Raw genomic sequence first — 576,716 nt, forward strand, 5'->3', positions numbered from 1 at the left:
CTTATCCTATTAATTTGAGAGAGGATGGCTCCAGCTCCAACATCAAAGGCATTCACCTCAACCAAAAATGCAATCTCCAGATTGGGGTGGCAGAACTGAAGCAAACTGCAAGGCAATCTTCAAAGGCTCAAATGCTCTGGAAACATTTTTTAGCCCCTGAGTCAGATCAGCTTCTTTGTGAGTCAAGGCAGCCAGAGGAAATGTCAAAGTCACACTTCTCCAGATTTGCGTACAGACAATTTTCTCATAACTTCTTGTCTACCGAAAACACTTGTTCCCAATGATTGAAATAGAAAAGGGATTATACTATTATACTAATAAAATTCTAATAGTTTATAAATTAAAAATTAGGTAAAACCAATGCTTTCCACAATATATTTTTTACTTCATAAAATACTACATAATATACATTAAAATTGATATATTACAATATCCACATCTATTAACATAAGGTGTAAACCCTACTAATCTAAGTACTAACACAATTGTAGCTCTTATAAATAGTAGCAATATAAAAAGGTATATGTAAATTTCTCAGGGATCCCAATTGACGTCATACCACTTCCAGCCAACTTGCAATGTTTTAGATGTTCCAAATATTATTAAAATACTCATCATGGAGAGCTGCATCCTCCTGTGGATATGTTTCTCTCTAGTCCAAATTGAGGTGAGCAAGGGACACATGCTGCTGCAGCATTCCAAACTATTAGCTGGATAACACTCACCTTGATGTTCCAGACCCTGGCAGGATGGTTTATTAGCCACAGGTGGAAGTGGGACAAGTTTGCATGATTTTATATTATTTTTTTATTTGCAGTTTCTTATATGGTGCAGCATATTCTGTTGCACTTTACAATTGTAAACATTAATAGAACAAAACTGGGTAATAACAGACAGATATATAGGTAGGAAGGCCCTACTCGCAAGCTTACAATTTACAATGACACTTATTCACCTTAAGCTGAATTATAGAAACTAGTTCTGGTTCTTGGATGTTAGCGGAGTAGGTCTATCAGCAACTACAGGTAGGGTAGAAAAATGCAACACTGGTGTAAACATACTGTTAGATCTGCTGGAAATATTTTACTATTAGGATATGAGATAAGCACCTGAAAGTGTTTCTCCAATCTGGACATTGGTTTCTTTAGAAGGTAAGTGAATAGTGAGTCTGTTTTCTAGAACCCTTTAAACCCACTGTATAAAAACAGGGGTCCAGTTCCAGGTGTATGTTCCTTCGATTAGGCACTATAAACATGTCCTGATTAGCTTAACCAATATTGACACTATTTTAAAAAAGAAATGGTATCACTAAATAGCATTATGTATTACAAAATCATACACATAAATAGTAAGATTTTCATAATCTTTTTTTAGCAAAATATATATAGCTAGGAAGTGATCTAAAAAGGGTAATCAACAGAATATGTATACTGTCTGGATATCTTTTTAAGAGAAATGTGGCTTACTATGAAGCAATCCTATGGGCCTTTAAAGAGGTTAATAAATAATACATATGAATATTAAAAAAACAATGAACAAATGTAGGGAGAAAAAGAGAGGAGTAACAAGGTAAAAAGGTGATACACTCAACCAAAATATACAGTCTGCAATAAGTATATTTTCAATATTTTTTCTGTAAATGGTCATAAAGGATGCAATCATTCAGGAAGCATTCAGATGAACTCTAGATCAATATTGGTATTAAGTACATCAAATTTTAGACCTCTCATGTTTAATATACGGGATTCTTCACACAATCACCCCTCTATGGCTGGTATTTTGATCTGCCCTAAACCTTCAGCTTTCAAGCAGGTGGGATTACTACCATTAGAAAGGTATTATATTGCGCACTGAGTTATGCATGATATTGTTGGCAAATGTTACTTATTTTGGAGAGCAGCTGCACCTGCAGGTAACCATCCTATTAAATGTGCAAATAATACAGGTAATGTGCTATGCTCTTCCTCGGTATTTTCTGTTGTGATCTTATGCTTTGGGTAAATTGAATGGTAATTGCAGTGAACCTCTAAACCCCTAGATACTCACAATAGTATACTACAACACTGGTCAAGCTATTTATTTATTTTTTATCAATAAAAATCAAACAGTTGTGGGCTGTGCCCAAATCACGCATACATAAGTAAATATAAAATTTATAAAATGTTATGCTTCATCCGCTACAATAAATACAGTTATCCAAGTTCAATAATGTCAATCCCTAGCATTTCTTAACTCTACTAGTAGTATAGTACAGTTTGTAGATAAAAAAGGGGAGTGCAGTTGTTATGAAACTTCCACATGAGGTAAACATTTGTGTGATCATAAGTCAAATTCTGAGCGGCATCCCACTGATGGTTATTACAGGAAGGTCCGTGCACTTGTGCAGTGTAGTGGGGGCCCAGATATCATATGAGTAGCTGAAGCTCTTTAGCATATCAGTAATGCAGGGGCTGACATAGATGTCTTTCTGGATTTCATGCAATCCTAGGGTCTGCCTTGTTGTAGGCATCCCTAGGGCCTGGTTCTCACGGAGGTGCCGCTGTCGTCTTGTGTGGGGATGTGGCCAGTTTGGACTTGTTAGAGCTGGGCACAAGGTATCATCTACACTATGGAGACTCACCTGTTATTCCTTACGCCATCTGCTGCTTCATCCCAGGACCTAGTCTCACTTCACTCCATGTTGCTTTCCTCTGCTGTGGGTCTCTTCAGGGTACAGCCAGTCATGTAACCACAGCAGCACTGGCGTATGGGTCTGGCTATATGCTGTTTTGTCATTTTGGTAATTGTTGTAGTATGAAATTGTCCCAATGCATTTCAACCAGCTTGTAGTCTTCTTCTGGGGAATTTTTGGAGGGCGAAAGAGCTTCCGCACAGGATGTGAACAATTACAGGTATTTATATAGGATAAACCAACATAGCAATAGAATTAATTGTTGAACATTACAAAAATAGTTACATGTGTTGGTGGTGCTCCCCAGAAGCAAAGATACATCAAATACAGACATTTGTTTCTCTGCAGGAGGGCAGAGAAAAGAGAGTGATTCCTTAGTGGGGGCACTCTTATCATTAATCACTTAATTATAAATGAATTAATTAAAACATAATTTTTAACAGTTTCTGTTAAGAGCAGATTGCAGCTATAATCCTTAATTCAAATAATAATTAATCTATGGCTCATCTGAAAGCTTTGATGCGCCCATAATCATAACTGGTTCAAATAAGTAGACCAGACTCTTCTGGGGAATGTATTGCTTTTAGTTTCCCTTGGCCCTTATTTATGTTGACCATTCTTCCTGTTCTGTGGTTGTTGTGTGAGTCACCTTTGCCTATCCTCATTGGTTCTTGATTATGTCAGCCACCCTCTTTTGTGTTATACATTTGCATTCTGTAACCCTTGTGGCATTTTTATTTGCATATGTAATATTGCAGGTCATACATAGTCATTGTGTAGAAAAAATATTCGTAGTTTTACTTCTGAAGAGAGTTGATTTATAATACTGCCAATTCTGTAGAATTATCCCTCTTACTTATTAGGGTTGTATTATCTTTATTAATTACAAGGGTTGCATAGCATCCTGACCTTGGGATAGGTGAACTTGATGTCTAAGTAATAATCTGTAAAACCTTCCAGCACTAATTACCTATTCTGTTCTCAATATCCGTGTATGGTATATAGATGTCATTTGATCACGCATTGATTCTTACTTTACCTTTCTATTAATCATTATACATGTCATTGCTGATATCTCTGATGGGATATGATTATCACATGTAGATGGATGGAATGGGGGCAGTTTGAGGAAAGATATATAACTATTCTGTTGAGACCTTATTGGAATATGTTGTATGTGATATGCTACAAGATAATATTTCAGATTATTGGTAGAGTGTGTTTTGAATTTAATTGGTATCTAAATAGTCGATTTTTCATGGTGTTTCATATGTGATCAAATGATTGTGTTTCAGATGTGACCACATGATTATACTCATAATTCTCATGATCAGTAGTTGTGTTAGGTTGTGGCCTAGGAATGGCCATTACTCACCTCGGCACCAGCTTCCCCTGATCTCTAGAGCAGTCAGATGCCAGGTGTGGTGGCGAGTGACATGCTGAGGATTATACCTGGGTTCTGCTAGGACATCCATGTGCTACCATTCTCCTGTGTCAGTGCTGAGTCTAAAGCCACAGTGTGTGTACTTAGTACATCATCCAAGTACCCACTCATTATACCATCTCCTGTGCCACCATTGCAACTGAAACCACTAAGTGTGTTCTCTGTTCATCACTTCAGTACAATCCTTCAATATCTTTCTCCTGTGCTTGCCCTGTGGGAGTGTTCTTCCATTTTTTTCCACATGTGCTGGTTACCTGACCAAAGGGCTGCAGCTTGCCTACTGTGTGCAGTTTAAGCCCAAATCCCACTTAGAGGGATCACTGGTAAGCACCTCCCAGTAGGTTAGACTCCACACCTTTGGTCAGGTCTCGCCAACATCTGGACTGGTGGATGACAAAGTCACTAATCCAGGCCCCTCACCTCCTGTTCCCTCCTCAACCTGGGTCCACATCTTCTAATCCCGTGGTGGAGAATCATCTTAGTCAGAGTGTGACAAGTTTTTTCAGTGTTGAGTGGTTCAATGTAATGTCTACATGTTCAGGGATATCTGCTTTTGCATCATCTGTATTCACTTTTGTATTCAAAATAATTACTGTAAATTTTTCTTGATAGTTTCCGGACACAGTCAGCCAAAAAATGAATTGACAATATTTCTTTATTGCTCCATGAACCTCATTTTCAAAGTGTTTAATACGACCAACGTACTGAAGGTTACAAGAGCATTGTCGCATACAGATTATTAAAGTAATATTGCAATTAATACATTATTCAATTTTATATTCTTGTTTATAAATGTCTTAGGATACATTTAGCTCTATTGCAAATGCAAGTACAGGTGGTAGATCTAGACATATTCCATCTAACACATATTAAATATATTACCAGTGATAGTTAATTAGAGATTTATACTTCTACAGTATTTCCTCACTGTCTAAAGAAAGAGGGCGCTAACAAAGTATTAAGATCCCTTGCTTTATTAAATACCACTTGTGGATTTTTATTTAGTTATTTACTAAGATATGGTCCAAAATATGGAGGGGTAGTTTTTCTTATCTTTAGAAAAATCATCTGCATCATTATAATACTTGGAAATAAAATATAGATTCTTATGATTATTCTCATTAAAGGATGATTTCAATATTGTTCAATATTATGGTCTTAATTAGATTTCTAGTTATTTCCAGTGGTTCTTATAAAACCTCTCTCTTTTTAAAAGCTATTAGAAGGCCTTTGGCCAGTTTTTAAAAAAACAGAGGTATTTGTACAGATCCTCTGTATCTAGTGCAGTAGCTCTTTGGGGCTACCCCTCATCCAGCCTTTACTGGTATTGCTATTAAAGAAATTCTAACACTACTAAACAAAATGGAAAAAATTCTCTGCATTTGGCATGTGAATGTGCTTTCTCCTAATTTAGGGATTCTGAATTCAGTGGAAAAATCAGATTTTATCTATCATGTCAAATTTATTAGATACACAAAAAAGCAAAAGTGATAATAGCTCTGCCTGAAAAAAGTTAGATACATTAAGTGAAAATTTTAATTAATCTCCATAGAATTGAACTATTCTTATTGCATTAATTTATAAAATACTGATAAAATTACAGGAATGCTTAAAAACTGCAGAAACTACTTCAGAAACTCCTAATTAGCTGTAATGTAGTTGTTAATAAAATATAAAATGTAAAGTCACTTTGCTTTTGAGAAATAGAATGCTGATGATTTCTGTTTATACAGTGTCTCATTTGTCTTTAGAAATAGGAACCACCAGTAGTTCCCCATCATTGAAAGGTCCCATTGTCATTGATAGTGATGTTCCATTGTCAAAATGTCTTGGTGAAAATGTACAGCCTGTTCTTCACTTACACTACCCTAGATGGGAATTTAAATTTTAATTTTAAGTGACATTCTACAATCCCTATTCTTGTATTTGTCCAATAGTTTATACACAATGGACACATATTTGGCCTCTTTTCTGTTCCCTATAAATCTATGCACAGCAACCTTGAAGGAGGACCAAGCAGTAAACTCAATTTGTCAATTTAGCTTTAAATATTTCATTTGTAAGCAGTTTCCTTATTTAGGGGCTAACACATATGTCTTATTTTCACTTTGCTTAACTTTGGAAATGTTTCCTTCAGATAACTGAAATCTTGGCCTTCTTTATCAAGAGATTTCAATAAATTTTTCATTTGTCCCAACTTAATATGAAGCAGAGTTTAAATTATTTTTTGAGGCTCAACCAATGGAGTGTACCTGATGTTTTTCTCACTAGGGGGTCTATTCATCAGCACTAAAATAATGTTTTTAAGGACATTTTCCTTAATGACCATTATTTTAGCGTTCATTAACACACTTAACGCAGGAGATATCATTGATATTTCCTGGTTAAGTCTGCCTGCATTAATTTCCACACTCCCCATACATTAATATGGGGATATGGAAATTATGCTATTCATCAAATTTCAAAAATTATGTATTTTTGGAATTTGATAGAGTTACTATCTGCCACTGTGAGGTGGCATATAGCAAGTTACAATTACCTGTGTCAGCATGGGCAGATCCTCCTCCTCTCCCTCCAGCGCTCCCTGGTCTCTCTGGCTCTGGTGGCTGTTCTGACACGAGTTCTCCAGGCAGAACACAGTAAATTTAAAAAAAAAAACATTTATTTTTCTAAAATTTACTGTGTTCTGCCTGGAGAACACAGTGTTAGAAGAGCAGATGGAGTCAGAGTCGGATGCAGTGGGCAGGTAAGTCAGGGACAGGGGGAAGGTGTGCAGATGGGGTTTGGGTGGAAACACAGAATTACTGCAGCTGTAGACAGTGCTGCGAATGTGCTGCTTTTATGGATTTAACAGCGCATGTGCAGCACTGATGACATCTGTGGTAAGGCAGGACTAGGCAGGGGAAAATATTTCCTGAAAAGCTGTCATTGTAAAAATGACAGCTTTTCAAAATAGAAAGTTATGGAGAGGAGGAATGATGAATTCCTTCACTAATTAGGTAGAAACCCATGTGAGTTCTAAACCTAATTACCTCCAGCAAAATTTTAGTTGTGATGAATATGACCCGAGGAATGTACATTTCTCTCTCTGGCCACTTTTCTCCAGAGACACTGAAATATTTGCTCTTTGATGGTTTAATGTACACAAACATTGTTTAAGACACAAAATTATTAAAAATATATGGTAGAAAATTACCTTCAGTCTAAGTGTATAAGATGTATACAAAATATAGGAAAGAAGAAAAACAACCAGACTGCGCAAGTTGATAGATGTCAATAATATGCATGATTGATATACAAAGACAGGGTTCTCTTACTCAAACAACATTTATTGCAACAAACTTCCAAATCTGCAGTGGATAGATAAAATATACAAAAACATTAATAAAGTTAGAAATATATTTAATAAGTTGAGCTGTAATAAAATATAAACAAGCTTAGATTTCCAATCTGTATATTTTAGCCAAGTTACAGTTCAAAGTGGTATCAGGAAATGTAGCCTCCAATTCAGCACAATATCCCTCTAATAACTATGCTGTTACTTGGCTGAAACAAATGCTCACTGAGAGAGACTGCTGTGGTAAGTCTCCTTATAGTTTGTTTGCAGCTCAATGGTGCGGATGCAGGTGGAGTGCGGTAATGTCACAGCAGCAGTAGGGAACTGTTAAGGACATCTGTCCCCCGATGTACATGGGGACATCAGTGTTCTCTCCTGTAATGTGCCACCTGAGTTATCTAAAGATTGGTGCTGTTTTAATCAAATAGTGAAGGTGGGCACTCACTGTAGCTTGCAGTAAAGTAAGTGATGAAAGTTCCATCCACAACAGAAGTTAAAAGCTTGGGCATGCTGGAAAGAAAATAGAGCTCAAAGTGCAGCTCCAACTGCAATTAACTCTTTGGTCGACTAGTTTCATTCCTCACTCAGAGCTTTTTCAAGTCTTTTTTACAAATATATACTTGTTGAAGAGCCTGGATTTCTTAGCTATTATGTAAAATAGATCAGCTGTTTCCCCTTCTTTGATCTGTATATGAAACATAACTGCATTCATTGTTTACACTTAGGTCCCTCCCTAAGATATCTTATTATGATATGCAGATATTAAAAAATATGGAAAAATCTGATATCCAAAATGTTCCTGGTCCCAAGCATTTAGGATTTGGGAGACACAACCTGTATAGTGATTTTTAGTGTCCATGCTTTCCCATTAACACAGAAAAAAGCAGTATTTTGTGAATCCACCTTGCAAACCTAACAGCAGTGCAACTACTTATAAGTCCTAATAAAGATTCCATCCAACAACACAGCCATATTTTCATAAGTTTCTGTCATTTCCACTACATAGGCCAGTGGCACTGAAGGGAGTTTGTTCCCATTATGGATTAACAATGCTTCCAGACTACTCTTTTAGGGGAATGTAATCAGCATCCTGGCGCTCAAAATGCCATTAGTCAGAATCCCAGCACCAGAATCCTGGCTCCAGAATCCAGATGGATGCAATCCCGATGATGAGTATTAATGTTAGGTTTAGGGGCTAAGCTTAGGTGCTAGAGGGTGAGTTATGGTTAGGCTTTGGGAGGGGAGGGTTAGGTTCAGGCTGTGGGGAGGAAGTTGGGGTTAGGCTGTGCGAGGGGAGGGTTAGGCTGTGAGAAAGGTGGGTTTGGGTTAGGGGAAGGGTTAGAATACATACCTGCATTTGTCAGGATTTCCACCATGGGATTGCGCTGCCAGGATTCTGACCTTGGCATTATCAGCACCAGGAAAACATACCCAACCCCTAATAAACAGTCATCACTCATAGTATTCTGCTGAACACCAAATTCAATAATTAAACTGTTAACATCAATACACACCCATTGAATTTTTATTTTCAAAAAATGTGGCCAAAGAAAAGTTTATTTTTCTAAAACTTGAAACTGGTGTACCTTAAGCCATGAGGTTCCACTGTTGCAGCCTAGATTCCAAAAGTTCAGCTTGTTGTTTGGACAGTTAAAAGTCAGGACCCAAATCATTTAATTTTTCCTGTAGTATGATGTGAGGTGAATTGTCTTAAAGTTTTGGGTGATACTCTGCTATAATTTCTGTATCTTCTGACTCACTTTCCTCTGATGTCCCTGATTCACTGGTTTACACACGAGGTACAGGAACAGGCAGCCATTCTCCAGGAGGCACAGGTTTTAGCACTGAAGACACTACTTGATATTTGATAGTGTGCTTAGTTCTACTGGAATGCCAAGCAGTACTAGTTACTGTAGACAAAAATAACAGTCACTATAGTAGTCCTTAGGCTTATGCCATACCATTAGGACAACAAATGGCATACTGTATGGAAATTTCCTTTCATCAATTCTGTCACATTAGTTGCATAGGTTGAAGGAAATATGAAGGAAATATGGGTTGCTTAGATTTTATCCTGGTCACCAAGAGCACAGTCAAAGTACATTTTGTAAGCCTTCTTCATCAATGTGCTAATAGGCTTTTTTTACTTTTTGGTACAAACTTACACAACTAAAGTAATCAGAATGGTTTACACACCCACAAATTTTACTGGCTACCATTACTTTGTATGTGCTTGCAAACAGAGCAAAAATGTACTCACAAAAATACAAAATAACAAACACCAGAAATATTAATACCACCAATTTTAAATGGAGAAATGAAAAAAAATAAAAATACTGCCACTTGTACTGGACACTGACAGTGATGTGAGGGCCACAAGTCTTCTTATGGTGATCAGCCAGAGTGTTGGTACACAGAGAAAAATGATCCATCAAAAAGCAACCCACTGTGAGAACACGCCTGGTTACTGATGGTCATGCTATAGGGAGATGTTATGCTCATTCTTCATGAAGCTTTGATGGTGTTAACTTGCGAAGACTGATGAGTGTCATCCAAATAAATTTATAAATGTATATACGCACAGACAGTACATGCACAGGCATGTTTTTAATACACACTGTGATGTAAAATGGTAATTCAGCTCAGTAGAGTCGTCAATGGTGCAGTATCTAGGTGCACAATAATGGTTCACACACATCTTTGCAGGTTAAACAAACACAATGGAGCTTTACAGTCAGCATTCAGGAACTAAAACATCAAAAGCCTAGCCCCCATTCAAGGCACTAGCACACTGCTTAACCCCTAACAGGCAGATAGTCTACAAATATAACACATTCTTTTTTGGTCCTCCCTGCCTCTTGCATGTCTGGACACTGGTATCCTAGCTCACTGAGCTCTATGGCTGCCACAGTCCCACTTGGACTGTCTCCTCTGGCAGCCTGACAGGTCTGCCTCATCAGCCCCAGCTTGATTTTGTACACAAGGCAGCCCTTAATTGTGGTCACGCTTTCTTTTTTTTCCCTGTGTGGGCATATCCCGTCAGCCCCACAGAGAATTCATGGCTCATTATCACAATCTATCTTCATGTCACAGCACTTAACTTTGATGTCATGCACCTGGGGGTAAATTTACTAAATGTCAATTTCATTTGATTTCAAATCAATCTAGATTTTGTGTTTCTGTGGCTAAATCACACATTTACTAACACTTAAAAAAATAAATAAAAAATTGTATGTTAGTAAATGTGTGATTTAGCCCCAGAAACACAACTCTAATTTAGATCAATTGGAAATTGATTGAAATCGACCTTTAGTAAATATACCCCATGGAATTTCCTTGACTTGTATTTTATATTTTTTTAATTAATATGTACAAGTTGCAGAAAAAAGGAGTGAAATGCATAAAATGAATATTTTTATTCCCTCATGAATAGGTATATACATAAAAAATACTGTGATTAGTAGAGACAATGTACAGATCTGCCAAGCTATATTGTTGCTCATGGCATGGCGTGAGTTGTGCCATGGACTTGTGGCGTGGCATGCAGGCCTCTGAGTCGCGCCATGGACTTGTGGAATACCATGGTATTCTTCAACGAAGGATATGCTATGGCATGTAATACAGTGCTTAACCGCTGGGTGGCGAGTGCTCCACTGTACTGAATGCCTTGTACAGAATGCCATACTGTTAAACTTACTGTACACTAAATTGATGGATATCACATTCACAGCATTTGCATGTACGCACGACCCATACTGTATTTTTAATGTCACATAATATACATATACAGTATATAGTACCGTACCGTACATAACATCTTATAACAGGATGCAAATCACTGCACATACTGTACTGTACATACGGTATGGTGCAGTAACTGAATAGTACAGAAGTTGCCGGAGTTGTTGTCACGGTATAACCGATACTGTAGATTAATGAGATGCACGCACAGCTTTCACTGATATGGGATGCATTACAGTATGACAATTATTTATTTATTTTTATTAAAAAACAGCAGCGGAAGGAGTGCACAAGGATGAGGCCACTCTCTGTGGTTCACTGTAGCTGTCGTGTGGGCTAGTGGTTAGGTGATCACTTTGGTATAATTATGGTCCCGGGTTCGATCCCTGGAAAAGAATATACCATACCGTATATTTATTTTTATTGTCACTGTCTGCTCTGGACTCTATAGTGAAACTACTTTAGTAGTGTTGTACTGTACTGTAATACTGTAGTGTTGTTGTTTAAAAGGCTGCTTAAAAGTAAGACATTACAAACAGATTGTGTGTTTCAATAGTGCAAAACTTTCATCAATGTCTGTGCTGTGGTGGCTGTCTGCTTCGAGTGGTTGCAATGGGATTTCATGCACATGCCCAGTGGAGGGTTTACAATGGGATCTGTAGTGCCAAGAGAGGGCTCTGTATTTCAATGAATAGTGATTTCATACTGTAACTGCAGAAACTGCTAGTGAATCTACTGTCTAGAATGTGAGACAGGGCTCTGCATCACAAACTTTGCGCCCAAAACGCAAAACGCAAACATGCGACAACGCATATGCAGTCTCAGCCTTGTGCACTATGGCTACGTCCCTTGGACTGTGTCTGAGAGTGGTTTCCGTCTGTGAGAGAGCACTCTGTGTTCAAAGCTGACTGTGTTTTAAGCACAAAATAGCGTTGCATCGCAAACTTATGACATTGGTGATGCTGCTCCAACCTTGCACACTAAGTACGTTAGTAGTGGGATCTGTATGAGAGAGAGCTCTCTGTATTACATGGTTGGCGCTATGGTGGCTGTCAGCCATCTGCGATGGATTAGAAATGGAGGGGGGTACAATGGGATCTGTGGCGCCAAGCCATACGCCATGTAGCGCTATGCTATCACTGAGCATGTGCAGTTGGCTGTATTACTGCAGTCGGTACAGTATTGTATGCTGTTGCATTTCCATCTCTGGTGGGTGCATGCCCAGTAGGAGGGTTGCGATGGGATTTCTGGCGCATGCCCAGTGGGCCGAGAGTCATACACAGTGCATCAGGTCCCTTCCCCCAAAGCAAGCAAAGAGCCTCACATTACCATAATAAAGGAAGCTTTGTTAATCCATTTACTGTAAGCAGTCAGCTCTGCCCTAGTGTCCTGAAAAATGCTATGAATTTTCACCATTGCCAAGGACACCATCCCCCGTCTGCTAGGACAACTAGTGTGCCACTTGATGGTCATAATAAATCACTATAATGTCCATGTTCCTGTCAGCACCGGCATTGATGCAAGTTTGCGTTCTTAGGTACAGTTCTGTATGTACAATAATAAAAATCCTATTTTCGCTGTTTGACTCCCGAAGCACTGGGCAGACATGCACTCCACATGTACTGTATTGAATACTGAATATTTTAAGTGAAGATTTTAAAAATAAATTAAAAAAACACACTGTATTTTCAAGGTCTCGAACCCACGGAACAAGAAGAGGGGAGAAGCAGTGAGACTAGGCATTAGACCGCTAGGCCACATGCTTCACCCATTACTAGAGTTCTGTAGTTTGTAAAGTCTAATGTCTAAGTCTGGGACAGTGCCAACAGTATTTACATTTGCGCAAACACAGTATGATTTCAACCGCACAGTCAGTGGATAATACAGAGCTTAATGATTTCAAACTGGATTAGACATTCTTCTACCGCTTTATTATGCCGTACATTCCTGATTCCATGTGGAAAACGCTGTAATACTGTATAGTGTACTGAATCACCGCTTCTGTCAAACAATCATCGGGCGGTGATACAGAACATACCGTATGGTACATTGGAAATCACACGCATGCGCTATGTAGTTTAGGAAAAGTGACACTTGGTGGCCAAAATGTTGTATTGCACGTAATGACTTTTTTCACTACTAAACTTTCTTTGTGGCGCGACTCATGGCGTGGTGTGTGGTGCGCCATGCGTGGCGTGAGAGATAGAGCTGTGATGCCACGTTATAGCTGGGCACATTAGTACATTAGTTCCACCACTGCTCTGGTAAATAAATATGCTACATGTACTTAGTACCTTTATGAGCATTACTGATTGAGTCCATAAATGGACATTCAAAATTCTCTTTATTTTTCCTCCCAAAAACTGAGAAAATGGGGAATGAAGACATTATAGTCTATATCCATAATCCACCAAGATATGTTCTCTATATGAACAACGTTACCTTCAAACTGGTATGCCATTCCCCATTTTTCCTTGGTAATGAGGACATAATAGTGATAGATATATTTTTTTATTTACAGCTTATTCTCATTTGTTAGGTATAATAATAATAAAGTGCAGCTAATCACCTGCAAATGAAAAATATTTATCTCTTCAGAGGACAAGCTGACATATTGTCCTATATCACTGCACCTCGTCTGCCCAGAACAGATTTCTGCGGTTTAAATTTGCGCTCTAAAACTGAGACTATTTGGAAATGTATATTGAAGGGTATATAAAGGTAGACCTCTAAAAAAAGAGAATAGTTTTACATTCAGCATCTACAGTATGTCTCTGTAAGAAACATTGATAGGTACCAAATATAAAGTGTAATCACTGTTTTATCTACAGACTTGGAGGAAAATTATAGAATGATCTTAAATCAGGTAGTTGATAAATACAGAACCACTATCAAGTTAGAAGAATTTCCAAAAGATTTAATGGTGATCTAGTATCAAATCACTTGTTTGGGTTAGTCCCATCATAACACCATACAAATACTTTTTGTAAAAGTAAGTTTAGAGGATTGTTTGTATTGGCGTAATGAGGTCCTCTGGGTTTAATAAACATAATACATTAGAGATGAGCACACACCCTTGTGTGTACATCTCTAATATAAAAACCACTAAAATCATGTACTTGTTTTTTTCTACAAAATAGCTAACATTTACAACATTAATTCCCAATGACTTTTGACCATTTCACAGCTCGTAATATTGTTTACACCATTATTGGCTAAAGGCTGTAGCAAAGATGCTGGCTAAACTAAGCGACAGAGCAGTGTTAGAGTCACATGGCAATTTAAAAGAATGTAGCACATCTATGAAACATAGTGGCACAGCAGTGGAAGACAGGATTGCACTTTAATAAACTATATAACCCTATATAATGTAATCAAGAACTAGTAGCTGAAAACTAAATGATCAATAGAAAGAAAATATAGTACTAACATACTACTCCAACCAGCAATTCAGAAAATCACGGCCTCAGACTAATGCAGAAAATTCAGAGTAACAGGCTAGTAAAAGAAATTGATAATTGATTATTAATTATCAATTAAAGTAAGCAAAAGAGCAGTGGCACAAACACATGGCTGAATTATAAGTATATATCACATTTATGAAACATAGTGGCATAGCAGTGGCAGACAGGATGGCAGTTTAATAAACTATATGAAAATATTTTAATAAAACAAGAATTAATAGCCTATAATGAAAAATCTTCTCTAGTGCCACTAGTTTAGATGCAGCTCATAGCAGTGAATTAGTTAAATAACAAAGTGTGATTATTTCAAAATATTTGTTTTAAAGGTGGACTACCTGTAGTCCCAATGTAGCCCATCTGTAAAGAATAAAATTAACTATTATTTTACTATTACCCACATAATCAAAGCCCAGGGGGTGCATTTCTCCTCAGGAGGGGAACCCCATTTAATTTTTGAGGTCCCCACTTTACTAGGTAATTTTCCATTACCAGACTATGCTCAGAGGTCCAAGGCTGGTTACTGATTTGGGTGATGGGATCCCACACATTTTTTTAATGAACCTTTTTTTATGCAGAGAACATAATGAGATGTGCAGTGCTTTCAGCCTGTCCACAAAGGTGGAGCTACTTCAGGTGTAATAGGAACTACGACATAGAAAGGGAGAGATTTATATGCAATCCAAAACATTATGAGGTTTTGCCTCATTCTGAGATCCGTATTTGGCCGGGGGAACACATGTCTTGGTTCAACTCAGAACCCCAAAGTCTGGGTGTGTTCTGTTTTCAGCAAAACTGAACTGCTCAACTTTGTAATAAATATGCTCTTGTTTGTATTATTTTATTTTCAGTAATACTAGCTATATTGATTAATTATGCATTGACAGTATTTTGAAAAATAAAATTTGATTTTAATTATTTTAAATTAGTGTGGTATTTGGATGAATTATATATGCATTGAATATATTGACAAATTAGTGTGTCAACATGAACCTGTTTTAGGCTTACACATATTCACCAACTTGAGAGTACTTGCTATTTCTGTGTATTTTTTAAAGTTGGCCATTATCTGTCTATGGCTAATACAGTATCAGTTAATAAGCAGAAATAAAGGACATAATAAGAAATAAATGCTGCATGCAACCTGTTTCCTAATGTGAGAAAGATTTTGTCTGTGTATCTTGTGGGAAAGTATTAAAGGATAATTAGGAGAAGTGTGTACTGTAGTATTAATGGTGTACTGATTGATGTGGCTATTACCCTTATGGATCACTTGACCTTATTCAATACTGGATAGATGTATAGAAAATTAGACCTGCGTACTAACTGGTTCTTAATCCTATGCATTATAAACAGATGTTTGGTCATAAGCACTGATGTGTAAATTAAATATCTAATTCTTAGAAGAAAAACAGTAGAAATGCGGGTAATGGTAATGTGGATAAGTCCACTCTATTAGGATAATGCCCACCTTGTCCTTTCACAAAACAATGGTGAATTAATTGAAAGTCAATGACATGTCACTATGTACAGTATGAGAAAACAATAGAGACTGCGGTGTCCCGTCAGTCTTGTATCAAAGTGGTGATGTGGGTCAACTATTTACCCAAGTTCTATTGCTTGTGCGTTGCCCAGGATGTCGTCTTAGGGTCCGGAGATTGCTTGCTTGAGCGTGCGTCAGGGATCTCTCTGGACTGCAGTGCTCTTCTCTAACACGATTAACAGGCAGTGTTCCTGCACCCAGGGACACACCTGCACCAGCATAATGAGAGAGCACCTGTGTTCATGGGAGGGGTCACCAGCAGTTGGGGGTCCTGGGAACTGAGGACATCCCGGGCAACGCAGGAGCAATAGGACTTGGGTAAATATTTGACCCACATCACAACTTTGACGCAAGACTGACGGGAAGCTACAGTCTCTATTGTTTTGACATGTCATTGACTTTCAATTAATTCACCATTGGTTCGCGTCAGGACAAGGTGGGCATTATCCTAATAGAGTGGACTTATGGTCAGTCATCCCTAATTGCAGCAGCCACCACAAAAAGTCCTCACCATTTACACAAGGAGCGCAGGTCCACCTTTAACCATAAATAAAGGACAGCTTGATAATGGGAGTACTTATTTTACTTGTTTTGGGTAGGCAGTGTCAGATATATTCACCTAATATAGTATACTTCCAGTCACTTTTGGATACTGGTTTCCCAGCTTATTCTATTGACATTGCAAGAACCTCATTCAATTCTTTATTTTATTTGAAAAAATCTAATCAATTTCTATAACGCCTCTGAAACAATAGAACTAAATATAATGTACAACATTTTATTCCATGGCTACGTTTAAACAGCATTCCTCTGTTCTCATGTTTGACCTTGTTTCTCTAAACTTTTCTTGAACTGATTCTTAAAATCCTTTCACACACGAATGGTTCATCTAATTAAATTCATGCTCCAGATTGTTAATGATTTTGTACCAACTGCTATTTCCAACTGTACTGTTGACTTAACACCAATATACAAAACTGCATTGTAATAAGCATCAATTGATATACTATAAAAATACATATAAATTAACCAATGCTTACTTATCTGTTTATAATTTTGGTGTTTTTGTGGCTGTGCAAGAGATGACAAAACAATGTTCTTCCAGATGAATATTTCTTAGTATACAATATTTTTGTGGGGGGTATAGTGTGTGATACTTTAATTATTTTGCTAATTCAAAATATGTGAATAAAATCCAAAAGTGCTAGCTTTTCATAGAATCTCAGAAATGAAAGTATTCACACAAGAGAGCAGAAATGCACTCCCTTCTCAGGTTACTGCATCAAGTGCATGTGAGACAATGCCTACCTATTGATTTTGTGAAATTCTGTGAGTTGCATCGGTACTAAGTGTCAACACTTTTCCTGTACCCCAGTTACTCATGTAACAATGTTATGCACAGTACCCACTGAGATTTTCCGTCAGTCAGCAATATCGGTCGGCACTGCAGAGAAGCACTCTGGAGACTATGGCCAAGTAAGTATATATGAGTGCAGGGTGTGTGGTTTTGTCGCTCCTGGACCCAGGGGCCCATGTGCCTTGCACACCCTGCACCCATTATAGATACACCCCTGTCCAGGAGTAATAATGTCAATAATAAATGGCTACTATTGTTTTTTTTACAGTGGGACTACAGGTGCCTGCATGCCTGCCCTTTGGCACTTGTGAAACTACAGCAGGACACAAACACTGTACATAGTATAAGTTTATTACACACAAAACACACACATATTTACTTACCTTGTCTCTGTTGGTTGGTCCTGTTCTCCAGTAATAGTCCCCAATAAGCCCTAAAAAAAAAAACCTCACCTATCTCTTGGGGCAAGTCGGCCTTCTTCTCCAGTAGAGTCCCAGCCAAACAAAATAATAGACCAAGTAATGCGAACCATGGATAGTGAAGAGATTCCACATACATCCTTTTCCCAGCAAATGTTGGACACCTCATGGGTAATTTCAGTTGCCAGGCCACCATCCAATCAAAAGCTGCTTTAAAGTAAGCAGCTGCTGATTTGCTTTGAGTGCATTGATTCCACAAATGGATGCAAGACCTCTAGAGAGATGTTGACCCATGCCATCTGGATAGCTTCCCACAGCTCCCTCATATTTGTAGGTGTGAATGGACCTCTTCACCACATCCCATATGTGCTCGATTGGATTCATGAGTGAAAATGGGGGCCACACCATTTGTCAGAACTCTCCAGAATGCTCTGTAAACAAGTTCTGGACAACTTGGGACTGAGGACATGGTGTATTATCCTCCAGGAATATTCCCTTATTGTGAAGGTACATATATGAAGTCTGTGTAGTGCAACAAATAATCATCAAGCAAAGCAATGTAGCAGGTACCAGTCAATGACAAGTTCTAATGGACCAGTGGACCCAATCCATGCCACGTTAACAAACCCCACACCATTATGTAACTGCCACCAGTCTGCACAGCACCTTGTTGACAACTGGGGTGCATGGCCTCATGGGGTTTGTGTCACACCCTAATCCTACCATCAGCCTGAAACAACTAGAACCATGACTCTAATTTGCCACATGTTGCCAGTTCTCCAGGGTCCATTTAGTGACATCAAGAGAACAGGTGTGGAGCTGTCTCTGGTGTCATAGTGTTAACAGGGCACTCTGGTGGGTCTTCTGCTCCCATAACCCATGGAAGTTACAGAATGCTGCAATGACAAGATGGATATCTGTCTGGTACCTCCTACATTGAATGTGGATGTGATTTGAGCCAGTATCACTGTCTGTTACAACAGACAATTCTGGGCAGATGCTTGTCCTGATCATTATGCATCCATGGTAAGCCACTACACTATCCACTGTAGGTGGTAAATCCTTCCATGAGTTATTTCTGGTACATACGTGACAACTTAGATTGAAGAATGTTTAATGGCCACACAACTTCAGAAATAGAATGTCCCATCTGTAGGGCACTCACACACTCACTATCATACCCCATTCAAACAATAATAATTGACATTACCTTGCCATGAGCAGCCTAGCCGATGATCTAACTATCAGAACATCGATTTCAATTTCAACCAGCTGTGTGTTCGCATGGTGTGTCTGTGTGCTGCCTTTATATATATATATATATATATATATATATACACACACACAGATCCGAATGACTGGCACTCCCAGAGAGTACCGTTATTTTGCCCCGGTGCCAACTCCCTTCGTAACATGTACAAATAGCAAAATTGTGGGGGGCACTCCAGGGTCTGGTATCAGCGATTAAATCATGAGCCGAACACGGCAGCCGTATTCCAATGTTTTGGGTCTTTAGTTACCCTTTTTCAAGGAGAAAGAAGATATAAAATGTGTTTACATACCTTTATACACCCAGTGTGTAACAGTGTCTCCCGTCCACTGGTGCACGAGACACCCACTTCCGGAAACATAAGCCGGAAGTGACCACAAAGCTGAAGCATCATCGTATCCCAGCAACGGGGATGCCTAAATCACGTGAAATCCCCACCATCATAATCAAACACAATAGAGCAGATCTGTGGGATAAAACCAGAATCATGAATAGAAATGTTCTAACATACTCAAACACATATATGCAGACAGCGTTAGCTACACTACTAATACTGGTAAGGAGCAATTAATGACCCTAATAGCATGTCACACTTATGACTCAAATATAAAATGTACAAACAGAAGTTCATGAAAATAAAGCACAATAATTGCAGTGCACTAAGTAGACAACTATACAGAAAATCTATATAATTTGTAATTTTATAAGCCCAAACTAGAAAGTGTTAATAGAACCCAACATCACTAGATCAGTTATAAAAATGCACTAAATGTTAAATGGTCTTTGAGGCCACAGGGTTTAACCATGTCTAGAGTAAATATCCATTGCGACTCTAGCTGAAGGAGTCTCTTGTGGCAATCTCCACCGTGGACACTTTCAGGAACATGATCAATGAGGATGTGTTTGAGGCTTGCAAGGTTATGTTTTGCTTCAAAAAATGTCTAGCCATGGGCTGATCAGACGTTTTTCCATTAATCACAGCCCTAATGGCTGACTGATGTAATGCCATGCGTTCATGAATTGAACGCATGGTCTTGCCTACATAACACAATCCACACGGAATTTAATGAGGTATATCACACACATGATGGTACAGGTGAGTGCATAGTTAATGGAATATTTGCGACCTGTACGAGGATGGAAAAAGAACTTATTACTGATTATGTGTCTGCAAGTAGTACATCCCACATACTGATAACAACCACCACTTTTTTTGGGAACAACTGTTTGAATTTTCAAGTGATCTGTGATGTCGGAATGTACCAGCCAATCTCGAAGATTGCGACCCCTTCGATAACAGTGTCTGATCCTTTTGTATTTAAAGCACTTTAGATCTTTATCTTGTTGTAGCAAGGGCCATATAGTATTAATGGATTTAGAAATCTGTAAGTTAGCACTATCGTATTTATGTACCCAAGTGATGGTCTCAGATCTAATGTCCTGTTTAGAATCAATAAGCGTTTTCCTTCTGGGAATCAAATCCACTTTTTGTTTTGCATCCCGAAGAATCTAATCTGAATAACCTTGTGCTTTAAATTTGTCCAACATAGCTGCCATATTAGTCTCACTTTCAATATCGGTACTTGTTATCCTTTTAACTTGCAACAACTGTGAGAAGGGTAAACCCTTTTTGAGAGCCGGTGGGTGATAGCTGTTTGCTAACAATAGAGTGTTGCGATCCGTAACCTTGTTGTAAATGGTGGTATAAATTTTATTATTCAAGATAGAAATTAAAACATCCAGGAATGGTATGGATTCCAAGCTCATAGACCAAGTAAATTTAATAGGACAGTCAAGGTTATTGATCTGGGTCATAATTTGGTTAAAATCTTCATAGTTGCCTTTCCACAATAATAGAATATCATCTACATAGCGTGAATAGAAGATAATTCTATCACTAACATTGTGATTAAAAAACAAGTCTTGCTCAATGTCAAACATATACGCATTAGCGTACGAGGGTGCAACGTTCGAACCCCGTACGCTGCAGGTAATATTGCCCATTGTAGTAGAAAAAATTTCTAGTCAGAGTCAACTCTAATAATTGAATAAACAGAATTAAATCTGGACCATTATATAGGGGATTCATTTCCAATAATTTCTTAGTGGCTAATAAGCCCTCCTTGTGGGGGCTGCTGGTGTACAGCTTGAGATATCCAAGGTAACAAGCCAAGTATTATCTGGTATATCACCTATATATTCCAATTTATTTAGAAGAGATGTAGTATCCTTCAGGTAGGTGTCCCGATGTTGGACACACGGTTGCATGTAATGGTCTAAATATTGCGAGACATTACTATATAAAGAATCTCGTGCGGATATAATAGGTCTACCTGGTGGTTTAACTGCATTTTTGTGAACTTTAGGTAGACTATACAATAAAGGCACTTTGGGAAAATTTATAGTCAAAAAAGAGAATACATCAGCATCTATCAAGTCATTGGTCAAAGCATCCTGTAATATGGTATCAAGTTCTTCTTTAAATTGTACAGCAGGATTACCAGATAATTTAGTATATACATCAGATACCAACAATTGTGACAATAATTCATCAGTATATCGATGTATATCCTGTACCACCAACCCTCCACCTTTGTCGGCGGGTCTAATCACAATATCTTTATACTTACTCAAATTTTTGAGTACTATCCATTTGTTCTTGTTAAGGTTATTAAATGTTTGATATTGATTTTGGTTTTGTTGTTCCATAACTTGAAAGTCAAGAACCCTCATAAAACCAATAATAGATGCGTTTTGCGCTTGCAGTTCAAAAATTTACTTCTTCTTGAAAGGGTTAGGTACTTGTGCAGGAATAAGGCTTTGGTCTTGATCTTGAAAAAATTCACATAACTTAACTTGTATGTGTAATCTGCATTGATCAACTTTCCAATCAAATACATTAAAATTATTTATAGGAACAAATTATAGTCCCTTATTAAGCACCGCAGACTCATCCGCAGTAAGTGTATGTTTGGAGAGATTGAATACTAGTGTTTCCTCTGAAACACTAGTATTCAGAGGAAATATAGAACCCAACATCACTGATCTAGTGATGTTGGGTTCTATGAACACTTTCTAGTTTGGGCTTATAAAATTACAAATTATATAGATTTTCTGTATAGTTGTCTACTTAGTGCACTGCAATTATTGTACTTTATTTTCATGAACTTCTGTTTGTACATTTTATATTTGAGTCATAAGTATGACATGCTATTAGGGTCATTAATTACTCCTTAACAGTATTAGTAGTGTAGCTAACACTGTCTGCATATATGTGTCTGAGTATATTAGAACATTTCTATTCATGATTCTGGTTTTATCCTGCAGATCTACTTTGTTGTGTTTTATTATGGTGGTGGGGATGTCACGTGATTTAGGCATCCCCATTGCTGGGATACGATGACGCTCCGGCTTTGTGGTCGCTTCCGGCTTATGCTTCCGGAAGTGGGTGTCTCGTGCACCGGTGGACGGGAGATGCTGTTACACACTAGGTGTATAAAGGTATGAAAATGCATTTTATATCTTCTTTCTCCTTGAAAAAGGGTAATTAAACACCCGAAACGTTGGACTACGGCTGCCGTGTTCGGCTCATGATTTAATCGCTGATACCAGACCCTGGAGTGCCCCCCTCAATTTTGCTATATATATATATATATATATATATATAAAATATATAATGAATACATATAAGTCGCTATTTAGCGCTGCAGGTGGCTTAAGAAAGAATTATTTTCCAGTCCAATTGTGTGGTCCCAAAGCACAAAAAGTTGTTTATCTAAAAAGGGGTAACACGATGTAAGAGTTAACAATTAGAATAAAAAGCAATGAAAATTGTACAGCTCGATACACATATGCATGCGCACTGGACCCAGTATACAGTCATCCATTCAGATGTCTGTGGTCACAAGAAGATGCCCCTACACTGAGGTCAGCACACAGCTTATATACCTTACAGGTTTCAGAGTTAAAGAGACAAATTGACAGGTTCTTATTGGTTCTTGCTTCTGGTAAATCTGGACATTGGTCTGTTCATACGGTGTCATCAGGGGTATGTCTCAATCCTCCAATGGTCACATTGTGTAGTTTCCCGCCGAACAACTGGTTGATACTGGCTACAACACTGCATACTAGTAATAACATTCTATACAATAACTCCCTGTCATCCATAACTAATGGACGCATGATGCGACTCTTTTGCCGATAGAAACGGATGTCTGCAAATAAACAGGGATTTAGTATGATACCAAACATGACATGTCCACTATATTCTGAACCTTAGATCTCATTTAAGTACATTTCACATCATAATTATTAGCTAAAAATAACTTTAATTACTCTGGTTATTAACTATAATGTGTAGGCACCATTCTATATGTATGTGTTCACATATGTGTATCTGTGTATTGAAATAGCAAATATGTATCGGTATGTATGTGACTATATACAGATGAGCATCCATGTGTAAGTATGTGCATACACATATGAGCGTCCGTGTGTATATATATATATATATATATATATATATAAAATCCAATGGTCCTGCACTCATGTCCAATGAAGCCAACAGCGGGGTGCAACCTCCCAAGACTTAGCAATAAAGTCCCAATATATCCAAGGAAGTCCTATATGTATAAGAACAGAGGGCACTCACCAATAGCCAGTAATGTATTTTATTCAGTAACTCACATGGGTGTATAGCCTTAATCGACGTTTCAATCCCGGAGGACCTTTGTCAAGATAATCATCACCTGCATTTAATCGCCAGTAGTGTCACCAACACACGTGTACTACTGGCGATTAAATGCAGGTGGTGATTATCTTGACAAAGGTCCTCCGGGATTGAATTGCACTGATGCAAAGTAGCATCCTAGTAACACATCATCAGACCATAGACGACTATATCATCAGATAATTGTACAGAGATCATATCCAATTGTTTGACTTTGACAAAATATACTGTATATATGTTGCTTGCAGGCAGCACTAGGTATGACTTAGGGAATAAACCACTGAGACTCTGCTGAGTATTTTATTGTTGTTTCAATGCTAAATGCATTTTCTTTTAATGTATCCTGAAGAAAATGCATTTAGCATTGAAACTCAGTGGAGTCTCAGTGTTTTTATTCCCTAAGTCGTACCGAGTGCAGCCTGCAAGCAACATATTTCCCCCCCGCTATTTTTGGGAGGTAATAGGAAGGCACCAGACACAGATGTATGAGTAACAGCATAGGAGTGACAGCTCCTGCAAATATATATATATATATATATATATATATATTTATTTATTTTTTTAAGGTAAACTGTTAAACTGTGCAGATGACTGAAGTATGTCATGCATTTATGATTTACGTAATTTTATGAGTTTATCTGTCCATTGGATTTTAAACTGTATCAAATTAAAATTGTAAGACCACAGTTAAAATATTTAAAATACTGTATTTATCAATTTACTGGCCAAGCATCAATTGAAGTTTTTCAGTGTAGGCAGCTAGGCAAATATTAAGACTTTTACATAAGACCTGCATTATAGACTGACAAAAATAATTGCATTGACAAATTCATTTTGTAAGCAAAACTCTATTTCAAACCTGGCATACTTGTAAATACCTATACTTCATTGTGCACCTCACATGCAGGAATATGTATCCTATGGTTTGAGGGTAATAACTGTATACATTTTGAGTGTTCATGTGTTTTTTTGTGGGGAATGGGGTGTTATTGGGCTCCAGCACCTACAGGTGACCAGCCAAAGCACATGGCACCTTTGGTACTATAGGCAGTTGGATACCAAAGTAATAATGTATAAATAGTGCAATCATTACAAGTGCTAGTAAGCACTGACAGCCTATTACTCTTCTTGCAGGCTGGCACTTTTAATTCTACCTTAGTATAAGTGCATACTTGCACTTGCAGTTTTGAAAGTGTGCACTACACTTATTGCCTCATAGTTAAATACTGAAAGGGTATAACTGCCAAAGGTTAGTAAAAATATCCCAATGTGTGCCTACATACCATGTGTAAGCTCATAAAACAACAAAATGCATTTAAAACAGTAATTAATGACTGCACTTAAATATGATTTTGCTAGGGTCACAATTAGGAAGGTCAGACTATGGAATAAAGAGGTTCTGGACACACGAGGGGAGATCAGCCAAACCCCAATAAGAAATTTGGGCCCCTCATGTTTGGGACATAGCTGAAGTAGTCATGATTTCACCATGTTTAGAGCCACAGTATAACTTACCTCTTCCCCCTTTTTGTAGCCCTGGAGGCCTGAATGATAAGCTCTGAGATTTGAGATATATTGGCATAAAAATAAACTTACTTAACCCTAAAGATGACATCAGCTTCTTTTAAAATCCATAAATTTTTTTTTAATTTAAATAGATTCCAACAATAATACTTAACATGGTTAAACAATTTAAGAGATTTGGAGCCATCAGACAACAGTTGACATTATAATAAAGAGCATCAGTGTCTTATTATGGAGCACGTTCTTTGGAAACTATCAACAGCCACCAGATGTAATTGACAACTGAATACAGACTTGTCATGTCTCTCTCTGACTTAATTGAGCATTAAAGGCTGGATATCTATAATAAATATATATATGCTTAAATTCAGTTGACACATGAACAAATTAAAGTATTTGTGTACTACTACATATTTTCTCATAGCACAGCATTCTGGCTTCACTGCCACCGCATGTCATTATGCGTTATGGTGTGGCATACTGTATGCTGCGAAAGATTACACACACAATGCAGTACAAAGTTTAATCACTGGAAAACTACAGTCACTCCTCCAGGTGCTTGAAATGATCACTTTGTGTCAAGACTAAACCATTAAAGACACTATATTCATTACAGGCCATCTGTACTGTATCCTGGGCCTGACTCACTGTGGTATGCAATATTGTGTATGCACGCAGTTCAACTGTGATACCCAGGTAAACGGTATCAGAGCAATTTCAAACAGTAATGTTCTCACTTGAATTTCTCCACCCAGCACAGGTTCTAAGGTGCGGTTCAGAGAGGTAAGGAAGGTGGGACTACATGAAAGGTATTCATTGAAAGCTGGTTTATTTGAAGAAGATGTTTGCCTGTAAGAATTAGCAACTGTATACTCTATTTTGTTAATATGCAGATTTCAACATTTTTCAATTACACTCTGTTAGTTTCAGAACAAAACATATACATGCATCAAAGATCAGTAGTGCAAATAAGATTCAGGGGTAAACCACTCACTCCGTATGAGCCAGTCACTTCCTCCAAAAGATGACTTTGGGTGATGATGTGGAGGCCTATCTCACCGCATTTGAAAGAACGGCCGAAAGGGAGAGTTGGCCCAAGGAGCAGTGGGCAAGTCTGGTGGCACCTTTTTTGTCTGGGGAGCCACAAAAGGCATATTTCGACTTATGCTTGGCTGATGCCAAGGACTATAAAAAACTAAAACAGGAGATCCTAACTCGCTTGGGAGTCACCACCTTTGTTCGTGCCCAACGGGTCCACCGCTGGGAGTTCCATATGGACAAGCCTCCACGTTCACAGATGCATGACCTCGTCCATCTGTCCTCAAAATGGCTACAGCCCGAGACGCTGACGGGACCACAGATCGTGGAAAGGGTCATGATGGACCGGTACCTGCGATCATTACCTGCAACTCTGCGCAAATGGGTGAGCCATGCAGACCCTAAGTCCGCGGACCAGTTGGTTGAGCTGGTGGAGAGGTACGTGGCAGCTGAGGAGCTGATGAGTATGCCCCACCGAGCCCCGATGGCGCACCGGCGAACTCCGAGAGACACTGGTAAGACTGTTCCAGGGGAGAAGGGTGCTGGGCGGTGGAATGTACCTAAGACTGAGGGTGTAGAACCTGGAGACAGGCCTTCCAGGCCGGGAAGGTTCTTACCCCATAAACGACTAGACATTAATATGACTCAGTGTTTACGATGTGGTGGCTTCGGCCATATTGCCGCTAATTGTGCACTTACAACTGAACCTATGCAATGTGATACTGCTCATGTCTACCGCAGGGGGTCTTTCTTTGCACAGATAGCCTGTACGGCTGACCGGCAGGCTGAGACTGATAAGCACATGTGTGTACTCTCTGTAGATGGCAACCGAGTAGAGGCACTGTTAGACTCTGGTAGCTTGGTGACACTTATAAAAGCTGAGCTGGTGAACTCCTTGAGGCATACAGGGAAAACTGTTGGTGTGACCTGCATACATGGGGATACTCGATATTATGTTATGGCCGAGGTGAACATCGAGACACCATGTGGCTCTGCTATAGTTTCTGTGGGTTTGGTGCATGGTCTGGTGTATGATGCAATATTGGGGAGAGACTTTGCTCACTTCTGGAAGTTGTGGGAAAGCCGTTTTGTTCCAGAGGTGAACAACTCCGATCCATTTGAGAAGGTTGTCGATGTAGTGGAGGAGGGAGTTTCTTCTGAGTCAAGTTATTCCCTTTTTCTACTATGGTTGGCGAACTAGAGAATGCGGAAGGTGACGGTGGCCCGCCAACTGATGTGCCTCCCATTGAGGTGGGATGTGTTGTTTGGCCAGGTGATTGTCTGCCTGATTTAGAGGTCAGAAGAGAGGTCTTTGCCATGGAGCAGTTGAATGACCCTACTTTGGTAAAAGCCAGGGAGAATGTAAAAGGATTTGATGGTAAACCCGTAGACCTTGATAGTCCTTTGTCCTATCCCCACATGGCAATGTGTCAGGATTTGTTATATCAGGTGACTAAGAAGGGGGAAGATGTTGTGGAACAACTAATAGTTCCCAAAGCCTACAGAAGAACAGTGTTGGATCTGGCCCATGGTCATATAACGGCAGGCCATCTAGGGGTAGAGAAAACCACTGAGCGAATAATGCAGAGGTTTTTCTGGCCCGGGCTTCATAAAGAGGTATATGACTTTTGCGCATCCTGCCCTGAGTGTCAGTATCATGCTCCCAGGCCACATTTTAGGCGTCCACTAGTTCCATTGCCTATCAAAGAGGTGCCATTTGAAAGAATAGCGATGGATTTGGTTGGACCCTTAATGAAGTCTGCCAGGGGACACCAGTATATTCTGGTCATAATGGATTACGCTACCAGGTACCCGGAAGCGATCCTGTTGCGCAATACGTCAACCAAGACCATTGCCAGAGAGCGAGTTCATGTCTTTAGCAGGCTGGGTATACCTAAGGAGATACTAACTGACCAGGGTACACCGTTTATGTCCAAAGTCATGAAAGAGTTATGCCGTCTGTTCAAAATCGAACAGTTAAGAACTTCGGTTTATCACCCCCAAACCGATGGGCTGGTCGAGAGGTTTAACAAGACGTTAAAACACATGCTTAGGAAAGTGGTTGACAAGGATGGTAGGGATTGGGACTACTTATTGCCGTATTTATTGTTGGCCATAAGAGAAGTTCCCCAGTCCTCCACCGGGTTTTCACCCTTCGACTTGTTGTATGGAAGACACCCAAGGGGGTTACTAGACATTGCCAAAGAGACATGGGAGGGGAAGTCTAGTCCTTACAAAACGGTGATTGAGTATGTTTCTCAAATGCAGGAGAGAATTGCTGCGGTAATGCCGATAGTGAGAGAGCACCTGGAACAGGCTCAACAGGCACAGCAGAGGGTATACAACCGCAATGCTCGGTTACGCAGCTTTGCTCCTGGGGACAGAGTGTTAGTATTGGTTCCCACTGTGGAAAATAAACTTTTGGCTAAATGGCAAGGGCCCTGTGAAATCTTAGAAAGAGTGGGGCAGGTCAATTACAAAGTTTACCAGCCGGGGAAAAGAAAGCCGGAACAGATATACCATATAAATCTGTTAAAGCCCTGGAAAGATAGAACGGTACTGTTGGCTGTCCGAGACCCTCCAGTAAGTCCAGGGCCCTTAGTTCCCGAAGTGACAGTGGCAAAAACCCTGTCGGCAATTCAACAACAAGAGGTCAAGGAGTTTCTGATTAGAAATAGGGTGCTGTTCTCTGATGTACCTGGGAAAACCTCGGTCATTAAACATGACATCATCACTGACCCAGGGGTTAAAGTTAATCTAAAGCCCTATAGGTTACCAGAAGCACAAAGAGAATCGGTGCCAAAAGAAATTAAAAATATGCTAGAGTTAGGGGTTATTGAAGAATCACATAGTGAATGGTCAAGTCCTATTGTGTTGATTCCAAAGCCCGACGGGAGTGTGCGTTTCTGCATTGACTTCCGAAAGTTGAACAGTGTTTCAAAATTTGATGCCTACCCGATGCCAAGAGTGGATGAACTGATTGAGAGACTAGGGATGGCAAGGTATTTAACCACTCTTGACCTAACCAAAGGCTATTGGCAAGTACCGTTAACCGAGAGCGCCAAACAAAAGACAGCTTTTTCAGCGCCAGAGGGCTTGTTTCCCTTCGGGCTACATGGGGCACCTGTTACCTTCCAAAGAATGATGGATAGGATTCTAAGGCCCCATAGACGGTATGCGGCTGCTTATCTGGATGATGTGGCCGTTCATAGTCCTGATTGGCAGTCTCACTTACCCAGGGTACAAGCAGTGTTGGACTCCATCTATAATGCAGGTTTGACAGCCAACCCAAAAAAGTGTTGTCTAGGCATGGAGGAAGTAAAATATCTGGGATACACCATTGCCAGAGGCCTGATAAAGCCTCAGCTCAATAAAGTTGATGCCATACAAAACTGGCCACGGCCTCTGAATAAGAAGCAGGTGAGAGCCTTCTTGGGAATTACGGAGTACTACAGGAGGTTTATACCCAACTTTGCCACCATGGCAGTCTCACTGACTGACCTGACCAAAGGTAAACAAAAAGTCATGGTAGAATGGAGTCCTGAGGCAGAGAAAGCTTTTCAGGAGTTGAAAGTAACGTTGTGTTCCCAACCAGTCCTGATGACTCCTAATTTTGAAAGGGAATTCATAGTACAAACCGATGCATCAGAAGTAGGTATAGGAGCGGTCCTGTCCCAGAACAAGGAGGGTGAGGAACACCCTATTTTCTATCTTAGCAGAAAGTTGAATGTACATGAGAGAAACTATGCCACAGTGGAGAAGGAGGCGTTGGCCATAAAGTGGGCGTTAGAGGCTCTCAGGTACTACTTGGTCGGAAGAAAGTTCAAATTGATCACTGATCATGCCCCTCTGAAGTGGATGTCTGAAAATAAGGACAGTAATGCGAGAATTACGAGATGGTTCTTGGCGTTACAAACTTTTAAATTTTCAGTGGAACACAGGCCAGGATGCCAGCTGGCCAATGCTGACGCGTTGTTACGCGTTCATTGTTTGGGGGCTTCAGTTGTTCTGGCCCACAGGTCGAAACAAAGGGGGGGATATGTGATAGGATCACTGGTAAGTGGTCTGTGGCAGGTACATTGGTCCAAGATTCCTGTCTTATGTGTTCTAAACCCCCAGGAGAAAGTCTGCACTGTAGCAGGCTTGAGTTTCGGCTTTTTGAAAAGCCGGTTTGGGACTTGGGGGTTGTGGGTGAGAGGAGAGGGAGGGCTCCACCCATGGCCACTCCAGGTTTTGGTTCTCGCAGCCTGGTAACAGGCTTGATTGGGTTCCCACCTGAGAGTGGCCAATATAAGCCTAGTGTGTTGAGGGCTGATTGTCTCACCTGGGAGAGCAAACAGGGAGTTTGCTCAGAGACACTTGGAAAACCTATCTGTGAGTACTGTGTTGTGCTTTGTTGCTGGTGAGGGCATTAGGCCCTAGCAGGTTCTGGTAGTGAGGGAACTACCTGTGAAGTTAGTGCCCCGACAGGGCTAGGATTTACGTTTATGTTTTCTTGGTGTTATTTCTGACATTGTACAATAAAGACTGGCGCCGACCAGCTTGTACTTGCATCCAGACTGGTGTGCTGCTTCCCTGCTGCTGTGTGTGTGTGTAAGGAAGAAGTCCTCTACCCAGAAGAGGGACCCCCTAACCTAACTGTGTCACAATATATATAAACAATCTATCCAAGCACATATAAACCTCTAATTGTTAATAAGACCTTTGAATAGAAGTCCAAGTCGAATAACATGAATCTGCCTATCATCACAACTCTGTACTAGCACTCTGATGAAATCTTGGTGACTAAACACATAATATGCCTCCTTTAATGTTTTGCTGTATAGTGTCAGCATTGATGTCAGTGTGGAGTTTCCTGCTCGATCAAAGCAGGAAGCTCCATGGGGCTTGCGGTTGCTGAGACCCAACCTTAGGGTCTCGTTGCAAGGCCCGATGGTCACCATGGTCTTGACTATCGCGACCATCAACCTGGTCGGTTGCTAAGCTGTGGGTGGTAACTGACAGCTTAGCTAGCAACCAGGAGGCCTCACAAAAAAAAAAAGAAATACCCGCCCTCATTCAGAGAGAGCGGCCACTTCTTGCGACTGCCTCTGAATGAGGGCCATTGTGTGTCGAATGGTTTTGTCCATATCTACCTGGTCTGGTGATCAGCTTTTGGTGTGACAAAACATCCTTTACAAGGCACTAATAAGTTTCTACCATCAACAATTAGAATTTTATATCAATTAAGGGCAAAATTCAGGTTCTCAAATTGAAGAATCTGGCACCTCACTAAACCAATTGTCAAAGGAAAAAAACAAGCATATAAAGTGCAGTATGTAACAGCTATATGTGGATGTATACAATGAACTAAAACTTATTTAAACCTTCAAAGTAGCAAAACTTAGAAACACCTATAAACATTAAAATTACATTTTAATAATAAAAAATCCTGAAATATTTGACTTAAGCAGATTTGCAATCCAAAATATGAAAGTCCACATAAATGCAAATATAGAAAGTGACATTAATGTGTCCACAATGAAATTTGACTATGGTTATTACCTTGTATGTGTATCATGTTAAAATGTATATATAACATTTTGTGGTCATGAATAGCAATAAGAGAAAATCCAACTGATATGTGCAAGTAGTGCAGAAACTTAAATGAATATATATATATATAGAGTCTTCTCTAAAATGATGGTATCTTCTCTCTCCTCTATTACAAGGTGTTCTTTTCACAGGAACAAGACTTGAACTGTGTTTATTGTCCTGGTACAGAGTCCGCATATATATAGCTGGTATGAAAAGGGACCAAAGCATGGTAATTTTAGTTGGGGAGATCGCAGGTTTCTGTGATTGCTAAATACATTTCATTTGGAAATTCATAATATATATCTAAGGACATCATTATATACAAGGAACAAAAACTTTAGGATGCTTGTTTGTTGTGAGAGAGAGATCATTTATGTGCCTATATTAAATTTCCAAGAGAACCTAATTTTCCAAATATATAATCCTGAGTTTTAATAAAATTTCTGAAAATACTACAATACATTTGGTTTTGTGTTCGGTTGCTTTAAAATTGCTAAAAACAGCTAAAATCATGTCACTTGGACCTGTTTACGTTATATCCACACCTGAGATTCAGATTTTAAATACGAGTTCTGAACTTACAGCAGACTTGAGCCAGGACTTCATTCTTCTCAGAAACCCAAAAGTGTTCTAAGCCAGGACACAGTTCAACTGGGAACCCCTAAGTTCAGGTGTGTTATTTTTTTAGGAAATCTGAACCACACATCTCTAATACATTGAGATACTCTCATTCATTGTTCATTGCATTTAGCACATGGTGAAAAGCGGATATCTAGCACATAACATTTTAAGTCTTTTAGTACTTTATGATAAATACCCAAAATATAAGATAACTAGTTTGGCCCAGGTGTAATTCTTTAATTTTTGTATACTATATCTCTTACTGCTATACTCATCTATTAGTTTGATCAGGCACTTTCATTTTCTGTTAATTTAAAAATAGCAAACAGTAGAAACTTGGTACTTAAAACCTGTGTCTTTTTCGACTACAGTACACCTATTACTTTTTTCCTTCCTACATGGGAAAATTAAAATTCTAAAATGATGGTGATTTATTGCAGTGGTATGTATGTATAATTAAATTATTAGAACACTAAGTCCATTATAAGACACATTAACAATATTTATAATTTTACTTTACTGTTAAAGTAAATATTTTCACCACCTATCGTGGTGCTTGAAAGTTTGTGAACACTTAAAAATTTCTGGTGAAATTTGTACTAAAACTACTTCAGATTATCACACAAGTTCTAAAAGTAGATAAAGAGACCCAAATCAAACAAATGAGACAAATAATTTAGACATGCTAATTTTTTAGGAAAATTATCCAATATCACATATCTGTGAGTGGCAAAAGTATGTGAACCTTATTTTAAAGGTGAAATTAGAGTCAGTTATTTTTACTCTATGGGATGACAATCAGTTGTGAGTTGACAACCTGACTTTTTAAAATAACAGTTTTTGTTTTCAAACATTGAAAATAAAAAAGTTCTAATAAAAAATATCATACACTGCTTATGGACAATATTTTAAGTAAAGTTGATACTTAGTGACACACACATTTGTTGCCACATCATTGGAAGAAAGGTGCACAGTATGTCTAAAACATTTAAAATCTAAGTATAGATAACACAGAAACAATATGTGCTAAAATCAATTTTCTGGAAGAGTAATAATTCTGCTATAGATTAAATTATTAAAAGGCCTCTTTAAATATGTTGGTTATTACATAGTGGCTCTTTAAACCCGAGGGAGCTTCGGCCTCTGCCCCAGAGATAAACTGTGGAAACACATTCTCCATACAAAAAAATATTTAATGAAAACAATTAGAGCTTGCAAGCATCTGCCAGAACCATCTGATCATTTATTGATTATACAGTTGTATGCACTTGCATTCAATATCATTAACAATTAGTCAATAGTAGATGAGGTGTGAGAAATACCTCCTCATAAGATTGTAAACACCCTGCACTATTTTTGCATAAGGTCCCTCAACTGTTTTGGTTTGGTTTTGGATTTCTTTAAAAAAAATTATTCAAAAAGCTAAAATCATGTAACTTTGAACTGTTTTTTTCCACTCTAAATAATATCAATAACTTTCATTCACAGTCAATTTTGACCAATTTGGCACCTGAAATCACAAGGGAGGGACTTACTCGCAATCAAAAACACATGAGATTTGGTTTTAGATGAAAGATCTAACTTGCGGGAAGACTCTAGCAGGGACACCATTTGGCTCAGTACCCCAAAGTTTGGGTGTGTTCAGTTTTCAGAAAAAACAAACTGCTCATCTATAATTTTTACATCTTATTTTTACATGTTATTTGATCCACATATGTAGTTGAATCCACTTTATCTTAAGAATGACATAAGGATTTTCTTTCATGAATAAGACAATGGTTTCACAATTTGAAAATGTAAATTACATATATATTGGGCAGAAGGATGATCACATGTTACAGTGACTCGTTCTAATGATCAGTATGTCTTTGTTTTCCTTATACAGTATCTATAGATTATACAGGACACTATTTTTGAATTTCTTTCACTTGAATGCATAGATGTGATTTTACTGCTATCTAGTTACTAAATTTGTTATTTACTTTTATATCAATTCTGTTTATATGAAATTGAAAGTGTAACCTTGATGCTAAAAATTCCCTGCCTGCATCATAATTATTATACTATAAGCTTTACACTGTGTTTCTTTATTTTCTACCAGATAATTGTTGAGTGTATAAAATATTTCAGGTAAAAAAACCTCTAATAAAACACAATTTATTAATTTAAGAAAATCCCATAAGCAAATATGCAAATATGTAAATACATGGGATTGTAGAGCTTGTTGCTTATACTTTTTAACTCTGATTTTTATTGTGCAATCATAAAAAATGAAAAATAATTTTAATGTGCAAACAGTTCACATCATGTAGCCTATAAGGTGTAAGTGGTTGTTATAAGTTACCGAGTAGCATATTTCTGCTATTTGCATTATATGGCATACTTTCTAAAGCTTTAAAGGAGGCCACCCAAAAATTTTAGTGGTGTTCATTAACTTAACATTATGATAAATTTGAAAGAGAATTAATGCAATCAAACAGGTCACCATTCTGCACAACTCTCTAATCCACTAACACTGGTTGTCTGAATGACACAGGTAGTGGTGTTCTCAATGGCCCTTTAAATTGGGAATTTAATGGATGACCTTCACTGACAACCCTCTGTGTGCTGATTTGGGCATGTCTTGGTAGCATTGAAAACAGCAGCACAAGACTGTGTGAGCTAACAAGTGTACCTACTAGATCAGGGAGACAATGCACTGATGATAAGTTAGAACTCTCCATCTAATAATATTTTAGTGAATTTTTATCAAAATTAAGTTTAAATTGTGGGTGTACTGTACCTGGAGGTATCTTAGAACAATTACTTTGTTAATTTAAGAGATGTATTATATCTCCAAGCAATTATGTTCTCCTTAGTTATATTTCCTTAATTATGTACTGATCATAGACCGATTTAATAACCTCATGCTGCATTTTTTTTGTTAATTTATAATCATGATACCCTGACTTTCTTGCAGTTTAGTTAAGAAAGTCAGATGTTTCCTTTGTGGTTTTACATGTTTGAAAGATCACTTTCTTTTAAAAGAAATGTGGGGATTAAGCTGCTAAATATTCCTATGACTCCGTTTTAACTCTATTTGAAAGTTAGCTTTGATTTAGTGATTATTGGTTACTTTAAAAATGTTAAGTTCTGCAACATTAATCTTCTTAAAAATGTTTTCCGATGATCTTGTTGCAAGATAATACCATTTTATTTCTAGATTCCAAAGTTGACACAGAGTTTTGTTTTTAACTACATTAAGCTGTGTTCTGCTGTATTAAGTTTATTTCTCTATTTACTCTATAAAGTGTACATATTTTGGTATTTTAAAAAGTTATACTGAAAAATTAAATCAAAATGATATTTATCCACAGAAACGCTGTGTATGGACCTCACATACTGTACCAATGTTATTTCATGATCAACCATATCAAACCAACCTGCTGTAGTGTTACATAAATCAATAGCAATGCACCATATATTACATTTTAAAATAACACAGTCTCACTCCATAGATTTTACAATCTACATAGAAATGGAAGCTAATGTAAATCAGAGCATGACCTTACAATTTTTCTTTCCTTTTTCTTATCTGCACATTGCAGTCAGCAAAGCAGAACAGCTCAAGAAATGCCCCAAAGACTGCCTATCCATAAATCTAGAGAGCATATCTATCCAGTGTTGTATATTGGGGAACATAAAAAGCCTAACATGCCAAGCAAACAAAGTACTCCAAAATCCCCACAGACTATACAGACCTCCGCATTTTCACTGCAAACTGGCTAAGTTTTCAGGATATCCTCAGAAATTTGGAGTATAGCAAGATGGATTATAAAGCCATGGCAATTCCAGTCTCCCTGGGACAGTTAGAGGGCATACTTGTGTTGCCTTTTCATAAAGTACTGTGCAAACATTTTAGGCAGGTGTGGAAAAATGCTGCAAAAGAAATATGGTTTCGAAAATAGATGAGTTAATAGTTTATTTTTAGCAATTAACAAAATGCAAAGTAAATGAACAGAAGATAAATCTAAATCAAATCAATATTTGGTGTGACCACCCTTTGCCTTTAAAACAGCATCAATTCTTCCAGGTACACTTGCACACAGTTTTTTAAGGAACTCAGCAGGGAGGTTGTTCATTTTGGAGAACTAACCACAGATCTGCTCTGTATGTAGGCTCGCTCAAATCCTTCAATTCATGTATTCGCAGACAGACTCGATGATGTTGAGGATCAGGGCTCTGCAGGGGCCATATCAATGCTTCCAAGATTCCTTGTTCTTCTTTACACTGAAGATAGTTCTTATTGACATTGGCTCAATGTTTGGAGTCATTGTCCTGCTGCAGAATAAATATGGAGCCAATCAAATATCTCCCTGATTGTATTGCATGATGGATAAGTACCTGCCTCTCAGCATTGAGGACCTCATTAATCCTGACCAAATCCCCAACTCCATTTGCTGAAATGCAGCCCCAAACTTGCAAGGACCCTCCACCAAGCTTCACGTTGCCTCCAGACATTCCTTATTGTACCACTGTCCAACACTTTGGAGAACAAACTGCCTTCTGTTACAGACAAATATTTAAAATTTTGAGTCTTCAGTCCAGAGTGCCTGCTGCCATGTTTCTGCACCCCAGTTACTATGTTTTTGTGCTTAGTTTGGTTAATTGACTTGGGCCTGATTCAAACCCACTCGCGAGCGGCTGTCCGCTCGCAAGTGGGTCGATGTTCTGCACTGAGCATGCGCACGATGGAGGGAGCTCCATCGTGCGCATGCGCCAGACGCAAAGAGCGAAGGTCTTTCCTTCGCTCGTTGTGTCTGATCAAAGGGGGCGTGCTGTTGATGTTGATTGACAGCACGCCCCCTTTGGTGGGCGTGCCGGGGGCGTGCCTCCCTGACGGGGGCGTTCCTTAGGGAACGCCTCCCGTCAGAAGCCGGCCCACTGACATCACTAGTGATGTCAGTGGGAGTGATTTTGGCTCTGATAGAGCCAAAATTACTCCGGGCCTTGCGGTTGAAATCCTCAACCGCAGGCTCCGGCTCGCAGTTTCGATGGTCGCGATGGTCAAGACCATCGCGGCCATCAAACTGCACACTCGTATAGGCTGTGGGTGGTGACCCACAGCTATACGAGCGTCCAGGAGGACGCTCCATAGTTATGGAGGCCGGCCCTCATTCAGGGCGTGCGCTCTGCTCAGAGCGTACAGCTCTGAATGAGGGCCCTTGTTTCCATGTCAAAGGCATGGTGTCTTGGAAAGAATTCTATAATGAAGACCAATTCTGGCCAGACTTCTCTGAACAGTAGATGAGTGTACCTGGATCCCACTGGTTTCTGCAAGTTCTGAGCCAATGGCTCAATCCTACAGAGATAAATATAACAACAGACCTTGTCTATTCTGTCTGACAGAGTAAAATATCACCCTACTGCAGTGGTTCTCATACTCAGTCCTGAGGCCCTCCAACAGTTCACATTTTCCAGGTCACCTAGCCAGGTGCACAGGTGTATTCTATACTCACTGATACATTTTAATAGATCCACAGTTGGAGTTAATGATTTCACTTGTGAATCTTTGTCAAGACTTGGAAAACATGCACAGTGTCTTGAGGACCAAGTTTGAGAAGCTGTGCCCTATGCCATATCTACAGAAAGGTGAGAGGTCGTTTGGGAATATAGTGGAGAAAAAAAAAGATGGTGGTCTAAGTCTGTGAATTGATTATTGTGGCTTTAATGACATAATGATCAATAAATCGGTATCCAGTTCCACTAATCTCTAAATTATGTGACAAAACATACATACATCTACAAAAAATTTGTCCTCAGAGTTGCATACAACCATATCAGAATTTATACATAGGATAAAGCAACCACAGATTCTAAAAGTCATTAGTAAAGGTCACTCAAACTAATGCAGATAATTATTTAATAATAAAAATGTGTATTTATTACAATTAATACAACAAAACAAAAAAATAATGTATCATGTAAAGTAATGAAAAAACATGTAGCAGCCTCAGTAGCATATAATTGAAGATCATGAGGATAAAGCAATCTTTAAAAGTGTTTTAAAATGTCCCAAACTGGAATCACTAAAATGTCAATAGATAATACTGAGCCCTTTTGTAAGCATCGTGCTTTTTTGTATAGCAATAGTTAAGGAGTAACTTTGTGTATCATCCGGCAATTCAGCACAGTAAGTAAGCTGTAAATAAAACAAGAAACAGTAGTTACAAAGTTACCTTCCAGGCAGGCACATCAAACCTGCATGTTAGTTCAATAATCCAATTGTAGGAGTACAAGGAGCCGTGAATGTGGATAGATGAGCTCCAGTACTCAACCCAACTAGCGGGGATCTTACAGGTAGGTAGTACGTTGGCCACTCCAGAGTTCTGTGTCCAGTGGGTAAGTATCAGGGAGCTCTGTGCTGGGTGGCTTGCCTTTAGCGCTCGACCCAACTAGCAGGGAAACTGTAGGTGGAAATAAGGTGGCTGCTCCAGAGTTCCATGGTAGACGGATAGATGTCAGAGAGCCCCTTGCTCCGTGATGATACAGAGGTAATGCTGCAAGTTGTAAGCAGATGCGTAAAGGGCTCAAAATAAATTTAGTGTCCTTTCTTGTTAGAGCAAGGAGGCTTCCAGCAGTGAGTCTGGGGACCAAATGAGATGCCAATTACTACAGAAAATTCATACAGGGATAAATTACCGCTCTCACCAAGAAGGATGCCAATCCACACAAGTAGTCTAAAGATGCTCATTTAGCCTTCCAACAACTCATGCAAGTGTTCATTTTAGCACCTAAACTAAATCAGCCAGATATTACTCATCCATTCTTGTTAGAGGCAGACACTTCAACTGTCAAAGTCGGTGTACCCCAATTCAGCCCATCAAAGTTGCATGTAAAACTACTTCATTGGGCACCATGCACCAAATCAATGGTCATGCTGGCATCCATAAGACTCAGGAAGACATCATCCAGGACTACTGGTGGCAGGGCCGCATCAGGTGAGGACTGTCGGCACTGGAGTGACAGGCCTTGTCATAGCAGTCACAGAAGGGGGCCCGCCTGCAATCCCAATATCGAACGCAGGGGGGTTTCAGTACCTAGAAACCCCCCTGGCCACCGATCCATCACTGCTGAAGTGTTTTTTTTGTGAGACAGAGATTCTTGAGTTCAAAACAGAGCCTGTCAGTGGAGGAAGCTGCCAACATGCGCGGCAGATCCTTGTAGCCACAGAGATTGCAGAATAGGGGAAGCTAATGCAGTGACACACAGCTCCTCCCAGGCAGTTTCCTGTTATCCTCCCAGGCAGTTTCCAGTGTGCAGTGGTGATTCCAGTGAATCACTGCACTCCAGTCCTCCTTCATCTGGACAGCTGCAGCCAGGGCACCTGCATCACCTTTATAACTGTGGCACATGTTGGGGGGAATCATCTGAACCAATAACTGGGGAGTATGTATTTGTGAGAATTGGAGAAATGGCATCACTCATGGGTACTTTCATGTAAGACTTCAAATGACAAACAGTGTCTGAGTCCAAAGTTTCAGTCCATGTGGACTTTTAGCAAGAATGACACAGACACTGTTTGTTGTTGAAGTCTTACATGAAAGCACCCATGAGTGAATTAATTCTGTCTGTCTGTCTTAAAAATCCCATTGCAAATCCTGCATTTGCCCCTGCAATCCTGCTGCCCGCCCACTTCGCCAACCTTCCACATTCCCGCCATACACCGAGCCCCTAAAAAGAGAGGAGCAGCACTGCATGGGGAGTAGGTCTAGGAGCAACAAAACCAAGGTAAGTGTGGGGATGGAGAGACAGAAGAGGAGCCTGGACTAGAGACACACCAGAAGGGTGCAGGCTGGATGATCAGAAGGGTGGCAGGGTGGGAAGACACAGAAGGGGTGCTGGCTGGGGAGACCCAAAAGGGTAGCTTGCTGGAACTAGCTAGACTACATAGTTGGAGTTGCACAAACAATGGAAGGGGGGCCCTGCCTGTTTTGGCAATCCCAGGCCCCACAATTTCTGATGGGAGCCCAGATTGGTGGCCTACTCTCCAGCAGGATATGAAGCTATTTGTGGCAGCCTGCACCAAATACATGAAACATTATACCACCAGACAGTCTCCAGCAGGACAATTATTAAATTTGTCCTTTCCAAATATTCACTGGACTCGCATATCAATCAATTTCATAACTGATCTAATCCTTTCTAATAAATATACTGTACCACCATTTGAGTTATATTAGATTGGTTCTCCAAAATGGCCAATCTTGTGCCCCACTCAGATGGCAAGCTTCCATCCCAGTTTCGGCAGAACTGTTTATTTGGAAAATCTTCCACCTCTGTGGGTGCCTTGTCAAAATTGTGTCTGACCATGGAGTCCAGTTTGTTGTAAAATATTGGCAATTCTTGTGCAAAGCCTAGCAAATAAACTTCAACTATTCATTTGTGTAACATCTGCAGTCAAATCTTCATAGGACAATAGGTGTGACCTGCTTCCATGGGCAGAATTCACACACAACCACACCCATGAGTCATCTGCTTCCACTCCATTTCTCAAAGTATATGGATTACATACATGGCTACCATCATTTACTCCCATATCAGCATTCTCTGTTATGAATTCCTAATAATATATACACCCTAGATGTCGCTATTTAGCGTTGTAAGTCGCACAAAAAATAATTGCTTTCCAGACTTTGATTGCGGTTCCAAAGCACAAAAAGAAATTATTCACCAAAAAGCATATAGTTACACGCTGTGATCTAAATCCAATTAGCGCCAAAAAAATTATACAATCACTAGGTACAGTCGAATACTGTGGATCCATGTGCTCTGGATCCAGATTTCCTGCATCAAAGGTGAAGCCTCCCTCAATAGCAAGAAAATGATGACTAACCAGCAGATTAAGTGTGCCTGTTTATGTACCCTTACAGAGATAGGCAATACAATAGAACAAGTTGGCATATTCCCATTGGTCTTCTTCCTGGTTCTTCTGTTATGATGCAGTTCATAGGTCAGTTTGGATTGCAATAGCTCAGCCTCCAAAAGCTCCTTGTGTCCATTTTCCCACCGAAGAACAAGTCTAAACTGGCTAATATTATTACATTTACAGAGTACATTTCAATGCCTATCTCTATATGATCCATAATTTGCAGATGCATGTTGCGATTTCCTCGTCGATGGAACCGGAAATCTGCAAATAAACAGTGGTTCAGAATGACACCAAACATGGTCTATCATGTACTAAACTCTTGATATCAAAATACCTGTATTTCACAATTGATTTGATAACATATAAAACCTTTAATATTAACCTTAATGCTAGGGAACTTTCTATGTAAGTGTGTAATATCTAAGTGTAAGGATATTAAGAAAAGATGCTAGTTAGCGCTGTGCATCTATGTGTTTGTGGAGTACACCATGGTACGTGTTTTGCAGGATTGTTCATATTATATGTTTTAGTAAATGTATGTATTTATATAATGAGGACTTTTAATAGTGTTTTATTGCATGGGAATCGCATGACGCTAAATAATAACATCACCATATGTACTGATATAGTGTGAGATTCGCTAAAATGGCACTGGGCAGCCATTCACAAAATGGTGTCTTGTTGCCATTCACAAAATGGCGTCGTGCAGATTTTGATTTTAAAAGATTCTGTTTCAGCCAATCATCCGGCTTCGACACTGTTCTGGCTTCAAAGTCATTCATCCAAAAAGTTGTTAAATATTGGTAGCAGGTAAATAACTCTCTTGTTAAAGCATCTCAACATTATAAATTTTTCATGAACAAGTAAGTTTGAGCCATCTCAAGTTTACAACCTAGAGACAGATGGATCTGATCTGCTCGTAGGCGGCTGCTCGTTCACTCTGAGCGATGTTCGCACAACTGTGCATGCATATGGGTCATAATGCGCATGCGCAAACCAGTTATTGCGGTCGGAAATCATGCGCTCACAAAACAGCGAGGGGATTCTAATGTGATTGACAGAATGTACCATTTGTGGGTGGTAACAGGGGAAGGTGCTTGTAAACGGGGGAGTGGAGATCCGAACGCAGGCATGCCAAAAGGTCAAAAGGGCATTTAATGGGAGTGCATAATTATTAAAAGAGCGTCATCGACCATGTCACTTGGTTGACTTTTAGCCTGAACTGCTTGCAGTGATAGCGGTACTAAAAACCTACCACAAGCACTGCGAGCAGTTCAGATGCCTTTCGATGTACCCGATTAATCTAATAAATACCGGAGATGACGTGTGTTGTGAACGGCAAAGGGGCATCTTTACAAAATAGTGAGTGCATTTTTCGTTCGCTCACTCAGACACAGAGGCATCAACAAACCGCAAAGAGCGTTCGCTCAATTTAAATAGCCAGACCCTTTTTTGGAACGACCGTCTGCAAATATTGTCCAGCTCTGAATCAGGCCCAGAGTCGGGCTGTTTACATGCAACCTTCGCATTATGTCTAAGAAATTTGCACCCTGGTACATCGGGCCATTCAGTATGTCTCAGATTATTAACACTGTCTTCTACAAGCTCCAGTTGCTTACTTATTTTAGGAGCCATAATTACTTTCATATCACCCTCCAGAAACCCTTGGTCCTTAAACACATTTACTCTACCAATCGGAGATCTCGAAATATTCATACCCATCATGGAGAGTAATATGAGGTCAAGAGCTCCTAGATTCCACACTGAGACATGGTCATCTTCAGTACCTCATAGACTGGAAAGGATATGACCCTGAAAAGATAGCTTGAGTCAATGCTTCCAATGTATGTGCCCTGGGAATGCCCCAAAATTCCACCTTTGGTGCCCTTCAAAGACACACAGCAACTATCCTGTGTCCATTCAACATCAAGATCAGTATCCCCATTACCAGGTCCGTTTGAGTCACCTCTCTGCCATTTGTGGCTGCCTGCCACATCCCTGACACTCTTAAATTGCCATGGCCCATAGGAGGGGTAATCTGTGTAATAGAAGTAATAGTAACAATAATATTAGGACAATTTGGTCATTATTTTTATGCTATAAAATTTATGTATAGATTAAGGAGCTGATAAAGAGTTTTACATTGCTTTTATCTAAATGTGTTATTAATTAGTGGCTTGCACCTTTCCTACCACAAAAAAAGTCACCTGCAGCAGTGTATGTATGTCCCAGGATATGTGGTCAAGAATATCTGCACTACTTAATTTGGGAGACTCTTTTGAGCACATCCTAACACCTCTCTTTTATATGGAAAGACTCTGTGAAATTGAATTGACTGTATTTCATTTACACTAAGCTAAGAGTTCTCTTCATGATTACCTTGGATCCATTATCATACCATCTGATACAGGGGTAGAAGACCCTGGTCCTCGCGAGCTACCACCAGTATACATTTGCCAGGTCTCCTTACAGAATTAACAGTGAAATAATAACCTCCACCTGTGGATCTTTTCAAATGTCTTAGTGAGTAATGAATACACCTGTGCACCAGCTAGGTAGTCTGGAAAACGTGAACTATTAGTACGTCTCAAGGACAGAGGTTGGCTACCCTTGGTCTACAGTAATATACAGTTTGTATTACATCAAAACAGAAAACTCTCTGGTATTAACAGATCCAATGACATTGTTTCAATTAATTCTGGGTTGCTATTTAGTATCTAATTTATGTTTAAGAAACTTAATTTATGCTTAACACTGTGGTTGTGAGAGAAGTTTTGGTATCTATTATCCCACTTGGTTCTGCAATTATTGAATGCATTATTTTTATGTATTTATTGGTATGGATTTTTTATGTAACCATCTCTGTATTATGACAGCACTCCATTCTGCTGTAATTTTTGTTTTTGCTTTTGTGAGGGTCAGCTCCTCATTGGTAGCAGCAGTTATTAAAAGACCTCAACCCATTTACCACTGTTTACACTCATTCTCTTCTGTCTAGCACCCCTTGTGTGTTGTTATTGGATTTCCAACATTTAAAAGATGCATACATAAATTATGGTTATCAAATAACTACATGTATGTGATAAGTTTTAATGCTCTTGAGATATGTGCAAATTAGAATTGTACATAAAGTGTGTAGGAGTAAAACACAAAACACTATTAACTGTATCATTGTGTTGTTGGAATGCCAGTTATTATCATCATCTTGTTCAAGGAAGTGTTAAGGTGCATTTAGTTCTGTAAACACACATATACATATATAATGGAGCATTGTGGGAGCTGCCATATAAGTGGTTTACTTTTCTTTGCTTAGATTAGTCATCTGATTCACTGCCTGGAATTTCAGCATTTTCTGCAAAATAACTTTCAATGGGAAAACCATTTAAAAATATTGGTGTCCTTATTTTGTTAAACATTAAAAAAAGTAATCTGTTTTGCCATCACATTGTAGGGATGTTTTGTGCATTAAGAATTATACATGAAAAGATTAATATGCAAAGAGCTTCTATCCGCTGTGCACAAATTTAAAAAGAAGTTCCTTACCAGGTTCTCCTTGCAAAAGCATTTTACTTTCTACTTCAATAATTCAGTTCTTTAGAGAGTCTATTAACTTGACTCAATTAAGCAATGATGTATGAGTGTGTATGTATAGTCCCTAAGCCTTCTCCCCAGCTGAGAACACACATCTATTCATTTTCTTGCCGCTTTTAATACTAATGTGTCTTACAGTGAAGACAATTTCAGCTGGTAAATTTATTTTAAAGTAATTTTAAGAAGAAAAACTGATTTTAGCTTAGCTTGTTCATTTGCATAAATTTGGCAGGGGTACAAGGTGAAAAAAAGAGCAATTTTCATTTCGCTCCAAATGAACAAAACAATCTAATACATACTGCTCACATAAAAGCCTTCCTATGGGGGCAAGGAAAGTGAGCAGTTTCCATAATTTTACTAAGACATGCAACTGTATTTCTGCCTGATTACTTACAAAATAACTACAGTATTCATATATTTAGCACAATTGCTCTATTTTATTTAAATAAACATTAGATGTGTGTATGTAGATCAAATGTTTTACATTTTTTGGACTCATGACTTGATGCTTCATTGCAAATCCTATTTTCATAATGATGTTTTAGATAGTGAAAATTCCAAGCTAGAATTATCGCTCTTTTTATAGTTTTTCTTTGTTATACAGCATTCAATTATTTATTTTTTAAAACCTCCACAAGCTGTTTAGAGCATTCCATTATTATAAGAAGGCACCACATCCCAAAAGTTAGAAGGGTCAGAGGAGAATTAGAGTGAGGTTCCATTAACACAACACATGATACGAGGATAAGCAAAACCACACTTGTTTTTAAGGAAGGTTTAGATAAAGTTTTTACCTACAATAACCATAAATACCACATAGGTACACATCACTGAGGCTTCCAATGGACCTTCACAGCTAATTTATCATATGTATAAAGGGATTGACGAGTAGATGGAGACACATGTAAAACATAGCTGAGTGATAAAGGAGCAAATAACCTCAGATTCTAAATATATGTGTATTTAGAGGGAAGAGCCTATAATCCAGTAAACTGTAAATCACAGCAGACAGGCAATATTATAATACTTTATGTAAGATTAGCCCCTACCCTGCAAACAGACAGTTGTAGCTTGAAAATGTTGACCTTGGCTTTTTTGTTGTTTTAATACAATTTTTATTGACAAATGAAAGAAGAATGTATCATATCCAACATATAGAGTAGGTTATTATGACACATATCAAAAGAGTAAAAAGAAAAAAAAATAGTAAGGCATACACAGCGGATAACCTTACAGTCATAAATCTAAATGTAGGTTAAACATCAGAAATAATTAAGTAATTAAGGTAACAAAACAACCACTCCTCCAAATATAACTAACCAGGACTAATATAATGGGCTTCCATAACTACTGAAAGAAGGCAACATATCTCAAAGGTTAATATTTGAAATTGCAGTCTGCCAATGAAATACAAGAAAATACAGTAATCATCATAGTAAGACATTAAGAGAAAAAGGAGGAAGCTCAATAATACAAGGGCAGTAACCTTGGCATAGTCCACAACTCCTGTCAAAAGTACACATGCGTTAGAGGAATATCAGAAAGTACCCCACATTTAACCCCCCCTCATCAAGAAGTGCCATATTATATAAAGTTGTCACCTGGAATCTGCCTTTTAGAGCTAGTTTTACCTCTGGTGAAAGTTTTCATGTGTAAGGCAACAAGGTGCAAAAAAGTCTTCAGCTAGTCCTTTATGCTAAGACATAGCAATCTAGTCCTTGGTGAACAAAATAGGTGACTAGAAAGTGCATGAACTTCAGGTTCAATCCACTGAGATAAAATTGATTTCTTGGTAGCGGACACAGCTTTAGTTAGAAAAGTTGTACTCCTTTAGAAAAGATAAAACATTATATTATTCATTCCAAAACACACAATCGAGACACATGTGAAAACCAAAATCTTAGTTGGCCTGAAGACTCTATTGGACCTGGTCCTAAAACTCATATATCCAAGGACATGACCAAGGACCATAATAAATATCTGCATCTGGAGAGCCACATTTATAACAAATAGAATCAGTGGCTTGCCCTGTTAGAAATTGTAATTTATGAATGTTGTAGGCTTTATATAAAACTGTGTTATTACCTCCAAATAGGAGGTGAATATGTATTGTTTATTCATCTGCACGTTAGCCTTCACAATGAAGGAAAGTTCAATATTCATGAAGTGGTCTTTTTACTTAGACAAGCTCCCTGAAAGGGCAAACAAATCTACAACAGGGCATGCAAAATTATAAATGTAAGATGAGGGAACAGGATCTAAAAGTCAGCAGTGTAATGCACCATCCAATTTGAATTGCTTATCGATCTCAACGATCGCAACATTTTGTGGAGATAACTCAACACTTGAAGATAAGGGAAAGTGCAATAATTAAGTCCAGGTACAGTATTTGCCTTGTAGTTGATTGAAAACAAACACATGGCAGTTTAAAATTATACATAGTGGCACTGCAATGGCAGATAGAATGGCAGTTTAATAAACTATTCATTACTATAGAATATTTTCATTAATCAACAACTAAATCAGAGACCCAAAGCTAGCACAGGTAATGGAGGTGGTCTATTTAGTGGAAACCAGGTAAAGCATTGAATGACTGATTACTAACTGTAATGTAATAGCTATCAAGAAAAACCAATAGGATACATTAAAAAACTATTAAAAACAAGCTTCCAAAGTCCTAATGAGATTATTAAAGTGGAAACTGAATCCAGAAGGCAAATTACAGGCCTTAGGACATACAGTAGAAGTGATTCAAGGCTGAGTAACAGTCTAGATGAAGTCAATAATTATAAATTATATGATATGCTGCTACTACTCTATCTGTTAATAAACTGCAGGAAAATTGGCCTGTAAGCCTGGATGAGAAGCTAGTGATGGACTAACATGCAAGAAACAAAAGAACATTAATGTTACAGTAAAGTACAGTTATATACTGAATGCTGCCTGTCAATAACCCACAATATTGACAAAGACCATAATGAAAAGTGGTACATGCTGTAATTGTCCTTAAGCCCTCTCACCACTCTTATGTTGTATATTAAAAAGTATATGCACAGACCAAAACAAACCAAACACTTGTGCAAAAAGACTGCCACATTTGTAGCTAAAGTGTTTGGTTTGTTTGGACCCCCACAAAGCAAGCTACCAATGGACTTAAAGTGGCTAACATTGTTTTTGATCATCATAACAGTTGAAAGATGTCAATATCATGCTCATCTTCCCTGATGTTACTATCATCATTACACAAAATGATCCAATCCCCACTGGAATCTGTCATTACAGAAGTGTCTCTACTTTGTTGTAAGTGATGTCAAGGGTCTTCCTCATCAAATTTGTAGTTTACTTTTATGAACATCAGTTTTTCCACATTTTTTGAAAATAGCCCCCTATGCTCTTCCTATGCTGATCTGACACAAGGTTCTTTTTCAGCATACAAACTGGAGGTAGAGTAGTTAGTTAAGTGGACAAAATCTTGTTTGTGCAAGAAGCTTCAAATTGCCTTTTTTTACTCCCAGTATTTAAAGGGGCTGTGTGACTTGCAAATTTTCACATGATCATTAAAATAATCCTCCACAATTCTATTGATCTACTGTATCAGATTAAGTAACAGTAGAAGTGTCAATACTTGTGAGCAATTCTTTTACGCCTGACCAGATGTCACATTGATTTACACTAGTGCACTGAATTACTCACCATCATCATCAGTGGGTCTCTGGGAAAAGATCAGTTTTTTTCCTGGTAGCAGCATTTGCAGAAAAACTCAAGCAGGAGTTCTTGTCGTGTCATGAGCCACTTGAACTGACAAGATGCTCTTGAAAAAAATTATTAGAGATAACCATGAGCAAATACCAGCAGCAAGTGTAGAAATAAGCTAAAGAACATGCTCCCACCCATTCAAAAAGACCACAATATAGCAAAGGCAATAAGCAATCTCATCAATGTGCACTAGAATATACTTTACAATATAAGGTTTAGTTGGTATATGTTCCAATCTCCTGAAGTTCCTCCCTCGTGGGGCACCAATGTAGTATCCACAAATAAAAAAGAGGAGATATATAGTGAAGTACAGTTTTAATTACGAAAACATAAACAGAAGTACATTAAAAGATCATGGGGGTATCCTCTAGTGGCTAAAAAAGAAAAAAATTATCAAGTGAAGGTGAGAACTGACAACAGACTGTTCTTATGAGCATATGTTGTAATATCAATGTATAGTTTCCAGATGCTGCACAGGTCTCCCTGGTCCAATCAACGGGTAAGGGATATTCGATTGCCACCTGGTATATCCCATACTGACATGTTTTGACTCCAATTCTGGGGTCTTTTTCAAGGTAAGATCCAAAGTGAGTAAACTTCCCTCCTGCCCAAGTCCCTTATAAACACCTATTATCCAAACACCATGGTGCCAGCATGCCTGGATCCCTAGACAGAGATGTACTACAAGTCCCATGATCCTCTTCCACACTGGGCCTCTCACAACATTTGCCTTCAAACAACTTCCATATGTAACATGGTAATGAGGATGTCCACTTCTCCCTTTGTGTTCCCATTTGCTGTCTTTCTTAGCCTTACGTCACTTCTGGTTAGTAACCATGGTGATTGGCACAAACAATTGCTCATCAGCTAGTAAAGGAGAATTTTGTAGCATGTATAGAATACCCAGTTTGTATGTAGGTATCCATAAAAGCATCCAAACATATTGATGCTCAGTCCTTTGTTAGCCCCATAAATCCTCTTAAAAAATATACATATAAACACATATTAGAAAGATAATCAGTGCTAAACCTGACTGGATGTAGAACTGTGATACTGAGGCCCTGATCTGAAACAACTGATTGTATATCTATAGCTTGTCTGATGTCCTATGGGTGGTAACAAAGAAGTGGAGTGTCAGATTTCAAAGGTTTTACTGATCAAAAAATATAAAAGACATGCAAGTAATAGAACATAGGTCACAATGTATAAACAGCAATATGAATACAATGTGAGTATATATGTCTGTGCTGGGATATGCACTGATAAGTAGGAGAAAACTATCTCCTAAGGGTCACACTGCACACTGTAATGGAGCTCTTTGTTGCAAAGGGGTGGATTTTAAAGTTAGTGAAGTGCTGAGAGTGGAGGATTGTGGTGTCCCGCTATTTACTCCAATGGATAGGTGGTGATGCAATCATGGACATAACAATCTCATCTATGATAGGCTCTGATATGTGGATCATGGCTTGGGATGTCTTCTTGGTCAGGGCAGAGGAGCACCACTAGGACTAGGGCACAGGGGCTCTGGACTGGGGCTGTACTGGCTAAAGCCCAGTGAGTAGGGATCCAGCCACATGTCACAATAGGATCAAGTTGATTCTCCGTAATGGAGGGGAGAGCAGGCTATGATCAGGAGCGGTTGCATCCAATGTTTCCCCTCCCCAGACAGGGGACTGTCAGGTCATCAGCTCCAGTGCAGGACGTGGTCTTTCATTAGACCTAGCACTCACTGGGCTTTAGCCAGTACAGCCCCAGTCTGGAGCCCCTGTACCCTAGTCCTAGTGGTGCTCCTCCACCCTGACCAAGAAATCATCCCAAGCCACCATCCACATATCAGAGCCTATCAAGGATGAGACTGTTATGCCAATGATTGCATCACCACCTATCCATTGGAGTAAATAGTGGTATGCCACTATCCTCCACTCTTAGCTCTTCACCGACTTTAAAATCCAACCATTTGCAACAAGGGACTCTTTACAGTGTACAGTGCGACACTTAGGGAATAATGTTTTCTCCTAGTTATCAGTACAAATCCCAGCACAGACATATGTACTCACATTGTATTCATATTGACGTTTATGCATTGTGACCTATGTTCTATTACTATTACTATGTTCATTGCATGTTTTTTTATCTTTTTTGATCAGTAAAACCTTTGAAATCTGAGATTCCAGTCCTTTCTTACCACCCATAGGACATCAGACAAGCAATATACAATCAGTTTTTTCAGATCAGGGCCTCAGTATCACAGTTCTATATCCAGTCAGGTTCAGCGCTGATTATCTATCTTTCAATTACTTGCCAAATGGGTGAACACCCCTTTATTCAGCAGCTTACCAGATACATTAGACAACCAGCCCAGTGCGCAGTGTCCACTTGATTTTTTTAAACACATGTTAGACATATCATAATGGACCTTTATATTGAAACACAATGAGGTATATAGTATGAAGGTGCAAAGGCAAAGTGCGATGGAAAAAGTGCAAAGTGCATGTTGAGAGGCTAAAGTGCATAACAATACAGTACAAAATGTAGGCACTATAAAAACCATTTGACCTTAAAGTCAAGGTTCAAACCACCTGGGTGTAGGGTGCCTAATTCAAATATATTTTTAATTTTGGCTTTAGCTAACTGGGTCACCAAATCTCTTCAGCGCCAATGACCCTCGACATTCTGTAGACCAATAAAACATATAATATCAGCTGTATTACTATTGTGATATTTTTTTAAATGGTTGGATAAGGCGTTAGTCTCCCACCCTTTTCTTACGTTTCTCAAGTGTTCCCCTAATCTGACTTTTAGGGCTCTTGAGGTTCTATCTATATTAAATAAATGACAGCTACACTCAATTGTGTAAATTATGCTTTTTGTGTTACGTGTAATTAATTATTTACTAGTAGCTTCTTGCCATTTATAGTTACCTCGATTATTTGACTTTGTCCATCCCCTTTGATGCCCCTACATCCTATATATGTCCCACACCTAAAAAAATCCTTTAGATTTAATACCCATTGTGTTATCTTTTTAGGTAAAGCACTTCTAGCTAGATGGGAGCCTATATTAGGGGCTTTCCTATATATGCACTTGGATATTCGAGGGAGGTGAGGACCAATAACAGGGACTTGAACCTAGGATCAAGCATAGTTGCCAAAATGTACTGATCCAATTGCAAGATGTTGAAAACATTTGGACCTGGCAAAGCAGAAAAATAATTTGATCTACTAGTCTAACATACTTAAACATACTTAATGGAATCACATTGTTTCTTCTCCTTATTTAGCATCTCTAGCTGCTTCTCCAGTAGTTTTATTAAGGGTAGGACCTGAATTCACTTAAATGGTTATGATATAGCTTGCATGAAGTAGAGAATATTCTACACTGTGCTGGACTAAGGTAACTTCCCCCCCCCCTTTCCTCATATATCATGGTTTGTAATGTAAACTTGGATGACTTGTTGTTGTTCCTCCAGTCAATGAAGCATATAAAAGATGTAATTCAAACTCATTACTATGGCAAATTCAACTGTTGCTGCAGTGCTGAAATCTTCTACAAGCAGTTGCTGAATTTTAAAAATGCCCGATTTTTTATAGGCCACAGACATCATTTCCTACATATACCTGTAATATTTTAAGAAATTCTAAACCACCAAGTTTATGTTGTGTGCAAAACATGTTACATGTTTAAAATCGCCCAGTTTTAGATAAGTGGATAGTCAGTACAATGATATTATGTCCCGGTACAGGTGAGGAATTACTGTTTTGGATTTTTCATGAACTTTCTGCAAATGATATAACAGGGAGGAGGTGCGTAGATGGTGAATTTCCCTATATCTACTTACTTTGACCACACAAATGGTACAAATTCCTTGACAAATATCTGGATTTTGGAAAAAAAATTATTCCACATCCCCGGGCATGACAATGTCCTTCTTCTTATCACTGATTTACTCTCAACTGGTGGCTGAATTCCTTTAATAAAATTCAGGAGAAGGATGTTGTTTGTGGAAACCTCTTCTTGTCCAACACATTCAATATCAACATCCTCATTAGTGTTAGATACACAAATACCCTCTTCATCCTATTTCACTTCCACAATAGCATACTCAAATTATGTCATCATAATTACTTTTACTACTACTACTACTACTACTACTCATCCTCAAATTTTCAGAGGGTTCAAAAATGGTAGAAGGAGACTTCTCTATGATTACAGTGCCAGAAATGTGAGACTCACAAAACACTCAGACACTCGTAGACTCTCCTCAGGTATCTGTGAAGTTTGTGTACACAATTTGTTCTTTAGCCTTGGTGCCCTTTTTGTACAAATGATTTGCCTGTTTTAAAGGTGACATATCTAGATGAAAGTGAAAAGGTGCTGCATTTGAGGTTACAGAGGATTCCGGCCTATATTTGGCCCCAGGTTTTGAAGAAGGCATTTTAGTGCATGAATCAACAGTAGCAGGACCATCTGCAATTTGGTGTATAGCATTTTGGCAATTTTACATTTTTACAGTAAATTTTGTCTTTATAGTTAGAGGTGAAGTTTTATTTATGATTGTGTATGTTACAAGTCGCCGTCATGACTTATCTCCCTCAAGCAGTTTACCTGGTCAGGATGGGTTTACTCAATGTTGCTAGGTGATCAGCACGCCTCAGGAAGTGATGTGTCATCCACAGTGCAGCATGATTGGTAGTTCCTCCTATTTGTACACACTGGACTTTTTCCATCTCGCTGACTATATTGTATCTGTGGATTCCCTCAGCTCAGCTGCATGGTCAGCATTCTGTGCCTCCTCATGGTGAAGATTCTGTTTCCCCGCAGTGCTGTCTCTGGTTCTCCAGCTTCTCCTTTGGCTTCCTAGCTGCATCAATACTACCATGTTGCCATTGGCTCTCAAAGCTGCAGCACCAATTACCAACTCTCTTCCATTGGCATTTGCAGCAATATTGGCACCTTAGCTGCACCAGTAGCTTCTTTACTGTCTCTGGCTCTCCAGCTTCTCCTAGGGCTTCCAAAATGCATCGATTCAACTGTGCTACCATCAGCTCTCAAATCCGCAGCATAAACTACCAGCTGTCTACCATTGGCTTTTGCAACACCATTGGAACCTTAGCCACACCAGCAGCTTCCATGCTGTCTCTGTCTCTCCAGCTTCTCCTATGGCTTCCTAGCTGCATTACTTCAACTGTGCTCTCAAAGCAACAACATCTACTAGCAGCTGTCTACCATAAGCTTTTGACACACCTTCAGCATGCAAGCTGCAACATCTACTGCCTACCATCAGGACATTTGCCACATCATTGGCTCTCAAAGCTTCAGCATCCACTACCATCTATCTACCAGTGGCTATAGCTGCACCATCAGCACACAAGTCAAACCATTGGCACACAAGCCACAGCATCAGCACATTTGCTGCTCCATCGGCTCTCAAAGCTGCAATACTCATAATTAGCTTTCTACCATCAGCTCTTGCTGCACCATTGCACATTTGCAACACCATTGGCACACAAGCCGCACCTCTCTTAAATACACTATCAGCTCTTCCTGTTTCAACGCATTCCCTCATCACAAGATTCCAACTGACAATCCTGTAAGCCTCTACTACTCTGAGCAGTAAGTCTAGATGGCTGCCTAAGTACCGGTAAGCTACTAACTCTAAGGGAACAATGGGTGGTTGATAGTGGCAGAAGACCTCATAGCCTGAGTTCTAGATAGCTTACTAGGAGTGATCAAGGTTCATCCACAGGGAAAAAGGTTGTCTTAATACCGGACTGTTTGATGTTAGGAATCCCAGAAGGTTACAATACCATGGGGACATGGTATCTTTTGGAATAAAAGGTTTTTTAAATTATAACCTTCTGTGTTGGAATTAATAAAATAAGATTGACATCCACATAAACAAAGTGTTGGAAGATGTTTCAAGAACCTATGATGTGCCTTTTATCCAAGGAGAAATCTGTGAGTGTAATGTTTAGTGGTTAACCCTGAACCATTGTCTGTGTGGGTGTGGAATATCAGGATAAATATACTTTTATATGTTCAATTACAAGCCTACAGCTGTGAGTTGGATGAGTGGGGGGCATCCCCAATGAAAAGTTATTTGTAGAATATAAAGGAGGACATTATATTATAGTTGTCTCATATTCCTCAAAATGTAGTGCCCCAAATATTATTGCTCCCTGCAGTGCCCCAGTAGTAATGCCCCCAGTAGTAGTTCTCCAATAGTGACCCCATATGATGCCCCCAGTAGTAAGGCCCCCTGTAGTTCCCCCTGTAGTAAGCCCCCCCATGCACACACACAAAAAAAGTACTTAACATAAAGTCCACTCCAGTGCCTGCTGCAGTCCGTTGCCGGCACCGGCTCCTCACAACTATTGGAGTGACATCATTACATCACTCCCATAGTGCACTGTGAGACCCGGAAGCCGGAGCTCAGGAGTGAGCTCCATCCTCCAGCTGCCGCTGGCACCAGGGGTGGAGAGAAGGAGCCGAGCGCCCGCTGGTAACACAATCTCAGCAGGCAGCCTGCAAATGGAGGGTGAATGGGGGTGCAATAGCTGGGCCGGCAGTCCCGCCAGGCTCCATAGCAACCGCACCCCCTGCACATTCCATAGTTAGGTAGACTCAGAAGTGCCCTCTAGTGGCCAGTGCCCCTTGTTACCTGCCTAAGCTTGCCTAGTGGTGGCACCGGCCCTGTATAAACTAATCGATTGGGGTTTTTTTGCAACAGGACAGGAGTAAAGCTACTGTAGGTGAACTTAACTGCCACCACACCAAGTGAACATACAATGGTATAAGGAAAGTAGGAGTTGAAATCTTTACCATGCAGTTTTAATATTAGATTGGAAATAATTTCTGTAACTCCAGCAAAGTTTTTTTTTTTAAATTCGGTGTGCAGCTGATGGGGACATGACAACACCCACTTTTTGTTTTCTTTTACACAACAGGAAAACAAACTCTCTCCTTTGCAATAATTGTGTTGGGGTGCAGATGTTGGGGATACCACCATACACAGTAGCTGCCACTGAAAAACACGCTATGCAAATTGTTACATTTGATTATAAAATACCTGCTATTTTTTTTTTACCCACCAGACAAAGAAAATAATTTATTTGCAATAACTATTAACAATTTACAACAATTGTTTTGAGGTGCAGATAATGGGGATACCACCACACACAGTAGCTGCAACTGAAAAAGACACCATGCTATGTTTTTATAATTATATATATACACACATATACATACAGACACACACAATACTGTGCAAAAGTTTTAGGCAGGTGTGGAAAAAATCCTTCAAAGTGAGGATGCTTTAAAATACAGTAGTTTAATTTTATCATTTAACAAAATGCAAAGTGAATGAATAGAAGAGAAATCTAGATCAAATCAGTATTTGGTATGACCACTCTTCAAAACAGCATCAATTCTTCTAGGTACACGTGCACACAATTTTTGAAAGAACTCGGCAGGGAGGTTGTTCAAAACATCTTGGAAAACTAACCACAGATCTTCTTTGGATGTAGGTTTACTCAAATCCTTCTGTCTTATCATGTAATCCCAGATATACTCAATGATGTTGAGATCAGGGCTCTGTGGGGGCCATCTCATCACTTCCAGGACTCCTTGTTCTTCTTTACACTGAAGATAGTCTAAATGACATTTTCTGTATATTTAAGGCCATTGTCCTGCTGCAGAATAAATTTGGAGCCAATTAGACACCTCCCTGATGGTATTGCATTATTGATTTAAAATAAAATTATAGAGAGTGGATAAAAGTGGGTTAATATGTTGGATAACAATTTGTAATAGTCTGTGCTCAAGCCATCTAGGCCAGGCATCTTCTGTGTGGGCAGTGATTTAATGATTGCTTGGACTCAAAATGTACTTGTTGGAGCAAGATATATGTTTACGTAGCCCAGCCTAATATGGGAAATCTAGATCAACCAGGGTAGTATACAATAATTCATAATAGTGGAAAAATATTTTATCTTGATCTAGGATAAGCACAGAGGAAGTGAATTGAATTTTAGTAATCTGTGTATGAGTTGTTTCATATTTAAGCAGTTTTCTGCATTTATTACCATATTTAAAATATTTAGGTTTAAATCCACGAGAGCCTGTTATGAACATAGATTGTCATATAGGACCTTAGTTTAATATTTTTGTCTAGATTCTGCAGTCATTCCGCTTCAAAATGTGAATATGCCACCTCAAAGTTATTTACTTCAAATTTGGAATCTATCTATAAGGGTTTTGTACTTGTGAGCCACGTACTGTAGGCTATAACATGGCCCCACATGACAGTCTTGGAGACACCCCAAAACAAATGAATGTACTAGGAATGTTTCAAATTATCATCTACATAATTTAAAAAACTGTACTCCAGTTGTGCTTTCAAATCCTTCAATAGAGGAGCATAATTTAAAAACCAGAACCAGATGGTGGACCAGAGAGTGGCATGATCAGAAATCATGATGTTATAAATATCAAAGTCTAGCTCTCTATGGAGAATAGTTTGAAATAGCGACCTATAATCAATCCTAGTGGAGATATTGGGGGGCTGGGAGTAAAAGTAATATTTCCAAGCAGTCAGGTGTTGGAATCTTCAATGACCAATTGCCTGTAATTACTATCAAAAAGGAAAGCAACAATGGTTCACCACCCCAGGTCCTACCATAATCTCCTGACCTGTCCAAGGACAAGGAGAATATGACATTATATTTGACTTCCAATAGGAGCTGGCATTAGTGCTTTTCAGAGCATACAGATTGATTTTAGTAAATTTATCTCCATAAATGAGTAGTTTTAGAATCAAGAAATTACCCTGTGATTTGATAGATTGTCTAGAACTGTGTAGTGAATAGTTATACTAAACAATAAAAGTACTCCTCAATTTTTTAGTTTAGTATGATTCTGCCTTAGATTCTTTAATCCAGTTACCCACAAACCATTTTGATCGCACTCCTGCAGCATTAACACATCTGGATGAAACTTTTTCATATTCTGATCTTTTTTCTATTTCTTGGTGTATTTAAACCCTAAACATTTCAGGAGATAAATTTGAGTGACCTCTTAATTTGGGTAGTTTCTAAGGGGTCTAAAATCAGTAGGTAGCAATTAACCAATCCCTTTTCTATGGAAATGGATTATGTAACCAGATAAATAACTGCACCTCAAGAAAGCCAGCACGGAATAAAACAGGTGGTCAACTTAACAATAAAGGTTCATCAGCTGACCTGTGTGAACCCAGAAAATGTTGGAATAGAGAAGCATTTTTCATCATGTTAATTTGGAAATTTTTGGAACCCAGAAGTGTAGCCCATAGGGCCACCAAGAAAAATTGAAGTAAATCAGAAATAAAAGTAGTAACAAAAATTACTAAAAATAAAAACAACTATAACAGCATAACAGTGTATCTATAGGAGGCAATACATTAAGAACTGTGGTTAAAAAATAACTGAGGTAGACAAAGAAACACAATCAAAACAATGAAAGACACAATCAGCATTTAGCAGAAAAAAAGGGAGATGAAAAGACATTATGCAAGCAGATGTAACAATTATTCCCTTCAGTATTAGACAAAGGAGATCCTTGTAGAGAGGAGAGTATGTAATTGGATGCTATTTTAGGTAAATCAAAGAAATAGGATTTGCCATTATGTAAGACTCACTACTTAGCCGGGTATGGTTAGGCAAAATGTACACTGTTCTCAAATAGCTCAAACTGAAGGAGAAATATTTTGAAAAAGAAGCTGCTTTGTCCATTGGTAGTCCCTGGTTTTTGTGGTAAGCATCCAGAAGTTTGACTTTTTCCACAATGTAGAGGACTCTCCTCATGACTTGTCTCAATTTGCATTGGTCAAATTGTTTGTCCAGTGCCACCCTATGAAACCATTTAATGAGTAAAGGAAGAGATTCAGCAGCTAGGCCCAGTTTATAGGTGAGCCTGGTGTATGTCATAAGACAGTATAATCAAGCAGCAGAGGAGATAAAACATATCCTAAAGAAACACTGGATGGTTCTACTCCAGGACCAAGAAATAAACAAAATACTGGGAGCACAACCTGACATACAGTAATGTACAGAATGGCAGCAGACCTGAAAATGAAATTAATAAAACAATCACATCTATCTGACAGATCAGGTACAACAATTACTTGTAGCAAACAAACAGGGGGATTCCACTATTATTGGAGATGTCGATTGTGCAATTCAATGAAGAAGGAGATCATAAAGAGAATAATATAATTTACATATTTCAACACAGATACAATTCATATTATATGGAAATAAAATGGAATGGAAATAAAATAGAAACATTTAATTTTTCTAGAACTATTTGAATTAGTTCATAAAAGAAAAAAAAATGACAATACAAACTAGTGGGTCCTTTTAGTCTTTATATCTAAAAAATATTTTTCAAAGAATAACAATTCAGTTTCATAAAACACACATTCATAAATACTATGTATCTCAGGTATCAGTGTTTCCCAAACTCTTTCCTCTGGGACAAACACTAGAAACTCATTGCATCATAACTTCAGTCTTCTATTTTTTAACAAATTTATATGAAATCTATCAAATTAAATTAAACCTTGACATCAATATATGATCAAAGAGTGAACAGTGGTAATGAAAATTATTTGTAAAAAATGCATAAAGTATATAAAACCACAAATAATACTGTACCTAATTAAACCATTTTATGGTAGATGGTAAACCATAAATTAATGAGCATATAAATATATGACTGTATACGGCTTGGTTGTATAAACAGAAAATATTTATTGCTGTATTCAATATAAAAAATGGGTGAAATAAGATCAACTCTGTAATCAAAAAATCAAAATTTAGAAGTAAACACTGACTGCATAGCTGAGAGCAACATTAGTATATGGCTGCATATGTCCTGGAGGTCTGAGTGCACCTGCCTGGGTATACAGTATATAGCCAACATCTTGGACATTGGAGATCATGCTACAGAAGAAGTTGTGGGTTATTCCATGACAAAACACATTTAGCACCCCACTGGCATTGACTATCGCACCAATGGAACCTCACTTGGACTTTCCAGATGGGCACTTTTCACTCAATTCAAGCCATATTTACCACCCATTACGACATAATGTGCAGAATCTTCTGAATACCATCAGGACATGACCATCTACCTCAAGGCTAGTAATTATTTGCAAGCTGGATATCTAACATCTTGGATCATATTATTGAGGCCAATGACTGTTACTATACACTGCTGATTGCCACTTAAATTGAGACTTTTTAATAGACTTTTATTCCCTTTTTATTATATTTTTTTTAAAGTTTTTATTGATTACAGAGTTGATCTTATTTTACCCATTTTTTATATGGAATACAGCAATAAATAATTACTGTTACAACCAAGCCATATATAGTCATATATTTATATGCTCATTGTATGTTCAATTTATGGTTTACCATCTACCATACTGTATAGTGGGTAAAATTAGGTGAAGTATTTGTGGTTTGATGAATGAGGCCACCAGATATACTTTATGCATTTTTTACTTATCATTTTCATTAGCATTGTTCACTCTTTTATCGTACATTTTATTCTGCATTAGGAGCCTGACACCCTCCATTTGAACTAGCTGCTTATTGAAAGCATCCATCTGATCCCTGCTTTTATAGTGTATACCTTGACATCTCTTTGATATAACATTCTGATATCATTAGATACCTATGCACACACAAATAAATAGGGCTAAATGTAATAGGATGAGAGTTTAGAAAATGTGGGAGTTTTGCAGTAAACTGTCACATTGGTCGATTTTTATCTTCAAAATAGGAAAACATCTGGATGAGATTTAAAATCGTGAGAGTTTTGTGAGTCTGAAACACATGCGAGTTTGCTCTGTTCCTTTGTTCTTGGACTCTACTACATTGGCAGAGTTTAAAAAGTGTTAGAAAACTCTCACATTTTCTAAACTCTCACCCTATTACATTGGACCATAGAGTGATAAGTGAATCCAGGTAGAAAAATTAAAACCATTTTACTGTAAACCATTCTACTCTCAGCCTCTTAAAAAATTGACAGTAAATCACAACAAGCAGACAGGCACACATGTCAAAGAGATTTATTTGAACCCATCAATTTTTACAATCTATAGTTCCATTGTGAATACAGAAGGATGTATAACTTAAGCAAATTACAGAATCACCAATGCTGAGTAATTGTGTTGAAATCTAAAGTCACAATCTAAAAGACAATTTCATAAAACGTCGAGGGACATTGTGAGCATGGGACTTTTTCAGGATATTTATTTCAAAATCTGCAACTTTCAAGAACATTGTATTAAATAAATTACAAATTGAGATTTTAACTTAACAGTTTAATCCCCCAAAAATATTGTGTCTTGTATAATCTAAAACAGGGGTTCTTAAAGTTAACCATGAAAAAGGTTACTTCACTGGTGATGTTTTGAGGAAGCAGATGGGATAATTACTGACCCAGCAAAATAGAGTAACTCAACATGAGGACTAGAGATGAGGACCCATTATCTAAAAGGAGTTGCTTTATTTTGAATAACCTAACAAGTTGTATGTATTGTACTTCTAAATTGCAAACATCCAAACAGTGTTTCAATCAACCAGATAATCTAGTGATATTTCTTACCAATAATCTCTGGCTTGGTCATCAAAAATAATAGTAGCCAGAAAATTGTGTCAATTTTTATCTTTTGAAAATTACAGTAACTGAGTGTTTCTTGTTTAAAACATTTTTCTGGATATAGAGGCCAAAGTGTTATCCAGAATCTTCTCTTTTTTCACTTGTTTATTTGCTATTCTTTTGTATGGTGGTCAAGAAAGATCAATCCACTCTGATATTTTGTGGTGTACAGTATATTAAAAGAAAAATCCAAGTGTGGACCAAGTAAGGGAAGATTGACATCTGCCTCCATACTCATATTTGTGACTGTGTTACAGTAATGACCCCACAGATGGAGCAGAGTGGTATACTAGCACAACTGTAGTCATCTTTGGCAAAATTTCAAGTTCATTTGCATTTCCATATAACAAAGTTAGCCTAAAAATTCAAATTGCCTTGTGCACTTGCCTATTGAATAATATATTTGCAGTAAAATAGTTAATTAAAAAAACACATAATTTACAAATAATAATAGCTGGAGTTCAGAAATAAAAATATGATAAAATATTGGAAGTATGAACAATACAAAAATCTTCACTTTTTAATATGCTAAAACTGCAGGTTAACAAATTGAATGTACAGTAGCTATGAAAACATACAGGATTGAATAAGACAACTCTTGAGTTAGGTATCTTTTGACTGCTCTCTAGTCTTTATTAATTGTAAATAGATTTGATTCATACAATAATTACAAGTAACCTTTCTGACAATGTATTCTTTCTCACAATGTTTCTTCAAATATAATCATTGGATGATACTTTTGTGTAACAAGAAATATTCTATAATTAAACATACTTGTTTCAATTTAATGCTGCATAATAAGTAGAAGACCAGCATGAAAATTAAGTTTAACATTTAGAAACTTACTCACATTCTTCATATATAAAATAGGATTCTTGATATGTTAATGGGATCAAATACAGCTTCAAAACACTAATTAAAGCAAAACAAGTATATACTTCTCAATTCCAGTTATTGATTGGATAATCAGAGTACAAGAAATTGGAGCAAATGTTAGTGTAAACCTTTTTTTCTGAAATCATTTATTAATGAGCAGTGCAATACATCCAGGTTAAATCAAACAAAATAAATCACTGCACATTTGTTAGATACACAAGGTCAAATAGAAACCAACACTGCTTCCCCAAACCCAAGTCTTAAATCTGGCTACCACAAAGACCAGTCAGACATTATAAATGTGGTAAAAGTGGATGTTCTACTTGTGAACATACCATGAGAAAAACATTGGATTTTAGGTCTAGTTAATCTGTCTAATTACATGTGGTTGCGCCTGCAATATGTGGGCCGCATGATAAAACTGCTACATATATGGTTCCTCGAACATAAAAGATATTGGAATAAGAAACTAAAAACCCATCCCCTAGCCAAACATGTATACTGTCAGAGAGATAATTTTGATCTAATCAAACTGACAGTGATAGAGTGGATCAGTCCTACAACTAGAGGTAAAGATAGGTATGGATTGCTTTGCAAGCGCAAAGCCTACTGGATCTTCTGCCTACAGACCTTTATGCCACAAGGTCTGTATGATACGGTAGAACTGAATATGTTCTAAAATTAAGGAACAATATTTATTATATGTGTTCTTTATATATTTTTTGCATATGACTCTCTGCATAAGTTTAACTACCATCCGACCTTTTTATTAGCTGTATTGTTAGGGCTACCTTTTATAAAGGTATCATTTATCTGATGTATGGTGGGCTAGTTATAATAATTCTGGGATATATTGTGGTTAAAATGATATAAAATCTATAGTTCTGGAACTTTATATTAAACATCTTTTTTGATTTACTACATATTAGATATGTATATGCCATATATGTATTTTTTTCTGATAAATATAAAGGATCTTATATGTCTCTTCATCGTTGTAGCCAAGATCTCTATATGGACATCTTTTTTTCTCATCTTAGCCAATATTATTATGTGTATGCATATCTGTATAAGGGTAAAGATTAAGATTGTGGACGCTAAAAAGCATTATTAGAATATATATATATATATATATATATATACACACACACACACATATATATATATATATATATATAATTATAATACTAATGAGCCATTGTGTGTTTTAAGTGTATTATATAGATTTAAATATTAGTCTGATACTCAAATAATAGTGTATTTTATAAAAAAATTGTATTTTTAAAAATTATTACTGGGTCTAGATCTGAGAGAGATTTTTTTATATATTAACTGTGAAAAGAGATCCAATCCACAATTGGTTAATATTATTGGACTCTAGAGCACCCCCATTATTTACTCCTCCATTCCTCTCTCTCTCTCTCTCTCTCTCTCTATATATATATATATATATATATATATATACACACACACACCTTATTGATTCTATCTGTATATTAATGTGATGTTTAGACTAGTAATTATTTTCATGTCTGTGATGTGTCACTATGAAAGCCACTATGGGCAACTCAGAATTCCAACAGACATACATGTAAAAAACATCAAACTGAGAAATAAAATCATCTAAGTGGATAAGTGCTGGCAGCTTTAATTATATTCAGCTTACAGCCCTACATAAAAGAATGAGTGCAGGTCACAGGCATCAATATCTCCCAAGGAAGCTGCTGATTTTTTATAAAGGTGGAGAAACGCATAGAGATGACTTGACTGGTCAATTACTGACAGTATTTCCCCGGACTTCATACCATGCACATGGGCAACTTGGAGCAGCAGAGATGGCAAGACACATACTGCTCACAGGCTTGTATGCGCATGTACATTCACAGGCAGTGCAGCACGACACAAGAGGCTGTGTCAGTAGCAGGCACACAGCCTAATGCTGCATACACACGTAAAGATTTTCTGTCCAACCATCCAACTAGTTGATTGGTTGGAATGAAAATCTTGTAATGTATGGGAGTAACTGATGATCAGCAATTTGTTCCTAAATGCCAGAAAACAGATGAAAATCGCCGTCAGACAAGTTTGTTAAATGTTTGATCTAAACAATTTGTTCAAACAGCAGTTTTTGTCAATTTTCCGGCATTTGGGAGCAAATTAGAGATTGTCATTTGCTTTCATACCTTATCAGATTTTGATTCCAACCAACTAGTTGGATGGTTGGACAGAAAATCTTTATGCGTGTATGCAGCATTAGGCTGTGTGCCTGCTACTGACACAGCTTCTTGTGTCATGCTGCACTGCCTGTGAATGTACATGTGCACACAAGCCTGTGAGCGGTATGTGTCTTGCCATCTCTGCTGCTCCAAGTTGCCCATGTGCATGGTAATAACTGGTCTCCGATATAAAGATCATCAATATGGATCTGTTTTTACATTCCGGGACATATACTAGATTTGTTCATTCTCATTTTACCCATAGCAACATGAATTATTTCTAGTCTTAAATTTTTAATTTTTTACTTCTCACATATCAGACCTGATGCCTCCTTGGACATATACCTATTTGCAGAGATAATTTATTGTGTTTTTGCATCTGTGCATGCTCCAGAGCTGAGCATATTCAAGTACAGGCAATGTAAAATTGTACGCATTCCAATTGCATCTACTCTTGCAACTGTTAAGTGGCGGTAATGGATCAGTCTGTCAGTTTTCAAGCATATTATTTGCACTAAGTATAGGGAGCCGACCAACTGCAAAATTCAGACAACTCTGCAACTATTTGGTTGTTAATTAAAAAAATTTGCAGAGCCTTCTAGACAGCTGCTCATTTTGACTTTATTTTTGTACTAGCTATACATATTTGAGCATTGTTAAATATTTTTATTAAAACCTGTAATGTTAATTATTATGAAAAATGCAATAATTGTTTGTCAGATTGGATACTAATACAACTAGTTATTTGTTGATCTAGATACATAGATGCACCAACAATGATGGGGTCAAGTCAATTAAAAATTGGTATCTTTTTGGCAACTTCCACAGTTAGAGACATCTGTCAAACTATTTTGCATTTGTGGTTATGTCAGGTCTAACAAAACTATTAAGTGAGTGTCAGTTCTGGGGCTATGAGCTTCATTCCAACCATGGTACTTTTGGAATGTATTGCATACGTACTGGTGTTTATTCATGTTTTGGGTGCTCCAGTTTCCTCCTGTGGCCCAAAAACACCCTGGTAGATAATACTAGTCAACAAGGTTTTGGTAACATGGATGAAAACTGTATTTTCTGTTAACTTTTATGTGCTGAATCAAAATATGACATGACATGGTCTATCATTTTTTAGATACAGTACAAGCAATGCTATATTTGCAAACATGTGAGAATGCTTAAAAAATTACATTGTTCACTGGAATCAAATTATGTCCCCTTCTACTGAATGTTGAATTTATTTATAAAAATGAGCACTATTTTCCGGTTTACATGTGGAGAGATAGCGATTGCAAACAATTGTTAAAAACCTTATTATGCAGAAACACATACTGTAAAATTTCTGACCCTCCCACATCTGTGTTAAGAAGCTATCAGGAGGGTATTAATCAATAACATTTGTCTACATTTTAACCAAATACAACACCCCTTTTTTTTCTTTCAGGAGATAGTTTTATTTATAAGCTGCAGTGGCAGGGTATCTAGTTTGAGTGCAATGGTTGTTTTGTGAAATATTTTAACCACTTGCCTGGCATGGTCACATCAGACTGGGCATCCCCTGGCATGGTCGCCTCTGAAGCAACCAGTTGGAAATGCCCATTAGGCTGCTATGGGAAGTTAATCATCCTGTAGCTGCTTATGTCAGAGGGACCAGCTGGTTCCTCTACACACTCAGCTCCCCATCCTGTATGTCCCAATCACTGCTGGCCACAGTGATCGGGAAATGGTGGCATCCCCCTCCTGGCATGGCTGCACATGCAGCCAAGACTTCCTTTGAAGCAGCAGCCATGGATCTTTTAGCTGTGGCTACTGCTGTGTCCCAAACACTGTGGCCAGCAGTGATCAGTAGCCAGCATCACCCCCTTCATTAGAAGCAGTAGCCACAGCTCCTGCTGTGTCCACTGGCAGAGCGGGACACCCTCCTGCTGTGGCTGCTAGGCAACAGTGATCACACTAGAAGCAGTAACCGTGGCTCCTGATAGCCATGGCTGCTGTTGGGTACCTAGGCTAATCTGTGTGAGTATTTCCCTATGTAACCTTGCACCTTTTAATGTGAGTAGCATTAAAATGTGCAAATATACAGAAACCTTCACAGATCAGCGAGATCCATGAAGGCTACTGTCTGTGTGTTTTTTTAAAAAATGACGTGGATGCCCTCCCCAAAATCATATCTGGCATGGGCTCTGTACAGGCTGTCCTGGTTCTAAAAATACATGGTTCAAAATGCGTATGGACCCCTGTATTTTAAGTACCAGCATAGGGATTTTCTGATCAAGTACTGGTTGTGGAAATACAGGGGACAAAACGAGTAGGGGTCCCATTTAATTTCTATATCCAGCACTGAATTTTTTCTAGTGGTGGGGTAAAGTCACAGCCAGGGAAACCCTTTCTCAGGGTTACCCAGACAAAGCATTACCCCTGACTGCTAGTAAGCCTAGGCTGGGGGATCCCTGGGGAGGTTACTTGAGGTGAACCTTGTGGTTACATCATTGGATACAATGTTGCAGTTGTGGAGATTTCACAACATTGAAGACTATGGAGGAGACAGCTGACCATGCACAGCCAATCAGTGGGCAGTTCTGAAGGAGGCACCCTCTGATTAGCTAGAAGCTCTTGCAATGACTGGGCACATGTGGGCCCCAATCATTCGCGCAGAGGAAGGGTATTTTTTTTTTACCCCCTGGATGCCTATATGGACCGTAGAGGACACAATCAATACATTGGAGAGGCGAGTATGGATTTTTTTTTCAGGTACCTGTGGATGGTACTTGGAGAAGGGGACTTGACTGGCTACATGAATACTAGGTGAGTAGTGAGTGTGAAGGTGTTTGTGTCTGTATGTTTAAATAAATTTGTACTGTCACAGTGTGTGTCTCTTGTTTTTTTTATATTTCTTTTGCAGTAGAACTATAGGTACCTGCATGCCTTTAATGCCCCATAGGCTGGTACTTGTGGTTCGCCAATTACCAGTTGTGGTAGAGGCTTGCTGGAACCTGTAGTTCTATTGCAATAGACAATATTTACATTATTTTTTACATTATGTTTACACAGGATGTAGTGAGGGAGAAGGATATTGAAACCCAATGGGATTATTGTGGTGACTGAATGGGAAGATTGTAGGCACTGAATGAGATGTGTGAGCCACATTACTGCTCAGACCTTCATTGCATAGACTGCATGTGTGTATTCCAATGAATGCATAATTCTGTGAATTAGCAGCTCCAGAATTTTGTGAGTGACAGCAATCGCAATCTGTGAGAGTGCTGGATCTGCAGTTAACCACATGGTGTCATGGCATACTGTACCATATTTGTATTACACAAGGAACATTTCCTTTAAGGCATCAGCCTTAATTATCATAATTTCATTGGCTTTCGAGTTTGAGTGGCAGAAATTCAATAGGTTTTGTGAAGTGTCAGATCATATCTAAAAGACTTAATGTGACATGTGAAACTGTGAGGATTTTTGACTATGGAATTTCATTGCTTTTTAAAATGTATTAACTATCAGGGTTTGGAGGAGCAAACTGGGCCACCTGCAGGAGAGAAGGGCAAAAAAATGGTACCCTAGATCAGGTGGAAGAGGGACCAGCACACAGGAGGTGGTTTGGGAGGTGCAGAGTGAGAGATGGCTGCAGGGGTAGGCTGTAGGCATGTGGGGTAATGGCAGCAGTGGAAGTTAAGAGCAGTGGCAGCAGCGGGGCAGTGCACATTAGCAGATGACAGAGGGCTCACCAGTACTGGACATGCACCTGAGAAAATAAAATCAATAAGTCACAGATGCATGGATGCATCAGTCAGATCCATCTATGCATTTATGTTAAAAATTACATGTGTAAAAAAAAAAAACAAGTGTCCACCCAAATTACAACCAGCCCCGGGTTTTTCACGGCCAATCCTAGTTTCTAAAAAATACAGTGGAAAAAAAGCATTGGTGTCCCCCTGTATCTAGCACAACCAGCACCGGGCTAGTCTGAACTGCCCTGGTTGCCAAAATATAAGAGACAAATGACATAGGGGTCCCCTGTATTTTCTGCAAACCAGCACTGGGCTCTGATCTAGTCCTGGTTCTGGAAATACAGGTGGAAAAAATGAGTAGGATCCACCTATATTATCCAGAACCAGCACCAGACTTTTTCTAGTGGGGGGCTAATTCCACAATCAGAGGAGCCCTTTCACCCAGCCCCCCAGCCGGAGCATTAACCCTGACCACTAGTCAGCCAAGGGTGGAGATTCCTGGGGAGCTGGTGATCCACCAATAAAGAGGTCTCCCTTTCCAGGCCTAGGATGATAGCAAGAGGCTATCCTCAGCACCCCTGGGTGGTGGGTGCCAGGTTGATTGTTTGTAGTAACCCCCTAAACCATTTTCAGCCCTGGGCTTTTCACGGCCAGTCATTGTTGTGCTTACATACAGGGGACAAACAACATAGGGGCCACATGCATTTAGGCACAACCAGCCTTGGGCTAGTCAGAACCTGCTCTGGTTGTCACAATATGGGGGACAAATGATGTTGTGGTCCCCAATTCTTTGCGCAACCAGCACTAGGCTCTGATCCAGTCCTGGTTGTGGAAATACAGAAGGAAGAAATTATTAGGGTCCCCCTGTATTATCCAGAACCAGTACCTGACTATCTAGTGGGGGGGTTAATGCCACAGCCAGGAAAGCCCTTTCACTGGCCCTCCCAGCCAAAGCACAAACCATGACCACTAGTCATCCCAGGCTGGGAATCCCTGGGGAGCTGGGGACCCCTCAATAAAGGGGTTCCCCCTTCAGGGCACCCCAGGCCAAGGATGATAGCATGGAGCTTGCCCAGGCATGCCTGGGTGGTGGGTGCCGGGTTTATTGTGTATAGAGCAGTATTGTCCTTTGCAGGTGAACTACAGGTCCCAGTAGGTTTCCCCTACATGATGGTACTTGGAGAACCACAAGTACCAGCATGCAGGGTATAAGGGCCCACTGGTACCTGTAGTCCACCTATAAAGAAAATATTAAAATAAACATAATACACTTTAATACTGTAATATTTTATTTTACTGCATCTTCACCTGGAGGATATTGGCCTTTACGCTCTTTTGCATAGTCACCGCCACGCCAGGGCTTTGGCATCTTTACTGGTGGGTGCCAACCCACCAGGGCTTTGGTGCCTTTGCCTGGTGTGCGCCAACCCACCAAGGCTTCATCATCCATGCCTGGTGGGTGCCAACCCACTAGGGCTTCGGCATCCTTGCCTAGTGGGCAGCAGCCTGTGTCAGCTCTTTTTCATGGCCGTGGCCCACTAGGACTTCTGGCGTCTTTGCCTATCGGGCACCAACTCGGCAGGACTTCATCATATTTGCATGGTAGGCACCAAACCCGCAAGGGCTTCGGCACCTTTTCCTAGTGGGTGGCAGCCTGTGTCAGCTCTTTTTCATGGCCACTGCCCACTAGGAATTCTGGCATCTTTGCATGGTGGGCACAAACCCACCAGGGCTTTGTTGTCTTTGCCTGGTAGGTGCCAACCTGCCAGGGATTCCTTGTCATTGCCTGGTGTGCACCACCCTGCAGGGCTTTGGCATCTTCCCCTAGTGGGCAGCAGCCTGTGTCAGCTCTTTTGCAAGGCCACTGCCCAGTAGGACTTCTAACATCTTCACCAGGGAGGTGGCAGCCAATTAGCTCTGTTACATGGTTGATATCTACCCAGGGCTTCTGTTCTTTTGCATGGTCGCTGCCCACTAGGACTTACGGCAACTTCCTTCTTTCTGAGCTCTTCCTTTCTCCATCCTACCCATCGGAATGCCATGCCATCTCCTTGCACTGGCTTATATAAGCTAGCTGAGGGGGCAGGGAGATGATGTTGTGAGCCGTTATTGGCTTGCAGTAGCCATCTTTGAATTTGGGTGCCACTGCCTTACTCAGAGAATGGCTTGCAGGGGACTGGATCCTATTGGATTCAGGCATGCCATTGCCGCTGTCTGGTCCCACAGGCCACACCATCACCCGCTCCACCACCACCACCTGTTCTGCTGCCTGCTGCCATGTTTCCGCTTATACCCACTACCATTGCTGGGTTGTTCCACAGCTAACCCCTGCAAAAGGCAGCCATCTTGGTCCACCCAGGTGAAGCCACAGTGAGTACACTTGCTGTAGGCTACTACTGAGGCTGCACAGCAAACTGAATGTTCCTATCTCTATAATGGCACAATTGTGGGGTAATAGTTTAAAAACTCTAACTTTCTCCGTTACCTGAACACCAAAAGTCCCTACCCTGGAACAATAGCTACCTGATAAAACAAACCTAAATTATCCCCCTACCTTGAGTAATGCCTTCCCAAAAATCCCCCAGACAGAACAACAGAAAAGTGGTCCTAACTGAGAGTGTCAGAAAAAACTGACCGTTGGAAATTTAGATTACTCCCAAATCCTCATTATTTATTTTTTTGACCTGATATTTGGCATGCAGCAACGAGCAACAATTCTAAATGCCCCTGCCAAATTTCAGCTCAGTATTTAGCTTTTGAGGTGTAGTCCCTTAAACACTATGACCCCCCTCTGTATTTCTCTATGGAGATTTCCTTTTTTTTTTTCAGACTTAATATAAGGGCACGAATGTGCCTTTATAATATATATATATATATATATATATATATATATATATATCAAGAAAGAAGAGAAAGGGTGCTCTAATGTACAAAATGTAAAATATATTACAATACAAAATGTGTAAATATCACAAACTGAATAATTAAAAAATCAACAATTAATGCAGCAATGAAGCTACTTCAATTATCAGTCCTAGATGTTGACACAAAGGATAAAACTCCCTTTCGTTTCACAGAGAGTATATTTATTGAGTCCTTTGTTGGTCTTTAAATGGTTTTGTAGAGGTCATAAATCCTGTTTTCCGGGTTTAGCAATGATTCCTTGTGATGTTGCTGAAAAATATCCTTCCACCAAAAATACACCCAAACAGGCCAAAATGCCACTATTATTATTTGAATAAAACACTTCAATCTCAATAAAAAAGAACAATATTTATTCAATAAAATCAGTGAATCTGATGAGCTTACATCAAACACTAGTCAAAATACGATGGAGACCCAACGCATTTCGTCCCCACATGGGACTTCATCAGGGGTATATCTTACAAAACATAAATGGGTGCATATAAGTGAAGGGTAACAGCACAGAAATCAGCCTAATAATCATCTTAATTTCTTACAGTTTGCATATTGACACATACAGAGACAATGATTATACATACCATCAAATGACTGTATTATCAGTCCTATTAATAGTCAGGAAAATGAGAACACTGATTAAACGATCCTAAGATCTGTTTGTGGAGAATAAACTGGAGTAGACGCACTTTATATAGTGGATGGATATATACTCCCAGGTAAGGATTGCTCAGAAGCAATAATCCTCTAGAAAAACACATAATATCAGCTGTTAATATTAACACTAGCATCCAAAACCTATAGCATGATAATATGTAAATGTGTAAATAACCAAGAGGATAGTCTCTCGGTATATACATAAATAAAATAGTGACTCATTAGCAAACATGCGTAAACTTCCAGATAACTAGTTACTCTGGTTTCTCCATGAATTCACCTAAAGTGCATTCAGCATGGTAATTCTAACATTCATTTAAATGTAAATAATCAAACAAATAGTCCTATAACATCCTTATCTATAATCAATGCTACCTCATTCTATTAATACAATTTATAAATATTATTCAATTTTAGAAACAGGTAATGACAAAATCTAATGTGTAAAGATATAAAAGAACATATATCTGACTAACTTTAACATGGAATTGGAAGAGTGTCATGATGATTACACTTACTATCTTTCCAACATGGAAAAATTAGCTATTAAGGAATTGAAAAGTTGGTATGACATCATAACCCTCAAGAAATATCTTGAGGTTAGACGCATACCAAGAAGTTTACGTCTATCAAAAATTCCCACTATAGGGACTCAGGATGAATCTTTTTTGACTAATTTGTATCGAATACTTGATGAAAGTACAGCTAAATTATTGGAGCTTATCATATCTGAAAAGAAAAAAGAGTTGGTAAAGATCGAGGAAGATATGAATAAATTGGACAAATTTGTCGGTAGGTTTGAGAATAATGAAGAATTTAAAAATGAGGTCAATAATGTACAATTTTAATTGGATCGGTTGGAAAATGACATTATATTAACTAAACAAAGAAAATTCCTTAGGGATAAAAGAGATTATGAGAGTGGCAGATCACATAATTGGACGGTTTCTGATAATATGAATGTACCCATTTGACCAAAAAGCTCTAATAGAAATCCTAATTGGGAACCTATCCAACAGAGACAGTCGAGGTATCGACATAGATCTGAATGGCAACAAATTAAAATGAGACCAACGAGGGATTCATCCAATCAATCTCCTTGCTACAGGAATGATTTTGATAGATATCCAGTACAGGCTAATAGATTTGACCCACTTAGATCCCCGTCCCCTAATGAACATCGTCCACATTTTTTAGGCGGAAAGAAGGGAGTAAAATTCCCAAATACACAGAGGAGAGAAGAACTTTTTGTGAGGTTGGATTCCCCTCAAGGGGTCAAAAGGGGATTGAGATTAGGAGGAGAGGAAAGAGAGGAGGGAGGAAACTCCCCCCAAAAAAGACGGGCAGGCTTTCATCAGCAAGAGAATGCCCAAATAGCATCATCAACATTTCCCAGAAGAAACTTTCTTCCCCATAGATTTCATTACTAGAAAAGGGGCTCAAATTTGCACCTGATTTACATGTTAACAAATTTAACTTATTCATAGATCTGAACAAGTTTGTTCGTAACTTGACTGTCCAAAGACATTTTTTGAAAAATCCTGTTCCTAAATTAGATTTTAGGCCTCTAAACAAACCATTGGTATCTCTACCATCTAAGTTTTATCCTGTAGAATCTAGAGGTAGTTATTTGGATATCTTACGAAAATGTGAAAGAAGATTTTAGGAAAGTTAGAACGCAAAGTTGGAAATTTAATGGTAATTTAAACCCCCATGAACAAAAAGCTATGAAACAGTTTAAGACTGATGATAGTTTAGTAATTAAGAGTGCTGACAAGGGGGGGCAGTTGTTTTACAGGACCGTGAAATGTATGTAAACGTATAACATATTGAATGATAATACAACCTATGAGAGATTGGACGCTAATCCTACCGACCATTTTCAGGAGGATATTTTTAAATTGCTGTATGATGCTAAGAAAAAAGGGTTGATTTGTACGGAAGAATTTAAATATATGTACATTGAAAATATGAGGGTATCACTATTTTACCATATCCCTAAGGTTCATAAAAATAAGGAAACTCCCCCAGGGTGTCCTATAATTTCAGGGGTTCAGTCTCTGACCTGTAATTTGTCACATTATTTAGAATTAAAACTTCAGCCTTATGTAAAGAATTTGAAATCCTATCTTAAAGATTCTACCTCACTTTTAAAACTATTGAAGGTTTCAAATGGTCACCTGCATATACATGGCTTACAATAGATGTACAGGCCCTCTATTCCTCTATCCCTCATTCTAAGGGGTTAGAGGCAGTGAATGAAGTACTATCTTGTTCTTCGGATATGGCTGTAGCAGAAAAAGAGTTTATCCTAGAAGGAATCAAATTTGTGTTAGAGCACTATTTTTTTGTTTTTAAAAAATAGTTTTTTGTACAAAGACAAGGTACCGCCATGGGCACAAAAGTGGCACATTCATATGCGAATATATTAATGGGTCTAGGGGAGGAGCAATTCATTTATAATTCCAATTTTGAAAAAAACAATATTGTATTATTCCGTCGATATATAGATGACCTTATATTTATTTGGAATGGTGATCAAGCAAGTATTGAGCAGTTTATTAAATACATCAATGAGAATGATTTCAATCTTGTATTTACATTTAAACAAAATAATAAATGTATTGAATTTTTGGATATAACGTTGGAAGGTGAGGTGGATTAGTACTAAAACTAACTTTAAGGATGTAGACGCAAATAGCTATATATCAGCCTCTAGTTGTCATTATCCAGCTTGGATTAAAAATGTACCGTTTGCTCAGTTTTTGAGATTGAGAAAAAATTACACTAATATGGATCAATTTTTACTTCAATCACAAATGCTAAAAGATAGATTAATTGAGAGAGGCTATAAACTAAATGAAATTGAAGCAGCATGTATTAAAGCCTTGAATTTGGATAGAAATGATCTTCTGAAAGATAAGATCAAAAATGCAGATGATAGATTTTCTAAACATAGACTGTTTATCACACAATTTAATAGGGAAAACAAAGCAATAAGGAATATACTGGCCAGACATTGGAATATTTTACTGAAGGACCCAATCTTGGGCCCATTCTTGTCGACAAAACCTCAGTTGGTTTTCAAAAAGGCAATAAATATGAAAAACATCTTGGCACCAAGTAAACTTAGGTCTATAAATAATCGATCAATCACCCAATTAAATAAAGGTTTTTTGGCACCTAAAACAGGTTGTTTCCCTTGTAAAAAGTGTATCTGCTGTAAATTTATGGATAGACTACCTTTCCATTGGACAGATGACAATGGCAAAAAATATACAATTAAGGATAAAATTACTTGTGATATAGAATTTGTAGTTTATAAAATCACATGTGGCTGTGGAAAAAATGTAGGAAAAACTTAAAGGTGTCTTAAAATCCGTAAACAAGAACATCTAAGGAATATTCGAAATAAAGTACATACTCACAGCCTGCCTAGACACTTTCAAGAAATACATGGGTCTGATACCAGGGATTTTCTGTTTACAGCTTTGGAACACATTAAACTAGACCCTATGGGGAGTAATAGGGAATTGGCATAATCCAGAAGAGAATCCTTTTGGATCTACTCATTAGATACCCTTCACCCTAAAGGTCTTAATGAGAAAATAGATATAGTGTCCTTTTTGACAATTTGATGGGGGTCACCATTACTTCTATATTAGAGTTCCTTAGGTCTTTGTTCTCTTTGTTTCTATCAGTTCATACTATTCCTTCTGTAAAATTTTGAGTAAATGTATATGAATCTTGTATGCTTATTTGTAAAAGTTATGGTCCTAAATGGGGAGTTTCTATCCATTATCTCTCTCAGGGTATTATGGTTATGTATTTTAGTATATCATTCATAAGAATTCAGAATAAGGGTTATATTTTTGATATACACATCAGTTAGGATCTATACATCAGTCAGGTTCTACATAAGGGGCTTTTTTCATTTGATTTTTACATCTCTCATCAGTGACATTAAACTATTAAGTTAATATTTATTATCCCCACAGCCAGGCTCATCAGGCCGCTGACTGGTTGCTGTATACTGCATCCCACTAGTTGGTACGTAAGTTGTAGTTGCATAGCAACTGACTGCTGCGAACTGGGTTCTGACTGCTGGTTGTGTATGCTGACTGGCTGCAGTGCACTGCATTCCAATAGTTGAAACGCAAGCTGTAGTTGCATAGCAACAGAAGTCTTCCTTCACTTCCGTCTAACCTATTGGAGGGCAGATGTTACTCCTGAGCATTGCGGTTCACGAGGTTGAACGCATGACGCCAACAACTAATACTAGCGGAGATCACCCGGATCTGTTTGCCATTGGCCAGTTTATGGGCGGAGGCTGTTTAGCCTAAGGCTTATTGCTCACATTGATGAGCTTGTTTTTACGCTCAGCTACTTGGGGCGTTTGTTTACTTCTGGTATGCGTTCCAAGTGTTGGAATGCGGAAATAATATTGACATTGTGCATAGCTGTATATTGTTGAGGATTACCTTCCTCAGGTGATTTCAGTTCACCAATTTAACAATTATCCTCTAAAATAAAGGTTTTTTAAAATATTTCATAGCTTGCTCACATATGGCATTTAGAATAAGATTAATTTAGAAGTTTAGTGATAAAAATCAATTTATGATTAATGCATTTTATGCACTGGTTTAAGATTTTTGCTAATAAGGGCTCAAGGCTGAATAGTCAGGCATTAATACTGACATTGTGCACAGATGCATTTTGTTCAAAATTACCTTCTTCAGGTGATTATAGTTCACCATTTTAACAATTATCCTCTATAATAAGGTCTTCTTTGAAATATTTTTTAGTTTGTTCACATATGGCATTTAGAATAAATATATTTAGAAGCATAGCGATTAAAAATATTTTATGCTTAGTGCATTTTATGCACTGGTTTAATATTTTTTACAAATAAGGGCTAATCATGACATCACTTCCCAGAAAGGGGTTTATAAGGCTGAACAGTCAGGCATTAAGTCACTTTTGCAGCAGACTGAAACACTTGTCAGCAGTATTTTGCAGGAGTGGAACGTGAATTGAACCTATACTATTATGCTATCTCACTGAGACTTCCCATTTAGGACTTGACTTAAAAAAGATAGACAATGCTGTTTATGTATTATTTATACTATCAATGTTAGCATTATACTAAAGATCATGCTGCATGTTAACCATGTTAAAGTTAGTCAGATATAGGTTTTTTTACATCTTTACACATTAGATTTTGTCATTATCTGTTTCTAAAATTGAATAATATTTATAAATTGTATTAATAGAATGAGGTAGAATTAATTATAGAAAAGGATGTTATAGGACTATTTGTTTGATTATTTACATTTAAATGAATGTTAGAATTACCATGCTGAATGCACTTTAGGTGAATTCGTGGAGAAACCAAAGTAACTAGTTATCTGGAAGTTTAAGCATGTTTGCTATTGAGTCACTATTTTATTTAAGTATATACCGAGAGACTATCCTCTTGGTTATTTACACATTTACATATTATCATGCTATAGGTTTTGGATGCTAGTATTAATATTAACAGCTGATATTATGTGTTTTTCTAGAGGATTATTGCTTCTGAGCAATCCTTACCTGGGAGTATATATCCATCCACTATATAAAGTGCGTCTACTCCAGTTTATTCTCCGCAAACAGATCTTAGGATCGTTTAATCAGTGTTCACATTTTCCTGACTATTAATAGGACTGATAATACAGTCATTTGATGGTATGTATAATCATTGTCTCTGTATGTGTCAATATGCAAACTATAAGCAATAAAGATGATTATTAGGCTGATTTCTGTGCTGTTACCCTTCACTTATATGCAACCATTTATGTTTTATAATATGTACCCCTGATGAAGTCCGATGTGGGGACGAAACACGTTTGGTCTCCATCGTATTTTGACTAGTGTTTGATGTAAGCTCATCAGATTCACTGATTTTATTGAATAAATATTGTTCTTTTTATTGAGATTGAAGTGTTTTATTCAAATAATAATAGTGGCCTTTTGGCCTGTTTGGGTGCATTTTTCGTGGAAGGATATTTTTCAGCAACATCACAAGGAATCATTGCTAAACCCTGAAAACAGGATTTATGACCTCTACAAAACCATTTAAAGACCAACAAAGGACTCAATAAATGTACTCTCTGTGAAACGAAAGGGAGATTCATCCTTTGTGTCGACATCTAGGACTGATCTTTGAAGTAGCTTCTTTGCTGCATTAATTTTTGATTTTTTAATTACTCAGTTTGTGTTATTTACACATTTTGTATTTTAATATATTTTACATTTTGTACATTAGAGCACCCTCTATCTTCTTTCTTGGTTTCCATTTCCCTTCATATCTGTCTAACAGAGATATTAGATGAAAGGTGAAGCCATCCACTCTATTAGATTTAAGTGTTGGTTACATATCAGTATCATCAATAATTTTAGCGCAAATAATAGGGTATCTTTGTATATATATATATATATATATATATATATATATGTAAAATATATGTGTGTATGTTTATATACAGTTTTATTAACAATTTCACTGGCTTGGTCACATATACTGCGATGGGAGCCAGAAGTGCTTCATCTGGCAGATGTGCTTCATCTGGTATGGTTGCATTACACGCCAGCCCGCTATGTCCCCTTGCTTAAGCAGAGGCTTTTTCCAGATGCTTATTAACTGATTTTCCTGGGTGTGGTCCTGTCTCTTTAAGGCAGGACCCAGTTTCATGTTTAAAATGTATGCAAGCTTGAGCCCAAGATGGCAGATCAAGTTCATTTATCTGAGAAGCAGTGTAGGGACTGGCCAGATGGGAATGACCGTGAAGCGCTGGCCAGCTTAACAAATTATTGCAATATTTTGGAACCAACATTCCCTATGTTCAAAGGAGTTGCAGATTGAAAAGCATGTGAGTGCCGAGTTTGTATGATATTTTTTATATATATAATATATGTGTGTATGTTTATATACTGTTTTATTAACAATTTCTCTGGCTTGGTCACATGTACTGCGATGGGAGCCAGAAGTGCTTCATCAGGCAGATGTGCTTCATCTGGCAAGGTTGAATTACATGCCAGCCCGCTATATCCCCCGGCTTTAGCAGAGGAGATTCTGCACAAGAACAGATCTCCTCTGTCTCCCCAGACACCCTGCAGTGATTCAGTGGTCTGTGACTGCCGGCATTACTGCCAGTATTGTGCCCTAGAATTCCATGTGAATTGTGCTCTGGAGTGCATGCACCAATAGTAAAAGTGCTTGTAGGGAACATAGAGGTGGGGCTAGATCAGGGAGGGAATGGGGGTGGTAACTTTTGGACCTGGGAAGTAGGGAGGGCTAATGCAGGTCAGTAAAAAAAAATTGGGCCTGGGATGGTGGGGTTATCTAAAAAAAATGTTTTAACATATACATAGTGACATATGGGAAGGAAAGGAGGCCTTAATTGAGCACACAATTTCCCTGTGGTCGAGGGTGGGTGTAGTGCCACAGGTACCTAATATACCTAGGGGGTGGGGTTTTTATTGCTGTGGATCTTTTTATGCTGTGGTAGCTTTATTTGATAGGGTTGGAACATTATATTACATTGGGGCCTATGGACAGGGGAGTAGGGTGTTGGATGCAAAACATCCCCAAAGTATACTTTTTTAAAATAAAATATTTAAATATATTTAAAAAAATACTTTTTAAAATTCAATAAATTTAAAAAATGGGTTTGATGAATAGAATTTGTTAGTTAAGTGGTTAAAGTGGAGTGAAAATGTTACACATGGATAAATTATCCAAATAGTATTTGATTTAATTGTGGACAATTGACAGTGAAGTCACAATGCTGGTCAATTACACAGAAGTAAATGCCAGCTTATTATGTTTTCAGCTGCCATGTGGGTGATCAAGATAAAAGCTGGGCACCACATATGTTCTGTATAATGTGCTATTTAAGTCTGATGTAATTGAGAAAAGAATGGTATGGCTTTTGCAGTTACAATAGTCTGTAGAGAATCAACCTGTCTTTAAGAAGATTGTTACTTTTGCCTAATAAATACATCTAATTGGGAGGAATACATAATTTCAGAAGAGGAGAAAGGGTCACCTAAGTCTGCTGCTGGACTCTCTACATCTTGAGATCACAGTTATAGCCCCAAGCATGACAAAAAAACGCACTATATTTAACAAAGTAAGCCAAAAAACACAGGGTCTGATTCAGAGGTGGACGTTAATCCTGTCACGACTGTGAATTTGTACACAGTGGTTTGTGAAAATATGCAAATGCTTCACAGAGATGCCCACTGCCTGCATCTAAAATCCCTCACTAGCATACTCTAAGTATCATCATTTCAAAATCGGTCTAAACATTTAATATCTGTAAAACCCTATGTTTGCTCAGAATGTCCATTCAAGGGAGCTATTTTGACTGTGTACAAAGACACAGTAGCATGCAAAAATGCACCCCCAAAAAGGTCAAAATACAGCTGCATTTTGCTCACCACCCCTAGTTACCTCGACAAACACTTGCTGTCAATCACTGTATGTACAAATTCTCATCAAGGTTGCTATCTGTAATCACCTCTGAATCAGGCCTTTAGTTAGGGATTTAAAAATTTCAAAGTGACAGTCAAAAATATTAGGATCCACGTTGTTCTTGATCCTATGATATGCAAGGTACCCTTTATGTCTGCAATTAAGTAAATAGATTGATGAACTAGGGTTTCAGCATAACCCTGAAATATTTTTATGCTATTCATTGATTCATATGGACAGCATACATGGTGTAATGGTTAGCATTACTGCCACATTGCACTGCGGTAAAATATACTGGTTATTAGAAATAAGTGAATAATAATAATAATAATAATAATAATAATAATAATAATAATAATAATAATAATTAATAATAATGGTGAATGGAGTTGAAAAGCCATGTTATTACATAATGGGACAAACCAACTGTTGGTATTCGTGGCTCATTTAGTAGCTATGAAAGAAACTTACAGTCCATGTGAAGTTTGTTAAATGCCATCAATTTAGTTAGCAAATCTGTGGTGATTTGAAAGTTATTGCTTTCTTGCTTAAACTGCAAGATTATTTCATTAATAAAGTAAATTAAAAAGCAGAAAATTATCAAATTCTGATAGCTGAATTACCGAATAACTATGAAAGTTAGTATGCCATTTGACATCTATACTTATAATAAAGTTGTTATGGTTGTGTTTGTAAATAGAATTTTTTTTTGAGAAATGTACTCCATGGGACTGTGTATGAATGAACTATGGAAACAAAAACAAAAGTTTCTGAATTTTTGTCTGTTTGTTCCTGCATCACACAAAAACTGGGATTAATTTGGATTGTGTTTTCCATATTGTATATCTAAAGCTGGGCATCCACTATACAATTTTCTGTCAGATATCTGTCCAATCTGGCTGGTTGGAATGAAAACCTGGTAATGTATGGGAGCAAATGACAGTGGATCATATGGTTTTAAATACCGAAAAAAGGACCAAAAAATTGATCAAATATGTTAAATTTGTGTGTTTTAACTTTTAACCAATTTGTTTGAACAACCATTTTTGGCTATTTTCTAGTGTTTGTGAGCAAATGGATGATTGTCATTTGCTCCCATACATTACCCGGTTTTCATTCCAACAGCCAGATTGGACAGATATATGACAGAAAAATGTATAGTGGATGCCCAGCTTTAGTCACCTAGAATGGAATCTATTATCTCAAAGTGACATCAGGGAGAGGATCAATAAAGGAAATAACAGACACTTGACACATGGTGTGTGCAGTGTGCAGGCTCCTGAAGCCAAAATTACTAGCTGTATAGAAATATATTTTTTTTGGGACTGTTTATGATCTAAGGAGACAATTTTTTTTTTCAAATTTGCAGTCTCCTCATGTCCAATATGACTATATGTATAATTATATATATATATATATATATATATATATATATATATATACACAATATATATATAGTAGGAAAAAAGAGCGGCACTCACCAGGCTTGTAAAAAAATTAGTCCATTTTTAATTCAAGTAATGTACCATACTCAACGTTTCGGTCACAGTTTATGACCTTCTTCAGGAGAACCAGCATCAAATAGCAAAGTTCAACAGCAATAGCACAAGATACAGGAATATAGCTTACCTGGTCACAACTACCCCTTACTTAGTGCTGCTAATCATAGATGCACAGAAACACATGCAGACATCAAACTGGAAGCCTCAATATGTCACTTCCGGTCACGGATGCAGTAAAAGGTAATTAACCCAAGTGATCACCAAACAAAATACAGACACCACAAAAAGTCGGGTGCCCAAGCAGCTCATCCATCAACAAGGCACGCACCACCAAATAAACACAGCAGCTCCCCTATCAAAAAGAACATGATTGACCACAGACGAGCATCCAGTACACTGCACAATAATTCCACTCCGTCGCGTACGTCACCATGGCAACCTGTAAACACAGGCTAGGGATCCACTTGGCCAATCACAGCAAGGGGGGCGGTAACAACATTATGTGGGTGCGGCTAACGAAAGGTAGTGACGGGCAAACTAATATCATCGTCTAAACAATCATGATATTCGGGCACCATACCACTCGTGGATGGGATATCCAAACATAATATCATTAAAAAATAAATATAACATCAGGATGATGCTCATAAACTTAGAGACAGGATATACTACAAGAAATGGGGCTATCAATAAATAGTAATGAGATAGCATTAGCCGTAAAAAATACACCACTTAACAATCGGGTGCCACTATAGCTCCTCCATCTACAGAGTACGCATCACAAAGTAAATGCAGCAATTCCCCTATCCAGGGGTATGCAATCGACCACACAATCAGATGTCCGGTCAACTACACAATACATCTACCCCATCCCAGGCCTCACCGTAGCAACCTGTAAACATAGGCTTAGGAGTCGCTCAACCAATAACAACAAAGGGGGCAGTAACAATAGTATATTAGTACAACTAGCGGGCAAGGATGATGAACAAATGTATCTAAAGTTAATCATTTATTGCCTATACAACCATTATATAAGGCGATACAAAAATCCTATGACAAGCACCTATATAGATGATGTCAAAAGATTGTCATCAAAAAGACGCTTGTAGACTAAAGATAGGATATGCTGCAAATGGAGCTGTCAAAAAAGTGATGAGGATACAGAGTTAGCTCTATAAGATGCACTACTTAGCAACACTAATTAAGGTTGGCAGATTGTGTCACAGTAACACATTGCAAATAGGTACAATCAAAGAACACAACATATATAAAAGTATAAATGTATCAATAGAACATAATTTATTCAAAACAATACACTTTATTCAAAAAAATATAAAAGAAAACCAAGCACTTAAATACTGAGGGTTGACTACCAAAAAAGAGGGAATTATCCTACAATGAATATAAATGGTGGCAAAAGATCACACATAATCTATCGCAAGAATACATTGAAAGGATTATTTTCATTCAAACCCTTAGGTTTGAGAGTCTCTAATCGAAAAATCCATTTGGCTTCCAGTTTCCTTAAGAGGAGAGAGCGATCCCCTCCCCTCACTGGTGGAGGTATCCAATCCATAATACGGCATTTCAAAGTCGATACTTGATGCTGTAAAGCTAAAAAATGTCCTGCAACTGGTTTATCAGTGGATCCAGAGTTTAGTGCTGATCTTATAGCACTTCGATGGTTTGCCATTTGTTCCCTAAAAGGATGGGTCGCCAGCCCAACATAGGCTAATCCACAAGGGCAATTCAATAAATATATGACATGGTCCATTAGGCAGTGTAATTTGTATCTGATTTTTATGGGTCTGCCACTTTGTGGGTGAGGAAAAGATGATCCAGGTATAAGGGACCTGCAGGTCGTATATCTAGCACAACGAAAGCAACCTGGTTTTTGAGTATGTAACCACGTATGTTCAGCAACAGCAGAAGATTGTATCGGACACATCAGAATATCTTTTAGGTTTCTGCCTCATCTAAAGGCCATCATAGGAGGCCTTTGTGAGCCCAGACCCAATGTCGGGTCAGAATTAATGATTGGCCAATGTTTTTTCAAGGATTTAGATATTATGGACAATTTCTGATCAAATTGTGATACATAAATCGTTCATTCTTGTGCTTTACGTTTATTTTTAGTTGAAAAATAACTTCTCGCCCTGGTGAGGCAGCCCTCAATAATGGACTTAGGATAGCCCCTAGCGCGGAACCTCTCTTTCACTTCATGAATTTGTTCTTCAGCTTTGTAAGGTTTGGAATTATTCTGAAGCATTCTCAAAAACTGAGATATTGGCAGACTTTCTTTCAACCTTGGTGGATGGTTGCTGGTGGCATAAAGTAAAGAATTTCTGTCAGTATTTTAGCGGAAAAGGGTAGTTTCCAGAGTGGATCCATTAAACAAAATAGTTAGATCCAAAAAGTTAAGCAATGTTGGACTACACGTGAAAGTAAATTTCACTGTAGAGTCCAAATTATTCAAGGTAGTCACCATCTCAGTAAGTGTTGTCTCAGTGTCATTCCAAATTTGAAAAACATCGTCAATGAAACATTTGTAATATAGTATTTTGTGACCAAAGACAGGTAGAACATAAGTTGATTCGAAATCATGCATGAAAATGTTGGCATATGCCGGCGCCAAGTTAGACCCCATGGCCGTCCTGGCCAGTTGTACATAGTAATCACCATTGTATGTAAAATGATTAATCTTCAGAACAAATGTCAATAACTGTAAAACAAATTCAATGGGTATCTTGATCTTCCTTCTATCAATCAAGAATTTCTTTACAGATAAAATACCAAGATCATGTGATATAATAGTGTACAACGATGACACATCCAAGGATACCAACAAAATCTTGCTGGGTAAATCACTCAAAGTAGCTAGTTTGTCTATAAAATCACCAGTGTCCCTTAGGTAACTAGGAATCAATGTAACCACATCTTGCAAAATACTATCCACAAACATAGCAAGTGGCTGTAAGAGTGACCCCCTGGCAGAGATAATAGGTCTACCAGGGGGATCCTTCAGTGTCTTGTGGATTTTAGGAAGTGTATAGATGTAAGGGCATAACGGATGATCAACTTTCAAAAATTCATACAACCGATCATCTAATCAACCATGTTGAAGTGCTTGTTCAAGAATTACGTCAATTTCCCTTTTGAAGGCTGGAATGGGATTATATACACTTTTCTTATAAATCAAAATATCAGACAAATGTCTTTTAATCTCATTGTCATAGTCACATAAGTTTTGTATCACAATTGCCCCACCTTTGTCGGCAGGGCAAATTACAATATTCTGGTTATCCCTAAGGGATGACAGTGCCAGTCTTTGCTCTGTATTCAAATTATCATAATATTTTACAGGTGCAGAAGATTTTAAATCAAATTGTGTCATACGCTGAAATGTACATACACTAGGATTAGTGGATTGGGGATCAAAGAGACCAGGTCTCCGTAATGTTGTGTGGCCAATCGCCGATTCCCCATCTTGTTCACCAAAAAATTCACGCAAGCAAATTTTTCACATAAATTTGTAATGATTGACTGACCCTTGGAACTCGTCATGAGTATAGGACGGCACAAATGACAAACCTAATGATAAAAGGGACATTTCAGCTGCACTTAGCTTATGGTCGGAAAGATTAAAGATTGAAGTCACATCTATCGAAGATCTAAAAGATCTTCTGATGTGTCCGATACAACCTTCTGCTGTTGCTGAACATACGTGGTTACATACTCAAAAACCAGGTTGCTTTCGTTGTGCTGGATGTATGACCTGCAGGTCCCTTATACCTGGATCATCTTTTCCTCACCCACACAGTGGCAGACCCATAAAAATCAGATACAAATTACACTGCCTAATGGACCATGTCATATATTTATTGAATTGCCCTTGTGGATTAGCCTATGTTGAGCTGACGACCCGTCCTATTAGGGAACGAATGGCAAACCATCGAAGTGCTATAAGATCAGCACTCAACTCTGGATCCACTGATAAACCAGTTGCAGGACATTTTTTAGCTTTACAGCATCAAGTATCGACTTTGAAATGCCGTATTATAGATTGGATACCTCCACCAGTGAGGGGAGGGGATCGCTCTCTCCTCTTAAGGAAACTGGAAGCCAAATGGATTTTTCGATTAGAGACTCTCAAACCTAAGGGTTTAAATGAAAATAACCCTTTCAATGTATTCTTGCGATAGATTATGTGTGATCTTTTGCCACCATTTATATTCATTGAGGGATAATTCCCTCTTTTTTCATAGTCAACCCTCAGTATTTAAGTGCTTGGATTTTTTTATATTTTTTTGAACAAAGTGTATTGTTTTGAATAAATTGTGTTCTATTGATACATTTATACTTTTATATATGTTGTGTTCTTTGATTGTACCTATTTGCAATGTGTTACTGTGACACAATCTGCCGACCTTAATTAATGTTGCTAAGTAGAGCATCTTATAGAGCTAACACTGTATCCTGATCACTTTTTTGACAGCTCCATTTGCAGCATATCCTATCTTTAGTCTACCAGCATCCTTTTGATGACAATCTTTTGACATCATCTATATAGGTGCTTGTCATAGGATTTTTGTATCGCCTTATATAATGGTTGTATAGACAATAAACAATTAACTTTAATTATATACTAATTTGTTCGTCATCCTTGCCCGCTAGTTGTACTAATATACTATTGTTACTGCCCCCTTTGTTGTTATTGGTTGAGCGACTCCTAAGCCTATGTTTACAGGTTGCTATGGTGAGGCCTGGGATGGGGTAGATGTATTGTGTAGTTGACCGGATGTCTGATTGTGTGGTCAATTGCATTCCCCTGGATAGGGGAATTTGCTGCATTTACTTTGTGATGCGTACTCTGTGGATGGAGGAGCTATAGTGGCACCCGACTGTTAAGTGGTGTATTTTTTACGGCTAATGCTATCTCATTACTATTTATTGATAGCCCCATTTCTTGTAGTATATCCTGTTTCTAAGTATATGAGCATCCTCCCGATGTTATATTTATTTTTTAATGATATTATGTTTGGATGTCCCATCCACGAGTGGTATAGTGCCCGAATATCATGATTGTTTAGACGATGATATTAGTTTGCCCGTCACTACCTTTCGTTAGCCACACCCACATAATGTTGTTACTGCCCCCCTTGCTGTGATTGGCCAAGCGGATCCCTAGCCTGTGTTTACAGATTGCCATGGTGACGTACGCGACGGAGTGGAATTATTGTGCAGTGTACTGCATGCAGGTCTGTGGTCGATCACGTTCTTTTTGATAGGGGAGCTGCTGTGTTTATATGGTGGTGCGTGCCTTGTTGATGGATGAGCTGCTTGGGCACCCGACTTTTTGTGGTGTCTGTATTTTGTTTAGTGATCACTTGGGTTAATTACCTTTTACAGCATCCGTGACCGGAAGTGACATATTGAGGCTTCCAGTTTGATGTCTGCATGTGTTTCTGTGCATCTATGATTGGCAGCACTACTTAAGGGGTAGTTGTGTCCAGGTAAGCTATATTCCTGTATCTTGTGCTATTGCTATTGAACTTTATTTGATGCTGGTTCTCCTGAAGAAGGTCATAAACTGTGACCGAAACGTTGAGTATGGTACATTACTTGAATTAAAAATGGACTAATTTTTTTACAAGCCTGGTGAGTGCCCCTCTTTTTTTCCTACTTTGTATTACCAGTGAATTTCCGGTCAGGTCTCCGGTGGTGTGGTGGACACTCCAGCATTATTTCTATAGAGTCTGATGTGAGTGCAGCCTTTTCTTGGATATCCAATATATCACACCCCAAATGCAAACAGTTATATATGTATCTTGAGTCATGAAGTTGCAGCATACATGTCAATTCAGTAGATTGCACACAAATACTATAAATCATAGTCACTGCTCATGTTCTTGCAACCTTTCATGGTTACTGTAGATTAAATGGTTGTTCATGAGTTAGTAGCCCTAAACATATTTTTGTGTTACTCCCAGAAGATAAAACTGCATATATTGTTTACGAAGACATTTTCTGATCAATATCTACAATATAAAATATACATCTCAATATTAGATACCTTTGTAAAATGAGTTCTGCTAAGATATAACAGACATACATGCGAGCGAAACTTTGTGCAAATGCTAGTTGAGGGTACATTTCATGCATTCACATCTAGGCTTTTTTCCAAAGAATTTGGGAGCTGTGAGTGATGAGCAGGGACAACAATTGCATCAAAATATTTGCACAATGGAGCAACAGTATCAAAGGAGATGAGATCCAAGGATGATTGGTAATTATTGCTGGTTTTTGATAAGGGATGACCAAACTACTGTACTTTTAAGTGCAAAAATAACAAAGTAAAATATTTTCCAAATGTATTCACCCATGTTTGTGAGGGTTTTGTATTACTCATATGTGTATCTTAAAAACGTTTTTGTTGTCAAATGTAACTATTTTTTCAGCATTAACCATGCTTTAAGCCATTCAGTTAATTTACATTTGGACAATAATGACACTTTTTAAAACACAGTATACAAGAATATAAATAAAAATGTGACATGTTATAAACTCATTACTGCCAAGTTTGCTTTCAGAATGTACAAATTAGTCAAAATTATAATATTTAATTCATGTTGTCAAAAAAAAAATTGTTGACTAGTGTAATACTGTATCTGACAAAACTGACCCATGAGCATATGTCTGTTTGTGTGGTAAAGATGTAGGACTGTATTCTCCACTGGCACAGGAGCTGATGTAAGTAGATATTTCAAAGTGTTAATATATTGTTACTCTAGGAATGAACATTAATAATAATAATAATAATAATAATAATAATAATAATAAGATGAAGAAGAATTGGAATAATAAGAATCTTTTTCAAATTAATAACTTTTCCTACATACAGTAGATCTATGACAAGGAGAAATGTATCAAACTTTCTTAAAGAAACAACTGATAGATTTTCCCTTAGAAACCAATCAGATTCTAACTATTGTGAGAGATGGCGCTGGTGAGCAGTCAATTCTGTGTAGGACAGGAGAGATCCACCCACACAGTAAAGAAATAGTAAGTTTTGTCACACCTATGGGATTCCCATTGCACAGAGCCTAGGTGTGGCTGGAGCAGTCAGACACTCCATGGGGACTGCAGTCAGAGTGAAACAGGCTGGGTGGCCAGGATCAGACCTGAAGGATACAGGGAGATCCCGAAAACCTCTGACATGAACCTTGTGGAGCTGTGGCAGCCAGCTAAGCCAGGCCGGAGCCTGTGTTACCCTTCAGTAAGCAGAAATTGTGAGTGTGCCAGAAGCCCAGTCCAGATCTTCATGTGGCAGAGGGGAGCTACCAAGATTTGGACAGTTCATGTGAGAAAGACTTTGTATTTACAGATTAGCTGTGTTCTGGTAGTAAGGGTTCAAAAAGTGAGTTAGCGGCCCCGATTAGGCTAGTTGTTTGTTATTTTTGTTTCCTGATTAGGCTGACATTAAAGTACCATCTTCACCTATTTTACCAGGAAAAGCTGCATGGGCCCTCATTTGAGCACTAAACACTGCACCACTGAGACCCAGCTACCGAGCCAAATACCCTAAGTCATCACAAAATCATTTTTCTAGTATATTCTTTTAAATGATAGTTAGAATCTGATTGGGTGCTCTGCTTGTACTCTTTAGCAGGTTTGAAACATGTCCACCTTATTTTTAAAATGATGATTACTATCCAGTAAGAATACTTGATAAACTAAATGTAATTTCTAGGAGTGTAATGGGTTTCCAGTTTGGGAACCCCACAAGCAGGCCCCAAAACAGGAGGCTACATGGTGGACTCTTGTATGAGGTTCCAGGAAGGGGGGTATACCTTCTGCCAATATTGACAGACCAGGTGGCTATAGGAATATTTTATTAAGTACTGTGCAAGACCAGAGTAGCAATAAAAACCAAAGTGAAACTTCATTAACCCCCTGGTTACCTCTATAGTGTAGTAGACTGGTGGAAAACAACAGTGCACATGTGCAAGGATTGATGACATGACTTTTCTCCCTATATCTGCCTAGGAGCAAACAGCATCATATCAGGCCACCCATCAAAATTGCTCAGTTGGTGTGTAGTTTTGATATACCAATACTACTATAGGTCTACATAGCCTAGGTTAGTTATTCATTCTGTAGTGTTATTGAAATATTTGTCTCTCATGTTTTTCATTTCCAGTCTGCCTATTCTCTTTGTACAGGTAACAACAGCCATTAAAAAAATGAATCTGCTAAATGATCCATTACTGTTTGCATTGGAACACTGCTGTATATCAGTTTCCTTTTCTTCCACTCAATTGTGAGACATAATACAATATAAGTCAAAAACAAGTTATGCAAGTATCTAAATAAAATACAGAATGATACTTAATAACAAAATTTGGAAGCACAACTAATTCTTCCCCAGAAAATAGATGGAGTAAATGTAAATGGAGGGCACTAGCCAACATGGGCTTGTGCAAGTACATTGATTCACTAGTGTCTAAATTAGTATTACTATTACATGTACCTTTTCACAATGTCGCTGGAGGTGTACATGCAAAATAATATTATTGAAATATTAAATAACTAGTTAAAAAATGAGAACACACATGATTGTGTCATACAATGCCCCATTGTCTTTAACACTTGTTTGTGTTACCTACCACTGAGAAATGCCTTTAGCTATTTTGATGGACACTAAAACCAGTGTACTTTCCAAGCGCATGTCAACAAGTTGATTAATTGCAGTACTGCCCTTTTAGAGTTCATTGACATTGAAGCATTGGATGGTTTCATGTTTTGACATATTTGAGCTACCACAGAATAGGCTAACAAGAATGCACAGAGACCTGACATTCTCTTTCAGGGGAGTCTATCAAGATGGAAGCTGCAACGACTAGGAAGTAGAAAGGTCAAAATATACAATGATAGAACATGGGGACAGACTTGTCAGTTCCTCTCTCATAAAATTCTTGTCCATCCCAGCACCGCTAGTCTGTGAAACCATACTCTTTCAAAGCCTCTCACCATCAAGTAGCAGATCTGCATTTGTGCAGACTGAGATATGAAATTATCTTGATTCACATGGCAAAATATATTAAAATCAGACTTTGTTTTGTGCTTTATAATAGATTTAAACTTTCCAATGCTTTATAAGAAAAATACAATATTCATTGCTGAGCCTAAGATTCTCCACACCAAAATATGTTTTACATACATATATGTAGCATGCTTCTGGCTTCAGTTAAAATACAGTATGTGATTTATAATTTAAAATATATTTTATTGATTACGGACAGTAAACCAAACTTTCAAAATATGAATATATTAACAGAAAAGTTGAGTATATTATTTTATCTGTGATCTGTATACTTTTTATTAGATTACTACTTCAATAAAACAAATATATGTGTCAAAAGGAGTTTTATCAACACAGTTAAACATATATTATGACAAATCATATAGGGCTCTAATTATAAAATAAAAAAGAGGCGACATTGTTTTTCCGATATCTCTGCTTCTCATGTCATATCAAAAAAACAATTTTCCCAAATTTTGTTATTAGTACAGGGACAGACCAAGCAGCAATGGTCTGTCCTGGAGACTGAGAAAGAGACTTCTTTAGCTTTTTCAAAAGTTGTCATTTAGAGCTTTGTGGATAACACTTGTGCAGAGAAGCAAAGAGGTGAGATTCTCTCAAGCCAGCAGCTGCACACTCCTCCTCCTCTGGCTCCTACTACTGAAGAATACACTACCACAGTAAATGCTGTGTGTATATATATATATAAAAGTTATGGAGAAATAGCTGCAAATTAAGAATGCTTTCATAAATAGAAGTGTTAATAGTTTACTTTTATCAATTAACAAAATACAAAGTGAATGAACAGAAGAGAAATCTAAATCAAATCAATATTTTGTGTGACCACCCTTTGCCTTCAAAACAGCATCAGTTTTTCTAGGCACGCTTGCACAAAGTTTTTCAAGGAACTAGACAGGGAGGTTGTTTCAAACATCTTGGATAACTAACCACAGATCTTCTGTGGATGTAGGCTTGCTCAAATCCTTTTGTCTAATCACGTAATCCAGACAGACTTGATATTGTTGAGATCAGGGCTCTGTTGAGACCATATCATCACTTCAAGGACTCCTTGTTCTTCTTTATGCTGAAGACAGTTCTTAATAACATTGGTTGTACTGTATGTTTGAGGTCATTGTTTTTCTGCAGATTAAATTTGGAGTCAATCAGATGCCTCTCTGATGGTATTGCTTGAGGGATAAATACCTGCCTGTATTTCTCAGCATTGAGGACACCATTAATCCTGACCAAATAACCAACTCCTTTTGCTGAAATGCAGCCCCAAACTTGTAAGGAACCTCCAACATGCTTCACTGTTCCCTGCAGACACTCAATATTGTACCACTCTCCAGCTCTTTGGTAAACAAATGGCATTCTGTTACAACCAAATATTTAAAATATTGACTCATTAGTCCAGAGCACCTGCTGCCAATTTTCTGAAACTCAATTTCTATGTTTTTATGCATAGTTGAGACACTTGGCCTTGTTTCCATACCAAAAGTATGGGTTTTTGGCTGCAATGCTTCCATGAAGATCATTTGTGGCCAGACTTCTCCTGACAAAAGATGGGTGTATCTGGGTCCCACTGGTTTCTGCCAGTTATGAGCTAATGGCACTTCTGACATCTTACAATTTCAAAGGGAAGTTAGTAAGTGTCTATTACCTGATGCACTAAGTTTCCTTGGCAGACCACTGTGTCTATGGTCCTCAAAGTTGCCCGTTTCTTTGTGCTTCTTCAAAAGAGCTTGAACAGCACATCTTACAGCACATCTTGAAACCTCAGTTTGCTTTAAAATATTTTCACACCAAATTATGATTTGATTTAGATTTCTCTTCTGTTCTACTTTTGAAAGAATTCTTTCTTTGTAGCATTTTTCCACACCTGCCTAAAACTTTTTCACAGTACTGTTCTCTACACACAGTACCTTATGACAACATGTAAAACGTTTTTTTGAGATTTTTGCAAGTTTAACTGTAAATCACATGTACATAAGTATTCATAGCCTTTGCTCAATAATTTGTTGATGCACCTTTGGCAGCAATTACAGCCTGAAGTCTTTTTGAATATGATGCCACAAGCTTGGCACACCTGTCTTTGGGCAGTTTCACCCATTCCTCTTTGCAGCACCTCTCAAGCTCCATCAGGTTGGATGGGAAGTGTCGGTTCACAGCCATTTTCAGATCTCTCCAGAGATGTTCAATAGGATTCAAGTCTGGGCTCATGTGCCTAGGGTCATTGTTCTGTTAAAAGAAGAACCATCATCCCAGTCTGAGTTCAAGAGTGCTCTGGAGCAGGTTTTTATCCAGGATATCTTTGTACATTCCTGCATTCATCTTTCCCTCTATCCTGACTAGTCTCCCAGTTCCTGCTACTGAAAATTATCCACACATCATGATGCTGCCACCACCATGCTTCACTGTAGGGATGGTATTGGCCTGGTGATGAAAGGTGCCTGGTTTCCTCCAAAAATATTGCCTGGCATTCACGCCAAAGAGTTCAATCTTTGTCTAATCAGACCAGAGAATTTTGTCATGTATGGGCCCTTATATAGACAGGTGTATGCCTTTCAAAATCATGTCCAATCAACTGAATTTACTACAGGTAGACTCCAATTCAGCTGTAGGAACATCTCAAGGATGATCAGTGGAAAAAGGATGCACCTGAGCTCAATTTTGAGTTTCATGGCAAAGGCTGTGAATACTTATATACGTGTGATTTCTTAGTTTTATTTAGTTAAATCTGTAAAAATGTCAAAAAAAACTTTTTACATGTTGTCAATATGGGGTATTGTGTGTAGAATTTTGAGGACAAAAATAAATTTATTCCATTTTGGAATAAGGCTGTAACATAACAAAATGTGGAAAAAGTGAAGCGCTGTGAATACTTTCCGGATGCACTATATATATATATATATATATATATATATATATATATATAGTCAGGATATGTCCACACTCTCGTTATATGATTTTTTTTTTTAGATCTTTTTATTTGTCAAAATATAACACAAAAATACAAAACAGAAACAGACATGTACATCCTGAATCATCAAAAAAACAGGGAAAAAAAAGAATCAAATGTTACAGTTTTCAAACCATATTTCTATGTTATACATTTTTGTCCCTCTTTCCTTCCAATTATTGAACATGTAAAGACAGATGTGATACAATAAACTTAAAACATAAAATAGTAATGATTATTGTTATTGTAAGATACCAGAGTATTGGTTATATGAGCCTAAAAACTCCAATTATCGTGAAAACTGTATCAAATATAACTTTGAATCCTATAAGCATATTCAAAAAACTAATAAATGGGCTACAAAAACTTGTCAGAGACATAAATGGACAAAAACTAAAAACAAGAAGGATTAAAGGGGAAAAAAGTAGAAAATGAAGGGAAGCAAGCCGTGAGAAGGGAGAGATAAAAAATAACCAAATATAGAAGTAAAGGGGAAGGGAGAGGGGCAACAGAAAAGAATAAAATCAATAAATAAATATATATATATATTTTTGTATTAGAATTACACCAGAATAGAGCATAAATGTTTAAGATAGACCAGGAGGGGTCGCATTGTTAAACCTCTACCACGGGGACCAAATTTTGTGAAACTTGTCTACATTATTATTATGAAGACTAGTGATATACTCCATTTTGGACACAAACCATACACGATTGAGGAGCGCCTGTTGAGTTGGAGGGGAAGGGATTTTCCAGGTCCTAGCAATCTGATATTTGGCTGCACAGGAAATATACATAATAATTTTTTTTGTCAGATTTGGATAGCTGGCAGACCAGGGCACATAGGAGCAATGAAGCCAGGGAAAGGGAGGGGCATAGTGGGACTATAGTGGACATAAGTGATTGGACAAGCAACCAGAAAGGAATGATATTAGGGCATGTCCACCAAATATGGAGGAAGGAGCCTATTTGACCTCAGTTTCACCAACACATATTGGAGGTAGCGGGATATATTTGGTTAAGACGTTCCGGCACAAGATACCATTGAATGTACACTTTATACGAGTTCTCCTTAATGGACACACTGATGGAACATTTTGATATATTGGGGCAGATGGCCTCCCAAGTTTCTTCTCCCAGAGAGATACCCAGGTCCAGTTCCCAAGACAGTTCATGGGCGCCAGAGGAGAATGTTCCTGGATCAGGATAGTGTGATAGATACGAGAGATGAGGCCTTTATCAGCAGGACTGTAAATACAAAGACGTTCAATCGCTGTGACATTGCATTGAGAATGTGAGGGTGGAAGGGATGAGGTAACAAAGTTACGGAGTTGGAGATACTGATAAAAACAGGTATGTGGGAGTGAATGTTTCTCGCAGATGTCAGTGAACATTTGCAGAGCAAAATTACCTATGATGTGATGGAAACGGGTAATGCCGATCTTTGACCAAGTATTAGCCATATAGGGTGAGTTGCCAGGGGGAAAAGAGGGATGATTCCACAGGGGGGTTTGAGGTGAGTGGTAGGTAGACTGAGCAAATTTAGACGAGAGAGAGTCCCAGGTAGACAAAGTAAGAATGACTGAGGGGACTGAGAGAGCTGAGGGGGGCCTATGTTTACATAGAAGCCAGGGGATATCAGAAATGGATGTGACTTTGCAGAGATCAGATTCCAGGTTGACCCATCGTTTGGTACCTTTGAGGGACTGCCAAGCTACCAGTTGGCTTAGCCTGGAGGCTTGATAATATTTAGATAGTGATGGAAGACCAAGACATCCAGTTACTGATCTTTTGAATAGTATCTCCCAACGAAGGCGAGGTCTTCTGTTGTTCCAAATGAACTTACCATTGAGTGTTTGAATAGAAGAGAGAACACGGGGGGGGGTACAGGGACAGGAAGGGTCTGAAAAATATATAATAGTTTGGGAAGGACATTCATTTTTATTGCATTTATGCGTCCTATCCTGGAGATAAAAAGAGTATGCCAATGATAATCTCGTTACATGATGTAAAGCTTGCTGGGGTGACAACCCATAAAAAACCACCAGGTCCTTTATATAGACAAATTGACAAAGATCCATGGGACCGAAACGTTGTTCCTGTTTATACAATACTTTCTACTGTTGGAATAAAGGAATTTTTGAAGACTGGGGAGTGCACCCCTTTTTTCCTTTAATATATATATATATATATATATATATATGTGTATATATGTGTATATTGTGATATAGTCAGGATAGGGGTCCTTCTCCTGGGGTAGATGGACACCTCCTTACACACAGCAGCCAGGAAACAGCACACCAGTCAAAGGTTTTCATGCTAGCTGGTCAGAACCAGTTTTTGATGTGCAATATAAAGCACTAAATAAACAAAACATTAAAAAAAATCCTAGCCCATCTGGGCACTAACTAGGCAGGTTATTCCCTCTCTACAAGTGGCATGGCCTACTGCCTTTCAACAAACACAGCACTTTCAAATATCACAGTGTCTCTGAACAAAACTCAGTGTCTGATCCCCCCAGGGTATTTAAGACACTCAACCAAAACCTAACACAGCTTATCAAAGCCACTTCCAGGTGCAACTACTAATCAGCCTGCTCTCAGACTGAAAGGCCCAACACTTGGAATGGCCTGTGGATGGAGCCCTCCCTTCTCTTCTCACATCCACACCCCTAGGACCTATTATCTAGCTTTTACCAAAAGCCGACTCTTCTGGTTTATTTGGCAAAACAGACTTTTCCTGGGGTTTTTAAAACATATGATAGATATCTGGGACACACATATTGCCATCTCAGACTTCACCAGCGCTTCTATCACATATCCCCCCTTTGTTTCAACCTGTGGGGCAGAACAACTGCAGCCCCCAAACAATTAACATGTGACATAGCACCTGCATTGGCCAGCTGGCTTCTGGCTTGTGTTTGACTGTAAACTTAAAGTTCTGCAGTGCCAAGAAACACCTTGTTATTTTTCCCATTGCTCACTTTGTTCTCTGACATCCATTTCAAAGGGGCATGGTCAGTGATCAGCCTGAACTTCTTTCCCATCAAGTATTACCTGAGAGTTTCTAATGCCCACTTAATGGCCAACACTTCTTTTTCGACTGTAGCATAGTTTCTCTCATGTACATTCAACTTCCTGCTTAAGTAACAAATAGGGTGTTTTTCAACTTCTTTACTCTAGGACAGGATTGCTCCTATGCCTACATGTGATGCATCAGTTTGCACAGCAAACTCCCTGTTAAAATCAGTGGTCATCAGAACTGGTTTGGTACACAATGCAATATTTAACCCCTGAAAAGCCTTCTCTGCTTCAGGATTCCATTTAACCATGACTTCCTGTTTGCCTTTGGAAAGGTTAGTCAGTGGGACAGCAACAGTGGCAAAATTGGGTATAAATCTCCTATAATACCCAGTAATCCCTAAGAAGGCTCTCACCTGCTTCTTATTCAGGGGTCGTGGCCAGTTTTGTATTGCCTTAATTTTATTAAAAACTGTGGCTTTATCAAACCTCCGCCAATGGTGTACCTGAGATATTTTACTTCTTCCATCCATAGGGAACATCCTTTTGAGTTGGCTGTCAATCCTGCCCTATAGATGGAGTCTAACAGTGCTTGCACTCTGGGCAAGTGAGACTGCCATTCAGGACTATGAATGACCACACCATCTAGATAAGCAGCAGCATACTGTCTATGGGGCCTTAGAATTCTATCCACCATCTATTGAAAGGTAGCCGGTGCCCAGTGTAACCTAAAGGGATACATCATTGTTTTGGAACAACACTTCTGGTACAGAAAAGGCTGTCTTTTCTTTGGCATTCTCAGTTAACAGCACTTGCCAATGCACTTTGGTTAAGTCTAGAGTGGTTAAATACCTGGCTGTTCCTAGTTTTTCAATTAGTTCATCCTCCCTAGGCATAGGGTAGGCATCGTACTTTAATGGATTGTTAAATTTTTGGAAATCGTTGCAGAAATGCACACTCCCATTAGGCTTTGGAATAAGCACAATGGGACTTGAGCACTCACTATGCGATTCTTCAATTACACCCAATTCCAACATTTTTTAAATTTCTTTAGATACAGATTCTCTTTGGGCCTCTGGTAACCTATAGCGTTTTAGGTTAATCTTAACCCCTGGTCAGTGATTATGTCATGTTTAATGACTGTGGTTTTGCCTGGTTTATCTGAACACAAAACTCTATTTCTGTAAGAAATTCCTTAACTTCCTGCTGTTGAAATGCCAACAGGGTTTTAGATACTGTCACTTTGGGAACCAATGGCCCTGGGTTTACTGGAAGGGCTGACAGAGCTGCTCTGCCTTCCAGGGTTTTATAAGATTTACATGGTATATCTGTTCTGGCTTTCTTTTCCCAGGAGCAAAGAGGTGTAACTGAACATTGCGGTTGTACACCCTCTGCTGTGCCTGTTGGGCCTGTTCCAAGTGCTCTCTCACTATTGGTCCCACAGCAGCAACTCTTTCCTGCCTTTGGGAAACATGCTCAATAACAGTCTTATACGGACTATCAAGGGCCCATGAATTTACCATCAATCACTTTTACATTTTCCCTGGCTTTTACCAGAGTGGGGTCATTTAACTGCTCCACGGCAAAGACTTCTTTTCTGACTTCAAGATCAGGCATACAACCAACTGGCTCAATAACACTTCCCATCTCAGTAGGAGGCACATCACTTGGTGAGCCACCATCATACTCAGACTCTGAAGAAACTTCCTCTACTACTGCATCAGTAACCATCTCAAATGGGTGGGGGTTATTTACTTTTACAACAAATTGGCTTTCCCACAACTTCCAGAAGTGAGCAAAGTCTCTCCCCAATATTGCATCATACATCAGGCCATGCACAAAACCCACCGAGAGTATCACAGAACCACAATGTGTTTGTATGTTCACCTCTGCAGTAACAAAATAGCGAGTATCCCCATGTATGCCGGTCACACCAACAGTTTTCCCCTTATGCTTCAAAGGGTTCACCAGTTCAGATTTCACAAATGTAACCAGGCTACCAGAATCTAATAGAGCCTTTACTTGCTTGCCTTCTGCAGTAACTATGCACATTTGCTTATCTGTTACAGCCTGTTGGTCAGCAGTACAGGCTGGCTGTGCAAAGAAAGACATTCTGCGATTGACATAAGCAGTATCACATTGCATAGGTTCAGAGGTAAGTGAACAAGTAGCAGAAATATGGCCCAAATCACCACATCAGAAACATTGGATCTTACTATTATCAAGTCTATTACAGGGTAGGAACCTTCCTGGCCTGACTGGCCTATCTCCAGGTTCCAAACCCTCAGTCTTAAGTACATTCCACCACCCAGCACCCTTCTCCCCTGGAACAGTTTTACCAGGGATCACGGGAGATCTCCGTTGCGGAATTGGGGCTTGGTGGGGCCCACTCAACAGTTCCTCAGCCACCACATACCTCTCCACCAGTCCAACCAATTAATCTGCTGTGTTAGGATCTGTATGGCTCATCCACTTGTGCAGAGTTGCAAGTAGAGACCACAGATATCGATCCATAATGACCCTTTCCCTTTATTATGTGGTTTCTGTGGATGACAGATCTGAGCATTTACATGGCTGGAGCGCACTAAGCTGGCCAGTGGAACACAAGCTTGCAGTTCCTATAGTGATGGCTGGAGGGTGAACCGGAAGTTTGGCAGTGACTGCATCCGGTGGGAGGTGCGTGCGCACGTAGTGTTTGGCGATGGAAGATGGCTACTGGTGGGGTATATATTGGTGGGGTAAGTGATGGTTTTGTTTGTATGTATTCTGTCGTGGTGACCCCGAAAACGTTTGATATTATGCACCGTTTTTTGTCTCATGCTGACTCAGAGTGCCAGTTATTGATTCCTATATATATATATATATATATATATATATAAACAGAATTGGAAGTAACCCTTCAGCGACAAGTATGCTCAGTGAAATAGATATTAGCTTGTGAATAATAAAAACAACAACAAACAAATCTGGATATAAAGTGTTTCGTGCAATCACTGTAAATTCATGATGTGCAATAAATAATTAGTCAGGTAAACAAAGCAATAAGTATAGATAGTAAAAAAGTGTCTGTGCGTTATCAATAAAAAAATAATTAATTATGTAGACAGTTAAGATTCTGTGCAAAATACAGCCATATAAACTGAGATCACTTGGGAAAAAAGTGCCAATGCAATGAGATAAAAATCAAGAAAATTTATTTTTAAAACAAAGAGTAAAATTTGCCCATATTACAAGAAACAACATACAAGTAAAAAATGCAACATAAATAATTTAAAAGAGAAAAAAGAGAAAATAGGTTGTAAACAATAGCAGCTTATCTGAGTGCGTAGAAAAGTTAATTCTCTCAGAAGTTCATGAGACAGGTAGCAGTCACTATGACTTAATCAAGGGGATAGTGTATAGGTGTAATGGTCAGATATTTATACCCCATTAGGAGTTCAACCAAGGTCAGGTATCCGCATCACTTCCTGTATACAGGAGCGCACCTTTAAAAGACCATTTATCAGTACAGCTATAGCCTTTTAGTACTTCTTCAGCTATATCTAGTTTGTAGCAGTAATTAGTGTTTAAATATTGTGCTTGCGCGTAGTTTAAAACTTTTCCTTAAAGTCGTCAATAGGGCTACTTCCGCCCTTCTCGGCGTTACTTCCGCCCTCACTAAAGTACATCATATCCGGCATGTCCTCTCCATGTGGGTCCAAGGCGCGCGGCAACTCTGTCACGTGCCCACCGTATTTCATAGCGTTGTGCGTCAACTCCGTTTTCTGGACACGTGTTCCGTCATGGCGTACAGGCTTCTCAGCTGATCGCATTGTAGGGCATCACTTCCGCCCTTCCTCCGCGTTCTCCTGTATTGTTATTCTGCCCTTCTGCTTTATAAGGCTAGACTTCCGCCCTTCTCCTATGCATCGTGTGAATTATTTGCCCACACTTTAAAACGGGCGTACATTCGTGATTTCTTCAAATTAATCTAGACTCCAAAAATAAAAGGACAATATTAGAATATGGTCCTAACGTGGATGTTATATTAAAATCATCCCCTTGTTAATGTTATGTTAGCATTCAAATTATCATATAGTACAAGTAATAGTTTTTGAAACCAAGCATATATTGTTAAAAATATATAATAAATAGTAAAAAATACAATCATTCATATTGCATTAATGCATATATTGGGAATGTTTATGAATTGTGTGTAGCTGGACTAATATTGTAAAATAAACTAACTAATATAAATATTCAGTCTCTATAGGGAGTTTCCAATGGCGGTTTTGCGTTATTTCCTTTTTGTTTCTGGAATGTAGTGGATTCTTTTAGTTCTTCATTTTTCTGAGAGGGATCACTGGGTTTTGAAAGTTCTTAAGTTTTTTGGTAGTCATCATTTGGGGCATCACTGGGATTTCTTTATTATTTCTTCTTTATGTTTTGGACAATGTTCAGGAAGTATTCATATTTACAACACCTGGGATTCCCAGGATGTCTCCATTTCTGGTACTAATCAGGCCCCACCATATGGATTTCTCAGTCTTAATCTGGGGGTATGGTTGTAAACCTTAGCATATCTTCTTATGCCTCCTCTTCAGGATATGCTCATAGATACTTTCTATGTGTGTGTTATGGTTCCCTTCTTAGGCAATAACTTGGTTTTATTTCCATTACCAGGATGAATTTGCAGCACCAGATATTCCCAAGGGGTAGCCCTCCTTGGTACTGATCTGGCCCAATCATGCTTTGCTTCCAAGATCAGACGAGATTGGGCTCACACATGATGGTATGGCAGCAAATAGATTCATTCAACACAAATTATGCCAGATTTTCTACTAAACCTGATCTTCCCCCAAAAGAGATAATTCTTTGGGGTACTTGTCAGGCCCATCTACATGATAGATGGTGTATTAGTAGACAGGAGTTGAACACCTCACAGAAAAGGAGCTATTTCGTAATAGTCATTAAAACCTTTTGGTGATAGTGTATCCAGTTCGAATATCCAGAACATTTCCCTTCTTGATAATAAGTTGCCCAGGTCTCCCCCTCTTTCTCCTAAGGTTACATGTTCAATTTCTTTATATGAAATATCATCCGGATTAGAGTTATGTACTGTCGAAAAATGCTTAGATACAGCATGCCCCTCTACCTTGTTTTTAATATTCTGAATGTGCTCCTGTATTCTTAACTTGAGCGGTCGCTTGGTTTTTCCAATATATTTAAGTCCACAAGTACATTCCAGCAAATAAATAACCGACATAGAATTGCAATTGAGAAAACATTTGATGGTATACTCTTTGGATGCATCTGAATTCATGAAGGTTTTCCTTTTGGGGTGGAGGAACTTGCAGATATTGCAGTGTCCGCACTTATAACTTCCAGTACACTTCAAGGTGTTCTTATTACGTTGATCTTTTTCCTTTAACATGCTTGGTGCTAATAGATCTTTCAGATTCTGAGATTTTCTAAAGATTATTTGTGGTTTTGGTGGAAGAATCTTCTTTAGAACTGGATCCATGAGCAATATACTCCAATGTTTATTGAAAGATTTTCTGATTATGTTCTCATGGCCACTATATGTAGTAATAAAAGGTACTATCTCATTCTCCTGTTGTTTTTCTGTCTTATACTTCAATAAATTGCTTCTTTCCAGGTGTTGGGTTTTCTGTATCGCTGTTGCTATTGCTGTTTCTGGATATTCCTTCTCTCTGAATCTATTAGCATATACTTCCATTTGTTCATTGCAGATTGTGGCGTCACTGCAATTATGTTTTATCCTATAGAACTGGAAGTAGGGGATGTTATTCTTCCATTTATCCAGATGACAGCTTTTGTAATGCAAGTAACTATTAGCATCCACTCCTTTTATGAAATTTTTTGTACAAATCTTATCACCTGTTGCTGTAAGAATCAAGTCTAAAAACTATATACTAGAGTCATTAAAATCAGACGTAAACTTCAAATTCATATTATTTGAAATGTGTGATAAAAAATGGTTAAAAACTTCTTCTGGTCCTTCCAAATCATTAAAATATCATCGATGTACCTTTTATAAAAGATGATATGCTCCTTGAAGGGGTTATTATTATATACATAATCCTTCTCCCAACATCCCATGAACAAATTGGCGAAACTAGGGGCAAATGTCGTGCCCATCGCCGTTCCGCATATTTGACGATAAAACTGACTTAAAAATTTAAAATAATTATGAGTGAGTATAAAAGACATAAGATCACATAAAAATTCTTTGTGAGGAACTTCAATCTCTGTATCCATCTCTGGGAACATTCTAGCTGCGTTGATACCTTTGGAGTGTTCTATACATGTATATAAGGATTGGACATAGATGGTTATCCAATTAAAAGTCTGTTTCCAATGTATACCCTCTATTTGTTGTAGTACACTTGTGTGCTTGAGATAGGATTCCAATTTTGTAACATATTTTTGTAAAAAAACGTCCACATATTTGGAGAGATTCGAGGTAAGAGATTCAATGCCCGCTATGATGGGCCTACCTGGAGGTTCCATGATAGATTTATGAATCTTAGGTAGGAAATAAAAAATCGGGGTCGTGGGGTTTGATTTCATTAAAAATTGGAATTCTTCTTTCGTTAGAATATTTCTTTGTAGACCATACAATAATATAGTTCTCAATTCCTCTGTATAGTCTTCAGTTGGATCTTTTGATAATTTTTCCTAGGAAATTCTATCATCAAGGAGTCTGTGAGCTTCCTTCAGATAATACACATGGTCCATGATTACCAAACCCCCCCCTTTGTCAGCTGGTTTTATAACTACCTCCTTGTTCTTTTTCAAGTTTTTAAGGGCTTCCTTTTCTCTATTGCTTAGATTTTTTTTTTTATTGTATCATGATTCACATCATTGCTGCATAGATCCTTTTTGATCATATCATAAAAATATTGAGGTGATTCCCTTTTGATTCTAACGGATAGTATGTAGATTTTCCTTTCAAACCAGATTTTGAGGTAGAAGCAACATAGTTTTTTAAAGGTGCTGATTCCTTCTTTAAAAAATGTTGTTTAAGTGTCAAGTTTCTCAAAAATTTATTTAAGTCAATAAACGTCTCAAATTTGTTCAGGCTTTTTGTTGGTGCAAAGTTTAGTCCCTTGCTCAGTAATGTTACTTCGGAGTTACTTAATGTATGTTGAGATATATTGAAAATACCTTTTGTCTTTGGATCTATTGCCGGTTTCTCCTTTTCAAGTTTCTTCCTCCTGCCACCCCGTTTTCCTCTTCGTCTCTTTGTCTCCTTTTTAGTGGAGATGCTGTACTTATAGTTTCTCTGAATATCTGTTTCCTGTGATTGGTATGATCTTGTGCTGGGGATAAAAAAAGTTTGTTATCACTATTAGAGTCTAGATGTTGTAGTGTTGAAAATCTATTTTTGGACTTGAATGCTGTAGGGCCGGTATATGTATATAGGTCTTTATTCTTTCTATAACTGAATCTCCTCACAGGTGCTGGTCTCCAGCTGGGTCCTGCCCCAGTATCATATCTATTAGTATTCTTTTCTTGTTTCTGGAACCTACTCCAATTTTTCACCTTATTGGATTCGTAATCTTTTTTATCTCTGATAAATTTATTTTCCTTGCTCTTCATGACAGATTCTTCAACTTTTTCAATCTTTCTCAGTAGAACTTTTTCATTTTCTCTAAATTCTTCCTTTTCTTTAAATTCTTCCATCTGGGGTTCCATTTTGATGATGTCTTCCTCCAGATTAGAACGTATAGCCTTTTTCTCTTCTATTATTAATTTGATAAGTTCAATTGAACATTCATGTAGAATATTATCCCATTTCTTTAAAAAGTCTGAATTGTCAAGACCAAAAGTGGGATTCTTATTAAGTCTCAATCCTCTAGGGATTCTATTAACGGAGATATAATGTTCGAGACCCCCTATGTCCCTCCATGCTTTCACTTCTTTTGTCAACATTTTCTCCATTTCCCAAAACATATTGTCAATGTTTTCTGTGGGGACATTGTCATGGGTGGGTAAATTTTCATTAAATACCCTCTGGCATAGGTCACTTCTTTTGTTCATTCGATCTCTATTCTTAAACATATTTTGCAAGTACAGGCTGCTGATAACCCAATTTAGCACAAAGAGAAAATATAGAAAAAATGGATGGGTACAGTGCCAATCTTAGCAAATCTATGGATTTATGAAACAAAGAGATTAACTATCAGCTGTTTTTAACTGGCACCTCAGCCCGTAAATAATATGGGCGTCAGCTGTGGGTAAATAGGACAATACTAGTGCAAGTATTTAAGAAACAAATAAACAGAATTGGAATTAACCCTTCAGCGACAAGTATGCTCAGTGAAATAAATATTAGCTTGTGAATAATAAAAACAACAACAACCAAATCTTGATATAAAGTGTCTCGTGCAATCACTGTAAATTCATGACATGCAATAAATAATTAGTCAGGTAAACAAAGCAATAAGTATAGATAGTAAAAAAGTGCCTGAGTGTTATCAATAAATAAATAATTAATTATGTTGACAGTTAAGATTCTGTGCAAAATACAGCCCTATAAACTGAGATCACTTGGGAAAAAAGTGCCAATGCAATGAGATAAAAATCAAGAAAATGTATTTTTAAAACAAAGAGTAAAATTTGCCCATATTATATGAACCAACATAGAAGTAAAAAATGCAACATAAATAATTTAAAAGAGAAAAAAGAGAAAATAGGTTGTAAACAATAGCAGCTTATCTGAGTGCGTAGAAAAGTTAATTCTCTCAGAAGTTCATGAGACAGGTAGCAGTCACTCCCAACACGTTTCGTACTATGACTTCATCAAGGGGATAGTGTATAGGTGTAATGGTCAGATATTTATACCCCATTAGGAGTTCAACCAAGTTGCAGATACCTGACCTTGGTTGAACTCCTAATGGGGTATAAATATAATAGTATGAGTGAGACACACTCAGTGCTCCGCTGTACTCACTCTCCTCTTGTCTGTCCCGCCGCTCCAGCGGCTTTCAAATGCTGATGGCTCCGGTAGTGTCGAATTGGTGACAACACACAGTGACACCGTCCCTCTCAATGGAAGCTCTGTCCGCAGCCCTCCAAGTGTCTCTCTCCCTGGTGGCTGCGCGGGTCACATGGGGTAACAGCTGCTCCATGACTTTGTGTAAACACTCCCCGACCTGTGTTAATAGGTGCCACCCACTTTGTGTGTACTTTTTGCTTTTGTTGGAAGTTTGGCAATACTTCCTGTGGGTGTGCTGCGATTTACACAAGGAGGGAAGATTACAACACACCTGCACTGGCAATTGGGTTATATCTTTTGACCTGTGAAAATTATGAATGTTTCAGATGGCCTTGCACATCAAAAATAGAGCCAACCTGAACTTTTTGTTTCCGAGTGAATTTGAGCCGTATCTCAGGTTTTCCCACCAGGATAGGATTTTAAATTGATGCTAAATTTCATTTTCCCAGCATTGGATCACGCATATTTTGGATCTGATATAAGTTCCTCCCATGGTAATTTGAGCGCAATTTCACTCAGGACCACTGGAGAGTTGAATGTTTGATAGGAGTGAAGAGTCCCACATGTCCCTTAATGTAGTAATGGCCAAGCTAGTTTTTGATGTAGACAAGTTAACAAACCTTAGTCTTTATATTTTATAGTTCATGAACATTTATATTTAATATAATATTACTGATACTAGTGTACTAATACTTGTCGTCAGAATCACTCTGGTGTTAGCCTGAGTAAGTAACTTACTTAATTGAGCACTGTAGCATGTAGTTCCATTAACCCGTGGTGCAGAATTGCATACTAGTTTTTGTCACTGCAGTGCAGCATTAACCATTGTGCTGCATTAACTTTTTTAAAAACACCCATTTTTTGTGTGTGCTGTGATACAGTGTTTAAAAATATTAACAGTCAGTAGGTCAGGGGCCATCACCTTCATTAATATTATCTGTGCTGTGCCTTGCAGTTGCTGGGCAGTTAATGCTTTTATTAAGAAATAACTGCAGTGTGTCGGTATGGCTCATAATGATCAATTAATAGAACAGTGGGAGCAGCAACCAATTACTAGCGCTGCAGCTGCTGCCACAATTCATGACAATACTAGTCCTTGAACATCACCTACCAGAGCTGGTGCTCAAGGGCATAGAAGGTTTAAGTCAGGGAACCTGAATTTAAAATAATATTTACAATGTTAAAGAAAAAAACATCACTTCTAATAAAGGGAAAGTTTACTGCAGAAAAACATAAAATTGGCAACATGATTGATGGTTATGCAACTGATGTCAATCAGGCATCTTCTTCTGCCTCACATTATGTTTTAAGACCTTTTCACTCAGGGGTATATTTACTAAAATGAGAGTTTTTAGAAGTGGAAATGTTGCTTAAAGTAAAGGATCAAATTCTAGCTATATAGAATCTGATATGTTGGCTATGTGCTACATCTTCGTTTCTAAAAACTCACACTTTAGTAAATATACCCCTTAGAGTCTAGAAGAGATATACAAAATGAAAACAGGAAAATTAGTGTTTTAATAAAGCACTATGGCATATGAGCAGACATTGTGTTCAGAAATGTCACAAATACCTTAGGTGAGTCTGAAGGTGACCACGAGTGCTATGTGTGAGCTTGATCTATCTGATACAGGACATGTAAAAAAAGTATATTTCCACCATTTCTGCACCCTCTGCCAATGTGGGGATGAGCAGCACAAGTAAAGATGCTAATAAAGAAATTGCCGATGCTACTAAGGAAGGGCAACAGGATAAGGGGAATATTGATGTAGTTGACGCTGTTAATGAAGATGTTGTTTGTGTAAATGAGGCACAAGTGGAAGCAGTTCTTTCCCATGATAAGAAGAAGGTGTTCATGAAAATTCTCTATTATTGATGTTTTTTACTTAAGAGTCATGAACACCCTTGAGCCTGTTAAACTCTTGCAAGGGAGTGCATTTCTTTTTTGGGAGTTCTATGCAAGAGTATAGTTGTAGGGTTACTTTTTCCCTATTCTCTCATATTTAGTACTTGGGTGTTATTAGTTTTAGGATTGTGTGTGTTTGGGATCCAGGTTTACCATAGTTCCAATAAGTATATAGGCTGGGGGGCTCTTGCTTTTGTTTTCACTGTTTGCTTAATTGTACTTTTATGTACTGGGGTGCCAATACTATCTGTTCTAAGTGTATCTCTATGGGAGGTGTTTTGCTGGTATGCTATTACAATGCAACTTATCCATCCTGCAGGCCACGCTGCCTTTAAATGTGACTGAGGTGTGCACATGGAGTGGACCATCTGTGATGCAGGTCACTACAGCATGAACACTTGTTACCGATTTCCCTGTCTACAATCAACCTATATGACAAGAAGCCACTGACCGGTCACAATTCCAAGGAGAGACAGCTTTTTTCCAACAGGCATCCTTACCAAAAAAAGGGATTTGAATGTATAACAGCTCAGTTCTCCTGATGAATAAACCCCTGACCAAAAGAGCTTTTCCTGGTCAGTACATTACAAATTCCCAGAGATCTATTGGAATACCCAGCACATAAAGGATTTGGACTGGATATCTTACATCAAGTGATTTTATATTAACTAAGGTACTGTACAGTATTACCAGCCATATAGATCAATGATTAATGGGCTCTATTATTAAATACCTATCATTATTCTCACTGATCTAGTTCAATTAAGATGCAACCGTAAATTGATTTACTATGTCCACCTATTGAGACTTTAAGCTCCAATATCTGCAGTTACTGTAACTACAATATTAAGAAATAGATAAAATGATTTCACATTGTATAATTTAGACATTTATGTTTATATACCCAATGGTTTTTGTAGTTTAAAATTTAAAAAATGTGTATTATAAATGTTATGTCTACATTTGAGATATTTAAATTGATATTCTAAAAGGAGAACTTTTTGCACTCATGCTTTTACATTTTATTTATTGCATCCATGGGTATACGCAGTATTATGACACTGAAGTGATACTGAAGGTGTACATTTATATCACCAATTTTAGACTAATTATTAATCAATAATTTTATATATATATATATATATATATATATATATATATATATATATTATATGGCATTTATTTAATTATAGGCACATACTATGAGGCTTTGCTTTGTCATAGAATGTATGACCCTCACAGGCACTTGCCATATCCCTTTGAGTAAAAAACAGTTTTCATCTGCCCATGCATTTTCTTCTAACTCACACATACAAAATATTTGAACCATCACCTAGGGTTAACCACAACCACAGGTGAGAGGCTGGGGTTAGATCTCAAGCAAAGAGAGACACAGACACTCGCACTGCTACAGGCAGACCAGCATAAAGATGGAGCTCAGACACACAATCCCATACATACAGAGTTCATGAATTAACCCACAGGAACACACTGTCTCTCTGCTACATCGAAACCAGCACTATGGGTCTGACTACACGAGGAGTGATGGCTAAGTATCAAACAATAGAAACATAATGATCTAGCATAGTTAAATATTTGAAACTGGTAGCTTTGAGGGTGATGGCTAATTATGTTGCATTGTAATGTGTTTGTGGTGGATCGCATACCATAAGGTTGTGATGCTTTGATTTGTGTAATCATGTGTTAGTCTATATGTGTAAGTCTGTAGTGATTGGTATTAGTCACAGTAGAAGCTGTGAATATTTCATAGACATGTAGGGGTAATAGGCTCTTAAGTACTATACAATGTTTGATCATTTATACCTTCTAAAATACTTTAAAATGGAATCGGTTTAAATATATTGTAGTTTTTTTAAACAAAATGTCCATGGCCATGTGTTTTTCCCTTTAATTATAAGGCCTTGAGCAATGCATGTGGATAAATAAGGGTTGTGAATTACTTGCTACATTACAATAGTATTGTGAAGTTTGTATAATGTGATACTAGGGATAGATGCGATTGTAACGTTTAAACAGGTTTTTTAATGATGGGAGATGATTTGATAACCGTGTGGAATGGAGTCCACAGTTTGATAAAATGGCTGCCATGTGGCCAATACAAAGGAATCCATGCTGTTACTGCCCTCCCCCTTTACAATTTTCATATGTCTCTCTATATATCTGCACACACACACATCCCACCTTAAATGTTATTATAGATGAATGTGTCACAACATTTATTAATATAGTGTTTTCCATAGTTCAGAAATAATTCTTATGCCCTATAACATACATCATCATAGCACAACATACACATACACATCTCCCACCATGTTTCTAGCAACTATCTTGAATTCTCTTTGTTCTCTTTTCCTACTAGACTCTCACACCTTCGTGCATAGCTCACACATATATATATATATATATATATATATATATATTTATATATTTATATATATATATATTACACAAACACACCATCCGACAGAGGTGCATCACTCATGGGCAGTAATTCCAAACACTGCTAGTGAATCGACAGTTAACATTTCAGTTTAATCCAACTGTCTTCAGAATACAAAATATAATGCAAAAAACATACCTATTTAAACCACATCACCAACACCATGTGTGCAATTAACAGCAGCGTGTCCACCATTCCCAGTCTCTGCATCCAGCTGGTCTTGATGACAACATCTGATTCTCATAGACGGTGCACACCACGTGATTCATCTTTCACCCGTCACCAAGCAACAGTAAACAAAACAAAACATTTACCACAGGTTTATACAATCACAAGTAACATTACAGAATAACTGAGAATAGACATATAAATACATGAGTTAATGGACACTGAGTAAACAATACAATATATGATCTCCGGCTATTACTAAAAAATATATATACCATTACAGCTATCTGTAGTTCCATCAATAACAATAATTAGATAATAGACAACAAATCACAAGAATTCATTAAAAAATAACCATAAATATTAACTTTATCCCTTAAACCAAATATATAACAATAAAGAATTTAAATACTTGCATTATTCCAATAATGCTCAATTGAACCATGATATCTTCACAAGCCAATCTCCTCAACAGCGCTTTATACAATGAAATTTAATTTTTAACAGTAAAATTTAATACTCTAACTTTACCCAGAAAATCTTAAGGGTCATCACGATCCTCTTACATAATTATCACAGACCCATCCAAAGAGAACTCTGGTCTGAACTGAACTATAAGCAGACAACAGCTAATATTGCAGACAGTGATCTATATTTTAGCATAAGCCTATACATGAGAGATATTCATTAAGCCCCTTAGGTTGTATAACATCTAATTTAGTAATCCACTGTACTTCTCTTTTTAATAACAATTTGTCATGATTCCCCCCTCTTGATAACAGAGGAATGTGATCAATCATTCTATATTTAATGACATTAAGGTGTGACTCTGTTCTTGAAAGTGCCTAGCTACAGGTAGATCACTTATTCCATTATGAAGCATGCCCTTTATGGCAGATCGATGTATGCCATTCTTTCTTTAAATTTTCGTTTTGTCTTTCTTACATAGGAAAGCCCACAGGGACAGATAATTTGATAAATTATAAATGTGCTATTGCACATAAGATGATACTGTATAGATAATTTTTTCCCAGTATATGGGTGAAAAAAGGTATTGACCGGTATCATACATTTACAAGTGATGCAGGTGCATCTTAAACAACCAAGTTGTTTCACAGAAAGGAAATGTGATGGAGCTGTCTCATCCTTGAAGCTATAGTTAGTTTTCACTAACATATCCCTTAAATTCTTCCCCCTACTATAACAAGACATTGAAATTGTATTATTTAATCCAAGATGCAGGTCTGTTGAAATTAAGGGCCATAATTTCCTCGAGGTTTCATTTATGATGGGTGAATAAGTATTATAATGTGTAATCCATGGAAGTCATTGACCAGTCTGATCTTAGTTTTTTTAGTAGCAAATCCTCCTGGTTCATTAAAAGTACCATTCGTTTAGTCAAATTAAGCTGATGTTTATTATAGCCTCTAGAAGCAAATTTTTACACCATCTAATCAATTTGTGCAGAGGCTCTCTCTTTATTACTATTAATTTTAAGTACCCTTAGCATTTGTGAATAAGGTAAACCTGCTTTAAGTTTTTTTGGATGGCAACTCTGGTATTTTAATAGTGTATTCCTATCAGTAGGTTTTCTAATTAATGTTGTGATTAGTTTATTTCCTTCCATAATCGGTCTAACATAAAGGAAGTCAATTGACTCCTGGCTTATCATGTATGTGAATTTCACAGGGTTTGGTGTTAAATTATGCGCCACAATGAATCTAGTAAATTTATCTTTAGTTTTTTTCTATAGAATAAATAAGTCGACTATGAAACGTTTGTAAAAAAAACAAAAAAAAAAAACAGTATCAGATCTAATATCACTATCCTGAAAAATATCTCCTCGATCATAAACATATAGGAATTGGCATAAGCCGGAGATACCGATGAGCCCATGGCGCAGCCAGTTATTTGTTGGTAATACACATTATCAAACATACTTTTTTTTTGTCAAAATCACCTCAAGAAGCAATATGTAAATATTCATCTGACTAGAATTAAACAGTTGGCTTTCATGCAACAATTGGCGAACAGCCCCAATGCCATCTTGATACATCGGCAGTAATAAACAACACATTATCAGGTAGAATTTCAAAATTTTTTAGCTTATTCAAAAATGCAGTGCTATCAAGCAAGAAATTACTATTCTTCTGTACCAATGGTTGTAAAATCAAATCGAGCCAAATAGATGAAGGCTGGAACAGGGAGCCCCTCGCCGATATAATGGGTCAGCCTGGGGGAGGAAAAATACCCTTATGAACTTTTGGAAGGGTGTAGATCACAGGGGTGATTGGAAATTCAGGGATCAATATATTTAACAATCATCAATGACCGATAAATCTCTAGCAAGCAATAATAGTTCCGACAGTTATTTCTTAAAGGACATTGTGGGGTCACCACTCAATTTTCGATATACTTTTTGGTCACCAAGTTGTGTTAAGATCTCCTGGACATATTCACAAGTGTCCTGTAGGACGAATGATCCGCCCTTGTTGGCAGGTCGTATCGTAATATTAGAATTTTTTGATAGAAAACGTAAAGCTTGTCTCTCTAATTTAGATAAATTAGGATGCACCGATGGACTAGACTTAATGGCAGATGACACATTATGCTCCAAAGTGCGTATATACATTTTAATTGAAGGATTATATGATATGAGGTCAAAGTTAGGCTTCTCCTAGAGTTTTTTCAAATTAATTGGAATAATAGCACTTACAGTGGGATTTACACATTTTGAAGGTTTTTTACAGAAAAAATCTTTTATTCTTAATTGTCTTTGTAATTGAAAATTTTCAATTTCCCACTCAAACTCATGTAGAGGATTGCTGGGGATAAATGAAAGGCCTTTCTTTAGAAGACTAGATTCGCTATTAGATATAGTGTGTGAAGAAAGGTTAAATATTACTTCCTCTGTAGCAATGGGAGCTTTGTGCCATGTCTGGCCCCTTTGGTTCTGTCCACCATGTCTCGTGTGTAGGCTGGTGTGTTTTTTTTTGTATGAGTAGTAACCCCTAAAGGGCCAGAGGGTTGTCGTCTTGAGATTGTCTTAGGAATGTCAGTGTCACTAGCAGTGCTGTGAAGTTCCTGGGTGGAATCAGTGTCAAAAGCTGCATTCTGTAGTTTGTCTTCTAAAAAAGGATTTTCCTCTATCATAATTTTGCTGGCCCCTCGATAGCCAGCAATATACCTGATGTTTCTCATAATCAAGTTCAACCTTCCGTAATTTTTCTTTTTTAAAATTAATGAGTTCCCTCTTATACAAACTTAGTTGATTGGATAATTTATAAATCCAATCAAGGTCTTTGTCAGATTACAGGGTAGCCAGATGTACAGATTCAAAACATTTAATTTTTTTCAACAATAGATAACAATTCTCTCTTAGACTGTTCAAGAACCAGCAAAATAAGATCATAAGAACATCAATTCAAAATCACTATCCACTTCTTGAAAAACATTTGGTCATTACGACTGATAGTTGGACAATTCCTTATTCTAAATCCCCGTGGGATTTTCTTTGTCTTGAAATAGTCACTTAGTGATAAACCATGAAGTTTAAAGTCATTCTCTTTCTTTTTTATATGCAATAAATCGCAGTAGATAACATCATGACTAAGCCTGATCATCCAAGGCCTCTTTATATAGAATATTACCTGTCTCAGATTCAGAGAATGTGAAAGCATCCCCAATTGGGAAGTTAGTTAAATTAAATACCCCTTCTGTTAGATCAATTTGTGATTCAGCCATTACCAACACAGGGCCTAATTCAGACCCGGTTGCAAGCGCTGAGCGCTCGCAACCGGGTGGATGGTGGCCCACAGCGCATGCACATGACGGAGCTGGCTCCGTCGTGTGCATGCTCGAGACCCGGCTAGCAATGGGCACTCCGTTGCTCTGGGTCTCGCACCAAAGGGGGTGAGCTGTCGATGTTGAGTGACAGCTCACCCCTTTGGTGGGTGGGCCGGGGGGTGGCTGCCCAAATGAAGATTCCCATGAGAATGCCTGCCATTTGGGGGCAGACCCACTGACATCACAAGTGATGTTAGTGGAGAGCTTCCGGCTCTGTTAGAGCCGAAAGCTCTCTGGGGATTGCGATGGGCGAGACCCTACCACAAGGGTCTCGTTGCAAGCTCGATGGTTCACTATGGCCTTGACCATCGCGACCATCATCCTGGCCACTCGCAATAGCTGTGGGTGGTCACCCACAGCTATGCGAGCGGCCAAGAGGCCACTCCAAAAAAAAAAACTCGGCCCTGATTCAGAGAAAGTGCTCTGTTACAGCGAGTGGCTCTGAATCAGGCCCACAGTTCTATATGCACAGTTCTTGTATAAAACCCACGTTGAAAAAGAAAAAAAATATATAACAATAAAGCAAATATGTGTCACCAGTGTAAATAACCCCAAAAAAAATTTAGCACACAAAAAAGAATGTGTAGGAAATGAAGACTTTAAACATCCATAAGTTACCCCATCCAAAAAGGATACACATGAGATGTGGTGGACAGAACCAAAGGGGCCAGACGTGGAACAAATCCCCCATTGCCAGAGAGGAAGTAATATTTAACCTTTCTTCACACACTATATCTAATAGCGAAACTAGTCTTCTAAAGAAAGGCCTTTCATTTATCCCCACCAATCCTCTACATGAGTTTGAGTGGGAGATTGAACATTTTCCATTTCAAAGACAATTAACAATGAATGAATTTTCTGTAAAAAACCTTCAAAATGTGTAAATCCCACTGTAAGTGCTATTATTCCAACTAATTTGAAAAAACTCTAGGAGAAGTCTAACTTTGACCTCATATCATATAATCCTTCAATTAAAACGTATATGCGCACTTTGGAGCATAATGTGTCATCTGCCATTAAGTCTAGTCCATCGGTGCATCCTGATTTATCTAAATAAGAGAGACAAGCTTTACGTTCTCTATCAAAAAATTCTAATATTACAATATGACCTGCTGACAAGGGCGGATCATTCGTCCTACAGGACACTTGTGAATATTTCCAGGAGATCTTAACACAACTTGGTGACCAAAAAATATTTTGAAAATTGAGTGGTGACCCCACAATGTCCTTTAAGAAATAACTGTGGGAACTATTATTGCTTGCTAGAGATTTATCGGTCATTGATGATTAATTGTTAAATATATTGATCCCTGAATTTCCAATCTCCCCTGTGATCTACACCCTTCCAAAAGTTCATAAGGGTATTTTTCCTCCCCCAGGCTGACCCATTATATCGGCGAGGGGCTCCCTGTTCCAGCCTTCATCTATTTGGCTCGATTCAATTTTACAAACATTGGTACAGAAGCATACTAATTTCTTGCTTGATAGCACTGCATGTTTGAATAAGCTAAAAAATTTTGAAATTCTGCCTTATAATGTGTTGTTTATTACAGCGGATGTATCAAGCTTGCATACCATCATACCACATGCAGATGGCATTGGGGCTGTTCGCCAATTGTTGCATGAAAGCCAACTGTTTAATTCTAGTCAGATGAATATTTACATATTGCTTCTTGAGGTGATTTTGACAAAAAAAAAGTATGTTTGATAATGTGTATTACCAACAAATAACTGGCTGCGCCATGGGCTCATCGGTATCTCCGGCTTATGCCAATTCCTATATGTTTATGATCGAGGAGATATTTTTCAGGATAGTGATATTAGATCTGATACTCTTTTTTTTTTTACACATGTTTCATAGTCAACTTATTTATTCCATGGCAAAGAACTAAAGATAAATTTACTAGCTTCATTGAGGTGCATAATTTAACACCAAACCCTGTGAAATTCACATACATGATAAGCCAGGAGTCAATAGACTTCCTTGATGTTAGACCGATTAGGGAAGGAAATAAACTTATCACAACATTATTTAGAAAACCTGCTGATAGGAATACACTATTAAAATACCAGAGTTGCCATCCAAAAAAACTTAAAGCGGGTTTATCTTATTCACAAATGCTAAAGGTACTTAGAATTAATAATAATAAAGAGAGAGCCTCTGATCAAATTGATGAGATAGCATGAAAGGTACTATTAATGAACCGGGAGGATTTGCTTCAAAAAAAATCTAGGATCAGACATGTGAATTGACTTTCATGGGTTACACAATATAATACTTATTCACCCATCATAAACGAAACCTCATGTAAATTATGGCCCTTAATTTCAACAGACCCTGATCTTGGATTAAATAATACAAATTCAATGTCTAGTTATAGTAGGGGGAATAATTTAAGGGATATGTTAGTGAAAACTAACTATAGCTCCAAGGACACGACAGCTCCATCACATTTCCTTTCTGTGAAACAACTTGGTTGTTTTAGATGCACCTGCATCACTTGTAAATGTATGATACCGGGGAATACTTTTTTTCACCCACATACTGGGAAAAAATTCTCTATACAGTATCATCTTACGTGCAATAGCACAGCTGTAGTTTATCAAATTATCTATCCCTGTGGTCTTTCCTATGTAGGAAAGACAAAATTAAAATGTAAAGAAAGAATGGCGGTACCTCAATCTGCCATAAAGGCTGCGCTTCATAATGGAACAAGTGATCAACCTGTAGCTTGGCACTTTCAAGAACAAAGTCACACCTTAGTGCCGTAAAAATATAGAATGATTGATCATGTTGTTCCGTTATGAAGAGGGGGGGGAATCATGACAAATTGTTATTAAAATGAGAAGCACAGTGGATTACTAAATTAGATGTTATACAACCTAAGGGGCTTAATGAATATCTCTCATTTATAGGCTTATGTTAATATATAGATCACTGTCTGCAATATTAGCGGTTCTCTGCTTATAGTTTGATCAGTTCAGAATGGAGTTCCCTTTGGATGGGTCTGTGATAATTATGTAAGAGGATCATGATGACCCTTAAGATTTTCTGGGTAAAGTGAGAGTATTAAATTTTACTGTTAAAAATTAAATTTCATTGTACAAATCGCTGTTGAGTAGATTGGCTTATTGTTATATATTTAGTTTAAGGGAGAAAGCTAATATTATGGCCATTTTGGAAAGCATTCTCTCCCTCTGTTAGCAGTAAAACATTTTTTTACTGCTGACAGAGGGAGACATACACTTCATTGGACTGAATAGAGTTTTACCATTTGCTTGGCACTGGGTCTCATCATTTTTACATACTGGGAGTATATGATGCATCTTCACATTTAAATTGCTGTTAAGGAATCTGGCTTTTAAAAGCCTTTCTAGGAATTTCTCCCTATCAAGGGACAGAAAATAAGCTTATACTACTGAGTGTTCTAACCAGTTCCATATCATCAAGTGTTTGTTTAGACCAGTTCCATTTTTGAGTTTACCCCTGATGAAGTCCTGTAGGTGGACGAAATGCGTAGGGTCATTGCTTTGAAAAACCTGCACCTACCACATAAGAAGTCCACCTAAGAGCTCACACCTGTAAAGGTGTAGGTAGCAGATAACAACATCTATCCTACTGTACTGGGGCAGGTTTACTAAAAGTTGATTTATGTATTTATTTGTATTGTAAATTGTTTATATTTTTACCTCTGATATACCAAGAATAAAATATTCAGGTATAAGAATAATGGGCTACCATAGGGCTTTTATTTTATGAACAATATCCAAAACATAAACTTATGGTGATTTGAAGACTAACTAGAGGGTTGTGTTTGACCAACAGCTAATATTGCAATAAATCCCCCTCAGTGGTGGAAATTTATTCTGTTCAATTAATACTCAAAGTTGTAGCACACCAAAGGTACCCCTTCTCTTCCATTTCTATTTTTAGGTCCTCTACTAGCAGAGGTCCACCTAATTGGTGCAGCTGAACCAGTGTACGTGCGATATAAGGGTTCATTTTGTGTATATATATATATATATATATATATATACACACACACACACTAAGTGTTTTCAAACACCTTGTAAAAGAGTTATTTAGATGGTTGCCTGCACACAATTATTCATGCACAATCTCCATAAGTGTGGTACTCCATACTCGCAAAGGAAATAACACTGTAGGCAAGGCTTTGTGGTTTCAACATTTCAATGCCTGTATTTATGGCATTTTTCATCAGGACATACACAGATATAACAAACATCTTACCTAATATACAGTCACCAAGTGATTATACTGCCTTGACGGAGCGGGACCTCACACCTGGCCGTCGGTGCACAATAGTGACATCAATGCATCACAACATGATATCCCATCACCATAGTAACAAAATGAACAAGCAAGGTCATCACCATGGTAACAAAATGTACTCATACTGATAATAGAAGGTAAGATCTTTGTTATATCTGCATATGTCCTTAAGAAAATGTCATAAAAACAGGCATTTAAATGTTGAACCACAAAGCTTTGCCTACAGTGTGATTTCCTTTGCCAGCTTGGAGTGCTGCACTTATGGGGATGATTATATATATATATATATATATATATATATACATATATATATATATATATACATATATATATATATATATATATATAGCTATTGTAGTGAATTTTTCACTAAATGTCAGCAGCAATCCATGCAATCCACAATTGCAAAGAAATCAAACCAAAAGATTTCCATAAATTAAAGTTTTGTGTAATAATGTGAAATTACACAGGGAAAGGTATTGAACACATTCAAAAAGGGAGGTGCAAAAAGGCATGGAAAGCCAAGACACCAGCTGAAATCTATCAGTAATTAGAAAGCAATCCTGCCCCTTGTCAGTGCAAATTAATATAAGTCCCAACTGATGGCCTATAAAAATTTGTCTCATTATCAAGGTGTTACACAAGAAACATCTCATGAAGGGTAAAATCAAAGAGTTCTCTCAAGACCTTAACAATCTTATTGTTATATAACCAATGCCATCAGTATGTTTTGCGAGGATTTCTAAACTTCTGAATTTTCCAGTGAGCATTGTTGGGACCATAGTCCGGAAGTGGAAAGAACATCATTTCATCATGGTGCTCTTTGCAAGATTTGTGACAGAGGAATAAAAATAATTATCAGAAGAGTTGTCCAAGAGCCAAGGACCACTTGCAGAGAGCTTCAGAAAAACCTGGAATTAGCAGGTACAAAACATTAAAAAAACAATAAGTAATGCACTAATCCGCCATGGCCTGTTTGCATGCTCACCATGCAAGACACCATTGCTGAAGAAAAAGCATTATAAAGCTCATATAAAGTTTGCTGCACAACATTTACACAAGTCTGTGAAATACTGGGAGAATATAACCTGGTCCGATGAGACCAAAATTAAGCTTTTTGGATGCCATAAAACAGACCATGTTTGGAGGAGATATGGCACTGCATATAACCCAAAAACACCATACTAACATTGAAGTTTGGAGGCGGGAACATCATGGTGTGTGGCTATTTTTCAGCATACGGTACTAGCATACTTCATTTGATTGAAGGAAGAATGAATGAAAAAATGTAGAGAGATTTTCTTGATAAAAATCTGCTTCCATCTACCAGGATGCTGAAGATTAAACAAGGGTGGACATTTCAGCAAGACAATGATCCCAAACACACAGCCAAAGACACTCTCAATTGGTTTTACACAAAGAAAATAAAGCTGCTAGAATGGCCCAGCCAATCATCTGACTTGAATCAAATTTAAATTCTATGGAAAGAACTAAAGTTCATAGAAGAGGCCCACTTAACCTTCAATATTTGAAGACTTTGTGTGGAAGAATGGGCCAAAATCACACCTGAGCAATGCATGTGGCTAGTTTCTCCATACAGGAGGCATCTTGAAGCTGTCATTACTAACAAAGGCTTTTATATGAAGTATTCAATAAATGTCAGTAAGCGTGTTCAATACTTTTTCCCTGTCTCATTTCACATTTTTACACATAACTTAATTTATGGACATCTATGATTTGATTTCTTTGCATGTGTAGATTGCATGGGTTGTTGCTGACATTTGGTGAAAATTTAATTACAATAGCCTCATTACAAATATATTTACTGAGAAAAATGTTGATGTGTTCGATACTTATTTTACCCACTTTATATATATCTAAATATGGATGACACTTCCAGTCTAATACAACTTAAATAAACTGCAGTAAATCAAGCATTGTTGTAAATTAGTGTTTATATTCTGTATTATCATTGAACAATTTCCCACATTCAACTGAGTAAATATCGCACTACAATTTAATGTAAGAAAATATATTTGATTTTGTAAGTGTTCATAGATTTGTGAACATTTGTTTATTCAAGGCTTTTTGTAGTTACAGCTTGTTTGTTAAATGCATATGTTTCCAATAAGAGCCTCTTTTTAACTGTAAACAGATGTAACTCCCACTCTAAGTAGCAATCACCTGACATAAGCATACATGGATACAACAATGACAAGCAAGAGGTTACCATGACTCAGGAAGCCAGTTGAAAGCTTGACCAGATGCATTGTTTTACCTGTAATCTATTGTGTAGTGACTAGCTTATCTAAACTGTACTGTGTGTTTCTAAGGTTACTCCTATATTGTTTGCTGTGTATAATTGTACCACACTGACTGTTGCAGTCAATGCATTCAGAACTAAAGCCTTGCGTTGGTACCAGCCACACATGCACATTTTAACTCTAAGGCCCTCATTCAGAGCCGCTCGCTAGCGGCAGTACGCTCGTTCCGAGCGATGTTCGCACATCAGCGCATGCGTACGGTTTTTAGTACGCATGCGCGCACCAGTCAGTGCGGCCGAAAATCGTTTGTACGCTATATAGCGAGTGCCTGCTATTTTGAGTGACAGAATGAGGCGTATGTGGGTGGTAACAGGGGAAGGTGCTTGAAAACGGGGGAGTGGAATTCGAACGCAGGCGTGCTTAAAGGTCAAAACGGGTGTTTTAAGGGAGTGCATAATTAATACAGCAGCGTCATTGACCATGTCACTTGGTTTTTTAAAACTCAGAACTGCTCGCAAAATAGCGGTTGAAAAAACCAACCACAAGAATAGCGAGCAGTTCATACGCTGTACGATGTACTCGATTAATCTAATAAATAGCGGACATGACGTATGGTGCGAGCGGCCATGGGGCGTTTTTATCAAATAAACGAGCGTATGTTTTGCTCGCTCGTTCAGACTTAGAGGTGTGAACAGACTGCAATGTGCGAATGGATAATTTGAATAGCCACCCCTTGTTTTTGAACGAATGACCGCAAATAGCGAACGGCTCTGAATGAGGGCCTAAGTTAGCTAATCAGACTACACATTTATTTTAAATATATATATATATATAATATATATAATATATATATCTATATATATATATATATATATATATATATATATAGCAGAAAGAGATTGATGGCACTCCGAAATGAATAAAAATAAAGCAGAACACTTCAATGTGGTAATCCACGTTTCAGAGGTTCTCCCTCTTTTATCAAGACATTGTCTTGATAAAAGAGGAAGAACCTCTGAAACGTTGATTACTACATTGGAGCGGTCTGCTTTATTTTTATTGATTTCGGAGTGCCATCCATCTCTTTATGCCATTTAAGTATTACAATCCTAGGATTATTACAGGAGGGGCACCTGAACTGTTGTATATTTGGTTGATTTGAGAGCCGGGCATCTAAAGTTTTATATATATATATATATATATATATATATATAATGTGTTTTGATAGGTTTCATCTCCGCTCGGTTAAATATATGTTCCCATGTAGTATCCGTGCTATTTGTTGTTCTTTGACCTATACTTTAACTCACATTAGTATTTTATTTATCATTATAGATTTTTTTATGTTAACACATGTTTCATATTTCTAGCCTGTACAAACTGGTGGCATAGAGATCATAAGGTGTCTCCTTAGTGACTATTTAGACATTTAAGTACATATGCATTTGTGGGATTATTGTTCTAATGATATATGTGTCTCATGCCATTGTACACTATTATCTGATCTCTGCCCCTATGTCCTTGTGTTATTCTATTGTCTTGGTTATGGTTGCTATTTACTGTCTGTTTCCACAAACTATTTGTTTTTGTATATGAGCCTTGGTCGGACAGTCGCGGGTCACGTGACACTACACATGTTTTTGTTTGGTCACGTGTTAGTTTTGATGATGCGCTGTGGGTTCCCGGGCCGTTCATACTACTGAGAGGCTTTCCCTGGGGTTAGCAGTGTCTCGCGTAGTGTTGACGTGGTCACGTGTCCCGCACATTGCCGCGCCATGTGACTTCCGGCTCTATGGTGGTGGGTTTGGCCATTTCACATGGTGTTTCCCTATGTAAGGTAAGCTTGTTTGTAATTGTGTTTATGCCTTGACGAAAGATGCAATAAAGCATCTGAAACATTGCAAGTTATTCAACTTCTCTCAAGACTTGTCTTTTGAAATCCGCGGAGTGCTGCCTGGGTCTGTTGTAAATATATTATATATATATATATATATATATATATATAAATAAAAGTCCAAAGACAGGCACTCTCCAAAATATTCATGTCTATTTGATGTATCAATATAAATTTATTTATGGAAATAGCAATCCACCAAGTGTATCCGTAATGATTTAAAACACTGACATTTCATAAGTTTGATCAGCATATAATTTCTCAAGTATATACGTGTCTTTGGTTGCCTAAATGGCCATTAGCCAAACAACAATTATGGTGGCTGTATCCTTATGGCAGAAAAATGATGTCCAGACCAATACAATCCAGCATTTCAAATGCTTCAAGCAAACCACTCTTATTATCAGTCACTATATTGATGGGATATCTCCATCGTTAGTTCAGTCACTCAAATGCCTCTGTGACAGTCTAAGCAAGGGGTCTTCAAACTTGGCCCTCCAGCTGCTGTGGAACTACACATCCCAGCATGCACTGCCACCTTTTTGATATAACAGCATGCTAAAACTATGTGCAGTGCATGCTGGGATGTGTAGTTCCACAGCATCTGGAGGGCCAAGTTTGAAGACCCCTGGTCTAAGCAATCAACTGTTATGCTTGCTGTTCCAGCAGTGTAAATAGGAATGGCCCACTTAACATCCATCAGACACATAAATGATACTTATGCCATCGTGAAATATATATATATATATATATAGTAACATGGGGTATAGAAATGAGGACTGCAGGCAGGCAAGTGGGACTCCAGGATGGCAAGTACTTGGTAAAGCAGTGTCTTATTAATGGCAGCAAAAACTGCAACTTAGCAATTGTGAGCATGGGCCTGGATATAAACAGGCACATAACAGGAAATAAGCAAAGAAGCATAAAAGTAAATTTCCCAGCTCTCCTTGTGCTTAACAGTAAACAGGAACCTAATGCTATCCACCACCCCCAGCCTAGCGCCTAGCCAGCTTATCCAGGCATTAGGAGCAAGTAGCAATAGATGTGTGAGAGTTTTAAAACCTTCCTGTGCTGCTGACTTCCTGCTTACTGTGGGCAATGTGGAAAACATGGAATTCTATATTTCCTGTTTGAGCTGTGCAGCCCAGAAAAAAACAGAAATTCAAACCTCTATTTTAGGAGCAGAATGTGCTGATCTTGTTTTCCTCTTCCTTGGAGGGAGCTGATCCCACCAAAATATTGGCAATTAAGATGAGAGATGACCCCTCTCACCAAACATTCCCCTTTCAATTTTTTCCATGCTTGGGGACAAGCATATATGCCTTGGTAATGTCCAACACAATTATTCATCTTACTTCCTTTAGAGAAGACATCCTTGTTTCTATTTTGACAACCAAGTTGATACTTCATGTCACCCTTCTCTGGCATATATCCTTTATTTTCCCTGAATGTGACATGCTCTTACACAGGGACAAATAGTCTGCTTCCTGCAGATGCTGGGTTTTACTTTTCCCCATATCCCTCCAGGAGCCAGTGCGACATCCGAGTTGTCTAGTGAGAAGTATAGGGACTGGACTTTCTTCTTGCTAAACACCTTGTTGCTATGCCACAGGAATGCAATATGGTTGCTGCTTTACGCCCACTTTTCAGGTCTATTTATTTTGTGCTCTGTTAAGGCAGTGTGCCCAGGCAGGGAAGAAAACACATCCTGATTATTGCAAACTAAGGCTTCCGCTTCAGTTTGCTAATTTGCTGACAAGGTGTCCACCAGCGGAACTGTAGGGCCAGGTGATCTAGAGCAGCCCTAGAAACCTGAGGGATGACAGTTTAAAGCACTTCCATGGCAAAATCTGTATTGGGAATTACATCTCTGTAAAAAAATTTGTATGGCCATAACCGGGCAAATTGTTGCAGATTTCTTTCCTCAGTCATCAATTGTGCAGAGGTTTCCTCTCCAAAGAGGACTGGCCATGCTGTTCAACTCTTCTCCCTTTTCCAAGGTAGAGCCTTGGAGACTTTACATTGGCATTGTCTGTGTGGTTCTTTTAAGAGCTCAACAAAAACAGGGAAATTGTGTCCCAATTTGATAGGGGAGCTTAGGATCAACTGCGGCAATCACCTCATAAGCGCTGCACTTTATGGTGAGACTCACTCACACCCAGAATAAGTTTTCTATGGACCCATGAATGCAGAGTACTTCAACTAATCATGGCACCTGGGCTGGACAACCTTTGAGATCAGGGTTAGCTCACTCCCTGAGTCTATAATAGCTGGGAGTTCTTGGCCATTCAGTAACAAAGTTTCCCATTTTAAAGGGGGTCTGGAATCCAAGGTTACCATTGTGCAAAAAGCAGGGTACATAGCACACATACTAGCAACCCCACAATCCATAGGCTCTGTCTTTATGGGACAGTCCTGCCTTACATGACCTGACTCTCCACACTCATAACAAATGACCCTGGCATCTCCAGTGGTGTTTCTTTGAGGCAGGGTGACAGTCGGGGTCACAGGAGAATGGAGGTCCATCTTAATGGGTTGCTCATTTCCTGGTTTCTTTTCTGCCATTTTTGAAATATTTCCTGTGGTTTCATACTGCTCCAACACTGTAATTAATTCCTCTAAATTCTGAGGCTCAGCGTGTATGAATTTGATTATTACTATTATATCACCATAGAGACAGATTAACAGATCAAAAGCCCAACCTGAGAAAGCCAACATTGGGAGAAACACTTTGTTACATGCCCCCACATGTCCACCAAAAAGGCCATGAGCAAAACCCAGAAGTGAAGGGCAAGATCACCAGTGCACAAACGAGGGAATACTCCCCAGAAATACAACCAGCAGTAAGCATTACTTACACAGAGGTGCCAGTCATCCACTACGGAACTCACATAGCTGAGGAAATGGCCACATAGAACATTTAACAAGAACAGCGTCAATGTGACTGCCATGGCTCACAACAGGTACCCATCTGTCCTTAGTGGCTAACAGACATCAATTTATGCAGACTATAAAACAGACTTTTATACATATACTGTATGCATTTAAGACCTGATTCAGCAGTGTATGCAACAGCAATGATGGACACAGTTGAGCGATTGTTCGCCATTGCACATGCATACAAGCTACACTGCACGTGTGCAGCAATCACATTGCAATTATGGATGCACAAAGTAATACAGTGCAAAGTGAGTAACAGGCTGTCAGCATTTGGGGGTGGAAATAGGGGAGAGGTCAGAAAAACACAGGCGTGCCTGTCTGTTTCAATGCTTCTTCATGGGCATGCATAAATTAGCCACTGCAATAGCATACATAGCTTGAGTACCCACCACATGTGATTAGTCTTACAGTTTATGCGACTGGTCAGATCTGCTGTAAATGCTGCATGACAGCCTGATGTGTGTCGATGGTGCCGATGTAAATGCAGAAAAACGAGGGTGGACAGAAAGCAGCAGTGGGCATCCCTATGCTGGCTGTGCATTGGCAAGCATTAGCACATTTTTGCAGCTGCGATCACAACAGAATACACTACTGAATCAGGCCCTTAGATCGGAAAGACTATACTAAATATAGATAGCACTGAACAGAGACACAGACGGCATGCATCATTATACTCATAATGTGCATTGAGCTACAATTGCTGTGATTTTACTCACTCATTTATTTGTGATCTGCTTTCCATTTAGGTTTGCTAATTTAAACATTTTTAAATACATAAATGTCTGATTTTATTACCATGATTTATAGATTAATTATTGATCCCAACTTCAAAAAACACATTACTTACATGCACAGGATTTCTAATAATACTTCTTACGCATTTTATTAACAAGTTAGAGGGTATTCTTGTATATACAAATACAGGCAGCATGTAATTAAATATACTCCATAGGAGCAGTGCAGGTGCATATACTTTTTGTGCACATGTTTTACATTTCTGGATATATCATAGATTACAAATCAGAATACATTAGTTTTATCCATCTCAATGAGAATTCAATTTCTCTAATTTGTCATGTAATGTTACCAATACAAGTATAGGGGTTTATGTACTATGCCTTGGAGAGAGATACAGTGGATGGAGATAAAGTACCAACCAATCAGATCTTGTCATTTAACAGGCTGTTTTTGAAAAATGACAGTTGGGATCTTATTAGTTGGTATTTTATCTCCATCCACTTTATCACTCTCCAAGGCTCAGTAGATAGACCCCATAGTCATTAAACAGTATACTAATTGCTTTGTAGGGTTTTACCACACACAAAATACACCGTATGGAATTAAGGCCCTGATTCAGAGCCGGACGCTCTGACAGAGCGCTCGGTCTGAATCAGGGCTGTCCTTCTGAATTTTTATAGCGGCCTCCTGGCTGCTCGTATAGCTGTGGGTGACCACCCACAGCTATAGCAAGTGCCCAGGAAGATGGTCTCGATGGTCAAGACCATCACGACCATCAGGCTTGCGACGAGACCCTAGTGGTAGGTTGTCATTGCCGCAAGCCCTGGAGTGCTTTTGGCTCTATCAGAGCCGAAAGCACTCCCACTGACATCACTTGTGAGGTCAGTGGGGCCGGCCCCAGATGGTAGGTGTTCCCATGGGAATGCCTCCATCAGGGCAGCCATGCCCCTGTCACACCCACCAAAGGGGGCGTGCTGTCACTCACCATCAACAGCACACCCCCTTTGTAGCGAGACCCATAGCGACGGCTTGCCTGTCACTATCCGAGTCTCGTGCATGCGCTCAACGGAGCCGCCTCCATCATGCACATGTGCACTGGGCCAACATCAACCTGCTTGTGAGCGCTCAGTACTCACGAGCAGATCAGAATTAGGCCCTAAATTCCTTATGATTTGCCAGAAAAATAGTCTCAAGCGACTTTATGGAAATGTATCTGTACTCCTTTTTCCTTGAGAGCAAGGGAAAGAAAGGAAAAGTGGTGATGTTTCACATTGCAACCAATCATATTATGTCCATCAATCTCTAAGATGCAATATAGGAATGATAACTAGAATTTGATTAATTGCTATTGGTAACACCACCATTTTTCATAGCTTTAGTAAATCTACTCCCTAGAGCGGGGGCAGCCAGTCTTTTGCAACTAGTGATCTATTCTAACATTTGAAAATATTTTGTGATATAACAAGCAGGAATATTTGCACGGCACAGGCGCGTGTCTGGAAAAATGGGGCGTGGTGTTTTGCAAGGTTCATGGGGACTGTCCCACCAAAATTACAAATTGGCACCCACAAGAAGTATAAAACACAATGAAAAACCAAACACATTGTTCTAAAAAGAAAAAAAGGAAATACATTTTCCCCCACAGGAGAGAAAATAATCATGGTTTCCCCCAGAAAAAACACACAACATACAATAATTACTCCAGTGCACCCCATAGAAGACAAGTCTGACCTGACCTGTCTGAGGTGGAGATGTGCTAAGCCTTGGAGATTGATACAGTACCAGCCAATAAGCTCCTGTGATTTTACAGACTCTATCCACTTTATCTCTCTCCAAGGCTTATACATCTACCCAGTCCCGCTCTGCCCTCAGCCTCGGTGCAGACTCCAGAGCACAGTGCATCCAGGGCAGCAGGCAGCTGTGGTTTCCACAAGGCAAGCCAGCCTTGATCAGTCCAGGCTCCCAGCAGTGGCCGTCACACTCTGGCTCCTATGGGTTGGTGCTTTTGAGCCAGTTTTGTCCCCAGCCCCCTCTTAATCCAGGGTATGGAGGCTGTTGTATGTGACAGGCTCAGGCAATAAGAATTATCCTGATCCTCATTGGCTATTGCTGTCACAGTGACAGCCGACAGAAACAGTCGTGGCTTCAGCTAACCATGGATTTTAACAGCCATGGCTTCAGTTTGGCTGCTGCTGGATGTCAACCATGATGACCAGTTGAGTGTCTGCAGTTGACCATGATTGATTCTTTGGCCACCCCTGTCTTAGAGAGTTGTGCTGGAAAATTAGTTCATATTGCATTACCTAATAAACTGTAATATACACCACTGGAACTCACAGTCAGACATTGCTATCAATAGATTTGCCATCTAGTAATTGAAATTGCTGCACCTATCAGCAAAAGGCAGGTGCTGCCTAATGTACAGTATAATTGAAAAGGTCATGCATATGTGAATTTTCAAATTCCACTTTTAAAGAAAGATTCCATGAAAGTCACCAATAATCCAAATTTGGGCAGAATATATTATGTATACATCACCATGCCATGCTACCTATATTCTTATCACATAGCAATACAAATTGACTGGTATACTTACTATAATGATGCATATGCATGTCATCCAAAAAAACTGTGCACTTGAGTAAAAATGAATCAGTAGGTTCTCTGTAGTTTAAAATTTTATGACCAATATTAATTCACTCAAATATCAACTTAATATTCAACATTTTGGGAATTAACTTGAGGTATTTCCTTTATCAAATTAATGTAATACAATAATTGGGACCCAGAAATGTGTTGTGTTCAGTAACTGCTAATGTTTAAATTAAAGACGCTCTTCATTACCTACACCCTGGGACGGCATATCAAGGAATGGTAAATTCTAACGCACATCAGTAATGATATTTTAAAGTGACAAATAGAATAGATTTGCTGGTTCCTTATTACTCCATGCAGCTGTTTATTCCAGGCTCTTGAGAGGGGAATCACAGTTTAGAAAAATGTATGTTTTACTGCAGCTTCAAAAACAAACACAATATGAACCATTGCCAGCATAGTTATAAAACAAAATATGTAGAAATGTAATGCACACCTTAGAATAGATACAACTCAGTTATAATACAAATCATACAGTGCTGAATCCAAATGGGATTCATGGGTGTTCCAAGCTCACAGCAGCAAGTAGTACAGTATTGAAAAATGTGAAACAAATATGAAACAAAAATACATTAATATTCAATTCATAGATTGTAATGTATTCAAAATATAAGGTTACAAAAATAGAGATAAATACAAATACTTCAGGACTCTTACCCTTTCCTTGGTTAATTTTCCTTGTTAAAAAATTCAAATATATGTTTCAACTTATTTTGTATGATGCAACAAATGTAATATCACAAAACCTGTCACCATAAGGTGTAATTTTTTTTTTTTAGTTTTTACCAGCTTATGTGTGTCTTCTTTTATTAGAGTAAACATAACCTTTTATCTAGGTAATACATCAATACAAATAACAAAATATATAAACACTAATTGTTTCATAAATTAAATTGTAAACAATTATGTGATTAATCGTAATGTAAAAGCCACAAAAAACACATGAACAAAAACATCATTTTAATTGTCTAAGTAGTATCACAAACATTTGCACAATAAATTGTACAGAATAAGCAATAATGGTAATTCAATGTAATTACTATCTTTGAAACAATTAATTGTAATTTGTAATTACATTTCACATTCATGGTCTTGATACACTTTCAATGTTTACTAGGTACTGCATTTCCATTCAGTTTTAATTACTAATCTGGTGGTTTCAACTTCTCTGAATTAGTAATGCTCAGTCTATAAGACAGTTATAACAATGCTTATCATGGAACAATTGTTATGAAATGCCCCAACAAATAGCAAATGCAGCCAGCTAAATTTGGAACTAAGAATATTCTAATGTTATTGTCACTTCTTTCAGAGGTGATTAACACATTTAATTTATTATCTTTAATAGCTGATCTCATTTCATGCATTAGCAGGCCATGCTGAGATAGCCGGTCAGTAATGGTTTTTAAGTGTCACCTGACAGTTGCTCTGTATTTTGTAAAAAGCACATTGGATGCAGAGGTGGTCACAAAATTGGGGCAAAATGCTTTACAAAAAAAAGTATGCAATAATATCATATTTATGCCCATATGCAGTGGTCAAGATTTATTCTGGTTGGTGACTTTAGCAAATGCTTACGGTTTACTCCAGACATATATCAAACATGCCCTACTTGCATTTGTGTTTAAATAATTTAATGTGCAAACACTATCACTATTATGCACAAATTATTCTATGAAATGTCACTTATAAAGGAGAAACAACTTCCTGTCTCATGTGTAGAAAAACATTAAACTGGCTCACATAGGCATAATCCAGTGTTTCCAAACTCCAGTCCTCAGGGACCACTAACAGTACATGCCTTATGAATCTTTTTTGTACATGTGGACCTTTTAAAATAGTGTCAGCCATTAATGAATACACCTGTCCATCAAATAGAAGATCTGGAAAACATGCACTGTTAGAGGTCCATGAGGTCTGGAGTTGGAAAACACTGGAATAATTTTTGACAAAGTGATAAAGAAAGCACCAATGCTTGTCAATAGAGCAGTCACAAGCAGCCAATCACAAACAATTGCTAACGGCTTCGACTGCCATCATCATCCACTATTTGCATTTCTCCTTTTCCAAGGCTTATATGCATATTTTTTCGGTCTTCATACATTATGTCCACAAAGTTCCAATCACACCATTACTGTATTTTGTCTACAGTACAACACCCCACTAAACCCATCCAGGTGCAGAAAAATGTTGCCACTTGACTGGTGTGGTCGCATGGGATGTGACCGCAACAAGCTGTGCTTCAGTTGACATGGTCGCATCCCATGCAACCGCACTACCCTGCTGACATCCCCTGACTTTTGAATAGGAGATCCATTCAGGACATTCATCAAAAAAGTAATGCAGGAGATATCACAGATATCTCTGTCTTACTTCTGTCTACTGATGTGGCCCGCTGTCCCTATACACTAGTATAGGGACAGAAATTCATCAAGCTCCGAAAATACAAAATTTCCTGAGCTAGACTTCAGATGGCATTTGCTCCTGCTCGCAGCACACACTCCACTCCTTTCCTAGAAGAAGGAGTCCTGGGTAGTGAAGAGGAATCATTTTGGATCCCTACGCCCCTGTCCGGTTCCTTCCGCTGAATGTCAGGGCTTTGGTACACCTGTGTGAACTCTAGTTCATGCAGGTGTACTAGTTTCACTGCTCCAAAAGGAGCAGTAAAAATATTTGGGAAGATTTTCGTATCAGCTGTCTCTGCGCTGCAATTCCTGAATTGCTCCGGCGCTTGCAGCAAGTTGGAATTTTAATTATCGGGAACTCCAATAATTAACTTAATTAATAGAGCCCCAGGAGAGACATAATTATTATAAACCTATGTTGATTTTTTTAACAATCTTTCTAATACACACAAAATAAAAGGATATTATCACAGCTCTTTCAGTGATTGTGTTAAAAATCATAAGCCAGATGTGAAAAGCTATCACCACATGAATCTGTATCATTATTTGAATTACTATATATTTTACTTAAGAAAAATATTGTAAGAGAAATAAAAATATAGTTAGTCTTTGCAGAAATGTAAAAAAATATTTTAATGGTAAAGTTAATCCCATACATGGTAGAGGGCAATGGGATAAAAGAAAATGTATGTATTTAGTTTAGCCCTAAAAACAATCCTCTTTTATCTGATGCACTCAATGGTGCTGATTACTGACAGGTTTTATTTTTTCTGAAAAACAGGATGTTCTTTCTACCTTCATTGGCATTGTACATATTTTAACTAGATATGTGCAGGTTCTGCTCCCAGAGGACCGAAAACGACCAAATTTAGGGTTTCAGAGTCAAACAAAGTCACAGTTTGGAATTGCTTTGTCGTACCGGAGTTGAAATGAGTCCCGGTTAAGGTCTTCCTGCGGTTTGGAACTTGGATTTTAATACCAAACTCAGGTATTGGATTGCATGTAACAGGTAAAAATTACATAATTTTAGCTGTTTTTTAATTAATTATTTAAAAAAATACATATCCAAAACACACAGATGAATGCGGATCCAAAACCAAAACACGGGGTTTGGCACACAATTCTATTTTAAACACTACTCCCTGGAACTTTTATCACCAGCTACTGCCTAGAGTCATAGCAAAATCAAAGATTTCATCCCATGCAGTATGGTGTTTGTATATTAACTAAGGAGTCAGTTGAGTACAAGGGTAAATTGTTATGCTTACCTAGTTCAACAGTAACTAGCACCTAAGGCTAAACATTACCTTCTAATGAGCTCTTGCTGCTGTAGAGATAATACACAAGATAATAAAAAAGCTTTATGAATGTGCTGACCCTTACAATACATTTTTAACTATTTTCTTTCCATTGTTTTTATTTATTAGGATATATACAGAATGAGTGGAGTAAAACAAGTATAAAAATACAGCAAACTGGTCAAGAATTATTTTTCTATTTGAAAGTATAATTATTTTCTTTACCAACTTCTAATAACATAATATTATATACTATCTTCTAAAAATATACTTTTGTTATTTTGGAGATGGCTCAGTGACATGGCTTTTTATCTACACGATGATGCTCTATTCATTTGGAAATGTTTTCTACAACCCAATATTGGAGAACAGATGCAAAACTTGGGGCTTCCAGGTTAAAAAAGATTTAAAAAAAGACAGTTTTCTACATCAAAGAGATTTACCCAATGTGTCTGAATGACCATTTATGTCCATTTTCCAGTTATTGGGTGTAATGGTCAATTGTCTTTTGCTCTCATATATAACCAGATTTTTTTTTGAACCAGCCAACTAGTTTGATGGTTTCACAGATAATCTTAAATTGTATGGCCAGATTTACCTTTATTCAGTGTTCATCCTTTAAAGATAATTGTTAGCACTTCCATTTGTGCAAAAATTGAATGGTGTGAACAATATCAGCTTTTTTATTTGTTTTATTCTGCATGGATAGGTGAAAACAAAAAGGACAATGACAATATATAATATAACCGAAGACGTTTGCTACTTTAGAACAACAAGCAGCAAGATAACATGTCTTAGTACCCAAAAATAAATGATGTCCTTGCTAAAAGTCTGAAGTCACTGAAAAGTTGGTTTAAACAGGAATCAATTAATGTTTGGAAAGTGCTGGTCATTCTTCTTTATTGTTGTACCAGAAGATAATTATCTCATCTATGCACACACAAACACATAAATTGCCAGCAAAGCAGTAGAATGTTGAACTTACAATGGCACCCTCCAATCAGATTTCCAGTATTTTCAGATATTTGCACAGCAGCTGAGAAGGATCTTAAGAACAAACACTGGGCCTGATTCAGAGCCGGACGCTCTGAACGAGCACCCGCTCTGAATCAGGGCATTTTTTTTGGTGCGTTCTCCTTGACGTTCGCATAGCTGTGGGTTACAACCCACAGCTTATGCAAGTGTCTATGATGATGGTCGTGATGGTCAAGACCACCGTGATCATCGGGCTTGCGACAAAACCCTGCAGTAGGGTCTCGCTGACGCAAGCCCTGGAGTGATTTTGGCTCTATCAGAGCCAAAATCACTCCCACTGACATCACTAGTGATGTCAGTGGCGCCGGACCCAGACGGTGGGCTTTCACATCAACAGCACGCCCCCTTTGGTGCGAGACCCCGAGCGACGGCTTCCCAGTCGCTCGCCGGGTCTCGCGCATGCGCACAATGGAGCAGCCTACGTCGTGCGCGTGCGCATTTGATGCGCAACGGAGAGATATCATCAGTGGAGGACAGTGGTCGCTGCGTGTGCGCCATCTCCTCCCCCTGCCTGCCCCAGTCGGCGCCAGCACACAGGAAGGATCCTCCTATTTAAAGGTAGGAATCATGGTTGTTTTTGTCTGCTGTTTATAGTGCAAATGAACATTACAATGTCTGCCTTGAGAAAAGGGTCTTGCATGGCCCGGAAACGTTGGCTGAGTAGCATGCAATAAAGTTTTTTCTACTATGATACAAGTCCGGGAGTGCCGCTGATCTTTTGTTTGGATATTGGATTTCTACAGAAGCCACCCTGGCATATACATATAGTAGTTTGAGTGCCGGTTCTTATTCAAAATATATATATATATATATATATATATATATATATATATATAAATACAAATACCAGCACTCACTGCACTTGTTGATATAATCTTGTGAAGGAACGCACTTTAAGCAATCATAATTTGCAACATTTTAGTGCCTTTAAAACAGCACTTTCGTTAGGCATGATACAGCAGTATATAAAAGTATAATCCAGCACTCACCATTTAAATATTACCTCATGCTGTCCCACATCCTGCACGCCATCGCCGGCCGGCACCGGAAGTGAAGGTCACGGGAAGGTGACATCAGTGGTCGGTACCCCCCGTTGCTGGGTAACCAGTGTAAACACCTTATAGTGAGGAAAACATAGACAATTGACAAACATCTAAAAACAAATGCATAAAGAAGAATCCAAAATTATTTGGAAAGAAATACTAGTATTAGTTTTTACAGTTTAAACTATATTTGTTAATCAATTTTTCATAATTAATTGAACTATAATCCATCTCTGAAAATAAGTTTTCAAGGGTAGTTTTGTCTTTTTACTGTATTTCAAACTCTGGGGAGACTCAACCCATTTTTTTAAGGAGGTATCAAGAGGACTCATCATATACACAGACACTTATCTATAATGGGTGCAGGGTGTGCAGGGAACATGGGCCCCTGGGTCCAGGGGGCCCTGCACCACACACCCTACACCCATAATCTTACTTACCTCTCCAGAGTCCCACATTGGCGCAATGGTCCGGCGCTGTAAAACAACTGAAAAATGACCACGGCGGCCATTTACCCATGATTTGCACATGCGCAGTACTGGAAAAATGGCTGTTGCGGACATTTTCCCGGTGCCCTGTGCATACACTATAGACTCCGGGCATGCTCTAGTGCCCAGAGTCTATAACTCCGGCGCTGGCCGCACACAGATCAGTGCGCTGCCGGCCGCCGTGTTGGAGACTGCATGCGGGCTCTCTCCTCTCTAGAAACGCCCCTGCACAGACAATTTTTTTAATGCCAAATTATGTTATGCAAGTTTTCGGCGCTATTAATACAGAAAGTCTTAATTGGAAAAACAATAGAACAGGAATAAACAGAATAACACAATATGCATGATTTAAGTTGGTAAAACAATAACACTTCATATCTTCTATCGTAAATGAAATTGCATATATAAAGTAACAGAAAAATGTAAAAAGTTACAGGACAAGCTTGAAAATTATTTAGACTCTGAATGGCCTGATATAGCATTCCAGGTCTCAGTGAGCAAGTCCTCTGTGCCAATATGGTCTTCCCCCCCCCCTTCTCTCCCTGAAATAACTTCATAGCCATTGCAATTTGAACTTTGTAAAACTATCTCCAGTTCCCCTGGTATGATTCATTGCATTTGCTACAATATATTAATGGTTCTATTTACTACAATCCGCATTTTGAATGCAGATTGTAGTGTGATATTACCGACTGAATTTGCATTGCAAATTCAGGCAACATCACAGGAATTTACTAAAAATCCCTTGCAGGGACAGAGCTTGCAATAATGCTCTGTCCCTGCAAAGCCCCTCCGCAGCCATATCATGGTATTTTCTCAAAGAATACTGTGATAAGTGCCAAAGCATGCCCCACGCCCTGCAGCTATGCCCTGCCTGCCATGATTGCGACCCCCTGTGACCTCCCTCCCCTAATTACACTTACCTCCCGTGATCGGTGCTCCGGTGATGTCCTCCGTGGCTCTAGTCAGTTGACATCCTATCCTGCACTGAGACCTGGTCAGGTGATGACCCCAGTGCAGGATGGGAGACCAGCTGACTGGAGGGAGGACATCACCGGAGCACCGATCACTGTCCCTGGACTCTGGGAAGTTTTTATTTTACTATTTTTTTTCTTTTTTTTTACAGTGTATCAGCATGTAGTCTATTTAGACAGCACATCTGATCACTGGGGCCAGGCTCTGCCTTGCCTGTTAGAGAGGAGCAGAAGTCCGGTAACTGGGGGAGACCCTGGATAACACCACCTCCAGGTGGCGTTATCACAGGGCTTTCCCCGGTATTTTTTCACAATTTATTTTTAGTAACTTTGGTTAGATCACATTTCCGATTACAATTATGGGAAATGCAATCTGCTTACTAGAAATAAGTGATAATTAGGGGTTGGAGTAGAATTTTACAAATTATACTCCAATTGCGCTTTAGTAACTTTAGGTGATACTAAAATAATGTGAAAAGGTTGTGAAAACACCCTTTTTCACTTATTTTAGCAAAAATAATGTTAATAAATAGAGCCCTAAATCATTCAATCCTTGATTATGCTTGAGCTGTATCTTTGGCTCCTTAATCACTGTTGTAGTGGTACTATTCATATAGGCATATAACAGAGTTCAACATCACATTATTACTAATTCCATATTTTTCACCTGTTTAAAGAATTATTTGCTATTTCCCCATGTGCCATAACTAGAAGATAATTGTCTGTCATACAGGTTTGATAATAAAAATGCCCAAATTGACATGAAAAATGTAATCCATATCAGTAGTACTAAAGCGATGTTCAAGGGTATAGAGGCTTTCAGTCAGAACATCTAAAATAAAAAAAATGGTGTGGCCTGGACACTGAAGGAAATAGACACGTGCCGCAGGAGCTACACTAAGACCCTATTTTAATGGGATTTTTTCAGATCCATACCTCTCCCTAACTGCTGAGCACTGACCTGTCCTATCTCCCCCTTGCTGGAGTGCATCCCTTGTGCCTGGAAGTTGCGGCCTCAATTACTGGGCTGGAGCCACCATGATATCCAATATCCACAGTGGGCACTGCGCTCTTGGTGGCTTTCACCGCTCGGTGTAGCAGTCCCTCTGCTGCTACAGGCAACTCTCCCCTGATGTTACCTGGGCCCTTCCAGGATCACTATTGACCACGGGGATTACCATGCACTCTGAGATTGCAACCTCCATTGCTGGGCTGGATACACTGTGCTCTTGGAGATAGGCAAAGGCACTGCTGCCGGATACCCAAAGTGGATCCCTTCTTTTGTGGTTTAAGATCCTCTCCTATGGGACCCAGACAGCTGGATTGGTGAGTATCCTTGAACCACCATATACACCTCCATCTTCTAGCCTGACAGGCCCATCACACATCCTGCAATAGTAACTACAGTAACAGCCCAGGTATCCTGCTTTCTTGGAGGCAGGTGTCCCATGAGACCAGGGGTCTTATAAATGATTGTCTTCACCTAAAACTGACCTTTCCTTTATAAATATCCTCCAGCCATATTATATTGCTTTAGATTAGTTTGGCTCTCACAGGATTCCAGCGAACCTTCCTCTGTGAAGATTTGCATGCTCTTTTTGTCCTCCCTAAAGCTCAGGATGCAGCCTACTACTTAATTTACCTATTGCAAAGGGGTCCTTCCTTATGCTGATTATCCTAAACTACTTTTATTGACCCTCTCACATTCATCATCGGTGTTTTCTACTACCACCTATCTACATTTACTAATCTGATCCCACCCACTTCAACAGTTTATTATGTTTAATCGCAAAAATAAAAGCCTGCTGCTGGTGAGTTGACAGATTAGTTTTGACCCAAAGATAAATGCAATTCCAATCCTGCATCTGCTAACTCCCTGCACTCCTCTGACACAGCCTCGGGACCTGCAGATGACAATTTGGTGGATTTTTTCTCTTCAGAAATTACCAAAATGATTCAGACAATGATACAAACTAAATTCCACTCTCTGATCTCTTCTCTTAAACCAGATTTCCTTGGGCAAGAGAACAGACTCCCTTGAGCACAAGGTTGATGAGGTTTGTCAGTTTCAAGACATTACCAATAAGGAAATATCAGAAATGTAATCAGAAATTTACACTCTTAAGAAACAGATGGTGGATGCTGAGAACAGGTCCTGACACAATAACATCCCCTTCAGAAACATTCCTGAATTAATTAACTCTGATGCGCTCTCTGAATATCTAGAGGGACTGTTCTCATAGTGCTTACCAGATTCTTCCATGGAATCCGTACAGCTAGATCATGCCCACAGAGCCTTGTGTGCCAAACCTCCATCTAATCAACCACCTCGAGATGTACTAGTCCACTTCCACTATTATGAAACCAAGGAAAAACTTCTCTCCTCAGCCCATTTCTCACCTACCATCTCATTTTGCGGGCATACTCTCCAGATGTTACAAGATTTGGCCCCCTCCACTCTGAAGAATTGTAGAGACCTCCTAGATGTCATGAAATCCCTCCGGAACCACAGAATCAAGTACAGATCAGGCTTCCCCTTTCATCTCTCTGTGACTCATGATGGCCATCCTTACAAAAATCAAGATGCCGGAAGAGGGACTTACTCTGCTCTTCACTTTTGGCATCTCATTTTGTTTCTATACAAGAAACAAAAAAAGTAATCCCCCAGCACTCAGAATGAAATCAGCAATAAGATTTGAAAAACTACATGGTGGTAGAAATTTCAGAGATCTCAGTTGCATATATTTGCAAAGATATGGCTAAGCCTCCGGGCCGCGTCATGGTGTCTCTGATACCGGAGGTCCCTATCACTTGGTCAGAGTCCGGGGTGCAGAACCCCCAAAGAGCCAGCGAAGGCCAGTCACCCCCGTGAAGCACACCAGTGAGAGACTAAAGTGTTAGTATGGGTTAATAAGAATAAAGGAAAAAATATTTTTTTTTTAATTAAATATATATATATATATATATATATATACACACACACATACAATAAGAGAAAGTAATCTAATAAATAATAAAATATTCATTTGAAAGTGTTAAAGTGCTAAATAGTGTTAAAGTGTGCCACACCAGAGCAGCTCAGCCATACCAACTCCAAGGGGCACTGCACCCCAGACTCCTCCCCAAAACTATATACAATTTGTGTCATATAATTGCCCAATATAAGGCCACATGATAATGGCACATACAAATATACCTGAATTGAGAGCTAGCTTACCTTGGAGTCACCCCTAAGTCCTCCTAATGGCACTCCAAGAACCAGCATGCAATCCAAACGCTGGTCCCATCTATGCCTCTCAATACAGCAAAACATGTTGGTAGCTGCTCAATCACTTCAGTAATATTATTATTTTATTTATTTATTTTTCTCTCTTATTGTGTGTGTATATATATATATATATATATATATATATACATTTAATTTTTTTATTTTATTTATTTATTGCATTTTAATTACACCTTTCACCTATGTATCAACCAATAACACATAGTTTTTGCTTTATTCTTATTAACCCATACTAACACTTTAGTCTCTCACTGGTGTGCTTCACTGGGGTGGCTGGCCTTTGCCTGCTCTTTGGGGGTTCTGCACTCCGGACTCTGACCAAGTGATAGGGACCTCCAGTATCAGAGACACCATGACGCGGCACGGAGGCTTAGCAATATCTTTGCAAATATATGCAACTGAGATCTCTGAAATTTCTACCACCTTTTTCAAATCTAATTGCTGATTTAATTCTGAGTGCTGGGGGATTACTTTTTTTTGTTTCTTGTATAGACTAACCCCTCCCTTACATGCACCTGAGTGATATTACTGAAGTGATTGAGCAGCTACCAACATGTATTTTTCTATTTAGATATTTTGGACATTTTTGAGGCGCACTCTGCATTACATTTCTTATCTATTTTGACAAGTCTTGCAGCCTCAAAAGGGTTTGTTTTTGCTATAGGATATTATTGATTATGTTTTTGTTTTAAATCTATTGAAATGTTTTTCAGTGGTGGGCCTTGTTCCCGGGAATTGGTTGAGACTGAACCATGCTGCACCTATTTGGTGTTATTTATGGAAAACTTGATCTATGCATTGTCCCTTCTTTCTCTCTCTGTGTTTAACATCATACAATTGCTCTTTACTCCATACATATTGCAAACTTCAGAATTTCTGTTTATTTGTTGTATTGCAATCCTCAAATCTGCCCCCTTCAAATATTTGACCTTTCTTTTTGTCTTTTTATTCTTGTTTTTAGCTTCTGACCCTGTAAATTCTTTTAGATATATTTTCTTTAATCTGTCTTTTCTTTTTCTTTATTCTTTCACCGATGTACTTGAATATGAGACTCTTATAGTCCTGCTTGGATACTAGTTGCTTGTGTTTCTCTAGGTCCCCCATGCTTAATCTACTTGTCACATTTTATTTTTTGGTGTTTTGCATCCTTTGTGCTACCACCCCACAAGCCCCAAGTGCATAAGATGTGCTGTTTCTATTGTACTAATGCTGCGCTCTGTAGAATGGATGCAGTTCCTTCTATTTCCTTCCTTGTCCCATACTAACAACTTTCTCTCTTTCCCAGCTTTCTTTCCCTACCTCCCTGTTGGCTTTGAGCGTTTGTTATGATTGCTATTCATACTTAAGAGCTTTCCTGATAAATATTCTATGTCTCTGAAGCTAATCTCTCTTAATGTAAATGGTCTCAACTCCCCCCACAAGTGAACCATGACCCTTCAATATCTTAATCGATAACAAATTTACATAGCACTATTGCAATAGACCTATTTTCTTATAAATCATCCAAATTTGACTAATAAAACATTCCCTCAAGCTTACTATGCTTCTAATGACCATAAATCTAAGGGAGTCGCAATCCTTTTACACTAGTCTTCTCCATTTTCAGTTGAATCCTCTTATATTGATCCTTTAGGTCATTATCTTTATCTCACAGGTTTTATTGGTAGTGCCCCAGTGATGACTGCTAATATATATGCTCCTAAATGTTTCTCAGGGTGCCTTCCTCTCCATGGTACTAAACTATCTGAGATTGCTAAAGGTAAGCTTATTAGAGGGGACTTCAATGCGATTCTATCTACCAGCATGGATCACACTGACCATGTTAAACTCTCTCCTACTCAGGTACATGAATCGATTAAACTCACTTCCTTATTGAAACTACATAATTTATATGATTCATGGAGGGTCTTGTACCAGTCAGCTTGTGAATACTCCTATAACTCCCTTTCACATAGTCTTCTCTAGAATCGATCTCTTTTTAGTTGTTCATACTTCCACCCCATCCTTTGATATTTAGAAATCTCTCCTGTGTCCTGGTCTGATCACTCAGTGGTCCTGCTGGATTTAGCTTTCCCCTCTGTTAGCCCTCATTGATTCAGATGGAGATTAGATGTCTTCCTTCTTTTGTGAGAGGAGGAAGGTGTCCAAATTCTACAAGCAATCTCTGTCTTTAACCAGCATAACATACCTGATCATACCTCACATGTGATAAACTGGGAGGCTCATAAGGCCTCACTCCGTGACCACTTTCTTAAAATTTTCTCTGTTCATAAAAAGCAGAGAGGGAAACAATATCAAGTTTAGAGGCTCAAATTATCTCTCTGATGGAAAAATGTCAACGATTTCCTAAAGACAAATTTTTCCGACAAATTTGATTATATAGGGGCAAACTAAACCAATTTCTGTCATCCAAAGCCACCCGGACCCTAAAATGATTACAGCAAAAAATGTATGAATGGGGAGATAAAGCTGATACCATTCTTGCATGAAAGCTCCAAGCCATGCAAACTAAAATTCTAAATATCAAAGATTCAACTGGTAGCTCTCACTATGATCTGAAATCCATAGCTAACTGCTTTAAGGACTTTTACTCTTGCTTTACAACCTTCAAAACCATGAACTGTCTCCTTCCTCCCTTTTGGATGCTACCTGCAAATATCTCTACTAATTTGCCTGGTCTTTCCTCCTCATAGCTATCTGCTGTTAATGAAGTAATTTACATTGAATAACTTGACAGCGCTGTGCAGTCCATGAAGTCTTCTTCTGCCCTTCATCTGGATGGCTTTCCTGCGGCGCTCTATTAGACGTTTATTTCTTCTTTATCACCCCTACTGCTGAACCTTTTTAACTCAATTTTTTCTGGCCGGAAGTTTTATGGGGCCACCACCAGGCTGGAAATAGTGGCCATACACAAAGAGGGTAGAAACCCTAGCTTGTGCTCTAGCTACAGACTGATCTCCCTTCTAAATCTGGATTTAAAAATATTTGCTAAAATTCTCGCCTCCTGCCTGGTGCTAGTTATCCCTTCCCTGGTTCATTTAAATCAAGTGGGTTTTATACGAGGTCACCAAGCCTCCGATAATACTCGTAAGATAATTGAACTTATCAATTTTGCTAAGTATAAATCACTCTCCACCCTGTTGGTGGCCTTAGATGTGGAGAAGGCCTTTGACAGAGTTGATTGGACCTTTTAAGATCTACTTTACATACTTTTAGTTTCTGAGGAAATTTTATGAATGGATTGGCCTCCCTATACTATAATCCATCTGGGATTCTAGCCAATGGGTTTGCTTCCTCCCCCTTTGATATCCAAAATGGTACTCAACAAGTGTGCCCCTTATCACCCCCCTCTTTGCTTTAATTATGAAGCCCTTGGCTGCTAGCCTCCAAAATAATCCTGCTGTTACAGGTATCCAAGTAGGACACACAAATCACTCTGTAGCCTTGTATGCTGGCAATGTTCTACTTACGTTGACTCATCCTTTATCTTCTCTCCCTGCTGTTTTTGATTAAATTCAAACATATGGCCATTTATCAAACTTTAAAATAAAGAATGACAAAATCTAAATTTTACCTTTACTTTTGGAACCTAAAACTACAGCTCAACTGCACAGCTCCTATGATTTTCACTGGTGCTCCCGTTCTTTGAAATACCTAGGTGTTCAACTCACTAATTCTTATGACAAATTATTTGCCGCCAATTTTCCACCTTTTTTAGATAAAATACACTGAGATCTTAACACATGGAGGGCACATTTTATTTCATGGATAGGACACGTTAACGCTATCAAAATAAATATACTCCCAAGATTTTTATATCTCTTTCAAATGCTCCCAGTTAGAGCTCCTTCCATTTTTTTAGCTTCCCTCCAGCAGTTAGTCTCTATATTCATCAGGGCGGGTCACAAGCCAAGAGTTCATTTTCACATTCTTTGCTATCATGTCAAAGTGGGAGGTTTGGGCTTACCTAATCTCCATAAATATTATGTAGTGGTTCATTAAACCAAACTGTCCTTGTGCATGTTGATGCACATACTAGAGGATGGGTAGACCTAGAAGCTCAAATACATAAATTTATTTCTACCTGTTTTGGATGGAACATAAGTATAGACATCATTATTATTGTATCCCTCCCACCCTTTGTTTCTCTCTGTCTATATGGGATTACTGCAAAATAACTTTTTTTTAAATTAAAAATCGACTCCCTATGATTCCCCTATGGAACAACAGGGGATTTTTGCCAGGTTTAAATCCTAGGACCTTTGCTCCCTGGATTTCCCATAATATTACATTTCTAAGGGATATCACCCCTCTTTGCCCGTTCCCTGAATTTTCTGATCTAAAAGACAGTTTTAACTTACAAACAAGGTGCATTCAACAGTTTCTTCAAATAAAACACCTTTTTTCTTCTGTGATTAGCTCTAACAGGGGTATTCAATATGGAGTGAAAAAGCTGTTTTTGTGAGGTTTTCGCTCGGATAATGTCATTTTCGCCAGTTTTACTTTTACACTGTATTCAATTTGAAAACTTTTCGCCGGTGCGAAAAGTATATTGCATTCGACCCTACAGAAAAGTATCACCAAGGAATGGGTGGTGAAAAAAAGTGCAGAATTGGGATTTTGGGGTGGAACATTTCGGAAACCACCCTGCAACCTTCACGTAGTCCCCCAAAAGGTAAACTGTGTCAATTTTTTTTTAAAAAAATACCTCAGAGGACCCCAAAAAAAAGCACTTTCATTTTGGGGGCACAAAAAAAAATTGGGGTTACAAAGTTAAAAACTAGCGAACTACAATCTAGGGGCTTCCCCAAGTATGCTCCAGGTGTTTTTTTCATTGCAGGTGTTTGCGGCAGGTGGTTAAAACTTCACTTTAGTAACTTTTAAATATGCTTACCCCCATTTTCAAGTACTCCAAATTTGCTGGGACTACTTATTTTCTGCAAAAAAAACTTCTAAATACTATTCTTCACCACCTTCCCAAATCCCCAAAATAACAGCTATTGAGCCCGTTTAAAGACCCCTAAAACCTTCAGCATTGCTAATCAGGGGTATCCAGAGTGATACCCCATGTCATAGCATCTTTTTGGGGGTGTTAGGGTAATTTCCCCAAAAATCAGCAAAGTTTTTGCTGATTTCACATTCGCCGGGTGCCGTTTTCGACGATTTCATATTAAATACGGGTATAATCAGGGGCACGCGTGATACTTTTTTGCCGGCAAAAGCTCTGATGTGCGGTGAAAACTTTGACGGTGAGGTTAACGTTTCATATTGAATACCCTTCTAAGTCTCATCCATCATAAACGCCTTTGGAATCCTTCTGTCTACTTATAGCTCCTTCTAGGGCTCTTATTTCCACCCTTTACAGTTTACAAATTGATTATAATCACCCTATAAAAGGCCTACAGATCATGAAATAGCCTGGGTACAGGATTTGGGGGAGTCTCTGGAACCTAAGGAATGGTCCAAAATTCAAGAGCTGATGGTGAAAGCTTTTATGTGTGTCAGAATCAAAGAAAATACTTATAAGAGAATATACAGATGGTATCTAGTTCCCCAACGTATTGAAGCTATTTTTCCTCAAGCCTCCAATACATGTTTAAAGGGCTGTGGAGAGGAGGGCACCAACCCAGAATTAAGGTTTTTTGGGCAAAAGTTCACCACCTGATTCTCTCTTTCACCATTATTTCTCTCCCCTCTTGTATGTCTTATTATTTACTACCGAGACCTATCCGTAATTGTGACAAACACACTCAAGCGCTCATACGGCATATCACTAGCACAGCTAATTGATTGCAGCTTCATTGAAGAAAACAGACACCCCTCCCACACTGTCTTGCCTAACTCTATCTGGCATGTTCACAGCTTGGAGTATATCACCAGTGAAATCCATGAATGCTCTAATATATTTTCTGAGGTCTGGTCCCCTTGGCTAACTTTTCATGAAACACATTCTTGAATTTGATTGGCCTCTTGATGGATGCTCTTTTTGCCAACCTCCCCTTCTTTATCCCCTTCCTTACCAGTCTACTAATGTTTCCAGATTTCCCTCCTATTGTGGATCCTTTCCCTTTTCTAGTGTTCACTGCTCTACCCTGACCTCTATAAAACTTATTGGGTATTATTTATCTTTTTAAGTGGTGGTCTATTCACCCAATGTTTACATTATGTGTATTTCTGATTTCACGTTATTTAGTACGAGCTTCTTATTATATGTCCACAGCTGTACTTTGTTTTGTGTACCCAAGAAAAATTTTATAACTCTTTTTCTAAAAAAAAAATAAAAAATCTAAAAAACAATATTTTACAGTGGTCAAGAAAAAAATACCTCTAACAAAGGGAATTTTAGTGCAGAGAAATATAAAATTGTCAACATGCTATTCGCAACATGCAGTGGCAAGGAAAGGCTCAGGCCTTGGGCTGTATTTATGATTCAGTTCCACCACAACCCTCTAAGAACTTGTCTCTGTAGAGCCAGTTTGTGTACATAGAGATAATTGCCAGTAATGTCAGCTGCAATTGGTAACTTGTTTTGTAGGGGCCCAAACAAACCAATCACTTCAGCCACAAGTGGCAGTCCCTGTCACTGAAGTGACTGGTTTGTTAAACTGTGCATGTCCTATTTAATATATACAATAGAAGGGTGGGTGGGAGGGCCCAAGGACAATTCCATCTTCCACCTCTTTTCTTTGCATTATGCACTTTTTGGGGCATTGCTGACTGTCTTTTGTGTAGATGACAAACATTACTGTTATAGTTTATTAAACCGCCATTCTGTCTGCAACTGCAGTGCCATTCTATTTCCTAGATGTGCCATGTTGGTAATTGAACTGCCACAGCCACTGAAATATTTTACATGTGGTTGATGAATGTCAAAAATGTCCAGATTTTTTTATGACCACATACAGCATCTCCTGCATGCCCCTTTATTTAAAAAAAAAAATGCAGAAACACCAAAGACCTCAACTGGGGCAAGGGCTGATGTGAATGAGTAAAATATTTGATTGTAAATGCCTCCCCCCTCCCTCATAAATTTTATTTGGAATCCAAACCTTAAATTAAATTTAATATGAATCAAATCTTTCCTTGCCTTCAGCTTCATACATACTCAAACTTCAACAGGCCTCTTGATTAATAAAAAACATTTAGACTTCCGGTGGGCGGGGCATCCAGAGTGGCCGCATTTTACTTGGGCTCCAGCCTTACATACTACAACTGACCCAAAACTGGGCTTCTTCACCCGACTTCACATTTCCAAAGTCGCTTATTGCAGTGCCACTATACTGGAGATTGGCTTGTTTCAGGTATTGGGTCTGGAGCTGACATCTATCCACCGGAGTCAAGCCTGAAAAGTTCAAGCGTATATGACCGCCCTCCACCATCTTGGGCGCGAAAAGTTCGGAGAAGACTCTCCTGCTGTGACAGCCATTCCTGCCTTCCCCGGAGTTACATCGCCGGGACTGCTAGCCTTCTTGACGAGCTACACCCGCATAGAATAATTAATGTGGCAGTGGAAAACTGGCCTGTGTTCGCGTATCATCTACCCCACATGCTGCTGGAGGTCCTAGCCTGGAGAGGATTACATACGGAGGCGCCGCTACCTGTAAACGCTCCCTTTGCTTAGCGGTGCATGTGCCCTGGGTGTGGGCTGTGTGTCCAGAGCCTCTCATCGGGTCATCGGCGGCGGTGAGCTGGAGATCTGCTCAACTCCCTCTGATACTGTGCCATACCCTGTGGGAGTTCTAGTAACCGCACGCCTATCCCCTTCACCGAAACTTACCTGCCAGCCGCGGACTGGAGATTTCTGGTGGGAGTTGGCGCGGTGTCCGGGAAGTGGAGGTGGAAGCTGCACTTGTCCGGTTCATTACCTAGATCTCACTGCGTGCCCGGCCGCCGATGGGGCCACCCTTCTGGGCACCTCTACTGCAAGTTGTGCTGCCTGGCGCCTCCACTACTGCTGCTGCTGTAAATAGCACATGAACCTCTGGCTCTGCAGCTCTCCACACGCTACCCACCGACTAGGAGACTCCTATCCGGATCACATCAGTCTCCCTGCTGTGTCTTCTCAACCTCCTCGTGTCTGCACCGGGCCGTGTTATCCACTGTTGGAAAGTATCACATACTTAACTAAACCTTTTCTGGCAACCTCAAACGGCTAGGCACGGGGTTGAGACTGCAGTTGGAACTGGTGCCTATTCTTCAGACACTGCCCGGCGATCCAGGTCCCCTCATTGGATACCAAAACCCCTGCGTTTCTCCCTTGTGTGTCAGTAATATATATATATTTTTTTTCTATGTACCCTATTTTTGGCTTTAACCCTTGTGTTTCTCCTTTGTCCCCCAGCCTTTGTCCTGCTATTTCCTCAACTATTATTCCCATATTTCTGTCTTTTTCTTCTTCAACAAGGTGCTCACTCTTTCACTCACAGACTGTGTACTTATAGTAGTGTGTACGAATAAGATTGTCAGAAACAGAGACACTTCAGGATAAAGGAGATAATGCCAATATATTCTGTATCTGGAGTCATCAGAGTTGTGTTTTAGTCTTCTCTCATTTACGGTAATTCACTATTGGATTGTATGCTAAGTTTGTATGTTTTACTAAGAGATTGCACTGTTAAAGTCCACTGCAGCATAACGTTATCCTCCATTGGTGGTCCACTAATATTACTATACAGCTTGTATTGAAGATTTCTGGAACTGTGCACCATTTCCATACATATTGTTCAGAATTTTCTTATGTGAAAATATCACCAAAGGTACTTTAACTAAACTGTATGTAATAATGTTTTTGATTCACTCTTTGTCTGTCATTGAGTTGGCAGAAGCCATTGCTCATGTCCTTTTATCCCACATTGATAATTGTTTGGAGAAACTAGATTTTAAACTAAATGCCTCTCTCTCCAAAATGGAATCTTCAGCAAATTTTTAACCATAATTGCTGATAGTTCGGGCAGTTTGGGAGTTCCGGCCACTCTCCCCCAGGAAGTTTGTGTTGAACTGGCTAAAATCCCTTCTTCCCTGACTGCCGAGGTTGATATTCCCCATTCTCAGCAAAACAAGGCTACCTTTAACCTCATAGAGCCCATGGGATCTCCTGGTGTGAAGTTATCTTCTGCCCTAGATGTAGAGGCTGACAGTCAATTTCCCCATATTGACAATGGTTTTTGCCTGGGTCCTGATGGTCAGGGAGTTGCAGATATTCCCTTGCTTGTAACGGTGAATTTCTTTGATAATTGGGATAACACCAACTTTTCCATGATTCGCTTTAAAACTAGCTGCTTCTCATTGCCTTCCCACGTTGGTCTTGTTCATGCATACCTTTTGATGCTTAACCCTCCGGTTACCCCAAGCCTCCCATTCTACATTTCATCATTATTTCTGAGCACCATTGGCTTTGTGACATGAATACTGTGTAAATACTTTATTCTATTGGTCTGCCTACTAGTAATCAATCTTAACACGGTTCCTCCAATGATCCTTTGATCTCAATGTATTGCTCTCTGCTCTACAAATTATCTCTATTGTACTTCATTTACATAAGTTGGTTTTGTCTGGCACTTAAGTACCTACTGACTGAAGAGCATACGTTCAATTATCTACTTTATTGTTTGTTAATATTATGTTTGGCTCTCTCTGGTATCCAACCCAGAGATGGCCCCATTTGTTTGGTTAGGAAAAGTAAGAAAACTGGATGGAGCATAGACATGTTGAAACTGCAATATTGACACTGTGGCTCTGGTTATTACCTAGGGTATAATTATTTAAACTATTTTTTTGTTTTCAGTTTTGCTTCTGTCTAGTATGGATACAACCCTATATATAATATATTATATTGATGGCATTTCATTTGTTTGTATTTTCAATCTTATATTCATGTCTGATATTTTATATGATTTGTACATTATAACTGTGTCAATATGTCGTGCTTCAATAAAATGATTATAAAAAAAAAATAAAAAACATTTACCTGATGTGCCATGTTGGAAGTTGAACTGCCACAGCCACTGAAATCATCGACATGCAGTTGCTGAATCCCAAAAAATGTCCAGAAATTTTTATGGCCACAGACAGCATCTCTTGCATGCCCCTTTAATTTGAGAAAATATTCTGAACCTCAAGTTGATTTTGTTTGCAAAATATGGAACAAGTTGTTCACCCATGCTCTCCCCTTCTTCCTCATAAATTTGCTTCAGAATGAAAAAAATTACCTGAAATTTACTACTTTCTTTCCTTGCCTTCATCTACATACATAGTCCTTCTCCATCAGGCCTCTTGAGTAATGAAAATATTTGTTTCCTGAAGTACAGTGTTGGAAGTTTAACTGTCACGTGTTTATGCCGCCCACCACTGCCACTTAGCTTAGTCACACAGTTAACTTAGTGCACCTTTTGGCCTAAACTAGATGAAAACAATGTGAGCTTCGAGGTGGTCAAAATTGAGTGGATATGAGTGGAAAACAATGTTATTGAGGTAAATAATAAATATATGTAGGAATAAAAAAAGCCCAAATTATGCAATTTTAGCAGCTTTCATACATTTAAAAAAAAATACAGATCCAGAACCAAAACGCATGAGAGAGGCAAAACTAAAACATTAAAGTTAATCTAGATCCAAAACTAAAACCAAAACATGGGGGTCGGCATAGTCTAATCCTCAAACTACAGTACACAGATCAGTGTAAAAATGTATGGGATATATAAAAGACTCAAGTTTGAACAGTTCAAAATCATTATTTACTTCACTTTAACAATATGCTGAATATAACAATAATAAATGCCCACAAGGTAAACAGATAAATACATGTGGTAATCACAGACTACTGTACTACTATTACATACCTCACAACAGTCCCACATTCAGCGGGACAGTTCCATATTTGTGGGACTGTCCAACTTTCTGGCCACAGTGTCCCGTGGTGGACAAACAGAGGTAGAACAGATGCTAGAGTAGGGAAAGTGCTGGACACCCCGCCACAGTTTCACAAGGAACCACCCCATGTTTCAGATGTTTTGCCCATTTTATTTGAAGCCCGTCCCCTTTACGGTGTCCCTCCTGATGAAACCTAAAAGTTGGGAGGTATGTTATTACTAAGTACAGTAGTCTTTTTTTTTTTTTTTTTTAAAGAGAAAGCTATAATTTAACACAGTGTTTCTCAACCCCAACCCTCAAGTTTTCCCAACAGGTCATGTTTTATTGGTTTCTTTATGTAGAAGCAGTTGCAATATTTACAGATTAGGGCAAAAAACAAACTCAATGTGTTACATAAATAGATGGACATTACTAATTACATGGATTAAAACATATTCATGCAGCTTCTAAGCAGGTTATTCTATTTTACAAAAAATATAACTATGAAAATGTAGAGGACATAAATAATAATTAGTTAAAAATATATAATCTCATACACAATCTAAAATATTAATACCTGTTGTAAACAAATATAAAAATAAAAAAAGCATGTAAAAACTCACTGTATAAAAAAGTAGGACTCTGTGTAATCTAGTCACTACTGCAGTTAGTTACTCTGGGTGGGATGTATCAAGCATAGCATTTTGAGGGAGATACATCCCACCACATGCATAGCCGCAATTATTAATGTGTAAATATAAATGCAAAGTACAGCTCTACAGATTAGAGCTGTCCATTTCAATATTATATCTTCCGATTTATGACCCAGGATTCTTACTGCATATGCAGCCTATGGCCACAGGTCAAACTGGGAGGAATCCTATTGGATCCTTTTATGGGAATTACTTAGAAAGAAGCCAATAGGATAGATTGCATTGATGGTGTTGCTCATCGGGTACAAGATACTGAAAGTTTTGCTTGAAATATATGAGGAATGTGGTCAAACCTCTGAAAATGGTAGTTTTCAGAGTTCGTAACACAGGGCCTGATTCAGAGATGGTTGCTCCTTTGGTCAGGCTGCGGGAGCTGAAGCTTCTTGTAGCCTAGATGGTGTCACGCAGGAGGCCAGGAATCTGTGTCCCCAATGCAGACCTTGGGCTCATGCCTCCTGGAAAATGGCAGCATATACCTCCATATCCCAGAATGGTGCCCAAACATGCACCCACTCCGCCCCACAAATCCTGCTGCATGTCAAACATGCTGTAGATTGGGGAGGTATGTGAGCAAAATGGCAGGACCCATTCTGTACATGCACAGAATGGGTCCTGCACAGACGCGGACCCCTAAACATCGGAGATGTACATTCATCTTCAGATAAACATACATCTCTGAATCAGGCCCACATTTTGCTGTTAGTAAATCCCTCCCTATAAATGTGGATACTAATAATGGGAATTTTGATATGTACAGCTTGTAAAATCCTTTATTTGATCAGTTTATAATGTTTAAAAACTGTTACTTTAATTATGCTAAAATCTGGATCCTGCAAATCAACCAAGATAATACTCCAATCTGTGAGCAGATCATTGATGTTAAATCATTAGAATGTAAACTCTCACGAGCAGGACCCTCTACCCTCTTGTGCTTCTCCTTACTTAAACTTTCATCTACTCCTTACTCCCCACTAGGGCATCTAAGACTTTTATCCTGCTGCCTATTTGAGTGTTATGAATTCTAATGCAGCAATACATATAAACCTTGTCCTGTATTGTACTCTAAGTCACTGGTTTCTTGTTCACTTATTTGTTACTTTGTAAGGCACTGTAGAAAACTTATGACACCATATAAATAAAGAATAATAATAATAATAATAATAATAATAATAATAATAATAATAATAATAATAATAATACTGCTATAGTGCTCACAGTTAACATGTCACCAGTCCTTTTGGTTATATTAGCAGCTGGGTAGCAATTCACTAGTCACAGATCCCATGCCGGAGTACCTTCTGCTGTGTCCATGTTGTTGCCACCAGAGTGCATACATCCCATTGCTGCTGCAAATAATAAGCCAATTGGCATTGCAGCTGAGAGCCAGTAAGAACTACTGTAAATCAGCAGATGGATAGCAATCCCTCGGCCACCAGTTGCAAAACAGTTGAAAGTCTCAATGCAGCTGCCAGAGTGCATTAGACATCCAACTACTTCACCAACTATTGAACCAAGTAGCACTGACAGTGAGCCAGTAAATCTAGATATCTCCATAGCATTGATTACCTCCTCACAGCTAGGATATTATTGCCAGTCCTTAACAACTGCACACCAGGATTCTAACAATATTTAAAGTTTGCTGTATTGAACAGTTTGCAAGTAGTAAATAGATAATCACTGATGGCCTATAAAAATGCAGCACCTAAATAGCGATATCCACAGGTATACAATTCCTTTATCATAGCACCCTATGATGTTCAGAGGAAATAATCACTGACCCAACAAAATAGAAAAATTCACCACTGATTAATAAAAGAAATTCACAAAACCTTACCTGTTGGTAGTACTTGAGGACTGGAATTGAGAACCACTCATTGAACAGATACACAGAAAACAGATATACATTGACCTAGTGGAGAAATATACTTTTGTTTTTCAATACTGCTCATTTTAAATCAGAAGCTTTTGCTCTGTGACAGATAACACATTCAGAGACAGAGAAGAAAAACCCAATGAGCATACTGTAAAATATATCAATATTAACTTACCAATGTAAAACTTAAACCACCTGGGTACTTTTTAAATGGTCTTAAATGAAACATTTTATGCAAGAAAATGTATCAAAGAGAAACCTTACTGACAGTCATTCAAGAAAAAAAAATAGTTTTGAGGATTTTTGGAAATACAGATAACACAAAAATGTCTTCTGCAAAATAAAAGTCTATGTGAATACTTTTCTTTATAAAATTGTCCCTATCATTTTAAGAAATAAGATGAATGTAATGAGACTTTCTTCGACTTGATAAAGTATTTCAAGCATATATGTTTTTGAGTGGATGACAACTAATCAATTATCCAGTAATTGACTAGAATGAGAATTTGATTAGCCAATCAATAATTTACTTCCTAGGCTGTCCATAAAACAATTCACTGTTAGTGCTTAATTGAATTTTGATATTGTTCATGTTAATTAAATTTCTCTTTAATGCAGGGCTCTGTAAAACCATAATTCTCTTTTCCTGTAACAAATTAATGTCTACTTAAAGGGAAAGATCTGCAACTTCATAACTAGACAAAGCTAATGGGTTGTACAGGATGTGATTAATTGCCCTGCATTAAAAAAAAATATTGAAACATAAATATTAAAGAGGAGTTTAATGGAACACATTGGAATTAAAAAGTATATTTTAATAAGACATTTGTTGGTTTAGCTTGAAACATGGCAATTTTACATAATGGCCCATACAAAGATTTTAGACTATTTCAAACAGGTACTGTATGCCACATACAAGTTTAAACAAATTAAGTGAGTTTAATACAAAGAAGATAATATTTACAGAAGCTTCTGTAAGTAATATGAAGCCATTTTATGGATGGTCCCTTCTGACTTAGCAATGTTTATAACCCAACATAAAGGCTGATGGTTGGAATATTAATTTATTTTTGAGAACCCATTGTAGCCCAGATCAATAACTAATGGCTAAATCCTTATCAACTGAGATTTGAACTAAAATTAAGACATTAATGACCCTGGAAAGCTTATATTCATTTTTTCTGGTCTTATTATAATTATTTAGGATGGTCTAGACCAATTTTCCCTAGTTAGTGCACAGGTGTATTCATTACTGGCTGACCCATTTTAAAATATTCACAGGTGGAGCTAATTATTTCACTTGTGATTTTGTGAGGAGACCTGGAAAACATGCACTGTTAGTGCTTCCTGAGGAATGAGTTTGGAAAACACTGGACTAGAATTCTCCCAATGTTGCTACCTCCAAATTAGCTCAACGGGGAGCATTACGATTCACTAGAATGTGCCATCTGTATAGGTACAGAACCTACTGTTAAGAACTATAAGGATTCAATATCAAGATAAGAATAGACTAGACATAGTTGTGTGTATTTGTAATGATTCTTTCTGGGTCATTTAAAAAAAAGTCTCACCCTCCAAACATATAGTCACGGATCTCATACACTCTTCTCAAAAAAGATGATGTAGATCTTACACGTCCATAAAAAAAATTACATTTCTCCACAAAGTTTAAAAACACATCAAACAAAGTCCAAACAAGATAAAAGTGCAAATATAAAGTCTTACTAACAGGTAGGTCCTATAGGTATCTCCTATCCCACTCACCCTGGTATGAGTGTCTTTTAAGATGCTCATACCAGGTTGCATAAAGATAACTTTTGAGGAACACTGACACCTTAGCCCAGGTGAGTTAATTTCCATAAGGGAGACTTTTGTGCATAACACCCTACTGTTGAGAGTAAGGAGTAAGGATTAAAAGATACCTTTTGATGAATGTGTCTCACCTGTATTAGGTGAGAGTATCTATACCCCACCTTTTAACAATATCTATAAGGAATTGGACTAAACTATAGACTGTATTTTCTGTTCTTCTTGTTTCCGAGAGGGATAAATCACATTACATGTATTCAAGGCACATTCAACCAGAGCTATCACAAATGTTTGGGCACACAGAGTGCAGATTTCAACTGAAGACTTAGGTAAAGCAGCAGTTTGGTCATCTAATCAGATTTTTTCAAAGCACTAGGCTTGTAATAGGAATTCTGGATACACACAATTTAAAAAAGATCCTACAAGTCAATGAACAATAAATGTGTCATACACAGTTTGGTCCAGTGGTGAAATTATTCATATGCCCCAACCCCCCATTTTAACTGCTGTGTTATGTCCCATTAGCCTAGGCTACCATAGTGTCTGAAAAATAATTACAGGAGTAAGCTTCTCTGCAGTCTACATGATCATATTTGCCAATAAACTGCTTTTATTCCACATTCATCCTAATAAAAACCATATAATAAAAGCTACTAAAACTACAAGAGAAATTTGGGTTATGTTTAGGCTTTCAAGCAAATACAAACAATTGTGAAATGCTACCCTAACTGTGAATTGTTATATGAACACTTACTCATGTCTGAATTTGGTATACGCAACCTACAGTAATAGACATAGTGAGCTATGGTTGTCGTTTCATGCATATTCTAATACAGGCTTTCAAGTACTTAAAAATGTTTTGCTGGACTTAATCACTCTCTTACCAAATTCATATGGGCGAGTAAAGGAACCGGTATTGCCACACTAAAATTCAACTGACGAAAAGGAGTGAAATTTCCCAAAAGCCTTGTGTGGTGACCTCAAAGGTGTCAGACATTAAGAAAAGTGTATCCTGTGGGGCACAACTTTAGAAACAAAAATGAAAAGGTTTACACTGTACTATTATGCCAATGTTATACTACAAAACATTTTATGTATTCTTATAATTTCAATAGATGGGGTTGCCCACACTGCTATTATAATGTTCCTTTGTTATAAGGAGATGCATCTAAGTGTGTCACTTGCAGTGTGATGCACTCCATAGTATTGCCACATTTAGGTAATAGTTTGATGGTGTGTTTTTACACATTAATAGGGTGTATCTAAACCATTATTTGCCCAGATTATTTATAAAACTTCAGTGTAAATATTTCTAAAGTTATCTAGATCTGTCCCTACCTGAACGATGATCAATAATTACATAACACAGCAAAATACTACAGGTAACTGTGGGCCTCATTCAGAGATGTACGCAAACCCAATGGTAAGAATGTCCATCTCTGAATCAGGCCTTGTATTAATTAATCCATTAATAGCAAATGTATGTCCATACATGTTGTCCATTTTTTGGTAGCAAATTGCTGATTGTCATTTGCTTTCAAACCTTACCAGATTTTCATTCCAACCAATCAACTACTTGGCTGGTTGGACAGATAATATTTAGATGTGTGGCCAGCTTTAAACCACAAACAAGTTGGAAACTTTCTAACCAGTAAAAATCAATTGAATTTTGGAACTGGCTTTAGGTTTTCAGACAGCTCTACAGTACACAAATGCTCAAATATGTAGCTCTTTCTTCTATTCTTGGGAATGTTATGTGTGTTACCTGGTGATGCCTATACTGAGCTATTAAAGATGTTTATATATGTGGTCATATCTTTAATTAATCTTGTAAGGGAATCCTTAATTCAAAGACCAGAATAGGTGGCAAACTAGCACCATTGTGCCAGTTACCACCACCATGGCTCATTACTGAAAACAGACCATGTGAGTTGATCTGTCAGCTGATCAAAACAATAGAAATGCTGAGTGTTATAGAGTGAACATAGTGCTAGTGCATAGTGCTCATGCAGGACCAAACAGTATACTACCTTGCTAACACTCCTACATGGGTCATAAAAATTAATTTTGACAAACTTTCAAGACAGGCATGGTATATGTGTTGTAATCAAAGAAAGTGAATTTCAGACTCAAAAAATAAGAAAGATTTGAGCTCTTCTTCGAAAGACATAAACAAAAAGTTGGCATTTTTTAATATAGAAACTATGCAAACGAACCCAGTAAATAATGCAAATAAAACTGGTACAATGTGTTAAGTTCAAACAAACAGAGAATTAGTTGGACTATGAAAATTCCATCTGGGAGATAATGTTTCTAATGCTAACATCTGAAGGAATTACAGTATACAATTTTAGTGGTCAATAGAAAAAACATACCTTTCATAAAGCATGTTAGCAAACAAATATGCAACAAAGAAAGATCTCAGGTTAGCCTTGGGTTTGATGGAAGTATATATTTACTATACTCCATGTTCAGCCAAGGAACAGCAATACAGGCTTTGCTGTGAATAATGTATGTTTTTCTGTATTCTCTTTGGAATTTGTCTTTGTGTTTGCTGTGCAAGCTAAATATTGTGTACTGCATGCTTACATCAACTTTCTGTAATAAAGGTATATAATGCTACAATTATTATGCTTGAGAGGTTCTAATCTTAAACCGTGTAGTACTGTATCTCTATTCAGATTGCCCTCTGGCTAGATATATGTCTACTTTGTTTTCTTTGGACATTTAAAATAACAAGACATATTAGATGTCTGTTTTACCGTTACAAAATAAAACTGTTTTTAAAACACATAAATTAAAGAAAAAAGCACTATCAAACTAAGTAATAACATGCTATGTCCAGATTATCCAAAAAAAGTACTACTTTGTACAATTTACTGCATACCTCAATTTATTATATGTTAAATTTTAATTACTTTGTTTCTTTATGAGATAGGATGATGTATAAGAAAATAATTACAAGCAGTTGTTGTGTTGGAGTGCTCTGCGTGTTCTCCTCTTAGCTGTCAGGACACCATGCTGTTGGAGCAGTGTCACCACCACCTCCCAACCAACTAGCTAGATATGCATCTTGTCTCCGCATCTTCAGTTCTGTCCTTCATTGTGGAAGATTACACTGCACAACAATGAAAATGTTTCCGATGTGAAAATAGTTACTTCTAATTGTTTTCAGCATGCAAAAATGAATATGATATTTAAAACTCTCAGTTAGCTCTGAGTTTCAAGATATAGCCCATTTCTGACAATGTAGGTGTAATTCCTAGTGAAGTGGGCAGAATGGAGAGAATCTTACCAGCAATCTGCGTTCCGCGCAGAGAGGATGGGGCCTAATAACCCAATTAAATGAATCAGTTATTTGTCCCCTCCCCTATTCAATATATGCGATTCATGGGATTATCCACACAAAATAACTGTGGTGCACTGAGTGACCAGCATAGTGAGCGATTCCACCAAGACATTTCAGCAATGGAACAAAGATATCATGGCAGGTGAATCACTACTGTTGGACAGTGACAAGAGATGCCACAAAGAGGAGTACAAGTGACAAGCAAAGAGAAAGCATGCCCATGAATAGGCCACTATATTAGATAATACTTTTGTATGCTGTATGTTTGTTTCGTATGCTGTATGTTTGTTTCATTTTGTGTTCTTATTTGTGATTGATTGAATTCAAACTGTTATTTATTTTCTATCAAGAAAATATCAGATTATTTAAAAATAGCTTTTCACTAGGACTATAATTAATGTACATACAGTATAGTGCAAGTAGTTTAGCTAAAAAAATTAGAGCTATTAAAAACATTCTGAAATCATTTTAGTTTTTCTTGACATCAAATTAGTAATGTATGACTATTTTTAGAATGGTAACAAATTAAAAGTATTAATTTGTTGTACAGTGTTATGTCCCTGTGTTTCTCTCTCCTGTGTGGAGAGGGTGAACTACACAAGAGCTCTGCAAGTAACACCACTGCTAGTTTCACTATTTACTCCACTGCCACCACTGTGTATTAGTACAACTGAATGCTCACTAAGTTAATTGTGTGTACTGACATATACCACTGCTACCAATAGCCACATCTACAACATAGGTACTGTCAACATGGTAGACATAAGGTGCCACTTTTTCATACTGTATGTTCTCACATAAATTTGCATCCTCTATTCTGTGGAACAAGGTTTATTACACATGATTTAATAAATATGTCTGCCTGACCAAAAGCAAGAGTCTTTCATATAATACAATACTACAGTATCTACACATGCACACACAAAATGCTTAATTCTGAACTGATCATTTAGACTTTTATATATAATGGACTTGTGTCCCCTTATGCATAAAGTGGCAAAACTAGGTGGGCAGGAAGCAGTCACATCTATATATATTTAATTTGTAGGTTGGTGTAACACTGGCACAATGATACCAAATGACAATGATGACTCAGCAGCAATAACTTGCCACTTATGATGATCCAAATAAAAGTAAATTAATTCCAGTCTTAATCAAGGAAGATGGAAACAGTGTGTAATGTGGTTAATTGGGTAGCAAAATGTTTTATTACACAACGAAGTGGTATGTAGTAAAAGAAGCTAAGGAGGTTGTATTCAAAACAATTGTTATTTATGTTTTTAAAACACTTCTTTGCTATATGATCACTCATGGACCAATCAATATAGCTGACCAATATTGATCATTGACATCCATAAATCATGCTGCTTGGTAAATCAAAGTTAAGGTATATTTAAACTGATGGTACTTTGGGGTATTTTTGACTTGGAATTAACCTCTTATTGCATTCATGTTTGTCTCCTTTTTGCCAAAGAGGTCTTTAATTTTTAATTAATTGGTGATAAAACTAAAAAGAACAAAATGGCACAGACTGTTTAGCTAAATGATGGGGCTGATTTTGAAGGAGCTAGTGACCTTTACACATATGAAATTATGTTAGTAGTATAGGGCTGCATTTAACAAGGGCAGAACATTAATGCAAGGAGGGTAAAAGCTTATATTAAAAATGTACACTATCTCCTTTGCACTAACACATGCATCAATTCATTAAAATGTTATTAACTATGGGTCAGAAGGGATAAAAGAAACAAATGATAATTCAAAAGAGTGTAGAGGCAAGAATGTAAATATTGCAACTTGCATTAGGATAAATAAAATTGTATGTGAAAGATGGACATCCATTGTCAAACTGCAAATTCCCCTAAATCAGTGAAAATTAGTCAACACAACCTCGCCAAGATACAAATGAAAACATGTTTCAGCATGTATTAATACATAAATTACCATATATTTGCTGATGTTTTCAGATAAAAAAAATATGGTATGTGCAAAACCTTGGGCATCCTGTCAATCACTATTTAAAGCTGGGTATACACCATAGGATGTGTGTACCCAGCAATGCAATAACACAAAATAACGATACATCACACTGGCCATACACACTGCACTGTATGATGGTGCCAAATATTGTTACATGCTGCATGTAGCTGCATTTATTGCATTGCTGTGCAGAACAACAGATGAGATGACCTTTGGAAATGATGGATAAGGCATACACACTGCACGATCCATTTGATATATTGTTCCAATGCTCAATAGAACAATATATTGTATGACAGACTATAGAGTGTGTACCCAGCTTTAGCAAAGTTAGTCAGTTAACCTACCACAGCTTACAATTATGTTGCACAGCTAAATAAGAGCCTTCTTATTCTGGCTTTAGAAATGTTTTCCAACTTTTTTTTCATAACTCTTGTAGCTCAGGAATGTGATTAGTTTATAGCCCTAACATTTTGTTCCAGTAAGTAAATAATCTTGCTTTCAAGTTATATTGGATTATTGGCTGAAATAGCCATTTTTTTTAGCCTAAATGTATTCACAGAATCTGGATCATTATCTGAAACTATTTGTTGATACTTAAGGAATCTATTAGTTTATCCAACTGGACAATAATTCACTGGGCATCACTTTCCCAAAACAGAACATAATCACCCCTATGCTTACTATTTGGCAAGGTGTATTGCCTTTCTTCTTTTTCTAAACATATATATCTTAATTTTGGCTTCAAGTGTAAATAGAACTTGGTTACAAAGTGTTTTGTTTTTTTCTTTATATTGTTTTGCATACTTCAGATGACTTTTGAAATGAAGTAATAGGATATCTTTCTTTTTGAACATTTTTACATTGATATTTTTATATAAACAATGCTGAATGGTGGATAGTTGAACCTTTCTACAAGTCATTTGTATTGTGTTCTAAGCAGATATTACATTTACTTTAACATTCCTTATTAAATTCAATTTCTTTGCAAAAATGAAATTCCAGGCTGGAAGCATGAACATTTCTTATTAATCTTTGCCTGATTTTTCCGAGTAATAATCAAATGTTCTTTATTTTTTAGTCTTTAGTCAGCTTCTTTCCTGTAAAACCTCAAGCAAAATGTAAAACATACAACCATTATTTACTCTGTATCCAAAAAGGAGGAATAGGCATTAATAGTGTGTAATACACATCATGTCTGATATGGAAAAAGCATTCACTATATAGTAAAGAATAAAGTGAATCATGACAACTCAATGGTTTCAAAGAATGGCTGAGCTAAAAGAAAGCAGTCATTGAAAGAGAAAATAGAAGACTCAGCACTGAATTCATCAGTGGTCCAGATTCAAATAATAAGAAAAATCAATATTACAAATATATTTTTTTTATTAAGAAACTACTTTGTGAAGATGGACATACAAGTCAAGAAAATTCAAATAAAATTCTGTAGGTAAACTATACAAAAAGATTCTCAAGAGCATTAAAAATTTGTAATTTATGAAGAAAATGATAAATGCCAGACAACTCTAATGAAGGCAAGCAAAAAAAAACTAACGTTGGAAATAAACATAATAGTATTTATAAAACAGAAATATGGAGATATTGTACTGCTGTGTACTGGCAAAACTTGCAGATTCAGAAAATAATAAAATAAAATGTTTCAAAGTGGCGGTTACAATAGTTATTCAAATAATCAGAAATAATTAAGCAGACTTGTGCTGGTACAGTCAGTATATGGATGAAAGAGCTTCATGGATAGAGCAGGGTTCTAGATATACAGGTCTAATCTACTCAAGAAGAAAGAACCATCATCTGGATCTTTATGAAAATACTGCCTGCCATTTTATCATAGGATTAGTTTTAATGGTAAAAACTACTTTGCTTATGCTATAATCAACTTTAAAGCCACCTTTTCCAAAGTATAAGGAGATAGTTTGCTGTAAATTTGACCAATTAAATCTGCAATGGAGGATATGTCTGAGTTTCTGCATGTTTGTGTCCACTAGTCTAGTGCCTTCTTTAATATATTTTGATGAACAAGTCTTTGCAAAATGCTTTGTTTATGACCAATATATTTCTTGTTTTCCCATTTTATTAGACAATATTATGGTTTAAAAATATTTTAATTACACTTAAATTAAAAATTAACAGAAAATGATTTTGTACATTTTTCTATTACAAATTAAAAACTCATGTTTTTGTATACACTATTCAACCACACAAAATCAAATCCAACCTTTGCTGCAGCTCCATCTATTTTTATTGGACTGAGCATACTGAAAACTCTATTGTCAAAGCACAGACTGCCGTGTCAAAAATCAATTCATACTACTCAAAGTTCAAATTTTATGACATCAGCCTTTTTATACAGCTCTTGGAGGAGGTTACAGACAAAGGACTAAGCACATCAAAGATGGACATTTCTTAACTTTACTTTTAATCAAAACAGTTAACCCTTTCAGTGCCGGAAGTATGAGTTAAGTTACTCACTAATGAGACTAGGCTAAGTTTCTCCATTAAACAATGAATAATTTGTCCAGGAATAAAAATGTTTCCCTTTACCCAAGTCAATCTTATTTTATTTTGCTTTTTGGCTTGACCAGGCTTACTTTTCATACTATATAAGAAATTATATTTTTAATTTCTAGGGAAAGAGTAGTAAAATCAAATATATTACAAACCTTAGTCAGATCCACAGTTATCTTATTACAGGGATTTTTTATACACACACACACACTATATATATATATATATATATATATATATATATATATATATATAATAAATTCCAGTAAGAATTATTGAGGATTTACAGGCAGAGAAAAAAAAAACTAAGGCATACTGCATTTTTTCTAACACTCAGTACAGTTATCACTGGAACACTTTAGAAGTCATATTCAGAATGCACACCATATTACATTAAATATGAATAACTCACTGATCCTGAAAATACACTTGCATTCTACAGGTAGACTAATCATTTAAATATGTGCGAATGATAGAGTAAAAATCCATTAATAAGCAGCTCTACTTATCTAGAAAAAAAAAGTACACTGATGCCAAGGATGATTAGTCAAGAAGAACATTTCAATAAAATACTGTGTTCATTCATTGGCTGCAAGTCTGTAGGAAAGATTTCATTACAGCACAAAAGAACATTACATGTATCATCTCATTGACATTTTAGGCAACTTGAGGCTCTAAAGAGGTTGCTAAACTAAAACAGCAAAGAATGCTTAGAGTTGTAGTTCAGTATAAAGCTGGAAGACAATAGATTTCATAACCTACTGTTTAAAATAAAGAATAATGGTATCATGAGGATCAAAATCAAACAAATGTGTAATAAATAAAATTAAAATGGCTACACATGGTACTTGAAGTCAATGCACATATCCTTAATTATGTTTTTAAAGCAACAGACCATTCTTTTCAATAAGAGAGAGAAATTTGTGGTCTTCACACCTTAACATGAAATTAAACAGTTACACACTCTAGATTCCATTTAGTAAATAATTGTTCTTCCAAGTGCTGCTTATGCTTCCAAGATGTATTATGATATGTTAGAAGAAAAATTAGATATTAAGTATGTGTGATTTTTATATACTGTACATACATGATATTATCTAATTTATTACCATATGTTGACTTATGATCTCCTTAGATCTTTTTACTTAGCTATACACAACAGATGTTCAAACTAAGCAAAAAAAGCTCCTTGACCCAAATAGAACTCCCATTATAAATGGTTAGGTTGCATGAAATATCTATAAGAACATGACATTTAAACACTTAAACATTACATTTCTAACACATTGTCAAAAAGTAAAAATGTTACTTATATGCATTTTAAACTTTAAATGCATTAGATTGTACATTTTTTATTCAATTTTTGTGTTTTATAAAGCGTTTATGTAGAAAAATTAAAAAATACAATTAAACGAAAATGAAGGGCTGGTGTAACCTGCAATAGCACAAATAACATGTTACATATCTCAATTATGTATAAAGAGATTGCTTAATAATTACAGTAATAAAGACTTCTGTTGTTATAAGAATTAAATAAATTATTTCCTACATTAAATTTAAATTCTAAATTTAAGCAGAGATGTGTACCAACTCCCGTATTTTGGTTTAGGTTCTAATTCATTGTTGGGTTTTGGTTTTGCCAAAACAGTCTTCTCGTGTTTTGACTTTGGATCTGTATTTTTTTAAAAATTGGTAGAAACAGCTAAAATCACATAATTTGGGCCTGTTTTTGTTCCTACAGTATTATTTACTTCAACAACAATAAAGGCCAAAGTCTGCAGCAAGTTGGCTGGCTAAATTAAGCAACAGAGCAGAGGTACAAATGCACAGCAGTTTAAAAGAATATAGGTCACCTATAAAACTTTGCCACACAGGAGTGGCAGACAGGTGGAAGTCAAAAAAACTATAAAAATGTTTGTTGTCTAAGAAAAAGACAGTCAGCAATGACCCAAACAGCACATAATGCAAAGAAAAGAGATGCAAGATGGAATTGTCCTTGGGCTCTCCCATTCACCCTAATGTTGTATATTAAATATGACATGCACAGTTTAACAAACCAATCACTTCAGTGATAGAGACTGACATTTGTTGTGGACGTTATTTCGGCCCCATAAAAAAATCTACCAATGGGCAGCTGACATGGTTGGCAATGATATCTATGTACAGACTGGCTCTAAAGGTGGAAGATTTCACCACCATTATCATCCTCACCCTCATCAGTGTGTACATCATCTTTACACAATATTAATTAGTATCTGCTGGAATCCACCATTATAGGTCCTCCTTGTAGAATTTGTAGTACATTTTGATGAACATCATGTTTTACACAAGTGAGGAAGTAGTCTCCTGCACCAATCACTGAGAAGGTTCTGAGCTGTGCTGAAAACTTTTTCTAAATACACATAAGAGGTTGGGCAGCTTAAGTAAAGCAAAGCCATTTTGTGCAAGGGTCTACAAATAGCCTTTTATTCCTGCCAGTAGTCAAATGGACTGTCTGACATGCCTAATTTTTTTAGACCCAAACGTATGTCAAAAATGTTTTTTTTACTCAATTGCATCACCCGTGGGTTTCTTAGGAAAGCAGAGTTTTTTCCTGTTAGCTGCAGTTGCCAGAGAAACTGAAAGAAGAGACATTGCCATGTCATGTGCCACTTGAACTGACAATTTGCTCATTAAGAACACTTTGCATCTCTTAAGATCTATGTTCATTGGAGAGAAAGACATGACTTAAATCTAGGATCAAGCATGGTCATCAAAATGTATTGATCTGATTTTAAGATGCTGGCAAACCTTGGATCCCAGCTGAAGTCTGATCTACTTAGCTGAATCACTTTGTTTTAGCTCCACCTTCAGTTTATAAAACTGATTTTTCAAAAGACTAATTAGAGGAATCAACTGAATCCAACTGACAGTTTTTGAACTCACTTCATAGGTGACAACTTTAAGAGGTTTTAGCACCTTGCACAACACAAAAAGTATTCTACACTGCACTGGAGTAAGATATATTATTCCTATGTCATTCCTCATTGTTTATCTTGGATGGCTTTTTGGTGTTTCTCCATCTGCTAAAGCAAATAAAGGATGAAGATCCACCTTGTTACTACTACTTGCTTCAGTTGGTGGCAGGGCAAGTTGAACTGTTCTTGCAGGTGCTGCAATCTTCTACATGCAGCTGCTAAATGCTGAAATTTACAGAAAATGTTTCAGGCCACAGTCAGCATCAACTGCATACCCCTGATATGTTAAAGAAAAATCTGCACCAACAAATTGACACTGGAGCAAAACAAGGGATGTGATTGAAATCACCTAGCTGTAAGGCTCTCAACATTTGTGGCATTCTCTGAAATCATAAATCTGGAGGACAGTCCAAGTGGGAAAAGCCATTTTGCAATGACTTCACTGAGTTTTTCTAAGAGGTTGACACTGGTACTGTATATGCCTCTTTATGGAGCTGGTGAGAGAGAGTAGCCAGCCTCTGAATGAGCTGAGATGCTGCTGCTAAGGACAATACACCCACCCAGTGGGCTGTCAGTCATGTTATCTTTAGTTTGCCCTGTTCTGCTTGCCCACAAATCTGTGGCTAAGTGAAAAGTGGTACAATGGCATTTTGGAGGCCAATAATTACTTTTTTTTTACATCCATGTACAGGTGGGGAATTGCTTTTCTAGTGAAGTGGAATCTAGATGTGATTTGGTAGCAGGACAAAGTACTTTTTTATCTGTCTAAAACCAACTGCATTAATTGTGGATATTGGATGCAGATCTAATACTAGCATAGCTGTTATGGTGTCAGTGATCCACTGTGCACCTGGGTGACAGTTGTCATACTTGCTTCCTATATCAAAGGATTGTTTAACAGTCAATTTTTTTAAACTACTACTAGTAGCAGTCTTCTTGGACACAGTAACATAGCCTAAACTTTTCATCACAAAAGTAATACTATTAGTAATTTGATGTTGATGTTCCTGCATTATACAAAAAACAATGATTGCCGACTACCTATCCAAAAAAATGAGCTCAGCAAGTTTTACCTAGGGGACTGTGTGTGGCTTTGCCCATTAAAGACAGTGTCACAAAACCTGTCCTGACTCTCACTCACTGTTTCACTAACAGTCACTAATTGTTACTATCTAAGCTAACTAGCCTACCCTCCTTCCCCTCCAGTGGTCCTCTGACAGATTATACCAAATCACTGCAGGAGGGACTTATATCAGATCCAAAACAAATGCCAGGAATATGACATTGCACCTCGTTTTTTAACCCAAAAGTGACACAAAGATCCGAGCATGTACTAATATTTCCTCATTTATGATAAGTTTGGGAAGGTTCGCTTTCCAAGAAGCCAAACCGACTCATTTATAATTGTAAGATTGTTGTCCTACAGTATAGAATAATGACTGAATATTATCAAAAAAAGTTTATTGTTCATTGTGTTTGGAAATGATATCCAATAAAGTCCAGTAGTTACTGACAGTTAATGACTAAAGATGATGTGTTCAAAAGTTGCAATTGTTTGAGAAGTTTAACCACACACATGCATACTTATACAGTATATACTGTACAGTATATACACATTACACCTCACTTACCAAAAATGAAGTGATCTATAACTTGGCATCTTATGAACTTTCAGCAAGAGAAATAAGTTTGCTAAATAAAGCATTATATTTTGTCCCCACAGTGGAATTTGATGACTTTCAATGGGAAATAGAGAAATACCAACTACAAAAACAACTCAAGTTGAAATAAATTTTCCACTAGAATAAGATGCCTCAAACAACTATTGTGACATTACCACCTAAACATTATAAATTCTAGAAAAAAAATCTACTTTTGAACATATGTCTTAAGTTGCATACACATGTAATGCTTTTTTTAATGATTGAACTACAACGAAGTCATTACCATTCAATCCTTCAAAAAATCATTCCATTTCTGAGTAATAACAATGAACGATAATCATTCATGCATGTTCCCATTTGTAGTTCATCATTCATTCCTGACTGACCAACTAAACTATTTTCATTAAGGGGAGGAACATTTTTCATTCATCATTGAAAAAATCATTCAAAAAATCGTTCATTACACTTCAAAAAATCATTCACTTTTTCAAAGGAAAAACTGAACGAAAATCGTTAATGAAGATTGTTCACTAACAAAATTGTTACGTGTGTATGAAGCTTAATAATGCTACAATTAAGACTTTTATGTGACTATAGCCAAAAATGTGCGTGATCATTTATAAAATGAAATAAAAAGACAATCCAACTTAACACCAAATGAACTAACTGCTTTCAAATCATAAGAGAATCACCAATTGGTAATTTGTCCAATTGATAAGGGAGGGGGAATCATGCTATAAGTCCTCCCTGATTAAAAATCTGAAATCTTACACCAATTGAGGGACCAGGTGGTGTATCGGAAATTACACAGTGATCCCACTGCCATTTTTCTCAAGGAATTGGAGGATTGATTATTGAATGCCAAAGATCATGTCATTATTAATGAGGAGTTCAGGCATTAATATTGGATCATCCTATTATGGCCCTCATGTACACTCTCCCTAAAGTACATAAGGGCCTCTGCCCACCTCCAGTTTGACCAATCAATGCGGGCCGGGGGACATTATTTCAGCAGTCAGCTATTTACATCAACACCCTGTTGCAACCATTAATACAGAAACACCCTAAAATATTGCTAGATACGACCATGTTTTTAAATAAATTTAAAACATTGGGTTCCATTCCCAAATGCTTGTATTTGGTTTGTGCTGATGTGAACAGTCTATATACTGTTATTCTGCATCATTTAGGACTGGCATCAGTAAGAAAACTTTTGCAGAATAGCCAATTATATGATTTGTCTAACATTGAATTTTACAGCTATTGGAACTTTTTTGACAATTTTTTTTATGTTCGATAGTTGTTATTATTTACAGAAGTCTGGCTGTGCTATGGGGTCCTCAGTGACCCAGCATATGCCAGTTCATTTATGTTTGATGTCAAAACTGATCTATTTTTTACTGACACCTCTTTTTCATCCAGGATTTTGTTTTACCCAAGATATATTGATGATTTATTTCTTATTTGGAATGGCTCTAAGGAATGGTTTATGAAATTAATCATGATACATAATGCTACTACTAGTCCTGTAAAACTTTCTGTAACCTTGAGCCAATAGCAGTTTGGTTTCCTTGATGTGAAAGTTAATGTAGAAGATGGCATTATGCATACATCAGTATTCTCTAAGGATACTGATAGTAATACACTTTTGTATAGGAATAGCTGTTGTCATATCAGTTTGAAGTAACTGTAGGATTACCATATTCACAGATGATATGGATCAGACACATTAATGATGACATCCAGACAGCAAGCCAACAGATAGAGGAGTAGATTAATTATTTTTTTGCTAAGAGCTACTCCCACACTAGTCTTAATATTACCAGAGATTGAGTGTTAGCAGTAGATCAGTCTAAATTGTTACAGAAACAAACCAGGGTTGATGCCAGGAATAGGTTTCCATGGGTGAACCATTTTAACAGCATGTCCAGTGCTATCAGTAAAACTGCAAACAAACACTGGCCGATGGTCAAGACTGATATGTCTTTGAATTTATCTAACACTGATCTTATGCCCTGTTTCTCAATGGCCAAGAGTCTAAGGGATCTGTTGGTGAAGGCAGATATTATGAGTAGATTAGTTCTCATCCCTAAAGTACTTCTGCCTTCCCATAAATGTGGATGCATCAGGTGTTCCTGTGTAACATGTAGATATCTCATCACTGGTGATACATTTACCCATCCACATTCTGGACAAGTCTATCATAACCGCCATTGTCTGGATTGTCAGATAGAAAGAAAACAGGGAAAAGGAACTCTTATACTATATGGTCAAAGACAGGACACAGAAGTGTGTCCCTAAAAAATAACCTTTATTACAAATGTCTAAAATATGTGATCTGACACATGAAATGTCCATTGAAAATCCAAAAATGTATATATAAATACAATACAATATACATAAAACAATACACACAATATCAAATACAAAAAAGATACTAAGTAAATAACACCGTGAGACTGGCAAAATATTGAGCAATGTATGTAGTATAGTTTGATTATTGTGATTAAACACTTAATCTTATCGCAATAGTACCTATAAATACATCATTCATAATGGATAGTGGGTAAAAAAGTATTCAGAAAAGTCTAGGCATAGGGTTGTTACACCTCATTCTACTGCTCCTCATCTATGCTAAAAGCTATCTATGAGGAGTGAGATTACCGAAGAACAAATTGCCTATGGAAACAACAGACTAACAGGGACGTTGCTCATATTTAATTTCTGCTGTTGAGTGTCATACATGAAGCATCGGACACACAATGAGAGGATTACTTTGATGAGATAGCCGCAGTTAATAGAAAATTTAAATAGTGTGGACAAGATGTCACATTAATTCATATTGTTGATACATAAAGTAATAGTGATCATAACCACTTATCGTACAGATAGCAGACTATTCATTCATTTCTGAAAAAACCTTCCATATTAGCTGTATTCTTAATACACAGAACTCATGAACATGTAAAATATCACAGAAAAAAATAGAAAGTAATAAAGAAAGCACTTGCGATAGAGATAATTAAGGTATAGAAATCACAGGTGCCGCATTCTGGAATTCAATATGTGTGACATTTAATTAAGTACCACTGTTGGCCTAAAATAAAGAGCTATAGACATCTGAACATTTTAAGCATGTAACATTGGATAAGGATATCCTGTTGGACGTATATAGTCTGTACTCCTTCATGCAACGACAGATACAATAAACGTATATATTAATATCATTATGAGTCACCTATAATAACAGGAGACAGTTCTAATTGCATATGGATATCCTGTTAGATGTATATAGTCTGTACTTTTTCATGTAACATCAGATATAATAAACACATATATTGATATCACTATGAATCGCCTATAATAACAGGAGATAGTTCTTAAAGTTCATATGCCTGACAGATAAAGCTATACCAGGAGTATCCAGAATGATAAATATGGCTACCTCATGTATTGCATACCATATAGAATGAAACCCCCTTTGATATTAAGGGGTATCATTAGTAAGTGTGTATAGATACAATAGTGTTCATAATATAGGACTGAGGCTATTACATGTTATAGAAAATGTGTGCTGTCGGCAATACAGTAATCTGTAAGGAAGATAATTAAACCGAATGCAATCTACTGACTATGTAATAATGATGCACAAGCAATGTAATCTCCTACTCACGCTCCACGCAAATTAGGAACATGTGAGAGGAGTAACGTAAAAACAATAGAAACAATATTATAAGTATTGGTGTCTCTGAGAATAGAGAAACACACAGTCACCCAATGTAGAAATACATGTATAAAATAATATAGGCTGCAATGTGCTAGATGTTCAAACTCAAGAGTAATAGATTAACTGGATATAAAGAAAATATTATCCCACTAGCTTACAAACTTGATAGGAGGATGCCGCGTGCTGCGCAGCCACCAGCATCCGTCTCTCCCAAAGCGCGTTTCGCCAATAGCTTGGTCACGGGGGTAACCACAGAAAGAGAATTCCTGTGTGATATAGTGCTGGGGAGAGGAACTGACCAATCGTTTAAGAGTTGGGTCCGGATTGACATGCCACTCAGCCTATCAGTGTGATTATACACTGATTCAGGCAAGAAGGACTGGAACATATTCCAAAATTAACCCTGTGTGTGCCTGCTGTTTATTGTATAGTCTTTAATTCAATAATAGCACCAGAGAAAGTCCTGTATTAGCTTTCAAATATGATAAGAGGAACATATACTTTAACCAGTTGCTAAAGATGGGTACAAACAATACTTCAATGATATTAATGAGAAGGTTCCTATCAATGAGGGATTTTTAGTCCGGTGATATCTGTTGGATGTATAAAGTAATTACTGTTTTCTCAAGAAAAATATAGCAGGGAAAAATTCTGGAGAATAACGTCTGAATAATAATATGAGATTATAATTAAATAATTTAAAAGTTATGAAATGAAATCATTTAAAAATTAAAATAAAAATAGAAGAAAGGAAATAAAAATTAAAAATAAATGAAATAAAATGAAAATTACTACAAACTTTCAATAAACGTATAAAAATATATCTATATAAATATATAAATACAAATAGTGTATAATGGTAATGTGCTATTATTGAGAATAATCGTAGAGGTGAGTGAAAATGAAAAAATGAAAATAAGACATGCATTACATAATATATATATATATATATATATATATATATATATATATATATATATATATATATGATTACTATGCAAGATATGTGTGTTCATAGCATACAGATCTTCTATTTGCTTCCTCCTTCTAAAAAGGAGAAGGTGGGGATTGCAGGTTTCTTGTATCCATTCATAATCTGATTTTTTTTGCTTTTTGTAAAAAAAATTACATAATGATTATTTTCTGGTGTGTTGAACTTCTGTCTTCTTGATGGTGGCAAGTGTGGTTCCTGATATCTTTGTTTAGTGATTCATTTATGTGCTTCTAATCCACTGAGTCTTTCTCTTCTGGGTAAGGGTGAAAAAGGTTCCTCATATCTTCATTTGGTATTTTTTCCTTATGGTGTTTTTTGGGGATTCTCTTTTTGATAAGAGGTTGAGGGTTCTTCTTCCCTTGATCCTTTGTATGCATTTTTACAATTGGAGTTATAATTATGTTCCTGTATGTTGCAAGATCTATAAGACGGAGTCTGTTGATGAGTTGGATTAGTTTTCCTTTGATAGTAATTGAACTCTGTATTATTATAGTTTGCACATTGGGTTTTCATTTTGGATATTAGTGGTCTGGTTTCTGGTCAAACTCGTAAATATTTCTGTTGGGTCTAGTTAGTCTAGATTTGGATGTTCTGGTCTTTCTTTTCTTTAATGACCCAAAATCAGTAGAAATCAATCTTTTGAGTTTGCCATGTTTTTTCTTAATCAGAAAATCAATGTTTCTAGCAGTCTTTCCTGTGATATCTTCAACGAGGATTTTGAAGATTGAAAGGTCCTTGAAGGGTTCAATTAGGGTTTTTAGACTTTCAATTCTCTCATTGGTTTACTTAAATTTTTCTCTCCATTCTTTAAGAATAATTTAATTAATGAGAAAGAACAGATGGCCAAAATACCATTCCATTCTATGAAAAATGTTTCTGAACCATCTTGAAGAGTGGGGGGCTTTTGTTCATCCTTGTTCTTTCATTTTTAACCTATGTCACCTCCATTTTATTTATTATTGGTTATATATATATATATATATATATATATATATATATATATGTATATATGTTGTAATTATACCTTTCTATATGTGTTATCTTAATGAACATTGTAATATAATTTTTACTGCTTAGTTGATCTAATATGTGCTTTTATCAGATTTAAAAACCCATCATATTTGGCAATTCATTTTTCTATCCAATATTGAACAGAATTCTCTCTAAATGGTTATTCAACCCACCATATATTAGCCTTGCCTGTAATAAACATATTTATATTGCGTGTAACACACTTTTTCTCCTGTATTTTAATTTACTAGTTTTTAAACCTTTGATTCATATTGTTAAGGAAGACTTTAAGTTTCTTTGAACTACAATTTGAATTTAAAGGAATTCACTTCCCAAGAATCCGGATAAAACAATTACCAAGTCTGTTGCATCATCCACATACACTAAAACTAAATTTCTCAGCAAACACTGAGTCCGTATGACCACTTCCAGTCATGAGGGGAGGTAGTCACTTCTGGCTCAGACCGCAACTTCCAGTTCCAACAGCAGGACTCGGTGCCAGCTTTGTTTTCATAGTGAATGTAGTTAATCCATTGGGCAAATTATGTTTTGAAGCCACTACATATAAATACTTATCCAGCTTCATGTGCCCCATACCTCTTATCTTTGTTTTCATCAACAAACCACACCGTGGACCTGCACTTCTGGTCCGGCAGCCAGAACTGGAAGTGCCTCCATTTTGATGATTGGCACATACTATTTAAGGAACAGTATGCTACCAGCCCTCTTTGCCTTGAAAAAGAGAATATATGTCTTGAAACATGTTGGCCCTGTCTGGAGTCTGGAGGATTACTTTTCATTTTCTGTGGCTATATAGTAGAGACCAGGTAGGACTGTTCTAGATTATACTGTATATTTATTTTTATGGGGACCGGTCCTGGTATTATATATATTTTTTGTTCACTCCATACTCTGTTTGATGTAGTCTCCCCCAGACAACACTATCTGTATGTAATGTTCCCCTATTGATTGCTATTATATTTTTTTCCTTTTTTTAAATATAGACCTATTGTACCAATTAAACCCTTTTCTCAAAAAGAAGGGTTAATATCATCATTTCTAATAATATAAAGAAACCTTTACAAGATCATCCACACTTTCTACATGAGTATCAGTATGAAGCACCATTGAATATGAAGCACCATTGAATATTCAAAAGAAACCAATATAATTGTAGAATACCTTCTATTTATGTATATGAGGTATGCGGTCTCCTCCACAAGAATATCATTGTATTGAAGAAATTCTTCTATACAAGCAGATGTCACTGACTAGTAACAAGACACTGCCAGAAAGATACTTTTCAAGGAGCTTCACCCTACTCTAATGAGTGAGTGTGGGTACGCTCCACTTATTCACTGTCTTTGTAGCACAGTCTTTGGTTACATATCCAAACAGTAATTGGTTCACACAGTGCAATTTTTTTCTTTGTTTTTATGCCCTAATGATTACACACAATATTTGTAAGGACATTAACTCTGCAAGTTTTAATACACTTTAAACATACCTACTCCATTGAAGCAAAGTATTAAAGAAAACTATTTTTTGTTTATATACACTTATCAATATTTAAAGAGATCCATGATAACAGCACGTTTCTCCCACACCATACTTTTATATTGCTGTTACTTCTGCATATATGTTTATGCAATTATCAGGCTGATCCACCAACTTCAGGCTGATAATTATACCTAGCTTTAGCCTACCCAAAAACCTGCTAGTCATGATTACTTGATCTCCCCCTCTTTCCCTAGGTGGTGAAGGTCACTATAAAGTTATTCTCTGGTGGTAAGGTGTTGGGGGTGGATGGACTCTCTATTGAGTTACTGTACCTGAGACACAGCTAGGATTTTTTCTTGTGATCAAAGTTTGCTGCCTCATCTGTGGCTGGATCTCTAACTTTCCCTATGGTAGTGGCTTTTATAGTTAATCTCCCTCAAGCCTGGTAAGGATATAGCTTGTCAAGACTAAAATTGTAGCTATACATTTGTGAACAGGAAATTGTTCACCTAATTAGACTGGTTTTATGCTAGTAAAGTTGACATCCATATTCCTATTGACAGCTTTGCTATGATGGAAGGTAAAATGTCCTGGTAGAGTATCTTGATATGGCAAAGGCATTTGACTTGGTTGAATGGGTGTTTTTGTGGGGTTGTGCTTTCCAGATTTAGGTTAGACAAGTAGTTTATGGCTTGGATAAGACTGCTCTATGCCTGTCCTTCTGCCAGGGCTTGTGTCAGTTGATTTATCACTGACTTCTTTATTAAATGTCACACAATAAGGCTTTCCACTATCTCTGTCCTTATTCACCATTGCCATAGAGTAGAGCCTCTGGCATGTACAATTAGTGCTTCTCCTACAGTCTCTGGGACTTTTGTGAGCAGAAAATTGCATTTAATACAGATGATATGTTGCGGTATCTATTTCAAAACTGAAGCTTCAAAGTAGTCTCTTTAAGCAATGGTGGATGTGTTCAACTCTTTCACAGGTGTAAAAATTAATTTGGATAATGTTGTGGTGTTTCTTGTCCCTACCTTGTCCAAATCACGCATGAATTATTTTCACTAATTGGTGTTCACAATTGAAGTATTTGACAATTCTGAGTATACATGTGGTGGATGCTCATGTTACCCTAAATGTGCATCCCCAAATTAAATACCTTAAGTATAATTCCCATTTTTTGTAACATCTGTTAATTACAAGTAGAGTAAACCTTGTTCAACCTAAGTTATTATGTTTTACAGCAGTTCACACATTATCTCCTTTTATCTCTTTTTTCCACAACAGCTTGATGTGACCTCATATTTTGGGGGTAATAAGCATCCTCATATTGGTTAATGGACACTTTGTAGGCCTTTGGGAAGAAGGAGGCTTTGCACGCACTGATATGACATATTTGACTGCACAACTTATGGACCTTAGTGACTAAATTAGGAAAGATTTAATATATAAGGTAAAGTATGAGTTAGTTTAGAATCAATCATGGAACATTATTTGGAAATGGTGAGGCTATAATGATTCTCTTATATTGGTGAGCCAGGGTCCTACTCTTTTAAGAGTAATTTTATACTAGGAAAGAGTGGTATAATCAGAGTTATTTTGTAGACCAAAGATTTGGTAGAGAAGCAGGTATAGGTAACAGGTACATAGAAGGAAGTGTTACTGGTGTGTTATTACTGGAAATTTGGACAAGTAAGTTTTGACCTCAGGACTAGACAAAAATACAATTACAGTGAACCTAGAATAATGAAAAGTTCCTTGAATACTCATTGTTCCTTGGTTTCCAAAATTTTAAAAGGAATCAAGGAGAAGGTTGTCACATTCAGACCACTTGAAAACAGTTTTGCTTTTTGAAATATTACCAGTGTCTACTGGACAAAGATACATTCTTGAATGAATGAGGATTTTTCTGGATGGAGCAAGTTAAATCTTGATGATTTAAAATGACCAGGTTTATGAAATAATGCAGATCACAGAAAGGCAATAAATTCTACAAATGGGCAGGTGAGTATGAATTTTATTACTATTGGCAAACAGTGCAAAAATGGAACATTCAAACCTGTAATACCCAACAATTACACTTCTACTGAGATGTGATGGGCCACACTGTTAGATTAGGCTTTTACACATGATGTGTTTTAAATAAAAACCACAAACATTTAAAAATGTTAACTAAAAGGGTACGTGCTTCTGAGGATACAATTTGGCTAACAACAACCATATACATGGTTATGGAAAGATTTAAGTATATTGATACAGCAATTATTCTTCTATAGCAGTGATGGTTATAGAAAAATAAAGGCAAGATTAGATAGAAAAACAATCACTTAAGTTCAGGGATCACATTGTGGTAAACAGAAGATCACAAGATAGTTGATACACAAATTATATTAACACATACAGGCAAATGCATCTTACTCCTACAGCTCCACCACAGGAGAAATTCAGTATTGTGCTTTGCTATGCATGTTTAAACAATGGACTTGTACAATGCAACTGTCCACAAGGGATATACAAACAACCTAGGCAATAATAATGAATTCATAAAGAAACCTTATTATAACAGACAGGTAGAAGACCCAACTAATGTAGATCCACATATTCAAACACATATGCAGCAAATAGACCAGATGAAAAAAATGCATTGCACTGGTGAGTACACAAAGGACAAGTATAAGAACTGACCCATACAGAATAACATGTATTGGGGCCTCTATAAAAATAGACACAGAAATGCCTAGAGTCTTTGTACAACTGCAAGGTACAAAAGGCAGAGATAGCATTTTGTACAACAGATGTCCCTACAGGAATTCTGGTTCAACTAGATTGAAGGTTAGGGGTCCAAAAGCATCTGATTCCAATATGTTATCTCATAGTGGATAACTCAGGGATACTCCATATAATGACTAGAATAAAAAAATGAATTTCTCAAAATAATATTTGATACAGGATTAATGTTGAAAATGATTTACAGCCAGACAGCCATCAGTGTGTAGTGTTCGGATTTGATCACCAAAAAGGGAGGAGGGGGTGAAAGCACATAGAATTGCAAGTCACTATGGAACTCATCAATGACCTCACATTTAATTTCCAAATGTAGTATTACTCTAGTTCTGATAATATCATTGGAACTCATGTAATGACACAAAATAGGTGGATCTCAGATTATGAACATTGTAAAATGTTGAGAGGCCAGAGAAACTCAAAGTTCTGTATGATAAAGCAACATGACCTAGGACCTCCCATACATGCAATTTATGACACTGCTAAAATTGGTTGTACACAAGTTGTCAGAGTTCTCTTACAATAGAGACTTTGAACCAATGGTGTACCAATACCAGAACTGTGGGCTCAAGTGAAAAATTACTGTGGGAGAATGGTTATAGTCCACGTGGACATATAAGGTCCAGATCCACCACCTCAAAGTCAATATAGTTTCCCCCCTAAAGCCATGTAATCAGTTGTAGAAGTGGTGTCTGATTTAGAGTCAAGAATGGTGGTCATAAAGGGACATTCCAAGTGCAATAACCCTCTATGGCCTGTTAAAAAGAAAGACAAATACCTGGAGACTCACCATTGATCTCAGGGTTATGAATAGGTACACCCCAAAAACCCAGACATAATAGCAAGGATAAATGGCAAAAGCCACTTCCACTCACTTCCTGAGAGATAGGTTACACCGAAGATCTATATAAGCAAAACTGGACACTCTTGTTTTGGCTGAGGAGGTGCACAGTTCTGTAAACTGCAAGGACATAAGTTTATAATTACAACTTTTTAGTAAAACCTATGTAATGTTTCTTGTTATTTTGCATTGCTTATATTGAACAGTTAGACTATACATGTCTGCAAACTGTATTTTATGTGTTGAAACTGAATATATATTTATGTAGTTATTTGTTGCAGTGTATACGTATGTACTGTGTAATCCCATTTTGATATAGTAAATATTATACAGAGAACTCTGTGGGCATTTTATGTTATTTCAAGTACACAATTTCATCAAGGGTGTCCATATTTATCGCTGACAATGGAGAACCTCTAAGAAAAGCAAAATGGGTACATAAATGAATGTCCAAATCCCTTTTTCCTCTACCAATAGTCAAGTGGGATAAAAAAGTTAATAGATCCATTTCTGTTCAAAATCAGGAGTACACTATTTAACTGTCTTTAATGGTATCTGGATGAAGGTTTGACTAACAAAAGGTAGACAATGTATAGGGGGACACCAAATTGTTTGCATGAAATAGGTCAACATGGACAATTGGTCGACTGACAAAGGGTTGATACACCAATGGTCAACACATTTTTCCCCCCAACATTTTTAAGGTTAGGCAATTTGGGGAGGGTTAGGCTTCAGGAGGAGACTGTTTGGGTGAGGCATTAGGGGGAGGGTTAGTCTATGGTTAGGTTTAGCGAATTTGGGGAGGGTTAGGGTTAGATTCCAAAGGGAGGGTTAGGCTGTAAGGGAGAGTGGTAGGATTAGGCTTAAAATACTATAAAAATCTGTTGACCATTTTTGTGTTGACAATGTATGTTGACATTTTGTACCTGTCAACCTATTGTGAGAAAAAAAATCTATGGAAATGGTATCTACAGTATATACTGTATGTTGCACAAACACACCATAGCAGCATGTGAATTAATAGAAGCCTTCACCAACAAAGCCCTTATACAAGTGTCTAAAATTATAAACATAGTCACAATGGCACTTATAGTGAGTCCTCCATATTAAAACACACAGAGATGATTTCTATACCAATTACCCAAAAATGGATATATTTCAAAAGTCTAAAGCTGCATACACACACACAATGATTTTGTAAATGAACAATTTTATTAAACGATTTTCGTTAATTTTTCAAGATAAAAATTTACGAAAATAGTTTACTAAAATCATTAATTTACTAAATGTAATGAATGATTTTTTTGAACTACAAATGATTTTTGCATATTCCCTTAATGAAAATCGTTGAGTTGGTCAGTCTGACTTAACTACAAACTACAAACGTGAACGGGCATGAAAGATAATAATTCATTGTTTTAACTTAGAAAGTGAATGATTTTTTCAACGATGAACGATAATTGATATTGTTTATCGATAATCGTTCAAAAAATCATTGTGCGTGTATGCACCTTTAATTTTCAGAGTAATAAATGGAAGTTTCCTCTTCTCCTTATAAGTAGCAATTCATTCTCCATAGTCCACAGATATCTTTTGTTCATGGTACTCTTAAAAAATAAGCAGAAGAGATTGCAAACAATAGTGCAAAATTGCTTTTCAAAATTTCTTAATATATTAATGAATTGCACTCAAAAAAGTAAAAAACGTCAAGCATATATCCACCACACTGTGGGTTACTCCTGACGTAAGGATGATTCAACAATATTTTCTGCTTGTTTAGATGATACTCTTAATAATAAGTAAAGATGTGCGCCAACCACTGTGTTTTGGTTTTGGATCTGGATCTCCCCTGGTTTTGGATCTGAACTGGTTTTGCCAAAACCTCACCTCCGTGTTTTGTTTTCGTGTTATGGTTTTGGATCTGGATTTTTTCTTAAAAAATATAAAACCCCCCAGCTAAAATCACATAAAATGGGTCTTTTTTGTTCCTACAATATTAATAACCTCAATAAGATCTATTTCCACTTGTTTCAAGTCAATTTGGACCACCTCACAGCTCACAATATTGATTTGCTCATCTAGTTTAGGCCCAAAATTTGCACAAGATAGCTGGCTGACTAATCTAAGCTGCAGCAGTGGGCGGCACAAACACATGGCTGTTCAGCTTCAAACATGGCCCACCAGGAAACACTTTTATTATTCAAAAGAGGCCAGAGGGAGTTGGAGTATGTATGTAGTTGAAGGTAGGGCAGGGATAGGAAGGGCTCATTGGTAGAAAATTGTATTTTGTTTTTTGATTGAAAAGAAAATTTATGAGGGAGAAGGGGAGGAGGCAATTCCAAAAAATGTGATACAGTACATTTACATCAGTCCTTGCCACAGAAGATTGCTTGAGCATGGCTGCTGCTGCTGGGAGTTGATTTTCTCATCCCAGAAGGGGACCAAGAAGACTGCTTTCCAAAAAAAAAATGAACAATTGACTCAAATAATGTTTTGCAAATCTTCTATAAAAGGCATTTCCCAACCTGTACAGGAACATAAAAAGAACAGTTAGTTAGTGGCCTCAAAGTGCCACTTAACCATCACAGATATGTGGACAAGTGTAAGATCTATGAATTAAGGGCAGGGGTAGCCAACTCTGCTCCTCGAGAGCTACCAAGAGTGCATGTTTTCCAGGTCTCCTCACAGAATCAAAACTATAATAATTAACTCCACCTGTGGATCCTACTAAACATTTTGGTGAGTAATGAATACACCTGTGCACCAGCTAGGTCATCTGGAAAAGTGAGCTCTTGAGAACAGAGGTTGGCTACCACTAATTTAAGGCCTTACGTTGTGTCTTTCTTGAGAATCCTGTGCCTACTTCTACAGGTAGGAGTGGATTTTCATCCCAGAAGGGGCCATGAAGAGTGCTTCCAGAAAACAATTTACTTAAATAATCATTTGCAAACCTTCTGTTCTGTAATGAAATTTCCCATCCTGTACAGGGACATTAAAAAATAAGAGTTAGTTACTGGCCTTCAAATTTCCATTGTTCTCACAGTCCACTTCTTAGATATGTGAATATGTTAAAGAATGTAGAATACCACAAATTGGGTGGACCACACATGGCTGATTGATCAACCATGGCAACTGAATTAGTGTCATATGGAAGAGGAGGCTGCAAGCTGGGTGTCATGTTATGAGTGGCCATATGGGGTATGTTGCTGTTAAGGGATCAGGCTGGTTATCAGTTGACACATTATTATTATAGTTGCTGTTTGAAGGGTGTTTACAAACAGACAGACTACCTACCAATCAGCTCAGGCATAGACACTTCATGAGGAACAGAACTCTGTTCTCTGGAGGGAAGCCAAATAGGTGGGAGCCCCTGTTCCAACATCTGAAGCTCTTATCTCTCCACATCATCTATTATAGATGAAAAAAATGTCATCAGGGACTCTAGCTCCTCTTTCTGTACCGTGCTCAGCCTTTTTGGACAGGAAGTCCAGGATGGATGGTTTGGAAGAAGAAGGCCTAGGAACAGATGGGGATGGTCATTATCAAGACCTGGTCCCCCCAGTGGGTGTAGTCTGGGAGGTATTGGTTGGCATGCAGGCAGTGGATTAACAAAGGCCTCCATGTTGTCTGTGCTTCCTATTCCGTTTTTCAGTTTGCGATTCAGGTAGGAATAAAGTTGGCTTCAGAACACAGTGACAGAATCACTGGATGTCTTATGCATTCAGGCCAAATATGACCCATGAATTCCCAGACAGATTCAGGACAGATGATTTCTTTGCTTGTAATAATCTTTGATAATTCCTGGCAAAGGTGGGTGTTATAGCCAGACATTTTGAAGGCTATATCTTTGAACTGCTTTATAGAAAACATGTGAATGAAACCATTCCACACTGCAGAACATAATGGAGAAATCCCTTGAAGTTCAGCACCTAGAGCATCATTTTTTCATGTTCTCTGAGGCCTCTCCTGACTTTTGTGTTTTTGAATAGAACAGTTTTAGAATTTAGAATGTCTACTCTTTATAGGTTTGTAAATAAATATAGGCTTTAGTTTTTTAGAACATATAACTTTATAAGCTGTTAGGATAACATTTCTGCTATGTTTAAGATTAAAAAAAAAAACTTTTTGTAAACCAATAACTTAAAAAAAAGTTTTCATTGCAATATTCATGCAGCCCCTTGACAGACAGCAGCACAGCACCCCTGCGCACCTACGCCAATGACAATGACAGCCAGATGTGGCTGACACACACACACAAAAAAAAAAAGACAATATATTTTTGTTTTTTTTCATCTCCAGAACTTGGGCCCAGAGCACAGTTTAATCACGACTGGAGTCGGGCAGCACTAGGTTGCAACTTGCATTGCTGACTGGATCTTGTGCAGTACTGCAGTTAAATTTAACACGCACACACAGTAAAATATAAATGGCACTTTGATTGATTTTTTTTTTTTTTTAGCACGACTAGAGTTGGGCAGCAGCACTACTTGCGTTGCTGGCTGGATCTTGTGCGGTACTGTGGTTAAGCCGAACATGTATGCAAACACACACAGAAAAATATAAAAGGAAAAGATTGATTTTATTTTTTTTAGCATGACTGCAGTCGGGCAGCAGCACTAAGTTGCAACTTGTGTTGCTAGCTGGGTCTTGTGCAGTACTGCGGTTAAGCCTAACATGCACACACACAGAAAAATATAAAATACACTTTAATTGATTTTTTTTCACTATATATTTTTTTAGTCCAGAACTTGGGCCCAAATGGACACAGCACCAGCCAAGAGGTAGCTGCACCAGCCCAGATGGACATAGCAAAGCACCAGCCAATAGTGGATCAGCAGCACCAGCCCAGGACACAGCAGATAGCATAGACAGCCCAGATGGACACAGCAGACAGCATTGTGACAGCAGCAGCCAAGAATGGATGTTCACCAGCCCAGGACACAGCAGACAGCAGCAGCACCTCTCCCAGCACTACACTACTCACCCTCCCTGTTCAGTCTCCACAGCCGTAGTGAAATGGCATCTGTCACATGGTCCCTTATATACTACATTGATAATAGAGATGAAAGTTTGCGAACTGCGAGATTTCTGAATCTATAGATTTGCCTTGGTTTAAGATCAGAGTCAGGCGGGAAAATCCAGCCTGCTTGGATCCGACTCGGATCTGCTAAATTCAGGTGGATTCGTATCTCAGAGATCCGAACCCGCTCATCTCTAATAAGTACAAGGAATCGCAAAACAATAGTGCAATAATGCCTTCAAAACCTTCACAAGTTTATGATATTGCACTCACATAAATAAAACCTCCTGGTATGATCTCACTTCTGGGATAACAACTGGGCAAATTATGATCTCACTAGGTGTGGAACAAGTGCCGGTTCCTTGTCTCATCCTTTCCGGATACTGCCAGTCAGTATTCCCCTCAGCAGTCCTCCAGTTTTCAGCATCACCTGTCTAATGCATTTCAGACCCTAGAGTCCTTCATCAGGCATGCCTCTATGGACTATGGAGAATTAATTGCTACTTATAAGGAGAAAAGGAAACTTCGAGTTATTACTCTGAAGAGAAAGACTTTTGAAATATATACAATTTTGGGTGATTGGTATAAAAGTCATCTCCATGTGTTTCTATATGTAGGACTCACAATAAGTGGCGTTTATATTTTTTAACTTTTTGTCAGAGGAAATGTAGAGATTGCCATATGGTAAAGAACATGTTAAAACTGTTTCTTAGCTTGCACTTTATTATACGTGGGAGCCAGACAACACTCTATAAGTGGCACACTTTACTTTCCACTGCTGTGGTTATATTATACATGCAAAAGAGACAGCATGGACATGGCATATCAACATTGAGTCTATCCATTCTTGGGACTCCCAACCTATCGCCGGAGCCTGTCAGCAGCTGTGCAGGTGAATTGCTATTGATGAAGTCCCCCTGTAGCTGCCTCTTGCCTGATGAACTACCACAGATAAGCACTATATGAACTTTTTAAAAAACTTTTTAGAATATCTTTATAAGTTTTTAACAGTTTTTTTACCGATTTCTTGTTTCACCGTGCATATCCTCCTGTGGTTTTAGCTACATTTAATTGATATAATTCCATTTTAAATGCTCTTAGGCTATTAATTTGGACATCTTTTAAATATTTATTAACACTTTCTGCACTTTATGTTACACACTATTTGCACTTATTGTGCTTATATGAATTGTACGGCCGACTCCTGGGAACAGAAGGTATATCTGCTGGCCTTCTCTGCATATCAGATTATTTGCATCTAAGATTATTTGTTTGTTTTGTTTTTATACTTATTAAATTGATAAATTGTATCTTTAAATATTTGCTGATTGTAGCGTTCACACAATTTATTAATTTGTTCTTGCACATTACTCTGTTCAATATATGTCGGTCGCTCTAGACCCAGTACCTTTGCACAATTCACACGAAAGAGGCTTTTCCAAAAGCCCTGTCACACTAGGTCCAGCTGACACCCTGCACTATTTGGGAGAACGTATTTCACAACGTTCATATACTAATCCTCTAATGAGTGGATAAATTGGCGCCAGTACCTCTTTTTATCTAAGAATTGCTATTACAGCCTGCATTATGAACACACTGTGACTGCTGCACATTGTGACCACTGCACATATACCTACATTAATTATAAATCTGCCCAGTACCCAGAGGAAATGCAGTACCCAGAGTGCAGTACCCAGAGGAAATGCACACAAGAGTGGGGAGAATATACAAAATCCACACAAATAGGGTTGTGGTGTGAATTGAACCTCAGACCTCCGTGTTGTGAGGCAGTAATGCTAACCGTTTTCTCAACGTAAAAAAATGCATTAAATTACCATATTGGTGGTGGAGAATGCAACAATGTACAATATGCATATTATTTGGTCTGTGTCTGGATGTAATACAGGATTGATGAGGAAAGGGTGTCTTTTATAACTGAAAGGTTTGCACACCCATTTACAAATATGCCTGGAAACAAAAGTAAAAACAATAACAAACCTTTCAGAATGCTCTGTCACTGCTGAAAATGATGGGTGGGATTATCAAAAGCGGTTTTGTTAGCTGTCAGTGATTCTGCAATCTACTGTACACTTGAGATAGCTGAATCATGTGGTAATGTGCAAGTTTGAAAGTGTGTATGTGTACTTTAGATGGTGCAAATTGTATTCTTATGTATATCAGATAATCTGCTGACCTACATAAGAAACATTTGCATTTACATTGAGTAAAGATAGTAGTGGTGCACTTTGGGGCAATCTTAGTGTGTGCTGACTAAGGGATGTGAACATATAATTATGAAAAACCTATATTTTGGTTCTCCCAGCAGGATCTGCACACCACATGGGGTAAGTAACAATTTTCCTTACCTACCTGCAACATAGTGTTCACCAAGTCCCTGATACTGTGACCATGTGTTGTATTTGAGGTGGAGAGGAGAGCAAGGAGTTGCGTATTACGGTCAAGTAACGCCATAAAGAACACCCATCCTACAGATAATACGAGGTTAACCCTTTAAGACTATATAAACTTTTGGGACCATTAACACGATTCTTTACATACAAGAAACTTATGCGTTTGTGGACATTGGACATTTAAGAACACCCAACCTACAGATTCAAAGTCGGGACGTTTTTTACCCATTTGGAACATTAGGAACATATAGGTTTTTCATAATTATATGGTGACATCCCTTAGTCAACACACACTAAGATTGCCCCAAAGCGCACCACTACTATCTCTACTCATTGTATTAATTAGAGGTTGGGATACCTCTACAAGTGGAGCAGCTAGGGACGACCTTGAGATAAGACCAAGAGTGCTGGATACCCATACCCTTATAATATTTGCATTTACATGACTATATTGCAATCTGCCTACAATAAGACATCACTTTGGAAGTCTATTCTATTTCTCAGGACATATACATTTCTGAATGACAAATGCATGCAGTTTTGTGGATGTGAAGTGCATAACAAAGTGTAAAATATGCAAGTGGCAACTGGCTGAGTACTCACCCTGCATCAGCCCCATATGTATTTAAAAAATATATAAGAATGCTTTTCAAATTAAAACAAGCCATAAAACACTGAACAAAAATAAAGCTACTGGTCCAATATGTGAATTGTTGTTTCAACATAACCAAAAGAGCTTCTCTAGCTGCAAAACTATAAATGTTCACCATATCTTTCCAGGTCTACTAGTGTATTAATCTGAGGTTAACTTTTCAGAAATTCTTTTTCAAATACAAACTGAAGTCTAGAACGTGCTGTAGTGCCTGCAGACTTGCTTGAGAAAGCATTAATATAGATGTAAAAATACTACCAAAAAACTAAAAGAAATAAAAATAAAGGTTTAATCTATATTTGATCATATACTCTGAGCAAAAACAGAGCTTATTTACCATTTACTATTAAATAAGAAAAAGATGACAACCCCCCCCAAGCACAATAAAAACTGTATATAGGAATAAATACAAAAATAGAAATAGTAGAGTTCAAAGGGAAAACACTATCTGCTGCATAATAGAAGGCTGTATCCTTCTGACAAAACTATTAAATAGAGTGTAGAATTGCAGCTGTGAGTTTGGACTCTAGGGTTAGTTTCATAAAACAAAAAAAACTATTTCAACCAAAACTGTGAATGTGAGCTTACAGAATAATACACTTTGGTTGTTTATTTTATTATTGTGAATCACAAAACAGATTTTCTAGCACCAGTATTATTTTGTATTATTAGCACAGTTATAAACCATAAAAAAGCCAAAACAAAAAGTATAAAAGTTATTAAAATTTAAATAAAATGATATTAAAAAAAAATTCAGTGCAAATACAGGTGTCGACAAAATAATTTAATGTACAATATTTACGTTACTGATACATGCATCTTCATATGCATGTATAAATGCACAAAATGGAAATGTTCATCTCATATACAGTATATTGGAGCAACTTGCTATATTTTATTAAATATGAGGGATAGATATAGACAGGTTTGCTGTGTGCAAATTTTGGAATCCACTTTTAGTGAAGGTGTATGCCATCCAATCTTCAATGCTAAAATATAGGTAATTAATCTCAAACAAATTACTTCACTCACCAGCTCAAAAATTAGGCATAGTCAACCAAGTAAGGATGCGCTACAGAGCTGCCCGGAGAGTGTACAAGAAGAGTACCTGCCATGGAATATGGTTGGGTCTGATATACTGGCTCTGCACAGTATGGAAGTATATGGATGTCTTGGCACCTAGGGCTTCACCCTAATCATCCACCACACTACCAGGATACTCACTACACAATGGGTCTAGGTGCTGTGTGTGTTAACCAAAATATGTATCCATCTATTAAGTTCCATTTTGTTAATTTCTCAACTTTACTCTTTCCTCTTGGACAATACTTCCTACTGGATTATCTAATATGACTTTTTGTAATTTTGTTTCTACAGGGGAACTCGCCAAAGACTGTATAGCTGTGACACTTCCCAAGGTGGTAGCCACGAGATACCCTGAGGTAGTTAACCAGGAAGCACCAAGGCATAGATACAGCTGAGTACCCAAAGTGTAGGAGTTTGGTAGCATTCTACAAGGTGCTCGGGTGCATTGCCACTTTTTCTACAGCACATAGCATGCAATGAGAATTATACATGTTAGCACTGTTTGTACTGTGTGTAACATGTAATAAAATACATGGACTGTTGGAACAGTGCATAGCATACGATGAATTACACAGATGTCTTGGCACTCTGGGAAGAACAACATGTTGTATGCAATGAGATACACAGAGTAGATGCAATAACACTGTAGTTCAAAACCAGACAGAGTGTATAAGAGTACACACATACACATCAGTAATGCAATGCAGATGGAACTGGCACAACAAAATACACTTGGATGGAGTCTAAAACCCCCAGCAGACTTCACCAGGGAAGCAACAGAGTACTTACAGATGTGTTCTCACACATCTTTGCTGCAGTCATGCCAAACATCCCCTCTCATCACCTGTGAGACTTTGCTAAGACCCGGCGTATTTTGTTTACGAAAAGGCATCTACAGTAGGACACACCAGGAAACTGTGTTGATTTATTTGATATGTTTCAATTCTATATCTGTGTGCAACTGTGTGTCTGAATCAACATTCAAAAAGTTGTGATGCAGCAGCTGCTGCTTTTTTCCATGCCAAGTTCCATTGTACTTAATATACAGACTTACAAGTTTTGCATAACAAACTAATAAGCACAGTCTTCTGGTGCCTCCTAATCACATCACATTGTGACTCAGATACATTTTCAGAAAAAAAAGATGCCCAACGTGAGCTGAGTTGCAAAAGACATTATGGCTCACTCATGTAGGCATGTTGCACTCCATGGCATATTGATGACAGATGTACAGTATGAGGACACATTTGTAGGTTGTAGGAGGATGCTGCCTGGAAATACCACTGATGGAAAAGCAGGTATGGATGTGCTTCTGTCCAGGAGACCAAACACTGGAGATGAAACAACACTAGAAGCAAACTGTACTGGAAATGATAGTTCTGAACATATACTCTGGAACTGTAGAAATGCAATAAACAGTTTTGTATAGTGGCTGGCTGATAAGAAATTTCCTGCATGAGCCATCAGTACTGGAGGTTATTTGTGAGGTTCTGGTTTTGTTGTGGGCACGGGGTGGTAAAAGGAGCAGACACTGAAGCAGATTTAAAAATAAATGTGGAGTTTTTAATGAGTGGCTTAACAGACATGAATGTGGAAAAACAAAAAGTCTGGGTATAGCATTAAAGTGCACTTGGGAAACTGTAGTGAAGCAATGGTAAAAAGTCCAGGAAGTGATAACAGAAGGTAGTCTAGTATTCTAGGGTTTGTGAGGCTGAAAAGAATTTCAGGCTGAAGTGAGTTGCAGGCTGAAGTGAATGGTAGGCTGAAATGAATTGAAGGCTGAGAAATAATGTCCAGGGGAACTGCAAGTGGAGGCAAGGTGCAGGGTAACAGTTGACACATGTACTCAGGCAAGGGAGAGGCAAAGGAGGAGGCAGGAGCCAGCAGTGCTGGAACAGGCAGGGTGAAGCAGGCTAGGTAATGATCACAACAGACAGGTGAATGAGCACAGGAACTCTCTCTCTCAGCTCTCGCTCAGAATCATGTTGCACTGGCAATGAGAGGAAGCTCGGCACTCCCTTAAATACCCAGTGCTGCACTGTGACAAGCCAGAGAGAGCATGTGACACACCAGGATAGGGCGACTAGGTGACATGAACGGAGGCAAGATGGTGGCGCCCATGCCAGAGCGGAACAGAAGCACCACCAGGCCTAACCAGACCAGAGTGGCAGTATGCCCACACAGCCAATGCACCCCGCCAGATACCAGTGCCACCACCAGGCGCCCCTTGCCATAGCATCCTCACATGTAATACCTGCCGGCCAGCATGCTGAGAAACCCTGGTCGTGACATTATTGATAGCAACTGAGAGAGGTGCTATGTAATCTCTAGCCTTAGGCTGAACCCAGCTCAGTTAAGGATTCTAATTGAGAAGTCCAGCAATTAGTAACCTGATGAGTGCTGAAGGCAGCCCAGTGATGTCTACAGGGACCCATACATCAGCAATAACAAATAATTGATGCAAAGATTCTGTTAATTTTTTCTCAAATTAAAAATTCCCTAAACCACCAATCTGCACCCATACATTAAAGATATTGCAGATGATAATGAGGAAAAAGATCTACCATATTGAAAGGTCCATCATTTTACTATTAACATTCTGTAAATCGGCTGATTGTTTACCACAACCAGGCAATCTACAGCGCAGGATGATCTATGAAATCAGACATGTTGGACAGCCTAATTGACAAATTTCTATCACTTTTAGGTCAGTATTTTGTTGCAAAGGAATTGGTATAAAATTGCAGATTAAGCATAACATAGCAGGGTATGAAGCATGGCGCAGGTAGTCATATCAAATCTTTGTCTTTTTAACCCTGATTAGTGACTGAGTCTCACACAGAAGCTTCATGAAAGGCCAGAATCCATATCCAGGGTACCCGTGCAATGTACTTATGATGCATTAGTTACGGAATAAGATACTTTTTTTAAAAAGTCTGTAAAGGTAAGCTTGCTTTGGCAAAGAGGCAAAGTCTGTGGCACACCAAATGGAGCTATTTAGCATGATTTGGGGCTAAGTGTTTGTGGACACACCTGTATGGCTTGCTCTTCTACTTTAGTGTCTCTCTGCCATATATAAACCTCCTTCCTCAGCTGCAGTCTCTGAATAAGATAATCCTTAGCTATTGGTTCCTCTACACTACTCACACCACTCCTTTGTCCTAACCCAGAGGTTCCCAAACATGGTCCTCAAGGCAGAAATGTATATTGCATAAATTACACTAGATACTTATTTCAAAAGATCAGGGAGAATTAGTAAATACAGATGGGTCCTGCTACATCTTTGCTGTGTACATGGCAAATCACACCATGCATGGCATGAGGCATGTGCCCACAAGCTGATATGGGCACTGCGTGTGCCCACGGCTCCATAGGATTGCATGATGCAATTGCAATGTATGCCATAGCATACCATAGCTAATGCAGTTAACCACATGGTGCTATGCGTGCTCACATTAGTAGTGAGATTGGCAAGGATGTAAGAGGACACATCTGTAGGTACTGTAACATGTGATACCTCCAGATGTCCAAAATGCCCCACAAGACTATGCACCATTCAGTGTTAAAGTTCACTATTATTTACCAATAAAAATTGCACATAGGTTGTCCATCCACTGAAATATACCAAATCCACCAGTATTTAGAATTACATTATGTTTAGGTGCTATAACTATATATTTGATGTGGCAAACAGCTTGCACCTACCTTGCATTGGAGCAAGTAATATATATTTATATATATATATATATATATACACACACACACAACACATATATTGTGGAATAACTCAAACCATACATTTGTCTGCAACTTAGAGGGACATAGATGACTTGCACCTCCATGTTCTTACTAAATTGCACTTGAATGCCCATTGAAGTGCAAGGTGTCGAAAGTGTTTCACATGGACAAAACAAATAGAAGTGCAAAATTATGTGCATAAGCAAGTTGAAAATAACTACAGAAGCAAAATTACAATATTCAAATACAGTTACATTCAACCGTAAACCAAGCCAAAAGACTGACATAGCACAAACGTCATTCTACTACTAAATATAATAGTAATTTAAATTAAATTTCCAGTTTTAAAACACAGAGCAAGTTCCTCAAGGGCCTGTAGCTGTCCACACAATAGCAAAAGTTTCATGGTCTAAACAAAAAAAAAATCTGTATCATTTATAGCTCTGCAGTTTCCATTTTTACTGTACTTTCCTTAAAATTAGCAAAGCAAAAAGGGCTCACTTAGTAATCCGTTAACTGGGTATTCCTACGGAGTACAGAGCAGATTGATTAAAAAAATACAATGCTATATTTAACATTATATGGATTTTGTGCACTGTGATATCCTGTAATTACAATTTTCTTTACCAATACAGTGTGTCAAAATCTTTAGCATTTACAAAAGGTTGAACTACACTCAACACTCAACAAAATCTATTGAATTTCTTTAATGCATGAAACTCTGGTGGAAATTACACTTAATCAGATGTGTGCAGTGATATGCTAATATGTTCATTACAGTAATTTAACTTTGAAACTCCTGTGAAGCGATGCAAGTTTGTGATACTTTATTGATGCGCCGAAGCATATTTTCAAAAGCATTACTGAAAGTGGTCAATTTTATTTAATGAGGTGCTTCAATCAGCTCTTATTCTTGAGATAATGTTTCTTTTTCTCTTTATTAAACATCTGAAGTTTTTTTGAATCAAATAACATCTATGTCGATTGATTTCATCAACATCAGGAAGCTATGAATAACGTGATGTTTCTAGAAACAAATACACAAACAGAAAAAAACACTGGGGCACTTGTCAAATTTCTTTATTTCTATAGATATGTAACAAATTTGCAAATCAGAGAATGGAGGACAGATATGCAAAAAATTTAATGGTTGCGGCTAAAGAAGAGAACATAAGTGTTTAAGAGTGTGGTTATTAAATCCTTACAAGACAGTGTTACAACACATGGATGGATAGTGGATGCTAGCCTGTATTTTGTGATAGATGACACCTAGTACTGAGGCATGGAGTTTAACATGCAAGTGGTATTCACCAGGGACCCCTGCAAGAAGGTTTGGACAGACACGTAGGTTGCCACCCTCAGACACGTGGTTCCCTAATAAAGGTGCTGGTGTACTCTGGATTGGAGTGGAGTACAATGAAGACATACAGCTTAGTCAACAAGCTTGCTTAGAACCACACAGGAAAGACAGTACCAGTTATCAGAAGTATGCAGGTCATGGAGGAAAGCCAAATTCAAAACCATATTACCAAGCGCACTAAAAGGGAGAAGATGGACACAGGTAACAAATAAAGCCAGGGTCAGGGCCGAGCAGTATTAATCACTGGAATGCTGGAGTATGGTTTGGGAGCCTATACTCTGGCACAGGAATGCACCCAGAGACTTCCTTATATAGAGAGAGGCTTGAATTAGGCACCTTGTGTCACATAACTTTACGGGGGAGGTTTGGCCCTTTAAATTTTACTGAGGTCATCATGCGCACACACAGGGGAGCCATGGCTGTCTGTGCCTTGCCACCAGACTCCCTGCCTGCTGCCCTGCTACTGACCAGCGCTATCGGACACGGTAAGTGCACGCCTGGTGTCCGGATGTTGTGACAGATGAATTATAGAAACAAGGATTAAGTGGTGTTATGAGGATGAGAAATGCTGGTTGTGTATTCTATAAATGTCCAAGACATCCAGGCCTAGGTGAAAAAGATCAAGTCTGTAATGAAGGTATCACATAAGGTGAGTTTTTTTCAACAAAAAAAATTAAAATATACATTATACACAAAAATGTTATATATATATATATATATATATATATATATATATATATAACTTATATGTTAAAAAGGTGCACAACAAGCAATATTAAAATACTTAGGGGGTATCCAATTAGCCATGATAATGATAAGTTTTCTCCAGTGAAAACTTTTCAGACCCATTGCATGAATTTGCTACTTATTGCATGTATGCACGCTCCTGTTTATCGTGCAATCCTATTACAATACCAGCACGATACCGTATATACTCGAGTATAAGCAGAGTTTTTCAGCACATTTTTTGTGCTGAAAAAGCACCCCCTCGGCTTATACTCGAGTCATGCCCGCATCTTACGCTGCAGAGTAGCGTACCATGCGGGCCGTGGTGCAGACTGTGTCACTGTGACACAGCCTGCACCGCGTGTGTAGCGCTGACCGGACAGAGTTCGGTCAGCACTACACACTGCTAAACACATAGCCGCCGGAGCCGGCAGCTATGTGTTTGGTGTAATCAGCAGCCACTGAGAGTCTGTCAGACTCTCAGCGGCTACTGCTGCTCCCACTGCGGGAGACATCTTCCGGCTCCCGCAGTGGATAATGGGAGAGACATCGTCATGACGACGTCTCTCCCATTATGCAAAGCGGCGGAGGAGCCTGTAGCAGCGTCGGGACCAGGAGCGGGGTTACAGGTAAGTGGTTTTTTTTTACATTTCTTTCTACTGGGGGGGCTACTACTGGGGGGTACTACCAGGGGGGGATATTGCTACTGGGAGCACTACCAGAGGGGGGGATTAATAATGGGGGAACTACCAGGGGGGGATGTTGCTACTGGGGGCACTACCAGGGAGGGGGGGAATACTGGGGGCACAACCAGGGGGATGTTGCTACTGGGGGCACTACCAGGGGGGTTAATACTGGGGGCACTACCAGGGGGGGATATTGCTACTGGGGGCACTACCAGGGGGGGATTAATACTGGGGGCACTACCAGGGGGGGATATTGCTACTGGGGGCACTACCAGGGGGGTATTACTACTGGGGGCACTACCAGGGGGGGATATTACTACTGGGGGCACTACGAGGGGGGGATATTACTACTGGGGGCACTACCAGGGGGGTATTACTACTGGGGGCTCTACCAGGGGGGGATATTGCTACTGGGGGCACTACCAGGGGGGTATTAATACTGTGGGCACTACCAGGGGGGGTATTGCTACTGGGGGCACTACCAGGGGGGTATTACTACTGGGGGCACTACCAGGGGGGGATATTACTAGTGGGGGCACTACGAGGGGGGGATATTTCTACTGGGGGCACTACCAGGGGGGGATATTACTACTGGGGGCTCTACCAGGGGGGGATTACTACTGGGGAGAGTACCAGAGGGGGGATTCCTACCAGTAGCTGCTGCATTTCCCACCCTAGGCTTATACTCAAGTCAATAAGTTTTCCCAGTTTTTTGTGGTAAAATTAGGTACCTCTGCTTATATTCGGGTCGACATACTCGAGTATATACGGTAATTCTTGCAGGAATGACAAGCGAAAAGTACAGGTGAAAATGGGGAAATCAGCATGTACCCCCCAAAAAAATAAACAAATATTGGTTAACAGTATGAAAGTAATTTATTGGCCCTTAGTCATAGGGTTTGGGGTTCCTAAATGGTTTCAAATGGCTGTTACATGTATTTTTCTATAAAAGTAAAACAAATATAGAAAAACTTTTTTTGGCCAAATTTAATGCTTTAGTTAAATTCTGGGTACACAAAATGGGGGTAAGACTATTTTTGACTCATTTTAGGGCACTTTTTAACAATGTTAAAAATACATCTGCTGCAATGCAATGTTTAAACAACTGCCCCATCCATACAGCCCCCAAAATATCAAACCAACTACTTTGAAACCATTTTCCTGCACTTTTTACTGTTTCACCCCAAAAATTACATGTCATTAGTGGCCTAAATAAGCAATTAAAAATATATATTTTTGTCTAATTAGTCATTAAGAGGGTGGTCCCAGTGGTTCAACTCCAAGTTTTGACATTTTAGGCCAAACATGGGGATTTTGCACAACTTTTCACCTACTCAAAGATGGTGAAAACTAATTTGCGATAATTGCTATGGAAAACTTCATACCTGCAAAAATCATGGCTAATTGGATGGCATGATAGCCATTTTTGGAGAACAGTTTTGTCGAAGCTGGTTTAGTGGCTGAGACAGAATCAGTGTAAAAATAGCTTGGAGCGATGCCATCTTCCGAATGGCAACCAGACTCAGTCTTAAAAATAAGAATCTGCACTACGCCATTTTGCAAATGGCCATCCAGCACCATTTTAAGTTACAACTCACGAGCTATGTACAGATGGCAATGTTTTTGGTAATCCTTTTAGAAGCCATGGCAAGCCCATTCTGGGGACAATCTTGCATAGAAAAATACTAAAGCAACTAGAAAAACAGCTTCCTGAGAAAAGTAATTAGAAAAGACAATACACCAGGAACCGTGGGTGTTTTTGCATGTAAATGGAGAGACCCCACATGTGCACAGGTGTAGCTGTGGCAATTGTAATATGGCCCAGACACTTGAGTTTCACTGAATGAACAATGGTAAGAAATCTGCTTGAAAAGAACTGACACAGGTATCCTACTTAGGCAGAAGAAAACTTTTAAACTCACTGTCAGGCAGGATGGCACCAGCAATCGGCGGGGGGTCTCCACACTGTTTGAGAGCGAAGCTCACTGCCCATAACACATTGCATTGCAGTTTAAAAATGTTAGTAAGGGATGATATAAATATATATATATATATATATATATATATATATATATATATATTAAATCCATCATAAATAGACTCACTTGCATAAACACAGCACATTACGCACAATTGCGCTGTTAGCATAACGCACATTAGCGAATGCATAATATCCTGCATGTGAACGCTGTTTATTAGCTTCATGCGTATGCATCTGCCACAAGTTAACTAGCATCTTTTCCCAAACCCATAATACTTACACACTGCACACTCACTTAAAAGGTGCCATAGCTTCAAAGTGTAATATTCAGGGTTTATTCATTTATTGCTAATGTTGTGAAAGAAAAGATGATTTGGTATCTAAGGTTTAGTACATGATAAGCGAACAGTGTTTGGTGTTTTACTGATCGACTCTTTCTCAACAGCTTTCTGGTATCATCGGTGAGAAGATCGCAACCTGCATTCTCAACTTATGAACAGTAGAGAGTTAAAACACTAAAATGTACTTTATAAAATTAACAGCTTAGATTTGCATGCGGGTGGAATAGAGGAGACAATAGGCTGTCAGAGGCTGACCTGTGTCCATTTGAATCAACCTGTTAAATATCCTGTAACAGATGCAGCTGCACTGGGAACCAATGAAACCATGCCAAACTTTTCTATTGTATTGCTTATCCCTGTAAGGGTATAAATGTGCTTACAGACTCCAATCTGGAGTCTTCGTGCTGATGCTGTTGATGGAGGTTTCTTATGGATGCCGGTAACTGGTCCCAGTGCGCGTGCATATGTATAACTGTACCTTGGGTCTGTATAATTTCTTTGCGCTAAATTGTCTTTAGATCACAGTGTGTAACCTACTGTTTTTATGTTAAATAATATACTTTGTGCTTTGGAAACACATTTTCAAGGTCTGAAGGCTTTTATTTTACTGTATGACTGCGTACGCAAATAGCATCAATTTTAGGCAGGTTTTAGAAGGTATAGGCAGGAGCGTATAGAGGTTTAAATTCAGTATCCTTAGTTTTCACAAATGAAAATGGGTTATCACTGCTACTTGGATACCCCGCAATGCAGCTGCAGTGGGTAAGGCACATTTGCAGATGGTGGGCAGCTACTTCAGCAACCAATTGGCCATGAGTAACTGGAGGAGCAAACATCAGACACCAATAAGCAATATAACACCAAATGAGCCAATTTGATGTGACCCACCATCCCAAAGATAAAGGACATGCAAGCTCACTACCCCTAGAAGCTGCAGAAAGAAAATAATACATGGTATTTAAGGGGAAAATGAAGACAGAAAATATGGAGATTAAAGAGGAGAAGGAAACTAAAAAAAGGAGGTAAGAAAAGCATAGTTAGTAGCTAAAAAGACAAACACAACTGAGGAAAAGTGTATAGAATATATTTATAGAGAAAGTCAAATGTACATGATAGCAAATTGCTGAATACAAGAGAGAGAGTGCAAGAAATAATGAATGAAAAAGAAAGAGAAAGTGAGAGGTAAAGCTAAAGACAGAAAGCCAAAGAGATAGTAGCCAAAGAGAGAAAGAAAGAGAAAGTGAAAGTGAGAAAGAGATATATAGTATGTAAATTGTATCTTATCTGTTCACTTCCAAATTTCACTTATGTCTGGCCTGGTGTATTTAAGAGCTTTAGTGGGCTGGTCTGAGTCTACATTTTGTTTAAATGGGCTGGTAAATCTCAAAAGACAACTCATGCTGGCTTTAAAAAATTATTTTGTGCCACAATTACTATTTACCATTATGCTGTTGAAGCCCCATTACTTAAGCATCCAACTCGACAAAAAAGGATAGCTGTTCTCATAAACAGTTTGGTATGAATCTCACTGTGTGACTAATGATAGCCGCTAAGGTTCAAGATGATTCACCAACAGCATCCACCATTCCTTGAACTAAAATTGTTCATTGATATTCAGATGCATTTTGAACATATATGTTAGTAGTGCAAGTTGCTAACCAATCCATGAGATAGAGAAGATGTGACACAGTAACACAATGAATCAACATGAAGGCTGGACAGGACAAACAAGCACAATTAGGAGGGTCAGGTAGAGGCCAGATTACTGGGCAAAAAGACATTCAGGCAATGGGACTTGGCATCCAGATATTCAGAAATGGAAGTCAGTAAATGCACAAAAGTTTCAAAGGAAAGGCAGTGATTAGAGGTCCAAGAAATGTAAAGGTTACATACAGCAAAGTAGAATACAATATCTCACAAGGAGCATTGCAGACCTACAGTAACTGGCAAAAAACTAACACCAACAAAGCAGGAGATGCAGTGTGTTTATTTTTGAGATGTACGGGCTCTGTTTTCAACAAATAGAATTCACCCAAACTTCCTCAAACCAAGTGAATCCGTGCAGCAGCTCAGGTGTTCCCAGATTGCTTAGGTCCAAAATTGAGGCAAAATGTCATCATCCCAGAGTCGGATGCTCATGGGTTTTGGATTCTATAATAGACCCTCCTGCGGTTAAATGGGTGACATTTCACATGACTCCAGTCTAGGGTAATGTATCCATTAGCAGCTGTGCTGTGTTCATCCTTTCCACCTCTAGTGGCTGCTTCTGTGAAGTGTCCACTCCAGGCCCTATGTCCAGTGGTTGCTGCTGTCTCCATCCACTCCCTGTGTCCAGTGTCTGCTGCTATGCTGTGTCTACTCCAGTCCCCTTAGTGTTAAACACTGTTAATATAGGCAGAGCTAGATTTACAGTATAGGCAGATAGCAAATTATTGTTTATTATTTTTTTATAGTGTATGAATTATATTATTTATTACTACTAGTCTAACTGTCACACCATGGTGCTGCACTGTGACTCTGCAGTCTATACCCCACTGTGATATAAGCAGTTGTAATATGTGTAAAAAAAACCAATAAGTTAAACCTGTGTGTGCCATTCCCCAGTGTTTGTTTGCTCACGTAAATATAATTGTTGTGACTGCACGCAGTGTCAGCTGAGCAATTAAAAAAGTAGAAAAAATATTTATTTTGATTGCTATTTGTACTACATTTGTGCACTCTTCCCCAGTGCATTTTGTTCACATACATATAAGCGCTGTGACTGCACACAGTGTCAGCTGTGCTGCAAATTTAAAAAAATAAATAAAACAAAAATTTCTACTATTGTTGTTTAGAATTTATGTATTCTTTGATATCTCAATAATAAAATGAATAATGAGAAAAGAGCAGAAGCAGCAAGCAAATGCTAGCACTGCAGCTTTTGCCACCAGTCTTGACAAGCCAGATACTAGTCCTTCAACATCATCTACTAAAGCATCTGAAAATCAAATATCAATATGTTACAGTGTTAAAAAAATGACCTCTAGTAAAGAGAAAGTTTATTGTAGCAAAATATAAAATTGCCAGCATGCCATTCACCACATGCAGTGGCAAGGAAGGCTCATGCCATGGCCTTTACTTATGAATGATGGTGTCAGAGGCATCTTCCTCTGTCTCTCATGATGAAGCTGCAAGCACTTCTTACTCATAGTGTAGAAGAGGTATCAAAAAAATGAAAACTGGAAAATCACTGCAAAAAACTAACACCACTATGCCAATAGAATAAACAGTGTGTTCAGAAATGTCACAAATCCCTGTGGAGAGTTTAAGTGTGTCCCCAAGTGACATTAGTAAGCTTGACCATTCTGAACTTGAAGAGAATCCTCCTACCTACATTTCTGAACCCTCTGCCAATTTGGGGGTAAGCAGCACAAGTCAAGAAGTTGTTGACCTAGACATTGAGGATGCTATGGTAGAAGTGCAACAAGATCAGGGGGGATATTTGTGTAGCTGACGCAGGTGCTAATGAGGATGTTGTTGATGAAAATGTTCTTTGTGTAAGTGAAGCACCAGTGGAAGCAGTTTTTGCCCATGATAAGAAGGCTATTGTCATGCTTGGGCATAAGACAAAAAAAATCAACCTCTTATGTGTGGAATTATTTTTATCCAAATCACTATGAAGAGTCTAAGAGAGTTCTTGAGTGCTATGTGTGAGTCTCCTTTCATTACTGTACTGTCAGACAATATGGGTATGAGAGCACAAGTCAAAAAGTTGCTAACCTAGACATTGAGAATGCTATGGTAAAACAAGTGCAACAGAATGAGGGGGGATATTTATGTAGTAGATGAAGGCGCTAATTAAGATGTTGTTTGTGTAAGTGAGGCACCAGTGGAAGCAGTTCTTCCATGATAAAAAGAAGGCAAAAACATCCACACCTTATATGTGTAATTATTTTCCAAATCCGGACAACAATAATCTTGCCATCTGTAGTATTTATAAATCTACAGAAATCAGGGGTAGGAAATTAAATCATCTAGGAACCTTCTCTCTGTTACATCATTTGCAGAACATGCAAGAAAAGTTTTTGCCATAATCAGAAAGTTATGCTAAAAAAGTAACAAGCAGTCCAGTGTCAGCTAGCTCCCTTCTCTCTGTTAGATCCAAGCACCTGGTGCAAACCAATCACTTCAGCCACAAGTGCCAAACTTGTTCAACTGTGCATGTGGGAGGACTCAAGGAAAATTCCATCTTGCTCCTCTTTTCTTTGCATAATGCACCATTTGGGGCATTGCTGACTGTCTTGCATAGATGACAAACATTTTTTTTTACAGATTAATAAACTGCCACCCTTTTTGCCACTGCAGTGCCATTCTGTTCCCTAATTGTGCCATGTTGTAAGTGGAATTATAAGAACAACTGATATCTTCTACATATATGTTTTTTGAATCCAGAAAATTTCCAGGAATGTTTCTGCACACAGACAGCATCTTTCCTGCATGATCCTTTAATTAAAAAAAAATATGAATCACTAAGTTGATTTTGTGGGTAAAACATGAGACAAGTTCACCCAGTTTTAAAAACCAATCAATCAATCAGCATTCATTGAGATTTTGGATGCTTGCTTTTTTAACAATCCTTTCCACTGATTTTTCATAGATTATAACTGTTCTCCCCTCCTCCTTATACATTTTGCTTTGGTATCTAAAACTTGAATTAAATTTACTACAAAGCAATCCTTCCTACCTTTTCCTACTTTCAACTACATTCATACTCCATCAAGCTTCTGATCTAGTTCTTAAATAATAAAAAACTAGAGAGATCTGGTAAGAACTTACCTTTGTTATCTCTTTTTCTGCGAGGTCTATAGGGTCCACAGGAAACCTTGGGGTATAGGTGATGGCAAAGACATCCAGGAATCACACAGTTAAATTTTTCTCCCAGGATGCCAGGGCCTCCCTCTATATCTTGCCCCTGGGCTGGAGGCTCTTTAGTTAGGTAGCAAGCCAAAGGCCGGAGGAGGATAAAAGAGAGAGAAGCAAGTCTGGCACACACTAGAATCACATTCTCACACAGAAGAAACAGAACACCGGTGACCAGAGTGAAGAACATCTGAAGCACAGGTGTGTCAGGGCGGGCACCCTGTGGACTCTATAGACCTCATAGAAAGAGAGATAACAAAGGTAAGTTCTAACCATATCTCTAGTTTTCTACCTCAGGGTCCATAGAAGTTTCACAGGAAACCTTAGGGATTCCAAAAGCAGTATCCTCAAGGATGGGGATGCTCCTGTGCAGAAAGGAGAATCCGCCACCCAAAGGAAGCATCCTGAGTGGCAAAGGTATCAAAGGCATAATACCTCATAATGGTCTGGACAGAAGACCGTGTGGCTGCCTTACAAAGCTACATAGCCGAGGCACCATGGCAAGCTGCCCACAAATGACCCAAAGACTGAGTAGAAGTAAAAGTGACTAAGGGCGGCACATGAAGGCCCTCCAGAGTGTAAGCCTCAGAGATAGTCATGCAAAGCCATCTAGCCAAAGTTTGTTTATTGGCTGGCCATCCTCTCTTGTGGAGACCATAAAGTACAAAGAAAGAGTCTGATTTCCAGAGGGAACTGGTATGATCCACATAAATCCTGAGGGCACACACCACATCCAATGAGGCCTCACCTGCCGAGAGGTCTGAGGAGTTAAAGGCTGGCACTATAATTTATTCATTAATGTGGAAACTACTGGATACGAAGCACCCCATGTGTAAAAGTGCGGATGTCAGGAAGAGGAGCAATCCTTCACTGGAACCACACTGAAAGGGAAGAAATATGGGCCTTCAGTGTAGCAAGGCAGAGGCCAAGGTCTGCTTGCAGGAAAGCCAACACTCTGGCTATCAAACACCTGGGGGTCATAAATTCTAGGATGACACCATTCAAAGTAGGTATGCCACACCCTGTGGTAAATCCTGGCAGAGGCAGGTTTTTTTGCTCTGGAAGGCCCCAGCTGTCCACTAGGAGCTGAAACACTTCTTGCTGAAGAGACAATTCCACGGGATGTGCTGAGGAAGTCCACTTCCCAATTCAGCACTCCTGGAATGAACACCACTGATATGGCTGGTAGATGGCCTTCCGTCCATGTTAGAATGTGGGACACCTCTGTCTTTGCCACCTGACTTTGAGTTCCTCTTGAAGGTTTAGGTAAGCCACCATTGTGGCATTGTATGACTGTACTTGCATGGGACTTCCATGAAGCAGCAGCCTGGCTTGCTGCAGGGCCCTGAAAACTGCCTGCAGTTCCAATATATTGAATGGAAGCGCAGATTCCTCTGTGGTCCACCTTCCCTGAAAGGAGTGTGGACCCATCACAGCACACCAACCCCAAAGACAGCCATCCCTCATCAGAAGGACCCATTCCGAGATCCAAAAGGAAAGCCCCTTGGCGTGATGGGCTGTCTGTAGCCACTAGGTCAGAGACAGGTGCACTTCCGGAGGGAGTACCATCATTTGAGAGTGTATATGAGGTGGTAATCCATCCCACTCGGAGAGGATTGATCTCTGCAGAGGCAGGGAATGCTACTGTGCATACTCCACTATGTCAAATTCAGACACCACAGAGCCCAGCAACTGCATCGCTAAGTGGACTGACACTCACCCACTGTGAAGGCATCTGCATACCCACATCTGCAAAGTGGAGATCTTTTCTGCTGTCAGATAATCCTTTGCTGTTGTGAATCCAACAGAGCTCCCAGATGGAGCATCCTTTGAGACATAATCAGTGAGGACTTCATCCAGTTGACCAAACACCTGTGTACCTGGAGCACAAATATCATTAGCTGCAGGTGGTGGTTAAGGACCTCTGGAGACCCTGCTAGCAGTAAGAGGTCATCCAGGTATGGTAACAGGCAGATCCCCTGCAGCTGCAAATGGGCTGCCATTACTGCCATGATCTTTGTAAACACCTGATGTGCAGTTGCAAGGCCAAATAGTAGAGCCTGAAACTGGAAATGTTGTTGTGACACAGCAAATCTGAGAAAACGTTGGCAAGTTGAAACAATTGGAATATGCAGGTATGCATCTTGGATATCCAGAGACACCATACAATCCCCAGGTTCCATAGCCAGTATGACTAAGCATAGGGTTTCCATCCTGAACCTGGATACCCTGAGAAACTTGTTCAGGGACCTGAGATTGAGAATAGGATGGCAAGAATGGTTTGGTTTCTGGACCAGAATGAGGCTGGAATAATACCCCGGTGCCCTTTGGGACATCAGAACCAGTAAAATGACTCAACAACATGGATTGTTGTACCTGTTGAATAGCCAAAGCCTTGTCTGCATTTTTTGGAAGTCATGTGCAAAGAATTGATGGGGAGGCCTTCTGTGGAAGGAGAGAGCACACCCCAGAGAGACCACTTCCCTCACCTAGAAATCTGTGGTAGTCTGACACCAGTACTGGGTGAACAGAAGAAGTTGGCCTTCCACCCTGGGGTCTCCCAGGAGTAGGCTTGTCCCATCAAGCGGAGGGCTTGTCATCAGGTTTGGCAGCCAGACGTCTGGTACTCCAAGGCTGCTTTTTAGGCCTGGCAGATTAATTGACTGTGGAGGCCTTGGAAAGGAATGAGTCTGAAAGGATGGAGTCTGAGCCAAAGGCAGACAAGCCAACTTGGCTACTGCAAAGGTATTCACAATCTTGTCCAAATCAGGGCCAAACAAGACTTTACCATCATAAGGCAAATATTTCAACCCATTCTTGGATTCTGCATCAGCCCTCCAAGAACGAAGCCATAGAGAGCGGCGAGCCGCAATAGAAATCCTGGCATTTAGTAAGCCAATATCCAATGCTGCCTCATTTATATAGGTAGCATAATATTTGAGGTTGCCCACAAGATTCATTTGTTCTCTGGTAGCATTTTGGGCTAAGTATGTTTCCAAGCTGTTACCCAACATTCCATGGCCTGAGCCACCCAGCAAATGGCCATAGCTGGTCTGTACACAGCCGCTGAAAGGGAATAAACAAACTTAAGGCAGACCTCTACCTTCCTACCTGTAATATCCTTCAGGGATCAAATGGAAGGCATAGGATGCATTGTGCTTCTTACCACGTGCATAACATGGGAATTCACCACCGGTGTAGTCTCATTCTTTGAATAAAAATATCTACAAAAGGATTAGCAGAGACTAGATGCTTATGCGGTTGATAACTTTTCCAGGCATTTTCCAAGCTACCGCCAAGTGATTCACCAGTTGGTCAGACAATGGGAATGTAGCCTCAGTCACCTTTTCTTCCAAGAAATATGCATGTCTAGACTTAGGAGCAGAAGGCTCATCCTCCTCAATGATCAGGGCTGCCTTTACAGCCTGTATTAGACCTGGAATATATATTTTTGAATTGAACCCTGCCTCCAAAGGAGGGGGCTTAGAATTAGACTCATCCAGAAATAGTCCATCATCAGATGACAAATCATCTTCATCCCATCCATTAGATTGCAATGACAGCAACAATCTTTTAGCTGGTCTGATGATGGGTGTATCAGTCTGCCGTACCTCAGTTGCCACCTGTAATATAGCAGGAACTGTATTAACCCACTGGGGGTGCAACACCTGTGTAGGTGCAGGTGGTTGCAGAAGATTTTGTGCTGGCAAAAAATGCTGCTGTTGATCACTGAGCTGTGGAAACACAGGAGCCAAATGCCCTGCAATGGCTGTTAGTGCTTTTGCAAAGCACTCCCACGGCGGCTCCTGCTGAGTGGCAGATGTCACAGAGGGACCCGGGGGAGTGTAACACTGCATAAATAACTCTTCAGAGTCTATGTCACCTGTCTCTAACACTACTTTCCATTTTTTACAGAGCAGCTTAATTAGGGCTAAATTAGTCAAATCACTCTCACTGCCAGACAGTGAAGATGATATCACTTAATAACTGAGACTGCATCACAGACTGTGTCAGAGACTGCATCTCAGCCTGTGACTTTTGCCACACCCACACAACATCTGTGCAATGGCTCAGAATAGCAGAATAGGTACAGGGATAGCAAAAATTATAATGACAGTTTTTAGAAAAGAAAACAGACAAACAGCGCTAGCATACAGTCGCAAACAAATTCAGAAAATAACAATACATGCACTTAATGGCATTTACTTAAGTCAAGTACTGAGACTTAGCATCTAGTTGTACAAAAGTGCTACATACACTGACAACCAAACAGGGGAGAGGTATGTAGGGGGACCCATAATCTGAACTGCCTTTCAAGATCAGTGACACAAGACCATGAGAATGACCATCACAGAACTCATGGGGAGGTGGAGCCAGAAGAAGGAAGCTGTCACAGCCATGCCAGACTGCAGTGGAAAGTTGCGCTGAGCAGAGAGGAGGAGCCGGCTGTTAAACAAGGAAGGCTGCCTCCCCTGGTGAGCATTTAACCCCTGGGATACTGGAGTGTTCCACAGAACTCCAGTCTCAAGTCCCAGGTGGCTTAGTGTGAACACAATACTCAATGCTTGGCCACACTTGCGGTCATCCCCAGTGTGTCCCCCAACACTGGAGGAAAACAACTGTGACTTGGCACACACCACCACAGTGTGTCACTTACCTGCACCCCATAGCATCCGGCTGCAGTCTAGGCATACTCCGGGGTCCCTGCTAGCCAAGACCCCAAAGGCCCACTGAGAGGCACGGATCAGTACTGGCATCTCAGCACCAGTGGGGTGATAATACGGAAGCATGAACTTCCACTGCACTGTTCGTACTGACCACACTTAGAAAAAACATCATATTTTCAGGGGCTGTAGTAACAGCAGCACTGCAATACAGTGACCCGACTCTGGTTGGGCACCAAACAAAATTGAGTAGCCTTCGGCCCAGGTACAGTGTATAGAAAGAGGCACCATTGCATCCAGGGAGAAAAATTTAATTGTGCGGTGCCCATCACCTATACCCCAAGGTTTCCTATGGACCTTCTATGGACCCTGAAGTAGAAAAAAACATTCTTAGTTCTTTCTATGGGGTCACATAGTTTATGAAACTGTCATCCTTTCTGCCACTACAGTGCCATTCTCTTTCCTGGTTGTACCATATTAGAAGTTGAACTGCCAAAGCCACAGAAATCTTTGACATGCAGATAATGAATGCAGAAAATGTCCAGAAATGATTTTGCCCTCAGACAGTATATCCTGCATGCACCTTTTGTTTTTTTTTTAAAATGAACCACTGAAGAGATTCACTGGGGCAAGTACTGATGTAAATGAGAAAATTGCATTGTAATTTCCTCAACTCCTTTCTCATAAATTTGCTTTGGAATCCAAAACTTAAATTAACTATGAATCAATCCTTCCTTCCCCTGCCTTCAAATACATACATACTCCATCTCCCTCAGGCCTCTGATCTAGTTTTTGATTAATGAAAAAATTATTGGGTTCATTCTATGGGGTCATATAGTTTATTAAACTTCCATCCTTCCTGCCACTGCAGTGCCAATCTATTTCCTAGACATGCAATGTTGGATGTTGAATTTCCCTGTTTTTGTGCCACCCACTGTTTAACCAGAAAATAAAACATTGTTTATAGCCAAGGCTTCTTTAGAAGGGTTGTCAAGAACTCAAGAAAATTAAATGTTGCACTGCAGAGCTAAAGCACTCTAAACCAGCCTCTCTTACATGAACAAATGACAAATAACAATTTAGGAGGCTGACCCGCTTCATACTACCCCACTCCTCCCTTTAAATTTGCATCAGAATTCAAAATTTTAATTCAATTTACATCAAATCAAGCATTCTTTCCTCTCCCTGCCTTCAACTACGTACATACGCCATCTTCCTTGGGTCACTGATCTAGCTCTTTATTAATGAAAACATTCTTTGGTTCTTTCTGTGGGGTCATATAGCTTATTAAACAGCCACCCTGTCTGCTATTGCAGTGCCATTCTATTTCCTAGATGCACCATGATGTAAGTTGAACTGCGACTTGTTAGTGCCGCACACTGCTGTCACTTAGCTAAGTAAGCTAGCTAGCTCGGTGCTACCTTTTGGCCTAAACTGAATTAAAACAATATAGTGAGCTGTGAGGTGGTCAAATTGGCTTGAAATTATTGTTATTGAGGTTAATAATACTGTAGGAACAAAAGCAGGTCCAAATTATGTGATTTTAGCAGTTTTTATAGTTAAAAAAAAATCAGATCCAAAACCAAAACCCGTGAGAGTGGTTTTACCAAAACCTAAAAGGTAATACTGATCCAAAATAAAAAAATGGGGGTCGGCAGACATCTCTAGTGTATTTAGAATTGTTTTCCCCAATCAACTGTTGAGATAGAGTCAAGTAAGCATCCACATGAAAACAGTGCTTGATTGATTAGCTGTGAAGCAATAGATCTGAGAGCTGATTAATCAGGGGAGGTGCTGCCTAAATAACTTCTTAGAACTGTTGAGCTAAAGAAACCAGGATGAAAAGCAGTTGCCTAGCAACACCAGAACACAGAAAAGGTAAACATAGGAAAAATGCAAAATGGGTGGAATACCTTACTCTTACTCACCAGGGTTTCCAAAAGGCAGCAGATATTTGCAGATAGAGGGACCCAGCAATCCTCCAAACACAATATACAAATAACAATTTTAGCAAATAGCGCCAAAAGAACTATTGTGTGTGTGTGTGTGTGTGTATGTGATACTAGTACTCAACAAAGAGGAAGCAATAGGTAGACTTAATGATGGTTTTACTATAAAAATGTAACAGGAGAATACATAAAAAGATCAATAACTCACCAAAGAATTACAAGGTAACTTTAAAATTATACACAAAACAAGATAATCAAACAGTGCTGCAGTAGGGATATTTGGACCTGCTGTTTGAGCAAAACATGCTACTTTGATTGTTGATATACCGTAGGTGAAAAAATGGTTCCAAAGTCAATATGAAATACAATAGCTGAGATATTTTGTTGTTTGCGGAAATCTGCTAGAGAGTGGTGTCCCACACCTCTAATCCACAGAGTGTTTATAGTGCTTTTGGCGTTATTTCCTAAAATTTTTATTTATATAGGAGAAAGGCAGATTAGAACAGCAAATCATAATACATCTGTTCCCTTGAGAGCTAAAAGTACTGATTGTGCCATGGTTTTGACCAAGCAGTGTTACTTCACATATGTGAACAAAATTTATGTGTGCACACTGCAGGAGGAGGACACAATTTTACACTTCCATGTTTGACCCGGTAGTGTTACAGCATCTGTGCACTGCCAGTGTGGGAAAAAGGCTGGAGGATACAACCCCATAGGTAGAAGCAGTGCTCTGGGATCTAATGCTGAGCACTCTACAGCAGAGGTTCCCAAACTCAGTCATCAGGGCACCCTAACATTCCAGGTTTTAAGGATAGCCATACTTGACCACAGGTTACATAATTAGTACCTCAGTCAATTGGATTTATCCACCTGTGCTCAACCAAGGATTTCTGTAAAACCTGAGCTGTTTGGGTGCCTTGAGAACCACGTTTGGGAACCTCTGCTCTATGATTCTGCACTCAGACTCCAAAGACTTTCATTTTTCTGACTTTGATAAATGAAGGTTCCCATTTCAGTAAGATCTCCTCTGTTACCTATGTAATTAATATTTTTTTTTTTTTTTTATTTATTTATTAACAGTTTCTTATACAGCGCAGCATATTCCGTTGTGCTTTACAATTGGAAACATTGATAGAACAAAACAGGGTAATAACAGACAGACATAGAGGTAAGAGGGCCCTGCTTGCAAGCTTACAATCTATAGGGAAATTGGCATTGATACACAAGGATAGGTGATATATATTGCAATTTGGTCCAGCCAGAATGCAGAGTTTCTTGATGGGCTGCATGATCCAGTCACACAGGAATGTCAGCAAAATGTCTGGAGTATGTGAAAGAAAGACAGTGTGTGAGGTTATGTGTGGACTGTGAGAGGGGATGTGATAAGACATGGAAGCTATGACGGTTATGTGGTCAGTTCTGGAATCTGATAAGCTTGTCTGAAGAGGTGAGTTTTCAGGGAACGCTTGAAGTATTGAAGAGTAGAGGTAAGTCTTATTGTGTGTGGTAAGGCATTCCATAGAGTGGGTGCAGCCCGAAGAAAGTCCAGTAACCGTAAATGGGAGCAAGTAATGCGCGTGGATGAGAGACGTAGATCTTGTGCTGAGCGGAGAGGTCGGGTTGGGAGATATTTTGAGATGAGTGAAGAGATGTATGTTGGTGTAATTCGGTTAATGGCCTTATGTGTAAATAACAGTATTTTGTATTGAATACGGTAGAGAACCGGCAACCAATGGAGGGACTGACAGAGCGGGGCAGCAGACGATGAACGTTTGGCAAGGAAGATAAGCCTTGCAGCTGCATTCATAATGGATTGTAATGGCAATAGCCTGTTTTTGGGAAGACCAGTAAGAAAACTAATGCAATAGTCAATGCGGGAAATAATGAGTGCATGGAATAGAGTTTTTGCAGTGTCTTGTGTGAGATACGGTCGAATTTTGTATATGTTTTTTAGATGTATGTAACATGATTTTGAGACAGATTAAATGTGGGGAGCAAAGGACAGTTCAAAATCAAGGATATTACTTCATGTGTACAAAAGTGAAAAATAGTATTTTTTTTTAGGAATTATGAATGGGCCTTATAGTGTCAAAAGTTACTGTAAGCAATCATGTGGTGCAATAAACTATAAGATAAACAAGTTATAAAAAAATACATAAGAGTGGGTATGTGAGTTTTGTATGAGATGGCTGCTTGTTATTGCCAATAAAAGTGTCACAAAGTGGGCATTCTTTAAAGGCACACAACAAGCAGATAATTCAAAGGACACTTATCACAGGAAGGCTTATTAAGACCTGTCACATCCTTTCTCAATACCCAATCCCTGAAATTTCTGCCCCTGGTATAACAAGGCAAAATGTCAGTGCCATGTAAATTCAGGACATTGTCAGATGTTACAACAGACCATTGTCAAATCAAATGGACATGGTCTGTTGTAACATCTGACAATGACCTGAATTTACACAACACTGACAATTTGCCATGTTATACCAAGGGCAGGAATGTCAGTGATTGGGTCATGAAAACGGATGTGACAAGTCTTAATAAGACTACATGTGATAATTTTTAGACTAAGAAGAGTGGTTGCTATAAGTGTCTTGATTGTTTACTGTGAAGTTTCCTGATGGTTGGCATTTCCTTTTGTTATCCCTATAGTGGGAACATATTTCTTATTAGACATGTAGTAAGTTGTACCACTAATTTCATCATGTATCTTATCCTTTGTCCTTGTGGCTTAGGTTATGTAGGAAAGACTGACTGTAGTCTGCGGGAATGTTTGGCAGTTCACTGCTCATTGAATAGAGCTGCAATTGAAATGGGGAAGAGTGACCAGCCAGTAGCACATAACTTTGCCAAGGCTGGTCACAATCTTTCTACCCTTAGGTATATGATTATTGATCATATCCCTGAATCTATTAGAGGAGGAGATAGATCTCAAACTTTTGAGATGTGAGACCCAGTGGATTTACTGTCTGGGTTCTTTGGTCCCAAAGGGGCTCAATGAGAATCTAGGTTTACACTGTTTGTTATAAAATTGCCAAGGTTCAATTATATTTGATATTTTGTTATTATTGTGATATTATATTGCATAGTATTGTTATTAAATTTCATACAATTGTTATTACATTTAAAACTTATGTGCATGTATTCTTTATACTTGCTGTTGTTTGGACTGTCCTTTATGTGCAGTATTGCATATTGTGATTGTTATTTGGGTTACTATGACAGTGGGCAGGGTTCAATGACATCATATTGATGTGCCAGGGTACTGTCCCGGGTGCTGTTGGTTGACACGTGGAGTTGGGAAGGGTATAAGGTGAGTGTTTGTACTGTATTTTGTTGCCCTGATGATGATGATGATGAAATAAACTCATTGAAACATTGGTACTTTACCTGCCAGTGTACTGCATTTATTTTCTGAGTGCCGCCGGTTTGTAGCAATATATATATATATATATCAACAAATATGAGAGAGGGCACTAATAGTAATTATAAAGCCTTAAGCTGGTCACACATCTAAAGATTATCTGTCCAACCAGCCAACTAGTTGATTTGTTGGAATGACAGTCTGGTAATGTATGAGATTAATGATGATCAGCAATTTGCTCCTAAATGCCAGAAAACAGATGAAAATGGTCAGACAAGTTTGTTAAATGTTTGATCTAAACAATTTGTTCAAACAACAATTTTTGTCCATTTTCTGGCATTTGGGAGCAAATTGCTGATTGTCATTTGCTTTCCTACCTTACCAGATTTTCATTCCAACCAATCAACTAGTTGGCTGGTTGGACAGATAATCTTTAAATGTGTGGCCAGCTTTACTCTAATTAAGCATATCACAATTTATTCAAGAGTAACATTCAGTACTTTTTGAAGAAAAGACTAAAAGATCTTTCAAGAGTTGGTAATAGGAATATATATCCTCGTTATCTTCTTTTGTAGTGGATCTATGAGTAACCTTCACATGACTACTCATTCTTGGAGAAGACTTTCTATATCAAAGAGTACTTTCAAACTGTAATGCTTGGAGAATCAATTATATTTGATATGTAGGCACATACGATACTTCTCTTCTTAACAAGATTTTCATTTTGGGTTTTAACTGTAAATAAACCCTCGCACCAGAAGACAGATAAATATACCATTAATAATACTAGTATATTTTTAATTAAAATATAAAATGTATAAATATAAGAAAGATTATTCTAGACATATGTCATACAACTGTTAAAATGATTTTACAGAACAGAACATCGTTTGTGGGTAGAAAACAAACTGATGCCCCAACTTACACTTCAGTAATTTTCATCATTGGGGACCCAAACAAATGTGCTGATTTTTATAATAACCCAACCCTTTCATCCTAATAAGGACTTCTTTAGGGGTAACTTTTTAACACAATAAAGATAAAAATTGGGTGTCAACAATCAGTGCAAGACAGTAGTTGTATATTCATTCTATACTGATTTTAACAGCATTCAATCACATTTAGAATAAATTCAATATAATAAAATAATATATTCTAAAATTACAATCCCATTCTAACATTTATACAGTTAGAATTCCAATTATGTACATTTTAGTTTCTTACCAGTCTATCACTTAATTCATTAACATTAATTTACCTCTATATCACAAATAGATACCAAAATATTAATTTAAGCCATAAGTGTACATACCACTTGAAATTGAGCAATATGGAATAAATGGAAAGAGTTTACTGAGATTCATACAATTTTTCTCTAAAATCAGTACCTAGAATTGTTAGAAGAAAATATTGCTTTTAATAGTATTGCTTTTAATTTATACTGTATACTCACAAATTTCCACCATATAAGTAGACTCAATTACCTCTGAGACTATATCGCTACCAGAACCTAAAAACATGTTAAAAAATATATATGTATAATACCTTCATAGGTAAATGAAAACATCCCTATTCTTATTAGTTTCAAATCTAGTAATTATGAGACAAATTTATATCTATCTAAGGGACCATCCATTAGTTTTCCCCTTGATAACCTTTCATATTTAATCCCCCTTACAGAATCCACACAATTTACTTTTATTTAAATAACACCATATTTGCTATCACAATAATCCAAAATGGCAAACACCATCCTAATTGTAATTATTATGGGGAAGCACACATGTCACTTACCTGGACCAAGAACTCAGTCCACCAACTCCATCAAGCAAGTTATTTATACTGCCTGAACCTGCCTTTTTATCCCCCATGTGGTGACATCACTTCCTCCAATATGTCTAATTGAAATCAATTAACCCCAAATCATTCACCAATTCTATAATTATACATACTGTATATCCAACCTTCTATATTCTCTTATGGACTTCCAAACATCCAATATTCTCCCCATATGTGGAATAACCAACATTAAAACTTAACCGGGACATCTCCGACCAATTACCCATGATGCCTCACCTGCGTTCCACTTAACCACTTGAGCGTGCATTCCATTTAAACAGTGCACAATATTTACAACCACTTTTCATGATAAGTCCTAGCACAGTGTGTTATTCTTTTTCAGAAAAGTATTGTGACAGTAAGTGGTAGCGCAGTCTATTAATAAAAAATATTGCAATACTAATTGGAAACACTGTGTAATACTCAACAAGTATTGTGACACTAAGTCATTGATACTGCAGTGTAATATATAAAAATGTTACAAATTGACATGAGTGCTGTGCCCCCAATTCATTTGTGTACGTTGATATGGAGAACAATCAGTTAAGAGTAGAGCAGGAACCACATACTAGTGCTGTAGCTGCTGACAGTGTCAACAAACATGTCGCTACTAGTCCGTCTATGTCATCTACTAAAGCCAATGCACAAGTTAATACAGGGCTTAAGTCAGTGCATCTACACTCAAAGAAGCAATCTTATACTTTGGTAAAAAAAAAACATAAAAAGGAATGTTTGCTTCAGAATCACTTTGTTTCAGCTCCTCTTTCAGTTTCTTAAGTTGCTTTTCCGACAGTCTAACTATGGGAATTACCTGACGCAAGCAGGCAGTATCTGAACTCACTTCACAGGACTTTTAACAACACAGAAAGTATTTTTAACTGCATTTGAGTAAGGTGCATTCCCCCTCCTCTTCCTATGTCATAGTTCGCTGTGTAGCTTTGAATGGCTTTTTGCTGTTCCTCCATCCGCTGAAGCAAGGAGTTCCACCTTGTAACTACCTCTTGCTTCAGCTGGTGGCAGGGCAAAGTCAACATTTCTTGCAGGTGCTGAAATCTTCTATAAGCATCTGCTAAATGGAGAAAATGTCCAGAATTTTTTTCAGGCCAAGTTGATTTGGTGAACAAAACAAGCTAGATTCTCAAACTGTCCCTGTTTTGACATTGCTCCCAACCCCAACTGGTTGCCCCAGAACCTTGGTGAATTGACATTATGTTATGAATAATGGTTCAGCTCAAGAAAATGCCTGCCTCCTTTGTATGTAGGTGACCACAAGTAAGAGCAGCAACACAGAGCATCTTCATTCCAGGATGTCTATAATAAAGTGCAAATACGTTGAATGTAATAATCAGTTGTGTATATTGGACACATTACATACATATTTACATGTTACATACAGTGCGTAAAGCAGACTAAGGTACCCTGAGGCACACCACCCATTGTTGACAAACAACTTCCAGGAAGCCTAGCAAGCAGCATTGATGTTGGGAGTTGTAGTTCAGCTGGAGAGCTATAGGCTGCTTTCCTCTGATGTAAATAGCAAGTCTTGGTCCCATTATCCCTAACAACCTCCTTGAGCACAAAGTAAATGTCTGTTAATTTACAGAGTGTACTATTTAGCAGCACCCCCACAAGCATGGCCACCACATTTCTATTAGATGTAAAAAAAAAAACCTCCTTTAGATCAAAGATGTATTTCATGAACTGAAGAACTTGATGCTACATTGATCTTCCCTCATGAATATTCTTAAGAATCAAAACATTAAAATAATAAATTAAAAACTAAATCAATCCTTCTGTCCTTTCCCTATCTTCAGTCAATTAACATATTCCAACTCCCTCGAGCCTCTGACCTAGTTCTTGAGTAATGACAACATTCTTGGTTTTTAAACTTCCTATGAGTTCATATAGTTTATTAAACTGCCATCTTTATCACTGAAGTGCCATGTTGGATGCTGAACTGCCACATGCTCGTGCTGCCCACTGCTGTAGCTTAGCTTAGACAGCCAGCTAGTTTGATGCAACCTTCTGGACTAAATTGAATTAAATCAATTTTGTGAACTGTGAGATGGTCAAAATTGACTGGCAATGACTGGAAATAAAAGTTGTTGAGATTAATAACACTGTAGTAGCAAAAACAAGGCCCAACTTATGTGAATTCAGCGGTTTTTATGATTTAAAAAAAATACAGATCCAAAACCTTGAAAGAGATACAGATCAATAATCAAAACATGGCATTACTAATATTTATATGCGTACATTTATTTGAAGTAATTTACAAAGTGCCCTTTTTTGCAGTAGTGTGTATAATGATTCACCAAAGCATTTCAGCATGGACTCCTTCTGTTTACACAGGAAATGCAGCCACAAACTACAGGTGTACCAAGGTGTACAGTAAATATATGAACAGAACAATGAAAAAGGTTTAGCCCCTACCACTTTAGAAGCACCTATTATAAATTAGTTCTTTGTAAAATTATGCTTTCACTTTTTTTTGCTAAACTTAGTTTTAAGAATGAGGGAGAAAGAAATGGGATAATATTTGTTGCTTATGTCAATTGTGTGTTAAACTTATTATTACAGTATGTTATCACTTGTAAACTGAATAATTGTGCATGGGACCCAGTAACCTTTACACTTAGTGTTTGATTGCTAGCTTTTAGGCTCCTATAGCAAGTGCTGTACTGTAATATAGAGATCCTCTTCCTGACTTGTTCTGAGTCTTCATTGCAAAAACAAACCCTGCTTTAGCAAGTTCCTAGCAACTTTCAGAAATATTATTTGTACACTGAAAGTTGCTAAAACATTTTACAGCCTGTCTCTATGCCCAACCTTTATTTGATTCTTTTAATGTAAACTTGCAAAAGGTGTGGGGGGGTTAGTCCTACCATATGGCTCTGCAACTTCTGTTCTTGTTTTTAGGCTGCAGGTTAATTTCAAAAAGTGTTAAAAAATCTTCCTTGGTCTCTCAATCATGCTTCTATCATCCCCAGCTTTTTTTTTCTTTTAAAAGTCATTTTTTTTTTAGAAATACAAACAAGCTAAGCCAGAGGTTCCCAAAGTCTGCCATTACAGTTCACATTTTAGGCATAGTTGCTGACTTTCTGGCTGCTCCTTCCGGGAGGGAGCAGCCAGATCGGCAGGGCAGCGGGGGGCATGATCAAAAAAGGGGGCATGTCCGGATGGGTGCCAGGCATTTGTAGGCATCATGGGGGTGGGGTTACATGATCACATCATTTTGGCCCCACCCCCGCTAACAATGCTGATAATACAGGCATTGTGAGGCAGGGGGCGGGGCCAAAATGACGCAAATAGCGTCACTGGCTGCCCTTGCAGCGGGGGTTAGGTGTAAATTGTGGGGGGATGTCGGGGGATTGGCTGCCGCCGAGAGGCTTGCCTGCCTTTCTGGGGGGGCGGGAGCTGCACCCAATTATCGGGAGGCTCCCGCCCAAATCGGGAGTGAAGGCAACCCTGGTTTTGGGGATATCCATGCTTGAGCACAGGTGACTTAATTAGTACCTAAATCCATTTGATTTAACTCAAGCTTGGATATTTCTAAAACGTGGACTGTAATGGCAGAATTTGGGAACCTCTGGGCTAAGCCTTGCTTATATAGAAAAACAAAATATACATAACCGTTACAGAATGGCTTCAGGCATAAAACTGCAGTATAATTGTTAGCAAGAATATACATTAATGCTGCACATTGAAGAATTATGTGATCATACAAAGTATTGCACATTTTAGCCAAACATACTATAGTTAATGGGCATAGTTAATTGTTGATTTTGATAGACAGAACACTCATGAATCTTGCTGTTAAGAGTCCATAGTCTCAAAAAACATAGCAGAGCTACTGTCTAAGAGGAGTTCAACCAAGGGCTATAGATATTCTAAAACTTTAGCATGGCCTTTTTTTCAGTGTACACAAAATTCTCATAAGCAGCAATAGCATTCAAAGAAACACAGTCTATAAAATTAGGTCCTAGTGGGCCCATCCAGGCTCTTCTAATACAAACTTTTGGTAGAACTACAGTTTTAAGCAAATGTCATTATCCTGACTAATCCTTCCCATTTTGTATAAGTTTCTCCTATGTTTTACCATTGCAATGTTTGTTGAAGATTGCGCTGTGACTGCACATCATTCCGAGATGATGCAGTGGTCTGCCTGCACTACACTTCACATCCAGCTGGCTATTAGGTCTGTCCACACTGTTCCTCCTCTGTGATTTAAGTGTGTTTACTCAGCATGCTTGCACTCAGGCTGCATGCCAGAGTTCCCTCCAAAACTCAGTATGGGTGCAACCATGTTGGTTTCAATCACCTGACTCTCCCCCACCACTCAGAGTGCTGCTCCCAGACTAGCTGATCACAGCATCCAATCCCTGAGGTAACATACCTATAAATTCTATTTCCTGACTGGCCCACATTGCCAGAACAATGTTGCTTCTGCTGAAGCTACAGCTCCATTCTGAGCTCCCAGGTACTCTGTATCTGAATGGTTTCAGTCCAGGTGATTCAAATTCCAAGTCTTCATTCCATCTGTGCTCCTGTCTGGGTTATCCACTAAGACTTGTTCCTATCTCCAATCATCAATCCCAGCCAATACCACCAACCATTGGTCCCAGCCAATTCCTCTACCCATCGGTCCCAGCCAATTCTTCCAACCATTGGTTCCAATCTGATCCAGTACTGCGATTCATTAACATCAGTTCCAATCTAATTGTCTCCAAACATCAATTCCAACTTTTCTGTCTCCAAACATCAGTTCCAATATAATCCTACCTTATCAGTCATGCCTTCCTAGGCTCCACTTCAGTTTCCCATGCTTGTTCAAACCAATTCCAATCCTCAGACATGACAGCAAAAATTGTTTGAGTTGATTGTTTAGCTAATTTTCATAAAGGATCCACAATAGGCATACACTGGTAACCGAAAGGGGGAAAAACACTTATGTAGGACACATACTTAAGCAGATCTTGGTACTCAGGGAGAGTTAAGAAAGGCCCCCCAACCTAAACACTAAACCATTTCTTAGTAATAAGAGAACACCCAATGCCAGGTATTTGGTAGGATAAATAATTAAGACTGCATCAGACCAAGAACCCCCCATACCTACACTAGGCTAGGCTATAATATAAACCATAGCTGCAAAATAAATATTATTATTGTAAGGTAGTAGTCATAGTGTCTTGGGAAGGGATGTAAATACATTATAGTCAGAACAAAAAATAAGAAAAAAGCATGATGTGCCATTTATAAAAATAATATTTCATAACAGTAGAACTTGTGAATCATGAGTCCAGATATTGATGGCCCAATACTCAGCAGTCCAGCCAAGCAATAGTCTTTATACTAGTATTAAATAAAAAAGCCTCTCCCATTAATTACAAATTACAAATCGAGAAGGAAACAGCAAAGCATATGGCAATTGTAAATCTCTCCAACATCTTTCACTGAGATTCTGAGCTCTGCTCTTCTGCACAGCCACACAAGTCAGGAAACACTGGTTTATGCATTCCAGGAGGCCTTTATTGCAAGCTAAAGGAAGGCTAACATCCCTGTCTTAGAAAATAACCAGTTTAGCAATAAAGTTGTGTGGTAGAGTTCCAGGAGACAAGACTTTGTGGAGACTTCATGAGCTATTTATAATGTGATGTGAAGAAAGTTCATAAGTATCAATTAGCCATTTCTCAAGAAATTGCTCAGGGTCTGTGCCCTCTGCTTTATCAGAAAGGTTAACTGCCCTTAAGTTTTTTCACTGGAGCAGTTCATCAAAATTCAGCACTTTCCTCTGGACCACAGTTTTCAAGGCCACTTTTCCCACCAGCTAAGCCTTCAAAAAAGAGCCAGAGCATCCTCTAGGGTGGAAATATGAGCCTCAGCTTTTACAACACACTCTTAAATGTTTTGCATGTCATGACAAAGAAGAGACCAGACAGCCTGCACCTCTCCACATATACCAACTACATCTAGCATTTGAAGTGACATCTGGATTTATTAGTGTAGAGTATGCCAAAAGAAGTAGCTTTACTGAACATCTCTGCAAGATTCAGATACATGTGAGAAATTAGAAAAAATATAAATTTTAGTAGCAGATGACTAATGGTTGGTCTTACCTATAAAGTTAGTGGGTTGGTAGATGCTAAAGGTCCTTCAGAACACACCAGGGTGTATGAAATTTCCAGCAGGGTAAATACTAGAGATGTGCGCCAACCCCCGTGTTTTGGTTTTGGATCTGGATCTCCCCTAGTTTCGGATCTGGATTGGTTTTGCCAAAACCTCACCTCCATGTTTTATTTTCGTGTTTTGGTTTTGGATCTGGAGTTTTTCTTAAAATATAAAAAAACAGCTAAAATCACTTAAAATGGGTCTTTTTTTGTTCCTACAGTATTAATAACCTCTATAACATTTATTTCCACTCATTTCCAGTAAATTTTGACCACCTCACAGCTCACAATATTGATTTGTTCATCTAGTTTACACCGAAAATTTGCACCAAGATAGCCGGCTGACTAAGCTAAGCTGCAGCAGTGGGCGGCACAAACACATGGCAGTTGAACTTCAAACATGGCACATCAGGAAACACTTATTTTTCAAGAGAGGCCAGAGGGAGTTGGAGTATGTATGTAGTTGAAGGTAGGGCATGGACAGGAAGGTTTGATTGGTAGTAAATTTAATTTTGTTTTTTGATTCCAAAGAAAATTTATGAGGGAGAAGAGGAGAGGAGGAGGCATTTACAAAAAAAATGTGATACAATACATTTACATCAGTCCTTGCCACAGGAGAATCCTTGAGCATGGCTGCTGCTGCTGGGTGTTGATTTTTTTTCATCCCAGAAGGGGACTAGGAAGCGTGCTATCCAAAAATAAACAATTGACTTAAATAATGCTTTGCAAATCTTCTATAAAAGGCATTTCTCAAACTGTACAGGGACATAAAACAAACATTGGCCCTCATTCAGAGCCACTCGCTAGCGGCAGTACGCTCGTCCCGAGCGATGTTCGCACATCTGCACATGCGTACGGTTTTTAGTACGCATGCGCGAACCAGTCAGTGCGGCCGAAAATCGTTGGTATGCAATATAGCGAGGGCCTGCTATATTGAGTGACAGAATGAGGCATATGTGGGTGGTAACAGGGGAAGGTGCTTGAAAACGGGGAGTGGAGATCCGAACGCAGGCGTGCTTAAAGGTCAAAATGGGCGTTTTTAGGGAGTGCATAATTAATACAGCAGCGTCATTGACCACGTCACTTGTTTTTTTTTAACTCAGAACTGCTCGCAAAATAGCGGTTGAAAACACCAACCACAAGAATAGCGAGCAGTTCATACGCTGTACGATGTACTCGATTAATCTAATAAATAGCGGACATGACGTATGGTGCGTGCGGCCAGGGGGCGTTTTAATCAAAAAAACGAGCGTATGTTTTGCTCGCTCGTTCAGACTTAGAGGTGTGAACAGACTGCAATGTGCGAACGGATCATTTGCATAGCCACCCCTTGTTTTTGAACGAACGAACGCAAATAGCGAACGGCTCTGAATGAGGGCCATAGTTAGTTAGTGGCCTTCAAACTGCTATTGTTCCCACTGTCCACTTAACCAAATGAGATATGTGAGCAAGCAGCACAGAGCAGCAAATGCAACATTTCAGACTTAAGGTTTAAGTCTTACATCATGTCTTTTTTGGGAATTCTTTCTTGAGCGCCATGCCTGCTTGCTGGGAGTTGATTTTTTTCATCCCAGAAGGGGACCAGGAAGTGTGCTTTCCAAAATTAAATAAACAATTGATTTGAATAATGCTTTGCAAACCTTCTGTTCTGTAACATAATTTCCAAACCTGTACAGGAACATTAAAAAAACAGAGTTAGTGGCCTTCAAATTGCCATTGTTCCCACTCGCCACTTCTTAGATATGTGATTATGTTAGAAATTAATGTAGGAGGCAAAAAACTACGGGGACCACACATGGCTGATTGATCAACCATGGCGACTGGATTAGTGTCATAAGGAAGAGGAGGCTGCAAACTGGGTGTCATGTTATGAGTTGGCCATATGGGGAATGTTGCTGTTAAGGGATCAGGTTGGTTATCAGTGGACACATTATTAATATAGTTGTTGTTATTTTGGGTTGCCATCTCCTGAAGGGTGTTTACAAACAGAGACTACCTACCTATCAACTCAGGCATAGACACTTCCTGAGGAAGAGAGCTATGTTCTCTGGAGGGAAGCCAAATAGATGGGAGCCCCTGTTCCAACATCTGAAGCTCTTATCTCTGGACAGATTCTGGGCAGATTAATCCTTTGCTTGTAATAATCTTTGGTAATTCCTGGCAAAGGTGGGTGTCATAGCCATACACTTTGAAGGCTATAACTTTAAACTGCTTTATAGAAAACATGTGAATGAAACCTTTCCACACTGCAGAACATGATGGAGAAATCCCTTGAAGTTCACCACCTAGAGCATATTTTTTCATGTTCTCTGAGGCCTCTCCTGACTTTTTTTTATGTTTTTGAATAGAACAGTTTTAGAATTTAGGATGTCTACTCTATAAAGGTTTGTAAATAAATATAGGGTTTAGTTTTTTAGAGCATATAACTTTATAAGCTGTTAGGATAACATTTCTGCTATGTTTAATATTAAAAAAACAACTTTTTGTAACCCAATAACTTAAAAAAAAGATTTCTTTGCAATATTCATGCAGCCCCTTGACAGACAGCAGCACAGCACCCCTTGCAGCTGCGCTGATGAAAGGTGTGGCTAACATGCACACAATAAAAATTGTTTATTTATTATTTGGGGCAGCAGGCCCTTGACAGACAGGAGCACAGCACCCCTGTGCACCCAAGCTGATGACAGTGACAGCCAGGTGTGTCTGACACACACACAAAAACTTTACAAAAAAATACAATATATATATTTTTTCTGCTCCAGAACATGGGCCCAGAGCACAGATTAATCATGACTGTAGTCGGGCAGCACTAGGGTGCAAGTTGCGTTGCTGGCTGGATACACACACACAGACAGTTAAAGATAACAAAAAGACAATTAATTTAATTGTTTATTATGCTCCAGAACTTGGGCCAAGAGCACAGATTGATCACGACTGGAGTCGGGCAGCACTAGGTTGTGTTGCCGACTTGCTACTGCTAGATCTTGTGCGGCTAAGCCTAACTTGCACAGACACACAGAAAATTATTAGAAAAAAAGACAATTGATTTTATTTTTCTATGCTCAAGCACTTGGGCCCAGAGCACAGATTGATCACGAGTGGAGTCGAACAGCACTAGGTTGCAACTTGCGTTTCTGCCTGGATCTTGTGTGGTACTGTGGTTAAGCCTAATGTATGCACACACAGAAAAATATAAAATACACTTTGATTGTTTTTTTTTTTAAGTATATAATTTTTTGAGCCCAGAACTTGGGCCCAGATGGACACAGCACCAGCCCAGATTATTCTGCAGTTCTGCACCAGCCCAGATGGACCCAGCATACATAAAAAACACCAGCCCAGAATGGATCAGCAGCACCAGCCCAGGACATATAAGACAGCACAATGACAGCACCAGCCCAGAATGGATTAGCATTCAACAGCCCAGGCCATAGCAGACAGCAACAGCACCTCTCCCAGCCCTCCACTACCCACCCTCCGTGTTCAGTCTCCACAGCCTGAGGGAAATGGCGTCCATCGCATGGTTCCTTATATACTACATTGATCATAGAGATGAAAGCTTGCAAACCATGAGATTTCAGACTCTATCGTTTTACCTCTGTTTCGAGATCTGAGTCAGGCGGGAAACGCCGAGCCTGCTTGGATCAGACTCAGTTCTGCTAAATTCGAGTGGGTTCAGATCTCTGGCCACCCACAGCTATAGTGAGTTGCCAGGTTGATGGTCGTGATGGTCAAGACCATCATGACCATCGGGCTTGCGACGAGACCCTTGTGGTAGAGTTTCATGGCAGCAAGCCCTAGAGAGCTTCTAGCTCTAATAGAGCTAGAAGCTCTCCCACTGACATCACTGTTAATTAATTTAAGGGTCTATGTTAAGGCCTTCAGGATGCAGAGTTTTCATGTCATATATCCATCTGCTCTCTTTATGGTTTATAACCTCTAATTTGTTGCCTCCCCTCCAGAGGTGTTCCAATTGCAACTTATTGTGGTACACAAGTATGAGACCTACAAGTGTAATAAAATCCAACCAAACAAGGAATATAGGATCAGAGGTACACTATCATGTGACATGATAATCTAATATATTTACTTGAATGCCCATGTTGGCTACAATATGTGGGACATACCACAAGAACCCTCAAGTTAAGGATTTATGAACACTGTCGGAACATCCAAAAGGGGTTTTTAGAACCACAGTGTTTCAGAGCATTTTAAGATAACTCACAGCTGCAACCCTAAAGGTCTAAAATTCACGGGGATTGACAAGGTTACTTACAACTGGAGGGGAGGCAACAAATTAGAGGTTATAAACCGTAAAGAGAGCAGATGGATATATGACCTGCAAATGCTGCATCCTGAAGGCCTTAACATAGACCCTTAAATTAGATGAATATTCATATGACCATGTCCACCATTATTGGACTACTGTATTCTTTATATCCCTACAAGTAAACTGTATGTGTAAAGCATTTATCCCTAATTGATATTGAACAGTCCCACTCTTCTGAAAAGAAGTTACTCAACTCTTTTATAGTTCCCTTTAATTTAATTCCAATTTTAATTAATTGATATATACTGTGACACACCTTGTAACCATTTATAGGAAATTCTTATGATTTTATCGATATTCAATTGATGTTTATGTACATCAAGTCATTTACAGATAAATAGTACTACCATCTGCTTATCGTTATTATATAACTATTATATTATATAACTATTATTGTTTTTTTACCAATTGCATTTCAAATGTTTTAAGCTATTATTTAATAATAAACATACAAGTTATTTATATTATATATATACCACCTACCCAAAATGGCTAGTGCCAGTTTTGATGATAGGTTAAGCAGATGGTTTATCCACTCTGAATAACTAACCATTGTGTGTAAAGACAAAAATCTAATCAAAAATGGCCACCGCCATGATTGAGGACATAGAAGCAAGTTAGCTATGTTGCCTCAGTCATGTGTGATCGGAGGGCGGCACTGTGAGCTGTGCTACCGTCTGTGTGGCCACAATGGCCTGACATGGAGTTCAGACACTAGGAGCCGTTCTGCATGATTTCCCCCTCACACCCGCGGCACGCACAACCCGGAAGTATTTACCCAGAAGTGCGGCACCGATACACATGGGGACTGATGATTAAGGAGGCTGCCTATATAAGATGGATTATACACTGTGAGCACCATTTGCCCTTGATAAAGTCTCTTGATGAGATGAAACACATTGGGACATTTATGCTATCATCCATGTACTTTGAATTTCTAATCCCTGTTTGAAGGGTATTTTCTGTTATTCTGTATCACCCGATTACTGTTTAAATAAACAGTCATTATATTATCTGACGCTCAGTCATTAATAAGCAATGTAGCCTCCCCATGCACACTCACACCCAGTGATTGCGGACACAGATTGGACCAGGACAAGCAGACTTCATGGTCAGGTAAGCAAACATTCCTCACCAAAAGTAATTGCATTTCTAGTGTCACATGTCACTCTGATACTATGTTCTTTATCTGAGGTGGAAAAAGCAGTGGAGGAGAAGGGGTCACGTTTACACGTATCCTGGTTATAGTTCATTCCTATGCAACATCCTGCCTACAATTTTTGCCTACTTGTAATCATTAAATTACTACAAGGTACTGTGATTTTGAACACCCTGCCGACAGTTTTCACCCATCTGGGATGCATGTTATCTGTTGATTATTGTGTCATATTCAGTTGGAGACACACACATTAAATACGACATTAGTGGAGTTTATGGCATACTAGATTTTTATATCTATAGGACTCCAGTCCCAAACACCCAGCCTCAAGTTATTGTCCACCAGTTTGTTACTAAGGTCAGACTGTGCTATACCTATGGGGAGAGACATATATTACTACAACATTCCTTATCTAAAGTACTCCAGTACTGAATACACAGCTTCAAGTTTTTGCTAACCAGTTTGTCATTAATACCTACAATTATTAAGCTAAATTGGACTATAGACATTTATGGTTATATACCTTGTTGGTACTTATACATCAGGTTCCATTACCACAGAGTGCTTTATCCAATTGTTTATAACTGTTTAGGAAGTGGGGATACTTACAGAGAGAGCAGCTAGTGGTCTAATAACATTTCATCATCTATGAGCGCCGACTGTTCTATTTGTTCTTTGATCCTATTCTGAACACCTCACAAAATTGTTTTTAGGCAGAAAGATTGCACCTAGGTAGCTGGATGACTATGCAAAGTGACACAAGTGGGCGGCACAAACACGTGGCCCATCTAGGAGTAGCACTGCAGTGGCAGACTGGATGGCAGTTTGAAAAACAAGGCCCCAAAGAGTACATAATGCAAAGAAAAAAAAGAGATGCAAGATGGAATTGTCCTTAGGCCCTCCCACCCACCCTTATGTTGAATAAACAGGACATGCACACTTTAACAAACCAATCATTTCAGTGCCAGGGTCTACCTCATGACTGTGGCTGAAATGATTGGTTTATTTGGGCCCCCACAAAACAAGCTGGCAAATAATCTGTCCAGGCACAAGCCTGATGAGGGGAATGGCGTTACTCAAGCTGGCAGTGTCTGAACTTACTTCACATGTGGCAAGTTCAAAGGGCTGGAGAACCTTGCACAACACAGAAATCATTCTCCACTGCACTTGAGTCAGGTGCATACTCCCTCCTTTGCCTATGTCATAGGTGAATGTATAGGCTTGAATGGCCTTTTGCTTCTCCTCCATCCTCTGAAGCATACAGAGGGTTGAGTATCACCGCATCACAATCTCTTGCTTCAGCTGATGGCAGGGCAGGTTCATGAGTGTTTGCTGGTGCTCCAGTCTTCAGCACAAAGTTGCTGAATGGTGAAAGTGGCCAGAAATTTTTGGGGCCACCCAAAGAGTCTCCTGCTGGCCCTGTTGTTTTTCAGAGAATTCTGCACCACCAAATTTATTGTGTGAGCAAAACATGGGACATGCTGGAATTTTCCCAGATGTAATGCCCACATAATATTGGTGGCGTTGTCAGATATCACAAATCCCCAGGAGAGTCTAAGTGGGGTAAGCCATTGGGCGATGACTTCCCTCAGTTTCTCTAAGAGGTTGTCGGCAGTGTGCCTCTTACTGAAAACGGTGATATACAGCGTACCCTGCCTTCGATTGAGCTGGTGTTTTTGAGATGCTGCTACTGGTGACGCTGCTGTTCTTGCTGCATAAGGCGATATATCTACCCAGTGGGCTGTCAGTCTTATATTCCTTAGTCTGCCCTGTTCCACTTGTCCACATGTCCATGATTAAGTGGACATTGGGTACTACCAAATTTTTTAGATCACATGTCTAACACCAACATAGCTGTCAAGGCCTCAGTTATCTGCTTTGCAACAGGTTGACTGCTGTCATACTTCATCCTCCTCGCTAAGGACGGTTGGATGGTCAATTGCTTAGTAAAAGAAGTAGTGGTGTTCCAAACTCCTCTCTGGGATGATGAACGACTCCCAGCAGCAACAGCAGCAGAAGCGGCAGCAGTAGGCGTAGCAATGCAGGATCCTCCGGAGGAATCCAGGTTTGGAGAATCAGTCATGCCAGTGACATGACCTGCAGGACTACTTACATTCCTGATTGAGGAGGAGACTGATGAGGAGGGAGTTGATGGTGTGGGTTACAACAGGACAAAGGGATTTAGGTGTCCCTGGACTGTTTATGCTCTGAGCCACAGTTTCTGAACTTGACAGTTACTTTTTATGAATGTTCTGCAGGTGACGTATAATTGAGGATGTTCCTAAGTGGTTAACATCCCTACCCCTACTTATTCCACCTTTACATACGGTACATATGGCAAGACAGTTGTCCGGATTTGGATAAAAAGATTTCCAGGCCAAAGAGGTGGAATGTTTGGTCTTCTGCCCAGGCATGGCTGTGATGGACTTTTCATCCCACGGACAACAACTGTCTACCCTGGTGCCTGATTTAAGCAAACCACATCATCATCAGAATCCTCCTTGCCAACTTCCTCCTCAGTGCCAGTTACACCAATATCCTCATCCTGTTGTACTTCAACAGTGACATCTTTAATTTGAATATCAGCAACTGGACTGTGGGTTCTCCTTCCAGCACTTGCAGAGGGCGTGCAAATGATAGAAGGAGACACCTCTTCTCATCCAGTGTTGGGAAGTTCTGGCATCGCAACCACTGCCAGACTTGGACTCTCCTTGGGGATTTGTGATATATTCTTAGAAGAATGCACAGTTCTTTGCTGTGCTTTTGCCAGCTTAACTCTTTATTTTTCTGGGAAGAAGAGGGCTTTTATCGTCATGTGAAGCTGAACCACTAGTCATGAACACAGGGAAGGACCTTAGCTTTCCTTGCCACTCTGTGTCGTCAATGGCATATTGGCAAGTTTATGTTTCTCTACAGATGATTTCAATTTATTTTTAAGGTCATTTTACTGAACTTTGGCTTTTTGGATTTGACATGCCCTCTACTATGACATTGGGCATCTGCCTTGGAAGACGATGTTGATGCCATGTCATCGTCTATGTCATAACTAGTGGCAGCAGCTTCAGCACTAGGAGTGTCATGGCCAGGGTTTCTCGGCATGGTAGTCACTGGGTTTTACCTGTGAGGTCGTTATGGCAGTGGGTCTCTGGCAGCAATGCTGGTGTTTGGCGAGGGGCATTGGCTGCGCATGGTTCTGTGTGGGCACATTGTCACTAGGCCTGGTGAGGTCTGCTGGTGTTTCCGTTCTGTTGGCATGGGCACCACCATCTTGCCTGCAGCCATGTGATTCCAGCTGTCCAATCCTGGTAGGTCATGTGCTCATTCCAGCCAGTCACAGCATGGCACTGAGTATTTAGGAAGGTCCAGAGCCTTCCTTCCTTGCTAGTGCAACATGTTTCTTAGCTGCGGCTGAGAGAGAAAGTACCTGTGCCTTACCTGCCTGCCTGTCTGTTAAGCTGCTATCCAGAACCTTGCCTGCTCCAACCTTCTGGATTTACCCTTCACCCTCCACATACCTTTCACCTGCCTGAGTTCCTGAACCTGCTGTTCCCCTCACCTTGCCTCCCTTCACTCCCAGCTGGACTGAATTACCTCAGCCTGCATTTGTTACAGCTCACCATACCTGCATTCAGTTACATCTCATCATACCAGCATTCTGTTTCAGCTCACCATATTTGTTTACTGGACTTTTCCTGCCTGTCATTATCTGGACATTTTCCCATTGTCCCCCACTACAGTTATCAAGTGCACTTTAGTGCTATACCTGGACTTTTCATTTGCCATTCCCACGTCTTCTAAGTCACCTATTAAAAACCCCATTTTTTCATTTAAGTCTGCTTCTGTGTCTACTCCTATCACCACAACAAATTCAGAACCTCACAAGGAGGAAGTGTTTCTTGATCTTTCCCTATTTTATCCTCCAATTTTTTGTACTCCATTATTTTAATTGTGTTAATCACCCCTGTAAAAATATTTTTGGGGGGCAGCAGCCCTCCTTGACAGACAGCAGCACAGGACCCCTGCGCAGCTACGCCTATGGCAGTGACAGTTACACTGATGACAGTGACAGGTGTTTTTTTTGTGTGACAGCAACACCGATGACAGTGACAGCGACAGAGATGACAGTGACAGGTGTATTTTTAAGACAGTGATAGCTATACCAATGACAGTGACAGGTGTTTTTTATGACAGTTGCAGCTACACCGATGACAGTGTCAGGTGGTTCTTTTTATGACAGTGACAGCTACACTGATGACAGTGTCAGGTGGTTCTTTTTACGACAGTGACAATGAGAGCTACACCGATGACAGTGACAGGTGTTTTTTTAGGACAGTGACAGGTTTTTTTTAAGACAGTGACAGCTACTCCGATGACAGCAACAGCTACACCGATGACAGTGACAATGATGACAGTGACAGGGTTTTTTTATGACAAATACAGTAACAGCTACACCGATGGCAGTGACAGGTGTTTTTTATGACAGTGACAGCTAAACTGATGACAGTGACTGTGACAGCTACACCAATGACAGTGACAGCTATGCTGATGACAGTGACAGCTACACTGATGATGGTGACAGCGGCAGCTATTCCAATTACCTTGACAGCGACAGCTACACTGATGACAGTGATAGTGACAGCTACACCGATGACAGTGACAGCTACACCAATGACAGTGACAGCTACACCAATGACAGTGACAGGTGTTTTTTTATGACACTGACAACGACAGCTATGCCGATGACAGTGACAGCGACAGCTACACTGATGACAGTGACAACTACACCGATGACAGAGACAGGTGTTTTTTTATGACAGTGCCAGCTACACCAATGACAGTGACAGTTACACTGATGGCAGTGACAGCAACAGTTACACTTTTGACAGTGACAGCTATACCGATGACAGTGACAGGTGTTTTTAATGATAGTGACAGCAACAGCTAAGTCAATGACATCGACAGCTATGTTGATGACAGTGACACCGATGACAGTGACAGCTACACCAATGACAGTGACAGCTACACCAAAGACAGTGACAGCTACACCAATGACAGTGACAGGTGTTTTTTTATGACAATGACAGCAACAGCTATGCTGATGACAGTGACCGCTACACCGCTGACAGTGACAGGTGTTTTTTATGACAGCAACAGCTACACCGACGACAGTGACAGCTACACCGATGATAGTGACAGGTGTGTTTTTTTTATTTTTTGGGGGGAAGCAGCCCTTGACAGACAGCAGCACAGCACTGGACAACAGTAGCCAGCTAGCACCTATAGTCAGTGTGCCCCTATGGTCAGCATCAGTCATCAGCAACCAAGATGCAAATCCCTGTTCCCTCCCTGTGCACACTCCACAGCTGGAATGAAAAATGGTGGTGATTGCGGGACCTTTTATAGAATCCAAAACCTGTGAGAATCTGACAGCGGGATGATGACATTTAGCCTCGATTTCAGATCCCGGCTCAGATCGGGGGGGCTCAGATTTTGGAAATCTGAACCCTCTCATCCCTACTTTATAGTACAGTACATTGTGATTTACTACTGTACTTCTCTTCCTAAGAATGTGTTGCTCCAAAGATTTTTTCTTGTACTGTATTGTTATTTAATTATCCTACAGTATGTACAGTCTTTCAGTTTACAGTATTTGTAATGGTATTAAGGGTTCCAGTAAAGATTTGTACAGTAGGGGTTTACTGTATTTGTTTCCAAACTGTATTGAGTCAAACGTACAGTACAGTGGTATTTTTTTGCACAATCCAGACACCACCATCAGGTTAACCAACACCAACACCATAAAGTTTGCCTCAGCACACCTCCCCCAGACAGTAAATACTCTCCAATTTGTCCCATGCTCACACCTTCATGTACTGAGTGGTTTTTGGGGTTTTTACTGTTCTTTACCCTCCTGTACAGTGCCTAGTTAAAACCCTTGTATATTTTAAAGTTTCTATCATGTCCCCCCTTTCCATTCTCTGCACCAAACTATATTGTACATGTTAAGATCTTTTCATCTTTCTGGGTACAGTAAGTTCTGTGATGTACTGTAGGTCATGCAACATTTGAGTTTTCCATTCTTTGTACAATTCATTCTGTAATGTAATGTACAGTATTTATATCCTTCAGGATATACGATCTCCAGAGCTGCACACAATATTCCAGATATGACTGACAATGACCTACTGTACAGTACATTCAGTACACCATACATTGGCATTATTATTTTTTTTGTTTACCTGTTACGGATTTAACCCTGGGTTAAAAAGCGTAAGGTGGACACAATATTGGATCATTCCCCTTCACTGGAAGGAGTAGGAAAGTTTCCCTATAAGTGGATGATTATACCTACATTGGAAACTTTGTAAGAAATATTGCCAATCTAAAACACGGTTACATTTTTAATTAAGAAATATTTTAATTCAACTAATGTTGTCCTTGGGCTTAATTTTTGGGTGTTTTTTGGTTCAAGGGAATCTTTCTTAGAGCCTCAACAAGGATTAAAGACAAGCTCAATTACAATTTGTATGTGAGGTTCTGGTTTTGTTGTGGACCCAGGGTGGTAATAGGAGCAGACACTGAAGCAGGTTTAAAAGTAAATGTGGAGTTATTAATGAGTGGCTTAACAGAGATGAATGTGGTAAAACAGAAAGTCCGGATATTGCACTAAAGTGCACCTGGGAGCTGTAGTGAGGCAAATAGGAGAAAGTCCAGTTAGTGACAGGCAATGGAAAATGTCCAGATAGTGACTGGTTAAATAGAAAATGTCCAGGTAGTGGCAGGCAAGGGGAACTGTCCAGGTGGTGCCTGATTAATGGAGAACGTAGACAGAGGAAGAAATATCCAGCAGACTGTCAGTGGAGGCAAGGTGCAGGATGAACTGCAGAACTCAGGTACTCAGGCAATCGGAAGGTAATGTAGGATGCAGGGTAGTCCAGCAAGGTTGTAGCACACAAGCAGGTAGCATTTCACAGGTAACATTACAAGTGACTCAACCTTACCTGCTCTGAATCAAACCAAATGAATGCCCTGTTACTGCCATGGCCGCAACATAAGGGATTATGTGGTCCATGCAGATGTAACCCAACACAGGGAAATTGACAGAAGCCACTTCTTAACAAAAAAGTCTGGCAACTACAGGTGCACGGGATGTGTCACCTGTAGTTATCTAGAAATTGGTGACACCTTTCATCGTCCCCATTCTGGGGAAAAATTTAAAATCAAAGCAGTGTTCACTTGCACCAGAAAATTTGTTATTTACTATATAAAATGTACATGTGGGCTTCCCTATATTGGGAAGACCTTTAGATCATTCAAGGAACACATAGCAATGCATCGTACATCTATAAGACAGGCCCTGGAGGGCAAAGAAAGTGACCAGCCTGTTGCTTGCCACTTTAAAAATTGGAACCACAATTTGTCAACCTTGAGATACAAAATGATACATACAGTACCATGGTCTTTCAGAGGTGGTGACAGAGGTCAAGAGTTGCTTCGTTTGGAAGCGAGATGGATTGCTAATTAAATACAGTAGTTCCATTTGGGCTTAATGAGCAATTGTTTTTTAACTGTTTTCTATAGTTATTATGGTTCATGTATATGTATTTGCATGACAGTGGGGCCTAATTGTCAACACTAAAATAATATTTTAAGGACATTTTCCTTAATTAATGTTATATTAGTATTAATGAGCACACTTAGCACAGGAGATATCACTGATATCTCTTTGCTAAGTCCCCCTGTGTTATTTTCCACACTCCCCATACATTAGTATGGGGATATGGAAATTATGGTATTCATCAAATTCCAAAAATTATGTATTTTTGGAATTTGATGGAGTTACTATTCGCCACTGTGAGGTGGTGTATAGTAGGTAACACTTACCTGTGTCAGCATGTGCAGGTTCTCCAGTGTCTTCCTCTGGCACTCTGGTCTGTCCTCTGGCTCCTGGGGCTTTGCAGACATGTGTTCTCCCAGCAGAACACAAAGTATAGAAAACAAAAAAAGTGTTTTTTTTTTCCTAAAGTGTACTGTGGGCTGCAGGGAGAACATGTGACTGCACAGCCACCAGAGCAGGAGGTGCTGCAGTGGGCAGGTAAGTGCGGGGATTGGGGGGAGATGAGCGGGGGGATGGGGTTTAGGGGGGACAAAAACTTACCGCTGCTGTAGGCAGTGCTGCTCATGTGCTGGCTTTATGAATGTAACAGCGCATGTGCAGAACTGATTCCAGCTGCGGTAAGTTAGTTTATATAGAGATAAATATCTATTTCCCGAAAAGCTGTCATAGCAAAAATGACAGCTTTTCAAAATAGATAGTTATGGGGAGGAGGAATGATGAATTTCACTGGTAATTAAGTAGAACTCCATGCGAGTTCTAAACCTAATTACCTACAGAGAGTTTAAAGGTATTATGAATGGGCCCCAGTGTCTATTATCCAACAGTAATTATACCAGGCCATAACTCTGTGAACAGCCAGATTATCTATATTGCACTGTATTAGTTTATACGCTTCTTTTTAGATATTTTACATGGCGCAATGGCAACACTCTGGGGTGGTGACCACGAGGTGAAAGAAAATTAGCGCAATGATGTCATCGGACGGGGACCCGACCTGGAAGCGAGCCGCAGTGAGCCAGGCACTCTTCACTGACGGTATTTAAGGTAGGATATTTTAGCTATTATCTGTATCCTGACGAAAGATTAAATTCTGTAATGTTGATTCCAATTGTTTTGGTGAACAGTTCCTTTCTGCAGCTGATTGCAAGTCCACTGAGTGCTGCCGATCCCTATATACATACATATATATATATATATATATATATATATATATATACATACACATATATATATATATATATATATATATATATATACATATACACACACACATACACACACCATCTATGTGTTTATTAAACACACACACATGGATTGATATACAATATATCAAACATTTATACTGTATATAATAATAGCATACACACTGTATACAGTATATGCCCACTGATGCATACAGTAAACATGCAGCATACACATACTAAAATACACATGTACACATTAACACATACATACACATGTTCTGTATATACACACTAACACATACATACCCACTAACACATACACCAAAACAATACACATACAAACTTTCTTTTCATGCAGCAGCAGCAGCTGTAGGTTCCTAATGGGGGCTAGCACCTTGCATCATTAGGCCCTGCCCCCTTATTGCATAATGCCACAATTCACAGGAATATGGAGTGGAGCTTGTCTTATTGGCTAGACATTTTTTTAATGCAGGAGCAATTTTGGCCAACATGTGTTCAACTCAACATTTCATTCTATAAATTCAGTGGTAACTTAATATATCCGCAACAATTCAAAAAGCATTTCTTTTTCTCTTGTACCCCAGCCAAGATAGATATACCTATTGTGTATACAATGGTGCTAGTCATTTATGGCCACATGATAGAATTAGCGGTGACAGGATTTAATGATGCTACAGAAGAATCAGTTTTGGAGTACTTAAGTTCAATACACCTAACATTTTCTAATTTACTATGCAGAAGTATCCACATGAAACTACCCTCAAATGACACCATATAGCCCAGGATAGGCATGCCACAGACTTTGCAACTTTTGCATGGACTGCGACCAGTCAGATATTTTGCACAAAAGATGCATCATATTCGCATATCTAATGCAACAAAAGTAGAATGCAAAGGTACCCTGAATGCTGATGCTTGCATTTCATGTAGCTGCTGTGTGTGACTCAAGGCCTGGTTGAGAAGCTTAATACCGAAAAAATGTAACTGCACTTAAACAGACTGGAAAAATAAAGTATTCATGTTATTTATATTAAATTGGATTGGGAACTCATGCTTTCTGCATACAGTACACATTTGAAAGCCATCATGCAATCACGATTATAGTAAATATATACTGTACTGTCGAAGGAACACAAAGAAAAGAGAAAATAATGTACTATTACCAAACAACCTAAAATGTATTTCCTGGTGAAATGAAGCATTGGGGAGCCTAAACTAAAATGTATGTCTGAATTCTGTAACAAAGTTATTATTTTGCTTCATCATAAAAGATGGCCTGTTGCCCATTAATTTAACAGCAAGAGGCTATAATGCTATATTTTTACATTCTGTGAACTTACACATATTGTTAAAGACAGAATGTACTTGGGCTCCTGTTCATATCCACTGACAACACACTGAGTGGCAAAATAAATATGATCAAGTACCCAAGTCGGCCATTTAAGAAAGATTACAGAGAGATGCATTATAGCATATCATATAATAATGCAGTGTCCTAAATGAACGGTTTTTGGAATCTCCTTATATTGAGATATACAATACATTTTTTGGAAACATCTTTTAGGGTCCCAGAAAATTGAAACATGATAGAGCATGGTTGAGCACCAATCTCTTACATTATTTTCATTCACTTTTTTCATGTCCCCTTAACTATGAAACTTTTTAATACAAACTCCCCAATGCTGAATATAACTAATACATTGTAATTCATTTACCTTGCCAGCATGTTTTAGATATAATTTTATTTGCTTGATGTTTTTCTATAAAAGTAAAATATGGAAAAAAAATTGTGCAATAAAACTAGTACTGCAGCTAAGAGAACTACACGTTGAGTATACACCCAAAAAAAGACTCAAAACAGCATAGAATTAAAAGAAATAGTGCAAGTCTCTAGAAGCGCTCTACACAGAACATCACCAATGAGCATTAACATGAAGCTTAGACAATAATCACCGTACATATATTAGCACCACTTGACAGTTTCTTCCACTTTAGTTTAAACTGTAGATAATTCATATAAGCCCCAGATATACAGTTTACAGCTTAAAGCATGACTCATCTACTTAAGAACTTGTGGCATAACCAGTATCAGAGGGGGTGACCCTATTGATAGACCTGAACATCCAGAGTGATAATTCTTCCCTTCCCTTAAACATCTGGGACTAGGGTCAACACGCCTGCTGATGTCTGCTGTTGTATTTGCCATTGGATATATATTACATGCTTTCAAATTGTAAGTACAACTTGTTATTAAAATGAAAGCTCTTAAAGGAAATCTGCACTATCTTTTTGTTTCTCTCTGTGTCCTCTCTGCCCAAATTGTCGGTCAGTGCATAAGGGAGGGTGGCACATTTTTTCCACAGAATTATACAAGTGGAAATGAGGAGTATTAAGTCATAAAAGAAGTTGGAACTGTATATCTGGGACTTATAGGAATTATCTACAATTTAAACTAAAGTGGAGCAAACTGTCAAGTGGTGCTAATATGTATATGATGATTATTGTCTAATCTTCATGTTAATGCACACTGGTGATGTTCTGTGTAGACATGATGTGTGTAGAGCACTTCTAGAGACTTGCACTATTTCTTATAATTTGAGGCTTTTCTTACTGAGTGCTACACTACATGCAATATTCCCATTCTTTTATTTTAGAAAGTAATAAACAAACCTTAGGCAAAATGACAACAGTCCAAGATGCCAGCTAAACACTCCCGGCTCATGTCCATTTCAAAATTGTGATAATTTAGAGGAAGGTTATCTGCAGAGTGAAAGGTCTATATTTTATAGGAAGTGCAGATGATGTCTCTTTAATTTTCAGCCATCAAGACCTCTAGAAGTGCTGGCATATAATAATTTTCTATCTCATTACTGCATCACAACTTAAATGCTTCAGAGGAATTACAGGCTACATGAAAAACGGTAATATATAGAACAATGCATTCTATAATCAGGAAACAAAATGAGAGTTATTACAATAAAGGTTATTACTGTCATGTTCTAACAAATAAGTTGACAAATAATTCCCCGTGGTATTAATGATGATGCATGCATTTGTTAAATCAATGACAAGGGGCAGCACATACACAGATGTAGAGTAAATAGCATGGTTAGTCTTCACTGTTACCATTAATTTACTTATTGGCTATACAAGATGAGTAAAAAAAAACCATAATTACATGCTTAAAATATATGAAACAATCATATATGAGGAGAGGAATCTAAATTCAACAAATCTTATATATGACCAAAATGGATGGAACATTGATTTAAAATAGAGATGTGCGCTGACCTCCATGTTTTGGTTTTGGATCTAGATTCATCTTCATGTTTTAGTTTTGCAAAACTAACCTCAAGCCTTTTGGTTATGGATATTTAAAAAAAAAAGATAAGTTTTCAAAAACAGCTAAAATCATGTAATTTTTGCAATCCAATACCCAAAATTCGGATATAAAATCTGAATTCCGAACAGCTGGAAGATCAGAAACGTGAATAAGATTTATCCTGATCTCCCCAGGAGATTAAAACCACGACTCTGTTCTTTCCGGATTCATGAAATTCAAGTGAATTTGGATTTCTGAAGAACCGCACATCTCTAATATAAAATGGTCTTATTTTTTTAAAAAACAGCTGTTTCCAATAGATACAACACAAACATTAGATGTAGCAGGAACATTGAAAGGGAGTAGATTCTGGACCACTTGAGAAAAACAGAAAAAAACTATGACACAAGAAAATAAAAGACAAAATATATATTAACTCTTTGTTGCAAAATAGAATTTAGTGGCCTATGTATTAATAATTGTGGCAGTGCTGCTATTATTAATAGTCAATAGCAAAGGACTGTTTCATTTTGAACAAAAAATTTCCTTTTACTGTATGTGTATTGTGACACAGTCAGATTAGGGGTCCCTCTCCTGGGTAGAGGACTCCTTCCTTACACACACACAGCAGCCGGGAAACAGTACGCCAGACTGGATTCGAGTACAAGCTGGTCGGCACCAGTCTTTATTGTGCAAAACAGAAATAACATAAAGAAAACAAACTTAAATCCTAGCCCTGTCGGGGCACCAACTTCACAAGTGGTTCCCTCACTACCAGAACCTGGCAGGGCCTAATGCCCTCACCAGCAACAAAGGCACAACACAACACTCACAGTTAGGTTTCCAAGTGTCTCTGAGCAAACTCCCTGTCTGCTCTCCCAGGTGAGACACTCAGCCCTAAACACACTAGGCTTATATTGGCCACTCTCAGGTGGAAACCCTAACAAGCCTGTTACCAGGCTGCGAGAACCAAAACCTGGAGTGGCCATGGGTGGAGCCCTCCCTCTCCTTTCACCCACAACCCCCAGGTCCCAAACCGGCTTTTCAAAAAGCCGAAACTCAAGCCTGCTACACTGCAGACTTTCTCCTGGGGGTTTAAAACACATAAGACAGGAATCTGGGACAAATGTACCTGCCACAGACCACTTTACCAGTGATCCTATCACAGTATGTACTAAATGCAAAATGCAGGGACTGCAGTTGTTATAACCGCTGTCTCTGTGAGTTAAAACTCAGCATGTGCACATTGTCAGTTGCCAAAGCCGGACAGAGGCTGCAGCAAAGAGATAATAAGATAAACGTTAGGCACCACATAAGTGTTGTACTCTGTGCTATGTAAGTCTGGTGAAATAAATAAATGGGAAAATTAATAGTATGACTTTTGTGGCTCCAATAGTCTGTGCCAATGGGATAGGCGAGTAACAGAGCCACATTACATTGTGAAGGACTAGCCCATCACAGAATGGTTTGTCCATGAAAAGCACCATATGAAGTAGGGGTGAGGGGTACGAATTTCTGAAATCCGAGCACCCCTGATCCGAATCGGGCTCGACTTTTCCCGCCTGACTCAGATCTGAAATCGAGGCAAAAACATCATCATCCCGCCTTCCGGGTCTCGCTGGTTTTGGATTCTATATAAGGTACCAGCTTCGGTGCCATTTTCTCACTCGGCTGTGGACAGTGAAGAGGGAGGGTGGGAGTTAGGGCTGGCTGGGCTGTGTAGTGTAGTGTTGTGCTGTGCTGTGTTGTGCTGTGCTGCTGTTGTCCATAGGGGCTGTGTCCACTCCTCCAAAGTCCATAGGGGCTGGCTGGACTGTGTTGTGCAGTCAGTTGTCCATAGGGGCTGTGTCCACTCCAAAGTCCTGTGCAGTGTCCCAGTCTTAAAAGGGTGCTGTAGTGTTGTCCAGGGGGTACTCTGTCTATCAGGGGTGCTCCCCCCAAGTGCAAAAAAATAAATAAATTCTGTGTTTGTGAATTGTGTGCGCAGTAGCCGCACGTGCATCAACAAAGTATTGCCAAGCGTGCGCCTGTGTCCCATAAGTAAAGGGCCATCTGGCTTGTCCAATAAAGGGTACTGTAACCCCCAAAGGGCACTCCAAACAAAATAAAAAAATATATTTGTGTGTGTGTTTGTGAATTGTGTGCACAGTAGCCGCATGTGCATCAACAAAGTAGTGCCAAGTGTGCGCCTGTGTCATAGGTAGAGGGCTGGCTGGCTTGACCATTAAAGAGTGCTGTAACCCCCAAAGTGCGCTCCAAAAAAAAGAAAAATATATATTATTTTGAGTTTGTGAATTGTGTGCACAGTAGCCACACGTGCATCAACAAAATAGCAACAAGCGTGCACCTGTGTCATAGGTAAAGGGCCAGCTGGCTTGACCATTAAAGGGTGCTGTAACCCCCAAAGTGCACTCCAAACAAAATAAAAAAATATTTTCTGTGTTTGTGAATTGTGTGCACTGTGGCTGCACGTGCATCAACAAAGGAGCAGCGCCAAGCGTGCGCCTGTGTCCCATAAGTAAAGGGCCGGCTGGCTCATTTCTTAAAGTGTGGTGTAACCCACAAAGTGCACTAGTCTCCAACAAAAATTAAAAAATTATTTTCTGTGTTTGTGTGCGCCTTAGCCACACGTATTTATCAATATAACATAAATGGAGGCCCAAACTTTCTCTGATAAAAATAAAATAGAGAAAGATCAAGAACCATTTCCTCCTAGTGCTGTTGCTGCTGCTGGGAGTTGTTCATCATCCCAGAGAGGAAGTAGCAACACCACTACTTTTAATAAACAATTGACCCTCCAACAGTCCTTAGCGAGGAGGATGAAGTAGGACAGCAGTCATCCTGAAGCAAAACGTATAACTGAGGCCTTGACTGCTATGTTGGTGTTAGACGTGCGTCCGGTATCCGCCATTAGTACAGTGGGATTTAGACAATTGATGGAGGTAGTGTGTCCCTGGTTCCAAATCCCATCTAGATTCCTCCAGCATCCTCAAAGCAGCAGTGACAAGCGTTCATCTATCTGTTAAAGGGTGGTGTAACCCCCAAAGTGCGCTCTAACCAAAATAAAATAATCTTTTTTTCTGTTTGTGTGTGAAATGTATGCGCAGTAGCTGCACCAGCATCCTCAAAGCAGCAGCGACAAGTGTGCGTTGGTTTGTTAAAGGGTGGTGTAACCTTCAAAGGGCGCTCCACAGAAAATAAAAAAATCTTCTTTTTTTCTGTCTTTGTGAATTGTGTACATTGTAGCTGCACATGCATCAACAATGGAGCAGCACCAGGCATGCGCCTGTGTCCCATAAGTCTTTTAAAGGGCGGTGTAACCCCCTTAAAGTGCTCCAAAAAATAAAAAAACATTTTTTTTTCTGTGTTTGTAACTTGTGTGCGATGTAGCCACACATGCATCAACACAGTAGCAGCAGCAAGCGTGCGCCTGTGTCATAAGTCAAGGGCCGGTTTGGACATCTGGTCCGGACTGAAGGACGTGCCAACAATTTCTGACAAGTCTACTGTCACTGCATATGATACTGTCCTCAAAGCAGCAGCGACAAGCATGCGTCTGTCTGTTAAAGGGTGGTGTAAACCCCAAAGTGCGCTCCAACCAAAATAAAATAATCTTTTTTTCTGTGTTTGTGTGTGAAATGTATGCGCAGTAGCTGCACCTGCATCCTCAAAGCAGCAGCGACAAGCATGCATCTGTCTGTTAAAGGGTGGTGTAACCCTCAAATTGCGCTCCACAAACAATAAAAAAATTATTATATTTTATTCTTTGTGAATTGTGTGGGCTGTAGCCGCACCTGCATCCTCAAAGCAGCAGCGACAAGCGTGCATCTGTCCATTAAAGGATTACATCCGTGACTGCATCCAAGTAGGCATGTCAGACAGTCCGTACATGTACTGGCAGGAAAAAGAAGCAATTTGGAGGCCGCTGTACAAACTGGCTCTATTTTACCTGAGTTACCCCCCTTCCAGTGTGTACTCCAAAAGAGTGTTTAGTGCATCCGGGAAGCTTGTCAGCGAAAGGCGTAGGAGGCTGCTTCCACAAAATGTGGAGAAGATGATGTTCATAAAAATGAATTATCAACTCTTCCAGGGAGACCAGCCTCCATAACGTACAGAGGGACCTGTGGTGGTGGATTCCAGTGGGGACGAATTTATACTCTGTGAGGATGTACACAACACTGAAGAGGGTGAGGAATCGGTGGATGAGGAGGATGAGGACGACATCTTGCCTCCGTAGAGCCAGTTTGTGCAGGGACAGATTAATAGCCAGCTTGTTTTGTGGGGGCCCAAACGAACCAATCATTTCAGCCACAGTCGTGTGGCAGACCCTGGCGCTGAAATGATTGGTTTGTTAAAGTGTGCATGTCCTGTTTATACAACATAAGGGTGGGTGGGAGGGCCCAAGGATAATTCCATCTTGCACCGCTTTTTTTTCTTTGCTTTATGTACTGTTTGCGGCCTAGTTTTTCAAACTGCCATCCTGTCTGCCACTGCAGTGTCACTCCTAGATGGACTATGTGTTTGTGCCGCCCAGTCATGTCGCTTAGCATAGTCATCCAGCTACCTCAGTGCAACCTTTTGGACATAAAAACACTATTGTGAGGTGCGAGGTGTTCAGAATAGACTGGAAATGAGTGGAAATTAAGGTTATTGAGGTTAATAATAGCATAGGAGCAGAAAAACCCACAAATTCTGTGATTTTTGCTGTTTTAAAAAAAAAAATACAGATCCAAAACACAAAACTCAGAACCCAAAACACGGAAGGGTGGTTTTTTGCAAAACCAATCCAGATCCAAAACACGAAGAAAGATCCAGATCCAAAACACAAAAAGGGGCCAGTGCTCACCCCTAATATGAAGTATACACCTTTAGTGGAACCCAAAGTGGTGCTTCTCCATCCATTACATATTAAGTTAGGCCTCATGAAATTTTTTGTAAAGGCTATGGTTTTGAGTATTTAAAATGTCAATTTCCAAAATTGAATTATGCCAAGTTGAAGGGAGGTAAATCTGTAGACCCTCAAATTAAACAAGTTTAAAAGACAAAACCTTTAAAAATAAACCTAACATTGCAGAATTAACTGCATTATTTTTTTTGATCTGTGGTTGGTTTTTAGGAATTAAAAAAGCAGAAAACTATAAAGAGCTGATAGCTAAATTACAGAATACTGTAAAGTACAAAATGTAGAGATGTGTTTTGGTTATAACTAGGGATGTGTGCTGACCCCAGTGTTTTGGGTTTATTTTTGGATCTATGTTTCTTTGTGTTTTGGATCTGGATTTGGTTTTTTCCAAAACTGCACCTTGTGTGTTTTGGTTCTGTATTTTTTTTTTCAAAAATTGGATCAAATCTGCTAAAATCACAATTTTTTTTGTTCCTACAGTATTATTAACCTCAATAATAATAATTTCCATTCATTTCCAGTTAATTTTGACAACCTCAGTTCTCACAATATTATTTTTATCCGGTTTAGGCCCAAAATTTGCACCAAGCTAGCTGGCTGACTAAGCTAAATGGCAGCAGTGGGCAGCACAAACATGTGGCAGTTCAACTACCAACATGGCACATCAGGAAACAAATGTTTTTATTATTGAAAAGGCCTGAGAAAGTTAAAGAATGTATGTAGTTGAAGGCAGAGAAAGGAAGGGTTGATTTGTAGTAAATGTAATAATTTTTTTGATTCCGAAGCAAATTTATGAGGGAGGAGGGGAGGAATTTCCAAAAAATACTTTACTCATTCACATCAGTCCTTGCTCCAGAAGAATCCTTGAGCACTATGCCTGCTGCTGCTGGGAGTGGATTTTCATCCCAGAAAGGGACCAAGAAGACTACTAGTAGTGCTTTCAAAAACAATTGACTGTTAAACAATCCTTTGAAAAGATCTTACTTCCCTAGAAAAGCATTTCCAAACCTGTACAGGGACATTAAAATAACTTAATCAGTGGCCTCCAAAATACCATTGTACCCACTGTCCACTTAGCCACAGATATGTGGACAAGCCAAACAGAGCAAATGTAAGACGTAAGATTTAAGTCTTATGTTGTGTCTTTTTTGAGAATCCTTGAGTGCTATGCCTGCTGCTCCTGGGAGTGGATTTTCATCCCGGAGGGGATGAAGACTTTGCATCTTTCTTAAAAACAGACACAGATCTGAAGAGATGGAAAGAGCTGTTGGTAAGCAAATTGTTGGCTCAAGTGGCATGTGATGCAGCATTGGCTTCTCATTCAGTTTCTCTAGCAGGTGCATCTGCCTAGAAAAAACTAAAAAGTTTCCAAAAAAAGCACTGTCTTGTGCCCAGGTGTGACAATGGGCATTTCCTTATCATGGGCAACAATTGTTTCATCCACTGTTGACTAATTTACACAAACAACATTATCATCAACAACTTCCTCATAATCAACTTCCTTATTAGTATCAGATACACAAATATCCTGCTCATCCTGGTGCACAGCCACAAAAGCATCCTTGATTTCTATGTCAGCATGTTAACTTGTGTTTACATCATGAGGCAGAACCACCATTCACAAAAAAGGACAAGGCCTTAGCCTTTCCTTGCCACTTCATTTGGTGAAACTGGCATGTTGACAATTTTATGTCTTTCTGCAGCTAACTTTCCCTTTGATTTACTATTATAAAATATTGTTTTTTGATTTTAGATGCCCTGATTTAAGTCATGTATGCCCTTGTGCATTGGCTTTAGTAGTTGATGTAGATGGACTAGTATTGTCATGATTGGTGGCACTTGCAGCAACTCCAGCATTAGTATGTGGTTCCTGCTCTCCTCTCAAGTGATCATTCTCCATATCAACAAACACGAATGAAATGGGGTACAGCACACACATCAATTTGTACCAATTTTAAATATTACACAGCAGTATCAACGACCTATAGTGTCACAAGATTTTTTATGAAGAAGAACACACTGAGCTACCACTTATTGTCACAAGATTAAATATTTATGAATAAGAATAACACACTGCTCTGCCACTTACAGTGATGTCATTATGTTTTATATAATATAACGCATGTTATTTGGCACTTTGTTTTGGTCTTGAAGTTGGCGTGTAGAACTACACATTTATTAACAAATTAGGAAAGAAGTGAAAAGTTGAATATTAGACTGCGCTATCACTTACAGTGTCAGACAATTAATTATTTATGAATAAGAATAACACTGTGCTATAACTAGTATCACAATACATGGATGATAAACTGCAGTCTAGCTGGCAGTGTTAAAAACAATAATAGTGCATCTAAGTTGCTAACGCACACACAAAAATACTATTTTTTGTGGTTTGATATTGATATTAATTTAATTTCAATTTTATTTTACATTGGAGAAGAGCACCCCTGAATGAGGCAGCAGCCCTTGATGAACAACACAGACTGCACACCTTTTTTATGGACAAAAAAGCACCCCTGCCGAGTGCGGACAGACCACCTGCAGTGGCGTCACAAGGGGGGTGTGGTGGGTGCAGGCCGCACCGGGTGTCACCCTCCAAGTGGGTGACACCAAAATCTGACTAATCCCTGCCCACTGCTCAGCAGATGACAGGCTGGAGAGGGCTCTCCCTGCAGTAGCTGCTGAGACAGTTTTTACTTCTGCCAGCTACCACTGCGCCTGTCACATTGAGACAGGCAGTGGCAGCCTACTATATGGTAAGTGCAGCTGTGCTCTTCATTGAGTCCCCTACATTTGGGGGGGGGTGGAGGAGTAGTGCTAGAGGCACGGGGCTGATTACCTACTGTAAACAGTGTAAAGACGATCAGCCTGACTGAAGCCGCTGGGGTGGATGGCAGCTGAGCTTCTGCTCCTCCTCTCTTCAGTGAGTCAGCTCGCTCCCTGTCTGACAGATCATCACTCTGGGAACAAACAGGGACAGTCTGCAAAACATTTGCCAGTTTACAAGTGTATTCAAATACTGATGATTACAATTGAATACTGACAAGTAGTTTGTACACTGTCCCTGCTTGTTCCCAGCATGACCCCCTGACCTCCCAGTCAGAGAGGATCAGAAGGAACTGGGAGAAAGCATACAGTTCAGCAACCAGCACAGTGAGTATGTACTAATGTACATGGTAGGTGTAATGGGAAGTAAATAATTCAGTGAGGTAATACTGTCTATGGTGGGGATGGTGTATTAATGTATGTGCGTGGGTATAATTATTGTGTTTCTGTGTGTATTCATATGATGTGTTATATGTGGGTCAACGATGCTCTCTGCATTATCTGGTGTTCACTGTGACTCTCTACATTATCTGGCGGTTACTACAACGATCTCTGCATTATCTGGCAGTTACTACGATGCTCTCTGAATTATCTGGCGGTTCCTATGAGACACTCTGTATTATCTGGCAGTTACTATGATGCTCTCTGCATTATCTGGCGCTTACTATGATGCTCTCTGTATTATCTGGCGGTTAATATGAGGTTCTCTGCATTATCTGGCAGTTACTACGACACACTGTATTATCTGGCAGTTACTATGATGCTCTCTGCATTATCTGGTGGTTGCTACGATGCTCTCTGCATTATCTGGCAGTTAATGTGAGGTTCTCTGTATTATCTGGTGCTCACTACGATGCTCTCTGTATTATCTGGCAGTTACTACGATGCTCTCTGCATTATCTGGTGGTTACTACGAAGCTCTCTGTATTATCCGGCGGTTACTACGATGCTCTCTGCCTTATCTGGCGGTTACTACGATGCTTAATGTATTATCTGGTGGTTACTATGATGCTCTCTGCATTATCTGGCAGCTAATGTGAGGTTCTCTGTATTATCTGGTGGTTACTATGATGCTCTCTGTATTATCTGGCTGTTACTATGATGCTCTCTGCATTATCTGGCGGTTACTATGATGCTCTCTGTATTATCTTGTGGTTACTACGATGCTCTGCATTATCTGGAAGTTACTGCGATGTTCTCTGTATTATCTGGTGGTTACTACGATGCTCTCTGCATTATCTGGCGCTTACTATGATGCTCTCTGTATTATCTGGCGGTTAATATGAGGTTCTCTGCATTATCTGGCAGTTACTACGACACACTGTATTATCTGGGGTTACTATGATGCTCTCTGCATTATCTGGTGGTTACTACGATGCTCTCTGCATTATCTGGCAGTTAATGTGAGGTTCTCTGTATTATCTGGTGGTTACTACGAAGCTCTCTTTATTACCCGGCGGTTACTATGATGCTCTCTGCCTTATCTGGCGGTTACTACGATGCTTAATGTATTATCTGGTGGTTACTATGATGCTTTCTGCATTATCTGGCAGCTAATGTGAGGTTCTCTCTATTATCTGGTGGTTACTATGATGCTCTCTGTATTATCTGGCTGTTACTATGATGCTCTCTGCATTATCTGGCGGTTACTACGATGCTCTATTATCTGGTGGTTACTACGATGCTCTCTGCATTATCTGGCAGTTAATGTGAGGTTCTCTGTATTATCTGGTGGTTACTATGATGCTCTCTGCATTATCTTGCAGTTAATGTGAGGTTCTTTGTATTATCTGGTGGTTACTATGATGCTCTCTGTATTATCTGGTGGTTACTATGACACTCTGCATTATCTGGCGGTTACTATGATGCTCTCTGTATTATCTGGTGGTTACTACGATGCTCTGCATTATCTGGAAGTTACTGCGATGTTCTCTGTATTATCTGGTGGTTACTATGATGCTCTCTGCATTATCTGGCGCTTAATATGATGCTCTCTGTATTATCTGGCGGTTATTATGAGGTTCTCTGCATTATCTGGCAGTTACTACGACACACTGTATTATCTGGCGGTTACTATGATGCTCTCTGCATTATCTGGTGGTTGCTACGATGCTCTATGCATTATCTGGCAGTTAATGTGAGGTTCTCTGTATTATCTGGTGGTCACTACGATGCTCTCTGTATTATCTGGTGGTTACTACGAAGCTCTCTTTATTACCCGGCGGTTACTATGATGCTCTCTGCCTTATCTGGCGGTTACTACGATGCTTAATGTATTATCTGGTGGTTACTATGATGCTTTCTGCATTATCTGGCAGCTAATGTGAGGTTCTCTGTATTATCTGGTGGTTACTATGATGCTCTCTGTATTATCTGGCTGTTACTATGATGCTCTCTGCATTATCTGGCGGTTACTACGATGCTCTATTATCTGGTGGTTACTACGATGCTCTCTGCATTATCTGGCAGTTAATGTGAGGTTCTCTGTATTATCTGGTGGTTACTATGATGCTCTCTGCATTATCTTGCAGTTAATGTGAGGTTCTTTGTATTATCTGGTGGTTACTATGATGCTCTCTGTATTATCTGGTGGTTACTATGACACTCTGCATTATCTGGCGGTTACTATGATGCTCTCTGTATTATCTGGTGGTTACTACGATGCTCTGCATTATCTGGAAGTTACTGCGATGTTCTCTGTATTATCTGGTGGTTACTATGATGCTCTCTGCATTATCTGGCGCTTAATATGATGCTCTCTGTATTATCTGGCGGTTATTATGAGGTTCTCTGCATTATCTGGCAGTTACTACGACACACTGTATTATCTGGCGGTTATTATGAGGTTCTCTGCATTATCTGGCAGTTACTACGACACACTGTATTATCTGGCGGTTACTATGATGCTCTCTGCATTATCTGGTGGTTGCTACGATGCTCTATGCATTATCTGGCAGTTAATGTGAGGTTCTCTGTATTATCTGGTGGTCACTACGATGCTCTCTGTATTATCTGGTGGTTACTACGAAGCTCTCTTTATTACCCGGCGGTTACTATGATGCTCTCTGCCTTATCTGGCGGTTACTACGATGCTTAATGTATTATCTGGTGGTTACTATGATGCTTTCTGCATTATCTGGCAGCTAATGTGAGGTTCTCTGTATTATCTGGTGGTTACTATGATGCTCTCTGTATTATCTGGCTGTTACTATGATGCTCTCTGCATTATCTGGCGGTTACTACGATGCTCTATTATCTGGTGGCTACTACGATGCTCTCTGCATTATCTGGCAGTTAATGTGAGGTTCTCTGTATTATCTGGTGGTTACTATGATGCTCTCTGCATTATCTTGCAGTTAATGTGAGGTTCTTTGTATTATCTGGTGGTTACTATGATGCTCTCTGTATTATCTGGTGGTTACTATGACACTCTGCATTATCTGGCGGTTACTATGATGCTCTCTGTATTATCTGGTGGTTACTACGATGCTCTGCATTATCTGGAAGTTACTGCGATGTTCTCTGTATTATCAGGTGGTTACTATGATGCTCTCTGCATTATCTGGCGCTTAATATGATGCTCTCTGTATTATCTGGCGGTTATTATGAGGTTCTCTGCATTATCTGGCAGTTACTACGACACACTGTATTATCTGGCGGTTACTATGATGCTCTCTGCATTATCTGGTGGTTGCTACGATGCTCTATGCATTATCTGGCAGTTAATGTGAGGTTCTCTGTATTATCTGGTGGTCACTACGATGCTCTCTGTATTATCCGGCAGTTACTACGACGCTCTCTGCATTATCTGGTGGTTACTACGATGCTCTCTGCATTATCTGGCAGTTAATGTGAGGTTCTCTGTATTATCTGGTTGTTACTACGAAGCTCTCTGTATTATCCGGCGGTTACTACGATGCTCACTGCCTTATCTGGCGGTTACTATGATGCTTAATGTATTATCTGATGGTTACTACGATGCTCTCTGCATTATCTGGCAGCTAATGTGAGGTTCTCTGTATTATCTGGTGGTTACTATGATCCTCTCTGTATTATCTGGCTGTTACTATGATGCTCTCTGCATTATCTGGTGGTTACTACGATGCTCTATTATCTGGTGGTTACTACGATGCTCTCTGCATTATCTGGCAGTTAATGTGAGGTTCTCTGTATTATCTGGTGGTTACTATGATGCTCTCTGCATTATCTTGCAGTTAATGTGAAGTTCTTTGTATTATCTGGTGGTTTCTACGATGCTCTCTGTATTATCTGGTGGTTACTATGACACTCTGCATTATCTGGCGGTTACTATGATGCTCTCTGTATTATCTGGTGGTTACTACGATGCTCTGCTTTATCTGGAAGTTACTGCGATGTTCTCTGTATTATCTGGTGGTTACTACGATGCTCTCTGTATTATCTGGCGGTTACTATGATGCTCTGTATTATCTGGCTATTACAACAATGTTGTCTGCATTATCTGGCTGTTACAATGACACACTGCATTTTCTTGCAGTTACTATGATGCTCTCGGCATTGTCTGGCACTTACTACGATTCTCTCTGTATTATCTGGCTGTTACTACGACACTCTGCATTATCTGGTGGTTACTATGATGCTCTCTGCATTATCTGGCAGTTAATGTGAGGATCTCTGTATTATCTGGTGGTTACTACGATGCTCTCTGTATTATCTTGTGGTTACTATGATGCTCTCTACATTATCTGGTGGTTACTACGATGCTCTCTGTATTATCTGGTGGTTACTACGATGCTCTCTGCATTATCTGGCAGTTAATGTGAAGTTCTCCATATTATCTGGTGGTTACTACGATGCTCTCTGTATTATCTGGCTGTTACCACAATGCTCTCAGCCTTATCTGGCGGTTACTACGATGCTCTCTGTATTATCTGGTGGTTACTATGAGGCTCTCTGTATTATCAGGCGGTTACTACGATGCTCTCTGCATTATCTGGCAGTTACTACAATGCTCTCTGTATTATCTGGCAGTTACTACGATGCTCTCTATATTATCTGGCAGTTACTACAATGCTCTCTATATTATCTGGCGGTTACTACGATGCTCTCTGTATTATCTGGCGGTTACTATGATGCTCTCTGCATTATCTGGCGGTTACTATGATGCTCTCTGCATTATCTGGCGGTTACTATGATGCTCTCTGCATTATCTGGCGGTAACTACGATGCTCTCTGTATTATCTGGTGGTTACTACGACACACTCTGCATTATGTGGCAGTTACCATGACACACTCTGCATTATCCGGTTGTAATTATGATGCTCTCTGCACTATCTGGCAGTTACCATGAACGCTCTCTGTATTATCTGCTGGTTACTATGGTGCTCTCTGTAATATCTGGTGGTTACTATGATGCTCTTTGCATTATCTGGCGGTTACCATAACGCTCCATCCATTATCTGGCAGACATTGTTACACTATGCAATACAAGAGGGGCATTATTTTTGGGGGTAATATTATAGGGGGCATTACTATTGCCACTGTGGACAGTATTAGGGTGCATTACTAATGGGGGCACTACTACAGGGAGCATTAGTTTTGATGGCACTACTACAGGGGGCATTACTACTGAAGCCATTACTACTAGGGGCACTACTAATGCATAACAACTGGGGGCATTGCTACTAGGTGCATTTCTACTGAGGGCATTACTACTGTGGTCACTAATATAGGGGGCACTACTATAAATGGCATTACAACTACCACTGGGTGCACTATTAGGGGGCATTACCACTGGGGACATTGTATAGGGGCATTGCATAAGGGGCACCTGTCCTGTGAGCACTACATACGGGGCACCACTACTGGGGGCATTGTGTAATGTGTCTGCTGGACTGGTATTTGGGGAGAGTTTGTAGAGCTGCGCATCAAATTTTTTTTTTTGTGGAGTGGGGGGGTGTCACCATGAGTTATAGCACCGGGTGACACCAACCCTAGTGACACCTCTGACCACCTGCAGACACTGTTACACTATATGCAATGCAATAGGGGGCATTACCATGAGTCACAATTATGTGGAAGATAAACTGCGACAATGTCACCATACAATAATAGCACAGCTAATTTGCTAACACACACAAAAAAAACACTTATCTTTTTTTAAACAGGAGAAGAGCACCCCTAATTGACAGAGCACCCCCCCTCTGGACAATAGAGCCAGCATCCCTTTATGGACTGCAGCCCTAGCCTGCTGGGCAGGACAAAAAACAGCAGCAGCCACAGCTAATTGACAGGACAAGTGACACAGCAGCTGCAGCACCCACTGAAGGTAGCCCCCCTATACTGCAGCCTAATCCCCTTTATGGACAACACAGCAGCATTCAGGCCAAGACCCTGACTGGACACACACATTGAGTGACTGACAGTGACTGACGATGTCTTCTAGCTTCTCTCTCTACAGTCAGAATTAAAATGGTGCAGATCACGGGGACCTTTATATAATCCAAAACACGCGAGAATCCAACAGCAGGAGAATGATGCGTTTGCCTTATTTTTGGATCTGAGTCAGGCGGGAAAACCTGAGCCTTGCTTGGTTCTCGCCTCGGATCTGGAAGTTTGGGTTGGTCCGGTTCTCAGAGAAACGGACCCTCTCATCTCTAGTTCCAATCATCATCGTTGGTTTCGGCGCAACCATCCCCAAGAGTATTGGTATGGATTCAGTTTGTGGCTTGGGATTCTTTAAAAATGTATAAACACAGCTAAAATTATTTTATTTGGACCTTTCTGTCCTTTTAGTAACATCAATAACATTCATTTCCAGTCAATTTTGACAACATCACAATACCTAAACTCATGACAGGACTTAAATGCACTCAAAAACATGCTAGATGCATTTTCTAAATCAAAGATATGAACTATGAGAAGACCAGAGACATGACTTCATACCACTTGGAACCCCAAAGTGATTCCAAATGATGACTCAATTTGACTCTGAACCCATAAGTTTGTTTATGTTCATATTTCAGTAAACTTAACTCACACAGCACTAACAAAAAGTTAAGATGCAATTTGTCATTAAATTTTAATTTCTTATGTTTGCATCTGGACTTTATTCTTGAAAGTTTGGGAGCTGTAAGTGATGAGCAGAGTAAATGATTCCATCAAGATAATCACACAATGAAGCAACTCTATAAAGGTGATGGGATCCAGCAATAATGGGTGATTATTGATGGTTTTTGTTAAGTGAGGACCACACTACTTATACCGTCAGCACAAAAAAATGAAGTATTATGTTTTCTGATTTTAGTCACCCACGTTTTGTGGGGATTTTTTATTATTTATATATATATATAAGTTTCATAAACACACTTTTTGTTATCAAATGTTACTTTTTCCATTATTATCCCTGATTTACACCACTGAGTTAGTTTACAATAGTAAAATAATCATTTTTATTAAAATCAAGAATTAAAATGTGTGTTCTGCATGCCCAATTAGTCAAAATTGTCCTATGTTCATGGTGTGGAAAAAAGTTTGAAATTGTTGACTAGTGTCATTACTGAATCAAATACCTGTATTGACCTATTTTTTTTAAAGGGGATGTCAAATATTTGTTTAAAAAAGCTCAATTAAACCCAGAAGAGTAAGGGGTGGTACACTCCAAGGTACTCTAAATAAGGGATGTTAGCCGACCCCCATGTTTTGGTCTTGGATCTGTATCTCCTCAGTGTTTTGGATCTGAATTTGTTTTTTGGAAAACAGGCCTTTGCGTGTTTTGGTTTTGGGTCTGTATTTTTTTCTAAAAAATAATAAAAACACCTAAAACTACATAATATTGGCCTGTTTTTGTTCCTACAATATTATTAACCTCAAGAACATTAATTTCCACTTGTTTCCTGTCAATTTTGACAATCTCACAATAGTGTTTCATCCGGTTTAGTCTCACAATTTGCACGAAGCTAGCTGGCTGACTAAGCTAAGTGGCAGCAGTGGGCGGCACAAACACATGGAAGTTTAACTTCAAATATGGCACATAACTAAACATATGTTTTCATTAATCAAGAGGCCTGAGGTAGATGGAGTATGTATGTAGTTGAAGGCAGGAAAAAGAAGGGTTGATTAATAGTAAATTAAATTTAAGTTTTAGATTCCAAGGCAAATTTATGAGGGAAGGAGGGAGGTGGGGAGTCATTTTAAAAGAATATTTGACTCATTCACATCAGTCCTTGCACCAGTTTGGCTCCTGTGGTGGTCCAGTATTTAAAAAAAAAATTAAAGGAGCATACAGGAGATGCTATCTATGGCGGCACACAAAATGGAAGCTCTGAACAGGAAAGGGGGCAGAGGCATTTTTAAAGTAAGGTTCTAAACATCGGTTATCATTGTGCTTCTGGCATTATGGATGGAAAGGTTGAGAGGGGAGTAGAGAAAACATATGCAGATACTATAACAAAATAGCCTTTCCATTTGGGGTTTGAGTTGCATTTGACCAAACATGGCTGTTATGATCATGGAAAACCAAGCACACCAGGTTGATATCTACAAATCAAGGTTGAAGAAAGGCATAGGAGTATTTTGCAAGTATATCTATTTGTGATTTTAGTTGAAATAAATACAGTATCAAACTATAAAAAGTAAGCATCAGAGCAGCAGCACAAAAGCACAGCAGTTTAAAAAAAATATATAGGACATCTATTAAACTTTTGCAACACAAATTAAAAATGTCAGGCAGCAATGCCCCAAATTGCACATGCAAAGAAAAGAAGTGTAAGATGGAATTTACCTTGGGCCCTTCAACCAACCCTTATGCTGTATATAGGACATGCACAGATTAACAAACCAATCACTTCAGCGACAGGGACTGCCAATTGTGGCTGAAGTGATTGTTTTGTTTGGGGCCACATAAAACAAGCCACCAACAGAAAGCTGACATTGTTGGTAATGACCTCTCCATGCAGAAACTGGCTTTACAGAGGTAAGATGTTGACACCATCATCATCCAATTCCTCACCCTCATCAGTGTGTACACCATCTTCACACAATATTAATTCATCCACGCTGGAATCGACCATTACAGCCCTAGGTGCCTCTGTAATTATTGGATGTAATTGGTGGTAAAGTTCTTCCTCGCAAAACTTGTAGTTCATTTTGATGACCATCAACTTTTCAACATTTTGAGGAAGTAGCCTCCTATGCAGATCATTGACAAGGTTCTGACTGTGCTAAAAACTCTTTCTGAGTACATACTGGAGGGTGGGCAGCTCAAGTAAAGAAAAGGCTGTTTGTGCAAGGGCCTCCAAATTGCCTTTTTATCCCAGCCAAATGGACTGTCTGACATGCCTATTTGGATGCTCATTAAAATAGTCTTCAACCATTCTTTGAAAGGTGACTGTATCGGATGAAGTTATGTTAGATGTCTCATTAATTATAAGTATTTGTTTTACACCTGACAAGATGTCAAAAATTGGTTGTGTTGACTCATCTGCATCACCAGTGGGTCTTTTTTTGAAAAAGTTTATTTTTTTCCTAGCAATCGCACTTGCTGGAGAAACTGAAAGAAGAGCCCTAGCTGCATCACATGAGGCTTGAGCTGACAATTTGCTTATCAACAGCTGTTTGCATCTCTTCAGATCTGTTTGTTGGGAAGAAATAGAATACATATGACTTAAACCTAGGATCGAGCATGATCGGCAAATGTATTGCTCCGATTGGAATATTATGTCAACCCTTGGATCCTGGTGAAGCGAATAAAGGACTTGATCTACAAGTCTGACATGCTTAGCAGAATTGCTTTTTTTCAGTTCCTCAAGTTTCTCAAGCTGCTTTTCCAACAGTCTAATGAGGGGAATTACCTGACTCAAGCTGGCAGTGCCTGAACTCACTTCACAGGTGACTACATCAAAAGGGTTTCAGTGCTCTGCACAACATGGAAAGTACTTTCCACTGAGTTAGAGTAAGGTATAGTCCCCTTTCCACTCCCTATGTTATACTTCATTGTGTAGCTTTGGATAGCTTTTTGCTGTTTCTCCATCCGCTCTAGCATATAAAGGGTGGAGTTCTAACTCGCAACTACCTCTTGCTTCAGCTGGTAACAGGGCAAAATCAACATTTTTATCAGATGCTGTAATCTTCTACATGCACCTGCTGAATTGTGAAAATTCCCAGAAATGTTTCGTGCCATGGAGAGCATCTCCTGCATGGTGCTGTCATTTTTTTTTATTTTGCACCACCAAGTAAAAAGTATGAGCAAATCATGGGATATGTTGGAATTCAACCATCTGTAATGCTCACAATATTTGTGGCATTGTCAGAAATCACAAATCTCGAGTCCAAGTGGGGTAAAGCCATTTTGCAAGAACTTCCCTGAGTTTTCCTAAGAGGTTGTCAGCAGTAAGCCTCTTAGTGAAACTGGTTACACACAGAGTAGCCTGCCTCTGAATATGCTGCCTTCAGCAGCACCAACAGCAGCAGCATCTAATAAAAACTTAGATGCTGCTGCTGTTGGTGCTGCTGAAGGCAATACACCCCACCAAGTGGGCTGCTACAGTCATGTAATCTTGCATTTGTCCTGTCCAACTTGTCCACATATCTGTAGGTGACGTAACAGGGAGGAGGTTCCTAGATGGTTAGGGTTCCTACCTCTACTCACTCTGGCATGACAATGGCTACAGATGGCTTTATAATTGTCCAGATTTGGATAGAAATGATTCCATGTATAAGAAGTGAATATTTTTGTTTTATGACCAGGCAGGAAAATGGGCTTTTCCTTATCATGGGCAACAACTGTTTCCACTGGGGCCTGATTTACACAAACAACATCCTTATTAATGTCAGCTACACAAATATCCTACTCATCCTGGTGTACTTCCACAGAGGCATCCTCAGTTTCAGCATGTTGACTTGTGCTGCCCATTCCCACATTTGCAGAAGATGCACAAGCTGTGGAAGGAGGCTCCTCTTCGAGTACAGTTTTGGAAAGGTCAGGCTCACACATGGCACCCACAGACACATTTAGACTCTCGTAGGGATTTCAGAGTGCACAGTTGGTTCCTGTGCCTTAACGGTTTTCATTATTTTGAAACATCTATAGTGAGAAGGGATTAAATCATTATAAGAGGTAGAACAACAGTCATAAATAAAGGCCAAGGCCTTAGCTTTTCCTTGCCACTTAATGTGATGAAAGGCATATTGCCATTTTTAGATCTTTTAGCTTTCCTCTTTTTTTTCTTTACCAATGTAAAAGAAAGGATCTTTCATTTTAGATGCCCTGACTTAAACCCTGTATGCCCATGGGCATTGGCTTTAGTAGATGACTTAGAAGGACTAGTATCTGGCAGCAGCTCCAGCACTAATATGTGGTGCCTGCTCTCCTCTCAACTGATCATTCTCCATATCAACAAACATGAATGAAGTGGGGAAAAGCACACACGTCAATTTGTACCAATTTTAAATATTACACTACAGTATCAATGACCTGCAGTGTCACAAGAATTTTTATGAGTAAAACACTGCACTACCACTTAGTGTCAAGATTTTTTATGAATAAGAACACACTGTACTACCACTTACAGTGTCACAAGATTTTTAATGAGTAAGACACTGCAATACCACTTAGTGTGTCTCAATATGTGGATGATGGTCTGCTTTCTGGCCAGCAGTGTCACCAAACAATAATAGCGTAGCTAGCACACACAAAAAAAAACAATAAAATTATATTTTTTGAGGAAAGCTAATTATTATTTATTTATTTTTTACACTGAGGAAGAGCACCCCTGGATGAGTCAGCAACGACTTAATGAACATTACACCACTCCTTTATGGACAACAAAGCACCCATGCAGAGTGCAGATGGACCTCCTGCAGAGTCTCAAATATGTGGATGATAAACTGCAGTCTGGCTGGCAGTGTCACGAACAATAATAGAATAGCTAGCACACACAAAAAAGAAAATAAAAATATTTAAATTTTCTTATTTTTTGTGGAATGATAATTAATAAGTTTAACTTTTATTTTTTTAACACTGGGGTAGAGCACCCCTGGAATGACAGTGCACCCCTTTATAAACTGCAGCCCTAGCCCCTTGATTGACAAGACAACAGTGACACAGCAGCAGCCCCCACTTTATGTACTGCAGCCCCAGCACAACAACACTGCACCGTTGAACAACTGAAAAGAACAGAACACGTCTGTTCTGTACACTCTCTACAGCCAGAGTGAAAATGGTGCTGATCCCCAGGACCTTTATAGAATCCAAAACCTATGAAAATCTGACAGTTGGATGATTAAGTTTTTCCTCATTTTGGATTCAGAGTTAGTTGGGAAATCTCGAGCCGTACTTGGATACTCTATGTTCAGGTGGGTCGGGTTCTCATCTCTACTCTAAATTAGTACTTTCAGCAGAATAAGAAATAAAATATCCACAAGGATGTTCTATTTCATGTAGCAATCATTAAAACATTATTTATTTTTAACCAGTGCTGTGAGGTGAGGTAAATGGCTGGGGAGGCATTGGTTAGTATGGGAGCCATATATACAGATACATATATGAACCAGAGGGTTCAAATGTGCATTATACAAAGGTGCATCATTTTGTAGTGCTGGAAATTTGGTGTGTTTTGATCAGAGATATGCAGAAAAGGTTGACATGGGAGGCAGTGCCTCACCTGCCATACACTTTTTACTCCAGAATTTTGACTAGAAAGATTAGAATAATAAAAAGAAGATATTTATAATATTTTCTTTCATTTTTTCTTATAATGTTTATATTCACAACTCTGGAGTATACCTAAGTATGACCAAAAAGGCTCTGTCTCACCTGACTATAAATTACTGTTTTTAATAATTGGTTCAAAATCTGAGACCAAAATAGCCACAAATGCAAAATATTATGTAAAATAAAAACTTCCACCACATTAATTTAGTAGAAAGATACAACACTGGGTCATTTTATGGATTTTACATCTGTATTTATTCAGTTTCCAATATATTTGATAGCTCTGATGCATTTTCTTTTATCTGTTTATATATAATTTGATTTAAAAGTCCAGCAGTTCAGGTGAATTTATTTTGGAATTTAATTATCAGGATGTCAAACATCTAAACACACACAATTTTCCTTTTTCAATCCCTAGTCTTATATTACAACATAACATCTCTATTAGTTCTAGCATTGAACATCCACCCATTGGTAACACCACCTCAACCCCAAATTACTTGTGTTAAATCCATGTCTGATCTCCTTGAGACTGAGAGCGGTCTCTTTTCCTAAAGCTGTTTAATCAGTGATTATGTAGCCCACCCTGATATCGAAAAGAAAAATTACAAGTGCACAACCTATCCTACCCTAAAGAGGTTACCTGGATGCGGTTGGTAGGTTCATAACATTGGCCGTGATTATGCTAAAAACCTCTATTTATTGTAAAATTTTATTGGAAAATATATTTATATATAATTGGTAATGTTGGAGTTGTGTACTTGTAATTTTTTTTTTTGTGTCGCAACAGTAGTCTCAACAGGTAGCACCTCCCATTATATATTCAGGGTGGGCAGTTTAGGGCCTCTTTTCCATCCACCCTTATATCTGCCAGCAGGAGTAAGAGCAGAAACTCTTCTAAAAAAGCATGTGGCATATCCCTTACTTACACATTACATGTTATATATATATATATATATATATATACACACACACATACTGTATGGTGTATGCAAACATTGCCCACATGTTCAACATTTAAAACACACCCTTGTCTCCAGCCCTACTATATCCCTAGTCATTGCTCCATCCACCCATTTGCCTCCAAACTTATTCAGTTGTCTGTGTAAATCTGCCTAACACCATCTTTCTTTCCATCCACTACCTTCTTGACACAAGCCGATCTGGCATTTTGTTTTTCCAATCTACTGAATACTGCCCTCACCATGGTTTCAATGACAGCCTTTCTCTATTCTGTTTTAGATGTATTGGATTTCCACTATCCATATGATTTACACTACAAACAGCAGAGGTACAGTAGAGAGTTTATTATACTAATCTTGCCATATCATCCCTTTAATTAGGGACACGTAATTTTCACATGTTCTGTGGCTGATAAAAACCTGGTAAAATGGAGACTTGAAGTCAGCTAGCCACAGAATCTTTGCAATTCATATGTTTCCCGAATTAAAGGGATGATATGGCAAGCCCAATTATATAGGTGTTATTTTACCAGAAACCTCCACAAGGAGGTTTGGCCAGAGGTTACCAAACTCTGTCCTCAAGGCACCCTAATGGTTCAGGTTTTAAGGATAATCAAGCTTGGACACAGGTGACTTAATTAGTACCTCATTATTTTGATATGACCATCTGTGCTTAACCATGGATATCCTTAAAACCTGTACTGTTGGGGTATCTTGAGGACAGAGTCTGGGAATATCTGGTTTTCAGCATCCAACACTGAGCAAAAGGGAAAATTAATAGTTAGCTCACAAGTCTACATACTATAGGTCAAATACATATAGGACAACACCGTACAAAGGGTTAATTCAAAGAGGAGTATAAAACATGCTCTGTAAACTAATAGCTTCCAGAGTGGTGTTTAAATAAAGAAGGGTTTTTGAATCTCTTACCCCCATGATGTCAGTGGTCACCTGACAGCTAGCACAAATCATGAGTGTGATTGAGTGTGTATGCCCATCCCTATAGGTAGCTGGAGATGTTACTGTCACATATTACTGAGAGAAGGAGAGTGAGGAGCAAGGGACAGCCACCAAAAGACCAGTTATGTAGAAGCTGGGTGCCACATGTGGTGTCCCGTGACATATCCTCACAGGCAAAAACGAAGGGTCATTTCTCTAGTATTTTCAAATGCAAATGTAAAATTTAAGGAGAACATTATTTACCATATCCTTCTCCAACTATTTTAGCCTCCAGGATATAACATTCTCTTGATTCACTGCCTACTTGTGTATTTCCTTCTTCTGTGTCTCAATATCTAACTTCAACTTATCTCCCAACCAAGGACTCCTCTCTCCTGACAACAGATCTCTCTCCTTTGTCCCTCAAGTCAGCTGTCTTGGTGACATCCTTTACTCTGTCTTCCCATTCTTCACCCACATGCAATGCCTCTCCAAATCCCATCATTTCCACCTCTGTAATATCTTGATCATACCCTATCATGAAAGCAAAAAGAACTATAATTCATACAATCATCAGGTCTTATAGCAGTGGTGTATGTATAATGGGTGCAGTGTGTGTGGGCCACATGGTCCCCCAGGTCCAGGGGGGCCCCACACCGCACACCCTGCACCCATATTATTTTAAACGTACCTGTCCGTGGTCCCGTGGCGAGTGTTAGCGCTGTTCAGAACACCGGAAAATGGCCACCGTGGCCATTTTTCCAGTGTTCTGCGCATTTGCAGTAGACTCTGGGTACACTCTAGTGCCTGGAGTCTACTAATGCTCCAGTAGCTGGCCAGCCATGTCAGTTGGCTGTCGGCCACCAGTTAGAGAGGAGGGGGCCCCACACAGGGAGTGCATACAGGTCCTCCTCCTCTTTTAAGATGCACCTGTCTTATAGAGTGCTGTAATCCACTTCTCTGGACTTCCAAACTTCAGTCTTGCCCTCTAAAATCTATTCTCAACTCTGCTGCACATTTTCTTTTCCACTCTTATTGCTTCACACTTCTTCCAGTTCTCCACTTGCTCCCCATCACCCCACAGAAACAAATGCAATCGCCAAAAATTGCCCATGTGTTCTAGCTCTAAATGATGTCTCAATTGGATTGAAAAAGCACAAATGTCTCAAAACATTGTCATAATAATTTATCTGTGGGGGGCAAGATTATTATATATTTGATCTGATTGTGTCATTGCTACATGAGTGTTCTGATTCCTGGAGAGAATCAACGGTATTAATGTAGAGCCAACTGATCACAGCCTTGAGGGCTGGAATGTATTGTTCTAGTCATGGCCAAGGGTTAAGTAATTGGTTGCAGCCGTTGGGCTGTCGATGCTGCCTTGGGGCTGGTTTGTTTTGACTAGTTGTGCCGAGGGCAAGAGGTGTGATGCAGCCTGTGGACTGTAGGAGCAGCCTTGAGGTCTGGTTGTGGCCTTTATAGTCATGGCATTTTTAATCATGGCCAAGAGACTGGTAATGTGAAGCAGCCTTGGGACTGCTGGAGCAGGCTTGGAGGCAGATTGTTGCCTTTATAGTTGTGGCCAAGGGGATGATAGTGTGAAGCAGCCTTTCGGATGTTGGAGCAGCCTTGGGGACTGATTGTGGCCTTTATAGTCGTGGCCAAGTGACTAATGGTGTGAAGCAGCCTTTGGGCTGTTGCAGCAGCCTTGAGGGCTGATGGTGACCTGAGGCCCCAGGACCATTGCAGCCTTTAGTCTGATGAGACACTGGAGAGGTATGCAACAAGAATGTTGGTGATGGTGTGCTTAATAGTGCACCTAAAATGCAGAGTTACTACCAGTGCTGCCGGAATAACACTGGCGATGGTGTGCTAATTTGCACACCTGGAATGCAGAGTGGCTACCAGTGTCACCGGGATGACACTGGCAATTGTGTGCTATATTGCGCACCTGGAATGCAGAGTTGCTACCATACCACTGGGATGACACTGGCAATGGTGTGCTAAATTGCGCACCTGGAAGGCAGAGTAGCTACCAGTGCCACCAGTAGGACACTAAGCTGTGACTGGTGCCACCGGGTTGACACAAGCCACTGCGTGGTGACAGATGCTTCTGGGGTAGGATGCATTCCGTGCTACCCAGATGGCACAAGCAGCATACAGTATGTGGATGAGATGCAGGTGGAGCCACCTGGATGGAATAAATGGCACACACTTTGCACAGCCAGACTTACTCAGGAACTTACACCAAAACACAAACACCTAGGTGCCTGATCTGAATATGGCGATATCGATCTTAGTGCCCAATCCATGCTGCAGCTTCTTAATAGAGGTACTTGCCACACCTCTTAACAGTAAAAACCACGAAAAAAGATTAATAAAAAACGCTGCTGATTGGAGACCTTCTGTCTTAATTATAATAAATACAGTTTAATATGACATACAAATAGCAATATATAAAACACAAAATTAAAACACAAGACAATTTGCATAAATAACAATGCATAGGTATAAATACTTCTGGAATATCAGGTTAATATCTGAGTATGTGGTTATATAAAGCAGCCGAGATAATAGCAAGCTGCCGACAACTCCACATATGTTGCTATGATGTGGAAGTGAACATATAAATACAATATATTAAATGAAACCGCTCCACACTTCACTAGACGTTTTTCTGGATTACATCCCAAAATGACACTTCAAGATTCCAAGTGTATTTTTATCCATACCATTTTATTAGGTCAAGGACCAATTGAATAACAATACTTTTTGATCCTTGATGGTTGGAGAGGACTTGATTATACATATATGTGAGTACACAATCTCAAATTTAATGCCCATTTAATAGTTGGGAAATTTCTCATAGAGAGAGAAAGATCCTCCCATTTCCCTTAATGTAATATATATATATATATATATATATATATATTCAGCAGGTACAAGTATTCTCCGCTATCCTTCACCCATTTTGTAAACAAAGATATTGGCAATAATCTTGTTAATGCCCAGGTGATGGTGTTCACAGAGTTATCTTGATGTCCTTACTCACAGTGAAGTTGATCCAACAGAGCACTCTGTTTTGGTGGATGATTGTGTGGAGCTGGAGCCTGTAACGTGTTTTCCTGCCTTGTGGTATACCTCAGCGGCTTCCTCAGACAGAATTACTTTTTTTCCCATTCTAAAAGTTCTTTTATAGCACCTTAATTGGATGCTAAATGATTAAACTGGAGCAGCTGTGTCCACTGTGTGGATTGTGGGCTTAAGCCCCGCCTCTTCCTGTTTTTGCATTCCACATGACATCACTTGTACATTACAGCAGCCATGTTATTATGCTACTTCCTGTTCTGTAATCCACAAGAGATCGTTTATGTTTTCCAGCGGCCATTTTGCTCAGCTGTTACTGTCTAAGGACACAGAGTCGTCTCCTTTTCATAATTGAGGTCTAGCTGGTGACATTTGTGCATTCCAACAGCTATATCCCAATATTAATACCACTCATTAATAACTTATCACATAAATAGAGACTGTTATTATATATCAGTCATCGCTAAGCCAAAAAAATGTATATCTATCTATCTAAAAGGAAGAGATTACTAGCTCAGATAGCCTGAATATGTAGCATTTAAAATAATAATCCACAGTAACATAAATTATTATTATTATTTTTTTTAATAAAAAATTGGATAGAAAATTGTTAGAGGGATACACAAGGAAAATAATATATAATAAGAGTTATGGTATGACATACCTTTGTTAACTCTTTTTCTTCGAGGTCCATGGGGTCCACAGCCATTATGCTGGGGTATGAATCCCGGTCAACAAACAGTTAACGCAAATGAGTTCTCTGCTCCCAGGATGCACCGGGGTTCCTCCCCATTAACCCCACCCCCTGCCTCAGGTAGCCAGTTCGTTACCAAGCTCAAGCTGGCAGAGACAAACAGGTATGAAAGAAAAGACCCATACTCATGAGTCCAGACTCTCAATAGATGAACTATGATAAAACCTCCCCCAGAACTACAGGTGCATCTGGGTGGGTGTCCTGTAGACCCCATGGACCTCAAAGAAAAAGAGTTAACAAAGGTATGTCATACCATAACTATTATTTTCTTCTTCGGGGTCCATGGGGTCCACAGCCATTACGATGGGGATATCCCAAAGCACTAACCTTATGGGCGGGGACGCTCCTGGCTCTTGGAAGAGAGGAGAATCCTACGCCTGAAGGAGGCATCCTGAGAGACAAAGGTGTCAAATGAATAAAATTTGACAAATGTATGGATGGAAGACCATGTGGCTGTTTTGCATAATTGCTCAGCAGAAGCACCCTGGCGGGCCACCCATGATGGACCTACCGTCCTAGTAGAATGTGCCGTCACTGAATCCGGCACCCGCATACCAGCCTGTGTATAAGCCAATGAAATTGCCATGCGAATCCACCTGGCCAGTGTCTGTTTACTGGCTGGCCAGCCACGCTTATGACAACCGTAAAGCACAAAAAGTGAATCGGACTTCCTCCATTTGCTTGTGCATTTAACATAAATTCTCAAAGCACGGACCACATCCTGGGAAGCCTCACCTTGTGAGAGACTTGTGCCCTGAAATGCTGGTACTACTATTTCTTCATTAATAAGAAATTTAGACACCACTTTCAGAAGGTAACCCTCCCTAGTACATAGTACTGCTCTATCCTGATGAAATACCAAGAATGGCTCCCATAAGGAAAGCGCAGCTAAATCCGACACTCTATGTGCAGATGCCGTAGCAAGGAGGAATACCGTCTTTGCTGTTAGCCAGTTGATGTCTATTGAATTTATAAGCTCGAACAGAGGAGCCTGTAAAACCTTCAGAACTAGAGTCAAGTCCCATAGAACAACCGGGGAAACTAAGGGAGGCTGAATCCTCAACACCCCCTGAAAAAAGTTCTTTATAACCGGTCTCAGATCAATTTTATGTTGATACCAGACTGAAAAGCTGACACCTTTACCCTTAAAGAGGCCAGGCAGAGCCCTTTTTCCAGACCACTATGAAGAAAATCAAGCACTCTGGATATCAGGAATTTCTGTGGATCATACCCTTTCATTTCACACCAATGAAAGAAAGTATGCCAAACCCTATAGTATATACAGGCTGAGGATGGTTTCTGTGCTTTCAACATCGTCCACATAAAAGACTCGGAAAAACCCTTCTTCCTCAAGACAGAGGCCTCAAGAGCCATGCCGACAGCGATAGCCGATGAAGATCCAGGTACCAGCAGGGACCCTGTAGCAACAGATCCGGTCTCAATGGCAGAGGCCATGGAGTGTCTATGGAGAGAGACCATAGATCTGTGAACCAGTGCCGTCTCAGTCATGCCAAAGCTATTAATATGACTGTGCTGCCCTCTTGTTTGATCTTTCTGACAACTCTGGGCAGAAGAGCAAACAGGGGAAACAGATATACCAGCTTGTAACGCCATTTTGCTGACAGTGCATCTACAAACTCGGCTCTCAGATCTCTTGTCCAGGATCCATACCTGGGAACCTTGTTGTTCCTTCTTGATGACATCAGATCTATTTCTGGTAGACCCCACCTGTCCACAAGGTTCCAAAAAACCTGGGGATGTAGGGCCCATTCTCCTGCATTTATCTCTTGCCGACTGAGAAAATCGGCCTCCTAATTCAGGATTACTGGAATGAACACAGCAGATATCGTGGGCAGATGAGTCTCTGCCCATACCAGGATCTTTGATACCTCTACCAAGGCAGCCCGACTCCTTATGCCCCCTTGAAGATTTAGGTAGACGACCGCGGTGCGATTGTCTGACTGTATCTGCACCGACCTGCCCTTTAAGATTTCCTAAGCCTGCACTAAAGCTTTGAATATAGCGCTTAGTTCCAGGATGTTTATCGGTAGCCAGCTTTCTGCCACTGACCACTTTACTTGGAAAGTGTGTGACCCCGTCATCACCCCCCCAACCTTGAAGACTGGCATTGGTTTTGAGTATGTCCAATCCAGCACCCAAAAGGGGCGACCCTGCCTGAGATGCTTTGTCTGCAACCACCAGGTCAGGGACAACCGTACCTCTGGAGAGAGATGCAGCAGCTGAGACCTGATCATGCGATGATCCTTGTTCCAGCAAGACAGAACTAATTGCTGCAATGGTCTGGAGTGGAATTGAGCATATTCCACCATCCTGAAGGTGGCCACCATCGACCCCAGGACCTGCATGGCTACTAGAACCGATATCTGCCTGTTGCGAAGCAACCTGCATATTTGTGATTGTAGGGTAAGGATCTTCTCCTCCGGCAGATATATTTTCTGCACCACGGAGTCCAATCTCACTCCCAAATGACACATCTGTTGTACCGGACAGGGTGACGACATTTGCCAGTTTATGATCCAGCCTTGACTGTACAGATATGATACTGTCAGCCTCAAATGACCCTGTACCTGCTGTGGGGACTGCCCCAGCAACAGGAGGTCATCCAAGTAAGGCAAAATCCTGACGCCTTGGCGTCTGAGGCATGCCATCATCACTGCCATCACCTTGGTGAATACCCAAGGAGCTGTGAACAGGCCAAACGGCAGGGCCTGGAACTGAAAATGTTCCTCCCCTACCGCAAAATGAAGAAATTTTTGATGAGCCTGTGTGATTGGGATGTGAAGGTAAGCATCCTGTATATCTAGGGATACCATATTGTCCCCCTGTTCCATTGCCAACACAATCGATCACAATATTTCCATCCTGAACCCGAGGGCTTGAACAAATTTGTTGAGCTCTCTCAGATTCAGAATAGGCCGATATGACCAATTCGGTTTCTGAACCAAGAACAGATTGGAGTAAAACCCTCTGGGAACTGATTCTCTCGCACTGTAATCACTACTTCTTATGCTAGCAAGGCAAGAATAGTCTTCTGAAGGGCCAAATCTTTTTCTGAACCCACCTGCAGGTTTACACAAAAGAACCTTTGCAGAGGAGTCCTCCAAAACGTCAGGGCGTACCCTCGGGAAACAACTCCTCAAACCCAGGCATCCTCCATCGTGAGGTGCCAGGGCTCTGAGAACCAAAGTAGTTGGCCCCCCACCCTGGGATCCCCCAGGGGGAGGCCCATCCCATCAGGCCACTGGTTTATACTGGACCCTAGATCCTGGACGTTTGTTCTGCCAGGGCTTCCTGGGTCCTGCCTTTTTTGGTGGAAATCTCGCTGAGGGCTGACCTTTGGCTTTGCCCTCTGGCCAAAACCCCCAAAAGAACGCCCTCCTCAATTTAGACGAGGTTGCTGATGGCAAACCTGCCGTCTTTGTGGCTACCATGAAGGATACAATATTGTCAAATTCTGGACCAAAGAGAACACCTCCTGTGAATGGAAGGAATTCTAGGGCCTTTTTGGACCCGGCATCTGCCTTCCAATCCTTCAACAAGAGGATACTATGTGCCACCATGGACTCTGCTGAAACTTTAGAGGAAAGGATCCCTGCATCCAAAGCGGCATCTCCCAAATACAAGGCCTCTTCTCTAATAAAGGAGATCATATCCAGTTGCTCCTTAGAGGCATCTGGTAAAGACTATGTTAGAGTCTTGGCCCACTCCTCAATAGCTCTTGCTACCCAGGCAGTGGCCATAGCTGGGTGGGTGGCCGTTCCAGCCAGCAAAAAATTTGATTTGATACATGTCTCCAGTCTCCTATCTGTGTTTTCCTTCTGCAAAACTGCTGAGATTAGCAGAGTGGTACGTTTAATCAGCTGTGCTACATGTGCATCAACTGACGGTGAATTCTCCCACTTGGCACAATCCTCTGCTAGAAAAGGATATAGAAGCCTCATTCTTTTAGAAGAATGTTTATCTTATCCAGACGAACCCAGGCTTCCTCCATAAGTTCTGACAAATGTTCAGACTTTGGGAATTCTGCCTTAACCACTTTCTGGCACTTAAACAGGGGGGCTTTCCTAGGCGGAAGATCCCCTATCTCGATATTTAACACTGATTTTACTGCCCTTATCAGAAAAGGGACATCGGCTACTGGGAAATGATCATCGCCCTCCTTTGAGCTAGACTCCTGTGAAGAGTCCTGTGCCTGTTCCTCCTCGGAGGAGGCACTGGAGTACTCACCCATATGAGGTGATATATGGCGCCTAGCTTTAGGCTGCTTTGGCTTGACAGCCTGAGGCTGGAAAACCCCCAAGGATGATGCCATAACCTTACCAGCACCAGGGTCCATCCAAGGTGGCCACATCATGGGCATAGGATGCATCTGCTGAGGCCAACCCCAAATGGGTGGTACCGGGGCAGCCAGCCATTCTGCCACCTGAGCCGTTACCTGAGAAAATGAAGCCCAAGGGGGCTCAGGGCCTGAAACAGGCAAACTTAATTGGTGTGGTGGCTGTCTGAAACAGTTCCCACAAAGCCCATTTTGTAGAAAGTCCTGTGGGGAAAATCCTGCCTTGCAGGCTACACAGGATATCTGCAACAGGGCTCCCACCACCAGACCCTCAGATTCCTTAGACATAACACTATGCCACTGGTTCTGAGTGTCTATGTGCTGCTTTCTACTCTCAACCCACACACCCGTAGCAAGGGAAGGGGAGAGACAGTGACAGTATACAGGAATTACAGTTCTTTCACAGAAGAAACAGTGGGCCTGATTCAGAGCTGCTCGTAAGCAGCTGATCGTTCGCTCTGAGTGATATTCACACAACTGCGCATGCGTATGGGTTGTAATACGCATGCGCGAACCAGTAATTGCAGTCGAAAATTTTGTGCTCGCAAAATAGCGAATGCCTGCTAATTTGAGTGACAGAATGAGGCGTTTGTGGGTGGTAACAGGGGAAGGTGCTTGAAAACGGGGAGTGGAGATCCGAACGCAGGCGTGCCAAATGGTCAAAACGGGCATTTTAAGGGTGTGCATAATGAACAAAGCAGCGTCATCGACCACGTCACTTGGTTGTCTTTTAGCCTGAACTGCTCGCATAATTGCGGTAGGAGAATGCTACCACAAGCACTGCGAGCAGTTCAGATGCCTTTTCGATGTACTCGATTAATCTAATAAACAGTGGATATGACATAGGATGCGAGCGGCCAGGGGGCGTTTATTAAAAAATAGCGAGCGCATGTTTCATTCGCTCGTTCAGACATAGAGGCATCAACAGACAGCAAAGAGTAATCGCTCTATTTAAATATCCGGACCCTTTTTCTGAACGTGCGAGCGCAAATAGTGTCCGGCTCTGAATCAGGCCCAGTATCCATAAACAACCATCACATGTCATGCATAAATACTCCATGAGCCATATAAGCTCTCACTACCACAATCAGCCTAAGCTTAGGTAGGATGGAGCCCTGTAAACACCTAAACCAGCAGTAGGCAAGGTATACAGGGAGACTGCCCAGCGTCCTGTAGGAGCAGCATTCAGAGAGCAACTGACATACACTCTGGCTGCCCTATATATGGAGGCTGGGAGGAGCAATCCACAATCACTGTGCCAGAGGACTGAACTAGCGTGTGGATTGGGGAATGGGACACCGGGGAAGTGTACCTCCCCTATGCTGCCTTGACCTGCCGGTAAACTGACCTGGCCGCTGCCACAAGCCCTGGCTGGTCAGGAACATCATATCCCGGCGGTCTAGGCTAGGAGACAAGCCGCATGCCTCCTGACTGCAGCGCGCCTCCAGCCAGTCTCACCACCGGAGGCCGGACCACCACGTGGTCCCGGCGTCAGCGGCCACTGCAACCACCTGCATGCCTGCCATCCCCTTGATCCGGTTGCGGTCCAGGGCCTGAGAGCCCCTGCCGAATCCCCTGCCATGGACCTGCCAAGGCTAGTGGTGTGGCGCCGGAGGAGGTAGTTGCCGCGCGTGGCAGGTGCGCCTCCTATCAGGCACAAGGCTGCTTCCAGGACAGCTCAGACCACCTGCTGAGATAGAGAGTAAACTCTCTCTCCATTTTTTGTTTTTTTTTGTTACTCGTCTGCAGGACTGCTCTATGTGGTGAACACACCAAACAGGAAGAACTGGCAACCTGAGGCAGGGGGTGGGGTATATGGGGAGGAACCCCGCTGCATCCTGGGAGCAGAGAACTCATTTTTCGTTAACTGTTTGGTGACTGAGATTCATACCCCAGGATAATGGCTGAGGACCCCATGGACCCCGAAGAAGAAATATATATATATATATATATATATATACACACACACATACACACACATATGTACATACATATATATATATATATATACACATAATGTATGAACGTGAAGAAAACAGCAGCACTCACGGGACTGGGTAAAATAAGACTCAGGTACACAAGAGGTGTAAGGGATTTGAGGACTTTGATCAAGAATACAGCAGTGATAAAAAGTACATACATTTATAGAACTGTGTAATGGTGGTGAAGTGCTGTCCACGCCCATCCTGCTGGTCGCCGTGTTAATGATGTCATCAGCGTGCGGCCGAGCTGTCACGATGCACGTGACCTGCGGTGTGTGATGCTGAAAATACTGACGTACATCCACCGGCGTCAACTGCAGGGCGGAGGGCGGAGTTATGTAAATGGTCACCAAGGAGACAGTGGGTAACAAACAAGATAAACAAGCGAATGCAACAATGTGATAGGTGCATCAAAATAAACAGGGTGCCAACTGATGTTGGAAATAAACCTGCATATATAGGTGAACATATACATGAGTGCTAAACAAACCATAAGTATAAAACATATAACATATAAACTGCAATGATCATCATATGGTGCAATTATGCACAACAATTATTTAAGCGAAAAAATTAAACAGCACTAATTGAGATGATACAGTGGATAACAAGATAAATCAGACCAATGAGCAAGCAATAAAATCTGGATCTACACCGTGTGGCATAGGGATAAAAGAAAATAAAATAGGGGCTATACAAAATGCTGGTATCACTGGACTAAGCAGGTGCGTCTGAAAAACCTTTCACATATAAATGGATATGTATAGACATGGGATGGAATGGTGAAACAATGCTGCAACACTGTAGAGGAAATCGCCTGTGATGAACTAAGGACCACACCATGTGGAGTGTGGAAAAGATCTAAATGACCGAAAGAGGTAAGAGTTGGAAAAAGTGCAAACTTATAAACGATTTACAAAACCTGGTATTCCAAGGGAGTCACCCACCCTAGTACTGACCAGGCCAGACACTGATTAGCTTCCAAGATCGGACGGGATCGGGCTTATCCAGTGTGAGTATGTTAATAAACCTAGAGAAAGTAACCAACGGCCTCTCCAACAATTATAACCTCTAAAGTAGGTAATAGATCACACACATTAAGTGGAACCCTGGTCCAAAGACAAAATAGGCGTAGAACAAATCAAATGTAGTGGTGGAGACAAGAAATGATGGCCAACTATATTAAGCTGTATGATGGTCAAAATAAATCAAGCACAGCATCATAGAAAAATAGTGATCAAGTAACTGGACATATATTGAGTCTAATAAAAAAATGGTGATCAAAACATGAAGATATATATGCAACCAATTGAACGCACAAGGAAAAATAGGGGACATAAGCATAGTTCAAAGAAAACAGGCAAACGATAATGTCTCATTAAGCCCCAAAGGTGCAACCGTATTCATGTTATGTATCCAACATGCTTCCAGTTGCAATAGGCGTTTATCTCTATCACCTCCTCTCTTAGTGGTCGGCACGTGATCGATAACCTTGTGTCTCAAAGTGGCTAACGGATGTTTGAATTCTTTAAAATGTCTAGCCACGGGCTGATCGTTGTCTTTTCCCTCAAGGGCTTGTCTAATGGCTGTGCGATGTTGCGCCATCCTGATCCTCATCATACACAATGTTTTGCCTATTTGATTGTTTAATCAATTTTTTCTACATTTTCCTGGCACATATTTATCTGCACATTGATTATAACATGACACAGACCAATACCAATAACCTCAGTAACCTTAGTACCCCTGCTGACGGCAGTGGATTCGATAATCTTCAACTTCCAATTGGTGATATTTTAAGCTTTAGTGAATCTGAGGCAGAACATTTATATTTCAAAGATTCTTTCTTACAGTCTGCAGGATCAGACTCAGTTGATGAATTGTATCACTCAATATTAAAACTTAAAAAGAAAGAGGTGGATTACTACTTTCATGGAGTCACGTTGTCAGACTACCACAGGGAAAGAAAAATACCCAGAGGGTTTCGCATTAAAAATATCCCTACAATTGGAAGAAACAATGTTGAGTTCTGCAGGAAATGGGTGGCAGTTCTAAACAAATGTTCCCTGGAACTGATACTTCTTGTCATTGAAGAATCAGGCAGGGAACTCAATGATATAAAGGACAAAATCAAGTCATTTGAAATTTCACATTTGTCATCCTTGTCCAGTGATACTTCAACGGATTGGATGACTAAATTGAATACACAGATCAATGACTATAAACGTGATCTAATTAAATATAAAAAAGAAAAATTAGCCAAAGTCAACCTTGATTATCAGGAACAACGCGTATATACATGGGTAACTGGCAGAGCTCTTCCAACTCGTCCTTACAAAACAAAAAAATTATTCAAACGTAGACCTATTGCTGACACTGATTATTCTAGTGCTGCAAATTCATCCCATAGTGAAACAGATTGTATTCCCACTCCAGCGTCTCAGAAACCCCATTTAGGGGTTTACAAAGAGGAGGAGGGCCCGCACGCGACGTGGAGGGCAGGGGAGGAGATCGAGGCAAAAGACCTTACAAAAAGAGAATATAATTGTTAATCTTTCCAGCAAAACCCTAACAGTTGCTGAGATGAGTCTTTTAAACAGAGGGCTATCTTTTGTGACCACATGTAAGTTTGACAGTTTCCTTTGGAAACAAGATTTGTGGTAATTTCACTGCAACCTGAAACTTAAAGAATTTTATGCAGCCAAAGACTCTGACACTTCGTCTTACTCTAAAGGTCCAGTTGAGAGTAAATCCACCTTTGAACCCCAATCAATTAACGCCTCTATCAAGAGCTTTATTAGGTTGGTAGCCCATCATGTCACTTTAGAGACCAAAAATAGTCCCAAAACATATTTAAACCTCAGCAAAGACGAATATAATGCTTTACACACATTAAGCAATGATAAGAATATTGTGATTCGTTCTGCAGATAAAGGCGGAGCAGTGGTTCTTCAAGATACCACCTCTTACAAAAATGAGATCTACAGACAATTAACTGATCAACAAGTCTACATGAGATTGGAAAGTGATCCTACCAATTTCTATAAACTAGAACTTGATCAAATTCTGGATGATGCCATTTCCAACAATTGGCTTGACAATAACTTGGGCCAGAATTTAAAAACTGCTAAACCCACTGTACCCTTGATCTACACTCTACCTAAAATACATAAATCCCTTATTTCCCCACCAGGACGACCAATTATTTCTTCCAGAGGATCTTTATTTAGTGTAGTATCTAAATTTTTGGACTTCTATGTACAGCCGTTGCTGACAAGTGAACTGACATTTTTGAAAGACACTAACTCTTTCATTGAAAAATTATTTCAGTTACAAGATCTACCAGCAAATCTTTTACTTTGTACTATTGATGTGGTGGCATTGTACACCAGCATCCCTCATTCTCAGGGATTGGAATATATGAAATCCTTTTTGGAGTCTAAACTTGAGTACACTAGACCTAATATTGAGCTTTTTATTCTACTCTTAGAGAAAACCCTCACCAGGAACTATTTTTTCTTTGGTAATGGTTTCTATCTACAGAAGAAGGGATGCGCTATGGGGTCCCATGTAGCACCTTCATTTGCTAATGTTTATATGTTCCAAATTGAACAAATGTTGTTCTTATCAAACCCGGAATTCAACAAACATCTTGTATATTTCATCAGATACATAGATGATATTTTTGTTATTTGGTCTGGGACCTCGTTACAATTTTCTACAGCAATGCGGCAAATTAATTTAATGCATGAACATATCAAATTTACTTATGAATGCAGCACACAGAATGTACATTATTTGGATGTCAACATCAGCTGGTCTGGCTCAGCTTTCATCACAAATGTATACACGAAACCAACAGACTGTAACACTCTGCTGCACGCTGAGAGTTATCATCCAGTACCACTTAAGAAAAGTTTACCTTACTCTCAATTCCTGCGTATCAGGCGAATCATGAGTGACACTAAGATGGCTGGCGATCAAATGGATTGCATGATGAAAAAGTTCTTGAATCGTGGCTACAATGAAGTGGAACTCCGTCAAGCCAAAACCAGAGCTCTCAAGAAATGCAATGACAGCCATAATGAATGACCATACAATAGGCTTCATAAACCACCTACCATGTTCATCTCCCAGTATAACACCTTGAGCAACTCTATCAATTCTACTGTCAAAAAACTGTGGCCGATAGTCAACACTGACAGTAACCTTAAACCATTATATTCTTCTAGAATTATGATGGGCTACTTGAGAGGTAAGAATTTGAAGGAATGGCTGGTACATAATGACATTTCTACTTCCGAAGACTCATTGGGTACCAATTTTCTATCTCGCAAGCCTGGCTGTTATAAATGCATCAGCTGTACCACATGCAGACACATGGAAACTGGCTCCCATGTTGTCCATCCGCATTCAGGGAGACGTATCCCTATCAGACATGTTCTGAACTGTATGAGCAAATTTATTATCTATATCAATTGGTGTCTGTGCGGCCTGGCCTATATAGGCAAAACATCGTGTACGATGAGGATCAGGATTTCGCAACATCGCACAGCCATTAGACAAGCCCTTGAGGGAAAAGACAATGATCAGCCCGTGGCTAGACATTTTAAAGAATTCAAACATCCGTTAGCCACTTTGAGACACAAGGTTATCGATCACGTGCCGACCACTAAGAGAGGAGGTGATAGAGATAAACGCCTATTGCAATTGGAAGCACATTGGATACATAACATGAAAATGGTTGCACCTTTGGGGCTTATTGAGACATTATCGTTTGCCTTTTTTATTTGAACTATGCTTATGTCCCCTATTTTTCCTTGTGCGTTCAATTGGTTGCATATATATCTTCATGTTTTGATCACCATTTTTTTATTAGACTCAATATATGTCCAGATACTTGATCACTATTTTTCTATGATGCTGTGCTTGATTTATTTTGACCATCATACAGCTTAATATCATTGGCCATCATTTCTTGTCTCCACCACTACATTTGATTTGTTCTACGCCTATTTTGTCTTTGGACCAGGGTTCCACTTAATGTGTGTGATCTATGACCTACTTTAGAGGTTATAATTGTTGGAGAGGCCGATGGTTACTTTCTCTAGGTTTACTAACATACTCACACTGGATAAGCCCGGTCAGTACTAGGGTGGGTGACTCCCTTGGAATACCAGGTTTTGTAAATCGTATATAAGTTTGGACTTTTTCCAATTCTTACCTCTTTCGGTCATTTAGATCTTTTCCACACTCCACGTGATGTGGTCCTTTGTTCATCACAGGCGATTTCCTCTACAGTGTTGCAGCATTGTTTCACCATTCCATCCCATGTCTATACATATCCATTTATATGTGAAAGGTTTTTCAGATGCACCTGCTTAGTCCTGTGATACCAGCATTTTGTATAGCCCCTATTTTCTTTTCTTTTATCCCTATGCCACACTGTGTAGATCCAGCTTTTATTGCTTGCTCATTGGTCTGATTAATCTTGTTATCCACTGTATCATCTCAATTAGTGCTGTTTAATTTTTTCGCTTAAATAATTGTTGTGCATAATTGCACCATATGATGATCATTGCAGTTTATATGTTATATGTTTTATACTTATGGTTTGTTTAGCACTCATGTATTTGTTCACCTATATATGCAGGTTTATTTCCAACATCAGTTGGCACCCTGTTTATTTTGATGCACCTATCACATTGTTGCATTCGCTTGTTTATCTTGTTTGTTACCCACTGTCTCCTTGGTGACCATTTACATAACTCCGCCCTCCGCCCTGCAGCTGACGCCGGTGGATGTACGTCAGTATTTTCAGCATCACACGCCGCAGGTCACGTGCATCGTGACAGCTCGGGCAACGCATGCTGATGATGTCATTAACACGGCGACCAGCTGGATGGGCGCGGACAGCACTTAACCACCATTACACAGTTCTATAAAGATATGTACTTTGTATCACTGCTGTATTCTTGATAAAAGTCCTCACTGACTGAAACGTCGAATCCCTTACACCTCTTGTGTACCTGAGTCATATTTTACCCAGTCCCGTGAGTGCCGCTGTTTTCTTCACGTTCATACATTAGGTTCCTCCACCTCAGATGGCACCTGGGCAAGTATTGATTGGTACCATGGAGTGCCGGCTCCAGTAACTTTATATATATACATATATATATACATAAAAGCACATGAGTATATAAGGTGTTCGTGTTTTGTATAGAGGGTGGTAAATTTTATAACTCAAAAAATCACACCAATAGAGAGCCAGAGATGAGGAGATAGAGAAGGATCATGATTTCACAGAGAGACAGAGATAAAGATAATAATAGATCGAGGTACTGTTCTGTACACTATTTAATTTGATTGAGTCATTGAGACCTCCTGGACTCAGAGTTTTAAGACTATAGATCTAGAAGGCCTCTCATCTACACAGTCAGTTGTATATATAGCCACCTCTCATAGTAATTTTAACCTGTTCAATAGCTTTGATTTTAATTTTACCTATACTGCCTTTCTGACAGTCTGTCATGTGTCTATACAGAAAATTTGTTCTAGAATTCATCAGTATGTTTCTTTTATGTTTCATGAACCTAATGTGTAATTTCCTGGTGGTGTGACTCACATATTGTAGGCCGCACCCACAGTCCAAAATTAAAGCTATTGAACAGGTTAAAATTACTATGAGAGGTGGCTATAGATACAACTGACTGTGTAGATGAGAGGCCTTCTAGATCTATAGTCTTAAAACTCTAACTCTTACCCACCCCCTAGTGCCCAACTCTAACATACTCTCCCGTAACCTAACCATAAGCCTCCACCTAGTGCCTAACTCTAACCCCTACCCTAACATAACCCACCTGTACCTCACCCTAACTCTAACTGTCCAGTCCCTGCAGAATGTTGAAATTTCACACATGCAGATACCATTGCCAATATGTTCAATGTTGAATTTTTTTCCATATAGCTGTAAATATGTACATTTTAGCAAAGCAGATGCCCCCTAATTTGAGATCATATAATAAAAAACTAAGGCCTGTATTCAATTAGGGAGGGAAAAGTCCATGCTTGACTTTTTGCTCCACATCGGAGATTTTCTTGGGATAAAGTATTGGGCGTGTATCTGCTCTATCCCCGTATTCAATTTAGAATGAGAGAAAATGGGACCCGGAGATTTGGGATCCACGAAAAAAATGGGAATTTTCTGAAAATAATTGTAGGACACCCCCTAAAGATGTCCAGACATGTTTTTGCCTGCAGAAGAAAGTCGGGGTTTTTAAATAGCCGCGGCAGGTGTTTTTTTCCCGACATTGAAGAAGTGATGCAGAAGAGCATTTACGGTTTTTTTTTTTTTTTTTTTAAGTGGTCCCATCAAATTTGGGGTACATGAAAATGGGTAATAGCATATTTTTAAATCCCTAAAGTAATTTTTTTTAAAATTCTGCAACAATGCACCTGCCGCTAATAGCCTATTCTAGAAAACACCTGCTGCATACTTACAGAATACCCCTGAACCTATTTCCCTATTTTTAAACACTGTTTCCTCTCTTCTTTTTTTTCACACCGAATTTTAATTAATTCTTTTGTGGTGTCCCTATTTTTTTTTTTTTTTACTTTTTTTGACAGTTTATTTTTGAATGACATTCCGAGGGGTGCAGGCTATTTTTTTTAGCCTGCACCCCTAAACCCCTTTTCTGCACTTTTTTTCGCTATGAAAAACATGGTGAAAAGTTATCCCTGTTTTTTTTCAAAGACTTTTCGAGCCTGCGAAAAGTCTTTGAAATTGAATACGGGGATAATTGAAATAGACGAAAATGACGCAGCCTAATTGAATACCCCCCTAAGATGATTTATTTTTTAGCAGATCTTTGTGCATAACAAGTGTGCTTTTGTAAATTTACCATTTAATTATGCCCCAGTGCCCCAATTTTCATGCATTGCACAGCTTACAAGCATTGAGCATAATTAAATTGAGTCACTTCTCATACATTCTGCATGCAATTATCAAAATGTACAGGCACTTTTACAGCACAACTCTTTTTTTATGCACTGAACAGGATTCGGTCACAGAATTAAAGTCTTGCACTACCTGGAAAAACGTTACACACATATGTTAATAAAAAAGAAGAAACAATTTATAGATAAGGCACAAAATTAGGCAGCATAGAATTTTTCAGAAACAAGTCACCCTAACTTGTCAAAATAGCATAAAAAAAATAATATGCCAAAAAAAGTCCTTGCGCCAAATATTCAATCCAGTAGATTATTCCATCTGTAGAGGAATCAGCAGTAATAGAATCTTCTTAAGTAGAATACTCCAACCAAGCACATATGAAATAAACAGATGGCAATATATTAGAGAATAAGATCAATTTATGTAAACTTCAAAGGGAGTAGGTCAAATATGAATGTCCTTTTAAATCCTTCCATGTAACATAAATTACAGGACCACCAATGTAACGTGCCCTCCTATTATAGAGAATGCTCACATGAATAATACCTATAGAGGTTAAGTGTTAGTCCCATCAAGGTTTCTTTAACCATCACATAGATAAAATAAAGAAACAAACAGCAAGATGCACACATTTATTCTTACTTGAGAAAAACTATAATGAATCTCATAAGTGTTTCTTTATCCTCCATTAAGAGCAATATCTCTAAGAGAAAAAAAGAAAACTTCACATGTAGTATTTTAAAACTACATTTAATAGACAAACAGTATTAAAACTGGAGGTAAAACCTCCATACTAGATAGATGGTATAAACAGGCACGATGGATAGACACAACAGACAGCGATGGGACCCGGGTATTCCACTGCTGCAAGTGTAAGCCAAAATCCAGTTATAAATCAGGTACCAGGTAGACCTCCAATGTCACTCCTCCTGACATGTTTCGACACCATCGGGTGTCTTTTTCAAAGTGGAGTGAAAAGTAAAATGTACAGTTTTATAAACCCGTGAACAAGAAGTCTAAATCCGGAAGTGAGCTACTTAATAATAAACAACTTTAAATACCCTGCAAGACAACTTACTATAATACTCGGACATAAGTCCCGCAGCACTATTATGCGGAGACTAAAAGCATTTAACTTACGATGCAAGTCCCTCCATAAACACGTGATCGGACCACACTGTCCGCCAAACCTGCTCAATAAAGATTGTTGACATCACGTGACAAGAAAGCACGTGATCGGACCAGCATCTATTAAGATGCTGAAGGATTGTCTCAGTCACTTGATTGGACAATATTGTCCATCTGAAAAACTACTAAATAAAGATTTATTGAAACTGCATAATAAAAAACACGTGATCGGACCAGCAACTATGTAGATGCTGAATGGTGACCATGGTAATATAAACGCAAATTAAAGGTATACATATTGGTGGACTATCCGAACCTCATTTACATAATAGATACTGAATATGTATAATCAGACCAGATTATCATGATTAAAAGTAATTCACTAACATAGAAAATGGACAATAAATATTTATACACATATAAAAGAACAGATAAACATAAATTTATAAATATTCAAAATATTCATCATAAAAATAAAATAAAAAATACTAAACAAAAAAATTCAATGAAAAACATAATCAAAGAAACCATTTAACTTCAAAATCATGATTCAAACCTGCGGCTACAAAGTATTCAATTTGTATATACATCTCATTTCTGTTTGGGCTAAACGTAAATCCCTATTGTTTGATCTCCTGTTCTCTTTAATAATGGAGATACCACAGAATCGTTGAATACTCTTGGTTGAACTATTATGTTGGCTTTTAAAATGAGCCGAGAAAGGATGATTTTCCAAACCTTTTGCAATATATCTTACATGTTCTGCCCATCGCTTTTTAATGCCATTTTGGTTTTACCTACATAAACTAAATTACAAGAACACTCAATAGCGTATATGGCATAACGTGTATGACACGTAATAAAATCAGTGATTTTATGGTTTCCGCCTTGTGTTTTAAATTCAGTAATTTTATATAAACCACTGGGACAAGCTTTATACAGCTTACAGTCACCACATCTATAGAAACCCTTATTCCTCGGGAGAAACCTTTTACCATCCATAGGTAAAGCACTAGATACCAAAGAATCCTTAATAGTCGGTGCTCGTCTATATATAAATTTAGGTTTGTTAGTGAGGATTTTCCCAAGGTTTTCATCTTATAAGAGAATATTCCAGTTCTTTTTAATAATACTTTCTATATTTTTGTATTGCCTATTAAAAGTAGTACAGAAGGACATGGTAAACTTGTTCTCTACCCGTTCCTTCTTCCTATCCCCTAAAAGGAGTCCCCTATCCATGACTGTAACCTCTTTCATCGTCTGATGTAAAGTATTCACCTTATAACCTTTTTGAATAAATTTGCCAGTCATTTCACTAGCTTGTTTATGGAAAATTTCTTTATCATAGCAATTATGGCGTAACCTCATAAGTTAGCCCTTCGGTACTCCATCTTACCATTGGAGCAGATGATTACTAGACCTCTCTATATATTGTCAGGTCCATAAATATTGGGAGATTGACAATATTCACCTCTATTCACCACCACAATGGTTTTGAAATGAAACAAACAAGATGTGCTTTAACTGCAGACTTTCAGATTTAATTTGAGGGTAATTACATCCAAATCGAGTGAACGGTGTAGGAATTACAACAGTTTCAATATGTGCCTCCCACTTTTTAAGGGACCAAAAGTAATGGGACTATCAACTCAAAAGCTATTTCATGGACAGGTGTGAGCTATTCCCTCATTATTTCATTATCAATTAAGCAGGTAAAAGGTCTGGAGTTGATTCTAGGTGTGACATTTGCATTTGGAATCAGTTGCTATCAACTCTCAATATGAGATCCAAAGAGCTATCACTATCAGTAAAGGAAGCCATCATTAGGCTGAAAAATCAAAACAAACCCATCAGAGAGATAGCAAAAACATTAGGTGTGACCAAATCAACTGTTTGGAACATTCTTAAAAAGAAAGAATGCACCAGAGAGCTCAGCAACACCAAAAGACCCGGAAGACCACGGAAAACAACTGTGGTGGATGACAAAATAATTATTTCCTTGGTAAAGAAAAACCCCTTCACAACAGTTGGCCAAATCAAGAACACTCTCCAGGAGGTAGGTGTATATGTGTCAAAGTCAACAATCAAAAGAAGACTTCACAAGAGTGAATATAGAGGGTTCACCACAAGATGCAAACCATTGGTGAGCCACAAAAACAGGAAGACCAGATTAGAGTTTGCCAAACAACATGTAAAAAAGCCATTACAGTTCTGGAACAACATCCTATGGACAGATAAGACAAAGATCAACTTGTACCAGAGCGATTGGAAGAGAAGAGATGGAAAGGAACTGCTCATGATCCTCGTCAGTGAAGCATGGTGGTGGTAGTGTCATGGCGTGGGCATGTATGGCTGCCAAAGGAACTGGTTCCCTTGTATTTATTGATGATGTGACTGCTGACAAAAGCAGCAGAATGAATTCTGAAGAGTTTTGGGCAATATTATATGCTCAGTCAAATACTTCATAACTCATTGGACGGAGCTTCACAGTGCAGATGGACAATGACCTGAAGCATACTGCATAAGCAAGCAAGGAGTTTTTTAAGGCTAAAAAGTGGAATGTTATGCAATGGCCAAGTCAATCCCCTGACCTGAATCCGATTTAGCATGCATTTCACTTGATGAAGACAAAACTGAAGGGAAAATGCCCCAAGAACAATCAGGAACTGAAGACATTGGCAGTAGAGGCCTGGCAGAGTATCACCAGGTATGAAACCCAGCATCTGGTGATGTCTATGCGTTCCAGACTTCAGGCTGTAATTGTCTGCAAAGGATTTGCAACAAAGTATTAACAAGTGAAAGTTAGATTTAGGATTGTTTAGTTTGTCCCATTACTTTTGGCCACTTAAAAAGTGGAAGCTACATATAGAAACCATTGTAATTTCTACACCATTCACCTGATTTGGATGTAATTACCCTCAAATTAAATCTGAAAGTCTGTAGTTAATGCACATCTTGTTTGTTTCATTTCAAAGCCATTGTGGTGGTGAATAGAGGCCAAAATATAAAAATTCTGTCAATGTCCCAATATTTATGGACCTGACTGTATGTGTTTGAATCTGTGGGTTTGCTGAAGTTATATGTAGTCAGCTGTCCATTTTTAATCTCAATCGTTAAATCCAAAAAATTCACAGCAACATCACTGATATTATAGCAGAGTTGGATATTCAAAATATTAGAATTGAGATACTCACAAAAACTCTCAAGGGCTGATCTTTCGCCCTTCCAAATAAAGAGTATATCATCTATATAATGCCACCAATGCACCAGGTTCGTGCTCCAGCCATGCCTCCAAACATGTAACTCCTCCCACCTTGACATGAAGAGATTGTTATAGCTGGGCGCGAACCTGGTGCGAACCTGGTGCCCACGTTTTGCATATAGAATTTACCATTAAAATTAAAGTAATTATTACTGAGAATAAATGTAATCCTGTCTACAAGGAATTCACATAACCCCTTGTCCAATCTATCCTTTCTAAAGTATGTCTAACTGCTTCTATACCATCAAGATGTGAAATGATGGTATAGAGCAAAGATACATCTGCAGTAATAAGGAACATATTCTCTTCCCATTTGATGGTTTCTAATTTATTCAAGATGTCTTTAGTATCTTTTAGATGTGACTTATCTTTAGATACCAAGGGTTGCAAATAATGATCTATGATAAGTTAGCTGTAATGGCATTGGTTCCAGCCACTATTGGGCATCCTGGTGGAGCATTTAGACTTTTATGAATCTTTGGGAGTAAGTATAGTACCGGAACTGAGAATTCCTCATTATTTAAAAATTCTGATACTTCTTTAGAAAATGTTCCTAAATTCAAATACTGATGAAACAAAGTTTTAAGCTAAGTACACTTACAGAAGGATCAATTTTGAGCTTTTTGTATGTGATATCATCATTAAGTTGCCTGTATCCTTCATAGAGATAATCAGATTTATGAAGAATAACCACTTCCCCCCCTTTATCTGCCTGCTTGATAATAATCTCTTGATTATCCTGTAAAGATTTTAAAGCAGATCTTTCTTCAACTGTAAGGTTATTTCTATACTTCTTTTTATTGGGATAATTTTTCACCTGTTCTATATCCTTCAGTACACTCTTATAGAATGCCTCTACAAAACATCCCTTGGCAAATGAGGGATTAAAAAGTGATTTCGTCTTAAATTTATCTATCGATATTTCTTCATTATTACTCTCATCCCCAAAAAACTTTTTGAGTGATAGCTTATGGACAAACTTTTGCAAATCAATAAACAAATCAAAAAAATGTATATTATTAGAAGGGGAGAATTTAAGACCATTCGATAGTACCATTTTCTCGATGTCATTCATAACATAACTACTAAGGTTATAGATTTTAATCATCCCAGTATCTGCCTTTCGATTTCCAATTTCTCCTGCTATAATATCATCCTTTTCTGACCCTATTAATTTATTCTTCTTTTTATTTGTATATATTTTGGGTTTAGGTTTCCCTGCCCTTTTACCTCTTTTAGTTTTATTTTTATGATGAATATTTTGAATATTTATATATTTTTTTTATATACAAATGTATATTTATGTTTATCTATTCTTTTATATGTGTGTATATTTAATGTCCATTTTCTATGTTAATGAATTACTTTTAATCATGATAATCTGGTCTGATTATAAATATTCAGTATCTATTATGTAAATGAGGTTTGGATATTCCACCGATATGTATACCTTTATTTGCGTTTATATTACCATGGTCACCATTCAGCATCTAGATAGTTGCTGGTTCGATCACGTGTTTTTTATTATGCGGTTTCAATAAATCTTTATTTAGTAGTTTTTCAGATGGACAATATTGTCCAATCAAGTGACTGAGACAATCCTTCAGCATCTTAATAGACGCTGGTCCAATCACGTGTTTTCTTGTCACGTGATGTCAACAATCTTTATTGAGCAGGTTTGGTAGACAGTGGGGTCCGATCACATATTTATGGAGGGACCTGCATCGTAAGTTAAGCACTTTTAGCATCCGCATAATAGTGCTGCGGGACTTATGTCCGAGTATTACAGTAAGTTGTCTTGCAAGGTATTTAAAGTTTTTTATTATTAAGCAGCTCACTTCCGGATTTAGACTTCCAGTTCACGGGTTTATAAACCTGAGCATTTTAGTTTTCACTCCACTTTGAAAAAGACACCCGACGGTGTCGAAACATGTCAGGAGGAGTGACATTGGAGGTCTACCTGGTACCTGATTTATAACTGGATTTTGGCTTACACTTGCAGCAGTGGAAAACCCGGGTCCCATCGCTGTCTGTTGTGTCTATCTATCATGCCTGTTTATACCATTTATCTGGCACGGAAGTTTTACCCTCATTTTTAATACTGTTTGTCTATTAAATGTAGTTTTAAAATACTACACCATGTGAAATTTTCTTTTTTTTTCTGAGAGATACTGCTCTTAATGGAGGATAAATAAACCCTTATGAGATTCATTACAGTTTTTCTCAAGTAAGAATCAATGTGAGCATCTTGCTGTTTGTTTCATTATTTTATCTATGTGATGGTTAAAGAAACCTTGATGGGATTAACACTTAACCTCTATAGGTATTTTTCATGTGAGCATTCTCTATAATAGGAGGGCAAGTTACATTGGTGGTCCTGTAATTTATTCTACACGGAAGTATTTAAAAGGACATTCATATTTGACCTACTCCCTTTGAAGTTTACATAAATTGATCTTTTTCTCTAATATATTGCCATCTGTTTATTTAATATGTGCTTGATTGGAGTATTCTACTTAAGAAGATTCTATTACTGCTGATTCCTCTACAGATGGAATAATCTACTGGATTGAATATTTTGCGCAAGGACTTTTTTGTCATATTATTGTTTTTATGTTACACACATGTGTAGCATATGCTTCAATATGTACTTAAGGGCATCAATGCAAACTTTATAGATGATATAGAGTAAATAGAAACAAATGCAAAGACTTACAAGGGCAAGGATATAATTTTTTTAACTATTATCCTGTCTCACTATTATTTTTTAAACAGATTTTATATACTATATTTTTGAACAAGAAAATAGTATGACAAATTACAAGTTTGCATTATAAAAGTAATTGTATTGGTATTGTATGATATTTATAAGGTTTTACATGTAGAATATGCAAATTTAAGAGAAGATTGAGTCTATCAGGAGAAGTAAGGGCATGTAGTAACTGGGATTTAAAACTTTATCCTGCAGGAAACAGATAACCATGCAGCGCCTGGCATAGGGTTGCAGCATTAATCATATGACTATTGAGAAAAATCAGTCTGACAGCTGCTCTCAATATGGATTTGAGTGATGTCAATAAGTTTAATTTATGGCTATGGAGCTAAGAAATATAGTTACTGAAGAAGTAGATGAGAAGTGTGTGGATTTATGGTTTAATCAGGGACATAATTTAATATAATCTACTTTTTATTTTAATTAATCACTTGCCTGGCATGGTCACATCTAATGCAACCAGTCAGAAATTCCCACTAATCAGATGCTGAAACATAATCTTCCAGCAGCCAGTATCAGAGAGACCTTCTGGTCTCTTTGCAACCACAACACCCCCACTACAATGTCCAGATCATTGCTGGCCATATTGATTGTTACCCAGTGGCAGCTCCCACCCAGCATGGCTGCAAAGGCAGCTGTGACTTCCATAGAGGCAGCAGCCACGGCTTCTAATATCTGCAGCTGTGGCTGTTTCCTGATCACTGTGGCCAGCAGTGAACAAGAAGTCAACATCTACCATCCTGGCATGGCTGCAGAGCAGCTGCAGCTCCTGAAAGCTGGCTGTGGTTGCTGCTGTGTCCAGCTGGAAGCACCGCCACCTCCCCCATCTGGCCACTGCTGCTCCCACAGCTATCCCCTCCAGGCTGAAGCAACCACACCTCCTTCTTCTTCACTGAAGGCCACAGGAATCAAGCAGTGCAGACACAGTATGTATATATATATATATATATATATATATTTTTTTTTTTTTTTAATATAGTATTTTATTTTTTACCAAAAATACACAGGACTGCTTAATCCCACTGGAAGGCCGATAATCTCAGGAATAATTTCCCGTACAGCAAATATATATGAATATGTAGAAGTGTTTTTAAATGAATATGATTAACCTCATACATCAAAGACACTACAGTGTTTTTACAGATTTTAGAAAATGTCGAGTTGAAAGATCATTATTTTTGGGTAACAATAGCTGTTCAATTTTTTTACACTTCCATAGAACACATGGAGGGGATAAAATCCTGTAGTGAATTATTGGCCATTAACCTAACATTTAATAATGATCAAAAAGATTTTATTGGTAACTTGATACAATTAATTTTATTTTTAACACAATTATTTTACATTTGTGGATAAATATTATGTACAAACATGTTGAACAGCCATGGGCACTGTATTTGGTTTTCCAATCTCCATATGGTAAACTGGGAGCATAAATACATTTATGGGGACAACCCTTATAAGGAAAATATTGTTCTATACAAGTACTACATAGAATGTGTGGTAATCATTTGGAGTGGATCTTTATACTTGTTTAAAGAATTAATTTTTTATCTAAGCCAAAATTAATAAAATTTATCATTTACATAAAAAATATACCAAAATCAGATATAATATGTAGATTAAGTATTGGTATTCGAAAACAATGTGATCAATACTTCAAATTATATTAAACCAGTAAACACATAATAGTGGATAAAAATAGTGGATATGCAAAACACTGAAAACTTAATATTCCATTTTCACAGTTTTGCAGAGTGAAGCGTAACTGTAACCAAAGGGAACTGTGTAAAAACCAGATAGACATATATGCAAATAGATTCTTAGAAAGAGGATATCCTGATTCCTTGGTCAAATAAACCATAAATAAAACTAACAACACAGATATAAAAATATTATTAGACTATAAAGTTAAATAAAAGAGGAATACAGATGATATCCACTTCAGCACTTCCTTTAATAATCATGATAAGGTAATATACAAAGTAATAAATAAACATTGGGGATTACTGAACAACTACCCTTTACTCACACAGATTTTACCTGAAAAACCTAAGGTTATATTTAGAAGAGCTTGCAATCTGCAGGACATATTAGTATTAGCGCCTAGTATGTTAACATCCATTCATCCAATCCAGAATGAGATATGGGGGAGCAAAGTTAAGGGTTCCCACAAATCTGGACACTGAAATGTATGTAACAATATAAGAATAGTTAAAGTCCCGGTGTGCTTTAAGCAGCCACAAGATCAAAAATACAAAAAGTTATCCCCACAACTTTGACACGTGGATCACACAAAAACTGGAAAGATAATGATATCTCACGGTGCTCTATAATGGTACCAAAGTTCCAGAGGTAATAACATAGGGCCTGATTCAGACCCACTCGCGAGCGGCTGTACGCTCGCAAGTGGGTCGATGGTCTGCACTGAGCATGCGCACGACGGAGGGAGTTCCGTCGTGCGCATGCGCCAGACACGACGAGCGAAGGACTTTCCTTCGCTCGTTGTGTCCGATCAAAGGGGGCGTGCTGTCAATGTTGATTGACAGCACGCCCCCTTTGGTGGGCGTGCCGGGGGCGTGCCTCCCTGACGGGGGCGTGCCCACGGGAACGCCTCCCGTCAGAAGCCGGCCCACTGACATCACTAGTGATGTCAGTGGGAGTGATTTTGGCTCTGATAGAGCCAAAATCACTCCGGAGCTTGCGGTTGAAAACCTCAACCGCAGGCTCCGGCTCGCAATTTCGATGGTCGCGATGGTCACGACCATCGCGGCCATCAAAATGCACGCTCGTATAGCCTGTGGGTGGTGACCCACAGCTATACGAGTGTCCAGGAGGACGCTCCATGAAAAAGGAGCCCGGCCCTCATGCAGAGCGTGCGCTCTGCTCAGAGCGTACGGCTCTGAATGAGGGCCATAGTCCTGTGACCAGAAATCCTTATCCTGCCATAATCTCTTTTTGTCAATAGACTGTGCATATTTTGGAGATGAAGGAAAATGTTATTCCAAAATTTTCTAACCCCACCGTAGTAGTGAAGCTGGTCCCTGCATCAAAGGACACCCATGGAATGTGAATCTCAAAGAGAAGTAGGAGAGAAGCAAAACATTCTATGGGGATAAAAAAGATATCACGGAGGCAATATCTGAATCAAATTTAGATCCCAGTATATAGAACCTAGTTGTTAATAAACCTACGGACTCTTATCTCTAACTGTCTCTCTGCTATCTCTTCCTGGATGTCCCAGCGATTTCTCAAACTTAATATGTCTAAGACTGAGCTGATAGTCTTCCCACCCTCCCACATAACATGTCCCACTATTTCTTTATTAATAGATGGCATTACTATATCATCTAGACCAGGGGTTCTCAACCACGGTCCTCAAGGCACACTAACAGTCCAGATTTTGAGGATAGCCATCCTGGAGCACAGGTGACATAATTAGTACTCAATTATTTTGATTTAACCATCTGTGCTCAAGCCTGGATATCACCAAAACCAGGACTGTTAGTGTGCCTTGAGGACCGAGGTTGGGAATCACTGATCTAGACCCAAAGTGCGATGTCTTGGAGTCATCCTGGACTCTTCCCTCTCCTTCAAACTACATATTCAGAACCTCTCGTAGTCCTGTCATTTCCATCTCAAGAATATTTCCAGGATCAGACCCTTTCTCACCCAGGATGCTACCAAAACCCTTGTACATTCACTGGTCATGTCCAGATTGGACTACTGTAACCGTCTCCTAGCTGGCCTCTCCAAATCCCATCTCTCTCCTCTCCAGTCTGTGCTCAATGCTGCTGCTCGGCTCATCTTCCTCTCCAAATGCTCTATACATCTGCCTCCCCTCTTTTGCAAGCCCTCCACTGGCTCCCTTTCCCTTTCAGAACCCAATTCAAGGCTCTCACACTCACTTACAAAGCCCTCACCCATTCCTCTCCAATTTACATCTCTGATCTCATCTCATCTCTGATCTCATCTCCCTTCACTCTTCTGTCCACCCTCTTCATTCACTTAATACATGCTGCCTTTCATGCCAATTGATTACTTCCTCCCACTCCCACCTCCAAGACTTTGCCCGTGCTGGTCCTCACCTTTGGAACTCCCTCCCTCTCCCTATCAGACTCTGCGCCTCTCTACCATCTTTCAAACAAGCTCTTAAGACCCACTACTTCATTAAAGCCTTCCAGCACTCATCCTAACTTGCTGCTACATCTTCCTTTCTCCCCGCCCACCCCATTCTGTGTCACTCCTGTTTGTTTTCCCCTCCCTTAAAGAATGTAATCTCTTTCAAGCAGGGCCCTCTACCCTCTTGTGCTTCTCCCTACTGTAATTTAATCTCTTACTAGCCACTTGGACAACTAACACTTGGCTGCTTATGCGGGCATTAATGTCACTAATATAGCAATGTTTATCCATGTCCTGCATTGTATTGTATTGTAAGTCAATGGTTACTTTTTTCTCTATGTACTTTGTAAGGCGCTGCGGAACACTTGTGGCACCATAAAAATAAATGATAATAATAATAATAATTATACTATAAAAGATCATTTTAGTCCCAGTGAATAAAGTCAAGAACTGTTTCAGTCCAAAAGAAATATGGGTCTTCCACAAAGATTTAGGAAAGATAGTATCATTGACAGGAAGAACACGGGTGATTCTCAGTATCTTAAAACAATCAGGCCTCATTATATATCTCCTGATGAGGGAAATATCATTGATAAATGGGACGTGGAAGAAAATATGAGAGAGGATTGGTTTAGAGCAGAGACTAGACAATCCCCCCAAAAAAGGAGGATAGGAAAGTATGAGGTGGATGCTGACTGGAGAAAAGGTAGTTATAGAGATCAAATTGATTTCACCAGTCCAGAAATAGTAAGACCCAATGTACTCACAAAAAAATAGATTCTTTCCATTAAGTAATGATAGGACTCCCTACTCCTCTCCTTTTTTAGGAATAATAGGTCACCAATGCAATATAAGGTAAAACATTGGAAATATAGAGGAAAGAGGTGGCATCCCTAAATTTAGAAAAAGGAAAAATAATAAACAAATAAAAGATGCCAGTAGAGTAATTAGGGAAAACTACATGAGTGAAGATCCTGTTATAAATGGGAAGGTAAAAATTTTCAATATCAGTTTTCATGACCTATCAAAAGATGAGACTTTTGGTTCTGGAAAGGGGTTTGAAATATGCCCCCACCACTAGCATTAATAAATTCTCTACATTTGTAGATGTACATAAATATGTTATGAAGCTCACCCTAAAAAAGTTTTTTCCTAGTAAAGAGGATGAGGAAGAAACCAACATTACTGATTTTTTTGCGAACACCCTATTTAAACCTAAATCGGTATTTTACCCAGCCCATATTAAAGGCAATTATTTGGACACTTTCTCCGCCCCTTGTTCAAGAAGACATAAGGAAATTAAATGTAGAGAAAGGCAGATCCAATATGACTAAGAAGAAGAGAGAAGCCCTAAAAACACTACAGTTCTATTCTGATCTAGTGAGGGGTGGTAGTGATGGACCGGACTTGGTATGAAACTGAAGTCAATAAACTATTGGGAGACAGAACCACATATCACAAATTAAGGTCAGATCCAACTGCAAATATTACAAATAAGTTGGCTGCCATGGTGGATACCTTTGGCAAACAAGGGATTCTTTAATTCCAATTAACAGAAATTTCTTACCAATTCAGACCCTATACCACCGGTTATTTACATACTACTAAAGGTACATAAGGATCCACTCCAACCCCCTGGGAGACCTATAGTCTCCGGAGTGGATTCAAAAACATCCAACCTTTTGGAGTATATTGATTATCACCTGCAGCCATTAATATGTACCAACAAATCACAGTTAAAGGATACTAGGGATATCCTAAACAAATTGTCTGTGATGACATGTGAACAAGATTTCAGGCTAATGACAGCAGATGTTAAATCGCTGTACACTATAATTGATCATCAGGCTGGTATTAAGGCTGTTAAAAAATTTCTCGCAACTAGTTCATCGGATAAGAAACAAGAATTTTTAATATGTGGTGTTGAATTTATTTTATGCAAAAATTATTTTAGATTCAAAGATGATTTTTATATACAAAAAGTCAGCACCACCATGGGCATCCGGGTTTACACCAAGTTATGCCAACATTTTTATGGGGCAATGGGAGACTTATACAGTTTGGACCAATGACCCATATGGTGCTAACCTGGTGTCCTGGTGGCATTATATTGATGATATTTTATAAATTTTGAGGGGAGACCGTGCACTTCTGACAGAATTTTGCACATATTTAAATAATAATTTTTTAAACATTGAATTAAGTTTTAATATTATCAATTTGGAGGTTAATTTTTTTTAGACATCACCATTTATCATGAGAATATGAAGGTCATGACTAAAACTTTCTGTAAACCAATGGATTCAAGAACATACATTGGAGCTGATAGTTTGCATCATCGAAATTGGCTATTGTCAATTCCAAATGGTCAACTAAAAAGGCTCAAACAAAACTGTACAGATGATAAAATCTTTAGAGAGCAGGCCATTTAAATTAAAAATAATTTTGTCATGTGGGTATGGTCATGAACCAGTTACCAAAGCCTTGGAAGAAATAGAAAATATAGAAAGACATAATCTATTAAATAATGCCCCAAAAGTTAAGAGACAGGATGATGGTTATCAATGGGGCTTTATCACTGGATATTGTGCCCAACAAAGGGCTATTGAGAAAATTTTAAACAAACACTGGTCCATTTTACAAAAAGATCCTGTCATTGGGGGTAAGATACCACATAGACCGAGAGTTATATATAAAAAGGCACCAAATTTGGCCAACAAATTAGTTAGAAGTGCCTTTCCCCGTAGTGGCCAAAATGGGTATATTAAATCTAAAGTTTTTTTTCCATTGTGGGCTGTGTTTGGGCTGTAAGGGGGTTCCCAACACCTATGACAGTGCAAAAATGATGGAGATCACCACCAATGAGAGGAAGTTATACATTGATGATGTTATCACATGTAACACTAAAAACATTTTCTATATGTTTGAATGTTCTTGCCGTCTTGTCTATATAGGCCGCACATCTAGACCTTTAAAAATTTGAATTGGTGAACACATGCGTAATATTAAAAGAGGTCTAGAAAGCCATGCACTTTGTCAACATTTTAAATTAAAACATAACTGCTCGTTAACTGGTATTAATAGATTTGCCGGATTATTTGCAGTTAAGGGAAATTGGAGGAGAAAAGATGTGGTCCGACAGCTTGCAAAAAAAGAAATGCAATGCATTTATGATTTTAACATCGTACATCCAGGCGGATTAAATAAAGATTTTGAGGTTAAATGGTTTTTATGATTTTATTATGTTATCTTGTTCTTTCTTACATTGTAAAATTGCACTTTAAAAATTTTAAGTATATATTTCTAATTCTATGTTTTGTTTTTTCTGGGAGATGAGCAATTTATAGGATCAACGTGCTGCTAACCACAGTAATACCCATACCTGAAGGTTTCTACCAAACACCCCCAATCGTTTATAAAATATAATCCATAAATTTTGATGTCCGGAGGGATCTGAAGTGCCCGTATACTTAAGAATACTTTTTTTTAGTATGACCGGAAGATCCCCATAACAACGAGGATGCTACACTATGTGTAAGACTGGGTGGTTGCTGTGACAATGAGGGTGCTGATGATGGGTCCTCTGACGCTGATTCCATGTGATCTAACACATGACCGGAAAGTTACTATGACAATGGGGATGCAAAAGGAAAGTCTCCATTACAATGATGCTCCCGGGTTCTATGAGGTCTTCAGTCATGTGATCAGGACTTAACTGTATTCAATTGTTGGATTAGCGCCATGCTGATTTATATTTAGACACTCATAGGAAGGTGGTGGTTACACATTTAGATAGATCATATGTGTCTAGTTAAGATATGATTTAGGGTGCCTTGTGATTGGCAGACCTTGCTATTTAAGAAAGGAAAGTACTGCTCACTATCCACTTTGTTACCCAGCCGTGACAAAGACCCCAGGATGGGGTGGAAATGCATTGGCTTTTTCTTATTACCGATGTCAGCAGACACATTAAGGAGTTTCCTATGTTGTCTCCCTACATGCTAATCCAGTAATTGTGTTTTTCTACCATATCCAGGAATATTGTGTATGTATGTCTGTATATTTGTTTGTATGTGTACATCATTTGATTAAAGGAGATTATGCTATGTTTTGCTTCACTCCTACTTCTCTGAGATTCACATTCCATGGGTGTCCTTTGATGCGGGGACCAGCTTCACTACTACAGTGGAGATAGAAAATATTGGAATAACATTTTCCTTCATCTCCAAAAAATGCAGTGTCTATTGACAATAAGAGATTATGGCAGGATAAGGATTCTTAGTCACAGGACTGTGTTAATACCTCTGGAACTTTGGTACCATAGAGCGCCATGAGATATCATCATCTTTCCTTTTACTGTAACGTATGTAAATATGCTCACCATGCTATATGAAACTTCACAAATTCTGATAACTTCTGAACTTTTCAAATCAAAGATTTGATTAACTGTAACACATGTTGGGTGATATACCTGTTAGCGTGTTCTTGTGGACAAAAATATGTTGGCAAGCCTAAACATCCACTGGAGATTAGCCTACAGAAACATACAGTATAAGAAGCATAAAAAAGATTTCCATGCTGTTCTTAGACACTTTAACTTTCCATCAAGCCAATCCAAATTGCTTTAAGTTTAAAGCAGTAAAATATGTTAGATTAGGCAAAAGGGGAGGATATCTAGAAAATAAATTATCTAGAAGGGAGATGTATTGGATACATGAACTAGATACTCTCATTTCCCAGGGACTAAATGAAAACTATGAAATTGCACCTTTCTATAATATGATTTTTTTTTTTATCTGTAGTGTGTGATTTTATTCCGGCTGTTGCAATTAATTTTTTTTATGTACATTTTTTAGTGCATAATTATTATTTTTTTAATTCAATTTGTATTGTGTATCTTTATGTAATTTAAGGTGTAATTATTGTTTAATTGTCAATTTTAGAGCTATTATATGTATTAGCACAAAATTTATAGGTAATATGTACCATGGGTCTAAATATACTTCCATGTTAATTTAATAGCACTTAGGCTAAGAAGACTCCTGTAATTGCATTTCTGGTCCTAGCAAAATGGTGTCTGCCATATGTTTACAAAGGACCATAGGAAAATGGCCACCACAACTTTCCAAGAGTTCAGTGTTCCAGAGCCCAACCATCGATTTAGCGTGGATCGTGATGGGCCCGAGGCTGAGTAAGGAGCTGGGGATAACCCAGTAAATATGCTTGCTCTATTTAAATTGTATATTTATAATGATAGTTATAATAAATAAAACTTGTATACATTTCATAACTCTTCTACAGTATATATTATGTCCCTATTGTAAAGTGTATTCTTGATATAAGCAAAAATGACATCCACTATTGACCTATATAGGACTACAAGAAACTGGCCACTGTATGTGTTTGGGAGTCCTGCAACCTAACAACTGATTTTATTTGAATTGTTGTGGGTTCTGGGTCTATTAGGTAATAGAGGAACAGCCAGCAAACATGCCCCTTATGTCCAAATTATGTATTTATAATGGCAATCTTGACATTAATACTCAGACATTTTGATCTTATTCCCATGAGCCTGTGTGTGGAACTGCTCATGTGCAGTTTACAAAATGGAAAAAACTGGTGACCTTCTTCCCAGCATTCCCAGCTATGCTCAGTAGATCAATTGGACACAATCTTTAATTGTTAGTTTTGACCTTCTTTCCATGAGACTTTGTGTAGAACTGCACATGTGCATTTTACAAAATGGGATAAAGCAGGTTTAGGTAGTAGATAAGGACAGGACACCAAACATTTATGCTTTCAACTGCCAGGATGCAACGGTCCTTTCCCCTTAAACCCCACCCCTGAGCTTGAGGAAAATCAGTTTGTTAACAAGCCCAAGGCAGGAGGAGGGGAGGCGACAAGGAAAACTGGTACACAGAATAATCACACACTCACATCAAGGAGCCGGGAAACTGGTGACCAGGAAACCCAACTCAGAGAAGCTAGGGGCTTCAGGGCGGGTACCCTGTGGACCCTATGGACTTTGAAGAAAGAGAGTAAACAAAGATAAGTTTTACCATAACTTGCATTTTCTTCTTTAGGGTCCATAGGGATCCACAGGGATACCATGGGGATGTCCCAAAGCAGTATTCAAGGGTGAGGATGCTCCTGAGCTGAGAGGAGTATCCTGCATCCAAATTAAGCATCCTAAGAGGCAAAGGTTTCAAAGGTACAAAACCTAAGAAAGCTGTGGACAGAAGACGATGTGGCTGCCTTACAAAGCAGTTCAGCTGAGGTGCCACAGCAAGCTGCCCAAAAGGGTCCTACAGAGCAAATGGAATGAGTAGAGATGGTAGTTGGCACAGGAATGCCCGCCTGTGTGTAAGCCTGTGAGATAGTCATGCAAAGACATCTGGCCAGAGTCTGTCTATTAACTGGCCAGCCCTTCTTGTGGAATCCATAGAGGACAAATAGGGAGTCCAATTTCCTGATGGAACTAGTATGGTCCACATAGTTTTCAGAGCATGGACCATATCCAAAGAGGCCTCACCTGCCGAGAGGTCTGGTAATTGAAAGGCCGGGACTACCATTTCCTCATTAATATGGAAATGAGAAACAACCTTGGGAAGGAAGTCAGGATGAGTTTGAAGAACAGCCCTGTCCTGATCAGAAATGGGGAGTGACAGAAAAGCACCCATAAATCCGACACCCTACGGGCAGATGCAAGAGCCAGAAGAAAGAGACTTTGCTGTGAGCCACTTGAGTTCCACAGATTCCAGGGGTTCAAACAGAGGGCCCTGAAGGGCCTGGAAAACCACTGACAAATCCCATAGGTCACCATCAGACCACTTGTTTACGCCCACACCAACTGTATTGTCGGCAGGCAGCTCTGTAGGCATCACCCTTAACTCTCATTCCTCCCCAGAACTTAGCCCATGTTGCTTAGTCCAGCACTCAGCATGGTGCCTTCACCCTCACAGAGGGTGGGAGGGGGTGGCCCCTAGTGTCCGGATTCCCAGACAGTTGGGATCCCTCCCTGTGCTTAATAGTAGGCATGGGTTGCATGAGTATTTTTCTTTGGTTTTCCCCCTTTTCTATTTATTGATATATTTTCCCCAAGCCCCCAGGAGCTGTAGGCATGACCCCTACCCCTTCCATAAGTAGGATCCCAGGGGAGCAGATCGAGACAGCCCCAGGCTGGGTGCCAGGAGCCTGGGGGAACCTCTCCCAACAGAGGCTCCACTTTCCTCTGGATCCATTTGGGCTGGGCCCCAAAATGAGCACATGGTTGAGGTGGAGGCTGGGGAACACAGCCCCACCACCTCTTCCTTTTGCAGCACCACCTGGTGGCAGCCTAAAAAAACTGCAACTCCTGGAAGTCCTGATGAGGTCAGAGAAGCACCCCTTGGGCTGGGACCCGCTTTCAAGCACCTGGTGAATATTTTGGGGTGCACCACTAACTGGGGGTGCACAGCAGTGGTGCCATGACATCCAAGAGAATTCCTTCTCTGGATATATAATGGTGTTATATATGCTGCATGCAGATAACCCAAAATCAGACTCACAACAGAGTGCTGCTACCAAGCATATGAGTAAAAACTGGGACTCCAGACATGAAAGGGTTCAAGATAGGCTAGTCAAGGTGTACCGCATCACACACCCAGTGCCGGGAAGTCCTTACTATGCAGAAGTTCCAGGGATTTCACGCTGCTGAGGGAGACTTGTCTGGCTGCAGTGTGAATGCTGTGATGGTAGGTACTGGTTTAATTTTTTGTTTACCATGCTTGTCATTGTGGGAATGTTTACCTGTTTTTTTCTCCAGTTTATTTTAAAGGTGGAAAACCATGGAACGGAATGGTGCATCTGGGGACATAGCAGACAGAGTAATGGATGACAGTGATGAAAACTATGTCCCTGACTCATCAGAGGCAGGCAATTTGGAGGATAGCAGCGGAGATGAGATATCTTGTCATGGGAGACAGATGCTGGCTGAGGATTCTTTGGTGGAAAATGATTTCCTACCTCATGGACTAAGTGCATTCACCTTGAAAAAACCCATGCTGTGTCAGTCCAGGTACATACAAAAAAAAGGGATGGTTCAAGAATGTAGACCAAAAAGAACTATAGTGCGAGAAGCCATTCTCGAAGATTGCAAGGCATGTGGAAGCTGTCCACTGCAATGAGCCTGAGGTGGCCCAGGCATTGAGCTATCTAAAGTGCTCAAGGGAGAAGCAGCTACAGGTTGAAATGCTTTGCAACCAGGGAAACTTTGCCCATAATGCCAGGGTCTTACATGAGGGCAGCAGTGTCCTTTTTCCGTGCAAGCAGCCAGGCAAAGCTGTGTTTTCCCAAGACTTCATGCATAGTGTCCATTGCTAGTGCCTTTTCCCCAGGCAACACCTGTGGAGACATGTAAAAAGGTGCCCGCTTAAGAAAGTTCTAGACAACCCCAAACCTGGCAGGACCAGGGTGCAATCACTCTCCACTTATGCCACTCCTGTTCCACTGGGTGTTGGCACTGGCCTCTGGAACATGCTGTGTGACATGATTCATTATGATATGTTACCAATAATCAAGGGCAACCCTTGCATCATGCAGTTCAGGCTCCATCTCTATAACCGGCTTGGATCGGATATCAGTTAGCATGAGTATATTCGGCAGAAGTTTTGATAGGTGGGGAGATTGCTGTTGCTAGCCATAAAGGTTACTCCACTGTGGAGCATAGAAGAGTTCATCTGCCCTGCAAACTTCCTGCATGTAATTTGTGCTGTAAGGAGCCTGACTGGCTATGATTAAATGACAAATACCTTCCAGGTACCCTTGTTAGCCTTGAAGGTGGGCCATAGTTTGCAAAAGATATCAAGCATGGTTGAAAGTCAGGCGCTTATGGAGGGGCATGTCCCCACTGTGGAGAGAGCTTGGAGCTTCAGAAAATTGTACAAGGCAAGGAGGAATGAGCTGAACCTGGAAGATAAAAAATTTAATGCTCCCCCCATCCTACCTTTCAGCGATGATGTGAAACAGATGCACCTGTATCTCAGTGACAGACAGTAGGAGTACCTGGAAGGATTGTCCACCCACCCGACCACAAAGCAGTGGTTGCTACTGGCCAAGTTAACCCTCACACAGCTGATCCTCTTCAACCGCAGGAGGGAAAGTGTGGTCTTTAAGATTCAGATTGCATCATTTGCATCTTTGCACACTGCTGACTTACAGGGTTATGTGGTGCTGGCCCTGTCAGTGCTGGAGAAGAGGCTATGTCAGTACTTCACCCGTACTGAGATTCCTTGGAAGACAGGCAGGAAAGTTCCTGTCCTCCTATCCCCATGCATGCAGAGGATGATGGAGTTCCTGACAGAGAAAAGGGCAGAGTGTGGTGTCAGTGTCAGTCCTGATAATGTCTACATGTTTGCAAGACCTGCTGCTTTGTCGCACCTCAGAGGATCTGTGCTCGGGAGTGTGGGGCCAAGCCACCAGAAGCACACTCCTCCACCAGGCTTCAGGAACATGGCCATCCTTTTGTGGGTCCTGAACATTAGTGACATGGAGATGGATCAGCTAGTTAAATTCCTTAGGCATGATATCTAGGTGCATCGTCAGTACTGCCACCTCCCTGAAGGATCTCTGCAACTGGCAAAAATTACCAAGCTCTTTGTGGCACTCCAGCAAAGCAGGTTGGCTGACTTTAATGGTCAAAAACTGGAAGAGATCTGCATCGATCCCAATGGTAGGTATCATGGGTCCATACCTGACTGGTAGTTTGATGGACTGGCACAGTCTAAGGGGCCTGGTGTTACTGGGGACCTCAGTTTATCTCTGTATTTCCGGAACTGCTCCAGCTAGTCAGCGATGACTCAGGATGAGCCAAGGAGGCAAGTCAGTGCAGTGCCCATGGAGGATGGAGATGCAAGTGCCATGGCAGTGGTGGAAAGACATGCCCCTCTGACTCCCAAAGGTGTGTTTAACTTTCAAATCTATTTGGGTGATGGAGGCAGTGATGGTGGTGGTGGTATCTGTTAGCTTTGTGGGTGGCTAATATTCTCTTTCCTGCATAGGGGACTGCAAGGGTTCCAAAAATAAACCTTGGAGCAGAACAAAAGTAGTAGCTGTTGAAACATCTAATCCCCTCCTGAAAAGTGCCCGGCAATAAAAAAAATGTGATGCCTGCCTCAGGGCTGTCACAAGCTCTGAAGGCTAGGAACTGGCTATCGGTCAAGTACTACATAGAGAACGTATTTCTGCTATCATGAGCAAGACTATAGCCTGAATAAAATCTCTGTTGGTCAAAATGAGGACTCCTCTTTCTTTGGTAGTGAACATAGCACAGGGTGTCCCCTTGGGGTAGGAATACATCTGCACCAGGTAATGTGATATTTATTCCCACCAGGTGCACCAGCCTGCTGTTCAAACTGCTGAAGTGATGGGAAAAAGGTGTCCCCGTGAGGGAGGTTCCAGCCATGGGTCCTGACAAGGTCACAAATACAAGTATGTGTGTGTGTGTGTTTAAGTAATTTCATTAGTGTTAAAGCCATTTACATGTTTTAAGTGAAAGCAGCATGTTTTGAAGAGGGATTAAGGGCTCGATTCAGACCCGGTCACTAGATGCGTTCGCTCGTTCACAGCATATGCAAATGCAGCTAAGTGACGGTATGGCAGGAGAACGCATGGCAAGGAATAAGCATGACCACTATGTCTGCCCGTGCGATTGCTTTGTGTATGCAGACACCCACCAGCCTGTCTTAAAATACCCATTTGCGCATGTCATCTCCAGGAAGTGTATGCAACCATTGGTACATTGGATACCAGTGGAAGCGAACGCAACACTTGAGATAGACTATAACCTACCTCAAGTACTCTGATCACATCAGTGTGAAATACAACCAGGTGATGTGTACTATGATGCTGTCTGTAAATTATGCATGCATCTGAAACAGCTTTATTTTGGTCAGGAACGCCAGCATTCTTATCTACAGTCCCCCATTTCTAGTGGCCAGGCCCTGTTACCACCTACAAACGGCTTCTCCTGTCATTCACTCTGGTGGGCTGTCTTTGCTCGGCGAGCGAACGCTTCTTGATTTTTCGCACTGGTTTGCATATGCACTTTGCGATGCATACGCATGTGCACAATGCAAACCATCGGAAGCTATGAGAGAACGCTTCTTATCGTCCAGGTCTGAATCGGGTCCTAAGTGTGGAAGCAAAGGATTGTACAAAAGAAAAAGCAAATGGCTTATAAAGTGAAGGAGATGATAGAACTACTTAAAGACAGTAGTTTCAAAAATAGAGTTACTAGTGGAAGGTAATAATACAAATATGGTCAAATAAAAAGATTAAGGTTTAGATAGATGGGTGACATTGCGTAAGAGACCATTGATATGACCAACACATCTAGATGTCTTACAAATGGAGAACATTATTGTGGAAAGGTATAATAAAGGTAGATATCAGAAGCGAAGATGACTTTGAAAAACAAGCCATCTAAGTATTTTACAGAGGGGAAAATACAGATAAATAATTGAAGTGGACCCACCACACTGCCCTGGGCAAATCCAACTGATGGAAGACATGAAGAGAAAGAAAATGCAAATTAAATGTTGAAAGAATGTTTGTTAGGTTAGGATTAAAGCCATGATAGAGAAGTTTCTATTAGATCAACAAGTTTGGATGAGAATTAAATGGTATACTACAGTAACACAGTAATATCCCTTGGGTTTAAGCATGGTTGCCAAGAGACATCTTGGGCCCCGATACAGCAGCTTCCTGGGGCCCCCATGGAGAGGGTGTGGCCACAGCATGTTTGTGATCTTTACAGATAACGTCCACTTGCTTTTTGGACACAGATAGCCAATCCCACTTGCTGGCTGGCAAAGATGACAGCACTTCCCACATATTGCTCACTTGTTTTTTGGACACATACTATTTTTACAAGTGCCAAGATATTGTCCCGGATGTGTTTTCTTTAGATTGTGTTCCCGGGCTGGGGTTAGGACTAGCTTTATTCAACTCTTATGGCCTCTGGTGGAGACTATGTCTAATGAAGTTCCTACACATTAAAGAGGATACAAGGTCAAAGTAAGTTATGGCTGAGTGAAGGAAATAGGGAGAGTCAATGCCAGCACAGGATGGTGCCGAGGTTGTAGTGTGGGTGCTGTTGTAGCTTAGGTAAAGTCAGATTTTTGGGTGCTGCTAGGTGCGGCCAGGAAGCCGTAAGGTGAGCAGTGGTAGTCCAGGTCACTGGGTGCGGCTGATTAGCAGAGAAGTGATTGGTGGTAGCACAGGCTACTTGGTGTGGCTAGTTAGCTGTGAGGTGAATGGTGGTAGCACAAGCTTCTTGGTGTGGCTGGTTAGCCAAGAGGTGAATGGTGATAGCGTGGAAGCTACTTGTCATGGCTAGGGAGCCGTAGATGATGGGTGGTAGCAAAGTAAGCAACTACTGATCACAGTGTGGAGGTTCTCTTAGACAAGCTAAGGGGACTTGTTGCACAGGCAACTAGCTGTGAGAAGTGGAGATCCTTTTATAGGGAGTGCTGTATGCTGTCTGGCTGGAAGAGAAGGAGAAGCATGTTCATTGGAGATCGCGTCACATGGGCAATCCAAGATGGCCACGCCCATGGACCGGAGACCCGTGGCAGATCCACGTGAGAGACACTGGGCCGGAGGGTGTTAACATGATGCAGAAGCTTCCGGGGAACAGAGGGAGAGATCGCCCGCAGGAACGGACTGGCGGGAAAGCAGAGAGCCGTGCCACAGCATCCTGAGAGGTAAGTGCCGGGGTCTGATTCTGGGGTCTCTATGGCGGGTTGTGACAGATATTAACCAATTTCTCTTTTGGACACACAAACATTTTTTGACAATGCACAGATACTGCACTTGCTGAAATGAGAGTGGACGCAGGGTCTCTGTCCATGCTCTTCACTGTTTTCCAGCAACTGCATGCCTTCCTTTTACACTGGGCAAGGGATCCACTCTGCCTTCCAATCTGAAGTCTTCAGGGAACTGTGATTAGGCCAATAAGTTGCGTTGATGTTAAAGTGCTGAGCAGCAGGGGGATTAAGCATGGAGAGAACACTGATGATGTATGTATAATATACATCTCTGTGAGAGTTGCTTGAAGAAAAACAAAAGAGTCCTGTGCCCTTCTTTACCTCCCTAGGCAGGGAGATAATCACATAATACGCACGCAGGCGGCACTCAAGATGACTTAAAGAAAGAAAGAAAAAGATAACTCTGCTGGAATATAAATCGACATTTCAAAGTTTAATGTTTTCATGTTTCAATGTTCAACACAACTTCATCAAGGTATCCTGGCATTATGGTATCCTGATGAAAATGTGTTAAACATTGAAAAGTCTATTTATATTCCAGCCAAGTCTTGGATCATTCTCAAGTGCCACCTGCGTGCATAATATATATATATATATATATATATATATATATATATATATACATATATACATATACACATACATATCTCCAAAGGCCAGCACTCACTTGTATACCACATATAATATATTAACTTGCCTTGCTGGCCTCGCCTGGTGCTGACAGCTCACCGATAATACAGACCAAAAATAGAGCAGGCGGCACTCACAGGACTCCAGAAAAACGTACTGAGACGGTCTTATTTACTCCAACGTTTCAATCTCCTTTATTGGAGATTTTCCTCAGGGATACAACAAGTACAAGACAAACACCTTTAAATAGGTACCTTAATACACCCAAGTAATTGATCTGTTGCAGCTGCCGGGGGAGGTGATCGTCATCCACACGCGTTGATATACAAGCCGCGTGTCCAACCTGCGTCGGATAGCGGTGACCATGGAAACCGCAAAGCCGACATCAGGGGATGACATCATCAGACAGCGAACGTCTCCGAAACACCCAACCCACATAGGCGGCAGCTGAGTTACCATGGTGACATAACCCCACACCAAAATTAAAAACAAAATTTCTGAAATTGTCCCCATTTAGGGACAGCGTGAAACCCTATTATAATATTCATCATAGCTATATAGCAATCAAATATCAAAACAGACTGAGAAAAACTGTCTTTAAACTGATTTGTAGATCAGCAATTATCACAAAGTCAAAATAGGATGCAATACTTATCATACAGGAAACTGAATATATACTAGCAGAAGTTCCAATCTTGGATCAAATCTTGAACCCAACTTTAAGAACATACAAACATCAATGAAATAACACAATACCAATAGAACACCAGCACCATGCAACAAGTGCAAAAGTTGTAAAAGCACCAATGTCCAAGCCATAGGGATCACAGCTCCCTCTTGTATGGAGATTCCCGGATCCCACGGGTAGGATATCTAATGTAGGAAAAACAAAACAAAGAGGGGTGCTCCATAGTGCATAAAAGTTTAAATAAAACTAAAAACAAATTGAGTATCCCAGTTAGAGATGTACTCGTATCATGTACAAAAACTCTGTGGGCTGATTACCACATGACAAATAAAGAATAACTCCCAGGCAATCACCAACCGTCATCCGATGAAACCTCCGGGACAAACACCCCATGCTGCAAGCCGCCAGAAGGAGCTGGAGCATGCCGATGCCACAGGAACCAAGGTTGCCGGACGTGAAGCCGAGTGGTGCAGTGTCGCATCACTAAGCCCACGCTCTAATGCATTTCGTAAGATGGCTTCATCAGAGGGCTGGCCTTAGTGATGCTTGGCTTCAGTGATGCTTGGCCTCAGTCTTAACATGGTGCTCAACCAATCAGCCCGTCTACTGGGTGGTCTTACAGACATAAACAAAACATGCCCATATGAGCAATTTCAGTGTATACAACACCATATGGTGAAATTAATGCATCAATATTCATAAGAAAGATGCCCAATAACGACCACCTGATCACAGTGCAAGCATTGGTTACCGACTATGTTTACATACTGTAAATATGTTTAAATAAATGTGTAGTATAACCGCATGTATAATATAGTCTTAATCCCTTACACCATAGGGAGTCCACCACTGAATATCAATACAATATGACAATCACATAACAGAGACAATAAAACACATTATTACAATCCATAAAAATTACTTCAAAATTACAATATTATTCTGATGCATTAATTTCAGGAAGAAATTAGAAAAAAAGAGGGATGAAGGAGAAACTACTTGACAATGATTTTAAACAAGGAGATAGTATTCCCTAATCAATGAAGGGAGTGATCTCATACCCTTCATTGAGACCCACTGGTGATAAGGTATTTAATGTTAAAATCCAACCCCTCTCCTATTTACAGGGATGAACTCAATCCCCTTAATTTGCATACCAGTGGGGATATATAATATATATATATATATATATATATATATATATATATATCTATATATATCTATCTATATATACATATATACACACACACATATACACACTCACACATATTATAGATATACCTATCTATCTATTATATATCCAATACAATAATGGATGGAAGCATTTATTTAGAAATTATTCATATAAAATTTATACATTTGCAGCTATGAGCAGCAAGTAGCACAACAGTGCCAAAGTAACTCACATTACAGAAGTCAGTGGCACGCACGGCTCTTCCATCAAACACACCACTCCGAGCCCCACGAGGTTTCCGACTGACAGACTGCCTGCGGCGCGCCTGTGCGCTGCAAGACTTACATACCCCACGTCCATTGTCAACCTGCCAGCCTGCCTGTTTTTGCCCCTGCCAGTCCCCACGCTCAGCCTGGTTTAGTGAGTCTCGCGAGATGATGAAGTCATCATCTGTGATACCATTAGTTCTGCAATGGCATGGTAGCTGGGAGTGAGTCACAGTGTCAATGACTGTGACACACACACTACACAGTTTGGTGACAGAGACCACCCTTCCATACCCACCGCGGTTTAGCAATTGCATTTAAAAAGAAAAAAAAGGTAAAAAAATGGCGACTGGTGTGCTGCTGCCCGGGCCCCCTTCCATGGCCAGGCTCGGGTAATCAGTACCTACCCCCCCCACCACCCTCTCGGCGCCCCTGGGTTTAAGAGAGAAAAGTAAAAACTTTCAAAAACACATACTTTAAGAAGGACATTCCAGTGGAATTCAAGGTACATACTGTAATCCCAACATAAGTGAATACAAACTTGACAATATCTCAGTGTATAAAGTATGCCATTGTTTCTCAAAACCAATATTCATGAAATGCTAGCAGTGCATGTTTTCAAGATCATCTAGCTTGATCACATACAGGACCAAGTTTGATAAACACTGCACATTAATGCACACAAGCAGTTCCGCAATTATTATATACACCTACACAAGTGATCATTTTCATGCAAATAGCAATGCCATCACACAAATCTTGTTTAATGCATGCAGCCATGCCCTACCCACCGCATGACATCACAGAGAAGGAGAAAACATGCATACATTCATTATGTAGCACAAGAGATACAAACTAGCAAAACTATGTTAACCCAGGAAACGGATTACTTCAAAAGGAAATTATATGTCATGTACATAGGATATTAAGCTATTTTCACACAATAGATTTTTTTCACATTTAAGGTAACATCTAATCTGTACAAAAAAGCTAATATTTTAAGATTTCTAACCATTAATGTTCGTTACTACTGTAGATAAGATAAATGGATGCATAAAATAAAATATGGGTTATTTTATCTTGTTGATCTGGTAAACTAATAGGAAAAAAGACATGAGTTATGAGTTGTAAACTGTTGACTGTGAAACTGGAGAAAATTAAACTGCATGCAATCCATTGTCTGCACAATGTCATGGATAGTTGAACAAACCACACTCTCATTTTATGATTCATTTTGTTAAAGTTGATGAAATCTTCGTAAAATCCTTACTTGTTTTATGAGCCTTTTGCAAAATGCTCACATAACTGAAACAAGCCTATTTTCAAGTCAGAATATAAGCCAAGACTTCACTGTACCATTTTAACTTATCACAGGGATATAATATAAAAAGATATTTAAACACAGAGGACACATTTGTAGCACTCATATGACAACAGGCATGTTATGATCCTTTTCAAAAGCAGCAGAAGAATGTGGCTGAGGACCAGAGAGGACTGTGGGGGTGAAAAGTAATAGAGCTAATGAAGCTCCCCCCTGCAGCCTCTTCCTTCATAGCAGGTAGGCACTCTGTGAAGCTTACTATTAACTCCTCCCTAGACCACCAGGGTTGCCAGGCACTAGGCCCATGGGGTTAATCAGACAATAGGCCTGTGAGCATATAGGCTGGCACAAGGCCCGGGCAACATAGGGGGCATTAGGCCAAATAAAAGTTACTGGCCCACCCCAAATAGCTGTGAGCGACCTTGGTATTAGAGCCAGGTCACTAAGTAAGCACCCCAGTTAGACAGGTCCATAAGCTTGTGCCCTGTATAGAGTGGTCTTGGGCATTAGACCCAGGCCACTAGCTGAGACTCCTCCATTAGGCAGGCCATAGGCCTGAGTCCACATTATAAAAAGGGAATTCTGGGCAGGAGGCCCAAGTCCCTACTGTGCCCTGCAGTAGGCAGACATAAAGCCATAGCCACCAGTAAGACCCTGGGCACTAGGCCCAGGGCACTGAGTTAGTTGTATGGGTCTGGGCAATAGGCCCAGATCACTGGGTTATTAAGTACGTTGTCCCTGTGTAAATGTGCAAGAGAGGTGTGAGTTGCTGTACGGAACTCACCCTCCAAATACCCAGTGGAGAGCTATCAGGCTCCCACCAAATTGTAGTGTTTCCCCAGTCATCTAGAAGAGGAGCTGGCCAGCTCTAATTAACCAAGTGGTGAACATTTAAAGGGACAGCACCATGTTTTCCTCTTGTGTGATTACCATCTGATTGTTGTTCTGTGCAGGGCAAAAGTTTAATAGTTTATTGTTATACATGCCACAATACACACACTGTAGGTTGAGGCCGATGTCATAGTATGTGTACTAGCATGACACAGGTTTAGGCCCTGCACGGCTGTCGTGTTTGATTATCTCCTTACAGGGACCTGTAGGCGAGTGAATAGATGAAGAACAAAAGTGGACATAGTGAGTAATATCTGTGCACACTGTCTCTCACTGTCTGCCTCTTTCTGTCCATCTTCCTTCTGGGTGGACAGCGGACCTTGCACCCCGGGGCAAGGTCGAGTCTTCACCTGGTGCGCGAGTACCTATAGGTGAAACTCGGGATCTGAGGCCAAAAGTGGCAGCGATGATCCTCACTTAAAACTCAAGTCTATTTGTGTAGTCCTTGGTCCGGTAGGGAGCATCGGTCAGCATCGAGGAAGGACCACCTACTAGGTAGTCATGTCCGTGTCCAGTTTGGAATTCCAGGACAGTCTGATCAACATACGACCTGAAGGTGAGAGGGTGCGACACCAGGTAAGCCACAAGGTTACACCTGCATGGCAGCAGGAACCGCATAGTACCCCTTTTACACATGGATAACCTTAAAACCTGCCCTGTTTTGGTGTCATAATGAATAATTGGCAGCATATTACCTAAAGTTACAATTATGCTGCCTAAAAACTAATATACAGGGGTGATTCAGTGGTGATGTGGTAGCAGTAGCAGCTGTGTGTTTAGGCACAGCTGTTACTGCATATTTATGGTAATATCATTGCCGATGGGCGGCGCATTGAGATTCCATCCAGCTGCAGCGCAAAACCACCAATGTACATACAAAAATGCACTATCGGGGCACAATGAGACATTGCAGCTACCAATGGTAAGCTCAGAATATCAGAGTGACCATGGCCCATCGGTAAACATTAGGGTGCATGGGCATTGCGTCTAGGACACATGCACAGAGATAAAACAGCTTTACGGCATCCACCCCACAGTATTCAATAAATATCTCAAGCCTATATTAGAGTGTTTTCAAACCACTCGTGCTACCTATTTATTTTCTGGTTCTTCCTCTACCCTCTGTAATGCATAGTGATGGAATTATGACATATGGATCACAGTGTTGAGAGCTCCCACATTCTCAACATTCTATGTCATTAGGTTAGTATAGTAATCAGTGATGTTCTCTCCTATAATAAATCCCTGTTCATAAAGTTACCAAAATTTGAAGTACAATTACATATATGTGACTGCTGTAATAGCACAGCATATTTTACCATTATGCATGGAATGCCTTGTTACCTGGAAAAACTTTAAATGGGCTGCCATTCCCAGCACATCTCTAAGGCATAATAGATGATCATGTTACTAGGTATCTTCCTCTTCCTCTACCGCATCACAACAAAAATTATGTAAGGCATTATTGGCCTACGGAAAATAAATTACATAGATTGGGCTTTACTATTCTCAATATATTTTTGCTTTTAAGGTTTGTTACTTGTGTTTGCTTGGGGTATTTAACTGAAAGGGTTAAAAGTAATGAGCCTGGTGGCATGGTAGTTTTGTTCCAAAAGGATGATTAGGGGAGGGACTGAAATTTAACATAGGACTGGGAAGTTAAGATCACTTCCCCTTTGTTTCTGTGCAGTTGGAGTCTTCACACATAGGTCAGGTGTAGCATTCCATATTGTAATTTTGCTGTTTTTTCTTCTATTCCATTTCTCCCTTCCTTTGTCTTCTCATGACAGACTCAGCCTTCTGCTGTCCCTGACCATTTTAATTGTTTTTATTTTATTGTTTGTTATTCCCCTCCCTTGCCCCCTTTTGTGTGCCCTTCCACCCAAGCACCTGCAGCACCATGCTCCATCCCATTTGGCTCCCCATGGCCCCCATGTCATCTTTGGGATGAAGCATTCATATTTCCCAGTACAGCCATGCCTCCCTTCTTCCCGGTGGCTGACACATCTCCTAGCGGGATTCTATGGGTCTTGTGCCCTCTTCTGTGGCTGTTGCCAGAATGTCGGGACCACTCTCATAGTATGTCCCTAGTAGTCCCTCTCCCGATGGTGTCAGTGTAGGTCCTTCTTTTGTCTACCATATCTGTCATTGCCCAGGTGACGCCGTGGGGGTGCCCACCACCCTGGTCCAGGCACTACTGCTCCTATCCATTTTTACTCCCCTGCAGGTTCCAGTGATCACTGTTGTGGCTATGTCCTGGCCTTCCTTAATGACCCATCCCATGCCGCCTCCTACTGCCTCCTTTTCCTGGAATGCTCTGGCCACCCTCCCATGGTGTTATCCATGTTTTCTGCCCATGCAGTGTTGCGCCACTCCCCAGCTCCTCAGTGGCTGGTAATGGGTCTCTCCGTTTCTCTGGCCCTAAAGTCTTTTGCTCCCAAGAGCTGCGACTTTACCCTTCATGACCCATTTCACTGCTGCACTGCTATGGGTCCCCACCCTCATTGGTACTGCCTATTCCCTCTGTCTACTCCCTTGGGTCTGTTGGCCCACCCTCCCCCTCTTAACATTCCCTGCCTTCCCATGAAAGCCCTGTGCCACATGTATCCACTTTGGCTTTTCCTAGTGCACTCTTATGGGGTTTTGGCCATGGTGTTCCACCCTCTTGGTTTGCCCCACAGCCCACTCCACCTGCCTCTCTATCTCATGTAGCCTCCCTGCCCTCTTTCATCAGTGGATCCCTTCCCTTTTGCTTTTTCCTTGCCTCAGGCTTCTCCTGTGGTTACTATTCCTTATGTGTGGTATCTTCTGAAGAGGACCATGGTGCTGTCGCAGGTTCCTCTTCAACTCCAATCCAGTCAGTGGTGGCCAGTCCATCCAATATGGATACTGCTTCATATGATTGTGAGAAGGATGTGGATGATAGGAAGTATGATGAGTGGTTTGAAGTTTCTTCATCCTGTAACTCCTTGAGTCATGCCCAGGTGAGCACATGAGCACATGAATGAACTTAAGTACAAATTCACATGATCCATGGTATTATCTCCCAGTCTAAGGGCACTGTATGGCACCTTTATGAAAAGAGATCCAAAGCAAGAGGGTCTTTGATCCATCAACTGTATAGTGAAGGACATCTATGATTGGATGTCATTCAACAGCACAAGAGTGTCACTGATGAGGAAGCCTGGTTGTCCCAGCCCCTTGAGCTAGATTCAGCATAAATGTTTTACCTTTAATATCTCTTGCTGCTCTGCTAGCTCCTCTTGTCATTTCCAGCACTTGTGCACATTATGTGAAGGTCCTCATCTGGAGCATTTGTGTGGTTGGGGGTCAGCTGTCACTGGGTGCAGCATCACAGAATCCTGAACTGTGGCTCAGTAAGGCTCCTTCACTTATATGACTTGACAATCTAGGGAGGTTGGTTTGATAGGTATCCACCTGCTGTGGATGCCCAAGTTTTGTCAAAAGATTTCTCCACTAGTTTCCCTTATGGTGGTTGTGCCTGATATGTGGATCTCCCAACCTGGTATTGTGTCGAAGAAGGCACCTGATAAATTCCACCTTAATCAACATTTGTTCATATGTCTGCCAATGATGCTAATGATCAGAGTCATTGCACGGTCATGTATCAGTCTTTAGAGGATGCCCTGCATTTGGTGTGTTCCAGTAGTTTATGCGTTGTTCTCACCAAGGTTGACACTGAGTTGGCCTTTTGGCTGAATCTCACATTCAGGTTTATTTAGAGTCTTGGGTTTTCATTTGACCAATGGCTACTTTTCTTAGCAGTGTGATGTGCTTTGTATTGTGCTTATTTTTACCACGTTGCTTCTTCTTTGTATTGGTGTACTCAGGCTGGTACTGATCACTTTGGCCTGGCTCATTACTATGATGAATTTTTAGTTGTTGGGCCAGGTGAGTTGGGGTCTGTTGGGATGTGTAGTTCTGTCACTGCTTTGTTTGATGCTCTTGGGGTGTTAGTTGGTCAAAATAAAACTGTGGGCATTGAAATTGACACTTTAGTAGGCTTGTGTTGGCTGTCTCTGCACAAGGTATAGGGACCATATTGCTTTGTGCCTAGGTCATGGGGCTTTGTACCGGTATTACCCAAGGGGAAGTTTTTTGCAAAAAGCACTAATATACTTCTACAGGAGTGATGCAGCAATTTCACTTCATCCATCTGTCTTAGGAGATCAAGGAAGATATTCTGCATTGGTTCCATTTCTTGTGGGAGTTTAATGGTAAATGGATCTGGTTGATGCCTACTGTCACTAGTCTTATCCTCCAGTTGCATATAGATGTGAGTGAGTTTCTGGGTTTAAGCACTTACCTGGGTGGGTTTTGGGGTCCTGGCACCCTGAAGGTCTTACTTATAATATTTAGCTACTAAAGTAGTTTCCAATCATGGTGGCTACTGAATATGGACTAGTCAGTTGCAGTACAAGGATGTCATTTATTTTGGTGTGACAACCTGGGTGTTGTCAATACCATTAACAACAAGCGGGCTATGTCCTCTGAGGTGCTGTTATTGCCTTGGTATCTTGTTCTTCATTACCTCAAGGTGAACATTCACTATTGTGCCAGTCATGTAGCAGGTGTTGATAATCAGCTAGCAGATGCTTTATTGACCAGTAATTAGGGACATTTTTTGAGCTGGTGACTACTGCTTGTTGTGTTGGTGAGGTCTATCCTTCTTAAGTCTGGCAGGTCATCAGGCCAGACAGCAGGGATTGGCTTAGAAGGCCACAGGTTATCTGCTCCTATTAGGCAGCTTGGCAAGACTGGACGAGTTTCTTAGAATTGCAGTGCTACAAAGGTAAGACCACTGACCATTCTGTGTCTGCTTACATTTGGGCAGGGAATGGTCAGGGTTGGCCTAGGAAATCTAAGGATGCTAGTCTGGTGGGTATAACAAACTTTGCTCATCTGTATGGATTGGAGGATCCTACAAGGGTTTTTCTGATGTCCAAGGTACTTAAAGGGTGAGACAGGGAAATTTCTGCTAGAGTGGACCAGTATAAGCCTATAGACTTAAGTTTGCTAGAGTCCCTCATTGTTATCGAAGGATCAGTTATTTCTTCTGATTATAAGGCTGCTTTATTTTAGGTTGCTTTTTCCTTGGTTTTCTTTGGTTCTTTCTGCATAGGTGAGTAGATTTTGGCTGCTCTAACCTAGTCTAATTCTGGTTTGCTTTTCCATAATGTTTTAGTCCATGTGTGGTCATTGCTCTCTAAGATTTGCCATTCTAAAATGAATCAAATGGGAAAGTGGCAAGTTATTTTACATATTGTACTCATTTTAATCCACTTGTTTTCCTGGTGTGTTTGGTGATGCAATTTGACACTTGCTTAGTTTGGTTAGTGCATGCTGAGGAGTTTCCAGCTGTGTTTAAGCATTGTCTGGCTGCCGAAGACTTGTGCAATTGGGTCTATGTTACACACTCCTTCAGCATTGGCATGTCTTCTTGCATAGCAGCTACTGGTTAATTGGGTGAGGTGCTTAAAGAGCTGGGTAAGTGGAAATCTTCTTGTTTTAAGGGCTATGTTTGTAGCTTGTTGTAATTAGACCATGTGTTTTATAGTATTTTGCTTGTGTGCAAAAGCCACTATGGTGGAAGTTTGTGACTCACATAATTTTTTTTCCTCCATGTTTCCTACCAATTTTCCCTCACTAGGGTTCCTGATTATTTGTTTTATTGGATGTTTTTCACCTTCAGATAGTTTGTTTTATTGCAAAAAAATTTCCAGTGATCCAATAGTAGAAATCAATAAAGCAGAAACTGCTTTTTTGATTTCTACTATTGGATTACTGGAAAAAAAAATTATACATTTTTTATGTCTGTTTTTTAATTGTGCTATTTATGCATCAACTTTTGATGCTTTTACCTGTTCTTTTTTTAATCTTTTTTTTTGTTATTAAAAAAACGTTTTGGGATTTGAATATTTTTTTGCTGCTTACTACACTACATTATGGAGTTACAGTCAGGTCCATAAATATTGGGACATTGACAGAATTTTCATATTTTGTCGTCTATTCACCACCACAATGGCTTTGAAATGAAACAAACAAGATGTGATTTAACTGCAGACTTTCAGATTTAATTTGAGGGTAATTACATCCAAATCGGGTGAACGGTGTAGGAATTACAACAGTTTCAATATGTGCCTCCCACTTTTTAAGGGGCCAAAAGTAATGGGACAAACTAAACAATCCTAAATCTAACTTTCACTTTTTAATACTTTGTTGCAAATCCTTTGCAGACAATTACAGCCTGAAGTCTGGAACGCATAGACATCACCAGACACTGGGTTTCATCCCTGGTGATGCTCTGCCAGGCCTCTACTGCAAATGTCTTCAGTTCCTGCTTGTTCTTGGGGCATTTTCCCTTCAGTTTTGTCTTCATCAAGTGAAATGCATGCTAAATCGGATTCAGGTCAGGGGATTGACTTGGCCATTGCATAACATTCCACTTTTTAGCCTTAAAAAACTCTTTGGTTGCTTTTGCAGTATGCTTTGGGTCATTGTCAATCTGCACTGTGAAGCACTGTCCAATGAGTTCTGAAGCATTTGACTGAATATGAGCATATAATATTGCCCAAAACACTTCAGAATTCATTGTGCTGCTTTTGTCAGCAGTCACATCATCAATAAATACAAGGGAACCAGTTCCATTGGCAGCCATACATGCCCATGCCATGACACTACCAACACCATGCTTCACTTATGAGGTGGTATGTTTTGGATCATGAGCAGTTCCTTTCCTTCTCTTCTCTTCCCATCACTCTGGTACAAGCTGATCTTTGTCTCATCTGTCCATAGGATGTTGTTCCAGAACTGTAATGGCTTTTTTAGATGTTGTTTGGCAAACTCTAATCTGGTCTTCCTGTTTTTGTGGCTCACCAATGGTTTGCATCTTGTGGTGATCCCTCTATATTCACTCTTGTGACGTCTTCTCTTGATTGTTGACTTTGACACATAAACATTTACCTCCTGGAGAGTGTTCTTGATTTGGCCAACTATTGTGAAGGGGTTTTTCTTCACCAGGGAAAAAATTCTTTTGTCATCCACCACAGTTGTTTTCCATGGTCTTCCGGGTCTTTTGGTGTCGCTGAGCTCTACGATGCATTCTTTCTTTTTAAGAATGTTCCCAACAGTTGATTTGGCCACACCTAATGTTTTTGCTATCTCTCTGATGGGTTTGTTTTGATTTTTCAGCCTAATGATGGCTTGCTTCACTGATAGTGACAGCTCTTTGGATCTCATATTGAGAGTTGACAGCAACTGATTCTAAATGCAAATGTCACACCTAGAATCAACTCCAGACCTTTTACCTGCTTAATTGATAATGAAATAATGAGGTAATAGCCCACACCTGTCCATGATATAGCTTTTGAGTCAATAGTCCCATTACTTTTGGCCCCTTAAAAAGTGGGAGGCACATATTGAAACTGTTGTAATTCCTACACCGTTCACCCGATTTGGATGTAATTACCCTCAAATTAAATCTGAAAGTCTGCAGTTAAAGCACATCTTGTTTGTTTCATTTCAAAACCATTGTGGTGGTGAATAGAGACCAAAATCTGAAAATTCTGTCAATGTCCCAATATTTATGGACCTGACTGTATATTATTAAGAATCCACATTGAAGGTATGAATTCTGTTGGAAAAGATACCTTGATAGGAGATCCATCATCTTGCTGCATGTGAGTTGGGGTATGAATCCATCCTTTCCAGATAAAAGAAACCTTTATATGCTTTAACAGCTGCAACATAGTGTGAGTTGGGGTATGCTAATTAGTATTTCAACTAACTAGGAAAATCCATACAGATTCAATTAATGTGTGATAGTCAGAAGGATAAAATATACCTTTATATATTTTCATTTATAAGAACAAGAAGTGAGTTGGGTATGCTAACCCTATAAAGATACCTTTCATGATATGTACCCGCCACATATGATGTGAGTGGGGTACACAATGATATTTCATATTTTGTGATAATACCTTCTTTGGTGGTCTCAGAAATTACTACATATTGGTCTTTTTTATTTTTTTCAGTGTCTGCCTTCATGACACAATCAAGCAATTTGTGGAATTAGAAGAAAAGTGTCTCCAGCTGATTCCATCTGCTATAAGAAAATATCCTCTGCAGTTAAGGGACGTATTTTTGTCACTTTATTTTAGCGCCGCATTCTTGTCTATTCCAATTCTCGATTCTATGTTTTAACCAATTTGTCTGATCGACCATTTTTGTCTGTTTTCCAGTGTTTGTGAGCAAATGGTCAATTGCCATTAGCTCCCATATATTACCAGATTTTATTTTCAGCCAGCCAGATTGGACAGTAATCTGACAGATAATTGTATAGTGTATGCCCAGCATTAGATATATTAATACAACATAGTGTGACCACATTAATATCTCCAGTCTGCCACTTTGCATGAAGTTCTTCTTAAGACTCCATAGGGCATACTGTACATTTCCCAGGCACAAAGGAAATATATGGTACCCAATGAATCTGGTAGATGTTTGAAGTGTCATGCCCAGGATGCCTCCTTTTTTCACAATTTCTGGCAGTGTGGCAAAATTAGAATTTTGGGACAAACCATGTATTTTAGAAGCTCTGTATTTACTTTACATCTAACTAAAGATTGTATTCCATGCCTTTTCTTACACTATGTGAGCTGGGACTTAGATTCTAGAAGTAAATCTATTGTTCCTTTACTTACTGTAATTCTTACCATAGTTAAAGAAACTTATACTCAACGAATGGACATCAAGATCTCCTCCCACTGTGGATAAGTATCAAATGTAAGCTTCTCCAAATTGTATTTTTTGAAAGACAGGCCGCATTGCCAGATATTGAAAGGGGTGTGATACACTTTTAGAAAAAGTGGGGCCTATATATTGGTGAGTAGGATAATGACACAGATTAAAAATTATTTGAAACCCCTAATTAGTTCTTATTTCAGCAATTGGATTCTATCACATGATCTTTCTTATATACCTGTTGTTGGACCATATTTCTAATTGGTATAACTCATTGTTACTATATGTGAGCATTTCTGCAGTCTTGTCTTCCCTATTTACCGCCTCCCCTCCCCCTCTTTCCTTCTGTGTTTCTTCACTTTTTTTGTAGATATTAAATTCTCAAAATTTGTTCTAATTTGTATTGCATTTTCATTCAATTTATTTTGAATGTAAAATGTTATATGGTATATTTTTGGAATGTACTTTCTATTGAAAATCTAATAAATTGTGTTTTTAAAAAAAAGCAGATTAAATGTAAAGTAATACAAATTAAATAGTTATTGTACAGTCATGAATTTGCATTGCTAGAAAAACTTTGCATAAATATTTTAAATTGAAAGAAAAAAAAACAATGGTTCTGGCAACATGGCAGGTATACCTTATGCAAGGCAAGCACTAAAACCTTTTCATCAACTCAGTGCTGTTATTTCTCATTGTAAAGTCTCTCTTATGGGATTTGATAGTTTGAATATGGACAGGCTAGTATAATTTAGAGACTTTTTCATTGAACACCTTCTGCACTGTGTTTGAACAATCTGACACATGCAGGTCTTTTGGTCAAGGGAAAAAGGTAAGAAATACTATGGGATTCTTGTCAGAAGGTTTCCCCTGGCAGGCAATCCAATAGGATCCCTCCGTGATGCCCATACAGCTCGAGCAGGACTCACACCACAAAGTATAGCTCTTATTGGCAGAGCTGTCTTTTGCCTAAAATCTTCATGCATTTGACATTAGTAAACACCAATAAGCATGCTATCAGTAGTGGGATGCATCTCATTCAAAATGCAATGCTTTATGTATCCTGATCTTTGAAAAGGACTCTTGCATTGGCCAAGTTGCAACCTTTCAGACGTACACAACAATCACAAAGAACTCTGTGTAAGTAACAATGGGATTCACTGTAATTGTGTTATTCACAAGTGTGTGGTACACCATTCAATTATTCACTTACAGCAAGACAGAAATCACAGGCTTTGAAGATTCTACAGAGGCTTGGAAATTAATGCTTCCAGATTGGCATTAAAAAGCTCATCTGACAATATATTACCATATCCATTAGGTTGGCTTTTGATAAGTCAACCTGCTCACTACAATCTAAGGTCTTCAGCCTCCAGTAGGTAAGAGAACTCTCAGTGGCATATCCAGAATGGGTCACTGAGTCAAGGGGCCCCACACAGCCAACACTGAATAAGCTTACTTTTATTCACTGCTGCAGAAATCCCCATGAAAATAAATAAAAATAGCTTTAGCCACTTTACCCAGAAATATGTACATGCACAGTAAAACACTGAAAGTCTTCCCTGCACAAGTGCCTCCACAAAGGGGGAGGGCCTGCATGGAAGGGGCACATGGGTCCCCTCATCTCATAAAATGTAGCTGAGTGCTCTATTATAAAACTTGAGTTCAAATTCTCCTAACCCCACAGCCATAATAACCAAAGCAATTTATGTGTCTAAACAATTATTTTATTAAAACTCTTTACTCATACTATTACAGTCACCATTTTAGAATATTGCTAAAGGACTTAATATGTCCTTTTGAATGCCAACTGGATTTGGTATAGTAATTATGAAAAAGATAATGTAGCAAGACTTAAAATATTTATCCTAGCGTCAGCCTGTCTGGGAGATTGCAAAGCCCACTGGGGCAAGGATGGCTATAAATTATAATAACCTCTATAAAATGCTTTATGCACTTCATAAGTAACTTATTTGTGAGAACTCCCCTTAAAACCGCATATTCAATAACCATTATAAATAGAAGGTTCTGGTTATCTTGTTTAATTTGGCTCTTACCTCATCGTTTATACTCTTTAGCATTGAATGCAACATAAAACTACAGATACATAAATTCCGATAATCGTTTAAAAATTATGGAACTTTTTTTTATAAGAAATAAGAACATCTGGAGCTTGGGTAGCATGTATAATGCATGGTCTAGTGAGGATTCTGCAAGAAACATAGAAATGGAGTTCTCAACAGTCACAATACACCAAGTACTCTTTACAGCAGCTTTCTTTATCTCATGAGATGAGAATTGTACAGCTGGACAGAAATCCAAATATGGAATTTACATCTTTGTAAGCTGCTAGAAACCACAGTAAAGCCCCTAATTAGTACATTCAGTATTGGAGCACCGTAAACTCCTGCACTCTGAATTTCTATTTTGGTTGGGAGCACAGTATTTTCCACAACTGTCATCATAACAGCAATTGTTTGACTAAAAATGTATGCTAACTACATTGTATTCATTATGGCCACACCGAACTATTGCTTGCATTCTGAATGACAGACATATCCAGTTGAGTCTTCACAAATGTGACAAGGACTGTAGCAAACACTCTTATATTAAAAGTTTGATTTTAAAAAATAGTTAAAAAAAAAATGTAAGATAGCATTGTCTAGATCTCCATAAACGATCATGGATAAATACATCTTCATAAACCAACTAATGTCTAAAGGGTATGTTGAGCGTGTGTCACCAAATAAAGTTAACCTAAGAATAAACATGTGGCGACATTAATTATCTGTTAGAAAAGCCAGCTAATTATTGAATTTACAGTATAAGGAACTGTATGGTCGCAGTAAACAGTGCAACTCCCCAGAAATGCAAATCACAACTATTGCATTGCAGGTTGTGACTGCCCACTGGATGCCCTAAACACAACAAGGAGGGAAACCAAGTCAGCATGATGGAGGTGAAGTGCAATTCCAGGACAGAAATGTGTGCCTACTGGCATCACATGTTTTTCCTAGCAGTCACTAGAAGGAGATGGAAAACTTGTAATGTTGGCCCTACCATATGTAGCCCATATGTGCACAGTTGGGCACTGCAGTGATGCCTGGCATCACATTGTATTATAATTATTCATTTATATGGTGCCACAAGGGACCTTCAGTGCCTTGCAATGTACAACAAACAGAAACATAATGAACAAAACCATGAAAAAGTGACTTGCAGTACAGAAAATTGCAGTACATGGTTTATAAACATTGCTGCATTGGCAGTCATAATACTCAAATAAGTATTAGGGTAGTAGAACCCAAGGGTCATGAGCTGTTGTAGGCAGTGGGAAGGAGATATAAAAATATATTAGGGCACCCACCTCTCTGCAGCTAAATAATGGCTGCCAGCTCTCCTAAGGGTCCTCCAACACCCTAAGTTTGAGTTTAGAAAATATAGTGAAGGATAGCGCCACAGTGCCTATCACAACCCAAGAGACACACAACCAGTTAAATAAATAAATAATTTATTATACTAGGTAAATAAATCAAAAAGTACCAGATGACACTAATAACAAAATGGACAATAAATTAACAACTTAATAGCATGTGTTATCTGCAAGCATAAATACTCTAAGAAACAGCCACAGATAGTAAATGAGAATCTCAAACAATCCACGATCTCATCCAGAATTTTGTATAAGGAGCACCATCTGTATGTTCCGGTCTTATACTCTTTTGTGCTGTTTCTTTAGTATCAGTCTGTTTTAAAGAGACAAAACTTGAAATGTAGCAAATGGTAATGTATCACTTCTACAAGTGTGTAATATGCAACTTAGACCAACTTGCAATATATCCTTAGTGGAACTCCAAATTACTTGTACAATAGTGAAAATTCAGCTGCTAATCAACAAACAACCCAACAAGTGCAGGTATAACATGAATGGACGACCAATATAGCTCATACCTCTATTGACTGTTTATTATAAAAACATGGACACTGAGGTCAGACTTAATAAGCCCTTCCATGGCCCATTTAAGTCTCTTACAACCAGGCGATGTGCGCAGATGGGCTGCTCACCTGGTGTGGGTCCTCTTTTGTGAAGTGCCGGGTCTCACCTCAGCACTTAGTGTAAGTGGGAGAATCACTGCTGGTTGTATAGTGGTTCTCCTGACAGGGCAGCAGGCTGCAGATGCTAGATCACAGCCATGATGGATGAATTACACTCAATGGAGGCTCTTCATCCGAGCAATCAACTCCGGAGCACCAGCAGCGGCAGAGAGTTCAGTCTCCCTTGTGTGAATACAAGTCTGGGATTATTCAGTTATACTCCGTACGAGCTTCAATGAGGATAATTTCAGGTCAGGGGTGCAGACTTTACCCCACGGACACCCTTAATGTGTTTCTTTCTCATTTGAGAATTTCTTCAGAAGAATGTCTGCTAGCAGGAAGATGTCATATATAAAAGGTGGTGCCTACCAATTAACTTAATTCATTAGTACAGACAGCACCTGCAATCTATTATGTCCCTGTTTGAGTTGCACTACACTATACACATATTATTTAAAAGGACTAAATTACACAGACTTGCTAAAATAATTTGTTCACCATACTGTGTGGCTTAAAAATGCCCTGTCCAGTTATATACCTAAATCTGTATATACAATTACAAATAAAGAAGCAATATACTACTTACAATAATACAATGTTATAAAAGAATGTCATCACATGACACTCACAGTGATGAGACATCTGTGCTTTTATTTTTGACTTGTATTATGCGGTCACTGTGCTACCTTATGTAATATGAATGCATATTTATATATACAACATACAATTGAGGATATGATCTGTATTATAATAGCTCATTTGTTTATAGTTGGTGTCATGGTGAAAGAAGCAAAGATGTATCATCACTGTGTATACAGTATGAATGTGTATATATATATATATATATATATATATATATATATATATATAGATCTATATAATAAGCTTGTCTGTTCATCCTTTATGCATGGTCAGAGTTTTCGACTTAGCTCCATCAAATCGGCATGGTGGTGTAGATTGACCAGGATTAGATATATGCCTAGGTTTGAACTTATTTGCTGCTGCAGAAATCACCATGAAAATAAATAAAATAGGTCTAGCTACTTTACCCAGAAATACGTACCCCCATTTATGCCAACCTCAACTCATCAAATTCATTGAAGATCTAAATAACAATGAATTTAACTTGAAATTCAACTATTAGTACAATAAGGACAACATCTCATTTCTGGACTTGAGGATATATTGTGACGATAACAACATGTTGGCTACAGAACTGTTTAATTAAAAAACTGCAACCAATAGTCTGTTACATCAATCAAGCTCTCACCCTCCCCCCACAATCTCAAGCATACTGAAAGGAGAGTTTCTAAGGCTCAAAAGGAATTGCCTGGATTCAAAAACATTTGATGATAAAATTCAGGAACTGACAGAACGACTTAAAGAAAGAGGCTATAACCATAGGTCCATCAAAAGAGCTGAAAAATTTTTACCTCGTTGAGGAGAGACACCTTAATTTTTCAAACGAGTGATTCAGATTAGATTAGTTTCATTGGGGACTTCTGTAGTGAATGGAGAGAGATCAGGAGGGCAATACAGAAACACTGGCCAATTCTGCTATCCAATCCAGATCTGGCCAGGAAATTGAAGACAAAGGTCTCCATGAGTTGTAGGAGATCTCAGAAATCTCTTTGTTCAAAGTCACTTCTGTAGAAATACTCGTAAACCATCAGTTACCAATGGTACATTTGCATGTGGCACATGCAAATATATGCATTATACAAGAGAGATTACTGACAAATATGGAACAACTATCCATATTAAGTATAACTTCAACTGTAAAACTACTAATATGGTATACTGCATCACTTGTCCCTACAAAAAAATATATGTAGGATTACGACCAGGATGCTAAAGCAGTGCATCCTGGAACATGCAGGAAACATACAGAATGCCCCCAAGAGATTTGGAAAACATTAAGAAAATAACTACAGTGGCCAGAATCTTCCATGCACATAGACAAGATACGGCCCACCAAATGAGAGTATTTGGTCTCAAGAAAGTTAAGGTAGGAATTAGAGGAGGCGATATTATGAAAATGCTTTTGATGAAAGAAAGCGAATGGATCTGTAGGTTGGGTGCCCTTGCAATAGGAGGTCTCAATGAGTTTAATTAATTTCTCAGTATTTTTTAGATAAATAGCTCACTAATATCAAATAGTCTTTAGAGATTGGGCTTTCCTTTGAAGATCCAACATATAAATAGATGTCAGTTTTATGGCATTTTTCTAATGGAACCTTCATGCGGGACTGCCTGTCATTCTCTTAGGAAATTATATGTCTCCCAATATTTTACATATACTCAAGACTTGATATTTACTGTACACACTCAAGTATAGTTTCCTTTTTTGAATTTATAGTAGTAAATACCTACACTCTTATTGCCATATGATTACCAATATGATTGATACTATACCAAGCGATACATTCATTAAACAGTAGAAGAATGTTTAATCATGTATATTTTTTCCTCTTTAAATTTTTCAATTTTTTTGGGATTATCTCCAGTATTATTCTAATTTTCTATTCTGATGATAATTTTCTTTGGGCACAGAATACTCTATTGAGGGAGTTAGTTCATAACTCACTAATATATTACTGTAGGATTTTTTCACACAAGGTACAAAAAAATGTTTCTTTTGCACCTTCAATTAACTTTTTCTGTCACTTGATTTGATTAGGCACTTTCACACTTACCAGACCAGTACGATGTACACCACACACTATTTATATCTAATCTTTTTTCTGCCAAGTTTTTGGCAGGAACTTTCTAATTATTAGAATTTCTTTCTCCCCTTTTTTATATACACACATACATTGCACTTCATATTTTTGCACTTCATACTAAGAAGCACTTGACACTATATGGGGACCGTGATTATCCATCTAACATCTGGAAAATATGAGATTATCACTACTGCCATCATTATTATTAATTATATTTTATTTAAATTATTGGTACTTATGTTTTTTGACACTGTATATATATGACCCCTGGTTTTAGGGAATATGTACCAATCTTAAGGGTGTAAGTAATGATTTTTAGGGATAATTTACTTTATTTAATCTATACATAAGGATTTCTTTATATATAATTCTCAATTTATACAACTTTAGTGTTGTAACACATTTGTATATACTTTTTATTTAAAAAATGAATTTCTGTCACGTATGAGATGACGTTTTCCATGTCATATTTTAGATGTCATCTTTATCATATTGGATCTATTAAATAAATTTTATAAATTTACCTGCTCTCTCCTAGGGTTTGAAGGAACCTTATTACTTAAATATACTTTGAGATTTATTCATGGTCTGATGACTGGCCAGTATGCAATTTAAAATCTTCTAAAAATATGGATAGTGGATTACAAACATTATTTTTTCAGACATTTGTCCATATTAGAATATACAAGGATTAATTGACAGGTTATTTAATTATTCATTTAATCAATTCATTAATTTACTAACCAATAGAAGTTACTATTAATCACAGAACTTAAAATAATGACCAGCCCCCTCTGACATTACTAAACAAATCAAAGGTGATCAGACATGATTGATGTGAGCTGTCACTCAGAGACAACCTCCATGGATTCGGTGTCGCAATAATTTACTTAAGACACGATAGGATTCATTGTACATCAATCAACTTAGGCTCCTTGCATCTGGTTATGAAGCCCTGTATGATGGCACTGCCCTCAGATGGCGTTAGGATCTCAGGTGATCAAGCCTGCCTGGTGAAACGCAGGTCCTGCTGTCTCTTTCCCCACTACCTATTACCTGCATGTGGAAACAGCGTTCACTTGGAGCAATAGGAGAACTCATTTGGCACACACTTTCAGGTATTCCATTCTGTGCAGAAAGCCCTCACACAGCAAATTTTGACTCTGCAATGTCCTTGTGATATCAGTGACCATCTAACACCTGTCATGTGAGTTTCACTGTCTTCACATTACTGTTGTTTCAATCAGCACAGCTACTGGCACCTCTTTCATCCTGTGTCCTCCTCTCTCTATAAGACACTGGAAAGCAGAAGGTATCAGAACATCTGTGTGCTGTACTATTCATAACACTTACTATTTTTATGCCCAAATTGCTGATTAAGATTATTGTCCTCATCCTCAAACTGTTTATTTGTATATATGAGAGATTACTTATATTTTGTATAGGAGATTTGATATAAACTAACCTGCTCTGGATACTTGGATACTATGTTTTAGGGCAGTTACTCTTCTCCTTGCAGTCTGCTATTATTTATATATCAATACCTAAGGAACTAAGGGGGTCATTCAGACCCACTCTCTAGCAAAGGTTGCTCGCGGGTTGATGTTACCCCAATGCACATGCACACAACGGAGGGAGCTCCGTCGTGCGCATGCGCGAGACCCGGACTGCGACAGCCAAGCTGTCACTCCGGGTCTCGCACCAAAGGGGGCATGCAGTTGATGGTGACTGACAGCACGCCCCCTTTGGTGGGCATGCCGGGGGCGTGGCTGCCAGACGAAGGTGTTTCCATGGGAACGCCTACCATCTGAAGCCGGCCCCACTGACATCAGTAATGAGGTCAGTGGGAGTGACTTTGGCTTTGATAGAGCCAAAATCACTCCTGGGCTTGCGGAAGCGAGACCCTACTGCAGGGTCTCGTCGCAAGCCCGATGATCGCTATGGTCTTTGACCATCGCGACCATCATCATGGATGCTCGCTATAGCTGTTGGTGGTAACCCACAGCTATGCGAGCGTCCATGAGGATGCTCCAAAAAAAGGTAGGAGAGCCCTGATTCAGAGTGAGCGCTCTGGTCAGAGTGTTCAGCTCTGAATCAGGCCCTAAGAGTTTATGCTATATATGATATGATTACATGGAATTGAGCTTTTTCATACAGATTTTATACTTCAGATTATTGTTAACAACTTGTTTGGAACCATATGTGTTTTGAAGAAAAGTCTCTCCATTATGACCAAGTGTTTACATAATATATAACGCTGAATGAAACTTTGACGATAATCAACTAAGATATAGCATAAAATGCATTTCTGTCACAATTATTGTATACAAATTGTAAAACTTTTTCAGTAATTAAGGTGCAATTGACATTTGGGTGGACTCACAATGCTTTATATTCCTTATGCTCTTCAATTTTAAATGAAACGATAAGAAAAGGTACATTTTAAAGTTTACCATATGTCCATACATCCTTGTTAATTAACACATATACCAAATAAATGCTCCCCAAAAAAGGAATTTCTTGTTTGTTTAGCCCTTGCTAAAGTATTTTTGTGTAGGTTTCAACTTTGTAAGGCCCACACACTGTTACACAATCTCTAAAAATGGGGCCACTTTTAAATTACACAGGTTCCGGGACTGGCTCCAGTGGAAATTAGCAGTCTGACAAATACCTGTGTAAAAGCTACAAAAGTATCCCTTTAACCTCAGTCTGAGGAAACTTGATGACTCATGCAAGTTTACATCAGTGGTTCTCAACCTCAGTCCTCAGGACCCCACATAGTTCATGTTTTGCAGGTCATCTAGCTGGTGCCAGGTGTATTCTTTACTCACTGACACATCTTAAAAGATGCACAGGTAGAGCTAATATCTCACTTGTGATTCTGCAAGGAGACCTAGAAAACATGCACTGTTTGGGGTCCTGGGGACTGAGTTTGAGAACCTGTGGTTTACACCTTCAGATAGTGTAAACTGCTTTAAGCCTCTGGAGGGTCCGGGAGCAGAATAAAGATCTGTCAATCTCTCTCTCTCTCGCAGCTCCCAGCTAGCTCCAAAAGCTGACACTCTGCGCATGCGCACTGTCAGCTTCCACATGAGAAGTATTTTACAAACATGAAAGACTACTACAGTTTGCCAGGGATATAACTTACCTACCATAACCACTGTCCCTGCATGTTCCCTATTGTACATAGCAGAGATAATATCATTAGAAATTTAAATATTCCCTGCAATATGGATGTATACAGTAATAATCATAGAAGTTCTGTGATTATTAATACATAGTTTAATTAGTTTACTTAACATTCTCAAGAAGTTTACTGATGTTCTGAAGCAGTTTAATTATGCTAAGCAAGGAGGCCCCATGTTCTGAACTTGAAACAGTCACATACTATTCTTTACTTGCTTCCTTTTTTATTTGTATTGCTATTATCTATTGATCAGGAATACATAGTAATAAAATTATAGACAAATTTAATTTTGTTTTACTAATTTAATTATTGAAGCAAATTAAAATTTGTTTTGCCTTTTTTTGTTACAGAACAATATAAATATTCTAATCTGCTATTAAAACCCCACAAAAGAAATGTAAAACATGTCTGTCCATTGATGAATAAACTATTATGATATGAAGGATTCATAAAAATTATGAATAGACCAATGTAAAAAGTAATCACTTTACTTACACTCCACTGTAATTTATCTATGCAACCATTAAGGACAAATTGTGGATTGGTTGCATACCTTTAACTTAGGGGCAAATCCAATTGGGCGCGAGGTAAAAAACCTCTCGCCCCTTGCACCCAATTTAGAAACACCATGGGTATGCATGCTCCCGAAACCCGCGGTATTCAATTGCAAAAATACTGGTTTCGGGGTAATCACATCTGAAAACCCAGCAGCATGTATTTTTTACTGGCAAAAAAAAAAGACACTTACCTTAATGGGGGTCTCCAGTATCCGCAGCTTTCCCCTCTCTCTTCTTACTGGAGAGGGTCCTGCTGGGAGTCCCAGGGGCTGCTGGGAGATGTAGTTCTCCCTGCGCCCATTCCGGGGGTCCACACTAGCTCTACGGGGGCACAGTGACAGTGGGACACACACACACTTATATACTCAACACTACTGCAGAAGAGCCGGCTCCCGAAGCAGGATGAAGAAGACAGCGCTGCTGGAGGTAAGCAATTAAGGACTAATTAAGCTAATTGGATACTTCCAATTGCTTAATTAGTCCTCAGCGGGGGCGACAAAGCCAGTGTCAGTGATTTAACCTAAACTCAACAATTTTGCAAAAAATCACGCTTGCTCAGGAGGTGCGTGGAAAAAAACCTCCTGTCACATGTTATTAAAAAACCACGCACCTAACAGAATAGCAAAAAACCTGCACCTGAAGGTAAAAGCTCGCAGGTGCGGGTTTTTTGCTAATCTCGCAGCCTATTGAATATACCCCTTACAGTATGTTTTTAAAGTATTTACTATTCACCATAAATGGCTACATTTAAATGTTACTGTTTAAACCATAATAAAATTATCTAGGAAATTGCACACTGAAAATAAGCCATGTACAAACCAAGATAACATATATTGTAGCTTTGATGACATAGAACTTTTTTCAAAAAATGGTACTATTTAAGTTGGTCTTCAGTTACCCTTATCTTCTGAAACAAATTATTTTCTAACCAACTGATCTAAATCTCTGAAGAAAGGAAGCTCTTAAGCTGCATACACACACAACGATTTTTTGACCGATAATCATTAGACGATATCGTTTAACGATAATCGTTTGTAAAAATTGTTCACTTTCTGAGTCAAATGATGAACGATTATCGTTCATGCGCGTTCACGTTTGTAGTTTGTAGTTCAGTCAGACTTGTCAACTGAACGATTTTCATTAAGGGGATATGAAAAAATCGTTTGTAGTTCATAAAAATCGTTCATTACACTTTAAAAAATCTGACAGATAATCTGACGGAAAATCGTTCATAAAATCGTTGGTAACAAAATCGTTGGTAACAAAATCGTTGTGTGTGTATGCAGCTTTAGAAATAGAATTTCACATTAAATATTCCCAGCAATGAGGACATATAGCCAGTGTTGGACTGGGGCATAAAGGGCCCACCAGGGAAATACAATCTCAGAGGCCCACCAAGAGGCATGGCCACTTGCTGGAAGGGGTGTGGCCACCCGACAAGAGAGGAGTCATTATAGGAGCGGCATTTTATAGTATATAAAGAAAAAAATCACCTTTCAAATAAGTCCAGTATCACTTATACTACTGTATTTAAAAGAACTACAGAGATAAAATGTGTATCAATCACCATAAAAAACTTTATTTATACTGATAAACGTATGCATGAATGGCTAGAAAAATATAAATAACAGAAAATGAAACAGCATATACCTCCATATAATGCAGCCATCCCATATGATGACCACAGAGAAACTATTATAATGACCACACAACCATAGCTCATAAAAGAAAACCATCCTATAAAACATTAATAATACACATTATATCACTGCCAACATGATATTCCTTTCAGTGATGGAAATTCCATTTTAAGGGTATTATGTTGCTGGGGTTTACTAGTGTAACCTTTTACACTAGTAAACCTCAAGATGCATATATTATCCACTGCTTGGCCATACGCAGCCATAGCACTGAGAGCGTGCTTAGCTGTTAGCAATTCATGAGTAAGGTCAGGCCTTGTGCAATTGTGTGCATGGGTCCGATGTTACTCGTGTTACCAATTGTTTCGCTATATTGCTAAGTATTACAGATATGAGACAAGGAAAAGTGGGCGTCCTTATGTGAGGCTGTGATCGCAATGCACATGATCAAAATAGTGATCCGTTGTAAATTAGGCCCACAGTACCCTCATTTCACATTATGCCACACAGTGCTTAGTGGGAATTACTGGGAATGTTGTAGATAACTTTATGACCTGGGTGCAGTTTAGTTGAGCCCCAGATGTGGGCCCCCTAAGCCTTTATCAATGGCACTCCCTGCACCCACTTTAGCTACGCCCATGTGTGTTTATTGGAATATTAACACCATAGGGCCGATTTAATTAGCCATTGGCAGCTCGTGTTGCACATTTTTTCCACACATTATGATATTTAGATTCTGCTCGCACCTCCATATGGTGCAGGCAGAATCTGCCTTCAGAAGTTAGGACGCCGCTTTCGTGGGTAACCTAATTGGCCCACATGTGTCTCGGACTAAACTACATGTGCCAGTACTACTTAACTGGAAATTTAGTAAACACAATAATATAATTTGTTGTCTCACGAGACTAAGGACCCACAAGCCTCACAGACAACCGGCAGTCATTACAACACCACCCCAGTCTGTGTAGTCCACACGCACCGGAATGCAAATACCGTGAAGAAGACAAGGAACAAGGGCCTAGTCTAGTCTCCAACAAGCCAGATGACTGTAACTGCACTCATGGAGTCCGGGTGAGAAATAATGTGGCTACCCTGAAAGCTTATCATAGATACTCCTGATTTAAAATATCATCAGGTAACAACAATGTGCAGCTGTTGCAAGATTCCGCCCGCTGCAACATCTCACCACTCCAATCACACTTTTATGTGACTTTATTTTTTGTCATCTATCAGATAGGGGCAGACATGCTGACATTCTGGCTGCCCCTTCCAGGAGGAGGGCAGCCAGATCGGCAAAATAGGGGGGCATGGCCAGGTGTTGTGGGCAGGGGGCATGGCCCGGCATTGTGAAGCAGGGGGCAGGGCCAAAATGACGCGATTTAGCATGAATCGCTTCACAGGCCACCCGCTTCCTGGGGATTCTCACTGATCGCAGGTTGGGACAGGAGGGGTCGGCAGTGTGCGGGAGACTTGCCTGCATTCCCGGGAGGCCGGGAGCAGCACCCGATTTTCGGAAGGCTCCCGACCAAATCGGGAGGGTAAGCAAGTATGGATAGGGGCAGCATGGTCAGTGTAATGGTTAGCATTACTGCCTCACAGCACTGGGTTTAAACAGGGGCATAGCGAGGGCGGTTCGAGTGGAGCATGAGCTCCAGGCACCCGCAGGTACAGAGGGAGCCGCAAAGGATGGTTGCAGTGCTCGGCCCCGGCACCTTCCCTACACGCTGCCCCTGCAGCTGTCATTCAAGTAATGTGGGCGTATTGTTATGATACCACCGCCATTTACAGAGATCCATCGAGGCAGAGTTTGGACGGGGGAGCCATCTGTCACAGTGAGGAGGCGGAGCTTGGACAGAGGGAGCAGCCGAATGTCACAATGAGATGAGTCGAGGAAGGACAGAGGGAGCAGCGCCTGTCACAGTGAGCTGAGGAGGACTGGGAGGCAGAGCTGGAAGAGAGGTAGCATCTGCTCTGGACCTTCATGATGAAAGCAGTGTGTACTACCTGCCCACCCATAGGAGTGACAGTGATGCATATAGGGCTTGGTGCGTGCATCCCAAATATAGATATAGATATAAGTGGACTTAGGACCTCATTCAGATCCGATCGCTTGCTGCAAGCAATCACTCTGAATGAGGGTGGACACATACTTTTTAAGTGCCACCTTCTGGTCGATCGCTAGGCTGTGGGTTACCACCCACAGCTCTAGCGACCGACCAGGGTGATGGTCGTGATGGTCATCACCATTGCGACCATCGGGGCTTATGACCAGAACCTAAGGTTGGGTCTGGGCTCTTGTAAGCCCAAGGGAACTTCCTGCTCTGTTTGAGCAGGAAGTTCCCCACTGACAAGCGTTCTGACTGGAATGCCTCCATTTGGCCAGGCATGCCCCCGGCCCGCCCAGTAAACGGGGCGAGCTGTCACTCAACATTGACAGCTCGCCCCGTCTGCAATAAGACCCCTAGCGACGGAGTGCCCTTCGCTAGCCGGGTCTCACGCATGCGCACGACGGAGCCGGCTCCGTCGTGCGCATGCTCTGTGGGGACCATCGACCCGGTTGCGAGCGCATCGGCGCTTGCGACCGGCTCTGAATGAGACCCTTAATCTGTTTGGAAAATGTATATGGGTGGGTAGAAGGGGTGAAATACAGTTCAATACATAATACAAAATGAGAGGGGAGGGGGTACTACATAAAACAAAATGGAGACAAGGGCAAAATGCTACATAATACAAAATGGGGAGGCACAGAGAATACTACAGAATGGTCCTTTCTACAACTTGGATCTGGCAACAACCATCCTTAGAACTTTTCTTTATTTTGCAATGTCCTATGGAAAGTGCATTTATCATAATATCATAACATATGGATGTCTCACTCATAACATGTAAATTATAATCTGATTAAACAATATTATGTTTGTTTATTATATAGCAGAAGAGGGTAGACTATAGTTTATTCTTACACCTCAAATTAGTCTAACATTCTAGCCATGCCCTCTTTGGTGAAATACAGTTCAAAGGAGGCGTGGGGGCTGTTACATAGGCATGCTCCGGATGCCTTGACTATATGCTACACCTCTGGGTTTAATCCCCTCCATGGCCCTAACTGGTGGAATTTGCATGTTGTCCCCTTGCTTGTGTGTGTGTCCTCCGATTTCCTCCTGCAATCCAAACAATTAACCCTAGTGTGCATGTACATGTGGTAGGGAATATAGATTTTAAGATCCACTGGGACAGGGACTGATGTGAAAGGCCAAATATTCTCTGTAAAGTGCTGTGGCATATGGGCCTGATTCAGCAAGGAATGCAAAGGAGAGAACGCATGCACTCTGCCAATGTCTCCACACTGCATATGCAGCGCGCAAATTAGCATTTGCAATGGGAACTGCGTCTGCAGAGTCTACGCAGACCATGAGCAGAGTGATTGACAGGAAGTGCCGTTTGTGGGTGGTGACGGGGAGGGTGGTCGGACGAATGCAGGTGTGCCAGTGCGTTGCAACACCGTAGCAGGGGCGCGCATAAATTATCCACTACAATACCATATGCAGCCTGAGGCCTGATAGCGTACGCTGAATTAGCAATTCCTGAGTGAGGTCTGACCTGCCTTAACTGTATGTTTGGGTCCGATGTTACTCGATGTTACTGATTGTTTTGCTATGTTGGCCAAGTATACGGATGTGAGTAAGGGGAAGTGGGTATCCTTATGTTGAGCTGTGATCACAATGTGATTGCAAACATTTACATATCCCCGATGATATTAGCAACTGCGCAGCGTGCGTATTAGCAGAATAGCGATCCTTGCTGAATCAGGCCCTATGTGTGCACTATATAAATAATAAATAGATATTATTGCTGACACATTGACTGTTTGCAATACCCTGTGCACAACTTAATAATACACCAATTGGTCCACTTGTATTTATAAGTAATACATCTATAAAATAAGATTGCATAATCAATTTTGTTGGTGGGGGCCCCCACAACCAAGTTGCCCCAGGGCCCACACAAGCCCTAACTAGGCCCTGTCTATGCTTGCTGACACAAACTATTACATTACTGTTTTGTTAATTCTTTTTATTTTATTATAATTTCGGGAGACACATTGAAAGTGCATGTCAGCAAGCATAGACAGAGAGTGATCAGAGGGCCTGATTCAGACCCGCTCGCGAGCGCACAGCACTCGCAAGCGGGTCGATGGTCCCCCACTGCGCATGCGCATGCCGGAGCCCGTTGGTCGTGATGGTCTTGACCATCGAGACCATTACCTGGTCGCTCGCATAAACAGCTATGCGAGCGGCCAGGAGGCCGTTTTTTTTAAAAAAAAGGGACACCCTGATTCAGAGCGAGCGCTCTCAAAGAGCGTCCGGCTCTGAATCAGGCCCAGAGTGTGATCTGATGTTACCTGTATGTGGCACTGGCTGCTTGCATTATTCATAACCAGCAAAGTACTGTAAATATAAAATCAAATATTTCCAGTAATTCCAATAATTACCTTATTGGCTCAGTTTAGTATGCCTTCCAGTCTGCTGAGCTTGGGTGTGACTGTGACTGTGGTCAGTGCTGTGTCCCAGGCTCCTGTGTCTGTGCTCCTCCCCCTGCTGATGTAATCACTTGAAGCAGTGTTCAGCTGCTGTCAATCACTAAAGGTTCAGCCCGCTTCTCCTCGCCCCTCCCCCTGATGTCACCACCACTGGCATCATGTAGCAGAGCCTTAGCAGCAGCAGCTAGTGGAAGGTAAGCCATCGAGAGATTCCCGCGGCCCGCCCCCTCCCTCTACCCTCCCCTCCTCCAGCCGCCACATCCAGAGACAGTAACAGCGGAGCTTAAGCTCCGCCCCCGTGATTCCGGATGAAGGAATCAGTGGTGTTAGAGGCAGGCCCCAGTTTACAATGCACCACCCACCGCCTGCTGCACATAGCCCGCCGAAGCACATCACCCGCGGGCCCTGACCACCCACCGATCACCGCCCATGCTGACAAAAAAAATAAACACAGTGCCGGTTACAGGGGTTAAGCCACGCCCTCCCGCAATAGTGGGCGTGGCTATAAATCACTGGGGCCCACCGGGGAATACCCTGAATTCCCGGCAGCCCAGTCCAAGCCTGCATATAGCTTTCACATCACCTAAGGTCTTCAGCAAAACAATGTTAATGGTTAACTATAACATACGATACTTTCTTTTGAAAAGTACAAATTAGAATGTCATGTATAATCTTTTTGAGACCTCAAACATTAAGTACATTTATTTAAAAATATTTGTACTAACTAAACAGAGAGCTTTTCTGACTCCTGGGTCCACCAGCAACTCTGAGTATTACCTCTGCAGGTGTTAGTGCTTATTATCATTAGGAGTAATTTGGCACAAGACATGCTATGTCTTGGGCTAAAAAAAAGTTGTTTTTTTTCTTTTGAGCTCTGTATAGGCTATTTATAAAGTAATTACCAGCAAAGTCTAATGGTGCGTACACACGTAGAGATTTAAATGATTGATTTGAACAATAGCTATATCGTTACAGTTATCGTTCAAATCGGTAATTTACATTGTCCCTACCAACTTACCATTTACCAGCGATGCACTGCCATGTATGAACGATAGCGATATCATCCATCGGCCGTGCATGCCGGTCAACTTGCTCGATGTCGAGTAGGTTTACTATAGAGACCTGTGATCATTGATCACCGGTCGCTATAGTCATTGGTAAGTATGTGGTGTGTTAGGTAATCAATATAGATCATCCAGCACACCAGGGAGGGTACATGATGATCAGTCAGCGATATTGTATCGCTTGCTGATGGCTACTTGTGTTTGCACCATTACAGTAATGTATATTTAACATGTTTGAGAGAGAAAAAAAACCTCATACTTAGTTTATAGTTTATCTGACTTGTCCTGTCTTTATCTGCTACAAATCTGTACTAACTAAAATAAAGACTGAAATACACTTACAATATATCAGCCCCATAATACTAATGTAATTTGATTTTATATGTGAGCTAAACTATAATAAAAGCACTTTATATTAAAAAAACAAGATATCAATATAAAACATACAACTTTACCGTCTCAGTCTTTCCTAGTTAGAAGCTGTCATGTTGATGTATTTTAAAAGTTGTTAAAAATGCTCTTTTACTGCATAAAATAAAGCATATACAATTTCATAATAAATGTAATTTTCTGCTTGTCTAATATCTTTCTTTTACATGAATTATGTAGCATCATTTAATAAGAGTTTAAATACAGTAGCAACATCATATCTGCTTACTAGCATAGCAGAATATATTAACTGAATCTTATGACTAGCATTGACGTCTGGACTTTCAAAGAGCTTGAAGCGACCCAATTCAGGTTAAGGGACATTTTGGAACACACTGGCATTCCTCTAAGAAAACTTAAGAAGCAGTAGACATTAACCGCCAAAATTGTAATTGTGTCTAGTACCTTTAAACAATAACATTGCATAATTTTTCTCAAATTGGATTGCATAAGTCAGTTTCTGTAAGTAAAAGACTAACATAGTTACTTACATATTATAATTATTACCACAGGCTTTTAGCTCTTGGGTTAAGTGCTCAAAGCTATTCAATTATATACCACAGTAATCCTTGAGGGTGCACTTAAAGCAGATTTCTGTTTGCACCCTCCTGAGTTGTGATCAGATAGCCTTGTTAAGTACACCATTGGGGCTTACCACAGTAAGTAATTGAATAGCTCCAGGCTCTTAACCTGGGAGCTAAAAGCCAGCAGTTTGTCCAATTGAATTCCCCCTTAGCCTTAATGCAAAATATGATTTCCTTCTTGTCAGGATCAATTAAGCTGTGGAACCATGTCATACAGTGCATTCACTGTTGAAGCACTGTAAATGTATACCATAGGGAAATGTAATTTCCTATTTTAAGTAACTCTATTGAAGCATTTTATACCTCCAAAATACGTGCCATGGTCCAATTTGTTACTCTTTCCTGCATTGTAGGCATGATTCAGAGGTAGACACTGCTGCACAGTGGCGTCACTGGTGTCCATGACACCCAGTGGTCCAAATAGAACCCCTGCACATGCGGAATGTGCATTTCCAAAGTAGGGGTGTAGACTTGCCCCCAGTTTTATGCCGGCTCCTCCTTAGTGACTGGGAGTTGTGCATTGCACAATTACATCACAGTGCAGTGCCCAGTCCTTTTGTCAAAATTTGAATATCAAGTTTTTTTTAACATCCATGTATAGGCAGGTAATTGCTTTTCTACCAAATTTTAATCTACATGGAATTTGGTAGCAAAAATACAGGACATTAACTGTCTAAAACCCACTAATTTAATGGTGGATATTGAATGTAGATCTAATACCAGCATAGTTCTTATGGCATTAGTGATCTGCTGTGCAACTGGGTGACAGCTGTCATACATGCTTCCTCTATCAAAGTATTGTTGAAAAGTAAATTATTTTTTAAGCTAATACTAACAGTAATCTTCTTGGTCCCCTCTAGGGATTGCTAGTGCTCAAGAATTCTTCTGATAAATCCTGGATAGAAGAGAACTCACTTAGCCTTATCAAGATGGATGCAGGACTAGTTCTGATCATGATTGAGGATATTGAAGAAGGTGTTGGTGGTGGAGATAGCAGGTGCTTGGATCTAGCAGAGAGAAGGGAGCTAGCTGGTGCTGTACTGCTAGTTACTTTAGTGGCATACATTTCTGATTTTGACAAAACATATATGTGCTGCAAATGATTTAACAGGAAGGAGGTTCCTAGTTGGTTTATGTTCCTACCTCTACTTACTGTAGCTTTAAAAACACTACACATGGCAAGCCAATTGTTGTCTGGATTTGAAAAATAATTCCACATATAAGAGGAGGATTTTTTGTCTTATGCCCAGCATGACAATGGTCTTATTATCATGGGCAAGAACTGCTTCCACTGGCGCCTCACTTATACAAAGATTATCCTCATCAACAGTGCTTGCATCAGCTGAACAAATATCCCCCCATCCTGTTTCACTTGTTTAACCATGGCATTCTAAATGTCTAGGTCAGCAACTTCCTGACTTGTGCTGCTCATCCACAGAAGAGAGTAACATGTAAAAAGACAACAAGAGGAAAGAGAGGAGGGGTCAAAAATCCATATCAAAAGAATCAACAAATTAAAAATTAACCATATTGGAAATTACTCATTAAATGAAGGAAAAATGTTTAATGTAAGCAGATATGAAATGAAAGATGAGGAATCCATAAAAAATATTACAAAAATAACTTAAATTTGCTCCCACAGCTGAGATTAACTATTGAAACATATATACACAAATTATGTATAAAGAAATTCTTCTTATCAAAAGAACATGATAAGAAAGTACAAAATGAACCTAATAAATTATTAACCCAATTTAAACCAAAATCAAGTTTTTTCAAAAACATATTAAAGGAAAAACTGTGTTGAGTGTTTTGAGACATTGATGGAAAAATATATTAGAAAAATAATATCAAGTAAAAGAAAAAATATAACTAAAAAAGAACAAGTGATTAAAACATAGAAAAAAAATGATCCGAAAATAATAAAACCCACTGATAAAGGGGATCTGTCATTATAATAAACAAAGATTGTTACATTATGAAAGTAAATAGACAATTAAGTGATAATTGTACATACAATAAATTGAGGAGTGACCCAACTGAAAATATTATTAAAAATGTAAAAGAACTGCCAGAAAAAGCATTGGAGAAAGGGGTTTTAATAGAAAATGAAATAGATTTTATAGATATCCTCAGGGCCGGCAATAGGCTGTGCTGTGCCCAGCGCCGTCCTGTGTTGCCGCCCCTTCCCTCCACCGCTCCCTCCCCCTGAGCTTAAATATGTATTATAGCACTGGGTGGGACAGGCTTGCCCATGCCGGGAGCAGCTACTGGATATCCCTAACCCCATGGTTCTGACTATGTATGTCCTACCCAAAGTGCATATGCACCCAACTAAGCCTCCAGGTAGGCCTATTATCTCAGGGACAAACAGTGTCATCTCGAACCTATCATCCATTGTAAGTCATTTTTACATCCTCTTGTAATCCAAAATGATTCATATCTTAAAGACACTGCAGATAACCTAAGAAAATAAAAAAAAGAATGGGATAAAGATTGTATACTAGTGAGTAAAATAATTGATTGGGATAAAGGCTATGAAGCAGTGTCCTTCTTTTTAAATAAGAGCAAGTACTCTCAGGAGTTAAAATATTTCTTAATAGAATCTATATCCTTAATTTTAAAAAATAACTTTTTATTTTAATGGATTAGGAACTGCAATGGGCACCAGCTCTGCCACTACCTATGCTAATCTATTTATGGCCTATTGGGAACATCTTCATATTAACCTGTTAAGGAAAGCAGGGGCAAACCTGGTGTGCTGGTTCTGTTTTATGTATTTTTTTTATTTGGAAAGGGGATGTACACCTTTTAGAATCTTTTCAAAATTTGAATATCAATGATTTTAATATTAAGTTTACATTTAATATTAGTCAGATTCATTTGTTATTTTTAGATCCAACAATACACTTTAAAGAAAACAAACTATGTACAAAGACTTTTAGAAAAGAAACCTATTCTAATTCACACATAGATGTCATGAGTGAACATCATAGTAGATGGTTAGACAACATCATATTGGGACAGTACAAACATATACAAAATAACTGTACAGAGAATATTATACTGGAAGATGAAATCAAGATACTAGAATCTTGTTTTAGTGCTAAGGATTACCCTAAAGCTGTTTTGGACAAAACAAAAGAAAAAATACATGAGACGGATAGAGGTCAGTTTCTAAATGAAAAGTATAAACAAATAATGATTCAAGATTTGAATGGGCCTTTACTAGTAGGACAATTACAGACAATTAGAGAAGCGTAGATGAAAAACTGGAGAGTTTTAAAAGAAGACTAAATATTAAACAGTTACCAAATAAATCTGTATTTATTTACAAAAAGGCCCAAAACTTGAAAAATCACTAAGTAAAGAGTGCATTAGTAGAAATGAAACCAACAAGTGACCACACAAAGCACAGAGGGTTTTCATAGGTGCAGTTCATGCCTAATGTGTAGATCAACAATTAATGTTAATAATCAAACAAAAAACACCCATTTACAGATAGGAACAAATCCAAAAAAACAAGATTAACTGTTTTGTAACATGTAATTTTAGAAATGTCATATACTTATAAGAATGTACATGTGGCCTATTCTATATAGGGAAGACATCCAGATATCTCCAAACTAGGATGTCTGAACACATCTAGAATATTAGAAAGGGACTAGCCACCCTTCCCCTGCCTGAGCATTTTAAAAATGGTCACAATGATGAAACTCATAAAAAGATTTATAAGGATAGACCAAATTAAAGAAAACTGGAGACATAAAAAGATCAGAAATTATCACGGCAAGAAATTAGGTGGATCTATATTTTAGAAACTTTAATCCCAAAATTATTAAATTCAGATTTCGAGTTACTTAGCACTTTATATGGTCTTGTGTTTAATAGACAACAGCACTTTAACATTCATATTATATATGTTTTTTTGATGTTTTATTCCCCGATTTTAAATGATTACTTTTTAACTTTAACATTTTATTATTCCTTTATTTTCTATGTCTTTAATAACTTTGGACCAAGTTGGAATTACAACCAAAACTCCACCTTCCTTTAGGTAGGGTTGGACTGCATGGGAATATAAAGTACAGTGCTAGAAATTAAGAAGGTCGAGTCATCTGCATGCATGTTAAATCACTCCCACTGTGTCCCATCAAGAAAGAATAATATGGAACACATATTCAACGTTACACACGGAACTTCAGGAGTCGCAATACGTCAAGTCTAGTTCTGGGTTTTAGAATGTGAAGGCACTTTCCGGCGAGACCCCTTCTGGTCTGGCAGTGAGGAACAGAGGGTGGGAATAGAAGGGTCAGATTTGAGGTTTCTATTTCCTGTCTAAGGCCAATAAATACTACCAATTTTTGACACATGGTATTCATGCTTGAAGAAGGATTTCCATACCCGAAATGCGTTGTATGGGATATTGAATTGGATTCAATAAGGACTCTTCTATTATCAGGCAACCCATGTGGTGTGATGCTAACTAATCTGTAATCTGGATACAAGGCAGTTTAAACCATCAGTTGCTCACACCACTGGCCAAATATGGTATGAGCCATCTGATTGTGTTGTTCATACTTTCTATTATTTTATTATGCATGTATTTTACCTATTTGTGCTTTTTACCAAATGTGTATCACAGTAATATATTAAAGTGTATTTCCCTTATTAATTGTACTGGATTTAACCCCTAATCATGGGGTACTTTTACTCAAGGGTTAAAAGTGCACATGCACTGAAACATCTTATTAATAACAGAGCGCAACTAATTGCTTACCAATTCCTTTTTATTAACCTTTTCTCAAGTAATCTGTTGTTACACTTGTTTAACAAAGGGTCCTAGACTGCACATCCTGAAAAATATATATATATATATATATATATATATAATGGGAGGTGCTACCTGTTGAGACTATTAATGTAGGCTGAGCTGTTTTGAGAGTATCCTGCACTCTGGATTTGAACCCTAGTATGTTAGAGACCTACCCTGCAGAGGTTACCTGCATATGGTGGGTAGGCCCATAACCTTGGCCATGATTATGCTAAAACCTCTATTGATTGCAACATTTTATTGCATAATGTATTTATATATAATTAGTAATTTGGAGTTTTGCACCTGTGATTTGTCTTTTTCTGTGGTTACACTTGTTTAAGTAAGCATAAGAAGTAGCATATGTTTTTTGATTAATTGAGCAATTTTTTTTATCTTCTACCAATTTTGATTGCTCATCCACACATTGTCTAAAGGTGCAGAAATGAAAGAAGGAGGCTCACACATAGCACTCATGCCACACACAGACTCTCCTCAGGGATTTATAATGTTTGTGAACATACAGTTTTTTCTACTGGCTTAGTGGTTATTTTCAGCACTGATTTTCCGATTTTAATTTTTTTACACCTCTTCTACACTCTGAGTGAGAAAGGCTTGCATTGTCATTAGAGGCAGAAGAAAATGCCTTACTGACAGCAGTTGCAGAACCACCACTCATAATCAAAAGCCAAAGGCATTAGACTTTCCTTGCCACTGCATATGGTGAATTGCATGCTAGCAATTATATATTTTTCTGCAATAAACTTTATCTATATTAGATGTGTATTTTCCTTTTTTCAGATGCCCTGATGCTTTAGTAGATGACATTGAAAGACTAGTACAGGAGTTGTCATGATGACCGATGGCAGCAGCTGCAGTGCTAGTATTTGGCTGCTTCTTCTGCCCTTCTCTCAAATTATCATTATCCATATCAATGAATACACAGACATAGTACAAACAATTGAAGAAAATATATATTTTTTATTTATCCTACTACTGTAAGTAGTCATTTTTAATTTGCAGCTCAGCTTACACTGCATAGAGTCAGTGCTTTTATATGTACAGTGCATTCAGATAGTATTCATAGCACGTCACTTTTTCCACATTTTGTTATGTTACAGCCTTATTCCAAAATGGATTAAATTAATTTTTCTCCTCAAACTTTTAGACACAATACCCCATAATGACAACATGTAAAAAGTTTTTGGAGATTTTTGCAAATTTAATTTAAAAAAAAAACTAAGAAATCACATGTACATAAGTATTCACAATCTTTGCTCAATACTTTGTTGATGCACCTTTGGCAGCAAGTACAGCATCAAGTATTTTTGAATATGATGCCACAAGCTTGGCACACCTATCTTTGGACAGTTTCACCCATTCCTCTATGCAGCATCTCTCAAGCTCCATCAGGTTGGATGGGAATCATAGATGAACAACCATTTTCAGATTTCTCCAGAGATGTTCAATCAGATTTATGTCTGGGATCTGGCTGGGCCACTCAAGGACATTCACAGAGTTGTCCTAAAGCCACTCCTTTGATATCTTGGCTGTGTGCTTAGGGTCATTGTCCTGCTGAAAGATGGACCATCGCCCCAGTCTGAGGTCAAGAGCGCTCTGGAGCAGGTTTTCATCCAGGATGTCTCTGTACAATGCTGCATTCATCTTTCCCTCTATCCTAAATAGTCTCCCAGTTCCTGCTGCTGAAAAACCTCCCCACAGCATGATGTTGCCACCACCATGCTTCACTATAGGGATGGTATTGGCCTGGTGATGAGCGGTGCCTGGTTTCCTACAAACATAATGCCTGGCATTCACACCAAAGAGTTCAAACTTTGTCTCATCAGACCAGAGAATTTTGTTTCTCATGGTCTGAGAGTCCTTCAGGTTCACTTTGGCAAACTCCAGATGGGCTGCCATGTGCTTTTTACTAAGGAGTGGCTTCAGTCTGGCCACTCTACCATACAGGCCTGATTGGTGGATTGCTGCAGAGATGTCCTTCTGGAAGGTTCTCCTCTCTCCACATAGGAATGTTGTAGCTCTGACAGAGTATACATCGGGTTCTTGGCCACCTCCCTGACTAGGGCCCTTCTCCCTGATGGCTCAGTTTAGATGGCCGGCCAACTCTATGAAGAGTACTGGTGGTTCCAAACTTCTTTCATTTATGGATGATAGCGGCCACTTGTCTCATTGGACCTTCAAAGCAGTAGATATATTTCTGTACCCTTCCCAAGATTTGTGCCTCGAGACAATCCTGTCTCGGAGGTCTACAGGCAATTCCTTTGACTTCATGCTTGGTTTGTGCTCTGACATGCACTGTCAAGTGTGGGACCTTATATAGACAGGTGCGTGCCATTCAAAATTATGTCCAATCAACTGAATTTACCACAAGTGGACTCCAATTAAGCTGTAGGAACAACTCAAGGATGATCAGTGGAAACAGAATGCACCTGAGCTCAATTTTAAGCTTCATGGCAGAGGCTGTGAATACTTATGTACATGTGATTTCTTTGAGATTTTTCCAAATTTAATAAAAAAAACAAACAAACTTATTACACATTGTCATTATGGGGTATTGCGTGTAGAATTTTGAGGAGAAAAATGAATTTATTCCATTGTGGAATAAGGCTGTAACATAACAGAATGTGGAAAAAGTGACACGCTGTGAATACTTTCCGGATGCACTGCATGTGAACAAACACCTTGGGGAACAGTGCACAGTCATAGTGCAAACAAACAATAGAAGAAAATATGTATTTTTTCATCCTTTTTTAATCGCAGCTCACACTGCATGCAGTCACAGGTGCTTATATCTATGTGAACACTTGCACACAGTTGTATAAACAAAGAAAAAAATATTTTTAATCTTATGAAATTGTAATCATTAATTTTTTTTTACTTTTTCCGCAAATGACAACTGCAGAATCACACTGCTTATATTGCCTTCAGAGTCACAGTGCAGCACCATTGTGTGACAGTTACACTAGTAATAATAAATCCTGCACTATAAAAAATAAAGCAATGATTTTATGTCTACCCGTACTGTAAATCTAGCTTGGCCACTATTAACATTAAAGGGACTGGAGTGGACACAGTACAGCAGCAGCACCTGCAGGTGGAGAGGATGGACACAGTACAGAGGACACAATACAGCAGCCACTGGACACAGGGAGTGGATGAGCACAGAAAAGCAGTAGTCACTAGAGGTGAAAAGGATGGGTACAGCACATTAACCACTGGACACAAGGAATAGATGGACACAGCAGGGGCTGATTGTTTGGTATTTACTAAAGGCTCCCATACATCAGCAATCTGAAAACCACAATTGAACAATTTAAAGATTTGTTGCTCAATTTTAGGATTTCCCAATATAGCTATCTATGCCCATACATTACAGATTTTTTTCAGGGATTTGCAGATCGATTACAGCAAAAACAGATCTGCCAATCTTGAATGGCCCATCAGTTTACTAGTAACAGTCTGCAAATTTGATGATCATCTCCATACACTAGCAATATACAGTCCCAATCCATATGTGAAATCCAACATGTTGGACAATCTGATTTTACAATTCCAATCACTTTTTGGTTGCAATCTGTGAAGCCCATACATTGCAGATTTATTTATACAATCATCTGCAAATCACAGAATTGCCACAATCGATTGTTGATGTATGGGGGCCTTAAGCCTCGGATGGAGATGAAGTGAATGGAGATAAAGTACCAAGCAATCAGCTTCTAACTGCCATGTGACAGGCTGTGTTTATAACATGACAGTTAGGCTCTGGTTGGCTGGTACTTTATCTCCATCCACTACACTGTGTCTCTCTCCAAGGTTTAGTAAATACACCCCTTTATCTCCATCCACTTTTTTTTTCTCCAAGGCTTATTACATATACCCCAAAGTACAAATAAATCAGCTGCTAACTGCCGCTTTACAGACTGTGTTTGAAAAATGACAGTTAGAAGCCAATTGGTTGGTACTTTATCTCTCTTCAAGGCTTAGTACATAGACCTCTAAGTCACTTAGTGTGGATTTACACTGTGTTAAAAATGACCCTATGTAACTATGACTATGAATAGATCACCAGTTAAATGTCTGACTGTGGAACATGAATTTTGGAGTTTGAGTCCCCTGAAGGATGAGACTTATTGGGTTTTAGTTTTGGTAAAACCACCCTCAAGTGTTTTGCATTGGATCTGGTTTTCTTTAAAAAAAATTATAAGAATTGGTCAATCATTTAATTTGGACCTGTTATTGTTTCTTTAGTATTATTAACATCAATAACATTAATTTACAATCAATTTTGACCACCTCACATCACCTAAAATCATGAGATACTCAGAACCCCAAAGTGATTATTAACTAGAGCTCCATTTGACCCTAAAGCTGCATACACACACAACAATTTTGTTACCAATGATTTTATGAATGATTTTCTGTCAGATTATGTCAGATTTTTTAAAGTGTAATGAACGATTTTTTTGAACTACAAACGATTTTCGCATATTCCCTTAATGAAAATCATTCAGTTGGTCAGTCTGACTGAACTACAAACGTGAACGCGCCCGAATGATAATCGTTCATCATTTTAGCTAAGAAAGTGAATGATTTTTTCAACGATTGAACGATAAACAATATCGTTAATGATAATCGTTCAAAAAATCATTGTGTGTATGCAGCTTAAGTTCGGATGTGTTCAGTTTTCAATTGCATTTTGTTTCAAGACTTTGACAATTGTCTGGCTTCAGCGATGATAGGTAGTCTTTTAAAACAGCTATTCATCAATCAAAGGAAGGTTTCCTTTATATTGACGAATAGCTGTACCTTTCCCATAGGTCCCAGGAAAATTAAAAAAGGGAGCAGCAGATCAAAATAGGATCTTGTTGTCTGTAAGGAACAGCATTTGTTATATTTAAACTGGACATTCAGGGTTACATAAAACCAGGTTTATATCTGTAAGCACTACTTTGAGCGTAGCACACCTACATGTAAGCATATAATAAACCATTATGTCAGATATCAAATGCACTAAAAGACTAACCCCATCCACCATAATTGCAATCCACTGCTTCAGGAAAAAAAGAAACACTTAGCCAATAAGAGTGGAGATCCTTATTTACAGAACTCAACTTATTGTGCGATCCTGCTATTTGACAGTGATCTGCCGGTCGGAAATGCAGATTGGTGGCCATCAATATTCTCTGGATCATTGAAATTAAACATGTTAAATTTCACTGATTTCCAAATCATAATAATCTTTTTATTGTAATCGGCAAATCAGTTAAATCCAACCTGTTAGTTTTAACCGATCCACCAACCTGGCATCTGGGGATCACATGATTGAGACAATAAATCAATCAGTCGCTGGTCTATGGGGGCCATTAGAAAAAGTAGTATGGATCAAAAATGAAATTGGTCTTTCACAGTAAAATATGGCATAGTACAATCACACAGTGCTACTAAGGGAAACTGTTGCATATTTTATACAAGTAGGTACATTTTGACCATTATTTAATTTATTTTGCAGACTTTTATAACAAGTATTTCTGTGTGAGAGCTTAAAAAATATCCATTAATGTTTTTATGATAGTTGTACACTAACCCCCATATTTTGGCAAAACCACCCTCAAATGATTTGTTTTTTTCTGTTTTGGTTTTCAGTTTCTTTAAAAATAGAAAAAACAACTGAAACACATAAATTGGACCTGGGTTTGTTCCTGTAGTTCTAACATCAACAACATTATTGTTCAGTCAATTTTGACCACATTAAAGCACATGAAATCATGAGGGATGGATTTAAATGCAATCCAAAATATGCAAGATTCATCTTTTAGATCCAAATTTCAAACTTAGCAAAAATAACCAGGTAGGGGATCTACTAGGAATCCCAAAGTGATTCAAGCTGGGATTATATTTGACTCAGAACCCCACAGTTCAGGTGTGTTCGGTTTTCCGTAAAACCAAACCACTCGTATCTAATTTTAAAGGTGCATTCACACACAACGATTTTTTGAATGATTATTGTTATAGATATCATTTATCGTTCAATCATTGTAAAAATCATTCATGCGCGTTCACGTTTGTAGTTCAGTCAGACTGACCAACTGAACGATTTTCATTAAGGGAATATGAAAAAATTGTTTGTAGTTCAAAAAAATAGTTCATTACACTTTAAAAAATCTGAGAGAAAATCGTTGGTAACAAAATCGTTGTGTGTGTATGCAGCTTTATTAATCACAGGTTTTTTTGCACCAATGTAGGTCTTCACTTGCTTACTTTTTCATTGGTATTGTTTTTATCTAGTGATCAGCAAAATACAGTAAAATATATAGACAAACTTAAATTACTTTTGCCAATTTAATTATTGGAGTAAAGGAAAATGTTTTTTGTCCTTTTTTGTTTCTGAACAAAATAATTGAATATGCTATAAAAACCCACAAAAGAGAAATGTAAGAATTGTCTGCCCATTGAGGACTAAACATTTTCTGAGATAAAATGATTCATAGAAAATAAGAAAAGTAAAATGCAAAACGGCATCACTTTGCTTACACTCCACTTAAAATTTCACTATGCAACCATCAAGGACCACTTATGAATCTGTTATACCCCTTTTCCACTGCAAGCAATAACCCGAATTTTTGAACATGAGCGCACGGCAACCCGGGTTATTTTGCTGTATGAAAGGGCAGGGTTGAAATAAACCTGGTCAGGTGACCCAGCATTTCAACCCTGGTCACGAGCAGGTTGAACGCAGATTCAATGTGTGAATGGGTAACCCAGGTCGATGCGACCAGGGGCCCGTTCTCTGCATAGGAAAAGCCAGCGCTTGGAGATTAGATCATCGCCAAGTGCTGGCTCATCATAGTGCCAGGTCTGGCCACATGTCTGACAGGGGTCTCAGCCGGGTTGCTCCTGGGATGTGCACGTGGACATCATCCTAGGTGCGTCCTGGCAAACTAATGGAAAAGAGGTATTACATACCCTTAACTTACAATATGTTTTTAAAGTATTTACTATTCACCATAAATGGATACATTTAAATCTTACTTTATAAACCATAATAAAATAAACAAGAAAATTATATGCTGAAAGCCAGGCACAAACCAAGATAGTAATGTTAGCATGGCTTCTGTATATTTTATCACAATACAATATTTAAGTTGGTCGCCAATTTTGCCTTATCTTCTGAAAGCAAAAATAATTTTTTAAACAATAGATCTCAGTCTCGGATGAAAGGAAGCTTTTATAACTAAAATTTTACATTACGGGGAATATGTATCAAAGCTTGATGTGAGATAAAATTGTGAAATATATATCACCAACCAATCAGCTCCAAACTATCATTTCTTAAACACAGCCTGCAAAATGTAAGTTAGTAGCTAATTAGTTGGTGATATATATTTCACATCACATCAAGCTTTGATACATATGCCCCTAAATATTCCCAGCAATGAGGACATATAGCTTTCACCTCACCTAAGGTCTTCAGTAAAATAATGTTTTTATTCTGGTTAATTATAACATACACTACTTTGTTTTGAAAGTACAATTTAGGATGTCATGTATAATTTTCTTGAGACCTCAAACATTAAGCACATTTACTTAAATAAGATTTTTACTGACCACACAACAGAGAGCTTTTTTGCCTCCTGCCTCCTCTGTCCACCAGCAACTCAGTATTACCTCTGTAGGTGGTTGTGCTTAGTTATAATTAGAAGTAATTTGACCCAAGACTTGCTGTGTCTTGGTCTAAAACAAATGTTTTTTTTTTCTTTCTGTGCTCTCTATAGTCTAGTCCTTATCTTCTAGAATTCTGCATTAATCAAAATAAATAGAAATACACTTGGAATATAGCAGTCCGACAATGCTAATGTAATTTGCATTTTATAAATAAACTATAATCAATAAACGCACTTTATTTAAAAAACTAGGTAATATGAATACAAAACAAAAATTTAACTGCAGTATTAAGGTGCATACACACGTAACGATTTTAGTAACCAACGATTTTCGTTAATGATTTTTGTTCAGATTTTCCCTTGCAAAACTCAACGAAAATATTTTCCAAAAATCGTTGGTTAATAAATTAATGAACGATTTTGTCAAAGATTTTCATGAACGATGAGCGATTTTTTAATCATGCATACAGTGAATGGACATCGTTCATCATTCAACGTTCATTCTGTACAACATGAACAATTTTCTGAACAAAAATCGCCATGTTGGACAGTCAGAATGAACGATGAACTACAAACTACAAAGGGAGCATGCTTGGACGATTATTGTTCATCTTTCACCCTAAAAAAATGAATGATTTTTTAAACGATTTAACGATAACGACATCATTGTAGTTAAATTGTTGAAAAAATCATTATGTGTGTATGCACCTTAAGTCTTTCCTGATTAGAAGCTGTCATGATGATGTTTTTTAAAGTACATAAACTATTCTTTTCATACTGAAAGCAAATACTATTTTATAATAAGGGCTCAATCCTATTAAGTGCGAGTTTTCAAAAGTGAGTTTGTTTCATGAAATTTGCCTACATCATGTTGTGCGCAGAGAGAAATGTTAAATCCAACTAAATATGGCAAATTGCAGTAGTTGTAGCGTGAGTGCGTGACTTTTCTACAAAATTTGATCTGGGAGAAGTGCATGAAAAAGTGGGGAAACCACCCGAACCCCAAAAAAGTGACAACTGAGATAGCAGAACCATAGAGAAGACTGTTAGTAGTCATAAAGAAAGTACTGGAGGTTTTCAAAGCTGGGTACACATTAGACATATTGTCCACATCGGCCAATGAATATGCATTATTTTGGACCATGCAAGCTACTGCAGGGTCATTCATTGCATCGATAGATCTACCGTACATGCTGCTCACTTTTGAGCACAAATGACCCCATGCATTTGGATGTGGCTGGTGATCAACATATCTTGGGCTTCTCTCACATCCCATCTGAAAATCTTCCACAATATCATTAAAGTGATCAGCAGCACACCTCCAAAAATTGGATGCCACTATAAAGGCTCCCATACATGGTGTGATATGCACCTTGCCATGTGACTTTCAAGCTGACGGGTGAGATATTGGGCAGTCCCCACACATGGAGAGATCCAGTGGTCGACCACCTGATATGCCGGAACCCCCCTCCCCCACCCACATAGCGCTACATGGGATCATACATCGCATCGCAAGATCAAGTGAACATACAGTAAGATCTAGAGGTGCGATGTTCGACTGCACGGGAGCGCGAACTGGCCAATATAATGCCAACACACGGTATGATGTATAGTACCAGCGATATCGTACCAATCTGTCAGATCGGCTTCTATATCGCACCGTGTATGGGGGCCTTAAGTTTTCTGAAAGTAACAGATTGTAAGATGGTTACATTTTACATTTATGGTGGAATTCAAATATCCACAAGACTTACCAGAGGTTTTTAACTCCTGGTTTAAGTGCACAAAGTTATTCAATTATATTCCGTGGTAAATCCAGGGTAAAGCACGCTATAAGGCATAGCTTCTAGGCTAACTGCTCTGAGGTAAGCAATTACTACATGCTGTAAGCTCACAGTGCACCCCAAGGATGCACTTGACACAGATATCTGTTTGCACCTTCCTGTAGTGTGAATAGATGTCCATGTTAAATGCAGCCTTGGGGCATACCAAGGTCATTAATTGAATAGCTCCAGGCTCTTAACCCAGGAGCTAAAAGCCAGCAGCATGTACCATGGCTAATTGAATTCCCCCTTAAATAAAGCACTTTCTACCTCCAAAAAGACATGTGCCATCTTCCCACTTGTTTAGCTATGCTGACATGCATGACAATGTAAAGCAAAGTAATTCAAACACGTATCAAAATCTTTCTTTCTGGTTTAGTTCAAATTTGGTAACATTTAATTGAATAGATTCTGAACATGCTACATTGTTCTTAAGGTGCATACACGCGTAACAATTTTTGTAACCAACGATTCATCGTTAACGATTTGCATTCAGATTTTACCTTGAAAAAGTGAACGATTATTAGTCAATTAATGAACGATTTTGTTAACGATTTTCTGAATGATGAACAAAATCGTTAAGATGTAAATGAAGTTGAAATAGAAAATCATTTGATTGGTCCATTTTTATTAAATGGGTGGGAGAGGCTATCCTCAAAGGATTAAAATGTGTCAGCCATTTTAAAACTCTGCATTTATGCTCTGTGGCTAGTTTGGTGTGGTTTATACTTGCTAAACATTGTTGCATAGCTATTTTGCTTTGCTATGTTTTTGGCTTGCCCAGGCCGGTGCAAGGTTTCCTGGTGCCCTAGGCAAAATTTCACCAGCCGCCCCTGCTCCCTCCAATTCATAATATGCCACGCATCAGTCTCCCCAGTTAAATAACATGCCTCACAGCAATGTCCCAAGTTCATAATATGCTATATAGAATATTACAAATATCAAAGTTCCAAAATGATAATGTACCTCGTAACATGGCTGCAAATTCATAACATGCCACACAGCTGGACTCAGCGGCGCCCTCCAGTGGCCGGTGCCCTTAGGCGGCTGCCTAAGGTTGCCTAATGGTAGTACTAGCCCTGGGCTTGCCCTTTAGCAAAGTACGTTATTGGTGCTTCTGTGATGGATCCCATAGATCACAGTATTCTGGTGGCTTATGCTGGAGTTGTCATGTTATCTGGCAGGAGGAGGGCTGAGAGGAGAAGGAAAATGCCTCATTCCTGTTGGGCAAAGGAGTGACTGTTGAGGAGGGAAACCATGTTGCATATGCCCCTCTTGATGGAAATATGAGAGAATAATCCTGAGGATTTCAAGAATTTCTTACGTATGGATGAGGAGACTTTCCAGGAATTGTTGAGGCTTGTTACCCCTGTTATTCAGAGGCAGGATACATCCATGCGGAGTGCCATATCTGCTGAGGAGAGGCTTGTCGCTATCTTTTGTTACCTGGCAGCAGGAAGATCCCTGGCAGATCTCAAATTTGGGTCGTTGATTTCCACCCAGGCTTTGGGGCAGATCATTCCGGAGACCTGTATGGCTATATGCAGGGCTTTGAATCCTAATTATTTTAATGTATTTGAAATGGTTTTTTTCAATGTAATTTGATTGTACTCTAAAATCACGATGTTTAAATGTTGTATATGTGGTATTTTTTTTTTTTTGTTGAATGTATTTATTACAAGGATCATATGTAAAGTTTTAAAATCTCTAATTGGCTTTGGGTAAAACTAAATTAGGCAGTGAAAATGTGTTTCCAGTGGATATATTTAGCCACTGATGTCATTTTCGCATGTTTCACCTATACCCATATACGATTATAAAGACTTTTTGCAGGTGCAAAAAGTCTTTTGACCAAAAAAGGGGATACATTTTCACCACTGTTTAGGTCCTTTTAAAAAGTGCAGATTTGGGGTTTAGGGGTGCAGATTTTTTAAAACTAGCCTGTAGCCTTTGCAATGTACTCTTAAAGAAATCTGTGTCAATTTATTTTTGAAAAGTCACTTAGGACTAGGGGTGTGCACCGGCCACTTTTCGTGTTTTGTGTTTTGGTTTTGGATCTGGATCTTTCTTCGTGTTTTGGATCTGGATTGGTTTTGCCAAAACCACCCTTCCGTGTTTTGGGTTCTGGGCTTTGTGTTTTGGATCTGTATTTTTTTTAAAAAAAGCATAAAAACAGCTAAAATCACAGAATTTGTAGGTTTTTCTGCTCCTATGCTATTATTAACCTCAATAACCTTAATTTTCACTCATTTTCAGTCTATTCTGAACACCTCACACCTCACAATAGTGTTTTTATGTCCAAAAGGTTGTACCGAGGTAGCTGGATGACTATGCAAGCGACACGAGTGGGCGGCACAAACACGTGACCCATCTAGGCGTGATACTGCAGTGGCAGACAGGATGGCAGTTTGAAAAACTAGGCCCCAAACTGTACATAATGCAAAGAAAAAAAAGAGGTGCAAGATGGAATTGTCCTTGGGCCCTCCCACCCACCCTTATGTTGTATAAACAGGACATGCACACTTTAACAAACCAATCATTTCAGCGCCAGGGTCTGCCACACAACTGTGGCTGAAATGATTGGTTCATTTGGGCCCCCACAAAACAAGCTGGCAATTAATCTGTCCCTGCACAAACTGGCTCTACGGAGGCAGATGTCATCCTCATCCTCCTCATCCACCGATTCCTCACCCTCTTCAGTGTGTACATCCTCATCCTCACAAAGAATTAACTCATCCCCACTTGAATCCACCACCACAGGTCCCTCTGTACGTTCTGGAGGCTGGTCTCCCTGGAAGAGCTAATAATTCATTTTGATGAACATCATCTTCTCCACATTCTGTGGAAGCAACCTCCTATGCCTTTCGCTGACAAGGTTCCCGGCTGCACTAAACACTCTTTCGGAGTACACACTGGAGGGGGGCAACTCAGGTAAAATAGAGCCAGTTTGTACAGGGGCCTCCAAGTTGCCTCTTTTTCCTGCCAGTACAGGTATGGACTGTCTGACATGCCTACTTGGATGCTGTCACCGATGTAATCCTCCACCATTCTGTCAATGGTGACAGTATCATATGCAGTGACAGTAGACATGTCAGAAATTGTTGCCAGGTCCTTCAGTCCGGACCAGATGTCCAAACTTGGTCCTGCCTGCCCTGCATCACCGCCAGCGGGTTGCTTAGGATACCTAAGTTTTTTCCTGGCAGCCCCAGTTGCGGGAGAAAATGAAGAAGGAGCTGTTGACGTGTCACGTTCCGCTTCAGCTGACAGTGTGTTCACCAGCAGGTCTTTGCACCTCTGCAGGCTTGTGTCGGCCAGAAAGAGAGACACCACATAGGCTTTAAACCTAGGATCGAGCACGGTGGCCAAAATGTAGTGGTCTGATTTCAACAGATTGACCTCCCTGGAATCCTGGCAAAGCGAATTAAGGGCTTCATCCACAAGTCGCACATGCCGAGCGGAATCGCTCCATCTTAGCTCCTCCTTCACTTTCTCCAGCTGCTTCTGCAAAAGCCTGATGAGGGGAATGACCTGACTCAAGCTGGCAGTGTTTGAACTGACTTCACGAGTGGCAAGTTCGAAGGGCTGGAGAACCTTGCACAACACGGAAATCATTCTCCACTGCGCTTGAGTCAGGTGCATACCCCCTCCTTTGCCTATGTCATAGGTGGATGTATAGGCTTGTATGGCCTTTTGCTGCTCCTCCATCCTCTGAAGCATATAGAGGGTTGAGTTCCACCGCGTCACAACCTCTTGCTTCAGGTGATGGCGGGGCAGGTTCAAGAGTGTTTGCTGGCTCTCCAGTCTTCGGCACGCAGTCGCTGAATGGCGAAAGTGGCCAGAAATTTTTCGGGCCACCCAAAGTGTCTCCTGCACGCCCGTCGCTTTTCAGAAAATTCTGCACCACCAAGTTTATTGTGTGAGCAAAACATGGGACGTGCTGGAATTTGCCCAGATGTAATGCCCGGACAATATTGGTGGCATTGTCAGATATCACAAATCCCCAGGAGAGTCTAAGTGGGGTAAGCCACTGGGCGATGATTTCCCTCAGTTTCTCTAAGAGGTTGTCGGTGGTGTGCCTCTTACTGAAACCGGTAATACACAGCGTAGCCTACCTTGGAACAAGCTGGCGTTTCTGAGATGCTGCTACTGGTGACACTGCTTCTGTTGCTGCGTAAGGTGATACATCTACCCAGTGGGCTGTCACAGTCATATAGTCCTTAGTCTGCCCTGTTCCACTTGTCCACATGTCCGTGGTTAAGTGGACATTGTGTACAACGGCATTTTTCAGGACACTGAGGACACTTTTTCTGACGTTTCTGTACAGTCTCGGTATCGCCTGCCTAGTTAAGTGGAATCTAGATGGGATTTGGAACTGGGGACACACTACCTCCATCAATTGTCTAAATCCCACTGCACTGATGGCGGATACCGGACGCATATCTAACACCAACATAGCAGTCAAGGCCTCAGTTAAACTTTTTGCTTCAGGATGACTGCTGTCGTACTTCATCCTCCTCGCTAAGGACTGTTGGAGTGTCAATTGTTTAGTAAAAGTAGTGGTGTTCCTACTTCCTCTCTGGGATGATGAATGACTCCCAGCAGCAGCAACAGCAGCAGCGGCAGCAGTAGGCGTAGCAATGCAGGATCCTCCGGAGGAATCCCGGATAGGAGAGTCAGTCATGCCAGTGACATGGCCTGCAGGACTACTTCCGATCCTGACTAAGGAGGAAATTGACAAGGAGGGAGTTGACGGTGTGGTTTGCAGGCGCTTGGATACAACAGGACAACAGGATTTAGGTGTCCCTGGACTGCTTACGGTCTTAGCCAAAGTTTCTGAACTTGACAGTAACTTTTTATGAACGTGCTGCAGGTGCCGTATAAGGGAGGATGTTCCTAGGTGGTTGACGTCCCTACCCCTACTTATTTCACCTTTACATATGGTACATATGGCAAGACAGTTGTTGTCCAGATTTGGATAGAAATATTGCCAGACCAAAGAGGTGGAATGTTTGGTCTTCTGCCCAGGCATGACCGTGATGGGCTTTTTCATCCCACAGACAACAACTGTCTCCCCCGGAGCCTGATTTAAACAAACCACATCACCATCAGAATCCACCTCGCCAACTTCCTCCTCAGCGCCAGGTATACCAGTATCCCAATCCTGTTGTACTTCAACAGTGACATCTTCAATTTGCATATCAGCAAGTGGACTGTGGGTGCTCCTTTCAGCACTTGCAGGGGGCATGCAAATGGTGGAAAGAGCCACCTCTTCCCATCCAGTGCTAGGAAGGTCAGGCATCGCAACCACCACCACACTTGGACTCTCCTTGGGGAATTGTGATATCTTCTTAGAAAGCACATTTCTTCGCTGTGCTTTTGCCAGCTTAACTCTTTTGATTTTTTTAGTGGGAGGAGGGCTTCCATCGTCATGTGAAGCTGAACCACTAGTCATGAACATACTAGGGATCGACCTTAGCCGTTCCTTGCCACTCCGTGTCGTAAATGGCATATTGGCAAGTTTACGTTTCTCTTCAGCTGATTTAAATGTTTTTTTCAAGGTCATTTTCCTGAACATTGTCATTTGGGATTGTATGTGCCCTCTATTATGACATTGGGCATCGGCCTTGGCAGACGACGTTGATGGCATGTTATCGTCTATGTCATGACTAGTGGCAGCAGCTTCAGCACTAGGAGGAAGTGGTTTTTGATCTTTCTCGATTTTATTTTTATCGGAGAAAGTTTGGTCCTCCATTTATGTTATATCGATTTGATATATACGTGCGGCTAAACACAGAAAATATTTTTTTATTTTTGCTGGAGAGTAGTGCACTTTGTGGGTTACACCAGCCTTTAAGAAATGAGCCAGCTGGCTCTTTACTTATGGGACACAGGCGCACGCTTGGCGCTGCTCCTTTGTTGATGCACGTGCGGCTACTGCGCACACAATTCACAAACACAGAAATTAATTTTTTTTTTGGTTTGGACTGGAGTGTACTTTGGGGGTTACAGCACCCTTTAACGGTCAAGCCAGCCGGCCCTTTACTTATGACACAGGCGCACGCTTGGCACTACTTTGTTGATGCACTTACGGCTACTGCGCACACAATTCACAAACACAGAAAATAATTTTTTTTTTGGTTTGGACTGGAGTGTACTTTGGGGGTTACAGCACCCTTTAACGGTCAAGCCAGAAAGCCCTTTACTTATGACACAGGCACTCGCTTGGCACAACTTTGTTGATGCATGTGCGGCTACTGCGCACACAATTCACAAACACAGAAAAAATTTTTTTTTTTGGTTTGGACTGGAGTGTACTTTGGGGGTTACAGCACCCTTTAATGGTCAAGCCAGCTGGCCCTTTACTTATTACACAGGCACACGCTTGGCACTACTTTGTTGATGCACGTGCGGCTACTGCGCACACAATTCACAAACACAGAAAATATTTTTTTTTTTGGTTTGGACTGGAGTGTACTTTGGGGGTTACAGCACCCTTTAACGGTCAAGTCAGCCGGCCCTTTACTTATGACACAGGCGCACGCTTGGCACTACTTTGTTGATGCACGTGCAGCTACTGCGCACACAATTCACAAACACAGAAAATAATTTTTTTTTGGGTTTGGACTGGAGTGTACTTTGGGGGTTACAGCACCCTTTAATGGTCAAGCCAGCCAGCCCTTTACTTATGACACAGGCACTCGCTTGGCACTACTTTGTTGATGCTTGTGCGGCTACTGCGCACACAATTCACAAACACAGAAAATATATATTTTTTTGGTTTGGACTGGAGTGTACTTTGGGGGTTACAGCACCCTTTAATGGTCAAGCCAGCCGGCCCTTTACTTATGACACAGGCGCACGCTTGGCACTACTTTGTTGATGCACTTGCGGCTACTGCACACACAATTCACAAACACAGAAAATAATAAAAAATTTTTGGTTTGGACTGGAGTGTACTTTGGGGGTTACAGCACCCTTTAACAGTCAAGCCAGCCGGCCCTTTACTTATGACACAGGCGCACGCTTGGCACTACTTCGTTGATGCACGTGCTGCTACTGCGCACACAATTCACAAACACAGAATATATATTATTTTTTTAGCACTTGGGGGGAGCACCCCTGATGGACAGAGCACCCCCTGGACAACACTACAGCACCCCTTTAGGACTGGGACACTGCACAGGACTTTGGAGTGGACACAGCCCCTATGGAGAACTGACTGCACAACACAGTCTAGCCAGCCCCTATGGACTTTGAAGTAGTGGACACAGCCCCTATTAACAACAGCAGCACAGCACAACACAGCCAGCCCCTATGGACTTTGAAGTAGTGGACAACAGCAGCACTACACTACACTACACTACACAGCCCAGCCAGCCCTAACTCCCACCCTCCCTCTTCACTGTCCACAGCCGAGTGAGAAAATGGCGCCGATGCGGGTACCTTATATAGGATCCAAAACCCGCGAGACTCGGAAGGCGGGATGATGACACTTTGCCTCGATTTCAGATCCGAGTCAGGTGGGAAAAGTCGAGCCTGACTCGGATCGGACTTGGATCGGGGGGGCTCGGGGGAGTTCGGATTTCAGAAATCCGAACCCGCTCACCCCTACTTAGGACATAATTTTTTGGTGTTTTTCTTTAAAAAATTGTAGGATAAACCCCTGAACTAGCAAAATGTGTCCCGGGGTAGGGGGGTCAAATTGTGCAACAGCTGTTTTGTAGAATGCAGATGGTAGCGGCAGGTGCAATATTGAAGATTTTTTATATAATCTATTATGGTTCCAAAATATGCTAGCACTCATTTTCATGTACCCCAAACTGTTACCCATATTTTTACAGCCAAAAAAATAGAGATATGCTATTCTTTATCCCTTCTTCACAGGTGCAGTGATGCACTTGGCGCTCCTATTTTCAAAACCTTGATTTCCTTCAGCAGGCAAAATAAAGGGGATACCCATAGTCATCCCCCATGTCAGTACATCTTTAGGGTGGTGGCAGGAACTTATCCCCAAAATTTTCCTCAAGTTTCGAAACCTACCTTTTTGCAGGATGCCGTCATCGCCGGATAGTAATTGCATACTGCGGTAAGCAGCTATCCACCCAATACTTTATCCCTGGAAAAACATGCGATGATGCCTCAAAGTCCCACCTTGGACATTTCATCAGCAAACTGAATATGGCTGAGCAGGCATACTGGCTTATTTGTGGCTAAAGCCTGACATAGTAGTGATGAAATGTTGTCCCTTGTCAATCTATGGGGACTACAATTACAGGTGTATTATTATGTGTGTTTAAATATAGTAGGATCTGGATGTGATTTAAACATATACTGTCACTTTGACTGGTTGATAATATATTGTTGATGGTTTTACTATGAAATGCTGCGGCTGTGTACCCGCTGGACTTCCTAACCATGACAGAAGGATGACCGATGAAGCTTCTGCAGCCTTAATTGTTCCACCTATCATTAACCTTTCCGCCCCCTAACTTGGTCTTAGAGATGTATTTACATAACCACCAAACCAAATGTGTAACCATAACCCCGCCACTCAACATCAAGCATTTGCCATTATTATGATCAAATTTGTGCAGGCACTTGCATCTCCCTGTGTATCTCCTTCCTAACCAGATTCAAGGGCTAGCAGTTTTCTAGGCAAACTATATAATTTAATTTTTCTATAAAAAAATATCTCATTGATTAGCCTCTTGTCTCTGTATATTCCATCCATTATACGTGTAAACTGGCTAAATCTGCAGAGGGTATTTTAATACGTGAACATTTTGTTTTATTCTTTCAGGAGCTCACCTGTGCATATATGTTATTGCAGTGTTTTGACAATTGCACATGAGGTGCATAGTCCCCTTGTATTGATATCTTAATACATATTAATATTTAAGATAATTAATATACTAACCTCTGATAATGCCATTATTCTCACTAAGCTCATATCCAGGTTGTTTAATTTAAAAAAAAAAATGAAAGGTGTTTTTCATGCTTGCAAGCTTTTTTTTAGCTTTGTTAAAACTTGGATTAATGTACGTTTTTCTATCATTACATTCACAGTTTCCAAATTCTGTAGTGGAATGGCAGTCTGTTGCTTTGGATTTTTGCTTTGGATTTTGAATCTAAATGGAATATTCCAAACTGCGGGGGAGCCATCGATGGGAAACATATTAGAATCACTCCACCCATCAAATCAGGCTCCTTATAATTTAATTATAAGGGGTTTTTCAGTATCGTCCTTATGGCTGTAGTTAACGCACATTTGGAGTTCCTATCTGTGGAAGTTGGAAAAAACGGACGGTCTTCTGAAGGGGGATCATTCCGAAATACAAAGTTTTACGACGGATGGTTAACAAGACTATTCATCTGCCCCCCCTAGGATCAGTGTGCTCATGGCCTTGGCTTTGTGTTTGTTGCTGATGAGGCCTTTGCGTTAAGTCAGCATGTGTTAAAGCCCTTTCAACAACAAACACTAAATCACGATAGACAAAACTTAAACTATCGCCTATCCCGGGCATGCAGATGCATTGAAAATGCATTTGGACTGCTATCTAACAGGTTTAGAGTATTCCATACTTCAATTAACCTCAGAATTGACAAAATTAACTTTATGGTTTTAGCCTCCTGCACATTACACAATTTACAAAGTTGAACAAGGCCATATTCGCTAAATAAATATGAAATTAATCATAATAATGTTCAGATGTTATTAAAATATACTAGAATTTTGGAAAATAAAAATTAAGATTTGTTTACCTGTTGTCACCTTGTATTACCATTTTACCTTATCAAAATAACTTACATTTGTACATTATACTACCTTCAGTTACGTACTCTTACCATTTTCACCTTGACATCCTCAGTATCAATAGTAGCTTGTATTACCTAGGTACCTTGTGTTACCTGGGTACCTTGGGTTACCAATGTACCCTGTGTTACCTGGGTACCCTGAGCTACCTGGATAACCTGTGTTACCTGGGTACCCTGTGTTACCTGGGTACCCGTGTTACCTGGATAACCTGTGTTACCTAGGGTACCTTGTGTTACCTGGGTACCCTGTGTTAACTGGAAAACCTGTGTTACCTGTGTTACCTGGGTACCCTGTGTTACCTGGGTACCCTATGTTACCTGTGTACCCTGTGTTACCTGGGTAAATTGTGTTACCTGGGTACCCTGTGTTATCTGGATAACCTGTGTTACCTGGGTACCTTGTGTTACCAGGGTACCCTGTGTTACCAGGGTACCCTGTGTTACCTGGGTACCCTGTGTTACCTGGATAACCTGTGTTACCTGGGTACCTTGTGTTACCAGGGTACCCTGTGTTACCTGGGTACCCTGTGTTACCTGATTACCCTGTGTTACCTGGATGACCTGTGTTACCTGGGTACCTTGTGTTACCTGGGTACCTTGTGTTACCTGAGTTCTATTACGTTACCCGGTTACCTTGTGTCACATAGTGTTACCAGTTGAACTTGTTGCCATTAATTACCTTATGTAACCTTTGTGCCTTTGATTTCCTTAGTTACCATTGTTTTTTCTTTTGTGAATATCGTTTAAATATTTTTAATTATTTTAAAATTACAAATGTTTTTTCTGAAATTTTAGAGTTTGTAAAAAAACGAGTCACACAATGGATTTATGTTTGTATTTTTAACAAATAACTAATGCAAAATAAAATGAATTCTGGACAGGATTCAATTAATATACAGAGAAACTGACTGCCCTTAACATACAGTCAGGTGCATAAATATTGAGACATTGACAGAATTTTCAGATTTTGGCCTCTATTCACCATGACAATGGCTTTGTAATGAAACAAACAAGATGTGCTTTAACTGCAAACTTTCGGATTTAATTTGAGGGTAATTACATCCAAATCAGGTGAACGGTGTAGGAATTACAACTGTTATATGCCTCCCACTTTTTAAGGGGCCAAAAGTAGTGGGACAAACTAAACAATCCTAAATCTAACTTTTTAATACTTTGTTGCTAATCCTTTGCAGGCAATTACATCCTGAAGTCTGGAACGCATAGACATCACCAGACGCAGGGTTTCATCCCTGGTAATGCTATGCCAGACCTCTACTGCAAATGTCTTCAGTTCCTGCTTGTTCTTGGGGCAATTTCCCTTCAGTTTTGTCTTCATCAAGTGAAATGCATGCTCAATTGGATTCAAGTCAGGGTATTGACTTGGCCATTGTATCCACTTTTCCACTTCCATTTTTCCATCATTCCACTTTTGAGCCTTAAAAAACTCTTTGGTTGCTTTTGCAGTATGCTTCGGGTCATTGTCCATCTGCACTGGGAAGTGCCGTCCAATGAGTTCTGAAGCATTTGACTGAATATGAGCATATAATATTGCCTGAAACACTTCAGAATTCATTCTGCTGCTTTTGTCAGCAGTCACATCATCAATAAATACAAGGGAACCAGTTCCATTGGCAGCCATACATGCCCACGCCATGACACTACCACCACCATGCTTCACTGATGAGGTGGTATGTTTTGGATCATGAGCAGTTCCTTTCCTTCTCCATACTCATCTCTTCCCATCACTCTGGTACAAGTTGATCTTTTTCTCATCTGTCCATAGGATGTTGGTCTCCTGTTTTTGTGGCTCACCAATGGTTTACATCTTCTGGTGAACCCTCTATATTCACTCTTGTGAAGTCTTCTCTTGATTGTTGACTTTGACACATATACACCTACCTCCTGGAGAGTGTTCTTGATTTGGCCAACTGTTGTGAAGGGGTTTTTCTTCACCAGGGAAATAATTCTTCTGTCATCCACCACAGTTGTTTTCCGTGGTCTTCCGGGTCTTTTGGTGTTGCTGAGCTCTCCGGTGCATTCTTTCTTTTTAAGAATGTTCCAAACAGTTGATTTGACCAAACCGAATGTTTTTGCTATCTCTCTGATGTGTTTATTTTGATTTTTCAGCCTAATGATGGCTTGCTTCACTGGTAGTGACAGCTCTTTGGATCTCATATTGAGAGTTGACAGCAACTGATTCCAAATGCAAATATCACACCTAGAATCAACTCCAGACCTTTTACCTGCTTAATTGATAATGAAATAATGATAGAATAGCCCACACCTGTCCATGAAATAGCTTTTGAGTTGATAGTCCCATTACTTTTGGGCCCTGAAAAAGTGGGAGGCACATATAGAAACCGTTGTAATTCCTACACCGTTCACCTGATTTGGATGTAATTACCCTCAAATTAAATCTGAAAGTATTTGCTGCTAAAGCACATCTTGTTTGTTTTATTTAAAAGCCATTGTGATGGTGAATAGAGGCCAAAATATGAAAATTCTGTAAATGTCCCAAAATTTATGCAACTGACTGTACATCCTACTCAGATTGGTAGAACCAGGCACATGAGAAATTGCACATGTATTGCGTGAACCCGAATGCAAACAGCAGACATAGAACTGTGAAGAAAAAAAAAATTCCTAAACAGTTTACGTTGAAACCACAACCAAATACATGAAATCACACATCCCAGAGCAGGGATAAATGAGGGTGAGAAACCATCTTTATGATATGATGATCTATTCAATAATCATCTTATAGAAAGAGCTGGATATAGAGGAAAGATAAATCCATCAAACGGCAAATTCAAAAAACTGATAATCAAAAAAATGTATAAATGTAAATAATCTTGATCTGGATGAAGTGCTGCCTGACTGTGCCAAACTGATTGCACAGTACTCGTGGATGGCCCAGGTAGGTTGGAAGGGGGAGCAGTAGAACCTGACGCATATTGAGGCAGATATTGAAATGGAGGATTTTGGGGATACGTCCGAAGGGGAGCAAAGGTTGGATATTCTTGGGGCCTTAGCTGTTGGCCTCTATATGGGCTTAGCATCATGTTTTTCTCAAGTTGATTGACCATCTGACGACACACCACCTCATATACCCACTTAAAGTACAGCTGGGCCTGGGGCTTCATTTTACGCATATCGTTACCAATATTTTGCCCGAACACTGCAAATTCATCAATGTTTTTATGCAATACCTTCTTTGCAAGTTTAACAAATTCATCCTCTTCCTCCGACCGAGAGGATTTTGCAGCTGCCTTTCCACTCAACCTCTTTTTCTTTGCCAGTGGCTCAGAGGCTTCCTTAGAAGGTGCTTGGGTGGAGGGTAGCACCACGCTGCTCTCCCCATGGTCGATGAACTCACTGGTCGGAGAGCCAACATCAACATCCGTAGCAAGGAACTAAGAAAAAAACGAATGAGAAAAAAAAAACATTTTTCGAAAAAATGCATTATCAAAATACATAAATGTAAATATAATGATATTTAAATTTAGTTGCCAGTGTTAAGAATTGGGAAAACTTATGACATGCTGACTCTCCGATTCCTCTGGAGGAACCTAAAAGTCCTCGTCCAGCGAACTCACTGATGGCATCTCCAGCTCTTTCTCCAAGATGAAGCTGAATAGATCATAATACCATAAAGATGGTTTCTGTACCTCATCTGTCCCTGCTCCAGAACGCATGGATTTCATGTATTTGTTGTGTTCCCTCATAAAACCTGTTCGGAAATTATTGACTGTTTGCTTCACAGAAGCTATGTCTGCCTTTGCATCTCGGGTTCTGACATACGTGAGCAAATTCTCATATGCCTGGTTCTTCTTTGTACGATCTGAGTAGGACTTTAGACGTATGTTCCACAGGCACTCATTCTCTCTGTATATTTCCAGGAATCCTGTCCAGAATTCTCTATCTGCTGCCATTGCTGTTTTTAAAAAATGAAAAAACATATTAATAGAGATAATGTGCTACATAAGAAATGTATAGCTAGATCATCATTGTACATAATAGCCATGTATTATTGCGTTAAGTAATGTTTTTTAAAATAAAACCACTATTTACTCATGCAATCCACCACATAAAATCATTTCAAGACTAATTAAAAAACTTTCATGGACTGCACCCATTAAAATATCCCCATAATGCACCATTTTAATATACTGTAAAATGATTTGTCATTATTATTATGGCCCACAGAGGTCAAATTATAGAATGTAGAAGATAGTGTGTGAGTTGAATTTAATTCAGATATATTGTACTAATTATTTCCGCATGCGCCAGTGCAGGCATTAAGACCAGGGGGAAGGAGTCGCACACAAATGCAGCTTTGTATTTGGAAGATCCGTTCTAGCTACTTATGGAAGTATATTCAATCTGGTGCATGAAGTCAGACCTTTTCACATGCGGGACTATTCGCATGTCATCGGATTTTTGGCAGGGGATAAAGCATCAGGCGCACGGCCTATTAACCCCATATTCACTTCCAAAAGCTGCGTAGTTGGGAACCGATGAAAATGTAAAAAGCTGTAATTTTTTTAGGAACTTAGGAGGTCATTCAGACCCGCTCTCGAGTGTAGGATGCTCGCAAGTGGGTCGATGTTCCCCCACTGCGCATGCGCACAATGGAGGGAGCTCCGTCATGCACATGCGCGAGACCCAGCAAGCGACGGGCTCTCCATCGCCCTGGGTCTCGCACAAAAGGGGGATCATGCTGTCGATGTTGATTGACAGAACGCACCCTTTGGCGGGTGTGCCGGGGGCGTGCCTGCCAGACGGAGGCGTTCCTATGGGATCGCCTACCATCTGAAGCCGGCCCCACTGACATCACTAGTGATGTCAGTGGGAGTCATTTTGGCTCTGATAGAGCCAAAATCACTCCAGGGCTTGCGGCAGCGAGACCCTACCGCAGGGTCTCCGTCGCAAGCCAGATGGTCAAGACCATCACGACCATCATCATGGACGCTCGCATATGCTGTGGGTGGTCACCCACAGCTATGCGAGCGGCCAGGAGGCTGCTCCATTTTCATGGAGGAGGGCATTGATTCAGAGCAAGCGCTCTGGTCAGAGAGTTCGGCTCTGAATCAGGCCCTTAGCTTGTAAACCCCCAAATATGTCCTGACATGGGGGATCACAATGGGTACTCCCATTTTTCCTTCCTGAAGGTAATTGGGGTTTTTAAATAGCCGCTGCAGGTTTTTTGATTGCAACAGGGAAGACGTTGTGAAGAATAGTACTTTTTGTATTAATGGAAAATAACTACTCCCATTTAATTTTGGACTATTTGCAAATGGGTGCTAGCATATTTTAGAGCCCCAAAAGTGATTTTCAAAATTTCAATGAAAATGCACCTGCACCTACCCGCATTCTTCAAAACACATGGCGCATACATAGGGATCCCCCCATTAGTCTATTTTGCTTGTTTAAAACCTTGTTTCCCCTACTTTTAATTTATCATCTCCAAAATTTAAAGTTTATTTTTTGGCATGTCCTAACAATTTTTTTTTTTTTTTTTACACAGAATACTTGAATGGGAGATAAAAAAGGCTGCAGGCTAATTTTTTAAAGCCTGCATCCCTAAAGCACAAATCTGCACTTTTTATCGTCATGTAAAAAATGGCGAAAACATGACAACATATTTTAACAAAGACTTTTCACCAATGCAAACAAACTTCAAAATGAATAGGTGGATAAACGCAAATGGCTGAAATTACGGATTCTGCAAAACATTAACATAAATAACAGCTTTTTGGAGCTTAATTGAATCTGGACCTTTCTTTTGTACAAAAACAAGTTTTAACTTTTTAAATAAAAATGCCCCTACACAGCAAAAAAACAACAACACCGGACTTTGAAAAACGCAGTGCTGTTTGTTATTAATAGAGGAGAAAAATGACATCGGGGTCCCCTGTATGAAGCACAACCAGCACCAGGCTTTTCAAAACCACTCCTGGTTGCCAAAATACAGGGGACAATTGGCATAGGGGTCCCCCGTAGTCATCGCAACCAGCACTGGGCTCTAAAACGGGCCCTTTTTCTGGAAATACAGGGGGAAAAAAGTGTAGGGTCCCCCTGTGTTTACCAGAACCAGCACTGGACTCTCTCTACCGGGGGCCGATGCCACAGCCAGGGGAGCCCTCTCACCTGGCCCCCCAGGTGCAACATCAGTCCTGACCACTAGTCAGATCGCCACAATCTGCCATGCTGCCAATGCAGTGCGGGGTAAACGCCAGACATGCATTCGCTGAAGTCTCCTCCTTCCTCCTGGTTAGCAGCATATTGTTGTAGTTCCAGTCTTGGTTGCTGCTGATCCTCTGCACTAATTACTGCCTGTGTGCACTATCAGGTGCACACTTATTGATTCTCCTGTCTGAATACAGCCCAGGTGCTCAATAATTTGTCATTAGGGAAACTTCCTCTGGTTGGCCCTGCTCCTGTTATATTCCAGCCAGCCCTTCTACTCCTTGCCGGTGATAGAGTTTCTCGTACTTCCGGTTGTTCCAGTCTCCTGTTTTCCAGTCGAGTTCCAGAGCCAGTCTACTATGTTTTTCAACTGCCGTTTGTCCCATCCATGCGGCGCAGTCTGCATTGCACCTGCTCTTGCTGCTTGTGTCACCTAGGTGGTACGGTGCACTTTCTCCACCTGAAGCGCCAGTCTGTGCCCAGCGCCAGTGTCAACCCGGCAACATTGGCCACTACTCAGTGGTCCAAGTGAACACTCTCAAGTGCACCATCATCCTGGTGACACTGGTAGCGACTCAGCGGTCCAAGTGTGCACTCCAGCGCATCATCACCAGTGTCATCCCAGTGATGCTGGTAGCGACTTAGCATCTTCAGTGCGCAATCCAGTGCACAATCACCAGTGTCATCCTAGTGGCACTGGTAGCTACTCAGCCTCCTCCTGCCAAGTCATTCTGCCCTCAAGGCAACAACCAGTCCAGAGGCTGCTACCGACCCAAAGGCCGCATCACAACTCATAGGCCTACAGGCCTCAACCAGCCCAGCAGCTGCAACAGGCCCCAGAGGCCACTTCACTACTTTCAGGATCTCAGGCCTCAATCAGCCCAGAGGCTGCTACCAGCCCAAAGGCCGCATTTCAACTCACAGGCCCACAGGCCTCAACCAGCCCAGAAGCTGCAACAGGCCCCAGAGGCCACTTCACAATTATATTGCTGCATCTTGCCAAGATACACCAGCCTTCAAGGCTGTGCAGGACTTTTTCCACTAGTGACTCTGAGCCCTTAATACAGCCCAAGCCAGAGATCCCTGGGGAGCTGGGGACCCCCACCAATAAAGGGGTCCTCCTCTCCAGGGCACCCCAAGCCCAGGCTGATAGTGTTGTGCAATTCTAAATAACAAATATTGTGTTTTGCTGTGGAACTTCAGGTCCCAGCTTGCCACCACCCCATGCTATTACTTGGAGAACCACAAGTATCTGCATGCGGGGCATTAGACTCCTGCTGCTACCTGTGGTTCCACAGCAAAACCAATATTAAAAAGAAATAACACACACACACCGTTGAAAATGATAATTTTATTATAACATACATATACACACACATGCATACACAAACTCACATATACCCTCCACCCCACCACATTGAATGGCATCCATAATGCCCCCCGCCCCCACATTGCATGACAGCCATATTCCCCCACACACCAAACACCACCGCCCCCGCATTGCATGGCACCCATATTACCCGCAAACCACCACCCCCACATTGCATGGCACTCATATTCCCCCAGCACAGCACCACCCCTGCATTGCATGACACCCATATTCCTCTGAACACCACCACCCCCACATTGCATGGCACCCATATTACCCTGCACACCACCACCCCCACATTGCATGGCACCCATATTCCCCTGCACACCACCACAGTCATATTGCATGGCACCCATATTCCCCCAAACACCACCACCCCCACATTGAATGGCACCCATATTCACCCACACACCACCACACCCGCATTGCTTGGCACCCATATTCCCCCGCACACCATCACCCCTGCATTGCATGGCAGACATATTCCCCCATATACTATCACCACCACATTGCATGGCAGACATATTCCCCTGCACACCACCACCCCTGCATTGCATGGCAGACTTTTTCCCCATACACTACCACCCCCACATTGCAGGGCAGACATATTCCACTGCATTCCACCACTCCCAAATTGAATGGCAAAGATATTCCCCCACACACCACCAACCCCACATTGCATGGCAGACACATTCCCCTGCGCACCACCACCCCCACATTGAATGGCAGACCTATTCCCCCATACACCACCAGCCCTACATTGATTGGCACCTATATTCCCCACGGACACACCCCAACCGCATTACATGACAGCCAAACCCACCCCCCATAGCATTTCAAGCCATCCATGTGTGTCTATAACATTGATGGTCAGTGAGGGACAGGGGTGCTTACCTTTTTATAAAGCTTGTCTGGGTGTCCACGTAGACATGTCGTCTGTAGTCTCTGCAAGTCCAGGAATGTCTGGAGTCCAGCGGGGAGTGTGGAGGGAGTGTTCATCGTTCGTTCTGTAAAACATGAATGATTTTCTGAACAAAATTCATAAAGTTGGATATTCAGAAAGGACAATGAAAACTAAAAAAATGAAAACTACAAACAACAAAAGGGAACATGATTTAATGATTTTCGTTCATCATTAAAGGTCAAAAGCTGAACAATTTTTTTGTTAACTATGTCGTTATCGGCAAATCGCTCAAAAAATTGTCCCATGTGTAAGCACCATTACTCTTTCCTGCATTATGGGTCTGATTGAAAAGTAGACTTTGCTGCGTCTGCTATTGCATTTGTTGTTGGGGTTGCCATAGCTAGTATCTGCCCTTCCCCTGGCGTAGAAGCCTGTGTCTGAATGTGCAAGGTCTGAGATACCCACTTTCAGCATCTTTGCATGCTGTTACACCGCTGGTGATTCTTTAGGTGCCACCATCTGTGCACCATCAACACTTGCACCAGCCCTATGGCAGGTGCAGTTTAATTTTCTAGCTTTGGCCCCCTATGCCTGCACCCATGAGACAGACTTTTTTTGCATTCATCTTAAGAGCAAGGGGTAAATTTACTAAAGTGAGAGTTTTTAGAAGAGAGTTTTAAAAGTGATGTTGCCCATAGCAACCAGATTCTACTTAACATTTAATTAGCACCTCCTAGAACATAATAGCTAGAATCAGATTGGTTGCTATGGGCAACATCACTTTTAAAACTCACTTCTAAAAACTCTCTCTTTAGTAAATTTACCCCCTAGTGTTGTTTAAATTGGAATATTTACATTCTGTGCTATGATTTTTTCCCCCTCTCTCTATTAATATGTTCTAAATGGGGATATGAGAAAATTAAAGAAGTTGGTAAATGGACAGAGCAAATGAAATCTTGTATATTTATTCTACACAGTCGAGTCACATCATTATGACCACCAGGTAAAATCCAGAGTAACCACTGTATTCAGCATGAACAGCAGCTAGATGGGCTGGGAGTGACTCAATAAGTTGCTGGTAGGTTGGCACAGGTATCTGGAGCCATGCTGGCTGTAGCATCCCACAGCTGATGGAGGGTGCATGGCGGAGTACCAACAGAGCAAACACTATGATCAAGATGGTCCCACAGATGCTCAATCTGGTTCAAGTCCAGGAAATTAGGGGGCCAGGGAAGTACTTGGAAGTCTTTGTCATGCTCGTCCAACCACTGTTGGACATTTCTAGCTGGGTGTCATCCGCCATAGGAAAGACAAACAGCATGTATGGGTGTGCGTGCTCTGCAAGGATGAATTCATAACCAAATCAGTTGAGGGTGCCTTCCACATGGATGAGTGGGCCCAGAGACTGCCATGAAAACATTCCCCAGACCATAATACTGCCACCACCAGCTTGTGTTCTTACAGCAATGGTTGCAGGGTATTTGTTCTCCAATGTTTCTCGCCTGGCACACCAATGTCCATCCATTTGATGAAGCAGAAAATGTGACTCATCTGAGAAGGCAACCCTTCGTCAATCAGTGGAGGTCCAATTCTGATACAGGCGTGAAAATGTAAGCCTTTTCCACTGATGCATCTTTGTTAGCATAGGTGCTGTGACCATCTGTTTGCTTCAGAGCCCCATACGCAGAAGGGTTTACTGAACTGTCATTTTAGACACACATCTGGTTGCTGCCATGTTCATTTTGATGGTGATCTGCTCCACTGTAGCCTGTCAGTCGGCCCTCATGAACCTTTGTAGCCAACATTCACCTCTCACATCAGTGGCTCCACGGTTTCCATGTCAGTTATTTGCAATGGTGCTATTTGTCCAGTCATGATACACCTTCACCGCAGCAGCACGTCAACAGTTCACAAACTGCGCTGTTTCAGAAATACTGGCACCCTTGGCCCAAAACCATTAATAAACTCTTTTACCTTTTACCAATGACAGCAATGACCAATGACAGCAACGAGTGATATGTGTGCAGATGGCCTATTGCACACCTTATATACTATTTAAGCCAGTGCATGGCACGTGATGTACTTCATGGGCTACGTGCTGCCAATGTCAAATGTAGGAGGTGGTCATAATAATATGGCTCAACTGTGTATTTATGTGTGATATATTGTACCTGTATTTGGTGATAGTTTGATAAGGTTTGAACAACCTGTATTCATTAGCACAAAATTTGTCTCCCAGTACTCTATATAGTTAGGTTATTAGGACTGGACTGTCACTGGTGGGAGCCTATGTAGTGCTCAACCTGGGAGGCATTCCACCACACAGTGTAGCAGCTGGGACACAGTCACTGATATTGCTTGATCATGTGTTCCTAAAACATCAGACCCCCACTAACATATGTCAAATCAGTTGAGCAATAAACCCCTATGATGGACCAATTTTTTTTCTAACACATAGAGATCTCTAACTCTTTCTCTAGCAGGCAGACATGCACCGTATATTGCAGTTGGATATATGGACCATCATTTACTTCCACCTGTATTTAAAAACACCCATTTCTCAGTATGTCATAGCAGGTTCTTGAACACACAACCTTATACATTGCAGAGAGACACCTGGAACATGGAGCTATTTGCTCCTGCATAGGAAACCTGGTATTTTGACTTTGATAATATTAAACTAGGTGTAATTTTCAGTATAAAACAATTGCAGTTAATCAGATGTGTGTGGCTGCAAGGGATTGGAAGTGTGGCTGAAGACTACAGATGAGTCCTCATATACTGTGGCAACAAACAGCCCCTTTCGGTCTTGCCAGGTCTTAGGGGACTCCGCCAAACCTATTTTCAAGTTAATTGCACAAATAAACAACTAAAAGCAACAAAACTTCTCTGCTAGATTACACTGATCAATTTGATGTGCAACTTTTGTATATCTGTGTGCGAATGAGTCTGAATCTGTATATGTATTTCTATGAGCAGCGCTCACTGCTTTTTCTCATGCTGAGTTACATTGTGCTTCATCTGCTACTTTGTTTGTGATTAAAACTAATTCCGTGTTGTTGATGCCACAGACCTCTGGTAAAGTTTTTGCTGTGTCTACAATGCAAATAATATGCAAAAAAGATGGTACGCTATACCTCTTGCAGTAGCTCAGTGTCATGCCAAGCATCTAGTGCCATATGGCGTATTAAGGCTAGGTAATGAGGATAGATATATATATATATATATTCTATCACTCACTCTCATTGTATATAATGGACGGTGTACCACTGAGGTTGTGGGTTCAATTCCCTCCATGGCCCTAACTATGTGGAATTTGTATATTGTCCCCATGCTTACATGGGTTTTCTCTAGGTTCTCCTGTTTCCTTTCAAACTCCAAAAATATACTGGTAGGTTAATTTGCTCGTCACAAAAATTTAACCCTATATTGTAAGCTCCATTGGGGCAGGGAGTGATATGAATGATTTAAATATTCTCTGTAAAATGCTGTGGAATACAGTATGTGTGTGCTATAGACATAACTGGTAATTATATATATATATATATTTATATATATATATATATATATATATATATATATATATATATATATATATATATATATATATATGAAACCCCCCGCCCCTGAAAATTCTGCATTTGTCCATGGTGAGAGACCTCCTATTTAATCGTGAAAGGTTGCAATATGTATCATATCGCTAACCATGATCAGTACATCTGAGGCATTACTACTGTAGTGCAACAAGTCTGTAGGCTGTTCTCAATACAAGGATATCTAGGTGACCAGAGTACACATGCTACATGATATAATACAATAATGCCAGGAATGAAATTCTGTGGCCCTATGCTGGACATTTCTGTATTAAAAAAATTTAATTAATAGGAATCAATACCAGGACAGCATCCATTATAGCGCAATTATTTAAATCAAACAATGCATTTTATTATCTCATGTTGACTATCAATAATTCAGTGGTGAATGTCTTATATATATATATATATATATATAAAATCCAAAATGGATCCGCACTCACGATATGTTTAAACCATCTCGCTGGGGTGACCAACCCATATAGGACTCAGGACCTTATTCAGAGGCGGCCGTATGGTCTACGACCGCATGGCCGCCTCGATGTTTTGCAAGTGCGCATGCGCACAAGGGAGCCGGCTCCCTCGTGCGCATTCGTGAGGTCGTAGCGGGTCTCTTTCCAAAGGGGGCGAGCTGTCGATGTTGATTGACAGCTCGCCACGTTTGGAAGGCGGGCCGGGAGGTGGCAGCCCAAACGGAGGTGTTCCCATGGGAATGCCTACCATTTGGGGGGGGCCCCACTGACATCACTAGTGATGTCAGTGGAGAGCTTCTGGCTCTGACAGAGCCAGAAGCTCTCCGGGGCTTACGACAAGTGAGACCCTACCCTAGGGTCTCGTTGTAAGCCCGGATGGTCACGATGGTCTCGGACTATTGTGACTATCACCCGAGCAGTCGTTAGAGCTGTGGGTGTTAACCCACAGCCTAACGACCGAAACAGAGGCGGGCGGTCAGGATCCAAGCGGCCGCCCAGTTTCTGAACGACCGCTTGCATCCTTCGACCGCCTCTGAATGAGGCCCTCAGTCCCATAAATCCAGATATATGTAGAGAAAAAACTCCAGGGTGCTCTCACCAGACTTCATAAAAAATGTTCTTTATTCAATCCATAGATTACATGGGAACAGCATAGTGTCACAACATAATGTCGACGTTTCGGACCTACAGCATGGACCTTTATCAAGACTCAAATGCAAATAACACACAGAGTATACATATACCCATCCTAATTAGCAAAACCACCCCCTAATCGACAAAACATGTAAACAGATCCCTTAAGGTACAATCAGCTGCCACCAATTACCTGAGCATTATGATAAAAAACCTAAGATTGTGATCCATCAGAGGAACCATGCCACCCTCACGCGTGCATTCCACAACCCTTCCTTTGCTTTGACAAGCAGAACAGGATGTTGCCAGGGTAACCAGCATATACCTCCTATCAGAGAAACCAAGAACCACGCTATATTCAAATACAAATAAGCGTTCACATAGCAAAAGGAACAGACTCGTACTTCCTGTCAGAAGAGACAGGAGTCACACTGTTCATAGATAAGCGTTCAACCGGTATATACTTCCTGCGCTGTGAAGCGCATAACAGCCGGTTGCCGTGACAACATATTCCACTTGCATACAGTCAGCAACCAAATACTTTCAATTAGTAAACCGCATTGCGGCGCATCATATCTCAACAAGTATTAGGAATCAATATGCAATAACAGATGATTGATCGCAGTCCGATATATTCAAAAAAATCTAAACAATTAACCTATATGAACAATCTGATAAATGATAAAGATTGTCTCAAGGTAGCTGTCCAACCTTAATATCTTTAGACATAACACACATATCAAAACATACATAAAAAATACAAAAAAATATATATATATTACAATCAAAAGCCATGGCCACAGACTCCACAGATAAATCACCCACATTAATGTCAGCAGATCAAGGAGTATATATATATATATATATATATATATATATATAAAACGCAAAGTGTCCACACTCATTTTATCCTGAATCCAATGCTGACCCAAACAAAGTAAATACCCTGTCAAAGACAATCTCCAAAAAATGAGGGTGCACTCACCAGTCTTCATAGAATGATCATTAAAATATTGTTCTTATTTACGTCATCATAAAAGTACAGCCATCAACGTTTCGGTCCAGTCCAAGGACCTTTGTCAAGATGCAAGTACATATAACACTATGTATTAAGAACCGCCAGCTGTGAATCATCCAGCAGCAGCCCCATTTATTTAACTATTTAATCACAAGTGCGGGACGCCGCACCAACATTCAATTACATCACAATACTGACTGTGAATTTTATGGTCTCCAGTTCCTGCTTCACCACTGAAGCACCATTGCTTCAACAGATCAATATTGACTGATTTTGCATTTTTTCTCTTTTTTTCTTGTTTTTATCAACCCCCTTATTTTTGCCTTCAGAGACTTAACATTGCCAATATACGGCATATGTCCCACAAATTGACTGTCATATTCAGTCAATGAACTACAATCCTTTAGTTTACTAGTTTCCACCTTTACCCAAATAAAGTTTTATAACAACGTATCGAGTTTCGAATATCAATAATTCACATACCTACAACTAAATGTACACTATCCAGTTATAGGTTCTGAGCGCATTATATTGATCTATGACGATAGATCAAGTATTTGCATTTAACATAGGAGGGCAGACACCCGTCCCAATAGTGCAGCTCACCTCTAACGATTTCTTCTAGAATCCAGTGCGCAATATCTTTTTACATTTCTACATATAACACTAGACACATATAAATACACACACTAATTACATGATTGAGCAATTACCTTGAACAAGTAACTCCCACCAAAGTCACCTGCATTGTATCTATCCATTTCTGCATATATAATCATACTTAGCAGTTAGAAAAAACAAAGTTTGATGATAAGTATTTAATGAGCATATATAGAGCATAAAAGGCATCTAATAATCGCTCACCATTCACTGTATACTCTGATCCAGCGCCAAACTCCAGCGCGCGTTCCAGCCATTACTCCTTCATCCTCGTGGAGCGCACACATCTTGGTTACCAGAAGCAGATATACTGCATAAATGGTGTATAATGTTTAAATAATCCATTGTGATATTAGGTAATACATGTAAAGAAATGAATAGTAGAAAGATGAAAAAATTAAAATGTGAAAAATGAAACAAAATGTAACCAACACGCAACCTATAGCTCTCCATTAATAAAAAATTAATTACTAATGAAAAAATGAAAAAATTATGAATACTGCTGGAGGTGCTCCTCTCATGGAAACATTACAGGAACATGCTCCAATGGGCTGCTTTGTTAAGTCCCTTTGGATAAATAGTGTCAAGTTTATGGGTCAATAGGGCCTCTCTCTGCAGTAGCAGTTTACCACGGTCTCCTCCTCTGCTTGGTGGTGGCACCCAATCGATAATTATACATTTGAGACTGGCTAATGGATGTTTCATTTCACAGAATTGTCGGGCGACCGGTTTATCAGAAGTCCCATTAATCAGAGCAGATCTAATTGTTGATCTGTGGTTTACCATTCGCTCGTGAAATGATCTTATGGTTTTGCCAATATAGTATAGTGAGCAATGACAAATGTGAGCATATACTACATATTCAGTAGTGCAGGTAACTCTATGGCGGATCGAGAATTTCCAACCTGTCTGCGGATGACAGAACGTCTGGCCAGTGAGCATGCTTCTACTGGTGGTGCATCTAGCACAATGATAACATCCTGGTTTAGGAGCACTAAGCCATGTCTTTGAAGATCTGTATAGCTATTGTAAGACATTTGTTGACAATTTTCACAGAATATCCACGAACAGGGCATGTAGTACTCCACAGACCTGGCTTAGTGCTTAGGGCGGTCACTGCGGCACTCTTTGCATTATATGGTGAGCACTGCAACACTCTCTGCATTATGTGGTGGTCACTGTGACACTATTATATGGTTAGCACTGCGACACTGCATTATATGCTGGATACTGCAACACTGCGTATTATAGTGTGCAATGCGACAATTCTTTGCATTATATGGTGGGTGCGCACTGTGGCATTCTCTGTATTATATGGCGGTCACTGTGGCACTCTGTAAATATTTGGTGGTCACTGCGGCACTCTGTTTTACATGGCAGTCATTGTGGCACTCTGTTTTACATGGTGGTTACTGCATTATATGGAGAACACTGTGACACTCTCTACATTATACGGTGGCCACTGTGACACTATTATATGGTTAGCACTGCGACACTGTATTATATGTTGGGCACTGCAGCACTGTCTTCATAATATAGTGAGCAATGCGACAATTCTCTGCATTATATGGTGGGCACTGTGACACTGCATCAGGGCCGGATTAATAGGGGGGTAACAGGGGTGATCATCCCTTGACCCCAACACCATAAGGGCCCCCACACCCATCAGGGTTAATGTGAACCAGAGGAGACAGAACCAGTTCTGCCTCCTCTGGCCAACCTAACCCCGGCGCTGCAGGGAGGCATTATTTGCCAGGCGCCCATTGAGATTGCAACCAGCAGGCACCTGGCTCCTTCCCTGCACTGGCAGCTGGAGCCAGACACTAGAGCTCAAAAACTCCTGCTTCTTGCTCATGAAGTGCACTATGGGAGAGATGCCATGACGTCTGTTCCATAGTGCAGAGGAGCAGCCGGGCAGACTGGACATGGACGGCAGTGGGAGCGGGGCTTAAGTTAAGTTTAGCTTTTTTTTTAGTGCAAGCTGCATTTCTACTGGGTGCATTACTTGTAGGGGGAATTACTACTGGGGGCATAACTCGGGGGGAGGCATTACTACTAGGGGCTTTACTCGGGGAGCATTACTATTGGGTGCACCACTTCTGGGGGCATTACTCAGGGGGCAATATTATTGGGGGCTCTACTCTTGGGGGCTTTACTACTTGAAGGTGGGACATTACTACTGGGGCTCTACTACAGGGGGAACTACTACTGCAGCCACTACCACAGGGGGCATGACTACTGGGGGCATTACTACTGGGGGCACAACTACAGGGGTTTTACTACTGGGGGTAGTTATACAGGGGGCATTACTATTGGGGACACTACCACAGGGGGCATGACTACTGGGGACATTACTACTGGGGGCACAACTACAGGGGTATTACTACTAGGGCATTACTATTGTGCACACACAGGGGGCATGACTACTGGGGGGCATTACTATTGAAGGCACAACTACAGGGGTATTACTATTGGGGGTAGTTATACAGGGGGCATTACTATTGGGGACACTTCCACAGGGGGCACTAATACTGGGGGCATGACTACTGGGGGCACTACTAATTGGAGTATTTCATAAGGGGAGCTGCATAAGGGGCACCACTACCTTGGGCTCTGCATATGGGGCACTACCACTGTGGTCACTGACACTTCTGGGGTCCCCATTGCGCATACCGTCATTCATCACATTTAATAGGGACCCCCACATTTTTGGCCCAGGGGCCTCCACAGACCTTAATCTGGCCCTGCTCTGCATTATATGGTGAGTACTGTGACACTCTGAATTACATATATGGTGGGAACTGTTACACTCTCTGCATTATATGGTGGGCATTGAGAGACTCTCTGCATTATATGATGGGCAATGCCCCACTCTACTATGTATATGGCAGGTACTGTGACACTATGCATTATATGGTGGACATTGCGACTTTCTGCATTATATAGTGGGCACTGTGGCACTCTATATTACAGATATGGTAGGCACTGCAACACTTTCTGTTTTATATAGTGAGTAAAGCGAAAACTCTCTGCATTATATGGTGGTGTAACAAGAATAACAATGGGTTTTTCCCATACCGTACATACATTTCAGACTTTACAATGCTGATAGCTGTGTCCAAGGTAGCCTAAAGGTGACCAGAGCTACAGCTTCTAAACCCTATGCCTTCTGGAGACTGGACATACTGTACAAATGAATACTTATCTGGTTTTAAACTACAGCATAACTATAATACCAGATTCAGCGCTATTGTTGTTATTTTTGCATTTTTAATTTGGCTCTGGACCTCAGAATTTTTTTTAAATTTCACTTATTCTCCTTTGCTAGCTAGCCACACCCCTGGCTGGCCACACCCCTTTAGCTTTGCACCACCTCCCATCAGTGGGCCCCTATTATTGCATTCCCCCTGTGGGTACTTCATGTCCCAGACACTGCATATAGATAAATGCTCTTCCTCTGTGATTTTAAGGACAGGAATGGCAGTAATGTTTCTCACCAATGAACTGGAAGCAGGAGCTGACTCCATTGCAGGTGCTACATAAAAGAACTCAGGGCCTGAGTCAGACCCGTTTGCTACTTTAGGCTACGTTCGCACGTAGCCTGCCGATGCTTGCAATCTGCACATGCATATAAGATGCATTGTGCATCTGTACACACCCTGTACACAGATGCTCCGCTAGAATGAGTGACAGGCCATGCCATTTGTGGATGATGAAAGGGGGTGGTCAATGGAAATGGGGGTGTGGTGGTGTGAACGCAGGCGTGTCTGTGCATCTGAATGCCATTTCAGGGGCATCCATAATTAAGACGCAGTGTCAACATATTCGTCACATGGCTGAAAAACACACTGCAGCACTCGCAGTGCTTGCGGTAGGGTATGGTCAGCCACAAGTGCTGAGTATGGGTCCAATGTTACTCGATGTTACTGATTGTTTAATACACTTACTAGAGATGGAGTGTGTTACTAAGTGAAAGTGGGCATCTTGTGACAGGCTGGTGGCATCTAAATACATACCTCGATAGCATGCCAAGACATAGTGGGCGTGCTAATGTCTTGCTAGAAATTACAGGATTTGCATACTTTGGCAGCTGATGGCTGCATGCGAATGCATCCTAGCAACCGAGTCTGAATCAGGCCCTCAGTTCAACAATAAATCACCTTTATGTTTTGCCCCACACTGAGGGCTTGATTCAGAGGTGGACGCCAACTAAACACAATGCTGATGTTGGCAGAGTTGAGTGATTATATGATACTGTGCGTTCATGAAAAGTCCAGAAAACCCCAAAGGCACATGCATTCAACTGAGTGTATGCAGAGACTAACTGTTGCATATGGGATTGCTTGCATTAAAACTGCCAGCAAAAGACCATGGGCATTCCTGGGAGATGACTGGGAGGTAGCCTGAAGTGTGTGCAAAAATAGTGAGTCTCAGGGGAGTGTTATGGGAGTGTCATGGGAATGTCAGTGAATGCGGCTGCGTATCAGTCACAGAACCACAGCCACAGAGGCCATACTGAATTTATATATACAGAGTTGAGAAGGAGCGCATTCCATAGGCTAATGCAAGGGTTGATGGTGCACAGATTGTGAATTGTTCAGAACCACCAGCAGAGTTGCACCATCCACAGACATTAAAAGTGTATTTCTAAGGGCTTGCACTATCAAGTGCTCGCTACTACACAAAGGGAAGGCTGAAACTAGCATTGGCATATTACCTCCACCGTGACTCGGCCCGAAGTTGCAGTAGCTGCTGCAAATGAGTGCATATCTGAATCAGGCCCTGAGTGTGATGCTCAGAATTAATGTTAACAATAAATTGATCAGAACTATTCAAAGGAGCATGTGGAATAAGACTATGAGACAAAGGTGGTCCAGATGCTTAGTTTCACTGTAAAAAGGCCAGATTTAGGCCCTCATTCAGAGCCGTACGCTCTGAGCAGAGCGCACGCTCTGAATGAGGGCCGTCCTCCATAACTATGGAGCGTCCTCCAGGATGCTCGTATAGCTGTGGGTCACCACCCACAGCCTATACGAGCGTGCAGTTTGATGGCCGCGATGATATTGACCATCGCGACCATCGAAACTGCGAGCCGGAGCCTGCGGTTGAGTTTTTCAACCGCAAGGCCCGGAGTGATTTTGGCTCTATCAGAGCCAAAATCACTCCCACTGACATCACTAGTGATGTCAGTGGGCCGGCTTCTGACGGTAGGCGTTCCCTTAGGAACGCCCCCGGCACGCCCCCCAAAGGGGGCATGCTGTCAATCAACATCAACAGCACGCCCCCTTTGATCAGACACAACGAGCGAAGGAAAGTCCTTCGCTCGTCGCGTCTGGCGCATGCGCACGACGGAGCTCCCTCCGTCGTGCGCATGCTCAGTGCAGAACATCGACCCACTTGCGAGCGGACAGCCGCTCGTGAGTGGGTCTGAATCAGGCCCTTAGTCCAGTTAGGGCAAATTTTAAAGTTAATCTGTTGCATGATGCACTGGCTGAGTGGCACAATTGGATTCTGTAGGGGCAGAATTAGTTTATGGGGTTTAGTTATAAAATAATGATAGAATTGACTTTCACAGTGATAGAAAATCAACTATCACTAATTTACAGTATACTGTAACAAAAAAACTTCACCGGTGTAGCTGAGTGTTACTCAGTTCGAAAGGGGATCTACTCAATAGCAGCAAGAATAGTCATTATTAGCCAGCCCCAGTCATTTCTGCATATACGTGACCTGGCTGAGGCCTCCAGTAGCCAATTTCATAAAAAAATAAATAATATAAATATTTTTGCTTTGCATAAGGATGCTAGGAAAGCCCCAGTGATGGCTACATCAAGCGTTGGGGCTTGTTAAATCTGAAATAGAGGAAATCACTGTGTCCAATGAAAACAGTTGTTATCACCAGATTTTGGGCTCTTATATATAAATGGATAGATAGCTCCCTACATCTCTAATGCTAACTTTAGCTAGAAAATATAAAATGTTAATATTTGCCAGAGTTGCATCGGGGATATTCATTCATACTCTGTACACATTCTGCAATGTCTTCATTTTGAATGGTAAAAGATGCAGAATTATGCATTCCAATTTGAAAAAATAAAATGATTCAGGTGGGTTAGAGATCTCCATTTTTGATCAATAACACCATGCACTTCTTTGTCATGTAATTTCAAGTAACACCCACCTTCAGAGTCTAATAGTTCGGGTAGGTTTGTTTAAACACAGCAGGTGTGCTTCCTTTTTCTTCCCTGGCAGAGAGGTGAAGGAACTCTGTGCCAGATTCAGAGCTGCTCGTAAGCGGCAGCTCGTTCGCTCCGAGCGATGTTTGCCCAACTGCGCATGCGTACGGATCGTTATACGCATGCGCGAACCAGTCAGTGCAGTCGAAATTCATGTGCTCGCAAAATAGCGAATGCCTGATAATTTGAGTGACAGGAGTAGGCGTATGTGGGTGGTAACGGGGGAAGGTGCTTGAAAACGGGGAGTGGAGATCTGAACGCAGGCGTGCTTAAAGGTCAAAACGGGCGTTTTATGGGTGTGCATAATTAACACAGCAGCGTCATTGACCACGTCACTGGGTTATTTTATAGCCAGAACTGCTCGCAAAATTGTGGTAGCAAAAACCAACCCCAAGAATAGCGAGCAGTTCATACCCTGGTCGATGTACTCGATTAATCTAATAAATAGCGGACATGACGTAGGATGCGAGCAGCCAGGGGGCATATTTTTTAAAAAAACGACCGCAAATTTTGTTCGCTCATTCAGACCTAGAGGCGTGAACAGACCGCAAAGAGCGAATGGTTGATTTGAATAGCCACCCCTATTTTTCTGGACAAGCTAGCGCTAATTGTGTCCGGCTCTGAATCAGGCCCTCTGACTGTAGATCCAATAATAAATTTTTTAGAAATAAAATAACATTTTATTAAACTGGAATGGTTCTTGTCAAGAAAGGGCTACTCCTTCACAAAATGTATTTTTGCAACAATGTCATCAATTCAACAATACATTTGCGAAAGGTTTCACAAACATAACTTAATTGAAATAATAATAATAATAATAATAATAATAATAATAATAATAATAATAAATATAATATAGCACTTTTCTCCTAAAGGACTCAAAGTGCTTTACATTTGCCTTTACTGCACAAAATACAAAACAAGCTTGACAAGGAACTAGTGAAATGATTGGGTGAACAGGTAAGTCATGAGTCTATTTTTGAAGGATTCCAGAGAGGAGGCTTCTCAAACTGTATGGGGAAGCGAGTTCCATAGAGTCAGAGCCACAAAACTGAAAGCTCAACCCCCAGATGAGTTCCGGGAGATTCTAGATACTGTTAATTAGGGGTGAGCAGGTTCGGATTTCTGAAATCCGAACCCCCCAGAGCCACCCCAATCCGAGGCCGATCCGAGTCAGGCTCGACTTTTCACGCCTGACTCGGATCTGAAATCGAGGCAAAACATCATCATCCCGCCTTCCGGGTCTCGCGGGTTTTGGATCCCATATAAGGTACCCGCGTCGGCGCAATTTTCTCACTCGGCTGTGGACAGTGAAGAGGGAGGGTGAGAGTTAGGGCTAGCTGGCTGGGCTGTGTAGTGTAGTGTAGTGTAGTGCAGTGTAGTGTTGTGCTGTGCTGTGCTGTGCTGTGCTGCTGTTGTCCATAGGGGCTGTATCCACTCCTTCAAAGTCCATAGGGGCTGGCTGGACTGTGTTTTGCAGTCAATTGTTCATAGGGGCTATGTCCACTCCAAAGTCCTGTGCAATGTCCCAGTCCTAAAGGGGTGCTGTAGTGTTGTACAGGGGGTGCTCTGTCCAAAAGGGGTGTTCCATCCAACAAAGTAGTGCCAAGAATGTGCCTGTATCATAAGCAAAGGGCCGGCTGGCTTGACCGTTAAAGGGTGCTGTAACCCCAAAAGTACACTCCAATCAAAATAAAAAAATATTTTCTGTGTTTGTGAATTGTGTGCACTGTGGCTGTACGTGCATCAACAAAGGAGCAGCGTCAAGCGTGCGCCTGTGTCCCATAAGTAAAGGGCCAGCTGGCTTGTCCGTTAAAGGGTGCTGTAACCCCCAAAGTACAATACAAGCAAAACAAAAAAATATTTCTGTGTGTGTGAATTGTGTGAGCAGTAGCCGCACGTGCATCAACAAATTAGAGCCTAGCGTGCGCCTGTGTCATAAGTAAAGGGCCAGCTGGCTTGACCGTTAAAGAGAACTGTAACCCCCAAAGTACACTATAAAACATAATAAAAAAATATTTTCTGTGTTTGTGAATTGTGTGCACTGTGGCTGCACGTGCATCAACAAAGGAGCAGCGCCAAGCATGCACCTTTGTCCCATAAGTAAAGGCTGGCTGACTTGTCCATTAAAGGGTGCTGTAACCCCCAAAGTACACTCCAAACAAAATAAAAAAATATTTTCTGTGTTTGTGAATTGTGTGCGCAGTAGCCGCTTGTGCATCAACAAAGTAGTGCCAAGCGTGCGCCTGTGTCATAAGTAAAGGGCCGCCTGACTTGACTGTTAAAGGGTGCTGTAACCCCCAAAGTACACACCAAACAAAATAAAAAATTTTTTTCTGTGTTTGTGAATTGTGTGCGCAGTAGACGCACATGCATCAACAAATGAGCAGCGCCAAGCGTGCGTCTGTGTCCCATAAGTAAAGGGTCAGCTGGCTTGTCCGCTAAAGGGTGCTGTAACCCCCAAAGTACTCTCCAAACAAAATAAAAAAATATTTTCTGTGTTTGTGACTTGTGTGCCCTGTAGCCGCACATGCATCAACAAAGTAGTGCCAAGCGTGCCCCTGTGTCATAAGTAAAGGGCCAGCTGGCTTGACCGTTAAAGGGTGCTGTAACCCCCAAAGTACACTCCAAACAAATGAAAAAAATATTTTCTGTGTTTGTGAATTGTGTGCACTGTGGCTGCACGTGCATCAACAAAGGAGCAGCGCCAAGCGTGCGCCTGTGTCCCATAAGTAATGGGCCGGCTGGCTTGACCGTTAAAGGGTGCTGTAACCCCCAAAGTACACTCCAAACAAAATAAAAAAATATTTTAAGTGTTTTTGAATTGTGTGCACTATGGCTGCAGGTTCATCAACAAAGGAGCAGCGCCAAGCATGCGCCTGTGTCCCATAAGTAAAGGTCCGGCTGGCTTGACCAATAAAGGGTGCTGTAACCCCTAAAGGGCACTCCAAACAAAATAATAAAATATTTTCTGTGTTTGTGAATTGTGTGCACTGTGGCTGCACGTGCATCAACAAATGATCAGCGCCAAGCATGCGCCTGTGTCCCATAAGTAAAGGGCCAGCTGGCTTGACCGTTAAAGGGTGCTGTAACCCCCAAAGTACACTACAAACAAAATTAAAAAATATTTTCTGTGTTTGTGAATTGTGTGCACTGTGGCTGCATGTGAATCAACAAAGGAGCAGCACCAAGCATGCGCCTGTGTCCCATAAGTAAAGGGCCAGCTGGCTTGTCCGTTAAAGGATGCTGTAACCCCCAAAGTACACTTCAAACAAAATTAAAAAATATTTTCTGTGTTTGTGAATTGTGTGCACTGTGGCTGCATGTGAATCAACAAAGGAGCAGCGCCAAGCGTGCGCCTGTGTCCCATAAGTAAATTGCCAGCTGGCTTGCCTATTAAAGGGTGCTGTAACCCCTAAAGTACACTCCAAAGAAAATAAAAAAATATTTTCTATGTTTGTGAATTGTGTGCGCAGTAGCCGCACATGCATCAACAAAGTAGTGCCAAGCGTGCGCCTGTGTCATAAGTAAAAGGCCAGAAAGCTTGTCCATTAAAGGGTGCTGTAACCCCCAAAGAACACTCCAAACAAAATAAAAAAATATTTTCTGTATTTGTGAATTGTGAGCGCAGTAGCTGCACGTGCATCAACAAATAAGGGCCAAGCGTGCGCCTGTGTCATAAGTAAAGGGCTGGCTGGCTAAACCATTAAAGGTGCTTTAACCCCCAAAGTACACTCCAAACAAAATAAAAAAATATTTTATGTGTTTGTGAATTGTGTGCGCAGTAGCTGTACATGCATCAACAAAGTAGTGCCAAGCGTGCAACTTTTTCATAAGTAAAGGGCTGGCTGGCAGGACTGTTAAAGGGTACTGTAACCCCCAAAGTACACTCCAAACAAAATAAAAAAATATTTTCTGTGTTTGTGAATTGTGTGCGCAGTAGCCGCACATGCATCAACAAAGGAGCAGCACCAAGCGTGCGCCTATGTCCCATAAGTAAAGGGTCAGCTGGCTTGTATGCTAAAGGGTGCTGTAACCCACAAAGTACACTCCAAATAATATTAAAAAATATTTTCTGTGTTTGTGAATTGTGTGCGCAGTAGCCGCACGTGCATCAACAAAGTAGTGCCAAGCGTGCGCCTGTGTCATAAGTAATGGGCAGGTTGGCTTGACCATTAAAGGGTGCTGTAACACCCAAAGTACACTCCAAACAAAATAAAAAAATATTTTCTGTGTTTGTGAATTGTGTGCACTGTGGCTTCACGTGAATCTACAAAGGAGCAGCGCCAAGCGTGCGCCTGTGTCCCATAAGTAAATGGCCGGCTGGCTTGCCTGTTAAAGGGTGCTGTAACCCCCAAAATACACTCCAAACAAAATAAAAAAACATTTTCTGTGTTTGTGAATTGTGTGCACTGTGGCTGCAAGTGAATCAACAAAGTAGTGCCAAGCGTGCGCCTGTGTCATAAGTAAAGGGCCGGCTGGCTTGACCGTTAAAAAGTGCTGTAACCCCCAAAGGGCACTCCAAACAAAATAAAAAAATATTTTCTGTGTTTGTGAATTGTGTGCGCAGTAGCCGCACGTGCATCAACAAAGTAGTTCCAAGCATGCGCCTGTGTCATAAGTAAAGGGCCGGCTGGCTTGACCGGTAAAAAGTGCTGTAACCCCGAAAGGGCACTACAAACAAAATAAAAAAATATTTTCTGTGTTTGTGAATTGTGTGCACAGCAGCCGCACGTGCATCAACAAAGTAGGTCCAAGCATGCGCCTGTGTCATAAGTAAAGGGCTGGCTGGCTTGACCATTAAAGGGTGCTGTAACCCCCAAAGTACACTCCAAACAAAAAAAAAATTATTACCTGTGTTTGTGAATTGTGTGCACTATGGCTGGACATGCATCAACAAAGGAGCAGCACCAAGCGTGCGCCTGTGTCCCATAAGTAAAGGGCCAGCTGGCTTGTCCATTAAAAGGGTGCTGTAACACCCAAAGTACACTCCAAACAACATGAAAAAATATTTTCTGTGTTTGTGAATTGTGTGCACTGTGGCTGCACGTGAATCTACAAAGGAACAGCGCCAAGCGTGCGCCTTTGTACCATAAGTAAATGGCCATCTGGCTTGTCTGTTAAAGGGTGCTGTAACCCCCAAAGTACACTCCAAACAAAATAAAAAAATATTTTCTGTGTTTGTGAATTGTGTGCACTGTGGCTGCATGTGAATCAACAAAGGAGCAGCGCCAAGCGTGCACCTGTGTCCCATAAGTAAAGGGCAGGCTGGCTTGTCCATTAAAAGGGTGCTGTAACCCCCAAAGTACACTCCAAAGAATAGTAATTAATATTTTCTGTGTTTGTGAATTGTGTACGCAGTAGCCGCACATGCATCAACAAAGTAGTGCCAAGCGTGCGCCTGTGTCCCATAAGTAATGGGCCGGATGGCTTGACCATTAAAGGGTGCTGTAACACCCAAAGTACACTCCAAACAAAATAAAAAAATATTTTCTGTGTTTTTGAATTGTGTGCACTGTGGCTGCACGTGAATCTACAAAGGAGCAGCGACAAGCGTGCGCCTGTATCCCATAAGTAAATGGCCGGCTGGCTTGTCTGTTAATGGGTGCTGTAAACCCCCAAAGTACACTCCAAACAAAAATAAAAAATATTTTCTGTGTTTGTGAATTGTGTGCACAGCAGCCGCACGTGCATCAGCAAAGTAGTTCCAAGCATGCCCCTGTGTCATAAGTAAAGGGCTGGCTGGCTTGACCATTAAAGGGTGCTGTAACCCCCAAAGTACACTCCAAACAAAAAAAAAAATATTACCTGTGTTTGTGAATTTTTTGCACTATGGCTGCACATGCATCAACAAGGGAGCAGCACCAAGCGTGCGCCTGTGTCCCATAAGTAAAGGGCAGGCTGGCTTGTCCATTAAAAGGGTGCTGTAACCCCCAAAGTACACTCCAAACAAAATAAAAAAATATTTTCTGTGTTTGTTAATTTTGTGCGCAGTACCCGCACGTGCATCAACAAAGTAGTGCGAAGCATGCGCCTGTGTCATAAGTAAATGGCCAGCTGGCTTGACTGTTAAAGGGTGCTGTAACACCCAAAGTACACTCCAAACAACATGAAAAAATATTTTCTGTGTTTGTGAATTGTGAGCACTGTGGCTGAACGTGAATCTACAAAGGAACAGCGCCAAGCGTGCGCCTGTGTCCCATAAGTTAATGGCCGGCTGGCTTGTCTGTTAATGGGTGCTGTAACCCCCAAAGTACACTCCAAACAAAATAAAAAATTTTTTTCTGTGTTTGTGAATTGTGTGCACTGTGGCTGCATTTGAATCAACAAAGGAGCAGCACCAAGTGTGCACCTGTGTCCCATAAGTAAAGGGCCGGCTGGCATGTCTGATAAAGGGTGCAGTAACCCCCAAAGTACACTCCAAACAAAATAAAAAAATATTTTCTGTGTTTGTGAATTGTGAGCACTGTGGCCGCATGTGAATCAACAAAGGAGCAGCGCCAAGCATGCGCCTGTGTCCCATAAGTAAAGGGCCAGCTGGATTGTCCGTTAATGGGTGCTGTAACCCCCAAAGTACACTCCAAACAAAATAAAAAATATTTTCTGTTTGTGAATTGTGTGTGCAGTAGCCGTTCGTGCATCAAGAAAGTAGTGCCAAGCGTGCACCTGTGTCATAAGTAAAAGGCTGGCAGACTTGTCTGTTAAAGGGTGCTGTAACCCCAAAGAACACTCCAAACAAAATAAAAAAATATTTTCTGTATTTGTGAATTTTGTGTGCAGTAGCCGTTCGTGCATCAACAAAGTATTGCCAAGCGTACGCCTGTGTCATAAGTAAAAGGCTAGCAGGCTTGTCCGCTAAAGGGTGCTGTAACCCCAAAGAACACTCCAAACAAAATAAAAAAATATTTTCTGTATTTGTGAATTGTGTACGCAGTAGCCGCACATTCATCAACAAAGTAGTGCCAAGCGTGCAACTTTTTCATAAGTAAAGGGCTGGCTGGCTTGACTGTTAAAGGGTGCTGTAACCCCCAAAGTACACTCCAAACAAAATAAAAAAATATTTTTTGTGTTTGTGAATTGTGTGCGCAGTAGACACACGTGCATAAACAAAGGAGCAGCGCCAAGCGAGCGCCTGGGTCCCATAAGTAAAGGACCGGCTGGCTTTTCCATTAAAGGGTGCTGTAACCCCCAAAGGGCACTCCAAACAAAATAAAAAAATATTTTCTGTGTTTGTGAATTGTGTGCGCAGTAGATGCACAAGCATCAACAATGTAGTTCCAAGCGTGCGCCTGTGTCATAAGCAAAGGGCCGGCTGGCTTGACTGTTAAAGGGTGCTGTAACCCCCAAAGTACACTCCAAACAAACAAAAAAATATTTTCTGTGTTTGTGAATCGTGTGCGCAGTAACCGCACATGCATCAACAAAGGAGCAGCGCCAAGCATGCGCCTGTGTCCCATAAGTGAAGGGTCCGCTGGCTTGTCCGTTAAAGGATGCTGTATCCCCCCAAGTACACTCCAAACAAAAAAAAATAAAATTTCTGTGTTTGTGAAATGTGTGCACTGTGGCTGCAAGTGCATCAACAAAGGAGCAGCGCCAAGCATGCGCCTGTGTCCCATAAGTAAAGGGCTGGCTGGCTTGACTATTAAAAAGTGCTGTAACCCCCAAAGTACACTCCAAACAATATAAAAAAATATTTTCTGTGTTTGTGAAATGTGTGCGTAGTAGCAGCACATGCATCAACAAAGTAGTGCCAAGCGTGCGCCTGTGTCATAAGTAAAGGGCCAGCTGGCTTGTCCGTTAAAGGGTGCTGTAACCCCCAAAGAACACTCCAAACAAAATAAAAAAATATTTTCTGTGTTTGTGAATTGTGTGCACTGTGGCTGCACGTGCATCAACAAAGGAGCAGCGCCAAGCGTGCGCCTGTGTCCCATAAGTAATGGGCCGGCTGGCTTGACCGTTAAAGGGTGCTGTAACCCCCAAAGTACACTCCAAACAAAATAAAAAAATATTTTAAGTGTTTTTGAATTGTGTGCACTATGGCTGCAGGTTCATCAACAAAGGAGCAGCGCCAAGCATGCGCCTGTGTCCCATAAGTAAAGGTCCGGCTGGCTTGACCAATAAAGGGTGCTGTAACCCCTAAAGGGCACTCCAAACAAAATAATAAAATATTTTCTGTGTTTGTGAATTGTGTGCACTGTGGCTGCACGTGCATCAACAAATGATCAGCGCCAAGCATGCGCCTGTGTCCCATAAGTAAAGGGCCAGCTGGCTTGACCGTTAAAGGGTGCTGTAACCCCCAAAGTACACTACAAACAAAATTAAAAAATATTTTCTGTGTTTGTGAATTGTGTGCACTGTGGCTGCATGTGAATCAACAAAGGAGCAGCACCAAGCATGCGCCTGTGTCCCATAAGTAAAGGGCCAGCTGGCTTGTCCGTTAAAGGATGCTGTAACCCCCAAAGTACACTTCAAACAAAATTAAAAAATATTTTCTGTGTTTGTGAATTGTGTGCACTGTGGCTGCATGTGAATCAACAAAGGAGCAGCGCCAAGCGTGCGCCTGTGTCCCATAAGTAAATTGCCAGCTGGCTTGCCTATTAAAGGGTGCTGTAACCCCTAAAGTACACTCCAAAGAAAATAAAAAAATATTTTCTATGTTTGTGAATTGTGTGCGCAGTAGCCGCACATGCATCAACAAAGTAGTGCCAAGTGTGCGCCTGTGTCATAAGTAAAAGGCCGGAAAGCTTGTCCATTAAAGGGTGCTGTAACCCCCAAAGAACACTCCAAACAAAATAAAAAAATATTTTCTGTATTTGTGAATTGTGAGCGCAGTAGCTGCACGTGCATCAACAAAGTAGGGCCAAGCGTGCGCCTGTGTCATAAGTAAAGGGCCGGCTGGCTAAACCATTAAAGGTGCTTTAACCCCCAAAGTACACTCCAAACAAAATAAAAAAATATTTTCTGTGTTTGTGAATTGTGTGCGCAGTAGCTGTACATGCATCAACAAAGTAGTGCCAAGCGTGCAACTTTTTCATAAGTAAAGGGCTGGCTGGCAGGACTGTTAAAGGGTACTGTAACCCCCAAAGTACACTCCAAACAAAATAAAAAAATATTTTCTGTGTTTGTGAATTGTGTGCGCAGTAGCCGCACATGCATCAACAAAGGAGCAGCACCGAGCGTGCGCCTATGTCCCATAAGTAAAGGGTCAGCTGGCTTGTATGCTAAAGGGTGCTGTAACCCACAAAGTACACTCCAAATAATATTAAAAAATATTTTCTGTGTTTGTGAATTGTGTGCGCAGTAGCCGCACGTGCATCAACAAAGTAGTGCCAAGCGTGCGCCTGTGTCATAAGTAATGGGCAGGTTGGCTTGACCATTAAAGGGTGCTGTAACACCCAAAGTACACTCCAAACAAAATAAAAAAATATTTTCTGTGTTTGTGAATTGTGTGCACTGTGGCTTCACGTGAATCTACAAAGGAGCAGCGCCAAGCGTGCGCCTGTGTCCCATAAGTAAATGGCCGGCTGGCTTGCCTGTTAAAGGGTGCTGTAACCCCCAAAATACACTCCAAACAAAATAAAAAAACATTTTCTGTGTTTGTGAATTGGGCTGCAAGTGAATCAACAAAGTAGTGCCAAGCGTGCGCCTGTGTCATAAGTAAAGGGCCGGCTGGCTTGACCGTTAAAAAGTGCTGTAACCCCCAAAGGGCACTCCAAACAAAATAAAAAAATATTTTCTGTGTTTGTGAATTGTGTGCGCAGTAGCCGCACGTGCATCAACAAAGTAGTTCCAAGCATGCGCCTGTGTCATAAGTAAAGGGCCGGCTGGCTTGACCTGTAAAAAGTGCTGTATCCCCGAAAGGGCACTACAAACAAAATAAAAAAATATTTTCTGTGTTTGTGAATTGTGTGCACAGCAGCCGCACGTGCATCAACAAAGTAGGTCCAAGCATGCGCCTGTGTCATAAGTAAAGGGCTGGCTGGCTTGACCATTAAAGGGTGCTGTAACCCCCAAAGTACACTCCAAACAAAAAAAAAAATATTACCTGTGTTTGTGAATTGTGTGCACTATGGCTGGACATGCATCAACAAAGGAGCAGCACCAAGCGTGCGCCTGTGTCCCATAAGTAAAGGGCCAGCTGGCTTGTCCATTAAAAGGGTGCTGTAACACCCAAAGTACACTCCAAACAACATGAAAAAATATTTTCTGTGTTTGTGAATTGTGTGCACTGTGGCTGCACGTGAATCTACAAAGGAACAGCGCCAAGCGTGCGCCTTTGTACCATAAGTAAATGGCCATCTGGCTTGTCTGTTAAAGGGTGCTGTAACCCCCAAAGTACACTCCAAACAAAATAAAAAAATATTTTCTGTGTTTGTGAATTGTGTGCACTGTGGCTGCATGTGAATCAACAAAGGAGCAGCGCCAAGCGTGCACCTGTGTCCCATAAGTAAATGGCCGGCTGGCATGTCTGTTAAAGGGTGCAGTAACCCCCAAAGTACACTCCAAACAAAATAAAAAAATCTTTTCTGTGTTTGTGAATTGTGTGCACTATGGCTGCACATGTATCAACAAAGGAGCAGCGCCAAGCGTGCGCCTGTGTCCCATAAGTAAAGGGCAGGCTGGCTTGTCCATTAAAAGGGTGCTGTAACCCCCAAAGTACACTCCAAAGAATAGTAATTAATATTTTCTGTGTTTGTGAATTGTGTACGCAGTAGCCGCACATGCATCAACAAAGTAGTGCCAAGCGTGCGCCTGTGTCCCATAAGTAATGGGCCGGATGGCTTGACCATTAAAGGGTGCTGTAACACCCAAAGTACACTCCAAACAAAATAAAAAAATATTTTCTGTGTTTTTGAATTGTGTGCACTGTGGCTGCACGTGGATCTACAAAGGAGCAGCGACAAGCGTGCGCCTGTATCCCATAAGTAAATGGCCGGCTGGCTTGTCTGTTAATGGGTGCTGTAAACCCCCAAAGTACACTCCAAACAAAAATAAAAAATATTTTCTGTGTTTGTGAATTGTGTGCACAGCAGCCGCACGTGCATCAGCAAAGTAGTTCCAAGCATGCGCCTGTGTCATAAGTAATGGGCTGGCTGGCTTGACCATTAAAGGGTGCTGTAACCCCCAAAGTACACTCCAAACAAAAAAAAAAATATTACCTGTGTTTGTGAATTGTTTGCACTATGGCTGCACATGCATCAACAAGGGAGCAGCACCAAGCGTGCGCCTGTGTCCCATAAGTAAAGGGCAGGCTGGCTTGTCCATTAAAAGGGTGCTGTAACCCCCAAAGTACACTCCAAACAAAATAAAAAAATATTTTCTGTGTTTGTTAATTTTGTGCGCAGTACCCGCACGTGCATCAACAAAGTAGTGCGAAGCATGCGCCTGTGTCATAAGTAAATGGCCAGCTGGCTTGACTGTTAAAGGGTGCTGTAACACCCAAAGTACACTCCAAACAAAATAAAAAAATATTTTCTGTGTTTGTGAATTGTGTGCACTGTGGCTGCATTTGAATCAACAAAGGAGCAGCACCAAGTGTGCACCTGTGTCCCATAAGTAAAGGGCCGGCTGGCATGTCTGTTAAAGGGTGCAGTAACCCCCAAAGTACACTCCAAAAAAAATAAAAAAATATTTTCTGTGTTTGTGAATTGTGAGCACTGTGGCTGCATGTGAATCAACAAAGGAGCAGCGCCAAGCATGCGCCTGTGTCCCATAAGTAAAGGGCCAGCTGGATTGTCCGTTAATGGGTGCTGTAACCCCCAAAGTACACTCCAAACAAAATAAAAAATATTTTCTGTTTGTGAATTGTGTGTGCAGTAGCCGTTCGTGCATCAAGAAAGTAGTGCCAAGCGTGCACCTGTGTCATAAGTAAAAGGCTGGCAGACTTGTCTGTTAAAGGGTGCTGTAACCCCAAAGAACACTCCAAACAAAATAAAAAAATATTTTCTGTATTTGTGAATTGTGTACGCAGTAGCCGCACATTCATCAACAAAGTAGTACCAAGCGTGCAACTTTTTCAGAAGTAAAGGGCTGGCTGGCTTGACTGTTAAAGGGTGCTGTAACCCCCAAAGTACACTCCAAACAAAATAAAAAAATATTTTTTGTGTTTGTGAATTGTGTGCGCAGTAGACACACGTGCATAAACAAAGGAGAAGCGCCAAGCGAGCGCCTGGGTCCCATAAGTAAAGGACCGGCTGGCTTTTCCATTAAAGGGTGCTGTAACCCCCAAAGGGCACTCCAAACAAAATAAAAAAATATTTTCTGTGTTTGTGAATTGTGTGCGCAGTAGATGCACAAGCATCAACAATGTAGTTCCAAGCGTGCGCCTGTGTCATAAGCAAAGGGCCGACTGGCTTGACTGTTAAAGGGTGCTGTAACCCCCAAAGTACACTCCAAACAAACAAAAAAATATTTTCTGTGTTTGTGAATCGTGTGCGCAGTAACCGCACATGCATCAACAAAGGAGCAGCGCCAAGCATGCGCCTGTGTCCCATAAGTAAAGGGTCCGCTGGCTTGTCCGTTAAAGGATGCTGTATCCCCCCAAGTACACTCCAAACAAAAAAAAAAAAAATTTCTGTGTTTGTGAAATGTGTGCACTGTGGCTGCAAGTGCATCAACAAAGGAGCAGCGCCAAGCATGCGCCTGTGTCCCATAAGTAAAGGGCTGGCTGGCTTGATTATTAAAAAGTGCTGTAACCCCCAAAGTACACTCCAAACAATATAAAAAAATATTTTCTGTGTTTGTGAAATGTGTGCGTAGTAGCAGCACATGCATCAACAAAGTAGTGCCAAGCGTGTGCCTGTGTCATAAGTAAAGGGCCAGCTGGCTTGTCCGTTAAAGGGTGCTGTAACCCCCAAAGAACACTCCAAACAAAATAAAAAAATATTTTCTGTGTTTGTGAATTGTGTGCACTGTGGCTGCACGTACATCAACAAAGGAGCCGCGCCAAGCGTGCACCTGTGTCCAATAAGTAAAGGGCCAGCTGTCCAGTCCGTTAAAGGGTGCTGTAACCCCCAAAGTACACTACAAATAAAATAAAAACATTTTTTCTATGTTTGTGAATTGTGTGCACTGTGGCTGCTCGTGCATCAACAAAGGAGCAGTGCCAAGCATGTGCCTGTGTCCCATAAGTGAAGGGCTGGCTGGCTTGTCCGCTAAAGGGTGCTGTAACCCCCAAAGTAAACTCCAAACAAAATTAAAAAATATTTTCTGTTTGTGAATTGTGTGCGCAGTAGCAGCACATGCATCAACAAACTAGTGCAAAGCGTGCGCCTGTGTCATAAGTAAAGGGCCGGCTGGCTTGTCCATTAAAGGGTGCTGTAACCCCCAAAGTACACTCCAAACAAAATAAAAATAAAAATTTCTGTGTTTGTGAATTGTGTGCACAGTAGACGCACGTGCATCAACAATGGAGCAGCACCAAGTGTACGCCTGTGTCCCATAAGTAAAGGGCCAGCTGGCTTGTCCATTAAAGGGTGCTGTAACCCCCAAAGTACACTCCAAACAAAATAAAAAAATATTTTCTGTGTCTGTGAATTGTGTGCGCAGAAGCCGCACTTGCATCAACAAAATAGTGCCAAGCATGTGCCTGTGTCATAAGTAAAGGACCGGCTGGCTTGACCATTAAAGGGTGCTGTAACCCCCAAAGTACACTCCAAACAAAATAAAAAAATATTTTCTGTGTTTGTGAATTGTGTGCGCAGTAGCTGCACGTGCATCAACAAAGTAGTGGCAAGCGTGCGCCTGTGTCATAAGTAAAGGGCCGGCTGGCTTGACCGTTAAAGGAATCTGTAGCCCCCAAAGTACACTTCAAACAAAATTAAAAAATATTTTCTGTATTTGTGAATTGTGTGCACTGTGGCTGCTTGTGCATCAACAAAGGAGCAGCGCCAAGCGTGCGCCTGTGTCATAAGTAAAGGGCCGGCTGGCTGGAACATTAAAGGGTGATGTAATCCCCAAAGTACACTCCAAACAAAATAAAAAAATATTTTCTGTATTTCTGAATTGTGTGCACTGTGGCTGCACGTGCATCAACAAAGTTGTGACAAGCGTGCGCCTGTGTCATAAGTAAAGGGCCGGCTGGCTTGTCAGTTAAAGGGTGCTGTAACCCCCAAAGTGCACACCAAACAAAACAAAAAAATATTTTCTGTGTTTGTGAATTATGTGCACTGTGGCTGCACGTGCATCAACAAAGGAGCAGCGCCATGCGTGCGCCTGTGTCCCATAAGTAAAGGGCCGGCTGGCTTGTCTGTTAAAGGGTGCCGTATCCCCCAAAGTACACTCCAATCAAAATAAAAAAATATTTCCTGTGTTTGTGAATTGTGTGCGCAGTAGCCGCACGTGCATCAACAAAGTAGTGCCAAGCGTGCGCCTGTGTCATAAGTAATGGGCCGGCTTGACCATTAAAGGGAGTTGTAACCCCCAAAGTACACTCCAAACAAAATTAAAAAATATTTTCTGTGTTTGTGAATTGTGTGCACTGTGGCTGCACATGCATCAACAAATGAGCAGCGCCAAGCGTGCACCTGTGTCCCATAAGTAAAGGGCCAGCTGGCTTGTCCGTTAAAGGGTACTGTAACCCCCAAAGTACACTCCAATCAAAATAAAAAAATATATAATGTGTTTATGAATTGTGTGCGCAGTAGCCGCACGTGCATCAACAAAGTAGTGACAAGCGTGCGCCTGTTTCATAAGTAAAGGACTGGCTGGCTTGACCATTAAAGGGTGCTGTAACCCCCAAAGTACACTCCAAACAAAATAAAAAAATATTTTCTGTGTTTGTGAATTGTGAGCACTGTAGCCGCACGTGCATCAACAAAGTAGTGCCAAGCGTGCGCCTGTGTCATAAGTAAATGACCGGAAGGCTTTTCCATTAAAGGGTGTTGTAGCCCCCAAAGAACACTCCAAACAAAATAAAAAAATATATTCTGTATTTGTGAATTGTGTGCGCAGTAGCCGCACATGCATCAACAAAGAAGTGCCAAGCGTGCGCCTGTGTCATAAGTAAAGGGCCGGCTGGCTTGACCATTAAAGGTGCTTTAACCCCCAAAGTACACTCCAAACAAAATAAAAAAATATTTTCTGTGTTTGTGAATTGGGTGCGCAGTAGCTGCACATGCATCAACAAAGTAGTGCCAAGCGTGCAACTTTTTCATAAGTAAAAGGCTGGCTGGCTTGACTGTTAAAGGGTGCTGTAACCCCCAAAGTACACACCAAACAAAATAAAAATAAAAATTCTGTATTTGTGAATTGTGTGTGCAGAAGACGCACGTGCATCAACAAAGAAGCAGCGCCAAGTGTGCGCCTGTGTCCCATAAGTAAAGGGCCGGCTGGCTTTTCCATTAAAGGGTGCTGTAACCCCCAAAGTACACTCCAAAAAAAATAAAAAAATATTTTCTGTGTTTGTGAATTGTGTGCGCAGTACATGCACATGTATCAACAAAGTAGTGCCAAGCGTGCGCCTGTGTCATAAGTAAAGGGCCGACTGGCTTGACCATTAAAGGTGCTTTAACCCCCAAAATACACTCCAAACAAAATAAAAATTATTTTCTGTGTTTGTGAATTGTGCGCAATGTGGCTGCACGTGAATCAACAAAGGAGCAGCGCCAAGCGTGTGCCTGTGTCCCATAAGTAAAGGGCCAGCTGGCTTGTCCGCTAAAGGGTGCTGTAATCCCCAAAGTACACTCCAAACAAAATAATAAAATATTTTCTGTGTTTGTGAATTGTGTGCGCATTAGCCGCACGTGCATCAACAAAGTAGTGCCAAGCTTGCGCCTGTGTCATAAGTAATGGGCTGGCTGGCTTAACCATTAAAGGGTGCTGTAAACCCCAAAGTACACTCCAAACAAAATTAAAAAATATTTTCTGTGTTTGTGAATTGTGTGCACTGTGGCTGCACGTGAATCAACAAAGGAGCAGCGGCAAGCGTGTGCCTGTGTCCCATAAGTAAAGGGCCAGCTGGCTTGTCCGTTAAAGGGTACTGTAACCCCCAAAGTACACTCCAATCAAAATAAAAAAATATATAATGTGTTTATGAATTGTGTGCGCAGTAGCCGCACGTGCATCAGCAAAGTAGTGACAAGCGTGCGCCTGTGTCATAAGTAAAGGACTGGCTGGCTTGACCATTAAAGGGTGCTGTAACCCCCAAAGTACACTCCAAACAAAATAAAAAAATATTTTCTGTGTTAGTGAATTGTGAGCGCTGTAGCCGCACGTCCATCAACAAAGTAGTGCCAAGCGTGCGCCTGTGTCATAAGTAAATGACCGGAAGGCTTTTCCATTAAAGGTTGTTGTAGCCCCTAAAGAACACTCCAAACAAAATAAAAAAATATATTCTGTATTTGTGAATTGTGTGCGCAGTAGCCGCACATGCATCAACAAAGAAGTGCCAAGCGTGCGCCTGTGTCATAAGTAAAGGGCCGGCTGGCTTGACCATTAAAGGTGCTTTAACCCCCAAAGTACACTCCAAACAAAATAAAAAAATATTTTCTGTGTTTGTGAATTGTGCGCAATGTGGCTGCACGTGAATCAACAAAGGAGCAGCGCCAAGCGTGTGCCTGTGTCCCATAAGTAAAGGGCCAGCTGGCTTGTCCACTAAAGGGTGCTGTAATCCCCAAAGTACACTCCAAACAAAATAATAAAATATTTTCTGTGTTTGTGAATTGTGTGCGCATTAGCCGCACGTGCATCAACAAAGTAGTGCCAAGCGTGCGCCTGTGTCATAAGTAATGGGCTGGCTGGCTTAACCATTAAAGGGTGCTGTAAACCCCAAAGTACACTCCAAACAAAATTAAAAAATATTTTCTGTGTTTGTGAATTGTTTGCACTGTGGCTGCATGTGCATCAACAAAGGAGCAGCTCCAAGCTTGCGCCTGTGTCCCATAAGAAAAAGGCCGGCTGGCTTGTACATTTAAGGGTGCTGTAACCCACAAAGTACACTCCATAGAATATTAAAAAATATTTTCAGTGTTTGTGAATTGTGTGCGCAGAAGCCTCATGTGCATCAACAAAGTAGTTCTAAGCATGCGCCTGTGTCATAAGTAAAGGGCTGGCTGGCTTGACTGTTAAAGGGTGCTGTAACCCCCAAAGTACACTCCAAACAAAATAAAAAAATATTTTCTGTGTTTGTGAAGTGTGCACTATGGCTGCACATGCATCAACAAAGGATCAGCGCCAAGCGTGCGCCTGTGTCCCATAAGTAAAGGGCCGGTTGGCTAGTCCATTAAAAGGGTTCTGTAGCCCCCGAAGTACACTCCAAACAAAATAAAAAAATATTTTCTGTGTTTGTGAATTGTGTGCACTGTGGCTGCACATGCATCAACAAATGAGCAGCGCCAAGCATGCGCCTGTGTCCCATAAGTAAAGGGCCTGCTGGCTTGTCCGTTAAAGGGTACTGTAACCCCCAAAGTACACTCAAATCAAAATAATTTTTTTTTCTGTGTTTATGAATTGTGTGCGCAGTAGCCGCACGTACATCAACAAAGTAGTGCCAAGCGTGCGCCTGTGTCATCAGTAAATGGTCGGCTTACTTGACTGTTAAAGGGTGCTGTAACCCCAAAAGTACACTCCAAACAAAATAAAAAAATATTTTCTGTGTTTGTGAATTGTGTGTGCAGTAGCCGCACATGCATCAACAAAGGAGCACCACCAAGCGTGCGCCTGTGTCCCATAAGTAAAGGGTTGGCTGGCTTGTCTGCTAAAGTGTGCTGTAATCCCCAAAGTACACTCCAAACAAAATAAAAAAATATTTTCTGTGTTTGTGAATTGTGTGCGCAGTAGCCGCACGTGCATCAACAAAGTAGAGCCAAGCTTGCGCCTGTGTCATAAGTAATGGTCTGGCTGGCTTAACCATTAAAGGGTGCTGTAAACCCCAAAGTACACTCCAAACAAAATTAAAAAATATTTTCTGTGTTTGTGAATTGTGTGCACTGTGGTTGCATGTGCATCAACAAAGGAGCAGCACCAAGCTTGCGCCTTTGTCCCATAAGAAAAAGGCTGGCTGGCTTGTCCATTAAAGGGTGCTGTAACCCACAAAGTACACTCCAAAGAATATTAAAAAATATTTTCTGTGTTTGTGAATTGGGTGCGCAGTAACCGCACGTGCATCAACAAAGTAGTGCCAAGCGTGCGCCTGTCTCATAAGTAATGGGCCGGATGGCTTGACCATTAAAGGGTGCTGTAACACCCAAAGTACACTCCAAACAAAATAAAAAATATTTTCTGTGTTTGTGAATTGTGTGCACTGTGGCTGCATGTGAATCTACAAAGGAGCAGCGCCAAGCGTGCGCCTGTGTCCCATAAGTAAATGGCCGACTGGCATGTCTGATAAAGGGTGCTGTAACCCCCAAAGTACACTCCAAACAAAATAAAAAATATTTTCTGTTTGTGAATTGTGTGCGCAGTAGCCGCACGTGCATCAACAAAGTAGTGCCAAGCTTGCGCCTGTGTCATAAGTAATGGGCTGGCTGGCTTAACCATTAAAGGGTGCTGTAAACCCCAAAGTACACTCCAAACAAAATTAAAAAATATTTTCTGTGTTTGTGAATTGTGTGCACTGTGGCTGAATGTGCATCAACAAAGGAGCAGCACCAAGCTTGCGCCTTTGTCCCATAAGAAAAAGGCCGGCTGGCTTGTCCATTAAAGGGTGCTGTAACCCACAAAGTACACTCCAAAGAATATTAAAAAATTTTTTCTGTGTTTGTGAATTGTGTGCGCAGTAGTCGCACGTGCATCAACAAAGTAGTGCCAAGCGTGCGCCTGTGTCATAAGTAATGGGCCGGATGGCTTGACCATTAAAGGGTGCTGTAACACCCAAAGTACACTCCAAACAAAATAAAAAAATATTTTCTGTGTTTGTGAATTGTGTGCACTGTGGCTGCACGAGAATCTACAAAGGAGCAGCGCCAAGCGTGCGCCTGTGTCCCATAAGTAAATGGCCGGCTGGCTTGTCTGTTAAAGGGTGCTGTAACCCCCAAAGTACACTCCAAACAAAATAAAAAAATATTTTCTGTGTTTATGAATTGTGTGCACTGTGGCTGCAAGTGAATCAACAAAGTAGTGTCAAGCGTGCGCCTGTGTCCCATAAGTAAAGGGCCGGCTGGCTTTTCCATTAAAGGGTGCTGTAACCCCCAAAGTACACTCCAAACAAAATAAAAAAATATTTTCTGTGTTTGTGAATTGTGTGCGCAGTACATGCACGTGCATCAACAAAGTAGTGCCAAGCGTGCGCCTGTGTCATAAGTAAAGGGCCGACTGGCTTGACCATTAAAGGTGCTTTAACCCCCAAAGTACACTCCAAACAAAATAAAAAAATATTTTCTGTGTTTGTGAATTGTGCGCAATGTGGCTGCACGTGAATCAACAAAGGAGCAGCGCCAAGCGTGTGCCTGTGTCCCATAAGTAAAGGGCCAGCTGGCTTGTCCATTGAAGGGTGATGTAACCCCCAAAGTACACTCCAAACAAAATAGAAAAATATTTTCTGTGTTTGTGAATTGTGTGTGCAGAAGCCGGAAGTGCATCAACAAAGTAGTGCCAAGCGTGTGTCTGTGTCATAAGTAAAGGTCCAGCTGGCTTGACCATTAAAGGATGCTGTAACCCCCAAAGTACACTCCAAACAAAATAAAAAAAAATTTTCTGTGCATGTGAATTGTGTGCGCAGTAGCCGCACGTGCATCAACAAAGTAGTGCCAAGCGTGCGCCTGTGTCATAAGTAAAAGGCTGGCAGGCTTATCCGCTAAAGGGTGCTGTAACCCCAAAGAACACTCCAAACAAAATAAAAAAATATTTTCTGTATTTGTGAATTGTTTGCGCAGTAGCCGCACATTCATCAACAAAGTAGTGCCAAGCGTTCAACTTTTTCATAAGTAAAGGGCTGGCTGGCTTGACTGTTAAAGGGTGCAGTAACCCCCAAAGTACACTCCAAACAAAATAAAAAAATATTTTTTGTGTTTGTGAATTGTGTGCGCAGTAACCACACATGCATCAACAAAGGAGCAGCGCCAAGCATGCGCCTGTGTCCCATAAGTAAAGGGTCCGCTGGCTTGTCCGTTTAAGGATGCTGTATCCCCCCAAGTACACTCCAAACAAAATAAAAAAATATTTTCTGTGTTTGTGAATTGTGTGAACTGTAGCCGCACGTGCATCAAAAAAGTAGTGCCAAGCGTGTGCCTGTGTAATAAGTAAAGGGTCCGCTGGCTTGTCCGTTAAAGGGTGCTGTAACCCCCAAAGTACACTCCAAACAAAAAAAAATAAAATTTCTGTGTTTGTGAAATGTGTGCACTGTGGCTGCAAGTGCATCAACAAAGGAGCAGCGCCAAGCGTGCGCCTGTGTCCAATAAGTAAGGTGCCGGCTGGCTTGACTATTAAAAAGTGCTGTAATCCCCAAAGGGCACTCCAAACAAAATAAAAAAATATTTTCTGTGTTTGTGAATTGTGTGTGCAGTAGCCGCACGTGCATCAACAAAGTAGTTCCAAGCATGTGCCTGTGTCATAAGCAAAGGGCCAGCTGGCTTGACTGTTAAAGGGTGCTGTAACCCCCAAAGTACACTCCAAACAAAAAAATATATATTTTCTGTGTTTGTGAAATGTGTGCGCAGTAACCGCACATGCATCAACAAAGGAGCAGCGCCAAGCGAGTGCCTGTGTCCCTTAAGTAAAGGGCCAGTGGCTTGTCCATTAAAGTGTGCTGTAACCCCCAAAGTACACTCCAAATAAAATAAAAAATTTTTTTCTATGTTTGTGAATTGTGTGCACTGTGGCTGCTCGTGCATCAACAAAGGAGCAGCGCCAAGCATGCGCCTGTGTCCCATAAGTGAAGGGCTGGCTGGCTTGTCCGCTAAAGGGTGCTGTAACCCCCAAAGTAAACTCCAAACAAAATAAAAAAATATTTTCTGTTTGTGAATTGTGTGCGCAGTAGCAGCACGTGCATCAACAAACTAGTGCAAAGCGTGCGCCTGTGTCATAAGTAAAGTGCCGGCTGGCTTGTCCGTTAAAGGGTGCTGTAACCCCCAAAGTACACTCCAAACAAAATAAAAAAATATTTTCTGTGTTTGTGAATTGTGCGCAATGTGGCTGCATGTGAATCAACAAAGGAGCAGCGCCAAGCGTGTGCCTGTGTCCCATAAGTAAAGGGCCAGCTGGCTTGTCCATTGAAGGGTGCTGTAACCCCCAAAGTACACTCCAAACAAAATAGAAAAATATTTTCTGTGTTTGTGAATTGTGTGTGCAGAAGCCGCAAGTGCATCAACAAAGTAGTGCCAAGCGTGTGTCTGTGTCATAAGTAAAGGGCCAGCTGGCTTGACCATTAAAGGGTGCTGTAACCCCCAAAGTACGCACCAAACAAAATAAAAAAATATTTTCTGTGCTTGTGAATTGTGTGCGCAGTAGCCACACGTGCATCAACAAAGTAGTGCCAAGCGTGCGCCTGTGTCATAAGTAAAGGGCCGGCTGACTTGACAGTTAAAGGGTGCTGTAACCCCCAAAGTACACTCCAAACAAAAAAAAAAATATTTTCTGTGTTTGTGAATTGTGTGCGCAGTAGCCGCACATGCATCAACATAGGAACAGTGCCAAGCGTGTGCCTGTGTCCCATATGTAAAGGGTCAGCTGGCTTGTCCGCTAAAGGGTGCTGTAATCCCCAAAGTACACTCCAAACAAAATAATAAAATATTTTCTGTGTTTGTGAATTTTGTGCGCAGTAGCCGCACGTGCATCAACAAAGTAGTGCCAAGCTTGCGCCTGTGTCATAAGTAATGGGCTGGCTGGCTTAACCATTAAAGGGTGCTGTAAACCCCAAAGTACACTCCAAACAAAATTAAAAAATATTTTCTGTGTTTGTGAATTGTGTGCACTGTGGCTGCATGTGCATCAACAAAGGAGCAGCTCCAAGCTTGCGCCTGTGTCCCATAAGAAAAATGCCGGCTGGCTTGTACATTTAAGGGTGCTATAACCCACAAAGTACACTCTATAGAATATTAAAAAATATTTTCAGTGTTTGTGAATTGTGTGTGCAGTAGCCGCACGTGCATCAACAAAGTAGTTCAAAGTATGCGACTGTGTCATAAGTAAAGGGCCGGCTGGCTTGACCATTAAAGGGTGCTGTAACCCCCAAAGTACACTCCAAACAAAATAAAAAAATATTTTCTGTGTTTGTGAATTGTGTGCACTATGGCTGCACATGCATCAACAAAGGATCAGCGCCAAGCATGCGCCTGTGTCCCATAAGTAAAGGGCCGTCTGGCTTGTCCATTAAAAGGGTGCTGTAGCCCCCAAAGTACACTCCAAACAAAACAAAAAATATTTTCTGTGTTTGTGAATTGTGTGCACTGTGGCTGCACATGCATCAACAAAAGAGCAGCGCCAAGCGTGCGCCTGTGTCCCATAAGTAAAGGGCCTGCTGTCTTGTCCGTTAAAGGGTACTGTAACCCCCAAAGTACACTCCAATCAAAATAAAAAAATATTTTCTGTGTTTATGAATTGTGTGCGCAGTAGCCGCACGTGCATCAACAAAGTAGTGCCAAGCGTGCGCCTGTGTCATCAGTAAATGGTCGGCTTACTTGACAGTTAAAGGGTGCTGTAGCCCCCAAAGTACCCTCCAAACAAAATTAAAAAAATATTTTCTGTGTTTGTGAATTGTGTGCAGTAGCCGCACATGCATCAACAAAGGAGCAGCACCAAGCGTGCGCCTGTGTCCCATAAGTAAAGGGTCAGCTGGATTGTCCGCTAAAGTGTGCTGTAATCCCCAAAGTACACTCCAAACAAAATAAAAAAATATTTTCTGTGTTTGAGAATTGTGTGCGCAGTAGCCGCACGTGCATCAACAAAGTAGAGCCAAGCTTGCGCCTGTGTCATAAGTAATGGGCCGGATGGCTTGACCATTAAAGGGTGCTGTAACACCCAAAGTACACTCCAAACAAAATAAAAAAATATTTTCTGTGTTTGTGAATTGTGTGCACTGTGGCTGCACGTGAATCTACAAAGGAGCAGCGCCAAGCGTGCGCCTGTGTCCCATAAGTAAATGGCCAGCTGGCTTGTCTGTTAAAGGGTGCTGTAACCCCCAAAGTACACTCCAAACAAAATAAAAAAATATTTTCTGTGTTTGTGAATTGTGTGCGCAGTAGCCGCACGTGCATCAACAAAGTAGTGCCAAGCTTGCGCCTGTGTCATAAGTAATGGGCTGGCTGGCTTAACCATTAAAGGGTGCTGTAAACCCCAAAGTACACTCCAAACAAAATTAAAAAATATTTTCTGTGTTTGTGAATTGTGTGCACTGTGGCTGCATGTGCATCAACAAAGGAGCTGCACCAAGCTTGCGCCTTTGTCCCATAAGAAAAAGGCCGGCTGGCTTGTCCATTAAAGGGTGCTGTAACCCACAAAGTACACTCCAAAGAATATTGAAAAATATTTTCTGTGTTTGTGAATTGTGTGCGCAGTAGTCGCACGTGCATCAACAAAGTAGTGCCAAGCGTGCGCCTGTGTCATAAGTAATGGGCCGGATGGCTTGACCATTAAATGGTGCTGTAACACCCAAAGTACACTCCAAACAAAATAAAAAAATATTTTCTGTGTTTGTGAATTGAGTGCACTGTGGCTGCACGTGAATCTACAAAGGAGCAGGGCCCAGCGTGCGCCTGTGTCCCATAAGTAAATGGCCAGCTGGCTTGTCTGTTAAAGGGTGCTGTAACCCCCAAAGTACACTCCAAACAAAATAAAAAAATATTTTCTGTGTTTGTGAATTGTGTGCACTGTGGCTGAAAGTGAATCAACAAATTAGTATCAAGCGTGCGCCTGTGTCCCATAAGTAAAGGGCCGGCTGGCTTTTCCATTAAAGGGTGCTGTAACCCCCAAAGTACACTCCAAACAAAATAAAAAAATATTTTCTGTGTTTGTGAATTGTGTGCGCAGTACATGCACGTGCATCAACAAAGTAGTGCCAAGCGTGCGCCTGTGTCATAAGTAAAGGGCTGACTGGCTTGACCATTAAAGGTGCTTTAACCCCCAAAGTACACTCCAAACAAAATAAAAAAATATTTTCTGTGTTTGTGAATTGTGCGCAATGTGGCTGCACGTGAATCAACAAAGGAGCAGCGCAAAGCGTGTGCCTGTGTCCCATAAGTAAAGGGCCAGCTGGCTTGTCCATTGAAGGGTGCTGTAACCCCCAAAGTACACTCCAAACAAAATAGAAAAATATTTTCTGTGTTTGTGAATAGTGTGTGCAGAAGCCGCACGTGCATCAACAAAGTAGTGCCAAGCGTGTCTCTGTGTCATAAGAAAAGGGCCAGCTGGCTTGACCATTAAAGGGTGCTGTAACCCCCAAAGTACACTCCAAACAAAATAAAAAAATATTTTCTGTGCTTGTGAATTGTGTGCGCAGTAGCCGCACGTGCATCAACAAAGTAGTGCCAAGCGTGCGCCTGTGTCATAAGTAAAGGGCCGGCTGACTTGACAGTTAAAGGGTGCTGTAACCCCCAAAGTACACTCCAAACAAAATAAAAAATATTTTCTGTGTTTGTGAATTGTGTGCGCAGTAGCCGCACATGCATCAACATAGGAGCAGCGCCAAGCGTGCGCCTGTGTCCCATATGTAAAGGGTCAGCTGGCTTGTCCGCTAAAGGGTGCTGTAATCCCCAAAGTACACTCCAAACAAAATAATAAAATATTTTCTGTGTTTGTGAATTGTGTGCGCATTAGCCGCACGTGCATCAACAAAGTAGTGCCAAGCTTGTGCCTGTGTCATAAGTAATGGGCTGGCTGGCTTAACCATTAAAGGGTGCTGTAAACCCCAAAGTACACTCCAAACAAAATTAAAAAATATTTTCTGTGTTTGTGAATTGTGTGCACTGTGGCTGCATGTGCATCAACAAAGGAGCAGCTCCAAGCTTGCGCCTGTGTCCCATAAGAAAAAGGCCGGCTGGCTTGTACATTTAAGGGTGCTGTAACCCACAAAGTAGACTCCATAGAATATTAAAAAATATTTTCAGTGTTTGTGAATTGTGTGCGCAGAAGCCTCATGTGCATCAAAAAAGTAGTTCTAAGCATGCGCCTGTGTCATAAGTAAAGGGCCGGCTGGCTTGACCGTTAAAAGGTGCTGTAACCCCCAAAGTACACTCCAAACAAAATAAAAAAATATTTTCTGTGTTTGTGAATTGTGTGCACTATGGCTGCACATGCATCAACAAAGGATCAGCGCCAAGCGTGCGCCTGTGTCCCATAAGTAAAGGGCTGGCTGGCTTGTCCATTAAAAGGGTGCTGTAGCCCCCAAAGTATACTCCAAACAAAACAAAAAATATTTTCTGTGTTTGTGAATTGTGTGCACTGTGGCTGCACATGCATCAACAAATGAGCAGCGCCAAGCGTGCGCCTGTCTCCCATAAGTAAAGGGCATGCTGGCTTGTCCGTTAAAGGGTACTGTAACCCCCAAAGTACACTCCAAACAAAATAAAAAAATATTTTCTGTGTTTGTGAATTGTGTGCGCAGTAGCCGCACGTGCATCAACAAAGTAGTGCCAAGCGTGCGCCTGTGTCATAAGTAATGGGCCGGATGGCTTGAGCATTAAAGGGTGCTGTAACACCCAAAGTACACTCCAAACAAAATAAAAAAATATTTTCTGTGATTGTGAATTGTGTGCACTGTGGCTGCACGTGAATCTACAAAGGAGCAGCGCCAAGCGTGCGCCTGTGTCCCATAAGTAAATGGCCAGCTGGCTTGTCTGTTAAAGGGTTCTGTAACCCCCAAAGTACACTACAAACAAAATAAAAAAATATTTTCTGTGTTTGTGAATTGTGTGCGCAGTAGCCGCACGTGCATCAACAAAGTAGTGCCAAGCTTGCGCCTGTGTCATAAGTAATGGGCTGGCTGGCTTAACCATTAAAGGGTGCTGTAAACCCCAAAGTACACTCCAAACAAAATTAAAAAATATTTTCTGTGTTTGTGAATTGTGTGCACTGTGGCTGCATGTGCATCAACAAAGGAGCAGCACCAAGCTTGCGCCTTTGTCCCATAAGAAAAAGGCCAGCTGGCTTGTCCATTAAAGGGTGCTGTAACCCAGAAAGTACACTAAAAAGAATATTAAAAAATATTTTCTGTGTTTGTGAATTGTGTGCACTGTGGCTGCATGTGCATCAACAAGGGAGCAGCACCAAGCGTGCGCCTGTGTCCCATAAGTAAAGGGCAGGCTGGCTTGTCCATTAAAAGGGTGCTGTAACCCCCAAAGTACACTCCAAACAAAATAAAAAAATATTTTCTGTGTTTGTTAATTTTGTGCGCAGTACCCGCACGTGCATCAACAAAGTAGTGCGAAGCATGCGCCTGTGTCATAAGTAAATGGCCAGCTGGCTTGACTGTTAAAGGGTGCTGTAACACCCAAAGTACACTCCAAACAACATGAAAAAATATTTTCTGTGTTTGTGAATTGTGAGCACTGTGGCTGAACGTGAATCTACAAAGGAACAGCGCCAAGCGTGCGCCTGTGTCCCATAAGTTAATGGCCGGCTGGCTTGTCTGTTAATGGGTGCTGTAACCCCCAAAGTACACTCCAAACAAAATAGAAAAATATTTTCTGTGTTTGTGAATAGTGTGTGCAGAAGCCGCACGTGCATCAACAAAGTAGTGCCAAGCGTGTCTCTGTGTCATAAGAAAAGGGCCAGCTGGCTTGACCATTAAAGGGTGCTGTAACCCCCAAAGTACACTCCAAACAAAATAAAAAAATATTTTCTGTGCTTGTGAATTGTGTGCACTGTGGCTGCATTTGAATCAACAAAGGAGCAGCACCAAGTGTGCACCTGTGTCCCATAAGTAAAGGGCCAGCTGGCATGTCTGATAAAGGGTGCAGTAACCCCCAAAGTACACTCCAAACAAAATAAAAAAATATTTTCTGTGTTTGTGAATTGTGAGCACTGTGGCCGCATGTGAATCAACAAAGGAGCAGCGCCAAGCATGCGCCTGTGTCCCATAAGTAAAGGGCCAGCTGGATTGTCCGTTAATGGGTGCTGTAACCCCCAAAGTACACTCCAAACAAAATAAAAAATATTTTCTGTTTGTGAATTGTGTGTGCAGTAGCCGTTCGTGCATCAAGAAAGTAGTGCCAAGCGTGCACCTGTGTCATAAGTAAAAGGCTGGCAGACTTGTCTGTTAAAGGGTGCTGTAACCCCAAAGAACACTCCAAACAAAATAAAAAAATATTTTCTGTATTTGTGAATTTTGTGTGCAGTAGCCGTTCGTGCATCAACAAAGTATTGCCAAGCGTACGCCTGTGTCATAAGTAAAAGGCTAGCAGGCTTGTCCGCTAAAGGGTGCTGTAACCCCAAAGAACACTCCAAACAAAATAAAAAAATATTTTCTGTATTTGTGAATTGTGTACGCAGTAGCCGCACATTCATCAACAAAGTAGTGCCAAGCGTGCAACTTTTTCATAAGTAAAGGGCTGGCTGGCTTGACTGTTAAAGGGTGCTGTAACCCCCAAAGTACACTCCAAACAAAATAAAAAAATATTTTTTGTGTTTGTGAATTGTGTGCGCAGTAGACACACGTGCATAAACAAAGGAGCAGCGCCAAGCGAGCGCCTGGGTCCCATAAGTAAAGGACCGGCTGGCTTTTCCATTAAAGGGTGCTGTAACCCCCAAAGGGCACTCCAAACAAAATAAAAAAATATTTTCTGTGTTTGTGAATTGTGTGCGCAGTAGATGCACAAGCATCAACAATGTAGTTCCAAGCGTGCGCCTGTGTCATAAGCAAAGGGCCGGCTGGCTTGACTGTTAAAGGGTGCTGTAACCCCCAAAGTACACTCCAAACAAACAAAAAAATATTTTCTGTGTTTGTGAATCGTGTGCGCAGTAACCGCACATGCATCAACAAAGGAGCAGCGCCAAGCATGCGCCTGTGTCCCATAAGTAAAGGGTCCGCTGGCTTGTCCGTTAAAGGATGCTGTATCCCCCCAAGTACACTCCAAACAAAAAAAAATAAAATTTCTGTGTTTGTGAAATGTGTGCACTGTGGCTGCAAGTGCATCAACAAAGGAGCAGCGCCAAGCATGCGCCTATGTCCCATAAGTAAAGGGCTGGCTGGCTTGACTATTAAAAAGTGCTGTAACCCCCAAAGTACACTCCAAACAATATAAAAAAATATTTTCTGTGTTTGTGAAATGTGTGCGTAGTAGCAGCACATGCATCAACAAAGTAGTGCCAAGCGTGCGCCTGTGTCATAAGTAAAGGGCCAGCTGGCTTGTCCGCTAAAGGGTGCTGTAACCCCCAAAGAACACTCCAAACAAAATAAAAAAATATTTTCTGTGTTTGTGAATTGTGTGCACTGTGGCTGCACGTGCATCAACAAAGGAGCAGCGCCAAGCGTGCGCCTGTGTCCCATAAGTAATGGGCCGGCTGGCTTGACCGTTAAAGGGTGCTGTAACCCCCAAAGTACACTCCAAACAAAATAAAAAAATATTTTAAGTGTTTTTGAATTGTGTGCACTATGGCTGCAGGTTCATCAACAAAGGAGCAGCGCCAAGCATGCGCCTGTGTCCCATAAGTAAAGGTCCGGCTGGCTTGACCAATAAAGGGTGCTGTAACCCCTAAAGGGCACTCCAAACAAAATAATAAAATATTTTCTGTGTTTGTGAATTGTGTGCACTGTGGCTGCACGTGCATCAACAAATGATCAGCGCCAAGCATGCGCCTGTGTCCCATAAGTAAAGGGCCAGCTGGCTTGACCGTTAAAGGGTGCTGTAACCCCCAAAGTACACTACAAACAAAATTAAAAAATATTTTCTGTGTTTGTGAATTGTGTGCACTGTGGCTGCATGTGAATCAACAAAGGAGCAGCACCAAGCATGCGCCTGTGTCCCATAAGTAAAGGGCCAGCTGGCTTGTCCGTTAAAGGATGCTGTAACCCCCAAAGTACACTTCAAACAAAATTAAAAAATATTTTCTGTGTTTGTGAATTGTGTGCACTGTGGCTGCATGTGAATCAACAAAGGAGCAGCGCCAAGCGTGCGCCTGTGTCCCATAAGTAAATTGCCAGCTGGCTTGCCTATTAAAGGGTGCTGTAACCCCTAAAGTACACTCCAAAGAAAATAAAAAAATATTTTCTATGTTTGTGAATTGTGTGCGCAGTAGCCGCACATGCATCAACAAAGTAGTGCCAAGCGTGCGCCTGTGTCATAAGTAAAAGGCCGGAAAGCTTGTCCATTAAAGGGTGCTGTAACCCCCAAAGAACACTCCAAACAAAATAAAAAAATATTTTCTGTATTTGTGAATTGTGAGCGCAGTAGCTGCACGTGCATCAACAAAGTAGGGCCAAGCGTGCGCCTGTGTCATAAGTAAAGGGCTGGCTGGCAGGACTGTTAAAGGGTACTGTAACCCCCAAAGTACACTCCAAAGAAAATAAAAAAATATATTCTGTGTTTGTGAATTGTGTGCGCAGTAGCCGCACATGCATCAACAAAGGAGCAGCACCAAGCGTGCGCCTATGTCCCATAAGTAAAGGTTCAGCTGGCTTGTATGCTAAAGGGTGCTGTAACCCACAAAGTACACTCCAAATAATATTAAAAAATATTTTCTGTGTTTGTGAATTGTGTGCGCAGTAGCCGCACGTGCATCAACAAAGTAGTGCCAAGCGTGCGCCTGTGTCATAAGTAATGGGCAGGTTGGCTTGACCATTAAAGGGTGCTGTAACACCCAAAGTACACTCCAAACAAAATAAAAAAATATTTTCTTTGTTTGTGAATTGTGTGCACTGTGGCTTCACGTGAATCTACAAAGGAGCAGCGCCAAGCGTGCGCCTGTGTCCCATAAGTAAATGGCCGGCTGGCTTGCCTGTTAAAGGGTGCTGTAACCCCCAAAATACACTCCAAACAAAATAAAAAAACATTTTCTGTGTTTGTGAATTGTGTGCACTGTGGCTGCAAGTGAATCAACAAAGTAGTGCCAAGCGTGCGCCTGTGTCATAAGTAAAGGGCCGGCTGGCTTGACCGTTAAAAAGTGCTGTAACCCCCAAAGGGCACTCCAAACAAAATAAAAAAATATTTTCTGTGTTTGTGAATTGTGTGCGCAGTAGCCGCACGTGCATCAACAAAGTAGTTCCAAGCATGCGCCTGTGTCATAAGTAAAGGGCCGGCTGGCTTGACCGGTAAAAAGTGCTGTAACCCCGAAAGGGCACTACAAACAAAATAAAAAAATATTTTCTGTGTTTGTGAATTGTGTGCACAGCAGCCGCATGTGCATCAACAAAGTAGGTCCAAGCATGCGCCTGTGTCATAAGTAAAGGGCTGGCTGGCTTGACCATTAAAGGGTGCTGTAACCCCCAAAGTACACTCCAAACAAAAAAAAAAATATTACCTGTGTTTGTGAATTGTGTGCACTATGGCTGGACATGCATCAACAAAGGAGCAGCACCAAGCGTGCGCCTGTGTCCCATAAGTAAAGGGCCAGCTGGCTTGTCCATTAAAAGGGTGCTGTAACACCCAAAGTACACTCCAAACAACATGAAAAAATATTTTCTGTGTTTGTGAATTGTGTGCACTGTGGCTGCACGTGAATCTACAAAGGAACAGCGCCAAGCGTGCGCCTTTGTACCATAAGTAAATGGCCATCTGGCTTGTCTGTTAAAGGGTGCTGTAACCCCCAAAGTACACTCCAAACAAAATAAAAAAATATTTTCTGTGTTTGTGAATTGTGTGCACTGTGGCTGCATGTGAATCAACAAAGGAGCAGCGCCAAGCGTGCACCTGTGTCCCATAAGTAAATGGCCGGCTGGCATGTCTGTTAAAGGGTGCAGTAACCCCCAAAGTACACTCCAAACAAAATAAAAAAATCTTTTCTGTGTTTGTGAATTGTGTGCACTATGGCTGCACATGTATCAACAAAGGAGCAGCGCCAAGCGTGCGCCTGTGTCCCATAAGTAAAGGGCAGGCTGGCTTGTCCATTAAAAGGGTGCTGTAACCCCCAAAGTACACTCCAAAGAATAGTAATTAATATTTTCTGTGTTTGTGAATTGTGTACGCAGTAGCCGCACATGCATCAACAAAGTAGTGCCAAGCGTGCGCCTGTGTCCCATAAGTAATGGGCCGGATGGCTTGACCATTAAAGGGTGCTGTAACACCCAAAGTACACTCCAAACAAAATAAAAAAATATTTTCTGTGTTTTTGAATTGTGTGCACTGTGGCTGCACGTGAATCTACAAAGGAGCAGCGACAAGCGTGCGCCTGTATCCCATAAGTAAATGGCCGGCTGGCTTGTCTGTTAATGGGTGCTGTAAACCCCCAAAGTACACTCCAAACAAAAATAAAAAATATTTTCTGTGTTTGTGAATTGTGTGCACAGCAGCCGCACGTGCATCAGCAAAGTAGTTCCAAGCATGTGCCTGTGTCATAAGTAAAGGGCTGGCTGGCTTGACCATTAAAGGGTGCTGTAACCCCCAAAATACACTCCAAACAAAAAAAAAAATATTACCTGTGTTTGTGAATTGTTTGCACTATGGCTGCACATGCATCAACAAGGGAGCAGCACCAAGCGTGCGCCTGTGTCCCATAAGTAAAGGGCAGGCTGGCTTGTCCATTAAAAGGGTGCTGTAACCCCCAAAGTACACTCCAAACAAAATAAAAAAATATTTTCTGTGTTTGTTAATTTTGTGCGCAGTACCCGCACGTGCATCAACAAAGTAGTGCGAAGCATGCGCCTGTGTCATAAGTAAATGGCCAGCTGGCTTGACTGTTAAAGGGTGCTGTAACACCCAAAGTACACTCCAAACAAAATAAAAAAATATTTTCTGTGTTTGTGAATTGTGTGCACTGTGGCTGCATTTGAATCAACAATGGAGCAGCACCAAGTGTGCACCTGTGTCCCATAAGTAAAGGGCCGGCTGGCATGTCTGTTAAAGGGTGCAGTAACCCCCAAAGTACACTCCAAACAAAATAAAAAAATATTTTCTGTGTTTGTGAATTGTGAGCACTGTGGCCGCATGTGAATCAACAAAGGAGCAGCGCCAAGCATGCGCCTGTGTCCCATAAGTAAAGGGCCAGCTGGATTGTCCGTTAATGGGTGCTGTAACCCCCAAAGTACACTCCAAACAAAATAAAAAATATTTTCTGTTTGTGAATTGTGTGTGCAGTAGCCGTTCGTGCATCAAGAAAGTAGTGCCAAGCGTGCACCTGTGTCATAAGTAAAAGGCTGGCAGACTTGTCTGTTAAAGGGTGCTGTAACCCCAAAGAACACTCCAAACAAAATAAAAAAATATTTTCTGTATTTGTGAATTGTGTACGCAGTAGCCGCACATTCATCAACAAAGTAGTGCCAAGCGTGCAACTTTTTCATAAGTAAAGGGCTGGCTGGCTTGACTGTTAAAGGGTGCTGTAACCCCCAAAGTACACTCCAAACAAAATAAAAAAATATTTTTTGTGTTTGTGAATTGTGTGCGCAGTAGACACACGTGCATAAACAAAGGAGCAGCGCCAAGCGAGCGCCTGGGTCCCATAAGTAAAGGACCGGCTGGCTTTTCCATTAAAGGGTGCTGTAACCCCCAAAGGACACTCCAAACAAAATAAAAAAATATTTTCTGTGTTTGTGAATTGTGTGCGCAGTAGATGCACAAGCATCAACAATGTAGTTCCAAGCGTGCGCCTGTGTCATAAGCAAAGGGCCGGCTGGCTTGACTGTTAAAGGGTGCTGTAACCCCCAAAGTACACTCCAAACAAACAAAAAAATATTTTCTGTGTTTGTGAATCGTGTGCGCAGTAACCGCACATGCATCAACAAAGGAGCAGCGCCAAGCATGCGCCTGTGTCCCATAAGTAAAGGGTCCGCTGGCTTGTCCGTTAAAGGATGCTGTATCCCCCCAAGTACACTCCAAACAAAAAAAAAATAAAATTTCTGTGTTTGTGAAATGTGTGCACTGTGGCTGCAAGTGCATCAACAAAGGAGCAGCGCCAAGCATGCGCCTGTGTCCCATAAGTAAAGGGCTGGCTGGCTTGACTATTAAAAAGTGCTGTAACCCCCAAAGTACACTCCAAACAATATAAAAAAAATATTTTCTGTGTTTGTGAAATGTGTGCGTAGTAGCAGCACATGCATCAACAAAGTAGTGCCAAGCGTGTGCCTGTGTCATAAGTAAAGGGCCAGCTGGCTTGTCCGTTAAAGGATGCTGTAACCCCCAAAGAACACTCCAAACAAAATAAAAAAATATTTTCTGTGTTTGTGAATTGTGTGCACTGTGGCTGCACGTACATCAACAAAGGAGCAGCGCCAAGCGTGCACCTGTGTCCAATAAGTAAAGGGCCAGCTGTCCAGTCCGTTAAAGGGTGCTGTAACCCCCAAAGTACACTACAAATAAAATAAAAACATTTTTTCTATGTTTGTGAATTGTGTGCACTGTGGCTGCTCGTGCATCAACAAAGGAGCAGTGCCAAGCATGTGCCTGTGTCCCATAAGTGAAGGGCTGGCTGGCTTGTCCGCTAAAGGGTGCTGTAACCCCCAAAGTAAACTCCAAACAAAATTAAAAAATATTTTCTGTTTGTGAATTGTGTGCGCAGTAGCAGCACATGCATCAACAAACTAGTGCAAAGCGTGCGCCTGTGTCATAAGTAAAGGGCCGGCTGGCTTGTCCGTTAAAGGGTGCTGTAACCCCCAAAGTACACTCCAAACAAAATAAAAATAAAAATTTCTGTGTTTGTGAATTGTGTGCACAGTAGACGCACGTGCATCAACAATGGAGCAGCACCAAGTGTACGCCTGTGTCCCATAAGTAAAGGGCCAGCTGGCTTGTCCATTAAAGGGTGCTGTAACCCCCAAAGTACACTCCAAACAAAATAAAAAAATATTTTCTGTGTCTGTGAATTGTGTGCGCAGAAGCCGCACTTGCATCAACAAAATAGTGCCAAGCATGTGCCTGTGTCATAAGTAAAGGACCGGCTGGCTTGACCATTAAAGGGTGCTGTAACCCCCAAAGTACACTCCAAACAAAATAAAAAAATATTTTCTGTGTTTGTGAATTGTGTGCGCAGTAGCTGCACGTGCATCAACAAAGTAGTGGCAAGCGTGCGCCTGTGTCATAAGTAAAGGGCCGGCTGGCTTGACCGTTAAAGGAATCTGTAGCCCCCAAAGTACACTTCAAACAAAATTAAAAAATATTTTCTGTATTTGTGAATTGTGTGCACTGTGGCTGCTTGTGCATCAACAAAGGAGCAGCGCCAAGCGTGCGCCTGTGTCATAAGTAAAGGGCCGGCTGGCTGGAACATTAAAGGGTGATGTAATCCCCAAAGTACACTCCAAACAAAATAAAAAAATATTTTCTGTATTTCTGAATTGTGTGCACTGTGGCTGCACGTGCATCAACAAAGTTGTGACAAGCGTGCGCCTGTGTCATAAGTAAAGGGCCGGCTGGCTTGTCAGTTAAAGGGTGCTGTAACCCCCAAAGTGCACACCAAACAAAACAAAAAAATATTTTCTGTGTTTGTGAATTATGTGCACTGTGGCTGCACGTGCATCAACAAAGGAGCAGCGCCATGGGTGCGCCTGTGTCCCATAAGTAAAGGGCCGGCTGGCTTGTCTGTTAAAGGGTGCCGTATCCCCCAAAGTACACTCCAATCAAAATAAAAAAATATTTCCTGTGTTTGTGAATTGTGTGCGCAGTAGCCGCACGTGCATCAACAAAGTAGTGCCAAGCGTGCGCCTGTGTCATAAGTAATGGGCCGGCCGGCTTGACCATTAAAGGGAGTTGTAACCCCCAAAGTACACTCCAAACAAAATTAAAAAATATTTTCTGTGTTTGTGAATTGTGTGCACTGTGGCTGCACATGCATCAACAAATGAGCAGCGCCAAGCGTGCACCTGTGTCCCATAAGTAAAGGGCCAGCTGGCTTGTCCGTTAAAGGGTACTGTAACCCCCAAAGTACACTCCAATCAAAATAAAAAAATATATAATGTGTTTATGAATTGTGTGCGCAGTAGCCGCACGTGCATCAACAAAGTAGTGACAAGCGTGCGCCTGTTTCATAAGTAAAGGACTGGCTGGCTTGACCATTAAAGGGTGCTGTAACCCCCAAAGTACACTCCAAACAAAATAAAAAAATATTTTCTGTGTTTGTGAATTGTGAGCACTGTAGCCGCACGTGCATCAACAAAGTAGTGCCAAGCGTGCGCCTGTGTCATAAGTAAATGACCGGAAGGCTTTTCCATTAAAGGGTGTTGTAGCCCCCAAAGAACACTCCAAACAAAATAAAAAAATATATTCTGTATTTGTGAATTGTGTGCGCAGTAGCCGCACATGCATCAACAAAGAAGTGCCAAGCGTGCGCCTGTGTCATAAGTAAAGGGCCGGCTGGCTTGACCATTAAAGGTGCTTTAACCCCCAAAGTACACTCCAAACAAAATAAAAAAATATTTTCTGTGTTTGTGAATTGGGTGCGCAGTAGCTGCACATGCATCAACAAAGTAGTGCCAAGCGTGCAACTTTTTCATAAATAAAAGGCTGCCTGGCTTGACTGTTAAAGGTTGCTGTAACCCCCAAAGTACACACCAAACAAAATAAAAATAAAAATTCTGTATTTGTGAATTGTGTGTGCAGAAGACGCACGTGCATCAACAAAGAAGCAGCGCCAAGTGTGCGCCTGTGTCCCATAAGTAAAGGGCCGGCTGGCTTTTCCATTAAAGGGTGCTGTAACCCCCAAAGTACACTCCAAAAAAAATAAAAAAATATTTTCTGTGTTTGTGAATTGTGTGCGCAGTACATGCACATGTATCAACAAAGTAGTGCCAAGCGTGCGCCTGTGTCATAAGTAAAGGGCCGACTGGCTTGACCATTAAAGGTGCTTTAACCCCCAAAATACACTCCAAACAAAATAAAAATTATTTTCTGTGTTTGTGAATTGTGCGCAATGTGGCTGCACGTGAATCAACAAAGGAGCAGCGCCAAGCGTGTGCCTGTGTCCCATAAGTAAAGGGCCAGCTGGCTTGTCCGCTAAAGGGTGCTGTAATCCCCAAAGTACACTCCAAACAAAATAATAAAATATTTTCTGTGTTTGTGAATTGTGTGCGCATTAGCCGCACGTGCATCAACAAAGTAGTGCCAAGCTTGCGCCTGTGTCATAAGTAATGGGCTGGCTGGCTTAACCATTAAAGGGTGCTGTAAACCCCAAAGTACACTCCAAACAAAATTAAAAAATATTTTCTGTGTTTGTGAATTGTGTGCACTGTGGCTGCACGTGAATCAACAAAGGAGCAGCGGCAAGCGTGTGCCTGTGTCCCATAAGTAAAGGGCCAGCTGGCTTGTCCGTTAAAGGGTACTGTAACCCCCAAAGTACACTCCAATCAAAATAAAAAAATATATAATGTGTTTATGAATTGTGTGCGCAGTTGCCGCACGTGCATCAACAAAGTAGTGACAAGCGTGCGCCTGTGTCATAAGTAAAGGACTGGCTGGCTTGACCATTAAAGGGTGCTGTAACCCCCAAAGTACACTCCAAACAAAATAAAAAAATATTTTCTGTGTTAGTGAATTGTGAGCGCTGTAGCCGCACGTGCATCAACAAAGTAGTGCCAAGCGTGCGCCTGTGTCATAAGTAAATGACCGGAAGGCTTTTCCATTAAAGGTTGTTGTAGCCCCTAAAGAACACTCCAAACAAAATAAAAAAATATATTCTGTATTTGTGAATTGTGTGCGCAGTAGCCGCACATGCATCAACAAAAAAGTGCCAAGCGTGCGCCTGTGTCATAAGTAAAGGGCCGGCTGGCTTGACCATTAAAGGTGCTTTAACCCCCAAAGTACACTATAAACAAAATAAAAAAATATTTTCTGTGTTTGTGAATTGTGCGCAATGTGGCTGCACGTGAATCAACAAAGGAGCAGCGCCAAGCGTGTGCCTGTGTCCCATAAGTAAAGGGGCCAGCTGGCTTGTCCACTAAAGGGTGCTGTAATCCCCAAAGTACACTCCAAACAAAATAATAAAATATTTTCTGTGTTTGTGAATTGTGTGCGCATTAGCCGCACGTGCATCAACAAAGTAGTGCCAAGCGTGCGCCTGTGTCATAAGTAATGGGCTGGCTGGCTTAACCATTAAAGGGTGCTGTAAACCCCAAAGTACACTCCAAACAAAATTAAAAAATATTTTCTGTGTTTGTGAATTGTTTGCACTGTGGCTGCATGTGCATCAACAAAGGAGCAGCTCCAAGCTTGCGCCTTTTGTCCCATAAGAAAAAGGCCGGCTGGCTTGTACATTTAAGGGTGCTGTAACCCACAAAGTACACTCCATAGAATATTAAAAAATATTTTCAGTGTTTGTGAATTGTGTGCGCAGAAGCCTCATGTGCATCAACAAAGTAGTTCTAAGCATGCGCCTGTGTCATAAGTAAAGGGCTGGCTGGCTTGACTGTTAAAGGGTGCTGTAACCCCCAAAGTACACTCCAAACAAAATAAAAAAATATTTTCTGTGTTTGTGAAGTGTGCACTATGGCTGCACATGCATCAACAAAGGATCAGCGCCAAGCGTGCGCCTGTGTCCCATAAGTAAAGGGCCGGTTGGCTAGTCCATTAAAAGGGTTCTGTAGCCCCCGAAGTACACTCCAAACAAAATAAAAAAATATTTTCTGTGTTTGTGAATTGTGTGCACTGTGGCTGCACATGCATCAACAAATGAGCAGCGCCAAGCATGCGCCTGTGTCCCATAAGTAAAGGGCCTGCTGGCTTGTCCGTTAAAGGGTACTGTAACCCCCAAAGTACACTCAAATCAAAATAATTTTTTTTTTTCTGTGTTTATGAATTGTGTGCGCAGTAGCCGCACGTACATCAACAAAGTAGTGCCAAGCGTGCACCTATGTCATCAGTAAATGGTCGGCTTACTTGACTGTTAAAGGGTGCTGTAACCCCAAAAGTACACTCCAAACAAAATAAAAAAATATTTTCTGTGTTTGTGAATTGTGTGTGCAGTAGCCGCACATGCATCAACAAAAGAGCACCACCAAGCGTGCGCCTGTGTCCCATAAGTAAAGGGTCGGCTGGCTTGTCCGCTAAAGTGTGCTGTAATCCCCAAAGTACACTCCAAACAAAATAAAAAAATATTTTCTGTGTTTGTGAATTGTGTGCGCAGTAGCCGCACGTGCATCAACAAAGTAGAGCCAAGCTTGCGCCTGTGTCATAAGTAATGGGCTGGCTGGCTTAACCATTAAAGGGTGCTGTAAACCCCAAAGTACACTCCAAACAAAATTAAAAAATATTTTCTGTGTTTGTGAATTGTGTGCACTGTGGTTGCATGTGCATCAACAAAGGAGCAGCACCAAGCTTGCGCCTTTGTCCCATAAGAAAAAGGCTGGCTGGCTTGTCCATTAAAGGGTGCTGTAACCCACAAAGTACACTCCAAAGAATATTAAAAAATATTTTCTGTGTTTGTGAATTGGGTGCGCAGTATCCGCACGTGCATCAACAAAGTAGTGCCAAGCGTGCGCCTGTCTCATAAGTAATGGCCGGATGGCTTGACCATTAAAGGGTGCTGTAACACCCAAAGTACACTCCAAACAAAATAAAAAATATTTTCTGTGTTTGTGAATTGTGGTGCACTGTGGCTGCATGTGAATCTACAAAGGAGCAGCGCCAAGCGTGCGCCTGTGTCCCATAAGTAAATGGCCGACTGGCTTGTCTGTTAAAGGGTGCTGTAACCCCCCAAAGTACACTCCAAACAAAATAAAAAAATATTTTCTGTTTGTGAATTGTGTGCGCAGTAGCCGCACGTGCATCAACAAAGTAGTGCCAAGCTTGCGCCTGTGTCATAAGTAATGGGCTGGCTGGCTTAACCATTAAAGGGTGCTGTAAACCCCAAAGTACACTCCAAACAAAATTAAAAAATATTTTCTGTGTTTGTGAATTGTGTGCACTGTGGCTGAATGTGCATCAACAAAGGAGCAGCACCAAGCTTGCGCCTTTGTCCCATAAGAAAAAGGCCGGCTGGCTTGTCCATTAAAGGGTGTTGTAACCCACAAAGTACACTCCAAAGAATATTAAAAAAATTTTTCTGTGTTTGTGAATTGTGTGCGCAGTAGCCGCACGTGCATCAACAAAGTAGTGCCAAGCGTGTGCCTGTGTCATAAGTAATGGGCCGGATGGCTTGACCATTAAAGGGTGCTGTAACCCCCAAAGTACACTCCAAACAAAATAAAAAATATTTTCTGTGTTTGTGAATTGTGTGCACTGTGGCTGCACGAGAATCTACAAAGGAGCAGCGCCAAGCGTGCGCCTATGTCCCATAAGTAAATGGCCGGCTGGCTTGTCTGTTAAAGGGTGCTGTAACCCCCAAAGTACACTCCAAACAAAATAAAAAAATATTTTCTGTGTTTATGAATTGTGTGCACTGTGGCTGCAAGTGAATCAACAAAGTAGTGTCAAGCGTGCGCCTGTGTCCCATAAGTAAAGGGCCGGCTGGCTTTTCCATTAAAGGGTGCTGTAACCCCCAAAGTACACTCCAAACAAAATAAAAAAATATTTTCTGTGTTTGTGAATTGTGTGCGCAGTACATGCACGTGCATCAACAAAGTAGTGCCAAGCGTGCGCCTGTGTCATAAGTAAAGGGCCGACTGGCTTGACCATTAAAGGTGCTTTAACCCCCAAAGTACACTCCAAACAAAATAAAAAAATATTTTCTGTGTTTGTGAATTGTGCGCAATGTGGCTGCACGTGAATCAACAAAGGAGCAGCGCCAAGCGTGTGCCTGTGTCCCATAAGTAAAGGGCCAGCTGGCTTGTCCATTGAAGGGTGATGTAACCCCCAAAGTACACTCCAAACAAAATAGAAAAATATTTTCTGTGTTTGTGAATTGTGTGTGCAGAAGCCGGAAGTGCATCAACAAAGTAGTGCCAAGCGTGTGTCTGTGTCATAAGTAAAGGTCCAGCTGGCTTGACCATTAAAGGATGCTGTAACCCCCAAAGTACTCTCCAAACAAAATAAAAAAAAATTTTCTGTGCATGTGAATTGTGTGCGCAGTAGCCGCACGTGCATCAACAAAGTAGTGCCAAGCGTGCGCCTGTGTCATAAGTAAAAGGCTGGCAGGCTTATCCGCTAAAGGGTGCTGTAACCCCAAAGAACACTCCAAACAAAATAAAAAAATATTTTCTGTATTTGTGAATTGTTTGCGCAGTAGCCGCACATTCATCAACAAAGTAGTGCCAAGCGTTCAACTTTTTCATAAGTAAAGGGCTGGCTGGCTTGACTGTTAAAGGGTGCAGTAACCCCCAAAGTACACTCCAAACAAAATAAAAAAATATTTTTTGTGTTTGTGAATTGTGTGCGCAGTAACCACACATGCATCAACAAAGGAGCAGCGCCAAGCATGCGCCTGTGTCCCATAAGTAAAGGGTCCGCTGGCTTGTCCGTTAAAGGATGCTGTATCCCCCCAAGTACACTCCAAACAAAATAAAAAAATATTTTCTGTGTTTGTGAATTGTGTGAACTGTAGCCGCACGTGCATCAAAAAAGTAGTGCCAAGCGTGTGCCTGTGTAATAAGTAAAGGGTCCGCTGGCTTGTCCGTTAAAGGGTGCTGTAACCCCCAAAGTACACTCCAAACAAAAAAAAATAAAATTTCTGTGTTTGTGAAATGTGTGCACTGTGGCTGCAAGTGCATCAACAAAGGAGCAGCGCCAAGCGTGCGCCTGTGTCCAATAAGTAAGGTGCCGGCTGGCTTGACTATTAAAAAGTGCTGTAATCCCCAAAGGGCACTCCAAACAAAATAAAAAAATATTTTCTGTGTTTGTGAATTGTGTGTGCAGTAGCCGCACGTGCATCAACAAAGTAGTTCCAAGCATGTGCCTGTGTCATAAGCAAAGGGCCAGCTGGCTTGACTGTTAAAGGGTGCTGTAACCCCCAAAGTACACTCCAAACAAAAAAAAATATATTTTCTGTGTTTGTGAAATGTGTGCGCAGTAACCGCACATGCATCAACAAAGGAGCAGCGCCAAGCGAGTGCCTGTGTCCCTTAAGTAAAGGGCCAGTGGCTTGTCCATTAAAGTGTGCTGTAACCCCCAAAGTACACTCCAAATAAAATAAAAAAATTTTTTCTATGTTTGTGAATTGTGTGCACTGTGGCTGCTCGTGCATCAACAAAGGAGCAGCGCCAAGCATGCGCCTGTGTCCCATAAGTGAAGGGCTGGCTGGCTTGTCCGCTAAAGGGTGCTGTAACCCCCAAAGTAAACTCCAAACAAAATAAAAAAATATTTTCTGTTTGTGAATTGTGTGCGCAGTAGCAGCACGTGCATCAACAAACTAGTGCAAAGCGTGCGCCTGTGTCATAAGTAAAGTGCCGGCTGGCTTGTCCATTAAAGGGTGCTGTAACCCCCAAAGTACACTCCAAACAAACAAAAAAAAAATTTCTGTGTTTGTGAATTGTGTGCACAGTAGACGCACGTGCATCAACAATGGAGCAGCACCATGCGTGCGCCTGTGTCCCATAAGTAAAGGGCCAGCTGGCTTGTCTGTTAAAGGGTGCCGTATCCCCCAAAGTACACTCCAATCAAAATTAAAAAATATTTTCTGTGTTTGTGAATTGTGTGCGCAGTAGCCGCACGTGCATCAACAAAGTAGTGCCAAGCGTGCGCCTGTGTCATAAGTAAAGGACTGGCTGGCTTGACCATTAAAGGGTGCTGTAACCCCCAAAGTACACTCCAAACAAAATAAAAAAATATTTTCTGTGTTTGTGAATTGTGAGCGCTGTAGCCGCACGTGCATCACCAAAGTAGTGCCAAGCGTGCGCCTGTGTCATAAGTAAATGACCGGAAGGCTTTTCCTTTAAAGGGTGTTGTAGCCCCCAAAGAACACTCCAAACAAAATAAAAAAATATATTCTGTATTTGTGAGTTGTGTGCGCAGTAGCCGCACATGCATCAACAAAGAAGTGCCAAGCGTGCGCCTGTTTCATAAGTAAAGGGCCAGCTGGCTTGACCATTAAAGGTGCTTTAACCCCCAAAGTACACTCCAAACAAAATAAAAAAATATTTTCTGTGTTTGTGAATTGGGTGCGCAGTAGCTGCACATGCATCAACAAAGTAGTGCCAAGCGTGCAACTTTTTCATAAGAAAAAGGCTGGCTGGCTTGACTGTTAAAGGGTGCTGTAACCCCCAAAGTACACACCAAACAAAATAAAAAAAAAATTTCTGTGTTTGTGAATTGTGTGTGCAGAAGACGCACGTGCATCAACAAAGAAGCAGTGCCAAATGTGCGCCTGTGTCCCATAAGTAAAGGGCCAGCTGGCTTTTCCATTAAAGGGTGCTGTAACCCCCAAAGTACACTCCAAATAAAATAAAAAAATATTTTCTGTTTGTGAATTGTGTGCGCAGTACATGCACATGCATCAACAAAGTAGTGCCAAGCGTGCACCTGTGTCATAAGTAAAGGGCTGACTGGCTTGACCATTAAAGGTGCTTTAACCCCCAAAATACACTCCAAACAAAATAAAAAAATATTTTCTGTGTTTGTGAATTGTGCGAAATGTGGCTGCACGTGAATCAACAAAGGAGCAGCGCCAAGCGTGTGCCTGTGTCCCATAAGTAAAGGGCCAGCTTGCTTGTCCATTGAAGCGTGCTGTAACCCCCAAAGTACACTCCAAACAAAATAGAAAAATATTTTCTGTGTTTGTGAATTTTGTGCGCAGAAGCCGCTCGTGCATCAACAAAGTAGTGCCAAGCGTGTGTCTTTGTCATAAGTAAAGGGCCAGCTGGCTTGACCATTAAAGTGTGCTGTAACCCCCAAAGTACACTCCAAACAAAATAAAAAAATATTTTCTATGCTTGTGAATTGTGTGCGCAGTAGCCGCACGTGCATCAACAAAGTAGTGCCAAGCGTGCACCTGTGTCATAAGTAAAGGGCCGGCTGACTTGACAGTTAAAGGGTGCTGTAACCCCCAAAGTACACTCCAAACAAAATAAAAAATATTTTCTGTGTTTGTGAATTGTGTGCGCAGTAGCCGCACATGCATCAACATAGGAGCAGCGCTAAGCGTGCGCCTGTGTCCCATAAGTAAAGGGTCAGCTGGCTTGTCCGGTAAAGGGTGCTGTAATCCCCAAAGTACACTCCAAACAAAATAATAAAATATTTTCTGTGTTTGTGAATTATGTGCGCATTAGACGCACGTGCATCAACAAAGTAGTGCCAAGCTTGCACCTGTGTCATAAGTAATGGTCTGGCTGGCTTAACCATTAAAGGGTGCTGTAAACCCCAAAGTACACTCCAAACAAAATTAAAAAATATTTCTGTGTTTGTGAATTGTGTGCACTGTGGCTGCATGTGCATCAACAAAGGAGCAGCTCCAAGCTTGCGCCTGTGTCCCATAAGAAAAAGGCCGGCTGGCTTGTACATTTAAGGGTGCTGTAACCCACAAAGTACACTCCATAGAATATTAAAAAATATTTTCAGTGTTTTTGAATTGTGTGCGCAGAAGCCTCATGTGCATCAACAAAGTAGTTCTAAGCATGCGCCTGTGTCATAAGTAAATGGCCGGCTGGCTTGACCGTTAAAGGGTGCTGTAACCCCCAAAGTACACTCCAAACAAAATAAAAAAATATTTTCTGTGTTTGAGAATTGTGTGCACTATGGCTGCACATGCATCAACAAAGGATCAGCGCCAAGCGTGCGCCTGTGTCCCATAAGTAAAGGGCCGGCTGGCTTGTCCATTAAAAGGGTGCTGTAACACCCAAAGTACACTCCAAACAAAATAAAAAAATATTTTCTGTGTTTGTGAATTGAGTGCACTGTGGCTGCACATGAATCTACAAAGGAGCAGGGCCCAGCGTGCGCCTGTGTCCCATAAGTAAATGGCCAGCTGGCTTGTCTGTTAAAGGGTGCTGTAACCCCCAAAGTACACTCCAAACAAAATAAAAAAATATTTTCTGTGTTTGTGAATTGTGTGCACTGTGGCTGAAAGTGAATCAACAAATTAGTATCAAGCGTGCGCCTGTGTCCCATAAGTAAAGGGCCGGCTGGCTTTTCCATTAAAGGGTGCTGTAACCCCCAAAGTACACTCCAAACAAAATGTGGTTTGTGAATTGTGTGCGCAGTACATGCACGTGCATCAACAAAGTAGTGCCAAGCGTGCGCCTGTGTCATAAGTAAAGGGCTGACTGGCTTGACCATTAAAGGTGCTTTAACCCCCAAAGTACACTCCAAACAAAATAAAAAATATTTTTCTGTGTTTGTGAATAGTGTGTGCAGAAGCCGCACGTGCATCAACAAAGTAGTGCCAAGCGTGTCTCTGTGTCATAAGAAAAGGGCCAGCTGGCTTGACCATTAAAGGGTGCTGTAACCCCCAAAGTACACTCCAAACAAAAATAAAAAAATATTTTCTGTGCTTGTGAATTGTGTGCGCAGTAGCCGCACGGCATCAACAAAGTAGTGCCAAGCGTGCGCCTGTGTCATAAGTAAAGGGCCGGCTGACTTGACAGTTAAAGGGTGCTGTAACCCCAAAGTACACTCCAAACAAAATAAAAATATTTTCTGTGTTTGTGAATTGTGTGCGCAGTAGCCGCACATGCATCAACATAGGAGCAGCGCCTAAGCGTGCGCCTGTGTCCCATATGTAAAGGGTCAGCTGGCTTGTCCGCTAATTGGTGCTGTAATCCCCAAAGTACACTCCGAAACAAAATAATAAAATATTTTCTGTGTTTGTGAATTGTTGTGCGCATTAGCCGCACGTGCATCAAACAAAGTAGTGCCAAGCTTGTGCCTGTGTCATAAGTAATGGGCTGGCTGGCTTAACCATTAAAGGGTGCTGTAACCCCAAAGTACACTCCAAACAAAATTAAAAAATATTTTCTGTGTTTGTGAATTGTGTGCACTGTGGCTGCATGTGCATCAACAAAGGAGCAGCTCCAAGCTTGCGCCTGTGTCCCATAAGAAAAAGGCCGGCTGGCTTGTACATTTTAAGGGTGCTGTAACCCACAAAGTACACTCCATAGAATATTAAAAAATATTTTCAGTGTTTGTGAATTGTGTGCGCAGAAGCCTCATGTGCAGTCAAAAAAGTAGTTCTAAGCATGCGCCTGTGTCATAAGTAAAGGGCCGGCTGGCTTGACCGTTAAAAGGTGCTGTAACCCCCAAAGTACACTCCAAACAAAATAAAAAAATATTTTCTGTGTTTGTGAATTGTGTGCACTATGGCTGCACATGCATCAACAAAGGATCAGCGCCAAGCGTGCGCCTGTGTCCCATAAGTAAAGGGCTGGCTGGCTTGTCCATTAAAAGGGTGCTGTAGCCCCCAAAGTATACTCCAAACAAACAAAAAAATATTTTCTGTGTTTGTGAATTGTGTGCACTGTGGCTGCACATGCATCAACAAATGAGCAGGCGCCAAGCGTGCGCCTGTCTCCCATAAGTAAAGGGCATGCTGGCTTGTCCGTTAAAGGGTACTGTAACCCCCAAAGTACACTCCAATCAAAATAAAAAAAATATTTTCTGTGTTTATGAATTGTGTGCGCAGAAGCCGCACGTGCATCAATAAAGTAGTGCCAAGCGTGCGCCTGTGTCATCAGTAAATGGTCGGCTTACTTGACAGTTAAAGATTGCTGTAACCCCCAAAGTACACTCCAAACAAAATAAAAAAATATTTTCTGTGTTTGTGAATTGTGTGACGCAGTAGCCGCACGTGCATCAACAAAGTAGAGCCAAGCTTGCGCCTGTGTCATAAGTAATGGGCTGGCTGGCTTAACCATTAAAGGGTGCTGTAAACCCCAAAGTACAATCAAACACAAATTAAAAAATATTTTCGGTGTTTGTGAATTGTGTGCACTGTGGCTGCATGTGCATCAACAAAGGAGTAGCACCAAGCTTGCGCCTTTGTCCCATAAGAAAAAGGCCGGCTGGCTTGTCCATTAAAGGGTGCTGTAACCCACAAAGTACACTCCAAAGAATATTAAAAAATATTTTCTGTGTTTGTGAATGTGTGTGCGCAGTAGCCGCACGTGCATCACAAAGTAGTGCCAAGCGTGCGCCTGTGTCATAAGTAATGGGCCGGATGGCTTGAGCATTAAAGGGTGCTGTAACACCCAAAGTACACTCCAAACAAAATAAAAAAAATATTTTCTGTGTTTGTGAATTGTCGAGCGCTGTAGCCGCACGCTGCATCACCAAAGTAGTGCCAAAGCCGTGCGCCTGTGTCATAAGTAAATGACCGGAAGGCTTTTCCTTTAAAGGGTGTTGTAGCCCCCAAAGAACACTCCAAACAAAATAAAAAAATATATTATGTATTTGTGAATTGTGTGCGCAGTAGCCGCACATGCATCAACAAAGAAGTGCCAAGCGTGCGCGCTGTTTCATAAGTAAAGGGCCAGCTGGCTTGACCATTAAAGGTGCTTTTAACCCCCAAAGTACACTCCAAACAAAATAAAGAAATATTTTCTGTGTGTGTGAATTGGGTGCGCAGTAGCTGCACATGCATCAACAAAGGTAGTGCCAAGCGTGCAACTTTTTCATAAGAAAAAGGCTGGCTGGCTTGACTGTTAAAGGGTGCTGTAACCCCCAAAGTACACACCAAACAAAATAAAAAAAAAAATTTCTGTGTTTGTGAATTGTGTGTGCAGAAGACGCACGTGCATCAACAAAGAAGCAGTGCCAAATGTGCGCCTGTGTCCCATAAGTAAAGGGCCAGCTGGCTTTTCCATTAAAGGGTGCTGTAACCCCCAAAGTACACTCCAAACAAAAATAAAAAAATATTTTCTGTGTTTGTGAATTGTGTGCGCAGTACATGCACATGCATCAACAAAGTAGTGCCAAGCGTGCACCTGTGTCATAAGTAAAGGGCTGACTGGCTTGACCATTAAAGGTGCTTTAACCCCCAAAATACACTCCAAACAAAATAAAAAAATATTTTCTGTGTTTGTGAATTGTGCGAAATGTGGCTGCACGTGAATCAACAAAGGAGCAGCGCCAAGCGTGTGCCTGTGTCCCATAAGTAAAGGGCCAGCTTGCTTGTCCATTGAAGCGTGCTGTAACCCCCAAAGTACACTCCAAACAAAATAGAAAAATATTTTCTGTGTTTGTGAATTTTGTGCGCAGAAGCCGCTCGTGCATCAACAAAGTAGTGCCAAGCGTGTGTCTTTGTCATAAGTAAAGGGCCAGCTGGCTTGACCATTAAAGTGTGCTGTAACCCCCAAAGTACACTCCAAACAAAATAAAAAAATATTTTCTATGCTTGTGAATTGTGTGCGCAGTAGCCGCACGTGCATCAACAAAGTAGTGCCAAGCGTGCACCTGTGTCATAAGTAAAGGGCCGGCTGACTTGACAGTTAAAGGGTGCTGTAACCCCCAAAGTACACTCCAAACAAAATAAAAAATATTTTCTGTGTTTGTGAATTGTGTGCGCAGTAGCCGCACATGCATCAACATAGGAGCAGCGCTAAGCGTGCGCCTGTGTCCCATAAGTAAAGGGTCAGCTGGCTTGTCCGGTAAAGGGTGCTGTAATCCCCAAAGTACACTCCAAACAAAATAATAAAATATTTTCTGTGTTTGTGAATTATGTGCGCATTAGACGCACGTGCATCAACAAAGTAGTGCCAAGCTTGCACCTGTGTCATAAGTAATGGTCTGGCTGGCTTAACCATTAAAGGGTGCTGTAAACCCCAAAGTACACTCCAAACAAAATTAAAAAATATTTCTGTGTTTGTGAATTGTGTGCACTGTGGCTGCATGTGCATCAACAAAGGAGCAGCTCCAAGCTTGCGCCTGTGTCCCATAAGAAAAAGGCCGGCTGGCTTGTACATTTAAGGGTGCTGTAACCCACAAAGTACACTCCATAGAATATTAAAAAATATTTTCAGTGTTTTTGAATTGTGTGCGCAGAAGCCTCATGTGCATCAACAAAGTAGTTCTAAGCATGCGCCTGTGTCATAAGTAAATGGCCGGCTGGCTTGACCATTAAAGGGTGCTGTAACCCCCAAAGTACACTCCAAACAAAATAAAAAAATATTTTCTATGCTTGTGAATTGTGTGCGCAGTAGCCGCACGTGCATCAACAAAGTAGTGCCAAGCGTGCACCTGTGTCATAAGTAAAGGGCCGGCTGACTTGACAGTTAAAGGGTGCTGTAACCCCCAAAGTACACTCCAAACAAAATAAAAAATATTTTCTGTGTTTGTGAATTGTGTGCGCAGTAGCCGCACATGCATCAACATAGGAGCAGCGCTAAGCGTGCGCCTGTGTCCCATAAGTAAAGGGTCAGCTGGCTTGTCCGGTAAAGGGTGCTGTAATCCCCAAAGTACACTCCAAACAAAATAATAAAATATTTTCTGTGTTTGTGAATTATGTGCGCATTAGACGCACGTGCATCAACAAAGTAGTGCCAAGCTTGCACCTGTGTCATAAGTAATGGTCTGGCTGGCTTAACCATTAAAGGGTGCTGTAAACCCCAAAGTACACTCCAAACAAAATTAAAAAATATTTCTGTGTTTGTGAATTGTGTGCACTGTGGCTGCATGTGCATCAACAAAGGAGCAGCTCCAAGCTTGCGCCTGTGTCCCATAAGAAAAAGGCCGGCTGGCTTGTACATTTAAGGGTGCTGTAACCCACAAAGTACACTCCATAGAATATTAAAAAATATTTTCAGTGTTTTTGAATTGTGTGCGCAGAAGCCTCATGTGCATCAACAAAGTAGTTCTAAGCATGCGCCTGTGTCATAAGTAAATGGCCGGCTGGCTTGACCGTTAAAGGGTGCTGTAACCCCCAAAGTACACTCCAAACAAAATAAAAAAATATTTTCTGTGTTTGAGAATTGTGTGCACTATGGCTGCACATGCATCAACAAAGGATCAGCGCCAAGCGTGTGCCTGTGTCCCATAAGTAAAGGGCCGGCTGGCTTGTCCATTAAAAGGGTGCTGTAGCCCCCAAAGTACACTCCAAACAAAATAAAAAAATATTTTCTGTGTTTGTGAATTGTGTGCACTGTGGCTGCACATGCATCAACAAAGGATCAGCGCCAAGCGTGCGCCTGTGTCCCATAAGTAAAGGGCCGGCTGGCTTGTCCATTAAAAGGGTGCTGTAACACCCAAAGTACACTCCAAACAAAATAAAAAAATATTTTCTGTGTTTGTGAATTGAGTGCACTGTGGCTGCACGTGAATCTACAAAGGAGCAGGGCCCAGCGTGCGCCTGTGTCCCATAAGTAAATGGCCAGCTGGCTTGTCTGTTAAAGGGTGCTGTAACCCCCAAAGTACACTCCAAACAAAATAAAAAAATATTTTCTGTGTTTGTGAATTGTGTGCACTGTGGCTGAAAGTGAATCAACAAATTAGTATCAAGCGTGCGCCTGTGTCCCATAAGTAAAGGGCCGGCTGGCTTTTCCATTAAAGGGTGCTGTAACCCCCAAAGTACACTCCAAACAAAATAAAAAAATATTTTCTGTGTTTGTGAATTGTGTGCGCAGTACATGCACGTGCATCAACAAAGTAGTGCCAAGCGTGCGCCTGTGTCATAAGTAAAGGGCTGACTGGCTTGACCATTAAAGGTGCTTTAACCCCCAAAGTACACTCCAAACAAAATAAAAAATATTTTCTGTGTTTGTGAATAGTGTGTGCAGAAGCCGCACGTGCATCAACAAAGTAGTGCCAAGCGTGTCTCTGTGTCATAAGAAAAGGGCCAGCTGGCTTGACCATTAAAGGGTGCTGTAACCCCCAAAGTACACTCCAAACAAAATAAAAAAATATTTTCTGTGCTTGTGAATTGTGTGCGCAGTAGCCGCACGTGCATCAACAAAGTAGTGCCAAGCGTGCGCCTGTGTCATAAGTAAAGGGCCGGCTGACTTGACAGTTAAAGGGTGCTGTAACCCCCAAAGTACACTCCAAACAAAATAAAAAATATTTTCTGTGTTTGTGAATTGTGTGCGCAGTAGCCGCACATGCATCAACATAGGAGCAGCGCCAAGCGTGCGCCTGTGTCCCATATGTAAAGGGTCAGCTGGCTTGTCCGCTAAAGGGTGCTGTAATCCCCAAAGTACACTCCAAACAAAATAATAAAATATTTTCTGTGTTTGTGAATTGTGTGCGCATTAGCCGCACGTGCATCAACAAAGTAGTGCCAAGCTTGTGCCTGTGTCATAAGTAATGGGCTGGCTGGCTTAACCATTAAAGGGTGCTGTAAACCCCAAAGTACACTCCAAACAAAATTAAAAAATATTTTCTGTGTTTGTGAATTGTGTGCACTGTGGCTGCATGTGCATCAACAAAGGAGCAGCTCCAAGCTTGCGCCTGTGTCCCATAAGAAAAAGGCCGGCTGGCTTGTACATTTAAGGGTGCTGTAACCCACAAAGTACACTCCATAGAATATTAAAAAATATTTTCAGTGTTTGTGAATTGTGTGCGCAGAAGCCTCATGTGCATCAAAAAAGTAGTTCTAAGCATGCGCCTGTGTCATAAGTAAAGGGCCGGCTGGCTTGACCGTTAAAAGGTGCTGTAACCCCCAAAGTACACTCCAAACAAAATAAAAAAATATTTTCTGTGTTTGTGAATTGTGTGCACTATGGCTGCACATGCATCAACAAAGGATCAGCGCCAAGCGTGCGCCTGTGTCCCATAAGTAAAGGGCTGGCTGGCTTGTCCATTAAAAGGGTGCTGTAGCCCCCAAAGTATACTCCAAACAAAACAAAAAATATTTTCTGTGTTTGTGAATTGTGTGCACTGTGGCTGCACATGCATCAACAAATGAGCAGCGCCAAGCGTGCGCCTGTCTCCCATAAGTAAAGGGCATGCTGGCTTGTCCGTTAAAGGGTACTGTAACCCCCAAAGTACACTCCAATCAAAATAAAAAAATATTTTCTGTGTTTATGAATTGTGTGCGCAGAAGCCGCACGTGCATCAATAAAGTAGTGCCAAGCGTGCGCCTGTGTCATCAGTAAATGGTCGGCTTACTTGACAGTTAAAGATTGCTGTAACCCCCAAAGTACACTCCAAACAAAATAAAAAAATATTTTCTGTGTTTGTGAATTGTGTGCGCAGTAGCCGCACGTGCATCAACAAAGTAGAGCCAAGCTTGCGCCTGTGTCATAAGTAATGGGCTGGCTGGCTTAACCATTAAAGGGTGCTGTAAACCCCAAAGTACAATCCAAACAAAATTAAAAAATATTTTCGGTGTTTGTGAATTGTGTGCACTGTGGCTGCATGTGCATCAACAAAGGAGCAGCTCCAAGCTTGCGCCTGTGTCCCATAAGAAAAAGGCCGGCTGGCTTGTACATTTAAGGGTGCTGTAACCCACAAAGTACACTCCATAGAATATTAAAAAATATTTTCAGTGTTTTTGAATTGTGTGCGCAGAAGCCTCATGTGCATCAACAAAGTAGTTCTAAGCATGCGCCTGTGTCATAAGTAAATGGCCGGCTGGCTTGACCGTTAAAGGGTGCTGTAACCCCCAAAGTACACTCCAAACAAAATAAAAAAATATTTTCTGTGTTTGAGAATTGTGTGCACTATGGCTGCACATGCATCAACAAAGGATCAGCGCCAAGCGTGCGCCTGTGTCCCATAAGTAAAGGGCCGGCTGGCTTGTCCATTAAAAGGGTGCTGTAGCCCCCAAAGTACACTCCAAACAAAATAAAAAAATATTTTCTGTGTTTGTGAATTGTGTGCACTGTGGCTGCACATGCATCAACAAAGGATCAGCGCCAAGCGTGCGCCTGTGTCCCATAAGTAAAGGGCCGGCTGGCTTGTCCATTAAAAGGGTGCTGTAACACCCAAAGTACACTCCAAACAAAATAAAAAAATATTTTCTGTGTTTGTGAATTGAGTGCACTGTGGCTGCACGTGAATCTACAAAGGAGCAGGGCCCAGCGTGCGCCTGTGTCCCATAAGTAAATGGCCAGCTGGCTTGTCTGTTAAAGGGTGCTGTAACCCCCAAAGTACACTCCAAACAAAATAAAAAAATATTTTCTGTGTTTGTGAATTGTGTGCACTGTGGCTGAAAGTGAATCAACAAATTAGTATCAAGCGTGCGCCTGTGTCCCATAAGTAAAGGGCCGGCTGGCTTTTCCATTAAAGGGTGCTGTAACCCCCAAAGTACACTCCAAACAAAATAAAAAAATATTTTCTGTGTTTGTGAATTGTGTGCGCAGTACATGCACGTGCATCAACAAAGTAGTGCCAAGCGTGCGCCTGTGTCATAAGTAAAGGGCTGACTGGCTTGACCATTAAAGGTGCTTTAACCCCCAAAGTACACTCCAAACAAAATAAAAAATATTTTCTGTGTTTGTGAATAGTGTGTGCAGAAGCCGCACGTGCATCAACAAAGTAGTGCCAAGCGTGTCTCTGTGTCATAAGAAAAGGGCCAGCTGGCTTGACCATTAAAGGGTGCTGTAACCCCCAAAGTACACTCCAAACAAAATAAAAAAATATTTTCTGTGCTTGTGAATTGTGTGCGCAGTAGCCGCACGTGCATCAACAAAGTAGTGCCAAGCGTGCGCCTGTGTCATAAGTAAAGGGCCGGCTGACTTGACAGTTAAAGGGTGCTGTAACCCCCAAAGTACACTCCAAACAAAATAAAAAATATTTTCTGTGTTTGTGAATTGTGTGCGCAGTAGCCGCACATGCATCAACATAGGAGCAGCGCCAAGCGTGCGCCTGTGTCCCATATGTAAAGGGTCAGCTGGCTTGTCCGCTAATTGGTGCTGTAATCCCCAAAGTACACTCCAAACAAAATAATAAAATATTTTCTGTGTTTGTGAATTGTGTGCGCATTAGCCGCACGTGCATCAACAAAGTAGTGCCAAGCTTGTGCCTGTGTCATAAGTAATGGGCTGGCTGGCTTAACCATTAAAGGGTGCTGTAAACCCCAAAGTACACTCCAAACAAAATTAAAAAATATTTTCTGTGTTTGTGAATTGTGTGCACTGTGGCTGCATGTGCATCAACAAAGGAGCAGCTCCAAGCTTGCGCCTGTGTCCCATAAGAAAAAGGCCAGCTGGCTTGTACATTTAAGGGTGCTGTAACCCACAAAGTACACTCCATAGAATATTAAAAAATATTTTCAGTGTTTGTGAATTGTGTGCGCAGAAGCCTCATGTGCATCAAAAAAGTAGTTCTAAGCATGCGCCTGTGTCATAAGTAAAGGGCCGGCTGGCTTGACCGTTAAAAGGTGCTGTAACCCCCAAAGTACACTCCAAACAAAATAAAAAAATATTTTCTGTGTTTGTGAATTGTGTGCACTATGGCTGCACATGCATCAACAAAGGATCAGCGCCAAGCGTGCGCCTGTGTCCCATAAGTAAAGGGCTGGCTGGCTTGTCCATTAAAAGGGTGCTGTAGCCCCCAAAGTATACTCCAAACAAAACAAAAAATATTTTCTGTGTTTGTGAATTGTGTGCACTGTGGCTGCACATGCATCAACAAATGAGCAGCGCCAAGCGTGCGCCTGTCTCCCATAAGTAAAGGGCATGCTGGCTTGTCCGTTAAAGGGTACTGTAACCCCCAAAGTACACTCCAATCAAAATAAAAAAATATTTTCTGTGTTTATGAATTGTGTGCGCAGAAGCCGCACGTGCATCAATAAAGTAGTGCCAAGCGTGCGCCTGTGTCATCAGTAAATGGTCGGCTTACTTGACAGTTAAAGATTGCTGTAACCCCCAAAGTACACTCCAAACAAAATAAAAAAATATTATCTGTGTTTGTGAATTGTGTGCGCAGTAGCCGCACGTGCATCAACAAAGTAGAGCCAAGCTTGCGCCTGTGTCATAAGTAATGGGCTGGCTGGCTTAACCATTAAAGGGTGCTGTAAACCCCAAAGTACAATCCAAACAAAATTAAAAAATATTTTCGGTGTTTGTGAATTGTGTGCACTGTGGCTGCATGTGCATCAACAAAGGAGCAGCACCAAGCTTGCGCCTTTGTCCCATAAGAAAAAGGCCGGCTGGCTTGTCCATTAAATGGTGCTGTAACCCACAAAGTACACTCCAAAGAATATTAAAAAATATTTTCTGTGTTTGTGAATTGTGTGCGCAGTAGCCGCACGTGCATCAACAAAGTAGTGCCAAGCGTGCGCCTGTGTCATAAGTAATGGGCCGGATGGCTTGAGCATTAAAGGGTGCTGTAACACCCAAAGTACACTCCAAACAAAATAAAAAAATATTTTCTGTGATTGTGAATTGTGTGCACTGTGGCTGCACGTGAATCTACAAAGGAGCAGCGCCAAGCGTGCGCCTGTGTCCCATAAGTAAATGGCCAGCTGGCTTGTCTGTTAAAGGGTTCTGTAACCCCCAAAGTACACTCCAAACAAAATAAAAAAATATTTTCTGTGTTTGTGAATTGTGTGCGCAGTAGCCGCACGTGCATCAACAAAGTAGTGCCAAGCTTGCGCCTGTGTCATAAGTAATGGGCTGGCTGGCTTAACCATTAAAGGGTGCTGTAAACCCCAAAGTACACTCCAAACAAAATTAAAAAATATTTTCTGTGTTTGTGAATTGTGTGCACTGTGGCTGCATGTGCATCAACAAAGGAGCAGCACCAAGCTTGCGCCTTTGTCCCATAAGAAAAAGGCCAGCTGGCTTGTCCATTAAAGGGTGCTGTAACCCACAAAGTACACTAAAAAGAATATTAAAAAATATTTTCTGTGTTTGTGAATTGTGTGCACTGTGGCTGCATGTGCATCAACAAAGGAGCAGCACCAAGCTTGTGCCTTTGTCCCATAAGAAAAAGGCCGGCTGGCTTGTCCATTAAAGGGTGCTGTAACCCACAAAGTACACTAAAAAGAATATTAAAAAATATTTTCTGTGTTTGTGAATTGTGTGCGCAGTAGCCGCACTTGCATCAACAAAGTAGTGCCAAGCGTGCGCCTGTGTCATAAGTAATGGGCCGAATGGCTTGACCATTAAAGGTGCTTTAACCCCCAAAGTACACTCCAAACAAAATAAAAAAATATTTTCAGTGTTTGTGAATCGTGTGCACTGTGGCTGCACGAGCATCAACAAAGGAGCAGCGCCAAGCGTGCGCCTATGTCCCATAAGTAAAGTGCCAGCTGGCTTGTACATTGAAGGGTGCTGTAACCCCCAAAGTAAACTCCAAACAAAATAAAAAAAGTCTTTCTGTGTTTGTGAATTGTGTTCAGTGTGGCTGCACGTGCATCAACAAAGGAGCAGCGCCAAGCGTGTGTCTGTGTCCCATAAGTAAAGGGCCAGCTGGCTTGTCCATTGAAGGGTGCTGTAACCCCCAAAGTACACTCCAAACAAAATAGAAAAATATTTTCTGTGTTTGTGAATTGTGTGCAGTGTGGCTGCATGTGCATCAACAAAGGAGCAGCACCAAGCTTGCGCCTGTGTCCCATAAGAAAAAGGCCGGCTGGCTTGTACATTTAAGGGTGCTGTAACCCACAAAGTACACTACAAAGAATATTAAAAAATATTTTCAGTGTTTGTGAATTGTGTGCGCAGAAGCCGCATGTGCATCAACAAAGTAGTTACAAGCATGCGCCTGAGTCATAAGTAAAGGGCTGGCTGGCTTGAACATTAAAGGGTGCTGTAACCCCCAAAGTACACTCCAAACAAAATAATAAAATATTTTCAGTGTTGTGAATTGTGTGCGCATTAGCCGCACGTGCATCAACAAAGTAGTGCCAAGCTTGCGCCTGTGTCATAGGTAATGGGCTGGCTGGCTTAACCATTAAAGGGTGCTGTAAACCCCAGAGTACACTCCAAACAAAATTAAAAAATATTTTCTGTGTTTGTGAATTGTGTGCACTGTGGCTGCATGTGCATCAACAAAGGAGCAGCTCCAAGCTTGCGCCTGTGTCCCATAAGAAAAAGGCCAGCTGGCTTGTACATTTAAGGGTGCTGTAACCCACAAAGTACACTCCATAGAATATTAAAAAAAAATTTCAGTGTTTGTGAATTGTGTGCGCAGAAGCCTCATGTGCATCAACAAAGTAATTCTAAGCATGCGCCTGTGTCATAAGTAAAGGGCCGGCTGGCTTGACCGTTAAAGGGTGCTGTAACCCCCAAAGTAAACTCCAATCAAAATAAAAAAATATTTTCTGTGTTTGTGAATTGTGTGCACTATGGCTGCACATGCATCAACAAAGGATCAGCGCCAAGCGTGCGCCTGTGTCCCATAACTAAAGGGCCGGCTGGCTTGTCAATTAAAAGGGTGCTGTAGCCCCCAAAGTATACTCCAAATAAAACAAAAAATAATTTTCTGTGTTTGTGAATTGTGTGCACTGTGGCTGCACATGCATCAACAAATGAGCAGCGCCAAGCGTGCGCCTGTCTCCCATAAGTAAAGGGCTGGCTGGCTTGTCCGTTAAAGGGTACTGTAACCCCCAAAGTACACTCCAATCAAAATAAAAAAATATTTTCTGTGTTTATGAATTGTGTGCGCAGAAGCCGCACGTGCATCAACAAAGTAGTGCCAAGCGTGCGCCTGTGTCATAAGTAATGGGCCGGATGGCTTGACCATTAAAGGGTGCTGTAACACCCAAAGTACACTCCAAACAAAATAAAAAAATATTTTCTGTGTTTGTGAATTGTGTGCACTGTGGCTGCACGGGAATCTACAAAGGAGCAGCGCCAAGCGTGCGCCTGTGTCCCATAAGTAAATGTCCAGCTGGCTTGTCTGTTAAAGGGTGCTGTAACCCCCAAAGTACACTCCAAACAAAATAAAAAAATATTTTCTGTGTTTGTGAATTGTGTGCGCAGTAGCCGTACGTGCATCAACAAAGTAGTGCCAAGCTTGCGCCTGTGTCATAAGTAATGGGCTGGCTGGCTTAACCATTAAAGGGTGCTGTAAACCCCAAAGTACACTCCAAACAAAATTAAAAAATATTTTCTGTGTTTGTGAATTGTGTGCACTGTGGCTGCATGTGCATCAACAAAGCAGCAGCACCAAGCTTGCGCCTTTGTCCCATAAGAAAAAGGCCGGCTGGCTTGTCCATTAAAGGGTGCTGTAACCCACAAAGTACACTAAAAAGAATATTAAAAAATATTTTCTGTGTTTGTGAATTGTGTGCGCAGTAGCCGCACGTGCATCAACAAAGTAGTGCCAAGCGTGCGCCTGTGTCATAAGTAATGGGCCGGATGGCTTGACCATTAAAGGGTGCTGTAACACCCAAAGTACACTCCAAACAAAATAAAAAAATATTTTCTGTGTTTGTGAATTGTGTGCACTGTGGCTGCACGTGAATCTACAAAGGAGCAGCGCCAAGCATGCACCTGTGTCCCATAAGTAAATGGCCAGCTGGCATGTCTGTTAAAGGGTGCTGTAACCCCCAAAGTACACTCCAAACAAAATAAAAAAATATTTTCTGTGTTTGTGAATTGTGTGCACTGTGGCTGCAAGTGAATCAACAAAGTTTTGCCAAGCGTGCGCCTGTGTCATAAGTAAAGGGCCGGCTGGCTTGACCATTAAGGGGTGCTGTAACCCCCAAAGTACACTCCAAACAAAATAAAAAAATATTTTCTGTGTTTGTGAATTGTGTGCGCAGTAGCAGCACGTGCATCAACAATGTAGTGCCAAGCTTGAGAATGTTTCATAAGTAAAGGGCTGGCTGGCTTGACCGTGAAAGGGTGCTGTAACCCCCAAAGTACACTCCAAACAAAATAAAAAAATATTTTCAGAGTTTGTGAATCGTGTGCACTGTGGCTGCACGAGCATCAACAAAGGAGCAGCTCAAGCGTGCGCCTATGTCCCATAAGTAAAGGGCCAGCTGGCTTGTACATTGAAGGGTGCTGTAACCCCCAAAGTACACTCCAAACAAAATAAAAAAAGTCTTTCTGTGTTTGTGAATTGTGTGCAGTGTGGCTGCACGTGCATCAACAAAGGAGCAGCGCCAAGCGTGTGCCTGTGTCCCATAAGTAAAGGGCCAGCTGGCTTGTCCATTGAAGGGTGCTGTAACCCCCAAAGTACACTCCAAACAAAATAGAAAAATATTTTCTGTGTTTGTGAATTGTGTGCAGTGTGGCTGCACGTGCATCAACAAAGGAGCAGCACCAAGCTTGCGCCTGTGTCCCATAAGAAAAAGGCTGGCTGGCTTGTACATTTAAGGGTGCTGTAATCCACAAAGTACACTACAATGAATATTAAAAAATATTTTCAGTGTTTGTGAATTGTGTGTGCAGAAGCCGCATGTGCATCAACAAAGTAGTTACAAGCATGCGCATGTGTCATAAGTAAAGGGCTGGCTGGCTTGACCATTAAAGGGTGCTGTAACCCCCAAAGTACACTCCAAACAAAATAAAAAAATATTTTCTGTGTTTGTGAATTGTGTGCACTGTGGCTGCACATGCATCAGCAAAGGATCAGCGCCAAGCGTGCGCCTGTGTCCCATAAGTAAAGGGCCGGCTGGTTTATCCGCTAAAGGGTGCTGTAATCCCCAAAGTACACTCCAAACAAAATAAAAAAATATTTTCTGTGTTTGTGAATTGTGTGCACTATGGCTGCACATGCATCAGCAAAGGATCAGCGCCAAGCGTACGCCTGTGTCCCTTAAGTAAAGGGCCGGCTGGCTTGTCCATTAAAAGGGTGCTGTAACCCCCAAAGTACACTCCAAACAAAATAAAAAAATATTTTCTGTGTTTATGAATTGTGTGCGCAGTAGCCGCACGTGCATCAACAAAGTAGTGCCAAGCGTGCGCCTGTGTCCCATAAGTAAATGGTCAGCTTACTTGACAGTTAAAGGGTGCTGTAACCCCCAAAGTACACTCCAAACAAAATAAAAAAATATTTTTTGTGTTTGTGAATTGTGTGCGCAGTAGCCGCACATGCATCAACAAAGTAGTGCCAAGCATGCGCCTGTGTCCCATAAGTAAAGGGTCGGCTGGCTTGTCCACTAAAGGGTGCTGTAATCCCCAAAGTACACTCCAAACAAAATAAAAAAATATTTTCTGTGTTTGTGAATTGTGTGCGCAGTAGCCGCACGTGCATCAACAAAGTAGTGCCAAGCTTGCGCCTGTGTCATAAGTAATGGGCTGGCTGGCTTAACCATTAAAGGGTGCTGTAAACCCCAAAGTACACTCCAAACAAAATAAAAAAATATTTTCTGTGTTTGTGAATTGTGTGCACTGTGGCTGCATGTGCATCAACAAAGGAGCAGCACCAAGCTTGTGCCTGTGTTCCATAAGAAAAAGGCCGGCTGGCTTGTCCATTAAAGGGTGCTGTAACCCACAAAGTACACTCCAAAGAATATTAAAAAATATTTTCTGTGTTTGTGAATTGTGTGCGCAGTAGCCGCACTTGCATCAACAAAGTAGTGCCAAGCGTGCGCCTGTGTCATAAGTAATGGGCCGAATGGCTTGACCATTAAAGGTGCTTTAACCCCCAAAGTACACTCCAAACAAAATAAAAAAATATTTTCAGTGTTTGTGAATCGTGTGCACTGTGGCTGCACGAGCATCAACAAAGGAGCAGCGCCAAGCGTGCGCCTATGTCCCATAAGTAAAGTGCCAGCTGGCTTGTACATTGAAGGGTGCTGTAACCCCCAAAGTAAACTCCAAACAAAATAAAAAAAGTCTTTCTGTGTTTGTGAATTGTGTTCAGTGTGGCTGCACGTGCATCAACAAAGGAGCAGCGCCAAGCGTGTGTCTGTGTCCCATAAGTAAAGGGCCAGCTGGCTTGTCCATTGAAGGGTGCTGTAACCCCCAAAGTACACTCCAAACAAAATAGAAAAATATTTTCTGTGTTTGTGAATTGTGTGCAGTGTGGCTGCATGTGCATCAACAAAGGAGCAGCACCAAGCTTGCGCCTGTGTCCCATAAGAAAAAGGCCGGCTGGCTTGTACATTTAAGGGTGCTGTAACCCACAAAGTACACTACAAAGAATATTAAAAAATATTTTCAGTGTTTGTGAATTGTGTGCGCAGAAGCCGCATGTGCATCAACAAAGTAGTTACAAGCATGCGCCTGAGTCATAAGTAAAGGGCTGGCTGGCTTGAACATTAAAGGGTGCTGTAACCCCCAAAGTACACTCCAAACAAAATAATAAAATATTTTCAGTGTTGTGAATTGTGTGCGCATTAGCCACACGTGCATCAACAAAGTAGTGCCAAGCTTGCGCCTGTGTCATAGGTAATGGGCTGGCTGGCTTAACCATTAAAGGGTGCTGTAAACCCCAAAGTACACTCCAAACAAAATTAAAAAATATTTTCTGTGTTTGTGAATTGTGTGCACTGTGGCTGCATGTGCATCAACAAAGGAGCAGCTCCAAGCTTGCGCCTGTGTCCCATAAGAAAAAGGCCAGCTGGCTTGTACATTTAAGGGTGCTGTAACCCACAAAGTACACTCCATAGAATATTAAAAAAAAATTTCAGTGTTTGTGAATTGTGTGCGCAGAAGCCTCATGTGCATCAACAAAGTAATTCTAAGCATGCGCCTGTGTCATAAGTAAAGGGCCGGCTGGCTTGACCGTTAAAGGGTGCTGTAACCCCCAAAGTAAACTCCAATCAAAATAAAAAAATATTTTCTGTGTTTGTGAATTGTGTGCACTATGGCTGCACATGCATCAACAAAGGATCAGCGCCAAGCGTGCGCCTGTGTCCCATAACTAAAGGGCCGGCTGGCTTGTCAATTAAAAGGGTGCTGTAGCCCCCAAAGTATACTCCAAATAAAACAAAAAATAATTTTCTGTGTTTGTGAATTGTGTGCACTGTGGCTGCACATGCATCAACAAATGAGCAGCGCCAAGTGTGCGCCTGTCTCCCATAAGTAAAGGGCTGGCTGGCTTGTCCGTTAAAGGGTACTGTAACCCCCAAAGTACACTCCAATCAAAATAAAAAAATATTTTCTGTGTTTATGAATTGTGTGCGCAGAAGCCGCACGTGCATCAACAAAGTAGTGCCAAGCGTGCGCCTGTGTCATAAGTAATGGGCCGGATGGCTTGACCATTAAAGGGTGCTGTAACACCCAAAGTACACTCCAAACAAAATAAAAAAATATTTTCTGTGTTTGTGAATTGTGTGCACTGTGGCTGCACGGGAATCTACAAAGGAGCAGCGCCAAGCGTGCGCCTGTGTCCCATAAGTAAATGTCCAGCTGGCTTGTCTGTTAAAGGGTGCTGTAACCCCCAAAGTACACTCCAAACAAAATAAAAAAATATTTTCTGTGTTTGTGAATTGTGTGCGCAGTAGCCGTACGTGCATCAACAAAGTAGTGCCAAGCTTGCGCCTGTGTCATAAGTAATGGGCTGGCTGGCTTAACCATTAAAGGGTGCTGTAAACCCCAAAGTACACTCCAAACAAAATTAAAAAATATTTTCTGTGTTTGTGAATTGTGTGCACTGTGGCTGCATGTGCATCAACAAAGGAGCAGCACCAAGCTTGCGCCTTTGTCCCATAAGAAAAAGGCCGGCTGGCTTGTCCATTAAAGGGTGCTGTAACCCACAAAGTACACTAAAAAGAATATTAAAAAATATTTTCTGTGTTTGTGAATTGTGTGCGCAGTAGCCGCACGTGCATCAACAAAGTAGTGCCAAGCGTGCGCCTGTGTCATAAGTAATGGGCCGGATGGCTTGACCATTAAAGGGTGCTGTAACACCCAAAGTACACTCCAAACAAAATAAAAAAATATTTTCTGTGTTTGTGAATTGTGTGCACTGTGGCTGCACGTGAATCTACAAAGGAGCAGCGCCAAGCATGCACCTGTGTCCCATAAGTAAATGGCCAGCTGGCATGTCTGTTAAAGGGTGCTGTAACCCCCAAAGTACACTCCAAACAAAATAAAAAAATATTTTCTGTGTTTGTGAATTGTGTGCACTGTGGCTGCAAGTGAATCAACAAAGTTTTGCCAAGCGTGCGCCTGTGTCATAAGTAAAGGGCCGGCTGGCTTGACCATTAAGGGGTGCTGTAACCCCCAAAGTACACTCCAAACAAAATAAAAAAATATTTTCTGTGTTTGTGAATTGTGTGCGCAGTAGCAGCACGTGCATCAACAATGTAGTGCCAAGCTTGAGAATGTTTCATAAGTAAAGGGCTGGCTGGCTTGACCCTGAAAGGGTGCTGTAACCCCCAAAGTACACTCCAAACAAAATAAAAAAATATTTTCAGAGTTTGTGAATCGTGTGCACTGTGGCTGCACGAGCATCAACAAAGGAGCAGCTCAAGCGTGCGCCTATGTCCCATAAGTAAAGGGCCAGCTGGCTTATACATTGAAGGGTGCTGTAACCCCCAAAGTACACTCCAAACAAAATAAAAAAAGTCTTTCTGTGTTTGTGAATTGTGTGCAGTGTGGCTGCACGTGCATCAACAAAGGAGCAGCGCCAAGCGTGTGCCTGTGTCCCATAAGTAAAGGGCCAGCTGGCTTGTCCATTGAAGGGTGCTGTAACCCCCAAAGTACACTCCAAACAAAATAGAAAAATATTTTCTGTGTTTGTGAATTGTGTGCAGTGTGGCTGCACGTGCATCAACAAAGGAGCAGCACCAAGCTTGCGCCTGTGTCCCATAAGAAAAAGGCTGGCTGGCTTGTACATTTAAGGGTGCTGTAATCCACAAAGTACACTACAATGAATATTAAAAAATATTTTCAGTGTTTGTGAATTGTGTGTGCAGAAGCCGCATGTGCATCAACAAAGTAGTTACAAGCATGCGCATGTGTCATAAGTAAAGGGCTGGCTGGCTTGACCATTAAAGGGTGCTGTAACCCCCAAAGTACACTCCAAACAAAATAAAAAAATATTTTCTGTGTTTGTGAATTGTGTGCACTGTGGCTGCACATGCATCAGCAAAGGATCAGCGCCAAGCGTGCGCCTGTGTCCCATAAGTAAAGGGCCGGCTGGTTTATCCGCTAAAGGGTGCTGTAATCCCCAAAGTACACTCCAAACAAAATAAAAAAATATTTTCTGTGTTTGTGAATTGTGTGCACTATGGCTGCACATGCATCAGCAAAGGATCAGCGCCAAGCGTACGCCTGTGTCCCTTAAGTAAAGGGCCGGCTGGCTTGTCCATTAAAAGGGTGCTGTAACCCCCAAAGTACACTCCAAACAAAATAAAAAAATATTTTCTGTGTTTATGAATTGTGTGCGCAGTAGCCGCACGTGCATCAACAAAGTAGTGCCAAGCGTGCGCCTGTGTCCCATAAGTAAATGGTCAGCTTACTTGACAGTTAAAGGGTGCTGTAACCCCCAAAGTACACTCCAAACAAAATAAAAAAATATTTTTTGTGTTTGTGAATTGTGTGCGCAGTAGCCGCACATGCATCAACAAAGTAGTGCCAAGCATGCGCCTGTGTCCCATAAGTAAAGGGTCGGCTGGCTTGTCCACTAAAGGGTGCTGTAATCCCCAAAGTACACTCCAAACAAAATAAAAAAATATTTTCTGTGTTTGTGAATTGTGTGCGCAGTAGCCGCACGTGCATCAACAAAGTAGTGCCAAGCTTGCGCCTGTGTCATAAGTAATGGGCTGGCTGGCTTAACCATTAAAGGGTGCTGTAAACCCCAAAGTACACTCCAAACAAAATAAAAAAATATTTTCTGTGTTTGTGAATTGTGTGCACTGTGGCTGCATGTGCATCAACAAAGGAGCAGCACCAAGCTTGTGCCTGTGTTCCATAAGAAAAAGGCCGGCTGGCTTGTCCATTAAAGGGTGCTGTAACCCACAAAGTACACTCCAAAGAATATTAAAAAATATTTTCTGTGTTTGTGAATTGTGTGCGCAGTAGCAGCACGTGCATCAACAAAGTAGTGCCAAGCGTGCGCCTGTGTCATAAGTAAAAGGCCGGCAGGCTTCACCATTAAAGGGTGCTGTAACACCCAAAGTACACTCTAAACAAAATAAAAAAATATTTTCTGTGTTTGTGAATTGTGTGCACTGTGGCTGCACGAGAATCTACAAAGGAGCAGCGTCAAGCGTGCGCCTGTGTCATAAGTAAAGGGCCGGCTGGCTTGACCATTAAAGGGTGCTGTAACCCCCAAAGTACACTACAAACAAAATAAAAAAATATTTTCTGTGTTTGTGAATTGTGTGCGCAGTAGCCGCACGTGCATCAACAAAGTAGTGCCAAGCGTGCGCCTGTGTCATAAGTAAAAGGCCGGAATGATTGTCCATTAAAGGGTGCTGTAACCCCCAAAGAACACTCCAAACAAAATAAAAAAATATTTTCTTTATTTGTGAATTGTGCGCGCAGTAGCCACACGTGCATCAACAATGTAGTGCCAAGCTTGCGCCTGTGTCATAAGTAAAGGGCTGGCTGGCTTGACCGATAAAGGGTGCTGTAACCCCCAAAGTACACTCCAAACAAAATAAAAAAATATTTTCAGTGTTTGTGAATTGTGTGCACTATGGCTGCACGTGCATCAACAAAGGAGCAGCGCCAAGCGTACGCCTGTGTACCTTAAGTAAAGGGCCGGCTGGCTTGTCCATTAAATGGGTGCTGTAACCCCCAAAGTACACTCCAAAGAATATTCAAAAATATTTTTTGTGTTTGTGAATTGTGTGCGCAGTAGCCGCACGTGCATCAACAAAGTAGTGCCAAGCGTGCGCCTGTGTCATAAGTATAAGGCCAGAAGGCTTGTCCATTAAAGGGTGCTCTAACCCCCAAAGAACACTCCAAACAAAATAAAAAAATATTTTCTTTATTTGTGAATTGTGCGCGCAGTAGCAGCACGTGCATTAACAATGTAGTGCCAAGATGGCGCCTGTGTCATAAGTAAAGGGCTGGCTCTCTTGACTGTTAAAGGGTGTTGTAACCCCAAAGTACACTCCAAACAATATAAAAAAATATTTTCTGTGTTTGTGAATTGTGTGCACTATGGCTGCACATGCATCAACAAAGGAGCAGCGCCAAGCGTGCGCCTGTGTACCTTAAGTAAATGGCCGGCTGGCTTGTCCATTAATAGGGTGCTGTAACCCCCAAAGTACACTCCAAAGAATATTCAAAAATATTTTCTGTGTTTGTGAATTGTTTGCGCAGTAGCTGCACGTGAATCAACAAAGTAGTGCCAAGCGTGCGCCTGTGTCATAAGTAATGGGCCGGATGGCTTGACCATTAAAGGGTGCTGTAACACCCAAAGTACACTCCAAACAAAATAAAAAAATATTTTCTGTTTGTGAATTGTGTGCACTGTGGCTGCACGTGAATCTTCAAAGGAGCAGCGCCAAGCGTGCGCCTGTGTCCCATAAGTAAATGGCCGGCTGGCTTGTCTGTTAAAGGGTGCTGTAACCCCCAAAGTACACTCCAAACAAAATAAAAAAATATTTTCAGTGTTTGTGAATTGTGTGCACTGTGGCTGCACGTGAATCTACAAAGGAGCAGCGTCAAGCGTGCGCCTGTGTCATAAGTAAAGGGCCGGCTGGCTTGACCATTAAAGGGTGCTGTAACCCCCAAAGTACACTACAAACAAAATAAAAAAATATTTTCTGTGTTTGTGAATTGTGTGCACTATGGCTGCACATGCATCAACAAAGGAGCAATGCCAAGCGTGCGCCTGTATACCTTAAGTAAAGGGCCGGCTGGCTTGTCCATTAAAAGGGTGCTGTAACCCCCAAAGTACACTCCAAAGAATATTTAAAAATATTTTCTGTGTTTGTGAATTGTGTGCGCAGTAGCCGCACGTGAATCAACAAAGTAGTGCCAAGCGTGCGCCTGTGTCATAAGCAATGGGCCGGATGGCTTTTCCATTAAAGGGTGCTGTAACACCCAAAGTACACTCCAAACAAAATAAAAAAATATTTTCTGTTTGTGAATTGTGTGCACTGTGGCTGAAAGTGAATCAACAAAGTAGTGCCAAGCGTGCGCCTGTGTCATAAGTAATGGGCCGGATGGCTTGACCATTAAAGGGTGCTGTAACACCCAAAGTACACTCCAAACAAAATAAAAAAATATTTTATGTTTGTGAATTGTGTGCACTGTGGCTGCACGTGAATCTACAAATGAGCAGCGCCAAGCGTGCGCCTGTGTCCCATAAGTAAATGGCCGGCTTGCTTGCCCATTAAAGGGTGCTGTAACCCCCAAAGTACACTCCAAACAAAATAAAAAAATATTTTCAGTGTTTGTGAATTGTGTGCACTATGGCTGCACATGCATCAACAAAGGAGCAGCGCCAAGCGTGCGCCTGTGTACCTTAAGTAAAAGGGCCGGCTGGCTTGTCCATTAAAAGGGTGCTGTAACCTCCAAAGTACACTCCAAAGAATATTCAAAAATATTTTCTGTTTGTGAATTGTGTGCGCAGTAGCCGCACGTGAATCAACAAAGTAGTGCCAAGCCTGCGCCTGTGTCATAAGTAATGGGCCGGATGGCTTGACCATTAAAGGGTGCTGTAACACCCAAAGTACACTCCAAACAAAATAAAAAAATATTTTCTGTTTGTGAATTGTGTGCACTGTGGCTGCACGTGAATCTACCAAGGAGCAGCGCCAAGCGTGCGCCTGTGTCCCATAAGTAAATGGCCGGCTGGCTTGTCTGTTAAAGGGTGCTGTAACCCCCAAAGTACACTCCAAACAAAATAAAAAATTTTTTTCTGTGTTTGTGAATTGTGTGCACTGTGGCTGAAAGTGAATCAACAAAGTAGTGCCAAGCGTGCGCCTGTGTCCCATAAGTAAATGGCAGGCTGGCTTGTCTGTTAAAGGGTGCTGTAACCCCCAAAGTACACTCCAAACAAAATAAAAAAATATTTTCTGTGTTTGTGAATTGTGTGCACTGTGGCTGAAAGTGAATCAACAAAGTAGTGCCAAGCGTGTGCCTGTGTCATAAGTAAAGGGCCGGCTGTCTTGACCGTTAAAAAGTGCTGTAACCCCCAAAGGGCACTCCAAACAAAATAAAAAAATATTTTCTGTGTTTGTGAATTGTGTGTGCAGTAGCCGCACGTGCATCAACAAAGTAGTTCCAAGCATGCGCCTGTGTCATAAGTAAAGGGCTGGCTGGCTTGACCATTAAAGGGTGCTGTAACCCCCAAAGTACACTCCAAACAAAATAAAAAAATACTTTCTGTGTTTGTGAATTGTGTGCACTGTGGCTGCATGTGCATCAACAAAGGAGCAGCGCCAAGCGTGCGCCTGTGTCCCATAAGTAAAGGGACATCTGGCTTGTCCGTTAAAGGGTGCTGTAACCCCCAAAGTACACTCCAAACAAAATAAAAAAAATATTTTCTGTGTTTGTTAATTGTGTGTGCAGTAGCCGCACATTCATCAACAAAGTAGTGCGAAGCGTGCGCCTGTGTCATAAGTAAATGGCCAGCTGGCTTGACTGTTAAAGGGTGCTTTAACACCCAAAGTACACTCGAAACAACATGAAAAAATATTTTCTGTGTTTGTGAATTGTGTGCACTGTGGCAGCACGTGAATCAACAAAGGAGCAGCGCAAAGCGTGCACCTGTGTCCCATAAGTAAATGGCCAGCTGGCATGTCTGTTAAAGGGTGCAGTAACCCCCAAAGTACACTCCAAACAAAATAAAAAAAATTTTCTGTGTTTGTGAATTGTGTGCACTGTGGCTGCATGTGAATCAACAAAGGAGCAGCGCCAAGCGTGCGCCTGTGTCCCATAAGTAAAGGGCCAGCTGGCTTGTCCGCTAAAGGGTGCTTTAACCCCCAAAGTACACTCCAAATAAAATAAAAAAATATTTTCAGTGTTTGTGAATTGTGTGCACTATGGCTGCACATGCATCAACAAAGGAGCAGCGCCAAGCGTGCTACTGTGTACCTTAAGTAAAGGGCCGGCTGGCTTGTCCATTAAAAGGGTGCTGTAGCCCCCAAAGTACACTCCAAAGAATATTCAAAAATATTTTCTGTTTGTGAATTGTGTGCGCAGTAGCCGCACGTGAATCAACAAAGTAGTGCCAAGCGTGCGCCTGTGTCATTAGTAATGGGCCGGATGGCTTGACCATTAAAGGGTGCTGTAACCCCCAAAGTACACTCCAAACAAAATAAAAAAATATTTTCTGTGTTTGTGAATTGTGTGCAATGTGGCTGAAAGTGAATCAACAAAGTAGTGCCAAGCGTGCGCCTGTGTCATAAGTAATGGGCCGGATGGCTTGACCATTAAAGGGTGCTGTAACACCCAAAGTACACTCCAAACAAAATAAAAAAATATTTTCTGTTTGTGAATTGTGTGCAACGTGGCTGCACGTGAATCTACAAAGGAGCAGCGCCAAGCGTGCGCCTGTGTCCCATAAGTAAATGGCAGGCTGGCTTGTCTGTTAAAGGGTGCTGTAATCCCCCAAAGTAAACTCCAAACAAAATAAAAAAATACTTTCTGTGTTTGTGAATTGTGTGCACTGTGGCTGCACGTGAATCAACAAAGGAGCAGCGCCAAGCGTGCGCCTGTGTCCCATAAGTAAAGGGACATCTGGCTTGTCCGTTAAAGGGTGCTGTAACCCCCAAAGTACACTCCAAACAAAATAAAAAATATTTTCTGTGTTTGTGAATTGTGTGCACTGTGGCTGCATGTGAATCAACAAAGGAGCAGCGCCAAGCGTGCGCCTGTGTCCCATAAGTAAAGGGCCAGCTGGCTTGTCCGCTAAAGGGTGCTGTAACCCCCAAAGTACACTCCAAAGAAAATAAAAAAATATTTTCTGTTTGTAAATTGTGTGCGCAGTAGCCGTTCGTGCATCAACAAAGTAGTGCCAAGCGTGCGCCTGTGTCATAAGTAAAAGGCTGGCAGGCTAGTCCATTAAAGGGTGCTGTAACCCCCAAAGAACACTCCAAACAAAATAAAAAAATATTTTCTTTATTTGTGAATTGTGCGCGCAGTAGCCGCACGTGCATCAACAATGTAGTACCAAGCTTGCGCCTGTGTCATAAGTAAAGGGCTGGCTCTCTTGACCGTTACAGGGTGCTGTAACCCCCAAAGTACACTCCAAACAAAATAAAAAAATATTTTCTGTGTTTATGAATTGTGTGCGCAGTAGCCGCATGTGCATCAACAAAGTAGTGCCAAGCGTGCGCCTGTGTCATAAGTAAAGGGCTGGCTGGCTTGACTGTTAAAGGGTGCTGTAACCCCCAAAGTACACTAGAAACAAAATAAAAAAATATTTTCTGTGTTTGTGAATTGTGTGCACTATGACTGCACATGCATCAACAAAGGATCAGCGCCAAGCGTGCGCCTGTATCCCATAAGTAAAGGGCCGGCTGGCTTGTCCATTAAAAGGGTGCTGTATCCCCCAAAGTACACTCCAAACAAAATAAAAAAATATTTTCTGTGTTTGTGAATTGTGTGCACTGTGGCTGCACATGCATCAACAAAAGAGCAGCGCCAAGCGTGCGCCTGTGTCCCATAAGTAAAGGGCCTGCTGGCTTGTCCGTTAAAGGGTACTGTAACCCCCAAAGTACACTCCAATCAAAATAAAAAAATATTTTCTGTGTTTATGAATTGTGTGCGCAGTAGCAGCACGTGCATCAACAAAGTAGTGCCAAGCGTGCGCCTGTGTCATCAGTAAATGGTCGGCTTACTTGACAGTTAAAGGGTGCTGTAAACCCCAAAGTACACTCCAAACAAAATGAAAAAATATTTTCTGTGTTTGTGAATTGTGTGCACTGTGGCTGCATGTGCATCAACAAAGGAGCAGCACCAAGCTTGCGCCTGTGTCCCATAAGAAAAAGGCCTACTGGCTTGTCCATTAATGGGTGCTGTAACCCACAAAGTACACTCCAAAGAATATTAAAAAATATTTTCTGTGTTTGTGAATTGTGTGTGCAGTAGCCGCACGTGCATCAACAAAGTAGTGCCAAGCGTGCGCCTGTGTCATAAGTAATGGGCCGGATGGCTTGACCATTAAAGGGTGCTGTAACACCCAAAGTACACTCCAAACAAAATAAAAAAATATTTTCGGTGTTTGTGAATTGTGTGCACTGTGGCTGCACGTGAATCTACAAAGGAGCAGCGTCAAGCGTGCGCCTGTGTCCCATAAGTAAATGGCCGGCTGGCTTGTCTGTTAAAGGGTGCTGTAACCCCCAAAGTACACTCCAAACAAAATAAAAAAATATTTTCTGTGTTTGTGAATTGTGTGCTCTGTGGCTGCAAGTGAATCAACAAAGTAGTGCCAAGCGTGCGCCTGTGTCATAAGTATAAGGCCGGAAGGCTTGTCCATTAAAGGGTGCTGTAACCCCCAAAGAACACTCCAAACAAAATAAAAAAATATTTTCTTTATTTGTGAATTGTGCGCGCAGTAGCCGCACGTGCATCAACAATGTAGTACCAAGCTTGCGCCTGTGTCATAAGTAAAGGGCTGGCTCTCTTGACCGTTACAGGGTGCTGTAACCCCCAAAGTACACTCCAAACAAAATAAAAAAATATTTTCTGTGTTTATGAATTGTGTGCGCAGTAGCCGCATGTGCATCAACAAAGTAGTGCCAAGCGTGCGCCTGTGTCATAAGTAAAGGGCTGGCTGGCTTGACTGTTAAAGGGTGCTGTATCCCCCAAAGTACACTCGAAACAAAATAAAAATTTTTTTTCTGTGTTTGTGAATTGTGTGCACTATGACTGCACATGCATCAACAAAGGATCAGCGCCAAGCGTGCGCCTGTATCCCATAAGTAAAGGGCCGGCTGGCTTGTCCATTAAAAGGGTGCTGTATCCCCCAAAGTACACTCCAAACAAAATAAAAAAATATTTTCTGTGTTTGTGAATTGTGTGCACTGTGGCTGCACATGCATCAACAAAAGAGCAGCGCCAAGCGTGCGCCTGTGTCCCATAAGTAAAGGGCCTGCTGGCTTGTCCGTTAAAGGGTACTGTAACCCCCAAAGTACACTCCAAACAAAATAAAAAAATATTTTCTGTGTTTGTGAATTGTGTGCTCTGTGGCTGCAAGTGAATCAACAAAGTAGTGCCAAGCGTGCGCCTGTGTCATAAGTATAAGGCCGGAAGGCTTGTCCATTAAAGGGTGCTGTAACCCCCAAAGAACACTCCAAACAAAATAAAAAAATATTTTCTTTATTTGTGAATTGTGCGCGCAGTAGCCGCACGTGCATCAACAATGTAGTACCAAGCTTGCTCCTGTGTCATAAGTAAAGGGCTGGCTCTCTTGACCATTACAGGGTGCTGTAACCCCAAAGTACACTCCAAACAAAATAAAAAAAAAATTTCTGTGTTTATGAATTGTGTGCGCAGTAGCCGCATGTGCATCAACAAAGTAGTGCCAAGCGTGCGCCTGTGTCATAAGTAAAGGGCTGGCTGGCTTGACTGTTAAAGGGTGCTGTAACCCCCAAAGTACACTCGAAACAAAATAAAAAAATATTTTCTGTGTTTGTGAATTGTGTGCACTATGACTGCACATGCATCAACAAAGGATCAGCGCCAAGCGTGCGCCTGTATCCCATAAGTAAAGGGCCGGCTGGCTTGTCCATTAAAAGGGTGCTGTATCCCCCAAAGTACACTCCAAACAAAATAAAAAAATATTTTCTGTGTTTGTGAATTGTGTGCACTGTGGCTGCACATGCATCAACAAAAGAGCAGCGCCAAGCGTGCGCCTGTGTCCCATAAGTAAAGGGCCTGCTGGCTTGTCCGTTAAAGGGTACTGTAACCCCCAAAGTACACTCCAATCAAAATAAAAAAATATTTTCTGTGTTTATGAATTGTGTGCGCAGTAGCAGCACGTGCATCAACAAAGTAGTGCCAAGCGTGCGCCTGTGTCATCAGTAAATGGTCGGCTTACTTGACAGTTAAAGGGTGCTGTAAACCCCAAAGTACACTCCAAACAAAATGAAAAAATATTTTCTGTGTTTGTGAATTGTGTGCACTGTGGCTGCATGTGCATCAACAAAGGAGCAGCACCAAGCTTGCGCCTGTGTCCCATAAGAAAAAGGCCTACTGGCTTGTCCATTAATGGGTGCTGTAACCCACAAAGTACACTCCAAAGAATATTAAAAAATATTTTCTGTGTTTGTGAATTGTGTGTGCAGTAGCCGCACGTGCATCAACAAAGTAGTGCCAAGCGTGCGCCTGTGTCATAAGTAATGGGCCGGATGGCTTGACCATTAAAGGGTGCTGTAACACCCAAAGTACACTCCAAACAAAATAAAAAAATATTTTCGGTGTTTGTGAATTGTGTGCACTGTGGCTGCACGTGAATCTACAAAGGAGCAGCGTCAAGCGTGCGCCTGTGTCCCATAAGTAAATGGCCGGCTGGCTTGTCTGTTAAAGGGTGCTGTAACCCCCAAAGTACACTCCAAACAAAATAAAAAAATATTTTCTGTGTTTGTGAATTGTGTGCTCTGTGGCTGCAAGTGAATCAACAAAGTAGTGCCAAGCGTGCGCCTGTGTCATAAGTATAAGGCCGGAAGGCTTGTCCATTAAAGGGTGCTGTAACCCCCAAAGAACACTCCAAACAAAATAAAAAAATATTTTCTTTATTTGTGAATTGTGCGCGCAGTAGCCGCACGTGCATCAACAATGTAGTACCAAGCTTGCGCCTGTGTCATAAGTAAAGGGCTGGCTCTCTTGACCGTTACAGGGTGCTGTAACCCCCAAAGTACACTCCAAACAAAATAAAAAAATATTTTCTGTGTTTATGAATTGTGTGCGCAGTAGCCGCATGTGCATCAACAAAGTAGTGCCAAGCGTGCGCCTGTGTCATAAGTAAAGGGCTGGCTGGCTTGACTGTTAAAGGGTGCTGTATCCCCCAAAGTACACTCGAAACAAAATAAAATTTTTTTTTCTGTGTTTGTGAATTGTGTGCACTATGACTGCACATGCATCAACAAAGGATCAGCGCCAAGCGTGCGCCTGTATCCCATAAGTAAAGGGCCGGCTGGCTTGTCCATTAAAAGGGTGCTGTATCCCCCAAAGTACACTCCAAACAAAATAAAAAAATATTTTCTGTGTTTGTGAATTGTGTGCACTGTGGCTGCACATGCATCAACAAAAGAGCAGCGCCAAGCGTGCGCCTGTGTCCCATAAGTAAAGGGCCTGCTGGCTTGTCCGTTAAAGGGTACTGTAACCCCCAAAGTACACTCCAAACAAAATAAAAAAATATTTTCTGTGTTTGTGAATTGTGTGCTCTGTGGCTGCAAGTGAATCAACAAAGTAGTGCCAAGCGTGCGCCTGTGTCATAAGTATAAGGCCGGAAGGCTTGTCCATTAAAGGGTGCTGTAACCCCCAAAGAACACTCCAAACAAAATAAAAAAATATTTTCTTTATTTGTGAATTGTGCGCGCAGTAGCCGCACGTGCATCAACAATGTAGTACCAAGCTTGCTCCTGTGTCATAAGTAAAGGGCTGGCTCTCTTGACCATTACAGGGTGCTGTAACCCCAAAGTACACTCCAAACAAAATAAAAAAAAAATTTCTGTGTTTATGAATTGTGTGCGCAGTAGCCGCATGTGCATCAACAAAGTAGTGCCAAGCGTGCGCCTGTGTCATAAGTAAAGGGCTGGCTGGCTTGACTGTTAAAGGGTGCTGTAACCCCCAAAGTACACTCGAAACAAAATAAAAAAATATTTTCTGTGTTTGTGAATTGTGTGCACTATGACTGCACATGCATCAACATAGGATCAGCGCCAAGCGTGCGCCTGTATCCCATAAGTAAAGGGCCGGCTGGCTTGTCCATTAAAAGGGTGCTGTATCCCCCAAAGTACACTCCAAACAAAATAAAAAATATTTTCTGTGTTTGTGAATTGTGTGCACTGTGGCTGCACATGCATCAACAAAAGAGCAGCGCCAAGCGTGCGCCTGTGTCCCATAAGTAAAGGGCCTGCTGGCTTGTCCGTTAAAGGGTACTGTAACCCCCAAAGTACACTCCAATCAAAATAAAAAAATATTTTCTGTGTTTATGAATTGTCTGCGCAGTAGCAGCACGTGCATCAACAAAGTAGTGCCAAGCGTGCGCCTGTGTCATCAGTAAATGGTCGGCTTACTTGACAGTTAAAGGGTGCTGTAAACCCCAAAGTACACTCCAAACAAAATGAAAAAATATTTTCTGTGTTTGTGAATTGTGTGCACTGTGGCTGCATGTGCATCAACAAAGGAGCAGCACCAAGCTTGCGCCTGTGTCCCATAAGAAAAAGGCCGGCTGGCTTGTCCATTAATGGGTGCTGTAACCCACAAAGTACACTCCAAAGAATATTAAAAAATATTTTCTGTGTTTGTGAATTGTGTGTGCAGTAGCCGCACGTGCATCAACAAAGTAGTGCCAAGCGTGCGCCTGTGTCATAAGTAATGGGCCGGATGGCTTGACCATTAAAGGGTGCTGTAACACCCAAAGAATATTCCAAACAAAATAAAAAAATATTTTCTGTGTTTGTGAATTGTGTGCACTGTGGCTGCACGTGAATCTACAAAGGAGCAGCGTCAAGCGTGCGCCTGTGTCCCATAAGTAAATGGCCAGCTGGCATGTCTGTTAAAGGGTGCAGTAACCCCCAAAGTACACTCCAAACAAAATAAAAAAAAATTTCTGTGTTTGTGAATTGTGTGCACTGTGGCTGCATGTGAATCAACAAAGGAGCAGCACCAAGCGTGCGCCTGAGTCCCATAAGTAAAGGGCCAGCTGGCTTGTCCGTTAAAGGGTGCTGTAACACCTAAATTACACTCCAAACAAAATAAAAAAATATTTTCTGTTTGTGAATTGTGTGCACTGTGGCTGCATGTGAATCTACAAAGGAGCAGCGCCAAGCGTGCGCCTGTGTCCCATAAGTAAATGGCCGGCTGGCTTGTCTGTTAAAGGGTGCTGTAACCCCCAAAGTACACTCCAAACAAAATAAAAAAATATTTTCTGTGTTTGTGATTTGTGTGCACTGTGGATGAAAGTGAATCAACAAAGTAGTGCCAAGCGTGCGCCTGTGTCATAAGTAATGGGCCAGATGGCTTGACCAATAAAGGGTGCTGTAACACCCAAAGTACACTCCAAACAAAATAAAAAAATATTTTCTTTATTTGTGAATTGTGTGCACTGTGGCTGCACGTGAATCTACAAAGGAGCAGCGCCAAGCGTGCGCCTGTGTCCCATAAGTAAATGGCCTTCTGGCTTGCCTGTTAAAGGGTGTTGTAACCCCCAAAGTACACTCCAAACAAAATAAAAAAATATTTTCAGTGTTTGTGAATTGTGTGCACTATGGCTGCACATGCATCAACAAAGGAGCAGAGCCAAGCGTGCGCCTGTGTACCTTAAGTAATGGGCCGGCTGGCTTGTCCATTAAAAGGGTGCTGTAACCCCCAAAGTACACTCCAAAGAATATTCAAAAATATTTTCTGTTTGTGAATTGTGTGCGCAGTAGCCGCACGTGAATCAACAAAGTAGTGCCAAGCCTGCGCCTGTGTCATAAGTAATGGGCCGGAAGGCTTGACCATTAAAGGGTGCTGTAACACCCAAAGTACACTCCAAACAAACTAAAAAAATATTTTCTGTTTGTGAATTGTGTGCACTGTGGCTGCACGTGAATCTACCAAGGAGCAGCGCCAAGCGTGCGCCTGTGTCCCATAAGTAAATGGCCGGCTGGCTTGTCTGTTAAAGGGTGCTGTAACCCCCAAAGTACACTCCAAACAAAATAAAAAAATATTTTCTGTGTTTGTGAATTGTGTGCACTGTGGCTGAAAGTGAATCAACAAAGTAGTGCCAAGCGTGCGCCTGTGTCATAAGTAATGGGCCGGATGGCTTGACCATTAAAGGGTGCTGTAACACCCAAAGTACACTCCAAACAAAATAAAAAAATATTTTCTGTTTGTGAATTGTGTGCACTGTGGCTGCACGTGAATCTACAAAGGAGCAGCGCCAAGCGTGCGCCTGTGTCCCATAAGTAAATGGCAGGCTGGCTTGTCTGTTAAAGGGTGCTGTAACCCCCAAAGTACACTCCAAACAAAAAAAAAAAATATTTTCTGTGTTTGTGAATTGTGTGCACTGTGGCTGAAAGTGAATCAACAAAGTAGTGCCAAGCGTGTGCCTGTGTCATAAGTAAAGGGCCGGCTGTCTTGACTGTTAAAAAGTGCTGTAACCCCCAAAGGGCACTCCAAACAAAATAAAAAAATATTTTCTGTGTTTATGAATTGTGTGTGCAGTAGCCGCACGTGCATCAACAAAGTAGTTCCAAGCATGCGCCTGTGTCATAAGTAAAGGGCTGGCTGGCTTGACCATTAAAGGGTGCTTTAACCCCCAAAGTAAAATCCAAACAAAATAAAAAAATACTTTCTGTGTTTGTGAATTGTGTGAACTGTGGCTGCACGTGCATCAACAAAGGAGCAGCGCCAAGCGTGCGCCTGTGTCCCATAAGTAAAGGGACATCTGGCTTGTCCGTTAAAGGGTGCTGTAACCCCCAAAGTACACTCCAAACAAAATAAAAAAAATATTTTCTGTGTTTGTTAATTGTGTGCGCAGTAGCCGCACGTGCATCAACAAAGTAGTGCGAAGCGTACGCCTGTGTCATAAGTAAATGGCCAGCTGGCTTGACTGTTAAAGGGTGCTGTAACACCCAAAGTACACTCGAAACAACATGAAAAAATATTTTCTGTGTTTGTGAATTGTGTGCACTGTGGCGGCACGTGAATCAACAAAGGAGCAGCGCAAAGCGTGCACCTGTGTCCCATAAGTAAATGGCCAGCTGGCATGTCTGTTAAAGGGTGCAGTAACCCCCAAAGTACACTCCAAACAAAATAAAAAATATTTTCTGTGTTTGTGAATTGTGTGCACTGTGGCTGCATGTGAATCAACAAAGGAGCAGCGCCAAGCGTGCGCCTGTGTCCCATAAGTAAAGGGCCAGCTGGCTTGTCCGCTAAAGGGTGCTTTAACCCCCAAAGTACACTCCAAAGAAAATAAAAAAATATTTTCTGTTTGTGAATTGTGTGCGCAGTAGCCGTTCGTGCATCAACAAAGTAGTGTCAAGCGTGAGCCTGTGTCTTAAGTAAAGGGCCGGCTGACTTGACAGTTAAAGGGAGCTTTAACCCCCAAAGTACACTCCAAACAAAATAAAAAAATATTTTATGTTTGTGAATTGTGTGCACTGTGGCTGCACGTGAATCTACAAATGAGCAGCGCCAAGCGTGCGCCTGTGTCCCATAAGTAAATGGCCGGCTTGCTTGCCCATTAAAGGGTGCTGTAACCCCCAAAGTACACTCCAAACAAAATAAAAAAATATTTTCAGTGTTTGTGAATTGTGTGCACTATGGCTGCACATGCATCAACAAAGGAGCAGCGCCAAGCGTGCGCCTGTCTACCTTAAGTAAAAGGGCCGGCTGGCTTGTCCATTAAAAGGGTGCTGTAACCTCCAAAGTACACTCCAAAGAATATTCAAAAATATTTTCTGTTTGTGAATTGTGTGCGCAGTAGCCGCACGTGAATCAACAAAGTAGTGCCAAGCCTGCGCCTGTGTCATAAGTAATGGGCCGGATGGCTTGACCATTAAAGGGTGCTGTAACACCCAAAGTACACTCCAAACAAAATAAAAAAATATTTTCTGTTTGTGAATTGTGTGCACTGTGGCTGCACGTGAATCTACAAAGGAGCAGCGCCAAGCGTGCGCCTGTGTCCCATAAGTAAATGGCCAGCTGGCTTGTCTGTTAAAGGGTGCTGTAACCCCCAAAGTACACTCCAAACAAAATAAAAATTTTTTTTCTGTGTTTGTGAATTGTATGCACTGTGGCTGAAAGTGAATCAACAAAGTAGTGCCAAGCGTGCGCCTGTGTCATAAGTAATGGGCCGGATGGCTTGACTATTAAATGGTGCTGTAACACCCAAAGTACACTCCAAACAAAATAAAAAAATATTTTCTGTTTGTGAATTGTGAGCACTGTGGCTGCACGTGAATCTACAAAGGAGCAGCGCCAAGCGTGCGCCTGTGTCCCATAAGTAAATGGCAGGCTGGCTTGTCTGTTAAAGGGTGCTGTAACCCCCAAAGTACACTCCAAACAAAATAAAAAAATATTTTCTGTGTTTGTGAATTGTGTGCACTGTGGCTGAAAGTGAATCAACAAAGTAGTGCCAAGCGTGTGCCTGTGTCATAAGTAAAGGGCTGACTGGCTTGACTGCTAAAGGGTGCTGTAACCCCCAAAGTACACTCGAAACAAAATAAAAAAATATTTTCTGTGTTTGTGAATTGTGTGCACTGTGGCTGCACATGCATCAACAAAAGAGCAGCGCCAAGCGTGCGCCTGTGTCCCATAAGTAAAGGGCCTGCTGGCTTGTCCGTTAAAGGGTACTGTAACCCCCAAAGTACACTCCAATCAAAATAAAAAAATATTTTCTGTGTTTATGATTTGTGTGCGCAGTAGCAGCACGTGCATCAACAAAGTAGTGCCAAGCGTGCGCCTGTGTCATCAGTAAATGGTCGGCTTACTTGACAGTTAAAGGGTGCTGTAAACCCCAAAGTACACTCCAAACAAAATGAAAAAATATTTTCTGTGTTTGTGAATTGTGTGCACTGTGGCTGCATGTGCATCAACAAAGGAGCAGCACCAAGCTTGCGCCTGTGTCCCATAAGAAAAATGCCAGCTGGCTTGTCCATTAATGGGTGCTGTAACCCACAAAGTACACTCCAAAGAATATTAAAAAATATTTTCTGTGTTTGTGAATTGTGTGTGCAGTAGCCGCACGTGCATCAACAAAGTAGTGCCAAGCGTGCGCCTGTGTCATAAGTAATGGGCCGGATGGCTTGACCATTAAAGGGTGCTGTAACACCCAAAGTACACTCCAAACAAAATAAAAAAATATTTTCTGTGTTTGTGAATTGTGTGCACTGTGGCTGCACGTGAATCTACAAAGGAGCAGCGTCAAGCGTGCGCCTGTGTCCCATAAGTAAATGGCCGGCTGGCTTGTCTGTTAAAGGGTGCTGTAACCCCCAAAGTACACTCCAAACAAAATAAAAAAATATTTTCTGTGTTTGTGAATTGTGTGCTCTGTGGCTGCAAGTGAATCAACAAAGTAGTGCCAAGCGTGCGCCTGTGTCATAAGTAAAGGGCCGGCTGGCTTGACCATTAAAGGGTGCTGTAACCCCAAAAGTACACTACAAACAAAATAAAAAAATATTTTCTGTGTTTGTGAATTGTGTGCGTAGTAGCCGCACGTGCATCAACAAAGTAGTGCCAAGCGTGCGCCTGTGTCATAAGTATAAGGCCGGAAGGCTTGTCCATTAAAGGGTGCTCTAACCCCCAAAGAACACTCCAAACAAAATAAAAAAATATTTTCTTTATTTGTGAATTGTGCGCGCAGTAGCCGCACGTGCATCAACAATGTAGTGCCAAGCTTGCGCCTGTGTCATAAGTAAAGGTCCTGCTGTCTTGACCGTTAAAAAGTGCTGTAACCCCCAAAGTACACTCGAAACAACATGAAAAAATATTTTCTGTGTTTGTGAATTGTGTGCGCAGTAGCCGCACGTGCATCAACAAAGTAGTGTCAAGCGTGAGCCTGTGTCTTAAGTAAAGGGCCGGCTGACTTGACAGTTAAAGGGAGCTTTAACCCCCAAAGTACACTCCAAACAAAATAAAAAAATATTTTCTGTGTTTGTGAATTGTGTGCGCAGTAGCCGCACGTGCATCAACAAAGTAGTGCCAAGCGTGAGCCTGTGTCATAAGTAAAGGGACGGCTGGCTTGACAGTTAAAGGGAGCTTTAACCCCCAAAGTACACTCCAAACAAAATAAAAAAATATTTTCAGTGTTTGTGAATTGTGTGCACTATGGCTGCACATGCATCAACAAAGGAGCAGCGCCAAGCGTGCGCCTGTGTACCTTAAGTAAAGGGCCGGCTGGCTTGTCCATTAAAAGGGTGCTGTAACCCCCAAAGTACACTCCAAACAAAATAAAAAAATATTTTCTGTGTTTGTGAATTGTGTGCACTGTGGCTGAAAGTGAATCAACAAAGTAGTGCCAAGCGTGCGCCTGTGTCATAAGTAATGGGCTGGATGGCTTGACCATTAAAGGGTGCTGTAACACCCAAAGTACACTCCAAACAAAATAAAAAAATATTTTCTGTTTGTGAATTGTGTGCACTGTGGCTGCACGTGAATCTACAAATGAGCAGCGCCAAGCGTGCGCCTGTGTCCCATAAGTAAATGGCCGGCTGGCTTGCCTGTTAAAGGGTGCTGTAACCCCCAAAGTACACTCCAAACAAAATAAAAAAATATTTTCAGTGTTTGTGAATTGTGTGCACTATGGCTGCACATGCATCAACAAAGGAGCAGCGCCAAGCGTGCGCCTGTGTACCTTAAGTAAAGGGCCGGCTGGCTTGTCCATTAAAAGGGTGCTGTAACCCCCAAAGTACACTCCAAAGAATATTCAAAAATATTTTCTGTTTGTGAATTGTGTGCGCAGTAGCCGCACGTGAATCAACAAAGTAGTGCCAAGCCTGCACCTGTGTCATAAGTAATGGGCCGGATGGCTTGACCATTAAAGGGTGCTGTAACACCCAAAGTACACTCCAAACAAAATAAAAAAATATTTTCTGTTTGTGAATTGTGTGCACTGTGGCTGCACGTGAATCTACAAAGGAGCAGCGCCAAGCGTGCGCCTGTGTCCCATAAGTAAATGGCCGGCTGGCTTGTCTGTTAAAGTGTGCTGTAACCCCCAAAGTACACTCCAAACAAAATAAAAATTTTTTTTCTGTGTTTGTGAATTGTGTGCACTGTGGCTGAAAGTGAATCAACAAAGTAGTGCCAAGCGTGCGCCTGTGTCATAAGTAATGGGCCGGATGGCTTGACCATTAAAGGGTGCTGTAACACCCAAAGTACACTCCAAACAAAATAAAAAAATATTTTCTGTTTGTGAATTGTGTGCACTGTGGCTGCACATGCATCAGCAAAGGATCAGCGCCAAGCGTGCGCCTGTGTCCCATAAGTAAATGGCAGACTGGCTTGTCTGTTAAAGGGTGCTGTAACCCCCAAAGTACACTCCAAACAAAATAAAAAAATATTTTCTGTGTTTGTGAATTGTGTGCACTGTGGCTGAAAGTGAATCAACAAAGTAGTGCCAAGCGTGTGCCTGTGTCATAAGTAAAGGGCCGGCTGTCTTGACCATTAAAAAGTGCTGTAACCCCCAAAGGGCACTCCAAACAAAATAAAAAAATATTTTCTGTGTTTGTGAATATTGTGTGCAGTAGCCGCACGTGCATCAACAAAGTAGTTCCAAGCATGCGCCTGTGTCATAAGTAAAGGGCTGGCTGGCTTGACCATTAAAGGGTGCTGTAACCCCCAAAGTACACTCCAAACAAAATAAAAAAATACTTTCTGTGTTTGTGAATTGTGTGCACTGTGGCTGCACGTGCATCAACAAAGGAGCAGCGCCAAGCGTGCGCCTGTGTCCCATAAGTAAAGGGACATCTGGCTTGTCCGTTAAAGGGTGCTGTAACCCCCAAAGTACACTCCAAACAAAATAAAAAAAATATTTTCTGTGTTTGTTAATTGTGTGCGCAGTAGCCGCACGTGCATCAACAAAGTAGTGCGAAGCGTGCGCCTGTGTCATAAGTAAATTGCCAGCTGGCTTGACTGTTAAAGGGTGCTGTAACACCCAAAGTACACTCGAAACAACATGAAAAAATATTTTCTGTGTTTGTGAATTGTGTGCACTGTGGCGGCACGTGAATCAACAAAGGAGCAGCGCCAAGCATGCGCCTGTGTCCCATAAGTAAATGGCCGGCTGGCTTGTCTGTTAAAGGGTGCTGTAACCCCCAAAGTACACTCCAAACAAAATAAAAAAATATTTTCTGTGTTTGTGATTTGTGTGCACTGTGGATGAAAGTGAATCAACAAAGTAGTGCCAAGCGTGCGCCTGTGTCATAAGTAATGGGCCAGATGGCTTGACCAATAAAGGGTGCTGTAACACCCAAAGTACACTCCAAACAAAATAAAAAAATATTTTCTTTATTTGTGAATTGTGTGCACTGTGGCTGCACGTGAATCTACAAAGGAGCAGCGCCAAGCGTGCGCCTGTGTCCCATAAGTAAATGGCCTTCTGGCTTGCCTGTTAAAGGGTGTTGTAACCCCCAAAGTACACTCCAAACAAAATAAAAAAATATTTTCAGTGTTTGTGAATTGTGTGCACTATGGCTGCACATGCATCAACAAAGGAGCAGAGCCAAGCGTGCGCCTGTGTACCTTAAGTAATGGGCCGGCTGGCTTGTCCATTAAAAGGGTGCTGTAACCCCCAAAGTACACTCCAAAGAATATTCAAAAATATTTTCTGTTTGTGAATTGTGTGCGCAGTAGCCGCACGTGAATCAACAAAGTAGTGCCAAGCCTGCGCCTGTGTCATAAGTAATGGGCCGGAAGGCTTGACCATTAAAGGGTGCTGTAACACCCAAAGTACACTCCAAACAAACTAAAAAAATATTTTCTGTTTGTGAATTGTGTGCACTGTGGCTGCACGTGAATCTACCAAGGAGCAGCGCCAAGCGTGCGCCTGTGTCCCATAAGTAAATGGCCGGCTGGCTTGTCTGTTAAAGGGTGCTGTAACCCCCAAAGTACACTCCAAACAAAATAAAAAAATATTTTCTGTGTTTGTGAATTGTGTGCACTGTGGCTGAAAGTGAATCAACAAAGTAGTGCCAAGCGTGCGCCTGTGTCATAAGTAATGGGCCGGATGGCTTGACCATTAAAGGGTGCTGTAACACCCAAAGTACACTCCAAACAAAATAAAAAAATATTTTCTGTTTGTGAATTGTGTGCACTGTGGCTGCACGTGAATCTACAAAGGAGCAGCGCCAAGCGTGCGCCTGTGTCCCATAAGTAAATGGCAGGCTGGCTTGTCTGTTAAAGGGTGCTGTAACCCCCAAAGTACACTCCAAACAAAATAAAAAAATATTTTCTGTGTTTGTGAATTGTGTGCACTGTGGCTGAAAGTGAATCAACAAAGTAGTGCCAAGCGTGTGCCTGTGTCATAAGTAAAGGGCCGGCTGTCTTGACTGTTAAAAAGTGCTGTAACCCCCAAAGGGCACTCCAAACAAAATAAAAAAATATTTTCTGTGTTTATGAATTGTGTGTGCAGTAGCCGCACGTGCATCAACAAAGTAGTTCCAAGCATGCGCCTGTGTCATAAGTAAAGGGCTGGCTGGCTTGACCATTAAAGGGTGCTTTAACCCCCAAAGTAAACTCCAAACAAAATAAAAAAATACTTTCTGTGTTTGTGAATTGTGTGAACTGTGGCTGCACGTGCATCAACAAAGGAGCAGCGCCAAGCGTGCGCCTGTGTCCCATAAGTAAAGGGACATCTGGCTTGTCCGTTAAAGGGTGCTGTAACCCCCAAAGTACACTCCAAACAAAATAAAAAAAATATTTTCTGTGTTTGTTAATTGTGTGCGCAGTAGCCGCACGTGCATCAACAAAGTAGTGCGAAGCGTACGCCTGTGTCATAAGTAAATGGCCAGCTGGCTTGACTGTTAAAGGGTGCTGTAACACCCAAAGTACACTCGAAACAACATGAAAAAATATTTTCTGTGTTTGTGAATTGTGTGCACTGTGGCGGCACGTGAATCAACAAAGGAGCAGCGCAAAGCGTGCGCCTGTGTCCCATAAGTAAAGGGACATCTGGCTTGTCCGTTAAAGGGTGCTGTAACCCCCAAAGTACACTCCAAACAAAATAAAAAAAATATTTTCTGTGTTTGTTAATTGTGTGCGCAGTAGCCGCACGTGCATCAACAAAGTAGTGCGAAGCGTACGCCTGTGTCATAAGTAAATGGCCAGCTGGCTTGACTGTTAAAGGGTGCTGTAACACCCAAAGTACACTCGAAACAACATGAAAAAATATTTTCTGTGTTTGTGAATTGTGTGCACTGTGGCGGCACGTGAATCAACAAAGGAGCAGCGCAAAGCGTGCACCTGTGTCCCATAAGTAAATGGCCAGCTGGCATGTCTGTTAAAGGGTGCAGTAACCCCCAAAGTACACTCCAAACAAAATAAAAAATATTTTCTGTGTTTGTGAATTGTGTGCACTGTGGCTGCATGTGAATCAACAAAGGAGCAGCGCCAAGCGTGCGCCTGTGTCCCATAAGTAAAGGGCCAGCTGGCTTGTCCGCTAAAGGGTGCTTTAACCCCCAAAGTACACTCCAAAGAAAATAAAAAAATATTTTCTGTTTGTGAATTGTGTGCGCAGTAGCCGTTCGTGCATCAACAAAGTAGTGCCAAGCGTGCGCCTGTGTCATAAGTAAAAGACTGGCAGGCTTGTCCATTAAAGGGTGCTGTAACCCCCAAAGAACACTCCAAACAAAATAAAAAAATATTTTCTATATTTGTGAATTGTGCGCGCAGTAGCCGCACGTGCATCAACAATGTAGTGCCAAGCTTGCGCCTGTGTCATAAGTAAAGGGCTGGCTCTCTTGACCATAACAGGGTGCTGTAACCCCCAAAGTACACTCCAAACAAAATAAAAAAATATTTTCTGTGTTTATGAATTGTGTGCGCAGTAGCCGCACGTGCATCAACAAAGTAGTGCCAAGCGTGCGCCTGTGACATAAGTAAAGGGCTGGCTGGCTTGACTCTTAAAGGGTGCTGTAACCCCCAAAGTACACTCCAAACAAAATAAAAAAATATTTTCTGTGTTTGTGAATTTTGTGCACTATGACTGCACATGCATCAACAAAGGATCAGCGCCAAGCGTGCGCCTGTATCCCATAAGTAAAGGGCCAGCTGGCTTGTCCATTAAAAGGGTGCTGTATCCCCCAAAGTACACTCCAAACAAAATAAAAAAATATTTTCTGTGTTTGTGAATTGTGTGCACTGTGGCTGCACATGCATCAACAAATGAGCAGCGCCAAGCGTGCGCCTGTGTCCCATAAGTAAAGGGCCTGCTGGCTTGTCCGTTAAAGGGTACTGTAACCCCCAAAGTATACTCCAATCAAAATAAAAAAATATTTTCTGTGTTTATGAATTGTGTGCGCAGTAGCCGCACGTGCATCAACAAAGTAGTGCCAAGCGTGCGCCTGTGTCATCAGTAAATGGTCAGCTTACTTGACAGTTAAAGGGTGCTGTAACCCCCAAAGTACACTCCAAACAAAATAAAAAAATATTTTCTGTGTTTGTGAATTGTGTGCGCAGTAGCCACACATGCATCAACAAAGGAGCAGCACCAAGCGTGCGCCTGTGTCCCATAAGTAAAGGGTCGGCTGGCTTGTCCGCTAAACGGTGCTGTAATCCCCAAAGTACACTCCAAACAAAATAAAAAAATATTTTCTGTGTTTGTGAATTGTGTGCGCAGTAGCCGCACGTGCATCAACAAAGTAGTGCCAAGCTTGCACCTGTGTCATAAGTAATGGGCTGGCTGGCTTAACCATTAATGGGTGCTGTAAACCCCAAAGTACACTCCAAACAAAATGAAAAAATATTTTCTGTGTTTGTGAATTGTGTACACTGTGGCTGCATGTGCATCAACAAAGGAGCAGCACCAAGCTTGCGCCTGTGTCCCATAAGAAAAAGGCCGGCTGGCTTGTCCATTAATGGGTGCTGTAACCCACAAAGTACACTCCAAAGAATATTAAAAAATATTTTCTGTGTTTGTGAATTGTGTGTGCAGTAGCCGCACGTGCATCAACAAAGTAGTGCCAAGCGTGCGCCTGTGACATAAGTAAAGGGCTGGCTGGCTTGACTCTTAAAGGGTGCTGTAACCCCCAAAGTACACTCCAAACAAAATAAAAAAATATTTTCTTTATTTGTGAATTGTGCGCGCAGTAGCCGCACGTGCATCAACAATGTAGTGCCAAGCTTGCGCCTGTGTCATAAGTAAAGGGCTGGCTCTCTTGACCATTAAAGGGTGCTGTAACCCCCAAAGTACACTCCAAACAAAATAAAAAAATATTTTCTGTGTTTGTGAATTGTGTGTGCAGTAGCCGCACGTGCATCAACAAAGTAGTGCCAAGCGTGCGCCTGTGTCATAAGTAATGGGCCGGATGGCTTGACCATTAAAGGGTGCTGTAACACCCAAAGTACACTCCAAACAAAATAAAAAAATATTTTCTGTGTTTGTGAATTGTGTGCTCTGTGGCTGCAAGTGAATCAACAAAGTAGTGCCAAGCGTGCGCCTGTGTCATAAGTAAAGGGCCGGCTGGCTTGACCATTAAAGGGTGCTGTAACCCCAAAAGTACACTACAAACAAAATAAAAAAAATATTTTCTGTGTTTGTGAATTGTGTGCGCAGTAGCAGCACGTGCATCAACAAAGTAGTGCCAAGCATGCGCCTGTGTCATAAGTATAAGGCCGGAAGGCTTGTCCATTAAAGGGTGCTCTAACCCCCAAAGAACACTCCAAACAAAATAAAAAAATATTTTCTTTATTTGTGAATTGTGCGCGCAGTAGCCGCACGTGCATCAACAATGTAGTGCCAAGCTTGCGCCTGTGTCATAAGTAAAGGGCTGGCTCTCTTGACCATTAAAGGGTGCTGTAACCCCCAAAGTACACTCCAAACAAAATAAAAAAATATTTTCTGTGTTTGTGAATTGTGTGCACTATGGCTGCACATGCATCAACAAAGGATCAGCGCCAAGCGTGCGCCTGTGTACCTTAAGTAAATGGCCGGCTGGTTTGTCCATTAATTGGGTGCTGTAACCCCCAAAGAACACTCCAAACAATATTCAAAAATATTTTCTGTGTTTGTGAATTGTGTGCGCAGTAGCCGCACGTGAATCAACAAAGTTGTGCCAAGCGTGCGCCTGTGTCATAAGTAATGGGCCGGATGGCTTGACCATTAAAGGGGGCTGTAACACCCAAAGTACACTCCAAACAAAATAAAAAAATATTTTCTGTTTGTGAATTGTGTGCACTGTGGCTGCACGTGAATCTACAAAGGAGCAGCGCCAAGCGTGCGCCTGTGTCCCATAAGTAAATGGCCGGCTGGCTTGTCTGTTAAAGGGTGCTGTAACCCCCAAAGTACACTCCAAACAAAATAAAAAAATATTTTCTGTGTTTGTGAATTGTGTGCACTGTGGCTGAAAGTGAATCAACAAAGTAGTGCCAAGCGTGCGCCTGTGTCATAAGTAAAGGGCCGGCTGTCTTGACCGTTAAAAAGTGCTGTAACACCCAAAGTACACTCGAAACAACATGAAAAAATATTTTCTGTGTTTGTGAATTGTGTGCGCAGTAGCCGCACGTGCATTAACAAAGTAGTGCCAAGCATGAGCCTGTGTCATAAGTAAAGGGCCGGCTGACTTGACAGTTAAAGGGAGATGTAACCCCCAAAGTACACTCCAAACAAAATAAAAAAATATTTTCTGTGTTTGTGAATTGTGTGCGTAGTAGCCGCACGTGCATCAACAAAGTAGTGCCAAGCGTGCGCCTGTGTCATAAGTATAAGGCCGGAAGGCTTGTCCATTAAAGGGTGCTCTAACCCCCAAAGAACACTCCAAACAAAATAAAAAAATATTTTCTTTATTTCTGAATTGTGCGCGCAGTAGCCGCACGTGCATCAACAATGTAGTGCCAAGCTTGCGCCTGTGTCATAAGTAAAGGTCCGGCTGTCTTGACCGTTAAAAAGTGCTGTAACCCCCAAAGTACACTCGAAACAACATGAAAAAATATTTTCTGTGTTTGTGAATTGTGTGCGCAGTAGCCGCACGTGCATCAACAAAGTAGTGTCAAGCGTGAGCCTGTGTCTTAAGTAAAGGGCCGGCTGACTTGACAGTTAAAGGGAGCTTTAACCCCCAAAGTACACTCCAAACAAAATAAAAAAATATTTTATGTTTGTGAATTGTGTGCACTGTGGCTGCACGCGAATCTACAAATGAGCAGCGCCAAGCGTGCGCCTGTGTCCCATAAGTAAATGGCCGGCTTGCTTGCCCATTAAAGGGTGCTGTAACCCCCAAAGTACACTCCAAACAAAATAAAAAAATATTTTCAGTGTTTGTGAATTGTGTGCACTATGGCTGCACATGCATCAACAAAGGAGCAGCGCCAAGCGTGCGCCTGTCTACCTTAAGTAAAAGGGCCGGCTGGCTTGTCCATTAAAAGGGTGCTGTAACCTCCAAAGTACACTCCAAAGAATATTCAAAAATATTTTCTGTTTGTGAATTGTGTGCGCAGTAGCCGCACGTGAATCAACAAAGTAGTGCCAAGCCTGCGCCTGTGTCATAAGTAATGGGCCGGATGGCTTGACCATTAAAGGGTGCTGTAACACCCAAAGTACACTCCAAACAAAATAAAAAAATATTTTCTGTTTGTGAATTGTGTGCACTGTGGCTGCACGTGAATCTACAAAGGAGCAGCGCCAAGCGTGCGCCTGTGTCCTATAAGTAAATGGCCAGCTGGCTTGTCTGTTAAAGGGTGCTGTAACCCCCAAAGTACACTCCAAACAAAATAAAAAATTTTTTTCTGTGTTTGTGAATTGTGTGCACTGTGGCTGAAAGTGAATCAACAAAGTAGTGCCAAGCGTGCGCCTGTGTCATAAGTAATGGGCCGGATGGCTTGACTATTAAATGGTGCTGTAACACCCAAAGTACACTCCAAACAAAATAAAAAAATATTTTCTGTTTGTGAATTGTGAGCACTGTGGCTGCACGTGAATCTACAAAGGAGCAGCGCCAAGCGTGCGCCTGTGTCCCATAAGTAAATGGCAGGCTGGCTTGTCTGTTAAAGGGTGCTGTAACCCCCAAAGTACACTCCAAACAAAATAAAAAAATATTTTCTGTGTTTGTGAATTGTGTGCACTGTGGCTGAAAGTGAATCAACAAAGTAGTGCCAAGCGTGTGCCTGTGTCATAAGTAAAGGGCTGACTGGCTTGACTGCTAAAGGGTGCTGTAACCCCCAAAGTACACTCGAAACAAAATAAAAAAATATTTTCTGTGTTTGTGAATTGTGTGCACTGTGGCTGCACATGCATCAACAAAAGAGCAGCGCCAAGCGTGCGCCTGTGTCCCATAAGTAAAGGGCCTGCTGGCTTGTCCGTTAAAGGGTACTGTAACCCCCAAAGTACACTCCAATCAAAATAAAAAAATATTTTCTGTGTTTATGAATTGTGTGCGCAGTAGCAGCACGTGCATCAACAAAGTAGTGCCAAGCGTGCGCCTGTGTCATCAGTAAATGGTCGGCTTACTTGACAGTTAAAGGGTGCTGTAAACCCCAAAGTACACTCCAAACAAAATGAAAAAATATTTTCTGTGTTTGTGAATTGTGTGCACTGTGGCTGCATGTGCATCAACAAAGGAGCAGCACCAAGCTTGCGCCTGTGTCCCATAAGAAAAATGCCGGCTGGCTTGTCCATTAATGGGTGCTGTAACCCACAAAGTACACTCCAAAGAATATTAAAAAATATTTTCTGTGTTTGTGAATTGTGTGTGCAGTAGCCGCACGTGCATCAACAAAGTAGTGCCAAGCGTGCGCCTGTGTCATAAGTAATGGGCCGGATGGCTTGACCATTAAAGGGTGCTGTAACACCCAAAGTACACTCCAAACAAAATAAAAAAATATTTTCTGTGTTTGTGAATTGTGTGCACTGTGGCTGCACGTGAATCTACAAAGGAGCAGCGTCAAGCGTGCGCCTGTGTCCCATAAGTAAATGGCCGGCTGGCTTGTCTGTTAAAGGGTGCTGTAACCCCCAAAGTACACTCCAAACAAAATAAAAAAATATTTTCTGTGTTTGTGAATTGTGTGCTCTGTGGCTGCAAGTGAATCAACAAAGTAGTGCCAAGCGTGCGCCTGTGTCATAAGTAAAGGGCCGGCTGGCTTGACCATTAAAGGGTGCTGTAACCCCAAAAGTACACTACAAACAAAATAAAAAAATATTTTCTGTGTTTGTGAATTGTGTGCGTAGTAGCCGCACGTGCATCAACAAAGTAGTGCCAAGCGTGCGCCTGTGTCATAAGTATAAGGCCGGAAGGCTTGTCCATTAAAGGGTGCTCTAACCCCCAAAGAACACTCCAAACAAAATAAAAAAATATTTTCTTTATTTGTGAATTGTGCGCGCAGTAGCCACACGTGCATCAACAATGTAGTGCCAAGCTTGCGCCTGTGTCATAAGTAAAGGTCCTGCTGTCTTGACCATTAAAAAGTGCTGTAACCCCCAAAGTACACTCGAAACAACATGAAAAAATATTTTCTGTGTTTGTGAATTGTGTGCGCAGTAGCCGCACGTGCATCAACAAAGTAGTGTCAAGCGTGAGCCTGTGTCTTAAGTAAAGGGCCGGCTGACTTGACAGTTAAAGGGAGCTTTAACCCCCAAAGTACACTCCAAACAAAATAAAAAAATATTTTCTGTGTTTGTGAATTGTGTGCGCAGTAGCCGCACGTGCATCAACAAAGTAGTGCCAAGCGTGAGCCTGTGTCATAAGTAAAGGGACGGCTGGCTTGACAGTTAAAGGGAGCTTTAACCCCCAAAGTACACTCCAAACAAAATAAAAAAATATTTTCAGTGTTTGTGAATTGTGTGCACTATGGCTGCACATGCATCAACAAAGGAGCAGCGCCAAGCGTGCGCCTGTGTACCTTAAGTAAAGGGCCGGCTGGCTTGTCCATTAAAAGGGTGCTGTAACCCCCAAAGTACACTCCAAACAAAATAAAAAAATATTTTCTGTGTTTGTGAATTGTGTGCACTGTGGCTGAAAGTGAATCAACAAAGTAGTGCCAAGCGTGCGCCTGTGTCATAAGTAATGGGCTGGATGGCTTGACCATTAAAGGGTGCTGTAACACCCAAAGTACACTCCAAACAAAATAAAAAAATATTTTCTGTTTGTGAATTGTGTGCACTGTGGCTGCACGTGAATCAACAAATGAGCAGCGCCAAGCGTGCGCCTGTGTCCCATAAGTAAATGGCCGGCTGGCTTGCCTGTTAAAGGGTGCTGTAACCCCCAAAGTACACTCCAAACAAAATAAAAAAATATTTTCAGTGTTTGTGAATTGTGTGCACTATGGCTGCACATGCATCAACAAAGGAGCAGCGCCAAGCGTGCGCCTGTGTACCTTAAGTAAAGGGCCGGCTGGCTTGTCCATTAAAAGGGTGCTGTAACCCCCAAAGTACACTCCAAAGAATATTCAAAAATATTTTCTGTTTGTGAATTGTGTGCGCAGTAGCCGCACGTGAATCAACAAAGTAGTGCCAAGCCTGCGCCTGTGTCATAAGTAATGGGCCGGATGGCTTGACCATTAAAGGGTGCTGTAACACCCAAAGTACACTCCAAACAAAATAAAAAAATATTTTCTGTTTGTGAATTGTGTGCACTGTGGCTGCACGTGAATCTACAAAAGAGCAGCGCCAAGCGTGCGCCTGTGTCCCATAAGTAAATGGCCGGCTGGCTTGTCTGTTAAAGTGTGCTGTAACCCCCAAAGTACACTCCAAACAAAATAAAAAATTTTTTTCTGTGTTTGTGAATTGTGTGCACTGTGGCTGAAAGTGAATCAACAAAGTAGTGCCAAGCGTGCGCCTGTGTCATAAGTAATGGGCCGGATGGCTTGACCATTAAAGGGTGCTGTAACACCCAAAGTACACTCCAAACAAAATAAAAAAATATTTTCTGTTTGTGAATTGTGTGCACTGTGGCTGCACATGCATCAGCAAAGGATCAGCGCCAAGCGTGCGCCTGTGTCCCATAAGTAAATGGCAGGCTGGCTTGTCTGTTAAAGGGTGCTGTAACCACCAAAGTACACTCCAAACAAAATAAAAAAATATTTTCTGTGTTTGTGAATTGTGTGCACTGTGGCTGAAAGTGAATCAACAAAGTAGTGCCAAGCGTGTGCCTGTGTCATAAGTAAAGGGCCGGCTGTCTTGACCGTTAAAAAGTGCTGTAACCCCCAAAGGGCACTCCAAACAAAATAAAAAAATATTTTCTGTGTTTGTGAATTGTGTGTGCAGTAGCCGCACGTGCATCAACAAAGTAGTTCCAAGCATGCGCCTGTGTCATAAGTAAAGGGCTGGCTGGCTTGACCATTAAAGGGTGCTGTAACCCCCAAAGTACACTCCAAACAAAATAAAAAAATACTTTCTGTGTTTGTGAATTGTGTGCACTGTGGCTGCACGTGCATCAACAAAGGAGCAGCGCCAAGCGTGCACCTGTGTCCCATAAGTAAAGGGACATCTGGCTTGTCCGTTAAAGGGTGCTGTAACCCCCAAAGTACACTCCAAACAAAATAAAAAAAATATTTTCTGTGTTTGTTAATTGTGTGCGCAGTAGCCGCACGTGCATCAACAAAGTAGTGCGAAGCGTGCGCCTGTGTCATAAGTAAATTGCCAGCTGGCTTGACTGTTAAAGGGTGCTGTAACACCCAAAGTACACTCGATACAACATGAAAAAATATTTTCTGTGTTTGTGAATTGTGTGCACTGTGGCGGCACGTGAATCAACAAAGGAGCAGCGCAAAGCGTGCACCTGTGTCCCATAAGTAAATGGCCAGCTGGCATGTCTGTTAAAGGGTGCAGTAACCCCCAAAGTACACTCCAAACAAAATAAAAAAAAATTTCTGTGTTTGTGAATTGTGTGCACTGTGGCTGCATTTGAATCAACAAAGGAGCAGCACCAAGCGTGCGCCTCAGTCCCATAAGTAAAGGGCCAGCTGGCTTGTCCGTTAAAGGGTGCTGTAACACCTAAATTACACTCCAAACAAAATAAAAAAATATTTTCTGTTTGTGAATTGTGTGCACTGTGGCTGCATGTGAATCTACAAAGGAGCAGCGCCAAGCGTGCGCCTGTGTCCCATAAGTAAATGGCCGGCTGGCTTGTCTGTTAAAGGGTGCTGTAACCCCCAAAGTACACTCCAAACAAAATAAAAAAATATTTTCTGTGTTTGTGATTTGTGTGCACTGTGGATGAAAGTGAATCAACAAAGTAGTGCCAAGCGTGCGCCTGTGTCATAAGTAATGGGCCAGATGGCTTGACCAATAAAGGGTGCTGTAACACCCAAAGTACACTCCAAACAAAATAAAAAAATATTTTCTTTATTTGTGAATTGTGTGCACTGTGGCTGCACGTGAATCTACAAAGGAGCAGCGCCAAGCGTGCGACTGTGTCCCATAAGTAAATGGCCTTCTGGCTTGCCTGTTAAAGGGTGCTGTAACCCCAAAAGTACACTCCAAACAAAATAAAAAAATATTTTCAGTGTTTGTGAATTGTGTGCACTATGGCTGCACATGCATCAACAAAGGAGCAGAGCCAAGCGTGCGCCTGTGTACCTTAAGTAATGGGCCAGCTGGCTTGTCCATTAAAAGGGTGCTGTAACCCCCAAAGTACACTCCAAAGAATATTCAAAAATATTTTCTGTTTGTGAATTGTGTGCGCAGTAGCCGCACGTGAATCAACAAAGTAGTGCCAAGCCTGCGCCTGTGTCATAAGTAATGGGCCGGAAGGCTTGACCATTAAAGGGTGCTGTAACACCCAAAGTACACTCCAAACAAACTAAAAAAATATTTTCTGTTTGTGAATTGTGTGCACTGTGGCTGCACGTGAATCTACCAAGGAGCAGCGCCAAGCGTGCGCCTGTGTCCCATAAGTAAATGGCCGGCTGGCTTGTCTGTTAAAGGGTGCTGTAACCCCCAAAGTACACTCCAAACAAAATAAAAAAATATTTTCTGTGTTTGTGAATTGTGTGCACTGTGGCTGAAAGTGAATCAACAAAGTAGTGCCAAGCGTGCGCCTGTGTCATAAGTAATGGGCCGGATGGCTTGACCATTAAAGGGTGCTGTAACACCCAAAGTACACTCCAAACAAAATAAAAAAATATTTTCTGTTTGTGAATTGTGTGCACTGTGGCTGCACGTGAATCTACAAAGGAGCAGCGCCAAGCGTGCGCCTGTGTCCCATAAGTAAATGGCAGGCTGGCTTGTCTGTTAAAGGGTGCTGTAACCCCCAAAGTACACTCCAAACAAAATAAAAAAATATTTTCTGTGTTTGTGAATTGTGTGCACTGTGGCTGAAAGTGAATCAACAAAGTAGTGCCAAGCGTGTGCCTGTGTCATAAGTAAAGGGCCGGCTGTCTTGACTGTTAAAAAGTGCTGTAACCCCCAAAGGGCACTCCAAACAAAATAAAAAAATATTTTCTGTGTTTATGAATTGTGTGTGCAGTAGCCGCACGTGCATCAACAAAGTAGTTCCAAGCATGCGCCTGTGTCATAAGTAAAGGGCTGGCTGGCTTGACCATTAAAGGGTGCTTTAACCCCCAAAGTAAACTCCAAACAAAATAAAAAAATACTTTCTGTGTTTGTGAATTGTGTGAACTGTGGCTGCACGTGCATCAACAAAGGAGCAGCGCCAAGCGTGCGCCTGTGTCCCATAAGTAAAGGGACATCTGGCTTGTCCGTTAAAGGGTGCTGTAACCCCCAAAGTACACTCCAAACAAAATAAAAAAAATATTTTCTGTGTTTGTTAATTGTGTGCGCAGTAGCCGCACGTGCATCAACAAAGTAGTGCGAAGCGTACGCCTGTGTCATAAGTAAATGGCCAGCTGGCTTGACTGTTAAAGGGTGCTGTAACACCCAAAGTACACTTGAAACAACATGAAAAAATATTTTCTGTGTTTGTGAATTGTGTGCACTGTGGCGGCACGTGAATCAACAAAGGAGCAGCGCAAAGCGTGCACCTGTGTCCCATAAGTAAATGGCCAGCTGGCATGTCTGTTAAAGGGTGCAGTAACCCCCAAAGTACACTCCAAACAAAATAAAAAATATTTTCTGTGTTTGTGAATTGTGTGCACTGTGGCTGCATGTGAATCAACAAAGGAGCAGCGCCAAGCGTGCGCCTGTGTCCCATAAGTAAAGGGCCAGCTGGCTTGTCCGCTAAAGGGTGCTTTAACCCCCAAAGTACACTCCAAAGAAAATAAAAAAATATTTTCTGTTTGTGAATTGTGTGCGCAGTAGCCGTTCGTGCATCAACAAAGTAGTGCCAAGCGTGCGCCTGTGTCATAAGTAAAAGGCTGGCAGGCTTGTCCATTAAAGGGTGCTGTAACCCCCAAAGAACACTCCAAACAAAATAAAAAAATATTTTCTTTATTTGTGAATTGTGCGCGCAGTAGCCGCACGTGCATCAACAATGTAGTGCCAAGCTTGCGCCTGTGTCATAAGTAAAGGGCTGGCTCTCTTGACCGTAACAGGGTGCTGTAACCCCCAAAGTACACTCCAAACAAAATAAAAAAATATTTTCTGTGTTTATGAATTGTGTGCGCAGTAGCCGCACGTGCATCAACAAAGTAGTGCCAAGCGTGCGCCTGTGACATAAGTAAAGGGCTGGCTGGCTTGACTCTTAAAGGGTGCTGTAACCCCCAAAGTACACTCCAAACAAAATAAAAAAATATTTTCTGTGTTTGTGAATTTTGTGCACTATGACTGCACATGCATCAACAAAGGATCAGCGCCAAGCGTGCGCCTGTATCCCATAAGTAAAGGGCCAGCTGGCTTGTCCATTAAAAGGGTGCTGTATCCCCCAAAGTACACTCCAAACAAAATAAAAAAATATTTTCTGTGTTTGTGAATTGTGTGCACTGTGGCTGCACATGCATCAACAAATGAGCAGCGCCAAGCGTGCGCCTGTGTCCCATAAGTAAAGGGCCTGCTGGCTTGTCCATTAAAGGGTACTGTAACCCCCAAAGTATACTCCAATCAAAATAAAAAATTTTTTTCTGTGTTTGTGAATTGTGTGCGCAGTAGCCGCACGTGCATCAACAAAGTAGTGCCAAGCGTGCGCCTGTGTCATCAGTAAATGGTCAGCTTACTTGACAGTTAAAGGGTGCTGTAACCCCCAAAGTACACTCCAAACAAAATAAAAAAATATTTTCTGTGTTTGTGAATTGTGTGCGCAGTAGCCACACATGCATCAACAAAGGAGCAGCACCAAGCGTGCGCCTGTGTCCCATAAGTAAAGGGTCGGCTGGCTTGTCCGCTAAAGGGTGCTGTAATCCCCAAAGTACACTCCAAACAAAATAAAAAAATATTTTCTGTTTGTGAATTGTGTGCGCAGTAGCCGCACGTGCATCAACAAAGTAGTGCCAAGCTTGCACCTGTGTCATAAGTAATGGGCTGGCTGGCTTAACCATTAATGGGTGCTGTAAACCCCAAAGTACACTCCAAACAAAATGAAAAAATATTTTCTGTGTTTGTGAATTGTGTACACTGTGGCTGCATGTGCATCAACAAAGGAGCAGCACCAAGCTTGCGCCTGTGTCCCATAAGAAAAAGGCCGGCTGGCTTGTCCATTAATGGGTGCTGTAACCCACAAAGTACACTCCAAAGAATATTAAAAAATATTTTCTGTGTTTGTGAATTGTGTGTGCAGTATCCGCACGTGCATCAACATAGTAGTGCAAAGCGTGCGCCTGTGACATAAGTAAAGGGCTGGCTGGCTTGACTCTTAAAGGGTGCTGTAATCCCCAAAGTACACTCCAAACAAAATAAAAAAATATTTTCTTTATTTGTGAATTGTGCGCGCAGTAGCCGCACGTGCATCAACAATGTAGTGCCAAGCTTGCGCCTGTGTCATAAGTAAAGGGCTGGCTCTCTTGACCATTAAAGGGTGCTGTAACCCCCAAAGTACACTCCAAACAAAATAAAAAAATATTTTCTGTGTTTGTGAATTGTGTGTGCAGTAGCCGCACGTGCATCAACAAAGTAGTGCCAAGCGTGCGCCTGTGTCATAAGTAATGGGCCGCATGGCTTGACCATTAAAGGGTGCTGTAACACCCAAAGTACACTCCAAACAAAATAAAAAAATATTTTCTGTGTTTGTGAATTGTATGCTCTGTGGCTGCAAGTGAATCAACAAAGTAGTGCCAAGCGTGCGCCTGTGTCATAAGTAAAGGGCCGGCTGGCTTGACCATTAAAGGGTGCTGTAACCCCAAAAGTACACTACAAACAAAATAAAAAAAATATTTTCTGTGTTTGTGAATTGTGTGCGCAGTAGCAGCACGTGCATCAACAAAGTAGTGCCAAGCGTGCGCCTGTGTCATAAGTATAAGGCCGGAAGGCTTGTCCATTAAAGGGTGCTCTAACCCCCAAAGAACACTCCAAACAAAATAAAAAAATATTTTCTTTATTTGTGAATTGTGCGCGCAGTAGCCGCACGTGCATCAACAATGTAGTGCCAAGCTTGCGCCTGTGTCATAAGTAAAGGGCTGGCTCTCTTGACCATTAAAGGGTGCTGTAACCCCCAAAGTACACTCCAAACAAAATAAAAAAATATTTTCTGTGTTTGTGAATTGTGTGCACTATGGCTGCACATGCATCAACAAAGGAGCAGCGCCAAGCGTGCGCCTGAGTACCTTAAGTAAATGGCCGGCTGGCTTGTCCATTAATTGGGTGCTGTAACCCCCAAAGAACACTCCAAAGAATATTCAAAAATATTTTCTGTGTTTGTGAATTGTGTGCGCAGTAGCCGCACGTGAATCAACAAAGTTGTGCCAAGCGTGCGCCTGTGTCATAAGTAATGGGCCGGATGGCTTGACCATTAAAGGGGGCTGTAACACCCAAAGTACACTCCAAACAAAATAAAAAAATATTTTCTGTTTGTGAATTGTGTGCACTGTGGCTGCACGTGAATCTACAAAGGAGCAGCGCCAAGCGTGCGCCTGTGTCCCATAAGTAAATGGCCGGCTGGCTTGTCTGTTAAAGGGTGCTGTAACCCCCAAAGTACACTCCAAACAAAATAAAAAAATATTTTCTGTGTTTGTGAATTGTGTGCACTGTGGCTGAAAGTGAATCAACAAAGTAGTGCCAAGCGTGCGCCTGTGTCATAAGTAAAGGGCCGGCTGTCTTGACCGTTAAAAAGTGCTGTAACACCCAAAGTACACTCGAAACAACATGAAAAAATATTTTCTGTGTTTGTGAATTGTGTGCGCAGTAGCCGCACGTGCATTAACAAAGTAGTGCCAAGCATGAGCCTGTGTCATAAGTAAAGGGCCGGCTGACTTGACAGTTAAAGGGAGCTGTAACCCCCAAAGTACACTCCAAACAAAATAAAAAAATATTTTCTGTGTTTGTGAATTGTGTGCGCAGTAGCCGCACGTGCAACAACAAAGTAGTGCCAAGCGTGCGCCTGTGTCATAAGTAAAGGGATGGCTGGCTTGACAGTTAAAGGGAGCTGTAACCCCCAAAGTACACTCCAAACAAAATAAAAAAATACTTTCTGTGTTTGTGAATTGTGTGCACTGTGGCTGCACGTGCATCAACAAAGGAGCAGCGCCAAGCGTGCGCCTGTGTCCCATAAGTAAAGGGCCATCTGGCTTGTCCGTTAAAGTGTGCTGTAACCCCCAAAGTACACTCCAAACAAAATAAAAAAATATTTTCTGTGTTTGTGAATTGTGTGCGCAGTAGCCGCACGTGCATCAACAAAGTAGTGCCAAGCGTGAGCCTGTGTCATAAGTAAATGGCCAGCTGGCTTGACTGTTAAAGGGTGCTGTAACACCCAAAGTACACTTGATACAACATGAAAAAATATTTTCTGTGTTTGTGAATTGTGTGTGTAGTAGCTGCACGTGCATCAACAAAGTAGTGCCAGCGTGAGCCTGTGTCATAAGTAAAGGGCTGGCTGGCTTGACTGTTAAAGGGTGCTGTAACCCCCAAAGTAAACTCCAAACAAAATAAAAAAATATTTTCTGTGTTTGTGAATTGTGTGCGCAGTAGCCGCACATGCATCAACAAAGTAGTGCCAAGCGTGCAACTTTTTCATAAGTAAAGGGCTGGCTGGCATGTCTGTTAAAGGGTGCTGTAACCCCCAAAGTACACTCCAAACAATATAAAAAATTTTTTCTGTGTTTGTGAATTGTGTGCACTGTGGCTGCAAGCGCATCAACAAAGGATCAGCGCAAAGCGTGGGCTTGTGTCCCATAAGAAAAGGGCCAGCTGGATTGTCCGTTAAAGGGTGCTTTAACCCCAAAAGTACACTCTAAACAAAATAAAAAAATATTTTCTGTGTTTGTGAATTGTGTACGCAGTAGATGCACATGCATCAACAAAGTAGTGCCAAGCCTGCGCCTGTGTCATAAGTAATGGGCCAGATGGCTTGACCAATAAAGGGTGCTGTAACACCCAAAGTACACTCCAAACAAAATAAAAAAATATTTTCTTTATTTGTGAATTGTGTGCACTGTGGCTGCACGTGAATCTACAAAGGAGCAGCGCCAAGCGTGCGCCTGTGTCCCATAAGTAAATGGCCTTCTGGCTTGCCTGGTAAAGGGTGCTGTAACCCCCAAAGTACACTCCAAACAAAATAAAAAAATATTTTCAGTGTTTGTGAATTGTGTGCACTATGGCTGCACATGCATCAACAAAGAAGCAGCGCCAAGCGTGCGCCTGTGTACCTTAAGTAAAGGGCCGGCTGGCTTGTCCATTAAAAGGGTGCTGTAACCCCCAAAGTACACTCCAAAGAATATTCAAAAATATTTTCTGTTTGTGAATTGTGTGCGCAGTAGCCGCACGTGAATCAACAAAGTAGTGCCAAGCCTGCGCCTGTGTCATAAGTAATGGGCCAGATGGCTTGACCATTAAAGGGTGCTGTAACACCCAAAGTACACTCGAAACAAACTAAAAAAATATTTTCTGTTTGTGAATTGTGTGCACTGTGGCTGCACGTGAATCTACCAAGGAGCAGCGCCAAGCATGCGCCTGTGTCCCATAAGTAAATGGCCTGCTGGCTTGTCTGTTAAAGGGTGCTGTAACCCCCAAAGTACACTCCAAACAAAATAAAAAAATATTTTCTGTGTTTGTGAATTGTGTGCACTGTGGCTGAAAGTGAATCAACAAAGTAGTGCCAAGCGTGCGCCTGTGTCATAAGTAATGGGCCGGATAGCTTGACCATTAAAGGGTGCTGTAACACCCAAAGTACACTCCAAACAAAATAAAAAAAATATTTTCTGTTTGTGAATTGTGTGCACTGTGGCTGCACGTGAATCTACAAAGGAGCAGCGCCAAGCGTGCGCCTGTGTCCCATAAGTAAATGGCAGGCTGGCTTGTCTGTTAAAGGGTGCTGTAACCACCAAAGTACACTCCAAACAAAATAAAAAAATATTTTCTGTGTTTGTGAATTGTGTGCACTGTGGCTGAAAGTGAATCAACAAAGTAGTGCCAAGCGTGTGCCTGTGTCATAAGTAAAGGGCCGGCTGTCTTGACCGTTAAAAAGTGCTGTAACCCCCAAAGGGCACTCCAAACAAAATAAAAAAATATTTTCTGTGTTTGTGAATTGTGTGTGCAGTAGCCGCACGTGCATCAACAAAGTAGTTCCAAGCATGCGCCTGTGTCATAAGTAAAGGGCTGGCTGGCTTGACCATTAAAGGGTGCTTTAACCCCCAAAGTAAACTCCAAACAAAATAAAAAAATACTTTCTGTGTTTGTGAATTGTGTGAACTGTGGCTGCACGTGCATCAACAAAGGAGCAGCGCCAAGCGTGCGCCTGTGTCCCATAAGTAAAGGGACATCTGGCTTGTCCGTTAAAGGGTGCTGTAACCCCCAAAGTACACTCCAAACAAAATAAAAAAAATATTTTCTGTGTTTGTTAATTGTGTGCGCAGTAGCCGCACGTGCATCAACAAAGTAGTGCGAAGCGTGCGCCTGTGTCATAAGTAAATGGCCAGCTGGCTTGACTGTTAAAGGGTGCTGTAACACCCAAAGTACACTCGAAATAACATGAAAAAATATTTTCTGTGTTTGTGAATTGTGTGCACTGTGGCGGCACGTGAATCAACAAAGGAGCAGCGCAAAGCGTGCACCTGTGTCCCATAAGTAAATGGCCAGCTGGCATGTCTGTTAAAGGGTGCAGTAACCCCCAAAGTACACTCCAAACAAAATAAAAAATATTTTCTGTGTTTGTGAATTGTGTGCACTGTAGCTGCATGTGAATCAACAAAGGAGCAGCGCCAAGCGTGCGCCTGTGTCCCATAAGTAAAGGGCCAGCTGGTTTGTCCACTAAAGGGTGCTTTAACCCCCAAAGTACACTCCAAAGAAAATAAAAAAAAATTTTCTGTTTGTGAATTGTGTGCGCAGTAGCCGTTCGTGCATCAACAAAGTAGTGCCAAGCGTGCGCCTGTGTCATAAGTAAAAGGCTGGCAGGCTTGTCCATTAAAGGGTGCTGTAACCCCCAAAAAACACTCCAAACAAAATAAAAAAAATTTTTCTTTATTTGTGAATTGTGCGCGCAGTAGCCGCACGTGCATCAACAATGTAGTGCCAAGCTTGCGCCTGTGTCATAAGTAAAGGGCTGGCTCTCTTGACCGTTACAGGGTGCTGTATACCCCAAAGTACACTCCAAACAAAATAAAAAAATATTTTCTGTGTTTATGAATTGTGTGCGCAGTAGCCGCACGTGCATCAACAAAGTAGTGCCAAGCGTGCGCCTGTGTCATAAGTAAAGGGCTGGCTGGCTTGACTGTTAAAGGGTGCTGTAACCCCCAAAGTACACTCCAAACAAAATAAAAAAATATTTTCTGTGTTTGTGAATTGTGTGCACTATGACTGCACATGCATCAACAAAGGATCAGCACCAAGCGTGCGCCTGTATCCCATAAGTAAAGGGCCAGCTGGCTTGTCCATTAAAAGGGTGCTGTATCCCCAAAGTACACTCCAAACAAAATAAAAAAATATTTTCTGTGTTTGTGAATTGTGTGCACTGTGGCTGCACATGCATCAACAAAGGATCAGCGCCAAGCGTGCGCCTGTATCCCATAAGTAAAGGGCCAGCTGGCTTGTCCATTAAAAGGGTGCTGTATCCCCCAAAGTACACTCCAAACAAAATAAAAAAATATTTTCTGTGTTTGTGAATTGTGTGCGCAGTAGCCACACATGCATGAACAAAGGAGCAGCACCAAGCGTGCACCTGTGTCCCATAAGTAAAGGGTCGGCTGGCTTGTCCGCTAAAGGGTGCTGTAATCCCCAAAGTACACTCCAAACAAAATTAAAAAAATATTTTCTGTGTTTGTGAATTGTGTGCGCAGTAGCCGCACGTGCATCAACAAAGTAGTGCCAAGCGTGCACCTGTGTCATAAGTAATGGGCTGGCTGGCTTAACCATTAATGGGTGCTGTAAACCCCAAAGTACACTCCAAACAAAATGAAAAAATATTTTCTGTGTTTGTGAATTGTGTACACTGTCGCTGCATGTGCATCAACAAAGGAGCAGCACCAAGCTTGCGCCTGTGTCCCATAAGAAAAAGGCTGGCTGGCTTGTCCATTAATGGGTGCTGTAACCCACAAACTACACTCCAAAGAATATTAAAAAATATTTTCTATGTTTGTGAATTGTGTGTGCAGTAGCCGCATGTGCATCAACAAAGTAGTGCCAAGCGTGCGCCTGTGTCATAAGTAATGGGCCGGATGGCTTGACCATTAAAGGGTGCTGTAACACCCAAAGTACACTCCAAACAAAATAAAAAAATATTTTCTGTGTTTGTGAATTGTGTGCACTGTGGCTGCACGTGAATCTACAAAGGAGCAGCGTCAAGCGTGCTCCTGTGTCCCATAAGTAAATGGCCGGCTGGCTTGTCTGTTAAAGGGTGCTGTAACCCCCAAAGTACACTCCAAACAAAATAAAAAAATATTTTCTGTGTTTGTGAATTGTGTGCTCTGTGGCTGCAAGTGCATCAACAAAGTAGTGCCAAGCGTGCGCCTGTGTCATAAGTATAAGGCCGGAAGGCTTGTCAATTAAAGGGTGCTCTAACCCCCAAAGAACACTCCAAACAAAATAAAAAAATATTTTCTTTATTTGTGAATTGTGCGCAGTAGCCGCACGTGCATCAACAATGTAGTGCCAAGCTTGCGCCTGTGTCATAAGTAAAGGGCTGGCTCTCTTGACCATTAAAGGGTGCTGTAACCCCCAAAGTACACTCCAAACAAAATAAAAAAATATTTTCTGTGTTTGTGAATTGTGTGCACTATGGCTGCACATGCATCAACAAAGGAGCAGCGCCAAGCGTGCGCCTGTGTACCTTAAGTAAATGGCCGGCTGGCTTGTCCATTAATTGGGTGCTGTAACCCCCAAAGTACACTCCAAAGAATATTCAAAAATATTTTCTGTGTTTGTGAATTGTGTGTGCAGTAGCCGCACGTGAATCAACAAAGTTGTGCCAAGCGTGCGCCTGTGTCATAAGTAATGGGCCGGATGGCTTGACCATTAAAGGGGGCTGTAACACCCAAAGTACACTCCAAATAAAATAAAAAAATATTTTCTGTTTGTGAATTGTGTGCACTGTGGCTGCACGTGAATCTACAAAGGAGCAGCGCCAAGTGTGGGCCTGTGTCCCATAAGTAAAGGGCCGGCTGACTTGACAGTTAAAGGGAGCTGTAACCCCCAAAGTACACTCCAAACAAAATAAAAAAATATTTTCTGTGTTTGTGAATTGTGTGCGCAGTAGCCGCACGTGCATCAACAAAGTAGTGCCAAGCGTGAGCCTGTGTCATAAGTAAAGGGATGACTGGCTTGACAGTTAAAGGGAGCTTGTAACCCCCAAAGTACACTCCAAACAAAATAAAAAAATACTTTCTGTGTTTGTGAATTGTGTGCACTGTGGCTGCACGTGCATCAACAAAGGAGCAGCGCCAAGCGTGCGCCTGTGTCCCATAAGTAAAGGGCCATCTGGCTTGTCCGTTAAAGGGTGCTGTAACCCCCAAAGTACACTCCAAACAAAATAAAAAAATATTTTCAGTGTTTGTGAATTGTGTGCGCAGTAGCCGCACGTGCATCAACAAAGTAGTGCCAAGCGTTAGCCTGTGTCATAAGTAAATGGCCAGCTGGCTTGACTGTTAAAGGGTGCTGTAACACCCAAAGTACACTCGAAACAACATGAAAAAATATTTTCTGTGTTTGTGAATTGTGTGTGTAGTACTGCACGTGCATCAACAAAGTAGTGCCAGCGTGAGCCTGTGTCATAAGTAAAGGGCTGGCTGGCTTGACTGTTAAAGGGTGCTGTAACCCCCAAAGTAAACTCCAAACAAAATAAAAAAATATTTTCTGTGTTTGTGAATTGTGTGCGCAGTAGCCGCACATGCATCAACAAAGGATCAGCGCAAAGCATGGGCTTGTGTCCCATAAGAAAAGGGCCGGCTGGATTGTCCGTTAAAGGGTGCTTTAACCCCAAAAGTACACTCCAAACAAAATAAAAAAATATTTTCTGTGTTTGTGAATTGTGTGCGCAGTAGATGCACATGCATCAACAAAGTAGTGCCAAGCGTGCGCCTGTGTCATAAGTAAAGGGCCGGCTGGCTAGACTGTTAAATGGTGCTGTAACCCCCAAAGAACACTCCAAACAAAATAAAAAAATATTTTCCGTGTTTGTGAATTGTGTGCACTGTGGCTGCATGCGCATCAACAAAGGAGCAGCGCCAAGCGTGCGCCTGTGTCCCATATCTAAAGGGCCAACTGGCTTGACTGTTAAAGGGTGCTGTAACCCCTGAAGGGCACTCCAAATAAAAAAATAAAATAATTTCTGTGTTTGTGAATTGTGTGCACTATGGGTGCACGTGCATCAACAAAGGAGCAGCGCCAAGCGTGCGCCTGTGTCCCATAAGTAAAGGGCCGGATGGCTTGTCCGTTAAAGGGTGCTGTAATTTCAAAGTACACTCCAAACAAAATAAAAAAATATTTTCTGTGTTTGTGAATTGTGTGCACTGAAGCTGCACGTGCATCAACAAAGGAGCAGCGCCAAGCTTGCGCCTGTGTCCCTTAAGTAAAAGGCCAGTAGGCTTGTCCATTAAAGTGTGCTGTAACCCCCAAAGTACACTCCAAACAATTTAAAAAAATATTTTCTGTGATTGTGAATTGTGTGCGTAGTAGCAGCACATGCATCAACAAAGTAGTGCCAAGCGTGCGCCTGTGTCATAAGTAATGGGCCGGATGGCTTGACCATTAAAGTGTGCTGTAACACCCAAAGTACACTCCAAACAAAATAAAAAAATATTTTCTGTGTTTGTGAATAGTGTGCACTGTGGCTGCACATGAATCTACAAAGGAGCAGCGCCAAGCGTGCGCCTGTGTCCCATAAGTAAAAGGCCGGCTGGCTTGTCTGTTAAAGGGTGCTGTAACCCCCAAAGAACACTCCAAACAAAATAAAAAAATATTTTCTGTGTTTGTGAATTGTGTGCACTGTGGCTGAAAGTGAATCAACAAAGTAGTGCCAAGCGTGCGCCTGTGTCATAAGTAAAGGGCAGGCTGGCTTGACCGTTAAAAAGTGCTGTAACCCCCAAAGGGCACTCCAAACAAAATAAAAAAATATTTTCTGTGTTTGTGAATTGTGTGCACTATGGCTGCACATGCATCAACAAAGGAGAAGCGCCAAGCGTGCGCCTGTGTCCCATAAGTAAAGGGCCATCTGGCTTGTCCGTTAAAGGGTGCTGTAACCCCCAAAGTACACTCCAAACAAAATAAAAAAATATTTTCTGTGCTTGTTAATTGTGTGCGCAGTAGCCGCACGTGCATCAACAAAGTAGTGCGAAACGTGCGCCTGTGTCATATGTAAATGGTCAGCTGGCTTGACTGTTAAAGGGTGCTGTAACACCCAAAGTACACTCCAAACAAAATAAAAAAATATTTTCTGTGTTTGTGAATTGTGTGCAGTGTGGCTGAAAGTGAATCAACAAAGTAGTGCCAAGTGTGCGCCTGTGTCATAAGTAAAGGGCAGGCTGGCTTGACCGTTAAAAAGTGCTGTAACCCCCAAAGGGCACTCCAAACAAAATAAAAAAATATTTTCTGTGTTTGTGAATTGTGTGCACTGTGGCTGCACGTGAATCAACAAAGGAGCAGCGCCAAGCGTGCACCTGTGTCCCATAAGTAAATGGCCAGCTGGCATGTCTGTTAAAGGGTGCTTTAACCCCCAAAGTACACTCCAAAGAAAATAAAAAAATATTTTCTGTTTGTGAATTGTGTGCGCAGTAGCCGTTCGTGCATCAACAAAGTAGTGCCAAGCGTGCGCCTGTGTCATAAGTAAAAGGCTGGCAGGCTTGTCCATTAAAGGGTGCTGTAACCCCAAAGAACACTCCAAGCAAAATAAAAAAATCTTTTCTGTATTAGTGAATTGTGTGCGCAGTAGCTGCACGTGCATCAACAAAGTAGTGCCAAGCGTGCGCCTGTGTCATAAGTAAAGGGCTGGCTCACTTGACTGTTAAAGGGTGCTGTAACCCCCAAAGTACACTCCAAACAAAATAAAAAAATATTTTCTGTGTTTGTGAATTGTGTGCACAGTAGCCGCACATGCATCAACAAAGTAGTGCCAAGCGTGCAACTTTTTCATAAGTAAAGGGCTGGCTGGCATGTCTGTTAAAGGGTGCTGTAACCCCCAAAGTACACACCAAACAAAATAAAAAAAAATTTCTGTGTTTGAGAATTGTGTGCACTGTGGCTGCAAGTGCATCAACAAAGGAGCAGCCCCAAGCTTGCGCTTGTGTCCCATAAGTAAAGGGCCAGCTGGATTGTCCATTAAAGGGTGCATTAACCCCTAAAGGGCACTCCAAACAAAATAAAAAAATATTTTCTGTGTTTGTGAATTGTGTCCGCAGTAGACGCACGTGCATCAACAAAGGAGCAGCACCAAGCGTGCGCTTGTGTCCCATAAGTAAAGGCCGGCTGGCTTTTCCATTAAAGGGTGCTGTAACCCCCAAAGTACACTCCAAACAAAATAAAAATATATTTTCTGTGTTTGTGAATTGTGTGCACTGTGGCTGCATGTGCATCAGCAAAGGAGCAGCGCCAAGCGTGCGCCTGTGTCCCATAACTAAAGGGCCAACTGGCTTGACCGTTAAAGGGTGCTGTAACCCCTGAAGGGCACTCCAAATAAAATAATAAAATATTTTCTGTGTTTGTGAATTGTGTGCACTGTGGGTGCACGTGCAACAACAAAGGAGCAGCGCCAAGCCTGCGCCTGTGTCCCATAAGTAAAGGGCCGGCTGACTTGTCCGTTAAAGGGTGCTGTAATTTCAAAGTACAATCCAAACAAAATAAAAAAATATTTTCTGTGTTTGTGAATTATGTGCACTGATGCTGCACGTGCATCAACAAAGGAGCATCGCCAAGCGTGCGCCTGTGTCCCAAAAGTAAAGGGCCGACTGGCTTGACTATTAAACAGTGCTCTAACCCCCAAAGGGCACTCCAAACAAAATAAAAAAATATTTTCTGTGTTTGTGAATTGTGTACGCAGTAGCCGCACGTGCGTCAACATAGTAGTTCCAAGCGTGCGCCTGTGTCATAAGCAAAGGGCCAGCTGGCTTGACATTTAAAGGGTGCTGTAACCCCCAAAGTACACTCCAAACAAAGAAAAAAAAAATTTCTGTGTTTGTGAATTCTGTGCCCTGTTGCTGCAGGTTCATCAACAAAGGAGCAGCATCAAGCGTGCGCTTGTGTCCCATAAGTAAAGGGCTGGCTGGATTGTCCGTTAAAGGGTGCTTTAACCCCTAAAGGGCACTCCAAACAAAATAAAAAAATATTTTCTGTGTTTGTGAATTGTGTGCTCAGTAACCGCACATGCATCAACAAAGGAGCAGCGCCAAGCGTGCGCCTGTGTCCCTTAAGTAAAGGGTCAGTAGGCTTGTCCGGAAAAGTGTGCTGTAACCCCCAAAGTACACTCCAAACAATATAAAAAAATATTTTCTGTGTTTGTGAATTGTGTGCGTAGTTGCTGCACATGCATCAACAAAGTAGTGCCAAGCGTGCGCCTGTGTCATAAGTAAAGAGCCGGCTGGCCTGACCATTAAAGGGTGCTGTAGCCCCCAAAGTACACTTCAAACAAAATTAAAAAATATTTTCTGTATTTGTGAATTGTGTGCACTGTGGCTGCTCGTGCATCAACAAAGGAGCAGCGCCAAGCGTGTGCCTGTGTCATAAGTAAAGGGCCGGCTGGCTTGAACATTAAAGGGTGCTGTAATCCCCAAAGTACACATCAAACAAAATAAAAAATGTTTTCTGTGTTTGTGAGTTGTGTGCGCAGTAGCCACATGTGCATCAACAAAGTAGTGCCAAGTGTGCGCCTGTGTCATAAGTAAAGTGCCAGCTGGCTTGACCGTTAAAGGGTGCTGTAATCCCAAAGTACACTCCAAACAAAATAAAAAAAATTTTCTGTGTTTGTGAATTGTGTGCACTGTGGTTACACGTGCATCAACAAGGGAGCAGCGCCAAACGTGCGCCTGTGTCCCTTAAGTAAAGGGCCAGTTGGCTTGTCCGTTAAAGTGTGCCATATCCCCCAAAGTACACTCCAAACAAAATAAAAAAATATTTTCTGTGTTTGTGAATTGTGTGCGCAGTAGCCGCACGTGCATCAACAAAGTAGTGCCAAGCGTGCGCCTGTGTCATAAGTAAAGGGCCGGCCGGCTTGACCATTAAAGGGAGCTGTAACCGCCAAAGTACACTCCAAACAAAATTACAATTTTTTTTCTGTTTTTGTGAATTGTGTGCACTGTGGCTGCACATGCATCAACAAATGAGCAGCGCCAAGCGTGCGCCTGTGTCCCATAAGTAAAGGGCCAGCTGGCTTGTCTGTTAAAGGGTACTGTAACCCCCAAATTACACTCCAATCAAAATAAAAAAATATTTTCTGTGTTTATGAATTGTGTGCGCAGTAGCCGCACGTGCATCAACAAAGTAGTGCCAAGCGGGCGCCTGTGTCATAAGTAAAGGACCGGCTGGCTTGACCATTAAAGGGTGCTGTAACCCCCAAAGTACACTCCAAACAAAATAAAAAAATATTTTCTGTGTTTGTGAATTGTGTGCGCAGTATCCGCACGTGCATCAACAAAGTAGAGCCAAGCGTGCTCCTGTGTCATAAGGTAAAGGCCAGCTGGCTTGACCATTAGAGGGTGCTGTAATCCCCAAAGTACACTCCAAACAAAATTAAAAAATATTTTCAGTGTTTGTGAATCGTGTCCACTGTGGCTGCACGAACATCAACAAAGGAGCAGCGCCAAGCGTGCGCTTGTGTCCCATAAGTAAAGGGCTGGCTGGCTTGACCGTTAAAGGGTGCTGTAAACCCTGAATGGCTCTCCAAATAAAATAATAAAATATTTTCTGTGTTTGTGAATCGTCTGCACTGTGGCTGCACGAGCATCAACAAAGGAGCAGCGCCAAGTGTGCGCCTGTGTCCCATAAGTAAAGGGCCAGCTGGCATGTCCATTGAAGGGTGCTGTAACCCCCAAAGTACACTCCAAACAAAATAGAAAAATATTTTCTGTGCTTGTTTATTGTGTGCGCAGTAGCCGCACGTGCATCAACAAAGTAGTTCCAAGGGTGCGCCTGAGTCATAAGTAAAGGGCCAGCTGTCTTGACCATTAAAGGGTGCTGTAACCCCCAAAGTACACTCCAAACAAAATAAAAAAATATTTTCTGTGCTTGTGAATTGTGTTCGCAGTAGCCGCACGTGCATCAACAAAGTAGTGCCAAGCGTGCGCCTGTGTCATAAGTAAAGGGCCGGCTGACTTGACAGTTAAAGGGTGCTGTAACCCCCAAAGTACACTCCAAACAAAATAAAAAAATATTTTCTGTGTTTGTGAATTGTGTGCGCAGTAGCCGCACATGCATCAACAAAGGAACTGCGCCAAGCGTGCGCCTGTGTCATAAGTAATGGGCCGGCTGGCTTGACCATTAAAGGTTGCTGTATCACCCAAAGTACACTCCAAACAAAATCAAAAAATATTTTCTGTGTTTGTGAATTGTGTGCACTGTGGCTGCAAGTGAATCAACAAAGGAGCAGCGCCAAGCGTGCGCCTGTGTCCCATAAGTAAAGGGCCAGCTGACTTGTCCGTTAAAGGGTGCTGTAACCCCCAAAGTACACTCCAAAGAAAATAAAAAAATATTTTCTGTGTTTGTGAATTGTGTGCACTGTGGCTGCATGTGCATCAACAAAGGAGTAGCACCAAGCTTGCGCCTGTGTCCCATAAGGAAAAGTCCTGCTGGCTTGTCCATTAAAGGGTGCTGTAACCCAAAAAGTACACTCTAAAGAATATTAAAAAATATTTTCTGTGTTTGTGAAATTTGTGCACAGTAGCTGCACGTGCTTCAACAAAGTAGTTCCAAGCATGCGCCTGTGTCTTAAGTATAGGGCTGGCTGGCTTGACCGTTAAAGGGTGCTGTAACCCCCAAAGTACACTCCAAACAAAATAAAAAAATATTTTCTGTGTTTGTGAATTGTGTGCTCTGTTGCTGCACATGCATCAACAAATGAGCAGCGCCAAGCGTGCGCCTGTGTCCCATAAGTAAAGGGACTGCTGGCTTGTTAGTATAAGGGTACTGTAACCCCCAAAGTACACTCCAATCAAAATAAAAAAATATTTTCTGTGTTTATGAATTGTGTGCGCAGTAGCCGCAAGTGCATCAACAAAGTAATGCCAAGCGTGCGCCTGTGTCATAAGTAAAGGGCCAGCTGGCTTGACCATTAAAGGTGCTTTAACCCCCAAAGTACACTCCAAACAAAATAAAAAAATATTTTCTTTGTTTGTGAATTGTGTGCGCAGTAGCCGCACGAACATCAACAAAGGAGCAGCGCCAAGCGTGCGCTTGTGTCCCATAAGTAAAGGGCTGGCTGGCTTGACCGTTAAAGGGTGCTGTAAACCCTGAATGGCTCTCCAAATAAAATAATAAAATATTTTCTGTGGATGTGAATCGTGTGCACTGTGGCTGCACGAGCATCAACAAAGGAGCAGCGCCAAGTGTGCGCCTGTGTCCCATAAGTAAAGGGCCAGCTGACATGTCCATTGAAGGGTGCTGTAACCCCCAAAGTACACTCCAAACAAAATAGAAAAATATTTTCTGTGCTTGTGAATTGTGTGCGCAGTAGCCGCACGTGCATCAACACATTAGTGCCAAGGGTGCGCCTGAGTCATAAGTAAAGGGCCAGCTGTCTTGACCATTAAAGGGTGCTGTAACCCCCAAAGTACACTCCAAACAAAATAAAAAAATATTTTCTGTGCTTGTGAATTGTGTGCGCAGTAACCGCATGTGCATCAACAAAGTAGTGCCAAGCGTGCGCCTGTGTCATAAGTAAAGAGCCGGCTGACTTGACAGTTAAAGGGTGCTGTAACCCCCAAAGTACACTCCAAACAAAATAAAAAAATATTTTCTGTGTTTGTGAATTGTGTGCGCAGTAGCCGCACGTGCATCAACAAAGGAACTGCGCCAAGCGTGCGCCTGTGTCATAAGTAAAGGACCGGCTGGCTTGACCATTAAAGGGTGCTGTAACCCCCAAAGTACACTCCAAACAAAATAAAAAAATATTTTCTGTGTTTGTGAATTGTGTGCGCAGTATCCGCACGTGCATCAACAAAGTAGTGCCAAGCGTGCGCCTGTGTCATAAGTTAAGGGCCAGCTGGCTTGACCATTAAAGGTGCTGTAACCCCCAAAGTACACGCCAAACAAAATAAAAAAATATTTTCTGTGTTTGTGAATTGTGTGCGCAGTAGCCGCACATGCATTAACAAAGTAGTGCTAAGCATGCAACTTTTTCATATGTAAAAGGCTGGCTGGCTTGACTGTTAAAGGGTGCTGTAACCACCAAAGTACACTCGAAACAAAATAAAAATTTTTTTTCTGTGTTTGTGAATTGTGTGCGCAGTAGACGCACTTGCATCAACAAAGAAGCAGCGCCAAGTGTGCGCCTGTGTCCCATAAGTAAAGGGCTGGCTGGCTTTTCCATTAAAGGGTGCTGTAACCCCCAAAGTACACTCCAAACAAAATAAAAAAATATTTTCTGTGTTTGTGAATTGTGTGCGCATTACATGCACGTGCATCAACAAAGTAGTGCCAAGCGTGCGCCTGTGTCATGAGTTAAAGGCCAGCTAGCTTGACCATTAAAGGGTGCTGTAATCCCCAAAGTACACTCCAAACAAAATTAAAAAATATTTTCAGTGTTTGTGAATCGTGTCCACTGTGGCTGCACGAACATCAACAAAGGAGCAGCGCCAAGCGTGCGCTTGTGTCCCATAAGTAAAGGGCTGGCTGGCTTGACCGGTAAATGGTGCTGTAAACCCTGAATGGCTCTCCAAATAAAATAACAAAATATTTTCTGTGTTTGTGAATCGTCTGCACTGTGGCTGCACGAGCATCAACAAAGGAGCAGCGCCAAATGATGTGCCTGTGTCCCATAAGTAAAGGGCCAGCTGGCATGTCCATTGAAGGGTGCTGTAACCCCCAAAGTACACTCCAAACAAAATAGAAAAATATTTTCTGTGCTTGTGAATTGTGTGCGCAGTAGCCGCACGTGCATCAACAAATTAGTGCCAAGGGTGCGCATGAGTCATAAGTAAAGGGCCAGCTGTCTTGACCATTAAAGGGTGCTGTAACCCCCAAAGTACACTCCAAACAAAATAAAAAAATATTTCTGTGCTTGTGAATTGTGTGCGCAGTAACCGCATGTGCATCAACAAAGTAGTGCCAAGCGTGCGCCTGTGTCATAAGTAAAGAGCCGGCTCACTTGACAGTTAAAGGGTGCTGTAACCCCCAAAGTACACTCCAAACAAAATAAAAAAATATTTTCTGTGTTTGTGAATTGTGTGCGCAGTAGCCGCACGTGCATCAACAAAGGAACTGCGCCAAGCGTGCGCCTGTGTCATAAGTAAAGGACCGGCTGGCTTGACCATTAAAGGGTGCTGTAACCCCCAAAGTACACTCCAAACAAAATAAAAAAATATTTTCTGTGTTTGTGAATTGTGTGCGCAGTATCCGCACGTGCATCAACAAAGTAGTGCCAAGCGTGCGCCTGTGTCATAAGTAAAGGGCCAGCTGGCTTGACCATTAAAGGTGCTGTAACCCCCAAAGTACACGCCAAACAAAATAAAAAAATATTTTCTGTGTTTGTGAATTGTGTGCGCAGTAGCCGCACATGCATTAACAAAGTAGTGCCAAGCATGCAACTTTTTCATATGTAAAAGGCTGGCTGGCTTGACTGTTAAAGGGTGCTGTAACCACCAAAGTACACTCGAAACAAAATAAAAAATTTTTTTCTGTGTTTGTGAATTGTGTGCGCAGTAGACGCACTTGCATCAACAAAGAAGCAGCGCCAAGTGTGCGCCTGTGTCCCATAAGTAAAGGGCTGGCTGGCTTTTCCATTAAAGGGTGCTGTAACCCCCAAAGTACACTCCAAACAAAATAAAAAAATATTTTCTGTGTTTGTGAATTGTGTGCGCATTACATGCACGTGCATCAACAAAGTAGTGCCAAGCGTGCGCCTGTGTCAAAAGTTAAAGGCCAGCTGGCTTGACCATTAAAGGGTGCTGTAATCCCCAAAGTACACTCCAAACAAAATTAAAAAATATTTTCAGTGTTTGTGAATCGTGTCCACTGTGGCTGCACGAACATCAACAAAGGAGCAGCGCCAAGCGTGCGCTTGTGTCCCATAAGTAAAGGGCTGGCTGGCTTGACCGGTAAAGGGTGCTGTAAACCCTGAATGGCTCTCCAAATAAAATAATAAAATATTTTCTGTGTTTGTGAATCGTCTGCACTGTGGCTGCACGAGCATCAACAAAGGAGCAGCGCCAAATGATGTGCCTGTGTCCCATAAGTAAAGGGCCAGCTGTCATGTCCATTGAAGGGTGCTGTAACCCCCAAAGTACACTCCAAACAAAATAGAAAAATATTTTCTGTGCTTGTGAATTGTGTGCGCAGTAGCCGCACGTGCATCAACAAAGTAGTGCCAAGGGTGCGCCTGAGTCATAAGTAAAGGGCCAGCTGTCTTGACCATTAAAGGGTGCTGTATCCCCCAAAGTAAACTCCAAACAAAATAAAAAAATATTTTCTGTGCTTGTGAATTGTGTTCGCAGTAGCCGCACGTGCATCAACAAAGTAGTGCCAAGCGTGCGCCTGTGTCATAAGTAAAGGGCCGGCTGACTTGAAAGTTAAAGGGTGCTGTAACCCCCAAAGTACACTCCAAACAAAATAAAAAAATATTTTCTGTTTTTGTGAATTGTGTGCGCAGTAGCCGCACATGCATCAACAAAGGAACTGCGCCAAGCGTGCGCCTGTGTCATAAGTAATGGGCCGGCTGGCTTGACCATTAAAGGTTGCTGTATCACCCAAAGTACACTCCAAACAAAATCAAAAAATATTTTCTGTGTTTGTGAATTGTGTGCACTGTGGCTGCAAGTGAATCAACAAAGGAGCAGCGCCAAGCGTTCGCCTGTGTCCCATAAGTAAAGGGCCAGCTGACTTGTCCGTTAAAGGGTGCTGTAACCCCCAAAGTACACTCCAAAGAAAATAAAAAAATATTTTCTGTGTTTGTGAATTGTGTGCACTGTGGCTGCATGTGCATCAACAAAGGAGTAGCACCAAGCTTGCGCCTGTGTCCCATAAGGAAAATTCCTGCTGGCTTGTCCATTAAAGGGTGCTGTAACCCAAAAAGTACACTCTAAAGAATATTAAAAAATATTTTCTGTGTTTGTGAAATTTGTGCGCAGTAGCTGCACGTGCTTCAACAAAGCAGTTCCAAGCATGCGCCTGTGTCATAAGTATAGGGCTGGCTGGCTTGACCGTTAAAGGGTGCTGTAACCCCCAAAGTACACTCCAAACAAAATAAAAAAATATTTTCTGTGTTTGTGAATTTTGTGCACTATGGCTGCACATGCATCAACAAAGGATCAGCGCCAAGTGTGCGCCTGTGTCCCATAAGTAAAGGGCCAGCTGGCTTGTCCATTAAAAGGGTGCTGTAACCCCCAAAGTACACTCCAAACAAAATAAAAAAATATTTTCTGTGTTTGTGAATTGTGTGCTCTGTTGCTGCACATGCATCAACAAATGAGCAGCGCCAAGCGTGCGCCTGTGTCCCATAAGTAAAGGGACTGCTGGCTTGTTAGTATAAGGGTACTGTAACCCCCAAAGTACACTCCAATCAAAATAAAAAAATATTTTCTGTGTTTATGAATTGTGTGCGCAGTAGCCGCAAGTGCATCAACAAAGTAATGCCAAGCGTGCGCCTGTGTCATAAGTAAAGGGCCAGCTGGCTTGACCATTAAAGGTGCTTTAACCCCCAAAGTACACTCCAAACAAAATAAAAAATTATTTTCTGTGTTTGTGAATTGTGTGCGCAGTAGCCGCACGAACATCAACAAAGGAGCAGCGCCAAGCGTGCGCTTGTGTCCCATAAGTAAAGGGCTGGCTGGCTTGACCGTTAAAGGGTGCTGTAAACCCTGAATGGCTCTCCAAATAAAATAATAAAATATTTTCTGTGGATGTGAATCGTGTGCACTGTGGCTGCACGAGCATCAACAAAGGAGCAGCGCCAAGTGTGCGCCTGTGTCCCATAAGTAAAGGGCCAGCTGGCATGTCCATTGAAGGGTGCTGTAACCCCCAAAGTACACTCCAAACAAAATAGAAAAATATTTTCTGTGCTTGTGAATTGTGTGCGCAGTAGCCGCACGTGCATCAACAAATTAGTGCCAAGGGTGCGCCTGAGTCATAAGTAAAGGGCCAGCTGTCTTGACCATTAAAGGGTGCTGTAACCCCCAAAGTACACTCCAAACAAAATAAAAAAATATTTTCTGTGCTTGTGAATTGTGTGCGCAGTAACCGCATGTGCATCAACAAAGTAGTGCCAAGCGTGCGCCTGTGTCATAAGTAAAGAGCCGGCTGACTTGACAGTTAAAGGGTGCTGTAACCCCCAAAGTACACTCCAAACAAAATAAAAAAATATTTTCTGTGTTTGTGAATTGTGTGCGCAGTAGCCGCACGTGCGTCAACAAAGGAACTGCGCCAAGCGTGCGCCTGTGTCATAAGTAAAGGACCGGCTGGCTTGACCATTAAAGGGTGCTGTAACCCCCAAAGTACACTCCAAACAAAATAAAAAAATATTTTCTGTGTTTGTGAATTGTGTGCGCAGTATCCGCACGTGCATCAACAAAGTAGTGCCAAGCGTGCGCCTGTGTCATAAGTTAAGGGCCAGCTGGCTTGACCATTAAAGGTGCTGTAACCCCCAAAGTACACGCCAAACAAAATAAAAAAATATTTTCTGTGTTTGTGAATTGTGTGCGCAGTAGCCGCACATGCATTAACAAAGTAGTGCCAAGCATGCAACTTTTTCATATGTAAAAGGCTGGCTGGCTTGACTGTTAAAGGGTGCTGTAACCACCAAAGTACACTCGAAACAAAATAAAATTTTTTTTTCTGTGTTTGTGAATTGTGTGCGCAGTAGACGCACTTGCATCAACAAAGAAGCAGCGCCAAGTGTGCGCCTGTGTCCCATAAGTAAAGGGCTGGCTGGCTTTTCCATTAAAGGGTGCTGTAACCCCCAAAGTACACTCCAAACAAAATAAAAAAATATTTTCTGTGTTTGTGAATTGTGTGCGCATTACATGCACGTGCATCAACAAAGTAGTGCCAAGCGTGCGCCTGTGTCATGAGTTAAAGGCCAGCTGGCTTGACCATTAAAGGGTGCTGTAATCCCCAAAGTACACTCCAAACAAAATTAAAAAATATTTTCAGTGTTTGTGAATCGTGTCCACTGTGGCTGCACGAAAATCAACAAAGGAGCAGCGCCAAGCGTGCGCTTGTGTCCCATAAGTAAAGGGCTGGCTGGCTTGACCGGTAAATGGTGCTGTAAACCCTGAATGGCTCTCCAAATAAAATAACAAAATATTTTCTGTGTTTGTGAATCGTCTGCACTGTGGCTGCACGAGCATCAACAAAGGAGCAGCGCCAAATGATGTGCCTGTGTCCCATAAGTAAAGGGCCAGCTGGCATGTCCATTGAAGGGTGCTGTAACCCCCAAAGTACACTCCAAACAAAATAGAAAAATATTTTCTGTGCTTGTGAATTGTGTGCGCAGTAGCCGCACGTGCATCAACAAATTAGTGCCAAGGGTGCGCATGAGTCATAAGTAAAGGGCCAGCTGTCTTGACCATTAAAGGGTGCTGTAACCCCCAAAGTACACTCCAAACAAAATAAAAAAATATTTCTGTGCTTGTGAATTGTGTGCGCAGTAACCGCATGTGCATCAACAAAGTAGTGCCAAGCGTGCGCCTGTGTCATAAGTAAAGAGCCGGCTGACTTGACAGTTAAAGGGTGCTGTAACCCCCAAAGTACACTCCAAACAAAATAAAAAAATATTTTCTGTGTTTGTGAATTGTGTGCGCAGTAGCCGCACGTGCATCAACAAAGGAACTGCGCCAAGCGTGCGCCTGTGTCATAAGTAAAGGACCGGCTGGCTTGACCATTAAAGGGTACTGTAACCCCCAAAGTACACTCCAAACAAAATAAAAAAATATTTTCTGTGTTTGTGAATTGTGTGCGCAGTATCCGCACGTGCATCAACAAAGTAGTGCCAAGCGTGCGCCTGTGTCATAAGTAAAGGGCCAGCTGGCTTGACCATTAAAGGTGCTGTAACCCCCAAAGTACACGCCAAACAAAATAAAAAAATATTTTCTGTGTTTGTGAATTGTGTGCGCAGTAGCCGCACATGCATTAACAAAGTAGTGCCAAGCATGCAACTTTTTCATATGTAAAAGGCTGGCTGGCTTGACTGTTAAAGGGTGCTGTAACCACCAAAGTACACTCGAAACAAAATAAAAAATTTTTTTCTGTGTTTGTGAATTGTGTGCGCAGTAGACGCACTTGCATCAACAAAGAAGCAGCGCCAAGTGTGCGCCTGTGTCCCATAAGTAAAGGGCTGGCTGGCTTTTCCATTAAAGGGTGCTGTAACCCCCAAAGTACACTCCAAACAAAATAAAAAAATATTTTCTGTGTTTGTGAATTGTGTGCGCATTACATGCACGTGCATCAACAAAGTAGTGCCAAGCGTGCGCCTGTGTCAAAAGTTAAAGGCCAGCTGGCTTGACCATTAAAGGGTGCTGTAATCCCCAAAGTACACTCCAAACAAAATTAAAAAATATTTTCAGTGTTTGTGAATCGTGTCCACTGTGGCTGCACGAACATCAACAAAGGAGCAGCGCCAAGCGTGCGCTTGTGTCCCATAAGTAAAGGGCTGGCTGGCTTGACCGGTAAAGGGTGCTGTAAACCCTGAATGGCTCTCCAAATAAAATAATAAAATATTTTCTGTGTTTGTGAATCGTCTGCACTGTGGCTGCACGAGCATCAACAAAGGAGCAGCGCCAAATGATGTGCCTGTGTCCCATAAGTAAAGGGCCAGCTGGCATGTCCATTGAAGGGTGCTGTAACCCCCAAAGTACACTCCAAACAAAATAGAAAAATATTTTCTGTGCTTGTGAATTGTGTGCGCAGTAGCCGCACGTGCATCAACAAAGTAGTGCCAAGGGTGCGCCTGAGTCATAAGTAAAGGGCCAGCTGTCTTGACCATTAAAGGGTGCTGTATCCCCCAAAGTAAACTCCAAACAAAATAAAAAAATATTTTCTGTGCTTGTGAATTGTGTTCGCAGTAGCCGCACGTGCATCAACAAAGTAGTGCCAAGCGTGCGCCTGTGTCATAAGTAAAGGGCCGGCTGACTTGAAAGTTAAAGGGTGCTGTAACCCCCAAAGTACACTCCAAACAAAATAAAAAAATATTTTCTGTTTTTGTGAATTGTGTGCGCAGTAGCCGCACATGCATCAACAAAGGAACTGCGCCAAGCGTGCGCCTGTGTCATAAGTAATGGGCCGGCTGGCTTGACCATTAAAGGTTGCTGTATCACCCAAAGTACACTCCAAACAAAATCAAAAAATATTTTCTGTGTTTGTGAATTGTGTGCACTGTGGCTGCAAGTGAATCAACAAAGGAGCAGCGCCAAGCATTCGCCTGTGTCCCATAAGTAAAGGGCCAGCTGACTTGTCCGTTAAAGGGTGCTGTAACCCCCAAAGTACACTCCAAAGAAAATAAAAAAATATTTTCTGTGTTTGTGAATTGTGTGCACTGTGGCTGCATGTGCATCAACAAAGGAGTAGCACCAAGCTTGCGCCTGTGTCCCATAAGGAAAATTCCTGCTGGCTTGTCCATTAAAGGGTGCTGTAACCCAAAAAGTACACTCTAAAGAATATTAAAAAATATTTTCTGTGTTTGTGAAATTTGTGCGCAGTAGCTGCACGTGCTTCAACAAAGCAGTTCCAAGCATGCGCCTGTGTCATAAGTATAGGGCTGGCTGGCTTGACCGTTAAAGGGTGCTGTAACCCCCAAAGTACACTCCAAACAAAATAAAAAAATATTTTCTGTGTTTGTGAATTTTGTGCACTATGGCTGCACATGCATCAACAAAGGATCAGCGCCAAGTGTGCGCCTGTGTCCCATAAGTAAAGGGCCAGCTGGCTTGTCCATTAAAAGGGTGCTGTAACCCCCAAAGTACACTCCAAACAAAATAAAAAAATATTTTCTGTGTTTGTGAATTGTGTGCTCTGTTGCTGCACATGCATCAACAAATGAGCAGCGCCAAGCGTGCGCCTGTGTCCCATAAGTAAAGGGACTGCTGGCTTGTTAGTATAAGGGTACTGTAACCCCCAAAGTACACTCCAATCAAAATAAAAATATTTTCTGTGTTTATCAATTGTGTGCGCTGTAGCCGCACGTGCATCAACAAAGTAATGCCAAGCGTGTGCCTGTGTCATAAGTAAAGGGCCAGCTGGCTTGACCATTAAAGGTGCTTTAACCTCCAAAGTACACTCCAAACAAAATAAAAAAATATTTTCTGTGTTTGTGAATTGTGTGCGCAGTAGCCGCACATGCATCAACAAAGTAGTGCCAAGCGTGCAACTTTTTCATTAGTAAAAGCCTGCTGGCTTTACTGTTAAAGGGTGCTGTAACCCCCAAAGTACACTCCAAACAAAATAAAAAAATATTTTCTGTGTTTGCGAATTGTGTGCTCAGTAGACGCACGAACATCAACAAAGGAGCAGCGCCAAGCGTGCGCTTGTGTCCCATAAGTAAAGGGCTGGCTGGCTTGACCGTTAAAGGGTGCTGTAAACCCTGAATGGCTCTCCAAATAAAATAATAAAATATTTTCTGTGTTTGTGAATCGTGTGCACTGTGGCTGCACGAGCATCAACAAAGGAGCAGCGCCAAGTGTGCGCCTGTGTCCCATAAGTAAAGGGCCAGCTGGCATGTCCATTGAAGGGTGCTGTTACCCCCAAAGTACACTCCAAACAAAATAGAAAAATATTTTCTGTGCTTGTGAATTGTGTGCGCAGTAGCCGCACGTGCATCAACAAAGTAGTTCCAAGGGTGCGCCTGAGTCATAAGTAAAGGGCCAGCTGTCTTGACCATTAAAGGGTGCTGTAACCCCCAAAGTACACTCCAAACAAAATAAAAAAATATTTTCTGTGCTTGTGAATTGTGTGCGCAGTAGCCGCATGTGCATCAACAAAGTAGTGCCAAGCGTGCGCCTGTGTCATAAGTAAAGGGCCGGCTGACTTGACAGTTAAAGGGTGCTGTAACCCCCAAAGTACACTCCAAACAAAATAAAAAAATATTTTCTGTGTTTGTGAATTGTGTGCGCAGTAGCCGCACATGCATCAACAAATTAACTGCGCCAAGCGTGCGCCTGTGTCATAAGTAATGGGCCGGCTGGCTTGACCATTAAAGGTTGCTGTATCACCCAAAGTACACTCCAAACAAAATCAAAAAATATTTTCTGTGTTTGTGAATTGTGTGCACTGTGGCTGCAAGTGAATCAACAAAGGAGCAGCGCCAAGCGTGCGCCTGTGTCCCATAAGTAAAGGGCCAGCTGACTTGTCCGTTAAAGGGTGCTGTAACCCCCAAAGTACACTCCAAAGAAAATAAAAAAATATTTTCTGTGTTTGTGAATTGTGTGCACTGTGGCTGCATGTGCATCAACAAAGGAGTAGCACCAAGCTTGCGTCTGTGTCCCATAAGGAAAAGTCCAGCTGGCTTGTCCATTAAAGGGTGCTGTAACCCAAAAAGTACACTCTAAAGAATATTAAAAAATATTTTCTGTGTTTGTGAAATTTGTGCGCAGTAGCTGCACGTGCTTCAACAAAGTAGTTCCAAGCATGCGCCTGTGTCATAAGTATAGGGCTGGCTGGCTTGACCGTTAAAGGGTGCTGTAACCCCCAAAGTACACTCCAAACAAAATAAAAAAATATTTTCTGTGTTTGTGAATTGTGTGCACTATGGCTGCACATGCATCAACAAAGGATCAGCGCCAAGTGTGTGCCTGTGTCCAATAAGTAAAGGGCCAGCTGGCTTGTCCATTAAAAGGGTGCTGTAACCCCCAAAGTACACTCCAAACAAAATAAAAAAATATTTTCTGTGTTTGTGAATTGTGTGCACTATGGCTGCACATGCATCAACAAAGGATCAGCGCCAAGTGTGTGCCTGTGTCCCATAAGTAAAGGGCCTACTGGCTTGTTAGTATAAGGGTACTGTAACCCCCAAAGTACACTCCAATCAAAATAAAAAAATATTTTCTGTATTTGAGAATTGTGTGCACAGTAGCTGCACGTGCATCAACAAAGTAATGCCAAGCGTGCGCCTGTGTCATAAGTAAAGGGCCAGCTGGCTTGACCATTAAAGGTGCTTTAATCCCCAAAGTACACTCCAAACAAAATAAAATAATATTTTCTGTGTTTGTGAATTGTGTGCGCAGTAGCCGCACATGCATCAACAAAGTAGTGCAAAGCGTGCAACTTTTTCATTAGTAAAAGGCTGGCTGGCTTTACTGTTAAAGGGTGCTGTAACCCCCAAAGTACACTCCAAACAAAATAAAAAAATATTTTCTGTGTTTGCGAATTGTGTGCGCAGTAGACGCACGTGCATCAACAAAGGAGTAGCACCAAGCTTGCGCCTGTGTCCCATAAGGAAAAGTCCAGCTGGCTTGTCCATTAAAGGGTGCTGTAACCCACAATGTACACTCTAAAGAATATTAAAAAATATTTTCTGTGTTTGTGAAATTTGTGCGCAGTAGCTGCACGTGCATCAACAAAGTAGTTCCAAGCATGCGCCTGTGTCATAAGTAAAGGGCTGGCTGGCTTGACCGTTAAAGGGTGCTGTAACCCCCAAAGTACACTCCAAACAAAATAAAAAAATATTTTCTGTGTTTGTGAATTGTGTGCACTATGGCTGCACATGCATCAACAAAGGATCAGCGCCAAGTGTGCGCCTGTGTCCCATAAGTAAAGGGCCAGCTGGCTTGTCCATTAAAAGGGTGCTGTAACCCCCAAAGTATACTCCAAACAAAATAAAAAAATATTTTCTGTGTTTGTGAATTGTGTGCTCTGTGGCTGCACATGCATCAACAAATGAGCAGCGCCAAGCGTGCGCCTGTGTCCCATAAGTAAAGGGCCTGCTGGCTTGTCCAATAAAGGGTGCTGTAACCCCCAAAGTACACTCCAATCAAAATAAAAAAATATTTTCTGTGTTTATGAATTGTGTGCGCAGTAGCCGCACGTGCATCAACAAAGTAGTGCCAAGCGTGCGCCTGTGTCATAAGTAAAGGACCGGCTGGCTTGACGATTAAAGGGTGCTGTAACCCCCAAAGAACACTCCAAACAAAATAAAAAAATATTTTCTGTATTTGAGAATTGTGTGCACAGTAGCCGCACGTGCATCAACAAAGTAATGCCAAGTGTGCGCCTGTGTCATAAGTAAAGGGCCAGCTGGCTTGACCATTAAAGGTGCTTTAACCCCCAAAGTACACTCCAAACAAAATAAAATAATATTTTCTGTGTTTGTGAATTTTGTGCGCAGTAGACGCACGTGCATCAACAAAGAAGCAGCGCCAAGTGTGCGCCTGTGTCCCATAAGTAAAGGGCCGGCTGGCTTTTCCATTAATGGGTGCTGTAACCCCCAAAGTACACTCCAAACAAAATAAAATAATATTTTCTGTGTTTGTGAATTGTGTGCACTGTGGCTGCGCGAGCATCAACAAAGGAGCAGCACCAAGCGTGCGCTTGTGTCCCATAAGTAAAGGGCTGGCAGGCTTGACCGTTAAAGGGTGCTGTAAACCCTGAAGGGCACTCCAAATATAATAATAAAATATTTTCTGTATTTGTGAATTGTGTGCGCAGTAGCCTCACATGCATCAAAAAAGTAGTGCCAAGAGTGCGCCTGTGTCATAAGTAAAGGGCCGGCTGACTTGACAGTTAAAGGGTGCTGTAACCCCCAAAGTACACTCCAAACAAAATAAAAAAATATTTTCTGTTTTTGTGAATTGTGTGCGCAGTAGCCGCACATGCATCAACAAAGGAACTGCGCCAAGCGTGCGCCTGTGTCATAAGTAATGGGCCGGCTGGCTTGACCATTAAAGGTTGCTGTATCACCCAAAGTACACTCCAAACAAAATCAAAAAATATTTTCTGTGTTTGTGAATTGTGTGCACTGTGGCTGCAAGTGAATCAACAAAGGAGCAGCGCCAAGCATTCGCCTGTGTCCCATAAGTAAAGGGCCAGCTGACTTGTCCGTTAAAGGGTGCTGTAACCCCCAAAGTACACTCCAAAGAAAATAAAAAAATATTTTCTGTGTTTGTGAATTGTGTGCACTGTGGCTGTATGTGCATCAACAAAGGAGTAGCACCAAGCTTGCGCCTGTGTCCCATAAGGAAAATTCCTGCTGGCTTGTCCATTAAAGGGTGCTGTAACCCAAAAAGTACACTCTAAAGAATATTAAAAAATATTTTCTGTGTTTGTGAAATTTGTGCGCAGTAGCTGCACGTGCTTCAACAAAGCAGTTCCAAGCATGCGCCTGTGTCATAAGTATAGGGCTGGCTGGCTTGACCGTTAAAGGGTGCTGTAACCCCCAAAGTACACTCCAAACAAAATAAAAAAATATTTTCTGTGTTTGTGAATTTTGTGCACTATGGCTGCACATGCATCAACAAAGGATCAGCGCCAAGTGTGCGCCTGTGTCCCATAAGTAAAGGGCCAGCTGGCTTGTCCATTAAAAGGGTGCTGTAACCCCCAAAGTACACTCCAAACAAAATAAAAAAATATTTTCTGTGTTTGTGAATTGTGTGCTCTGTTGCTGCACATGCATCAACAAATGAGCAGCGCCAAGCGTGCGCCTGTGTCCCATAAGTAAAGGGACTGCTGGCTTGTTAGTATAAGGGTACTGTAACCCCCAAAGTACACTCCAATCAAAATAAAAATATTTTCTGTGTTTATCAATTGTGTGCGCTGTAGCCGCACGTGCATCAACAAAGTAATGCCAAGCGTGTGCCTGTGTCATAAGTAAAGGGCCAGCTGGCTTGACCATTAAAGGTGCTTTAACCTCCAAAGTACACTCCAAACAAAATAAAAAAATATTTTCTGTGTTTGTGAATTGTGTGCGCAGTAGCCGCACATGCATCAACAAAGTAGTGCCAAGCGTGCAACTTTTTCATTAGTAAAAGCCTGCTGGCTTTACTGTTAAAGGGTGCTGTAACCCCCAAAGTACACTCCAAACAAAATAAAAAAATATTTTCTGTGTTTGCGAATTGTGTGCTCAGTAGACGCACGAACATCAACAAAGGAGCAGCGCCAAGCGTGCGCTTGTGTCCCATAAGTAAAGGGCTGGCTGGCTTGACCGTTAAAGGGTGCTGTAAACCCTGAATGGCTCTCCAAATAAAATAATAAAATATTTTCTGTGTTTGTGAATCGTGTGCACTGTGGCTGCACGAGCATCAACAAAGGAGCAGCGCCAAGTGTGCGCCTGTGTCCCATAAGTAAAGGGCCAGCTGGCATGTCCATTGAAGGGTGCTGTTACCCCCAAAGTACACTCCAAACAAAATAGAAAAATATTTTCTGTGCTTGTGAATTGTGTGCGCAGTAGCCGCACGTGCATCAACAAAGTAGTTCCAAGGGTGCGCCTGAGTCATAAGTAAAGGGCCAGCTGTCTTGACCATTAAAGGGTGCTGTAACCCCCAAAGTACACTCCAAACAAAATAAAAAAATATTTTCTGTGCTTGTGAATTGTGTGCGCAGTAGCCGCATGTGCATCAACAAAGTAGTGCCAAGCGTGCGCCTGTGTCATAAGTAAAGGGCCGGCTGACTTGACAGTTAAAGGGTGCTGTAACCCCCAAAGTACACTCCAAACAAAATAAAAAAATATTTTCTGTGTTTGTGAATTGTGTGCGCAGTAGCCGCACATGCATCAACAAATTAACTGCGCCAAGCGTGCGCCTGTGTCATAAGTAATGGGCCGGCTGGCTTGACCATTAAAGGTTGCTGTATCACCCAAAGTACACTCCAAACAAAATCAAAAAATATTTTCTGTGTTTGTGAATTGTGTGCACTGTGGCTGCAAGTGAATCAACAAAGGAGCAGCGCCAAGCGTGCGCCTGTGTCCCATAAGTAAAGGGCCAGCTGACTTGTCCGTTAAAGGGTGCTGTAACCCCCAAAGTACACTCCAAAGAAAATAAAAAAATATTTTCTGTGTTTGTGAATTGTGTGCACTGTGGCTGCATGTGCATCAACAAAGGAGTAGCACCAAGCTTGCGTCTGTGTCCCATAAGGAAAAGTCCAGCTGGCTTGTCCATTAAAGGGTGCTGTAACCCAAAAAGTACACTCTAAAGAATATTAAAAAATATTTTCTGTGTTTGTGAAATTTGTGCGCAGTAGCTGCACGTGCTTCAACAAAGTAGTTCCAAGCATGCGCCTGTGTCATAAGTATAGGGCTGGCTGGCTTGACCGTTAAAGGGTGCTGTAACCCCCAAAGTACACTCCAAACAAAATAAAAAAATATTTTCTGTGTTTGTGAATTGTGTGCACTATGGCTGCACATGCATCAACAAAGGATCAGCGCCAAGTGTGTGCCTGTGTCCAATAAGTAAAGGGCCAGCTGGCTTGTCCATTAAAAGGGTGCTGTAACCCCCAAAGTACACTCCAAACAAAATAAAAAAATATTTTCTGTGTTTGTGAATTGTGTGCACTATGGCTGCACATGCATCAACAAAGGATCAGCGCCAAGTGTGTGCCTGTGTCCCATAAGTAAAGGGCCTACTGGCTTGTTAGTATAAGGGTACTGTAACCCCCAAAGTACACTCCAATCAAAATAAAAAAATATTTTCTGTATTTGAGAATTGTGTGCACAGTAGCTGCACGTGCATCAACAAAGTAATGCCAAGCGTGCGCCTGTGTCATAAGTAAAGGGCCAGCTGGCTTGACCATTAAAGGTGCTTTAATCCCCAAAGTACACTCCAAACAAAATAAAATAATATTTTCTGTGTTTGTGAATTGTGTGCGCAGTAGCCGCACATGCATCAACAAAGTAGTGCAAAGCGTGCAACTTTTTCATTAGTAAAAGGCTGGCTGGCTTTACTGTTAAAGGGTGCTGTAACCCCCAAAGTACACTCCAAACAAAATAAAAAAATATTTTCTGTGTTTGCGAATTGTGTGCGCAGTAGACGCACGTGCATCAACAAAGGAGTAGCACCAAGCTTGCGCCTGTGTCCCATAAGGAAAAGTCCAGCTGGCTTGTCCATTAAAGGGTGCTGTAACCCACAATGTACACTCTAAAGAATATTAAAAAATATTTTCTGTGTTTGTGAAATTTGTGCGCAGTAGCTGCACGTGCATCAACAAAGTAGTTCCAAGCATGCGCCTGTGTCATAAGTAAAGGGCTGGCTGGCTTGACCGTTAAAGGGTGCTGTAACCCCCAAAGTACACTCCAAACAAAATAAAAAAATATTTTCTGTGTTTGTGAATTGTGTGCACTATGGCTGCACATGCATCAACAAAGGATCAGCGCCAAGTGTGCGCCTGTGTCCCATAAGTAAAGGGCCAGCTGGCTTGTCCATTAAAAGGGTGCTGTAACCCCCAAAGTATACTCCAAACAAAATAAAAAAATATTTTCTGTGTTTGTGAATTGTGTGCTCTGTGGCTGCACATGCATCAACAAATGAGCAGCGCCAAGCGTGCGCCTGTGTCCCATAAGTAAAGGGCCTGCTGGCTTGTCCAATAAAGGGTGCTGTAACCCCCAAAGTACACTCCAATCAAAATAAAAAAATATTTTCTGTGTTTATGAATTGTGTGCGCAGTAGCCGCACGTGCATCAACAAAGTAGTGCCAAGCGTGCGCCTGTGTCATAAGTAAAGGACCGGCTGGCTTGACGATTAAAGGGTGCTGTAACCCCCAAAGAACACTCCAAACAAAATAAAAAAATATTTTCTGTATTTGAGAATTGTGTGCACAGTAGCCGCACGTGCATCAACAAAGTAATGCCAAGTGTGCGCCTGTGTCATAAGTAAAGGGCCAGCTGGCTTGACCATTAAAGGTGCTTTAACCCCCAAAGTACACTCCAAACAAAATAAAATAATATTTTCTGTGTTTGTGAATTTTGTGCGCAGTAGACGCACGTGCATCAACAAAGAAGCAGCGCCAAGTGTGCGCCTGTGTCCCATAAGTAAAGGGCCGGCTGGCTTTTCCATTAATGGGTGCTGTAACCCCCAAAGTACACTCCAAACAAAATAAAATAATATTTTCTGTGTTTGTGAATTGTGTGCACTGTGGCTGCGCGAGCATCAACAAAGGAGCAGCACCAAGCGTGCGCTTGTGTCCCATAAGTAAAGGGCTGGCAGGCTTGACCGTTAAAGGGTGCTGTAAACCCTGAAGGGCACTCCAAATATAATAATAAAATATTTTCTGTATTTGTGAATTGTGTGCGCAGTAGCCTCACATGCATCAAAAAAGTAGTGCCAAGAGTGCGCCTGTGTCATAAGTAAAGGGCCGGCTGACTTGACAGTTAAAGGGTGCTGTAACCCCCAAAGTACACTCCAAACAAAATAAAAAAATTAATTCTGTGTTTCTGAATTGTGTGCGCAGTCGCCGCACATGCATCAGCAAAGGAGCAGAGCCAAGCGTGCGCCTGTGTTATAAGTAATGGGCCTGCTGGCTTGACCATTAAAGGGTGCTGTAACACACAAAGTACACTCCAAACAAAATAAAAAAAAATTTTCTGTGTTTGTGAATTGTGTGCACTGTGGCTGCACGTGAATCTAGAAAGGAGCAGCGCCAAGCGTGCATCTGTGTACCATAATTAAATGGCGAGCTGGCTTGTCTGTTAAAGGGTGCTGTAATCCCCAAAGTACACTCCAAACAAAATAAAAAAATATTTTCTGTGTTTGTGAATTGTGTGCACTGTGGCTGCAAGTGAATCAACAAAGGAGCAGCGCCAAGCAAGCGCCTGTGTCCCATAAGTAAAGGGCCAGCTGACTTGTCCGTTAAAGGGTGCTGTAACCCCCAAAGTACACTCCAAAGAAAATAATAAAATATTTTCTGTGTTTGTGAATTGTGTGCGCAGTAGCCGCACGTGCATCAACAAAGTAGTGCTTAGCGTGCGCTTGTGTCATAAGTAAAAGTCCAGCAGGCTTGTCCGTTAAAGGGTGCTGTACCCCCCAAAGAACACTCCAAACAAAATAAAAAATTATTTTCTGTGTTTGTGAATTGTGTGCGCAGTAGCTGCACGTGCATCAACAAAGTAGTGCCAAGCGTGCGCCTGTGTCATAAGTAAAGGTACGGCTGGCTTGACCAGCCAAAAGGTGCTTTAACCCCCAAAGTACACTCCAAACAAAATCAAAAAATATTTTCTGTGTTTGTGAATTGTGTGCGCAGTAGCCGCACGTGCATCAACAAAGTAGTGCCAAGAGTGCGCCTGTGTCATAAGTAAAAGGCAGGCAGGCTTGTCCATTTAAGGGTGCTGTACCCCCCAAAGTACACTCCAAACAAATTAAAAAAATACTTTCTGTGTTTGTGAATTGTGTGCACTGTGGCTGCACGTGAATCTAGAAAGGAGCAGCGCCAAGCGTGCGTCTGTGTACCATATTTAAATGGCCGGCTGGCTTGTCTGTTAAAGGGTGCTGTAATCCCCAAAGTACACTCCAAACAAAATAAAAAAATATTTTCTGTGTTTGTGAATTCTGTGCACTGCGGCTGCATGTGAATCAACAAAGGAGCAGCGCCAAGCGTCCACCTGTGTCCCATAAGTAAAGGGCCAGCTGACTTGTCCATTAAAGGGTGCTGTAACCCCCAAAGTACACTCCAAAGAAAATAATAAAATATTTTCTGTGCTTGTGAATTGTGTGCGCAGTAGCCGCACGTGCATCAACAAAGTAGTGCTTAGCGTGCGCTTGTGTCATAAGTAAAAGGCCAGCAGGCTTGTCCGTTAAAGGGTGCTGTACCCCCCAAAGTACACTCCAAACAAAATAAAAAATTATTTTCTGTGTTTGTGAATTGTGTGCGCAGTAGCTGCACGTGCATCAACAAAGTAGTGCCAAGCGTGCGCCTGTTTCATAAGTAAAGGTACAGCTGGCTTGACCAGCCAAAAGGTGCTTTAACCCCCAAAGTACACTCCAAACAAAATAAAAAAATATTTTCTGTGTTTGTGAATTGTGTGCGCAGTAGTCGCACATGCATCAACAAAGAAGCAGCGCCAAGCGTGCGCCTGTGTCCCATAAGTAAAGGGTCGGTTGGCTTGTCCGCTAAAGGGTGCTGTAATCACCAAAGTACACTCCAAACAAAATAAAAAAATATTTTCTGTGTTTGTGAATTGTGTGCGCAGTAGCCACACGTGCATCAACAAAGTAGTGCCAAGCTTGCCCCTGTGTCATAAGTAATGGGCTGGCTGGCTTAACCATTAAAGGGTGCTGTAAACCCCAAAGTACACTCCAAACAAAATAAAAAAATATTTTCTGTGTTTGTGAATTGTGTGCACTGTGGGTGCATGTGCATCAACAAAGGAGTAGCAACAAGCTTGCGCCTGTGTCCCATAAGGAAAAGTCCAGCTGGCTTGTCCATTAAAGGGTGCTGTAAACCACAATGTACACTCTAAAGAATATTAAAAAATATTTTCTGTGTTTGTGAAATTTGTGCGCAGTAGCTGCACGTGCATCAACAAAGTAGTTCCAAGCATGCGCCTGTGTCATAAGTAAAGGGCTGGCTGGCTTGACCGTTAAAGGGTGCTGTAACCCCCAAAGTACACTCCAAACAAAATAAAAAAATATTTTCTGTGTTTGTGTATTGTGTGCACTATGGCTGCACATGCATCAACAAAGGATCAGCGCCAAGTGTGCGCCTGTGTCCCATAAGTAAAGGGCCAGCTGGCTTGTCCATTAAAAGGGTGCTGTAACCCCCAAAGTATACTCCAAACAAAATAAAAAAATATTTTCTGTGTTTGTGAATTGTGTGCTCTGTGGCTGCACATGCATCAACAAATGAGCAGCGCCAAGCGTGCGCCTGTGTCCCATAAGTAAAGGGCCTGCTGGCTTGTCCATTAAAGGGTGCTGTAACCCCCAAAGTACACTCCAATCAAAATAAAAAAATATTTTCTGTGTTTATGAATTGTGTGCGCAGTAGCCGCACGTGCATCAACAAAGTAGTGCCAAGCGTGCGCCTGTGTCATAAGTAAAGGACCGGCTGGCTTGACGATTAAAGGGTGCTGTAACCCCCAAAGAACACTCCAAACAAAATAAAAAAATATTTTCTGTATTTGAGAATTGTGTGCACAGTAGCCGCACGTGCATCAACAAAGTAATGCCAAGCGTGCGCCTGTGTCATAAGTAAAGGGCAAGCTGGCTTGACCATTAAAGGTGCTTTAACCCCCAAAGTACACTCCAAACAAAATAAAATAATATTTTCTGTGTTTGTGAATTGTGTGCGCAGTAGCCGCACATGCATCAACAAAGTAGTGCCAAGCGTGCAACTTTTTCAATAGTAAAAGGCTGGCTGGCTTTACTGTTAAAGGGTGCTGTAACCCCCAAAGTACACTCCAAACAAAATAAAAAAATATTTTCTGTGTTTCTGAATTTTGTGCGCAGTAGACGCACGTGCATCAACAAAGAAGCAGCGCCAAGTGTGCGCCTGTGTCCCATAAGGGCCGGCTGGCTTTTCCATTAATGGGTGCTGTAACCCCCAAAGTACACTCCAAACAAAATAAAAAAATATTTTCTGTGTTTGTGAATTGTGTGTGCTGTACTTGCATGTGCATCAACAAAGTAGTGCCATGCGTGCGCCTGTGTCATAAGTTAAATGCCTGCTGGATTGACCGTTAAAGGGTGCTGTAACCACCAAAGTACACTCCAAACAAAATAAAAAAATATTTTCAGTGTTTGTGAATCGTGTGCACTGTGGCTGCACGACCATCAACAAAGGAGCAGCACCAAGCGTGCGCTTGTGTCCCATAAGTAAAGGGCTGGCAGGCTTGACCGTTAAAGGGTGCTGTAAACCCTGAAGGGCACTCCAAATATAATAATAAAATATTTTCTGTGTTTGTGAATCGTGTGCACTATGGCTGCATGTGCATCAACAAAGCAGCAGCGCCAAGTGTGCGCCTGTGTCCCATAAGTAAAGGGCCAGCTGGCTTGTCCATTGAAGGGTGCTGTAACCCCCAAAGTACACTGCAAACAAAATAGAAAAATATTTTCTGTATTTGTGAATTGTGTGCGCAGAAGCCGCACGTGCATCAACAAAGTATTGCCAAGCGTGCGCCTGTGTCATAAGTAAAGGGCCAGCTGGCTTGACCATTTAAGGGTGCTGTAACCCCCAAAGTACACTCCAAACAAAATAAAAAAATATTTTCTGTGCTTGTGAATTGAGTGCGCAGTAGCCGCACATGCATCAAAAAAGTAGTGCCAAGAGTGCGCCTGTGTCATAAGTAAAGGGCCGGCTGACTTGACAGTTAAAGGGTGCTGTAACCCCCAAAGTACACTCCAAACAAAATAAAAAAAATTTTTCTGTGTTTCTTAATTGTGTGCGCAGTCGCCGCACATGCATCAGCAAAGGAGCAGAGCCAAGCGTGCGCCTGTGTTATAAGTAATGGGCCTGCTGGCTTGACCATTAAAGGGTGCTGTAACACGCAAAGTACACTCCAAACAAAATAAAAAAATATTTTCTGTGTTTGTGAATTGTGTGCACTGTGGCTGCACGTGAATCTAGAAAGGAGCAGCGCCAAGCGTGCATCTGTGTACCATAATTAAATGGCGAGCTGGCTTGTCTGTTAAAGTGTGCTGTAATCCCCAAAGTACACTCCAAACAAAATAAAAAAATATTTTCTGTGTTTGTGAATTGTGTGCACTGTGGCTGCAAGTGAATCAACAAAGGAGCAGCGCCAAGCAAGCGCCTGTGTCCCATAAGTAAAGGGCCAGCTGACTTGTCCGTTAAAGGGTGCTGTAACCCCCAAAGTACACTCCAAAGAAAATAATAAAATATTTTCTGTGTTTGTGAATTGTGTGCGCAGTAGCCGCACGTGCATCAACAAAGTAGTGCTTAGCGTGCGCTTGTGTCATAAGTAAAAGTCCAGCAGGCTTGTCCGTTAAAGGGTGCTGTACCCCCCAAAGAACACTCCAAACAAAATAAAAAATTATTTTCTGTGTTTGTGAATTGTGTGCGCAGTAGCTGCACGTGCATCAACAAAGTAGTGCCAAGCGTGCGCCTGTGTCATAAGTAAAGGTACGGCTGGCTTGACCAGCCAAAAGGTGCTTTAACCCCCAAAGTACACTCCAAACAAAATCAAAAAATATTTTCTGTGTTTGTGAATTGTGTGCGCAGTAGCCGCACGTGCATCAACAAAGTAGTGCCAAGAGTGTGCCTGTGTCATAAGTAAAAGGCAGGCAGGTTTGTCCATTTAAGGGTGCTGTACCCCCAAAAAGTACACTCCAAACAAATTAAAAAAATACTTTCTGTGTTTGTGAATTGTGTGCACTGTGGCTGCACGTGAATCAACAAAGGAGCAGCGCCAAGCATGCTCCTGTGTCCCATAAGTAAAGGGCCAGCTGGATTGTCCATTAAACGATGCTGTAACCCCCAAAGTACACTCCAAAGAAAATAAAAAAATGTTTTCTGTGTTTGTGAATTGTGTGCGCAGTAGCTGCACGTGCATCTACAAAGTAGTGCCAAGCGTGCGCCTGTGTCAAAAGTAAAGTTCCGGCTGGCTTGACCATTAAAGGTGCTTTAACCCCCAACGTACACTCCAAACAAAATAAAAAAATATTTTCTGTGTTTGTGAATTGTGTGCGCAGTAGCCGCACTTGCATCAACAAAGTAGTGACAAGCGTGCGCCTGTGTCATAAGTAAAGGGCCAGCTGGCTTGATTGTTAAAGGGTGCTGTAAGCCCAAAGTACACTCCAAACAAAATAAAAAATTTTTCTGTGTTTGTGAATTGTGTGCACTGTGGTTACACGTGCATCAACAAGGGAGCAGCGACAAGCGTGCGCCTGTGTCCCTTAAGTAAAGGGCCAGTTGGCTTGTCCGTTAAAGTGTGCCGTATCCCCCAAAGTACACTCCAAACAAAATAAAAAAATATTTTCTGTGTTTGTGAATTGTGTGCGCAGTAGCCGCACGTGCATCAACAAAGTAGTGCCAAGCGTGCGCCTGTGTCATAAGTAAAGGGCCGGCTGGCTTGACCATTAAAGGGAGCTTTAACCGCCAAAGTACATTCCAAACAAAATTAAAAAAAAATTTCTGTTTTTGTGAATTGTGTGCACTGTGGCTGCACATGCATCAACAAATGAGCAGCGCCAAGCGTGCGCCTGTGTCCCATAAGTAAAGGGCCAGCTGGCTTGTCTGATAAAGGGTACTGTAACCCCCAAAGTACACTCCAATCAAAATAAAAAAATATTTTCTGTGTTTGTGAATTGTGTGCGCAGTAGCCGCACGTGCATCAACAAAGTAGTGGCAAGCGTGCGCCTGTGTCATAAGTAAAGGGCCAGATGACTTGACAGTTAAAGGGTGCTGTAACCCCCAAAGTACACTCCAAACAAAATAAAAAAATATTTTCTGTGTTTGTGAATTGTGTGCGCAGTAGTCGCACATGCATCAACAAAGAAGCAGCGCCAAGCGTGCGCCTGTGTCCCATAAGTAAAGGGTAGGTTGGCTTGTCCGCTAAAGGGTGCTGTAATCACCAAAGTACACTCCAAACAAATTAAAAAAATATTTTCTGTGTTTGTGAATTGTGTGCGCAGTAGCAGCACGTGCATCAACAAAGTAGTGCCAAGCTTGCCCCTGTGTCATAAGTAATGGGCTGGCTGGCTTAACCATTAAAGGGTGCTGTAAACCCCTTAGTACACTCCAAACAAAATAAAAAAATATTTTCTGTGTTTGTGAATTGTGTGCACTGTGGGTGCATGTGCATCAACAAAGGAGTAGCACCAAGCTTGCGCCTGTGTCCCATAAGGAAAAGTCCAGCTGGCTTGTCCATTAAAGGGTGCTGTAACCCACAATGTACACTCTAAAGAATATTAAAAAATATTTTCTGTGTTTGTGAAATTTGTGCGCAGTAGCTGCACGTGCATCAACAAAGTAGTTCCAAGCATGCGCCTGTGTCATAAGTAAAGGGCTGGCTGGCTTGACCGTTAAAGGGTGCTGTAACCCCCAAAGTACACTCCAAACAAAATAAAAAAATATTTTCTGTGTTTGTGAATTGTGTGCACTATGGCTGCACATGCATCAACAAAGGATCAGCGCCAAGTGTGCGCCTGTGTCCCATAAGTAAAGGGCCAGCTGGCTTGTCCATTAAAAGGGTGCTGTAACCCCCAAAGTATACTCCAAACAAAATAAAAAAATATTTTCTGTGTTTATGAATTGTGTGCGCAGTAGCCGCACGTGCATCAACAAAGTAGTGCCAAGCGTGCGCCTGTGTCAAAAGTAAAGGACCGGCTGGCTTGACGATTAAAGGGTGCTGTAACCCCCAAAGAACACTCCAAACAAAATAAAAAAATATTTTCTGTGTTTGTGAATTGTGTGCGCAGTAGTCGCACATGCATCAACAAAGAAGCAGCGCCAAGCGTGCGCCTGTGTCCCATAAGTAAAGGGTCGGTTGGCTTGTCCGCTAAAGGGTGCTGTAATCACCAAAGTACACTCCAAACAAAATAAAAAAATATTTTCTGTGTTTGTGAATTGTGTGCGCAGTAGCCACACGTGCATCAACAAAGTAGTGCCAAGCTTGCCCCTGTGTCATAAGTAATGGGCTGGCTGGCTTAACCATTAAAGGGTGCTGTAAACCCCAAAGTACACTCCAAACAAAATAAAAAAATATTTTCTGTGTTTGTGAATTGTGTGCACTGTGGGTCAACAAAGGAGTAGCAACAAGCTTGCGCCTGTGTCCCATAAGGAAAAGTCCAGCTGGCTTGTCCATTAAAGGGTGCTGTAAACCACAATGTACACTCTAAAGAATATTAAAAAATATTTTCTGTGTTTGTGAAATTTGTGCGCAGTAGCTGCACGTGCATCAACAAAGTAGTTCCAAGCATGCGCCTGTGTCATAAGTAAAGGGCTGGCTGGCTTGACCGTTAAAGGGTGCTGTAACCCCCAAAGTACACTCCAAACAAAATAAAAAAATATTTTCTGTGTTTGTGTATTGTGTGCACTATGGCTGCACATGCATCAACAAAGGATCAGCGCCAAGTGTGCGCCTGTGTCCCATAAGTAAAGGGCCAGCTGGCTTGTCCATTAAAAGGGTGCTGTAACCCCCAAAGTATACTCCAAACAAAATAAAAAAATATTTTCTGTGTTTGTGAATTGTGTGCTCTGTGGCTGCACATGCATCAACAAATGAGCAGCGCCAAGCGTGCGCCTGTGTCCCATAAGTAAAGGGCCTGCTGGCTTGTCCATTAAAGGGTGCTGTAACCCCCAAAGTACACTCCAATCAAAATAAAAAAATATTTTCTGTGTTTATGAATTGTGTGCGCAGTAGCCGCACGTGCATCAACAAAGTAGTGCCAAGCGTGCGCCTGTGTCATAAGTAAAGGACCGGCTGGCTTGACGATTAAAGGGTGCTGTAACCCCCAAAGAACACTCCAAACAAAATAAAAAAATATTTTCTGTATTTGAGAATTGTGTGCACAGTAGCCACACGTGCATCAACAAAGTAGTGCCAAGCGTGCAACTTTTTCATTAGTAAAAGGCTGGCTGGCTTTACTGTTAAAGGGTGCTGTAACCCCCAAAGTACACTCCAAACAAAATAAAAAAATATTTTCTGTGTTTGTGAATTTTGTGCGCAGTAGACGCACGTGCATCAACAAAGAAGCAGCGCCAAGTGTGCGCCTGTGTCCCATAAGTAAAGGGCCGGCTGGCTTTTCCATTAATGGGTGCTGTAACCCCCAAAGTACACTCCAAACAAAATAAAAAAATATTTTCTGTGTTTGTGAATTGTGTGCGCTGTACTTGCATGTGCATCAACAAAGTAGTGCCATGCGTGCGCCTGTGTCATAAGTTAAATGCCTGCTGGATTGACCGTTAAAGGGTGCTGTAACCACCAATGTACACTCCAAACAAAATAAAAAAATATTTTCAGTGTTTGTGAATCGTGTGCACTGTGGCTGCACGACCATCAACAAAGGAGCAGCACCAAGCGTGCGCTTGTGTCCCATAAGTAAAGGGCTGGCAGGCTTGACCGTTAAAGGGTGCTGTAAACCCTGAAGGGCACTCCAAATATAATAATAAAATATTTTCTGTGTTTGTGAATCGTGTGCACTATGGCTGCATGTGCATCAACAAAGCAGCAGCGCCAAGTGTGCGCCTGTGTCCCATAAGTAAAGGGCCAGCTGGCTTGTCCATTGAAGGGTGCTGTAACCCCCAAAGTACACTCCAAACAAAATAAAAAAATATTTTCTGTGTTTGTGAATTGTGTGCGCAGTAGTCGCACATGCATCAACAAAGAAGCAGCGCCAAGCGTGCGCCTGTGTCCCATAAGTAAAGGGTCGGTTGGCTTGTCCGCTAAAGGGTGCTGTAATCACCAAAGTACACTCCAAACAAAATAAAAAAATATTTTCTGTGTTTGTGAATTGTGTGCGCAGTAGCAGCACGTGCATCAACAAAGTAGTGCCAAGCTTGCCCCTGTGTCATAAGTAATGGGCTGGCTGGCTTAACCATTAAAGGGTGCTGTAAACCCCTTAGTACACTCCAAACAAAATAAAAAAATATTTTCTGTGTTTGTGAATTGTGTGCACTGTGGGTGCATGTGCATCAACAAAGGAGTAGCACCAAGCTTGCGCCTGTGTCCCATAAGGAAAAGTCCAGCTGGCTTGTCCATTAAAGGGTGCTGTAACCCACAATGTACACTCTAAAGAATATTAAAAAATATTTTCTGTGTTTGTGAAATTTGTGCGCAGTAGCTGCACGTGCATCAACAAAGTAGTTCCAAGCATGCGCCTGTGTCATAAGTAAAGGGCTGGCTGGCTTGACCGTTAAAGGGTGCTGTAACCCCCAAAGTACACTCCAAACAAAATAAAAAAATATTTTCTGTGTTTGTGAATTGTGTGCACTATGGCTGCACATGCATCAACAAAGGATCAGCGCCAAGTGTGCGCCTGTGTCCCATAAGTAAAGGGCCAGCTGGCTTGTCCATTAAAAGTGTGCTGTAACCCCCAAAGTATACTCCAAACAAAATAAAAAAATATTTTCTGTGTTTATGAATTGTGTGCGCAGTAGCCGCACGTGCATCAACAAAGTAGTGCCAAGCGTGCGCCTGTGTCAAAAGTAAAGGACCGGCTGGCTTGACGATTAAAGGGTGCTGTAACCCCCAAAGAACACTCCAAACAAAATAAAAAAATATTTTCTGTGTTTGTGAATTATGTGCGCAGTAGTCGCACATGCATCAACAAAGAAGCAGCGCCAAGCGTGCGCCTGTGTCCCATAAGTAAAGGGTCGGTTGGCTTGTCCGCTAAAGGGTGCTGTAATCACCAAAGTACACTCCAAACAAAATAAAAAAATATTTTCTGTGTTTGTGAATTGTCTGCGCAGTAGCCACACGTGCATCAACAAAGTAGTGCCAAGCTTGCCCCTGTGTCATAAGTAATGGGCTGGCTGGCTTAACCATTAAAGGGTGCTGTAAACCCCAAAGTACACTCCAAACAAAATAAAAAAATATTTTCTGTGTTTGTGAATTGTGTGCACTGTGGGTGCATGTGCATCAACAAAGGAGTAGCAACAAGCTTGCGCCTGTGTCCCATAAGGAAAAGTCCAGCTGGCTTGTCCATTAAAGGGTGCTGTAAACCACAATGTACACTCTAAAGAATATTAAAAAATATTTTCTGTGTTTGTGAAATTTGTGCGCAGTAGCTGCACGTGCATCAACAAAGTAGTTCCAAGCATGCGCCTGTGTCATAAGTAAAGGGCTGGCTGGCTTGACCGTTAAAGGGTGCTGTAACCCCCAAAGTACACTCCAAACAAAATAAAAAAATATTTTCTGTGTTTGTGTATTGTGTGCACTATGGCTGCACATGCATCAACAAAGGATCAGCGCCAAGTGTGCGCCTGTGTCCCATAAGTAAAGGGCCAGCTGGCTTGTCCATTAAAAGGGTGCTGTAACCCCCAAAGTATACTCCAAACAAAATAAAAAAATATTTTCTGTGTTTGTGAATTGTGTGCTCTGTGGCTGCACATGCATCAACAAATGAGCAGCGCCAAGCGTGCGCCTGTGTCCCATAAGTAAAGGGCCTGCTGGCTTGTCCATTAAAGGGTGCTGTAACCCCCAAAGTACACTCCAATCAAAATAAAAAAATATTTTCTGTGTTTATGAATTGTGTGCGCAGTAGCCGCACGTGCATCAACAAAGTAGTGCCAAGCGTGCGCCTGTGTCATAAGTAAAGGACCGGCTGGCTTGACGATTAAAGGGTGCTGTAACCCCCAAAGAACACTCCAAACAAAATAAAAAAATATTTTCTGTATTTGAGAATTGTGTGCACAGTAGCCACACGTGCATCAACAAAGTAGTGCCAAGCGTGCAACTTTTTCATTAGTAAAAGGCTGGCTGGCTTTACTGTTAAAGGGTGCTGTAACCCCCAAAGTACACTCCAAACAAAATAAAAAAATATTTTCTGTGTTTGTGAATTTTGTGCGCAGTAGACGCACGTGCATCAACAAAGAAGCAGCGCCAAGTGTGCGCCTGTGTCCCATAAGTAAAGGGCCGGCTGGCTTTTCCATTAATGGGTGCTGTAACCCCCAAAGTACACTCCAAACAAAATAAAAAAATATTTTCTGTGTTTGTGAATTGTGTGCGCTGTACTTGCATGTGCATCAACAAAGTAGTGCCATGCGTGCGCCTGTGTCATAAGTTAAATGCCTGCTGGATTGACCGTTAAAGGGTGCTGTAACCACCAAAGTACACTCCAAACAAAATAAAAAAATATTTTCAGTGTTTGTGAATCGTGTGCACTGTGGCTGCACGACCATCAACAAAGGAGCAGCACCAAGCGTGCGCTTGTGTCCCATAAGTAAAGGGCTGGCAGGCTTGACCGTTAAAGGGTGCTGTAAACCCTGAAGGGCACTCCAAATATAATAATAAAATATTTTCTGTGTTTGTGAATCGTGTGCACTATGGCTGCATGTGCATCAACAAAGCAGCAGCGCCAAGTGTGCGCCTGTGTCCCATAAGTAAAGGGCCAGCTGGCTTGTCCATTGAAGGGTGCTGTAACCCCCAAAGTACACTGCAAACAAAATAGAAAAATATTTTCTGTATTTGTGAATTGTGTGCGCAGAAGCCGCACGTGCATCAACAAAGTATTGCCAAGTGTGCGCCTGTGTCATAAGTAAAGGGCCAGCTGGCTTGACCATTTAAGGGTGCTGTAACCCCCAAAGTACACTCCAAACAAAATAAAAAAATATTTTCTGTGCTTGTGAATTGAGTGCGCAGTAGCCGCACATGCATCAAAAAAGTAGTGCCAAGAGTGCGCCTGTGTCATAAGTAAAGGGCCGGCTGACTTGACAGTTAAAGGGTGCTGTAACCCCCAAAGTACACTCCAAACAAAATAAAAAAAAATTTTCTGTGTTTCTTAATTGTGTGCGCAGTCGCCGCACATGCATCAGCAAAGGAGCAGAGCCAAGCGTGCGCCTGTGTTATAAGTAATGGGCCTGCTGGCTTGACCATTAAAGGGTACTGTAACACGCAAAGTACACTCCAAACAAAATAAAAAAATATTTTCTGTGTTTGTGAATTGTGTGCACTGTGGCTGCACGTGAATCTAGAAAGGAGCAGCGCCAAGCGTGCATCTGTGTACCATAATTAAATGGCGAGCTGGCTTGTCTGTTAAAGTGTGCTGTAATCCCCAAAGTACACTCCAAACAAAATAAAAAAATATTTTCTGTGTTTGTGAATTGTGTGCACTGTGGCTGCAAGTGAATCAACAAAGGAGCAGCGCCAAGCAAGCGCCTGTGTCCCATAAGTAAAGGGCCAGCTGACTTGTCCGTTAAAGGGTGCTGTAACCCCCAAAGTACACTCCAAAGAAAATAATAAAATATTTTCTGTGTTTGTGAATTGTGTGCGCAGTAGCCGCACGTGCATCAACAAAGTAGTGCTTAGCGTGCGCTTGTGTCATAAGTAAAAGTCCAGCAGGCTTGTCCGTTAAAGGGTGCTGTACCCCCCAAAGAACACTCCAAACAAAATAAAAAATTATTTTCTGTGTTTGTGAATTGTGTGCGCAGTAGCTGCAAGTGCATCAACAAAGTAGTGCCAAGCGTGCGCCTGTGTCATAAGTAAAGGTACGGCTGGCTTGACCAGCCAAAAGGTGCTTTAACCCCCAAAGTACACTCCAAACAAAATCAAAAAATATTTTCTGTGTTTGTGAATTGTGTGCGCAGTAGCCGCACGTGCATCAACAAAGTAGTGCCAAGAGTGCGCCTGTGTCATAAGTAAAAGGCAGGCAGGCTTGTCCATTTAAGGGTGCTGTACCCCCCAAAGTACACTCCAAACAAATTAAAAAAATACTTTCTGTGTTTGTGAATTGTGTGCACTGTGGCTGCACGTGAATCAACAAAGGAGCAGCGCCAAGCGTGCTCCTGTGTCCCATAAGTAAAGGGCCAGCTGGATTGTCCATTAAACGATGCTGTAACCCCCAAAGTACACTCCAAAGAAAATAAAAAAATGTTTTCTGTGTTTGTGAATTGTGTGCGCAGTAGCTGCACGTGCATCTACAAAGTAGTCCCAAGCGTGCGCCTGTGTCAAAAGTAAAGGGCCGGCTGGCTTGACCTTTAAAGGTGCTTTAACCCCCAACGTACACTCCAAACAAAATAAAAAAATATTTTCTGTGTTTGTGAATTGTGTGCGCAGTAGCCGCACTTGCATCAACAAAGTAGTGACAAGCGTGCGCCTGTGTCATAAGTAAAGGGCCAGCTGGCTTGATTGTTAAAGGGTGCTTTAAGCCCAAAGTACACTCCAAACAAAATAAAATTTTTTTCTGCGTTTGTGAATTGTGTGCACTGTGGTTACACGTGCATCAACAAGGGAGCAGCGCCAAGCGTGCGCCTGTGTCCCATAAGTAAAGGGCCAGCTGGCTTGTCTGATAAAGGGTACTGTAACCCCCAAAGTACACTCCAATCAAAATAAAAAAATATTTTCTGTGTTTGTGAATTGTGTGCGCAGTAGCCGCACGTGCATCAACAAAGTAGTGGCAAGCGTGCGCCTGTGTCATAAGTAAAGGGCCAGATGACTTGACAGTTAAAGGGTGCTGTAACCCCCAAAGTACACTCCAAACAAAATAAAAAAATATTTTCTGTGTTTGTGAATTGTGTGCGCAGTAGTCGCACATGCATCAACAAAGAAGCAGCGCCAAGCGTGCGCCTGTGTCCCATAAGTAAAGGGTCGGTTGGCTTGTCCGCTAAAGGGTGCTGTAATCACCAAAGTACACTCCAAACAAAATAAAAAAATATTTTCTGTGTTTGTGAATTGTGTGCGCAGTAGCCACACGTGCATCAACAAAGTAGTGCCAAGCTTGCCCCTGTGTCATAAGTAATGGCTGGCTGGCTTAACCATTAAAGGGTGCTGTAAACCCCAAAGTACACTCCAAACAAAATAAAAAAATATTTTCTGTGTTTGTGAATTGTGTGCACTGTGGGTGCATGTGCATCAACAAAGGAGTAGCACCAAGCTTGCGCCTGTGTCCCATAAGGAAAAGTCCAGCTGGCTTGTCCATTAAAGGGTGCTTAAACCCACAATGTACACTCTAAAGAATATTAAAAAATATTTTCTGTGTTTGTGAAATTTGTGCGCAGTAGCTGCACGTGCATCAACAAAGTAGTTCCAAGCATGCGCCTGTGTCATAAGTAAAGGGCTGGCTGGCTTGACCGTTAAAGGGTGCTGTAACCCCAAAAGTACACTCCAAACAAAATAAAAAAATATTTTCTGTGTTTGTGAATTGTGTGCACTATGGCTGCACATGCATCAACAAAGGATCAGCGCCAAGTGTGCGCCTGTGTCCCATAAGTAAAGGGCCAGCTGGCTTGTCCATTAAAAGGGTGCTGTAACCCCCAAAGTATACTCCAAACAAAATAAAAAAATATTTTCTGTGTTTATGAATTGTGTGCGCAGTAGCCGCACGTGCATCAACAAAGTAGTGCCAAGCATGTGCCTGTGTCAAAAGTAAAGGACCGGCTGGCTTGACGATTAAAGGGTGCTGTAACCCCCAAAGAACACTCCAAACAAAATAAAAAAATATTTTCTGTATTTGAGAATTGTGTGCACAGTAGCCGCACGTGCATCAACAAAGTAATGTCAAGCGTGCGCCTGTGTCATAAGTAAAGGGCCAGCTGGCTTGACCATTAAAGGTGCTTTAACCCCCAAAGTACACTCCAAACAAAATAAAATAATATTTTCTGTGTTTGTGAATTGTGTGCGCAGTAGCCGCACATGCATCAACAAAGTAGTGCCAAGCGTGCAACTTTTTCATTAGTAAAAGGCTGGCTGGCTTTACTGTTAAAGGGTGCTGTAACCCCCAAAGTACACTACAAACAAAATAAAAAAATATTTTCTGTGTTTGTGAATTTTGTGCGCAGTAGACGCACGTGCATCAACAAAGAAGCAGCGCCAAGTGTGCGCCTGTGTCCCATAAGTAAAGGGCCGGCTGGCTTTTCCATTAATGGGTGCTGTAACCCCCAAAGTACACTCCAAACAAAATAAAAAAATATTTTCTGTGTTTGTGAATTGTGTGCGCTGTACTTGCATGTGCATCAACAAAGTAGTGCCAAGCGTGCACCTGTGTCATAAGTTAAATGCCAGCTGGATTGACCGTTAAAGGGTGCTGTAACCACCAAAGTACACTCCGAACAAAATAAAAAAATATTTTCAGTGTTTGTGAATCGTGTGCACTGTGGCTGCACGAGCATCAACAAAGGAGCAGCACCAAGCGTGCGCTTGTGTCCCATAAGTAAAGGGCTGGCAGGCTTGACCATTAAAGGGTGCTGTAAACCCTGAAGTGCACTCCAAATACAATAATAAAATATTTTCTGTGTTTGTGAATCGTGTGCACTATGGCTGCACGTGCATCAACAAAGCAGCAGCGCCAAGTGTGCGCCTGTGTCCCATAAGTAAAGGGCCAGCTGGCTTGTCCATTGAAGGGTGCTGTAACCCCCAAAGTACACTGCAAACAAAATAGAAAAATATTTTCTGTATTTGTGAATTGTGTGCGCAGAAGCCGCATGTGCATCAACAAAGTATTGCCAAGCGTGCGCCTGTGTCATAAGTAAAGGGCCAGCTGGCTTGACCATTTAAGGGTGCTGTAACCCCCAAAGTACACTCCAAACAAAATAAAAAAATATTTTCTGTGCTTGTGAATTGAGTGCGCAGTAGCCGCACATGCATCAAAAAAGTAGTGCCAAGAGTGCGCCTGTGTCATAAGTAAAGGGCCGGCTGACTTGACAGTTAAAGGGTGCTGTAACCCCCAAAGTACACTCCAAACAAAATAAAAAACATTTTTCTGTGTTTCTGAATTGTGTGCGCAGTCGCCGCACATGCATCAGCAAAGGAGCAGAGCCAAGCGTGCGCCTGTGTTATAAGTAATGGGCCTGCTGGCTTGACCATTAAAGGGTGCTGTAACACGCAAAGTACACTCCAAACAAAATAAAAAAATATTTTCTGTGTTTGTGAATTGTGTGCACTGTGGCTGCACGTGAATCTAGAAAGGAGCAGAGCCAAGCGTGCGCCTGTGTCCCATAAGTAAAGGGCCAGCTGACTTGTCCGTTAAAGGGTGCTGTAACCCCCAAAGTACACTCCAAAGAAAATAATAAAATATTTTCTGTGTTTGTGAATTGTGTGCGCAGTAGCCGCACGTGCATCAACAAAGTAGTGCTTAGCGTGCGCTTGTGTCATAAGTAAAAGTCCAGCAGGCTTGTCCGTTAAAGGGTGCTGTACCCCCCAAAGAACACTCCAAACAAAATAAAAAATTATTTTCTGTGTTTGTGAATTGTGTGCGCAGTAGCTGCACGTGCATCAACAAAGTAGTGCCAAGCGTGCGCCTGTGTCATAAGTAAAGGTACGGCTGGCTTGACCAGCCAAAAGGTGCTTTAACCCCCAAAGTACACTCCAAACAAAATCAAAAAATATTTTCTGTGTTTGTGAATTGTGTGCGCAGTAGCCGCACGTGCATCAACAAAGTAGTGCCAAGAGTGCGCCTGTGTCATAAGTAAAAGGCAGGCAGGCTTGTCCATTTAAGGGTGCTGTACCCCCCAAAGTACACTCCAAACAAAATAAAAAAATACTTTCTGTGTTTGTGAATTGTGTGCACTGTGGCTGCACGTGAATCAACATAGGAGCAGCGCCAAGCGTGCTCCTGTGTCCCATAAGTAAAGGGCCAGCTGGATTGTCCATTAAACGATGCTGTTTCCCCCAAAGTACACGCCAAACAAAATAAAAAAATATTTTCAGTGTTTGTGAATTGTGTGCGCAGTAGCCGCACATGCATCAAGAATTTAGTGCCAAGCATGCAACTTTTTCATATGTAAAAGGCTGGCTGGCTTGACTGTTAAAGGGTGCTGTAACCACCAAAGTACACTCGAAACAAAATAAAAAATTTTTTTCTGTGTTTGTGAATTGTGTGCGCAGTAGACGCACGTGCATCAACAAAGAAGCAGCGCCAAGTGTGCGCCTGTGTCCGATAAGTAAAGGGCTGGCTTTCTTTTCCATTAAAGGGTGCTGTAACCCCCAAAGTACACTCCAAACAAAATAAAAAAATATTTTCTGTGTTTGTGAATTGTGTGCGCATTACATGCACGTGCATCAACAAAGTAGTGCCAAGCGTGCGCCTGTGTCATAAGTTAAAGGCCAGCTGGCTTGACCATTAAAGGGTGCTGTAATCCCCAAAGTACACTCCAAACAAAATAAAAAAATATTTTCAGTGTGCACTGTGGCTGTACGAGCATCAACAAAGGAGCAGCGCCAAGTGTGCGCCTGTGTCCCATAAGTAAAGGGCCAGCTGGCAGGTGCATTGAAGGGTGCTGTAAACCCCAAAGTACACTCCAAACAAAATATAAAAATATTTTCTGTGCTTGTGAATTGTGTACGCAGTAGCCGCACGTGCATCAACAAAGTAGTGCCAAGCGTGCACCTGAGTCATAAGTAAAGGGCCGGCTGGCTTGACCATTAAAGGTGCTTTAACCCCCAAAGTACACTCCAAACAAAATAAAAAAATATTTTCTGTGTTTGTGAATTTTGTGCACTGTGGCTGCACGTGAATCAACAAAGGAGCAGCGCCATGTGTGCGCCTGTGTCCCATAAGTAAAGGGCCAGCAGTCTTGTCTGTTAAAGCGTGCTGTAACCCCCAAAGTACACTCCAAAGAAAATAAAAAAATATTTTCTGTGTTTCTGAATTGTGTGCGCAGTAGCCGCACGTGCATCAACAAAGTAGTGCCAAGCGTGAGCCTGTGTCATAAGTAAAGGGCCGGCTGGCTTGACCATTAAAGGTGCTTTAACCCCCAAAGTACACTCCAAAGAAAATAAAAAAATATTTTCTGTGTTTGTGGATTGTGCGCAATGTGGCTGCACGTGAATCAACAAAGGAGCAGCGCCAAGCGTGCGCCTGTGTCCCATAAGTAAATGGCTAGCTGGCTTGTCTGTTAAAGGGTGCTGTAACCCCCAAAGTACACTTCAAACAAAATAAAAAAATAATTTCTGTGTTTGAGAATTGTGTGCACTGTGGCTGCATGTGAATCAATAAAGGAGCAGCGTAAAACGTGCGCCTGTGTCCTATAAGTAAATTGCCAGCTGGCTTGCCCGTTAAAGGGTGCTGTAACCCCCAAAGTACACTCCAAAGAAAATAATAAAATATTTTCTGTGTTTGTGAATTGTGTGCGCAGTTGCCGCACGTGCATCAACAAAGTAGTGCCAAGCGTGCAACTTTTTCATAAGTAAAGGGCTGGCTGGCAGGACTGTTAAAGGGTGCTGTAACCCCCAAAGTACTCTCAAAACAAAATAAAAAATTTTTTTCTGTGTTTGTGAATTGTGTGCGCAGTAGCCACACGTGCATCAACAAAGGAGCAGCGCCAAGTGTGCGCCTGTGTCCCATAAGTAAAGGTCTGGCTGGCTTTTCCATTAAAGGGTGCTGTAACCCCCAAAGTACACTCCAAACAAAATAAAAATATTTTCTGTGTTTGTGAATTGTGTGCGCAGTAGATGCACGTGCATCAACAAAGTAGTGCCAAGCGTGCGCCTGTGTCATAAGTTAATGGCCAGCCTGTTTGACTGATTAAAGGGTGCTGTAACCCCCAATGTACACTCCAAACAAAATAAAAAAATATTTTCAGTGTTTGTGAATCGTGTGCACTGTGGCTGCACGAGAATCAACAAAGGAGCAGCGCCAAGCGTGCGCTTGTGTCCCATAAGCAAAGGGCCGGCTTGCTTGTCTGTTAAAGGGTGCTGTAACCCCCAAAGTACACTCCAAACAAAATAAAAAAATATTTTCTGTGTTTGTGAATTGTGTGCGCAGTAGCCACACGTGCATCAACAAAGTAGTGCCAAGCGTGCGCCTGTGTCATAAGTAAAGGGCCAGCTGGCTTGACCATTAAAGGGTGCTGTAACCCCCAAAGTACACTCCAAACAAAATAAAAAATTTTTTTCTGTGCTTGTGAATTGTGTGCGCAGTAGCCACACGTGCATCAACAAAGTAGTGGCAAGCGTGCGCCTGTGTCATAAGTAAAGGGCCAGCTGACTTGACAGTTAAAGGGTGCTGTAACCCCCAAAGTACACTCCAAACAAAATAAACATATATTTTCTGTGATTGTGAATTGTGTGCGCAGTAGCCGTACATGCATCAACAAAGAAGCAGCACCAAGCGTGCGCCTGTGTCCCATAAATAAAGGGTAGGCTGGCTTGTCCGCTAAAGGGTGCTGTAATCCCCAAAGTACAATCCAAACAAAATAAAAAAATATTTTCTGTGTTTGTGAATTGTGTGCGCAGTAGCCGCACGTGCATCAACAAAGAAGTGCGAAGATTGTGCCTGTGTCATAAGTAATGGGCTGGCTGGCTTAACCATTAAAGGGTGCTGTAAACCCCAAAGTACACTCCAAACAAAATTAAAAAAAAAAATTTCTGTGTTTGTGAATTGTGTGCGCAGTAGATGCACGTGCATCAACAAAGTAGTGCCAAGCGTGCGCCTGTGTCATAAGTTAAAGGCCAGCTGGCTTGACCGGTAAAGGGTGCTGTAACCCCCAAAGTACACTCCAAACAAAAAAAAAATATATTTCAGTGTTTGTGAATCGTGTGCACTGTGGCTGCATGAGCATCAACAAAGGTGCAGCGCCAAGCGTGCGCTTGTGTCCCGTAAGTAAAGGGCCAGCTGGCTTGACCATTAATGGGTGCTGTAAACCCTGAAGGGCACTCCAAACAAAGTAAAAAAATTCTTTCTGTGTTTGTGAATTGTGTGCACTGTGGCTGCACGTGAATCTACAAAGGAGCAGCGCCAAGCGTGTGCCTGTGTCCCATAAGTAAATGTCCGGATGGCTTGTCTGTTAAAGGGTGCTGTAACTCCCAAAAGTACACTCCAAACAAAATAAAAAAATATTTTCTGTGTTTGTGAAATTGTGTGCACTGTGGCTGCAAGTGAATCAACAAAGGAGCAGCACCAAGCGTGCGCCTGTGTCCCATAAGTAAAGGGCCAGCTGACTTGTCCGTTAAAGGGTGCTGTAACCCCCAAAGTACACTCCAAACAAAATAGAAAAATATTTTCTGTGTTTGTGAATTGTGTGCGCAGTAGCCGCACGTGCATTAACAAAGTAGTGCCAAGCGTGCGCCTGTGTCATAAGTAAAGGGCCAGCTGGTTTGACCATTAAAGGTTGCTGTAACCCCCAAAGTAAACTCCAAACAAAATAAAAAAATATTTTCTGTGCTTGTGAATTGTGTGCGCAGTAGCCGCACGAGCATCAACAAAGTAGTGCCAAGCTTGCGCCTGTGTCATAAGTAATGGGCTGGCTGGCTTAACCATTAAAGGGTGCTGTAAACCCCAAAGTACACTCCAAACAAAATAAAAAATTTTTTTCTGTGTTTGTGAACTGTGTGCGCAGTAGCCGCACATGCATCAACAAAGTAGTGCCAAGCGTGCGCCTGTGTCATAAGTAAAGGGCCAGCTGGCTTGACCATTAAAGGGTGCTGTAACCCCCAAAGTACACTCCAAACAAAATAAAAAAATATTTTCTGTGCTTGTGAATTGTGTGCGCAGTAGCCACACGTGCATCAACAAAGTAGTGGCAAGTGTGCGCCTGTGTCATAAGTAAAGGGCCAGCTGACTTGACAGTTAAAGGGTGCTGTAACCCCCAAAGTACACTCCAAACAAAATAAACATATATTTTCTGTGATTGTGAATTGTGTGCGCAGTAGCCGCAAAAGCATCAACAAAGAAGCAGCACCAAGCGTGCGCCTGTGTCCCATAAATAAAGGGTAGGCTGGCTTGTCCGCTAAAGGGTGCTGTAATCCCCAAAGTACAATCCAAACAAAATAAAAAAATATTTTCTGTGTTTGTGAATTGTGTGCGCAGTAGCCGCACGTGCATCAACAAAGTAGTGCGAAGATTGCGCCTGTGTCATAAGTAATGGGCTGGCTGGCTTAACCATTAAAGGGTGCTGTAAACCCCAAAGTACACTCCAAACAAAATTAAAAAATATTTTCTGTGTTTGTGAATTGTGTGCACTGTGGCTGCATGTGCATCAACAAAGGAGCAGCACCAAGCTTGCGCCTGTGTCCCATAAGAAAAAGACCGGCTGGCTTGTCCATTAAAGGGTGCTGGAAACCACAAAGTACACTCTAAAGAATATTAAAAAATATTTTCTGTGTTTGTGAAATGTGTGCGCAGTAGCTGCACGTGCATCAACAAAGTAGTTCCAAGCATGCGCCTGTGTCATAAGTAAAGGGCTGGCTGGCTTGACCGTTAAAGGGTGCTGTAACCCCCAAAGTACACTCCAAACAAAATAAAAAAAAATATTTTCTGTGTTTGTGAAGTGTGTGCACTATGGCTGCACATGCATCAACAAAGTATCAGCGCCAAGCGTGCGCCTGTGTCCCATAAGTAAAGGGCCAGCTGGCTTGTCCATTAAAAGGGTGCTGTAACCCCCAAAGTACACTCCAAACAAAATAAAAAAATATTTTCTGTGTTTGTGAATTGTGTGCACTGTGGCTGCATGTGAATCAACAAAGGTGCAGCGCCAAGCGTGCGCCTGTGTCCCATAAGTAAATTGCCAGCTGGCTTGCCTGTTAAAGGGTGCTGTAACCCCCAAAGTACAGTCCAAACAAAATCAAAAAATATTTTCTGTGTTTGTGAATCGTGTGCGCAGTAGACGCACGTGCATCAACAAAGGAGCAGCGCCAAGTGTGCGCCTGTGTCCCATAAGTAAAGGGCCGGCTTGGTTTTCCATTAAAGGGTGCTGTAACCCCAAAAGTACACATCAAACAAAATAAAAAAATATTTTCTGTGTTTGTGAATTGTGTGCGCAGTAGATGCACGTGCATCAACAAAGTAGTGCCAAGCGTGCGCCTGTGTCATAAGTTAAAGGCCAGCTGGCTTGACCGGTAAAGGGTGCTGTAACCCCCAAAGTACACTCCAAACAAAAAAAAAAAATATTTCAGTGTTTGTGAATCGTGTGCACTGTGGCTGCATGAGCATCAACAAAGGTGCAGCGCCAAGCGTGCGCTTGTGTCCCGTAAGTAAAGGGCCAGCTGGCTTGACTTTTAATGGGTGCTGTAAACCCTGAAGGGCACTCCAAACAAAATAAAAAAATACTTTCTTTGTTTGTGAATTGTGTGCACTGTGGCTGCAAGTGAATCAACAAAGGAGCAGCACCAAGCGTGCGCCTGTGTCCCATAAGTAAAGGGCCAGCTGACTTGTCCGTTAAAGGGTGCTGTAATCCCCAAAGTACACTCCAAACAAAATAAAAAAATATTTTCTGTGTTTGTGAATTGTGTGCGCAGTAGCCGCACGAGCATCAACAAAGTAGTGCCAAGCTTGCGCCTGTGTCATAAGTAATGGGCTGGCTGGCTTAACCATTAAAGGGTGCTGTAAACCCCAAAGTACACTCCAAACAAAATAAAAAATTTTTTTCTGTGTTTGTGAACTGTGTGCGCAGTAGCCGCACATGCATCAACAAAGTAGTGCCAAGCGTGCGCCTGTGTCATAAGTAAAGGGCCAGCTGGCTTGACCATTTAAGGGTGCTGTAACCCCCAAAGTACACTCCAAACAAAATAAAAAAATATTTTCTATGCTTGTGAATTGTGTGCGCAGTAGCCACACGTGCATCAACAAAGTAGTGGCAAGCGTGTGCCTGTGTCATAAGTAAAGGGCCAGCTGACTTGACAGTTAAAGGGTGCTGTAACCCCCAAAGTACACTCCAAACAAAATAAACATATATTTTCTGTGATTGTGAATTGTGTGCGCAGTAGCCGCACATGCATCAACAAAGAAGCAGCACCAAGCGTGCGCCTGTGTCCCATAAATAAAGGGTAGGCTGGCTTGTCCGCTAAAGGGTGCTGTAATCCCCAAAGTACAATCCAAACAAAATAAAAAAATATTTTCTGTGTTTGTGAATTGTGTGCGCAGTAGCCGCACGTGCATCAACAAAGTAGTGCGAAGCTTGCGCCTGTGTCATAAGTAATGGGCTGGCTGGCTTAACCATTAAAGGGTGCTGTAAACCCCAAAGTACACTCCAAACAAAATTAAAAAATATTTTCTGTGTTTGTGAATTGTGTGCACTGTGGCTGCATGTGCATCAACAAAGGAGCAGCACCAAGCTTGCGCCTGTGTCCCATAAGAAAAAGACCGGCTGGCTTGTCCATTAAAGGGTGCTGTAAACCACAAAGTACACTCTAAAGAATATTAAAAAATATTTTCTGTGTTTGTGAAATGTGTGCGCAGTAGCTGCACGTGCATCAACAAAGTAGTTCCAAGCATGCGCCTGTGTCATAAGTAAAGGGCTGGCTGGCTTGACCATTAAAGGGTGCTGTAAACCCTAAAGTACACTCCAAACAAAATAAAAAAAAATATTTTCTGTGTTTGTGAAGTGTGTGCACTATGGCTGCACATGCATCAACAAAGTATCAGCGCCAAGCGTGCGCCTGTGTCCCATAAGTAAAGGGCCAGCTGGCTTGTCCATTAAAAGGGTGCTGTAACCCCCAAAGTACACTCCAAACAAAATAAAAAAATATTTTCTGTGTTTGTGAATTGTGTGCACTGTGGCTGCATGTGAATCAACAAAGGAGCAGCGCCAAGCGTGCGCCTGTGTCCCATAAGTAAATTGCCAGCTGGCTTGCCTGTTAAAGGGTGCTGTAACCCCCAAAGTACAGTCCAAAGAAAATAAAAAAATATTTTCTGTGTTTGTGAATTGTGTGCGCAGTAGCTGCACGTGCATCAACAAAGTAGTGCCAAACGTGCGCCTCTGTCATAAGTAAAAGGCCAGAAGGCTTGTCTGTTAAAGGGTGCTGTAACCCCCAAAGAAAAACTCCAAACAAAATAAAAAAATATTTTCTGTATTTGTGAATTGTGTGCGCAGTAGCTGCACGTGCATCAACAAAGTAGTGCCAAGAGTGCACCTGTGTCATAAGTAAAGGGCCGGCTGGCTAAACCATTAAAGGTGCTTTAACCACCAAAGTACACTCCAAACAAAATAAAAAAATATTTTCTGTGTTTGTGAATTGTGTGCGCAGTAGCTGCACATGCATCAACAAAGTAGTGCCAAGCATGCAACTTTTTCATAAGTAAAGGGCTGGCTGGCAGGACTGTTAAAGGGTGCTGTAACACCCAAAGTACACTCCAAACAAAATCAAAAAATATTTTCTGTGTTTGTGAATTGTGTGCGCAGTAGACGCACGTGCATCAACAAAGGAGCAGTGCCAAGTGTGCGCCTGTGTCCCATAAGTAAAGGGCCGGCTTGGTTTTCCATTAAAGGGTGCTGTAACCCCAAAAGTACACTCCAAACAAAATAAAAAAATATTTTCTGTGTTTGTGAATTGTGTGCGCAGTAGATGCACGTGCATGAACAAAGTAGTGCCAAGCGTGCGCCTGTGTCATAAGTAAAAGGCCAGCTGGCTTGACCGGTAAAGGGTGCTGTAACCCCCAAAGTACACTCCAAACAAAAAAAAAATATTTCAGTGTTTGTGAATCGTGTGCACTGTGGCTGCATGAGCATCAACAAAGGTGCAGCGCCAAGCGTGCGCTTGTGTCCCGTAAGTAAAGGGCCAGCTGGCTTGACCATTAATGGGTGCTGTGAACCCTGAAGGGCACTCCAAACAAAATAAAGAAATACTTTCTGTGTTTGTGAATTGTGTGCACTGTGGCTGCACGTGAATCTACAAAGGAGCAGCGCCAAGCGTGTGCCTGTGTCCCATAAGTAAATGTCCGGCTGGCTTGTCTGTTAAAGGGTGCTGTAACTCCCAAAAGTACACTCCAAACAAAATAAAAAAATATTTTCTGTGTTTGTGAAATTGTGTGCACTGTGGCTGCAAGTGAATCAACAAAGGAGCAGCACCAAGCGTGCGCCTGTGTCCCATAAGTAAAGGGCCAGCTGACTTGTCCGTTAAAGGGTGCTGTAACCCCCAAAGTACACTCCAAACAAAATAGAAAAATATTTTCTGTGTTTGTGAATTGTGTGCGCAGTAGCCGCACGTGCATTAACAAAGAAGTGGCAAGCGTGCGCCTGTGTCATAAGTAAAGGGCCAGCTGGCTTGACCATTAAAGGTTGCTGTAACCCCCAAAGTACACTCCAAACAAAATAAACATATATTTTCTGTGATTGTGAATTGTGTGCGCAGTAGCCGCAAGTGCATCAACAAAGTAGTGGCAAGCGTGCGCCTGTGTCATAAGTAATGGGCAAGCTGACTTGACAGTTAAAGGGTGCTGTAACCCCCAAAGTACACTCCAAACTAAATAAAAAAATATTTTCTGTGTTTGTGAATTGTGTGCGCAGTAGCCGCACATGCATCAACAAAGAAGCAGCGCCAAGAGTGCGCCTGTGTCCCATAAGTAAAGGGTCGGCTGGCTTGTCCGCTAAAGGGTGCTGTAATCCCCAAAGTACACTCCAAACAAAATAAAAAAATATTTTCTGTGTTTGTGAATTGTGTGCGCAGTAGCCGCACGAGCATCAACAAAGTAGTGCCAAGCTTGCACCTGTGTCATAAGTAATGGGCTGGCTGGCTTAACCATTAAAGGGTGCTGTAAACCCCAAAGTACACTCCAAACAAAATAAAAAATTTTTTTCTGTGTTTGTGAACTGTGTGCGCAGTAGCCGCACATGCATCAACAAAGTAGTGCCAAGCGTGCGCCTGTGTCATAAGTAAAGGGCCGGCTGGCTTGACTGTTAAAGGGTGCTTAAACCCCCAAAGTACACTCCAAACAAAATAAAAAAATATTTTCTGTGTTTGTGAATTGTGTGCACTGTGGCTTCACGTGAAACTACAAAGGAGCAGCGCCAAGCATGCGCCTGTGTCCCATAAGTAAATGGCCAGCTGGCTTGTCCGTTAAAGGGTGCTGTAATCCCCAAAGTACACTCCAAACAAAATAAAAAAATATTTTCTGTGTTTGTGAATTGTGTGCGCAGTAGCCGCACGTGCATCAACAAAGTAGTGCCATGCGAGCGCCTCTGTCATAAGTAAAGGGCCGGCTGGCTTGACCATTAAAGGTGCTTTAACCCCCAAAGTACACTCCAAACAAAATAAAAAAATATTTCCTGTGTTTGTGGATTGTGCTCAATGTGGCTGCACGTGAATCAACAAAGGAGCAGCGCCAAGCGTGCGCCTGTGTCCCATAAGTAAATGGCCAGCTGGCTTGTCTGTTAAAGGGTGCTGTAACCCCCAAAGTACACTTCAAACAAAATAAAAAAATATTTTCTGTGTTTGTGAATTGTGTGCACTGTGGCTGCATGTGAATCAACAAAGGAGCAGCGTAAAACGTGCGCCTGTGTCCCATAAGTAAATGGCCAGCTGGCTTGTCTGTTAAAGGGTGCTGTAACCCCCAAAGTACACTCCAAAGAAAATAAAAAAATATTTTCTGTGTTTGTGAATTGTGTGCGCAGTAGCCGCACGTGCATCAACAAAGTAGTGCCAAGTGTGTGCCTGTGTCATAAGTAAAAGGCCGAAGGCTTGTACATTAAAGGGTGCTGTAACCCCCAAAGAAACTCCAAACAAAATAAAAAAATATTTTCTGTATTTGTGAATTGTGTGCGCAGTAGCTGCACATGCATCAACAAAGTAGTGCCAAGCGTGAACCTGTGTTATAAGTAAAGGGCCGGCTGGCTAAACCATTAAAGGTGCTTTAACCCCCAAAGTACTCTCCAAACAAAATAAAAAAATATTTTCTGTATTTGTGAATTGTGTGCGCAGTAGCTGCACATGCATCAACAAAGTAGTGCCAAGCGTGCAACTTTTTCATAAGTAAAGGGCTGGCTGGCAGGACTGTTAAAGGGTGCTGTAACCCCCAAAGTATACTCCAAACAAAATAAAAAAATATTTTCTGTGTTTGTGAATTGTGTGCACAGTAGAAGCACGTGCATCAACAAAGGAGCAGCGCCAAGTGTACGCCTGTGTCCCATAAGTAAAGGTCCAGCTGGCTTTTCCACTAAAGGGTGCTGTAACCCCCAAAGTACACTCCAAACAAAATAAAAAAATATTTTCAGTGTTTGTGAATCGTGTGCACTGTGGCTGCACGAGAATGAACAAAGGAGCAGCGCCAAGCATGCGCTTGTGTCCCATAAGTAAAGGGCCGGCTGGCTTGTCTGTTAAAGGGTGCTGTAACCCCCAAAGTACACTCCAAACAAAATAAAAATATACTTTCTGTGTTTGTGAATTGTGTGCACTGTGGCTGCACGTGCATCAAAAAAGGAGCAGCACCAAGCGTGAGCATATGTCCCATAAGTAAAGGGCCAGCTGGATAGTCCATTGAAGGGTGCTGTAACCCCCAAAGTACACTCCAAACAAAATAAAAAAATACTTTCTGTGTTTGTGAATTGTGTGCACTGTGGCTGCACGTGAATCTACAAAGGAGCAGCGCCAAGCTTGTGCCTGTGTCCCATAAGTAAATGTCCAGCTGGCTTGTCTGTTAAAGGGTGCTGTAACCCCCAAAAGTATACTCCAAACAAAATAAAAAAATATTTTCTGTGTTTGTGAAATTGTGTGCACTGTGGCTGCAAGTGAATCAACAAAGGAGCAGCGCCAAGCGTGCGCCTGTGTCCCATAAGTAAAGGGCCCGCTGACTTGTCCGTTAAAGGGTGCTGTAACCCCCAAAGTACACTCCAAACAAATTAGAAAAATATTTTCTGTGTTTGTGAATTGTGTGCGCAGTAGCCGCACGTGCATCAACAAAGTAGTGCCAAGCGTGTGCCTGTGTCATAAGTAAAAGGCCGAAGGCTTGTACGTTAAAGGGTGCTGTAACCCCCAAAGAAACTCCAAACAAAATAAAAAAATATTTTCTGTATTTGTGAATTGTGTGCGCAGTAGCTGCACATGCATCAACAAAGTAGTGCCAAGCGTGCACCTGTGTTATAAGTAAAGGGCCGGCTGGCTAAACCATTAAAGGTGCTTTAACCCCCAAAGTACTCTCCAAACAAAATAAAAAAATATTTTCTGTGTTTGTGAATTGTGTGCGCAGTAGCTGCACATGCATCAACAAAGTAGTGCCAAGCGTGCAACTTTTTCATAAGTAAAGGGCTGGCTGGCAGGACTGTTAAAGGGTGCTGTAACCCCCAAAGTATACTCCAAACAAAATAAAAAAATACTTTCTGTGTTTGTGAATTGTGTGCACTGTGGTTGCACGTGCATCAAAAAAGGAGCAGCGCCAAGCGTGAGCATATGTCCCATAAGTAAAGGGCCAGCTGGATAGTCCATTGAAGGGTGCTGTAACCCCCAAAGTACACTCCAAACAAAATAAAAAAATGCTTTCTGTGTTTGTGAATTGTGTGCACTGTGGCTGCACGTGAATCTACAAAGGAGCAGCGCCAAGCTTGTGCCTGTGTCCCATAAGTAAATGTCCAGCTGGGTTGTCTGTTAAAGGGTGCTGTAACCCCCAAAAGTATACTCCAAAAAAAAAATATATATTTTCTGTGTTTGTGAAATTGTGTGCACTGTGGCTGCAAGTGAATCAACAAAGGAGCAGCGCCAAGCGTGCGCCTGTGTCCCATAAGTAAAGGGCCCGCTGACTTGTCCGTTAAAGGGTGCTGTAACCCCCAAAGTACACTCCAAACAAATTAGAAAAATATTTTCTGAGTTTGTGAATTGTGTGCGCAGTAGCCGCACGTGCATCAACAAAGTAGTGCCAAGCGTGCGCCTGTGTCATAAGTAAAGGGCCAGCTGGCTTGACCATTAAAGGGTGCTGTAACCCCCAAAGTACACTCCAAACAAAATGAAAAAATATTTTCTGTGCTTGTGAATTGTGTGCGCAGTAGCCGCACGAGCATCAACAAAGTAGTGCCAAGCTTGCGCCTGTGTCATAAGTAATGGGCTGGCTGGCTTAACCATTAAAGGGTGCTGTAAACCCCAAAGTACACTCCAAACAAAATAAAAATTTTTTTTCTGTGTTTGTGAACTGTGTGCGCAGTAGCCGCACATGCATCAACAAAGTAGTGCCAAGCGTGCGCCTGTGTCATAAGTAAAGGGCCGGCTGGCTTGACTGTTAAAGGGTGCTTAAACCCCCAAAGTACACTCCAAACAAAATAAAAAAATATTTTCTGTGTTTGTGAATTGTGTGCACTGTGGCTTCACGTGAATCTACAAAGGAGCAGCGCCAAGCATGCGCCTGTGTCCCATAAGTAAATGGCCAGCTGGCTTGTCCGTTAAAGGGTGCTGTAACCCCCAAAGTACACTCCAAAGAAAATAAAAAAAATATTTTCTGTGTTTTAGAATTGTGTGCACAGTAGCTGCACGTGCATCAACAAAGTAGTGCCAAGCGTGCGCCTGTGTCATAAGTAAAAGGCTGGCAGGCTTGTCCATTAAAGGGTGCTGTACCCCCCAAAGTACACTCCAAACAAAATAAAAAAATATTTTCTGTGTTTGTGAATTGTGTGTACTGTGGCAGCACGTGAATCAACAAAGGAGCAGCGCCATGTGTGCGCCTGTGTCCCATAAGTAAAGTGCCAGCTGGCTTGTCTGTTAAAGGGTGCTGTAACGCCCAAAATACACTCCAAAGAAAATAAAAAAATATTTTCTGTGTTTGTGAATTGTGTGCGCAGTAGCCGCACGTGCATCAACAAAGTAGTGCCATGCGAGCGCCTGTGTCATAAGTAAAGGGCCGGCTGGCTTGACCATTAAAGGTGCTTTAACCCCCAAAGTACACTCCAAACAAAATAAAAAAATATTTTCTGTGTTTGTGGATTGTGCTCAATGTGGCTGCACGTGAATCAACAAAGGAGCAGCGCCAAGCGTGCGCCTGTGTCCCATAAGTAAATGGCCAGCTGGCTTGTCTGTTAAAGGGTGCTGTAACCCCCAAAGTACACTTCAAACAAAATAAAAAAATATTTTCTGTGTTTGTGAAATTGTGTGCACTGTGGCTGCAAGTGAATCAACAAAGGAGCAGCACCAAGCGTGCGCCTGTGTCCCATAAGTAAAGGGCCAGCTGACTTGTCCGTTAAAGGGTGCTGTAACCCCCAAAGTACACTCCAAACAAAATAGAAAAATATTTTCTGTGTTTGTGAATTGTGTGCGCAGTAGCCGCACGTGCATTAACAAAGAAGTGGCAAGCGTGCGCCTGTGTCATAAGTAAAGGGCCAGCTGGCTTGACCATTAAAGGTTGCTGTAACCCCCAAAGTACACTCCAAACAAAATAAAAAAATATTTTCTGTGCTTGTGAATTGTGTGCGCAGTAGCCGCAAGTGCATCAACAAAGTAGTGGCAAGCGTGCGCCTGTGTCATAAGTAATGGGCAAGCTGACTTGACAGTTAAAGGGTGCTGTAACCCCCAAAGTACACTCCAAACTAAATAAAAAAATATTTTCTGTGTTTGTGAATTGTGTGCGCAGTAGCCGCACATGCATCAACAAAGAAGCAGCGCCAAGAGTGCGCCTGTGTCCCATAAGTAAAGGGTCGGCTGGCTTGTCCGCTAAAGGGTGCTGTAATCCCCAAAGTACACTCCAAACAAAATAAAAAAATATTTTCTGTGTTTGTGAATTGTGTGCGCAGTAGCCGCACGAGCATCAACAAAGTAGTGCCAAGCTTGCACCTGTGTCATAAGTAATGGGCTGGCTGGCTTAACCATTAAAGGGTGCTGTAAACCCCAAAGTACACTCCAAACAAAATAAAAAAAAATTTTCTGTGTTTGTGAACTGTGTGCGCAGTAGCCGCACATGCATCAACAAAGTAGTGCCAAGCGTGCGCCTGTGTCATAAGTAAAGGGCCGGCTGGCTTGACTGTTAAAGGGTGCTTAAACCCCCAAAGTACACTCCAAACAAAATAAAAAAATATTTTCTGTGTTTGTGAATTGTGTGCACTGTGGCTTCACGTGAAACTACAAAGGAGCAGTGCCAAGCATGCGCCTGTGTCCCATAAGTAAATGGCCAGCTGGCTTGTCCGTTAAAGGGTGCTGTAATCCCCAAAGTACACTCCAAACAAAATAAAAAAATATTTTCTGTGTTTGTGAATTGTGTGCGCAGTAGCCGCACGTGCATCAACAAAGTAGTGCCATGCGAGCGCCTGTGTCATAAGTAAAGGGCCGGCTGGCTTGACCATTAAAGGTGCTTTAACCCCCAAAGTACACTCCAAACAAAATAAAAAAATATTTTCTGTGTTTGTGGATTGTGCTCAATGTGGCTGCACGTGAATCAACAAAGGAGCAGCGCCAAGCGTGCGCCTGTGTCCCATAAGTAAATGGCCAGCTGGCTTGTCTGTTAAAGGGTGCTGTAACCCCCAAAGTACACTTCAAACAAAATAAAAAAATATTTTCTGTGTTTGTGAATTGTGTGCACTGTGGCTGCATGTGAATCAACAAAGGAGCAGCGTAAAACGTGCGCCTGTGTCCCATAAGTAAATGGCCAGCTGGCTTGTCTGTTAAAGGGTGCTGTAACCCCCAAAGTACACTCCAAAGAAAATAAAAAAATATTTTCTGTGTTTGTGAATTGTGTGCGCAGTAGCCGCACGTGCATCAACAAAGTAGTGCCAAGCGTGTGCCTGTGTCATAAGTAAAAGGCCGAAGGCTTGTACGTTAAAGGGTGCTGTAACCCCCAAAGAAACTCCAAACAAAATAAAAAAATATTTTCTGTATTTGTGAATTGTGTGCGCAGTAGCTGCACATGCATCAACAAAGTAGTGCCAAGCGTGCACCTGTGTTATAAGTAAAGGGCCGGCTGGCTAAACCATTAAAGGTGCTTTAACCCCCAAAGTACTCTCCAAACAAAATAAAAAAATATTTTCTGTGTTTGTGAATTGTGTGCGCAGTAGCTGCACATGCATCAACAAAGTAGTGCCAAGCATGCAACTTTTTCATAAGTAAAGGGCTGGCTGGCAGGACTGTTAAAGGGTGCTGTAACCCCCAAAGTATACTCCAAACAAAATAAAAAAATATTTTCTGTGTTTGTGAATTGTGTGCGCAGTAGAAGCACGTGCATCAACAAAGGAGCAGCGCCAAGTGTACGCCTGTGTCCCATAAGTAAAGGTCCAGCTGGCTTTTCCACTAAAGGGTGCTGTAACCCCCAAAGTACACTCCAAACAAAATAAAAAAATATTTTCAGTGTTTGTGAATCGTGTGCACTGTGGCTGCACGAGAATGAACAAAGGAGCAGCGCCAAGCATGCGCTTGTGTCCCATAAGTAAAGGGCCGGCTGGCTTGTCTGTTAAAGGGTGCTGTAACCCCCAAAGTACACTCCAAACAAAATAAAAAAATACTTTCTGTGTTTGTGAATTGTGTGCACTGTGGCTGCACGTGCATCAAAAAAGGAGCAGCGCCAAGCGTGAGCATATGTCCCATAAGTAAAGGGCCAGCTGGATAGTCCATTGAAGGGTGCTGTAACCCCCAAAGTACACTCCAAACAAAATAAAAAAATGCTTTCTGTGTTTGTGAATTGTGTGCACTGTGGCTGCACGTGAATCTACAAAGGAGCAGCGCCAAGCTTGTGCCTGTGTCCCATAAGTAAATGTCCAGCTGGGTTGTCTGTTAAAGGGTGCTGTAACCCCCAAAAGTATACTCCAAAAAAAAAATATATATTTTCTGTGTTTGTGAAATTGTGTGCACTGTGGCTGCAAGTGAATCAACAAAGGAGCAGCGCCAAGCGTGCGCCTGTGTCCCATAAGTAAAGGGCCCGCTGACTTGTCCGTTAAAGGGTGCTGTAACCCCCAAAGTACACTCCAAACAAATTAGAAAAATATTTTCTGTGTTTGTGAATTGTGTGCGCAGTAGCCGCACGTGCATCAACAAAGTAGTGCCAAGCGTGCGCCTGTGTCATAAGTAAAGGGCCAGCTGGCTTGACCATTAAAGGGTGCTGTAACCCCCAAAGTACACTCCAAACAAAATGAAAAAATATTTTCTGTGCTTGTGAATTGTGTGCGCAGTAGCCGCACGAGCATCAACAAAGTAGTGCCAAGCTTGCGCCTGTGTCATAAGTAATGGGCTGGCTGGCTTAACCATTAAAGGGTGCTGTAAACCCCAAAGTACACTCCAAACAAAATAAAAAATTTTTTTCTGTGTTTGTGAACTGTGTGCGCAGTAGCCGCACATGCATCAACAAAGTAGTGCCAAGCGTGCGCCTGTGTCATAAGTAAAGGGCCGGCTGGCTTGACTGTTAAAGGGTGCTTAAACCCCCAAAGTACACTCCAAACAAAATAAAAAAATATTTTCTGTGTTTGTGAATTGTGTGCACTGTGGCTTCACGTGAATCTACAAAGGAGCAGCGCCAAGCATGCGCCTGTGTCCCATAAGTAAATGGCCAGCTGGCTTGTCCGTTAAAGGGTGCTGTAACCCCCAAAGTACACTCCAAAGAAAATAAAAAAAATATTTTCTGTGTTTTAGAATTGTGTGCACAGTAGCTGCACGTGCATCAACAAAGTAGTGCCAAGCGTGCGCCTGTGTCATAAGTAAAAGGCTGGCAGGCTTGTCCATTAAAGGGTGCTGTACCCCCCAAAGTACACTCCAAACAAAATAAAAAAATATTTTCTGTGTTTGTGAATTGTGTGTACTGTGGCAGCACGTGAATCAACAAAGGAGCAGCGCCATGTGTGCGCCTGTGTCCCATAAGTAAAGTGCCAGCTGGCTTGTCTGTTAAAGGGTGCTGTAACGCCCAAAATACACTCCAAAGAAAATAAAAAAATATTTTCTGTGTTTGTGAATTGTGTGCGCAGTAGCCGCACGTGCATCAACAAAGTAGTGCCATGCGAGCGCCTGTGTCATAAGTAAAGGGCCGGCTGGCTTGACCATTAAAGGTGCTTTAACCCCCAAAGTACACTCCAAACAAAATAAAAAAATATTTTCTGTGTTTGTGGATTGTGCTCAATGTGGCTGCACGTGAATCAACAAAGGAGCAGCGCCAAGCGTGCGCCTGTGTCCCATAAGTAAATGGCCAGCTGGCTTGTCTGTTAAAGGGTGCTGTAACCCCCAAAGTACACTTCAAACAAAATAAAAAAATATTTTCTGTGTTTGTGAATTGTGTGCACTGTGGCTGCATGTGAATCAACAAAGGAGCAGCGTAAAACGTGCGCCTGTGTCCCATAAGTAAATGGCCAGCTGGCTTGTCTGTTAAAGGGTGCTGTAACCTACAAAGTACACTCCAAAGAAAATAAAAAAATATTTTCTGTGTTTGTGAATTGTGTGCGCAGTAGCTGCACGTGCATCAACAAAGTAGTGCCAAGTGTGTGCCTGTGTCATAAGTAAAAGGCCGAAGGCTTGTACATTAAAGGGTGCTGTAACCCCCAAAGAAACTCCAAACAAAATAAAAAAATATTTTCTGTATTTGTGAATTGTGTGCGCAGTAGCTGCACATGCATCAACAAAGTAGTGCCAAGCGTGAACCTGTGTTATAAGTAAAGGGCCGGCTGGCTAAACCATTAAAGGTGCTTTAACCCCCAAAGTACTCTCCAAACAAAATAAAAAAATATTTTCTGTATTTGTGAATTGTGTGCGCAGTAGCTGCACATGCATCAACAAAGTAGTGCCAAGCGTGCAACTTTTTCATAAGTAAAGGGCTGGCTGGCAGGACTGTTAAAGGGTGCTGTAACCCCCAAAGTATACTCCAAACAAAATAAAAAAATATTTTCTGTGTTTGTGAATTGTGTGCACAGTAGAAGCACGTGCATCAACAAAGGAGCAGCGCCAAGTGTACGCCTGTGTCCCATAAGTAAAGGTCCAGCTGGCTTTTCCACTAAAGGGTGCTGTAACCCCCAAAGTACACTCCAAACAAAATAAAAAAATATTTTCAGTGTTTGTGAATCGTGTGCACTGTGGCTGCACGAGAATGAACAAAGGAGCAGCGCCAAGCATGCGCTTGTGTCCCATAAGTAAAGGGCCGGCTGGCTTGTCTGTTAAAGGGTGCTGTAACCCCCAAAGTACACTCCAAACAAAATAAAAAAATACTTTCTGTGTTTGTGAATTGTGTGCACTGTGGCTGCACGTGCATCAAAAAAGGAGCAGCGCCAAGCGTGAGCATATGTCCCATAAGTAAAGGGCCGGCTGGATAGTCCATTGAAGGGTGCTGTAACCCCCAAAGTACACTCCAAACAAAATAAAAAAATGCTTTCTGTGTTTGTGAATTGTGTGCACTGTGGCTGCACGTGAATCTACAAAGGAGCAGCGCCAAGCTTGTGCCTGTGTCCCATAAGTAAATGTCCAGCTGGGTTGTCTGTTAAAGGGTGCTGTAACCCCCAAAAGTATACTCCAAAAAAAATATATATATTTTCTGTGTTTGTGAAATTGTGTGCACTGTGGCTGCAAGTGAATCAACAAAGGAGCAGCGCCAAGCGTGCGCCTGTGTCCCATAAGTAAAGGGCCCGCTGACTTGTCCGTTAAAGGGTGCTGTAACCCCCAAAGTACACTCCAAACAAATTAGAAAAATATTTTCTGTGTTTGTGAATTGTGTGCGCAGTAGCCGCACGTGCATCAACAAAGTAGTGCCAAGCGTGCGCCTGTGTCATAAGTAAAGGGCCAGCTGGCTTGACCATTAAAGGGTGCTGTAACCCCCAAAGTACACTCCAAACAAAATGAAAAAATATTTTCTGTGCTTGTGAATTGTGTGCGCAGTAGCCGCACGAGCATCAACAAAGTAGTGCCAAGCTTGCGCCTGTGTCATAAGTAATGGGCTGGCTGGCTTAACCATTAAAGGGTGCTGTAAACCCCAAAGTACACTCCAAACAAAATAAAAAAATTTTTTCTGTGTTTGTGAACTGTGTGCGCAGTAGCCGCACATGCATCAACAAAGTAGTGCCAAGCGTGCGCCTGTGTCATAAGTAAAGGGCCGGCTGGCTTGACTGTTAAAGGGTGCTTAAACCCCCAAAGTACACTCCAAACAAAATAAAAAAATATTTTCTGTGTTTGTGAATTGTGTGCACTGTGGCTTCACGTGAATCTACAAAGGAGCAGCGCCAAGCATGCGCCTGTGTCCCATAAGTAAATGGCCAGCTGGCTTGTCCATTAAAGGGTGCTGTAACCCCCAAAGTACACTCCAAAGAAAATAAAAAAAATATTTTCTGTGTTTTAGAATTGTGTGCACAGTAGCTGCACGTGCATCAACAAAGTAGTGCCAAGCGTGCGCCTGTGTCATAAGTAAAAAGCTGGCAGGCTTGTCCATTAAAGGGTGCTGTACCCCCCAAAGTACACTCCAAACAAAATAAAAAAATATTTTCTGTTTTTGTGAATTGTGTGTACTGTGGCAGCACGTGAATCAACAAAGGAGCAGCGCCATGTGTGCGCCTGTGTCCCATAAGTAAAGTGCCAGCTGGCTTGTCTGTTAAAGGGTGCTGTAACGCCCAAAATACACTCCAAAGAAAATAAAAAAATATTTTCTGTGTTTGTGAATTGTGTGCGCAGTAGCCGCACGTGCATCAACAAAGTAGTGCCATGCGAGCGCCTGTGTCATAAGTAAAGGGCCGGCTGGCTTGACCATTAAAGGTGCTTTAACCCCCAAAGTACACTCCAAACAAAATAAAAAAATATTTTCTGTGTTTGTGGATTGTGCTCAATGTGGCTGCACGTGAATCAACAAAGGAGCAGCGCCAAGCGTGCGCCTGTGTCCCATAAGTAAATGGCCAGCTGGCTTGTCTGTTAAAGGGTGCTGTAACCCCCAAAGTACACTTCAAACAAAATAAAAAAATATTTTCTGTGTTTGTGAATTGTGTGCACTGTGGCTGCACGTGAATCTACAAAGGAGCAGCGCCAAGCTTGTGCCTGTGTCCCATAAGTAAATGTCCAGCTGGCTTGTCTGTTAAAGGGTGCTGTAACCCCCAAAAGTATACTCCAAACAAAATAAAAAAATATTTTCTGTGTTTGTGAAATTGTGTGCACTGTGGCTGCAAGTGAATCAACAAAGGAGCAGCGCCAAGCGTGCGCCTGTGTCCCATAAGTAAAGGGCCCACTGACTTGTCCGTTAAAGGGTGCTGTAACCCCCAAAGTACACTCCAAACAAATTAGAAAAATATTTTCTGTGTTTGTGAATTGTGTGCGCAGTAGCCGCACGTGCATCAACAAAGTAGTGCCAAGCATGTGCCTGTGTCATAAGTAAAAGGCCGAAGGCTTGTACGTTAAAGGGTGCTGTAACCCCCAAAGAAACTCCAAACAAAATAAAAAAATATTTTCTGTATTTGTGAATTGTGTGCGCAGTAGCTGCACATGCATCAACAAAGTAGTGCCAAGCGTGCACCTGTGTTATAAGTAAAGGGCCGGCTGGCTAAACCATTAAAGGTGCTTTAACCCCCAAAGTACTCTCCAAACAAAATAAAAAAATATTTTCTGTGTTTGTGAATTGTGTGCGCAGTAGCTGCACATGCATCAACAAAGTAGTGCCAAGCGTGCAACTTTTTCATAAGTAAAGGGCTGGCTGGCAGGACTGTTAAAGGGTGCTGTAACCCCCAAAGTATACTCCAAACAAAATAAAAAAATATTTTCTGTGTTTGTGAATTGTGTGCGCAGTAGAAGCACGTGCATCAACAAAGGAGCAGCGCCAAGTGTACGCCTGTGTCCCATAAGTAAAGGTCCAGCTGGCTTTTCCACTAAAGGGTGCTGTAACCCCCAAAGTACACTCCAAACAAAATAAAAAAATATTTTCAGTGTTTGTGAATCGTGTGCACTGTGGCTGCACGAGAATGAACAAAGGAGCAGCGCCAAGCATGCGCTTGTGTCCCATAAGTAAAGGGCCGGCTGGCTTGTCTGTTAAAGGGTGCTGTAACCCCCAAAGTACACTCCAAACAAAATAAAAAAATACTTTCTGTGTTTGTGAATTGTGTGCACTGTGGCTGCACGTGCATCAAAAAAGGAGCAGCGCCAAGCGTGAGCATATGTCCCATAAGTAAAGGGCCGGCTGGATAGTCCATTGAAGGGTGCTGTAACCCCCAAAGTACACTCCAAACAAAATAAAAAAATGCTTTCTGTGTTTGTGAATTGTGTGCACTGTGGCTGCACGTGAATCTACAAAGGAGCAGCGCCAAGCTTGTGCCTGTGTCCCATAAGTAAATGTCCAGCTGGGTTGTCTGTTAAAGGGTGCTGTAACCCCCAAAAGTATACTCCAAAAAAAATAAAATATATTTTCTGTGTTTGTGAAATTGTGTGCACTGTGGCTGCAAGTGAATCAACAAAGGAGCAGCGCCAAGCGTGCGCCTGTGCCCCATAAGTAAAGGGCCCGCTGACTTGTCCGTTAAAGGGTGCTGTAACCCCCAAAGTACACTCCAAACAAATTAGAAAAATATTTTCTGTGTTTGTGAATTGTGTGCGCAGTAGCCGCACGTGCATCAACAAAGTAGTGCCAAGCGTGCGCCTGTGTCATAAGTAAAGGGGCAGCTGGCTTGACCATTAAAGGGTGCTGTAACCCCCAAAGTACACTCCAAACAAAATGAAAAAATATTTTCTGTGCTTGTGAATTGTGTGCGCAGTAGCAGCACGTGCATCAACAAAGTAGTGGCAAGCGTGCGCCTGTGTCATAAGTAAAGGGCCAGATGACTTGACAGTTAAAGGGTGCTGTAACCCCCAAAGTACACTCCAAACAAAATAAAAAAATATTTTCTGTGTTTGTGAATTGTGTGCGCAGTAGCCGCACGTGCATCAACAAAGAAGCAGCACCAAGCGTGCGCCTGTGTCCCATAAGTAAAGGGTCAGTTGGCTTGTCCGCTAAAGGGTGCTGTAATCACCAAAGTACACTCCAAACAAAATAAAAAAATATTTTCTGTGTTTGTGAATTGTGTGCGCAGTAGCCGCACATGCATCAACAAAGAAGCAGCACCAAGCGTGCGCCTGTGTCCCATAAGTAAAGGGTCAGTTGGCTTGTCCGCTAAAGGGTGCTGTAACCCCCAATGTACACTCCAAACAAAATAAAAAAATATTTTCAGTGTTTGTGAATCGTGTGCACTGTGGCTGCACGAGAATCAACAAAGGAGCAGCGCCAAGCGTGTGCTTGTGTCCCATAAGCAAAGGGCCGGCTTGCTTGTCTGTTAAAGGGTGCTGTAACCCCCAAAGTACACTCCAAACAAAATAAAAAAATATTTTCTGTGTTTGTGAATTGTGTGCGCAGTAGCCACACGTGCATCAACAAAGTAGTGCCAAGCGTGCGCCTGTGTCATAAGTAAAGGGCCAGCTGGCTTGACCATTAAAGGGTGCTGTAACCCCCAAAGTACACTCCAAACAAAATAAAAAAATATTTTCTGTGCTTGTGAATTGTGTGCGCAGTAGCCACACGTGCATCAACAAAGTAGTGGCAAGCGTGCGCCTGTGTCATAAGTAAAGGGCCAGCTGACTTGACAGTTAAAGGGTGCTGTAACCCCCAAAGTACACTCCAAACAAAATAAACATATATTTTCTGTGATTGTGAATTGTGTGCGCAGTAGCCGTACATGCATCAACAAAGAAGCAGCACCAAGCGTGCGCCTGTGTCCCATAAATAAAGGGTAGGCTGGCTTGTCCGCTAAAGGGTGCTGTAATCCCCAAAGTACAATCCAAACAAAATAAAAAAATATTTTCTGTGTTTGTGAATTGTGTGCGCAGTAGCCGCACGTGCATCAACAAAGAAGTGCGAAGATTGCGCCTGTGTCATAAGTAATGGGCTGGCTGGCTTAACCATTAAAGGGTGCTGTAAACCCCAAAGTACACTCCAAACAAAATTAAAAAATATTTTCTGTGTTTGTGAATTGTGTGCACTGTGGCTGCATGTGCATCAACAAAGGAGCAGCACCAAGCTTGCGCCTGTGTCCCATAAGAAAAAGACCGGCTGGCTTGTCCATTAAAGGGTGCTGTAAACCACAAAGTACACTCTAAAGAATATTAAAAAATATTTTCTGTGTTTGTGAAATGTGTGCGCAGTAGCTGCACGTGCATCAACAAAGTAGTTCCAAGCATGCGCCTGTGTCATAAGTAAAGGGCCAGCTGGCTTGTCCATTAAAAGGGTGCTGTAGACCCCAAAGTACACTCCAAACAAAATAAAAAAATATTTTCTGTGTTTGTGAATTGTGTGCACTGTGGCTGCATGTGAATCAACAAATGAGCAGCGCCAAGCGTGCGCCTGTGTCCCATAAGTAAATTGCCAGCTGGCTTGCCTGTTAAAGGGTGCTGTAACCCCCAAAGTACAGTCCAAACAAAATCAAAAAATATTTTCTGTGTTTGTGAATCGTGTGCGCAGTAGACGCACGTGCATCAACAAAGGAGCAGCGCCAAGTGTGCGCCTGTGTCCCATAAGTAAAGGGCCGGCTTGGTTTTCCATTAAAGGGTGCTGTAACCCCAAAAGTACACTCCAAACAAAATAAAAAAAATTTTTCTGTGTTTGTGAATTGTGTGCGCAGTAGATGCACGTGCATCAACAAAGTAGTGCCAAGCGTGCGCCTGTGTCATAAGTTAAAGGCCAGCTGGCTTGACCGGTAAAGGGTGCTGTAACCCCCAAAGTACACTCCAAACAAAAAAAATATATATTTCAGTGTTTGTGAATCGTGTGCACTGTGGCTGCATGAGCATCAACAAAGGTGCAGCGCCAAGCGTGCGCTTGTGTCCCGTAAGTAAAGGGCCAGCTGGCTTGACCATTAATGGGTGCTGTAAACCCTGAAGGGCACTCCAAACAAAGTAAAAAAATTCTTTCTGTGTTTGTGAATTGTGTGCACTGTGGCTGCACGTGAATCTACAAAGGAGCAGCGCCAAGCGTGTGCCTGTGTCCCATAAGTAAATGTCCGGATGGCTTGTCTGTTAAAGGGTGCTGTAACTCCCAAAAGTACACTCCAAACAAAATAAAAAAATATTTTCTGTGTTTGTGAAATTGTGTGCACTGTGGCTGCAAGTGAATCAACAAAGGAGCAGCACCAAGCGTGCGCCTGTGTCCCATAAGTAAAGGGCCAGCTGACTTGTCCGTTAAAGGGTGCTGTAACCCCCAAAGTACACTCCAAACAAAATAGAAAAATATTTTCTGTGTTTGTGAATTGTGTGCGCAGTAGCCGCACGTGCATTAACAAAGTAGTGCCAAGCGTGCGCCTGTGTCATAAGTAAAGGGCCAGCTGGCTTGACCATTAAAGGGTGCTGTAACCCCCAAAGTACACTCCAAACAAAATGAAAAAATATTTTCTGTGCTTGTGAATTGTGTGCGCAGTAGCCGCACGAGCATCAACAAAGTAGTGCCAAGCTTGCGCCTGTGTCATAAGTAATGGGCTGGCTGGCTTAACCATTAAAGGGTGCTGTAAACCCCAAAGTACACTCCAAACAAAATAAAAAATTTTTTTCTGTGTTTGTGAACTGTGTGCGCAGTAGCCGCACATGCATCAACAAAGTAGTGCCAAGCGTGCGCCTGTGTCATAAGTAAAGGGCCGGCTGGCTTGACTGTTAAAGGGTGCTTAAACCCCCAAAGTACACTCCAAACAAAATAAAAAAATATTTTCTGTGTTTGTGAATTGTGTGCACTGTGGCTTCACGTGAATCTACAAAGGAGCAGCGCCAAGCATGCGCCTGTGTCCCATAAGTAAATGGCCAGCTGGCTTGTCCGTTAAAGGGTGCTGTAACCCCCAAAGTACACTCCAAAGAAAATAAAAAAAATATTTTCTGTGTTTTAGAATTGTGTGCACAGTAGCTGCACGTGCATCAACAAAGTAGTGCCAAGCGTGCGCCTGTGTCATAAGTAAAAGGCTGGCAGGCTTGTCCATTAAAGGGTGCTGTACCCCCCAAAGTACACTCCAAACAAAATAAAAAAATATTTTCTGTGTTTGTGAATTGTGTGTACTGTGGCAGCACGTGAATCAACAAAGGAGCAGCGCCATGTGTGCGCCTGTGTCCCATAAGTAAATGGCCAGCTGGCTTGTCTGTTAAAGGGTGCTGTAACCCCCAAAGTACACTTCAAACAAAATAAAAAAATATTTTCTGTGTTTGTGAATTGTGTGCACTGTGGCTGCATGTGAATCAACAAAGGAGCAGCGTAAAACGTGCGCCTGTGTCCCATAAGTAAATGGCCAGCTGGCTTGTCTGTTAAAGGGTGCTGTAACCTACAAAGTACACTCCAAAGAAAATAAAAAAATATTTTCTGTGTTTGTGAATTGTGTGCGCAGTAGCTGCACGTGCATCAACAAAGTAGTGCCAAGTGTGTGCCTGTGTCATAAGTAAAAGGCCGAAGGCTTGTACATTAAAGGGTGCTGTAACCCCCAAAGAAACTCCAAACAAAATAAAAAAATATTTTCTGTATTTGTGAATTGTGTGCGCAGTAGCTGCACATGCATCAACAAAGTAGTGCCAAGCGTGAACCTGTGTTATAAGTAAAGGGCCGGCTGGCTAAACCATTAAAGGTGCTTTAACCCCCAAAGTACTCTCCAAACAAAATAAAAAAATATTTTCTGTATTTGTGAATTGTGTGCGCAGTAGCTGCACATGCATCAACAAAGTAGTGCCAAGCGTGCAACTTTTTCATAAGTAAAGGGCTGGCTGGCAGGACTGTTAAAGGGTGCTGTAACCCCCAAAGTATACTCCAAACAAAATAAAAAAATATTTTCTGTGTTTGTGAATTGTGTGCACAGTAGAAGCACGTGCATCAACAAAGGAGCAGCGCCAAGTGTACGCCTGTGTCCCATAAGTAAAGGTCCAGCTGGCTTTTCCACTAAAGGGTGCTGTAACCCCCAAAGTACACTCCAAACAAAATAAAAAAATATTTTCAGTGTTTGTGAATCGTGTGCACTGTGGCTGCACGAGAATGAACAAAGGAGCAGCGCCAAGCATGCGCTTGTGTCCCATAAGTAAAGGGCCGGCTGGCTTGTCTGTTAAAGGGTGCTGTAACCCCCAAAGTACACTCCAAACAAAATAAAAAAATACTTTCTGTGTTTGTGAATTGTGTGCACTGTGGCTGCACGTGCATCAAAAAAGGAGCAGCGCCAAGCGTGAGCATATGTCCCATAAGTAAAGGGCCGGCTGGATAGTCCATTGAAGGGTGCTGTAACCCCCAAAGTACACTCCAAACAAAATAAAAAAATGCTTTCTGTGTTTGTGAATTGTGTGCACTGTGGCTGCACGTGAATCTACAAAGGAGCAGCGCCAAGCTTGTGCCTGTGTCCCATAAGTAAATGTCCAGCTGGGTTGTCTGTTAAAGGGTGCTGTAACCCCCAAAAGTATACTCCAAAAAAAATATATATATTTTCTGTGTTTGTGAAATTGTGTGCACTGTGGCTGCAAGTGAATCAACAAAGGAGCAGCGCCAAGCGTGCGCCTGTGTCCCATAAGTAAAGGGCCCGCTGACTTGTCCGTTAAAGGGTGCTGTAACCCCCAAAGTACACTCCAAACAAATTAGAAAAATATTTTCTGTGTTTGTGAATTGTGTGCGCAGTAGCCGCACGTGCATCAACAAAGTAGTGCCAAGCGTGCGCCTGTGTCATAAGTAAAGGGCCAGCTGGCTTGACCATTAAAGGGTGCTGTAACCCCCAAAGTACACTCCAAACAAAATGAAAAAATATTTTCTGTGCTTGTGAATTGTGTGCGCAGTAGCCGCACGAGCATCAACAAAGTAGTGCCAAGCTTGCGCCTGTGTCATAAGTAATGGGCTGGCTGGCTTAACCATTAAAGGGTGCTGTAAACCCCAAAGTACACTCCAAACAAAATAAAAATTTTTTTTCTGTGTTTGTGAACTGTGTGCGCAGTAGCCGCACATGCATCAACAAAGTAGTGCCAAGCGTGCGCCTGTGTCATAAGTAAAGGGCCGGCTGGCTTGACTGTTAAAGGGTGCTTAAACCCCCAAAGTACACTCCAAACAAAATAAAAAAATATTTTCTGTGTTTGTGAATTGTGTGCACTGTGGCTTCACGTGAATCTACAAAGGAGCAGCGCCAAGCATGCGCCTGTGTCCCATAAGTAAATGGCCAGCTGGCTTGTCCATTAAAGGGTGCTGTAACCCCCAAAGTACACTCCAAAGAAAATAAAAAAAATATTTTCTGTGTTTTAGAATTGTGTGCACAGTAGCTGCACGTGCATCAACAAAGTAGTGCCAAGCGTGCGCCTGTGTCATAAGTAAAAAGCTGGCAGGCTTGTCCATTAAAGGGTGCTGTACCCCCCAAAGTACACTCCAAACAAAATAAAAAAATATTTTCTGTTTTTGTGAATTGTGTGTACTGTGGCAGCACGTGAATCAACAAAGGAGCAGCGCCATGTGTGCGCCTGTGTCCCATAAGTAAAGTGCCAGCTGGCTTGTCTGTTAAAGGGTGCTGTAACGCCCAAAATACACTCCAAAGAAAATAAAAAAATATTTTCTGTGTTTGTGAATTGTGTGCGCAGTAGCCGCACGTGCATCAACAAAGTAGTGCCATGCGAGCGCCTGTGTCATAAGTAAAGGGCCGGCTGGCTTGACCATTAAAGGTGCTTTAACCCCCAAAGTACACTCCAAACAAAATAAAAAAATATTTTCTGTGTTTGTGGATTGTGCTCAATGTGGCTGCACGTGAATCAACAAAGGAGCAGCGCCAAGCGTGCGCCTGTGTCCCATAAGTAAATGGCCAGCTGGCTTGTCTGTTAAAGGGTGCTGTAACCCCCAAAGTACACTTCAAACAAAATAAAAAAATATTTTCTGTGTTTGTGAATTGTGTGCACTGTGGCTGCATGTGAATCAACAAAGGAGCAGCGTAAAACGTGCGCCTGTGTCCCATAAGTAAATGGCCAGCTGGCTTGTCTGTTAAAGGGTGCTGTAACCTACAAAGTACACTCCAAAGAAAATAAAAAAATATTTTCTGTGTTTGTGAATTGTGTGCGCAGTAGCCGCACGTGCATCAACAAAGTTGTTCCAAGTGTGTGCCTGTGTCATAAGTAAAAGGCCGAAGGCTTGTACATTAAAGGGTGCTGTAACCCCCAAAGAAACTCCAAACAAAATAAAAAAATATTTTCTGTATTTGTGAATTGTGTGCGCAGTAGCTGCACATGCATCAACAAAGTAGTGCCAAGCGTGAACCTGTGTTATAAGTAAAGGGCCGGCTGGCTAAACCATTAAAGGTGCTTTAACCCCCAAAGTACTCTCCAAACAAAATAAAAAAATATTTTCTGTATTTGTGAATTGTGTGCGCAGTAGCTGCACATGCATCAACAAAGTAGTGCCAAGCGTGCAACTTTTTCATAAGTAAAGGGCTGGCTGGCAGGACTGTTAAAGGGTGCTGTAACCCCCAAAGTATACTCCAAACAAAATAAAAAAATATTTTCTGTGTTTGTGAATTGTGTGCACAGTAGAAGCACGTGCATCAACAAAGGAGCAGCGCCAAGTGTACGCCTGTGTCCCATAAGTAAAGGTCCAGCTGGCTTTTCCACTAAAGGGTGCTGTAACCCACAAAGTACACTCCAAACAAAATAAAAAAATATTTTCAGTGTTTGTGAATCGTGTGCACTGTGGCTGCACGAGAATGAACAAAGGAGCAGCGCCAAGCATGCGCTTGTGTCCCATAAGTAAAGGGCCGGCTGGCTTGTCTGTTAAAGGGTGCTGTAACCCCCAAAGTACACTCCAAACAAAATAAAAAAATACTTTCTGTGTTTGTGAATTGTGTGCACTGTGGCTGCACGTGCATCAAAAAAGGAGCAGCGCCAAGCGTGAGCATATGTCCCATAAGTAAAGGGCCAGCTGGATAGTCCATTGAAGGGTGCTGTAACCCCCAAAGTACACTCCAAACAAAATAAAAAAATACTTTCTGTGTTTGTGAATTGTGTGCACTGTGGCTGCACGTGAATCTACAAAGGAGCAGCGCCAAGCTTGTGCCTGTGTCCCATAAGTAAATGTCCAGCTGGCTTGTCTGTTAAAGGGTGCTGTAACCCCCAAAAGTATACTCCAAACAAAATAAAAAAATATTTTCTGTGTTTGTGAAATTGTGTGCACTGTGGCTGCAAGTGAATCAACAAAGGAGCAGCGCCAAGCGTGCGCCTGTGTCCCATAAGTAAAGGGCCCACTGACTTGTCCGTTAAAGGGTGCTGTAACCCCCAAAGTACACTCCAAACAAATTAGAAAAATATTTTCTGTGTTTGTGAATTGTGTGCGCAGTAGCCGCACGTGCATCAACAAAGTAGTGCCAAGCATGTGCCTGTGTCATAAGTAAAAGGCCGAAGGCTTGTACGTTAAAGGGTGCTGTAACCCCCAAAGAAACTCCAAACAAAATAAAAAAATATTTTCTGTATTTGTGAATTGTGTGCGCAGTAGCTGCACATGCATCAACAAAGTAGTGCCAAGCGTGCACCTGTGTTATAAGTAAAGGGCCGGCTGGCTAAACCATTAAAGGTGCTTTAACCCCCAAAGTACTCTCCAAACAAAATAAAAAAATATTTTCTGTGTTTGTGAATTGTGTGCGCAGTAGCTGCACATGCATCAACAAAGTAGTGCCAAGCGTGCAACTTTTTCATAAGTAAAGGGCTGGCTGGCAGGACTGTTAAAGGGTGCTGTAACCCCCAAAGTATACTCCAAACAAAATAAAAAAATATTTTCTGTGTTTGTGAATTGTGTGCGCAGTAGAAGCACGTGCATCAACAAAGGAGCAGCGCCAAGTGTACGCCTGTGTCCCATAAGTAAAGGTCCAGCTGGCTTTTCCACTAAAGGGTGCTGTAACCCCCAAAGTACACTCCAAACAAAATAAAAAAATATTTTCAGTGTTTGTGAATCGTGTGCACTGTGGCTGCACGAGAATGAACAAAGGAGCAGCGCCAAGCATGCGCTTGTGTCCCATAAGTAAAGGGCCGGCTGGCTTGTCTGTTAAAGGGTGCTGTAACCCCCAAAGTACACTCCAAACAAAATAAAAAAATACTTTCTGTGTTTGTGAATTGTGTGCACTGTGGCTGCACGTGCATCAAAAAAGGAGCAGCGCCAAGCGTGAGCATATGTCCCATAAGTAAAGGGCCAGCTGGATAGTCCATTGAAGGGTGCTGTAACCCCCAAAGTACACTCCAAACAAAATAAAAAAATGCTTTCTGTGTTTGTGAATTGTGTGCACTGTGGCTGCACGTGAATCTACAAAGGAGCAGCGCCAAGCTTGTGCCTGTGTCCCATAAGTAAATGTCCAGCTGGGTTGTCTGTTAAAGGGTGCTGTAACCCCCAAAAGTATACTCCAAAAAAAAAAAAATATATTTTCTGTGTTTGTGAAATTGTGTGCACTGTGGCTGCAAGTGAATCAACAAAGGAGCAGCGCCAAGCGTGCGCCTGTGCCCCATAAGTAAAGGGCCCGCTGACTTGTCCGTTAAAGGGTGCTGTAACCCCCAAAGTACACTCCAAACAAATTAGAAAAATATTTTCTGTGTTTGTGAATTGTGTGCGCAGTAGCCGCACGTGCATCAACAAAGTAGTGCCAAGCGTGCGCCTGTGTCATAAGTAAAGGGGCAGCTGGCTTGACCATTAAAGGGTGCTGTAACCCCCAAAGTACACTCCAAACAAAATGAAAAAATATTTTCTGTGCTTGTGAATTGTGTGCGCAGTAGCAGCACGTGCATCAACAAAGTAGTGGCAAGCGTGCGCCTGTGTCATAAGTAAAGGGCCAGATGACTTGACAGTTAAAGGGTGCTGTAACCCCCAAAGTACACTCCAAACAAAATAAAAAAATATTTTCTGTGTTTGTGAATTGTGTGCGCAGTAGCCGCACGTGCATCAACAAAGAAGCAGCACCAAGCGTGCGCCTGTGTCCCATAAGTAAAGGGTCAGTTGGCTTGTCCGCTAAAGGGTGCTGTAATCACCAAAGTACACTCCAAACAAAATAAAAAAATATTTTCTGTGTTTGTGAATTGTGTGCGCAGTAGCCGCACATGCATCAACAAAGAAGCAGCACCAAGCGTGCGCCTGTGTCCCATAAGTAAAGGGTCAGTTGGCTTGTCCGCTAAAGGGTGCTGTAACCCCCAATGTACACTCCAAACAAAATAAAAAAATATTTTCAGTGTTTGTGAATCGTGTGCACTGTGGCTGCACGAGAATCAACAAAGGAGCAGCGCCAAGCGTGTGCTTGTGTCCCATAAGCAAAGGGCCGGCTTGCTTGTCTGTTAAAGGGTGCTGTAACCCCCAAAGTACACTCCAAACAAAATAAAAAAATATTTTCTGTGTTTGTGAATTGTGTGCGCAGTAGCCACACGTGCATCAACAAAGTAGTGCCAAGCGTGCGCCTGTGTCATAAGTAAAGGGCCAGCTGGCTTGACCATTAAAGGGTGCTGTAACCCCCAAAGTACACTCCAAACAAAATAATAAAATATTTTCTGTGCTTGTGAATTGTGTGCGCAGTAGCCACACGTGCATCAACAAAGTAGTGGCAAGCGTGCGCCTGTGTCATAAGTAAAGGGCCAGCTGACTTGACAGTTAAAGGGTGCTGTAACCCCCAAAGTACACTCCAAACAAAATAAACATATATTTTCTGTGATTGTGAATTGTGTGCGCAGTAGCCGTACATGCATCAACAAAGAAGCAGCACCAAGCGTGCGCCTGTGTCCCATAAATAAAGGGTAGGCTGGCTTGTCCGCTAAAGGGTGCTGTAATCCCCAAAGTACAATCCAAACAAAATAAAAAAATATTTTCTGTGTTTGTGAATTGTGTGCGCAGTAGCCGCACGTGCATCAACAAAGAAGTGCGAAGATTGCGCCTGTGTCATAAGTAATGGGCTGGCTGGCTTAACCATTAAAGGGTGCTGTAAACCCCAAAGTACACTCCAAACAAAATTAAAAAATATTTTCTGTGTTTGTGAATTGTGTGCACTGTGGCTGCATGTGCATCAACAAAGGAGCAGCACCAAGCTTGCGCCTGTGTCCCATAAGAAAAAGACCGGCTGGCTTGTCCATTAAAGGGTGCTGTAAACCACAAAGTACACTCTAAAGAATATTAAAAAATATTTTCTGTGTTTGTGAAATGTGTGCGCAGTAGCTGCACGTGCATCAACAAAGTAGTTCCAAGCATGCGCCTGTGTCATAAGTAAAGGGCCAGCTGGCTTGTCCATTAAAAGGGTGCTGTAGACCCCAAAGTACACTCCAAACAAAATAAAAAAATATTTTCTGTGTTTGTGAATTGTGTGCACTGTGGCTGCATGTGAATCAACAAATGAGCAGCGCCAAGCGTGCGCCTGTGTCCCATAAGTAAATTGCCAGCTGGCTTGCCTGTTAAAGGGTGCTGTAACCCCCAAAGTACAGTCCAAACAAAATCAAAAAATATTTTCTGTGTTTGTGAATCGTGTGCGCAGTAGACGCACGTGCATCAACAAAGGAGCAGCGCCAAGTGTGCGCCTGTGTCCCATAAGTAAAGGGCCGGCTTGGTTTTCCATTAAAGGGTGCTGTAACCCCAAAAGTACACTCCAAACAAAATAAAAAAAAATTTTCTGTGTTTGTGAATTGTGTGCGCAGTAGATGCACGTGCATCAACAAAGTAGTGCCAAGCGTGCGCCTGTGTCATAAGTTAAAGGCCAGCTGGCTTGACCGGTAAAGGGTGCTGTAACCCCCAAAGTACACTCCAAACAAAAAAAATATATATTTCAGTGTTTGTGAATCGTGTGCACTGTGGCTGCATGAGCATCAACAAAGGTGCAGCGCCAAGCGTGCGCTTGTGTCCCGTAAGTAAAGGGCCAGCTGGCTTGACCATTAATGGGTGCTGTAAACCCTGAAGGGCACTCCAAACAAAGTAAAAAAATACTTTCTGTGTTTGTGAATTGTGTGCACTGTGGCTGCACGTGAATCTACAAAGGAGCAGCGCCAAGCGTGTGCCTGTGTCCCATAAGTAAATGTCCGGATGGCTTGTCTGTTAAAGGGTGCTGTAACTCCCAAAAGTACACTCCAAACAAAATAAAAAAATATTTTCTGTGTTTGTGAAATTGTGTGCACTGTGGCTGCAAGTGAATCAACAAAGGAGCAGCACCAAGCGTGCGCCTGTGTCCCATAAGTAAAGGGCCAGCTGACTTGTCCGTTAAAGGGTGCTGTAACCCCCAAAGTACACTCCAAACAAAATAGAAAAATATTTTCTGTGTTTGTGAATTGTGTGCGCAGTAGCCGCACGTGCATTAACAAAGTAGTGCCAAGCATGCGCCTGTGTCATAAGTAAAGGGCCAGCTGGTTTGACCATTAAAGGTTGCTGTAACCCCCAAAGTAAACTCCAAACAAAATAAAAAAATATTTTCTGTGCTTGTGAATTGTGTGCGCAGTAGCCGCAAGTGCATCAACAAAGTAGTGGCAAGCGTGCGCCTGTGTCATAAGTAATGGGCCAGCTGACTTGACAGTTAAAGGGTGCTGTAACCCCCAAAGTACACTCCAAACTAAATAAAAAAATATTTTCTGTGTTTGTGAATTGTGTGCGCAGTAGCCGCACATGCATCAACAAAGAAGCAGCGCCAAGAGTGCGCCTGTGTCCCATAAGTAAAGGGTCGGCTGGCTTGTCCGCTAAAGGGTGCTGGAATCCCCAAAGTACACTCCAAACAAAATAAAAAAATATTTTCTGTGTTTGTGAATTGTGTGCGCAGTAGCCGCACGAGCATCAACAAAGTAGTGCCAAGCTTGCGCCTGTGTCATAAGTAATGGGCTGGCTGGCTTAACCATTAAAGGGTGCTGTAAACCCCAAAGTACACTCCAAACAAAATAAAAAATTTTTTTCTGTGTTTGTGAACTGTGTGCGCAGTAGCCGCACATGCATCAACAAAGTAGTGCCAAGCGTGCGCCTGTGTCATAAGTAAAGGGCCAGCTGGCTTGACCATTAAAGGGTGCTGTAACCCCCAAAGTACACTCCAAACAAAATAAAAAAATATTTTCTGTGCTTGTGAATTGTGTGCGCAGTAGCCACACGTGCATCAACAAAGTAGTGGCAAGTGTGCGCCTGTGTCATAAGTAAAGGGCCAGCTGACTTGACAGTTAAAGGGTGCTGTAACCCCCAAAGTACACTCCAAACAAAATAAACATATATTTTCTGTGATTGTGAATTGTGTGCGCAGTAGCCGCACATGTATCAACAAAGAAGCAGCACCAAGCGTGCGCCTGTGTCCCATAAATAAAGGGTAGGCTGGCTTGTCTGCTAAAGGGTGCTGTAATCCCCAAAGTACAATCCAAACAAAATAAAAAAATATTTTCTGTGTTTGTGAATTGTGTGCGCAGTAGCCGCACGTGCATCAACAAAGTAGTGCGAAGATTGCGCCTGTGTCATAAGTAATGGGCTGGCTGGCTTAACCATTAAAGGGTGCTGTAAACCCCAAAGTACACTCCAAACAAAATTAAAAAATATTTTCTGTGTTTGTGAATTGTGTGCACTGTGGCTGCATGAGCATCAACAAAGGAGCAGCACCAAGCTTGCGCCTGTGTCCCATAAGAAAAAGACCGGCTGGCTTGTCCATTAAAGGGTGCTGTAAACCACAAAGTACACTCTAAAGAATATTAAAAAATATTTTCTGTGTTTGTGAAATGTGTGCGCAGTAGCTGCACGTGCATCAACAAAGTAGTTCCAAGCATGCGCCTGTGTCATAAGTAAAGGGCTGGCTGGTTTGACCATTAAAGGGTGCTGTAACCCCCAAAGTACACTCCAAACAAAATAAAAAAAAATATTTTCTGTGTTTGTGAAGTGTGTGCACTATGGCTGCACATGCATCAACAAAGTATCAGCGCCAAGCGTGCGCCTGTGTCCCATAAGTAAAGGGCCAGCTGGCTTGTCCATTAAAAGGGTGCTGTAACCCCCAAAGTACACTCCAAACAAAATAAAAAAATATTTTCTGTGTTTGTGAATTGTGTGCACTGTGGCTGCATGTTAATCAACAAAGGAGCAGCGCCAAGCGTGCGCCTGTGTCCCATAAGTAAATTGCCAGCTGGCTTGCCTGTTAAAGGGTGCTGTAACCCCCAAAGTACAGTCCAAACAAAATCAAAAAATATTTTCTGTGTTTGTGAATCGTGGTGCGCAGTAGACGCACGTGCATCAACAAAGGAGCAGCGCCAAGTGTGCGCCTGTGTCCCATAAGTAAAGGGCCGGCTTGGTTTTCCATTAAAGGGTGCTGTAACCCCAAAAGTACACATCAAACAAAATAAAAAATATTTTCTGTGTTTGTGAATTGTGTGCGCAGTAGATGCACGTGCATCAACAAAGTAGTGCCAAGCGTGCGCCTGTGTCATAAGTTAAAGGCCAGCTGGCTTGACCGGTAAAGGGTGCTGTAACCCCCAAAGTACACTCCAAACAAAAAAAAAATATATTTCAGTGTTTGTGAATCGTGTGCACTGTGGCTGCATGAGCATCAACAAAGGTGCAGCGCCAAGCATGCGCTTGTGTCCCGTAAGTAAAGGGCCAGCTGGCTTGACTTTTAATGGGTGCTGTAAACCCTGAAGGGCACTCCAAACAAAATAAAAAAATACTTTCTGTGTTTGTGAATTGTGTGCACTGTGGCTGCAAGTGAATCAACAAAGGAGCAGCACCAAGCGTGCGCCTGTGTCCCATAAGTAAAGGGCCAGCTGACTTGTCCATTAAAGGGTGCTGTAATCCCCAAAGTACACTCCAAACAAAATAAAAAAATATTTTCTGTGTTTGTGAATTGTGTGCGCAGTAGCCGCACGAGCATCAACAAAGTAGTGCCAAGCTTGCGCCTGTGTCATAAGTAATGGGCTGGCTGGCTTAACCATTAAAGGGTGCTGTAAACCCCAAAGTACACTCCAAACAAAATAAAAAAAATTTTTCTGTGTTTGTGAACTGTGTGCGCAGTAGCCGCACATGCATCAACAAAGTAGTGCCAAGCGTGCGCCTGTGTCATAAGTAAAGGGCCAGCTGGCTTGACCATTTAAGGGTGCTGTAACCCCCAAAGTACACTCCAAACAAAATAAAAAAATATTTTCTATGCTTGTGAATTGTGTGCGCAGTAGCCACACGTGCATCAACAAAGTAGTGGCAAGCGTGTGCCTGTGTCATAAGTAAAGGGCCAGCTGACTTGACAGTTAAAGGGTGCTGTAACCCCCAAAGTACACTCCAAACAAAATAAACATATATTTTCTGTGATTGTGAATTGTGTGCGCAGTAGCCGCACATGCATCAACAAAGAAGCAGCACCAAGCGTGCGCCTGTGTCCCATAAATAAAGGGTAGGCTGGCTTGTCCGCTAAAGGGTGCTGTAATCCCCAAAGTACAATCCAAACAAAATAAAAAAATATTTTCTGTGTTTGTGAATTGTGTGCGCAGTAGCCGCACGTGCATCAACAAAGTAGTGCGAAGCTTGCGCCTGTGTCATAAGTAATGGGCTGGCTGGCTTAACCATTAAAGGGTGCTGTAAACCCCAAAGTACACTCCAAACAAAATTAAAAAATATTTTCTGTGTTTGTGAATTGTGTGCACTGTGGCTGCATGTGCATCAACAAAGGAGCAGCACCAAGCTTGCGCCTGTGTCCCATAAGAAAAAGACCGGCTGGCTTGTCCATTAAAGGGTGCTGTAAACCACAAAGTACACTCTAAAGAATATTAAAAAATATTTTCTGTGTTTGTGAAATGTGTGCGCAGTAGCTGCACGTGCATCAACAAAGTAGTTCCAAGCATGCGCCTGTGTCATAAGTAAAGGGCTGGCTGGCTTGACCGTTAAAGGGTGCTGTAACCCCTAAAGTACACTCCAAACAAAATAAAAAAAAATATTTTCTGTGTTTGTGAAGTGTGTGCACTATGGCTGCACATGCATCAACAAAGTATCAGCGCCAAGCGTGTGCCTGTGTCCCATAAGTAAAGGGCCAGCTGGCTTGTCCATTAAAAGGGTGCTGTAACCCCCAAAGTACACTCCAAACAAAATAAAAAAATATTTTCTGTGTTTGTGAATTGTGTGCACTGTGGCTGCATGTGAATCAACAAAGGAGCAGCGCCAAGCGTGCGCCTGTGTCCCATAAGTAAATTGCCAGCTGGCTTGCCTGTTAAAGGGTGCTGTAACCCCCAAAGTACAGTCCAAAGAAAATAAAAAAATATTTTCTGTGTTTGTGAATTGTGTGCGCAGTAGCTGCATGTGCATCAACAAAGTAGTGCCAAACGTGCGCCTCTGTCATAAGTAAAAGGCCAGAAGGCTTGTCTGTTAAAGGGTGCTGTAACCCCCAAAGAAAAACTCCAAACAAAATAAAAAAATATTTTCTGTATTTGTGAATTGTGTGCGCAGTAGCTGCACGTGCATCAACAAAGTAGTGCCAAGAGTGCACCTGTGTCATAAGTAAAGGGCCGGCTGGCTAAACCATTAAAGGTGCTTTAACCACCAAAGTACACTCCAAACAAAATAAAAAAATATTTTCTGTGTTTGTGAATTGTGTGCGCAGTAGCTGCACATGCATCAACAAAGTAGTGCCAAGCATGCAACTTTTTCATAAGTAAAGGGCTGGCTGGCAGGACTGTTTAAGGGTGCTGTAACACCCAAAGTACACTCCAAACAAAATCAAAAAATATTTTCTGTGTTTGTGAATTGTGTGCGCAGTAGACGCACGTGCATCAACAAAGGAGCAGCGCCAAGTGTGCGCCTGTGTCCCATAAGTAAAGGGCCGGCTTGGTTTTCCATTAAAGGGTGCTGTAACCCCAAAAGAACACTCCAAACAAAATAAAAAAAAATTTTCTGTGTTTGTGAATTGTGTGCGCAGTAGATGCACGTGCATCAACAAAGTAGTGCCAAGCGTGCGCCTGTGTCATAAGTTAAAGGCCAGCTGGCTTGACCGGTAAAGGGTGCTGTAACCCCCAAAGTACACTCCAAACAAAAAAAAAATATTTCAGTGTTTGTGAATCGTGTGCACTGTGGCTGCATGAGCATCAACAAAGGTGCAGCGCCAAGCGTGCGCTTGTGTCCCGTAAGTAAAGGGCCAGCTGGCTTGACCATTAATGGGTGCTGTGAACCCTGAAGGGCACTCCAAACAAAATAAAAAAATACTTTCTGTGTTTGTGAATTGTGTGCACTGTGGCTGCATGTGAATCTACAAAGGAGCAGCGCCAAGCGTGTGCCTGTGTCCCATAAGTAAATGTCCGGCTGGCTTGTCTGTTAAAGGGTGCTGTAACTCCCAAAAGTACACTCCAAACAAAATAAAAAAATATTTTCTGTGTTTGTGAAATTGTGTGCACTGTGGCTGCAAGTGAATCAACAAAGGAGCAGCACCAAGCGTGCGCCTGTGTCCCATAAGTAAAGGGCCAGCTGACTTGTCCGTTAAAGGGTGCTGTAACCCCCAAAGTACACTCCAAACAAAATAGAAAAATATTTTCTGTGTTTGTGAATTGTGTGCGCAGTAGCCGCACGTGCATTAACAAAGTAGTGCCAAGCGTGCGCCTGTGTCATAAGTAAAGGGCCAGCTGGCTTGACCATTAAAGGTTGCTGTAACCCCCAAAGTACACTCCAAACAAAATAAAAAAATATTTTCTGTGCTTGTGAATTGTGTGCGCAGTAGCCGCAAGTGCATCAACAAAGTAGTGGCAAGCGTGCGCCTGTGTCATAAGTAATGGGCAAGCTGACTTGACAGTTAAAGGGTGCTGTTACCCCCAAAGTACACTCCAAACTAAATAAAAAAATATTTTCTGTGTTTGTGAATTGTGTGCGCAGTAGCCGCACATGCATCAACAAAGAAGCAGCGCCAAGAGTGCGCCTGTGTCCCATAAGTAAAGGGTCGGCTGGCTTGTCCGCTAAAGGGTGCTGTAATCCCCAAAGTACACTCCAAACAAAATAAAAAAATATTTTCTGTGTTTGTGAATTGTGTGCGCAGTAGCCGCACGAGCATCAACAAAGTAGTGCCAAGCTTGCGCCTGTGTCATAAGTAATGGGCTGGCTGGCTTAACCATTAAAGGGTGCTGTAAACCCCAAAGTACACTCCAAACAAAATAAAAAATTTTTTTCTGTGTTTGTGAACTGTGTGCGCAGTAGCCGCACATGCATCAACAAAGTAGTGCCAAGCGTGCGCCTGTGTCATAAGTAAAGGGCCGGCTGGCTTGACTGTTAAAGGGTGCTTAAACCCCCAAAGTACACTCCAAACAAAATAAAAAAATATTTTCTGTGTTTGTGAATTGTGTGCACTGTGGCTTCACGTGAATCTACAAAGGAGCAGCGCCAAGCATGCGCCTGTGTCCCATAAGTAAATGGCCAGCTGGCTTGTCCTTTAAAGGGTGCTGTAACCCCCAAAGTACACTCCAAAGAAAATAAAAAAAATATTTTCTGTGTTTTAGATTTGTGTGCACAGTAGCTGCACGTGCATCAACAAAGTAGTGCCAAGCGTGCGCCTGTGTCATAAGTAAAAGGCTGGCAGGCTTGTCCATTAAAGGGTGCTGTACCCCCCAAAGTACACTCCAAACAAAATAAAAAAATATTTTCTGTGTTTGTGAATTGTGTGTACTGTGGCAGCACGTGAATCAACAAAGGAGCAGCGCCATGTGTGCGCCTGTGTCCCATAAGTAAAGTGCCAGCTGGCTTGTCTGTTAATGGGTGCTGTAACGCCCAAAATACACTCCAAAGAAAATAAAAAAATATTTTCTGTGTTTGTGAATTGTGTGCGCAGTAGCCGCACATGCATCAACAAAGTAGTGCCATGCGAGCGCCTGTGTCATAAGTAAAGGGCCGGCTGGCTTGACCATTAAAGGTGCTTTAACCCCCAAAGTACACTCCAAACAAAATAAAAAAATATTTTCTGTGTTTGTGGATTGTGCTCAATGTGGCTGCACGTGAATCAACAAAGGAGCAGCGCCAAGCGTGCGCCTGTGTCCCATAAGTAAATGGCCAGCTGGCTTGTCTGTTAAAGGGTGCTGTAACCCCCAAAGTACACTTCAAACAAAATAAAAAAATATTTTCTGTGTTTGTGAATTGTGTGCACTGTGGCTGCATGTGAATCAACAAAGGAGCAGCGTAAAACGTGCGCCTGTGTCCCATAAGTAAATGGCCAGCTGGCTTGTCTGTTAAAGGGTGCTGTAACCCCCAAAGTACACTCCAAAGAAAATAAAAAAATATTTTCTGTGTTTGTGAAATTGTGTGCACTGTGGCTGCAAGTGAATCAACAAAGGAGCAGCGCCAAGCGTGCGCCTGTGTCCCATAAGTAAAGGGCCCACTGACTTGTCCGTTAAAGGGTGCTGTAACCCCCAAAGTACACTCCAAACAAATTAGAAAAATATTTTCTGTGTTTGTGAATTGTGTGCGCAGTAGCCGCACGTGCATCAACAAAGTAGTGCCAAGCGTGTGCCTGTGTCATAAGTAAAAGGCCGAAGGCTTGTACGTTAAAGGGTGCTGTAACCCCCAAAGAAACTCCAAACAAAATAAAAAAATATTTTCTGTATTTGTGAATTGTGTGCGCAGTAGCTGCACATGCATCAACAAAGTAGTGCCAAGCATGCACCTGTGTTATAAGTAAAGGGCCGGCTGGCTAAACCATTAAAGGTGCTTTAACCCCCAAAGTACTCTCCAAACAAAATAAAAAAATATTTTCTGTGTTTGTGAATTGTGTGCGCAGTAGCTGCACATGCATCAACAAAGTAGTGCCAAGCGTGCAACTTTTTCATAAGTAAAGGGCTGGCTGGCAGTACTGTTAAAGGGTGCTGTAACCCCCAAAGTATACTCCAAACAAAATAAAAAAATATTTTCTGTGTTTGTGAATTGTGTGCGCAGTAGAAGCACGTGCATCAACAATGGAGCAGCGCCAAGTGTACGCCTGTGTCCCATAAGTAAAGGTCCAGCTGGCTTTTCCACTAAAGGGTGCTGTAACCCCCAAAGTACACTCCAAACAAAATAAAAAAATATTTTCAGTGTTTGTGAATCGTGTGCACTGTGGCTGCACGAGAATGAACAAAGGAGCAGCGCCAAGCATGCGCTTGTGTCCCATAAGTAAAGGGCCGGCTGGCTTGTCTGTTAAAGGGTGCTGTAACCCCCAAAGTACACTCCAAACAAAATAAAAAAATACTTTCTGTGTTTGTGAATTGTGTGCACTGTGGCTGCACGTGCATCAAAAAAGGAGCAGCGCCAAGCGTGAGCATATGTCCCATAAGTAAAGGGCCAGCTGGATAGTCCATTGAAGGGTGCTGTACCCCCCAAAGTACACTCCAAACAAAATAAAAAAATGCTTTCTGTGTTTGTGAATTGTATGCACTGTGGCTGCACGTGAATCTACAAAGGAGCAGCGCCAAGCTTGTGCCTGTGTCCCATAAGTAAATGTCCAGCTGGCTTGTCTGTTAAAGGGTGCTGTAACCCCCAAAAGTATACTCCAAACAAAAAAAAAAAAATATTTTCTGTGTTTGTGAAATTGTGTGCACTGTGGCTGCAAGTGAATCAACAAAGGAGCAGCGCCAAGCGTGCGCCTGTGTCCCATAAGTAAAGGGCCCACTGACTTGTCCATTAAAGGGTGCTGTAACCCCCAAAGTACACTCCAAACAAATTAGAAAAATATTTTCTGTGTTTGTGAATTGTGTGCGCAGTAGCCGCACGTGCATCAACAAAGTAGTGCCAAGCGTGCGCCTGTGTCATAAGTAAAGGGCCAGCTGGCTTGACCATTAAAGGGTGCTGTAACCCCCAAAGTACACTCCAAACAAAATGAAAAAATATTTTCTGTGCTTGTGAATTGTGTGCGCAGTAGCAGCACGTGCATCAACAAAGTAGTGGCAAGCGTGCACCTGTGTCATAAGTAAAGGGCCAGATGACTTGACAGTTAAAGGGTGCTGTAACCCCCAAAGTACACTCCAAACAAAATAAAAAAATATTTTCTGTGTTTGTGAATTGTGTGCGCAGTAGCCGCACATGCATCAACAAAGTAGTGCCAAGCTTGCCCCTGTGTCATAAGTAATGGGCTGGCTGGTTAACCATTAAAGGGTGCTGTAATCACCAAAGTACACTCCAAACAAAATTAAAAAATATTTTCTGTGTTTGTGAATTGTGTGCACTGTGGCTGCATGTGCATCAACAAAGGAGTAGCACCAAGCTTGCGCCTGTGTCCCATAAGGAAAAGTCCAGCTGGCTTGTCCATTAAAGGGTGCTGTAACCCACAAAGTACACTCTAAAGAATATTAAAAAATATTTTCTGTATTTGTGAAATTTGTGCGCAGTAGCTGCACGTGCATCAACAAAGTAGTTCCAAGCATGCGCCTGTGTCATAAGTAAAGGGCTGGCTGGCTTGACCGTTAAAGGGTGCTGTAACCCCATAGTACACTCCAAACAAAATAAAAAAATATTTTCTGTTTTTGTGAATTGTGTGCGCAGTAGCCGCACGTGCATCAACAAAGTAGTGCCAAGCGTGCGCCTGTGTCATAAGTAAAGGACCGGCTGGCTTGATGATTAAATGGTGCTGTAACCCCCAAAGAACACTCCAAACAAAATAAAAAAATATTTTCTGTGTTTGAGAATTGTGTGCACAGTAGCCGCACGTGCATCAACAAAGTAATGCCAAGCGTGCGCCTGTGTCATAAGTAAAGGGCCAGCTGGCTTGACCATTAAAAGTGCTTTAACCCCCAAAGTACACTCCAAACAAAATAAAATAATATTTTCTGTGTTTGTGAATTGTGTGCGCAGTAGCCGCACATGCATCAACAAAGTAGTGCCAAGCGTGCAACATTTTCATTAGTAAAAGGCTGGCTGGCTTTACTGTTAAAGGGTGCTGTAACCCCCAAAGTAAACTCCAAACAAAATAAAAAAATATTTTCTGTGTTTGTGAATTGTGTGCGCCGTAGACGCACGTGCATCAACAAAGGAGCAGCACCAAGCGAGCGCTTGTGTCCCATAAGTAAAGGGCTGGCTGGCTTGACCGTTAAAGGGTGCTGTAAACCCTGAAGGGCACTCCAAATAAAATAATTAAATATTTTCTGTGTTTGTGAATCGTGTGCACTATGGCTGCACGTGCATCAACAAAGCAGCAGCGCCAAGTGTGCGCCTGTGTCCCATAAGCAAAGGGCCAGCTGGCTTGTCCATTGAAGGGTGCTGTAACCCCCAAAGTACACTCCATACAAAATAGAAAAATATTTTCTGTATTTGTGAATTGTGTGCGCAGTAGCCGCACGTGCATCAACAAAGTATTGCCAAGCGTGCGCCTGTGTCCCATAAGTAAAGGGCCAGCTGACCTGTCCATTAAAGGGTGCTGTAACCCCCAAAGTACACTCCAAAGAAAAATATAAAATATTTTCTGTGTTTGTGAATTGTGTGCGCAGTAGCCGCACGTGCATCAACAAAGTAGTGCTTAGCGTGCGCTTGTGTCATAAGTAAAAGGCCAGCAGGCTTGTCCGTTAAAGGGTGCTGTACCCCCCAAAGTACACTCCAAACAAAATAAAAAATTATTTTCTGTGTTTGTGAATTGTGTGCGCAGTAGCTGCACGTGCATCAAAAAAGTAGTGCCAAGCGTGCGCCTGTGTCATAAGTAAAGGTACGGCTGGCTTGACCAGCCAAAAGGTGCTTTAACCCCCAAAGTACACTCCAAACAAAAACAAAAAATATTTTCTGTGTTTGTGAATTGTGTGCGCAGTAGCCGCACGTGCATCAACAAAGTAGTGCCAATAGTGCGCCTGTGTCATAAGTAAAAGGCAGGCAGGCTTGTCCATTAAAGGGTGCTGTACCCCCCAAATTACACTCTAAACAAAATAAAAAAATACTTTCTGTGTTTGTGAATTGTGTGCACTGTGGCTGCACGTGAATCAACAAAGGAGCAGCGCCAAGCGTGCTCCTGTGTCCCATAAGTAAAGGGCCAGCTGGATTGTCCATTAAAGGGTGCTGTAACCCCCAAAGTACACTCCAAAGAAAATAAAAAAATATTTTCTGTGTTTGTGAATTGTGTGCGCAGTAGCTGCACGTGCATCAACAAAGTAGTGCCAAGCGTGCGCCTGTGTCATAAGTAAAGGTACGGCTGGCTTGACCAGCAAAAAGGTGCTTTAACCCCCAAAGTACACTCCAAACAAAAACAAAAAATATTTTCTGTGTTTGTGAATTGTGTGCGCAGTAGCCGCACATGCATCAACAAAGTAGTGCCTAGAGTGCGCCTGTGTCATAAGTAAAAGGCAGGCTGGCTTGTCCATTAAAGGGTGCTGTACCCCCCAAATTACACTCCAAACAAAATAAAAAAATACTTTCTGTGTTTGTGAATTGTGTGCACTGTGGCTGCACATGAATCAACAAAGGAGCAGCGCCAAGCGTGCGCCTGTGTCTCATTAGTAAATGGCCGGCTGGCTTGTCTGTTAAAGGGTGCTGTAACCCCAAAAGTACACTTCAAACAAAATAAAAAAATATTTTGTGTGTTTGTGAATTGTGTGCACTGTGGTTGCATGTGAATCAACAAAGTAGTGCCAAGCGTGCAACTTTTTCATAAGTAAAGGGCTGGCTGGCAGGTCTGTTAAAGGGTGCTGTAACACCCAAAGTACACTCCAAACAAAATAAAAAAATATTGTCTGTGTTTGTGAATTGTGTGCGCAGTAGCCGCACGTGCATCAACAAAGTAGTGCCAAGCGTGCGCCCATGTCATAAGTAAAGGGCCAGCAGACTTGACAGTTAAAGGGTGCTGTAATCCCCAAAGTACACTCCAAACAAAATAGAAAAATATTTTCTGTGTTTGTGAATTGTGTGCGCAGTAGCCGCACGTGCATTAACAAAGTAGTGCCAAGCGTGCGCCTGTGTCATAAGTAAAGGGCCAGCTGGCTTGACCATTAAAGGTTGCTGTAACCCCCAAAGTACACTCCAAACAAAATAAAAAAATATTTTCTGTGCTTGTGAATTGTGTGCGCAGTAGCCGCAAGTGCATCAACAAAGTAGTGGCAAGCGTGCATCTGTGTCATAAGTAATGGGCCAGCTGACTTGACAGTTAAAGGGTGCTGTAACCCCCAAAGTACACTCCAAACTAAATAAAAAAATATTTTCTGTGTTTGTGAATTGTGTGCGCAGTAGCCACACATGCATCAACAAAGAAGCAGCGCCAAGAGTGCGCCTGTGTTCCATAAGTAAAGGGTCGGCTGGCTTGTCCGCTAAAGGGTGCTGTAATCCCCAAAGTACACTCCAAACAAAATAAAAAAATATTTTCTGTGTTTGTGAATTGTGTGCGCAGTAGCCGCACGAGCATCAACAAAGTAGTGCCAAGCTTGCGCCTGTGTCATAAGTAATGGGCTGGCTGGCTTAACCATTAAAGGGTGCTGTAAACCCCAAAGTACACTCCAAACAAAATAAAAAAATTTTTTCTGTGTTTGTGAACTGTGTGCGCAGTAGCCGCACATGCATCAACAAAGTAGTGCCAAGCGTGCGCCTGTGTCATAAGTAAAGGGCCGGCTGGCTTGACTGTTAAAGGGTGCTTAAACCCCCAAAGTACACTCCAAACAAAATAAAAAAATATTTTCTGTGTTTGTGAATTGTGTGCACTGTGGCTTCACGTGAATCTACAAAGGAGCAGCGCCAAGCATGCGCCTGTGTCCCATAAGTAAATGGCCAGCTGGCTTGTCCGTTAAAGGGTGCTGTAACCCCCAAAGTACACTCCAAAGAAAATAAAAAAAATATTTTCTGTGTTTTAGAATTGTGTGCACAGTAGCTGCACGTGCATCAACAAAGTAGTGCCAAGCGTGCGCCTGTGTCAAAAGTAAAAGGCTGGCAGGCTTGTCCATTAAAGGGTGCTGTACCCCCCAAAGTACACTCCAAACAAAATAAAAAAATATTTTCTGTGTTTGTGAATTGTGTGCACTGTGGCAGCACGTGAATCAACAAAGGAGCAGCGCCATGTGTGCGCCTGTGTCCCATAAGTAAAGTGCCAGCTGGCTTGTCTGTTAAAGGGTGCTGTAACGCCCAAAATACACTCCAAAGAAAATAAAAAAATATTTTCTGTGTTTGTGAATTGTGTACGCAGTAGCCGCACGTGCATCAACAAAGTAGTGCTTAGCGTGCGCTTGTGTCATAAGTAAAAGGCGAGCAGGCTTGTCCGTTAAAGGGTGCTGTACCCCCCAAAGTACACTCCAAACAAAATAAAAAATTATTTTCTGTGTTTGTGAATTGTGTGCGCAGTAGCTGCACGTGCATCAAAAAAGTAGTGCCAAGCGTGCGCCTGTGTCATAAGTAAAGGTACGGCTGGCTTGACCAGCCAAAAGGTGCTTTAACCCCCAAAGTACACTCCAAACAAAAACAAAAAATATTTTCTGTGTTTGTGAATTGTGTGCGCAGTAGCCGCACGTGCATCAACAAAGTAGTGCCAATAGTGCGCCTGTGTCATAAGTAAAAGGCAGGCAGGCTTGTCCATTAAAGGGTGCTGTACCCCCCAAATTAAACTCCAAACAAAATAAAAAAATACTTTCTGTGTTTGTGAATTGTGTGCACTGTGGCTGCACGTGAATCAACAAAGGAGCAGCGCCAAGCGTGCTCCTGTGTCCCATAAGTAAAGGGCCAGCTGGATTGTCCATTAAAGGGTGCTGTAACCCCCAAAGTACACTCCAAAGAAAATAAAAAAATATTTTCTGTGTTTGTGAATTGTGTGCGCAGTAGCTGCACGTGCATCAACAAAGTAGTGCCAAGCGTGCGCCTGTGTCAAAAGTAAAGGGCCGGCTGGCTTGACCATTAAAGGTGCTTTAACCCCCAACGTACACTCCAAACAAAATAAAAAAATATTTTCTGTGTTTGTGAATTGTGTGCGCAGTAGCCGCACGTGCATCAACAAAGTAGTGCCAAGCGTGCGCCTGTGTCATAAGTAAAAGGCCGGCAGGCTTGTCCATTAAAGGGTGCTGTACCCCCCAAAGTACACTCCAAACAAAATAAAAAAATATTTTCTGTGTTTGTGAAGTGTGTGCACTGTCGCTGCACGTGAATCAACAATGGAGCAGCGCCAAGCGTGCACCTGTGTCCCATAAGTAAAGGGCCTGCGGGATTGTCCATTAAAGGGTGCTGTAACCCCCAAAGTACACTCCAAAGAAAATAAAAAAATATTTTCTGTGTTTGTGAATTGTGTGCGCAGTAGCTGCACGTGCATCAACAAAGTAGTGCCAAGCGTGCGCCTGTGTCATAAGTAAAGGTACGGCTGGCTTGACCAGCAAAAAGGTGCTTTAACCCCCAAAGTACACTCCAAACAAAAACAAAAAATATTTTCTGTGTTTGTGAATTGTGTGCTCAGTAGCCGCACATGCATCAACAAAGTAGTGCCAAGAGTGCGCCTGTGTCATAAGTAAAAGGCAGGCTGGCTTGTCCATTAAAGGGTGCTGTACCCCCCAAATTACACTCCAAACAAAATAAAAAAATACTTTCTGTGTTTGTGAATTGTGTGCACTGTGGCTGCACGTGCATCAACAAAGGAGCAGCGCCAAGCGTGCGCCTGTGTCCCATTAGTAAATGGCCGGCTGGCTTGTCTGTTAAAGGGTGCTGTAACCCCAAAAGTACACTTCAAACAAAATAAAAAAATATTTTGTGTGTTTGTGAATTGTGTGCACTGTGGTTGCATGTGAATCAACAAAGTAGTGCCAAGCGTGCAACTTTTTCATAAGTAAAGGGCTGGCTGGCAGGTCTGTTAAAGGGTGCTGTAACACCCAAAGTACACTCCAAACAAAATAAAAAAATATTGTCTGTGTTTGTGAATTGTGTGCGCAGTAGCCGCACGTGCATCAACAAAGTAGTGCCAAGCGTGCGCCTGTGTCATAAGTAAAGGGCCGACTGGCTTGACCATTAAAGGGTGCTGTAATCCCCAGAGTACAATCCAAACAAAATAAAAAAATATTTTCTGTGCTTGTGAATTGTGTGCGCAGTAGCCGCACGTGCATCAACAAAGTAGTGCCAAGCGTGCGCCCGTGTCATAAGTAAAGGGCCGGCAGACTTGACAGTTAAAGGGTGCTGTAATCCCCAAAGTACACTCCAAACAAAATAAAAAAATATTTTCTGTGTTTGTGAATTGTGTGCACTCTGGCTGCACATGCATCAACAAAGGAGCAACGCCAAGCGTACGCCTGTGTCCCATAAGTAAAGGGCCAGCTGGCTTGCCATTAAAAGGGTGCTGTAACCCCCAAAGTACACTCCAAACAAAATAAAAAAATATTTTCTGTGTTTATGAATGGTGTGGGCAGTAGCCGCACGTGCATCAACAAAGTAGTGCCAAGCGTGCGCCTGTGTCATAAGTAAAGAACCGGCTGGCTTGACCATTAAAGGGTGCTGTAACCCCCAAAGTACACTCCAAACAAAATAAAAAAATATTTTCTGTGTTTGTGAATTGTGTGCAATGTGGCTGCACGTGCATCAACAAATGAGCAGCGCCAAGCGAGCGCCTGTGTCCCATAAGTAAAAGGCCAGCTGGCTTGTCCGTTAAAGGGTGCTGTAACCCTCAATGTACACTCCAAACAAAATAAAAAAATATTTTCTTTGTGAATTGAGTGCGCAGTAGCCGCACATGCATCAGCAAAGTAGTGACAAGCGTGCGCCTGTGTCATAAGTAAATGGCCAGCTGGCTTGTCCGTTAAAGGGTGCTGTAACCCCCAAAGTGCACTCCAAACAAAATAAAAAATATTTTCTGTGTTTGTGAATTATGTGCACTGTGGCTGCACGTGCATCAACAAAGGAGCAGCGCCAAGTGTGTGCCTGTGTCCCATAAGTAAGAGCTGGCTTGTCTGTTAAAGGGTGCTGTAACCCCCAAAGCACACTACAAGTAAAATAAAAAAATATTTTCTGTGTTTGTAAATTGTGTGTGCAGTAGCCGCACGTGCATCAACAAAGTAGTGCCAAGCGTGCGCCTGTGTCATAAGTAAAAGGCCGACAGGCTTGTCCATTAAAGGGTGCTGTACCCCCCAAAGTACACTCCAAACAAAATAAAAAAATATTTTCTGTGTTTGTGAATTGTGTGCACTGTGGCTGCATGTGAATCAACAATGGAGCAGCGCCAAGCGTGGGCCTGTGTCCCATAAGTAAAGGGCCTGCAGGATTGTCCATTAAAGGGTGCTGTATCCCCCAAAGTACACTCCAAAGAAAATAAAAAAATATTTTCTGTGTTTGTGAATTGTGTGCGCAGTAGCCGCACGTGCATCAACAAAGTAGTGCCAAGCGTGCACCTGTGTCATAAGTAAAGGGCCGGCTGGCTTGACCATTAAAGGTGCTTTATAACCCCCAAAGTACACTCCAAACAAAATAAAAAAATATTTTCTGTGTTTGTGAATTGTGCGCAATGTGGCTACACGTGAATCAACAAAGGAGCAGCGCCAAGCGTGCGCCTGTGTCCCATTAGTAAATGGCCGGCTGGCTTGTCTGTTAAAGGGTGCTGTAACCCCAAAAGTACACTTCAAACAAAATAAAAAAATATTTTGTGTGTTTGAGAATTGTGTGCACTGTGGCTGCATGTGAATCAACAAAGTAGTGCCAAGCGTGCAACTTTTTCATAAGTAAAGGGCTGGCTGGCAGGTCTGTTAAAGGGTGCTGTAACACCCAAAGTACACTCCAAACAAAATAAAAAAATATTGTCTGTGTTTGTGAATTGTGTGCGCAGTAGACGCACGTGCATCAACAAAGGAGCAGCGCCAAGTGTGCGCCTGTGTCCCATAAGTAAAGGGCCGGCTGGCTTTTCCATTAAAGGGTGCTGTAACCCCCAAAGTACACTCCAAACAAAATTAAAATATATTTTCTGTGTTTGTGATTTGTGTGCGCAGTAGATGCACGTGCATCAAAAAAGTAGTGCCAAGCGTGCGCCTGTGTCATAAGTTAAAGGCAAGCTGGCTTGACCATTAAAGGGTGCTGTACCCCCCAAAGTACACTCCAAACAAAATACAAAAATATTTTCTGTGTTTGTGAATTGTGTGCACTGTGGCTGCACGTGAATCAACAATGGAGCAGCGCCAAGCGTGCACCTGTGTCCCATAAGTAAAGGGCCTGCGGTATTGTCCATTAAAGGGTGCTGTAACCCCCAAAGGGCACTCCAAAGAAAATAAAAAAATATTTTCTGTGTTTGTGAATTGTGTGCGCAGTAGCCGCACGTGCATCAACAAAGTAGTGCCAAGCGTGCGCCTGTGTCATAAGTAAAGGGCCGGCTGGCTTGACCATTAAAGGTGCTTTAACCCCCAAAGTACACTCCAAACAAAATAAAAAAATATTTTCTGTGTTTGTGAATTGTGCGCAATGTGGCTACACGTGAATCAACAAAGGAGCAGCGCCAAGCGTGCGCCTGTGCCCCATTAGTAAATGGCCGGCTGGCTTGTCTGTTAAAGGGTGCTGTAACCCCAAAAGTACACTTCAAACAAAATAAAAAAATATTTTGTGTGTTTGTGAATTGTGTGCAATGTGGCTGCATGTGAATCAACAAAGTAGTGCCAAGCGTGCAACTTTTTCATAAGTAAAGGGCTGGCTGGCAGGTCTGTTAAAGGGTGCTGTAACACCCAAAGTACACTCCAAACAAAATAAAAAAATATTGTCTGTGTTTGTGAATTGTGTGCGCAGTAGACGCACGTGCATCAACAAAGGAGCAGCGCCAAGTGTGCGCCTGTGTCCCATAAGTAAAGGGCAGGCTGGCTTTTCCATTAAAGGGTGCTGTAACCCCCAAAGTACACTCCAAACAAAATTAAAATATATTTTCTGTGTTTGTGAATTGTGTGCGCAGTAGATGCACGTGCATCAAAAAAGTAGTGCCAAGCGTGCGCCTGTGTCATAAGTTAAAGGCAAGCTGGCTTGACCATTAAAGGGTGCTGTAACCCCCAAAGTACACTCCAAACAAAATAAAAAAATATTTTCAGTGTTTGTGAATCGTGTGCACTGTGGCTGCACGTTCATCAACAAAGGAGCAGCGCCAAGCATGCGCTTGTGTCACATAAGTAAAGTGCCGGCTGGCTTGACCATTAAAGGGTGCTGTAAACTCTGAAGGGCACTCCAAATAAAATAATAAAATATTTTCTGTGTTTGTGAATTGTGTGCACTGTGGGTGCACGTGCATCAACAAAGGAGCAGCGCCAAGCGTGCGCCTGTGTCCCATAAGTAAAAGGCCTGCTGGCTTGTCCGTTAAAAGGTGCTGTAACCCCCAAAGTACACTCCAAACAAAATAAAAAAATACTTTCTGTGTTTGTGAATTGTGTGCACTGTGGCTGCACGTGCATCAAAAAAGGAGCAGCGCCAAGCGTGCACCTGTGTCCCATAAGTAAAGGGCCAGCTGGCTTGTCCATTGAAGGGTGCTGTAACCCCCAAAGTACACTCCAAACAAAATAGAAAAATATTTTCTGTTTGTGAATTGTGTGCGCTGTAGCCGCACGTGCATCAACAAAGTAGTGCCAAGCGTGCGCCTGTGTCATAAGTAAAGGGCCAGCTGGCTTGACCGTTAAAGGGTGCTGTAATCCCCAGAGTACACTCCAATCAAAATAAAAAAATATTTTCTGTGCTTGTGAATTGTGTGCGCAGTAGCCGCACGTGCATCAACAAAGTAGTGCCAAGCGTGCGCCTGTGTCATAAGTAAAGGGCCGGCTGACTTCACAGTTAAAGGGTGCTGTAACCCCGAAAGTACACTCCAAACAAAATTAAAAAAATATTTTCTGTGTTTGTGAATTGTGTGCGCAATAGCCGCACATGCATCAACAAAGGAGCAGCTCCAAGCGTGCGCCTGTGTCCCATAAGTAAAGGGTCGGCAGGCTTGTCTGCTAAAGGGTGCTGTAATCCCCAAAGTACACTCCAAACAAAATAAAAAAATACTTTCTGTGTTTGTGAATTGTGTGCACTGTGGCTGCACGTGCATCAACAAAGGAGCAGCGCCAAGCGTGCGCCTGTGTCCCTTAAGTAAAGGGCCATCTGGCTTGTCCGTTAAAAGGTGCTGTAACCCCCAAAGTACACTCCAAACAAAATAAAAAAATATTTTCTGTGTTTGTGAATTGTGTGCGCAATAGCCGCACATGCATCAACAAAGGAGCAGCTCCAAGCGTGCTCCTGTGTCCCATAAGTAAAGGGTCGGCAGGCTTGTCTGCTAAAGGGTGCTGTAATCCCCAAAGTACACTCCAAACAAAATAAAAAAATACTTTCTGTGTTTGTGAATTGTGTGCACTGTGGCTGCACGTGCATCAACAAAGGAGCAGCGCCAAGCGTGCGCCTGTGTCCCTTAAGTAAAGGGCCATCTGGCTTGTCCGTTAAAAGGTGCTGTAACCCCAAAAGTACACTCCAAACAAAATAAAAAAATATTTTCTGTGTTTGTGAATTCTGTGCGCAGTAACCGCACATGCATCAACAAAGGAGCAGCACCAAGCGTGCGCCTGTGTCCCATAAGTAAAGGGTCGGCTGGCTTGTCCGCTAAAGGGTGCTGTAATCCCCAAAGTACACTCCAAACAAAATAAAATATATTTTCTGTGTTTGTGAATTGTGTGCACTATGGCTGCACATGCATCAACAAAGGAGCTGCGCCAAGCGTGCACCTGTGTCCCAAAAGTAAAGGGCCAGCTGGCTTGCCAATAAAAGGGTGCTGTAACCCCCAAAGTACACTCCAAACAAAATAAAAAAATATTTTCTGTTTGTGAATTGTGTGCGCAGTAGCCGCACGTGCATCAACAAAGTAGTGCCAAGCGTGCGCCTGTGTCATAAGTAAAGGGCCGGCTTGCTTGACAGTTAAAGGGAGCTGTAACCCCCAAAGTACACTCCAAAGAAAATAAAAAAATATTTTCTGTGTTTGTGAATTGTGTGCGCAGTAGCTGCACGTGCATCAACAAAGTAGTGCCAAGCGTGCGCCTGTGTCATAAGTAAAGGTACGGCTGGCTTGACCAGCAAAAAGGTGCTTTAACCCCCAAAGTACACTCCAAACAAAAACAAAAAATATTTTCTGTGTTTGTGAATTGTGTGCTCAGTAGCCGCACATGCATCAACAAAGTAGTGCCAAGAGTGCGCCTGTGTCATAAGTAAAAGGCAGGCTGGCTTGTCCATTAAAGGGTGCTGTACCCCCCAAATTACACTCCAAACAAAATAAAAAAATACTTTCTGTGTTTGTGAATTGTGTGCACTGTGGCTGCACGTGCATCAACAAAGGAGCAGCGCCAAGCGTGCGCCTGTGTCCCATTAGTAAATGGCCGGCTGGCTTGTCTGTTAAAGGGTGCTGTAACCCCAAAAGTACACTTCAAACAAAATAAAAAAATATTTTGTGTGTTTGTGAATTGTGTGCACTGTGGTTGCATGTGAATCAACAAAGTAGTGCCAAGCGTGCAACTTTTTCATAAGTAAAGGGCTGGCTGGCAGGTCTGTTAAAGGGTGCTGTAACACCCAAAGTACACTCCAAACAAAATAAAAAAATATTGTCTGTGTTTGTGAATTGTGTGCGCAGTAGCCGCACGTGCATCAACAAAGTAGTGCCAAGCGTGCGCCTGTGTCATAAGTAAAGGGCCGACTGGCTTGACCATTAAAGGGTGCTGTAATCCCCAGAGTACAATCCAAACAAAATAAAAAAATATTTTCTGTGCTTGTGAATTGTGTGCGCAGTAGCCGCACGTGCATCAACAAAGTAGTGCCAAGCGTGCGCCCGTGTC

General features: G+C 41.0%; 1 long non-coding RNA gene and 2 pseudogenes across 1 annotated transcript; all 3 read right to left on the reverse strand.

The window, feature by feature from the left end:
• Nucleotides 1-46,534: 46,534 nt before the first annotated feature.
• LOC148443232 (uncharacterized) lies at nt 46,535-346,572 on the reverse strand. Its single transcript, XR_015875714.1, has 4 exons — nt 346,517-346,572; nt 135,076-135,203; nt 48,928-49,045; nt 46,535-47,062 (listed from the first exon to the last, which is right to left on the reverse strand). It is a non-coding gene; the product is annotated as an uncharacterized LOC148443232 (long non-coding RNA).
• On the reverse strand, nt 101,845-101,963 carry LOC148443233 (5S ribosomal RNA; annotated as a pseudogene).
• Nucleotides 270,388-270,507, reverse strand: LOC148443234 (5S ribosomal RNA; annotated as a pseudogene).
• Nucleotides 346,573-576,716: the final 230,144 nt, after the last annotated feature.

The sequence above is a fragment of the Taudactylus pleione genome, unplaced genomic scaffold (genome assembly GCF_031769625.1).
Source record: "Taudactylus pleione unplaced genomic scaffold, aTauple2 ptg001314l, whole genome shotgun sequence".
Classification (NCBI taxonomy): domain Eukaryota; kingdom Metazoa; phylum Chordata; class Amphibia; order Anura; family Myobatrachidae; genus Taudactylus; species Taudactylus pleione.